We start from the raw sequence: 554325 nt of genomic DNA, 5'->3' as shown, positions 1-554325 counted from the left end.
AGCCAGTAGTCGTGGTCCATATTGGTACCAACGACATAGGTAAAAAAAGGGATGAGGTCCTGCAAGGTGAATTTAAGGAGTTAGGAGATAAATTAAAAAGCAGGACTTCAAAGGTAGTGATCTCAGGGTTACTACCGGTGCCACGTGCTAGTGAGTATAGGAACAGGAGAATAGACAGGATGAATGCGTGGCTGCAGGGATGGTGTAGGAGGGAGGGATTTAGATTCCTGGGGCATTGGGACCGGTTCTGGGGAAGGTGGGACCTGTACAAGCGTGACGGGTTACACCCGAGCAGGACCGGGACAAATGTCCTCGCGGGGGTGTTTGCTAGTGCTGTTGGGGAAGGTTTAAACTAGAGTGGCAGGGGGATGGGAACCTGAGCGGGGAGTCAGAAGGGAATAAAGTTGAGAGCAGCAAGAGAGGGGAAGACCCAGGGGAAATCTACAATACAAATAGTACAAACAGTTGTTCAAGAACAAGTGAAAGGGAAAAGCGTAGAGCAGCGGAAAGAAAGTGTACTTTAGGCACGAGAGATAAAATAAAAACTAGAAGGTGCAAGGCGATTAACTCAGCATCAAATCTGTGGCAGGGGGTTGGGAACCTGAGCAGGGAGACAGAGGAAAGCGTGTCAGGAAGGGACAGAAGGTATGGAGAAAAAGGTAAAGTGTTAAAAAAGGAAAAAGCAGGAACTAAGTGTCACTAAACATATTTGAAAGTTCTTTATCTGAATACACGTAGCATTCGTAACAAAATGGACGAGTTAACGGCACAAATAACGACGTATGCGTATGATCTTGCGGCCATTACAGAAACATGGCTGCAGGGTGACAACGACTGGGAATTAAATATGCCAGGGTATTTAACAATCAGGAAGGACAGGCAGGAAGGAAGGGGAGGTGGGGTGGCTATGTTAATAAGGGAAGGAATCACTGTAATACAGAGAAAAGATATTGGGACAAAGGATCAGGATAATGAAACAGTTTGGGTAGAGATAAGGAATAATAAGGGGCAAAAAACACTCGTGGGCATAGTATATAGGCCTCCTAATAGTTGCAACTCTGCTGGAAGAAGTATTAATCAGGAAATAGTCGGGGCATGTAATAAGGGAACAGCTATAATTATGGGGGATTTTAACTATCATATTAACTGGACAAATCAAATTGGGCAGGGCAGCCTTGAGGAAGAGTTTATTGAGTGTATTAGGGATGGATTTCTTGAGCAGTATGTAACTGATCCTACAAGGGGGCAAGCAACCTTGGACCTGGTCCTGTGTAATGAGCCAGGATTAATTAATAATGTCCTAGTTAAGGATCCCCTTGGAATGAGTGACCATAACATGGTTACATTCCATATCCAATTAGAGGGTGAGAAGGTTGGTTCTCAAACAAGCGTACTGAGCTTGAATAAAGGAGACTATGATGGTATGAGAGCGGAATTGATTAAAGTGGACTGGGAAAATAGTTTAAAGGGTAAGACAGTGGTGTTCATTCAAGGAGTTATTCTACAACTTTCAAAAAATATATATTCCACTGAGGAAAAAAGGGTGTAAAAGAAATGACAGCCATCCGTGGCTAAGTAAAGAAATTAAGGATAGTATCCGACTAAAAACAAGGACATATAAGGTAGCCAAATTTAGTGGGAGGATAGAAGATTGGGAAGTCTTCAAAAGACAGCAAAAAGTAACGAAAGGATTGATTAAGAAAGGGAAGATAGATTATGAAAATAAATTAGCAAAATATATAAAAACAGATAGCAAGAGTTTCTACAGTTATATAAAAAGGAAAAGGGTGGCTCAGGCAAACGTAGGTCCCTTAGAGGATGAGACCGGGAAATTAATGGTGGGAAACATGGAGATGGCAAAAATGCTGAACAAATATTTTGTTTCAGTCTTTACGGTAGAGGACCATAAAGACGGGGAGGCACCTGATTGGGGAGTAGGTTCAGGGGAGTATTTCTACTTATCGACAGTAACTGAAGTAAAAGGAAAGGGAAGGTCTGCTGGTCTTATCGGAAGTAGCGTTTATTTTTTAGTGAATCAAGGTCCCTAGTGTAGTTAACATTCTCTAAATTGAGAACAATTTAAAGGAGTAAACTCCTTAAAGGGAGTGGTAAGTAGTTTTTCTTTCCTTTTTTTTCTCTTGACATTGCAGTTGTTGTTAAGCTAACTTAAGGGTTAAGTCATGGCAGGAGATCCCAGAGCCGTGTCATGTTCCTCTTGTGAGATGTGGGAATTCAGGGCTCCTTCCTGTATCCCTGATTCCTTCACCTGCGGGAAGTGTGTCCAGCTGCAGCTATTGTTTGACCGCTTGACGGCTCTGGAGCTGCGGATGGACTCACTTTGGAGCATCCGCGATGCTGAGAAAGTCGTGGATAGCACGTTCAGTGAGTTGGTCACACCGCAGATAAAAATTACTGAGGGAGATAGTGAATGGGTGACCAACAGACAGAGGAAGAGTAGGAAGGCAGTGCAGGGGTCCCCTGCGGTCATCTCCCTCCAAAACAGGTATACCGTTTTGGATACTGTTGGGGGAGATGGCTCACCAGGGGAAGGTGGCAGTGGCCAGGTTCATGGCACCGTGGCTGGCTCTGCTGCACAGGAGGGCAGGAAAAAGAGTGGCAGAGCTATAGTGATAGGGGACTCGATTGTAAGGGGAATAGACAGGCGTTTCTGCGGACGCAACCGAGACTCCAGGATGGTATGTTGCCTCCCTGGTGCAAGGGTCAAGGATGTCTCGGAGCGGCTGCAGGACATTCTGGAGGGGGAGGGTGAACAGCCAGTTGTCGTGGTGCATATAGGCACCAACGATATAGGTAAAAAACAGGATGAGGTCCTACAAGCTGAATTTAGGGAGTTAGGAGTTAAACTAAAGAGTAGGACCTCAAAGGTAGTAATCTCAGGATTGCTACCAGTGCCACGGGCAAGTCAGAGTAGGAATGACAGGATAGCTAAGATGAATACGTGGCTTGAGAGATGGTGCAAGAGGGAGGGATTCAAATTCCTGGGCCATTGGAACCGGTTCTGGGGGAGGTGGGACCAGTACAAATTGGACGGTCTGCATCTGGGCAGGACTGGAACCAATGTCCTAGGGGGAGTGTTTGCCAGTGCTGTTGGGGAGGGTTTAAACTAATGTGGCAGGGGGATGGGAACCGATGCAGGAAGTCAGTGGGAAATAAAATGGTGACAGAAACAAAAGGCAGTAAGGGAGAGTGTACAGAACATGACCGGACAGATGGTCTGAGAAAGCAGGGCAAAAACCAAGGGAAGTCTAGATTAAACTGCATTTATTTCAATGCAAGAAGTCTGATGGGCAAGGCAGATGAACTCAGGGCATGGATGGGTACATGGGACTGGGATGTTATAGCTATTACTGAAACATGGATAAGGGAGGGGCAGGACTGGCAGCTCAATGTTCCAGGGTACAGATGCTATAGGAAAGATAGAGCAGGAGGTAAGAGAGGAGGGGGAGTTGCGTTCTTGATTAGGGAGAACATCACGGCAGTAGTGAGAGGGGATATATCCGAGGGTTCGCCCACTGAGTCTATATGGGTAGAACTGAAAAATAAGAAGGGAGAGATCACTTTGATAGGATTGTACTACAGACCCCCAAATAGTCAACGGGAAATTGAGGAGCAAATATGTAAGGAGATTACAGACAGCTGCAAGAAAAATAGGGTGGTAATAGTAGGGGACTTTAACTTTCCCAACATTGACTGGGACAGCCATAGCATTAGGGGCTTGGATGGGGAGAAATTTGTTGAGTGTATTCAGGAGGAATTTCTCATTCAGTATGTGGATGGCCCGACTCGAGCGGGGGCAAAACTTGACCTCCTCTTGGGAAATAAGGAAGGGCAGGTGACAGAAGTGTTGGTGAGGGATCACTTTGGGACAAGTGATCATAATTCCATTAGTTTTAAGATAGCTATGGAGAAGGATAGGTCTGGCCCAAAAGTTAAAATTCTAAATTGAGGAAAGGCCAATTTTGATGGTATTAGACAGGAACTTTCAGAAGTTGATTGGGAGAGTCTGTTGGCAGGCAAAGGGACGTCTGGTAAGTGCGAGGCTTTCAAAAGTGTGTTAACCAGGGTTCAGGGTAAGCACATTCCTTATAAAGTGAAGGGCAAGGCTGGTAGAAGTAGGGAACCTTGGATGACTCGGGAGATTGAGGCATTAGTCAAAAAGAAGAAGGAGGCATATGACATGCATAGACAGCTGGGATCAAGTGGATCCCTTGAAGAGTATAGAGATTGCCGGAATAGAGTTAAGAGAGAAATCAGGAGGGCAAAAAGGGGATATGAGATTGCTTTGGCAGATCAGGCAAAGGTGAATCCAAAGAGCTTCTACAAATACATAAAGGGCAAAAGGGTAACTAGGGAGAGAGTAGGGCCTCTTAAGGATCAACAAGGTCATCTATGTGCGGAAACACAAGAAATGGGTGAGATCCTGAATGAATATTTCACATCGGTATTTACGGTTGAGAAAGGCATGGATGTTAGGGAACTTGGGGAAATAAATAGTGATGTCTTGAGGAGTGTACATATTACAGAGAGGGAGGTGCTGGAAGTCTTAACGCGCATCAAGGTAGATAAATCTCCGGGACCTGATTAAATGTATCCCAGGACGTTATGGGAGGTTAGGGAGGAAATTGCGGGTCCCCTAGCAGAGATATTTGAATCATCCACCGCTACAGGTGAGGTGCCTGAAGATTGGAGGGTAGCAAATGTTGTGCCTTTGTTTAAGAAGGGCGGCAGGGAAAAGCCTGGGAACTACAGACCAGTGAGCCTGACATCTGTAGTGGGTAAGTTGTTAGAGGGTATTCTGAGGGACAGGATCGACAGGCATTTGGAGAGGCAGGGACTAATTAGGAACAGTCAGCATGGTTTTGTGAGAGGAAAATCATGTCTCACGAATTTGATTGAGTTTTTTGAAGGGGTAACCAAGAAGATAGATGAGGGCTGTGCAGTAGACGTGGTCTACATGGACTTCAGCAAAGCATTTGACAAGGTACCGCATGGTAGGTTGTTACATAAGGTTAAATCTCATGGGATCCAAGGTGAGGTAGCCAATTGGATACAAAATTGGCTTGACGACAGAAGACAGAGGGTGGTTGTAGAGGGTTGTTTTTCAAACTGGATGCCTGTGTCCAGCGGTGTGCCTCAGGGATCGGTGCTGGGTTCGCTGTTATTTGTTATTTATATTAATGATTTGGATGAGAATTTAGGAGGCATGGTTAGTAAGTTTGCAGATGACACCAAGATTGGTGGCATTGTGGACAGTGAAGAAGGTTATCTGGGATTGCAACGGGATCTTGATCAATTGGGCCAGTGGGCCGATGAATGGCAGATGGAGTTTAATTTAGATAAATGTGAGGTGATGCATTTTGGTAGATCGAATCGGGCCAGGACCTACTCCGTTAATGGTAGGGCGTTGGGGAGAGTTATAGAACAAAGAGATCTAGGAGTACAGATTCATAGCTCCTTGAAAGTGGAGTCAGAGGTGGATAGGGTGGTGAAGAAGGCATTCGGCATGCTTGGTTTCATTGGTCAGAACATTGAATGCAGGAGTTGGGATGTCTTGTTGAAGTTGTACAGGGCATTGGTGAGGCCACACTTGGAGTACTGTGTACAGTTCTGGTCACCCTATTATAGAAAGGATATTATTAAACTAGAAAGAGTGCAGAAAAGATTTACTAGGATGCTACCGGGACTTGATGGTTTGACTTACAGGGAGAGGTTAGACAGACTGGGACTTTTTTCCCTGGAGAGTAGGAGGTTAAGGGGTGATCTTATAGAAGTCTATAAAATAATGAGGGGCATAGATAAGGTCGATAGTCAAAATCTTTTCCCAAAGGTAGGGGAGTCTATAACGAGGGGGCATAGATTTAAGGTGAGAGGGGAGAGAAACAAAAGGGTCCAGAGGGGCAATTTTTTCACTCAAAGGGTGGTGAGTGTCTGGAACGAGCTGCCAGAGGCAGTAGTAGAGGCGGGTACAATTTTGTCTTTTAAAAAGCATTTGGACAGTTACATGGGTAAGATGGGTATAGAGGGATATGGGCCAAGTGCAGGCAATTGGGACTAGCTTAGTGGTATAAACTGGGCGACATGGACATGTTGGGCCGAAGGGCCTGTTTCCATGTTGTAACTTCTATGATTCTATGATTCTAGGACACTAAGAATATCCCAACAGTGGACAAATGGGCGGGGCTCTAGGGGGGAGGAGCTAAATACGATTAAAATCACTAAGGAATTGGTACTCAGTAAATTAATGGGACTCAAGGCGGATAAATCCCCTGGACCTGATGGCTTACATCCCAGGGTTTTGAGGGAAGTGGCAGTAGGGATTGTGGATGCTTTGGTAATAATTTTCCAAAATTCTCTCGACTCGGCAAAGGTCCCGGCAGATTGGAAAACTGCTAATGTAACACCCTTATTTAAAAAGGGTAGTAGGCAGAAGGCTGGAAATTATAGACCAGTTAGCCTAACATCTGTGGTGGGTAAAATTTTGGAGTCTATTATTAAGGAGACAGTAGCGGAACATTTGGATAAACATAATTTAATCGGACAAAGTCAGCATGGCTTTACGAAGGGGAAGTCATGTCTGACAAATTTGCTTGAGTTCTTTGAGGATATAACGTACAGGGTGGATAAAGGGGAACCAGTGGATGTAGTGTATTTAGACTTCCAGAAGGCATTCGACAAGGTGCCACATAAAAGATTATTGCTCAAGATAAAGAATCACTGGATTGGGGGTAATATTCTGGCATGGGTGGAGGATTGGTTATCTAACAGGAAGCAGAGAGTTGGGATAAATGGTACATTCTCGGACTGGCAACCAGTAGCCAGTGGTGTTCCGCAGGGGTCGGTGCTGGGTCCCCAACTCTTTACAATCTATATTAACGATTTGGAGGAGGGGACCGAGTGTAACATATCAAAGTTTGCAGATGATACAAAGATGGGAGGGAAAGTAGAGAGTGAGGAGGACATAAAAAACCTACAAGGGGATATAGACAGGCTGGGTGAGTGGGCGGAGATTTGGCAGATGCAATACAATGTTGGAAAATGTGAGGTTATGCACTTTGGCAGGAAAAATCGGAGAGCAAGTTATTGTCTCAATGGCGAGAAACTGGAAAGTACTGCAGTACAAAGGGATCTGGGGGTCCTAGTGCAAGAAAATCAAAAGGTTAGTATGCAGGTGCAGCAGGTGATCAAGAAGGCCAACGGAATGTTGGCTTTTATTGCTAGGGGGATAGAATATAAAAACAGGGAGGTATTGCTGCAGTTATATAAGGTATTGGTGAGACCGCACCTGGAATACTGCATACAGTTTTGGTGTCCATACTTAAGAAAAGACATACTTGCTCTCGAGGCAGTACAAAGAAGGTTCACTCGGTTAATCCCGGGGATGAGGGTGCGGACATATGAGGAGAGGTTGAGTAGATTGGGATTCTACTCATTGGAGTTCAGAAGAATGAGAGGCGATCTTATTGAAACATATAAGATTGTGAAGGGGCTTGATCGGGTGGATGCGGTAAGGATGTTCCCAAGGATGGGTGAAACTAGAACTAGGGGGCATAATCTTAGAATAAGGGGCTGCTCTTTCAAAACTGAGATGAGGAGAAACTTCTTCACTCAGAGGGTGGTAGGTCTGTGGAATTTGCTGCCCCAGGAAGCTGTGGAAGCTACATCATTAAATAAATTTAAAACAGAAATAGACAGTTTCCTAGAAGTAAAGGGAATTAGGGGTTACGGGGAGCGGGCAGGAAATTGGACATGATTTTAGATTTGAGGTTAGGAGCAGATCAGCCATGATCTTATTGAATGGCGGAGCAGGCTCAAGGGGCCGATTGGCCTACTCCTGCTCCTATTTCTTATGTTCTTATGATTACCGTTGTGACAAAATCCACTTTCTCATTTGCCTACAAAAACAACATTCCAAAAAATAATTCGCTGTGTGAAGCACTTCGAAATTGTCTAATGATGTGATAATACGCCATAGAAATGTAAGTAGTTTTGTTTTCTTTTTTTCTTCCGCTGTGCTATTCCATGTATATACAATGAATTCTCATAGTTATAGAAGCACAGAGAGAAAGAGGCAAGGCTACCTTAATGTATCCTGCAAAGACTTACCTCAGTATTGACTGACACTGATCCAGCTTGTCAGAGTGAATGTAATATTAGCGAGAGTACATTATGGGGATATTGCTTGTGTCATTGTGGAGGCCTGTTACGCACCTGGTATTGGGTGGTCCTCATTTGTGGAAGACCCAACATCTGACCAATGACAGAGACCAACATTGCAATATTCCTATGGTGCACTCTAGATACCCACTGGCCATTCTTTCTTTCCTCTGCATGTGACAAGCTAGACCTGACTTGGGAGTGCTTGATGCTAACACAACATGACTGCAGATAACCAGACACCCATTTTTTTTTGCACAAGGGGGATGGATAAATCAGAGGACCAGTCATGCAGAGCTGCTCCCACATAACACCGAGCAGTGGAGACCTGGGACGATGTGTGGAGGGAAACCTAGAAAGACACTGTCTTCATTTTTTTTTAAAGTGTTTTTCATAAGAGAAACAAAGGGCATTTTCATCACAATAAAATCACGTTAGTAACTTGAAGATGAGTTTCAACACCACTTAACCCCATGTCTCAAATAAAGAAAATAGATTTGCTCAATAATTTTACATGAAAATACCTTTTTAAAATAGGAAAAAGGCAAGAAAATTTTGTTTTTTTTAAAAAAGTATTTGTAATTATCAGTTGGGGGGCTATTAATTAATAAGACTATTTTTAATATTATCAGACAGAAGAAACAAAACAATATAAAACCAGAAAAAAAGCAAAACAGTTACATTAAATCCATAATTGTGATTCCAGTTGCTGAGACACAAAGATCATTTGTACCAAAGTGATAAATGGAGTTCTGTTATCTCTTGAGTTTGCAGCTTCCATTAGATTTGATGGCAGGGAGATTGACTGAAGGGTCCTGATGACTTAGTGTTGCTTCAAAGCACTGATGATGACTGTGGCAGAGTAGATGAGCTTTATCAGTATCAGCTCCCAGGGAACAAGCGATTGCTGCTTGATTTGTTCCTGAATTTGTATATGTAATACTTGGAGTACACACACTATGCCTGCGTGCGATTCACTGCCTTTTGGAGTGGGCAGAGTGTGATGGGCAGCTCGTGGTCTCGTACTTAAAACTGTGCTAAGTGAATCAATGTCAGTCCTGTGGCACGGTATCTCATTCAAATCACACGAGTACGAGTTTCTGCTCATAAGAGACACTGCTTTGCTTATAGTAATTGCTTTTTTGCTGTAAAAGTGTTGAGAATCTGGATTCACCTTTTCCACACTGTTTACTATCTAAAGTACCTCAGATCACCTCTCAGTTGCCACCTTACAAAGCTGAAAAATTCAGAGTTTCTCCTGTCTTTCCTAATAACTCAGCCCTCTGACCTAAGGATCAGTCTAGTGGCTATTGCACTGCTGCGATTTCCCCACACTGTGCTGTCGGGAAGGTGTTGTGTATTTCCCCAATTTTGAGGGAGAGACAACAGGGCATTGTTAAACATCTTGGAGTGGCCTGCATAACTACTGGTTCACCAAGGGATTGATACAGGAACCTAATGAGGACTGAAAACATTGAAGAAATGAGGGTGTCTTTTTTTTAAAAAAATCCCGCATTTGGACAGTAATTCTGGATGGAACACAAGTCTTTGGTGAGTTCTTGTTTATTCAATAGTAAAATGGTTAAATTGCAGATCCTACTATTTGCGTTGTAATCATATGCCTGTCCTGTTTATTATTTAGCTTGTGTATTTTGTAGGAGGGATGACACATTCCCTATTATTTTGCTGAAGAAAATAAATGTAATGACTCATCCTATTTGCACAATATGCTGTGACAGTGCATTAAAATTTCATTGCAAATGCCATTTTGACTGAATGGAATTATATCAGCAGCTGTTGCAGATGAATTTGATACCGAAAGACCTGGTGGCAGTTACAGGGTGTACAGAATCAATTTGCTTTAATATTGCATACTTTCAAATCCCAAGACCCCCCCTCCCAATTTGAAATACATTTGATATTAAAAACCAGAGTGCAATTTAAAATTAGGAACTTTCTAACATTGCATTCTAACTTATTTTTTGCATTGAGACAAAAAGGGATTACTAAAAGAAATATAAAAAAGGGCAGCCTAAGCAGAAGAAAATCTGTTTAAAAAGAGAGCACCTCAGTGAATCCAGTGACAAAAAGAACCGTTGTTAGAATTAAATTAAAAGGGGACACCTGTGGAAAAAGTAAGACTAAAAAGGGGGAAATGGGAGACATTGAACAAAAAAAGAGAAAGAACAAGAGAAGTATAACTAAGATGGAGGCCATGAGGTGTGTTTGCTGTGGGGTGTTCACAAGGAGGCTAGATACAATAGACAGGTGAAGAGATGCAAAATCTGTGTGTTTATCGGTAAGATCAGTGATATGGCCGGGTTAGCATTTGACCCCAAGAGCAAAACCTTCAGGGATTGGAGCTGGAGAGCAGGACAGTCGGGAACAGCGTTGTTGTGATATGGTGACCAGTGCTGAGGGAAGTCAAGTAAATGGGGATACCAGAAGATTAATAGAAGAAGCAAGAAAGGCAGGAAACTCTGAAGCTACCTGAGAGATTATTTGAGTGAGCATATTCCAGACACTGCAACATTGCAAGACAGAATAAAAGCTCCCTGAAGATAAGATAGTTAGAAAATGGAGAGAATAACCTGGACAAAGGCATAGTTTGCAGTACAGAGAAATTGTAGCTGTAGGTGATACTTTGCTGAGAAAAGTGGCTAATTGTGTATGCTGCAAGGGCAATCCTGAGCTGTGAGGAGTCAGTGGCGAGTGTAAGAGGCCAGAAGACTGGAGTTTAACCTCAGTGGGAGTGCATGGGACATAATGGGAATCAGGGGGAAAGCTCTCCAGTGGCTGGAGTCATACCTAGCACAAAGGAAGATGGTAGTGGTTGTTGGAGGCCAATCATCTCAGCCCCAGGACATTGCTGCAGGAGTTCCTCAGGGCAGTGTCATAGGCCCAACCATCTTCAGCTGCTTCATCAATGACCTTCCCTCCATCATAAGGTCAAAAATGGGGATGTTTGCTGACGATTGCACAGTGTTCAGTTCAATTCGCAACCCCTCGTATAATGAAGCAGTCCATGCCCGCATGCAGCAAGACCTGGACAACATCCAGGCTTGGGCTGATAAGTGGCAAGTAACATTCGTGCCAGGCAATGACCATCTCCAACAAGAGAGAGTCTAACCACCTCCTCTTGACATTCAACGGCATTACCGTCACTGAATCCCCCACCATCAACATCCTGGGGGTTATCATTGACCAGAAACTTAACTGGACCAGCCACATAAATACTGTGGCTACAAGAGCAGGTCAGAGGCTGGGTATTCTGCGGCGAGTGACTCACCTCCTGACTCCCCAAAGCCTTTCCACCATCTAAAAGGCACAAGTCAGGAGTGTGATGGAATACTCTCCACTTGCCTGGATGAGTGCAGCTCCAACAACATTTAAGAAGCTCGACACCATCCAGACAAAGCAGCCCACTTGATTGGTACCCCATCCACCACCCTAAACATTCACTCCCTTCACCGGCGCACTGTGGCTGCAGTGTGTACCATCCACAGGATGCACTGCAGCATCTCGCCAAGGCTTCTTCAACAGCACCTCCCAAACCCACGACCTCTACCACCTAGAAGGACAAAGGCAGTAGGCACATGGGAACAACACCACCTGCACGTTCCCCTCCAAGTCACACACCATCCCGACTTGGAAATATATCGCCGTTCCTTCATCGTCGCTGGATCAAAATCCTGGAACTCCCTACCTAACAGCACTGTGGGAGAACCTTCACCACATGAACTGCAGCGGTTCAAGAAGGCAGCTCACCACCACCTTCTCGAGGGCAATTAGGGATGGGCAATAAATGCTGGCCTTGCCAGCCACGCCCACATCCCATGAACGAATAAAAAAAAAATGTATTGACATTTTCATTTCTAAAATTTAGTGTTTTGAATTTAAATTTCATTTTAGCCATTCAATACTAGGAGTGTTATTAAAGGTGTGCATTTGCTGCCTTAATTGTGAGCTGATTTGGGGTGGTAATAAGTAATTGGGTGCAAAAGAGTTGTGATTTGATGTTCTGTATTGGCAGTTTTTTTTCTTATGGTAGTTGGTCTATTGTATAAATTGAGACAGTATAAATTTGTGCTGAGCAACAACAACTGAATCTCAAGCTGTGAGAGGCCTGTTGAGTTTGGAGTTTAGCCTCAGTTGGAGATCAGCTTTCAGGTGCAGTTGGACAAGATTTTTTTCCCCCAAAAGTGAATACTTGTGTCTGGTGAGTGAGAGGTGTTTGAGTTTTGTGAAAGCTTGGTGCTAGTGGGAGTTCAGGCTAACACTAACATTTTTAAGGCACAAGGGATGGCAGTACAGAAGACACTGGTGATATGTGTGGACTCTGATATGTGGGCCATCTGGATTCTCGAGAGTATCCAGAAGCAGCGCATCTGAACTGTGTCGAAAAATTGAGTCTCTGGAACAGAGGAACTCTGTTCTTGGGTATTGACCACACTCTGCAGCATCAGAGGTTTCCAGATCGTACTCTCCATAATGTTCTCACCAGAGAGGCAGTGCTAGGCAGTTCAGGATACAGGAATAATGTAGAAATAGAGAAGCATGTGACCCACCATTGGGACGGCAGAAAGAGACAGGACTCACAGGTGCAGGGAACCCCTTAGTTACTGGAACTGTTCTGTAGATACCGAGTGTTGGACAAATATGAAGTGGACAATGACAGCAACTCAGAGAAGGGTGGTCCTGAGCAACACTGCAGCATCATGGGGAATGGGACTAGCCAAGAGGGTGAGAGGCAGGTAGACTACAAGAATAGGAGTGATAGTTATATACTAGATTGAAAAACAAGACCTCAAGGTTGATAATTCCTGGATTGCTTCCTGTGGTACGCAATAGACAAATTAAGGAGAGGAAGATTAGGATGGTTAATGTGTGGCTGCAAAGCTGGTGTAGGAGTAAAGCGGTCACATTATTGGGGCATTGAAGTGATTTCTGGAACAAGAGAAGGATATACCAAAGGGACAGCCTACAACTGAACCAAAATGGCACCATGGTAAATGGAGCAGTGGGGGAGAATTTAAATGAATATGGTAGGACTGGTGGAATGTCTATGTTTGAGGGATTAATAATGCTATTGGGATAGAAGCAGAAGGCTTAGCTGAAATAAATAATAAAAATAGTGAGGAGAAAGGGAAAGAAACAGGCTATGAGATAATGAGAAATAAAAACATTGTTGTAGAAGGGCAAAGGACTCACAAAATTAAATGAAAGCCAGGAAAGGGAATAAAGATCAATGGGCCAAAAAGTTGGAGTCAGGATTGAGCGGTATGTCTGTGAATGCACAAATCAGTCAAAACAAAATTGGAGAATTTGAAATATGAATAATTATGGAGGGATATGATTTAGTAACCTTAATGGAGACATGGCTTAAGTTTGGACAGGATTGAATACTTAATATTCCTAATTGTAACATTTGCAGGGGAGATTGGTGGGGGGGGCGGTGGGGGGCAGTGTTAGTGAAGGATTCTGAAACAGCACTAGAATGCAAGGATGTCCTTGGGGGTTACATTAAGACAGAATCTATAGGGATAGAGTTAAGAAATAGAAAGGGAATTAGTACAATTCTTGGTGTGCGTTACAAGTCACCAAACTGTTTTGATGAGAAGCAGGTGGAGATCTGCAGACAGTTCAGAGTATGTACTTAATGGAAAGATTTTGAAGGGTGTGGATGAGCAGAAAGACCCGGGAGTTCAAATACCATAATTCCCTGAAAGTGTAAGTTCCAGTAGAAGAAGCCACAAAAATGTCAATAGAATTTTAGGTTTTATAAATAGGGGCATAGAGTACAAGAGTAAAGAAATAATGATGAATTTACGCAGAAGATTAATTAAGTCATAATTAGAGTACTGTGTGAAGTTTTTGTTGTTCCATTATAGAAAGGACATTAAAACCATAAGAGAGTATTCAGTGTAGATTCACTAGTGTAGATTTGTCAGGCCCTTAAGCCTCTGCTCATAATAGTGAGATATGAGATATTGGGTCTCTTTCCACTAGAGCAGAGAAGGCTGGGATGTGATTTAATAGACGCTTTTAAAATTCTGAGAGGTTTTGATACAGTGAATACATAAAGACCACTTCCTTTTTTGGAAGTCAGTGACAAGGAGTCATCAATTTAAAATTATTAGTAAGAGAATGAAGATAGATGTTAAATTAAATTTCTTTATGCAGAGTGTTGTTGGGAGCATGGAATGCTTTGCCACAGAGTGTAGTTGAGGCAGAAACCATTGCATCTTTTAAGACAGAATTGGCTAAATATTTGAAGCAGAGAAAGAGACAAGGCTACGTGGAAAGAGCAGGGCAATGGAGCTAGCTTTGGATTGCTCCAACAAATTGCTGGCATGGATACAATGGGCTGAATGGCCTCTGCTGTAATCCTCCATGGTTCTAATTCCTACAGGAATGGTGAGCTGCCTACCTGGAGCTGGAGAAGTGCATATGGAGGAGAGGTTAGAGCAGATTCTGAAGGGGGCAGGAAGTGACACGGGTGGTTGTCCACGTAAGGGTGAATGACATAGAGAGATCTAATATGGGGCCTTATAAACCACATGTACGAGGATTGATTGAAAATTCAAAACTAGGGAATGCAAAGTAATGTTTTTTTGGTCTTGGGGAAAGGAAGGGAATTCACCAAGAATATTGAGAATGTAAATGAGTGGATGGCAGCATGGTGTGAGAATGACAATTATCCCTTCGTAAATAACTGGGAACAATTTCAGGAAAAAACAAGATTGGTACAGGAGAGATGGGTTGCACCTAAACAAACTAGGAAAAAGGAGGCTTGTGGAGAACATTGAGGCAGCAATAAAAAAACATTTAAATCAGATAGATGGGGGTGCAGGGAAGAAACAATCCCATATGAGACAGATCGTAAGGTAGCAGGTAGTCAACTGGTTGGTTATGGACTCATACCTAGAGAGATACACATGAACTGGAGGCCAGAAATAGGCAGACACTACTGGACACGAGAGAAGGTAAATCTGTAATAAGATGTATACATGTGAATGTTAGACAAATTAGAAACAAGATACTAGAGTTGGAGGCTGTTGTGGCAGTTGGGAACTATGATGTAATGGGAATATCGGAAACATGGCTCCATCCAGAGGGTGGAAATTAATACAATATTCAGGGGTATAGAGTGTTCCAAAAAGACGAGTAAGACTGTTATGCACAGTGTGAGGTTGCTCCAAATGGGAATATTGTTAGGAGCTCCGCCCAGAGGAGAATGGTGTACAGTGAATCAGCTCAGGAGGGACTCTTGATAAAATTAGATTCTTTTGATTACCAGACAGATCCATGGATCAGGGAAAACACCAGTTTTATAAAACCACGTCCTGCTGAAGACTAACGTTTTTAACCTTATCAGAACCTACAGTTGAGGAAGTTCACTCCACTGAATTATCACATAATCCTGTTATAATCCATATAAGTACCATAATTCAGATCTAAGTGTTTAATGGAGGTTTTAATGACCTGTGAACCTGGAGATGTAATGTGCACTTCATTATAACCTGTAATCACAGCTGTGTCAGCTGTGGCTCAATGGAAGCAGCCTCGCCTCTTGAGTCAGAAGGTCGTAGCTTCAAGTCCTACTCCAGAGCCTTGAACACAAAATCTAGGCTGACACTCCAGTGCTGTATCAAGGGAGTGCTGAGCTGTCGGAGGTGCTGTCTTTCGGATGAGACCTTAAACCGAGGCCCCGTCTGCCCCCTCAGGTGGGTTATTTTGAAGAAGAGCTGGGGAGTTCTCCCTTGTGTCCTGGCCAATATTTATCCCTCAACCAACATCACTAAAACAGATTATTTGGTGATTATCACATTGTTATTTGTGGGACTTGCTGTGCACAAATTGGCTGCCACGTTTCCTACATTACAACAGTGACTACATTTCAAAAATACATCATTGGCTGTAAAGCGCTTTGTGATGTCCTGAGGTCGTGAAAGGCGCTATAGAAATGCAAGTCTTTCTTTAATATAGCATCTTTTGAAACAGTATTTAGATTTTTATAGTTGATGATGACTGTTGACCCCAGGGATGCCAGCTCTGATTGGATGTATTCCTGGAGGTTTCATCACATGACTTCCCATCTCTAACGCCCCACCCAGTCAAATAGACTTTTTTTCCCCCACCTCCAATGTCTTTGAAAGTAACAAACGAAAGTGTTCAAAACAAAAATGAAGAAAACACACCATTTTTTTTAATGCCTCTGTGTTCACATCAGTGCCCAGGAGATTAATCTTTAATTCTTGGAGACTCCAAGACAATCCTGGATGGTTGCCAACCCTAGTTGGCCCATCATGCCTGTACCAGTACTAGCTCCACTCTAATCTGATTTCTCAGCTCTTTCCCTGAACACTTTAATACTTTATTTAATTTTCTCTTAAATGTTGTGGTAATCATAACTTCAATAGCCACTTGTGGTAATGCATTTCATATTCTAATAACCCTTTGCTTGAAAAAAAATCTTCTAACTTCCCCTTTTATGCTTCTACTGCTAATCCTAAATTTACATATCCCTTAATGGTTTACTGACCAGTGGAAATAATTTTGTGCTATTAACCCTTGCAAAATTTTGAACACTTCTATAGATCCCCTCTCTCTTAACTACTCTGCTCTAATGAATACTATCGATACCAAATTTTTCACATCTCTCATTATAACTTTTATCATCTCATCCCTGGAATCATCTTAGTGAATCTATATTGCATCTTTTCCTTGGCTGCAATATCTTTTTTATCGTAGGATGCCAAAATCTTGCACACTACAATAACTTAACCACAGTTTTATAGGAAGAAATAGGGGACACAAAATTGGTCACTTCAGAACACCTTTGTACAAATAATTCAATCTAGCCAACGTTACCACTTTATCTGAGTGAGAATCTGGGGGAGGAGGCTACAAATTTAAATCCAAAGCTATAGTCTGGCTCTGGGAGCAGGGACTAGTGTGTAAATTTACTGTGTGCTGTTTGCATTGACCGGTGGAGCGGGACATAAGTGTACCTATGCCCAAAGCCCTAGACCTCGTTTCAAATTGGGGGAACGGGGCCATCTACGTTGTCGGGCGGGCTGCCAGACCGAAAGCCACACTGTAAGGGTGCATCCAAGGCTCTCTTAGTGGCTGAAGATTAAAATGATTAAAGCAGGGATGTTTGCATACAACAGGCAAACTGATGGGCTGTCATCCTAAAGTACGACTGGCTGGCCAGATCCATAAATCTCATCATTTCATAGCCTTGCTCTTTAAGAAATGAGGTCATGACAAAAACCTGGCAATCCTGAATGAAAAAAAAATGAATTTAAGTGGCCAGGCTTCGCCATTGATTCTCCGAATCAAAGATTTTCTAACCCAGCTAGTAACACACAATCCTTTGGGATGTCAATTGCAGATAAAGAGAAAAATTAAATGTGCAGGACTTTTGAAAGAAATTGTTAGTATTTGTTTTTAATTTTCTTTGAAGTTGTGAGTTTGCTCTGACTGTGCTTATCAGAGCTTGCTGACATTCACGGGGTGTATACCAGAGAGCGTGAGGCTGATATTCCAATCAGCTAGGCTCTGCCAGCAAAAGACCGGTGGAGCGGGACATAAGTGCACCCATGCCCAAAGCCCTAGACCTCATTTCATATTGGGGGACCGGGCCGCCTACGTTGTCGGGCAGGCTGCCAGACTGAAAGCCACACTGCCAGGGTGCACCCAAGGCTCTCTTAGTGGCCAAAGATTAAAATGTTTAAAGCAGGGATGTCTCGTAGGTGGGTGGATCTCCAGTGCCCCATGCTTCTGAGTTACTGAACTCAGCCATTTTACTGTGGGAAAGTATTGCTGATAATGGGGACCTTCCACGTGGGATGCAATGATTGTAGAAAGTTGTTCCCGTGTCACTGCTATGCCAGGTTGAGGCTCTGGAACAGGTTCACTCGGTTGCATATGGTGTGTAGCCTGGGGAGACCAATGGAACTGGGAAGGGAAAAAAGGATTTTTTTAACCTCACAAACAAAACACGGAGACAAAAACATGCTGTATGATAACTGACATGGGGCAATTTTTCCAGGTCCAGTATTTTCAGTTTCTGGAATGTTCTGCCACACGCGCTCTGTTGTTTTTTGTGTTTTGATACATGCTTTGTGCCAATTAATTGTTTAAATTGATTGTATAGTGTGAAATTTCAAAATATTTTAAAGTTCAATCATTATGTAATGTGATCATAATTGGCAGATTTCAGAAATATCTAAAATGTATGTTATTGTGGTCATAGTGAAGGACGAAGAAACAGCTGTGTGATTCAGCAGATCCTTATTTAGCTATAAAATTCCAGGATATTTAGGAACTAATATCATTGTGACATAGTGTGAGAATTACATCCTATTTGAAAATGTGACGGAATAGCACATGTTTCGTTTCTTTATTAAACCTTTAAGTTTTACATTAGATGTTCTGCTTTAGTTCAGCCTTATCAACCACTCCCATTAGGGGACCTTGTATTCCATATGAATCAGAGTAGGTCTTCACTCACTCAATACTTAGGTAAACAACAGAGACACATGGGTCAAACAAACCCTTGTCACTGAACTCCAATTGGTGCGCAGAAATGTGAATCATCTCATCTTTGGTAGGCAGATTGAATTTATAATCTATTAGACCCAGGCTCAGGTTATAAACCAACTATGTTATTTGATATTGAACAGGTAAATGAACAGTATTTTGTATATGTTGCAGTAATTAAACATTTCACCATTCTCCTCGATGTATCAAAAACAACAAAGGGGCTTCTTCTGAGTCATATCTCATCATAAATTGATCCAGAATGACAATCACCGAGAATATTTGGAATTGAATGAGATGGCTTGTTTCATTGATCTGAGGCAAGTACTTTGAATTACCTGTGATGGCCAGCAACTAACATATTGTCCAGCCAGATAACCAAAGACACCATTCAAGAGAGCAACACCAATGAGTCGGCATTCAATCAACATTAGCATATTAAACTCATATTTTGTTGGACAGAAACCAAAGCAGGTTAATTGCATACATTACAACAGTGACTACACTTCAAAAGGTACTTCAAATCAAAAGCAAAACACTGTGGATGCTGGAAATCTGAAATAAAAACAGAAAATGCTGGAGAAGCTCAGCATGTCAGGCGGCATCTGTGGAGAATGAAACCTGTTCTGATGAAAGGTCTTTGACCTGAAACGTTAACTGTTTCTTTCTCCACAGATGCTGCCTGACTTGCTGAGCTTCTCCAGCATTTTCTGTTTTTATTTCAAAAAGTGCCTCATTGGCTGTAAAGCGCTTTGGGACGTCTTGAGGTCATGAAAGCTGCTATTTAAATGCAAGTTCTTCCTTTTTAAACCAGTCAGAGCAGGATGTTTATTCCTGCATCTTGCAGAAATAGGCAACTGGAGCCAATATTAACCCTCTGTGTATTGCAGCCAGCAATACAGAATCGAAAATGATAATCTAACTCAGACAAAAAATACTTAATAATTGTCACCCCCTCCCCCCTCAAAAGGTGGAAAATCCCCTGCCTGCCATGAATAGAGAGAAAGAGAAGCAGATGGAGGTAGAGACTGAAAAATAGAGAAAGGAATTACTGTGTTCCTCAGTGCTGGAAAATCTCATAAATTGGCTGCATGTAACATCCCATTAACATTGAGCATCTGTAAGACAGCCTGTGTGGTCCCACTGAGTGTGAGATTTTAAAACTGTGACATTACAGGATGTATGAAACAGAACAGTCAGGATAGAGGCGTATCCTGTGCGAATAGGGTTACCCTTGGTTACTGAAAATTTCTAAAATGTAAACCAGTCGTCAAAAGCTTAGTTTTGATTTTTGAAATAGAAATCTGTCAATCCCCCTCCCCTACCCCATTTACTTCTCTGTGTGTTATGCTTTGGGGGGGCATTCGTTATTAGGATTTTTTAATTCATGATCATCAGCAGCAAAGAACTATCAGAACTCGAGTCTGATCCATCAGGCATCTTAGTTCTGTCCCTGTCTGCTTTTAGACTTGACAAAGTGTGGAGACCTTACATGGGAGGTAACAAACCCTCAGCAAGCTGCCAATTTTTTATTTTAATTGCAGAAGTGGCATTTGTGGCTTCATCAGGTACGTCAGTCTCAGTGAAGTGGAACTACTGCATCTCTTTATTAATCAGACAAATATCTGAAGAATTTCCTTCACTCAATCTTCTTGATGTGCTTTACTCTTGTACAGAGGAGAAAACCGAGAAGCAATTATAATTGCAAAAGAAATCTTAATTTACAGGAAAAATCTTAATCATGATCGAGGAGCTGAGGAAGGAATGTGTATGGCAAGCTGAAAAGCTTTACCCGAGCAGATTCATCATTACTCATGAAATAAAACTCTGCTACAGAAGAGATAAGATGATTAGGGATCTTTAATCTGCAGTAGGATGTTTGTGAAAATGTTATTGAAAACATCATAAATCCACAGTTACTCAATTGATTCAGAAGATTCATTTGAGGAGAACCTCAAGGTCATGTCTGGTGCACTTATTCTGCACAGAATCACTTCCATCCCAAGTGATCCTTTTTGTTTTGACTCCCAGTGAGGTTTACAGATTGAGGCAATTCCAGAGCACCAGAGCTAACACCCAAACTGCAGATGAGCTGTGTTCGGAAATAGTGATTGGGACTTTGCTCTGCCCATTTGTAGTAGGTGGTGAGTGGCCTAACCAGCAGTCCTTAAAGGGATCGCTGGAGGCTGCTCACAAAACAGCCCAGAATGTGTTAAAATGTTTTTGGTGGGGCCACAAAAAAGCTCCAGGCTGCTGTCAGCCCATCCAAGGCTGCCCCCGGGATCGCCTCCACCCCAGGCTCCGACTTTTTGTTGGCTCGGCCTGTAGGCCCTCTCCCAACTGGCGAGCTGCAGAGAGGCACCCAACTAGTGCCTGCAGATTGTCAGCGGCATGTAAATGAGGCTCAGGCCTCAAAATGGCGAGAGCAGTGGGCTGCATGTGTGCTCTGCCTGCCGCCCGCCCACTCTCTGTCTGCTCCCTGCCCGCTGTCTGCCTGCCGCCCAGCCGCTCCCTGCAGTGAAAAGAGACCGGAATCCCAAATTCAGGCATGGAAGTGCAAAATATTAAAGGGCATTGACCTGGAAGAGTGATTGAGATTTTATTAGTTGTCTGTACTTTTTTTTAAAAAAAAGATACTGCAAAAATATATAGCTGAATGAAAACCATTTCAGTTAGCTTGCACCGTGGCAAATATAGCATGAAATTCTCCAAAGCTCAGTATGGCTGTTGCAGGAACAGAATTGCCAGACAGGTTCTGACAGTTGCCCTTTGAGTCTCGAGCTGTTTGATGGTAATACAGTGAGACTTGCCTTTAAATGGTGAGTCAGTCACACTCCATATTGTTGAGGCGTCATGGCTTTGAATAATTTAGTGTTAAAGTCGTTGACTTTATAAATCTGTCGTCTGTAGATTCTGAGAGGTGTGGTGTTGTCGTGGTAACACATCTTGCAAGATACGTTACCATGTTTAGAAACTGAGGAAGGTGCACTGATGCTATTTGGTAATGCACTAATGTGACTGATCACACCTGTGATCGCATATTATGTCTTTTTTCGGACAGCAGGTGCTGGTAATGGTTCTGCTGTTGCCATTTACAGCTCCTCTAGACCCATCTTTTGTTTCTTTACTTGTCCCATTACCACCCTCCTTGCCTTGCACCATCATCCCTTTTGTCATTTAATCACTCCTGCCCTCCACCCTATCACAGACCTTCCCTTTTGTTCTTTCCTTCACCCCCCAACCCCCCTTAAATACTGTTAAATCTTTAACTTCTTCCAGTTCTGATTGACCTGAAACGTTAACTCTGTTTCTTTCTGCACAGATGCTGCCTGACTTGCTGTGTATTTCCAGCATTTTCTGTTTTTATTTCAGATTTCCAGCATCCGCAATATTTTGCTTTTGATTCACACGCTTATTAATTTGATTTTAAAAAAATATGAAACTAATTTAAATGAGTTAGTGTGACTGCTACAATGAAAGCTTATCCCAGCTTGCAAAGTGAGGCATAAAAGTGAGCTTTCAGAGCAGCTGTCTCAGAAAACCAAGTGTGGGTAGTGTGAATTTGCGACAGTAGAAAATACATATAGGTAGTGTGACTTAGTGACAGTAAGAGCTACAAATGTGAATAGTACAAATTGGTGATAGTGGCAGTTGTGACTGTGGATCGCACAAATTGGTGACGTTGGAAGGTGTGAATCTCTCCAGTCTAGCTTCCGCCTTTCTCACAATACTGAAGCTGCCTTAGCCAACGTCATAAGTGACATTCTCTGTGACTGTAACCATAGTGCGTTATCTCTCTTTCTGCAATGCTCAATACGACTGACAAAACCATCCACCTCGAATGCCTCTCCTCCATCATGCAACTCCGTGTTTGCTTGATTCCATTCCTACCTATTTAATCGCTTACAGAGCATCTCCAGCAATGGCTTTTCTTCTATCTCCTGCACTGTCATCTCTGAAGCCCCTAGGGGATCTATCCTTGGTCCCCTTCTCTTCCTTATCTACATGCTGCCCCTTAGCAACATAATCCACAGGCATGGGGTCAGCATTCACATGTACACCAATGACGCTCTCCTCTACCTCTCTCAAACTCTCGACTGCCTCCATATTGTCAGTCTGCTTGTCTGACATCAAGTCTTGGATGAGTCGCAACCTCCACCAGCTCAATATCAGGAAGACCAAAGCCACAATCTCTGCTTCCTGCCACCAACTCCATCGCCCTCCTTGACCACTCTCTTCAAGCTGAACCAGACCATTCGCAATGATCACAACCTGTTTGACTCTCAACTGAGCTGTAAACCCCGTATCCTATCCACACCAAGACCCTTTGCTAAGACCTGTGCAACATCGTCCACCTCTGCCCATACCTAAGCCCCTTTGTCACTGAACCTTTATACATGCCTTTTTCACCTTCACACTTGACTACCTCAACACTTTTCTTGCTGGCCTCCCATCTTCTACCCTCCATAAACTCTAACATGTCCAAAACTCTGCCACCCATATCCTAACCTGCATAAAGTCTTGATTGTCCATTATTCCCATCCTTTCCCAAACTTATTAAATTTAAAATCCTTGTCCTTGTTTGTAAATACCTCCAACCCTCCATCCTCTTCTGAATGCTCCTTCTATGTATTGCCCCCTCCCTTTGTTCACAATTGGTGCAGGGCCTTTAGCCACCTCTCTCCTACCCTCAAACTCTCTCCCTAAACCTCTCTGCCTCTTCACCTTTAAAATCCTCCACAAAATCCATCTCTTCAATCAAACTTTTGGTCACCCCTTCTAATCTTCCTCCTTACTCATTGTCCATTTTCCCTATCTATTCGTAAAGCATCTTGAGACGTTCTTTACATTAAAGGCACTATATAGTTGCATGTTGTTGTTGAATGTGGCTAGCCTTGCATATGCTCAGGATGCCCCAAAGCATTTCACAACCAATAAATTACTGTTGATGTGCAGTCACTGTTATGTAAGCAAACACTGCAGCTTGCACACAAAAATGTCTCTCAAACAGTAATGAGATGAGTGACAAGTTAACCTGTTTTAGTGACAATGGCCAGGACAGCAGGAGAACTGCCCTGCTCTTCTTCAAATAGTGCCTTAGAATCCTTTACGTACACCTCTGCAGGCAGATGGTCCTTGGCTTAGCGTCTCATCCAAAATGCAGCATTCCCTCAATTCTGCACTGAAGTGACGGCCTAGATTATGTGCTCAAATCTGTAGTGGGATTTGAACCCTCAGCCAACTGACCCACGAAGGTAGGAATGTGCATAGTATGAAATCATGGCAGTAATAGTTATGAATAGTGGGTAATATTAGTTAGTGACAGCAGAAGGAATGAAAGTGTTTAGTATTCTTTGGTGAGAATAAAAATATGAACATGGGGAATATGAATTGATGATAGTAAAGGAAGAATTTGCATTTGCATAATGTCTTCTTGCATCCGAAAGTGCTTCAGATACAATGAATTGTTTTGAAATGCAGTCGATGTTGTTGGGTAGAAGGAATGAATGGAGCTTACAGGATCAATGACAGTAGAACGATACGAATATGGGATGATACAAATTGACCATCGGAGAAGTTGGAACAACAAAACATTCTAATGCATCAAATGCGACTCTATTACGTAACGCAGATGTGGGATATTTTTGTTTAAATGGTCACAAAAGGACTGAAACCAACATTTTTGAAGAGTTAGGCAAAACGCAGCTTGTCAGTACTGTGTGGCAGGTTGTACTCTCCAAGTAGAAGAATGGTGTGTGGCAAACCATGGGGGTGGGAGCTGGTGAATGAATCACCGGGGCAAAAGAGGAGGGCAGGGGAAATTCAAATAGAAGAAGTCAGAAATAATTAAATAAGATTCTGTGTCCTTTTTTTAAAAAAAGACTATCATTGAAGTAACAAATGATAGTAAATCTGACTATGTCCCAAAGGGCATGAGCCCAGCTGCAGGTGCCAGGTTACATTACCCACACAGTAAGGGAAAAGATGATCTTTTCATGTTTTGCTTTCTGTAGTTAAATGATTGCTAGAGAGATCCAAGTAAATGGCCCTGGTTGTCTTTGTGAACAATACATGTTTGTCTAGTACAGCTAATATGGCTACAGGGAGGGAAGCATAATTTAATTCTGTACATGTCGCAATTGGCCAGAAGACTAAAAGGGAGGGGAAGAAATGAAGTCACTCTGCAGGCTCCCAGGTTGCACTGGGGCTTGGGGGGGGGGGGGTGGGTGGTTGTGGGTGGAGAGAAATAGCAGTGTGTTAGAAGCTCGTAGAAAGAGGTGCACAGGAGGAGGGTCCCAGCACACAGTCCTTCTCATTTCGTAGACCGGCACAGGGACACTACTGTAGTGCAAAGGAGGTGAGGTACGAAGCCAATGTAGAGAAATATGAGACAGCCTTTCAGCATTGCAGATCATGAGCCGGGAGTTGCTTTTATTTTTAAAAGACTGTGCAAGCCTGCTGCTGTATATCAAACCAGTTTATTTGCCTTGGGAAATTTTTTAATCTTACTGTATATATTCTTAAGAGTTTATATGAAGCATGATGTGTCCTATAATCTAATGTATTGCACTGTACAGTATACAGTGTTTTCACTGAGATTGTTTGATTTTTAATGGGTGTCCTGGTTGCTTTGTATTTTATTTGCTTGTATGTGTGTGTGAGAGAATGGAGGTAAACTGGGTGAAGGAGATTAACACTGCTTGTTATTGGAGGTGCAGGGATGTGTTAGGAAGCTGTACAATTTCTGATCTGAAATGACTTGGGGGAGAGGGAGGATGGAAAGCAGCTATGACTGTTTTACTGGCTGTGGGTTCCACAAGCCTGCTTACTGCTGTTGAATATTTAATGTCACAGCCAGGACTCCGAGGAGAGAGCGTGTGTGATCTGCTTCTGTGTGTGTTGGGGGTGTGTGTGGATGAGGGGGGTGGGAGTTGTAGGGTTTGTCCCTCATGGTCATTTACAAAGAGTGTAATCTATACGAGACTGAACACAGTAGCTCGATGGGGATTAATGAGTTGCGGCAACATTGCTCTGCAGACAGCACCTTCAGGAAATTGCGAATGACACGTGGATCGAGGAGAGCATCGTTCCTTAATGGGATGTGCTACGCCACCCTCCCCCACTTCTAAAATATTTATTTTGAAGAATACTCCTTTATTTTTCAAAGTGAACTATTTTTATGGGGATTCCACAACAAAGCAAAGCCCAAAGATTTGAAGGAATTCCCTTTTGTTTCCTGTTTAGATACTGTCTTTGTTCGGCTAATAGTACTTGTCTTACCTCATGTATTCCAACCTGCTACAATTCTTCAAGTTGATGAAGAGTGTGTTTGTTACTTCTGTGGGATGAGGTCAGAGGGATGCTGGGCATGCTGCACCATCTCATCCAACTTCAGCAATTGCTCTGATGTGGCTACGCACCGTCCACTGTGGTACTGAGTCATGTGGACCAGAAGGTCTGCTGAGTTAGCGGATCTCAGTCAGGGCATTAGCTGATGTGCTGTGATTGGCCGCGCCATTGTAGGCCAAGGGGAGAAGGAATCAGCTCGGATTCCTACTCCTGATTGCTGTCCAGCGATCCCTGCTGGAAACTGCGGGTGTATTTGAATGTCGGGTCGGGTAGGATTGGGCTCGGCTGTGATTCGGCTCCATTGCTGAAACAGCTGCAGTAGTCACTGTTTGTTTGTGTTCCCACGTGAGGAATGGCCACTTGGGCGAGATGCAAGAAGGCTGCCACCACCCCCAGTGGAAATCAGCACCTTCCACAGCAGTTGGGAGATTAGTACCACTTAAAACTTCAATGGATATCAAGTTCTAACCTAGGCAAAGTTTTTTTTAAATTAAACTTTTTATATTGACTTAATGTCGCAAGTCCCATGCAGAGACGGCACAAAAAAAATCTAGCTTCCAATTGACTCTATTTTTAGTAAGGGTACATACACTCCATTTTTACTTGGCATATATTTTCTCTAACCTCATTGGAGTCTTCCTTGGCCATGCACTAACTGCACTGAGAGGGCTGGCAGGCAACCTGTTTCCATGACCCTGGAAATGGTCTCCTTGGGCTGGCCACAAGGAGGACATGAGAAAGACTTGGTAATAGCTCATGCTTTAAATTTCCCACCTTCTCTTGGGGGAAGTGCCTGGACATGGCATCCATTTAGCATGTTCCATTGAGATGGACTTCTCAATGCAGTGATAGACTGTGGGTATGAATCCAAGTCTGAACACATGACACAGCTTATTGGAGGACCAGGAACCCAGCTGAACCCAGTTTAATGAAACAGTACATATCTTGTACTGCATGCGTATTTCAACGTTGCCTCCTGTTCATATAGGGGGTAATTTTCAGTGTATGCACTGGCGGTATGGAACTACTCCCACGATTTTCTGATTTGTGATGTCAGCAGGCAAGGTTCCTGACTGCCAAGAAATACTTGGAAAATGTAGCCTGTATACTACATTGTGTGGAAGGGAAACAATTCATTCCCATCTGGGAGCCATCCCTATATGGCTGTAAACTGTAAGTCATGGTCATCACAGTGAAAGAGCTGATGTCTTACAGCAAAACAGCTGTTGAGGGGGAAATTAGGCACAAACTTTTTTGGCCTTGGTGCTGTAAAGGCAAATAGACTGGTAATTGTGTCCCCAGTACATCTCACCATTCTTCTAGTATGGTTCATTTTTTAAAAAGTAAACATCCCCAGCAGGAATACGGTGTCAATATCAATTTACTAGGGGGAGGGGCAGTGGATGAGGTGCGGGGAGGTGTTCTCACTATCAGCTGCACCCCCTACCATTAAAAGAGTCCAAGGTTTTAACTGGGCAGAGTTTACATACCATGGAGAAGCTGGATCAGATATGGGCAAACGCAAAGGATGATTTTCCCTCCTGTATAAAATCAGTGACTCACACACATTGTTCCCGGGCAGCACAAGCCGCAGAAAATCGTCGAGTTGCGCAGAAAATATTTTTCAACCTCTTTTCAGTTGTGCAGAGGACCAAACGAGAGCACATTCACCATCCGTATAATATCGGGATGATTGCTGATATTCCTTTCTTGTGCAGTATTGGACATTTTCTCCCTATTTGTGTGCTGTCTTGGTTTCCATGGGGTTATGTGCTCTACCCAGCTCTCTACCAATGCTACGATATATGGCCAGTTACTTTCAAGTGAGGCTATGCCTGGCCCTCGTTGCAACCTTTCCTCTGGATAGTGCAGCAGAGGGTGATTGTGTGCAATTCTAGGATTGATCTGAAGGCTGTGCTGAATTAGCTAATCTCAGTTGGAGCATCAGTAGGGGCATTTTACAATTCGCCTCAACAGTCCAGAGCTAGGAAGAGGGGAGAAAAATCAGTCTGTGGTCCCGCTATTGGCCACCATCCAGTGACCCACGATGGCAACTGCACTTATGTGGGCCTCAGGTGAGGACAGGGTCAGGCTTCTTTCCTCCCTCCATAGTCAAAGTGTCTGCCAACACTCACTACCTAGGCCTGTAGAACAGTGCCCCAACATAAATCACTGCCTTAAGGAGGGGGGGTGGGAAATATACTTGTAACACCAGATGTTGGCTTTGGAACATCTTCAGTCCCTTGTTAGTTTTATTTGAGTGGTGGTGTGTCTTGCAAGACAGGTCACCATAAAAACATTGCCCTTTTAAAAAAAAATTCAAAGCAAGTGAGCAGTGTGTTGGTGGAAATGAGCCCAGTCAGAGCTTTCTGAACTGATATTCCCTGTGTGCTTTGAGGTTGCAGTATCTTCCTGGGCGGATTTGATGGGCGAGCATGTCATTAGTGCTATTAATTCAGATGAAAGATTACACATAGTTCTTCTACTGTCTACATCAGTCTTGCTCCATTGAACCTGTTAAAGAATTCCAAGGCTTCACACTGCTGCTGAGGTTAGAGGGGAGTCCCAGCCATCTACCGTCATTTTGAACAGAGAGCTTTTTGCTCAGAAGGTTTACATTTGCCTGAGCTGGAGTTGTTAAATGAGGCGGTGAAACTCTGGGGAGAAGAGTGATGCTTCAGTGTATGTGTACTGTGGAGCTTTTTCCCTTACGGGACAAATGTAATAATGATTCATGGCTATATTTTTCTTTAATCAAAAAACATAAGGAATGCCTGTTTTTAATCAAAATATACGTATATGCCAACTATCAATGTTTGAAGCTGACAGTCAGTGTTTTGAGAGCTTGGTCAGTGCAATCAGGCCCCCATCTTCTCCTAGTCCTGATCCTCTCAAGCCTGGTGGCTTATGCACCAGACAGGCTCCTGCCTCCACTCAGCACTAATGGCCAGGATGACTGACTCTGTATACTATAGGTGGGAACTCACAAAAGGATACCTGCTGATCGTTTATAGAGATAACACTCCCAGCCATTAGTGCTGGGTGGGGAGAGAGGAAGTGGGGGCCTGACTGGTGCCTCTGTCACTGGACTTGGGTGGGATGCGCAGGATGGGAGGGAATAGATAGCAAAGGGAAAGAGGCCAGAATGAATGGCAAAGGGACGGGAGGGGCAGATTTGATGGACAGGATGAGGAGGGACAGGATGGATGGCAGCAAGTCTGAAGGGGAAGAACCAATGACAGGGAGGGGAAATCTATTAGTTTGAAGTATAAAAATGTTTAATGTAAACTTGAATGCATCATTTTTAATGTGAAAACTTGAAAGTTTTACAGAGGGTCATGCCCTAAGATCCCCTAGAAATGCACCATCAATTTTGTACCTTCTTTAACATTTGGATATGTCCCTTCAGTGTTTCATGTATTTGTGCTTCTTTTGCTCTGATACAAGTGAAGGAAAGTTGTATACATCTTACTACTTAAGTTATTAAGTGTAACTACTTGTTTTCACATGTGAGGGCTGTTCTCCAGTTGTCAGCTTTTTGGGGGCTATGTCTGCTTTTTTAAATGTAAAGAATCTTACAACACCAGGTTATAGTCCAACAATTTTATTTGAAATAAAAAAAATTTCAAATAAAATTGTTGGACTATAACCTGGTGTTGTAAGATTCTTTACATTTGTCAACCCCAGTCCATCACCGGCATCTCCACATCATGCTTTTTTAAAGGTGTTGGTCAGCTCTTGCTAGTTTTCTAGGTTGGCATGTATGAATTTCTGATCCAATGGTACTATTTGAAAAAAAGCAGAGGAGTTCTTCGCCCATATTTATCCCTCAACCAATACCAATAAAAAAAACAGATTATGTACTCATTTATCTCAATGTGACACCTTGCTGTGCACAAATTGGCTGCTGCATTTCCCAACATTACAACAGTGACCACAATTCAAAAGTATTTAATTTGGTTGTGAAGCACTTTAGGATGTGCTGAAGTCATGAAAGGTACTTTATAAATGCAAGTGCTTTCTTCTTTTTTTTAAGACTTGGACCCATTTTACTGGTACACTGATATCAGCTAGTCTGAGACCAGATAACAGTATCAGAGAAAGGAGCCCAAATGACAAAGGGAGAGGACAAAGTGAGCTGACTTTTGCAGGAAAATAAATAATGGAAAAACAGCAAATACTGTAAATCTGAAACAAAAGTAGAAAATACAGGAAATATGGAGCATGTCAGTCAGCATCTGTAAAGAGAAAAGCCATTTGTCATAACTTGTCTTTTCTCTTTACAGATGCTGACTGACCTGTGTAGTTCCAGCACTTTTTGTTTTTATCTTGATCACAGGTCCTGGAGGGGGGTGAAAAAAATGTCATTATTCACATGTAAAAATAAAACATGCATTTGCAATTTGTTTTATGAAATGCATTTAAAATTCACTTTGATATTTTTTCCAAAATGTATTAAAAAAAGCAACATCTGTGGAAATGGTTGCTGCAAAACTCTTAACCACAAAGAATCGTCATACAGTGAACTATTACCCAAAATGTAGTAAGGAATTAACATTTATCATTGTTTCAATGTGGTTCAGTCCTCCTTAAAGAGGAGTGGGTATGAAATATGCTGCTCTTTGTTTGATACCCTGCTGTGCACTGTAACAGAACAGATTAAGACAGTTTGAAGCACTGCAAGTTTGACCTTTCCACTGATTACAGCACAGCAGATGAACAAGCAACAAACAGATGGCAGTTGGATAGAGTGCAAACCTACACCCTGAACAGCTGGAAGCATCTGCTTGTCTGACTTGTATCTTTCATTTGAAATATTTCGAAAAAAAAATTCAAGTTTACGTTGGCTGAAATAATAATATAGATTTTTATATTGGAACGAGAAAGCTTGTTTCATTTTAAGAATGAATTGTGTTTGACATCAACCCAGATTAATGGGATGAAATACTTTGCAGTCAGTTTGAAGTTATCAATAATTGTCTATTGAGCTGAATCAATAAGTTATTTGACTATATGTCAAAATAAATTATTCCAACCTTGCATAGATCATGTTAGGAACATTCTGTGCCGTTTTACCTTCAAAATAACTGATATGTTGGAGAGGGTTCAGAGAAGAGTTACAAGCATGGTCCAGGGCTTGGGGCTCTAATTTTTGAGGAGAAACTCAGAGCTGCACTTGTTTTCATTTGAGCAAATAAGATTGAGAGGAGACTAGCAGAGTTGTCAACACTTGGAATTTTCTTAAAGATATAATGATTTTACACTATTGTGTTAATACACACAATTCACAGGGATAGAAGGGAGAGTTGGAAGAGTCATTTCTCTCTTCCTTAATTGCACACATTAGGCGGGAATTTCCTGATAACTTGCACCATAACAATAGCATGTCTACCTTGTAAGGCTGTTTACCAGTGCAAAAGTCCAAGGAAATTACAGCGTAAGTGAGTTATGCCAGTTTTCACGCTACACCGTAACTTCCTCGGACTTTTGTGCCGCTCCACTGAAACCTTGCAAAACTCGTTATCGTAGCTCTGCCCCATTCAGAACAGCTATGACCGTGAATTTCCTGGATTTACACTAGTTATATCGCCGCTTCCAATGATGCTGAGAAATCGTAGTGCAGGTGGGCCCTTGGTTACCTGGTAACAATAGAATCCATGACTCTCAAATGATTCTCAGCCTGGGAGGACCATTGAAGCTTTGCAGCTTCATCTCTGCAGTTTGAATTGATTTCTCTTTTTTTTTTGGGTCTCTATTTCTGAGATCTTGCTGTCCAGAGTCATGCGAGGAATTGTGTGTAAGCAGACTGCGCTTCACCAGAAAAGCTTTGGTCACCTCTGTGAAATGTTTCAGGAAGTCCTGTAGCTTAGATCAACTTCCCTCAAGGTCTTATCAGTAGAAATGAAGGTGATCACGACCCTCAATTTCTATGGCTCCGGTTCCTTCCAGTCATCCACTGGAGCTTTCTGCAACATCAACTAGGTAGCTGTGAGGGCCGGCATTCAACAGGTGGCAGATGCCCTCTTCCGCAGGGCATCAGACCGTCCGATGTGGCATATCCCCTACAGATTAAAGAGACACGGCCATCAACTTTCACAACCTTGCTGGTTTCCCCAGGGTGCAGGCGGCTATCGATGGGATCCACCCAGCTCTGAAAGCTCCACATTAATCAACAGGAAGGGTTTGACTCGCTAAATGTGCAAATTGTTTGCAATGCTCAACAAAAGATCCTGCATGTGAACTCTGAGCTTCGGGGAAGCTGGCACCCTTTTCCTTTGCCATTCTGCAAACCATGACTTATTCAGGGGGGAGGGACAAGGCTGGGACCCTAAAGCCATGGCTGATGACTCCCCTCCATGTCACCCAAAATGCAGCACAGGAAAGCAACCACCGCGCACATGCGGTGACCCGGCAGGTGGTGGAGAGGACCATAAGGGTGCTGAACCTTCGCTTCAGCGTCTGCACAGGTTGTGGGGGTGGGGCGGGGCATGCATGGGGGTTTCCAGTCCGTACCAGTGAGGACGGCAAAACTGCTGTGCACTGCACAATGTCGCCCTGCAGGAAAGGCTCAGCCTGGACTTGGCAGATGAGGAGCCCGTGGCACCTGACGATCTCAACCTGCATGTCCCCGACCCAGAGGTGGTGGTCCCTCGGAGAAATCGATGCTCACAGCTACGAAGACAGTCAGAGAGCATCTGGTGGCACAGTTGTTCAGCCAATGATCGCTCCCCACCCTCGTAATCCCGCTTTCCCCCCCGCCCCCAAGTCAAGTCAGCCAAATGGAATGGCGTGAGAAAGTCTCAACCATACTGTGGTGACTGTTCCTTGTCGGGCTGCGAACTTGAGGAATAACAGACAAGATAATGTCAGTAAAAGATTGCAATTAATCTTTCATTCAACAAACATCAATGAAACTTTTACTCAACAAAGAGCATCAGTGAAACTTAATCCAACAAACAACAAAAAAAAACTTTCATTCGACAAGCAGCAACATAACACTAACAGGCTTCAGTTACCAGCAGTACACAACTGAACTCTAAAATGGAAGACACAGATGGCGAGGTCTGCACTCCTCTACATGAAGCAGCGTTGCTGGGCAGCAAAGTAACAGCTGAACTGTCAAAGTTCAGACACTCAGTGCAGCATTTTAACATTGTCAATGGAGCATTACTTCCATGTGAACTGTAATGAGGATATGGCCATGGACTAAAAGGCCAGCATCTGTGACCCAGTGTGGGGATAGTTCAATATCAAACTGTAAAAAGTATTGCACCTTTAGAAAACTTTTCCTGTAAACATTCTTTAAATATGTATTTGTTCCATATTAATGCATTTTTTTCGAACAAACGTGTCTGCATGAGTGCTTTTAAATAGGCTAGCAATAGTTAACGTGCAGAAGGAACCCCTGGTGAGGAGAAGGAGGAAGTGGACTAGGGTTGCCAACTGTGATTGGACATAATCCTGGTGGTTTCATCATATCACCTCCTGCCTCCAACCACTCCAACCAGTGAAACGGCCTTTTCCCCAGCTTCAATATTTTTATAACTAATAAACAAAGCGTTCAAAGGAAATGAAAAAAAATACCGATTTTTTTTTAATGCTGCTATGATTTGTCTCGTGTTGTTCACAGCAGGGTCCCGGAGATCAATCTTTAATTCCTGGAGACTCCAGCACAATCCTGGAGGGTTGCCAAACCTAAGATGGACTCAGCAAATAGGCCCCTTCTCCTCACTTCCCCCTGGGGGTGCTCTGCCTCTTCAATCTCCTCCTCCTCTTCCTTGTCCTCTTCTCCGTCGCATCCACATCATCCTCTTCCTTTTGCTCCGCAGACCACTATGGACCTGTAGCATGGAAAGCATGAGGTTACAATGGCCCGGCTCACCCCTCCTCAGATGCAGCCTTGCCGCCAGGGATAGATATCAGGGGCTTTTTAACCCGCCTTGCAGTATGCTGATGCTGCTGACTTTGGCGCGTGCCACAGGCGAGGCACCATGACTGCTCGGTTGATGGAGGGCCCTCCTCCTGCACAGTAAGTGTTTTGGGGAAGGGGGTCCCCCCAGCTGGTCACCTTATGCTCGTACGTGTTATGCGAAAATTTGCCTTGAAGAGAAAAAAGAGTATCGGTGAGGTGCACAGAACACTGACTTGGCGCACAAGAGGTGCAAGTGTCAGGGCTTCTAGTTTGCTTGGGGCTTCTGCTACCTGGTTGCTACTTTCTGAGGAAACGTTGCAGACATAGAAATGTGTGCATTATCCAGGTTTTCCCCTTGTAGCCTACTACTGCCCGATTGACTTTATAGTGATCAACTTTTAAAAGCCTGTCTCCCTGAGCAACAGAGACTGAAAACGTTTGTCAACACATTTGCTGCCAGGTGTCTTCCTGAATAAACAGACACATCTGGCTTTTATAGTCTATGACCTACTGAAAGCAGCTGCCCATCCCCAATTTCAAATTTGAAACTTCAAACTTCAGTAAGAGGCTGCAATAAAAGGCTAACCCCTATCCGGCAGCTGCTGTTGAGAGACCATGTCAACATTGCGTATGTCTTTTTAAAAAGCATGAAACCAAACATGCTGGAAACATTCAGCAAATCAGGCAGCAAGTGCAAAGAAAGGAGAACCTGCAGCATTGCTTTCTTTTTTTGTCTTTTTAAGTTCTTCTAAAGAGCATGCGGAGTTTGTTACCTTGTCTGCCCTGGTCAGGTTGTTGAATTTTTTGCAGCACTGATCACCAGTCCGAAATGGGGAAGGGGTTGAGGTCACCGGTGTGGCACTCGGGGCCTCTGCCACCTCCTTCCATGCATTTAGACTAATTTTTTGGAGAACCTTGCCTTTGGGCGTCCCTAGTAGCCACGCACAAATGTATTTGATTTCATCGAGGAGTGTCCACAGGTCCGTGTCCACGAAGTTTGTGGCCCTTTTCTTCACATCCTCTTGTGACATATCTGTGAAAATGGGGATGTTCATACACTGGAAATGACTTTTTAAAGTGATCTAAAGCAATTTTGAACAATAATAGAAATGCTGAGACACTGGCAACAACTGTTTTAAGTAATTTAAAGTGATTTCAGTCAAAACAGATTGTAGACTGGTAAGCATGCTGACACTTAGCTATCACTCCCGAGCCTCATTCTGAGGAAGACATTTGTTCTGAGTTTTTATAGTCCTTCACCTAAGGTTCCCGGGGCCTGCCATTAGCTGCGCCACTTCTGAGGTCCCTGATACGCCTCTATCGATATGAATTGTACTTGCATATTGTGTCATTAAAGATCAGAGGAGCCCTGATGGGAGCAAGCTTACCGAACCTGAAAAGTCACCATTCACTGCTCCTGTTATTAATCTCAGTTTACCTATTGTTAAACCTATTTAAAGTCAAGGAAATCTCCAAATCATTTGGACTTGTAGATTGTTATGAGTGTAGTGGTTTTCATTGTGATTCTCATGTTGGCTTCACCGATCTTTCTGTGTATTCCTGGGAGAGTGCTTTGGTTTGTTTTTTTTAAATCACTTTATTTTTGACGTGGTTGCTGAATTTCTTAATTTTTTTTAAGCTGTTAACCAGGCTTATTCTTGGAGGTGGTTCTTGTCAGCTTGAATTTCTGAGGGGGTGGGGGGGGGGTGGCAAAAGTGATGGGTATTGTACTTTCATATTGTTAATTGAACACTAGAGGATGCCCTGTTTGGAGAATGCGCACTAGCAATTACGCTCCAGGGTCCCCTCTTAGACTGAATGTTATATCCAGAGATAATTTCCACCCTTCCAGTAACACTCTGTAGAATATTGGCGTTTCATGTTTATTTTCCAGGTAAAGAAAGTTTGGAAAATGCAAAAGGACAGAATTAGTTGACAACAGGTTCTTTCTAGAATACTCTACACTGGTGGTGGTGTCTTTTTCTTGTACTTGTTCGGAAATGGCAGAATATACAGCAGCGTTCAGGACTGTGTGTAACTGTGGCCACAACGTGTACCATTTTGGGAAAGTGATGGCTGGTCCTGCAGAAAAGCAAAGCACAAATTAATCCCATCAGGCTCTCAATGTAATGGCAGCACGTGGGAGTGTGGTTATGATGCAGCCCGGTGGAACTGAGCTCCTGTATTATTTTAGGATGAGTCATTCTTTTCTTGATCTCACTGAAATGATAAACAAGTCGTCAGGGGAAAGTTTGGATTTGAGACTGTTATCTCCAGCGAGTGAGCACCTGGCATGCAGCCAGCATATTTAGAATCAATCCCGGCGGCTGGTATCCAACTCACTTATTAGAGTTGGGCAAATCCCAAGGCTTCTTGCTGTCCAATTCATCTATTTGTGGCTGGCTGATTCTTGATGCTGCCAGCTCACCCACTCAGCCTGTCCACTCCAGGTCGGAGTAGTAACAAGTGGCCTGCAATGAAGAAATGGAGTGGGGTGAAGAGTAACAAAGGTATTTTCTTAGGGACAAAACATTTTGCTCACGTGGGCTAGTGGCCCTCTTGGGCAGGCATCAGTGAAAAAAGTGAACAGGTTTCTTTTTCTGCCTCTTTCTATCTGTTAGACTTGAGCAACCTTTCTGTTTACTACACTGGTAATACTGTGACTGAATTAGGTTAGTTTGCTGTAATCTTGCACAATCCTTAAGTCTTTATATAAAGAATGAATTAAAAAGCTGGCTGAAAATATCCAGAAAACGTATTTGAGGAGTAATAATATTTGTGCTGTCAATCCTATTACAGATAGATAAAAGCAATAGAAAAACCAAAAGGACAATATCCATTGGTTGAATGTAGCACGGGAATTCGATAGGATCTGCTTCCCTCCTCCCTCTGAGGGAGATGAGGTTTTTTGGGTTGGATGGTGTTGCTGGAGGCATTAAAAATACCTATTTAAGAAGTTTTCTTGTGTCCAAAGTTGTTGTCAACTGTACTTTTTCTATTTGCTCTCATGGATCACAGAATGAATGCAAACAGCATTAATTTCAAAGCTCCATAGTTCATATTTTTCAAATAGAAAAGCACAGGCTTATTAGTAGATTAAAAAATGCAATTCAAAATGGGAGAAAAGCATTTTTATTACGAAGCAGCCTTCATATATCATTAGTAAAGCACTGCTTAATTAGTTCTGGAAAAATCCATGTGCTGTGCATGCCCATGAAAATGTTATGATAATGCAGATATTGGTAGTAAGCTTGGCCACTTAGGTGGGATGGTCAATATGAAGAGGGAATGATCTGGGAAGAGCTCAGTTTCTATTCGTTATGGTGACATTGAGTGTAAGTGATGTGTTGCTACTTATTCTGCAACAGCATTGGAAAGTTGTGCTGCTAACTTCCCAACATCAGTAATTTTCCTTTTAAATACTCACATGAAAGGCCTGAAACAATTTTGAAACTTTTTTTGAAGCATTATTGTATTTATTTTTTAACCAGTTCTGGGTTAATCTCCTTAACACCAGCAGAACAGAGTTGAGCTGAGGCTCTACTGGCTGGTGCTGCTCACGACAGAGTCTGTGTTCCTATAAAGACTCTGTCAGTGTTGACTGTCATGCTTTTTCTTAGCCCATCTTCAGCTTATCATTTGGCACCAGTGTAATTCCTACTGATGCTAAGTGATGCAAGGCTAAGTTAAGAATTTGGTAATGGTTAATACAAATCTTGGCACCATTGGGGAACTCCACTCAGAAGGGATCAATCACTGCTGCTGTGGAAAAATGTGCTGCTGACTGGTATCAAGAGCATCCTGACATTTTGAGGGTTTCATACTTGGGACTCCTGGGTGCAATGCTTTGAGACTCCAACAGACCCTGAATGGCACATAAGCCTCACTCTATGGAGTTCAATTCTGTTTTGAGAGATTTTCAGATTCTGGTCCAGTATCAGTATGTCTCTATTGAGTCAACACCACAGCAGTCTAATACATATGTTTAAAAACAGAGTTTAAAAGGCGCCGCCTATTTAAGGATCATTAGATACTTCATTAGGCTGGAACCTGGCATAGCTGAGACCTGGCCTAATTTCTGGCCCTTCCAGCAGATTTCCATCAAAGTTATGGCAAGGATACATCGGAAGGGTCGCAGATTTTCAGGGCCAATGTGTTTGGAAACTTTAAAATCTTTTTACTTTGTCACCAACCTACTCAATAACAAGAAGAGCTTTAGACTTTTCTGTTGATACAAGAATTTTTTCTTCAGACAGAGAAATCCTGATCTGGAGCGGACTATTGTCCTCCTCAAACACATTCACTTCCTTCTCTTCCTTTGAGACCTTCCTTAAAGTCCACCTCTTTCACCAAGATTTTGGTCATTCCTCCTAATGTTTCAATTTAGCTTTTTAGCTCTGTGAAGTGATGGGATTTTTTTTTAACATGAAAAGTACTATATAAATGCAAGTTGTTGTGTGTGGAACTGGAATAAAATAAAATTTGTTTTACAAGATCATTGTCTCTGCTTTTATTAATCAGTTGTTTTCAGTAGCACATTTCCTAACTGGGGGGCCACATATATCTCAGCTGGAACTAACCCAATGAATGAACTCCATGACTCACTCCAGCTGTTTCGTGCATATGAAATTACACAATATATTTAAAGACTAGGACAAGTAACAACTGCAGGAACTGTAAATATTGTAGATCTTACAAATTATACTGTAGTGTGGTGTGTATTAAAGAGTGTTATGATTTGAATACTCTATTACTAATGAGGCTAAAAGGATTGTGGATTATATTCCCTTGGTGGTGTATGACAGTGCATCAATGGATTTATTACAATAACACTAAATAGCTAAATTTAGACATCAATACTTGATTCACTCCTTCAGTTCTCAGTTTTTAACCATGCCGTCAAAGCTGCATGATGAGTCAATTTAGGAATAAATTATCCAGTGACTTATGGAGTTAAAGTTGGAAATGTGATTTCAGAATATAGGGTTGCTAGGAAACAGTCTATTCACCTCGCTGTTGAATAAATAATAACATTTTCCTAAGGCCCACGATGAAGGATGGTTCTGTGTTGAAATGTTTTGGTCAACAATGTATAAATATTGTGTCACACAAGATACGTTTAGTACAGCAGTGATAAAAATGATGCCTTCATTTGATGGATTGAATGTACAAAGGCCATATTTGGATTTGCAAATATCATTTCATCTGTGGCAATGGAGAAGACACTTAAACCCCTTCATTTCACCCGATGAAGGAACATTAGAGTTTTTAAAGTGAGTATCGTTTGGTTTGTTAAAATGCCCTGTCATTGCAGTCCTCTCATGCTGTACCAATAGGTACTGTTCCCTTTGATTTTGTGATGAATTCTCCTCAAGGCATAAAGCACTCCTCACTTGTCCTTTTTGATGTGTTGGGACAAAATGTTGGTGCAATGAGGTAAATAACTATTGTTCAAATGTTGTAACAGCAACCAAGTATGTGATTATAAATGCAAAGAGAAGGGTTGGAGGTATTTTTTTCTTCCTCCTTTTACCATCAATTTTCTCTCTCCCTCCTCTGCTGAAAGTGTCATTTGTTGCAGACCTACGGTTTCACAGGTGCTGGGTCCTTTCTGGTACCTTGTTAACGTAGCCATTCTATATATGTAAGCCTATACAGTGACTGTTGACTGGCTGTGACGCACCCTGCAATTGAAAAGCCTGTCTTGATTCCTCACCCAAAATCCGCATCTGCACAGCAGGGGTCATTGAGCAGCAATCAGAAGTGGAAACCTGGCCCTTTCCTTATAAGAAGTAAAGTTTCTTATGTTAGATGATTCACTCCAGTCTGCATGTGCTGGCACCTGTGTTGTGTGGCCTTTTCCTGCAAGCAGATAGAAAAGGGACATATGGGGGAAAGAGGAATCTGAGAGAAGATGTATGCCATCCAAATACCCAGGCAAATAGCTATCTTGTGTGAGTCTGTGAACATACAGTATGCAGGTACCTTGCATTGGCAGTGTGCTTGATGTTTATTACGACATTTTACCTTGTGGCCCATTACATGTGTTGCCATGACAACAAGTCATAGTGCCCCGCTAAAACATAGACATGCCCGTATATTTGAAAAGTACATGGACAGTTCCCAGAGTGCTGTGTATTTTCCCTCTGTGGTACTGCCCAAAACTTAAACTGAACAGCTGTTAAGATACCTGCAAGCCCATATTATAGAATTAAGTTAAATGTGAGCAGCACTTATCTTGCAACTTTCCTGAGACCAAGAAATTTCTTCTCCATTTGTTCTCGGGCACAGTGCACAGGTGAAACAGCATCCATTCTTTCAGCCACCTACACCCAGGCTGCTCTGGAACTGCTCTTCACTGGAGGGTGGCCCTCAGCTCCACAAAGTAACACCCTTCTCTGGAGGACCTCTTCCAACAGCACCCCCAAAGTTGTTTCATTAAATCCTCTGCCTTGTGCACTTCCTGCAGCTAATTATTCCCCTCTTCAGGAGCAGGACGGCTCAAAGGTGACAAAGAATCATAGAAAGGTTGCAGCATGGAAGGAGGCCATTCGGCCCATCGAGTCCGTGCAAGAGCAATCCAGCTAGTGCCACTCCCCTGCCCCATCCCCGTAGCCCTGCAAATTTTTTTCTTTCAAGTACTTATCCAGTTCCCTTTTGAAAGCCATGATTGAATCTGCCTCCACCACCCCCTCGGTCAGTGCATTCCAGATCCTAACCACTCGCTGTGTAAAAAAGTTTTTCCTCATGTCACCTTTGGTTCTTTTGTCAATCACCTTAAATCCATGTCCTCTGGTTCTTGACCCTACCGCCAATGGGAACAGTTTCTCTCTATCTACTCTGCCTAGACCCTTCATGATTTTGAATACCTCTATCAAATCTCTTCGCAACCATCTCTGTTCCAAGGAGAACAACCCCAGCTTCTCCAGTCTATCCATGTAACTAAAATCCCTCATCCCTGGAATCATTCCAGTAAATCTCTTCAGCACTCTCTCTAAGGCCTTCACACCTTTCCTAAAGTGTGGTGCCCAGAACTGGACACGATATTCCAACCAGTGTTTTATAAAGGTTCATCATGACTTCCATACTTTTGTACTCTATGCCTCTATTTATAAAGCCCAGGACCCCGTATGCTTTTTTAACCGCTTTCTTAACCTGCCCTGCCACCTTCAACGATTTGTGCACATATACCTCCAGATCTCTCTGTTCCTGTACCCCTTTTAGAGTTGTGCCCTCTCGTTTATATTGCCTCTCCTTGTTCTTCCTACCGAAATGCATCACTTCTCATTTTTCTGCGTTAAATTTCAAAAGCCACGTGTCCGCCCATGCCACCAGCCTGTCTATATCCTCTTGAGCCCTTTAAAAGCTGCTGCCACCAAATAACCCATCCCAAAACTCCAGGATTCTCTGAGCACCTCAAATGCTATGTACCACGATTGCTCTAATTAAATGCAAATAGGCTGGCCTTGTATTGTAGCACAGGGTCATCTCCCTGGACTACAGGTGTATGCAGACTCTGAAAAGCAGCAGTCCAAGTGTCACTCTGGTGTATTGTTGGCCCCATAGTATGTGACTAATTTTCAGAGCTCTTTGCTGAGTCATCAAGATTGCCAAATGAAAGCAATTTTTTTTTCTGTTGTGTTTGCTTGTTCAAATTGTTGTGTTCATTGAAATATTCTTTATAGAAATCAAATAGTTGCAAATAATTACAATTTTGTCCATTTAAAATATGTTCATTTATACTGTGCAGGCTACTAGCATTATCAGGTAACCTGGTTTGAAGGAATTATTTCATCTGACATTATAAGAAAGCTGAATCAAGATAAATAAAAATTATTGAGCCTTAATGCATAAGCAATTGTATCATTTCAGGTATGTATGTTAATTCAGCTGTCTCATTGATTACTGAAATCAACTAATGCAACACAGACTTGGGATTAAACATGGGATCTTCCTGGTCTGTACAATTCAGCCACTCCCTGCCCTAACCAGCTGGGCTATTGGGAGGGTCACCTCAGGTGGATATTCTATTCAATTCCCTTTGGTATTCCCATTTAATTCCCTATTAATGGCTGAGGATATGATTGGTGACTTCACAAACTTATGTTAATGATTTTCTGGTAGCAGGTGGTTCAAATCCAGCCAGGCGGAGGGATCAAGATTTCTTGGCACTGACAGGAGAAGAAACTATGCTCCCTGATGACTGCAAAGCTCTCAATGTGACAAATTGGATTTTGCCTGCGTTGGATAGTTTTAACTCATTGTAGACCTGTACTGTTAGGATCAGCATGTAAGAGGTTGAATCCATGTCCCAAAGGTTTCTCGGAGAGGACGTGCTAGCAGCTGAACTCTATACGTGACCACTTATGTGAGATACTGTAGCTGCGAACAATAGGAAGACTCCAGCAGTGAATTAGATGCAATGGGCACATTAGATTGTCTTTGTCTCCATTTCTCTCTCCCTGTGCGTCTCTCTCCATCTCTGTGTGTCTGTCTCGCCCTCTCCCTCTCCCCGTCGCTGTCTCGCCCTCTCCCTCTCCCCGTCGCTGTCTCGCCCTCTCCCTCTCCCCGTCGCGTTCTCGCCCTCTCCCTCTCCCCGTCGCGTTCTCGCCCTCTCCCTCTCCCCGTCGCGTTCTCGCCCTCTCCCTCTCCCCGTCGCGTTCTCGCCCTCTCCCTCTCCCCGTCGCGTTCTCGCCCTCTCCCTCTCCCCGTCGCGTCCTCGCCCTCTCCCTCTCCCCGTCGCTTTCTCTCGCCCTCTCCCTCTCCCCGTCGCGTTCTCGCCCTCGCCCTCTCCCTCTCCCCGTCGCGTTCTCGCCCTCGCCCTCTCCCTCTCCCCGTCGCGTTCTCGCCCTCTCCCTCTCCCCGTCGCGTTCTCGCCCTCTCCCTCTCCCCGTCGCGTTCTCGCCCTCTCCCTCTCCCCGTCGCGTTCTCGCCCTCTCCCTCTCCCCGTCGCGTTCTCGCCCTCTCCCTCTCCCCGTCGCGTTCTCGCCCTCTCCCTCTCCCCGTCGCGTTCTCGCCCTCTCCCTCTCCCCGTCGCGTTCTCGCCCTCTCCCTCTCCCCGTCGCGTTCTCGCCCTCTCCCTCTGTCTGTGGGATTTTTTTATATCCACCTGAACAGGCAGACGTTTTAATTTGTCATCTGAAAGACAGTATCTCCGACAGTACTACACTCCTTCCGTACAGCACTGAAATGTCAGCTTAGATAATGTGATCAAGTCCCTGAAATGGGGCTTGAACCCATGGCCTTCTGACTTCTTGGCAAGAATGCTACCACTTTGCCAACCTTTGGAGTTGAGGTGGCACCCCTGGCAATTGAAATTTGGAACAAGGCCGACCCTCTGTGGCAGACTCAGTAAACTAATAATTAAACCAGGCAGTACTAAGTTAGGAAGCACAGTAAGTTGTGTAGTTGGGAGAAGTTTTGGGCACTGTATCTCAGTATCTCACTGTATTGGCTTTGGAGGGGTTACAGCACAGATTCACCAGAGTGATACCAGGGCTTAAAGGGTTAAATTATGAGGAAAGGTTGCTTAAACTTGGCTTGTATTCCCTTGAGTTTGGAAGGTTGATGGGTGATCTAATCAAGGTGTTTGAAATGATAAAGGGATTCAATAGGGTAAATACAGAGAAACTATTTCTTCTGGTTGGGGGAATTTAAATCGAAGGGGCATAATCTTAACATTAGAGCTAGGCCATTTAGCATGAAATTAGGAAGTACCTTTTCACACAAAGGGTAGTGAAAATCTGGAGCTCGCTTCCCCTAAAGCCTGTGGATGCTGAGTCAATTGAAATTTTCAAGAATGAGATCAATAGATTTTTGTTGGGTGAGGATATCAAGGGATATTGAGCAAAGACTGGTAAATGCAGTTGAGGTACTGATCAGCCATAATCTAATTGAATGGTGGAACAGGCTTGAGGGGCTGAATGGCCTACTTCTGTCCCTATGTTCTAAGGCACTGTTGATGTTAGCAAGCCATGATGGCTGATCTAATGGAATCTGGAAGGGTACACCTGTCACTGGGATTCTTCCTATTTGGTTTTATATAACCCTTTAGGCTAGTATCCTAACTGGTAGGGTGACCTAGATGGATAATCAGAAGGAAGCTTACTAGTGCTGTGCTGGTAGGTATTGTGACTTCAGCTTATTAAACTGCAGCTGTACCCATGTGCTCTCTTTGCGTCCCTAATGTTTGGTTCTTGACAATTTGTGCCTAATTTCACTGGACATGGGTGATTGTTGGGTAAGTGGATGTGTCTCCATGGGGAGAGTGCATTTTCCATATCAGGCAAACAAAAGTGGATTTCTCAGTAGCTTGATTTGGAGATTCTTAAGTTTAGTGAAGGTTTCAACAGGCGTCACGTACCTAGTTTATCGGAAAAAAAATGTCTTGGCTAGAGTCAATATCCTCCACAAGATATTAGAGTGCCAGTCAGCAAGTCTGTAACAAAAGGTTAAAAGCAATTAATCTAATGTTGGAGACTTAGATAAGAGCTCTACTATATGACTTTATGGCTGCCCTTATAAAGTAATGCATTTAAAGGAGGTGGGGATTGCCAGTATTGATTGACATTTAATTAAACTAATGGTTGTTTCTTTCTTAATTAAACCGAAAATCATATAACTTCAAATATTTACTCTGTCAGTCTCCCTGCCTCACAAGTACAGTACATCTCTTAATTCAAAGTAACAATTCAAATTTAGCACTAAATTCCGACTTTTCAATGTTACTTACATTGCTTAATTCAAATTGCGAGATAATTGCAACATTTTATCGCATAAAATGAGTTTGAATTATCAAAAGTAGACTACATTATTTAAGTCACTATTAAAACATTTCAGATGCTTTTCAATATTTTGGTGAGTGTTTTTCTGCACTATTTAACCATGGAATTTTACAGCACAGAAAGAGGCCATTCAGCCCATTGTGTTTCTGTCAACTTTGTTAGAGCAAACCAAAACTAATCTCACAGCTCTGCTCTCTTCCTGCTACCCTCTATCTTCCTCTGCCTCAATTTATCCAATTTTCTTTCAAAGGATGCACTGGTCTCTGCCTCAACCATTACCTGTGGCAAAACATTCCATGCTTCGAAAACCCTCTGCAAAAATAAATTTCTCCTAACTTCTCACTCTTTTAGTGACAATTTTAACTTGATAGCCTTTCATGCCTCTTCACTGCTTTGCAATGGAGTATCCTTTGAAAACAAAGAGTAGCAAATGATTTATATATTCTGACAATGAATATAATTTTTATGCCAGTGCAAGAATTCATATTTAGCTGGGGATGATTTCTTCAACCGATGGCTTCCCAGCATGAAATGGCACTCGCAAGACGTACATCTTGGGATATCACTGGTAGGCAGCCTATGAGTTTCAGTCCATTCATTTAATAGAAGGCAAATCATAACTGCAGCCTACAACTTCCTGCGATCCATTCCCCATGAGTGCCACTTCTTGTTGGTGCAAAATGGATAATGTACAGTGAGGTCTGGGTTTTTCTAAGAACATAAGAAATAGGAGCAGGAGTAGGCCATACGGCCCGTCCACCATTCAATAAGATTATGACTGATCTTCTACCTCAACTCCACTTTCCCATCCTATTCCCATATCTCTTGATCCCCTTAGTGTGCAAAAATCTATTGATCTCAGTCTTGAATATACTCAACGACTGAGCATCCACAGCCCTCTGGGGTACAGAATTCCAAAGATTCATAACTCTCTGAGTGAAGAAATTTTTCCTCATCTCAGTCCTAAATGGTCAACCTCTTATCTTGAGACCAAGCCCCCTGGTTCTAGACACTCCCAGCCAGGGGAAACAACCTCTCAGCATCTACCCTGTCAAGCCCTCTAAGATTTTTATACGTTTCAACGAGATCACCTCTCATTCTTCTAAACTCCAGAGAATATAGGCCCATTCAATCTCTCCTCGCAGGACAACCCTTTCATCCCGGGAATCAATCTAGTGAACCTTTGTTGCACCCCCTCTAAGGCAAGTATAATCTTCCTTCGGTAAGGAGACCAAAATTGTGCACAGTACTCCAGATGTGGTCTGACCAGAGCCCTATATAATTGCAGCAAGACCTCCTTACTCTTATACTCCAACCCCCTTGCAATAAAGGCTAACATGCCATTTGCCTTACTAATTTCTGTGATTCGTGTGCAAAGACACCCAAATCCCTCTGAATATCAACATTTCTTAGACTTTCATCTTTTAAAAAAAATATTCTGCTTTTCTATTCTTCCTACCAAAGTGGATAATTTTACATTTCCCCACATTATACTCCACCTTCTCGCCCACTCACTTAACCTGTCTATATCCCTTTGCAGACTCTTTGTGTCCTCCTCACAGATTACATTCCCACCTAGCTTTGTATTGTCAGCAAACTTGGATACATTACACTCGGTCCCCTCATCTAAGTCATTGATATATATTGTTAACAGCTGAGGCTCAAGTGCTGATCCTTGCAGCACCCCACTAGTTACAACCTGCCAACCTGAAAATTACCCGTTTATTCCTACTATCTGTTTTTTATCCACTAACCAATCCTCAATCCATGCTAATATATTATCCCCAATCCCATGATCCCTAATCTTGTGTAACAACCTCTTTGGGACACAATTGTAAACAATTTTACAACACCAAGTTATAACAACACGATTTTATTTTTAATCTATAGTCCAACGATTTTATTTTTAATCCCACAAAGCTTGTGGGATTAAAAATAAAATCGTTGGACTATAACTTGGTGTTGTAAAATTGTTTACAATTGTTAACCCCAGTCCATCACCGGCATCTCCACATCTTTGGGACACCTTATCGAATGCCTTTTGAAAGTCCAAATATACTACATCCTCTTATTTTCCCTTATTTACCCTTCAAGTTACACCCTCAAAAAACTCTAATAGATTTGTCAAACACGATTTTGTTTTATTCGTTCATGGGATGTGGGCGTCGCTGGCGAGGCCAGCATTTATTGCCCATCCCTAATTGCCCTTGAGAAGGTGGTGGTGACCCTTTCATAAAACCGTGTTGACTCTGTTTAATCATATTATGCTTTTCTCTGTGCCCAGTTACTACGACCCTAATAATAGATTCTAGCATTTTCCCTACTACTGATGTCGGGCTAATAGTATACTGACCTATAGTTCCCTGTTTTCTCTCTTCCTCCTGTCTTGAATAGCAGGGTTACATTTGCTACCTTCCAATCCTTTTGAGTTTTGGACTGAAATTCAGTCAGTACTGATCTGATGGAAAATCTCCTTTTCTCTCTATTCCCTTCCCTCTTTCTCTCTCTCCCATTTCCTCGCCCTCTTCCTCTGCCCCGCTTCTGGATAACTCACTAATAATTCTGTCTGCTGCCCTTTGGATTGCCACTGTAAAACCTCCCTGCTGCGTTCTTCCTGATGCTTGTCACTTCAATTATAAAACTTTGCGTTCAGCAGTTGGGTTACAGCTCCCACTGTGACCGGTATAAACTATGGATGGGGACAATGCAGCACTTGTAAATCCCGTTAATGGCAGCGCAATTTTGAAAATGTTATTAGCAATTAGCTGGAGAGTTTTAGACTGAGCGGTAGCTCATTATTTGTGTCGCTGTCAAACAGATGGACAGGAAAGCAACCTTCTATTAACAGAGACACAAATCTTTGCTTTCTTTCCTTGCTGTTTAATTGCTGTTCATTTCACAGCCCCTGGAAGACCTGCCATCATTCACACTGATAGGCTATATTATCAAACTGTGCGGTATACAGCGGGTTATTTGGGGAACGCAGTGAAGAATGGGTGAACTGTGAAGTACAAACACTCCCAAACTCCTAATACATCATTACAGTGAATATTAGTGTGCTCTGCAGCACAGGCTCACGTCTGAAAAACTTGGCAATTAAAGCTCCTGAAAACAAATTCATGAGTCTCTTAGGAAAATAGGATTTTTTCCTCCCTTGTAATTCACCCACACAAGACTTTTTATGAAAGATTTATACTTTATTTGCCTAGTGGATGTCAGTCCAAACTACACCTTTACATAATTTGTCACGGCGGCTGAATTAATTACAGTCCTTTTTTGTATTTGGTTTCTCTCTTCCCTATTGTTTGAAGGCTCGTCCAATTTGGTGTCATCTGCACACTTACATAGCTTTGTTTCTGTCCCTGGCTCCACATCATTAACATACACTGTAAACAGCAAAAGCCTCCAGCACTGATCCCTGTGGCATCCTACGAGTGGGGCCTTGCCATGTCGGCACAGCTCTTCTTTGTCTGGTTTAGCCCATTTTAAATCCATCTCAGACGCTTGCCTCTGATTCCTATCCTGTGGACGAATTATTTGCGGTACGGTATCAAAAAGCCTTGCTGAAATCTGATTATATCACATTCACAGGATTCCCATTTCAATGCAGCCCATTAATTCCTCAAAGAATGCCAGTAAATTTGTTAGGAAAGATCTTCCTTCTATAAATCCATGCTAACTCCCCCTAACCATACCATGCCTATCTAGGTGTTTCAGGATGCCTTCTCATTCTTTATCAACACAGATGTTAGGCCCACCGGCCTTTAGCTTCCTGGTTCATCACTATGCCCCTTTTTAGAAAAGGACTTGCCTGGTTGTTACTGAGAAGATTTTATAATTCTTACAGAATAGATGTAGTTGGGCAGTATCATATTACTTATTTTAGAAAGATTTATTGAGTTGATCTCAATTTTGAAAAATTGTCCAAATCTATCTATACCTGGCTGCAGTGTTTTTTCACCACTTGCCCTCTGATGGAGAATTAATTATTCAGCTATCACTGCCTACCAAGAAAGCAATGTCATGTCTGATAACCTCAACTAGCTCACTGATAAAGACTAAAAACACTATGGCTCCAAGCAGTTCTTCTGAGAGACTCCACATTGGTTTTGCATAAGGACAAACAACCATCACACATTGCATTTAGAGGAAGTCATTTTTCTAGTTCAACAACTCATGAGATATTTCAGAAGAAATCAATTTTCGATGAAGCTGGGATAATTTCTATTTAAGCTCAAGACGTATAGGGATCATTTTTGAACTTTCTGCTTCTGTTGGGGAGCCTCACCCACTGGGAGGGCATATCAGAAATTAAAGGTGTGCACTGCACATAATTTTCCAACTATTTATATAAATGGTTAAAAATTCTTGAGCACTTGGATGAATTTCCAATATAGAATCATGGAATGATACAGCACAGAAGTAAGCCATTTGGCCCATTGAGCCTGTGCCGGCTCTTTGAAAGAGCTAGCCAATTAGTCCCTCTCCCCTGCTCTTTCCCCATAGCCCTGTAAATTTTTCCACTTCAAGTATTTATCCTTTTGAAAGTTATTATTGAATCTGCTTCCACCACCCTTTCAAGCAGTGCATTCCAGATAATAACAGCTCACTATACTCACGGGCTAGTGAGTATAGAAATAGGAGGATAGAACAGATGAATGCGTGGCTAAAGAGTTGGTGCAGGAGGGAGGGTTTCAGTTTCCTGGATCACTGGGCCTGCTTCTGGGGAAGGTGGGACTTGTACAAGTCGGACGGGTTGCATCTGAACCAGAGCGGGACAAATATCCTTGCGGGGAGGTTTGCTAGCACTGTTGGGGGGGGTTTAAACTAACTTGGCAGGGGGATGGGATACAGAGTGGAGCTACAATAGGGGGTGATGTGCAGCCAAATATAGAGAAAAAAACAAGTCAGCTTGGAAGACAGGGCAAATATGTGAGGGCAAGGCTGGATGGCATCTATTTTAATGCAAGGAGTCTTGCGAATAAGGTGGATGAACTGAAGGTGTTGATAAACACATGGGAGTATGATATTGTTGCTGTCACAGAGACATGGTTGAGGGAGGGGCAAGACTGGCAGCTCAATATTCCGGGGTACAGAATCTTCAGGCGAGACAGAGGGGGAGGTATAAGAGGAGGGGGGGTCACAATATTAATTAAAGAATCAATTACTGCCATAAGGAACGATGATATATTAGCAGGTTCCTCTAATGAGGCCATATGGGTGGAGCTTAAAAACAAAAAGGGGGCAAGCACTTTGATGGGAGTGTACTATAGGCCCCCAAACAGTCAGGGGGAGATCGAGGAACAGATATGTAGGCAAATCTCAGAAAATTGTGCAAATAATAGGGTAATAATAGTGGGGGATTTCAACTTCCCCAATATTAACTGGGATACTCAGAGTGTAAAAGGCTTAGAGGGTACAAAATTCTTAACGTGCATCCAGGAGAGCTTTTTGAGCCAGCATGTAGAAAGTCCTACAAGAGAGGGGGCGGTACTGGACCTAATTCTAGGGAATGTGGCCGGCCAAGTGGAAGAAGTGCTAGTAGGTGAGCACTTTGGTGACAGTGACCATAATTTGGTGAGATTTAAGGTGGTCATGGAAAAGGACAGGGAGGGGCCGGAAATAAAGGTTCTAAATTGGGGGAAGGCCGATTTTAATAGGATAAGGCAGGATCTGGCCAAAATGGACTGGGATCAGCTGCTTGTAGGAAAATCCGCATCGGAGCAATGGGAGTCTTTCAGAAGGGAGATTGAGACCATACAATGGCAACATGTTCCCGTAAAGGTCAAGGGTGGTTCCAAGAACTCCAGGGAACCTTGGATGTCAGGGGATATACGAGAATGGATTAGGAAAAAAAGGAGGGCTTTTGGCAGATACAAAAGGCTAAAGACGGAGGAAGCCCTAGAGGAGTACAAAAAGTGCAGGGGGATACTTAAAAAAGAAATTAGGAGATCAAGGAGGGGCCATGAAATAACACTGGCGAGCAAAATAAAGGAAAATCCTAAGATGTTTTATAAGTATATTAAGGGTAAGAGGATGACTAGGGAAAAAATAGGGCCCATTAGGGACAAAAATGGCAATCTGTGTGTGGAGCCGGCAGATGTAGGAGGGGTTCTAAATGAATTTTTTGCATCTGTTTTCACTATGGAGAAGGACGATGTAGACATAGAAATACGGCAGGGGGACTGTGATATACTCGAACATATTAACATCGAGCGGGAGGAGGTATTGGCGGTTTTAGCAGGCCTAAAAATGGATAAATCCCCAGGCCCGGACGAAATGTATCCCAGGCTACTGTGTGAGGCAAAGGAGGAGATTGTGGGGGCTCTGACACATATATTCAGAACCTCTCTGGCCACAGGGGATGTGCCAGAGGACTGGAGAACCGCTAATGTAATACCATTATTCAAGAAGGGGAGTAGGGAAAAACCGGGGAACTACAGGCCAGTGAGCCTAACATCAGTGGTAGGAAAATTATTGGAAAAAATTCTGAAGGACAAAATTAGTCTCCACTTGGAGAAGCAAGGATTAATCAGGGATAGTCAACACGGCTTTGTCAAGGGAAGATCATGTCTGACTAATTTGATTGAATTTTTTGAGGGGGTGACTAGGCGTGTGGATGAGGGTAACGCAGTGGATGTGGTATACATGGATTTCAGTAAGGCCTTCGATAAAGTCCCGCACAGGAGACTGGTCAAGAAGGTACGAGCCCATGGAATCCAGGGTGCCTTGGCACTTTGGATACAAAACTGGCTTAGTGGCAGAAGGCAGAGGGTGATGGTCGAAGGTTGTTTTTGTGACTGGAAGCCTGTGGCCAGTGGGGTACCACAGGGATCGGTGCTGGGTCCCTTGCTGTTTGTGGTCTACATTAACGACTTGGATATGAATGTAAAAGGTATGATCAGTAAGTTCGCTGATGATACAAAAATTGGTAGGGTGGTAAATAGCGAGGAGGATAGCCTCAGTCTGCAGGACGATATAGATGGGTTGGTCAGATGGGCGGAACAGTGGCAAATGGAATTTAACCCGGAAAAGTGCGAGGTGATGCACTTTGGAGGGATTAACAAGGCAAGGGAATACACAATGAATGGGAGGACCCTAGGCAAGACAGAGGGTCAGAGGGATCTTGGTGTGCAAGTTCACAGATCCCTGAAGGCGGCGGAACAGGTAGATAAGGTGGTAAAGAAGGCATATGGGATACTTGCCTTTATTAGCCGAGGCATAGAATATAAGAGCAAGGATGTTACGATGGAGCTGTATAAAACACTGGTTAGGCCACAGCTGGAGTACTGTGTGCAGTTCTGGTCGCCACACTACAGGAAGGATGTGATCGCTTTGGAGAGGGTGCAGAGGAGATTCACCAGGATGTTACCAGGGCTGGAGCGCTTCAGCTATGAAGAGAGACTGGGAAGATTGGGTTTGTTTTCCTTGGAGCAGAGGAGGCTGAGGGGGGACATGATTGAGGTGTACAAAATTATGAGGGGCACAGATAGGATGGATACTAAGGAGCTTTTTCCCTTCGTTGAGGGTACTATAACAAGGGGACATAGATTCAAGGTAAAAGGCGGGAGGTTTAGAGGGGATTTGAGAAAGAACTTTTTCACCCAGAGGGTGGTTGGAGTCTGGAACTCACTGCCTGAAAGGGTTGTGGAGGCAGGAACCCTCACAACATTCAAGAAGCATTTGGATGAGCACTTGAAATGCCATAGCATACAAGGCTATGGACCAAATGCTGGAATATGGGATTAGAGTAGACAGGGCTTGATGGCCGGCGCGGACACGATGGGCCGAAGGGCCTCTATCCGTGCTGTATAACTCTATGACTCTATGACTCTATGACTACGTAAAAAAATTTTTCCTCATGTCGCCTCTGGTTCTTTTGCCAATTACCTTAAATCTGTGGCCTTTGGTTACCGACCCTACCACTGGAAAGTTTCTCCTTATTTACTCTGACAAAACAGTTCATGATTTTGATCATCTCTATTAAATCTTCCCTTAACCTTCTCTGCTCTAAGGAGAACAACCCCAGTTTCTCTAGTCTCTCCACATAACTGAAGTCTTTCATCCCTAATACCATTATAGTAAATCTCCTCTGCACCCTCTCCAGGGCTTTGACATCTTTCCTAAAGTGTGGTGCCCAGATTTGACCACAGTATTCCAGCTGGGGCCTAACTTGTGTTTTATAAAGGTTTAGCATAACTTCCTTGCTTTTGTACTCTATGCCTTTATTTATAAAGCCAAGGATCTCGTATACCTTTTTTAACAGCCTTCTCAACTTATCCTGCCACATTCAAAGACTTATGTACGTACATCCCTATTCTCCCTGTTCCTGCACCCCCTTTAAAATTGTACCATTTAGTTTATATTGCCTCTCCTCATTCTTCCTACAAAATGAATCACATTACCCTTCTCTGCGTTAAATTTCATCTGCCATGTGTCTGTCCATTTCACCAATCTGTCTATGTCCTCCTGAAGTCTGTTACTGTCCTCCTCACTGTGTACTACATTTCTGAGTTTTGTGTCATCTACAAACTTTGAAATTATGCCCTGTTTATGCAAGTCCAGGTCATTAATATATATCAAAAAGAGCAGTGGTCCCAACACTGACTCCTGGGGGAAACCACTGCACACTTCTCTCTGTCTGAAAAACAACTGTTCACCGCTCTCTGCTTTCTGTCCCTTAGCCAATTTCGTATCCATGCACCACTGCCCTTTTAATCCCATGGGCTTCAATTTTGCTAACACGTCTATTATGTGGTACTTTATCAAATGCCTTTTGAAAGTCCATATACACATCAACCCTACTACCCTCTTCAACCCACTCCGTTACTTCATCGAAGAACTCAATCAAGTTAATCAAACATGATTTGCCATTAAGAAATCTGTGCTGCCTTTCATTTATGAACCCATATTTTTCCAAGTGCCAATTAATCTTGTGCCGGATCAACATCTCTAAAAGGTTCCCCACCACCAACGTTAGGCTGATTGGCCTGTAGTTGCTGGGTTTATCCTTCTCTCCTTTTTTGAACAAGGGTGTAACATTTTCAATCCTTCAGTCCTCTGGCACCATCCCTATATCTAAGGAGGATTGGAAGATTGTGGCCAGAGCCTCCACAATTTCCACCCTTACTTCCCTCAGCAACCTAGGATGCATCCCATCTGGACCGGGTGACTTTTCTACTTTGAGTACTGCCAATCTTTTAAGTACCTCCTTTATCTGATTTTATCCTATCCAATTTCTCTATAACGCTCACTTTACTGTGACATTGACAGCATCTTCTTCTCCAGTGAAGATAGATGCAAAGTACTCATTTAGTACCTCAGCCATGCCTTCTGCCTCCACAAGACAATCTCCTTTTTGGTCCCTAATCTGCGCCATCCTTCCTTTGACTACCCTGTTACCATTTATATGTTTATAAAAGACTTTTGGGTTCCATTTTATGTTACCCGCTAATCTATTCTCGTACACACTCTTTGCCACTCTGATTTCCTTTTTCAGTTCTCTCCTGTACTTTCTGTATTCTAGTTGGTTCTCTACTGAACTATGAACCTGACATTTATCCTAAGCCTCCTTTTTCTATTTAATTTTAATCTCTATATCTTTAGTCATCCTGAGAGCTCTAGCTTTGGATGCCCTTCCTTTCCCCCTCATGGGAATGTGCCTAGTCTGTACCCGAACTGTCTCCTCTTTGAAAGCCTCCCATTGCTCATTTACTGTTTTACCTGCCGGTCTTTGATTCCAATCCACCCAGGCCAGATTCATTTTCAACCCACTGAAATTAGCCCACCTCCAATTGGGTATTTTCACATTTGATTTTTCCTTGTCCTTTTCCATGACTACTCTAAACCTAATGATATTGTGATTCCCAAATGCACCCCCACTGACACTTGCTCCACTTCATTCTCCAGAGCTAGATCCAGCACTGCTTTCTTCCTCGTTGGGCTGGAAACATGTTGATCACGGAAGTTCTCTTGTACACATTTCAGGAATTCCTCCCCATCTTTGCCATGTACACTGTTATTTTCCCAGTCTATACTAGGATAATTGAAGTCCCCCATTATCATTACTCTATAAAATTCTTACATCTTTCTACAATTTGCCTTCAAATTTGCTCCTCTATCTCCTTCCCACTATTTGGTGGTGTATAGTATACACCCAGTAACGTAAGAGCTCCTCTATTGTTCCTTAATTCTAATCAAATAGATTCTGTCAAGTATATCATCCCTTTCTAGTGCTGTAACAGTATCTTTGATCAATTCTGCCAAACCCATCCTTTTTTTCCTTCCCTACCTTTCCCGAATACATTGTGGCCAGGAATATTAGGTGCCGATTCCTCCCCTTGTTTGAGCCAGGTCTCTGTTATTGCCACTATATCATAATCCCATGTGGCTACTAGTGCCTGCAACTCACCAACTTTATTTACCACGCTCCGTGCATTTATGCACATGCACTCCAAACCCATCTTGGTCTGCCTCGCATTTCCCTCCTGCCTGATCTCCTATTTCTGAAGTACTCTTTATTCTAATGCTATTTGTCTCTCCTAGTCCTTTGTGCACCATGTATCTCCTCTCTAATGCTTTGTCCTGGTGCCCTTCTCCCAGCCAAATTAGTTTAAACATTCCCCCACAGCACTAGTTAACCTCCCTGCAAGGACATTGGTCCCAGCCCTGTTGAGGTGCAACCCGTCCATCTTGTACAGGGCCCACCTGCCCCACAACTGGTCCCATTGCCCAGGAATCTAAAGCCCTCCCTCCTGCACCATTTCTCCAGCCATACATTAACCTGTCTTATCTTACTGCTCCTATACTCACTAGCGCGTGGCACTGGGATTACTACTTTTGAGGTCCTGCTCTTTAACTTCATCCCTAGCTCCTGAAACTCTGCCAGTTGGACCTCAACCCTTTTTCCACCTATGTTGTTGGTTCCAACATGAACCACGACTTCTGGCTGTTTCCCTTCCCCCGCCCCCATAAAATGTTCTGCACCTGTTCAGTGATGTCCTTTCCCCTGGTACCAGGGAGGCAATACACCATGTGAGACTTAAGTCGATGGTTGCAGAAATGCCTGTCTATCCTCTGACTATTGAATCCCCCACAACCACCGCATTTCTACACTTTGCTGTGCCCCCTTGTGCAATCATTTGCCCCATGGTTCCGTGGATGTGCTCTAGACTGCACTCCCCCAAGGTTTCGTCAATCTCGCAGGTGTTCAGCATTGAAAACTGGTTTGAGAGTACCACACTCCTGGAGGATTCCTGAAGTGGCTGTCTCTCCTTACCATGTCAGATGGCCACTCACTTGCTATCCTCCTGAACTCTCTCTAGTTGCGGGGTGATCACCTCCTGGAATGTGCGCTCCAGGAGTTCCCACATGGCACAGGAATTGCAGGCAACATATGTGCCTCTGGTGGGCCAGAATCCCCAGTGTGAAGTTGAAAAATTACCCCTACTGACCAAAATTAGTGCTGGGCATTGAGAAAATAGCTCCTCTTTGGAAAAGAAATTGAACCAATTATTTTTTTATGTATCCCCACTGCTTTGAGAAAACAAATCACAGCTTCAGTGATATCACTACATGCTGCTGCATCTTAATCCATGTTCAGCCTGCTCCCATTTTATTCTTATTTCATGACCCTTTCTAAGGTATCGTTAATTATTTATGCCTATTTCTGTTGATGCCCGTGCTCCAAAACTGAAAATATATTAGAGAGCTATTGAATTTGAAATAAATTGATTCAGTTAGCTCCATTTGTTGGATAAATATGGTCCTTTTCTTCTCCTTTCCCCCAACCCGACTTGATCCTCACTTGCGGAATAAACTGGGTATGTTTTATATCCTCTGTATGTTCTTTTCATGCAGGTGATGTGGGTAGAATTGTATTGAAATACATTCTAAAACAACATCTAATTTTAATGGAGTTGCTAGAAGCATGTTGGATCTTTTAAAATTCTCTACTGGGCCTCGTGAGATACTTCTTTCCAGCTGTATCTCAGTCTGGTGAAGAGAGGTATCCCTCGGTTGTGTTGCTTTGTATTGTGGACTTGTAGCTATAAACAACAGGATTTGAAACTGTCCAAATTCAATCCCATTTTAAGTGGTATACTTCGATAAAGTCCCGCACAGGAGACTGGTCAAGAAGGTACGAGCCCATGGAATCCAGGGTGCCTTGGCACTTTGGATACAAAACTGGCTTAGTGGTAGAAGGCAGAGGGTGATGGTCGAAGGTTGTTTTTGTGACTGGAAGCCTGTGGCCAGTGGGGTACCACAGGGATCGGTGCTGGGTCCCTTGCTGTTTGTGGTCTACATTAACGACTTGGATATGAATGTAAAAGGTATGATCAGTAAGTTCGCTGATGATACAAAAATTGGTAGGATGGTAAATAGCGTGGAGGATAGCCTCAGTCTGCAGGACGATATAGATGGGATGGTCAGATGGGCGGAACAGTGGCAAATGGAATTTAACCCGGAAAAGTGCGAGGTGATGCACTTTGGAGGGACTAACAAGGCAAGGGAATACACAATGAATGGGAGGACCCTAGGCAAGACAGAGGGTCAGAGGGATCTTGGTGTGCAAGTTCACAGATCCCTGAAGGCGGCGGAACAGGTAGATAAGGTGGTAAAGAAGGCATATGGGATACTTGCCTTTATTAGCCGAGGCATAGAATATAAGAGCAAGGATGTTACGATGGAGCTGTATAAAACACTGGTTAGGCCACAGCTGGAGTACTGTGTGCAGTTCTGGTCGCCACACTACAGGAAGGATGTGATCGCTTTGGAGAGGGTGCAGAGGAGATTCACCAGGATGTTACCAGGGCTGGAGCGCTTCAGCTATGAAGAGAGACTGGGAAGATTGGGTTTGTTTTCCTTGGAGCAGAGGAGGCTGAGGGGGGACATGATTGAGGTGTACAAAATTATGAGGGGCACAGATAGGATGGATACTAAGGAGCTTTTTCCCTTCGTTGAGGGTTCTATAACAAGGGGGCATAGATTCAAGGTAAAAGGCGGGAGGTTTAGAGGGGATTTGAGAAAGAACTTTTTCACCCAGAGGGTGGTTGGAGTCTGGAACTCACTGCCTGAAAGGGTTGTGGAGGCAGGAACCCTCACAACATTCAAGAAGCATTTGGATGAGCACTTGAAATGCCATAGCATACAAGGCTACGGACCAAATGCTGGAATATGGGATTAGATTAGAGAGGGCTTGATGGCCGGCGCGGACACGATGGGCCGAAGGGCCTCTATCCGTGCTGTATAACTCTATGACTCTATGACTAAGTGTAACCCTTCTAGTCAACAGACAAAGGAGATTTTAATCTCATCCAAATGCAGGCCCTAGAGGTGAAAGTGCAGTCTTCTAGCCCACCAGTTCTCTTCATTTGGTGGCATAATGATTGTGCAGTGACATCAACCAATTCAACTGAAAAATAAAACTAATCCCATGAAGTAACTTTTGGAGTTCTTCATTTTTATGTGTGTTTCTTCTACTATATACTATAGCAGAAGGGAAGGAGGAGAGAGAGTGGTTGCTCATTTCTCTCTGTGGATGGCAGCAGCATATAAACATTTCAGAAGTTGCCGCACAGCCTGGTTTACACATTCAAGGGGTGATGCTGACATTACTGTGGCTATTCTACTGTTGCCTATCGTACTAATGGTGGTTGTCAAATTCTTTTGCACATGTCTTTAATTTTTAATTCAAATTATGAATGCATGTACGGAAATAAGCATTGGATTGATTTGGAGATGTGATGTGATAGTAAGAAATCAGGAAAAACAGGGCAGCCACTACAGATCAGTGATGTTGTTAGAAGGTTCAGACGCTTAAGATAAAGTGTCGTGCATGTGTGGTGTTTCACTGTGGTGTAGTGAATATGTGGAAAATTAGTTAATTATGTGTTGATTAATTCCTTTAGAAATTGAGCTGAATAAATATGTTGAGGATTTGGATTGAAGGTTACTGAGGTAGCTATAGGCTTTATTATTATTCTTTTGCTTCTGAGACCATGCAAACATCATTTGTGAAAAGCAATTGGTCAGGATTGAAAAATGGAGGTATAAGCGGAGATATTGTGAAGTTTTGCTTTCTTTGGGGAGTATCCAAGTGTCAACTGTGGCTCAGTAACAGTAGTTATACTGTTGGACAGTTGGCCCCTTAACAGTAGTTATGCTATTGGACAGTGTCAATAATAAAGAAATCAGAGGAGCTTGTAACAAAGGTAATGCAATAATTGTGGGGGACTTTAAGCTTCATATAGACTGGGCAAATCAAATTGGCAAAAGTAGTTTGGAGGACGAGTTCATGGAATGCATTCGATACAGTTTCCTAGAACATTATATTATGGAACCAACCAGGGAACAGGCTATTTTAGATCTTGTCATGTGTAATGAGACAGGGTTAATTAGTAATCTCATATTAAGGCATCCTCTGGGAACAGTGATCATAATATGATAGAATTTCACTTTGAATTTAAGAGTGATGTACTAGAAGTGTGCATTGTCTCAGAAGTGTGAGGTGAATCATAGCTGAGTGTATGCAAAACTTGATTTTTTTTGTTTGTTTTTAAAAAGAAAAAATAAAGCATTTTCTTTTTCAAAAAAAAGTCTGAAACTAGAGTCTTAAACTTAAACAAAGCCAATTACATAGGTATGAGGAGCGAGTTGGCTAAGGTTGATTGGTAAATTTACATTAAAAGGTATGACAGTACATAAGCAATGGCGAACATTTAAAGAAACATTTCATAATTCTCAACGAATATACATACCATTGAAGAATAAAAACTCCACGGGAAAAGTGATCTATCCGTGGCTAACTAAAGAAGTTAAGCACAGCATTGAATTAAAAGAAGAGGCTTATAATGTTGCCATGAAGAGTAGTAAGCCTGAGGATTGGAAGAGTTTCAGAAACCTGCAAAAGATGACGAAAAATTTGTTTAAGAGGGAGAAAATAGGATATGAGAGTAAACTAGCAAGAAATATAAAAACAGATTGTAAGAGCTTCTACAAGTATGTGAAAAGGAAGAGAGTAGCGAAAGTAAACGTAGGTCCTTAGAGGCTGAGACAGGAGAAATTATAATGGGGAATAAGGAAATGGCAGTGACATTAAACAAATATTTTGTATCTTTCTTCACAGGAGAGGACACAAAAAACGTACCAGAAATAATGGGGAACCAAGGAAGAGTAAGGAACTTAAAGTAATTACGTTACTATTAATATTAGTAAAGAAAAAGTACTGGAGAAATTAATGGGACTAAAAGCCGACAAATCCTCTGGACCTGATGGCCCACATCCTAGGGTTCTAAAAGACGTGGCTGCAGAAATAGTGGATGCATTGGTTGTGATCTTTCTATGTTCCCTAGATTTTAGAACCAGTGGATTGGAAGGTAGCAAATGTAACACCACTATTCAAGAAAGGAGATAGAGAGAAAAAAGGGAACTGTAGGCCAGTTAGCCTGACATCAATAGTCGGGAAAATGCTGGAATCCATTATTAAGGACGTGGTAACAGGGTACTTAGAAAATCATAATATGATTAGGTAGAGTCAACATGATTTTATGAAAGGGAAATAGTGTTTGGCAAATCCACTGGAATTTTTTGAGGACATAACTAGCAGAGTAGATAAAGGGGGACCAGTGGATGTAGTATATTTGGATTTTCAAAAGGCATTCGATAAGGTGCCACACAAAAGGTTGTTACACAAGATAAGAGCTCATGGAGTTGGGGGTAATATATTAGCATGGATAGAGGATTGGATAACGAACAGAAAACAGAGAGTGGGAATAAACAGGACATTTTCAGGTTGGCAGGCTGTAACTAGTGGGGTGCCGCAAGGATCAGTGCTTGGCCCTCAGCTATATGCAATCAATATTAATGACTTAGATAAAGGGACTGAGTGTAATGTACCAAGTTTGCTGACGATACAAAGCTAGGTGGGAAAGTAAGCTGTGAGGAGGACACAAAGAGTCTGCAAAGGGATATAGATAGGTTAAATGAGTGGGCAAGAAGGTGGCAGATGTTGTATAATGTGGGGAAATGTGAGATTATTCACTTTGGTAGGAAGAATAGAAAAACTGAATATTTTTGAGAAGGTGAGAGATTAAGAAATGTTGGTGTTCAGAGGGATTTGGGTGTCCTTGTATACAAAACACAAAAAGTTAACATGCAGGTACAGCAAGCAATTAGTAAGGCAAATGGCATGTTGGCCTTTATTGCAAAGGGGTTGGAGTACAAAAGTAAGGAAGTCTTACTACAATTGTACAGAGCTTTAGTGAGACCTCACCTGGAGTACTGTGTACAGTTTTGGTCTCCTTACCTAAGGAAGTATATACTTGCCTTAGAGGCCGTATAATGGAGGTTCGCTAGATTGATTCCTGGAATGAGAGGGTTGTCCTATGAGGGGAGATTGAGTAGAATGGGCCTATATTCTCTGGAGTTTAGAAGAACAAAAGATGATCTCATTGAAACAGATAAGATTCTGAGAGGGCTTGACAGGGTTGATGCTGAGCGGTTGTTTCCCCTGGCTGGAGAGTCTAGAACTAGGGGGCATTGTCTCAGGATAAGGGGTCGGCCATTTAGGACTGAGATTAGGAGGAGTTTCTTCACTCAGAGGGTCATGAATATTTGGAATTCTCTACCCCAGAGGGCAGTAGTGTTCATTCATTGAGTATATTCAAGGCTGAGATCGATAGATTTTTGGACTCTAAGGGAATCAAGGGATATGGGGGAAAGTGGAGTTGAGGTCGAAATTCAGCCATGATCTGATTGAATAGCGGAGCAGGCTCGAGGGGCCGTATGGCCTACTCCTGCTCCTATTTCTTATGTTCTTATGTTCTTATGTAAAATGGCACTACTTTGAAGATGAGCAGGGAATTCTCCCCGGTGTCCTAGCCAACATTTATCCCTCAACCAACACCACTAAAACAGATAATCTGGCCGTTATCACGTTGCTATTTGTGGGAGCTTGCTGCGCAAGTATTGGCTGCTGCGTTTCCTACATTACAGTAGTGACTACACTTCAAAAAAAGCTGCAAAGCGCTTTGGGTTGTCCTGAGGGTGAGAAAGGCGCGATATAAATGCAATTATAAACAGAAAATGCTGGAGAAGCTCAGCAATCATGCAGCACCTGTGGAGAAAGAAACAGAATTAACGTTTCAGGTCGAAGACCTTTTGTCTTAAAAGTTAACTCTGTTTCTTTCTCCACAGATTCTGCCTGACTTGCTGAGCTTCTCCAGCATTTTCTGTTTTTATTTCAGATTTCTAGCTTCCGCAGTATTTTGCTTTTGATATAAATGTAATTTTTTTTTTAGTATTTATGTAAGACTTTTTCTTGGGATATTAAATGGTTTGTTATTTGTTCTCAGGATGTGGCCAACGCTGACAGGGTCTTATTTATGGCCCATCTCTAGTTGCTCTGGTGGTGAGCTTTCTCCTTGAACCGCTGTAATCCTTGTGGTGATGTTTCCAGGATTCCAGGTTATTGACCCAGTGACGATGAAGGAATGGCAGTACATGTCCAAGTCAGGATGGTGTGTGTCTTGGAAGGGAATTTAGAGGTGACGGTGTTCCAATGACATTGCTGCTCTTGTACATCTTGATGTGGAGATGCCGGTGATGGACTGGGGTTGACAATTGTAAACAATTTTACAACACCAAGTTATAGTCCAGCAATTTTATTTTAAATTCACAAGCTTTCGGAGGCTACCTCCTTCCTCAGGTGAACGATGTCCACATCGTTCACCTGAGGAAGGAGGTAGCCTCCGAAAGCTTGTGAATTTAAAATAAAATTGCTGGACTATAACTTGGTGTTGTAAAATTGTTTACACTTGTACATCTTGATAGTAGACGTCACAGGGGAGGGAGGTTCTTTCATAGAAACATAGAATATAGGAGCAAAAGTAGGCTATTCGGCCCTTTGGGCCTTCTCCGCCTTTCAAAATGATCATGGCTGATCGTCTAACTCAGTACCCTGTTCCCGCTTTTTCCCCATATCCCTTGATCCCTTCAGCATTAAGAAATATATCTATCTCCCTCTTGAATACATCTAATGACTTGGCCTCCACAGCCTTCTGTGGTGCAGAATTCCACAGGTTCACCACCCTCTGAATGAAGAAATTTCTCCTCATCTCAGTTCTAAATGGCATACCCCGTATCCTGAGACTGTGACCCCTGGTTCTGGACTCCCCAGCCATCGGGAACATCCTCCCTGCATCTAGACTGTCTAGTCCTGTTAGAATTTTATATGTTTCGATGAGATCACCTCTCATTCTTCTAAACTCAAGTGAATATAGGCCTAGTTGACCCAATCTCTCCTCAAACGTCAGTCTTGCCATCCCAGGAATCAGTCTGGTAAACCTTCGTTGCACTCCCTCCATGGCAAGGACATCCTTCCTCAGATAAGGAGAACAAAACTGCACACAATACTCCAGATGTGGTCTCACCAAGGCCCTGTATAACTGCAGTAAGACATCCCTGCTCCTGTACTCAAATCCTCTTGCAATGAAGGCCAACATACCATTTGCCTTCCTAACTGCTTGCTGCACCTGAATGCTCGCTTTCAGCGACTGGTGTACAAGGACACCCAGGCCTCGTTGCACCTCCCCTTTTCCCAATCTATCACCATTTAGGTAATAATCTGCCTTTCTGTTTTTACAACCAAAGTGGATAACCTCACATTTATCCACGTTATACTGCATATTCGAAGTAATATTTATTGCTTAATTCAAATAATTGGAAAGTTCACATGTTTTAGTGCAGAAAATAAAGTTGAATCATCAGGAGTAGCCCATATTGTACTGGCTGGGCCAGAAGGACAAGAGCCAGAAATGTCATAGGAACACCATCACTTATGCATATATATGTATATTGCAGCAACCATGGTGAGAGCTGGGGAGCAGCGAATGAGTCATCAGGCAGTGACTCATACCTTCCGTTTCCCCTCCCCCCCGGCTGCAGTGCTGAAGATCTGTGCTCCAGAACAAGCCGAGCCCTTCCTAAGCAAGGCAACATTCGACCGAGTGTGGCGCCAAGGATCCCTAGTAAAACTGAAGTCAGTGGGGATCAGGGGAAAACTCTCCAGTGGCTGGACTCATTCCTGGCACAAGGGAAGATGGCTGTTGTTGTTTGAGGCCAATCATTCCTCAGGGCAGCTTTCTAGACCCAACTATCTTAGCTGCTTCATCAATAACTTTCCCTCCATCATAAGGTCAGAAGTGGGGTTGTTTGCTAATGATTGGATAGTGTTCAGCTCCATTTGTAATTCCTCAGATAATGAAGTAGTCAATGCCCACAAACAGCAAGATCTGGACAACATCCAGGCTTGGGCTGATAAGTGGCAAGTAACATTCACGCCACACAAGTGCCAAGCAATGACCATCTCCAACAAGATACAGACTCACCACCTCCCTTTGACATTCAGTGGTATTACCATCACTGAGTCCCCCACCATCAACATCATGGGGATCACATAGACCAGAAACTCAACTGGAGCAGCCACATAAATGCCGTGACTACTACAACAGGTTGGAAACTGGGTATTCTACAGCAAGTGGCTCATCTCCTGACTCCCCAAAGACTGTCTACCACCTACAAGGCACAAGTCAGGAGTGTGATGGAATACTTTTCACTTGCCTGGGGGTGTGTAGCTCCAACACTCAAGAAACTTGACACTAACTAGGACAGAGCAGTCCACTTCATCAGCACCCCATCCACTGGCTGAAACATCCATTCCCTCCATCATTGGCGTACCATGCTGCAGTGTGTACTATCTACAGGATACACTGCAGCAATGCGCCAAGACTTCCCAAACCCGCAACCTCCGCCAACTAGAAGGCTAAAGGCAGCAGGTGGATGAGAACACCATCACCTCAAAGTTCCCCTCCAAGTCTCACACCACCCTGACTTGGACATATATCGGCCGTTCCTTGATCGTCGCTGAGTCAAAATCCAGGAACCTAACAGCATTGAAGGAGTACCTTCACCACACGAACTGCAACAATTCAAGTAGAAGGCCTACCATCACCTTTTCAGGGTAATAAATGCCGGCCTTTCCAGTGATGCCCACGTACTGAAAATGAAGTTTAAAAATGTCAGTTTATGCTAGGGCGGTAAGTGGAAATGCTACCTCATTGAGTCTCTGGAACACTTTGTCATTTCAGTCCATTCTACCCCAATAACTATCAATCCCATTACCAACTAGTTATTTGGGAATGCCGAGAATGTACTAACTAATATTTTTTTGGTGAGAGAAAAAGATAAGCAAAAAAAAACCCGCTGCTGTTTAAGGTGGGGACATACTGGGAAAATTACCATTTTAATTTTTGTTTAATTCTTTTACAAGCTGGGTTTTGGCTTTTTATGCAAATAATTCTATGACAGAAATTAAACAAAATGTTAACAAATCTGCTCAAAAGCAGAGGCAACTCAGCAGACATTTGAAGTGCAGTGGGGAATACATTTTTCTTTTCGTCCCTTGATCTAGAAGTCTGTAAACTTGAGCCTCCCTAAACAGGTGGAATTAAATTACTGTCAACCATTTAACGACTCTGTCATGAAAAAGTATCTCATTAATCTTAAAGTAATGTACATCTGCTGTCACATTAATTAAAGCCTTTGCAACCTGTTATAATTTGAAATTCCTGTTGGTTAGTGTAGCATTGTTGTAATGGAGGGAAAGTAGCTGCTGTTGAACAGTAGCCAAGAGAAGTATAATTAATAGTAAACACTCAAAATTGGGACTAGCTGGTAACTCAAATTCTCAGAAGTAATAATTTAATTGGAGCTGATTTTTTTGTGTTTATAAAGCTGGGGGACAGCATTGCTGGGAATGGTAATTAGTCCTTTTGTGTCAGCATCAGAACTCCCAGGTCAGATGCAGCATTGGTTAGATACTGTAAAATTCACTCTACACTGTCCCATCAAGCATTCCCCAATCTGGTAACGTACAGGTCAGATGCAGGGTTACGCTCCTCCTACCTTTGCCCAACAATGTGCTTTAATCTCGGGCACAGAAGAGCACCTCTTATTCCACCAGTTTCTCATTTCCTGCAGCAACCTTCACTGTGGTTCTTCGGAGTGGAAAAAAACACACTGGGGATATGGTTGAGACTCCCCCAGAGTCACTTTCATACGGGAACTTTTACATCTTACAGAGACAAGGCTTTTATACCATCAGTCTGGAATTGATTTAACTCTAAATCCTAGAGATACAATGAGAGTGTGCGAGCCCATTGTATCATGCACATGGTTTATGCAGAGATTAAGAAAGATTATGTCTATGGTGGGCAATCTAATATTTTGTCCATCTGTACATGTCTACCACTATCTTTTCAAACGGCAAGCCAACCAAAACCTAAAGAATCTGAATTGGGCCAAGTCTGGTTATTTCCAGTTTAACCTGAAATTGCCAAATTCAAAACCACTCTTTGGAATAAGAATTTGATTATTTGCACAAACCTGATGTTTCCATTATCCCCTAGTGAGCCATGTAATCTAGGTGGGAGACAAAATCTGGCCCACTTACTAACTGACAGGTCAACATATTGCATCTTTCTAATTTTATATGGGGATGCAAAAATACTTGGGTCAACTGTTCCTCGGATAATTATTGGCACACTGTTCAGGTTAAAGGAACCATACCATATTTTTTTTCTAATTAACAAAATAATTACTTGCTGCCATTCTATATGAAGGATATCTTCTTCATTTCACTCTGAGAAGATGCCTCTTCCTGCTGGACTGCACAATTCCTGTTTTCAAGGGGAGAACATAGTGAATTAATTAAACATGAATTGTCTAAGCAAATGAATCAACACATTAATGGCTTAAAATGGATTTCTTTTTCTTTTTCAATCTTTTCAACCAAAATGCATTAAAACTCAAAAGGTTGGTTTCTGGAAACTTGGTGGGCTGAGATGGAGTTTCAAGGTGTTCAGCAGGTTGCAAAGGACCTTAGTGTAGTTGGTCTTTATAGCCACAATTTCTCTTCAGTCATAGAGTAGATAATTGACTGAGATTCAACTATATCACTACATGCAGCATGAGGCTTGCTGCTTCCTGCTGACTTTATGAGAATGAACATAACACAGAAAGCAGTTCCAGGGTCTCAGTGTGACTGGGAAGGCAGCAGATTGAGTTGTCATGAAATGGTTGTGCATGCTTGTGGTCACTATTTTTCAGATCCCCTGATAGTTCAAAAACTTATCCAGTGAGTAGCTCATTCATGCAGACCAGATAGGGTCCCAGGTTCAATCCTCGGTCTATACCAAGTTAGCTGATTTTAGCCTCAGCAACTCTGGACCAGGGAAAGAAAATTGGCCAATCTTCTTGCATCTGGTTGTTATCTAGTAACCCTGCTGGAAGTGCATATTGGTGAGGAAAGGTTTGGACTTGGTGATGGCAACCTCTGTGATCAAAGAGCCTGTGGACACGTAGGACTGTATTTTAATTTTTTTTAAAAATCTGTTTTCAGGGAGTGTAAAGGTAGCCTGGCAATCTGATGAAACTCCGCCCCTAAAATTGGCCGCCAAGATTTCCCTCCCATGACCATTGTGACCCTGATCCATCTGCTGGAAGCGTGCCCTGTCCCATTTAATGGAAGCGGGGTGGGGGGTGGGGGGTGGCGGCCAAGTGCCCCCGAGATTTCCCTGTGTTTCCTCCCACTTAGCGCCCTTGTGCCACTGCACTGAAAGATGGCGGTGCTGAACCTGTATGGTGCCCCACAGGCAAGAAGAGATCGGGAAGGTGAAAGGTCACGCAAGAATGTGATTCTGCAACACTGTCTTGGCTGGGAGTCACTTCCAATACTTTGAAGCTGCAGTTTCTGAGCACTTAAAAGTACTTTGTGAAACTGGTTGTGAATTTAAAGGGAGCTCTGCATAGTGAAATAATGCAATTCCCTCTGGGAATTCCATTGATCCTGTGTTTTGAGGAGGAGGAAGTACGGAAGCTAAGAGAGTCCACCCAGGTGACATCTGACCCATAGGTATCAATGTCACAGGGTCTACAGACTACGGAAAACCCATCTGCCTTTTTCCTATTTGCAGTGTCTGAGAAGATTGGGTTTTCCCTCTGACCCTGTGACAGAGATATGGGTGTGTGGCATTTTTCAATTATCTAGAAAAGCTAACAAATTGCTTATTGTTTAATCTTTGGGGAAAACAACTTCCATTTGGCATATTAGCCACCTTTCGGCCTGGCACCTTTTTAAAAAACTTGTGAGAATACATTTTGCTTAAAAACATTAAAATAACTTTTATTTTGAACTCCTTTCTGTTGAAAAATAATCAAAGTCCTGAAAAATGAAAGTAATACTAATCCTGGACCAGTGTCCTTAACATAAAACTTATGCGTCATGTTTTGTCTAAGCACTAGAGTCTTTAGATATTTGTCTTCATCTCATTGAATCCAGAACTGAAGAACTGGCAGCACGCTGCCCAAGATATACCTTCTGTTCCCACTGGAGCTCAAAACTGGGATTTATGAAGTCAAATGGTGATTGTCACAGTTGAGAAAAAACTCATCAAATTAAAGTGACTTGTCTCCAGAACTCCACCTAGGCGTGTTACTGAGGCATTTACCCTCAATTCATTTTTCTTAGAACAAAGCAACCATTGTATTAAGTGGTTCCTACTTGTTGGTAATCAAAAAAGTATTTGCATAGGAATAATGGCTTTGAAGTGACCTTTTGCATACTGGACAGTAATGTGTATCCACTCTCGTGTGTGGAAACAAATTGACAGAAACAGGGACAAACATTTAAAAGATTGTCTCCCAGTAAGTAGAAACCAAATTTAAAGTGACCAGCATATCTCATTAATAATAAAAAAATATAGCATTTCTTTTGATTTGCATTGTGATGGAACACCTATTCATCACATTCACCATCTTGTTTACATTACAATGCTGTTTCCAAACTCAGGACTACTTGTGGATGGAACAATGTAATATGAATGAGTTATCAGCTGCTCTTGTATCTGCTAAAATGAAGGTACCTTTACACTGTAGGAGTACAAACATAGGACCATGGAAGTTTACACACAGAAGGAGGCCATATGTCCCATCATGTCTGTATCAGCTCTTTCCTAGACCAATCCAAAGCTAATCCCATTACCCCAAACTCTCCCCTTAGTCCCGTATCTTCCTTGGCTTTAATTATTTATCCAATTATCCCTTAAAAAATACAATGGTCTCTGCCTCATCCACTGCCTGAGGGAAAGCAGTTTGCAAATAGATTAGAATATCCAAAAATGGATATCCTCCCAGGCCCATCCCCCTTAACTATGTTGGGGGTTACTCAGAAACCAGAACAAAGCAGTGGTATAAACAAAGGATAGCACCTATGGTGAGGCCACTGGTGTTGCAAATTTGCTATGTTTATGCAGTTTCTGCATGTGCCATTGTTCAAAAGCACCATCTCTCTCCAGGCTGCAACAACCAAAAAATGTAAAGGTCGCTCTCTGCTAATTGGTTTCCAGATGCTGCATTCTGCTGTGCAAAATGTCATCTTAAAGGCGTTATTCCGATGCTAATATTTTTTGATTGACAAATGACATCCTACGTGACTGTGACCGTGGTAAACTATCCCTCCTCATCCTTCTCGACCTGTCTGCAGCCTTTGACACGGTTGACCACACCATCCTCCTCAACGCCTCTCCTCCTTCGTCCAGCTGGGTCGTTCCATTCTTATGTATCCAATCATAGCCAGAGAATCACCTGCAATGGCTTCTCTTCCCGCTCCAGCACCATTACTTCTGGAGCTCCCCCAGGATCTATCCTTGGCCCCCTCCTATTTCTCATCTACATACTGCCCCTCAGCGGCATCATCCAAAAAAACGACGTCCGCTTCCACATGTACACGGATGACATCTCTGGCTCTTTTGCCGATCATCTTAAATCTGTGCCCTCTGGTTAGTGACCCTTCTGCCACTGGAAACAGTTTTTCCCTATTTTCTCTGTCAAAACCATTCACCTCTGTTAAATCTCCCCTTAACCTTCTCTGTTCTAAGGAGAACAACCCCAGCTTCTCCAGTCTCTCCACATAACTGAAGTCCCTCATCCCTGGCACCATTCTAGGAAATCTCTTCTGCACCCTCTCTAAGGCCTAAAGTGTGGTGCCCAGAATTGAACACAATACTCTAGCTGAGGCCTAACTAGTGTTTTATAAAGGTTTGGCATAACTTCCTTGCTTTTGTACTCTGTACCTCTATTAATAAAGCCCAGGATCCTATATGCTTTTTTAACAGCCTTATCAACTTGCCCTGCCACCTTCAAAGATTTGTGTATGTGCACCCCCAGGTCTCTCTGTTCCTGCACTCCTTTAAAATTGTACCATTTAGTTTATATTACCTCTCCTCATTCTTCCTACCAAAATGCACCACTTCACACTTCTCTGCGTTAAATTTCATCTGCCATGTGTTTGACAATGCTCCTGTGAAGCGCCTTGGGACGTTTTACGACGTTAAAGGATCTATATAAGTGCAAGTTGTTGTTGTTTGCAAAGTAAGTGGGAACCGCTTAACACACTGCTTACTTTGTCCTAGGAAAAATTAATTGAGGCTGCGGTTACACATGCTAGGATTTGGGTGGAATTCCAGTTCTCCCCAGAATGTAAGAACAACAAAAAGGGTAATATAAAAGTGCCTTTAATTTGGGATGTGTGATTTCTCTCCATGACCTGTCTCTGGCTCTGTTGTAATCTTTGTAGCTTATTTCCACTCCATCTACTGTAAAAGTAGAATCAAAATGTGTGAAGAGTTTAGCACCAGACTCAGTAACACTAAAGGTGCTCTTAATTAAGTTGTCTTGATTTTTGATAATGGATTTGGACAAAAGAAGTTGACAATCAATTAATGGCACTGGCTGGTGGTGTTTAATGAATTGCTTGGGGTTTTTCATTCGTTACAAATTTAATTGACTATAAATTTCATTAACCATATAATCATTCAACCATTTAATTGGGAATGGAGTTATTGCATTTTCAGCAGTTACAGTAAAAACAGACTAAAGAAAGAAAGGACTTTCATTTATATAGCACCTTTCACGTCCTCAAGACCTCTCAAAGCACTTCCCGGGCATTGGGTTACTTTTGAAGTCCAGTCGCAGTTGTTATGTAGGCAAATGTGGCAGCCAATTTGCGTACAGCAAGGTCCCACAAATAGCAATGAGATGAATGATTAACCGGTTTTGGTGGTGTTGGGATCTTTTACGACAGAGCCTTGATTTAACGTCTCATACAAAAGGCAGCACCTCCAAAAGTGCAACATTTCATCCATTAAGCACCGAAGTATCAGAGCTATATTTATGTGCTAAAGAAGGGTTTGAAACATAGAAACATAAAAACATAGAAAATAGGAGTAGGAATAGGCCATTCAGCCCTTCGAGCCTGCTCCGCCATTCAATATGATCATGGCTGATCCTCTACCTCGATACCATATTCCCGCTCTCTCCTCAGACCCCTTGATGCCTTTTGTGTCTAGAAATCTATCTAGCTCCTTCTTAAATATATTCAGTGACTTGGCCTCCACAGCCTTCAGTGGTAGAGAATTCCACAAGTTCACCACCCTCTGAGTGAAGAAATTTCTCCTCATCTCAGTCCTAAATGTCCTACCCCATATCCTGAAACTGTGACCCCTCATTCTGGACCCCCAAGCCAGGGGAAACATCCTCCCTGCATCCAGTCTGTCTAGCCTTGTCTGAATTTTATATGTTTCAATGAGATCGCCTCTCATTCTTCTAAACTCAAGTGAATCCAGGCCGAGTCGACCCAATCTCTCCTCATACAGTCCTGCCATCCCAGGAATCAGTCTGGTGAACCTTCGCTGCACTCCCTCTATGACAAGAATATCCTTTCTTAGGAAAGGAGACCAAAACTGCACACAATACTCCAGGTGTGGTCTCACCAAGGCCCTGTATAACTGCGGTAAGACATCCTTACTCCTGTACACAAATCCTCTTGCAATGAAGGCCAACATACCATTTGCCTTCCTAACTGCTTGCTGCATCTGCATGTTTGCTTTCAGTGTCTGGTGTACAAGGACACCCAGGTCCCTTTGTACATCAACATTTCCCAATCTATCACCATTTAAATAATACTTTGCCTTTCTGTTTTTCCTTCCGAAGTGGATAACTTCACATTTATCCACATCTGCCATGTATTTGCCCACTCACTCAACTTGTCTAAATCGCCTTGAAGCCTCTTTGCATCCTCCTCACAACTCACGATCCCACCTAGTTTTGTGACGTCAGCAACTTGGAAATATTACATTTGGTTCCCTCATCCAAATTTGAACCCACAACCTTCCGACTCAGTGGCAAGACTGCTAGTACTGAGTTAAGCTGGTAGTCCAGGCTACACTAGATTGCTCATCTCCCATCTTTTTTACTGCCACATAGAAAGTTACGCTGGGTTGGGAATTGGAAGTGGACGAGAAATTGAAAATACACACACAACTTAATTTCACCACTTTGCTTAATAGGCAGGAATCCTTGGGCACCAGCTGCCCATAATTTGGGATCAGTTGGCATTCTGAGTTAACTCAAATGTCAGAGGAATTCCTCGGCTGCACCAGTGTGGCATTTCCATTTCCCACAACACCCATTCTGTGGACTGATCCAACTTAATTAATTGTGTTTCAGTCTGGGTTAGATTTAAATAGCACTTTCCCCTGTCCCCAGGTGAAGTGTTTTTTATAGGTGTTGGAAGAGCATTTCTCCTTTAATTTGTGCTTTTGTAAAAATCTTAATTTGATATTAACGTGGTAAAGGTGCATGTTCAGGGCATGACAAAATGTGAAGAAGAATATAGAACACTGCAGAAGGACATAGAAAGGTTGGTGGAGTGGGAAGATAGATGCTAGATGCAGTTCAATGCAGCTGAATGTGGAGCAGTACGTTTTGGGGGAAGAGCAAAAGGAAATATACCCTAAATATTAAGACTCTTCACAGAGTCCAAGAACAGAGAGATCAAAGGGTTCAGATGCATATATCTTTAATGGTGGGAGTGCAGTAGGAAAAGCCATAAAAAGACAAAAGGAATCCTGGGTTTTACATTTAAGGGCATTGAATATAAAAGCAAAAAAGTGTTGAATTTGTACAAGAAATTGGTTAGGTCACAGTTGTAGTATTGCATACAGTTCTGGACATTATAGGAAGAATATTAGGGAGGAATTATGATTAAAATAGATAGCTCCAGTTGAAGAGGTAGCACCATCACATGCTCGATGGGATGAATAGCCTCCTTCTCTGCTGTAATTTATATGCTTCTGTGATCATCTTCATAAACTGTTTACTTTTTCGTCGATGGATTCCACAGAACCTAAATTCCTAACATATTCTACTTGAAGCAGTTTTAAACAGATCAAAAAACAGATTCCAGTGAAGGAAGTTGTGTTAAAAATGATGCATGCTTTGACTTCCTCGGCAAACAAAAAAGGATCAATAAACACATTTTTCATAATGAAAGTGATTCAATAATGTCAGTGACTTGATAGAGGTGTTCAAAATCATGAATGGTTTTGATAGAGTAAATAAAGAAAAACTGTTTCCAGTGGCAGAAGGGTCGGTAACCAGAGGACACAGATTTAAGGTGATCAGCAAAAGAGCCAGAGGCGACATGAGGAAACATTTTTTTTACGCAGCGAGTTGTAATGATCTGGAATGCACTGCCTGAAAGGGTGGTGGAAGCAGATACAATAGCAACTTTCAAAAGGGAATTGGATAAATACTTGAAGGGAAAAAATTTACCGGGCTATGGGGAAAGGGCAGGTGAATGGGACTAATTGGATAGCTCTTTCAAAGAACCAGCGCAGACATGATGGACTGAATGGACTCCTCCTATGCTGTACCTACTATGATACTATGACACCATTTTAGTTAATATAATGGGATGAATTAAGAATTCGGATTAGATTTTGCTCTTTGTTGCATTCGGGAAGCCCTCAGTTCCCAGTGCAGCTACACCCCTGTTTCTGCCCGACAGATCCCAGTGCAAGGCCCAGCCAGAAAGCAAGCCTGCACTGGGAGTGTGCTTGAGCCATGGAAATGGCCACGCCAAGAAAGTAAGCGGATTGATCCCTGCACAGGCGAAGCCACACCTCCTTCTAAGAATCTATGGGCCTTCTGGTGCACTCCTGCTGTAGGTTGGCTGGCAGTGCCCTTAGGGTTCACAAAGTAGGCGGGAATCCGGATATGACTGTTCCTAACATGATTCCCCTGTGTCAGAGGAGATATGACCAGGGGCAGGGATCTTCAAAGTTAGAAGCTTCCTCGGACCCTGTCTGTAGATCCACTGGCAGGCTGGGAAAGAGATGTACTAGCCTACTGTCTGGTTGAAGTGGGACCCACATGGAGGTCTATGCTCACATCCTGGCCTGAACTCCTGAAGGCAGATAAGCCACAGTGAGTAAACTGGTCCCCTTTCATAAGAGGGCAAATAGGGCTTGATGGAGCTGCGTAGTGGAGCTGCCAAAGCCGACTGAAGAGGCTGGTCTCCGTTGTTTCTCCCACCAACCACATTCCCCTCCCCATCCCCAGCTCAAGCGGGTGATGCAAGATGCACTCGTAGTGGCACGGGCTCCCACCAGGAAAAGTAAAAGAGGGAACCTCCCCCTTTAAGCAGTGAGTGCCCTGGACTCGTATTGTTCACATTGTGTTGGTGCAGTAAGAATAAACAGCAGAAAGTTAGTCCTCCACTGAATGTTTACTTTTTAAAATTAATTTTTCTTTTTCTTCCATATTTACACCGTATACCCCTTAGCTTCCCTGGACATGTGGACTTGCAGAGGAAGCTTGTTCCAGACCTCCACCACTGGGGCCACAGAGAGGGAGACAGGCCCTTCATTTTTTCTTCCCTAACCTCTACATCCTCATGATGGGCTAGTTGATGTCAATAATTCACCGTGTTGGGTGTCCCAGTTGTGCACCCTGTGTAATTATGGCACTGATAATCTTTACAGTAATTGTTAAATCTGGCAAGATTCCAATTTGGATGCTTTTCCCCTTGATATCTAGTTGGAAAGTCAATGGATCCAGAGCTGGAGCCAACATTACTTAATAACATTTTGGGTTGTGAGTTGGTGCTGAGTGTAAGTAAATCCTGTCTCGCTGATTGTTGTGAAATGTCTTGTTCTCCACAGGAAAGATACAGCTGCCTGAACGTCCAGGTGTGTCACAGAGAAGATCACAACCCTACAACTGATCATTCATCTTCAGGTCTCTACAACCGCCTGCTTGCTACGGCTTCTCTGTGTCAAACTTACCACAAAGAAACCAAGAATAGTCATCAAGATACTTTGGAGTCTGAAAGCGGCCAGCCTTCCATCGTTGCCTGGTTGCACACTTGAACTCTAACCCAACTCTTTCAGAACACTCTTACATTTTTTTAGGAACATGAATTACTTGCGGAGGCGCCTCTCAGACAGCAGTTTTGTGGCGAATTTACCAAATGGTTATATGATGGATCTGCAGCGTCCGGACAGTTCGACCAGCTCACCGGTGTCCCCAGCCACCGAGCGCCGCCAGCCGCCGGCTCCCTCCACGGGCTCCACCATCCTCAGCTCCATCTCCAACGCCGTCAAGCAAACAACTGCAGCGGCTGCAGGATTAGTGGAGCAAACGGGGAGCACGCCCGCCGCTGGACCCATCGTCCCCATCATAAGGAAACCGAAGATTCTCTTGGTGATCGACGACCCGCACACTGACTGGTAGGTGTTTGTTGGCCAGTTTGGTTGTTGGGTAACGGTTGGTCCAGCAAGGTTGGCTGGAAGGGAGTTACTGAGGGTGTTGGGTTAGAACCAAAAGGTTTGGTTTACTTCTTTTTTTTGATATCCTGAATTTTAGGATTTGGTTTTGTGGTGGGGGCAAGGGTTGAAATTGGATCAGAAAGCTGCATTATCATAGAAATTGGCCATGCGGTGATGCCGGTATTTATGCTCCACATGAGCCTCCTCCCACTCTATTTACTTGCAGGGCCGAGCAATCGATGTGCTGCCTCTTCACTTTTGTTTTGCGCATTTTCCATATTTTGCTTTATTGGGCTGTTGGATCTCGCCAGAATTTGATTTACGTCCAGTTCTGTAATTTGTCACATACCCCAAAACCTGCCCACTATTAGTGCAGAGACGTTTACCTTTGATCATCTGAGCCATCTGCCTTCGTGCCATTCCTGCCAGCCTTTTGGTCAATGGGGCCTCAATGAACTCTACTCATCCTAAGCCTCTAGTATAACCATTTAGCAGAACGTGGTCCTCTGTAATTGTTAAAAAAAAATAAGTTGCCACTATGTCGATTTTGAAGGATGTCAAATTATCTTGTTACTGTGTGTAAAATAGCTATATTTACAAAAAGCAAAACACTGCAGATGCCGGGAATTTGAAAACAAAAACAGAAAAACCTGGAAACACTCAGCAGCTCAGGCAACATCTAGGAAGAGAACAGACAGTTTAACACAGATCTTTTATCAAAACTGGAATTACCAATGAACAGCATTTATAAAGGAACAGAACAAAGGGAAGGGCAAAACACACAGACCCACACAAAAAGAAATAGAAAGGCTTTTAAAGCACTTAAATGGAAAACAGGAGATGGTTAAATGGCAGAAGTGATATTAACATGAACCAATAGGAGGCATAAGGAGAGAAATCAAAGAAATAAAGACATGTACAAGACACAGAGAAAGTGTGAATAGCTGAAAGAGGTGGGGGAATGAGACAGGTAGCGAGACAACATGAAAAACTGGACAAGTGGAGCAGGCTCTAGTGGCTCAAGAGCCTGGTAGAAAATGAATCAGATCAACACCAAGGGTGCAGACTACCTCATCAGCATGATATTCTGATGAAGGATCCTCACCCCAAACACCAACTCATATTGCATCACTACTGTACCATACCCCTTATATTTCAGGGGTGTGGTACAGTAGTGGTTCTGTTACTGGACTAGTAATCCAGAGGCCTGGACTAATTATCTAGAGAACATGAGTGAAAAATTTACTATGGCTGTTTGAGAATTTGGATTAAGTTGAAAAAAAATTAATTCTGCAACTAAATAGCTAATATCAGTAAAAGTGACCATGAAGCTGTCGGATTGTTGTAAAAACCCAACTGGTTCATTAATTTCCTTTTGAGAAGGAAACCTGCCGTGCTTACCTGGTTTGGCCTTTAGCGGGGAAGTGGGACTAGCTGGATTGCTCTTGCATAAAGCTGGCACGGACTCAATGGGCCAAATGGCCTCCTTCCTTGCTGTAAACTTTCTATGGTTCTATATATTACTCCAGTTCCACACCAATATGGTTAACTCTTAAACTGCCCTCTGAAGCGGCCAGCAAGCCACTCAGTTTTATCAAAATGCTACAAAGACCTTCACCACACAATTTATGATTCTTTATCATCACGCTGCAGCTCCCAGCATACAGATTTCCACAGAACCAAGTGCTGACATAAGATATTAGAACAATTTTAAAGATGAAAGTCCACCACCATCTTCTCAGGACAACTAGGGATGGGTAATAAATGTCAGCCTTGCCAGTGATGCTGACATCCTGAGAATTAATTTTAAAAAGCTTGATTTAGAGCGCAACATAAATAAAGAAATACCCATGTGTACCAGTGAGCTCTTTCTAAAGCAGCCCAAAATCAACTGAATTTCTTTTCTGTGATAATTACATGTTATAATGAATTGGATTGTCAAAGTTTAGCCAAATTTTCTGGATACTAATAATCTGTGTGCATTTTCAGTGTGTGTGTGTGTGTAAGGATCTGTGCTATTTTGGAACCATTGGTTGAATATAATGTAACAGTGATTTGTTGCAAACATAATTGCCGTTGAAACAGGGAGTTTTTACACAGAGCTCCTCTGGGCTCTCCCTGGAGACCCTCCTATTCATACACTGGAAGTTGTAGTGTGAATTATCAATTCATGTTTCTTTATTATCTCACTACAGTTCCCAGCATACAGATTTCCACAGAACTGAAAGCTGACATAAGATATTAAAACAATTTTTCTTGTTTATTGTCATAAATGTACACTATACTACACTCTTGGCTATTGTGTGCCACTAAAAAGTGGATACCAAGAATTTTGGAACTATATGAGCTTCCACTAACCCAATTAAAGTTTGAAACAAAATGACCAGGTTCAATCCTGATAGCCAAACGGAACAAACCTATTGTGTGTCACATCTGTTAATCCAGAGGAAGCTTGCTGCTTTGTTCGTGACCCTATCTTGTCTAGTTTTTACAGTATTCCTGAATAATGACTTGTACTCTGTCGACATTCTGATATAGGCCATAAGAAATACTATCCTTTTTAGTTTATTATTTTTTTGTATGTACAAATATTAACTGTTATGAACAGTATTTTAAAACATTAAATCTCAAACTATATAGAATCGCACATGAACAGCAAACAAACTGCACAATATTTCAGACAGACACACAACTATCATCTATGTAGAACCTTTAAGATAATGAAACATCCTCATGCCCTTCATAAGGGGCACTGACCACTAAGCAGCAGTTGGGAGAACAATTACAGATGACTGAAAGTGAAGTTGACAAGGATAGATGTGGATTTAGTGTAAGATAAAATGCAGCCAAAAATGGGATGAGTTGGAATTTGTGTAGGGGGCAGCTCAGGAAGTTAGCGGACCATCAAGTTGGCAAATGTCCGAATGAGGATTTCAGAGGCACTGGGGTGCGTAGGGATGGAGGTAATCGATATTATAGATGGTTTGTGTATGTGATTAGAGAATATCAATCATAGATTGCTTCCATGCTGCTAGCGAGCTATCTACACATGCTACCACTTTCTAGTGGTCTCGCACACAGGACCTCTCGTGTAACAGCTTCAAGTTCCGGTGCCAAACCCTCCCTGCCACCAGGCTCACAATGAAGAACTCACGAAAGGCTGCGGAGCGGTCAACACTGGCTAATTGGCATGGGCGGCGCAAGTAGGGTTCCAAAATTTGGGCCATGTCTAAAACCGGACAAGGGGTGAGATGGATTTACAAAATATCTTAAAACACAAATAAAGGACCGGTTTAAACAAATTTAGAAAAACAGAATTAATTTCAAACTGTATTTCTTAATATAGATGTGATGTAAAAAAAAGAGACTTACATTTATATAGCACCTTTCACATCCTCAGGAAATCCCAAAGCAATTTACAGCCAATGAAGTACTTTTGAAGTGTAGTCACTGTTGTAATGTAGGCAGCCAATTTGTACACAGCAAGGTCCCACAAATAGCAATGAGATAATGACCAGATAATCTGTTTTTTAGCACTGTTGATTGAGGGATAAATATTGGCCAGGACACCGCGGAGAACTCCCTTGCTCTTCTTCGATAGTGTCATGGGTTCTTTTATATCCACATGAGAAGGCAAACGGGGACTCGGTTTAACGTCTCATCTGAAAGATGGCACCTCCGATAGTGCAGCACCCACTTGGCACTGCACCGGAGTGTCAGCCTAGATTTTGTGCTCATGTCTCTGGAGCGGGACTATGAACCCACAACCTTTTGACTCAGAGGTGAGAGTGCTGCCACTGAGCCACAGCTGACACTTACAAATAGACTACAAAAAACACATGCATAACACTGGGCTGCACTACTCTTATTTTCTGTTTAAACCACTTGATAAAACTAGGAATCTTCAAAAGGTATTTGTTTTGTTTGAACATGCTTCATTTGAAATTAATTCAGTCGACATGACACCTTTATATTTCAATAACAGTGCAAATATCAACATGTACAAAATTAAATCAAAGCAGATCAGAGATAAAACTGGACAAATAATTATTTTTTTGTTAAATATACTGCTATAAAATCTAGTACATAAATTTAGGAAAGTGACTTGGACCGATGCAACTTCTAAATTTTCCAAAGGAACAAGCCTAAAAATGTGGGTTCGCCTTATAAATCTTGACTTTGTAATAGATAAGATGGTAACAAAAAAAAACGTGTACATAACAGTGTTCAGTTCACTTTAACTATTCTTGTATTTTTTTTCTAAATATACTGTTAATCATGAGCAAGGACACTCAATTGGAAGAGCTTCTACAAGTATGTAAAAAGGAAGAAAGTAGCAAAAGTAAACATTGGTCCCCTAGAGGCTGAGACAGGAGAAGTTAAAATGGGGAATCAGAAAATGGCAGATGCATTAAACAAATATTTTGTATCTATCATCACAGAAGAAGACACAAAAAGCATACCAGAAATAGTGCGGAACCAAGGGGCTAATGAGAGTGAGGAACTTAAAGTAATTATTATCAGTAGAGAAAAAGTACTTGAGAAACTAATGGGACTAAAAGCTGATGAATCCCCTAGACCTGATGGCTTCAGAGATAGTGGATGCATTGGTTATGATCTTCTAAAATTCCCTAGATTCTAGAACGGTCCCAGCGGATTGGAAGGTAGCAAATGTAACTCCGCTATTCAAGAAAGGAGGGAAGAGAGAAAACGGGGAACTACAGGCCAGTTAGCCTGGTATCAGTCATCGGGAAAACCTATTACAGTCTTTTGAGGCTGTAACTAGCAGGGTAAATAATGGGAAACCAATGGATGTCATATATTTGGATTTTCAAAAGGCATTCGATAACATAAAAGGTTGTTACACAAGATAAAGGCTCATGGGTTTGGGGGTATCATATTATCATGGATAGAGGATTGGTTAACGGACAGAAAACAGAGAGTAGGAATAAACGGGTCATTTTCAGGTTGGCAGGCTGTAACTAGTGGGGTGCCACAAGAATCGGTGCTTGGGCCTCAGCTATTTACAATTCTTATTAATGACTTAGATGGAGGGACTGAGTGTAATGTATCCAAGTTTGCTGATGATACAAAGCTAGGTGGAAAAGTAAGCTATGAGGAGGACACAAAGAGTCTGCAAAGGGATATAGACAGGTTAAGTGAGTCGGCAAGAAGGTGGCAGATAGAGTATAATGTGGGGAAATGTGAGGTTATTCACTTTGGTAGGAAGAATAGAAAAACAGAATATTTTTTAAATGGTGAGAAACTATTAAATAATGGTGTTCAGAGAGATTTGGGTGTCCTCATACAAGAAACACAAAAAGTTAGCATGCAGGTGCAGCAAGCAATTAGGAAAGCAAATGGAATGTTGGCCTTTATTGCAAGGGGGTTGGAGTACAAGAGTAAGGAAGTCTTACTACAATTGTACAGGGCTTTGGTGAGACCTTACCCTGTGTACAGTTTTGGTCTCCTTATCTAAGGAAGGATATACTTGCCTTAGAGGCGGTGCAGCGAAGGTTCACTAGATTAATTCCTGGGATGAGAGGGTTGTCCTATGAGGCAAGGTTGAGTAGAATGGGCCTATACTCTCTGGAGTTTAGAAGAATGAGAGGTGATCTAATTGAAACATAAAAGATTCTGAGGGGGCTTGACAGGGTAGAGGCTCAGAGGTTGTTTCCCCTAGCTGGAGAGTCTAGAACTAGAGGGCATAGTCACAGGATAAGGGGCTGGCCATTTAAGACTGAGATGAGGAGGAATTTCTTCTCTCAGAGTGTTGTGAATCTTTGGAATTCTCTACCCCAGAGGGCTGTGGATGCTGAGTTGTTGAATATATTCAAGGTTGAGAGACAGATTTCCAGACTCTAGGGGAATCAAGGGATATAGGGATCGGGCGGGAAAGTGGAGTTGAGGTCGAAGGTCAGCCACGATCAGATTGAATGGCAGAGAAGGATCGAGGGTCTGTATGGCCCACTCCTGCTCCTATTATTATGTTCTTAACTACAGGGGACCAAACATTTATATGGTAAATGCAATTTGCAAACTGAGGGCAAACATCATGTGATCATATGTCACGTGACCAAAGCTCCAGGAATACATCCAACCAGAGTTAGTAACCCTATTTCCAGTGTGTGTAAATGTGGTGTCTGCAAAACTGCCTACACTAGGTTACTAACTAGCTTTAGAACAGTTGTCTCACTCAGGATTATGAAGGTTTTTTAAAAAAGTGAAATCCTTGATGGGCAGATATGGCAACCTCCAAATATTCACCTAGGAGGAAGGGTTTCTATGTGACCCAGGGAGTACATTGTTCTTGACTGTTGTCTGACTGTTATATGGTGTTTGTGGTTTGTTGGAGGCTGTGTGACGTTGCGCAGTGTATCGGGTGTGCAATAAACTGACACAGGAGTCCCAAGTACAATCTTCATCCTGGTGCCACTCAATAGTTGTGAGCCAGTGGATGATGAGTCAAATGAGTCAGACACAATCATAGAATCACAGAATGGTTACAGCACAGAAGGAGGCTATTCAGCCCATCGAGTCCGTGCTGGCTCTTTGCAAGAGCAATCCAGCTAGTCCCACTCCCCCGCCCTATCCCCGTAGCCCTGCAAATTTTTTCCCATCAAGTACTTATCCAGTTCCCTTTTGAAGGCCATGATTGAATCTGTCTTCACCACCCCCTCAGGCAGTGCATTCCAGATCCTAACCACTCGCTGTGTAAAAGAGGTTTTTCCTCATGTCACCTTTGGTTCTTTTGCCAATCACCTTAAATCAATGTCCTCTGGTTCTTGACCCTTCCGCCAATGGGAAGAGTTTCTCTCTATCTACTCTGTCTAGACCCTTCATGATTTTGAATACCTCCATCAAATTTCCTCTCAACCTTCTCTGCTCTAAGGAGTTTTACAACACCAAGTTATAGTCCAGCAATTTTATTTTAAATTCACAAGCTTTCGGAGACTTCCTCCTTCCTCAGGTAAACATTTACCTGAGGAAGGAGGAAGTCTCCGAAAGCTTGTGAATTTAAAATAAAATTGCTGGACTATAACTTGGTGTTGTAAAATTGTTTACAATTGCTCTAAGGAGAACAACCCTAGCTTCACGTAACTGAAGTTCCTCATTCCAGGAATCATTCTAGTAAATCTCTTCTGCACCCTCTCTAAGGCCTTCACGTCAAGAGGCAGTTTACATGCCTGTTCCTCAGTGGTGGCATCGGTTCACTCTGTGAGGCTTGTAAGCGCAGTTCAACTGAATGAATGATCATAAGTAAGCACAAGAAGGCATCCATGTGGAGAGGGGTTGCGAGAAAGTTGCAAATGATGGAAGGAGACCGTGCCCTGTGTGATAGCATAACATGCAGAACCCCATAGAATCTTAGCAACAGTGTGCATGTTCCGACTGTTAGGTACAGTGACAAGTATTTACATTTAAAACATTGAGCTAGCATGGTGTTGGTCCAGACTCATGTATCAAAGAGCTCTGCTGTAGAGCACAGGAATGGTACATTTTTAGGCTAGCACTTCCATTGGGTTCACCACACATGGAGTGTGCTTGTGGGTCAGCACTAAGTGTTGTATTGAAATATTATTAGAGCAGTTGAAGATCTTTAATTTGATGGCTGAAATTCAGAACAAAATAACCAGTCCCATTTATATTAATAAATGCAAATTCTACCAAACACAGTTTTGGTAAGAGCACCTAATCCAGGGGAGCCTGCCTCTTGTCATTGAAGCATGTTCACATTGCTCATCCTGTGATATACTGTAGAGCGTATTAACAGAGGCATTTATAGATGGTCACCACTGGAATTCTGTCAGATCCCTGAGGTGCTTTAGCATCAGATTTAACTGGAAAGAATTATGTACTGTGGGAATCATCATCCTCCTCCTCCTCCTCCTCCTCCTCGTACATCCTTAATGTAGTAAATCGTCTCAAGGCATTGCACAGGAATGATTTGCAAACAAAATTTGACACCGAGCCACATAAGGAGACAGGTTGGTCAAAGAGGTAAGTTTTAAGGAGCATCTTAAAGGAGGACAGGTTTAGGGGGGGAATTCCAGAGCTTAGGGCCTAGTCAGCTGAAGGCACGGACGGCCTCCAATGGTGGAGCGATTAAAATCGAGGATGTGCAAGAGGCAAGAATTGGAGGAGGTTACAGAGATAGGGAGAGGCGAGGCCAGCCAGGAGAGCATTGGAATAGTCAAGTCTAGTAGTAACAAAGGCATGGATGAGGGTTTCAGCAGCAGATGAGCTGAGGCAGGGGCAGAGATGGGCAATGTTACGGAGGTGGAAGTAGGCGGTCTTGGCGATGTAGCAGATATGTGGTTGGAAGTTCATCTCAGGGTCAAATAGGACGCCAAGATTGCGAACAGTCTGGTTCAGCCTCAGACATTGGCCAGGGAGAGGGATGAATTCGGTTGCTGGGGAATGGAGTTTGTGGCGGGGACCGAAGACAATGGGGTCGATTTTAGGATGGCCGAGCGGGTGCGTTGGTGGCGGGGGGGGCTCGTAAAATCGGGGAATCCCGGAGCGGGTCTGGAGCCCGGCTCCAACCCGCCCACTTCCGGGTTCCCCAGTGATGCATTCAGGTGCGCGCACAGCTCCCGCATGCGGGACTCCTACCGGCAATTAAAGCCAGCGGGATGACAATTTAAATACTTCCTTACCTAGTTGAGGTCCTTGACAGACCTCATTGACAGGAGATTTTGGCAGGGGTGGAATTTTCAAGTATTCTCAACGCGTTTCCCGTGCTGTGGGAAACACTCCCTGTTTAAGCAGACGTGTTTCAGCCAGCAGCCAGTGGGAGATGCAAAGGTTTATTTGACAGGTGGGGGGAAAACTTCATTTATTGCAGCAGGGAACTCTGTCACTTCAGACAAAGTTTTGCAGACAAAACTTTGTCTTTACACTCAAAATCCTTAATTTATACCCTAAACTCTGCTGTGCAAACACACTTACCTACTTTGCGCACCCCCTCAAACTCATACCGTCAGGATGGGGGGGCGCCATAGCTGCATTCATCACTTCATCCGAGGACGAGCAATATCACCAGCCTCGCCAAGCACGCCGTCCACCTCCGCCACGTGGAGCTCCACAACACAGTGATGCGCCACAGGCACCTGCACAAGAGCACGGAGGGCAACAACAGAGAGAGCGGCGTCGCAGGAGGCACTACCCTCGCCACAGGGTCTACAGACCGAGGCTCGGCTTCTTGGACCTCTCTGAGGAGCAGTGCATATGGAAGCTCAGAGTCAGTCGCCAGGTAGTCAGGACATCTGCAGCCTCCTTAATGATGATCTGCTCCCCGCTGACCCGAGCAGCATTTCCTTACCTGTCGCTGTCAAAGTCACCACTGTCCTCAACTTCTTTGCCTCCGGATCATTCCAGGGTGCCACCAGGGACATCGCCGGGGTCTCAGTCGTCTGCACACAAGTACATAAGGCAGGTCACCGATGGCTTGTTTTGCAGGGCCTTGCATTATATCAACTTCCCCATAGATGACCTCAGCCAGACGGAGAGGGCAGTGGGATTCCACGCCGTGGCTGGCTTCCCACGGGAGCAGGGTGTAATCGATTGCACCTGTATAGCAATACGAGCACCTCCACACGAGCCAGGACTGTTCATCAACAGGAAGGGCTATCACTCCATCAACGCTCAGCTCATCTGTGACCACCGCAAGAGATTTTGTCACGTGTGTGCCAGATACCCTGGCAGCTGCCATGATTCCTTCATCCTCCGGGAGTCCAATGTCCCGCCCCTCTTCCACGCACCCAACACCCACAAGGGCTGGCTCCTCGGGACAAGGGATATCCCCTGCACACGTGGCTTATGACACCTCTGAGGAACCCCACCACCGAGCAACAGCGTTGATATAACGACAGCCACATCGCTACCAGGTCTACAATTGAGCATGCTATAGGGCTGTTCAAGATGTGCTTCAGGTGCTTTGATCGTTCTGGGGGAGCGCTTCAATACACACCAGACAGAGTGGGACGCATTATAGTCGTGTGTTGTGCCCTACACATCATGGCACAACAGAGAGGGGTGCCGCTGGAGGAGGCCCCATCCACATCTGCCACCCATATTGAGGAGGAGGAGGAGCAACCCATGGGCAGAACAGCAGCTCACCTGGCTGCTCGTGAGGCCAGGGAGTCACTGATATGTGAACGGTTCTCCTAACATCAGACAGTGTGAAGAGTCCAGTCCTCACCACCTGGACAGAGCAGTGGCCACACCAGCCCCCTCCCCCGCCCCCTGCACAAAACAGTCGTGAAACTACACCTACACCCACTATAGACTGACCCAATGGGTGGCATCAAGTGTGGGTGTTCATGGTGAACCTCATGAATGGGAGTTATTGCACAAGCCAGTCAAGAATGGGCAAGACGTGGCAGTAGTGATGATAATAATAAGAATTATTGTGAATGGAAAACAAAACAAGTATAAATAAAAAACATGACAAAGTGTCAAACACCTTTGTGCATCCCCTTTGTGCTTACGCTTCCTACTACTCATACGTGATGCATCCCCTGTGGCTGCAGCAGAAGTAGTGGCAGGTTGGGTGAGGGTGACCGTGAAAGAGATGCATCAGAGGATGAGTATGAGACAGAGCCATGAGACTGTATGAGGATTGGGTTGGGTTGAGTGGTAGTGGTGGGATGAGTACTAGGGAGGTGAGGAAGTGCAGGTAAGTTGAGGATGAGGTTTGAGTGGGTGTGCCAAGTGATATGATAGGGTAGTGTTGTCAGTGCAGAAGGAGTTGTGAGGTGGGGGCGGTGATGTGGAAGACGGAGTGTAGGAGAATGAGTAAGTGTACTCACTTTGGCTGACCTAGTTAGGTCATTGAAGTGCTTCCTGCACTGGATCCAGGTGCAGGATGTGTTGCTGGTGCTGCTGATCTCCTCTGCCACCTCGAGCCAGGCCTTCTTGGTGGCAGAGGTAGGCCACTTCATCCCGTTTGCCGGGTAGAAGATCTCCCTCCTCCTCCTCACCCCATCCAGTAAGACCTGGAGTGAGGCATCATTAAATCTGGGAGCAGCCTTTCCCTTGGGCTGCTCCATGCTGTAATTTTGGCTGTTTGCTGCAGGAGCAGCATTGGAGGGCTGCCCCTTTAAATAGGGCTCCTCCAGGTGACAGCCTATGATGCGGGTGCGCAGTCTACCCACTGCACAGGTTTCCAATGGGAAGCCAAGGTAAGTGGATTCAATTTACTCGCGATCGCGTGGGGAACCCACCGATTTTACTGGACGGGTATGACAAATCAAAGGCCGTGGAGGCTCGAGGGAGGTGGTGGTGAATCCTGACTAAATCTGTACGTTGCTGATTTAACAAGGAGGTAATGATCAAAAAAAATGTTAGCAACCAATGTAATTGTGCATTAGAAATATATGCTCCCAGAAGTATCAATTTTGGCTTAGTGGTAACTCTCTTGCCTTTAAGTCAGAAGTCATAGGTTCAAGCCCCACTCCAGAGACTTGAGTACATAATCTAGTCTGATACCAGTGCAGTACTGAGGTATTCTTTCAGATGAGACATTAAATCAAGTCTGCCCTCTCAGGTGGATGTAAAAAGATCCCAAGGCATTATTTGAAAGAACAGCAAGGGAGTACTCCTGATGTCCGGGCCAACGTTTATCTGTCAACCAACATCTTTAAAATAGATTATCTAGTCATTGATCTCATTGCTCTTTGTGGACCTTGCTCTGTAAATTGGCTGCCACATTTGCCTACGATACAACAGTGACTATATATTGATGATATATTGGCTTTGGAGAGAGTGCAGCGTAGATTTACTAGAATGATACCTGGACTCCAAGGGGTGATTTTAAACCCCAAGAACGGATGGGTTGGGGGCAGGTGGGAGTTGAAATTGGTTGTTTTTTGGTTGCGACCGCCACCCGGCTTTATTTCCGGGTTTAATGTTGGCGCGTAAAGGTACGGGCTTCTCATTGCAAATGCGAAGTCCGAAAATTTTGCGGATGCGACCCAAAAAAAAACTATTTTCAACTCCCACCCGCTCCCAACCCGCCCGTTCTTGGGGTTTAAAACCCCCCCCCCAAGTGTTAAATTACGAGGAGAGATGACACAAACTAGGGTTGTATTCCCAGGAATTTAGAAGATTAAGGGGTGATTTGATCGAAGTTTTCAAGATATTGAGGGGAACTGATAGGGTAGATGGAGAGAAACTACTTCCGCTGGTCGGGGAGACTAGAACTAGGGGACATGGCCTAAAAATTGGAGACAGGACTTTCAGGAGTGAAGTTAGGAAACACTTCTACACGCAAAGGGTGGTAGAAGTTTGGAACAATCTTCCGCAAACGGCAGTTGATGCTAGCTCAATTGTTAATTTTAAATCTGAGATTGATAGATTTTTGTTAACCAAAGGTATTAATGGATCTGGGGCTAAGGTGGGTTTATGGAGTTAGGTCATAGATCAGCCATTATCTCATTGAATGGCTGAACAGGCTCGAGAGGCTAAATAGCCTTCTCCTGTTCTTATGTTCCTATGACTACACTTCAAAAGTCCTTAATTGGCTGTGAAGTACTTGGGACGTACTGGGGTCGTGAATGGTGCTATATAATTACAATTTTTTTCTTTCTTTCAAAGTTAGGAGTATGGGCAATTGTTAGCAACTAATTCAGTTAACTTCAAATCAAATATTAACCCATTAGCACAGTTTCCTCATGCACCAGCACTTACATGCAAAGCAAATATATATTTATTCTCTAGTAATATCTGCTGTTATTGCAGAAAGAATGTTTTAAAAAAAATTAAATTCATGTTTTTAACAAAGCCAGTATATTGGTAGGGGGGAAATCAGATAAGAACCTGATAGATACCAAAGGCTAAGAATTAGATGCCCTATTTAAAATAGGTTAAAAAAAACTAAGCATTCTTTTTAAAATGTTGAAACTTCTTTTCTCCTGTAAAAGAAGTTTTAACATGCATAAAAATAGATTGAAGATAAAGATCAGGGTTATAGAAGGCCAGAGTGGGGAGTAACTGAGTACCTCTTCTTAACAAAATTCCACTTTATTCATTGCTCTACAGGTACAGAAGTTGAATCCTAACAAAAAAAAATCCGCAGCTGGAACAAAATGCCAGAAGGTGGCATTGGTGTTCACGGGTTTGATATGGGTGCTTTCAGTCTGGTTCACAGCACTGCCACAGTTTATATCTCTGGACCGTCTTGTAATTCTATTGCTTGTACCTGAGCCACATAACAAGCTGCTGGAACAATGGGACAATATGATACCAGTTTTTTAAGGAGCAATATTTCCATGGTGAATGGAGGATGACACAATTACGTGTTAGTTGCCATTGCGTTATGGTCTCTAAACCTAGCCTCTGCTGTAGTGTCTACTATCGCCATTGGCCAATGTGGTGGCATGGGGTATTACAGGAAATAAACCTGCCTGAAAACTCCCTGGTTGATGGTTCTGTCCCTTTTTAAATATAGAAACCCATACAGGGCTGGCAAGCTGCTTAAAGCTACAGGAAAAATTCTCATACAGTTAAGAAATCTCACTCAGACGATTGTAGTTCATGTATTTGAACTTAATAAAACAGTCTGTGAACCAGACTGAAAGCATCCATCGCAAACCAGTGAAGAACAACGCCACCTTCTGGCATTTTGTTTTAGCTATGGATTTTTTTTTGTTAGGATTCAACAGTAATGAGTCACGTTCATCAGGAACTGAAACAAAGTTAGGGAAGAATCCATATGTGGAGCAAAGTAGCTCTTTAAGGAATCCATTTCTTATTGGACATGTTTTATGCAGCAGCCTGTACTTGCATTTCAGAAAATACTCGCTGGAGTGTCTATGTTCTAAGTGCTGTTTTAAAGCATGGATATATAAAAAGAGTAATTGTAAACAATTTTACAACACCAAGTTATAGTCCAACAATTTTTATTTGAAATCTACAAGCTTTCAGAGGCTTCCTCCTTCCTCAGGTAAATGTCAAGAGCTCCTTGAAGCCTACGCATTTATACATATTGAACAATACATGGTGTTTACAGACTGCCCATTGCCAAGGCAATCACCGTGTTCAGACAGAGAGGTGTCACCTACAGAACCCCCGAATACACATTCAACAAAAAAACAAACAGGAAAAAAAACAGAGAGAGGCAGAAACATCTGGAAGGCAGAGAAAGCCAGCAAATGACCCATTATATTAAAAACAGATAGCTTTTGTTCGCTGGTGGGGTAACGTGTAGCGTGACATGAACCCAAGATCCCGGTTGAGGCCGTCCTCATGGGTGCGGAACTTGGCTATCAATTTCTGCTCGACGATTTTGCGTTGTCGTGTGTCTCGAAGGCCGCCTTGGAGAACGCTTACCTGAAGATCGGTGGCTGAATGTCCCTGACTGCTGAAGTGTTCCCCGACTGGGAGGGAACCCTCCTGTCTGGCGATTGTTGCGCGGTGTCCGTTCATCCGTTGTCGCAGTGTCTGCATGGTCTCGCCAATGTACCATGCTCCGGGGCATCCTTTCCTGCAACGTATGAGGTAGACAACGTTGGCCGAGTCACAGGAGTATGAACCATGCACCTGGTGGGTGGTGTCCTCTCGTGTGATGGTGGTATCTGTGTCGATGATCTGGCATGTCCAGAGTCAAACTGGACTCCTCCGGAGGGTCGCTGCCCTCAGCTTGACATGTATGCCCAAGCTGTCAGGAAATGCGTCAATGCCAGATTCATCAGGCGCACTCAGAAGGCAGTCCAGAATGTCACCCGAGCACAACGCAATGCCATCAACGCTCTCAAGACCAACTGCAACATCGTCATCAAACCAGCAGACAAAGGAGGAGCCATCGTCATACAGAACAGAACGGACTATTGCAAAGAAGCATACCGACAACTGGACAACCAGGAACACTACAGACGGTTACCCGCAGATCCGACCAAAGAACACACCCACCAGCTCAACAAACTGATCAAGACCTTCGATCCAGACCTTCAAAGCATCCTACGCACTCTCATCCCACGTACTCCCCGCGTGGGAGACTTCTACTGCCTCCCAAAGATACACAAAGCCAACACACCCGGACGTCCTATCGTATCAGGCAACGGAACCCTGTGTGAGAACCTCTCTGGATACATCGAGGGCATCCTGAAACCCATCGTACAGGGAACCCCCAGCTTCTGTCGCGACACTACAGACTTCCTACAAAAACTCAGTACCCATGGACCAGTTGAACCAGGAACACTTCTCACCACGATGGACGTCTCGGTACTCTACACCAGTATCCCCCACGATGACGGCATCGCTGCGACAGCATCAATACTCAATACCAACAACAGCCAATCTCCAGACGCCATCCTACAACTCATCCGCTTCATCCTGGATCACAATGTCTTCACCTTCGACAACCAGTTCTTTACCCAAACACACGGAACAGCCATGGGGACCAAATTTGCACCCCAATACGCCAACATTTTCATGCACAAGTTCGAGCAGGACTTCTTCACTGCACAGGACCTCCAACCAACGCTATACACCAGATACATCGACGACATTTTCTTTCTATGGATCCACGGCGAAGAATCACTAAAGAGACTACACGATAACATCAACAAGTTCCATCCCACCATCAAGCTCACCATGGACTACTCCTCAGAATCAGTTTCTTTCTTGGACACACGAAGCTCCATCAAAGACGGGCACCTCAGCACCTCACTCTACCGCAAGCCCACGGACAATCTCACGATGCTCCACTTTTCCAGCTTCCACCCTAACCACGTCAAAGAGGCCATCCCCTATGGACAGGCCCTGCGAATACACAGGGTCTGCTCAGACGAGGAGGAACGGGATGGACACCTACAGACTCTGAAAGACGCCCTGGTAAGAACGGGATATGACGCTCGACTCATCAATCGACAGTTCCGACGGGCCACAGCGAAAAATCGCATAGACCTCCTCAGAAGACTAACACGGGACGCAACCAACAGAGTACCCTTCGTCGTCAAGTACTTCCCCGGAGCGGAGAAACTACGCCATGTTCTCCGCAGCCTTCAACATGTCATCAATGACGACGAACACCTTGCTATGGCCTTCCCCACACCTCCACTACTCGCCTTTAAACAGCCACCCAACCTCAAACAGACTATCGTTCGCAGCAAATTACCCAGCTTTCAGGAGAACAGCGTCCACGACACCACACAACCCTGCCACGGTACCTGCTGCAAGACATGCCAGATCATCGACACAGATACCACCATCACACGAGAGGACACCACCCACCAGGTGCATGGTTCATACTCCTGTGACTCGGCCAACGTTGTCTACCTCATACGCTGCAGAAAAGGATGCCCCGGAGCATGGTACATTGGCGAGACCATGCAGACACTGCGACAACGGATGAACGGACACCGCGCAACAATCGCCAGACAGGAGGGTTCCCTCCCAGTCGGGGAACACTTCAGCAGTCAGGGACATTCAGCCACCGATCTTCGGGTAAGCGTTCTCCAAGGCGGCCTTCGAGACACACGACAACGCAAAATCGTCGAGCAGAAATTGATAGCCAAGTTCCGCACCCATGAGGACGGCCTCAACCGGGATCTTGGGTTCATGTCACGCTACACGTTACCCCACCAGCGAACAAAAGCTATCTGTTTTTAATATAATGGGTCATTTGCTGGCTTTCTCTGCCTTCCGGATGTTTCTGCCTCTCTCTGTTTTTTTTCCTGTTTGTTTTTTTGTTGAATGTGTATTCGGGGGTTCTGTAGGTGACACCTCTCTGTCTGAACACGGTGATTGCCTTGGCAACGGGCAGTTGTAGGGGCAGTCTGTAAACACCATGTATTGTTCAATATGTATAAATGCGTAGGCTTCAAGGAGCTCTTGACATTTACCTGAGGAAGGAGGAAGCCTCCAAAAGCTTGTAGATTTCAAATAAAAATTGTTGGACTATAACTTGGTGTTGTAAAATTGTTTACAATTGTCAACCCCAGTCCATCACCGGCATCTCCACATCATAAAAAGAGTAGATCTAGTAGAACTTTCCTACTGTCTGACTAATGCCAGGATAAGCATTTTAGGAACTAAGAATATCCCAACACTGGACAAACAGGGGGCTCTGGGGGGGGAGGTGCTAAATACGATTAAAATCACTCAAGAGATGGTACTCAGTAAAATAATGGGACTCAAGGCGGATAAATCCCCTGGACCTGATGGCTTCCATCCTAGGGTCTTGAGGGAAGTGGCAGTAGGGATTGTGGATGCTTTGGTGATAGTTTTCCAAAATTCCCTGGACTCAGGAGAGGTCCCGGCAGATTGGAAAACTGCTAATGTAACACCGTTATTTAAAAAGGGTAGTAGGCAGAAGGCTGGAAATTATAGGCCAGTTAGCTTAACATCTGTGGTGGGTAAAATTTTGGAGTCTATTATTAAGGAGACAGTAACGGAACATTTAGATAACCATAATTTAATAGGACAAAGTCAGCATGGCTTTATGAAGGGGAAGTCATGTCTGACAAATTTGCTTGAGTTCTTCGAGGATATAACGTATAGGGTGGATAAAGGGGAACCAGTGGACGTAGTGTATTTAGACTTCCAGAAGGCATTCGACAAGGTGCCACATAAAAGATTATTACTTAAGATAAAAAATCACGGGATTGGGGGTAATATTCTGGCATGGGTGGAGGATTGGTTATCGAACAGGAAGCAGAGAGTTGGGATAAATGGTTCATTTTCGGACTGGCAACCAGTAACCAGTGGTGTTCCACAGGGGTCGGTGCTGGGTCCCCAACTCTTTACAATCTATATTAACGATTTGGAGGAGGGGACCGAGTGCAACATATCAAAATTTGCAGATGATACAAAGATGGGAGGGAAAGTAGAGAGTGAGGAGGACATAAAAAACCTGCAAGGGGATATAGACAGGCTGGGTGAGTGGGCGGAGATTTGGCAGATGCAATATAATATTGGAAAATGTGAGGTTATGCACTTTGGCAGGAAAAATCAGAGAGCAAGTTATTTTCTTAATGGCGAGAGACTGGAAAGTACTGCAGTACAAAGGGATCTGGGGGTCCTAGTGCAAGAAAATCAAAAAGTTGGTATGCAGGTGCAGCAGGTGATCAAGAAAGCCAACGGAATGTTGGCTTTTATTGCTAGGGGGATAGAATATAAAAACAAGGAGGTATTGCTGCAGTTATATAAGGTATTGGTGAGACCGCACCTGGAATACTGCATACAGTTTTGGTCTCCATACTTAAGAAAAGACATACTTGCTCTCGAGGCAGTACAAAGAAGGTTCACTCGGTTAATCCCGGGGATGAGGGGGCGGACATATGAGGAGAGGTTGAGTAGATTGGGACTCTACTCATTGGAGTTCAGAAGAATGAGAGGCGATCTTATTGAAACATATAAGATTGTGAAGGGGCTTGATCGGGTGGATGCGGTAAGGATGTTCCCAAGGATGGGTGAAACTAGAACTAGGGGGCATAATCTTAGAATAAGGGGCTGCTCTTTCAAAACTGAGATGAGGAGAAACTTCTTCACTCAGAGGGTGGTGGGTCTGTGGAATTTGCTGCCCCAGGAAGCTGTGGAAGCTACATCATTAGATAAATTTAAAACAGAAATAGACAGTTTCCTAGAAGTAAAGGGAATTAGGGGTTATGGGGAGCGGGCAGGAAATTGGACATGAAGCTGAGTTCGGATCGGTCAATGCCCTGTGGGTGGCGGAGAGGGCCCAGGGGCTATGTGGCCGGGTCCTTGTGTTCTTTAGATTTGTGGTTGGGATCAGATCAGCCATGATCTTATTGAATGGCGGAGCAGGCTCGAGGGGCCGATTGGCCTACTCCTGCTCCAATTTCTTATGTTCTTATGTTCTTATGTTCATAACAGGAATAGGCCATTCAGCCCCTTGAGCCTGCAATTCAATTAGATCATGGCTGATCTGTACCACAACTTCATTTACCCTCCTTTGCTCCATATCCCTTGATACTATAACCTAACAAAAATCTATTGACCTCAGTCTTGAAAATTCAACTGACCTAACATCCACAGCCTTTTGGGGGAGAGAATTCCAGATTTCTACTACCCCTTGTGTGAAAAAGTGCTTCCTGATTTTACTCCTAAATGGTCTTGCTCTAATTTTAAGATCATGCCCCTTGTTCTGGATTCCCTCACCAGAGGAAATAATTGCTCTCTATCTACCCTGTCGAATCCCTTTATCATGTTGAGTACCTATTCCTCGCACCGATGGCCTCCATTAAAGGTCAATTGGTGGACCCAATCTTGCTCTAATGATAACTAAAAGATCTAATTTCATTCATCTTGGTTTTGAGTAAATTTGGACCAAAGATTAACTGCTTGTAAAAATGGCAGATTTATTGTACTGAACCTGGAACATGCTCACCAACCCTACTTTTAATTATTCATCAAATAATCAAGTCAGGAAATTGAGGGTTTTTGTAAAACTTTTATTGTTCAATGGATTTCAAAGGCTGACTTTCACATTTTGCTTATTTGAAGGATGAAGTCTAATGGTTCCTTTCTTGCCATTTCCAGTTGAAAGTGAGTTGGGTGTATATGTGTTGGTCAGCATTTTATAAAGGTGGTGAAAGAGTCACAGTTGCAATAACCTCATGCCAGCATGACACAGTCCAATGTGGAGAGTACTGGTGTACCTCTACTAATCATGCAAGTTCATTATCCATACTTTGCTCTGCCTACACCGTGATCCCACACAAGGTTGAGATGTACGGCATTCTGTTTCACAACATCTAGTAAACTTAATGTAAAATCACCTTGCTGATGTTCACACTCTAATATATTCAAACAACACCAGGTTATAGTCCAACAGTTTTATTTGAAAATCACAAGCTTTCGGAGGCTTTCTCCTACGTCAGGTGAGTGTCACCTGACGAAGGAGAAAGCCTCTGAAAGCTTGTGATTTTCAAATAAAACTGTTGGACTATAACCTGGTGTTGTAAGATTCCTTACATTTGTCCACCCCAGTCCATCACCGGCATCTCCACATCATAATATATTCAAACACAATTAAAAGGAGGTGGGGGGAGATTGATCATTTTTTGTTTATATAGTCCCCAGAACGCTAATACAATCCCTCTTGTGTTGGAACATAGGAACAGGAGTAGGCCATTTAGCCCCTCAGGCCTGTTTCACCATTCAATGATCTGTGACCTAACTCCATATCCCTTAATACCTTTGGTTAACAAAAATATATCAATTTCAGATTTAAAATTAACAATTGAGCTAGCATCAACTGCCATTTGCGGAAGGGAGTTCCAAATTTCTACCACCCTTTGCATGTAGAAGTCACTCCTGAAAGTCCTGGCTCTAATTTTTAGGCTATGTCCCTTAGTCCTGGACTCCCCAACCAGCAGAAATAGTTTCTCTCTATCTACCCTATCAGTTCCCCTTAATATCTTGAAAACTTCAATCAAATCACCCTTTAATCTTTTAAATTCCATGGAATACAATCCGAATTTGTGAAATCTCTCCTTGTAATTTAACCCATGGAGTTCAGGTATCATTCTAGTAAATCTACGTTGCACTCCCTCCAAGACCAATATATCTTTCCTAAGGTGCGGTGCCCAGAACTGAACACAGGCGTGGTCTAACCAGGGTTTTGTATAGCTGTAGCATAACTTCCACCCCCTTGTACTCTAGTCCTCTAGATATAAAGGCCAGCATTCCATTAGCCTTTTTGATTATTTTCTGTACCTGTCCATGACACTTCAATGATCTATGTAGATGGACCCCTAAGTCTCTTTGGACCTCCACTTTTTTGCGCTTTTCTCCATTTAGAAAGTACTCTGATCCAAAGTGGATGACCTCTCACTTGCCTACATTGAAATCCATTTGCCACAGTTTTGCCCATTCACTTAATCTATTAATATTTCTCTGTAATTTTATGCTTCCAACTACACTGCTTACAATGCTGCCTGTCTTTGTGTCATCGACAAACTTGGATAAGTGGCTCTCGATCCCATCATTTAACTCGTTAATAAATACAGTGAATAGTTGAGGCCCCAACACAGATCATTGTGGGACACTAATACAACAACAACAACTTGCATTTAATTAGAGCCTTTAACAGAGTAAAACATCCCAAGGCGCTTCACAGGAGAGATTTTAAAACAAATGTTGATACCGAGCCACATAAGGAGCTATTAGGACAGGTGACCAAAAGCTTGGTCAAAGAGGTATGTTTTAAGGAGCGTCTTAAAGGAGAGAGAGGTAGAGAGGCAGAGAGGTTTAGGGAGGGAATTCCAGAGCTTGGGGCCTAGGTAGCTGAAGGCACGGCTGCCAATGGTAGAGCGATTAGAATTGAGGATGTGCAAGAGGCAAGAATTGGAGGAGTGTAGAGATCTCGGAGGGTTGTAGGGCTGAAGGAGGTTACAGAGATAGGGAGGGGCAAGGTCATGGAGGGATTTGAAAACAAGGATGAGAATTTGAAAAGCGAGCCGTTCCTGGACCGTGAGCCAATGTAGGTCAGCGAGCACAGGGTTGATGGGTGAACGGCACTTGGTGCGGGTTAGAATATGGGCAGCAGAGTTTTGGATGAGCTCAAGTTTACGGAGGGTGGAAGATCGGAGGCCGGCCAGGAGAGCATTGGAATAGTCAAGTCTAGAGGTAACAACGGTAACAGGAAACTAGTCACATCCTGCCAATTTGAGTACCTGCCCATTATCCCTACTCTCTGTCTCCTGCCGCTCAGCCAAATAAACAGGTCAATAATTTGCCCTCGATTCCATGAGCTTCAACCTTAGCTAACAGTGTTTTATGAGCGACTTCATCATGCCTTCTGGAAGTCCACATAAACAACATCCATTGATGTTCCCCTTTCCATTACTTTAGTCACCTCTTCAAAAAAATTCAATCAGGTTCGTCAGGCATGACCTATCCTTTACAAATCCATGCTAGCTCTCTCTGATCAACTGAAAACTTTCTAGGTGTTCAGTTACTCGATCCTTAATTATAGACTCTAGTAATTTCTCGACAACAGATGTTAGGCTAACTGGTCTATAATTCCTTGGTTTCTCTCACTCGTCTTTCTTAAATAGTGGAGTGACATGTGCAATTTTCCAATCTAAAGGAACAGTTCCTGAATCGAGAGAACTTTGGAAGATTATAGTCAGGGCTTCTGCAATGTTCTCACCTACTTCCTTTAAACCGTAGGATGGAAACCATGGTCCTGGGGATTTGTCATTCTTTAGTGCCATTATTTTCTTCATTACTGTGGATTTGCTTACGTTAATTATGGTGAGTCCCCGTCCCAGATTCAAAATTAGTTTCCTTGGGGCGTCCGGCGTGCTATCCCCTTCATGTACGGTAAATATTGATGCAAAGTAATTATTTAACATGTCCGCCATTTCCTTATTTTCATTTATAATACCATCAGTTTTTAAGGGGCCCACATTGCTCTTGACCACCCTCTTTTTCCTAATATAATTGTAAACATTTTTTGTGTTGATTTTGATATCCCTTGCAAGTTTCTTTTCATACTCCCTTTTTCGTAGCTCTTACTATCTGTTTTGTCATCCTTTGCTGTTCTTTGTATCTCTCGCAGTTGCCAGGATCGGTGCTATTTTTTGCATTTTTGTATGCTTTTTCTTTTAGTTTTATGTTGTCCCTTACCTCTTTTGTCATCTATGGCTTTTTTTTGGCAAGTGGAGCTCTTGCCCCTTAAGGATATAAACTAGTTCTGTATCACGTTAAATTCCTTTTTGAACACTTCCCACTGATCTTCTGTCATTTTACCCATTAACAGATTTGCCCAGTTTACTGTGGACAGTCTCTGTCTCATCCTGTTGAAGTCGGCCTTACCTACATTTAGAATCTTAGTAGCTGATAGGGATTTCTCCCTTTCAAACACAACATTGGACTCGATCATATTTTGATTGCTATTAGAAAAATGTTCACGCACCGTTAGGCTGTTAACTAAACCTGGCTCATTACTCATTATTAAATCTAATATGGCATGCCCTTTTATTGGTTCTAGGACATTTTGTTGCAGAAATCTGTCATGAACACACTCAAGAAATTCGCTACCTTTCTGACATGAGCTCGTCTGCTTATCCCAATCAATATGAAAGTTAAAATCCCCCATTAAAACCACTCTGCCTTTGCTACATGCTTGTCTAATCTCTGCATTTATACATTCTGCCACTTCACAGCTGCTACCAGGGGACCAATACACAACTCTCACTACAGACTTAAATCCTTTTCTATTTCTTAATTCTACCCATAAAGTCTCTACTGCCCACTCTCCTCTCATTATATCCTCTCTTATCATTGAAGTAATTTCATCCTTAATCACTAAGGCTACTCCTCCCCCTCTATCAGTTTCCCTTTCCTTCCTATAGACCTTAGAACCTGGTATATTCAGTTCCCAGTCCTAACCATCCTGCAACCATGTCGTACCCTTTAAGCTGAATTTATGCCTGCAATTCATTCAACTTGTTCCTTATACTCCATGCGTTTGTATAAGGAACGCTTATTTGGGCCATACACCCTAACCTGTCCTTCTGCTGTAATGTTGTTTTTCTCACTCATTTCTTATTTCTCTCTCTCAATTTAATTACTTTATATCCTTTAGTTTTCCCTTTACCTGTAGTGCCTAAAGCATAATTTCTGACTATCACTCTACTCTCGTCCTTTTCATTTATTTTAGAAATATTATTTATGCTACCTTTTCCACCTGAGCCCTTGCCCCCCATTTATTAGTTTAAAGTCCTTGTGACTGCCCTATTTAGTCCCTGCCTGCCTCAGATCAGCCTTCATATATTGACTTAATCACTATTAAATTCATTCATCATCATGGATGTGTAAGCAGAATGCAGCAGTGCAACCCTGCAATTCACTTTTGCTGGCACTGTGCGACAGGAAACATTGCTTCCTACCACACCTTGGTTCCTAAAAACACGAATAGAAGCGTCATTTATCAGCCAGCATTCTCTCTACTGGACAACATGGGCAGGCTGCAGAGATGCCATCTTGCCTAGAATGTACTGTGTGAAGGAAATGCTACTCTGCTACACTGGAGTTGAAGAAGCAAAAGGATATGTCCAGATCATATGGCTTTGGCTGCATGATACAGGATGACCAAACTATTGAAGAGGCAATTTTCTTTTAATTCAGAGTGGCTATCGGATGTCTTATGGGTAAAGGCACTGTCTGATCTGTTACTTAGTGAGCTGCGCAGCTGAGAATTGATTTTCTTTGTGTGTTCATGTAGTACTTTGTTTATGCCAACAGATGGCCTTGGTACACTGTATAAATCAATTTCTGATCGTTGAATGCAAATGTTTCTCAGGAACGTGTGAGCACATATCACTGTTGTCCCCTTCATAGGGAGTGCAATGCCACCTTGTTTCATCCTATCCATTTCTTTGAGCTAAGGATTCAATCCTGTTGTACAAATGTTTTCCCCAGACCATTAATCGTATTGATTACAGACCCCTATCCAGAACGACCAGCCACCCAACACTGCATGGGGGAAAAATGCATATTGTGGAGCTAGAGTGGTATGGGTCGGACAGCCCGCCTCACCAGACTGGGATAGATCCCCTCCTCACCAGCATGGCAGGGAAATAACTGGAAACTAAAATATCAACTCTAGTTCATCTGCAGAGAGGGAAGGCACCTGCTTACTGGGCATGAAGTCAAGATAGAAAGAAAGAAAGATTTGCATTTATAAAGCGCCTTTCGTGACCTCAGGAAGTCTCAAAATAGTTCACAGCCGATGAAGTACTTTTGAAGAGTACTCACTGTTGTGATGTAGGAATGTAGCAGCAAATTTGCGCACAGCAAGTTCCCACAAACAGCAATGAAATAAATGATCAGATAATCTGTTTTTGATGGTGTTGGTTGAGGGATAAATGTTGGCCAGGATACAGGAGAGAACCCCAGTGCTCTCCTTCGAAATTGCCATGAGATCTTTTACCTCATCCGAAAGACAGCACCTCTGACAGTGCAGCACTCCCTCATATTGCACTGGACTATTAGTTTGGATTGTGTGCTCAAGTCTCTGGATCAGTAGTGCAGAAAGGCATGTCACCCTCTATCTGTACATTTATTTTCTGAAGTTGGTAATTCAATTTGAACCTCAAATTTTCAAAAGGAACTGCGAACTGTCAAATTCAATTGGCATTGGAGCATGAATTGGTTACAACTCAGTTGGGACAAGCCAAGGGGATTCTCATGCAGGCTAGAGGGTTGAGGGTTGCTCAGGGCAAGTGGGACAGGATAGACAAAGCTTAGGTGTGGTGGGACAGATCATGGAAAGGTTGGGCAGGTCAGGGCATATAAAGCTGAGGTCGGATGGGACAGGGCAGAAAAAGCTCCAGCAATATTTAGCAGTCACGGGTGATATTTAGGAGAGGGCAGATAATGGTTGTATTAGGCAGGGAGAGCTCAGGTATGCTTAGCAATCATTGCTTTAAATTTCTTATTTGAAATATATTTCACTCCTTCTTAGGGAACTTAGTTTTATTGTAATGTAGATTTTGGGAAAAAAAAGCAAATGATTTGAAAAACAATAGGAAGAAATTAAAGCTGGATTTTGCAGTTCAGATTTGGAGGTCCAGGTGGACGTATATTCATGTATAAAATCTCCTTAATTGTCCAAAACATTCCTGATTGAATAAGTCATTTGCTGGCAATAGCTGTGTAAGAACCTGCTTTGTGTTGCAGTCCAGTAATCAGCAATAGTGAAACACAACATCCACAGCAATTAAGGGGTATTCTGTTGAGTGAGTGTCGCATTGATCATTAACGTGATGAATAGAAGGGAGATTGAGTAACACAGTGGGTTCGACACTGACCTTTCATCTCTGGAATCTTGGTCAAAATCCAGCCTGGCTGATTGGATGGATGAAAGTTTTCTCTGTCTTGAGCAAACTCAAGCTAGTTCCTGGTAGGTTGGGACTCACGGTACAATATTAAAAGAAAGACGTGCATTTAAATAGTGTGTCATGTGCCTCAGAAATATCTCAAAGGACTTTCTGTACAATGAATTGCTTTGAAATGTAGCCACTGTTATGTAGGTAAAATGTGACAGACATTTTCTGCATAGAAAAATCCCACAAGCAGCAATGAGATGAGTTAATCTCTTTGACATTATAATTGAGGGAGAAATGTGGGCCAGAGCACAGGGAGAACTTCAGTCCTAGGGTCTTTATTTCCACTAATGGACCGCATTTTAATGTCTTATCCAAAGGATGGCACCTATTGACAATGTAGCTGTTCCTCAGTGCTGCACTGAATTATCAGCCCAGACTATAGGCTCTCATTTCTTGGTACAAATTGGCAGTAAATATCATTCTGGTGCAGGGGGTGGCCTCTTCTGAGGCAGGGACATTGTTAGGTAGAGTGGAGAGGGTTTTATTGTGTATGCAGCCCGGTATTTACCTGGGAGCGCTTGATGCTGACACTGAGAAAAAGTATTATAAAGTGTTTCATTCTCTATCATGACATCCTGAACTTGATTAGCATAAATATTAATCGAAAATGAAAAAAACCCCGAAAGATTGGCATATTTAAAATGTCAACCCCCAGCTCAGCAGCACGGTGACTTCAACTCTGTGTAGTCACCATTTTACGCATCTATTCTGGTAGCATTGCAGAAATCATTGAGCATCAGTCACAGAGAGGCCTTGTGCATGCTTACAATTCTAAGTATCTCTCTTTGTTGTTGTTACTGCCATTGTGGTAAACAAGCTCAGAATGCACATGTCCAGAATTCCAATTTGTTCCCTTCATTCTTGGCACATTTGCCTCTGTTGCTGGTGAAGCCCTGTAAAGAATCTTAATCCGAGCGCAGCCCGAACATGTGAATGCAGGAGCTGACAGCCAGGCTTCTGTCTAAGGGCACTCGACCGTAGCGGCTGGGCTGCTGCTGCTTTTAGAGGAATGTAAACACTTCCCAATGCATGGGGAACTGAATCACCTCAGTTAATGCTGCCAACTGGCCTCATCACAGAACCCCCACACTGATCACAGAATAAGAATCAGACAGGACAACCCAGGAGGCCAACATTTAGTCACAGGCTGAGGAGAAACTGGTCATTGTACATAAAATAATTGTGTGTATATATATATATATATATAAAATTGATCCCCAGGAATGCGTTACAGGCTGCAATCTAATCAAGGTGTTTCAGATGGTTTATATCTATACTATAATAAGTATTAACATTTCTTCGTAGGCTACACAATACATTGAAAACATTTCCTAAGGAAATTACAATGTTAAAAAGTCCACACTTACCTGTTACATTGCCCGAGGATTCCAGTAGATGGTGCTCTAATAGGGGTTCTAATGTTAATTTTAAAACTTAACCTGTCACTGCACCCTGTAACACCACCACATGATGCTGCATTATTATTTCTCGATAGATCACTCAAAAGGTGTTTTGAGACAAAAAAAGATCATTTGAAATTTTTTCTCAGTAAGCTAAATTTCTAATGTCCATAAATATGATTTTAAACAAAACTAAAAATTCAAAAATGTACATATTTCACAATAACATGATTATCCATTGAATTGTCTTTTATGTCTTTTAATTAGTTTTTTAAAAAGTTTTTGCTTGGGGGCTTCAGCTTCTCCTAAAAGCCTGCACATAGGTATATTGATATTTTTGCCAAGAGCTGTGACCCTGTTAACAGAATTCAGATTGTGCTGTCTAAGCATGTGCAGTGTCGACCTTATATTTTCCCAGGATGTAGCAGTACCATTTAGCCAGCTGAACTGTTGAAATATTTTTCTTTAGCTTCTAGCAATTTGTGATCAGTTGCTTTACAAAATTATTTGAAGAAATGCTAGATGACAAATTTCAAAAGCATTACTTAGGTGATCTTTGTTTTTCAAAGTTATTTGAAGAAAAGCTAGAGGGAAAATTTCAAAGCTTCGCATTGTGTTTTTTAAAACAGGTTGTGTGTGAGAGAGTGAGAAAAAAATGACAGTACTGATTACATACCTGTTGTAGTTTTTGTTTTTTGTTCTATAAATTTCAGAAAGCATATTAAGATGAGAGACAGAATGTCTTTTCTCATCCTAATTTGAGTTCATTTTTTAAAAAGTTGAATTTTCAAGCAGACAAAAAGCTTTTAATTATCCTCCTGCGTTTTGTTGATGGTTACAAAATGTAAACATTCTGGGGATAATTTTAACCTTCACCAGCTGGGTGGTAATCAATGGGATGAAAATCGGACAGGGTCTACAATGGGCAGACGATCCACTCTGCCAGATTAGCACCCAGGTGGTGAAGGTGAAAATTACCCCCTCTGTCTTGCAGGTATCAGTATTTAGAGAGAGACACGGAGGGAAGCAATTGGACAGTGTTTTTCATCATCTGTTTTTGAATTCCTTTTAAAACACAAGAAATTGAATTCTGAAAGCAAACAAAACCTCTTTGAGGAAAACTGATAGGAGGGGAGGAGGGAAATAGGCTGAGAGTGAAGGACCCTTAAGGGAGCGAGTGGGAGTGAGGGAAATAGTGAATTCAGACTTAAGGGTGACAGCAGAGCAAGAGATACAGGGGTTAAGTGGGTAGTTCAAAGAGGCAGAGGTAGAGATAGCAATAGGAGAGTGGGTAGAGTACTTAATAAAATAGAGTCCTGTGGGGTTAGCAGGCAGATTGGATTGGATATGGAATTGGTTGCATTCTCGTAGATAGAAGGGTGTTATTAATGACAGTGGTTCTATGTGGGGACTGGAGTCCCACAGGGATTGGTGTTAGGACTGTTGCTCTTCACCATCTTTAATGATCTGGATTAAGATATCGGGGGAACTGTCTAAATGTTAGTGGATGATACAAAAATTTGTGTGGGTGTTAGGACCTTTATATGAGAAAAACGGATTACAAGCAGATCTAGATGCAATGAGGGAATGGTTCCGCATCTGGAGCATGCTATTTCATATAGATAAATATAGTATTATGCAAATGGATAGGGCTAATGCTAAACATATGTACACCATGCAGAGTTGCGAGCTCAAGGCTGTTGAGCGGGGGCAACACCCTAGGTGTTATAGTACATGAATCTCTGAATGTTCACGACCAATGCCGTGAGGCTACTGAGGCAAATAGTGTGTTAGGATGTATTGCCAGGACAATTAAATACGAAACAAAAAATACCATGCTGTCCTTGTATAAGACTTTAGTTAGACCCCATCTACAATACTGTGTCCAGCTTTGGTCCACACACATGGTGGGTGGTAATGAGCTCCTGGAAAAGGTTCAAAGGAGTGCCATTGGGGTCATAGTGTGCATAAGTTGCACCATAACTATATGGGACAGACTTGATGGACCAGCTATCGATTTTTGTCTGATTACACTCCTCTGAAGCATCTTCGGACATTTTCCTACGTTAAAGGGTGCTATATAAATGCAAGTTGTTGTTGTTGATGGACCAGCTGGTGTTTTCTTGTACTTTGTTTTCATATGGGACTGAAGGGTGTTAGGAAGGAGGTGAGGAGGTAGGGAACGTGTTGGGAATGAGGGGGTGGGGGAGGAAGCACAAATGATGGGGCAGGGGTAGGAAGGGGAGCTTTTAAGGGCTGAAGATCACATTTTCCCCACATCTCTCAATGTAAAATTTAGCCTACAGTTGTCAGCAGCTCCTTTCTGCACCGTGTCACACCACACCATTCACCACCTCTCAATGGAAAGGAAAGAAGAGAAAAACAGAAAGCAGCAAAAAGAAGAGTTCAAGAGACAAAAGCAGGAGACGAAAATTGAAACAAAAGCAGAAGAGGAGAGACAGAGAAAAACAGTAGCACAAAGTCAGCAGGAACAGTTAAGTCCAACTAATCATGTGTAATTGTAAACAATTTTACAACACCAAGTTATAGTCCAGCAATTTTATTTTAAATTCACAAGCTTTCGGAGGCTTCCTCCTTCCTCAGGTAAATGTTCAGGAGCTCCTCGAAGCCTACGCATTTATACATATAGAACAATACATGGTGTTTACAGAATGCCCCTGCAACTGCCCGTTGCCAAGGCAATCACCGTGTTCAGACAGAGAGGTGTCACCTGCAGAACCCCCGAATACACATTCAACAAAAAAACAAACAGGAAAAAAAACAGAGAGAGGCAGAAACATCCGGAAGGCAGAGAAAGCCAGCAAATGACCCATTATATTAAAAACAGATAACATTTGTTCGCTGGTGGGGTAACGTGTAGCGTGACATGAACCCAAGATCCCGGTTGAGACCGTCCTCATGGGTGCGGAACTTGGCTATCAATTTCTGCTCGACGATTTTGCGTTGTCGTGTGTCTCGAAGGCCGCCTTGGAGTACGCTTACCCGAAGGTCGGTGGATGAATGTCCATGACTGCTGAAGTGTTCCCCGACTGGGAGGGAACCCTCTTGTTTGGCGATTGTTGCGCGGTGTCCGTTCATCCGTTGTCGCAGCGTCTGCATGGTCTCGCCAATGTACCATGCTCTGGGGCATCCTTCCCTGCAACGTATGAGGTAGACAACGTTGGCCGAGTCACAGGAGTATGAACCATGCACCTGGTGGGTGGTGTCCTCTCGTGTGATGGTGGTATCTGTGTCGATGATCTGGCATGTCTTGCAGAGGTTACCGTGGCAGGGTTGTGTGGTGTCGTGGACGCTGTTCTCTTGAAAGCTAGGTAATTTGCTGCGAACGATGGTCTGTTTGAGGTTGGGTGGCTGTTTAAAGGCGAGTAGTGGAGGTGTGGGGATGGCCATAGCGAGGTGTTTGTCCTCATTGATGACATGTTGAAGGCTGCGGAGAACATGGCGTAGTTTCTCCGCTCCGGGGAAGTACTGGACGACAAAGGGTACTCTGTTGATTGCGTCCCGTGTTAGTCTCCTGAGGAGGTCTATGCGATTTTTTGCTGTGGCCCGTCGGAACTGTCGATCGATGAGTCGAGCGTCATATCCCGTTCTTACTAGGGCGTCTTTCAGCGTCTGTAGGTGTCCATCGCGTTCCTCCTTGTCTGAGCAGACCCTGTGTATTCGCAGGGCCTGTCCATAGGGGATGGCCTCTTTGACGTGGTTAGGGTGGAAGCTGGAAAAGTGGAGCATCGTGAGGTTGTCCGTGGGCTTGCGGTAGAGTGAGGTGCTGAGGTGCCCGTCTTTGATGGAGATTCGTGTGTCCAAGAAAGAAACTGATTCTGAGGAGTAGTCCATGGTGAGCTTGATGGTGGGATGGAACTTGTTGATGTTATCGTGTAGTCTCTTTAGTGATTCCTTGCCGTGGGTCCATAGAAAGAAAATGTCGTCGATGTATCTGGTGTATAGTGTTGGTTGGAGGTCTTGTGCAGTGAAGAAGTCCTGCTCGAACTTGTGCATGAAAATGTTGGCGTATTGGGGTGCGAATTTGGTCCCCATGGCTGTTCCGTGTGTTTGGGTAAAGAACTGGTTATCGAAGGTGAAGACATTGTGATCCAGGATGAAGCGGATGAGTTGTAGGATGGCTTCCGGAGATTGGCTGTTGTTGGTGTTGAGTATTGATGCTGTCGCAGCGATGCCGTCATCGTGGGGGATACTGGTGTATAGTGCCGAGACGTCCATCGTGGTGAGAAGTGTTCCTGGTTCAACTGGTCCGTGGGTACTGAGTTTTTGTAGGAAGTCTGTAGTGTCGCGACAGAAGCTGGGGGTTCCCTGTACGATGGGTTTCAGGATGCCCTCGATGTATCCAGAGAGGTTCTCACACAGGGTTCCGTTGCCTGATACGATGGGACGTCCGGGTGTGTTGGCTTTGTGTATCTTTGGGAGGCAGTAGAAGTCTCCCACGCGGGGAGTACGTGGGATGAGAGTGCGTAGGATGCTTTGAAGGTCTGGATCGAAGGTCTTGATCAGTTTGTTGAGCTGGTGGGTGTGTTCTTTGGTCGGATCTGCGGGTAACCGTCTGTAGTGTTCCTGGTTGTCCAGTTGTCGGTATGCTTCTTTGCAATAGTCCGTTCTGTTCTGTATGACGATGGCTCCTCCTTTGTCCGCTGGTTTGATGACGATGTTGCGGTTGGTCTTGAGAGCGTTGATGGCGTTGCGTTGTGTTCGGGTGACATTCTGGACTGTCTTCTGAGTGCGGCTGATGAATCTGGCTTTGACGCATTTCCTGACAGCTTGAGCATACATGTCCAGCTGAGGGCAGCGACCCTCCGGAGGAGTCCAGTTTGACTCTTTCCTCTTCGGTTGCTGTACCGCGGATCCCTCTGTCTGCTGTTCCGGATCGTCGATTGTCTCATTGGGTTCGCTGCTGAAATCTTGGGGTTTGTGGTAGAATTCCCGGAGCCTCATTCTCCTGATGAATTCCTCTGTGTCCGCTGCGAGACTAGTGGGGTCCATTTTGGTAGTGGGGCAGAAATTGAGCCCTCGGCTGAGAACTTCGATTTCGTCTGGTTGAAGGGTGTGGTCGGATAAATTGACAATAGACTTCCCTGTGGTTGCAACCGTGGTACCAGGGGAAGCTTGGTCGTTGCTGGTGGTGATGCCGAGTTTCTCAAGCTTCCTGCTCTTGGTTTTCATGTAGGCAGCGTAGTTCCGTTGCCTCGTCTGTTTGGCGGTATAACGTAGCTGGTCTGCTGTGTCCTGAGTACAGGTTGAGAGTATGGACTCTATCTTGGTTTCGAGGTTGTGGCGTCTGCTGTAGAGTTGGTGTATGAGATGGTTGCGGAGTGTGCGAGAGGTATGGCGGCAGAATCATGTGTAAAACCACAGGAGGTCAACTAGTATACAATAATAATGGATCCCTGGGAGGTGAGTTACAGGCTGGAATCTAATTGAGGAGTTAGATTGTTCTTATATAGAATTTGAATGGATGTCAGAGAGTGAATTACAGGCCATAATGTAATCGCAGCTTCGGATGGCTTGCTCATAGAAAATAATCAATGTCTACCAGGAGTATGCTACAAGCTGGAATCTAATTGAGAAGTTCAGATCTTTTATATAAAGAAGTAGCAGATTTCCAGTGACAGTGCTTATAGTAAGTTAGATGATATTCTGTTTTATAATCATGGGAGCACAATACCAGGTAACACACAATGTATTATCGTGTTGAGGTTGGTGGGGGGGGTCGTGTTTAATCTGCCCTCAGCCATTAATGAGAGTCTAATTATTAAGTAACAGAGGCTCAGGCTATTTGGAGTTTAACTGTCGCTTGATTAGGGAACTTTGCAGATTGGAATACGCTTGTTAGTTTCAGGGTGGAGAACAATAGCAGTATATTAAGATTCTTTTGCATCTGTAGCAAAGTGTGAGATCTGAATGTGATGTCTGCACTCAATAGACATACCATTGATTTTTTTAATGACCGAATAAGTCAATTTCCGTTTTTATTACTGGGACTTTTACCAGTGTTTTGGGGATGAAATTCTGTGACTGTCCGTTATTCTGTATAAGCTGTAAATAAATGTCCTTGATTTGTATATTCCTTTATCTATGTATTTAATTTTTATTTCTTACTCTTAAAAACCCAGATACACGTAGTATGCAAGATGTGCCAAGTTGGAGGTCGGTACCTGGTGTTTAGCAACATGGAGAGGAGAACATGTAATTTGGCAGAACTGGGGGGTGGGGGGGGGGCGGTGAAATGTGGAGTTTGGTTCATAGAAATTCTGAGGATGAGTGGACAAGTAACCCCCTCGAGCCTGTTCCGCCATTCAATCAGATCATGGCTGATTTGTGCCTTGATTCCATTTACCCACCTTTGTTTCATATCCCTTGAAACCCTTACCTGACAACAATTTATGGATATCAGTCTTGAAAATTTCAATTGACCCAGCACCCACAGTCTTTTGGGGGAAGGGTGTTCCAGATTTCCCTACCCTTTGTATGAAAAAGTGCTTCCTGATTTCACCCCTAAATGGCTTAGCCAATCTAATTTTGAGATTGTGTCCCCTTGTTCTAGATTCCCCCACCAGCATTCCCTGATCTCTGTATTTATACCACCCCCCCCACTACATCACCACTATCAGGAGGTCTGTAGACAATTCCCGCTAGGGTCTTGCATCCTTTACTGCTGCTTAGTTCTACCCATAGTGTTTTCACTGCCTGAATGCCCTTACTGAAATCCTTTCTTTGTACTGCTGTAACTATGTCTTTTATCAAAATTGCTACTCCTCCTCCTTTCCCAATCTCCCTGTGCTTTCTAAATATCCTATAGCCTGAAATATTTATCTCCCAATCATGTAGCAGTTTTCTGTAATGGGTACTACATCATACCCTTTAAGCTGAATTTGTGCTTCTAACTCATTTGTTTTATTCTTTATGCTACATACATCGGAAGTTCCCTGAAATGTGCCTGCATTGGGGAAGAGGAAAGGCATGGGTCTGACAGAATTGGGGACAGCTCAAAACTGGCAGCACACCTTTATAATTGATTTTTGATTGATTCCATAGAAAATGCTGTTTTCTTTGGATAAATACATATCACATCCAAGTAAATAGGTATACTTCTGCTTCTCTGAAAAGTGAGAAGAGGTGGAGGGATGAAGAAGGGGAGGGTAAGAAGAGAAGGGAGCGGACAGGGAATGGTCGGAGAAACGGGGACGGGAAGGAGAAGGTGCATGTCAAGGCGAAAGGTAGGGAGATGAGGAAGGGAAAGGGATGGAGCAGAAAAAAGACAAGGGGAGATGGATAAGAGATGGGAAGAGTGATGTGGGGAAGGGAGGGGAAGATTGGGATGGAGAGGAGTAAAGTAAAAAATAGAGAAGGGGAGGGAGTATAAAATGCCAGGCCACCCACCACCCAACTGAAAGAAAAGAAAAGGGGCAAACCAGAAAAGAACAGAAAGGGAGCTAGAAACAGTAACACAAGGATAACAGAAACAAGGAAGAGAGTCACTGTATCCTCCGAGTCGATGTGTACAACACCACGGGAAGTTCAGGTACACTACATCATAAAGTTTTCTGTGTATGTTTATGTACAAGTATACCTGGATTGAGTTACAGGCAGGAAACTAATCATGGGCTTCAGAAGGTTTATATATAGTATCATGGATACCTGGTAGTTTCCGCCCCTGCCTCAGCCCATCTGCTGCTGAAACTCTCATCCATGCTTTTGGACTCAACTATTCGAATGCTCTCCTGGCTGGCCTCCCATCTTCCGCCCTCCATAAACTTGAGCTCATCCAAAACTTTGCAATCTGTATCCTAACTTACACCAAGTCCTGTTCACCCATCACCTCTGTCCTCGCTGACCTACATTGGTTGCCGGACCACCAAATTCTTATTCTTGTGTTCAAATCCCTTCATGGCTTCGCTCCTCCCTACCTCTGCAACCTCCTTCAGCCCTACAACCCTCCAAGAACTGTGTTCCTTCAATTTTGTGATCCTCCACTTCCTTCAACCCATCATTGGAGGCCGTGCCTTCAGCCGTCTAGGCCCCAAGCTCTGGAATTCCTTCCCTAAACCTCTGCCTCTCCATCTTTCCTCCTTTAAGATGCTCCTTAAAACTTACCTCTTTGACCAAGCTTTTAGTCACCTTTTCTAATATCTCCTTCTCTGGAAAAGGCCCAGAGAAGTGCCAGTTGGGTCATGGTGTGCATAAGTTGCACCATAAAAATATGGGACAGGCTTGAAGGACCAGCTACCAATTTTTGTCATGTTACGCTCCTGTGAAGCACCTTGGGATGTTTTACTACCCTAAAGGCGCTCAATAAATACAAGTTATTGTTGAATTACAGAGTGGATTTTCTACTTCTGGACGTATAAAGATGGACTTTGGGACAGGGTCATAATGAAAGTTATGGCTGGAAGCTCTGCACGACGGCACCGTGGAATTTGTAGGCCAGCATTTTTCTGAAGGGAACATGTAGCTGAAGTAAAGATAGTTACAGTCTGCAAGAGGTTTGATGCGAGTTGCCACATGTCAGATAATGATCTTTGTGCGTGACTTTCTTTTCATTTTCCTTTTCAGGTCCAAGTACTTCCGTGGCAAGAAGGTCCTGGAAGAATACGAGATCCGTTTGGAGCAGGTCTGTGCGCTGAATAATTATCTATCTATGTAATTAAAAGTTTTGCATTTAGCCCACACCTCAAAAGTGTCCGTAGTGCAAAAAAATGTAATTGGCTGGTTCACCGAAGTATCCCATTTACTAAATGCTAAGGAATGAAAAACCATAACCGTTCACTAAACAACCAAGAAAAGTCTACCAATCAACAACCAGAACAAAATGAACCGATCAAATTGTTTAAATAATTTTGTTGCGGTATTTTGTTATCAAGTATTATCTTGGTTGGGCACAAACCTCACTATGTACAGGTAAGAATAATGAGATATAAACAATATAACAATAGAACTAAAATGACCCATACACTTACACAAGGACTATTATTAATTTATTTCCAATGCCTCGTTCCCTCTCAGGAGTTTGGCACTTAAGTTGACATTGTTCTAGAACCTGGCTTGCTTCCTTTTTTTCTTTCTTTTTGTTGTGCCTCCAAGCATGCACCAGGTCTTTGCCTCTTTGCATCTTTGGGACCCTTGAGCATGTGCTGAATTAGTGCTCTTCAAAGCCAGCGTGCGAGTGCATGACTCAGGCTATGCATTTTCACTCCAACCCCTGTCCCATCAGTGGCCCTGAGCTCTCCATAGACCTACACTCTGCTGCTCAATCCTGGGCCAGGAAAAAGTTCCGACAGGTTTTAGGTTGATATAATTTTTGGTCATATTTTTAAGTCTCTTTTATAAAAAGGTCAGATCTAAGATTTTACCTAATATTGTTAATAGAGGTTACCTCTGCAGCTGGCTCATTTTTTCAAATCTAATCAAGTGTTTCATAATTTACCCACTTTTTTTCTATCTCTGTGTTCACAATAATAATTAGTAGCAATAATAGCTGATTTTAAGAATGGGATGTGCGGAGGGAGGGACGTTAAAATAGAGGCAGCATCCTCCCCTCCAGGTTAGCGCCACCCTTACTCCCGCTGCTAGTTTAACTGGCGTGTTTCTGGCTGCGAGGGCCTCATGATTATTCAAAACCTAAGAAGTAATTAGGACTGCAATGCAATTATATTGTGCAGTTGCGAGATCCATGACCAGTGCCGGACTGATCAGAGAAAGCTGGCACCAGGCAGGAGTAGTCCCAGGAGTGGGCTGAGAAAGTAAGATTTTAAAATTTTTTACAGTTCCCTTGGCCAGAAGGAGCAGGAGTGCTCCTGTGGGCCCCACAAGGAAGCTGTAGGCCTCCACTGCCCAGGACTCTCCCACCTGACCATGATCGACTCCGAGCCCCCCACCGCGGTCAACGCACGTATCCGACCGCGGGTCCTCGGCTGCGGCCTCCTGCCGCCCAAAATCACGCGCCTACCCGTCGGCCATGTACTGATTCCTACCGTGATCGGGGTGACACTCACCTGGGAGACGGAAAAGAGGCCGGGGAGTTAAAATGGCCAGGGGTCATTCCCCATACTGAGTTTGTGCCGACAGGCCAGTGCGGACGAATTTCTAGGCCTAGGTGTCCAAGCATTTTGTCTTTTGGGCTGTTTAGTTATGTGCCATGGTGCCTAGAGAGCCACATTTGTGGGATCTTGCTGTGCAGAAATTGGCTACCGCTTTTCCTACATTACAACAGTGACTATACTTCAAAAGTACCTCATTAGCTGTAAGACGCTTTGGAACATCCTGAGGTCGTGAAATGCACTATATAAATGCAAGTCTTTCTTTTTTCTTTCACATTTGGTCCCAAAAATCTGCAGTCCATGTAGTGCACTTCTACCTACAAGATTTCCTCCACCACAGCACACATGAGTTAGCGATCATAAGTACGAAGTTCTGGTTTTTTTAAATTGGAGAAAGCATCAAATAATTAAAGGAGAGGTGTATTCATCTGAAGCTCAAATGCAGTAAAGGGTGATGGCGATACTCGTACTGATGTCTCTCAGCCTGGCTTTGTTTCCAGGCGTTGTGCTTCAAACCTGCTGGTCAGAGGCTGCCTAGGGTGAGACATTTTGTGTGGAATTCATTGTTTAGTGATATGATGATCTGCTTCGTGATGAATAATGGCTGCTGCCAGAGGGCTCTATCCCTAATTCTATTGCTGAAGATGAGATTCTGTATAATATGTCTGCTCCTGGGATGGCTCTGGCCAGCAGTTTACAAGCATTAAAGGAAGGCTGTGAGACTGCAGTAGATGAGCTTTTGTGCTCATCAAGGTGAAAGCTTCTCTATCATCCCTGTCCTCAGTAATTTCCACTGGCTCACCACCACCACCACCACCACCCCCCACGCCCCCCCACCTCCCCCGCTTTCCCAACGCATTGAGTTTAAAATCCTTGTCCTTATTCACAAATTCCTGCCTAGCCTCACCTCTCCCTGCCTCTGTAACCTCCTCCAGGTCTACATGTCAGCACCTACACTCCACTCTTCCAACTCTGGTCTCCTTTGCATCCACTCTTCTACTCCACCTGCAGTGACAGAGCTTTCAACTATCTTGGTTCACACTGTAAAACATTCTCTTTAAACCTCTCTGCCTTGTTACCTCTCACCGCCTTCAAAACTCTCAGCAAAACTTACCTTTCTGACCATACCTTTGGTTAGCTACTCTAATTTTTCTATTACTGCTTAGTGTTTATTTTGACCTCTGTGAAGCCATTTGGAAAGTTTTGTTACATTTAAAGGCAGTATTGGGCGGAAAAGGGGTGCAACTGGGTGGTGAAGTGTACCACCATCTCACTACTGTGACCTTCTGCTGAGACAGCCACCGGCCACTTCTTTCACACCCACCACTTGCAAATGCTGACTGGGGTGGGGCCATCTCCATTCAGTCCACCCTTGTTCTCCCCTGGGATTGCCAGCTCCATCCTAAATCTCAGAGATAGAGTCATTTGCGTGATTGGCCTGGTGATTCGCACCTGCAAGGGCACATCGGAGGTGACCGTGCCGAGCTACTGGTGGAATATCACAGTGGTATCATGCCGCTCCGACAGCAGATAAAAGGTCTTGAAGAAATATATTCTCTGCAGTTTTTCTGTTTGCAATGAAGAAAGCAAGCCTCTTCAGGATCTCTTCTAGAATTGATTCTCTATCCCTAGTAACGGTTTGAGGCCGTTTCGAAGACCTCAGCTGGCGTAAGTTATGCTGAGATCTACAGAGGGTGTAAAGAGTGGAATTCCCAAAGTGGTCCCAGAGCTCCCCTTGACACATCCCCTCGATGTGACGGGGAATGGGTGGGTTGAAGATCTTTTCTTGCCCCCGCCCGCCCAGAAAATGGCTTGATGGAAAACACAGGACGGAGTCCTAGCAGAACTGGGTTCCACCCCATTTTTCAGTGCCTGTTCTGGAGATCTGTTGGGATATTTGTCCCATTTGGAATTCTGAACAGAACATATAAATGTTATAGTTATCCAGCATTTCCTGCTCAGTGGACCTACTGTCTATATGCTACCACAGGCAGTAGCATATATTCAAGTCAATCATCTTTAAATATTTTCATGAAGTTCCTTCTCTTGACTCAGTTAAATTGGGATAACTGGATGTACTAAATGGGTCATGGCACAAAGCTCTGTAGCGTGGCTATTTTTATCTGTGGTTAATGGAATCCTGATCCAGGCAGAGTATTTCTTGACAAAGCATGTGCTGTCTTTTTCTCTCAGGTCTCAGCTGTGCATGTATCTTGTCGGAAACAAATTCTTATTTATTAACAAATCTTTAACAAACCCCAATTTCTTTGTTTCTTAGTTCATCTTGTCACAGTATATCTTTTTGTTGTTTGCCTCAAAATGTTTCAGTGTATCAAGAGCCATTAGACAGAACAGACCCCCATTTCATCAGGTGTGGGTGGATTTGAACCCGGGCTTCAGAAGTGAAATGAAAATGTGATCACCTACTGCATTCCCAATACCTTCCAAGCATAAGTTGACGTTCAGTGGTATGTTGTCTTTAGATAATGTACTATTAATGGAAATAGGCAGTTATTTTAAGTTTAGGCCTTTGTAGTCCTAGCTGGCTGATCCACATGGTCATAGTCCTGACATGACTAGCTTCCAGTGACTGAACTGGAATCCAATGCTTTTATAAGAAGTGTATTTAAGAGATTCAGTAAGTTTGTAGGCTCAGATTATAACTGGAGGCACCAGGTTCTGTTGATTTACATTCAATGAATTATACCTCAGTGACTGAACTATTTAAATGTTTGATTCAAACAGTAGGTGTATCATTTTAACTGGATTGTTATCCCATTCAGTTACAGTAAGTGAAATGGGACAGTGCAATTTTCACTGTACCAAAATTCATTGAAGATGTCTGTTGACTAGTCTGTCCTGCCCTTCTGTCCAGTTGGCAAATAGAAATGTACATGTTCTAGTTCAGTTGTTGTAGATTTGTGTGATTTGTTAGATTGTTGAATCAATGTGTCGAAGGGTAACCTAGTGGTACAGCCCAGTGGTGTACTAGTGCATTACACCACAGAGTATTAGCATATGGATTTACACCTATTGGTTTCCCCACTTAGTGAGTTCTCGATTTCACCCAATCTGTCTCTAGAGGCACTGATTGGAAGTGAGGAACCTTAACAGAGGAAACAAGGGGAAAAATCCTTATCCTTCTAGTTGAGAGACTGGGTCCTGATCTCTGATCCATCAACATTTTGTCTGTCAGCTTACCGGACCCATGGTTTAAACGTAAGCAGGACTTATCTGGCTGAGTATGGGTCTTTTATGGTGAGGTGGGGGGAAATGAGGATCCTGTCCACATCAAAATATATAAATTAAAATCTATTCACTTACAAGTAATGTAACAGTTTGTGAATTAAATATTAACCATGGAAAAGGCAATTATTAATGACAGAATAAAGTTTTTGTAAAAGATTGAAGTTTGGTCAAGAGATGATCGTAAATAGGTTAAGGGCACCCTTATAGAAATGATAGACACTAATGAGAGTTTTTTGCAACTATGACTGTTTGCCTCAATTCCAAGAGGTTCTTTCTTTTGCCATTTTAAGTGGCTCCCCCAAGCTCAGCTGGCATTGTTTCCAGAAAATCACGTGATATTTTGTTCTTTTCTGAGTGTCATTTGATTAAATAGGTCTGGTGCCTTGGAGGTTCTCTCGTGCTATGAGCCATTTTCTCAAAATGCTTTTCATGGGTTTGGACTGTACTGTTCCTGTGTGTTTTTGTTTCTAGGGGCCACTTTTGATCTTGTAGTTCAACCATAGAGCAGAAGTGGTTGGGAAGGAGGGAGACAGAAGCAAGTGGTCCTCTTGCACTGCTGTGTGCTTCCATAAAAACAATCAGAAGGCAGGCTTCCATCCAGACAGCTGGAGGGACATGCAAAGCCTCCAGCCTTCAATCCTTTGGTGTTTGGAGACTGTTGGTAACTAAAGAACTGTTTATATAATTCTATAAAAATACAAACAGAAAAGCCAGAGTGTCTTGATTATTTTTTCCTTGGCTGGAATACAATATGGCTTGTTGTGAGCAGTGTGAAATTGAAGTTGCTCTGTCTTGGATCAACTGCATTGAGGCGAGGAGCAATACATTAAGGTCTCGGTTCAAAACTGTTCACACTACTTTCATCCAGAAAACACATCAGCACTTGATGTCCTTTTCCCCAATCTCTTTGCTTGCTGGAATACAAAAGCTAAGATTTTATTACAAAGACAATGAAGTGAGGGACTAGACTGTGCACTGTGTTAGGTCTCTATCCATTCACACTTTATGTGGAGATGCCGGTGATGGACTGGGGTTAACAAATGTAAGGAACCTTACAACACCAGGTTATAGTCCAACTGTTTTATTTGAAAATCACAAGCTTTCGGAGGCTTTCTCCTTCGTCAGGTGAGCAAGTGTGGGATTCCGTGGAAGATTACCGCATTTATAGTCAGAGAACAATACCTGGTGATTACAGATAATCTTTCCAACTGCCCGTTGTCAAGGCAATCAAAGTGTTCAGACAGAGTGATGTTACCTACAGGACCACCGAATACACAAACGGCCAGAACAAAAAAGACAGACAGAGAGAGAGAGAGAAACATCCGAAAGGAAGAGAAAGACAGAGAATGACCCGTTGTGTTAAAAACAGATAACTTTTTTTTCGCTGGTGGGATTACGTGTAGCGTGACATGAACCCAAGATCCCGGTTGAGGCCGTCCTCATGGGTGCGGAACTTGGCTATCAATTTCTGTTCGACGATTTTGCGTTGTCGTGTGTCTCGAAGGCCGCCTTGGAGAACGCTTACCCGAAGGTCGGTGGCTGAATGTCCTTGACTGCTGAACTGTTCCCCGACTGGGAGGGAACCCTCCTGTCTGGCGATTGTTGCGCGGTGTCCGTTCATCCGTTGTCACAGTGTCTGCATGGTCTCGCCAATGTACCATGCTCCGGGGCATCCTTTCCTGCAATGTATGAGGTAGAAAACGTTGTCTACCTCATACATTGCAGGAAAGGATGCCCCGGAGCATGGTACATTGGCAAGACCATGCAGACACTGCGACAACGGATGAACGGACACCGCGCAACAATCGCCAGACAGGAGGGTTCCCTCCCAGTCGGGGAACAGTTCAGCAGTCAAGGACGTTCAGCCACCGATCTTCGGGTAAGCATACTCCAAGGCGGCCTTCGAGACACACGACAACGCAAAATCATCGAACAGAAATTGATAGCCAAGTTCCGCACCCATGAGGACGGCCTCAACCGGGATCTTGGGTTCATGTCACGCTACACGTAACCCCACCAGCGAAAAAAAAGTTATCTGTTTTTAACACAACGGGTCATTCTCTGTCTTTCTCTTCCTTTCGGATGTTTCTCTCTCTCTCTCTGTCTGTCTTTTTTGTTCTGGCCGTTTGTGTATTCGGTGGTCCTGTAGGTAACATCACTCTGTCTGAACACTTTGATTGCCTTGACAACGGGCAGTTGGAAAGATTATCTGTAATCACCAGGTATTGTTCTCTGACTATAAATGTGGTAATCTTCCACGGAATCCCACACTTGCTCACCTGACGAAGGAGAAAGCCTCCGAAAGCTTGTGATTTTCAAATAAAACAGTTGGACTATAACCTGGTGTTGTAAGATTCCTTACATTCACACTTTAGACCTAGGTTTACTTCCAAAACAGACTGATGGGATGAATCTCTCTACTCTCTGCAAGTTGTTAGGGTTCTAGGTGAGGTGAGCTTGGGGTAGTCTTGACCCAGTTCCATCTAGGCATGAGTCTGCAGCATAAATTGTCAGCCTTGTTTAGAGAAGCCACGGGCACGTCTTTTGTGGGCAGTGGAAAATTTGCAGTGAATTAAGGGGATGCTCTTCTGAGCTTCAGGTTACGGCACATTTTAGAATGTGGTAATAGAATCTTTGTTCTGCACCTAATCTGTACCATACCAGGATCTTGGAATTTCTGATCGTGACACAGTGCAAAAAGTGGGAATATGTCCCATTAGCAATATTCCAACCTTTTATCTTGAAAGCATGAGGTTCATGTGCATCATCAGGGTAATCTACTATAATGAGATTTCATTGAACCTAACCATTACCAGATGAGAGCCTTTTTCCATTTGCCCATTCTTTCATTTTCTTAACTTTATTTTTAATTTGCTCTCTTTCGCTCCTTCCTTTCTCCTGCTCCATCATTTGCATCCACAAAACTCAATCTGCAAACTCTCTTAATTAACAAATAGAAGAATGTTAAATAAATAGACTTCGATGACACGGTCTGTCATGACTCCTGCCTCCAGCAAAACAATCTTGTTGTAATTGAAAAGCCCACGCACCACCCTCAGTCCACTGCATGGTCTGGTCCTCATAGTATCCCAGTGTATTGCACACTTATATCCATCTATTAATTGTACAACACGCTTCCAGCCACTTCTATTGTGTTTAGGCATGCTGGAGCTGCAAGAGATCAGTGTCTCAGTCAGAAACAGTATTTTAGCAACTAAGTTGGAAACTGCTTTCCTTTCAGAAGGAATTATAATTCCGACTGATTACTAGGTACTCTGAGGAAGGGGAAGGATAATTTTAATAAATAGTGAGGAGTGAAAATATAAATAAAATAATGTGATTATTTTACAGTGAGCCAGATCTCTGCACAAATCCAGTCAGCTCTGAACAGACCCAAAACCGTGGCATCTTGCAATTACAGTGAGCAGACTGCCCTTTGAGAGCTAGATTCAATGCCTTCAAGCCAGTTTCCTCCAGCTGCCTGCAGTTGCCACTGCTCATCACATCCATTTCTCCTCAGGACAGAACAGAACTGTAATTTGGGTTTAGAGGGTAGAGCTGCAGCTTCTTAGAGAGGAGACCACAGCAATAGTCTCTAACAGCGGATATCTTGGCACCGACACCAATCGTCAACAAAAAATTAGAAAGAATGCTTTTAGCTTCTCTGATGGCTAAATGCTTCAGGCATTGCCTTGCTGCAGTTCGAAGATCCCCAGGCTCAATCCTACACTGGTGCAACTCAGCTGATCTGAAATGGAGCATTACAGCTAGTGTCAATATCGCAGGACAAGGAAACAGGGGACAAAACAACCCAAATGTTCTTGCTCCTGGCTGTTAACCAGAGACCCTGCTGAAAATTTAGATGATGATTAAGAACAGATCAGGCTCAGTTGCTGAAACAGCCTGCTCACAGTCACTGTCTAGTCTCACAGATGAAGAATGGCTGCATCAGTGAGAGTGGCCAGTACTGCAAAACCATACCCAGAGAGAGTCAGCTCCTTCAGCGGGGAGCAGAGAAAAAAAATGGCCGGGGGGGTGGGTGTGGTGGTGGGGGGTGGAGAGAGACATGCAATTTCCTTGAGTAGATAATGCACAACCTAATGTGGCACTGAACCATACCGGCCCAGAAGGTCCCAGAGCCTTGAACAAGTGAGAGGAATAATCAGCTAGGGTTCCTACTCCCAACACTGGCCCTGGAAAGTAGTTGCATATGAGCATTGAGTAAAGACAGAGTCAGACTTGGCTGTGATATATTCTATGGTGAATAGCCCACAGACTGCTCATTGTCTAGGATTCACATGAGGCATGGCTACTTGGGTGAGGTGCCAAAATAGTTGCCGGTGGACATTAAACCAAATCCCAGCGGAAAAAGAACTGGAGGAGGTAGAGGGGGAAAATGGCTTTGCCCCTTCTGACATGCTTCACCTGTGTTATTCCACACAAAACAAAAGTACCCATGTTACACTAGAATGAGTATCTTCACATTGTTATGAAACTACAGTGAAATGTAGGAACAGATAGGTTGTTAATCCTCAAATGGAGTTATTACATTTTTGAACTATTTACATGCGTACAAAGCTGATACTGGGGATGTGGGAATTACTTCAGGATGTATGTGTGTCTGTGAGTGTTGGGCCTGTTCCTTGCCCATTAAATAAATAGAATGGACGGAACCTTCAATTAAGTGAAATTGAAGACGTCAAATTGGTAATGTAGGACATCTGGCCCTCTTAATGAATCCTGGTGGGGCCCACACCCTGTCTGATCTCGCTAAATAAAAGGCCAGACATTCAGTCTATTAGCAGTCTTAATCAGGAGGGTTTCCGGAATCTAACCCTTTTGCGTGACATGTTACCGTCCTGTAGCAACACACAGTGGAAAGGAGGTTGAGGCTAATTATGCTAAAGAATTCAGACAACCAACCCAGGCATCATTTTGGCAAATCATACTGTGGCTCTTACTGTGTGCTGGGTTAGTTTACAACCTTTCAATTATTTCTAATGTCAGATGTTTTTATGTGGTAATATGATGCTGGTTAAAAACATCTGTTTAAAGTAACTAATTAAATGTCTCCATTAAAACCTCCCATTTTATCTGACCAAGTTCGCAGTGACATTCTGATGTTAGCTAACACCAAGCTCAGAGTTCCCATTCGCTGTGCCATGGCATGTTAAGATGGCAGTTCACCGGCATGGTTAGCACTGCAGTGAATTCTGGACCATAGACATGATGTCCTGGGCAGAAGAGCCAAGCCCAGACTAGACAATACCTCATGAGTTTGAATGGGTGTGGAAGGAACATAGCAACAGGTGTAGGCCATTCAGCCCTTCGAGCCTGTACCTCCATTCAATTAGATCATAACTCCATCTACCCGCCTTGGTTCCATGACCCTTAATACCCTTGGAATAAGAGGGGAAGGAATGCCCACGGCTTTCTAAGGCTTTTCATACACAACCTGCCAGCAGCCAGTTACACAGAGACAGTAGTTGGGTCTGGGAGTAAATAACTCGAGGATATTTTTCAGAGTTCACTGGACTCAGGCCAAATCCTAGAGGATTGGAAAATAGCGAATGTGACTTCCACCTTCAAAAAAAAGTTGCGGGTAGCGGGTGAACTATCCAATTATAGACCTGTATGCCTTGCTTACACTGTTGGGAAAGTGTTTGAAAGTATTATGAGGGATAACATAAGGGAGCCCTTGAAAGCCATGCATTAATCCAAGACAGTCAACATGGTTTTAGAAATGGACGGCCATGCTTCATTAATTTATTGGATTTCTTTGAGGAGATGGACAGACCTAGTAGATAGGGGAGAGACAGTGGATGTTATCTACCAGGATTTCAGGAAGGCATTTGACACTGTCCTACATAATAAGCCGCTACATAAGGTCCAAGCCCATGGGATAGGTGGGAATGTAATAAAATGGATTGGCAAATGGTTGGTTGGTAGACAACAACAAGTGGTAGTCCAGGGGCAGGTATCTGGTTGGCAACCAGTTACCACTGGAGTTTAACAAGATTCATTGTTGTGGCTGCACATGTTTATAATTTTTATCCATGATTTAGAAGAAGCATTTGTCTCCAAAATGCCCATATTTGCAGACAATACCAAATTGGGTGTAGTGGCAAATACGCACAAATTCAAAGAGATCCTGACATGCTCGATCAGTGGGCAGAGAAATGGCAGATATAATTTAATACAGGGAAATGTAACGTTGAGATTTAGCAGATGGAAGATTGATGTGGATTATGTGCTAAATGGGAATGTATTCGAGGTATCGAAGCAGGAAAGAGATTTTGTGGTTTTAGTGGAGAGATCACTAAAACCATCAGCACAATGTTACCCGGCTGCTAAAAATAGCAAACAATCTTGTGATGCATAGCAAGGTGTATGACATATAAATCCAGAGAGGTCATTTTAAAACTGTATTTGGCCTGGGTGAGACCATAGCTGGAGTACTGCATGCAGTTTTGGTGTCCCTATTTCAAGAAGAGTTTTCAGTTATTGGAGGGGGTACAGGGAAAGGCTACGTGGTTGATCCCAAAATTTAAGGGAACGACATGAGGAAAGATTGACTACCCTGTGTTTTTTCTCTCTTGAAAAGAGCAGACTGAGAAGGGATGTGTTAGAAATGTTTAAAATTATGAAAGTTTTGAACAAATTGGATCCAAGTAAGCTTTTTTTCCATGTACAGAATTTATGTGCAAATGGTCATATTTACAAATTAAGGACAGCAAAAGAAAATGGGAAATGCAGAAAGAGCGTTTTTTTACCAAAAGGATGGTAATTATGTGTAACCGAATACCGGCATGGGTGGTGGAACAGAACTCTTAATGGGTTTTAAGACAGGTTGTAGCCAACAAATGGGATTCAGGGTTATTAAAAATGCACCAAGGGAATACTGCGGATAGGTGGGCTGGATGGGCTGATGGTCTTCTCTCACCTGAAATTATTAGTATGTTACTATGTTGCTTACCTCTCCACTTTGCTGGCATGGCGTGTGGTGTTGGTAAAACAATAAATATGTGAAAGAAAAATTAAATTCTGATCTCAGGAAAGTTCTCAAACAGTTAAAGTAAGCACAAGTCACTCTAGTAACAATGAGGTTGCAAATTTAGTCACTCCCTATCCCTCCTGATCTCAGTCAAAGCTGATGTCATTTCTCCTGACATCTTTGGTGACAGCTGCCCTTACTGCAGTTTTTAATCCTACTGGGATGTCAGTAATATGGCTGAAATGGGAACCGGACTCAGTCCAGAAAGTGCTAGAAGGTGAATGTGTTAATGATTCAGCCAGAGAGTTCCTTATTGTAGACTGATGTAAGAATGTAATAGAAACAGATCAAAACTATCCAATGGATGCATTGAGCTTGGAATTTGTTCATGAGTAATTACAACGTTTGTCAGAAAAAGGAGTCACAACATAAACTTGTACGATCCTCATTAAGTGTAAGCTTATCTTCATGGATTTCTGAGGGCAATTTACTGGAACAATTGGGGTTAAATAATCATCTGACTCCAGCCCTCAGAAAACACAGAACTTGTTTAACTGTGAATTAAGTTAGGTACATTACCTAGAGTGAGTTGATACTTAGGTAAAATTAGATAGACTAGGTTAGATAGTATAAATGGTACAAGAAGAGTAGGTCAGCTGAGTTAGATATCCTGAGAAAGTATCTGTGGAGGACTCTGGTATTTAACAGCGCAACTGACTGTTCTGGTGATGGAGGATTAGGTATTTGAGGGCAGGACAGACTGGGTGTTGATGATGGAAGAAATAGCATTTGTTTGGCTTGCACTATAAATGGTTTTACTGATGTGTACATTTGCCACACTTTGGAGTACATTACCTGTATGTGGAGTTTCTTTTCATTCTTTATTCCATCTTCCACTCCTATTTATCTTGACTGAATTTGAATCGCAAATCTCAATTTAATTGCTACGGATTGCAGAAAAGGAAGGAAAAATTCATAGGGAGCTCATTCCCACAGCACAATCTCAGCCTCCCATTAACTGATTAAAAGCATAGTGAGTATCAATTACAACCCACAGATTAGATGGATGCAGCATCACACTGTGGCCATTGGACAACTACCATCTTCCACACTAGATCACCATGGAAGCACCACTACCACCAGATCAAGCTTCCCTGCTTCATGCATGTATGGAGGGTAAACGCTGACATGGACTAGTTGGGCTGAATGGCCTGTTTCCGTGTTGTTACTTCCATGTATTTCTAAAACTCTGCCACTAGGTGCACTGAGTATTGTAGGAAACCAGATTGGCCATTCTGTGACCAGTACTTAGCATTATTCAGACACAATCATTTAATGAACCTCACTCGCATTGGCCAGGGAGGATAAAGACAATAAGTGCCACATATCTGATTCTTTTTTAATTTTCGCCCTACCACTTGATATAGTGGTAGTGATACATTTTGGTAGGGAGAAAGAGGAAAGGCAATATAAACTAAATGGTACAATTTTAAAGGGAGTGCAGAAACAGAGAGACCTGGAAGTGTATGCGCACAAATCTTTGAAGGTGGCAGGACAAGATGAGAAGCCTGTTAAGAAAGCGTATGGAATCCTGGGCTTTATTAATTGATGTGGAGATGCCGGTGATGGACTGGGGTTGACAATTGTAAACAATTTTACTTGGTGTTGTAAAATTATTTATTAATTGAAGCATAGAGTACAAAAGCAAAGAAGTTATGCTAAACCTTTATAAAACACTGGTTAGGCCTCAGCTGGAGTATTATGTTAAATTCTGGGCACCACACTTTAGGAAGGATGTCAAGGCCTTAGAGAGGGTGTCGAGAGATTCACTAGAATGGTACCAGATTTACTAGAATGGTACCAGGGATGAGGTACTTCAGTTATGTGGAGAGATTGGAGAAGCTGGGGTTGTTCTCCTTAGAACAGAGAAGGTTAAGGGGAGATTTGATTGAGGTGTTCAAAATCATGAACGGTTTTGACAGAGTAAATAAGGAGAAATTGTTTCCTGTGGCAGAAGGGTTGGTAAGCAGAGGTCACAGACTGAAGGTGATCAGCGGCAAAAGAGCCAGAGGCATGAGGAAACATTTTTTTACACAGTGAGTTGTGATGACCTGGAATGCACTGCCTGAAAGGGTGATGGAAGCAGATTCATTAGTAACTTTCAAAAGGGAATTAGATAAATATTTGAAGGGAAAAAATTTGCAGAGGTATGGGGAAAGGGCAGGGGAATGGAACTGATTGGACAGCTCTTTCAAAGAGCCAGCACAGGCATGATGGGCCGAATGGCCTCCTCCTGTGCTGTGTCATACTATGATACATATCCATGTGTCCTGTTGGAAGGCAGCCAAAAGGGATTCAGACGCCTCCACGGCTCCATCACCTGCTGAGATCAGATCAAGGGGGTCTGTTTCTTTGGTGGACAGTGTGGAATCAGCTTCTCCAGAAGTAGGCTGTGCCAAGCAGGGAGTAAACAGATGGCAATTATCACACATTTGGTTGGCAGGTATGTGACATGCTCTCTGCCAGGACTTGACACTGTGACTAATGAAAGTGTAAGAAGACAGCCCAATTACCCTTGCACTGAAAGAATCATTATACAAGAGAGATAGACCAATATGTGGAAAGTTTCTATCTAGTTTTTATCCATTTGTAGTGTAAGCCAAACAAATGGCAGCACATCCACCATCAACACCTGACCTGCTCTCATATACCACATCCTCCATCACCAGGACAGTTTGTCGTGCTGTTAAGTACCAGCTACTCTGCCACGGAAGGCATTCAGTGAATAATTGATGGATGCAAGTGTGTGACGTACTGGAATAGCATGTGGGCTAGACCATGTACTGCACTGTGAATAGAGCATGGACTTAATTCAATTGTTTTTCAGGAGGCAGGAGTTATGGCAGATCATATCATTTAAGCCTATAACTGAAGTTATAGTGTGTTTTAACCCAAACTTATAACTAGTTTTATCTCACTTTATGTGAAGGGGAATAGCAAAAACTGAACGTATTATAGGGGAATCACAATCTCTGTGTATATTTCAAAGAATAATAGACACTGTACATATTACAGGGGAACGGCTGAACCTGTGTACATTAGAGAGGAATAGTGAATCCCATATATGTTACGGGCAAATGTTAGACACATTTATATTGTGAGGAAGTGACACAGCAAGGACTCACCAGGATTTATAATAAATGAAAGGGAACCTACAGCAGTTTGTAGTGTCATCTGTGCACCAGAGATCATGTTACATCTGGTTTATTGAGATTATTATATTACTCTTTTCACCTCCCTGTTTCTAGGCTTCTAGTGATGTGCACTGTAACCATTTGCAGTCCAGAGTCAACTTAAATGTGAGAATAAACATGTTTTTACTGTGTCCAATTGGGAGAGAATGGTGAGGGGTCTCCACCTTGGGGAAAAATGAAGAAACAAAGTGAAACAGGAAACCTTGCAACCTGCTGCTGGTTTTTAGCAGTTGTGAAACGCTTCATGTCGAATTCCAGCTGGTTTCCACTCTGACACGTATCATGCTGTACATTCAGATTGGAATTTGATGCTGCCTGGCATACTGAGTACCTGTGGGGAAAGGTCTTGTATAAATTCTGGGGAGGTGACCAGTTCAGAGTCATGCGAGTCAATCGAGTTCAATCTATTTTCTATCCTCTGGATGGTAAAGCCAACTCATAAAAGATTCCAACAATGTGAAAAATCAAAAATAGGGGATGATTATCACCAACCTGCTCATGATTTGTAGGAACCTTCATGTGAGCATTAAGCGGCCTGTGAACAGTCCTATATACTCGTTTACTGCCTGTTGCTAATGAGGTATTAAAGTCATCACACCTCTTTTTTTTTCCCTCTTAATGTTCATGCTTTCCTTGTCCCCACATGTGCACGCAGCTTATAATATCAGCCTGGTGGATTGGTCCAAGGCCTGCCATTGATGCTCTTCAATTGGTCGTGAAGATGCAGGAGAGTGATCCCTGGTATCTTGCCTTCTGTTCCTTTTTCTTTCACCTCATTGGCTCCTCTGGTGGCAGTATTGAGGTCAAAAGCTCATACCCTGAAGGCAGTTGCTATCACAAACCTCAGTCCCACCACCTCTTGGCTTAGCAATTTGCTACTGACGTGGAATCCTGAATTTATTTTTAAAAAAAGAATGACCATGTTTCTTCAAGCACAAGATGGGCTGAATGCAATGCGGTTGAACAGAACCTAATCAACCATCCTAACATTGTCCAGCTCATTTGTCCCCAGTCAAGGTGTTACAGTTTACTTATTTAACAATTAATCTTTTGCTTTCATGCTGTGGGATTTGCAGCTACCTATATTAGCTCTGTGGGTATAGTATAAAAGGGTACACTAAAACTCATCGCTATTTCCTACAATTATTAACACAGGCAGAGTTCTCAGAATTGAATCTGGCCGCCTACGTGAATGGGGGATGTATGATCGACATGCAGCTGATCCGGAATGGAACTAAGGTGGTCAGGTAGGGCAATGCAAACTCATTTCTTAGAGGCTTGTTTTGGAGGGGATTCCTACAAAAGAGCTGTGCATGTTAAACAACACCCTAACTGACAACCAGCTAACTGTACCCCAGTAGGAAAGGGAGAAGATCCTAAAAAAAGGTTCCGAATGTCTTTTATGAGTTTAAAAAAAAAATTGACTGCATGATGCAGGTTATTATTAAATACTATGGAATGCCTTCTTGCATTTTAAAGGATTAGATGGATTTCTGTGCATTGTCTTGAGTGCTGTGCCCCGATTGGTAAGATCTGGGCATGAGAGGCCAAAATAACGGAATTAATAAAATGATTTAATAAAATAATAGATCATCCATGCTCTAATTGATTGGTGAACAGGCTCGAGCGGCTGAATGGCCTACTTCTGTTCCTATGTTCCTAAATATGATCGCACAACAATTTCAAAAGATAATTTTTTTTACTGTCATTCTTTCTGGTAAACAACCAATTGCCAAGCTTGGCTCACTCCAAACAATTCCTTATTACAGTGAATCAATGCAAGCAGTAATGACTGTATTGGCTAACCTTCCAATGCAGCGGGACCACCTGGAAACTATCAAGGGGCACTATTGTCAAACGTGTGAAGTTTTGACCTGAATTGTGCTGAGACACAGCACTCACTTGTAATGTCGTAAAGATGATAATGATACAGTCTTGCCCTTGTCCATCACATGACAAAAACAATTGCCAAACATGTTTTCTCAAGGTGGTGGTCCTTCAAGACCAAGAGCCAGCTTCCTGGTGTAAAAGAACAATGTGGTTTTAAAAAGAAACCCATTCATCTAAAAGCCCAGAGATGATCTGCTGATTCATTCAGTGTGTTAGACACATTCTATTCCGTGTTTTGTCACAGACTCGGCTGGGTGATTTTGACAAGGTAGGGAACAAGATCATGTGTGAGAGCTTCAAACACATGGCTGTGAACAAAAATGAAATATCTTTTGGTGGTTTGAAACAGAAGCATCACTTTTATGTCCATCCCTGTATGCATGCTTCACCCCATGCAATACCAGCTTAAGACTTGTTCAACAGTCGCCGTCCATCAATCACTCTGCTGCCTCCCTTTGAAACTTCCTCTCTCAACCCCACTGCTTTTCCGTCTCTCACTGCTTTAAAAAGCCTCTTAAGTAGCCTTCTCCTTGACTATGTTTTTACCCACATCTTTCTTTCTCTCTCATCCTCCTGCCCGGTGTCAACTCTGTTTTTTTCCATGACTCTCTAAAGTGCCTGAAATGTCTCTTTGTAACTGAGAAGCTCTATAGAATTGAGATGTTGTGTCATATATTTGTCATTCTTAAGACAACGATACAAATCCATGAAACAAAAAATGCAATGAAAGAAAAAAAAACACCAGAAAAGTCTGGACAAGTGCCATTGAACTGAAAACAAATATAGAAACATATATCAGCACATGGATTTGGAGCAACATCATGAGCTGGACAGATGTTGACCCACATTCACGTGGATATAAAGGTTAAATAGAGTACAAAGGTTGGATTTTTTTTTGATTGCTTCCAGCATAACACAAGATTAGAACAAATGCAATGCTATTATGGTGGTGTGGGGAAGGGCTCCGTGCTGTTACAGTGCACTGAGGAAGGGCTCTGTACAGTGAGCTACAGAACACTGGGGAAGGGCTCTGTACAGTGAGCTACAGAACACTGGGGAAGGGCTCTGCACAGTGAGTTACAATGCACTGGGGAATGGCTCTGCAGTGAGTTATAAAATACTGGGGAAGGACTCTGTGATGTGAGCTTATAATGCACTGGGGAAGGGAACTGTGCTGTTAGTTACTATGCACTGGGGCAGGGCTTTGTGCAGTGAGTTACAGTGCCCTGGGGAATGAATCAGTGATATGAGTTATAGTGCACTGGGGAAGGGTTCTTTGCAGTGAGTTCCAGTGCACTGCGGAAGAGCTCTGCAATGAGTTATAGTGCACTGGGGAATGAATCAGTGATATGAGTTATAGTGCACTGGGGAAGGGTTCTTTGCAGTGAGTTCCAGTGCACTGGGGAAGAGCTCTGCAATGAGTTATAGTGCACTGGGGAAGCGCTTGGTACTGTGAGTGATAGAACATGGGGAAGGGCTCTATGCTGTGACTGTGCACTGGAGATGGGTTCTGTGCTGTGAGTTACAGAGCATTGAGGATGGGCTCCCTGCAGTAAGTTACAGTCCATTGGGGATGGGCTCTGTGCAATAAGTTATGGTGCACTAGGGATGGGCTCTGTGCAATAAGTTATGGTGCACTAGGGATGGGCTCTGTGCAATAAGTTATGGTGCACTAGGGATGGGCTCTGTGCATTGAGTTACAGTGCACTAGGGATGGGCTCTGTGCTGTTACAGTGCACTGGGGGAGGGCTATGTGCTATAACTTACAGTGCACTGGAGATTGGCTCTGTGCTGTGAGTTACCGAGCGCTGGGGGAGGGCTCTGTGCAGTGAGATACAGTGCACCAGGGAAGGGCTCTGTGCAGTGAGTTACAGTGCACTGGGGAAGGGCTCTGTTCAGTGAGTTACAGTCCACTGGGGAAGGGCTCTGTGCAGTGAGTCATATTGCACTGGGGTAGGGCTCTGTGCTCTTACAGTGCAGTGGGAAAAGGCTCTATGCAGTGAGTTACAGTGCACTGGGGAAGAACTCTATGCTGTGAGTTACAGAGCACTGAGGAAGGGCTCTGTGGAGTGAGTAACAGTGCACTGGGGGAAGGCTTTTGCAGTGAGTTGCAGTGCACCGGGGACGGCATCTGTGCCGAACACTGGGAAAGGGCTCTGTGCAGTGAGTAATAGTGCACTGGAGAAGTTCCCTGAGCTGTTACAGTTCACTGGGGAAGGGCTCTGCTGTGATTTACTGTGCACTGTGGAAGGGCTCATGCAATGAGTTACAGTGCAGTGTGGAAGGGCTCTGTGCAGTGAGTTACAGAACACTAGAGAAGGGCTCTGTGCAGTGAGTTATAATGTACTGGGGATGGGCTCTGTGCAGTGAGTCACAGTGCACTGAGTAAGGGCTCTATGCTGTGAGTTACAGTGCACTGGAAAAGGGCTCTTTACTGCAAGTTATATTGTACTGGGAAAGGGCTCTGTGCTGTGAATTACAGTGCATTGGGGAATATCTCTGTGCTGTGAATTACAGTGCATTGGGGAATATCTCTGTGCTGTGAATTACAGTGCATTGGGGAATATCTCTGTGCTGTGAATTACAGTGCATTGGGGAAGGGCTCTTTGCTGTTGGTTACAGTGCACTGTGGATGGACTCTATGCAATGAGTTACAGTACACTGGGGAAGAGCCCTGTGCTCTGAGCTGTTACAGTGCACTGGGGAAGGGCACCGTGCAGTGAGTTACAGATCATTGGGGAAGGGCTTGGTGCAGTGAGGTACAGTGTACTGGGGAAGGGCTCTGTGCTGTTTCAGTGCACTTGGGAATAGCTCTTTGCTGTTACAATGCACTGAGTAAGGGCTCTATGCTGTGAGTTACAGTGGCCTGGGAAAGGGCTCTGTACTTTTAGTTACAGTGCGCTGGGAAAGAGCTCTGTACTTTTAATTACAGTGCGCTGTGGAAGGGCTCTGTGCCGTGAATTACAGAATACTGGGGAAGGGCTCTGTGCAGTGAGTTATAGTGCACTGGGGAAGTGCTCTGAGCTGTTACAGAACACTGGGTTAGGGCTCTGTGCAGTGAATCACAGAGTGCACTGGGGAAGGGCTCTGTGCAATGAGTTACAGAACGCTGGGGAAGGGCTCTGTGCAATGAGTTACAGAACGCTGGGGAAGGGCTCTGTGTAGTGAGTTACAGCGCACTGGGGAAGGGCCCTGTGTTGTGAGTTACATTGCACTGGGGAAGGGCCCTGTGTTGTGAGTTATAGTGCACCAGGGAAGGGCTCTGTATAGTGAGTTACATTGCACTGGGGAAGGGCTCTGTGCAGTGAGTTACAGAACGCTGGGGAAGGGCTCTGTGCAATGAGTTACAGAACGCTGGGGAAGGGCTCTGTGTAGTGAGTTACAGCGCACTGGGGAAGGGCCCTGTGTTGTGAGTTACATTGCACTGGGGAAGGGCCCTGTGTTGTGAGTTATAGTGCACCAGGGAAGGGCTCTGTATAGTGAGTTACATTGCACTGGGGAAGGGCTCTGTGCAGTGAATTACAAAACTCTGAGGAAGGGCTCTTTGCTGTTGGTTACAGCGCACTGTGGATGGGCTCTGTGCAATGAGTTACAGTGCACTGGTGAAGGGCTATGTGCTGTGTGTTACAGTGCACTGGGAAAGTGCTCTGAGCTGTTACAGTGCTCCGGGGAAGGGCTCTGAGCTGTTACAGTGCTCCGGGGAAGGGCTCTGAGCTGTTACAGTGCTCCGGGGAAGGGCTCTGTGCAGTAAGTTACAGTGCGTTGTAACCTCTCGATCTCCCTGCTTACCATATTTCCTCTCTTGCCCTCCTCTTTTCTAGTTTCTCCCCGTTCTCCTTTTCTCATCTCCCTCAGTCTTCCATGCCCTCTTCACTTTCAGTCTCATATTCTCTTCCCCCTCAGTCTCTAGTTCCCTATCGTCTCCCGTTAGTCTCTCATTCCTTCTCTCGCATGGTGGTTGTTATTTTCCCTTAAACTCTTGGCTTCTCCACTTGAAATAACAGCATCTGGTTTCTTTTCTGCTGCAGAGTCTGACAGAGCGTTTCGTCGGTGCCAATGCTGCTCACTGCTTGCTTCTGTGGCTGGCTTGATTAAAAACCAAGTGTGCACTCTGTGCACTGCTTCCTGATAGGGTGGTGCATTCAGAGTAAAGTGAGTTAGTTGGTACTGTGATTAATTCAAAATATAACTTAATGTTGTCAGAATGAAAAGAAAGTTGCCTGTTTTATTGTGGTTCGTCTTTCTCAGTGGGATTGAATGTATGTGTTCGCGCAACTCTCACAATGCTGATTGTCCACCCCTGATTTATACTTCCGTGGAATTTAATGGTCACGCGCAGCTCAGCTCATTTTAACAATGTCACATGAAGGCTACCAATTTGCTTCAAACAGTGGCCGCTATATGACAGCCATTTAGTTTTAAGGTCATCCCAGAGCATGTAAAGATAATCTGGGAGGCTCCATGGGGGTAATTTCAAGAACAGGTGGGTTGGGGCCGGGTGGGCAGTAAAAAGCATTGATTTTTGGAGTTTGACTGCATTCCGGCTCCAACGCGCCCACTTCCGGATTTAACCCGGGTGTGTAAGGATGCGCGCGCATCAGAAACCCAGAAGTCCCGTCCCCACTTAAAGCCGACGGGCTGCTACTTGAAGGAGCAATGAACCTCACTGCGATAGTTCAGGCACTTGATATTTTGTGTATTAGAAATGCCAAACAAATTTAACCTCACCTGTTTGGGTTTCCCATTGGTTCTGATTCATGTTAGGTGAAAGCAGAGGGGAAGGGCCGGATCCATGAGGTGAGTGCGTTTATTGCACTGCTTGTGGGCCCGAAGGAGCAGGAATGCTTCATCCAGGCCCAACTAGCTCACCTGGCGTGATCTGACCCCCACAATCGGGGACACCCCCCCCTCCCCCGCCCTGTGCTGGACCCCCCTCCCCAATGCTGGACCTCCCCTCCCGATCTTCTCCAAGGCCCACTCCCCACCTCCCCCCACCACTCCGATTTCTTCCACGGGCCACGATCGATCTCTCCCTCCCTCCCTTCCTCCTCCCCAATTCGCAACTCCTTTAATTTCCGACATGCAGCCAGCCTGTCAATCTGGCTGCCTGGTGCACGGGAAACCTGGAAGCACAAATACTTACCTTCCAATGAGTTGCGATCGCAGATTGCGATGCATTCATTTGGCTTCCGGGTTCTCACGCGAATATCTACGGACGCGCTGGGTTCCCGGCGCCGAGCTATAATCATGCTCAATGTAACGGCAGGATCGCAGAAGTCATAGAAAAATGTGTCAGTTTCATTACCATCATTGCAATTCTCCAAGCAATTACATGGCAGAAAGATTAAAAGCAGTTGTAGAGTCACTGCATTGCATCAGTAACTACACTTCAAAGGTGCTTCGTTGCCTGTAAAGCACTTTGGGACGTCCTGAGGTCATGAACGGTGCTATACGAATGCAAATTTTTTCTTTTGACTGTACACTCCAGTAACAGATAAAGATGATCAGATCTGGGAACTGATCTAGGCTAATAAAATTGTTGGCACATGGATAGAAGGAATTGCATTTTAAAACATTTTTGATGTAAGCCATAAATCATGAAAATTAGAAAATGGTGTTTTTTAATGGGGAACCGGAATTATAATTCTATTCTCCTTACGTTTTTCTTGCTCCTGAAGAACACAAAGTTATAATAGGATAACCCATATGAGGAAATGAATGATTTCCAGTATAGGCAAATGTGTTGAAAACTTGATGGCTACCTGCATCCCATGCTGTGTTATACCTCCCCACAATAACTTGTACTTATATAATGCCTTTAATTTAGTAAATGTCCTAATCAGCTTCACAGAGCAGAGAATGGACACTGAGCAGCAGTAAGGAGATGATTCAGTGGAGGTGACCAAGGCGTGATTGAAGAGGTAGGGTTTGAGGGGTTTTCTGAAGGTGATGAGTGAGCTAACAAGGTGCAGAGAGTATTCCATATTGTAGAGCCAAGATGGCAGAGCAAGTGGAGGATGCAAAGGAGGCCAGAGGTTGGAAAAGCATTAATGTATAGGATGAAGTCACATGAAGACAGGAGGGCAGTTTGGGGTGGTACATGGAACATGTAGCTGGGTGGCATGACTTTAGTGAGGGGGAATGAATCGCCTTCAGTAATCCTGATTTCAGTTGATCCCAGGATGTTGAGACTCTTCCAGGATGAGGTTCTGGAAGGGAAGAATTTTATTTTCAAGAGAACAGACATTTTTAAGGCAATTCAGAGTGGATGGGTAAAGAAACAAAGAATTTTCATTGTTATAGTGCCTTTCACATCCTCAGAACGTTTGGCGAGAGTGGAGGAGTGGAGGGTAGGACAGGTGGGAGGTTTACGCCTGGTATAGGGGTGACTGAGGCAATGTAATTTTGTGTTTTAGTAGAACCAACAATGGGTAGTGCAGTTAGTGTGATGAAGAATAACTTGGATGGGGAAGAAGGAAGCTGTGGTGCCTTGGATGGGGCAAGAAGGGAAGAAAAAAGTGGCAGGGTAGAATCAGTAAGCAGTTGATGCAAAATGTGCATGCAAGCGAACACAGAGAAGTAGTCATGGTCTACACTTACAAAATGTGGAATGATCTTTTCATAGCTTTGAGTCTGTGATGTAACCTGGCCCTTTCAGCATGAGTCCAGACAGAGCCTGGCTGTCTGCCTAGTTGGAGTTCAAGATCTTGCAGGTTGCTCAGCAGAGATTGGGCCTGACTCACATGCTCATTGATGGAGTCTGAGTCTGGCTGACAGAATAGTAGTTGGAGTCTGGCCAGGCCCTGGCTGATGGTTTGGTTCTGGGCTCTGGCCAGCTGACTGATATTTGAGGCCCAAGCATTTATTGGCAGGTGGTTGGAATCTAGGGCCTGGTTGGCTTTTGGGGTCTAGCCCCCAGCTGGATGGCACTTGGGATCTGGGACTTGGTTCGTAGGCTGGTAGTTGTGGTCTGGGGCCTATCTGCTGGTCAGAGTCTGGACCCTGGCTGGTGGTAGTGGTTGTCTGATCCCTGGCTGGCATTTTGTGGTTGTAGTTAGCCTCCCGCCTGTGCCACTAGTTGGGGTCCATACTCTGGCTGGCAGTTAGCGTTTGAAGGCTGGCAGTCGGAGTACAAGGCCTGGCTGTTGGATAATCAAGGCTGGTCAGCGAGCAAGGTTACCCAGTTGTCTTCACCTTCAAGCGTGCCTGTTCCTTGCAGATTTTGCTGATATTCCAGCTCCTTTAGGCATTGTAACATCTTGTTCTTAATTACAGTTCTCACATTGCTGAGTGTGGGAGAGGGAATAGGCTGCATGAGAAGGGACTGGCAAACGACAGCAGGTGGCTGACACTAGGACTCAAGTTCTATGTATATCAGAATTGCTGAAGGACCATGGTAGAAAATGAACACACTTGATATCCTGTGGTTGAAGTTGTGAAATTTTCATTAGCAACACAATCTGCTGTTGAACAAAATGCTCTGATACTTCCCAGAATTGAGAATGATTATGGCCAGTCATTCAATAGCAATGGATTTAAACATTCTGCTTGTTACCTTGGTTTCATTTATAATAAAATCATAATATATTGGTCTACAGGTAATGCTGAAGAGAAACCTTTTAAGGAAACTTCAGTAAAATCAGCTTTGGCTTAGTAGAAGCACTCTTGCCTCTGAGTCAGAAGTGATAGGTTCAAGCCCCACTCCAGAGGTTTGAGCACACAATTTAGGCTGTTGCTTCAGTACATTACTGAGGGAGTGCTGCTTTGTCAGAGGTGCCATCTTTCAGATGAGTCGTTAAAACAGGGCGAGTCTGGCCTCTCAGATGGATGTAAAAGATCCCATGGTACTATTTGAAGAAGATCAGGAGAGTTCTCTTAGTGTCCTGGTCAATATTTATCCCTCAACCAATATCACTAAAACAGATCACCTGATCATCTTATTTGTGGGACTTCATTTTTAAAACGAACTTCATTGGCTGTATAGCACATTAGGACGTTCTGAGGCCATGAAAGGTGCTATATAAATGCAAGTTCATTAATTTGTCCATTGTGGAGTGTTACCAGGTGGAGGCCAAGCACTTCCCAAAGAAAGAGAGAGAAACCAGTTAGCGAGTCCCTGCTAACCACAAGCAATTCATGTTCATCCTGTCAGTCAGGGCATCCTAGAAAAGAAGCAATAAAGGATAAGGTTTTAAAAAGGACTTAGTTTATATTTTAGATGGAAATGTGATAATGGCTCTAAGAGCACAGTTACTTTCTTACTGAATTGGTTGTGATGCTGCATTCTGCAAGGCCACGGTGGGAGTTGATCTGCACATGGATGCCTGGGAGGCAGCACTTTGGTGGGTGAAAGACTGCGTAAAGCCAGGGTTACTCACAGCACAGGATGTGCAATGAAAAGATTGTGAACTTGGGCTTGGATCTGACTACGGGAATTGCTCGAGGATTGGGTAATTGCCTTTGGAAAAGTACAGCCTGCATTATTTTAAGCTGGAGCCAATCCAAGAAAAGCAAACCATTTAAAGGTTACAAACAAGCTCTTGTTATGAAAAAGATCATACTGGGTCTCGAGAGTTTTTTTTTAAGACGAGTACAATAAATTGGGGATTTGGGGACGGGATAATTTTAAAGCTGTTCATAATATGAAATATTCTTAAATTTTGTGTTGTATTTTCGCCCTTGTTCCATTTTTCTCGTTGCTCTGCACTATATACTGGCTGAGGAGGGTAAGCAAGCAACCTGCTCCTAGGCCTCTGTTAATGCTGTTCGGTTGACCAGCCATGAGCAGGATGTCTGAGAACTTTGAATCTCTTTCCCATTTTTCCTTCTCTTTCTCCTTCCTTTTGGGAAAATGCCTGGTCTCCGCTCAGTGTTATAATGTGTGCTGGCAGGATCTCCCACTGTGTGGGATGGTGGTTTGAGACCTGCGCCATCTCATCTGTGAGATATCTTTTTTTTTTAACTATTTGACTACGTATGTTGGAGTGCTGGGTCTTTCACCCTGGGATCTGGGTTTAAATCCAGCCCAGACTAAAGAGGTGAAAGTCTCCTCAATGTGCCGGCTGAATTCTATCTAAATCGAGTTTATGGAATCTCAGGCCTGGACCCTGTGAGAAATATTTAAATTATGGGGCTATTGATCAATTGATATTGATGAATAGTGTGAGAAAACACTTGGACCATCTTAACAGAAGCACTGAGCTAGCAGTATAACAAAGTCGAAAACCATTTGTTTTCACTGGCCTTGTGACTGATGATGTTGGGTCAAGGATTTAAAACTCTACGGGGGTGACTAACCGTGGGGGTTCTTCTGCACGCCCACCGCAACTTCAGCAGAAGAGCTGTGGAAACCTCGGAAAAAAGCATAAATGTCGTTTATCCAGGGTTTCTGCTGCACTTCTGCCGAAATGCATCCCTTTTATTATGAGCAACAATCTGCACCTTACCAATGGTCTGACACATGAAAGTACATGGTAAAGAGTTTATAGAAATAATGTTAACTTGTTATAATTTTGAGAAAAGTCTGAGCAACTTAATTATACCTTTTAAAATATTTCTGAAAATGAATTTCTTTTTTTATGTTTGGTCAAATTGCCTGAAGTGATGTTTAATTGTAACACTTTCAGATCTTTAATTTTAAACATTACCAATGGTAAATTTTTTAAAAATTATTTGTTCATGGGATGTGGGCATCGCTGGCAAGGCCAGCATTTATTGCCTATCCCTAATTGCCCTTGAGAAGGTGGTGGTGAGCCGCCTTCTTGAACCGCTGCAGTCCGTGTGGTGAAGGTACTCCCACAGTGCTGTTAGGAAGGGAGTTCCAGGATTTTGACCCAGCAACGATGAAGGAACGGCGATATATTTCCAAGTAGGGATGGTGTGTGACTTGGAGGGGAACGTGTAGGTCGTATTGTTCCCATGTGCCTGCTGCTCTTGTCCTTCTAGGTGATAGAGGTCGTGGGTTTGGGAGGTGCTGTTGAAGAAGCCTTGGCGAGTTGCTGCAGTGCATCCTGTGGATGGTACACACTGCAGCCATTGTGCGCCTGTGGTGAAGGGAGTGAATGTTTAGGGTGGTGGATGGGGCGCCAATCAAGCGGGCTGCTTTGTCCTGGATGGTGTTGAGCTTCTTGAGTGTTGTTGGAGCTGCACTCATTCAGGCAAGTGGAGAGTATTCCATCACACTTCTGACTTGTGCCTTGTAGATGGTGGAAAGGCTTTGGGGAGTCAGGAGGTGAGTCACTCACCACAGAATACCCAGCCTCTGACCTGCTCTTGTAGCCAGAGTATTTATGTGGCTGGTCCAGTTAAGTTTCTGGTCAGTGATGACCCCCAGGATGTTGATGGTGGGGGATTCGGCGATAGTAATGCCGTTGAATGTCAAGGGGAGGTGGTTAGACTCTCTCTTGTTGGAGATAGTCATTGCCTGGCACTTGTCTGGCGCAAATGTTACTTGTCACTTATGAGCCCAAGCCTGGATGTTGTCCAGGTCTTGCTGCATGCGGGCACGGACTGCTTCATTATTTGAGGGTTTGCGAATGGAACTGAACACTGTGCAATCATCTGCGAACATCCACATTTCTGACCTTGTGATGGAGGGAAGGTCATTGATGACGCAGCTGAAGATGGTTGGGCCTAGGACACTGCTCTGAGGAACTCCTGCAGCAATGTCCTGGGGCTGAGATAATTGGCCTCCAACAACCACTACCATCTTCCTTTGTGCTAGGTATGACTCCAGCCACTGGAGAGTTTTCCCCCTGATTCCCATTGACTTCAATTTTACTAGGGCTCCTTGGTGCCACACTCGGTCAAATGCTGCCTTGATGTCAAGGGCAGTCACTCTCACCTCACCTCTGGAATTCAGCTCTTTTGTCCATGTTTGGACCAAGGCTGTAATGAGGTCTGGAGCCGAGTAGTCCTGGCGGAACCCAAACTGAGCATCGGTGAGCAGGTTATTGGTGAGTAAGTGTCGCTTGATAGCTCTGTCGACGACACCTTCCATCACTTTGCTGATGATTGAGAGTAGACTGATGGGGCGGGAATTGGCTGGATTGGATTTGTCATGCTTTTTGTGGACAGGACATACCCGGGGCAATTTTCCACATTGTCGGGTAGATGTCAGTGTTGTAGCTGTACTGGAACAGCTTGGCTAGAGATGCAGCTAGTTCTGGAGCACAAGTCTTCAGCACTACAGCCGGGATGTTGTCAGGGCCCATAGCCTTTGCTGTATCCAGTGCACTCAGCCGTTTCTTGATATCACGTGGAGTGAATTGAATTGGCTGAAGACTGGCTTCTGTGATGGTGGGGATATCGGGAGGAGGTCGAGATGGATCATCCACTCGGCACTTCTGGCTGAAGATGGTTTAAATATTTAAAGAAGGAGGTTTAGAAATAGGATAGAAAGGTTAAGTAGCTGTTGCTGGAAAAGGAGGTTTGGAGCCTACAGAGTACATTATAATTCAGCAAAATTCCTAGTGATGCAGTAGGGGGTGTTTTAAACCTGCATGTCAGAAGACCATCTCATACTGATTCTGACTCCATTTCTCATTTCAGCAATTCTTGTGGCTCCTCTGAGTAAGAGTGCAAATTTGTGCCAATTATAGGCACTTTGGTTTTCCAAACTGATATCCAAATGGCATTGGGTTGAAATTCCCCCAAAATACTTTCACTTTGAACCCTTACAGCTGGCAAAGAGAGGAGACTTTGTCTATCAATCAATGCCGGCTTTTCAGTCAGGGACGAAAAGGCAATTTGCTAACTGTGCCACCCAGGTGCCAAATACTTAACTAATTCTGAGGAGCAATATACCTGGTGTCTACTGAAACATTACAGATTGAGATCTGTGTGTGGTACAGAGATCTGGCAGGTTCTTTTTCTAATAATAATTTGTGTGTGCAGACTGGTTTTATAGTTCAGAGGTAAAAATGTAACTGTCAGTTTAAGCACTAATCTACATGGTGTAATATTGAGTGTCATAGTAATGTGTATATATTAAAGTCCATTAACTAAATCCACACTCCTAAATATTTACCACACCATTTAAAATTGTACTGTGGTAATTGTGGCTTTGCTTTCTTGATGAAATGTGGATAAAGTTGTACTAAGATGGCATATAGTTGGAACATTAGCGCAGGTTTGCCCTGACGCCTTGTGCCATGGCTGCAGGTTGCCCATCTGATCTCTCCGCTGGGGAGGAGAGGCTCCTACAGCAGACGGATGCTGTGCAATAAACTAAAGATGGGAGAGGAACCACACCCTGAGGTAAGATTGGAATGAAGTGGAGTTTCGTCTGAGCAAAACCTGGCCACAGTAGCGTGGACTTTAAAAACATCTTCATATCAGCACATCTGCTTTCAATAAGAATGAAAAAAAAACTTGGCAAAGCTTGGACTGGTTTTCTTTTGTGGAATGTTTAACAGTTTAATCATATAATTAATCAGGGCTGGTTCTTTTGCAGTCTTTATTGCAAAGTTCTTTTTATAATTTCCCCCTGTTGACCAGAATGTTGCAGAGATATTATTAACTATTAAAGACTAATATGATTTGATATCCAGATGGTTTTAGTTAGTGATAAAAAGGGAAATTGTTAGCCCTGTAAATACACAGCAGGTCAATCAGCATCTGAAAGAGACAATGCAGGTTTATGTTTCAGGAGTTGCTTTAGTTGGAGGAAAGACCCTTTATTGGACCAAACTAAAGAAGGGAAGAAAAAACAGTAAATAGAAGAGGACTCTGGACTCAACATAGATTCCAACAACTTCAGATCATAACCACTGCTCCCATTTTTTTGGACAGCAGGAGCTGGTAATGGTTCTGATGTTGCCATTTACAGCTCCTCTAGACCCATCTTTTGTTTCTTTACTTATCCCACTACCACCTTCCTTGCCTTTGCATCATTATCCCTTTTGTCATTTAATCAATCCTGCCCTCCACTCTATTGGAGACCTTCCCTTTTGTTTTTTCCTCCCCTTCCCTCCCTCTCCCCATTTCCCTGGGTCCGTACTGGCTTAAAATTTGTTTAATCTTCAACTTCTTCCAGTTCTGACGAAAGGTCATCGGCCTGAAGCTTTAACTCTTGTTTCTTTCTCCACAGAAGCTGCCTGACTTGCTGAGTATTTCCAGCATTTTCTGATTTTATTTGAGATTTCCAGTATCCGCAGTATTTTGCTTTTGAGTAGATAGAAGAGTACAGGTATGCTAACTGGAGTCTGAAAATGGATTGTTGTGGAAAATTCTCTGCTGTCTGCAAGAAATTGTGGAAAGGAGTATATTTTGGACACTAGAGTGGTTTATGAAAGTAATATCCTAGTTATGCATGGAAAAGCCACTGAAACTCAAAATAAATGATCTTTCCATCTGTCAAGCATAGCACTCATTCTAAATATAACAAACAAGATCTTCTGTCCTCCCTTTGCCAATTTTTGGCATCATTTGGGTGTAGTTGGGAAAAAGCTTTAAGACGTGTTCTGCTGCCTCTCCAACCATTTTTACATAGCATTAATTTTTCACTGGGTGCGGGGCAGGAAACTCCTGCTCGCTTGCTGGCATCAATATTTAAATTAATGCACAATGACGTAGTTGTATCATGTGTCACGTTTTTCATTATTACGCATTAACTTACACCTGTTGTATGGGACACATATATTAAACAGGCATTCACTGTTGCCATGACACAGGTCAATGCAGAAATAATTTCTAATAGGCATGGTGTATTGATTTAGAAAGTGCTGGAATATCTTTGCAGAGGAACCATTTAACTTGTTGATCTTTTTAATTTTACTGGCCAGCATTCATCCCTGAAGCAACACCACCAAAAGCAGAGTAACTGGTCATTCATCTCATTGTTGTTTGTGGAACCTTCCTTGTGTAAATTATCTGCCATGTTTGCTACAAGATAACTGCTTGTACTTCAAAAAATTAATTCATTAGTGTTGAAGTGCTTTGGGATGTCCTGAGGATGTGAAAAGTGCTATATAAATGCAAAGCTTTCTTTTTTATTGAAGGTTTACCTTGTGCTCTGCCTTTGCCTGTCTTGTAAATCTTGGGAACTTTGCCCATGGCAGTCGTGGTATGATGACATTCCCATTAGGAATTTTCATGTACTTGATAGTCATTGAGGATGGCAAGGAGAAGCAACAGAAGGATAAAAGTCAAGTAAGTTTCCACAGAAGGCATCTTCTAACCACCTGGCAGTACCCCACCACCAGAAGATTTAGAACCTGATGATCATGCATACACCTAATGCTGTAGCAGTAGGTTAAGAGGCTAGTTCCCCAAGGAAGCCATCCAGGACTGCCACATGTTGTAAATTAACCTGTGCACCCTATCCAGCACACCCACTGCACTGCGAGTAGCTGTCAAACTGACCGACACACACTATTCTTTGGTTTCAGGTTTATACAGGGGATCTATTCAACATATCTCAGTCAGCTGTGCACAGATGTATCAGGGAGGTGTCTGATGTTTTGCTCAGTCAAGCAAGACATTTCGTAAACTTTCCAATTAGTCAACAAGAAAGAAAGAATTTGCATTTATATAGCAACTTTCATGACCAAAGGGCGTCTCAAAGTGCTTCATAGCCAACAAGTATTTGAAGTGTAGTCACTGTTGTAATGTAGGGAAACGCAGCATAAATTTGCAAACAGCAATGCATAAACCCATAAATAGCAATGAGATTAATGACCAGATAATCTGTTTTAGTGATGTTGGTTGAGGGATAAATATTGACCAGGATACCAGGAGAGCTCCCCTGCACTTCTTAGAATAATGCCATGCGATCTTTTACATCCACCTGGGAGGGCAGAAGGGGCCTTAATTTAACATTTTATTTGAAAGATGGCACCTACAACAATGCAGTGCTCCCTCAGTGCTACACTGAAGTGTCAGCCTAGACTACGTGCTCAAGTATTTTGGAGTGGAGCTTGAACCCATGACCTTCTGACAGAGATGCGAGAGTGCTCCCACCGAGCCAAGGCTGATACCAAAGCTCCAAATGTGAGGCCATCACATTCTTTAGATTGGCAGACTCCCCAGAGTTTAAGGGGCCATTCATGGTACCCATTTTGCTATCCATGCCACATTGGTTGATACTGTGTAATACATCAATAGAAAGGGTTCCGCTCCCTAAATGTGCAACCAGTGTATGACCGTAGAATCATGCATGTTAATGCACATTTGGTTAGAAACTGCCAAGACTCCTCTTCTGCCGGTTGTTGGGGAGGTATGCTTGGTCTGTCCAGGTGTGCCTCCACTGACTATGCTGGGTCCCATTAAGGGCCTGGGTTGCAGTAGTTCCTGAATTAGGAAGTCCCTGCCCCAGCCCTATTCTCCCCTTATGGCAATGGCCACGTTTGGGGTGGGCAGAGATTCTGACACCAAAGACCATCCCAGAAAGTTTACCCCCAAGGTGTGGAGCTGGCATCTCCAGGTCCCAGCCTAGTTTCCAGCTGTTCCAGCAGACTGCTGCAGGTGTGCCACTTTCTGCATATTTTCAAGTCCCTGATGTGTAGTACCTGACTTAAATGTACTAGAATTGGGAAAGTGTTGCATTTCCTGGAACCTTCATTTTAAAAAATTATCTTTTCATCAAAAAGAAAGGCATCCTTGGTGGCACACAGAATACGGCAGTTCACTATGCAGGGGTGTTGTTGGTTACAGTTATTGGGAGGGGAGAATTGCAAGCACATTTCAAACTTGAACAGAGGGGTGTGTGTGGTAGCACTTTCCTGCATTGGCACAGAAACCATTTGCGTTTGCCAAGAAGGCCTTCATTTTCTTTCCAATCTCATACCCAGTTCAAGGCTCCCTCTGTAACTACTCCCAACACAAACAATGGTGTCGCTGTTCATCTCCCGGCCTGCTGCCTTTCCAAATATTTTGTAACTTTTTTCAACACTGAGCTGTGCTTTTCAAAACAACAAAAAAAATACAGCTTAAATGAAAGGGAGCTTTTCCTTCCCATGGATGTCCTGTACAGATGCTTCCCACTCATACTAGGGACTTGCTGTAAGTATTTTGCAGAGTATAGAATAGGAGTGTAGCAACAGTGTCTAAATTATAGACCCTAAAGCAGACTGCACTTGACAGTTAGGGCGTAACTCTTAATTCTGTTCCTCTGAGAGAGGTGGGAACGTTTGACTAACTGAGCTCTTTTCCAGAGGGGTGGGGGAGGACCTGTTGACCTGTTATTTGGTTACTTCCCAAGGAGGAATGATTGTGTGTGTACCCGTTTGTGTGTACACATATGAAAAGTAAGCACACTGTATTCAGTGGGTGTGTCTCCTGAAGACTCTCATTGAGATTGCTGGGTAAGCACTGTACAGTGTCCACTTCTAAACACAGCAAACGGGACATCAAACAAGCCCTTCTATCAGAAATTAAGTCCACAAATCTGTTCTAACCCTTGCTATGAGGCTGCCTGATCCTGCAGGGGTACGTTAGATCCAAGTATTGAAGCAGATTAACTTAAATGTTTCAATCCATGTATACAGGGCGTTTGTCCTGTTTTTGCTTCAATTCTTTGGCAGGGGAGGGAGTTATTTGCTCAACTTGCCCTCCTGTTACCTTGTTCTTATTTTCTGTTTCTGCTGTTAATGGGGTAAAAATTGGTCTTGGCCCATTGGGCCTCAGGCCTCAGTTTAATAATTACAGAGAGCACCATGGCAGCAATTTGGGCCATCTGCCTTGCTGGTAAGTCTTGGGCGGGTTGGGGGGGAGGAAGTCAGGAGGGTGCCTAGTGTGGGCCAGCAGTGGCTTGCAGTACTGCTGTGGAGCCAGAAGGAGCACTCTTGCTGCTCACAGGTCCACATGAAGGTAAGTAGGGAGGTTCCAAAGGAGATGAGGGCCTGATTTTGAATTTGGTGCATTTTGGAATAATGAGGAGCCAATAGACAGGTGTGATAAGGGAGCTAGACTTAGTGCTGCATACAATGTACGTGGAAGAGTTTTGGGGGAGTTAAAGTTTATGAATAGTAGATCTTGGGAGGCTGGCAAGGAAAACGTTGGAGTAATCAAGCCTAGAGGCGATGCAGGCATGGGTAGGGATTTCACCGGCAGTGGGAGGGAAGTAAGGGTGGAGGCAGGTGATGTTGTGGAGGTGGAAATAGGCAGTGTTTGTGGTGGCTAGCATGCAATGTTTAAAGGTCAGCTCAGGGTCAAATAAGGACACAGTGACTATGCACCACCTGGTTCAGCCTGAGTGAGCAGCCAGGGAAGAGGATAGAATTGGGGGCTAGGGTCCAGAGTTTTTGGATAGTTGCTGAACAGGATAGCTTCGGCCTTGCTGATGTTAAGTTGAAGAAAGTTCTTGCTCATTTTGGCTTGATATCAGAAAGCACAGTGGTGGTTGAGGAGCCGAGGGTGGTGGCAAAGAGATGGAGATGGGGTCATCAGCATATACATGAGAGTTGGCCCCAGAATGATCAGCATTCAGAATGTGATTTAAGGCAGGTACAACTTCCTGTTCTGCAAATACTGTAAATCAGCCAGGACTGGCTGCAAGCTCAGCCAACTGCCTATCTGAAAACTGCCCTTCTGCCCTCTTACTACCAACAGCTTGAACACCACACACATCTTTTTCTGAATAGCTTTTGCAAAAATATATATTTTATATAAATCTGAAAGGAAGAATGTAATCAGAGCTCAAGGGGCCACAGATTATTTCTTATGTCCTGAGAGTCCTCAAATTAAGTTAAATTGAAGTGAACTTTTAAAAAAATTATTCGTTCATGGGATGTGGGTGTCGCTGGCGAGGCCAGCATTTATTGCCCATCCCTAATTGCCCTTGAGAAGGTGGTGGTGAGCCGCTTTCTTGAACCGCTGCAGTCCGTGTGGTGAAGGTTCTCCCACAGTGCTGTTAGGAAGGGAGTTCCAGGATTTTGACCCAGCAACGATGAAGGAACGGCGATATATTTCCAAGTAGGGATGGTGTGTGACTTGGAGGGGAACGTGCAGGTGGTGTTGTTCCCATGTGCCTGCTGCCCTTGTCCTTCTAGGTGGTAGAGGTCGCGGGTTTGGGAGTTGCTGTTGAAGAAGCCTTGGCGAGTTGCTGCAGTGCATCCTGTGGATGGTACACATTGCAGCCACAGTGCGCCGGTGGTGAAGGGAGTGAATGTTTAGGGTGGTGGATGGGGTGCCAATCAAGCGGGCTGCTTTGTCCTGGATGGTGTTGAGCTTCTTGAGTGTTGTTGGAGCTGCACTCATTCAGGCAAGTGGAGAGTATTCCATCACACTCCTGACTTGTAGTACTGATACAGAAATACCATTGCAATGTTTAAATTAATCTTTAGATTAAAAGACCATTCAGAAATGGGACTGCCTGAGATGAGGGAGATTGCTTGTATGCAGAAGTGGCAGATCCGGAGTGGCCTGCACTCCTAAGTTTATTTGAATCCTGACTCAGTCCACGTCAATGCAAAATAGTCAGAGGTGGCAGAGGACCGAAGTTCAATTGATATTAGAGCCACGCTGCTTAATGCAGGCCATGATAACAGGAAATGACCAGGGAGTCGGAAGCTGCTTTTATATTGGTTTAGTTGGGTGTTTGTGCCATCAGCCTGAGAGTGGGACTCGCACAGCTGGCGGCAACCCTAGAGTAATATTGCTGGATATGTTAAGGCCGGTACCAAAAAAAAACTATTTTTTCTTGGTCTTCCTGCTGACTTGTCTCAGCAAATGTGGCACATTTACTTTAAGTTTGTCGCTAGCTGTGCAAGAAGTACATGGCAGGAGCCAGTGGCATTAAAGCAGATCAGATGGAAAGAAATACTTTGTCTGCAATGAGAGAGGTTTGCTATTCCTGATCAGCAAGCAAGCTGGATACCATGAATGTTTGCGTTGGTTTGTATAGATAGTGATGATGGCTCAGTCACAACCCTCAAAGGCAAAACTTGACAGAAACGATTTATTTTTAAGCTTTGCGTGGTTCAGATGTCAATCTATGTACCCATTTTCTCTTCCTGTCTCAGAATTAGCCTTGATCGCAGACCTGGGGCTGAGGTGGCTCCATACCAGTTTAGAGTCTGGGAGTTTGCATTGATTACAAAACAGATGTCAGAATCCACTGGATTTTTGTATGAATCCCTTGTCCTCTGCTTTTATAGCAAATGAAGTTAGCATTGATTTACGAACAGTTTCAAGGATTTAATACACAATGTTATCAGTCACATTTTGTCTTTGTTATATTGTTTGCTCAGCACTCCTGTTAGGAGAACCTCATTGTTGTATCACACAATGTACCAATATCATTTGAAGGAATGTAGCCCTGTAATTAACCCAATAATGTGAGGCTGCCCAACTCATTGTTCCAAGGATCCTTGCAAATATGAGATAGAGGAAACCTTCATCAATATACAATGGGCTGGATTTGAAACTATACTCCACAAGTGAAATGATAATCTGCTAAGTGACCACACCACCCAGCCTCTTTGAACTAAGTTTCCAGCAAGTCATGGAAGTTACAGCACAGCAGGAGACCAATTGGCTCATTTCCTCTGTGCTGGTGATAGACTCTTCAGCTGGAACTATCAACTTCAATCCCATTTCCCAGCCCTTTCCCCATATCCTTTTAGGTTCTTTTCAATTTCTTATCTAATTCACTTTTAAATGATACAGCCTCTGCCTCAATAGTCACTCACGATAAAGAATTCCATGTTCGAGTCACCCTCTGTATGAAAAAAAGTTCTTTTAACTCCCTTTCATTCTTCTAGTGATAATCCTGTTCATGCCCAGCCCCATTTACCAATTTGCCAACCAGTGGCAACAACCTTTCACTATTTGTTCTCTCATAACCCATCAGAATTTTGAATCTGTTAGAACCTCTGTAACATTCTCCATTCTAACGAAAATCTCCAATTTTCCAAGCCTTTCTTCATAAATATAACTTTTAATTCCCAGTATCATTGTAGTGAATCTTTAATGTAACCTTTCCAGGGGTCTAATGTCCTTCCTGGAGAATCTCTTTTAAGTGTTTATATAAAATAGATTTCTGTGCAGAACAAAGTTAGGAACCACAACCTGATGTGGCTTTCTGGAAAATCAGATACTGCAAGATGCCTTACAGTATTAGGACTCTTGCTCCCTTGAAGGCTTAATGAATAAATGTCGCTCATGGTGTGGTACTGAGCCACACATCGAGGAGAAACCCTAGATTCCATCCCTGATCTGTGCTGAGTTAGCTGATTTCAGCAGGGGCAGAGTTGGGGTGTTACAATTAACCTCGAGGTCTCTGGAGTAGGGAGGGGGAAAATCAGGTAGGGCTGCCTCTCCTGATCATTAGCCAGTGACGCCCCCTGCTGGAAATTGTATGCAAATCGGTGAGAAGATGGGGTCGTGCTGCCAGCACCAATGGAACTGTATCCCTGCATGAATTTTGGTTTCAGGAGAAGTGACAAAAAAAATTTGTTGGGTGGGGATTGGTAGTAAGGAGGGAGAACAATGTGACTCTTGCGAGGGTGTGCAGGTGGACCTTGTTTCACTTAGCCGGAATGTAAAGACTAAGCATTCCCCATACTAGAGGATGGGTACATGTAAATCTCTGCATTCAGCACCAGTGAGCTTTGCTGTCAAACACAGATCCTCTTGATACAAGGCTCCCAGAGAACAATGAATGTGTTGTTGTTATACAGTCACCGTGTTACTCAGATGTCTCCCAGATTAAGGCATCCTTCCTTTGAGAGCATATTTTCTGAATTGTATTGACTTCAGCATGTGTCTACTTGACCTTGTTCATGTTTGATAATATTCCTCACTACCCTGATGGCAAAACAGACAAAACAACTCACGAAAAAACTAGCACTGTGCAAAATCCACAAGTCAGTTTTTAGAAAAATAACAATTCATACAGTTCAGCTCCATGCTTGATATGCTCTCTCTGTATTCTCAGACTAACAACATAGATTGCACAACTGAGTTTGAATCAAACAAAAGATCCACATTTCAAATGACACGCTCTAGAGAAAAGAAACAGTGAGGTGATGCAGCTGACTGTGCTACAGGAAGGTTAAAGCCTTTCTGGGCCTTCTCAATCTACACACTATTATTGCCAGACTGACGGCACACTCCATCTCATTGATTCAGAATACACTGCATTTATTCTATCTCTGTCTCACTCCCTCTTCGACTCTCTCAATGTCACTCTTATTCTGACTCTTTTATCTCTTTTTTTCTGTATGTTTACCTCAGGTTATTCTGCAAAATAAGAAAAATGTAACAGATGTACAAGAGTGTTTTACATACAGGATAATAGAAAGCTAGTAGTCTTGCATGGATTATAGCAGAGAGCCATCAGTGTCGTAAATGAAGACTCCTATGATGGGAGCATGTTACACAGGAGGTTTGGGAAGAGTAAAGCTAGAATTGAGGTCATCCTTCAATTCAGTGTACCTGTGACTTTATCCCAAGTCTTTGCACACTGATAAAGCTCATTCCCTCCACAGACACTGTGCAATTTACTTGACCATGGACTCTACCCAAACCATTTAATCTTAGTTTGCTTTGAATTGGTTGGGGATTATTGCGGTTGGCTTACACAGAGTGACTGTTGATTGGGCACTATACTTCAACAGAATTAGCTGGGGTTTGGGGTACTGTGCATGGTTGGGAATTAGGACATTGTGTTTGTACAGAGATGGATGTTGATTGTGGTAGTGTGTTTGTACATAGATGGATGTTGATTGTACAAGCACACTATCACAATCAACATCCATCTCTGTACAGGCACACTACCACAATCAACATCCATCTCTGTACAAACACACTATCACAATCAACATCCATCTCTGTACAGGCACACTACCACAATCAACATCCATCTCTGTACAGGCACACTACCACAATCAACATCCATCTCTGTACAAACACACTACCACAATCAACATCCATCTCTGTACAAACACACTATCACAATCAACATCCATCTCTGTACAGGCACACTACCACAATCAACATCCATCTCTGTACAGGCACACTACCACAATCAACATCCATCTCTGTACAAACACACTATCACAATCAACATCCATCTCTGTACAGGCACACTACCACAATCAACATCCATCTCTGTACAGGCACACTACCACAATCAACATCCATCTCTGTACAAACACACTATCACAATCAACATCCATCTCTGTACAGGCACACTACCACAATCAACATCCATCTCTGTACAGGCACACTACCACAATCAACATCCATCTCTGTACAAACACACTATCACAATCAACATCCATCTCTGTACAAACACACTACCCAAATCAACATCCATCTCTGTACAAACACACTATCACAATCAACATCCATCTCTGTACAAACATACTATCACAATCAACATCCATCTCTGTACAGGCACACTATCACAATCAACATCCATCTCTGTACAGGCACACTACCACAATCAACATCCATCTCTGTACAAACACACTACCACAATCAACATCCATCTCTGTACAGGCACACTACCCAAATCAACATCCATCTCTGTACAAACACACTATCACAATCAACATCCATCTCTGTACAAACACACTATCACAATCAACATCCATCTCTGTACAAACACACTATCACAATCAACATCCATCTCTGTACAGGCACACTACCACAATCAACATCCATCTCTGTACAAACACACTATCACAATCAACATCCATCTCTGTACAGGCACACTATCACAATCAACATCCATCTCTGTACAGGCACACTACCACAATCAACATCCATCTCTGTACAAACACACTACCACAATCAACATCCATCTCTGTACAGGCACACTACCACAATCAACATCCATCTCTGTACAAACACACTATCACAATCAACATCCATCTCTGTACAAACACACTATCACAATCAACATCCATCTCTGTACAAACACACTATCACAATCAACATCCATCTCTGTACAGGCACACTACCACAATCAACATCCATCTCTGTACAGGCACACTACCACAATCAACATCCATCTCTGTACAAACACACTATCACAATCAACATCCATCTCTGTACAAACACACTATCACAATCAACATCCATCTCTGTACAGGCACACTACCACAATCAACATCCATCTCTGTACAGGCACACTACCACAATCAACATCCATCTCTGTACAAACACACTACCACAATCAACATCCATCTCTGTACAAACACACTACCACAATCAACATCCATCTCTGTACAGGCACACTACCACAATCAACATCCATCTCTGTACAGGCACACTACCACAATCAACATCCATCTCTGTACAGGCACACTACCACAATCAACATCCATCTCTGTACAGGCACACTATCACAATCAACATCCATCTCTGTACAAACACACTACCACAATCAACATCCATCTCTGTACAAACACACTACCACAATCAACATCCATCTCTGTACAAACACACTACCACAATCAACATCCATCTCTGTACAGGCACACTACCACAATCAACATCCATCTCTGTACAGGCACACTACCACAATCAACATCCATCTCTGTACAAACACACTACCACAATCAACATCCATCTCTGTACAAACACACTATCACAATCAACATCCATCTCTGTACAAGCACACTATCACAATCAACATCCATCTCTGTACAAACACACTATCACAATCAACATCCATCTCTGTACAGGCACACTACCACAATCAACATCCATCTCTGTACAAACACACTATCACAATCAACATCCATCTCTGTGCAGGCACACTACCACAATCAACATCCATCTCTGTACAAGCACACTATCACAATCAACATCCATCTCTGTACAGGCACACTATCACAATCAACATCCATCTCTGTACAAACACACTATCACAGATTTTCAGGGGATTGGGCAGTTTGTTTGAACGGATTTGGCTGGGGAATGGGGGCAGTGTGTTTGCAGTGTGCTCTTCCCTCCCCCTTTATTACTGCAGTCTCTGTGTTAACGTGGGGATGGATGTTATTCGATCAGCAGGCCTGGCACCCGCTCCGTTCACCATAAACAAATTTTACAGAGGGGCCCCTCAAATGATATTAGGCCCCTAATTAACATATGCTAGACCCTAATGCCTGTTTTAGGAAGCTACCCAGGATGCCAAAAAAATGGGCCCGATCAATTTAGCAGTAGCCTGGATGCACACATAGTTCATGTAGTCGAGCTGTGTAATTGTCCGTTTTTCAGAGATTCATGTCAGGTGTAGTTAATAGTTAGGGACCCTGTTCAGATAAGTCTGTGGCTTTGAAATGTCTTATTCTGACAGCTCTGGAACGGCCACTGATTTCCAGCACTTGCTACTCCAGCTCGAAGAGGCTCTTCTTATGTTGGCTGGTTGGCTGGTCCTCCTCCCCCGGTGTTGTGCTCTGTCTTGTCCTGCGGAGAGAGAGGGCGAGTGTTAGTGAGTGTCTCGTACAATGGAGTGCAGATGTGTGGGGCTTCTGCTTGTTGTGAAAATGCTGAGAGGGAGAAGAAGCAAATGGAATCCGAATAACGAGGTATTAAATGGGAAGCAGGTGTGTGGAGTGTGAAGACTTCTATTTACCCTTGAGGGACCTTTTAGCTAAACAAACTTGTGAAGTAGCAAATTAGCAACAATAAATGCTTAAAAATGCCTGGCACAGGCTCAATGGGCTGAATGGCTTCCTTCTGTGCTGTAACAATTCTATGATTCTATGTTAAAAGGAAACATAGTTAAAACAAATACTTAAAAGAAAAGAATTGATTTATTGACATGACAGTGAAATGGTTTAAGTACCTGTTTTTGAACAAGTCCCAATCAGCAAACACATTAGTACATTAGTAATCAGTGCATGCATTTAAAGTCAAGCACGCTGTTGCCAGGCCACCAGCACCATTATTTTTCAATCTACATTGCAGTGGCATGAAAACTGGTATAAATGCAGAAAAATCGCTATCACCCTTGATTTTAATGGAGGCAGAGCTATGATAATTACCTTCAGCAAGGGTAATGTTGGAGTGGTGCAAAAGCTGCAGGAAAGTATAGAGTGGCATAATTAATGGTATATCACTTCCTCCATAATGCCCTCTTTCTTTAGCACTGCTCAAGGGTCCCTACACCGTAGATGTACCAATACGATGGCGCAATTCCCCTGGAAAATCTGAACCATGGTAATGGAAGCTGCTCCAAAATGTAAATGGTTTCTGCTTTATTAATTTTAATTGTTGTAGTGTGTAGATTAGAGAAATAACAGAGGGTGGCTGTATAAACGGTATTACGGATGATTCAATTGAAGAGTTGGTGGGCATCATTTTCATGAAGAGCTCGGCAAACCTTCCTGTTCTGGTAAATGGTGACAAAACTTTGGAATTGAAACTGTGTCAAAATCATCAAATGGCAAAAATTCCATCGTGGCATTTGTGTGCAGTGTAATTGCTACAAAATATGATGTGTGGCAGCTGTTCGTCCTCCACAGCACCAAGGTCTGTGCTCCTGAAGTGTTGCAATTATTCAGTAAATAGAATCTGTGGGCAGGGGTGGAGACGAGCTGAGAGCTAAAACTAAGCAAAGTAACATAGGTCCTGATTTTGCTCTGCTGGGCACCATGGCAGTGCTCAGTTCCCTTTGCCTGATATCACACACATCTTGTACTTTCAGGGAGAGGAAGCCCTTCCTGTTGAGGAAGGTGGGAAGGTTTTCTGTAGGATCTTGCAAAGCAACACGGGCGCCATTATTGGATTGTGCACCATAGTAAAGCCAGTAACGCCATGAAACTGGATAGCCCTATCTCGCTGCTGCCTTGCTGCGATCCCAAAGGTGATGAATTGTCCAGCTTTCCAATAAAGTGTGCTATTCTCCAGAGAAATGCACCCCTGTACTGCGCCCTGTCTGATACTGCAGAGATTCCCCATGGCTGCCAGAGGTGATTCTGTGTCATAAAAACTGAGATGTGGAGATGCCGGTGATGGACTGGGGTGGACAAATGTAAGGAGTCGCACAACACCAGCTGTTGGACTATAACCTGGTGTTGTGCGACTCCTTACATAAAAACTGAGTGCAGTGATCGGTCATAGCCACTGAGAGACCAGTGCCGGCAGATGATCTTGGCTTCAGGTCCTCATGTAGTAGGTGGCAGAACTCCCTTATCCCTCTTTTATGAAGCGCACTCTTATTCAGATCTCCTCACTAAAGAACTTAACTTTATATAGCGCCATTCACGACCACAGGACGCCCCAACACGCTTTACAGTCAATGAAGTACATTTTGAAGTGTAGTCTTTGTTATAATGTAGGGAAACACCATTTGCTCTCAGGAAGTCCCAAAAACAGCAAAGAGATAATGACTAGAAAATCTGATTTAGTGATTGAGGCCAGTACATCGGGAGAACTCCCCTGCTCTTCTTCAAATATGATGTGGAGATGCCGGTGATGGACTGGGGTTGACAATTGTAAACAATTTTACAACACCAAGTTATAGTCGAACAAATTTATTTTAAATTTCACAAGCTTTCGGAGGCTTCCTCCTTCCACAGGTGAATGGTGTGGGAAAAAAAATGATTTTGCTCTGCTGGGCACCATGGCAGTGCTTCAAATAGTGCCATGGGACCTTTTACATCCACATGAGAGGTCAGACGGGACCTTGGTTTAACGTCTCACCTGAAAAATGACACCTCCGACAGTATATATTTTTCCTCAACATTCTCTCAGCATATATTTTTAAGCCTGGAATTTTCGATTAGGATTATTTTAACACCAGTGGTAATCGGCCACTGCAAGCATTAAATAACGGCAATTGGAAAATCTAGATTCTAATACTTTTGAGATGTGATTGGTAGCTTTAATTTTGGTTCCAGCTAGCTTGATTTTCCCAGGTTGCAGAAAATACACATTACTTCTGGAATGCAAAAGGGATTATTCATATGCAAATACATTTTGATTTCAAAGCAGGTGGAAACTATTTGCCACAGACGGCTGGTTTTGTCCTGAAATCTATCAAATTAAAGTGCTTGGTAATTTATTCAAACTTGTGGTTGTGTCACACCTGAAAGAAGCACAGGAAACCTTGTGTTAGGTTGATAAAGTTGTTTTGCTATATTCCATGCTTTAACTTCAGAGGGGACCAGAGATATACCCCGAACCAGCAAACATTCCCAGTGTTTTAAAACCCGTGGGTGTTTGACAACTGTGAGATATCCATTTGATTTCCTTTATTTTTGGATGAACTTCAAATGGGGTGGAAAGTACGGGGCTAATTTTCCTGGTCTCTCTTTGTCCAGGTGTTAGGGAGGAGGAGAGCAGCTGAAATTCACTCTGTCTGTCCTGGCCTCACAGCCCCAAATTTGGTGGGCTGGATCGTGAGCCAGTACAGGCCCATGCGCTGGCAGGGCCTTGTGCTAGGAAACTGGGGCAGCAACGGATGTGCTGAGAGGCCTGCAGCTGAGGAACCAGTCATCATCTTCAGAGCCTCTGGCTGGTGTTGGAGAACAACATCCAGAAGCCCTCCAGGCCTGAACCAACAATTAGGAGGCTGCAAGAGAAAGAGAGCACTTCCGTTTATGGCCTCCCTTGCCTTGCTGCCTGGGTCCCCAGTGCTAGGCCCACCACAAACCTCTACAGGTGCCCCTGCACTCTTTGGCTGCAGGAAGAGGAAAGTGAGGGTTTGAGAGCTCTCTCTTCCATTTTGTTTTAAAATCGCAAGCTTTCGGAGATTATCTCCTTCGTCAGGTGAGTGAGTGAATGAGAGGTTCTCAAATCGCATTGGACTATAACCTGGTGTTGTAAAATTCCTTACATTTGTCCACCCCAGTCCATCACCGGCATCTCCACATCATTCCATTTTGTTTCTACAGGTTTCTGCAGGCCCAGGTCCACCCCTATGGGAAGCCCTGGAAATCCTGTAGCAGAATCAGAGTATCTGGAAAATAAACATTCCTTGGGTGCTATTGACAGGAAAAATTGGCCACTATATCTCTTGGTCCAGTCTATCAGTTCTTCTCAGGCATTAAGAAAGGGACTAAATACTCTGTGAGTCTGATTCACCCCATATCTAAGTTATGTTACGGACACTGATCCAGGTTTAGTATTCCTGAAAGACTTAGTGAAGAGTCCTGTCATTTGTTATTGTGGTATTGAGATGGTGTAAGCAAAGTTCTGTAAACCACTGTAACCTGCTTCTGCTTATCTGTCCCTTTCAAGAAACTTGTTCCTTAGTTTATATCCCAAAGCATGGGCTGGTAGAGTATTTCTTCTACCACTTTCTGAAGCCTAACAGATCACAAGGCTGTCCAAGTTACAATACAAGGATTTCTGTTGAACCACTGGGTAATGCTGCAATACCAGACATGTACATGTTAAGTCATGGTCTGGCTTATAGAGAGTGAGGGTTGCTTATGGAGTGGTCTTCAACACTGAGCATGAGAGAAGCTTCTGGAGTAATATTCAAAGACATAATGCTGAATTTAAAAACAAGAAAGAACATACAACAACTTGCATTTATAAATAGCACCTTCAACATAGGAAAAAGTCCCATGGTGCTTCACAGAAACATAAATTGACCCTGAGCCAAAGAGGGTGACATTATGAGGGGTGACTAAAACTTTGGTTTTAAGGAGGGTCTTCATAGTATCATAGTGGGTACAATGCAGGAGGTGGCCATTCAGCCCACCGTGCCTGTGCCGGCCCTTTGAAAGAGCTATCCAATTAGCCCCATTCCCCAGCTCTTTCTCCATAGTCCTGTAATTTTTTTCCTTTCAAGTATTTATCTAATTCCCTTTTGAAAGTTACTATTGATTCTGCTTCCACCACCCTTTCAGGCAGTGCATTCCAGATCATTACAGTTCGCTGCATAAAAAAATGTATCCTCAGGTCGCCTCCGGCTCTTTTGCCAATCATCTTAAATCTGTGTCCTCTGGTTACCGACCCTTCCGCCACTGGAAACAGTTTCTCCTTATTTACTCTATCAAAACCGTTCAAGATCTTGAACACCTCTGTCAAATCTCCCCTTAACCTTCTCTGTTCTAAGGAGAACAACCCCAGCTTCTCCAATCTCTCCATATAACTGAAGTCCCTCATCCCTGGTATGATTCTAGTAAATCTCTTCTGAACCCTCACTAAGGCCTTAACATCCTTCCTAAAGTGTGGTGCTCAAAACTGAACACTATACTCTAGTTGAGCCCTAACCAGTGTTTTATAAAGGCTTAGCATAACTTCCTTGCTTTTGCACTCTATGCCTCTATTTATAAAGGCCAAGATTCCATATGCTTTTTTAACAACCTTCTTAACTTGCCCTGCCACCTTCAAAGATTTTTGTATGTGCACCCCCAGGTCTCTCTGTTTCTGCACCCCCTTTAAAATTATACCATTTAGTTTATATTGCCTCTCCTCATTCTTCCTACCAAAATGCATTGCTTCACACTTCTCTGCATTAAATTTCATCTGCCATGTGTCTGCCCATTTCACTAGTCTGTCTGTGTCCCCCTGAAGTGTGTTACTATCCTCCACATTGTTCACGACATTTCCGAGTTTCGTGTCATCTGCAAACTTTGAAATTATACCCTCTCCAGCCAAGTCCAGGCCATTAATATATATCAAAAAGAGCAGTGGTCCTAATACTGACCCCTGGGGAACACTACTGTATACTTCCCTCCAGTCTGAAAAACAACCGTTCACCACAATTCTCTGCTTTCTGCCCCCTAGCCAATTTTATATCTACCTTGCCAATGACCCTTTAATCCCATGTGCTTTAATTTTGCTAACAAGACTATTATATGATACTTTATCAAATGCCTTTTGAAAGTCCATATACACAACATCAACCGCACTACCCTTATCAAACCTCTCCGTTACTTCATCAAAGAACACAATCAAGTTAGTCAAACACAATTTTCCTTTAACAAATCCGTGCTGACTTTCATTTATTAGCCCATACTTCTCCAAGTGCCAATTAATTTTGTCCTGTATTATTGTCTCTAAAAGTTTCCCACCACTGACTGGGCTGTAATTGCAGAGTTTATCCCTCTCCCCTTTTTTGAACAGGGGTGTAACATTTGCAATCCTCCAGTCCTCCGGCACCATCCCCATATCTAATGAGGATTGGAAGATTGTGGCCAGAGCCTCTGCAATTTCCACCCTTACTTCCCTCAGTAACCTAGGATGCATCCCATCTGGACCAGGTGACTTTTCTACTTTGAGTACTGCTAATCTTTTAAGTACCTCCTCTTTATCTATTTTTATCCTATCCAATGTCGCTACTACCTCCTCCTTTACTGCTACATTGGCAGCATCCTCTTCTCTAGTGAAGACGGATGCGAAGTATTCATTTAGTACCTCTGCCATGCCCTCTGCCTCCACAATAAGATCTCCTTTTTTGTCCCTAATCGGTCCTACCCTTCCTTCGACTACCCTTTAATAAAAGACTTTTGGGTTCCCTTTTATGTTAGATGTTAATCTATTCTCATACTCTCTCTTTGCCCCTCTTATTCCCTTTTTGAGATCTCCTCTGTACTTTCTGTATTCAGCCTGATTTTCTACCGTATTATGAACCCTACATTCGACATAAGCCTCCTTTTTCTGCTTCGTTTTACTCTGTATATCTTTAGTCATTCAAAGAGCTTTAGCTTTGGATGCCCTTCCTTCCCCCCTCGTGGGAATGTGTCTACTCTGTACCTGAACCAACTCCCCCTTGAAGGCCTCTCATTGTTTTGCCTACCAATTTTTGATTCCAATCCACCTGGGGAAGATCCCTTTTTAACTCACTGAAATTTGCCCTCCCCCAGTTAAGCATTTTCACATTTGATTGTTCCTTGACCTTTTCCATAACTATTCTAAACCTAATGATATTATGATCACTGTTCCCCAAATGCTCCACCAATGAAACACACTCCACCTGCCCCACTTCATTCCCCAGAACTAGATCCAGCACTGTTACCTGCTTCGTTGGGCTGGAAACACACTGTTCCAGAAAGGTCTCTTGAACACATTTCAGGAATTCCTCTCCCTCTTTCCCCTTTATACTGTTACTATTCCAGTCTATATTGGGATAATTGAAGTCCCCCATTAACACTACTCTATAGATCTTGTATCCTTCATGTAATTTGCCTGCAAATTTGCTCCACTATCCCCTTCCCACTATTTGGTCGCCTATAGTATACACCCAGTAGCGTAACAGCTCCTCTGCTAATCCTTAATTCTAACCAAATAGATTCTGTCTTAGAATCATAGAGAATGATAGAAAGGTTACAGCACGGAAGGAGGCCATTTGGCCCATCGGGTCTGTGCTGGCTCAATGCAAGAGCAATTCAGCAGGTCCGACTCCCCCGCCCTATCACTGTAGCCCTGCATATTTTTTCCTTTCGAGTACTTATCCAGTTCCCTTTTGAAGGCCATGATTGAATCTGCTTCCACCACCCCCTCAGTGCATTCCCGATCCTAACCACTTGCTGTGTAAAAAAATGTTTTTCCTCATGTCACCTTTGGTTCTTTTGCCAATCACCTTAAATCTATGTCCTCTGGTTCTTAACCCTTCCACCAATGGGAAGAGTTTCTCTCTATCTACTCTGTCTAGACCCTTTATGATATTGAATACCTCTAGAAAATCTCCTTGCAACCGTCTCTGTTCCAAGGAGAACAACCCCAGCTTCTCCAGTCTACCCACGTAACTAAAGTCCCTCATCTCTGGAATCATTCTAGTAAATCTCTTCTGCAACCTCTCTAAGGCCTTCACATCTTTCCTAAGTGGGTGCCCAGAACTGGTCATAATACTCCAGTTGTGGCCGAACCAGTGTTTTTATAAAGGTTCATCATGACTTCCTTGCTTTTGTACTCTATGCCTCTATTTATAAAGCCCAGGATCCCGTCTGCTTTTTTAATCGCTTTCTCAACCTGCCCTGCCACCTTCAACAATTTGTGCACATATACCCCCAGATCTCTCTGTTGCTGCACCCCTTTTAGAATTGTGCCCTTTAGGTTATATTGCCTCTCCTCATTCTTCCTACAGAAATGTATCATCTCGCATTTTTCTGCGCTAAATTTCATCTGCCACGTGTCCGCCCATGCCACCAGCCTGTCTCTATCCTCTTGAAGTCTATCACTATCCTCCTCACTGTTTACTACACTTCCAAGTTTTGTGTCATCCGCAAATTTGGAAATTGTGCCCTGTACTCCCAAGTCCAAGTCATTAATATGTCTCAAGAAAAGTAGTGGTCCCAGCACCGACCCCTGGGGAACACCACTGTACACCTCCCTCCAGTCCGATAAACAACCATTCACCACTACTCTCTGCTTCCTGTTACTTCGCCAATTCTGTATCCATGCTGCCACTGCCCCTTTTATTCCATGGACTTCAATCTTGATGACAAGCCTATTATGCGGCACTTTATCAACCGCCTTTTCAAAGTCCACATACACCACATCAACTGCATTGCCCTCTGTTACCTCATCAAAAAACTCTATCAAGTTAGTTAAATATGATTTGCCTTTAACTAATCTGTGCTGGCTTTCCCTAATCAATCCACACTTGTCCAAGTGACTGCTAATTCTGTCCTGGATTATCATTTCTAAAAGTTTCCCCACCATCAAGGTTAAACTGACTGGCCTATAGTTGATGGGTTTATCCTTACACCCTTTTTTGAACAAGGGTGTAACATTTGCGGTTCTCCAATCCTCTGGCACCACCCCCATATCAAAGGATGTTTGGAAGGTTATGGCCAGTGGGTCCGCAATTTCCACCCTTACTTCCCTCAACAATCTAGGATGCATCCCATTCGGATCGGGTGACTTATCTACTTTTAGTTCAGCTAGCTTTTCTGGTACCTCCTTTTTTATCAATTTTTAGCCCATCCAGTATCTCAACTACATCTTCCTTTACTGAGACTCTGGCAGCATCTTCTTCCTTGGTAAAGACAGATGCAAAGTACTCATTTAGTACCTCGGCCATGCCCTCTGCCTCCATGAGTAACTCTCCTTTTTGGTCCCTAATCGGCCCCACCTTCCTCTTAATACCCGTTTACTGTTTACATGCATATAGAAGACTTTTGGATTCCCTTTTATGTTGGTCGCCAGTCTATTCTCAGACTCTCTCTTTGCCCCTCTTATTTCCTTTTTCACTTCCCCTCTGAACTTTCTATATTCAGCCTGGATCTCACTTGTGTTATCAACCTGACATCTGTCATACGCCCCTTTATTCTGCTTCATCTTATTCTCTATCTCTTTTGGCATCCAAAGAGCTCTGGCTTTAGTTGCCTTAATCTTTCTCTCTTGTGGGAATGTACCTAGACTGTACCCGAACCATTTCCTCCTTAAAGGCCATCCACTGTTCGATTACAGTTTTGCCTGCCAATCTTTGAATCCAATTTACCCAGGCCAGATCAGTTCTCATCCCACTGAAATTGGCCCTCCTCCAATTGAGTATTTTTACTTTAAAGTGGTCCATGTCCTTTTCCATAGCTATTCTAAACCTTATAATACTATGATCACTGTTCCCTAAATGTTCCCCCACTGACACTTGCTCCACTTGGTCTGCCGCATTCCCCAGAACCAAATCCAGCAATGCCTTCTTCCTCGTTGGGCTGGAAACATACTGGTCAAGAAAGTTCTCCTGAACACATTCCAAAAATTCCTCCCCTCTTTTGCCCCTCATATTATTACTATCCCAGTCTATATTAGGATAGTTGAAGTCCCCCATTATCACAACTCTATAGCTTTTGCACCTCGCTGTAATTTCCCTGCAAATTTGCTCCTCTACATCCTTCCCACTAGTTGGTGGCCTATAGAATACTCCCAGTAGTGTAATGGCACCTCTTTTATTTCTTAACTCTAACCAAATAGATTCTGACCTTGACCCCTCCAGGACATCCTCTCTCTCCAGCACTGCAATATTCTCCTTAATCAATACTGCTACCCCCCTCCTTTCTTTCCTTCTCTATCTTTCCTGAACAACTTGTATCTAGGAATATTTAGCACCCAATCCTACCCTTTTTTGAGCAGATCTCCATTATCGCCACATCATATTCCCATGTGGCTATTTGCGCCTGCAGCTCACCAACCTTGTTTACCACGCTTTGTGTGTTTACACGCATGCACTGTAAACCAATCTTAGGCTTTCTTGTACTCTCGCTTAGTCTGATCACACCTAATACTGTACTATTTCTTGCTGTAGTGCTATCTTTCTCTCCCAATCCTTTGTGCACCTTGTTTCTCCTTTCCAATGCTACATCTTGGTGCCCATCCCCCTGCCAAATCAGTTTAACCCCCCCCCGCCAGCCCCTGCAGCATTAGCGAACCTCCCCGTGAGGACATTGATCCCAGCTATGTCGAGGTGCAACCCGTCTGGCCTGTGCAGGTCCCACCTCCCCCAGAACTGGTCCTAATGCTCCAGGAACCTAAAGCCCTCCCTCCTGCACCATCTCTCCAGCCACGCATTCATCTGCTCTATCCTTCTATTTCTATACTTGCACCGGGAGTAATCCGGAGATTACTACCTTTGAGGTCCTGCTTGTTAATCTCTTTCCTAACTCCTTAAAATCTGCCTTCAGGACCTCATCCCTCTTTCTACCTATGTCGTTGGTATCGATATGGACCATATAAGATCTTTGACCCTTCAACTACATCATCCCTTTGCAGTGCTATAATAGTTTCTTTGATCAATCTAAAAGGAGGAGAGAGAAGGGGGTGGAGAGGTTTAGGGAGGGAATTCCAGAGTTTCATACCCTGACGGCTGAATGTATGACTGCAAATGGTGGGGTGAAGGGAGTGGGGGATGCGTAAGAGGTCAGATTTGGAGGAACGCAGAGTTCTCAGATGGTTTTAGGGCTGGAGGAGGATATAGAGATCGGAAGGGGCGAAGCTATAAAAGCATTTGAACACAAGGATGACAATTTTAAATTGGAGGCGTTGGGGGACTGGGAGCCAGTATAGGTCAGCGAGCACAGGGGTGATGGATGACTGGGACTTGGTGCAAGTTAGGATATGGGCAGCAGAATTTTGGATGAGCTGAAGTTTATGAGGGTGGAAAATGGCAGGAGAGCATTGGAATAGTCAAGCCTGGAGGTGACAAAGGCATGGATGAGGGTTTCAGTACCAGCTGGGCACTGGTCTTGAGATGGGGGAGAGACGGTGATGTTTCAGAAGTGGAAGTAAGCGGTTTTTGTGATGGAGAGGATATGTGGTCAGAAGCTCACCTCAGGGTCAAAAAGGTGCTGAGTTTGCGAGCAGTTGACTTCAACATGAGGCAGTGGTCGGGGAGGGGGATGGAATTGTAGCAGTGGGTGTAGACTTTGCGGCAGGAACCGAAGACAAGGAAATTGCGGCTCATCCAGGACTGGATGTTGGACAAGCAGGCTAACAACACAAAGGCAATGGAGGGGTTGAGAGAGATGGTGGAGAGGTAGAGCTGGGTGTCTTCAGCAAATAAGTGGAATCTGACGATATCTCTTTGGATGATGTTGCTGTGGGGCAAGGGAGAGGAAGGGGCCAAGGATAGATCCTTGAGGGACTCCAGAGATAATGGTGCGGGGGTAAGAAGAGAAGCCATTGCTGGAGATGCACTGGCTACGATTGGATGGGTAAGAGTGGAATCAAGGGAGGGCAGTCCCACTCAGCTGAACAATGGAGGAGAGATGTTGGAGGATGATGGTGTGTCAAAAGCTGCAGAGTCGTCAAGAAGTGACGAGGTGGGATAGTCCTCGGACACCGGGTGACAGTCATAAAGGATGTTAATTATGACTGTGGTAGGGGCAGAGACCTGATTAGAGAGATTCAAACATGGAATTGTGGGAAAGATGGGCATGGATTTGTGAGGCGACAACACATTCAAGGACTTTGGAGATAAAAGGGAGGTTAGAAATGGGATGATAGTTTGCAAGGACAGAGGGATCACGGGTGGGTTTTGAGGAGAGGAGTGACGATGGCAGATTTGAGGGAGAGTGAACCGTTTACTATATTAGCTAGCATGGGGGTCAGGAAGGGAAGTTAGATGATTAGCAGTTTAGTGGGAATAGGGTCAAGAAAGCAGGAGGTGGGTCTCATTTACAAGATGAACTCAGAGGGAATGAGGGGAGATAGCTAGAATCGTAGAAATAATGGTTCTGAAAGTCATGGAGTCCCAGCCCACCACTAGAACCACGATGGGGCTGGACTTCCAGCTGTCAGTCTGGCTTCTGGTTGACCCTATCCCAAAACCCAGGGATGGGGCCATTTACATAAATGGGGCCCACATCATTCATAGCACTCCCTCGCCATCTACCACACGGGGAGGTCAGGAGTCTTGCCACTGCATTGGTGGGAGGGCTGGTTGTTTTGGCCGAAGAGTTAATTTAAAAAAAAATGCTGGCAGTTTCAGTGGAGCTGTTTTCCTAACAGCAATCGATTGCGCTGTGATTGGCTGCCGTTAGGAAACCAGCATTAGGCCCCCAACTCCATCTTCTCGCAGGTGTACTTTAAGTTGGATGCAGTAAAGGCAAAACTGCTGTGATATCTGGTGGGGGACATCATCCCACTGGTCCTGCCTCTTTCGCTGATGTGAGGATGGAAGGAGGTGGGGGGCATACAGGAGACCTTACAGAACTGAGTTCTGTTCCAAATTATGTGCCCCATCTGACTTATTTCCTGGTTCCACCCTCCCAAGCCCAGGAATTTTGTGTACAATATTGTTATTTGAAAGAGAGGATTTCACTGTTGTGTGGTTCCACTCCAGTGATATTGTAAATGGAGCGTATTGTTCTTAGCCCACTGTGTCTCTTCATGACTTCACTGGAGTGGAATGACATGATGTTGTACCAAAGTCTATACAAAATATCACTGCCTAGACCGCCTGTAACCACAGCTCTGGTAACATTTATAATTTTTAAAGGGAGTTCCCAGTGCAGCCAGCCCCCAAGCAAGATTCTTGTGGTAGGACTGAAGAACTCATTTCCGATTCCACTTCAATGCTGCCTTGAGCCTCTCACTTGGATGCTTCACTGGGAAACACTTTGAGTCATAGAAACATAGATAATTACGGCACAGCTGGAGGCCATTCGGCCCATTGTGTCTGTGCCAGCCAGAAAAGAGCTATCATGCTTAATTTCACTTTCCAGCACTTCCTCCGTAGCCTTGTAGGCCTCACACCGAAGTTACCTTTTTGGTCTCTAGTAGGCCCTACTCTTTCCTTAGTTATCCTTTTGCTCTTTATGTATTTATAAAAATCTTGGGTTTTCCTTGATTTTATTTGCTAATATTTTTTCATGCTCTCTCTTTGCTTTCCTAATTTCCTTTTTAGTTTCATCCCTGCACTTTCTATACTCCTCTAGGTATTCTGCAGTATTGAGCGTTCGGTATCTGACACAAGCTTCCTTTTTTTGCCTTATCCTACCCTGTGTGCTCATTGACATGCAGGGGGCTCTAGATTTGGCAGTCCCCGCCCTTTTTCTTTGTGGGAACATATTTGCTCTGAAACCTCACTACCTCCCCCTTGAATACCTCCCACTGCTCTGACACTGCTTTACTTTCAAGTAGCTGTTTCCAGTCCACTTTTGCTAAATCACTTCTCAGCTTAGTAAAATTTGCCTTTCCCCAGTTGAGAACTTTTACTCCTGTTCTATCTTTGTCCTTTTCCATAATAATGCTAAATCTAACTGAATTATGATCATTAGCACCAAAATGGTCTCCCACTGATACTCCTTCCACCTGCCCAGCTTCATTTCCTAAAAGCTAAATCCTGAGCTGCCCCTTCTCTCGTTGGGCTTGCTAAAAATGTACTGGCTAAAAAAAATTCTCCTGAGTGCATTTTAAGAATTTCGCACTTAGTTTTGCATTTAAGACTGAGTGCTGATAGCATTGTAACCAGCAATTCTAAAGCATGAAACAGTAACAATGAAAGCCCAGAGTATTAGAAACATACTATGGAATATTCAGCAAAATACAGGAACAGGAGAAGACCATTCAGCTGATCGAGCCTGCTTTGCTGTTTTTGTTAGACATGGCAGCTGTATCTTTTTAATTGCAATTGGCTGCCTTTTCTCCATTTCCTTTTAATACCCTTACTTCAGAGGAATGCCCTTACTTGCCAAATAACTGTGTGACTTTTAAACACTTCAATTAATTCTACATCTGTGGCCTTGGATATGCCCCCTTCCATTCCCAAATCCAAGCCATGTCACTCCAGCACCAATCCCTGAGAGACAACAATTGTCACTGCTTGTCACTCCAAAAATGTCCCTTTACTACCAAATCTCTGCCTCCTCCCTCCCAACCTGTTTCTTATTCATGCCACGAGAATGTCTCCAATTCCATGTGCTTCAATTTTAACTAGCAATCATCTTGGGCAGAACCTTAGCAAAAAACGCTCGCTCTTTAATCCTTTATAGTATATAACGATCAATGATCAGGAGGAAGTTGATGACTATAATCCAGTTTTGTGATTAGTATAACCTGATTTTGTGCTTGTGGTTTATGACATTGCCTGACCCCTAATATTGTTGCCCTCCTGTCAGTCCCCTCAGTTATCTGCTCCCCTAAAGCTTTTGGGGAGACATGACTTCTTTCTGCAAAACATTCTGAGCATTATTCTGTCACAATTGTGTAACTTTCTTCCTGTCAAAAACAAAAATTGTGTTTTATTTCTGAGACAAACTTTTATTTGTGAATTTCATTGATCAAAGCTTCTTTCTGATCTTGTTGCAGGTCATTCAAACCAGACTTTGTTGTCATTCGCCAGCATGTGTATAACATGGCCCAAGGCGAGGACTACCGTAACCTCATCATCGGCTTGCAGTATGGCAGAGTGCCTACACTCAATTCTCTCCATTCTGTCTACAGCTTCTGCAACAAGCCCTGGATGGTGAGTTTGGCCGCTTATCTCTGGTGTGTGGACACTGCAGTGGTTTGTGTACCTATACTGGGGACCATTTAACGGCAGCATTCTTGAACACTTTTTGGTATGTCCACTCCAGTGACTCTGGACTGCGGGCTCATCCTCCACAAGTTAGTTAAAACTTTGGCCCTGATTTTAATTCCTGGAGGGTTTTGGGATCGGGTGGTTAGCGGGGTGAGTTCGAAACTCACCCGCTGCCCCAGAAAACAGGCGCAGGGTATTTTAACTTCTGAGCCTTATTAGAATTTCACGAGTGGGTTTCCCAGCCCGTTCACTGACAGACTGGGAGAACACGCCCACTTTGTACCTCTGAAAGCGAGGTTGCATTGCCTTTTGCCTGATTTTGCTACAGGAAGGAAAAGCTTTAGGATGAGTCGCAGACAGGTCCTCGGGTTCTCTAAAGCCTCCCTGGAGGTCCTGCTGGAAGAGGTCAAGGCAAGGAGGAAAGTCATCTTTTCAGTCAGTGGGAGGAGGATCCCACAACACCAAGTGCACCAGGCACGCAGAGAGATTGCTGAGATAGACAGCTCCAGGAGCATCACCCCCAGGACCTGGATGTGGTGCAGGAAGCAATTCAATGACCTCTCGAGTAGCAAAGGTGAGTGCAGCTCTTCTTTTCTCCATCTCTGTCAACAACACATTGCGACGGTCCTTTTCCCCCATCCCCAGCACTATCAACAATTCCCTCCCTTCCATCACACCCTTCACCACCCAGCACAAGGGCACACCATATCACTTCTCATTCTCATTACAAACACACACTCATTTGTTCCTTGCTCCATTCACAGCAGCCACTGACACCATTCTCCTCTCACCTGCTAGCCTTTGCACAATCAGCAACCTCTCTCATGACTCCGACTCCCCATGGGACATGATTTTAGCTCGGAGCCGGGAACCCAGCACGTCTGTAGGTATTCGGTGGGGAACCCGGAAGCCAAATGAATGCATCAACTCAATTGAAGGTAAGTATTTGTGCTTCCGGGTTTCCCACGCACCAGACAGCCAGATTGACAGGCTGGCTGCTTGTCGGGAGGGAAAGAAGCTGTGAATCGGAGAGAGAGAGGGGAGGGGAGGGAGGGAGGGGAGGGAGGGAGGGGAGGGAGGGAGGGAGATCGGGAGGGAGATCGCGGCATGTGGAAGAAATTGAAGGTGGGGGGACATGGACGACATCGGGTGGGCCTTGGAGAAGACTGCGGGGGGGATGTCCAGCGTCGGGTGGGTGGGGGTGGGTGGTGGGGATTGGCCAATCGTGGGGGTCCGATCACACCAGGTGAGCTTGTTGGGCCTGGATGAAACTCTCCTGCCCCTCCTGGCCCACAAGCAGTGCAATAAAGGCACTCATCACGCTGGCTTTCTCCTGATGTGAATCAGAAGTGACGGGAAACCTGAACAGGTAAGGTAAAATTTGTTTGACATTTCTAATACACAAAAAATTAAGTGCCTTTACTATCTCAATGAGGTACATTGCCCCTTTAAGTGGCTGCCCGCCGGCTTTAAGTGGGGACGGGACTTCTGAGTTTCTGTTGCGCACGTGCGCGCCTGGGTTAAACCTGGGCACGTTGGAGCCGGGATGCGGTCCCACTCCAAAAAGAAACCATTTTTACAGCCCACCTGCCCCCAACCCACTTGTTCTTGTGACTAAAATTACCCCCCTTCTTTCCATTCACCTCCCCATTCTGATTCCATTGTCTTCATCACTCTCTCAGCATTTGTACAATAAGCAGAAGCCTCACATATCTGCACTCCGTTGTTCGAGACACTCACTAGCACTCACCCTCTCTCTCTCTGCAGGACAAGACAGAGCACAACACCAGGGAATAGAGTAAGACCAGTGGGAGGACCAGCCAACATAATGAACCTCTCTGAGCCGGAGCAGCAAGTGCTGGAAATCAGTGGCCCCTCCAGAGCTGTCAGAATAGGACATTTTGAGGCTGGGGTTTTTGTGAACAGGGTCTCTGAATATTACTTGCACCCCTTCATGAACCTTTGAAAAATGCACAATTACGCAGCTTAACTACTACTATACTGCATTATGATCCCTGTCATGTGCTAATGTCCCGCCTCTCAGTGCCATCCTAACTCTTGTCCCTTTTCTCTAACCTCTCGGTCGCTTTCAGCAGCCACAGCCCTCAGTAGAACAGTAGAAGACACCTCAGAGGAGGAGAATCCTTCTGAGGAGGCACCGCCATGCGCTCCATCACTCCTAAGCACCAGCACAGATATTGGCACCGTGGCTGGTTAGAGTGTGATTTAGAGGGGTCTACATGTGGTGATGCACCCAGCACTGGTGAGCAATAACAGGGATAGCACGGGAGTCAGCTCACCTGAGTGCAGTCTATTATGCCCTGGACATGAGGGAAGGCGGCCACTGCTGAAAATCCCAGCGCGCTCTCATTCTGGCTGTTGGCCTCCATCGCGAAGGTATTGGTTTGCTCTGGCATGAAGGCATTGGTGACTGGCTTGATTCACCATTGCAGACTAGGAGATGTATGTGTGTCGCTGGCGGGACTTTGGATGCACCCGGTTAAAATCAAGGTTCAAATGACATCATCTGACCCTTATTTGAATTTATTCATGAGGCCCGCCTCTTTCTGGTGAGTGCATTTGGGACCTCAGTTAGCTTTAGAGTAAAAATAGTGGTCGACGAGTATCCGGTGGGAATGGTAAGTCAATTTTCCCAATTTTATCCGCTCACCCACCCTGTTCCTGTCGGGCGGGTTGGGTTAAATTCAGCATCTTTGAAATAGTTGCATCGCACAGATTCACTCTCTCATTCATTAATGTTAGAAAGATGTTTTTTTGTATGTTTGCCAGACAGTAGCATATTTTTTCCTTTTACCTAGTGTGTAATGTACATGTACAGGAGCTGATACCTGTTAATTGTATCCATGTGATTTATATCAATTAGTGTTAATTGTATTCAGGTGGTGCGTATCAATTGGGGACTCTCTTGTATCCATTTATAAGAGAACTTATCTCGGGTGTGCGGGGTGTTGATCTCTGTGAGTAAAGCCTTGGGAGAACTGAAGACCAGGCTGTAGTATTCTGTCCTGCATCACCTGGCTATCCAATTTATAACAATACTGACATGCAAGATCTAGAGCACTAGATGGGAGTGAATTGATTCTTTTTTACTTTTTGTTTATAATGCCCATTCTCATTCACAAGAACAGCTGCTGAACAACTGGTAATAGATTTCTGAGGCAGTAAAAAGCTTGCCACAATCCCACAGCCTGACTCACTTGGACCACAGCCGATTCCCCCTTCTTGTCCTAGGTTCAGCTGTCAATATTCTTATTGAGACAATAATGTTTTGGAATGCTACTGAATCTTTTCATTGCCAATAGTAGTCCCGTTATTAAAAAATAGCATTGAATCTTGAAAGCACAATACTGACGCCCAGTTACATCAAACAAATTGTGTTTGTTATGTTAAGGGTATTTTTAAGTCTCTGGCTTGTCTCTTATTGATAATCCAGAATTTGGACAGAGCCAGAAAGATGGGTTGAACTGGGATTGTCTTGTCCTAATTTTGTTTTTTGGAAGTTTGTTCACCTTTAGCAACTTGTAGTTATTAACAGTAACTAGCAGATTTCCCCAGCATTGCTCACGGTGAGCTTGTGCTGTTGCAAAGGAAGGAGTGTTGAGATGGGGCAGGGATTCACATCTCCAGTGAAAGCATTTAGAAAGAAGTTTGTCGGAGATCTTCCTAGAGACTGATCATAATTGTTGTTCTGAATGTCCACTTTAGTGTGAAGTAAGGCAGTTGAGTGTTTCATTTCAAGCCCCATCTCACCAAGTGTTTGCTTGGTCTGCACTTCCAAAAGATTAAATGTATACATGTGTGAAAGATGCATTTATCCAGTTCAGGTCACAGGAGGGTACTACTGTATCTACCTGAACAATAGTGTAATCCAGGGGTACTATTGTACACCCCTGGATTACACTATTGTTCAAGTAGATACAGGGCAGTGTGAGTCAACATCTATAAACGTAAGACATTCAGACAACTTATGGGAACGACTGATGCCTCTGAATCGGAGAAGGTATCTATGGCAGACCTGAATCTGTAAACAAACCTTATTTCCAGTCATATGTTTCTGAACTAGTGAGGATTTTCAAGTGTTTTGAATGATTTGATCTGCTGCAGTTCACTTCTATTGCTCGCTGTTGATTTGTTCTTTTGATAGATACTTAGAAGTTCCTAATTGGTAGTTTCTGTTGTTGCTTAACCCCTAATGGTTGGCATATTGTCAAACTCTTGAGTTATGATTTGTTGCTGTTTTATGAATATGAAATTTGAGTCAATCAAGTGAAAGTATGACACAAAAGAAAATTGCACAAAAAAGTCATGACTCCTGAAGTGTGATGGACAAACTGTTTTTATACTTATAATAATTAAGTATATGTGGCATTGATCATGGAAAGACGGAAGAAAAGGGGGGGAAAGAAGTGTAAGTATGGGTGGGTTGGTAAAGGAAGGATTTGAGGTTTTGGTGAGGAAGGAAAGAATTTAAGGTGGGGAGACTATCTTGAGAACATAGATTATTTTTTAAATCAGTGGATCTGTCATGTTCTGAAGGGCAATTAGGGATGGGCAATAAATGCTGGCCTCGCCAACGGCGCCCACATCCCAGGAACGAATAAAAAAAATGTTGTTGTTTAAAGTAAGTTGGAGCATCTCACTAGTCTCTCTTCATTTGATGCTTCTCTTTTTTTCTCTTCTGGTTCTTTCTGTGTCTTTCTATTCTTTTCTGTTTCCTGCTGTGTCCTCTTTTGTTTCTCTTTGCCTGATTTTCTGGTTCTTTCTCGCTCATGTTCCTCTTTCTATCTCTTGTTCTTTTACCTCCCCTATCTCTTCTTCTTTGGTTGCTAAGAGATGTAGATGGGAGGCAAGGGCAGTGATCAGGGGAGAGATACCTGGCCTGGGCTGTTGGGGGTAGGGGTATGTGCGGGCACAGGCTGGCTTTCGGGTGATGCATGGTATGCCACGGTACACCAACACAAAGGGGTCGGTGCATCAGCTGTTCACGTAGCTTCATACTTTCATCACCTTCCCTACTCCTTCCCCAATGCCTTTCCCACCCTCTCATCTCCTGTATCCTCTTCTGCTCCTCACTCACCTGTTGTCTTCCACCCTCTCCTCATCACCCTCACCCCTATCCACACCCCTCCCCATTTCTCCTGTTCCTCCCCTCCCTCATTCCATCACCTTGCCTACCCTTTCCCCTTCACATCTGCCTCTCACAGCCTGTATCCTCCCTTCCCCCTCACCCCTTCTCCCCAATCCCTCTGTCAGCCCATTCAGCTCTCATTCCTCTCCCCACACTCCCTTTCCTTTTCCCCTCCCACCTACCAGGCTGCCTTTAAAGCCAGTTTCCAAGCACCAAGTTGCGAAGCCAACAATTTTGTTTCTTTTTAAAGCTCTTGTTGTGCTGCAAATAGCCTAGCACAATAAGCACTTAAAAAGAATCAAATTAGTGATGGGAAAAGTGGCAAAGATAGATGGGGATGGGAACAGGATCAAGGGAGGGCGGGGTGGTGGGGGCCGGGGTTGGTGGTAAAGTATCACCAACACAAAAAATGGGCAGGCTGTCAGTCTCAAGAGCTGAATATGATACTGGAACATGGGGGACAGAATGGACAAGGATGGGGGCGGCATAAACAAATTTAAAATAAAGTTATCTGGCAGCAGCAAATAAATGTTAAACCAGTGTAAATTTAATGTTAGCTGCAGGGAACACTGTGGTCTGGGGAAGACTATTATTCCATCAATCTGGGCTGCATTCAGATTTGAGTCCCAGAGGTGAAAAATTGGTATGCTAACCCTCGCACCATCCAATCCCCTGCAACTCAACCTGGAGGATCACCCCACCCAAGGATGGAAGTCCTTGAATAGATTAGAGGGGAGACATACACCACAAGAGCCAGCCTAGCTATTAATGCTAAATCCAGCTTTTGCTCTGAAGTTGTAAAGATTTTAAAATGTTGAATAAAATAATTAAAAATTGAAGCTCAGAGAGTGTTCTCAGCTGGATTAGAAATGCAATTTACTCCAGGGGTAAGCAAAGTTTAAAATCTTGGAGAAAATTAAAGTTAGGCTTAGCCCAAAACTGCAGTAATTTACACATTTTTATGCCTTGTTCTTTATTGAACATTACTGAATTGTTTACAGTTTAAATTACAGAGGTACAATGACATTGTGGTAAGGTGGCACAGTGACGTCAGCGTAGTGTAGCTTATTAGATGAGATGTATGAGGCAATACTTCACTTGCCAACAGAACCAAGGTCTGGCTGCTTTGCCTATAATAGATTATCTGGTCATTTATCTCATTGCTGTTTGTGGGACCTTGCTGTGTAAATTAGCTGCTGCTTGAACCTACATTACAACAGTGGCTATACTTCAAAAATACTTCATTGGCTGTGAAAGGTTTTGGGACCCCCCCCTGAGGTTGTGCAAGGCGATATATAAATCCAAGTTCTTTCTTTCCATTAAAATGTTGAGCGAAGTGCCTGTGATGGCCTAAATGTGGTTCACCAGGGCATTTAACTACTAGCAACCAGTGCCTATATGCAAACCTCTTAATGACATTTACGCAAGGGGAACAAATGGATAAAGGGGATGATGTCTTCTCTGTGCCCATTAAGAAGCATGTAGTGATGAAATTTAATTGCCCACAGATCCCTATAATATCTTCAAAGTCAATAGTGGACCAGTTCTGCATGAGTAGCTTCCAGGATCTTGAGAACATGCCCTTTGTAATTGCCTTTCAGTGAGTGTAATTAGGAATGCCTGGGGGGATGTAATCTTAACCGTAATTTAAAGAAAACAATTTTTGTTCTATTTTGTAGATTGCTGCTGGGTGACTTTAACCCTCTGATCCCTAAAGCTTTTCTGGGAAGTACAGTTTAAATCCCAACTAGATGTATCCAATTTGAAAAGAAAATGTTTATCCTTGCCTCAGGAGCTGCAGAAATTATAAGTGCTATTCTGTGATCCCACTGCCGGACTCCAATGTTAGATTTCCTGTCAGACGCCTCGTGTTGCACGTACCTAGTTTCCTCCAACTTATGACCTTCCCTTTTTAAATAGGGAACATCTGGCACTCCCTGATTTCAGTGTGCCACTGGGGCAAAGGGTGATGTTGAGCTAGGCCTGGTACATCCCCAACAGCAATTGTGAGCTGACTCATACCTGTGTTGTTCCTCTGTATCTATTAGTGAGATGGTTACAGAGAGTGACTTTGGACAAAATGGACAGGGCAAGAGGGAGATTAAAAGCAAATTAAGAGAGTTACTAACCAATTGGGGAAAAACTCAAAAGAATAATTTGCACCTTTCCATTGTCCTTTGGTTCAAACTCAGAACCAGGCACTTTTTTGCACAATGATCTTGTAAATACTGGTATGGAGGGACGAAGATAAGCTTTTAATGATGTTCATGGTTAAAATGATTAATGAAAACTGACAGTATTAAAATAAGCCCCAGGGATTAATTCCCCAGTTATACACTCCAGTCATTAATCTGATGTTACTGTTCTGCAGTACGACCTCTTAGCCAGTGGTCAACTTCTCTATAGGTTCTCAAACCATATGACAGTCATTTTGGCTCAGTTGGTAGCAGTCTACCCTCTGAGTCAGAAGGTTGCGGCTTCAAGACTCGCTCCAGGACTTGAGCACCTAATCTAGGCTGACACTTCAGTGCAGTATTTAGGAGAGCTGCATTGTCAGGGGTGCCATTTTTCGGATGAGACATTAAAATGAGACACTGTCTGCCTGTTCAAGTGGACGTGAAAGATGCTATGGCACTATTTGAAGAGAAGTAGGGATTCTTCCTAATGTATTGGTCAACATTCCTCCCTCCACTAATATAAAGACAGATTCACTGACTGTTCGTTCATTTTATTTGCTGTTTGTGAGATCTTGTGGTGTACAAGTTGGCTGCTGATTATGCCTACATAACGACTGTGAGTTTACTACAAAAGTAACTCATTGTATGGAAGCAATTTTGGAAGACCTGAAGGTGTGCTGAAACGTTATATAAATGCATGTTTTTTTTAATAAGGAAACAAACATTAGTCACTAATGAGGGCTGAAGCACTTCATCTATGTGGAGAGTCAAGAGAAGCTGGGATTGCTCTCCTTAGAACAGAGAAGGTTAAGAAGTGATTTAATAGAGATGTTCAAAATTATGAGGGGCTTTGATAGAGTAAATAAGGAGAAACTGTTTCCACTGGTGGGTAGGTCAATAACCAGAGGACACAGATTTTAGATAATTGGCAAAAGAACCAGAGGGGAGATGAGGAGACTGTTTTTTACACAGCGAGTTGTTATGATCTGGAATGCACTGCCTGAAAGGGTGATGAAAGCAGATTCAATATACACTTTTCAAGTATACACTTGAAAAGGAAAAAATGTAGTGTTATGGGGAAAGAGCGGGGGAGTGGGTCGAATTGGATAGCACAGGTACCTTCTCGAGGGCAATTAGGGATGGGCAATAAATGCCGGCCTTGCCAGCGACGCCCACATCCCGTGAACGAATAAATAATGGGCCGAATGGCCTCCTTCTGTGCTATAAGATACTGTGATTTTATCCTGGCGAATAGTTTGCTACCATGTGTTGCTGTATGACTTGTGTGTCAGCTCTTGTATAAGTACAGTACACACCAGGTAAAGCATGATTCACTCCAGTTTGACACTTCCATTTCCCACACCATCCATTGTTGTAGTTTCTTTGAGTTGAACTACCCAATTTGGAGAATTATTGATAGTTTTTTGCTGCACGGAGTCATGGGAACTGGGTTGAGATGATACAGATTCATTCCACATGGGGCTTTTACAGCCAACAGATGGAGTAGACTATCATCCCATCAGTCTGGGCTGAATTCAAATTGAAGTCCCAGAGATGAAAGCGACAGTATATGGGAGCTACTTTTAATAAAAGGATATTGGTTTTCTGACATCATAAATATTGTAAATCAGGCCCTTAACTTCTCTGCTGGCAGCAGAGGCACCTCTTATGTTATGACTGCAATGAAGCCACTTCAAAGTAACTGCTGTGTGTCCAAAGCTTTTAGCAAGAGCGCTGCTGAAAGAGGATCTGTCACCAAGTGAGCCAGCTGCTTAATCCTGCTCATTTCAAAACTGGAATGTTGAAGAAGTTAATAACAAACTGAAGCGTTTCATTTCTTTTTCAGTTACTATTTTCTTTTCAATTTAGAACTCTGGTGTGGTGACCAGGTCTTGCATCTAAGGGCCTTCTATTGATGGCATGTGTACCAGTTACTTAATTAGTGTCTGTGTGTGCCTATGTTTCTGTGTGTTTCTGCATCCTTGCCTATGTGTGTATGGTTGTCTGAAGAGCTGTCAACTATGGGCAAGAACCGGGTGTTAGGTTTTCAGATGTGAGCCAGCCACATTCCCAAGATGTCGCCTTGTGTCACAAATGCAAATGTGGTTAAAAGTGACAAGCTGCATCTGTCACGTGGGTCACCTCTGCGCGTTAATCTGAGTTTGATGCCCTACTGCTGCTGACAAGCCTGCTGCGAGTCACTGATTACCTTTAGTTATAGTTAGAGTGTCTCCTGGTAACTAGAGGAAGAAGTGGTCACTTGCCAGAATTCTCCTGAAAATGCTGTTTTCACTGTAGGAAGGATAAGCACTGGTTGTGGTATAAAAGCAGCTAGTAGAAACCCCAGCATTAAAATTAATGGTCAGAAAATTACGGGCTGATGATGCCGAATTTACCAGCTTGCGCCCCTAATGTGTGCCAGGAACGCTGAAGTGGAAAATGCCGGCTACTCTGTTTAATGGGTGTTATCACGAAACAATGAAAGGAGAGGAGGCAGATTTATTTTTAATTTTTGTCCTGGAGCACACTGATATCCAATTATTTATAGAAATTCTTTATTAAGATTAGAGACTCATTTGTTTCCCACTGTGGGGCCCCACTGGAGACAAGCCAATCTTTCAGCATACACCAGTCTCTAATGTATTTTCTGTTTAAACATTCTTAAATAAATTAAATGTCATGTATGGGCAGAAGGCAAAGGAGATGCAGAACAAACATTGAGGGGAAAAGTAACTCGAGGTGTTAAAGGTTCCTGTAACTTTAGTGCTCAGTGTTGTGAAGGTTAGAGGAATGATAACATTAGAATTTGGTGCTATTGGTGTTATAGGATAAGGAAATTCTAGGGGCTGGTGCTGTGAATATCAAAGGAGACGGTAACTTTAGGACTCAGTGTTCTGAATGTCAAAGGAACCAGTAACTCTAGCGAGTTTTGCTGAATTTTGAAGCAGACGATCGAATAGCTTTTCCGCTGGCCTTTGCCTGATTTTGTGACACGAATTGAGTGGGTGGCAGTAGGACATGGTTCAGAGATTGGTTATGCCGGATCTCCACCAAAGTTATTTCCAACAGCCGGCAGAAGCACCTGCCTCAAAATCATTAAATATTCACTTGGGAGCAGGGCCATCCTGCGTGTCATTTCCCAGTGTTCTGGTGTGCAGGCGCATATGTAAATTACGCCCTTGTGAAATGGGCGTCCATAGTTGCTAGTCAGCGGTAAGTACAGAGAAGGCCGTGGAAAGGGCACCAAAAAATTAAGGTAAATGCATTTCAGCCATTTCTTAACCACTTCTTTTTGTATGTTTTTTTTCTGGTGGTAAGCATTATTCAGGTTTTCATAGATTTATTATTGTAAGGAAGTTGTTGTGTATGCAAGGTTCCGAAGTTGCTTTCATCAGGTGGCACGAATCATGTGCTGAAGCAAAGTATGTTCACCTCTGTCTGCAGACGTGCAGGTAATGGTGGGTGGGCACAGAACACCTTTTGTGTAGACTAACCTGTCTGACATCCCTTCACTGGTCTTCCTTCTCCTCAAACCACCTAAGATAGGGGCTTCCTCATAGGAAACTACACTGGTTTTAGTAATGGTGCTGGGGCAAAAAATAAATAATTTAGATTCTCTTAAGCCTCTTTACCAATTGTTGTAAATAATTTATTTTTTGCCCCTGCACCATTACCTAAACCAGTGTGGTTTCCAATGGGGAAACTCCTATCTTAGGTGGTTTGAGGAGAAGGAAGACCAGTGAAGGGATGTCAGACAGGTCAGTCTACACAAAAGGTGCTCTGTGCCCACCCACCATTACCTGTATGTCTGCAGACAGAGGTGAACATACTTTGCTTCAGCACATGATTCGTGCCACCTGATGAAAGCAACTTCGGAACCTTGCATACACAACAACTTCCTTACAATAATAAATTTATGAAAACCTGAATAATGGTTACCAGCATGCTTTCCCTTGATGCCAGTGTGTGAAAAATGTGCTTGTAATTCTAGTTCTTGTGCTTCTCCTACATGCTACCTCAGTGCCATTTAGCCCATAATGGGAGTGATGGCAACAATCAGTTGGATTCCATGTGAGGCATTTGGTGAATTGAATGCATGAAAGGCTGTAAGTGAAGGAACATTTGCAGGTAAAGGCTAGGGGCGCAAGGGACACTATACTGCCTCTTGGATATTGATGGTAAGCAAGTCAAGCACTTTAACAGCATGTGAAGGGAGGTCATTGTAAGTAGCAGCCATGTTTAGTCTGTGCATTCTTGGAAGGTGTGGCCAGTTCCTGACCTTGTAAGGTCATGAAGCATCTTTCAGTATTGTATTGCCATGAGGCTGTGAATATTGTATTAGTGCTGACTGCCCTAACTATGCATTGCCCCCAAAATACTTCTCTTGGGGCCCTGCGCTGCTCTATGTGAAAAAGAGCCTCCCTCCTCTGGTTTACTTCCTCCAGTAGCCCTTCTAGAGCTGGGGCTCTCTGCTCTCCTGCACACCACGCTGAGCAAGGGGGGGTTAAAATCGAGGCCCAGGAGTCAGTAATGTTAAAGTAGTCAGCAGCACTTCAGTGCTGAATACTTACACCTACCTTTGTCTTGTCACTTTCCCCATACCTCACAAAGTATCTGTATCAGTATTCCTCTATATAGGATCATTGGACACTGTGACAAGTTCTGACTGCTGCAGATTGTTAATCTGTGCCATCATGACTTGCGCTGTCAATTTTTTACCATTTTTAATTGGTAGTGGCGCTGTGTTAATTATCAATAATGCCACTGTCTCTATAAACTCAGTGAGGTTTCAGAGGCTGCAGCTTGTTTTCTGAATTAACACTGGCCCACCTGTTCAAAAAGTATGAGATTTTTTTTATCTGCTTGGACTCCTTGTGCCTTGCATCAGTGAAAGGACAGGCAACAGACCTATTCTCAGGACTCTTGCCAATGAATGCATCCCGTCCCAGCAAAGAGGTATGTGAGAGCAAACAAGAGGCAGAGATCTCTTCCTCCTTGGCCTGCACCTGGCACCTCTCCATCAATGGCAAGGCTGAATTCTGTCATCATTTGTTGCTGCATGTTGGTGCCCCAACACGTCACACTACTGTGCCAGCATTTAAAATAAATTAGATTGACAAACTGTGTGAAACTCTTGTTAAAAAGGCAGAGTCTGTTTCTGGATGTGGAACAACCACAGTGAAGAGTTGATGGGAGATGAGACTGAATTTGTTTACAGCTGTTTTTCCCTTACAGTTTTCCCAGCTGATAAAGATCTCCCAGTCCCTGAGTCCAGAGAAGTTCCCACTGATCGACCAGACATTCTTCCCCAACCACAGAGAGATGGTGAGTATCACCCAAGCTTACTTTCCGGACTTTTAAACTGCTGCAGTGGTCCTACTATGTTTGTGCGTCATAGCTGATGGAGAGAAAGAATGGGGGAGCCATCTCTAATTTTCCTTCAGAATGTTCTGAATAGAGGGTAATTTTCTATGATGCTGCTCTCAAACCCATGTGCTTTCAGTTTAGTTTAAATCTAGAATTTGCTTGGTCGTTTCAAATCATACCCAAGGTCTTGTTTTGTTTACTTCAGTATTCAATTATATTTAAAAGACAAATAAAATTTCACTTCTCTTTTGGCAAGACCTGGTTGCTATCTTGGGGAGTTTACAGATGGGTTCAAGTCCACTCTGAAAAAGTTTTTGTTCCTATTTTATTGGCTGCCAGTAGAGTTTACACAGCAGCAGGTGTGATGCAAGCTGCAGTGCCAATGTTTGTGTCCAAATTTTTGTCGAATTGTGTGAGAATTTTTAAATATACTTTTGGAGATGTAACCCAGGAACCCCACCATCATGGAACTGAAAACGAGCTTTGTGTCGGACAGGCATTTGTCCATGAATACAAAGGCTCTTTAAAAGTTTGCTTTCTCAAAGATGCTGAGGATGAAATGGCATTATTGAAGTCATCAAAAATTCAAAAGTAAGGTGGAGATCATTGGAATAAACTAAATGATGGGGCTGAGTGCATTGCAATTCTTTCCCCAATTTTTTCTTTTCTCCTCCATGCATTGAATCACACAGTTCCACAACTATTGTCAGATCCACAGGGGCCATCACAGTCTGACTCTTTCCTGGCCCCATGCACTTTTTAGTAAGGTTCACTGAGAAGAGATCAGAAGCTGATTATTCCATTCCCTAATCCGAGTGTTGAGACCAATTGTACCACCTCAACTGCTGCCCTTTCTGAGATCAGGTAACTCACACAGAACAGGGATTGGACCTGTAACTTTCTTGGTCTATATTATTGAGCTCCCCACAATTGAGGAATATATTTGCCATTGAAGGTGGCACGTCACATTCCATCTATCAGAAGGCAGTTTTTTTTTATTCGTTCGTTGGATGTGGGTGTCACTGGCAAGGCCAGTATTTATTGCCCATCCCTAATTGCCCTTGAGAAGGTGGTGGTGAACCACCTGCTTGAACCACTGCAGTCTGTATGGTGAAGGTTCTCCTCTGGTTCAGCTCTGTGCATGGGCTGAACCCATGCCATTTACTAGTCCAGGCAATAATTTGATTCATGTAGAAACAAGTCCTTTCGTAAACCCATTGCAAAGCAGGGGTTACAGGATTGGGTAGTGGAATGCACCTTCCTATGCCCTTTACTGATAGGGAGGTATCCACAGAGGAAGTCAGAGCTCATTCTACTCATGCTGGCTGTATAATGTCTACATAATGTCTACATATGCTGTTGCCATTTCATAAGCCAGGTAGTAGAGGGTTTCCTTAAACACTCTCCGAAAGAAAGTGACCTGGCGTAACTTCCATGCTTTTAGTAAACATTCTTGCCTTGGTCTGACAGCTCATACATACATCAGTACTGAAGAGCTTCAAGCTGGGCCCGAACTTAGTTATTCAGGAACCTCATTCCTGGTTTCTGCACGACTTTGGTCCAATCCAGTTTTTTTCTGTGCAGGTTGAATGAATGAGGAAGAATATTAGGTTAGCTACTACAGGTATAGTGCTCCCAGCTCTCACTCCTATTCTTTCCCTGAGCTGGTACTGTTTTAGTCTGTTTGGTTTTGGTGTAGGTGTGTGTTACATTGCTCATGCTGTTACTCCATTACTCTACTGCCTCCCCAGTCAGAGAACTAAAAGTGCAGTTCAGAATAATGCCTTCTAAACCAGTGTTGGGTGTGGTGAGGGTGGTAATTTTTACATGGAATGACAGCAATTCCAATTTGTATGTGAAGGCTGAATTTTTTCCAAACAAGGAGTAAACTAATAGTATACACAATAACTTTCAGCTGCCAGTGATTTTGTCATAATCAATATTGGGGGGAGAGATGAGGGATGAGGCGGTATGGCCGATATGTATCGGAAACCCGCGCCAATCCCTCACATTGGGTTGGCCTCCTTCCCTCCCCAACAACAGTCACTGCAGTCAAGACTGATCATTTTATGGAGGGAATACTGTTATTTTCACACTTTTCCAGATGAATTCACATCATGGTCTTTGGCCAATTTCACCCGGTGACCTGCTCGCAGGATTCCACTGTCCGCCCCATCCCCACCTCCCAACACCACATCCGCAACTGAAGTTGGCCCCTTTTGGGGAGAGGAGGGAAAATGCAATGCAATTATCCAGTTTTAATTTTGGATCCTTTTTAACGGTTAATACACAGAATGAAAAATTGTCAACAGAGGGGGAGAAAGAAAGAGACGGAGACCGAGTTACTGTGATAGAAATAAAAGTACTTTTACTGCTTAGAGTAGAGGACACTGTAAAAGTGACATATGAAAAGTTAATTTCTGAAAAGACAATTTACATTCATGGAATATAAAATTCATAAATAATGCAGAGGAATCTGCAAACAGTGCTGTAAGTTTAGCGACAAGTACATTCCTTCAAGAAAGCTTTATTTCACCTTATCCTTTTTTCACTCTTCCTAAATCCCTACTCTGCTTCTCCCACCCAACCCACGACCGTATCAGACAGATAGACACACACATGCACACAAACAAACACAAAATCACACAAACATGCACACACAAAGACAAACACACATACACACAACCCTCTCCTGGTCTCTGTGCTTACTATAGGTAGACACATTGCAAGCATATTTACATAAACCACCAAACAAGCAAACTATAAGAAAAAAAACTGATTTTACAAAGATAAATCAAGATGAAATAACTTTTTTTAAAAAGAGCTTTTAATTCTTTTATTTCCCACCAATATTCTGTCTGTCACTTATCCAGCTTTGAAGAGCCCATAATCCAGGCACGACACAGAATACTTTTCAAGCAATAATGTATGCTATCCATAAGGATGAAATGCCCACTCATACAGAATTATACTGAGTAAAATATAGCTTATGTTACTAGTTGATAAGATTTTTTAGAAATTATATAGATAGGTGTTTTGTTCTTGCAAAAATGTTTGTGATTTTTTTTCCAGAGCATCTATTTATCAGTGTTGTCACCACATCTGTGTGGAAATATGGGGAGCAATTTGGAATTTTATAGTCTCTGATAAAGTGGGGAGGTCTGCAAAGCTAGACGAGAGTTATTTTGATTGTGTGACACAAAACAGGAATTTTACATCCTAGTTAGCTCACATCAGATGGTGCTGTTCTGCTTTGTAAATGGCGGTGTGAATAGTTCATTACAAACGTTCTGCAGATGTGTGAATGATGCTCCCTATTGTCTCAGGCACAGCACATTCTTAGTGAGCATTGGTGCTCTGTAATCATGTAATAGCTCCAGTAAGGTAATAGCTCCAGTAAGTTTAAAAGGTGCTATTTTATACATTAAAACTCTCATAGCCTTTTTTTTAAAGTTATGCCTCTGGGAAGTGGCTTGGGACATTTTTCTACATTAAAGGCATTACATAAATGCAAGTTGTTGTTGTTGGAAGCAGACATTTTGTGTAGAATCGCCCTTGCCTTCCATTTGGGTGTTTACTACAACCTTCTACATGATGGCCCTGGGAAGCAGTGGTAAGTGCAGTGGAGAGCTGGGAAATCCTTTGGGATCCCAGGCTCCACTCCCCTGCTGCCATTTACATTCAGCAGGTGAGGAAAGAGTGGGCAGCCGTGATCCCGGTGATGGAGGTTGGGGAGTCCCAGGTTGGGCGGAGAAGCAATGTGGGCTTATTACATTCTCCACCACAATCCCACCCAATATCGAATGGGATCATGGAGGAGAATTCCCCCCATTAAGTCACATTCTATTCTTATTACATGGGATTCTGAGATCTTTACCAGCGTTTTGGGCATCACATTCTGCAATTACATCTGTTTTTCATGAAAACTGAGAACTGGTGGTTTTTATTATATGGCAGTTCAGCTTTTACCTCCCTTTAAAAAGGTGCTTTCCTCTATGTGAGCACAGCTAAAGGAGGGTCTCCTGCAAAAGACTGCATGCCATAGTGAAAACAAGCCAATAGCAACGTTCATGTCCCCTTACCCCAATGTCAGTGCAGAACCATGAAAATGTGGGTCTGGGATTCTGTTGTGAGGATAAAGGAGTGAGTTTCAGCTACGTAAATGCAGCAAGCCAGTCCCATGCGGTTGCTCTCTGTGGGGCTCCGTGATGTTGAGACTGGCTCTCCACTCCAAATATAAAAGCAGGGGAGCAGCACACTTATGCAAATTTTCCAAAACTGGAATCAGTTTCAGCATGAAGATAAGTGTCTTTAAGACACCCTCTTCCAACAGACAGGGTTAAGTTGCACAGAACTGCAGAATAACTTGTTATGTATTTTTTAAATGCATTCTGATGCCAAATAAGTAATATCTATTACAACAGACATATGAATGTAAGGAAATTGAACGTCTTTTCTTTTCCAATATTAATAAAAATGATCCAAAATATCTTTGTCTGAAACCTTTTGGGGTAAGGCACGCATCAATGTGCCACATTTATAAAGGGCAGTAGCAGTTACATATGGCACGAGACACTGCAATATTAAAATATATATAAAGCTCAGTATTATTACTGCAAGGAGCCAGTCTGAAGCAATATTGATTGGCATGGAGTCAAATGGCCCAAGCACTGGGCAATTTAAGAATAATTCTGAGAAAACAAGAAAATGGCCTAGAAGTCGGTGTTTGATGTGCTAACGCTGGGAGCAGACAGGCACTAAATCATGGCTGTGTCACACAAGTGGCTGCCCTTACTGGCCAGCATTTCTACAGAGGACTGTCCCTTTCAAGGGTCTGTGGCATTGATCCTGGTTTTGTCTGGGGGCGCTGCTCCTCTGTACCAACTGCAGTAACCTTCCTTCTGCCGGATGCAGACATAGTGCTTAGCTTGGTGCCCCATGTATCCCTGGTCAGACAACATATCGGTCCACAGGCACTCATTCTTTGCTGTCACAAAACATGGCAGGTAATAACAGGGCTTAATCTGTAGAGATAGGAATGAGAGATGGAGAAATGTTAAATACATTTTACTTGGGGAGAACACATTGCCTACAGGACCCTTTATTTAAAAAGCTTAAACTTAACATTCATGTGTGAAATAGTTCAGATCAGTCGGAAGCATTAGTTAGCCTAATAGTATGTGGACACTGGATTAGCGTCAGAAAAGATATAGTCAGTAACACAGGGTACTGCCTGGTGATTATATCTCAATATCTTTACTGATCTTAAACCAGCTCCCTTGTGTTCAGTAATTCCTCCCAACCATTGACCTATATGAGTGACCGTATCTCTACTGTTACTCCATTTTTTTGTACTATTGGTAGAGGTATAGTTATGAACACACAGTACTGGATGGGAGTAGTTAAAGAGCCCAAAGTGTGAGTACTGTGTTCATGAGGATGTGTATACCTTGCAATTGCAGCCGAACTGGTAGCGGTGATTAAGACCTTTGCGTTGTGACAGGGTCAGTCTCTCCCATGGCACAATGAAGTTACACACTCCTGTGTAGACCTTCCCATCATAAACTCTACCTGCACACAGACAAAAAAAAGTGTCATTCCCCAGCATTTGCTCCTCGTATACAGCACTGCTTTTTCATGTTACACTTATCAAAGTGAATACAGTAGAATATACATTACCTCTGCAAATGGTGGATGTATGCCTAAGCCTGTAACTGGCTAGGGGTGGGTGGGAGGAGGTGGAGATAGTTTGAAACATAAAAGCCAATATTATACTTTTTGGTTGCTATGCCAATGTAGATGTGGGAGGGTGGCATTTCCGCCTGTTTGACATGCACTGCTGATCCCGTGGAATATCCCAGGGTCAAACTAATTGAGATTTTTGCCAGTTTCCTCCTGCACTGGAGAGCCATCATGGGAGAGGGGTGGTTTCCCAGCTGTTGCAGGACTCGGCGACTGCAGTAACGTATAATGGAAGTGACTAACTTCCGCAACATCCTGTGTGAAGTGCCAGTACATGACGGCAAATTGATCACCTCGAAATCAACTGCGCTCTCTGGGGTGGGCCGTTTCATTTTCAAAAGGCCTCTGCCAGTCCTGGCAATGCTAAGTGTTTGTTGTATACAGCAGTTCTTGAATCCAACACTGCCGTGACAATAATGACGGAAAATGTGATACATGACACCAGAAGATCGTTACAGAAGGACAAGTGTACAGAGAGCTGGCAGGATAGATCCACACCCAATTTTCTGCCCTCACCTGCCAGTGCAACTCGAGAGGCAAATCTCATTAGAACAAAACAGAAAGAAGAAAGCCATTGAGACCAACAAATCCTGCCCTTATTGATCATTTACTCTCACCTACTGCCCTTCTCACCTTACCCCTTAATCCCTTCCCTCCTCAGAAACACATTTAATTGTCTTGAGAACGCATTTATACTGTCTGCTTTCTCTGCTAATCTTGTAAACTTTAATTCAGTGGTATTCTTTGGTAACTTGTTCATAGCTGTATTAGCTTTTGAATCTTACTCAATTCTCTAATGTTTAACTTGTATTGCATGATATTTGAACCCTGTAGTAAATAATTTATCTGGATAAACTTTGTTAATTCCCTTCATAAACTTGTAAACTTTAATTAAGTCACCTCAAAGTCTCTTTTCCAAAGAGCAAGGCTAACTTCCACAACCTTTTCTCATAACTTAAATTCCTAACACTTGGAATCATCTTTATTGATCACCTCTATTTTTCCAAGGGCAAAGGATGTGGCAGAGTCACACTCCTCACCCCGAATGCTGTTCGTAGAATCATACAGCACAGAAGGAGGCCATTTGGCCCATCATGCCTGTGCCGGCTCTTTGGAAGAGCTATCCAATTAGTCCCACTCCTCTGCTCTTGGGCCAGTTGACAGTGAGATCCAATGACTTGTTGTGGGATTTCAGTGGTCTTGCAGCTTTGGTTATTCCAGGTGGACTGTCTTCTGTTATGTCACAGGACACAGGTTGGACGCCAGGTTCATGATGGTCTGATCATGACCCTGCTGGTTGCGAGTCTTTTTGATGGGTTGAAGTCATACATCCCATTTATTTGTATATTCTGTCTTATGCCATCTTTGAAACCTGAAAATGATCTTGCACTAGTCTGAGCATTATGCAATGCATTAAAGGTACGAGTGTTTTGAGACATACGTTCAATGGATAGCGGCATTCTAAATAGATATTAAAAGGCTGGAAAGTGACCAAAATGGACAGTCAACATAATAGCAATGAAGTTTGGTGTAGTAGAGCTCATCATTGTTGTACTCAGTAAATATATATTTATAAAGCTTGAATACAATATTAGGCTCCTGAAAAGCAAACTGAACTCTAACTGGACTCCTAGATTCCCCAGTAAAGGAACTCTCGGATAGTTACCACCCCACCTTTGCTTTCTCATACAAGCAGCTGCATCCTCAGATACACTTGTCTCACAGATGATTATTAATCCTAAAACTACATCTTTCTAATTTATGAGAGGATCTATTTCAAGCATTGCTCTGGAAATCAAAATATGCTCTTTGCTGCACAGTTACTGTGAGAATTTTGCCAAACATGGCCACTCACCTGTGATCAGGTACTGGAATTTGTTCACCTCCAGACGGACACCACACAGACTCTCAGCAGCTTCCGTGTAGATATACTGAACCTGTTGCATTTTGTTGAAGCCACGATACATCTACAGAAGAGAGCAGAGTGAAATCATTGTAAACAGCAATAGACAGTCCACCTACCTTCACGGAAAGTACACAGCTATAGCATGGTGCATCAGAACATTAACACACATGGGGAGGCAGGGCTTGGGTTTGTATCAATGATTACACCCACACAGTGAGTTACCAGTCTCAGCGAGGACATCAAACAGAGGCCAAAAACCTACCCACAGAGAAGGAGGGAGAAGTTAGTTTGGTGGCTGATTTGCTGTACGGAGAGTTATAGAGGTAACACTAGCAAAAGCCTGGAAATAGGTCATTCCTTGCCTGGGGATTCATTTACTGTACAGAATTCTACAATTTAAGAAAGCAGCTGGAAGCCGAGTGATGGGATGGCACTATGCCTGGAGTGGGAGACCACAGGTTCAAGTCTACTTCTGCGCCGTGAGTTCCCATATTGGTAGTGGTGGGAGAATGGTTGGTTCAACAAAGTCATGGTATTTTCCAATGTGCAGTGGCACTTCTGTGGCCAATTAAAGGATGCTAATGAGCCACCTTTCTACATTTATGGCTATAATATGACATATTGGAACTTTATTACCCATTTATCTTAATAAATGGGTGGGCTAGAATCCAGGAAGCTAAAATTATTTTGTACTTTGCTTTTAATTCACAAGGTTATGAGTTCAAATCTCAGAGCTGCCAGTGAGTTGAACTTAATAACTAAAGACCATAAGAACATAAGGAATAGAAGCAGGAGTAGGCCATACAGCCTCTCGAGCCTGCTCCGGCATTCAATAAGATCATGGCTAATCTTCTGTCTCAACTCCACTTTCCCACCCCATCCCCAGGCCCTGTTACTACATCCTTAATAATAGATTCTAGCATTTTCCCTACTACTGATGTCAGGCTAACTGACCTGTAGTTCCCTCTTTTCTCTCTCCCTCCTTTCTTGAATAGCAGGGTTACATTTGCTACCTTCCAATCCATGGGGACCATTCTAGAATCCAGGGAATTCTGGAAGATCAAAACCAATGCATCCACTATCTCTGTAGCCACCTCTTTTAAAACCCTAGAATGTAGGCCATCAGGTCCAGGGGATTTGTCAGCTTTTAGTCCCATTAATTTCTCCAGTACTTTTTCTTTACTAATTTTAATTACTTTAAGCTCCTCACAGTCATTAGACCCTTGGTTCCCCACTATTTTTAGTATGTTTTTTGTGTCTTCTACCATCTCAAATAGTTAAAGAAAAATAAATTATATTGAAATTAAGAGTTCCATTTATTTAAAAGGGTTATATTAAAACTTTGTATGGAGGGAAAGAATAAGCCTGGAGGGCACACAACTACAACAAGAAGCTGTTTGTTCCCAACAGCTCTTTAATATCTTCATTGCCTTGGCAATAAGCCATTTTATCAAGGTTGTAAAATGAAGAAATGCTCATTATTATGGCGAGATCTGTTGCTAAAAATGTGCTACTTTATTTAAAACTTGCTACTTTATTTAAACTTTATTGAAAAGAAACAAAAAAATCATATCCATGCCTCTGATTTGTGATATGGCAGGTATCGCAAACATAGTGAGCTGCCAGCACAGGCATCCTTTAAACATGGTTGTTAAGAGCAGTTTGTTGGAGCAACTAAGTCTGGGTCAAACATACCAATACCTTAGTGCTGCTTTTTAAAATGCGTCTTGTTTCAATGTTAAAAGGCCATGGCTTCAGAGCCTGATGTTATTAAATCCTATGAGATTACCTGCTCAGAAATGGTGTCAGGTTCTGTCAGACAAATTGCCAACCTTTTGGGACTTTTACTTTTTCAAGTTCAACCCTTTAAGTCAAGTGTAATTTTTTTTACTTGAAGTTTTTTCAAAATCTTTTTTGTATGAGGGAATAATCCCTGGAGCAATTTCATTCCCATCCTTGAGCACAAGGTAAAGTTGAGTGCACACCTGTCCATAGAAAATGTTATCGACAGATGGGAGGGGAGCAGGATAGACCATCCATTTATTCTTACCACAATGCTGTTGTCAGTCTGTCTGTCCCCATGTGTATCTCCCATCTGTCAAGGGATGGGATCTTACAAACAGATGCTCTTGATCTACTTCTAAAGGTCTATCTGTCACCTCCTGTACTGTACAGAACACACTGGGTAAAAGGGAACAATTCATTGCCATTTGGTATTCTGCAGCTGGTGCAGTATAAGCTTTTATACAGGTACAGTATATACCAAGTACAAATTCACTCCCATCTGGTACTGTACAGTTCATGCTTCTTAGTGTCCATCTTATTTAGATTCTGCTTCTACCTGACAATGTGGAAGATTGCCCATGTATGTCCTATCCACAAAAAACAGGATAAACCTAACCTGGCCAATTATGGCCCTATCAGCCTCCTCCCGATCATCAGTAAAGTGATGGAAGGAGTCATTAATAGTGCCATCAAGTGACACCAACGCACCAATAACCTGCCATGTGGCATTCAGTTTGGATTTAACCAGAACCACTTGGCTCCGGACCAGGTCACAGCATTAATCCAGACGTGGACTCGAGCTGAATGCCAGATCCTAATATCTTAAATAGCCACAAAGAAATTCACTTGAGCATTAGGAGAGGGACAGAATGACACGAAGGTATCAATCTGTGATGCCATAGGGTGCAAAGACTCTGCTTCATGCCTATGGCTCCAATCAGGGTACGTTCCCAAATTTGGCTTCAGCATTACTTGATGCAGAGAATAGAAGTAGGCACAGGGAGGGAAAGAAAGTCAAGGCTCCCTAGCTCAGCTCCTGGAGGTTGCTCATAGAGTGGCATTGGCTGTGCCACTGGACCAGTCAACTATTGTTGGAAAGCTTTTTGTTTCTCTTGATAAGCATGATGCAGCCTTGTAGATTGTGAACAGTACATGGTTGTTTTAGTTTGCTTCCCTCTCCGTAGCAACAGCTTCTCATTTCTACCCACCCTCCCCCTCCCCGCTATCAATCTAAGCTCATGGTTATTCAGTTAGACTGTGGCACAGATCATTAATGCATTGCACGCTCTGCCATATAAGATGCAGGCTATCTTCTTCTGTATAATTCCCCACATGTTCAGTGTGTAACATTAGCTGAGGCCAGCTGACTATCAGCAAGGTTTTCCCTCACAATGGAAGGAGGGGAAATATTAGATGATGAACTGACTTTTGTTACTATGAAGGGGACAATGGAACCAACATTGCCACCCTTTCAAAAAACCATTTAAAAGAAAAATAATCCTGCTCTCTTAAAGGTGACTAGTATTTGTGGTGGGAACGGTACATTTTCTAGTCTTTACACCGTTCGACGTCAAGCACTCTCAGGTCAGGTATAGTACAAATTAAATGCAGAGTGGAGCTACCTCTACTTTGCCCCAGTGCAGGTAGTATCTCCAAGTGTGACATTTCTATTTTCCATACCAGCTATCTTTGCGATCTGTTCGAGTGAGATGGCCAATTAGTGCTGGATTTTAGATGGTCTTGTGCTGTGGATTTTCACCCTTTAAGAACTAGATTAAGACTGCCCAGACTTGGGTCTCTTCCAACCAACAGAAAGAGGAAACCTTTATCCCATCATTCTAAGCCAGATTCAAATTCAGTTCCCAGAGGTGAAGAGCGTTGTATCACTGAGTCGCTACACTCAGATTCTTTACGATATTTAAACAGACTAGGCCTGGTCTAACTTACCTTCAGCTGTTTGATGGTGTAGCGCATTGTGCCGAAAGGTCCATCCTTCAGCAGCTTCTTCCCAACCACTTTTGCCCTGATAACTGGAAGATAAAGAATGATGACATGATCATTCAGTTTTAAAGCACAAGTTTAGCAATTAACAGAAATGTTAAGTATGTCTGCCTGCTTTAGACTGCTTACGAGTGGGAAACATATATACAAGGTATCTTCAAGGATTTTCATTAAAACTGCAGTCAGAGCTCTCTGATGGTTCAATTGATAAGTTCACTGTCCAGTGTGGAACTAATTGGGAAGATCCCAAGTTTGATCCTTATTTTATGCTGAGTTGGTTGATCTCAGCCAGGGTGGTAATATGGGCAGTACAATAGGACACAACACCCATGGTCTGAAGCAAGAAAATCAAATAGGGTTTCCACTGCTGATCACTTTTTGGTATGTGGACATTGGGTGAGGACAGGACCAGGGTCAGTTGTGTTGCCCCCAAAGGTCGAATAGAGTGCAAACATTGATTGTAGGCTCACACATGAAGCATGGCCACTTGGTTGAGGTACTGCAGGATGGCTGGCACCTGTGGAAATAAACCCCAGCAAAAGTTAATACCTTCAGGAGAGAGGGAGAGAAAATTGGGAGAGGGAACTCCCTGAAATGACGACATAATAAATTTCACATCTTCCTCTGTGAACTGCCTCACTCATTGAGAAAAGGAGGCACACTGACTGCTGCTGTAAGCACAAACGCTGACTAAAAGCAGAATTGTCTCTTTTTAAAAGAGTAAAAGGTAAACTATATCAACAGTTACTAATGTGAGGGAGTGAAGGATGACTGAAGGCCTCTCCAAAACTGCCCTTTACTGACAGGGCATTTGCAAAGTCTCTCTCTATTGCCAGGCAGGCATCTATAAAGCTCCTTCTTGATGTCAGGAGGGCATCTGTAAAGTGAGGACACACATTCTCCCCCAGAAAAGCTCTCACTGTGCCCATGTTGCACTTGTAGTTTGAATCAATTTAATAAATTTGTTTATTTCCTTCCCTTGGGCTATTTAATTTATCCTCCATGGGTTATTCTTCCCTGCCCTGCTTCCCCATAATTTTATGTCCTGGAAGCTTAAGACTCCTCAAACCAAGTAAATGTGCAGTGAGGATATAAGTGTCAGTACCAGCCCAGTCTAACAGCAGTTTTGTTTGTGCCTGTGCTGGCCTGCTTTCGGCTGTAAGTATTGTTTCAAGGGGAGAGTGTGACTCCCACTGGAGCTTCCCAGTGTTTAGTCTACAGTCCTCTGCCCCACCCCCAAACACAAGTAGACTTTTGTTCCATGCCAGCCAACCAGCAATCAAGCATAATGGCAGCGTGACGGAGCTAGGGGCAGCGTACCAGATGGGGTAAGAATGTGGAAAAAAAACCCAGCAGCAATTCACATTGTTTCTCATCTTGCTTTAGGGATTTGGCTTAGCTTTTAAGTGCAATTTCGGGTCAAGCTAATTTTTTTTGAAAAAGAACTATAAAAGGTGACTAGAGAGAACAAGGTCTGATGGTGCAGCAGATCTGACAAGGTCACTACGTGGAGATGGTCAGTACTGAAACCTGCTCTAGCAAGGGCTGTTCACCAGTAGTGCTCTGGTGCCTAACATTGCATATGTATGGCCATTTATATTGTGCTCCACTGTCGAAAGCAGTGCTGTAACGTAAATGAGACAGCACTGCTGTTTCCCAAGGAGCAGAGACCTACCTCAAGAAAGGGTTCCCCCTGCTCCTCAAATGCTTTTTTACTTCCAGCAGCAAATATAAATTATTCTGATTTCAGGGGGACTGAGCATGCAGATTATCTCTGGTTTGTATGGACCTTCCCCAAACATCACCCAGAAATTAATGTCACACATACATGAGACTGACCATTCAAATGCGATTCCTATTGCTGCTGGTGCTGTGGAATATACCCATAATGTAAATAGAGCAAATTTCACACCACTGGAAGCCTCAGAGAATTACAAAATCGTTTCTGCTTGAGAACAGGATGTTTGTCAAAGTCCAACAAGAGACAGTCAGCTTTCCGTTGGTCTCCACGTGTCAAACAAGGAACATGCGTTTGTTTGTCATCTGGCATCAGTTGAGAGACAAGACATAGGGGGAGCGATTTTTAACTGCCGGGTTCCCGTTTCTCATCTGAAAAATGGGCGGCCAGCAATTGAAGATTGGGGATGCCTCTCAGCCACCCCATTGATACCCAATGCCTGCTAATGGAATTTTACAATGGTTCTGTAAATGGGTGAGCAGCTCGCCTGCCCGAAACAGGTGGGAGGCTGCTTAAATATGCGAATCAAGGCACTAATAGGGGTTGTAAAGCCCCTAGAGGGTCCGCTTAAATAAAATGGCCTTGGAAACTTTTAATTTTTTTTTATGGTCAGCTCAAGAGGAGTAGGAACGGTCCTCCTGGGCCCCCAAAAAACTCCAGCTTGCTGCTGGTCCTTTCAGAGTTCCACCCCCAGGCCTAACTTGCCAGCCAGCTCAGCTTGGGAACCGGCCCATTTCCTTGGGGCCTACAGCTCGCCAGCAGCATGTTAATGAGGCATGGGCCTGAAAATAGCTCAGGCCTCCCACTGGTAGCAACAGACGGGTGGCATTGCCACTCCGCTGACTTTGCACTTGTTTCGGGCAGTAGTCAAAGATCGCCCCTGTGAGGATATTGATTTTCTTTGTAACTTTGTTACTAAGTGTCATGTCCTCAATGCTGGGACAGTTACCCAGATTGTTCTAATGTCTGATCGTCAGGGATGTATGCGCCAGCCTTGTGTCTCATCTGAGTTGATTCCAACAGAATCAAGATAGTTTAAAACTTAAAAGTTCGTTTTGCAAGATATTTCCTGGACTTCCTGGGTCGATGCAAAACCATAGGCCAACTCTAACAAATCACAGAAAATAGCCTGTGATGATGCAGAATGAAGCCAGGACATCTCCATGAAGAATGTCCGTTATAACTTTGGACCAAGCTGTCTTCTCCCCCCCTCTCAGATTGCTCTTTTCCGCCACGATGCCATCTTCCCTCCTGAGCCACCCTTCTCAATCAGGTTACTTATACTAATTTATTTATGTAACTGTGGTATGTGAATGAAACATTTAATTATTTACTTCAGCAGGTAAGGAAAGCTTTATTTATTCATATGTTTATTTTTTCCAGTCAAAAAACACTTGGTTCATTGTCTCGGAGCACATTTTCCTCAAACTTGTTTCCAAGCGTTTTCATCAGAAATGTGCTCCCCATCCAGTACCCCACTCCCTTGCAATAGTGTACCCCCAGTTCCCTGAGAGGAATGCCATGGAAGAACTGCTAGTAAATATAAAAGACAAATGCCCTTGTAATTTGTACAAAATGGAGAATAGTGTACGGCTGCTACAGAACACTAGTGGTTGAAGAAGCAAGCTGGGAACAAAAGTGCCTCTTTTGGTACAGAGTGCAGTGTGAAATTTGCATTATTAGTTCTTTTGAGAGACTGAAACTGAGCCTAACACACCCCATCTAAATTCAATCCTTTCAAAGGCTAATAAGCTTCATAACCTCATTCTGGTGAGTGGTGTTGAACAAACTTTCAGAAGTGCTTTGAGGCCTATTTACATCCTCTTCACTAATAAGCAAGGTTCCCTGTGGTTCAGCTAGTTACCAGGACACAGTGCTATTAGCTCCCTACTGGAAGCATGTCTGCTATTTACCCGATCAGTAATTTGCCTTTATTGGCACTCTCTGTGTGCTTGTGTGCTTGTACTCTCTCTCTCTCTCTCTCGCTTACTCTCTCTGAACGGCTATATATGGTAAGGGTGTATGAGCACACTGCCCTTTGCTAAAGCTGCATTTTAAGTAATTTGGCCCAATTCCATTAGCTGGTGCCTGGGTCTGGATAAACAGTGAATTTAGAACTTTTACAGCAATAAACAGTTTCACTATGTCTATCACTTGATCTTATTTCCATTCCCAGAGCAGCATGGGAGAGGATTTCTATGCTTGCAGTCAAAGTCCTGCAGTTTTGATGGCGAAGCATTAAATCAAATTAGCAGCAGGTAACTGGTAGGTGCTTCTGAGAGCAGCTGAGCTCCATATATCAATCTAATTACCTACCTCGAGCCACATTTTTTTTTAAAACTATGAATTAGTGCAAATTGCAAACACATGCAGATTGATGCAAAGAAAGAATGAAAGCACTATAGAAGATTTTGAGCAATGAAAACTGTGTCAGAAGCTCCTGTGGGTGAAGTTTACATGGACAGGAATTTCAATTATAAGAAACATATTAATGGCCAATTTGCATGGCCCTTGAGCCCAGGGGACCAAATATTCCCCAGGTGCAAAGGTCAGGAAAAAGGGGCTCTGCCCCTTTAACGCTGCCCCAGGATTTCCAAGGTTTTCCTGGGAGGGGTTGTGCAGAGCCTCACCTGCATCTGCACCCAAAGTAGGTGCAAGCTAGATGGAGCCATAAGGTGGAAGGGGACATTCTGGCCTCCTGCCTCATTTTGCAGGTGACACCACTTTGCTAGTTATCCCAGTGCAGAGGCATCCAGAAAAAGTGGTGCTTTGGCCTGCTGCTGAACTGAAGGGTCCATGGGGTTCCGAGGGATTAGGCTGAAGAATTTTGGTTAAGCAACTTTGAGATTTAGGCCCCTCCCAGAAGTTTGGACTTAAATTATTGACAGCAGAGAGACAACTGTAGGCCTGAGGTTGTTCCTGATTTTCTAGGCCCTATTGCTGGTGTTTGGCACTGCTAGGAGCTACCAATGGGCCCTTTAAATAGCATAGGACAAGAAACCCAGGTGATTCTTGGGGCTGGACAGCAGCAGTGCACTTCTGGTGTGCTGTACGGGTTTAGCACCCAACTGGGGATGGGGGTAAGGAAAATGCTTTGTTCTTTAAAAGTATATTTGTATCTTGAAGTGGCACTGACAGCCCTTTGTTTCAGTAGGCAAAGTTTTCCTCATTATATAAACACATGATTTAATTTGAATTGAAAAATATAGCTGTTGTGGGAAATGGTACTTGTTATGACTGTTGTATTCACGATCCCACTGCCAGATGACTATGAGCTCTCTTTAAGAACTGTTGCCTTGGAGGGAATAGCTAGCTTTCTTGCCATGGAGTTACTAGATAGATTTAGATGAAGAAAGCCTTTCAGCCCATTTGATCTCATCCTTTCAAGATACCAATCCTACCTTTTAACATTACAGCATTTAGCTGTTGCTTAAATAAGTCCAGTGTCCTGTCCTCCATCACGCTTTGTACAAGTGTCAGTGTAATGTGGTGTCAGTGTGAAGCATTTACTCCACGTTAAATTACTTTGATGTAGTCCACATTGGAAACAAGTAAGGAAGCCCAGGTCCCGAGTCCTCTGACAAGGGACAACACTTTTGGTTGGTCCATTTATGCATGAGAATTTAAGAGGCCTACTTGTGACAGGCCACTTCATGGACAGCCTTAAGTTCATATGCAACTAACAGTGGCAGAAAGTAAAGTCCAGTTGTTTACTTCTAAAAGTCCTTTGTCCCAACATCCAACCAATCTGGTTGATACTGACAGCATGGAGTTGAGAAGGCAGCATGGTGAAGCGTCCATTAAATATTTAATAAAATGATTCTATGTTACTGCATTGTAATTAATGGAACCCTTATTGTACATATTAAAAATGACAAAGTGCTCTGTAGGGCATTGAATCCTGACTTTTATGTCAGGGATGCTGCTTTACAATTAACCTCCAAACGCGCACACACATATTACTGCTTGTTCCCTCCAGCGTTTTAGATTATAACTAATCACTGAGTCATAGCATTTTACAGGCGGCCCTCTGAAAGAGCGAGCTATTTCTCTGCCCTTTCCCATACCCTTTTATATTTTTCTTTTTCAAAAATATGCTCACTTCCCTTTTAAAAGCTATTATGGATTCTGCTTCCTCTGTTTCTGGTAGAGAATCCCATGTCCCAATAATCCTCTGAATCAAAAAAAATTTGAACTTCTCCCTACACTCTTGGAGATGATCTTAAATTTATGCCCTCTTGTTACCCACCCATTCACCAACAGAAATAGTGGGGGCGAAATTAGTCTTCGGCGATAGTGCAAAACTGGCAATAGTGAATCGGCAGCCCCTTTTACATCCCCCCTGACTTTCATATCCAATGCCTGTGTCTTCCTGAAGTAGCGTACAATCTTCTTCCTAATTAACCACCTGCCTATTTTGGTGTCATCTGCAAATTTAGATATTGTGCCCCTACATCCAAATCCAGATTGTGTATATTTATTGAAAAGAGCAATGGCTCTACCATTCAGCACTGGGGGACACCACAATTTACATCCCTTCAATCTGAAAAACATCCATCAATCACTACTCTCTGGTTTTACTCCTTAAACCAACATCCTATTCACGCTGCCATGCTCTTTTAATACCATCATTTTAATTGGCACTTTATCACCTTTTGAAACACTATGCCCCAGAAAATAAATGGACTCAGTCTGGCAGCTTTGTCCTTCAGACTTTGACCAGTTCAATCACCTGTAGTACTACCAAGCCACTCTCAGCGGTGGATATTGAAGTACCCCACATGGAGTACATTCTGTGCCCTTGCTTCCTACATTGTTTCCTCCAAGTGATGCTCAACATGGAGAAGTACTGATTTGCCAGCTATGGGGGAAGGGGGTGGGCAAGGGAGGTGTGGTAGATAGTTAGCAGCAGGAGGTTTGTTTGGCCTGGAGCCATGAGACGTCATGGAGTCTGGAGTCAATGTTGAGAACTTTAAGGGCCAAGCCCACTCAACTGTGCCCCCACTACTGGTAGGTCTGTCCTGCAGGTGGAACAGGATATGCAGAGGGATGGTGATGGAAAATCTCGGATTTGACTGGTAGATATGACTCCGTGCGTAAAGCGATTGATGTTGCTTGACTAGTTTATGGGAAGCTCTCTCAACTTAAACACCAGATGTTAGTGAGGAGGAATTTGCAGAGCTGACTGGGCTGAGATTGCTTGAGTTTTGTCCTGATCCGTGCCTGGGCCATTGCCAATAGGTCCGTCAGATATTTCTCTTATAAACAATCGCTATAGAACACAACCGTAACGGAGTCGTCAGTTCTGAGGGCATTAAGAGTCATTACTGTGGTACTGGCCAGGTAGGGGTGACAGGCTCCCTTCCTTGATGGACATTAGTGAACCAGTTTGTGTGATATTTCCATGGTCCCAGCAGCTCAGGATACTGCACAACATTTGATTATTTTTATCTCTTATTCTTATAACCTTCAATCCCATGCTGAAATAGATGTGTTGCTGTACATGATATAACGTGTTGGACTAAGTGCTAGCCCTTCAGATCTGTACTGTACATGACAGGGTGACAGCTGCCTCCCTTAATACAGTCTCCGATTAATGCTTTGATCTGCTTTTAGAACTGGAAATGATTAAAAAGTCATCACTGCCACCTTTGGGAGTTTGGGACAGGCCCAGCTCCTGGAATAGCCGCATCATAAAACTCCTCTGTGGTTCCGAAGCAGGGTCAAGTTCTTTTCCTCTCTAATTTTCTCCGTTCTCCTATCCTGAAGATGTTGATTCCTTGCTGGGGTACTGTTCCACAGCTGCTAGTCACACTCCCAACACCTCATCCAAAGGACCATCATTCATGCATAATCCTTGACAGCAAGTGTTGGCAGGCTAAGCAACTGTGGAGGACATCACAGCTGGGCCTAATCCTGTTCTCACCCAACAGTAACACAAAAATATTTCCAGCAGGGATGGCTCAATAGCAATCAAACGTGGGAAGCCTGGATGATTTTCTCCCCACTGCTTGCGGTCAGTTGTAGCACCTGTATTATCCACCCTGACTGACACCAGGGGCTCAATTTTAAAATCAAATTTTGGGGGCAGGGGGTCTGCGAAAATCCCAAGCAGGTTCGGAAGCCGGCTCCAACCTGCCGACTTCCAGAGTTGCCACAGACGCACCTGTGTGCGTGCGCACTTCATGATTGCGGAAGTCCCGCTGGCTTTGATAGTTAAAGAACCAAATGTACCTCATTGAGGTACTTAAGGTACTTTATTTCTGACGTAGTAGATAGTTAAAACGATTTTAAACTTACCTGGGCAGCTTTCCCACAGCTTCTGGATCAGGCAAAATTGAACGAAATAAATTAAATAAAAAACCATTGCACGAAGTTAAAACACAAAATAAACCTACTTTTCCACCCTGCTCCAATGTCTGATGCCTCCCTCTCTGATCTCCCCCTCTTCCCCCCCACCCCAACGATGTCCCTCTGTGACCTCCCCCTCGTCCACCCCTTGCTCTCCCCCTCTTCCCCCGATCTTCGACTCTTCCCCCCCCCGATCTTCGACTCTTCCCCCTGCCCTGATCTTCCACTTTTCCCCCCGCCCCGATCTTCCACTCTTCCCCCCCGCCCCGATCTTCCACTCTTCCCCCCCCCACCCCGATCTTCCACTCTTCCCCCCCGCCCCGATCTTCCACTCTTCCCCCCCCGCCCCGATCTTCCACTCTTCCCCCCCGCCCCGATCTTCCACTCTTCCCCCCCGCCCCGATCTTCCACTCTTCCCCCCCCCCCCGCCCCGATCTTCCACTTTTCCCCCCCCCCCCGATCTTCCACTCTTCCCCCCCCCCGCCCCGATCTTCCACTCTTCCCCCCCGCCCCGATCTTCCACTCTTCCCCCCCCGCCCCGATCTTCCACTCTTCCCCCCCCCGCCCCGATCTTCCACTCTTCTCCCCCCCGCCCCGATCTTCCACTCTTCCCCCCCCCGCCCCGATCTTCCACTCTTCCCCCCCCCGCCCCGATCTTCCACTCTTCCCCCCCCGCCCCGATCTTCCACTCTTCCCCCCCCCCGCCCCGATCTTCCACTCTTCCCCCCCCGCCCCGATCTTCCACTCTTCCCCCCCGCCCCGATCTTCCACTCTTCCCCCCCCCCGCCCCGATCTTCCACTCTTCCCCCCCGCCCCGATCTTCCACTCTTCCCCCCCGCCCCGAACTTCCACTCTTCCCCCCCCCCCGCCCCGATCTTCCACTCTTCCCCCCCGCCCCGATCTTCCACTCTTCCCCCCCGCCCCGATCTTCCACTCTTCCCCCCCCGCCCCGATCTTCCACTCTTCCCCCCCCCCGCCCCGATCTTCCACTCTTCCCCCCCCGCCCCGATCTTCCACTCTTCCCCCCCCGCCCCGATCTTCCACTCTTCCCCCCCCGCCCCGATCTTCCACTCTTCCCCCCCCGCCCCGATCTTCCACTCTTCCCCCCCCGCCCCGATCTTCCACTCTTCCCCCCCCGATCTTCCACTCTTCCCCCCCCGCCCCGATCTTCCACTCTTCCCCCCCCCCGCCCCGATCTTCCACTCTTCCCCCCCGCCCCGATCTTCCACTCTTCCCCCCCGCCCCGAACTTCCACTCTTCCCCCCCCCGCCCCGATCTTCCACTCTTCCCCCCCGCCCCGATCTTCCACTCTTCCCCCCCCCCCGCCCCGATCTTCCACTCTTCCCCCCCGCCCCGATCTTCCACTCTTCCCCCCCGCCCCGATCTTCCACTCTTCCCCCCCGCCCCGATCTTCCACTCTTCCCCCCCGCCCCGATCTTCCACTCTTCCCCCCCGCCCCGATCTTCCACTCTTCCCCCCCCGCCCCGATCTTCCACTCTTCCCCCCCCCCGCCCCGATCTTCCACTCTTCCCCCCCCGCCCCGATCTTCCACTCTTCCCCCCCCGCCCCGATCTTCCACTCTTCCCCCCCCGCCCCGATCTTCCACTCTTCCCCCCCCGCCCCGATCTTCCACTCTTCCCCCCCCGCCCCGATCTTCCACTCTTCCCCCCCCGATCTTCCACTCTTCCCCCCCCGCCCCGATCTTCCACTCTTCCCCCCCCCCGCCCCGATCTTCCACTCTTCCCCCCCCCGCCCCGATCTTCCACTCTTCCCCCCCCCCGCCCCGATCTTCCACTCTTCCCCCCCGCCCCGATCTTCCACTCTTCCCCCCCCCCCGCCCCGATCTTCCACTCTTCCCCCCCCCCCGCCCCGATCTTCCACTCTTCCCCCCCGCCCCGATCTTCAGCACACTCCACTCTCTGTTCCAGTGCTGGATGACGTCTCGCTCTGTCTTTCTCTCCTCCTCCACCCCCCCACCCCCAGCATTGCAGCTCCTGTTAGCAGCCAGCCTGTCAATTACATCGCGATTGCGTCGGAAAAGATACTTTTTTTGTTAAATTCGGCTTTGTCACTCACACCTTCACCCCCCTGCTGCCAACTCCCCACCATTTCAAAATTGAGCCCCAGTTCTCGGCAGAGACCGAGGATCAAACCTATGTCCTTCCTGGACTGTATGGTTGTGAGGTGACTTTAGCTCTGACCCATCTTAATCATGCAGGGTCAGTTTTTAAACAAAATTTTCACGTTGGCATGACAAACAGCATGTGTGTGTCAGTCCATTGCGTATATACAAGTGCAACTGAAGAGCATTCCCAAGAATCTTTCCCCAACAACGAGGACCCTATAAAGAGGACAAGGCTCTATGCTGCCTCCTTCTTAAGCACATTTATTAAATAATACATGCCTCTTCTCTGCCTCCCCCCATGTTCACTATGTTCAAGAATAAAATAAAAACAGTGGAGTATTCAGCTTTGGAAGATGCTGGAAAATAATGGCCCTGAAAATCTGCAGTGTCAACAGTGATGCTGGGATCACGCTTACCATGGAACTCTACTGCTGACCCCACCCAAGTTTGCGGGTTCAGGGGAGGGGCCTCTAGGAATGCGGTTTCGGTGTTGTGGGTGCACCTGCTGCGCCCACCCCGAATGAAGGCTCAAGAAACATGGGGTGGAAGTTGGCTCCTCCACCATGGATTGTGGCTCTAGAACCCACCCCCAACCCCCCAAACACCTCACTTCTTCCGGGGTTCAGCCTTTGACCCCAAACTGGAACTGGGGCCCACTTTCCGTCCTTCAGGAGGCTCCTTTGCTTCATCTCACTTAGCACTGACCTCCAGATTTACTCCAGGTCCCTTTAAAGCCAATGAAGTGGGAACTCCCAGCATGTGGAGTCCCCGCCCTCGGCCTATCCCCTTCAACAGTGGGATTGTTTGTGACGGGCACAGGCTTCATCCCCAAACAAGACCATTGGAAATACCAGTGTAAGGCCTGGAGCTGGCATTTCTGGGTCCCACCAAAGTTTGTGCAGATTCCTACTGGAATTGTGGTGGAAGTCTGCTGGAATGGCTGAGTAATATGTTTTTAAAAAATATATATATATATATAAATGTGGATGTTGCTTTCCTGAACAAGTTTTGAGCTGCTCCAGGTTAGGGTCCTGTAAGGCCTTTTACAGTGCAGTCTTGTCCATTATAGCAATTCACAGGACGCGTGACCAAAACTGTGTGCGATATGATACAATCATGATGTGGTGACGATGCAACCCCGATTGGATCTTGCCTTCAGATGTCTGTTTTTAGCTTTGCATACAAGTTTCATAGAGTTGAGCAACGGCAGAAAAAATTGCAGCAAATCTTGTTGGCCACAAACATGGGGGACTTCGGAGATTGAGGACCTTAGCCTACCAAATGAGAGTTCCTTTGAAAATAAGTGCTAGGACAGGAAAAAGCTCTCTATTCATTCAACAGTTTGCACTGATACTTAATGCCGAAGGTGTTGATGTAGATTTTGGCATTTGGGCAGCTGACCAGCGGAACAAGAATATTGGCCAGCTGGGACACCGACGGCATCTGCAGATAGGTTCTGGGAGGGAGGACCGGGGGGTGAGGGGGCGAAGATGCAAGGACGTGGGGGGCCAAGCTCAGGCCAGGATAGGCCTGCAGTATTTTTGTGGGACCCGGAGGAACATTCCTGATCCTCCAGTCCCCACAAAAATAACATGAAACATACCTTTCCAGGGCCTCTTCGGCCTGGCCGCCACATGATACTGGTGGGAGAGTGCACGGCGCACACTCTGCACAGTTCAGTCCAAGAATGGCAATTGGGATCCTATGTAGGTCATAGCACTCCGATTAGCATTGCAAACGGGCCGATCACCTGTCTCAGAGGGCCGCTCCAGCCACCCAGCGGTGAGGCCAGGGGAACATTGCCGTGGTCACAGTGATGGGTACTGCTCCTTTTCCACCGGGCAGGAGGCCTAAAAATTCACCCGGTAATTTCTAACCGACAGAAAGTGATTTTTTTTTTAGGCAAATCTTCAGACTCACCAGCTGCTGCCACAGAGAGGCTGAGATCATAACAGACTGCCTTTTATTCTGTGCCTTACCACAGCACTGTGATGGAGATTAGGAACTGCGGGGTTGGGGTGTGGGGTTGGTGGAACTGAACCTGTGTGTTGATGCTGCAACAACCTGTGCCACTCAACCCAGATATCCTTTAAATGGTAGATTGGGCCGATTATCATTCCACATGATCGAAAAATAAGCACTATTTAAACAGCTGCTGTATCTGACAGAAAAGCTGAATAAATAGTGGTGTTCCTGCCAGCATTTGGGACACACAGCCCTGCCCTCATATGTTGCAGTTGCCCTGGTGTGATAGGTATTTGACTTACTCATCTCACACCATGACTCTGCAGGAGTCAACATTGAGGTGTGCACTAACACAGATCACTTAAGCTGCTGCAGCAGAAGTAAAACGGGTCACTTTTTTTTTTAAACTGATATGGGCTGTAGCTATTTGGCACTACCCTCACCACCTGCCTGGCTGGATTTCAAAACACATAGTTACAGTGATCTCATCTGCATGAGGGATAGAGAGATTAGTGTGGCATTTCCTGCTTAGGGGCATACTTCACATTTAGTGCCCAGGCGTTCCATGGTTCATTTAGGCTAGACAAATAAACAAGCCATAATGGGCTATGTGCCAGAATGCAAATGTGTTCGTTCCAGTCAGTCACCTGAACAACCTGGAGCTTTAGGAGATTCTGTTCAATCTGTAAAAGCAATTTGATCTTACTTCAGTCAAGAGTCACCCTGTAGAAGGGAAAATGTAAATTAAAAAGAAACCAGTGGAGAATGTGTCCATGATCACGCTGCCCACCCTCTTTTCCATTTATTAGATGGAGCTCAGGGTGTTAGGCCTGGCTTCCTGATTTTGCCCTGTCCGCCACTGCAACCCTGCCCCAACTTTCCAATACAAGTGACCGAGGGTTGACATACACGAGTACATCAGAGTGATAGGGCGCTGGTTCTTAGCCACGATTCCCTACGTGACAATTTAATGTAGCAGTGCAGCCAGGGAATGGTGAGGCACTTTCCTATTGGAAAGTGGAGGGAGGAGAAAACTGAATTTCGCTCATTCCTTCTTGGTTAAGAGGGCAGAATTGATGAGAAGGCGGTGGCTGAAGGTGGATTTTAACTCACCCTGCCCGGCAAGAGTGGGGGGGGGCCCTTTAAAATGGAGCGTTCAGCCTTACCAGCCTACTGAAATCCCACTAGCCACCTCTTTAACTGCTCACTGCAGACGGGAGCCTCGTGAATTTATGCAAATCAGTCTTGGTTAGACCACATCTGGAATATTGTGTACAGTTCTGGGCACTGTTCCTATGTCCCATTATGTCAGTGGATTTTAACTCGGGCCTGAGAGGGGAAGTTGCTGTGGCTTTCCCACCAGGTGAAGGCAAGTCAGAAGCTGTCGGGAGGACGTAGAGACCCTCCAAAGTGGAAATCTTTCCTTTGTGGGGCCAGGAAGATCAGGAATGCACCTCTGGGTCTCACAAAAAAAGCCACGGCCTCCCTTGCCCTGGACTCCCCTCCCCTCCACCCTCCTGCAAGACCCTCCTGAAACCCCCTCCGCGCGACTTGAAGACGAGCCTTCCTTTGGCTTCTGGCCGGTCGGACTTACACTTCCGCCTGACGGTCAGGTGCCGCTTTCCACCTGTTTCAGGCGAGCAGCTAACTGGCGACATGCAGTTGAGTCCCGGTTGTTAAAATACCCCGGGCCTGCAAGTATATTTTGCACTCACCCTGTGCCCTGCCTGCCCGAGACTTGCTGGGAGTTAAAATCCACCCCTTGGTACCTGCACTCTCTCAGACGTTGAATCAAATGGGGGACAGTTAATAATCTACATCTCAGTTTGTTGAAAGGAATGTGCTTGGTATGGTTGGGTCCTGCTGGAAGACAGTTTGGGTCAGTTGCACATTAAAATCCAGGGAAACGTGTAGTCTCCAGAGATAGGGACACTCAGCAGAACATGTCAAATTCTGTACGATTATGCTCCTGTGAAGTACCTTGGGACGTTTTACTGTATTCAAGATACTTTATAAATGAAAGTTGCTGTTGTCCTGCACCCAGGATTGGTTTAGTTGGGGGTGATTTGCTGTGCCATAATTCTGTCACTGCAGATGGTTATTTTTGGTGACAGTGGTCAGGCGTTTTTTGGAATGAGTGGTATCTCTATCCTCTGAGCTCTTGAGGCCGAGTCGCATACTGCTGCACAGTCTCATGAAGAAACCCTGAAAAACGTACACGATTTACACACTCTAATTCAGGGGGTAACTTTAACTCCCAAGAACGGGTAGGTTGGAGTCAGGTGGGAGTTAAAAAAATAATTGTTTTTTGGGTCGCGACCGCAACCCGGCTCCACTTCCAGGTTTAACGTGGGCTCATAAAAGTACAGGCTCCCCCCCTGGGAATGCAAAGCCAGAAAATTTTGTGGCCGCGACCCAAAAAACAACTATTTTTAACTTCCCACCTCCCCCCTCCCCATCCGTTCTTGGGGGTTAACATGTCAAGGGAAAAACAGAAATGTCAAATGATAACATCCTCTTGTGTAAATATTTATCGTGTATTTAATTCAGAGTACATGGGGTTTTGTAGATTTCTGTCAATTCAATTCACAATATTTTATCAGGAATTGCAGCACCAGGGTGAGGGATAATTCCATTTAAGGACTGCAGGAGTGCTGGATCGGTAGTTATATTTCATCATGATGCACTGAATCTGTAGAGTGCCAGACCAAATCAGCTAGGTGCTCTCCCCCCGCGCCCCCTTGCCATAGTATTGAAACACTGTTTCGTGACTGAGAAAGGGCAAGTCACCAGTCACACCAATCCCATTTTGTGACCAGTGGTTGCGAGGTGCACAGTTGAGGCTCAATTCAGCCGGTGAGAGATCTGCACGTGTTCTCAGTGTGGCTCTTCCTCCTGTGCTGTGATTTTTCTTCTCATCCGCCAGCCCCATTTCTCCTGCCACTTCTATAGCAAAAGTTACTGTACATAGTAAATGGGGGCCAGGACTAGTTACTGAGCAAAGCAGGCCAGGAGAGGGGGTAGTTACTGAAAGGAATAGGTGGGGAATGGGAGAGCTACTGACCAGAATTGGTGGAGCCCCCCCCGATGGGACATGTTGGCAAAAAATCATGCAGCAGAAAATATCATTCTTAATAACATTATCCGGACTTCAAAAAAGCCTTAGCACACTGAGTTATTTCTTTGTAGGAAACAATTCTGCAAAGTAGGAAAAAATAACTAGTTGCATAGTCTTGAGCAGTAAAAGCTCAGAATATTGCCATCATCTGCGCGGTGAATGCCAGAAAGCTAGAGTGTGCAGGTCAGGGCGGGGAACAGAGCACATCAGTTTAAGCACAGAAACCCAGCTGCACTGAGCACTGAAACCCAGCTTCACTGAAGCCTACCTTCACTGAAGCCTACCTTCACTGAAGCCTACCTTCACCGAAGCCTGACTGCAATCAGCAAATATTGCAGTTTTGGGATTCAGCCGGTAGGAGCTGATCGTGAGCTACAGAAACTCACTAGCAGCTTCTGTCAGACTAAATAGAGTCCTGCAGCAGTGCCATCCTCACCAAAGCTGCACATTCTCTCTCAGGCTGTGAACATTTGCTTGTGTTCACAAAATGGATACAAATGAGGGAGGCCATTTGGCCCATCTTAGCTCAGAATAAAAAAAAACTTACATTCCCTCAGCTAACTATCTTGAATGAGTCAAAAGTATTCACTACCACTACAGTACCTAATGGGTCCTCATTAACCTTTGTGCTGTTAAAAAGTTGTCCTCAACAACATTTTTCTTGAAAACAAAAAAAATCTGCAGGCACAGGCTCCTTATCCTAACAGCAATATCGGTAATCCAATTTTTTGTGAGACCGGGTGATGGACACTGGTCTTCGGAATCCAAATTAAAATAGCAGAAGTATAAGAGCAGATTTAGTGTTTCGCAGTTCCGGTCTGCCCTTCAATTCCTGTCTCTTGTGAAGTGGCTCGGATTTTGATTTTCTTTGATCCCTGCTTACTTTTTGTTTGATCCCAGTCTTTTCTTTCATTATTCAGTCCCTCTTCATTCCAGTACTTGATCTGTCTCAGGTTATCTCTGGAGATCTGGTTACCTGAGTCATAGACCAGGAGAGATGGCCTTTCAGAACCACTAAGTGTACTGCTATAGAGCACACGGTGAAGAACTGATGACAGCTTTTTGCCATCTCTGCCCCCTCTCTTCCACTCATACTGTATACCCCAACCTTCAAACAAAAGGTACTATTTTAAATAAATTATATGGATCACTTTAAGTCAATGGGAGCTCCTTTTCCTCTGGCACTGGGGAAGTGGAGGGATTTAATAGTGGAAGGTTGCTGGCAAACTACTTTAATTACCTTTTATAGGGGCATTGTCAACATCACTATTTGGACAGCAAGTCACAAACTCTAATGCAAACAATACAACTTGCTTGGCAGTTTTTGACCTTAAAAAAATTCTGGGTTAGACATTGGTCACCAAGCTTAATGTATACTTTGTTGTTACTGTAACTATTCACTCCCTGATCCCCACACCTCCTGGATTTGCTCTCCAGTGCAGAGAAATGGCCAGTGAAATTATACTTTTACAGCAAATAAAATCAAAATGTTTTGAAATTGGTGATCAGTCTATGCTACTGTAGGAACTCCTTGTCTTTGTGTAGAAGCTCTGTCTAGTCATAAAACAGTTAAAGCAGACTATTAACTGGTTTGCCAAACCTTGTCCTGCCTTTATATAGGATGTGGAGATGCCGGTGATGGACTGGGGTTGACAATTGTAAACAATTTTACAACACCAAGTTATAGTCCAGCAATTTTATTTTAAATTCACAAGCTTTCGGAGGCTTCCTCCTTCGTCAGGTGAACGATGTGAAATCGTTCACATCGTTCACCTGACGAAGGAGGAAGCCTCCGAAAGCTTGTGAATTTAAAATAAAATTGCTGGACTATAACTTGGTGTTGTAAAATTGTTTACAATTGCCTTTATATAGGAGTACAAGATGCATACTCCAGCCTCCCAACCACCAAAAACAGCAATCCAGCTCAAACTGGTTTTTATAAACCCATCCAACCCTCATCCCTCCTTCCCACCCTCCCCAGGGTTTCATTGGGGCTGTGAGGTTGGTGGGAGCTTAGGAGTGTAAACTACTCTTCTTTTGACATAGGTCATTCAGAATTTTCTTGGTTTCGTGGGTGGGGGGGGTGGACTCCAATATGGACAATGTCCCCCTCCCCACTTCAATCACAGCTGGGGGGGGGGGGGAAGTCTGTGTGAGAGATCCTTTCACACTTTTTCTATCTACAATTGCCCCATAATCTATTTTTAAACAGCTTTAGCTTCTCTCAACTATTTTTTTCTTATTTGTTCATGAGCTTGTGCCACAAAAGGTTTTAGATTTAAGCAAAGTGTTGTGTGTTGGAGGGGTGGGGGAGGTTGATAATTGGTTTAACAAACATCAGCTTTGAAAACTCTGGCTCTATTAACCCTTTTGGCAACATAAGCTTACATTCTACTTTGAACATACTGCCCCTTAGATACCTGGATTTGTGTTTGAGGTCTTGCCCTGCCTGCTCCCTCTGAGCAAAGGCTGTACAAAGGGTAGCAAGAGATGAAAATATCCAATAAACATGTAAATGTTCTTTGCTGCTCTGCAGTACCAATGTCTCTGGAACCAACTGAATTAAAAATCTAAATGGAGGAGCAGCTTGTTGGAGCACCAACACATGACATGGAGGATAATAGGACCTGGGTCTCAGTTGCTCAGCAGAGAACAGGTGCTTCCCAGTGACGGGAGGAGAACTACAATGGTTAGAGCGTCTTCAGGTGTGCTCATCCATGAGAATACTACTTCACCTCTGCCATTGACAGGCGAGTATCACATCTTTGCCATTGATGAGAGGAGTACCATGCCTCTGTTATGGATAAGAAGAGTATATCTAAAAAGGTGCCTAGCAGCCACCTCAATGCAGTGTTGGCACTGATCTATTACACAAGGTGGGTTGGAGATAATGAGGGGGAGAAAATCGCAAAAACAAAAGATGTATCTGCAAAACATTACCCAAATATTTAAAAAGGAATTCTTCCTGTTTTGAGAAGGAGGGAGCTAAGAAGAATTGTTGTCATTCATCACAATGACTTCAGCATCAATGCACAAAACAGTGGGTGGTGATGCTCTTTTGCTGGAAAGCCCTCAACAGCAGAGACATGTTACTCTTCTTGTCAACTGCAGAGGCGCTAATTCCTCTCATCAACAGCAGACATATGAGCCCTGATTTTAACTTGGCGCACGTTCGGGGCAAGTGGGATGAGAGATGCGGGGTGGGGGGTGGGAAGGAGGGTAACCCCTCAGACACCTTGTGATGAGGCCGAGGCCATTTTAACTTCTGGGCTTCATTTACATTTCTCTGCACTGTCGCCCGCCTGCGGGAATGACATAAGAGCCGGAGGGCGGGAGCAGGAGATTGCAGGAAGCCGACAGCGCCTGGAACCCAAGGGAACAATCCCTGGTAAGGGAAGTGAGAAGTGGGGGTGTCTGGGGTGACTGCAGTTGGAGAAAGGGGAAGAGAAAGCCCGGTGGACAGGCGACCCAATGTTTCCTTGTTGGGCAACTCCTGCTCCTCCTGGGCCACAAATGACATTACGAAAATGTAAAAACGATCAGCTTCATGCAGGCCTCCTGATCCCAGGAGTTAAAATTGCATCATGGTGCCAATGACGTCATCGGGCCGTGATGTTCTCATTTTAATTAGGCCTCCACTCCTTTGTGACTGGCAGCCTTCTCACGCCTGATTTCAGGTAAGTTAAGATGGTGGGGGACAGGGGCGTGACATGAATCCACCCTTCTGTCGTAACTCCCTGCCTGCATGGTTTCTGCCGGGCGTTGGGGGTTAAAATACCTCCTGTGGTATTTCCTCATCACTTGCAGGTGTAGTAGTCCCACCATTTATGCCACTCTAATATAAATGACCTGACCTCTGGGGGGGTAATTTTTACCCTCAAGAATGGGTGGGTTGGGGGCAGGTGGGCTGTAAAAATAGTTTATTTTTGGAGTGGGACCACATCCCGGCTCCAGCCCACTTCTGGGTTTAACCCAGGTCTGTTAAGATGCGTGCGTGCAGAAGAAACCCAGAAGTCCCATCCCCACCTAAAGCCAGCGGTCGGATATTTAAAGGGCAACATACTTCATTGCGATGGTTGAAGGACTCAATTTTTTGTGTATTACAAATGTCAAACAAATTTTACCTTACCTATTAAGGTTTCCCATCGCTTCTGATTCACGTTAGGTGAAAGCAGGCGAGAAGGGCCAGACCCATGAGGTGAGTGCCTTTGTTGCACTGCTTGTAGGCCAGGAGGAGCAGAAGTGTTTCAGCCAGGCCCAACAAGCTCACCTGGCACGACAGGACCCCCCTGCGATCGGCTAACCCTCCCCCACCTCCGATGGTGGACTCCCCCCTCCTGGTCTTCTCCAAGGCCTACCCGATGTCGTTCACATCCCCCCCCCCACCACTCCGATTTCTTCCACGGCCCATGATCTCTCCCTCCCTTCCTCCCCCCTCTCCGATTCACGGTTCCTTTCCCTCCTAACAGGTAGCCAGTCTGTCAATCTGGCTGCCTGGTGCATGGGAAACCCGGAAGCACAAATACTTACCTTCAATTGAGTTGCGATTGCAGATTGCGACGCACTCACTTAACTTCCCTGTTCCCCACGCGAATATCTACGCATGCGCTGGGTTCCCAACTCAGAGCTAAAATCATGCCCCTGGAGACTCAACAGCCTTGGAGATGCACATTTTCATGGGTCTCATGAGCTGCTGTTGACAACAATAACAACTCGTATTTATATAACGCCTTTAACATAGAAAAACATCTCAAAGCACTTCACAGAAAGGTTTAGCCTGCATTTTTATTGAATGCATTCTCAGGCTGTGGGCCTCACTGGCAAGGTTGGCCTTTATTGCCCATCTCTATTTGCCCCGAGAAGGTGGTAGTGGGCCGCCCTGTTGAATCACTGCAGTCCGTGTGGTGAAGGCGCTCCCACAATACTGTTAGATAGGGATTTCCAGGATTTTGACCCATGTGACGATACATGCCCAAGTCAGGATGGTGTGTGGAGAATTTGGAGTTGATGGACCTGCACCTGCTGCCCTTGTCCTACTAGGTGATGGAGGACCCAGGTTTGGGAGGTGCTGTTGAAGATTCTTGGTGGGTTGCTGCAGTGCATCCTGTAGACAGGACGCACTGCAGCCCAGGAATGCCGGTGATGGAGGGGGTGGATGCTGAAACTAAAAGTGTGGAGGCAGGTTGTGGTTTTGAGCAGCAGCAGGAGAGCCTGTTAATGGGGAGAGCCTGGTGCACAGAGGTACATGTTTCTATTTGAGCATCAGTTCCCTAGAACCATCAGAGAGTGTGTTTAATGGTTCCATCTTCTGAACAGAAAGAGCCCTAAGGCTCCTTTGAATTGGGGTCTTTCACATTCCTGAATCAGTGATGGGAATAACATTCCTGCACTGTGTCCCATGTACAGCGGTGCATATTCATTTACCTCAGTGACAAGGGTCCTGAAATTTAACAGCCCATTTTAAAATAAATCTGATAATTTGCAGCAGGACCCTACATTAGAACATTAATACATGGAGTCACAGGGTGATGGGGCACAGGCTTAATTTCCTCTCCCTTCAAGTTCCCAATATCAGATTTTGCTGTTGACGTGGAAAGGATATTTGCATGGAGGTCAGTTGCCTCCCCACAGTTGGAAAGGGAGATGGAGAGAGACAAAAAAAAATCAGCGATAAAAGTCCCCAGACCGCTCTAGAGAACAGGATTAGTGGAAGCTTGGGAGCAGCTCACACGAGCTTATCAGTTGTCTGGTAAGTGGAAACCAGGAGTACTAGGAAGAAAATATTACGATTCAATACTTTGAACGTTTGATTTTTCTGATCACTGGACTAGGAAGAAGAACTTGAATTTATATAGTGCTTTTTTTATGTCCTCAGAACTAATGACTTACTTTCAAATTGCAGTCACTGTTGCTTTGTAGGCTAATGTGGCAGCCAATTTGCAAATAGCAAGATCCCAGAAACAGCAAAGGAGATGATCAATCAGTGAATATTGTTTTTAGGGGTGTTCAAGGAAGGAATGTTAGTCAGATACTGAGAGAACTCGCCACTGTTCTTCAAATAGGGCCAAGGATCTTTTACATCTGCCTGAACCACCGGAACAGGCAGATTAACTAATTACCTTCCTGCATCTCTAACAACAAAGAGGAGATTTAAGCATCAGTAATCTTAATTTTCCTCTACCATATCCTGTTGGAATCACTTTTGTGTCTTGGAAGGTAAATAGCTCTTAACCCTGTGGCTGATACTGCTGGACTTCAGAGCATGAACTGTTTGCCGTTTACTGAGTTTCAGTAACTCATCCCATCGCCTCCCTCCTTTTAGACGGTCAGTTGACATTTACCAATTCCAGTTTGGATCCCCTCTTTATTGATTAAAATCTCTGTGCTTTTCCTGTTCTGTTTCATACCCAAGTCAAAAGTGCACGGTGGGTGTGATACAGCAGGGTTGCAAAGCATGGAAATGAAAGGTTTCTGAAAAGCAGCATTTTTTGTTTTTTTAAAAAACTGGCTTCAGTACGTAGCAGAGGGCTGCATTTAACTCTTCAATTCTTACTGAATCAGATTTGCTTTCTTCCTAAAGCTTTTAGTTCTGTCCAGAACATGAATGAGGTGCGCAATCACACTGTCAACACGAGGCAATTGAGCCAATTAGAGAAATCGTTTGTATCTTGAGCGTGATTGTTCCAGAACAGACTTCTGCAGACTTCAAATGTGCAAGTGAGGAAGTTCTTTAACCCTGAAATGGTGTCAAAGAGAAACTTTACCTGTTGGACACAGAGGCTGGCAGGATGGCTGCTTTCGGGTTAAAGATATAGTAAATGTTTAAGAAGATAGTAACCTCTATCACACAGCTGTAAATGTGCTGAGGTTTTAAATAAAACTGATAAAGCTCGAGTGTTGCGTACTAAGATAACACAAGAAAGATCTCGCAATGCACCATCAGGCAAGGAACAGAAAAGTTGATCTTTTGACTTTAAGTCTAACATTAGCCCATTCAGAGTACAGTATATTTTACTAAGGTTCACACAGAGCGATCAGGGATTAAAATGGTTAACATATTTTACGAAGGACTTACAATTTATCTAAGGAAACTATAGGATCATGGCTGGTTATAGAATGGGAAACAACAAGAAAGGTAAAATATAATACTGAAAAAGAAAAGTAGTGAAAGACACAAGTTAAGTTGACCTGGACTACAGAGAAAGTTGCCGTGGGATGCTGGTGATACTCTGAGCTTTCATTTGAGGTGATGATTAAAAAAATATTCTCGTTGAGAATATATTTTCCTAAAAGCACACACAATGCAACCACCCTCCACCCCCCACTGCCCGGCCAACCCTAAATAAAAAGAGGTGCTCCTTACCTATGTCAGAGCTGCAGAAAGCATCCTGGGGATGGTTTGGCATGCAAGTGCACGCCTCCGTTAGCTCGGTGAGTTGCATGCCGCTCAAAGCCAGCAGCAGGCTCAAAGCTGCTGTGATAGAAATCGCCATTCTCTCTGAAAGGCTCTTTTTTTGGAGAATGAGATGCTTTGATAAATCGAGAGTTTCAGGAACCAAACAAAAATAATGGAAAAAATCTATACTATTTCGTTCTAATATTCCTGGGAATGTTCTAGGTGATGACAGTTCTTTCTACCCCTCTCTCTCTCTCTCTCTCTCCTGCTGAATGAGAGAATATAACTACCCACCATGTATTAGACAAGTGACATAATAGTTCTGCCCACCCCCTTGATGCAGCAGCCAATTAGCAAGTAGCAGATGGCTGTGATGTCATAAGAGGAGTGAGTGGCAGGAGTGGGAATACGGGCTGTAGAAGGACATGTTAATGATATTGGGATAAACAGCTGCCTTGTTAGCAACAGTGCAAAATAATTACTCAGTAATATCAAAAGGGAAAGACCTGTCGAAAGCCAGCAGATTAGGTCGTGTCTGTGAAGTATTTAAATTATAACGAGAAAGAGGGGAATGTGTTAAATATTAAACTAAATTGTTAATAAGTTAAACACAAATAGCCTGATATTAAGAGCAGACCTGACATTGTTCTTCCTTCCAGCCTCCTGCTTTTTTATTTCAATGGATTGCAATAACCCCGAGGAATCTGGCACATCATTGTGTACACATGACAAAGGTGAAGAGAGTGACAGGGTGGGAAAGAGAGGCGGGGGAGCATTCCATTCCTCTTTAACTGCGTGTCATCCCGCAAGTTAACAATGATGCAAAGGAATGAGATTAAATATTTGCGAACTGAGGAGTGGGTGGTGATTAGTCCCTGGAGAAACATCTGTTGTACAGAGAGCAGAGTGTTAGCTGGAAGGTTCTTTTTTAGTCTGTTTTGAAAGTTTGGTGGGGGTGGGAAGTAAAGTGTTTCCTGAAAAAAGAGAGGTGTGTACAAGTTTCTTGAGGTTAAAGAATTAGACAGTCTGTTCCCTCTGGTGTGTCATTGTCCACAATGTCTGTGTGCATCATCCATCTGCGGTGCGACTAAATTTCTTCAGTCTAATTCTTTCCAGAGTTGGTTGCATTATAGTGTGCCCACACACCCTGTCTTTGCCAGTTTTTTGCTTTTGGCAAGGAACTACAGAAAAGCTAACTGTGCCATCACACAAATCCTGGTTGCCGATGTGAGGGAACGTTACTTACAGTGAGAAGAATATCAGACACTTTACAGTAAATAGAATTTACTAGTAAGTTGACTATAGTGTTGCCCACAGACAGTTCATAAATATGTTTTTTCAAACATGTAAGCATTTATAATGGAGCTATTATTTTTATATAATAATTTTATTTTATATTATTTACTAGTTGATTGGCCATGGTGTTGCACATGGAGAGTCAAGGCCAAGTGTGATCAGGTGAAGTGGGATTAAAGGTTGGGAAGTAATTCAACCAGGGCACTCAGATGTAATTCAGTCCCCATTTTGTGGTCATACATTCTGTGCTTATTTTTATAGTTCCAATATAAATGCTTATGTTGGCAATTATAATGGAAATGCCACGGCCAACTTGTCATGCTGTAATTACATCCTTCTGCCAGGGGTGGCATTGCAGTACCTCTACTGGGGAAGGGCATTATTGCAGTATAACAAGTTTACAAAGGCAAGTTTCCATTATAAATGTGCACATGGGAATTTATAATGAAAAAAAGTTGACAAGAAGTGTGCACAAATAAAAGATCGCTATTACTAAGAGATCTCATATGGCATTGGTCAAGGTGAGTTTGAGGATTTGCTGTTTTATTATAGGGGTGATTAAGCTATTGGGATAACATCAGGCCCATTGATTTATACCGGCTGAATAAATCAAATTCCATTTTTTAAAATTCTGGGAATTTTATTAACTTTCCCTTTGGGGATTGAATTTCACAACTCTGTCCATTCTGCAAAAACAGTAAATGAGTAGTCGTTATTTTATTTATATATTGTTTTACCTGTGGATTTAACTTTTATCTCCCACCTTTTTTAAAGTTGAGAAAATACAATAAAATGGTATGCAACATTGACCAATTGGATATTTAGCAGTGCTGGGGAAGGGAAATGGAGTTCAGTTGCACTTTGGGCCAGTCTGTGCTTTAGTAGCAATGGGTGATCATTCTGAGCTTTGCTGGAATTGGGGAATGGTCTCGAGGTTTGGCATAACTAGGAGGTGTGTCCCGGAGCTTGCAAAAACTGCAGTGGGCCTATGGAGTTTGCAGCATGGGAGAGTCCTTTATTCTGACATTATTGTGGAGGGGGGACTTGAGATTTGGCAGAACCGGGATTGAATGTGAACTTGTGGATTCCTGGTGTTTTACAACATCAACCTGCATTTATATAGCATCTTTAATGTAGAAAATGTCCTAAGGCGCTTCACTGATGTAATCTGACGATAGTCGACACTGAGCCTAGAAAAGAGATATTTAGGAGGGGTGACTAACAGCTTGGTCAAAGGGGTTGGTTTTAAGGAGGGTCTTAAAGGGGGAGATGGAGACGATTAGGGAGGGAATTCCAGAGCTTATGGTGTTGACAATTAAAGGCTTGCCCACCAATGGTCTCGGCGAAGGGTACGGGTTGCACAAGCGGCCAGATTTGAAGGAACAGAGAATTCTGGGGTGTTGTAGGGCTGGAGAAGGTTACAGAAATTAGGAGGGGCAAGGCCATGAAGAGATTTGAACACAAATTTGAGGCATTGGATGACCAGAAGCCAACATAGGTCAGCAAGCACAGGAGTGGAATAGGACTTGGTGCTGGATAGGATACAGGCAGCAAAATTTAGGATGAGTTGAAGTTAATGGAGGGTGGAGGATGGGAGGGTGGCCAGGAGAGCATTGGAATAGTAAAGTCTGGAGGTGACAACGGCATGGGTGAGGTTTTAGCTGCACATTGGCTAAGGCGGGGGTGGAAATGCGTGATATTATGAAGGTGGAAGTAGGCGGTCTTTGTGATGGAGTCAAATAAGATACTTAAGGTTGGGAGAAGTCTGATTCAACTTGAGATCATGGTTGGGGAGGGAGATAGAATCGATGGTGGGAGTTTGTGGTGGGGGCCAGAGATGATGGTTTTATTCTTTCCAGTTGCTTAACTAGAGAAAACTGCAGCTCATCCAGGACTAGACGTTGGACAAGTAGTCTGGCAACACAGAGACAGAGGAGGGTTCGAGAGGTGGTGGAAAGGTAGAGCTTGGGTGTCTTCAGCGTACATATGGAAACCAACCCAGGTCTTTGGATAATGCCGCCAAGGGGTAGCTTGTAGATGAGGAAGAGGAGGGCGCCAAGGCTAGATCCTTGGGGGACTCGATGCGGCAGTAGGAAGAGAACCCATTGCTGAAAATGCTCTGACTATGATTGGTTTGGTTCGAGTGGAACCAAGCGAGGGCACTCCCACTAAGCTCGGCAACGGAGGAAAGGCATTAGAGGAGGCTGGTGTGGTCGATTGCAGGAAGGTCAAGAAGGACGAGAAGGGATGGTGCACTATGGTCACAGTCACAAAAAATGTCATTTGAGATTTTAATTAGATTCATGCATGAAGTTGCGGGAAAGATGGGCAGAGATTTGGGAGGTGAGACCATGTTCAAGTGGAGAGGAAAGCGAGGTTGGAGATGGTGCGTTAGTTTGCAAGGACAGCGGAGTCAAGGTTGGGTTTTTTGCAAAGAGAGGTGATAATGATAGACTGTGGATCTGGGAGATACAAAACTGAGGTGCTACAGCATCACCAGTGATGGGAGGGTGTAATTACAGAGTTACAAATTTACATAGGCAGTTTCCATTATAAATATCAACATAGGAATTTATAATGTAAAAGTTGACAGGAAATGAATGTAAATGTAAGGTTTCTAATATATTACTAATTGAGCTCCCATGGTAAATTGGAGATTATGGTAGCTCTCTTACCTGTCCTTAATGTCTTCCCATTGCTGTTTCTCTCTGTCTGCCACCTTCTACTTTTTTTCTATTCTCTTCTGCTTCTCTCTCCTGAAATCTTTTTGCTTTTTATTGTGCCTTCTGCTCCTTTCTCTTTTTCTTCTTTCCTTTTGGGTGGGTGATGGTAGGTGGCATGGCAGGGAAAGGAGGTACCAATGGCTGTAGGTTGCATTTGGGGTGGGGATTTCCGAGACAATATGGCCTCAATTCTTCCCTTCCCATCTCCTTCCACGGTCACTCATACTTCCTCTTACCCCTTCACCTCACCACTACTTCTTTCCCTTCCTATTACCCACTCAATCCCATCACTACCTCTACTTCTTCCCCTTTGGACTATGCATTCAAGCTTTATATTCTCCTCTCCCCTTGTTCTGCTGTCAGTCACCTCAGCTTTAACCTTTCATCCACTTGCTCTAATTTTCAGAGGCCTTCTGAATTACCTGATCTCAGCTGGGGCAGCAATAATGGGCCCCCGCTGACTGCAGCAGCCCTGGGCTATGTGGGGAAGGAGAAGAACATCAGCCAAGATTCCTGTTCTACTGACCTGTACTGGAAAGTTTGTCTGTGTGGGTATCGTGTGAAGACAAAATTAGGTTACGATAACCCCTACCGCTCCCCTTCCTCCCCCATGTTTGAATGCTATACCAATATTCTCTGTGTGGGCTTACACATGAAGAATCATCTCTTAGGCAGAGTACCAAAGGAGACTGGTGCCAATGAAACCATGGGGGTAATTTTAACCCCTCCCCCACCCCCCAGGACGGGCCGGGGAGTGGGGGGTTAAAATCCAAAAATGGTAAAGGCACTTCTGGTTTTGACGGAGGCGGGTTAAGGGGAGGGCGACTAACCTGCTCTCGGGAGACAGGTCCCTAATTTAAGTATTTTATTGACGCTGCATAGCTCAAATTTTAGCTCTGTTTCAGATTTAACGCTGGCCAGCTGAGTTACCCAGTTACCCAGGGAGACGAGAACGCCGGATCCAGCAGGTAAGTGCTTTCCCAGCATTGCTTGTGGGCCAAGAGGAGCAGGAATGCTTCACCCCGGCCCACCAAGCAAACCTGTTAACCTCCCCGCGATCGGCCCCCCTCTCCGTGTTCAATCAGACCCCCACCCCACCTCTCCGGTCCCCGACCAATCTCTCAGAACCCCCCTGCGATCTCTCTGACCCCCAACCTACCTCTCTATCCTCCAACCAACCTCTCCACGCACCCCCCCCCCCAACAATGTCCCACCCACCCCGATGTCTCCCTCGACCGATCTCTCCGAGCCCCCACCGGCGATCTCTCCAACCCCCGACCTATCTCTGACTTCCAACCGATCTCTCTAGGACCCTCCCCCATGTCCCCCCCAATCGATCTCCCTGGGCCCTTCCCCCCCCCCCGACCAATCTCTCCGGGCCCCCACTCCCCCTCAATGCCCCCCTCGGACGATCTGACCAGGCCCCACCCCCACTCTTGATCCCCACCCCCGACCGATCTCCCTGGGCCCCCCCTCGATGTCGCCCCCCGACCGATCTCTCTGGCACCCCCCCCCCCCACATCGGTCCCCTCTACTAATTTCTCTGGGCCCACTCCTCGATGTCTCTCCCGACCAATCTCTCTGGCCCCCCCACCCCATCTCGATGTCCCTCCTAACTGGTCTCTCCGAGCCCACCCCTCGATGGCTGCCCCCCACCGATCCACTATCTCTCCCTCCATCCCTCCTTTGCGCTTCCAGGCCTTCCCACCCAACAGCCAGCCAGCCTCTCAATCTGGCTTGCTGTGGCCGGGAAACAGAGTCCAAAAATTTAAATCAGGTCCTGCAGTTAAATTCGGCAGGACCTCTGGGAAACCTGTATTTCCAGGTTTCCCGGCCGCTACACCTCCCTCCCACACCCTCCCCGCAAATATCAGGGCCCATATCTCCACATGGTGCAGCACCTTCAGGAGAGGAGGGAAGAACAATTAGGGCAAAAGAACCAGAAGTACAGAGGGGAGCAATAGGCTCCATCCCAAATTGGGAGGTTTACATTTTTTACCCACATGGGGTGAGATAACAGCTGCCTCACTTAAACCTAACACACAGAACTGGTTTATCCAGGCTAGGAATATCCAGGCTTCAATCTCCATTCTGTGCTGAATTAACTAATCTCAGCTGGTGTGCAGGTACATGTGTGTGGACATTGGATGAGGATAGGATCAGACTCACCTGTGATGGTCCTTGTATTCTAATATTCTGCCAACATTCACTGTCAAATCTCACAGGAATAATGGTCACCCATTGAGGTATGGCAGGTGATCAATGCCTGTGGAATCTGTTCCTTAGCAAGGAGTTAACACCTTCAGAAGAAAAAGGAAGCAACTTGGGCAGTGGAAAAATTCCTCACAATCCCTCTTCTGCATTGTACTGTTGATATTCTACCAGTGAGATAAGATTCACTGCTGATGTTATATTTTGTGAAATGTAGACAACAACAAAAATTGGGGGGTCTACAGAGGGAGTAGCTTGTCTTGGGACAAGCTACTCCCTCTGTAGACCCCCCAATTTTTAACATTCATTTTGTCTTTTAAACAAAACACTAAGGTCTTTCTTTCTATGAGCGTAGCTAACCAATTCCAGAGTTAACGGAAGGAGCAAATCACCAGACTACCCTCTCATGTACCTCTCCTAGTGACCAGTTAAATATTAAACACATCATTCGGAGAACTATCACCCAGGACGATAAAAGGTACTCACAACTCCAATATTGTGGTTTGATTGGCTGATATTTGCCACATGCCTCAATGGAATGAACATGATTTGGCATTTGGGTCCGTTATTTGTATGTCCCAATGTACAGCTTCAGATTAATAACATGCGTGTTGTTTTAATCATGTGTTGTCCCTCAGTTAGAAAGTTCCAAGACATATCATTCATGAAAAAGATACAATTGAGGCTTTAAATAGTTTGATTTATTTTTTCTAGACGAAATCAAACACATCATCCCCCCCCCCCCAGCTTGCCCTTAATGATTTCACAGCTCCTTGTTCTAAGTGATTAAAAATATCAAAAAGTTCCTATCTCTTTGTAAAAATCAGAGCCTTTCGGTCTCTTGTTGAGATTCCGCAGTGTGTATAAGATGTGTCTGTTTCCATAGTTACTGGTTAAGAATCCGGCCTCTTTAGTTACAATGTAGATTAGGTATCAGACGAAAGGGTTGGAGAATAGTGTATGTGTGTGGTGTGGGGGAGGGAGGCGGAGAGTGAGAGCTGTGTGTTAAGTGAAATTCTTTTGGCACTGGCTTTAGAGAAAACTCACTTGTGTGTGCATGTTAATGATATTACTCAACTTGCTTTTCTTTCATGAAGGGAGAGAAGCCAAGACCCCTAATTAACGGGGCACATATACTCGGCCAAATTCTATTTGCAAGAGGCCGAGCGTGCAGCATTAATTTGTAAGAACTAATTACTGTAGCCTGACTCAGCATAAAGGGGTCTGAACTCTCTTTTCTGGTATGAATATTTCTAATCATTAGTGGAGGAGGACAGAGTGGAGTAGCAAATAATAATTCAAATAATCAAAAAAAATGTTGTTTAATTGTATGAGATCTCGCTGCTGACTCCCCATGCTATGCACCAATTCCCCTGGAGAGCTGCCAGGTGACTCACTTTCAAATCTCCATCAATGAAGCTCTGATGTGTTCGAGCAACTTGAGGAAGAGTCCTCCAAACATTATTTAGAGGGGCACCTGGTTCCACTTGTCACTTGCTGACAGCAGCATTCAGAGATTGAAGTAGTTTGCCAACCATCCATGGTACCATGCGTTCATGTCCCTGCATTCTAGCCTTGAGTAGATTTCTTAAAGCTTTCTGAAGATCAGATTCCCAGAAGCAGGCAGCATAGCACTTTGTGCTGACAGTGCAGTAGTACTGTTGGGGTTCATGCCTGCAATTCCTTGCACATCTGTGCTGTCGAGGGTGAAGAAGAAAGAAGGAACTTGCATTTATATAGCGCCTATGATCTCAGAACATCCCAAAGCACATTTAGTGATTTCTGTACTTGAACCCCCAAATCCTTCTGCTCCTTTACAGTTCCTAGCTTCTCACCATTTAGAAAATACTCTGATCTAATGGATTGTCCTGTATTAAAGTCTTGTGACAGAAAGGCCCAACTAACAGGGGAACCCTCTGGCCCTTCTTCTCATGTGACCAGGTTACAAGAAGAGAATTTCCCTTGCATTCCCTGTCATGATCCAAAATGCAGCTCAGCACTATTAACAGAAGATACAAACTCCAGCTGGAGCATTTGGTGAGAAAAGAAAAGGAGCCACACGGTCAAACAGGCAGAAGGTATGAACTGAAGAGCAAAAGCACACACTGTCGGGGCTTAGTCACCCCACCCAGATACATCCACTCACTGTCGTCAGTGCTCACGGTTTGAACAGATGTTTTTAAAACTTTACTAAAACAGAAATAAAACCAAAAATAAAACAAATCAGAATTCTTTACCTTTTCCTCTTTAGGGCAGCTGCCTACACAAGGATGAAATCCTGTAGGGGCCCTGTTAGAGTGAGAGGCTCAGAATCATTGCTGAACACTGCCTGTAAATGGCTGTTGTGCTCACACGCTGATCAGTGCAATTTGTTGGGCAGGATTCCAGCATCTTTCACATACTCAGCAGCACTTTTATATCAGACAGCTCCATTTTAGGAAGAAAAAGGAAACAGGTTGGTGATCCCGCAGAGAAAAAACAAGGGAAGCATTTATTTTCCCTGTGGAACCTTGCGATTTGGCTCATCCCATTTGTGACCGACATTATTTCACTAAACAAGCCAGTTCACAGTGGTGTTTCACTGCCAAGAGAGTCGTGCAGGGAAAAATAATGCAATAGCTTAACCTGGTAACAATTATACAAAAAGCAGCTCGTTGCCAGTCAGGGTTTAATTAATCCAACACATGGTTGTAAAGTATGAAGCCCAGCTCTGAAAACTGCCTTGTTTGCTGGCCAGTGAGCAAAGTATTTAGAAAATGGCAAGTCTATCCATGTAAAAAGGTTAGAATCAGAAATTATTCATTATCAAAAATACCTTTTCTATTTCAGTAGAGGCAACCTAAAATAAAATCTGAAAAAACGTTTGGCAAACTTTTGGTTGGGCAGAGAGAATATGGGTTGAATTTTCCTCCCATTATCCCACCCGAAGCCAGGCAAGATAGCGGCAGAAATGGGGCATTAAAACCTAGTGTCACCTTCTTGCCCTAGCTTCAATTTTACATTCCCCACCCCTCCAGGACTGCTGCTGGCTGCCCCTTCCCACATGAGGCATGTAAATGCAGGGTTAGGTGGACAGGGTTGCAGCGGTAATGCCTCTAAAGCACAGCGGTGGAGTGAGAGGGCCTCCACTCCCTTCAATTTGGCCTCCACTCATTTACCTGTGTAGGTCTCGGCCTCTGTCGAGGCCTGCAAGGCTGTAGCCCTTGCTGTCTTTGGGAGTTTCTGCTCGTTTAAGGTCTCTTGCTGCCTCTAGCGTCAGTCACTGCAGAGGCATTCCCCCTGCAGCACCACTGGTGGCACTAACGGCTCCCTCTTGGCAGCAGGAATCCTTCTAGGAGGCAGCCATGCATGGGTAATAAAGCATGACTCGGGAAAATGGGTCGGGCTTGCAGCGTATTGGAGGCCAGGTGGAAGCCTTGTCCCATAGGAGCAAGTTCGCTGCAAGGAAAATCCAACCCCATGTGTCATTTTTGGCATGAAAACATCACGTGCAAGTGAGACAACGCTGCGTTTTGATGAGGTAAAGGAACAGGAAGGCTATAAAGTTCAATAAACCTCTCACTTCTCTCCATAGCTCTTCATCCTTTCTCTTTTGAGAAACTCATCTAATTGTTTCTTGAACCCACTTATACAGCCTGCTACAGTGCCCTTCCCTACAACTCTGTTAACCTTTGAGTTAAAATCTTCCAACTGAGTGCTAGTGTGAACTGAGATGGGGCAGGAAATTTGCTGGTATGGATTGGAGAGAGGGAGAAGAGGAGAATTCAAACATGAATTTTATTTGCTTTGCCTTCTATCTGAGACAATTTGTTGCACTTTAGCAATGCCCCAGTTGGGACCAGATGACTCAGTATGCACCAGGGGCCTCCCTAATCTGTTAATCCAGCACCCACTGTTAATGACTGTGTAAACATTTATAATGGGAAACCCCTATTTAAACATGTCAACATTTATGATAAGAAAACCCTATTTAAACAAGTCAACATTTTATAATACGAAGACCTCGTGTAAACATTTTACTATCACTGTTTGCTAATGAGCTGACTACATCACTTAAAATACTTCTTGGAAAAAAATGACAACCTGTTTTTATCAGTAATTGTAATTTATAATGCCCAAAAGATGGCTTTAAACAAAATAGAGGCCCAGAAATTTCTTGGACTTTCTCCAGAGACTTACTATAACTCTGGCAGGAGTCCAGAGGAACCCAACTGAAAACAGCAGGGACCCTGTTGCATTGGGTAACACCGTTTCTGAGATTTTCTGGGCAGCATTGTGAGGGGTACAACCTCCACCTGCCCCTTACAAGGCAAATGAGACAGAGAGCGTCCCCTCGGGCAGGGAGTCCCTACATCAGGAGCTCCCTCTTCCTTGGCTCAGGCATGACCCAGCTTTGGACCAGAGGCTGACACGCCAAGTGAGATCAGACAGTAAAAATGGAGGCCACGGGAATCCTACATGCGGTCTGAGGGGGGCCTATGGAGCCCTTTCCCCCAAACATGGCCAGGAACTGGATTTTGCAACTGCATGGGACAGGCAGGATGCTCCTGTAATACCACATGCAGACACGGCCCCATGATAATTGGGTGCCCTCCTGAAAATGTGGGCATGATCCTTATGTAATTGCCGATGTGGGGGCTTCAGATTCTTGGGACCACATTTTTAAAAAACATACATATTTAATAATATCATGATTAAATATTCCCATTGAATTGTCTTTTAATACCTTCATTTACTTAAAGGCCTCAGCCTCTCTCAAAAACAACAAGTGCAGATCCACATCTGTCAATGAAAGCGGTAGTAGGAGTGACCATTGGACAGAATTTGTGAAGACAAAGTCTTGCCTTCACAATGTGGACATCCTCCATTGTGTAATGCGGCACTATTGCTGTACCATGTGGGACAGACTAAGGACAAACCTGGCTGCCCAAAACTGAGAGACAATAAGGCACTTTGGGCCATCTGCAGCAGAAGAATTGTATAACACTACAATCTGCAATCTTGTGGCCTGGCACATCCATCGCCATCAAAACTGGGAGACCAATCCTGGTTCAATGGGTAGTATAAAAGGGCATGCCAGGAGCAGCACCAGGCATACTTTAGAATTCGGCATCAACTTAGTGCAGCTTCAACACAGCACTATCTGCAAGCTAAACACCGTATGCAGCAGGTTATAGACATAGCTAAATGGTTCCACTACCAAAGGAACAGAGCAAAGCTCAGTTGCCCTATCACATCTAGTTGAGAATGGTGGTGAACAACCAGGCAACTAAGGGAGGAGGAGGCCCCATGAACATCCCCATCCTCAACCATGGTGGAAGCCAGCATGTGAATGCAAGATACAAGGCAAAAGTGTTTGCAAGTGTCTTCAACCAAAAGTGCCAAGTAGAGATGATCCTGCTTGGCCTCCTCCTGAGCTATCCACAATCTTGGATCCCATGTCCAGCCAGTTTGGTTCACTCCACGTGTTGTTAAAAATTGGCTAAGTGCACTGGACACAGTGAAGGTCTGACAACATACCAACTGTAGTGCTGAAGATCTGTGCACTAGAACTAGCTGACCCCCTTGCCAAGCTGTTCCAGTACAGCTATGGCACCAGCATCTACCTGACAATATGGAAAATTGCCCAGGTATGTCCTATCCCCAAAAAGTATGATAGATCTAAGTCAGTGAATTGTTGTCCTGTAAACTGGCATGGGTTGTTTCATTATCTGTGGAATTGTAAATGGATCATCAGTAAGCAGCACCAAACTCCTCCCAATCATCAGTAAAGTAATGGAAGGAGTCACCAGTAATACTGTCAAGCTACACCTACTCACCAATAACCTGCTCACCGATGTTTAGTTCGGGTTCCACCAGAACCACTCCAAACCTCACCACAGCCTTCAGCCAGGCATGGGCACAAGAACTAGAGCAGACTTTAAAATAGCTACTCCTGAAATTAAGGCAGAATTTGTCCAAATACAGCACCAAGGAGCCTTTGAAAACTTGAGGTCAGCTGTTGGTTGGAGGCTAATCATCCCATCCTCAGGACATCAATGCAGGAGTTCCTCAAGGCAGCATTCTTGGCCCAACCATCTTTGACTGCTTCATCAATGACTTTAACTCCATCATAAGGTCAGGAATGGTGCTGCTCACTGATGATCCATTTAGAATTCCACAGATAATGAAACAACCCATGCCAGTCTACAGCAGGAATTGGACAACACCCAGGCTTGGGTTGACAAGTGGCAGGTCACATTCATGACACATAAGTGTCAGGCAATGACTATTAAGAAAAGGTCCAACCCCTTCCCTCTGCACTTCAATGTCACCACCATCGCCAAGTCTCCCACCATCAGAATATTGGGGGTAACCAATGGACCAACCACATCGACACCATTGTTACAAGAGCAGGGCAGTGGCTGGGTATTCTGTGACGAGTGGCTCACCTCCTGACCCCCTAAAAGTCTTGCCACCATCCAAAAGGTTTGTCAGGAGTATGATGGTGTACATACCACTCACCTGGATGAGTGTAGCTGCAACACCACGTAAGAAGTTTGACAACATCTAGGACAAAGCAGTTTGCTTGATTGACCCACCTGGCACTTAACTCAACATCAAGGCAGCATTTGACCGAGTGTGGCACCAAGGAGCCCTAGTAAAATTGAAGTCCATGGGAATCAGGGGGAAAACTCTCCAGTGGCTGGAGTCATACCTAGCACAAAGGAAGATCGTAGTGGTTGTTGGAGGCCAATCATCTCAGCCCCAGGGCATTGCTGCAGGAGTTCCTCAGGGCAGTGTCCTAGGCCCAACCATCTTCAGCTGCTTCATCAATGACCTTCCCTCCATCATAAGGTCAGAAATGGGGATGTTCGCTGATGACTGCACAGTGTTCAGTTCCATTCGCAACCCCTCATATAATGAAGCAGTCCGAGCCCGCATGCAGCAAGACCTGGACAACATCCAGGCTTGGGCTGATAAGTGGCAAGTAACATTCGCGCCAGATAAGTGCCAGCCAATGACCATCTCCAACAAGAGAGAGTCTAACCACCTCCCCTTGACATTCAATGGCATTACCATCGCCGAATCCCCCACCATCAACATCCTGGGGGTCACCATTGACCAGAAACTTAACTGGACCAGCCATATAAATACTGTGGCTACGAGAGCAGGTCAGAGGCTGGGTATTCTGCGGCGAGTTTCTCACCTCCTGACTCCCCAAAGCCTTTCCACCATCTACAAGGCACAAGTCTGGAGTGTGATGGAATACTCTCCACTTGCCTGGATGAGTGCAGCTCCAACAACACTCAAGAAGCTCGACACCATCCAAGATAAAGCAGCCCGCTTGATTGGCACCCCATCTACCACCCTAAACATTCACTCCCTTCACCACCGGCGCACTGTGGCTGCAGTGTGCACCATCCACAGGATGCACTGCAGCAACTCGCCAAGGCTTCTTCGACAGCACCTCCCAAACCCACGACCTCTACCACCTAGAAGGACAAGAGCAGCAGGCACGTGGGAACAACACCACCTGCACGTTCCCCTCCAAGTCACACACCATCCCGACTTGGAAATATATCGCCGTTCCTTCATTGTCGCTGGGTCAAAATCCTGGAACTCCCTTCCTAACAGCACTGTGGGAGAACCGTCACCACACGGACTGCAGCGGTTCAAGAAGGCGGCTCACCACCACCTTCTCAAGGGCAATTAGGGATGGGCAATAAATGCTGGCCTCGCCAGCGACGCCCACATCCCGTGAACGAATAAAAAAAAAAATCTATCCCCTCCATCATCGGGGCACTGTGTCTGCAATATGTACTATCTACAGGCTGCACTGCTGCAACTCACCAGGGTTACTTCAATAGCTCCTCCCTCCCCTTTGACCTGTACCACAGAGAAGAATGAGCAGCAATGTTGTGGGATCACCATCACCTCCAAGTTTAAATCCAAGTCACATACAATCCTGATTTGGACATATATCACCATTCCTTCATTGTTGCTTGGTCAGTGTCCTGGAATTCCCAACCTAATACCATCATGGGAGCACCATCACAACAAGGAATACACGGGTTCAAGAAAAATGGCCATCACCACCTTCACAGGGAAATTAGGAATGGGCAATAAATGCTGCCCTGCCAATTTCGCCCACCTCTTGAGAACAAGCTTTAAAAATCCCATCACTCCATGCTGCGTATTGCAGCATTCCTGAGTGACCCTTGACTAAGACGTTCATTGGAATTGTGACCCTTGACGAAAACTTAGTAACACTCATTCAAATTTATCCCAGCCTGTAGTAATATGGAGCATCAAGTGGAAAGGACAGTCTGGTGGACAAGCCCCTGCTGTGCAGTATTGTACAGTGTCTAGTGGGGCAGAGCAGAGCCCTTATCTGACACCACTGGCAGGAGGTGTGATGAGCTATTTGCTCTTGGTTCATTTGTAACCCAGAAGTCACGTTCAGTGGTTTATTTGAACTTTTGACTCAGGAGCAGCTGGATCTAGGCAAATAATCCAATTACTGACATCAGCAAGCATGTATCCAATGTGCCCCAGGAGTTTGAGAATGACATCTTTCCATCATCACCCTAGGGTTATTTTTTGTGACAAGCTATTTCCCTTAGTAACTTCATTATTCTGAAAGGGGAACTAAAACAGGCAGGACTGCTGTACACCTGCATAGCAGGTGCAGACTGGAGGACAGTTGAGAGATGTAAAAGAACCCAGGGTCAGGGGAAGCTGACTGTACCGCACAGTGGGACAGGCGTTGTCACCTCCAAATGACCATCTCATCCACAAACAGAATTCCAATGGACCAAGCCCCTTCCCTTTCATTCATCCTTTATAGAAACATAGAAAATAGGAGCAAGAGTAGGCCATTCGGCCCTTCAGGCCTGCTCCGCCATTCAAAATGATCATGGCTGATCGTCTAACTCAGTACCCTGTTCCCGCTTTTTCCCCATATCCCTTGATCCCTTTAGCATTAAGAAATATATCTATCTCCTTCTTGAATACATCTAATGACTTGGCGTCCACTGCCTTCTGTGGTAGAGAATTCCACGGTTCACCACCCTCTGAGTGAAGAAATTTCTCCTCATCTCGGTTCTAAATGGCATACCCCGTATCCTGAGACTGTGACCCCTGGTTCTGGACTCCCCAGTCATCGGGAACATCCTCCCTGCATCTAGTCTGTCCAGTCCTGTTAGAATTTTATATGTTTCGATGAGATAAGAAGGACGTAAATAGCAGAGGATGGTTTCAATCCATCGATCTCTGGGTTATGGGCCCAGCACACTTCTGCTGCGCCACTCTGCTACATAATTTATGCTGGTTGTTCTTCATGTATGAATTGTGGCAAGCTGTTCAACTATGGGGAGCATATTAACCAAGCCTGATTCTGTCCACATTCAATGCCCACGCGCACACACGTCAAACACGATAGCTAGCAGAAACAAGCACATAATTAATAACCGTACTTCCATGGTATATCAATAGTAACTATACTCCCATGATCAGGGTAGATCTAAGTGGAGGAAAATGTGATATTAAACAATAGACACATATTAGGTAGAGCTGAAGATTAAGATGGTAAAATATTGCCCTTATTTAAAATACAGTATACACCGTGGGGTGTACTTAGTGAATAAATTGAGGAATGTTGCACGTAAAACTCAAGAAGAAAAGAGCTGCATGGTTTCCTTTCTTAGAGTAACCTCTACATTGTGCTTTTGAAGGCAAATGTATAACTGGGCTAGTAAATCCTCCTTGCTAATTTTCCTTTGTGTGTGTATGTGTAGGGAGGTTAGCTCGTCTCTCCATTCATATTTGTTCTGTGACTTCCTTCTCTAATTTTTCCTCTGTATCTGATTTTTTGCAACATGTTCCAGTTTTTCTCTACCTCATTAATTAGCTCCTCATCTATATGAAAGGGTTATTTTAATCTTTGTTCTTTTCCGGGCTCTCCTGATGACTGAGTTAGTAAATGCACTGCCTGATGTAGTACTGAGGGTTACAGATCAGAAAGGTCCCAGGTACAATCCCTGATGTGTGTTGAGTCTTCTGATCTCAACTGGGGTGGCATTTGGACACAACAATAAGCCTCGGCATCTTTGGACTAGATAGGGAACAAAACCAGTCAGAATTCCTTTTACTGAACACTAACTAGAGACCCCCTGCTGTAAAGGGCAGATGTGTGGGTGCCAGATGAGGACAGGATTAGAATTTTCTGTGATGTCATTTCCTCCTCCCTCATAGTTGAATAGCCTCACTTTCCACTCACACATCAAGAATAGCCACTTGGGGGGAAATACCAGAGGGTTGCTGGCTCCTGTGGCCCAGCATGTCAGGGGAGAAAATTGATGGAGATAGTTCAAAGTATACATTTTTTTCAGATGAATTACATCTGGGCAAGTTTAAAAATAAAGTTACACCCACCAGTCAGTGAGTAAGTTAGGAAAGCAGTTCTACTATTTGAAGGGGTGGGAACGGCTGAGTATGGGCAGGTGCTTGTGAGAATTACAAGGTGGAAAGAAACAAAACTTATTTATAAAAAACATAGTTGTGAGTTCAGCTTATTTCTTGTAACTGCCTATTTCAGTATTGGTGCCAAGGCCAGCACGTAATGTTAAGATGTGAAATCAAGTTCAGCCTTTCCAGCGCAATGACTGTTACTGCAGGATGGTTCCCTGTATCCTTTCAGTGATCATTCCCCTTGGAAAACATCATCATAAAGGAGAGAAACAGCTATTTATAGACTGTTTCCTTCAGAATTCAGTTGTATTGTGCAGGAGGGAGTGGGATATAGAATCAAAACCAGCAATAGTGCCTCAGAGCAACAGCAGGATGGTTTTTTCTTCCCTCCTCTCCTGAGAGCACAGGATCATGCTGGGTTATGGTTCCACATAAGCCCGTGCCTTGTCAAGTATCCTTTCTCCAAATGTCTGCCAGAATAGTGAGCAGGATATTCGACTGTTGAGAACTTCCCAGTTGTACCTGATCTTGTCCTCACCCGACGTCCATACACTAGCACTTTCCAGAAAGGTGTCATTGGATAAAACTCAGGAGGGGGAAGCCTAATGGTGATTTCCTCACCCTAACCCAGGAGCGCTGAGACCAAGGGGGTGATTTTAAACCCCAAGAATGGGTGGGTGGGAGTTGAAAATAGTTGTTTTTTTGGGTCGTAAACCGCAAAAATTTTCGGACTTGGCTTTCCCAGTGGGAAGCCTGTACTTTTACACGCCGACGTTGAACCCGGAAATAAAGCCGGGTTGCGGTTGCAAGCCAAAAAAAAACTATTTTCAACTCCCAGCTGCCCCCAACCCACCCGTTCTTGGGGTTTAAAATCACCCCCCAATTGTTGGGCTCCTGCCACCACTCCACCGTGATTAGCTGAATCAGTACAAACCAGAGATCAGGCTAGGGCCGTCCTGATTGTACGGGTTTGTACCACACTGCAATGTACTTTTAACCACCGAGCCATCAAGTGTGCTTGAGGAGAATTTTCTTCAGTGTTTTCCCCTTTAAAATCAAGTCAGCCAGGCCAATCTAGCACTCTTCTCCATGGACAGATGAAGACCAGCCCAAGATTGTGAACAGGCCAGAGACTATGCTTGCAGCATGATAGATTTAATGAGAAATTCCCAATTTTTATGATAGCATCAATACACAGACAGCCATTCTTCAATGATAAATCCTAACAATTTGAGTTTAATAGTTTGTTGATAACTAAATGAATAAATCAGCCTTTGCCAGCACAGGAGAAAATGCAGGGAATATATTGTAAGATGCATTCCCACTCCAACATCTTCATCCATTTATCAGAAACAGTTTGGTAGTAACAGGGACAATGTTGCAAAATGCTCACTGCCTAAATAAGATGTTAAGTCACAGATAGACATGGATTAAGAAGGCCCATCATACTTCATCCATCTAAGAAAACCTACCATCCCCTATCACAGAGTCCAGTTGTCTTTTAAATGACTTCAGTGATTTTGCCTCAGAAATCCATTCCAAATGTTGCTCACTCTTAGGGGTAATTTTAACTTTGGACGACGGTGAAAAATGGGAGATATCAAATCAGTCACCTATTATACACCCCACCCGATTTTCCGTTCCATTGCACTCATTGGAAAGGCAAATCGGGCGTGATGTATAATGGGTGACTGATTTGATATCTTCCATTTTACACCGTCGTCCCCAAGTTAAAATTACTCTATGGTGTGAAGAAATTCCTGAAATCAGTCCTAATTTTGCTTTTCACCAATTTGAACCTGCGTTTCCTTGCTATACTGCCACATTTAACTGGAAATGTTCTGGATTTGCCTTTCCTATAGAGTTTATTATCTTATATACCTCTGTACATGGGAGGATTTACCATATACAAGGGGGAAAAGTGGGACAGCTAAAGGGAAAAACAGGAATTGGAAAGTGTTGCAATCTTATCATATGGTGGCCATGTGGGCTTTGAGGCGGTTGCATTGAAACTGGGGGATGGGCAAAAACAAACACAAGTCTCATTCTGAAACTTCAAGTTTCAGTCTTTATACAATGTGCTGCTGTCTGGGCCGGGTTTCTAAGAGATGTCTATGTACGTAGACATTATTGGTTTGATAGGTTCCTAAACAAGCTGCTTATTCAACTGTTCCCACACTCACAGGGAGTACACTGGAGTTTGCCAGCAGTAGTTTGGCAGTACAGGAAGCTGCTTTTGAGAATACATCTGATTAAGCACAGTTCGTACACAAGCAGGGCTACATTTAAAGTAGGTTGGAGAGTCTCCTCTCTGATAATGAGTTACAAAAATGATTAGTTTTTTAAAAAAATTCAGATATTCTGTGTTTTTCTGTAGTGCTTTATGTTTAAATTTTAAAGAAAATAAGGATAATTCTATTATCTCCCCATTCCTTCAGTCTCCTGAGGCCACACACTGACTGCAGTTAGGTGATTGAGCAGGCAACCTCCTACCAGTCCTTTACCCATGCCACTCTGTACCAACTACCCAGAGGTGCATGAGGGCTGCTCAACAATCACACTTCCTCAGAGTTTCCCCTTCTACTACTCCTGTATGGAAGAGATGTCCAGACTCCCTGCGGCCCCTGGCAATCCGTCCCTCAAAGTCCAGCCACCTCAGTCCTATTTGTGCTTATATTTCTTATTTGATAGTTTGTCCCATTTGAATTTTGTGGGCCTGGAGGTCATGCAGAGCAGTCTCAAGTTCAGTCTATGAACTCAGTGCCTTTGGGTTAGGAGGAGGGGTAAATCAGCCAAGATTTCTGCTCAAGATTGTTATCCAGTCTTTCAGTTGGAAGTGCGTGTGTAATTAAGGCAAGGACAGCATTGCGTTTGACTGTGATGCCATTTATATTTAAATAGTCTGCCATAGCTCATTGGCAAGTTGATGAAGACTGTCAACTTGGGCGAAGCACTAAAGGGCTGCTGTTGCCTGTGCAACTATACCCCAGGGTGAACAATCCTCTTAAGGAGCAGGGAGGAGATCCGTTAGACCTTCATATGAATGAATATTAAAGAACACAGGCTTGCCTTTAGACACCTCCCTCTTTTATCAAATAATTAACTATGTTTTTGTGAATTTTATGTTTATTAAGTTGAGGGATTTCAGTGCTAAGAACAGACACTTTCCATTTCAGGCACCCAGCATCCGCTTTAAATACTTTCAGGCCAGGTGGAATGTGTGTTAGTGTAAAATTCCTTCTACTCTGCCCCACGTTATCTTAGCATCAGCTTCAGAACAGCACCATCTATTGTGCCAGGATGAATCTTTTTTCCACTTGTGGCTCTTCTGAGCAAGATTGTCAACTTAGTGCCAAACACATTCCATGTAGGAAAAAGGATTAACTTTCAACATTTTATTTCAGTGTCTAATTTTATGGATTTGTATTTATGGCTGATTCCATCCAGACATACTGGTTGAGAGGCTTTTCCAAGCTCAACAGTGTGACAAAGCTGAGTTAACAGACACATTTTAAACTGTCATAGTGGCTGAATCGTACTGAGTGTCTGAGGTTAGTTCTAGTCCCTCATGTTGTTGGACTCAGTTTCTCCCTGATGGTATCTATAGTTCTCACTCTCTCAAAAATGCCCAGGAGATGGAGAAAGAGGATGTTATTGATAATCCAAAGTCTTTGTAATTTATTAATCTTTTAAAGAGAGTTGCAATGGCTGGACTCTCTCTTTCAAAAGTTGCGGTTTTGATGTTCAATTTAGTTTAGGTCCCCCACATCCCTGTATCCTTTCCTCGTTTCACCCAATTCAAAACAGCTCATTCCTTCTTTGCAGAAAAAATTTGTGCCAATCAATTTGAAAGGAAAAATCACACACGAGTTTGGGCTAATGGAACACCTCAGCACACACGCACAGTTGAGCTGTTGAAAATGCCCTCAACAATTTTGAAGTCCAACAGTCTTAGGAATGTGTAGGCTCCATGCTTGTTTTTAATTAAGATGTGCGTGTGTGTGGGGGTGGGGTGGGGGGAGGCTGTGAAATCAAAGTCACCAGCACTCAAAAACTAAATATCAACGTAACCTCCACTGTGATGCTCAGCTTTAGAACACTAATAATCATAGCTGTGGAAAGTGGATGAGTGTGGATTCAGGTCCTGTTCCGCTTGGCTCCCGATCTGAGTCATGCTAAAAGAAGTTGCAGCATCTCTTTGCGGGGAGGGAAAAAGTCAAAGGGAAGAGTCACACTTGGGTGGACCCTAGCGTCTCCTCTCAGCAATGGAAATGTCTCGATCAGATGGGCTGCAGATGAGGCATTACTTCAGAGAATAAAAGTCCGAATGCTTTGTGATTTTGTATAAACAGCCCTGATGTTGAGAATCCCTCCCCCTCCTTCCCTGATACATTGCTGCACAAGCCAAGGCTACGCATAAGCCAGGAAAGAAAAAAGCTGAAGGTTATGAATCCTCAGACTTTTGCTTTTGGGGAACTGGGTGCTTCAGTGGGTTAGTCATTGACTTTTAACTCCGTGGCCTGATGGGATGAAAGTGTCTGGTGGTTCTAAGGGTCTTAAATGAAATGTGGTAAGGCAACCTCAACCCTATTTATGGTCGGTTATAGCCCACAGCAGAAAACTATCCAATTTTGCATTACCTAACACTAAATTTTCAATCTCAGCAAACAGCCCACAACAATAACTGATAAGGGAATTTGAAAAAGACAAAGAAAAAGGAGGTGCCATTCTGAAGTTATGGTTAAAGCACATGGGGGAAACGTAATGAGAACTTTACTGTGTTACTGGTCGTGCTGTTTTAAATCCCTACTTCCTCATGAGGAAGTACTTGGGCATTACTTTCCCTGCTTGACACAACCAAGATCGAGAGCTTCTCATGTGGGCCATCGCTGAAATTGTCCCATAGCCCAACTCAAATTTATCTGATGTTAGCGAACAATTATTACAAACAGAAATTACTACAATATTTCCATGAGCTACTGCATCCTGGGGAAGAACACAGTGCTTTGTTTATGAGTGAGTCTAAAGGCCCTTGGTGCAAGGAATGTTGAGTACAGTGAATGATGCACAGACTCCGATGTGAGAATAAACCGACACTCTTCCCTGAACATGCCTGCAATATTGACTCGGGTGAAACTGAAAAAAAAGCAGATCTGATTTTTCATAAACACTTGTTAGAATTGGGGAATTTGGAAACTGAAGAAAATAAGTTTGCAAATCTGTGCATCTCTCTGCTGGGTCATTTAGCAATTCAATGTGAAGACATTCACAGGGACTAGATGTCAAAAATGTTCAGTCTTTGCTCGGTGAAGTTTGGAAGAGGATAATATTTAGCTACTTCTGTAATATACAAGGCCTGTGATTTTACCAGGAAATTCATTAGGGATAAACGGGAAAGGGCTATACCCATTGGAATTCTACCCAGCCAGGGGTGAATGATCACAGGTTAGGTTGGGTGGAATTCTGTGCTTGGATTAGGTGCAAGTATATCCTGTGTCCATAGTACATACATGTCTCCTGCAGTGGATAAATTCCCTCTATCTCCTTCTTTGGCTTGGTGTCAATTATTGTCTGGGACATTTTCCTATGTTAAAGGTGCTATATAAATGCAAGTTGTAGTTGTTGAAACAAGGAATCTGCATCATGGCGGGTGGATGTTTGGGGAGGGTACAGACAGAAAAAGACTGAATAATTGGGGCCTTTCCTACATGATATCATATTACCTGGGATTTCCTTTCTGCAGTCTTCATACCAATGTGCTGTCCTTTAACCTTGAATAAATATAGCAAGTATATAAGCGGCCCCACTGCAGCTGAATAAATCTCTATGGAGAGTGTCAGCAGCTCTATGGAAAGCACCAATGGAGTCCTGTTAGGGTTCGACAAGTACTGACCTCTGGACTACATTACACAATGTAAGTTCTGTCTCAAGAGAAGTAATGCCATAGTAAGAATGGATTTTTACTTTGTATCTAACTGTGTTGTACATGACTTGGGAGTGATGCTGACACTGCTTGCCCAAAATGGAAAGTACTAACATCCCTCACTTTGATGAGCACAAAATTCACAATTTAAAAAAAAAAATCAAACTGCCTTATTAAAACAGCCTGAGAGCACACATTTATGCAGAGTGCTCCTTGATGTGATACATTGAAATGTTCAAAAGCGTGTGAGCAGCACTTCCCCATTGGTAGAATCTCTGCAGGGCTTACCCGATCTCCGCTGTAGCTTTAGCAGAAGATCAGCAGAAACCCCGGAGAAGCTGATTACGAAAGTCAAAGGAAGTAAATACAACTTTTCTAGAAACATCACTGTAGGTCGTTTTCCTCCTTGTAATGTCTGTGTGCCCACTGTCTGTCTCCACCATATTTATTGTTCCACTGACTGACCAACTGACGTCATCACCTGTATATGTCCTTCATCACCTCAGTCCTTTGTCTAAATACAACCACCCTGGGGTTTTTGTCGATTTTCCATTGAAATTATGACGGGAGGTCAGGAGAACCCCGGGAAAATTACTGGCAGCAACATGTAAAGAAGGGATGACCGAGAGAGACTAGTATGAGCGTCCTATATAATGATTAAGAGTTATTGGGGAATTCAGCATCACTAAATGAGCTTAATCACTCTAAGAGCAATAGGGTGGTTGTATTTAGACAAAAGGCTGAAGTGATGAAGGACATATACAGGTGATGATGTCAGTTGGTCAGTCAGTGGAACAATAAATATGCTGGAGACAGACAGTGGGCACACAGACATTACAAGGAGGAAAACAATCTACATGGATGTTTCTAGAAAAGAATGTATTTACTTCCTTTGACTTTCGTTATCTGATGGCTCTACATAAAAAGCTGTTTTCTTAGGATTCAGTAAGCATAGTGTCCTGATGCAACTTACAGTAAAGATCAAAGAGGCACAGCATGCAACATCTGTTCCCTCTCTCCCATGGATGCCCCTCTTGTTTAATTTACACTGTCTGTTTATGCAGCAGGACAAGGAGGTGGGCTGTGTCTGCTGCATCCACACAACTTGGGGTCTCAGTGATTCATCCACACAATTTAGAGCCTCAGTGATTCAGACAGGCATCACAAGCTGTTAGCCAAAGCAACCCCCAGATTGTAATTAGCTGCGTCACTGAGAACAGCAAACCAGCAATGAAGAGGAAGGGCCTTGTCAATCGTTCACTTGTTAACATTCCTTTCAGTATTAAGTAATATTCTGTGTGGTGATAGAGGATACAGCAAAAATGTCTTGTCTTCTTAGCCATTAAAAGTAAAGTAAAATGTAAGTGGATCAGAACTTTTATTCACCTGTGTGTCTCATTTTAACTCTGATGTGGAGATGCCGGTGATGGACTGGGGTTGACAATTGTAAACAATTTTACAACACCAAGTTATAGTCCAACAATTTTATTTTAAAATCCACAAGCTTTCGGAGGCTTCCTCCTTCCTCAGGTGAACGTGGAGTTTCACCTCCACATTCACCTGAGGAAGGAGGAAGCCTCCGAAAGCTTGTGGATTTTAAAATAAAATTGTTGGACTATAACTTGGTGTTGTAAAATTGTTTACAATCATTTTAACTCGAATGAGGACTGGAGACTCATAATTCGTGCAGGTCCTGTTCATTGTGATATACTGTCATTCTGAATCATTAAGATGTTTCAATCCATTTAACCCCATGTGAACGTGTTCATTGCACATTAACTGGGTAAAAGTGCATTTAAATACCAGATTCCCCTCCCTGCCCCAGTGAGAGTGAATGACACGGTCTTTTCCTTGAATTAAATAAAAGAATTGTAAACAATTTTACAACACCAAGTTATAGTCCAGCAATTTTATTTTAAATTCACAAGCTTTCGGAGGCTTCCTCCTTCCTCAGGTAAATGTTCAGGAGCTCCTCGAAGCCTACGCATTTATACATATAGAACAATACATGGTGTTTACAGAATGCCCCTGCAACTGCCCGTTGCCAAGGCAATCACCGTGTTCAGACAGAGAGGTGTCACCTGCAGAACCCCCGAATACACATTCAACAAAAAAAAATCATATCATAAATAAAAGAATAATGTGCGACCACTGCTGGGAGATTCCATTAGGTGACAGCATTGTCCTATTTTTGTTACTTGTTCTTGAGATGTGGGCAATGCTGACATGGTTTCATTTATTGCTTGTCTCTAGTTGCCCTGAATAGGTAGTGGTGGGTCTTCTCCTCGAACTACTGCTGTCCTTGCACTGAAAGTGCTCCCACAATGGAGTTAGATAGAGAATTCCAGGATTTGAACTAAATGACTATAAAGGAACAGCAATATGTGTCCAAATCAGGATGGTGTTTGACCTGGAGGGAAACTTGGAGGTGATGGTGCTCCCACGGTCTTGCTGCTTTTGCCTTTCTCGATGGTCAAGGCCATTGGCTGGGAACCGTCCTGCAGAAAGTTGGTCAGCAACTTTTAGGGAAAGATTTCCTCTGTGCGTCATGTGACAATATCGTAAACCTCTTTTAAAATGCATTTAGAATTTAATTACACATGGCTTGCAGTGGAAATTTCTCCCTTAATGTTTTAAATTCTGATATATTAATGATCCTATGTGTGTGCATTACTCTTACCCACTGTGATGGGGTTTCAGATCTATTGTGCAGTCTCTGCTCTTCTGAACAGCGATGTACTCTGCCTTCTGAGGAGAATTGGCTGGGAATGTTCCAGAGTAGGTGGAATAAAATGAGAAAATCTTTCACATTGACTTGAATTTATACTCCCATGCTTGAGAATGTCACGAGGAGTTTCGGAATGCACCAGCAGTGGTCTGGTGCCTTTAACAGAGGATTTGGCAGGGAAAGAAGGGGTTATTTTTGTACATACGAATCACTGCGTTTTCACTTAGGTCAAACAGTAGCCAGCACCATGAAAATAATGGAAGATTTATAATAAATGGGATGTTATTGGAAGGGAATGCCAAGTTAACAAAGAGCATATTGTAAGGTCCAGAAAACATTTGTAAACATTGCATCCCATGAAATCACTGACCATCCTAAGGGGACAGCACTACATTCTGTCACACGGAATCACTGTCCATACTGAGGGGGCAGCACTACATTCTGTCACACGGAATCACTGTCCATACTGAGGGGGCAGCACTACATTCTGTCCCATGGGATCACTGACCATACTGAGGGGACAGCACTACATTCTGTCACACGGAATCACTGACCATACCGAGGGGGCAGCACTACATTCTGTCACACGGAATCACTGACCATACCGAGGGGGCAGCACTACATTCTGTCACACGGAATCACTGACCATACCGAGGGGGCAGCACTACATTCTGTCCCATGGACTCACTGACCATACCGAGGGGGCAGCACTACATTCTGTCCCATGGACTCACTGACCATACCGAGGGGGCAGCACTACATTCTGTCACACGGAATCACTGACCATACTGAGGGGGCAGCACTACATTCTGTCACACGGAATCACTGACCATACCGAGGGGGCAGCACTACATTCTGTCCCATGGACTCACTGACCATACTGAGGGGGCAGCACTACATTCTGTCACACGGAATCACTGACCATACCGAGGGGGCAGCACTACATTCTGTCACACGGAATCACTGACCATACTGAGGGGACAGCACTACATTCTGTCACACGGAATCACTGACCATCCTGAGGGGACAGCACTGTATTCCGTCCCATAGAATCATTGTCCATCCTGAGGAAGCACTACATTCTGTCCCAAGGAACCATTGACCATCCTGAGGGGACAGCACTACATCCTGTCCCATAAGATCACTGACCATCCTGAGGGGACAGCACTGTATTCCGTCCCATGGAATCACTGACCATCCTGAGGGGACAGCACTACATCCTGTCCCATAAGATCACTGACCATCCTGAGGGGACAGCACTGTATTCTGTCCCATGGAATCACTGACCATCCTGAGGGGATAGCACTATGTTCCATCCCATGGAATCACTCAATGTCCTTAGGGGACAGCACTATGCTTCATCCTATGTAGATTAAAAAAGTTCACTATGATGTGTAACATAATTATACCAGTAGTCTGCTCTGTAGTTCCATTCAATGCAGTTTTTGCCAGTGGTATATTAACCTCATATACTGGCATATACCCCTAGAGGATCTTTTGATGGCCCTATACACATCTGACTTTTTCTCTGTGTAGCTGTGATAATAGGCAGAACACGCAATAGACACTTCACTGAAACATCTGATTCATACAGGTTATCAACAACAGACATAACCTTGATCAGTAAAGACTATTAAAAGAATATTTTTAAGAATATCGAACATGAAGCGAGGCAGAGTCCAATATGTTTATCCAAAGAATGGGCCAATATCAAATCAGGTTCAACTTAAGTCAACATAAGAACTTGGTGACACATTGAACTGTCCTCTTAATGAAGAGTTACCAAACTCAATGGTATCATTTTGTGGAGGTGCTGAGAATAGATGGAGCACTTTGCCAGAAGGGAGAGAAAGAAACAATGGGTCATGAATTCAACCATTCTACAAAAAAAATGTTTAAGCAGCAAGAGCTGATGGACAAGAGTTTCATACTAACTGGGGGAGTTACTGAGTCTGACAGTATGAAGCAGCTAAATATCAGTAGAGACATAAAGTAACACAGAGTCCGTAGCACAAAGGAGCTGGGTTAACACCAGTACAATATGGTTAGTAATGTAGGGTGCTGGCTGGGAGGGAACTGAACTGAAGGTCTTCAACTTGGTGCTTCAACCATCCTGCTGTTTTAACAGTGCCTTAATTCAGCTCCCGTGTATGGTTGGGTTCAGTAAATGCTTCAAATCAGGTCCCCCAGTAAGGTTATTTGAACTCTTTATTATTGAAAGAAAACTCACAAACTAACAGAAAACATTGGTACAAAAGTAACCTGAAACACTGGTTATAATGTCAGAATTCTTGCTCCAACTAATAGTAATTCTAATACGCACATTCAGGACATGAACCCTGACTGCACACCACAGCTGGGAAACAGGCCTGAAGGGTAGAGTGAACCTAATAATAAGCACAGAAATTTACTCATTCTGCTTTCAGTGAACCAAAGAGAGCAAGAAGAGGCACAGGCTGCCATGCCTGGCAGAGACAGCTGGCATCACAGCTGATGGCAAATTGTCTGATAGTTTTGATTCTTGCTACACTCAGAGTTATAATGCTCCAGGTTGAACTAATCCAGTCCAAATCAGCCTTTTTCCCTTATCCTCCTTAAGAATCTTGTAGAAGGTAGCTTAATACAGTGTGCTGTGCTATTGCAGGTAATTTAGTGCACAACTTGTTCCATTTGTACACACCATGGTGTTGTGCCACAGATTGGTAGCACGCAAATTCTCACCCATGATTTTCGACTAGGGCTGGAAGAATTGCCCTGATCGCAATGTGTGGTGACATTGAAATGCTTTCAAAAGGAACGTGGTCATGGCTTTACTAGATGCAGCAACTAGTGTAATCCCCCCTGTCCACTTCCCGTAACCGCCATGTTGTGCTGTCTAGAGGAAAGCATCCCCAGGAGGTAAGGAAGTTAACCACTTGTATCCAATTTCAGGAATAGTAATTGGATTGTCAAGAGGAAACTCTAACAAGGTATCATACAGACCCAACTTAAAAATGGGGTGAAATTGTGCTGTGCACTATTAGCGTATACATTTAATTCATATGAAATTGTCCACTGCTTTAACAAAGTTGATAAAGAGCCATTAGTAAAGGCCACCTTTATTAACCGGAGATGATCTACTGCACATCCGACTTATAAGAAATGGAAGAGGAGGGTAAACAGGGTAAAAAAAAATGGAAAATAAAAGGAATGTCTGAATGTTGTATGTATAATAATTGGGAGAGTTGAACAAGACAGGAGGTCCTAAGTAATTTGCCTTTCTTTGTGTTTCAGCTCACAATTCCCAAATTCCCCGTGGTTGTAAAGATGGGACATGCTCACGCAGGCATGGGTAAGGTAAGCAGTATCAAAAGCAAGAGAGGCCAGGGATGCTGATGAGCAGAATCTCTGTGAAGTGAATAGAAATTTGAGCTCAACTGTCGGCTCAGTAGGAAATATTTTCATTTATAATTTAATTAGGAGAACTGGATGGGCAATCTGGCATGCAATCCTCCCCACCCAGCTTTCCTATCAGTGCTCACCCAGGTGATACTTTACATCAAGGTTAATCAGGCTAAATTTTATCCCAGTAAGTTTATCTTGTATCTAATTCGGCTGTTTAGACAGGAAGGTCCCAGGCTTGATCCCCAATCTGTGTTGAGTCATACATGCCAACCTAGAAAACTAACTGACCAACAGCTTCAAAAAAGCTGAAAATTCAAAAACAATGTTAAGTATAAGCCTATAACAAGTGAAAAGAAGCAATTTCACAAAGTGCAGTGGGTCACAAACTTGTTGAAACTTAAGCTGTAGATAGGCCAAACCTTTCTTCACTTGTACAGGAGGGGAAAAAAACATTAGTAAACGAAAGCCTGAAGGAACATACAAGTGCCAAAGCCAAAAGATTTATATTCTAGGGGGATCTGGAGGTGTGCCCTCCTCCACCCCAGAAAACTATGATTTTTCTATACTTTATTTTGTGCCTTTTCCAACATTTTGGAGTCTACAATAACAACCACAACTTGCATTTATATCAAGACTGTCAAACAATTTAAAAAGTTAATTGTGATTAATCTCTCAATTAAAAATTTAAATCTCGATTAATCGCATATTTAATTGATACAATTACTGCAACCATCTCATTCAAGTTTGTTTAATGCTGATGCTATTATTATTACATGGAATTATATAGAAAATTGAACTGTTTATTGTGAAGAGAACATCAAAAACCTTTGAGCCATCATATCCGAAAGTGCAAATTAAAAAGGAAAATTAGTAGGCTTTACATAGCCACCAGAAACAAAAAATGCAGCACAGCCTATGAGTCTAAAAAGAACTTTAGTTCTATTTCTTGCTGCCATTTAGCCAGTTGCTTAGAAAGACAAGTTTGTTTACTTTTTCGGGAGATAATGCTGCTCACTTCTTATTTACAACCAGACCCGAAAGTGAGAAAAAGTCATTCCCATGGCACCGTTGTTGTCGGCGTTGCTAAGTATTGACGTGCCAGCTTTGCTAAACGTTTATGGGCATCAGCACACTTTGACCAAAATTCCAGAGAACAATTTTCCATGCTGATAACTGGTTCTGCTTTACAACGATCCAAATGGTGTCGGTTGTTCCTACGTATTCGTCCTCTGAATCAGATACCACAAAGAGGAGGTTCATTTTCTTTTTTGGTGGTTCAGCTTCAATAGTTAGCGCACCAGGCTGCTGGTCTTGTGACATGTGTGACATCAGTACGGTAAGAATTAACTTCCACACCTTGCCCCCCTCAGATTTTGGAAGGCACTTGGGATCCTTAAACCTTAGGTCCAACACTGTTGCTATCTTTAGCCATGTGAGATTGCTGCTTTGTTTGCTTTTATTTAAGATTGGAGTGAAAGGGTTCTTACACTGAACAACATATGCTGGGTCATCATCTCATCAGCCATAACACGAAATAAATGGCACAACATGGGTAAAACTACAGGGCAGGAAACATACATCTCTTCCCCCAAGGAAGAGCTCGAACACATACCTGCAGCGTTCTAGTAGGGTTTCCAAACTTTGGAGTTTGTCAAATTCAGCAGGAAGATGGGGGCCGAACCAAGAGGATCAAATATAGGCTAAATGAGCAATTCCTGAAATGGGTGAATAGGACAATTAAAGGGTGAACTTTGGGACCGGTATGTGGATATGGAATAACACCTTAAAAGAGATAATGAACATGCAAAAATATTTCAGAGATAAGAATAATTGAAGAAGACAAGCACCACAATAAAACATTCATCCAGAATTAGAACAACAAAGGAATAGTTAGTCAGGGAGTTACAACAGTAAAAGATAAAAATGGAGATGAAGTTGAGGAAGAAGAGATAGTCAAAATAGAAAATGAGTGTTTTCTAATAGTAAAGATGATAACTCAAATATGTTGCACAATTATTATAATACTTCAAATATTATAAATTCAGTATACAAAGGTATTGAACAAATTAAAGGTACTGAAGATAAATAAATCCCCTGAACTTGAAGGGATTTATCTAGGAGTGTTGAGAGAGACTAGGGAAAGGCTGGCTATCATCAACAGACAGTCATTGGGTAAGGTACAGAATTGTAAGTAGGCATATCTAAATCTATATGTAAGGAAAACAAATCCGATCCAGGCTACCATAGGCCTGTTAACCTAACTGCCATAGCGGACAAAGTAATGTAAATCATGTTAAGTAGGTTGGTGTAGGACTTGAATAGGAATGATAACAATATAAATAGAATCAACATGGCTTTAGATAGGGAACATCATGCATGATAAACCATCTGACTTCGTTGAGGATGTTACTGACGAAATTGACAGTGGAATATTGTATAATGTAATTTATTTTGACTTTCAAAAGGCTTTTGACAAGATTCCATGAAAAAGAATTAAATGAATCGAGAGATCGGAGTAGAGTATGGGAATGGATAGAAGGTTAGTTAATGGATAGGAAATTAAATGTGCTAGTGGAAATGTCTTGTCAGACTGAGAGGGGTGTTGAGTGGACACCAAGGGGCAACAATTGACCTATGTTGTTTCTTGTCTACATAAATGATCTGGATTCTGAAACCAACTGCAAGGTTGTCAGATTTGCAGATGACATTAAGATAGTTGTGGAGAAAGAAAACAAGATGCAGGTAGGGATTTGTGGAGGGGATTGGATCATTTACATCAGATGGAATTTAATACTAATAAATGCAAAATGTTGCACGTTAGATAAAATAATGTGTAACGTAAGTATAACATGAATGGAATAGAATCATTAGAAAGTAACTCAGAAAGGGACTTGGGAGTAATAGTGGGCTTGTGTCCAGCAACATTTAGACAATGTGGTGAGACAATTAAAAAACATTAAAAAATCCTGGGATATATATAACCAGACAAGCCAAATACATGTCTATTGAGGTTATGCTGAAACTACAACATAAAATAAATGTGGAATAGGTGTCAGAATTTCTTCACACACATGGTGAAAATTGTCTCCCAGGCAGGGCATCAAAGCACAGTGGATAGGCTGGGAAAGCTTGAGTACTAGAGGGATGAGCTTTGCTGGGTTAAATGGCCTTTTTTTATCCTTACCTTTTTTTATGTTCTCATGACCATATTGCCGATTGGCTATTTCCTGAACAGGTATAGGTAACACTGGCATTGGAACATGGATTCCCAGGATCTTTCCCAGGAACTTCAGTATGGAAACTAATATGTAGAGCCATGACTAGTGTGGGGTGAATTGTGGGGTGCAGGCTCTTGGGTGAGTTTTATGCAGATCTGTGGAGCACTTAAGAACCTCCAAACAAATGAGGGAACGCATGGACCCACATTGCACCCAGAAACAATTATATGGAGTTAGACATGCAAATTAGGCTTCTAATGATGTTGTTAGGATCCCAACTGCAATTTAAAGGGACACATACATCAGATCGCCAGTATGCACTAAGTATAAAAATCACTCATCTATTTATTGAAGTGACAACTGGCTGTTTAAAACAAGGAATGTTACAAATTCCACATATCCTCAAATCTGGTGTAACAGTTGCACCCCTTTGTTGAGAGGGCATGATCTGTTTAAAAGTGCATATTATACACCTGATATTAAGCTAAACAGTTATGAATTTTCGAAGCAGCTGGCAGGAACTTTGATGGACTGCCCTAGCAGGTGTTCCTGTACACTCTGTGAATCTGAGTAAAATCTATTGTAAATGACAGCTGAGAGAGTCCATAAATTATTGCCCACTCAGGTAGTGCAAGGATCCCTGTAATTGGATGAATTGAATTTGTCAGAGTATCGGAGGAGTTTCACATCTTGCTTTTCCTCAGTCATTCATTTATGAAATGAAAATAATAAAACTGTGATAGAATATTCAACAAAATCAACACACTGCTGACTGAACCGTAAATACAGTGAAAGATACATTATTCCCTGTAGCTCATTCCTCAGCTTATATTACTCTCTCTCCCCTTACTGGAAAAAGTTTAATGAGTTGACGAGGGCCAGCAAGGTAACACATCGGCTACTCTCCCTTTCCTTCCTTGACCACCATGGGCACTGACACACTATTCAGTCTCTATACCTCATAGCTGTACAAGTCACCCTTCACACTGCACTATGATTAAGGTTTCATTAACTCTCGAGCTGACAATATATGTATTGCCATCTCTACTAACGGGAATTACTTGCATGCAGAACCTTGAAAGCACTTCTTCCACTTTATTACATCAACTATGCAGTGTCACCTAGGAGACATTCCTGAAATATTAGCCTTCACCTAAATCACTCAATTTTGTCAAAGGCAAAACCTGTGCATAATGCCCATAAAAGGCAGGGGACCACAAGGGGCATTCCACAAATTAGAGAACTGACACTAAGAGGAACAGGCCGTAGAGCTGATGGGAATGCACTCTTATCTAGCCGTAGGAGATGGCAAGACCTGTAGGACAGTGCAGGCACCAGGTTAGTGGGTGCACACCTAGATAGTTGCCATGGTATCCATGTGAACTAACTTATAACTGGAAGCTGTCACACACTTTTCTGTATTAATCCCAAGAGAGTTATGCTCACCCATTTTTAGATTATGGCCCCCTTCCCAGTAGATCCATCACAGCAACAGAAGGGCAGAGGATGTTGAAGAGGAGGAAGATGATGAGGAGCAGGAGAGCAGAAATTTATTCCTCGTCAACTATGATAATGATATCCATGAGGATGATAATGAGGAGGAGCAAGATGCTGAGGAAAAGCCAACACAGGAGCCCCTAGATCTTGCCCCATGTTCCTTTGTCCCAAACCCTGCTTTCTCACTTTCACGCACCAGTTCAGATACTATCATCTGGAGGAAATAGTGTAAGTGAGGATGTGGCACTGGGTGATTTCACAGAGCTCAATGGAACCAGAGGAGTGGGGAATGGATGCACATATATTGGTAATGTTTTTGTGGACAACAGCTTTTCAGATGCTTTGTATGGCTTAATAACATCAGCTCCTAACTCTTTTTCTTCTTTCCCTTTCTCCTGCTGGCCTGGATTTGCCTCTTACAGGTAAAAGTTGAAAATCATTACGACTTCCAGGATATAGCCAGTGTCGTGGCCCTTGCAAAAACTTATGCAACCACAGAGCCTTACATTGACTCCAAGTATGACATCAGAATTCAGAAGATCGGGAACAATTATAAGGCCTACATGTAAGGGTCTGCCATTGTATCTTTTGTAAAGATCATTCAAAATGGTGAACCTCACAATGGTATTGGTGTTTCAATGTGCTGAAATGTAAGGTGGATAATGCATTATTACTTTCACCATTCTCTATACTTTAAGTTCCTGATGTTAATTGTGTGATGAGAATGTGCCAGGTTGAGGCCTGGGGCTCCCTACAGGCAGGGGAAAAAAGCCAGTTGACAGAATTGTAAGTCACCTTTCCTACTGAGCCTGGGCTCAGGTCACCTTTGTGCTCATGAGGTATTGTTGGGCAGGTTTTCTTTTGCTATCCGTCCTACTACACCTGTTGTAAATCAGAGATGATCAATTTGATTTGTTACACAGACAGTCCTCTCATTCATGGATTCAGCCCAACTTCACACAATCTTCTGAAGAAAGGTTCTGTACAGTTCCAAGAGATGCAGCATTGTCTAAACCTCTTTTCAGATATTTTATCTTGTTTAAAAGGTTAACCTTTACCAGCTGTAAGTAGCAAAAAGGAATTTATTTCTGAGTTTCCTCCTTTCCTATTGGGAAGTTCCTGACCTCCATGTAGCAGGTACCCAGCCAGTAACAAAGAAGAGATTAAGAACTTGCCAGATGGAAATCTGGGTCCTTGTGACACCCAGAGAAAAAAGTGAAAGAGGAATGAAAGAAATGTGTTTAGCAAATATCTGAACCATCAGGGCTAACATTCCTCTTTTCTATAAGGATCTAAGCCTTCAGCAAGATGTGCTCATCTCTATATATGTCCAAAAGCATCTCCAATGCAAGTCATTCCAGGTATCTGATTGGTCAGCACAGCAATAATTGTTCAAAAATTGTTGTTTTCCTAAGTTCCCAAAATGTCACAGGATCATGGAATCTTTTGGAAACAAAGCTGTTTGTATCGGGCAAATCTTTCCACACCTGAGGTTGGTTTAACACCAGCTTTAGGTGGTTTGAATGACAGTGTGCACCTGACTGGTTGCTGAGTACCATTCACTGCTTGTATCATTAAAAGGAACATTTACCTGAGGAAGGAGGAAGCCTCCGAAAGCTTGTGAATTTAAAATAAAATTGCTGGACTATAACTTGGTGTTGTAAAATTGTTTACAATTGTCAACCCCAGTCCATCACCGGCATCTCCACATCATGTGTATCATTAAAGGTTAAGATGCAGAAACACCTGCCAGGAAGTCAAATATCAATGCATTCTGCAGGTTTCTATCTGGAGTCATCAGCTGGAATTTAAAATAAAAACAAAACTGTCAGATTAATCATCCACACAACAGACAACCTGCTCCACACTTTAATATTTAGTTTCACTGAGTGAGCACTCGATGGTAGGAAGAAAACACTTGACTTTCACATCATGGTGAGTTTCCAGTTTCAAATTTACCATTGGAGGACAGGCATTGGGATAAGCGGATGAGTCATTTTGGGCCATGCTGGTGAAACTCCTAGGGCTCGATTTTCCCAGGAAATTGCGGGTGCGTTGGAGGCGGCGGGGGGGGCTCCGGAAATTGGGGAAATCCCATTCGGGTTCACAGCCCAGCTGTAACCCGCCGACTTCCGAGTTCCCCACCGTTGCACCTCATTGAGGTACTTAAGGCACTTTACTTGTGACATATTAGGTAGTTAGAACAATTTTTAACTTATCTGGGCAGCTTATCCCACAGTTTCTGATCAGGCAAAAAGAAACAAAATAAATTAAATAAAAAACCATAGCATGAAATTAAAACACAAAATCAACCTACCTTTCCACCCTGCTCCAACATCCAATGACTCCTTCTCCGATCTCCCCTTCTTCAACCCCCCGATCTCCCCTTCTTCACCCCTCCCGATGTCCTCCCAATCTCCCCTTCTTCGCCCCCCCGATGTCCTCCCGATCCCCATGATCTTCCCCTCTCCCCCCCCGATCTTCCACCCCGCCCCCCCCACCGATCTCCCGACATCTCTCTCTCTTTCTCTCCCCCCACTCGCGTTGCAGGTCCTGTCAATCAGGCTGGTTGCCGGGCGCGACACCCGGAGAGGCCATTGATCACCATCAATTACGATGCGATCGCGTCGGAAACGGTAAGTTTTGTTTATTCAGGTTTGCCACGCACATCTTCACCCCCCCCCCCCCCCCCCGCTGCCAACCCACCGCCATTTCAAAATTGAGCCCCTAGTGACTGGCTCAAGAGCAGCATAATAGGCAGACAGGCAGACAACTGCTCACACACTAGACTGAAAGAAAAACGACAACTAGAAAAGATACTTTTCAAGAAAGAAAAAGTGGGGAGGTATCTCTGCTTTAACCAAATTTTTTGTAGCTATTTTACTTCTGGTCCTGGAAGATGGCGTTGTAAAAGGATGCTCAGTATTATCCTGTTAGTAACATTGTACACTTCTGTCTTTCAGGAGGACTTCAATTTCAGGAAACTGGAAAGCAAACACTGGCTCTGCCATGCTGGAACAAGTGGCCATGACGGAACGGTGAGCATTTAGACCACAGAAACTCTATAGTGGAGGATTCAGCAGTATACAAGATGTTAAAGAAGAATTAAACCTGTGAGAGAAAATTTAAGCAGTGCTTTCTCCATCCTTAATTCTTTATTTAACGTAGCCTCCCTGGGTTAACTGATATCTTCAGTGAATTCTAGGTAATAAAGCTCCTTGTGAATTGTTATTTCTTTTGAAAGTGGGCCTCCCTTTGTGATTTTTGTCAATAATGTTTGAGCTATATTATAAGCATTCTTATAATAGTGCAGTGGGGTTATCTGGTTCTATCCTTCCTACTTCCCTGCAAATCTTCACTATCAAACAGCACTTTCATGGGCCTACTGGAAACTGTACAAACTAATCACAATCAAAAGAAGAATTGTTCACAAGCCAAAAATCCATAATGTAAATAGAGCAAGCTGCATTAGAGGGAATCAACATGGATTTGTAAAGGGTAGGTCATGTCTAACGAATTTAATTGAATTTTTTGAGGAAGTAACTAAAGTAGTAGTCAGGGGAATGTTTATGGATGTAGTTTGTATGGACTTCCTGAAGGCATTCGATAACGTTCCACATAAGCGACTGTAAGCTAAAATTAAAGCTCATGGAATTGAAGGCAAATTATTGATCTGGTTAGGAGATTGGTTAGGTGGTAGGAGAGAGAAGAGGTAATAAGTATTTACTCAGATTAGAAGGAAGTGACTAGTGGTGTCCCGCAAGGGTCTGTTCTGGGGCTTCAACTATTCACAATATTTGTTAATGACTTAGATAACACAATAGAGAGCCACATATCCAAGTTTGCCGATGACACAAAGATTGGTGGCATAGTAAGTAATGTAAATGGGAGCAAATTACAAAGAGGAATTGGTAGATTAAGTATTGGTCAAAACTGTGGAAGTCCAAAGAGATTTAGGGGTCCATGTACACAGATCATTAAAACGTAGTAGTCAGGTACAAAAAATAATCAAAAAGGCTAACGGAATGTTTGCCTTTATAACTAGAGAGCTAGAATATAAAGGGGAGGAAGTTTTGCTACAGCTATACAAAGCCCTGGTTAGACCTCATCTGGCATACTGTACAGTTTTGGGCACCGGACCTTAGAAAGGATACATTGGCCTTGGAAAGAGTGCAGCGCTGATTCACCAATATATTACCGGGGCTCCAAGGGTTAGATTATGAAAAGAGAGTACATAAACTAGGCTTGTATTCCCTGGAATATAGAAGGTTAAGAGTTGATTTGATCGAGGTTTTTAGGATTTTGAAAGGAATTGATAGGATAGACAGAGAAAAACTTTTTCCGGGAGTCTAGGACAAGGGGATATATCTTTAAAATCAGAGCCAGGCCATTCAGGAGACAAGTTAGGAAACACTTCTTCATGCAAAGGGTGGTGGAAGTGTGGAACTCCCTCCCAGAAAAAGCAGTAGATGCTAGCTCAATTAATAACTCTAAATCTGAGATCAGTGGATATGGAACCAAGGTGGATGGATGGAGTTAGGGAACAGATTAGCCATGATCTCATTGAATGGCAGAACAGGCTCGAGGGGCTGAATGGCCCACTCCTGCTCCTATGTTCCTATGCAGGGGGGGAAAGACAACTGGAAAAGTACATTGCTTTCATTCAGAAAAGGAGGGAGAATTTGTCTCTTAACCAAATTTTTTTTTGTTTACCTGCTAATATCCAATAGTATTATCTTTATATTGGAATCTTCTATCCTGGCATTCTTCAAACCTCTTTAAAAAGCTTTAAATCCACCACTTGCAATGGGACCATCGCCCTTGGCAACAGTTTATTTGATTATAAACACCATTGTGTGAGTCACAGGTACCACCCCTAACTCCCAGAGCTGAGCTCGCCCTCCTGGTCCCACTGAAGGGTCAGTACGAGAACACTGCATCATAGCTTTATTCGGCTCTGAATAGGATTAGTTTTGTAGTGGAAGTAATACCTCTTGACAGATTATTTCTGTATGGCATTAGTGTGGTAGCACAGCCTAGTGCCTAGAAACAGCCTCTTTGAGGTAGAAATTATGTCAGAAGACACTGACATCTTCGATTGTGCCAGAGCAGTCTGTTGAACCAACCCAGCATCTGGTGCTGCCTTGCTGACCCATGGCAAGATACTAAAACATCTTGAGGCTAAGCCATATTCCTGTGGGAGTGTGAGAATAGACAGACATGTTTTGTGGAAATTACAGAGTGACATTGTGACATTCTGCCTCAGTGAGCTCATGTCTAGAGACTGCCGCCCACAGTTCATCATCCCCATTTATGATGTGACAGCAGGGAGATGCTACAAAAAATGCCTGCTCCCGAGCTGTCAGTTTCAAGAAAAAGCATAAAACGTTGGAACAAAGAACAACAGAGACACGCCAGAAAGTGTGCAGCCAATGTCCTAGATGTGGGATCATATGGAAATTGAGATGAATAGTTTCCTTTAATGAATTACAGTGCTGAGGTGTTGCAGCCCGCTGGGAGAATGCATGATGCAGTATGGGGCACAAACTCTAGGGTCTCACTGTAGCTGACATTTCAATGGAAACTCTCTTGCAGCTATCGAACGTGGGTGGACGCCTGCTCTGAAATGTTTGGTGGCCTGGACATCTGCGCAGTGAAAGCTGTACACGGGAAAGACGGGAAGGATTATATCATCGAGGTTAGTTGGACGGCCCACATCCCAGTTTGTGGTGCATTTCTACACTGTGAATGTTGACTTTAGTATCAAATCTTTTTCATCTTGTGTGGGCCCATCTTCTGGCTGGAGATTAACTGTTTCACAAATGATTAAAACGAAGGATTGTTTTCAGGAATTAGTGGTTTACAGGAAAGGAACTGCCAATTTGAGGTTGGCTGCATATTTTCATGGGTACAATGGGTAAGTTACAATGGGTGCAACACAAGTGGCTTATTTCACACAAACCACTGGGTGAGATATGTAATTTACTAGGAACATAGGAACAGGAGTAGGCCATTTAGTCCCTCGAGCCTGTTCCGCCATTCAATTAGATCATGGCTGCTCTGTGACCTAACTCCATATCACTTACTACCTTTGGTCAACAAAAATCTATCAATCTCAGATTTAAAATTAACAATTGATCTAGCATCAACTGCCGTTTGCGGAAGAGAGTTCCAAACTTCTACCACCCTTCGTGTGTAGAAGTGTTTCCTAACTTTACTCCTGAAAGTCCTGGCTCTAACTTTTAGGCTATGTCCCCTAGTCCTAGACTCCCCAACCAGTGGAAATAGTTTCTCTCTATCTACCCTATCAGTTCCCCTTAATATCTTGAAAACTTTGATCAAATCACCCCTTAATCTTCTAAATTCCAAGGAATACAACCCTAATTTGTGTAATCTCTCCTCGTAATTTAACCCTAAGAGTACAACAGTCCATTACCATTTTAAAGCCATTTCAAATTTAGTTTAATTGTGGTTTTACTATTCTGGCTGTAGAGGGTCACATATTTTCCATTTAATTGCGTGTATTTTAGGGGCTGATTTTAACTTGGTCCACCCGGTGGTAACGGCCCTAAAATCAGGGTGCTGCAATTACTACCCTGTTCCTGTCCCGGTCCTACCCACCGTCATTTTGTCCTGACCCTTCACAAGGGTGACTAAAGCGCCTGAAGCTGGCAGAGGCCTCATTACAGCATACAAATTGAGGTCCTATGATTTTGAGGTTCAAATGGATGGAGCATGCACCATACGTGCTCCGCCTATTTGTATGTGGCGATGAGCAGTCAAACCAGCAGTCCTTAAAGAGGCGGCTGGAGTCCACGCACAAAACGACACAGGAAACATCATCATTTTTTTGGTGGGGCCAGGAGAAGCACAAAAAAAATCTGGGCCACTGCCAGTCATCTAAGGCCTCATTGGTGTGGGAGTCAGTTGATTACCCGCCCTCCCAAAACCGTCGAGCTGTAGTCCTAGGGCACCCGACTGAGTACCTTGCAACTACCAGGTCAAGACGAGCACTACCTCTTGTTGTTTCCTTGCCACATTGGGCTATAAAACTGTTGTGCATTACATTTACCAACTCATGATTATAAAGCAATTGAGTTTTCCCAGTTTATGTTTGGTTGATTGAAATCTCCCATTAAAACAACTTTCCTGTTCTCACATACCCTTCCTATCTCTTCATAGAGCAAATTATCTGCCTTATGCCAAGCTGAGGGTCTGTAAACGTACCTTTAGTGTTAGTTTGGAATTTCTTTCATATTAGAGATGTCAGCAACAACAACTTGCATTTATATAGCACCTTTAACATAGTAAAATGTCCCAAGATGCTTCACAGGAGCATTATCAAACAAAATTTGACACCGAGCCACATAAGGAGATATTAGGACAGGTGACCAAAAGCTGGTCAAAGAGGTAGGTTTTAAGGAGCGTCTTAAAGGAGGAGAGAGAGGCGGAGAGGCTTAGGGAGGAAATTCCAGAGCTTAGGACCTAGGCAGCTGAAGGCATAGCCACCAATGGTGGAGCGATTAAAATCAGGGACGCGCAAGAGGTCAGACTAGGAGGACAGCAGAGAGAAAGAGCAGGGGAGTGGGATTAATTGGATAGCTTTTTCAAGGGGCCGGCACAGGCACAATGGGCTGAATGGCCTCTTTCTGTGTTGTAACATACTATGATACTATGATCTTGGAGGGTTGCAGGGATGGAAGAGGTTACAGAGATAGGGAGGGGCGAGGCCATGGAGGGATTTGAAAACAAGGATGAGAATTTTTAAATCGAGGCGTTACCAATGTAGGTCAGCGAGCACAGGGGTGAGGGGTGAATGGGACTTGGTGCGAGTTAGGATACAGGCAGCAGAGTTTTGGATGAGCTCAAATTTATGGAGGGTGGAAGATGGGAGGCTGGCCAGGAGAGCCCAGAGTAATTCATACTATAGCTTTTCCCCTTCTACAGAACCAACTTTGTTTATGTCCCATGTGTCCCTGCATATAAGGTACACCACCTCCTTTTTTTTGTCCACACATCTTTGTCTTTTCTAAACTTTATATCCTTGAATGTTTCCATCCTCACTATTATAGCCATGTTTCTGATATTCCCACTACATCGTAGTTCCCTATTGCCACAACACCCTCCATTGCTGGCAGCTTATTCCTAATGCTTGTAGCTTTCATGTATATACATTTTATTATACAGCTACCACCTTTCAAGTCCATGTGGATGTCAAATGAGGACGGAATTGGTTCTGGCTATGATGTCCTCCACCATCAAGCTTCTTGCCAGATTAAATCAACATCTTCATGATAGGATGAGAAAAAGGAAAAAAAATCCTGCACTGAGTTTGTGGACAATAAATCTCAGTGATGGCGATGTACAGTAAAGGTCCTACAGGAGACAGTAGTGCTTGTCTGCCATCTCGTGGCCGGATTAGCAAACATACACGAACAAAAGTGAAAAACTCAAATGATGCACCACCTGCTCATACAACTCAGAATCTTTTTTTTATTCGTTCATGGGATGTGGGCGTCGCTGGCGAGGCCGGCATTTATTGCCCATCCCTAATTGCCCTTGAGAAGGTGGTGGTGAGCCGCCTTCTTGAACTGCTGCAGTCCATGTGGTGAAGGTTCTCCCACAGTGCTGTTAGGAAGGGAGTTCCAGGATTTTGACCCAGCGATGATGAAGGAACGGCGATATATTTCCAAGTCAGGATGGTGTGTGACTTGGAGGGGAACATGCAGGTGGTGTTGTTCCCATGTGCCTGCTGCCCTTGTCCTTCTAGGTGGTAGAGGTCGTGAGTTTGGGAGGTGCTGTCGAAGAAGCCTTGGCGAGTTGCTGCAGTGCATCCTGTGGATGGTACACACTGCAGCCACAGTGTGCCGATGGTGAAGGGAGTGAATGTTTAGGGTGGTGGATGGAGTGCCAATCAAGCGGGCTGCTTTGTCCTGGATGGTGTCAAGCTTCTTGAGTGTTGTTGGAGCTGCACTCATCCAGGCAAGTGGAGAGTATTCCATCACACTCCTGACTTGTGCCTTGTAGATGGTGGAAAGGCTTTGGGGAGTCAGGAGGTGAGTCACTCGCCGCAGAATACCCAGCCTCTGACCTGCTCTCGTAGCCACAGTATTTATGTGGCTGGTCCAGTTAAGTTTCTGGTCAATGGTGACCCACAGGATGTTGATGGTGGGGGATTCGATGATGTTAATGCTGTTGAATGTCAAGGGGAGGCGGTTGGACTCTCTCTTGTTGGTGATGGTTATTGTCTGGCACGAATATTTCTTGCCACTTATGAGCCCAAGCCTGGATGTTGTCCAGGTCTTGTTGCATGCGGCACGGACTGCTTCATTATCTGAGGGGTTGCAAATGGAACTGAACACTGTGCAATCATCAGCGAACATCCCCATTTCTGACCTTATGATGGAGGGAAGGTCATTGATGAAGCAGCTGAAGATGGTTGGGCCTAGGACACTGCCCTGAGGAACTCCTGCAGCAATGCCCTGGGGCTGAGATGATTGGCCTCCAACAACCATTACGATCTTCCTTTGTGCTAGGTATGACTCCAGCCACTGGAGAGTTTTCCCCCTGATTCCCATTGACTTCAATTTTACTAGGGCTCCTTGGTGCCACACTCAGTCAAATGCTGCCTTGATGTCAAGGGCAGTCACTCTCACCTCACATCTGGAATTCAGCTCTTTTGTCCATGTTTGGATCAAGGCTCTAATGAGGTTTGGAGCCGAGTAGTCCTGGCGGAACCCAAACTGAGCATCGGTGAGCAGGTTATTGGTGAGTAAGTGCCGCTTGATAGCACTGTCGACGACACCTTCCATCACTTTGCTGATGATTGAGAGTAGACTGATGGGGCGGTAATTGGCCGGATTGGATTTGTCCTGCTTTTTGTGGACAGGACATACCTGGGCAATTTTCCACATTGTCGGGTAGATGCCAGTGTTGTAGCTGTACTGGAACAGCTTGGCTAGAGGCGCAGCTAGTTGTGGAGCACGAATCTGCAGCACTACAGCCAGGATGCTGTTGGGGCCCATAGTCTTTGCTGTATCCAGTGCACTCAGCCATTTGTTGATATCACATGGAGTGAATCGAATTGGCTGAAGATTGGCTTCTGTGATGGTGGGGATATCGGGAGGAGGCCGAGATGGATCATCCACTCGGCACTTCTGGCTGAAGATGGTTGCAAACGCTTCAGCCTTGTCTTTTGCACTCACGTGCTGGACTCCTCCATCATTGAGGATGGGGATGTTTACAGAGCCTCCTCCTCCCGTTGGTTGTTTAATTGTCCACCACCATTCACGACTGGATGTGGCAGGACTGCAGAGCTTTGATCTGATCCGTTGGTTGTGGAATCGCTTAGCTCTGTCTATATCATGCTGCTTCCGCTTCACAGTGTTTTGAATATTATGTGACAGTAGAGTACAGCTGGAGACAACCGTAACAGGAACAGATGTTTCCCAGAATTGACTCCAGTGGTTGTTGGGAGCACAGAAAGAGCAGAAGAGATTATAGTGAAGGACCAATGTCATGTCAGATTTCCCACTGTATATTTTGCAACAGCCTGGTTCAGCAAATGCTAGGTGACTGTTTTTGAACTTCAGTGTATAAGAAGCAGCAGAAACAACAACAAACAACAATTTGCATTTATATAGTGCCTTTAATGTAGTAAAGCGTCCCAAGAGCGTTATCAAACAAAATTTGACACTGAGTCAGATAAGGAGATATTAGGACAGGCTTAGTGAAAGAGGTAGATTTTAAGGAACATCTTAAAGGAGGAGAGGTAGAGAGGTTTAGGAAGGGAATTCCAGAGCTTAGGGCCTAGGCAGTTGAAGACATGGCCATCAATGCTGGAGCAATTAAAATCGGAGATACGCAAAAGGCCAGAATTGGAGGAATGCAGAGATCTCAGAGGGTTGTAGGGCTGGAAGAGGTCATGTTGATAGGGAGGGGCGAGGCCATGAAGGGATTTGAAAACAAGGATGAGAATTTTTAAATCGAGGCATTGCCAGAGTGAGAGCCAATGTAAGTCAGCAAGCACAGGGGTGATGGGTGAAAGGGACTTGGTGAGAGTTAGGATATGGGCAACTGAGTTTTGGATAAGCTCAAGTATGTGGAGGATGGAAGATGGGAGACCAGCCAGGAGAGCATTGGAATAGTCAAGTCTAGAGATAACAAAGGCATGGATGAAGGTTTCAGCAACAAATGAGCTGAGGCAGGTGTGGAGACGAGTGATGTTATGCTAGCTCAATTGCTAAATTTAAATCTGAGATAGATAGCTTTTTGGCAACCAAAGGTATTAATGGATATGGGCCATATGGTGTTAGATCACAGATCAGCCATGATCTTATCAAATGGCGGAGCAGGCTCGAGGGGTTGAATGGCCTACTCCTGTTCCTATATTCCTATGTACGGAGGTGGAAGTAGGCGGACTTGGTGATGGAACAGATGTGTGTTTGGAAGCTCATCTCAGGGTCAAAGAGGACGCCAAGGTTGCGGACGGTCTGGTTCAGCTTCAGACAGTGGCCAGGGAGAGGGATGGAGTCGCTTGCTAGGGAACAGAGTTTGTGGCCCAGACCGAAGACAATGGCTTTGGGTCTCCCCAATACCTTGGAGGAAATTTCTGCTCAACCAGTACTGGACGTCGGACAAGCAGTATGACAAATCAGAGACAGTGGAGGGGTCGAGGGAGGTGGTGGTGAGGTAGAGGTGGGTGTCGTCAGCATACATGTGGAACCAGACATTGTGCTTTTGGATGATGTCATCGAGGGGCAACATGTAGATGAAAAATAGGTGGTGGCCAAGAATAGATCCTTAGGAGACTCCAGAGGTAACGGTGCAGGAGCTGGAAGAGAAGCCATTGCAGGTGATTCTCCGGCTACGACTGGATGAATAAGAATAGAACCAGGGGAGGGCAGGCCCACTGTTGTGTATTTCATTTTGCACTTAAAGAATTGTGAGTCCGAATACACAAGTTGATGGTTTTGCCCTTATTCGCTTCCATGTAGAGAGCATTGGTTACATGGATAGAGTATCATCAAAGACGTAAGCACATGTTTCCATCAGATGCCACCTCAAAACAGTGAGGAATGGCTCCTAGTTATAATACTGCTGAACAAAAGCTGGCCAGCTTTTTTATACATTACTACAGGCTTGCAGTTACATTGCTACCATTGGTTCTTTTGAAATCACATACATCGTTAAACACTTAAGCTAATCATAGGAACTGGCCAGACAGACCACCATTTAGTGCAAAATAGCTAAGCATTGCCCTCCCCCAAGACAAAGGAGAATCTTGGATTCAATGGAAGCTGCTAACTGGTCAGTAAACCCAAGTACTTGTGAACAGGATTCCCATTAAAAGCACTTAATCTTTAATCACTGCGCCCATTTCATGTTAATAGAAAAAGATCTCGCCACACAATAGAGAATAATTGGGTTCCAGCCTGGCCTCCTTTGGAGAAGGGTGGAGTCTAGACTTACTGGCTGCATGTATAGAGAAAACCACCCATGAATAGTACCAACTTTTAGAATGGGTATTTTAGAAGGGAACCAGAAAAAAGCAAACACTACCCAAGTTACTTCCTTGTCTTTTCTTAATACTTACCTAATTCTTTACAATTGTAAACAATTTTACAACACCAAGTTATAGTCCAGCAATTTTATTTTAAATTCACAAGCTTTCGGAGGCTTCCCCCTTCGTCAGGTGAACGATGTGAAATGAAATCCTCGAGTTCACATCGTTCACCTGACGAAGGGGGAAGCCTCCGAAAGCTTGTGAATTTAAAATAAAATTGCTGGACTATAACTTGGTGTTGTAAAATTGTTTACAATTGTCAACCCCAGTCCATCACCGGCATCTCCACATAATTCTTTACACTTCATTGTTTCCAACACCCTGGATGACAGAGGTGTTGGAGGACGATGGTGTGGTCAACCGTGTAATAACACTGTCTAGAAACAAATGTGTGATGTGAAGGTTTGGCACTGTTGTTCTATGCAACCATTTGGTTTGACTTCTTGAGCTCTTGGCATAAAAATGGAGGTCTGATGTTAAGCATTAGCAACTGTTGTGGTGTTGCTGCAGTTATATGTCTGGGCAGCACTCCATCCAGTGTTCTTACAATGCAAATTGCAGGAAACATGGTTCATTTGGATGCCATATGGATAGGCGGAAAGAGGCAAGGATGTAATGGATGTCCTTGAGTTGCTTTCCACCTCCACCCACCCAGATCCACTGAAAAATCGGCATTGGGAGGTGGAAAGTCTAGCCAATAATCTTGTAGAGGATAAACAAGTCAAAACTGTCTGATGTTGGAACACAGAGAATGCCAGCCTTATCAAATGCATTTGGCTGCTTAACTCAGGGCTGAGTCCAGAAGCAACAAGAATATTAACTTGCAGAGCGTAAGGAGCAAAGTTGTGTTTTTTTGTGGATTCCTATCTTCTGCTAAGGTTTCCCAGCCATTTGTTTGCCCCAGCATAAATCAGATGGGATTACTATTCCCAGATCTTAATGTTCGTTGTAATTGAAGGTAGTTTGTAGTCCTTATAGAGTATAGGTGGACAACCATGCAGTCAGTCTATCTAAATAGTTATTGACTAGTTATTGTGAGCACAGAATATAACACATCACTTGTCTATTCAGCGTGCAATTCAATGTATCTATTTGCAGTGATCCCATTGCTGATGACCTTTTAAATGGAGAGTTAACCACAAATGAGAGCAGGGTTGTACTTCTGTTGTCTCAATATGCAGCTGAAGTGTGGCCCTTTGCTTAGCCACAGTTGCTTACACACACGCTAGTAAATGAGCAAGCTGGAAGCAGTGTTGCCGCTATTGAATGTTGTTGCTATTGTCATAATTGCAAAAACAAATTGCATTTATAGAGCACCATTAACATAGTAAATATCCCAGGGCACTTCAAACAAAGTACAAACCTACAGCCCATTAAATTGCACAGAAAATGAGCCATGTGCAATGAAGGAACCACTGCTGGTTTATCTTGAGATCATTCACGATAAGATGAGCTTCACAGACATTATAATGTTTTTCAATGGAATAGCAGAGCATCACAATGCAAATGATGGAACTGAGGGAGAATAGAAGACATACAGCCATTCAGCTCCTCAACAATCCCTTCCCTGTGCAGGCTCCTGTCCCCCTGCAATGAAGAACGATGGTTCCAGAGAACAAATAGTGGCATCTTCCAAACTTCAGCTAAATATCTCGTACTGCATAGAAACTAAGACAGATGGAGTGAGACAAGGAGAGAGTGAATTAGAGAAAGGCAAGGGGCGAAAAAGAGTACGAGAGCAAAAGAGAGAGGGACAAAGAGAATGTACCCATTTTCAGCAGTTTGGTTTTTATTGACGTGCAGTGTCATGACAGATAAGAAGTTCCCATAATCCAATTATGTAATTTCATTCGAAATGCTGTGTGAGTTGAAGTCATGTAATTGCTTTTCTCTTCAGCTTAATCGTCTTGTAAAGAATTGCATAACATGAGAAACTGTTCATCAGACCAAATACACACCACAGATGGCACTTTGAGCAGATTTGTTATCTTTAATCTAAAATAAATATTTCCCTCAATCAATTTCCACTAACATACTTTAAGAAACATTTTGAGTAACATTAGCGACCCATCAAACACAGTGCACAATATTATTCAGCATCTTTGGTATGTCCAGGAGGATCTTCAGAGGTGATTTGTGGCACCAAATGAACTTTTCCTATTAAATTACTGCCTTATAACTCCCTCTCTTGGGCCCCGATATTAGAGTGGAGGTGGGATAGCAGCGGGGCGGGGGGGGGGGGGGTGAATGGGCACGTGGGTAACCCGCCCAATAAAAAATGTCCGCTCCCCACGCGATCGCGATTCAATTTGTGCCACTTTTAACATGGCTTCCGGGTTTGCCGTCCAAAAGCTGCGCAGCGGGCGGACGGTGTATCCGCAGCACAGGCTGTCAGCTGGAGGAGCTCTATTTAAAGGGGCAGTCCTCCAATGGCTTTTCCTGGAGTAAACACCCACACACCACAATACAGCAGCACAGGGGCAAGGCTGCTCCAAGATTCAATGATGCCTCACTCCAGAAGCTACTGGATGGGATGAGGAGGAGTAGGGATCTGTTTTACCCGGCGGACGGGAGGAAGTGGCCTGCCTCTGCCACCAAGAAGGCCTGGCTTGAGGTGGCAGAGGAGGTCACCAGCAGCAGCAACACCTCCTGCACCTGGGTCCAGTGCAGGGAGCGCTTCAATGACCTAACTAGGTCAGCCAAAGTGAGTACACTTATTGATTCTCCTGCATTCCATCTTCCACATCACCGCCACCCCCCCAACCCATTCTGCACTGTCAAGACTACTCTATCACATCACTGCTCACACCCACTTAAGGCTCACCCTCAACTTACCTGCACTTACTCAGCACCTCCTCACCTCCCCATTAATCATCCCACCACTACCACTCACCCCAATCCTCATCCAATATCATGGCTCTGTCTCATACTCACCCTCTAATGCATCTCTTTCACGGTCAGCCTCACCCAAACCAACGCATTCATCGGTTGGCCACGTCACCATCACTCACTCACACGTCTGTTCTTTCTCCCCTTCTAGGAGAAGAGAGCGCAAAATGCACAGGAGAGGGCGAGAACCGGAGGGGGGCTGCAACAAATCATCGTCCTCACAGACACGGAGCAGGAGGCGCTGGAACTCAGCCGCACCCTCAAGAGCCTGTTCGTCGGGGACGGTGAGACTGGCACCCCACAAACGTCTGGTGACACAACTTTAACATTCAGCACACACAGCATGAATTGATGTTAACATGCCTTGCCATCTTCAGCATCTCAGTATGCTCATCGCAACATGACACATCTGTGATGATGCTTAATTTGCCTTCTGATCTTTTACAGGGCCTTCAGCGACCGGTGTGACGGCGGAGGGCGATTCCTCAGAGGACCTGCCGGCCTCTGAGGGTGCACTGTCACATCTTAGCGAGCCAATCACCAGCGCAGATACTCACACCTTGGTGGGTCCTAGTCCACAGTTAGTTGTGTTGGCACCTGGTGAGTTACCACACACAAGTGAGCACGAGCAGACACTGGTGGCAAGGGCAGCGGTGGAGAGTCCGTGTCGGTGGGCGCACTCCTCTCCAGGCTCTGCTCAGCTGGATGCGGAACCCTGGGGGCCATCCTTTAAAAGGAGAATGATCGAGGGACAGCAGCGCATTTGCGAGGTACTGGAACAGGTGCCACGTGCACTCTCCACAATAGCGCAGAGGATGGAGGAGTCCAACTCCTGCATGAGTGGAATGGTGGCACAGGGACTGTGAGGGAATCTCTGAGATAGTGTCACAGGGACGTGAGCAACTCTCTGAGATACTGTCACAGGTAAGTGCAGGAATGTCTGCGATGGAGAGAAGGCTAGCCTCCATTGAGCTTCAAGCATGGTTCACAAATGAGTCCATTCAGGCCCTGACAACGGCCGTTCGGACTCAGGCTGAACAACATCCTGCTGCCTTAAACAAGCAGACAGACACACTAGCACTAGCCTTACAAGGCGTCACACATGTCCTCCAATCTGTTGTCCAGCAGAGTGGTAGGAGTGACGTGGCCCTGGCCAAGGGGAGGGATGATGGCAAAAAGGGACATGGAAGTTGCTCCCTTCTCAACCAGTACCTACAATGCTGCCTCCTCTCCAGGTGACTGAGTCTGCCCCTGCACAGGTGGAGGTGGAGCTGTCTTTGGAGGGGCCGTCACAGGCTCCAGAACCCAGAGGGCGTAGGCCCAAAGTATCTAAGCAGTCAAGGCATGAACAAGAGCAAACAGCCACTACATTTGCTGCAGCCACAGAGGATGCACCACGTAGAAGTAGTCATAAGAGAAAGGCGAAGGTTTTGTGAGCACAAAGGGTATGCACAAGGGTGTTTGACAGAACTGTCATGTTTTTCAGTTATATTTAGTTTTTGTTAAACTCACATTAAATTTTATGATTGTCACCACTGCTGCCACGTCTTGCCCATTCTTGACTGGCTTTTGTGATAAGGCCCTTTCATGAGGTTCACCATGAACAGCAACACTTGATGCCACTCATTGGATCACTCTACAGTGGGTCTATGTGTAGTTGCAGGACTTCCTCATTCGGGAGGCGCGCGCGCACCCAGACGCATCAGTGGGGAACCCGGAAGTCTGCGGGTTGGAGCTGGGTTCCAAACCCGAGCAGGATTTCCCCAATTTTCGGAGCCGCCCTGCCCCCAATGCACCCGCAATTTCCCAGCAAAATTGAGCCCCTGGTATCTATCTCCTGTTCCACTGGAAGATTAGCATATGGTGTGGTGTCAACAAAAGGCAGAGAAAGCATTCATTTACTCTTGGATCTGTTTTCACTGTGTGGGACTTATTCAGAAATCATTCCCAGAAACAACATGCATGAAATCATTCCCAGAAAGCCAATGGTTCTACCTCACTACAAGGTGTAGCTATGTTATACAGTGCTTCTATTTTACAGATGTGCCAGAACTTATAACATTGGTGGCTTAGGACTCCATTAGTAACAGAGAGCTCTTTAAAAGAACCTTTTTATAAATCACTGTAACATTTTGTGTTGTGCCACATTTTGCTATGATATCCTCTCCAATACACAAATCATGAAAGCTTACTAGATGGGAGCAGGAAGTTACAAAGAGACATAAACAGATTAATTGAGTGGACAAAACTGTGGCAGATGGAGTTCAATGTGAGGAAGTGTGAGGTCATCCATTTTGGATCCAAGAATGACAAATCAGAATATTTTCCAAATGGCAAGAGACTCGGAATTGCGGAGGAGCACAGGGATTTGGGTGTCCATGTACACAAATCACTAAAAACTAGTGCACAGGTATAAAAAGTAAACAAAAAGACTAATGGAATGTTGGTCTTTATCTCAAGGGGGCTGGAATGCAAAAGGGAATAAGTTATGTTGCAGTTGTACAGAACCTTGGTCAGACCCCATCTGGAGAACTGTGTTCAGTTTTGGGCCCCACACTTTGGGAAGGATATATTGGGCTTTGAGGAGGTACGGAGCAGATTCACCAGAATAATACCAGGGCTTAAAGGGTTAAATTATGAAGACAGGTTGCATAAACCTGACTTGTATTCCTTTGAGTTTAAAAGATTGAGAGGTGATCTAATTGTTTAGAACGATAAAGGGGTTTGATAGGGTAGATACAGAGAAACTATTCCCCCTGGTGGGGGATTCTGGAACAAAGGAGGCACAATCTTAAAATTAGAGCTAGGCCATTTAGCAGTGAAATCAGGAGGCACTGCTAAATCTGGAACTCTCTCCCCTGTGATTGAGATTAAAAGATTTTTATTCGGTAAGGGATCAAGGGATACAGAGCTAAGGCAGGCAGATGGAGTTGAGGGATGATTGGATCATAGAAACGTAGAAAATAGGAGCAAGAGTAGGCCATTCAGCCCTTTGGGCCTGCTCCGCCATTCAAAATGATCATGGCTGATCGTCTAACTCAGTACCCTGTTCCCGCTTTTTCCCCATATCCCTTGATCCCTTTGGCATTAAGATCGAATGGCTGAACAGGCTCAAGGGGATGAATGGTCTACTCCTGTCCCTATGTTAAATGTTATGTGTCCCCTTCCCCCTTGACTGCACAGCATATGCAGCAGTAACACAATACGTGACAGAATAGTAAATGTGGATTCTTGCTCACAATCTCATGTACTGAGTTCCCAATTTTAGCCATTCCTGTTGTGAGGAGGTAAAATTCTGAGCCCTACATTTGGTCCTCAATGACTACAGAGGGTGGGCAGATATGAAAGATGTTGGTCATTTACTGAAGTCCACAAATTTAAAATTGTATTAAAAATATATTGGATATAGGATGGGATTTAAACTTTCATAGTTTTGGTTAAGCTTCCTGGTGCTGTAAGGAATGTGGATATTGTGCTGACTATTCTCTCTACCCCACCCCTTCCCTTCCCTTTTTTTTTTGCAGGTAATGGACAGTGCTATGCCATTAATTGGAGAATACATTGAAGAGGACAGGCAGCTAATAGCAGACATGGTCATAGGGAAAATGAACCAGCTTCTATCGGAGAACCCTGCAGCATCCCAGCAAAGAGGAGCCGGAATGATACTGAGCCAGGTTAGCAGTGAAACCAACATGGAGGTTTTCTTCCTCTGCTTTATTTCTCCCTTCTTCTTCTTAAGTTGTTGATTCTTTGCTGGGGTATGGTTCCACAGAAGACTCTGGGTGCCCTCTCATCCCTTGCCCAAGTGTTTATCCTTCATGTGTTAGCCTAGTCAACAAGTGTTGGCAATAAATTTGACTGTGAGTAGCAGCTCATCCAACATCCACATGCATACATTCCAACAAGAGTCACTGGAAAGCGATCAGAAGCACAAGTCCCAGCACATTTCTCACTTCCCTAATGCAAAGGTGTTGAGGCTAATTGTAATGGGGTCAGCTTCAACATGCATGCTGATGATACACAGCTCTACCTCCCCACCATCCCTCTGAACCCCTCCACTGTTTCTGTGTTGTCAGGCTGCTTATCCAAGATCCAGTCTTAGATGAGCTGTAAATTCCTCCAGCTAAACATTGTGAAGACTGTAGCCACTATCTTTGGCCCCCACCACAAATGCCGTGCCCTCGCCAGTGTCTCACACTGAAACAGATTGTTCATAACCTTGGCACTCTGTTCAGCCCTGAACTGAGTTTCCAATTCCACATCCCCTCATTACCTATTTCCACCTCTTTAACACTACCTGCTTTCACCCCTACCTCAAGCTCATTTGCTGCTGAAACCCTCATTCATGCCTTTGTCACCTCCAGACTTAATTACTCCAATGCTGTCCTGGCCAGCCTCCCATCTTCACCCTCCATAAATTTTCATTCATTCAAAACTCTGCTGTTTGTATCCTATCCTGCATTAAATCCCTCTCACCTATCACATTGGCTCCTGGTTGCTTCAAAGCCTCAAGTTTAAAATTGTTACCGTTATGATCAAATCCCTCCCTCGCATCGCCATCCTGTGTCCCTGTAACTTCCTCCAGCTCTAAACCCTACCCAAGCTCTGCATCCATTTTTCTTACACCTCTGTAAAGTGCCTTTGTTTTTCTATGTTAAAAGCACTATATGAATGCAAGATGTTGTACCTTGCTGACCACAAATGAACAAACATTCCCTCCACCTCTCAGCCAAATGCCAAATCAAAACTTTGAGACCAGAAGGTTCTGCCCAATAAAATTGTAAATTTATGTTTTAAAAAATGTATATTTTATTACAATTCAGTGGTTCGCTGAGGAGGAAGAAATTAGACCAGCTTTTTTTCCTCAACCCAATATTTTCCTAAGTCCCTTGTGACTTTGCAAATTTAATTTTCCAGAACAGACCGGTGGTGGTATCTGTCTCACAGTTCACAGAACTGTTACTGAAAATCATTTTCCCTGCCTGATCATGCCCTCATTGTATTTACAAAGTGCATTATGGGGATCATTTCCCACTTCCATAGTCAAACAATCATCTCTCTCATGGTACATTTGGTGTTCATTGAACTGACCAGGAGTCTTTTGTCTCTAGTGAGTGCTGAACTGGTGATAAAGAATTGCCCAGCTACTGCAGTGTCCTTATTTTCACCATAATCTCTTTCATCCTCAACAGGTCCAGCCTCAGTCAACAAAAACACAGATGCACCCTCAACCAGGAGCCACTGCCCAGTGGGGGCAACCAGCCCAATCTCGTCCACCACCTCAAGGTGTGTATACTTTATGCAAGTACATAGGGGATTGGACCAGACTGTCAATAGGCAATTCAGTATTTCCTCTACATAGAGCTATGAAACAAATGCCTTTAATATATATTAAACAGCTGAAACCAGGGAAGAGTGATGGGTCACTTCAGCCATTTCAGTTCAAATGAAACTGCCCTCAACCCTGACAAAATAATCACCACTGTCAATTGGACAGTCAATAAACAATGGCTACCTCTCCTCCATTCGTGGTGTGGGTTTTAAAGTGAACATCTCATGCTGTTCTCGAAATGAATGGAGGCTATCGTGGTTAACAGGTCTGAGATGAATCAGTTGAGCCTCGTTGTATCAGTTGTGACAGTTCATAAACCCGCCTAATCTGGTTTTAATACTAGTCTTTAATGTGTGGCTTTTAGAAAAAAATCTGTGTTAATTCACTTTGTTTTAAAACACAACATTTATTGTCACTCAATCCAAAATCCTTTCCATAAAAAAATGCGACGGGGAAGTTGCAGTGGTGGGAGAAAATTAGACTAATTAATCCCAGTGGCACAACAGACAACATTGTTCCCTTTGATCCTTTGATGCTGTAAATTTGAAGGTTCTGCTGGAGGAGGTGCAACAAAGGAGGTGGGGGCAGTATTTAGAAGTGAGGGCCACCCTCCAGTAAAAGCACATATGTCCGTTACATGAAGTGATGTCACCCAAGACACTTGTAACTGGCTGCAAATAAGAAAGAAGTTTGCAGGTAAATGTGCTGCTCACTTCTGCACACATTTTTTTGTGGGCCCATCAATGATAGCACAATCCTAAATTGGGAACTAGGGAGGTACCATTTCAAATGCTGACCACAATCATTCCCTTTCGCACAGTCTTTCATTGTACCTAAGCTGCATGGCACACTTTTCTTCAAAGTGAAGATGGCAGCTGAGGAGCAGCAAATAGATGCTGATGTGTCCAGGCCAAGGGATTAGGGAGTTTGTTAATGGAGTCGGTCATCATGGATGCAAAGATAGCCCTGTTCTCCTAAGAGCCATCCACCTTGTGTTTCATCTCTGTCAAATAATGTGAGGACTGTGAACTGCTACACGATGAAAGCATTATGGTTGCTTCCTGGATAATGGCCACTGACGTGCAGAATGATGTTTCTGTGGTCAGCTACCACCTGGACAATAACTCCATATGAACCTTTTCTGTTTAGGAAGAGCTCTGATGCCCATATAGGAACCATGTACAGTGCTTTGAACTTGAGAGAACCCTGTCACTCAGTGAAAGCAGATGCTTCCTCTTCACAAGAAAAGCTAGGGGGTGCATGGAATCGAACGACATGCAGCCTTTCAAAAGCCAAGTCTGGCAGGGTTTACCCCATTTTTGCAGGGTATCTGTGGCTCTTCCACTAAAGTTACAGCAGACATTCAGGAGAACCCCCCCCCATCCCATGTAAAGTTTAGTGACAACCGTTTTTAGTAGAAGTTAAATATTAAATGAGGCTTGTAGCACAACCCTATTATTTTCCCCCAGATTGCTTGTCAGAAAATCAGCTTATCAGTGGTTTTGAAAGATCTAGTGACATAAAAGCTGTGGTAACTTACACAACTATAAAGGAGATCAGCCCTGTGATCGAAGCTGTCTGCAGGTCAGCCTGCAGCAGATGGCGTAACTCAATGTTACTCCAGTATGTTGTTCTGTGCCTCCCAGCTGGCCTGCCTGGCCTGGGATTGTCTATGGCACAAGGAGAAAATAATTTTCATTAAAATAATATTCTCATCCATTTTTTGCTAAAAAAATGCTAGAGAAACACGTGGCTCATAACGTGTTAGGTAAATAAATTGGTCCGTGTCTCGAACAATGAAAAAAAGGCTCAGGGGTTTTGTGACCAGTTCAAGTCATCTGATTGATTTTTTTTTATTAGCCACCTTGCACATTAGGCCTATGGTACATAGACTAAAGCTGCCGTGAATTCTGCTTATGCAGAAATCATGCATATTGTTCCTTGCCTGGCGTAATGTCACAGCATATTCCTGCCCTAACTCTGGGAAAGTCTGGTCCTGAGCTTGGGTTGCCTGGCCTTGTTGTTGATTATTTCTGTTATGATAACCACTGCCCGACGAAATGCTGTTTTTTTTTTGCCTTTGAAAAGTCTTTAACTAAAATGTTTCAAATACTTGAGGATGAATCATTCCAGGCCACAGAAAGCTGGGAGATCACTTAGGAGGAAATACTGTAAAAGGGGTAAGAGAAAAAAGAAATCAGACTTCAGCAAATTTGCACTCTTTTTCTTAAATGCAGGAAGCCCGCGACAACCCCAAAGCCCTCAGATTCAGCGTACCAACACAGTGCCTCAGCAAAGGCCGTCTCCACAGGGTCAGCAGCCCCAGAGTCCTCAGTCAAGCCCAAACCAGCAAGAGAAATCTCCAGGTTCAGGTTCTCCAAAACAGATCAAATCTGCAGGTGCCTCTCCTAACCAGTCGTCCAAGCCTGGAGCTTTCTCTGCACAGCAGTCTAGGCTCCCGGCTCAGGGCCAGGCCCTTTCTCAACCAGGATCTGGGGTGGCAACACTACAGCAACAGAGCACAGCACCACAGCCACTGCTCAAGTAAGTAGTCTAAAGAGACAATTTTAAAATATTTAAATGTTATCTTTTTGAACAGGATATTTTTTCCTCTTTTGTGGTCCTGCCCCTCAATCATCTCTCCCCACATTCTTTTCCCAGCCAAGATGACAGCTAAAGGACTTCCTTACAGGTTTCTGTCAATGCAGCCGTCTAAAAGACAACTGTGAATTATACAAGAACAGCTCAGGGTCGCCTATCCTAGGTTCTTCTCCTTACATCTATATACAGTGATCTCCTGTTAATAACACTGAGATGAGGGAGCTGAACCTGTGAGGGGTCAGGTACTAACTCATGTCCTAGTTCTCTGAGGCATGCCACATTGGTACATCATTACACTATGGCACCCAACTGCTAAAAGCAATCGTTCCTAACAGCACCAAAGGTATATCAAGCTAAGGCAACATGAGACACCAGACTATGAACCTTCCAAAATAGGCTCACTTGGCACAATAATGGCACCCAGTGCCTTGTGAATATCTTTTATTGTCAGAACTATCACAGATTTGCCAGTCAAATCTGACATTAATACAGGGATTTACAGATATGAGAAGCTAAAAGTTCAAGAATTCACAGGCAGAGCATTAGAGATCCAATACATTACACCAGAGAGTTTTAACCACCCTTCTGTGTGCTGATTTTTTTCCTTCTAGAATTGATGCTAGAAATATTTCATGTTCACAATAGATTCTTTTTCCCTACAGTTTTGACCACCATACAGACTGGCATCATAGTTGGTAACAGCTAGCAGCAGTGAGCTTAAAGGACACTGGACCCATTCTATTGTGAACATTGTGTAGGATGAGGGAAAAAGTAAATCCTCTCTATCCACCACCAAGTGAATTAATTCAATCAGCTAATTAGTGAAATTTTAGCTGCAGAAAAAACATTCTAGAAATTATAACAGTACAATATGGGCAGTCTGTACCTCACTCGAAATTAACGGGTGGAAAATCTTGTACGGCCCATTAATCTCCCCGTCTGAATTCCTGATAAACGCTCTCAGTGCACAGAGCTCTGCAGCAGGAGTGTGACTTTGTAATATATATTCTTAAATTCTTCATGTCTCACAGTTGGGCCACAAAGATGACTGCTGTGGGTAATGAAAATATCACACTGGCACAGTAGGTGTGTAATTCTGAGATTGGGGTAAATTGTTGGATCAGCGTAGAGGAAATTTTACATCTAATTGTGCTAAACCTGATCTGGAAGTGCTGGATGGTAACATGTTGAGTGGCTGAAATGGGAAAGTGTTCCACTTCCCAGTACTAATCCCCCCCCACCTTGATAAGCACAAATCATTTTTTAGCAAATAGTTAAAATTTATGGAAACATTGGGGACTATTTATAATGTTTAGACATGGGGGCTGTTTTATTCAGTACGTGGGGCAATAAATATTGTATTTAGATAATCTGAGTGCATGGCTGGTATTGTAGCTAATAGAACCCCTTCCCCATTTAATTTCTCTTTCAGCAAATCACAGTCCTTGACAAACAGCTTCAGTGTCACGGAGCCCCCTCAGCGTACCGGCGCCAATGAAGATGAAGCAAAAGCAGAGACCATTCGGAACCTAAGGAAGTCCTTTGCCAGCCTCTTTTCTGATTAACTCTTTACAGTATTTTCATTTCTGAGTGAACAAAGTAGATAAATAAAACTGTGGAAATCTAGGCACCTGCCAAATTGTTTTCAAAGGTTGATGGGAATGAGAGATGGAAATATCTGGAGTTTGGGATGCAAACACCCTTACATGAATCAATGGGCGTTTCATTTCAATTTGTGGATAACAAGCTGTAAAATGAGGTATTGTTTTCCAACTAGGCCGAAAGGCAAAAGAAAAATCCTGCTATGTCAGGTGTGTGCAGATGTAAGTGTGTGTGATGTGAATAACTGTGCACTTTATCTCTCAAAGCAGTTTGTTGAGTGTTGTATGGAATGCTGTTATCAATCAGAGAATCACCATTTATTTGGATTATAAAACACTGTGTATACAACAGGGTCTGAACACTAATCCCTGATGACAGAACCAATACATCCATCTATCCATTTAGGTCCACACCGTGTTCTCATACATTTCAGCGACACTCAATATAAAATCCCATCCAGAAAGTTTTTCATTCCACTCCTCATTCAGTTACAATTTGAATCCCAGATGTTTTATTTTTCTTGATACTTTTGCTCAGAGTACAATAGACAGAAATAAGGGAAAAGCAACTTCTATGGGTCAGTACAATTATAGACAAGCACGTACTCCAGTGTCCTTCCTTAATAATTAAGCACCAGGGAAAGGTTTCACCAGCCTCGTCTGTACATATGGAGATGATTATCAACCAGGGCAGAAACTCCCTCACCTCCTCCCCTCCTCTTAGTGACAGACTCACCAGGTCAGTGGTAGGATTCTTTCCTGACTGACATCATCGAACATGTCAACTCCATACAGCCTGCCCGAGATGAAGGATTGCAGGGTTCTCCAGAGAAGGAGTGTACATGATTAGTAATTACCCGTAGAGTTCCATTTCCTATTTAACTGCAGCTAGATGCTATTCTCAAATCATCTCATCCACTCACACCAGTCTGAATTAAATGCAGCAATTGCTGACACAAGCAGTACTACAGCATGAGCTTATATAGCTTTCAGATGTTCTTATTGTGACTATGTCTAAGATCAACAAGAATCTGAGTTTGCATACTTCACTCAGGCAAACTTTGAAGCCACTTGTTACGATTCATGCTCAGTGCAAATGTCAGCTTCCAGCAGGATGATACGAGGGGTGGGGAACTATAGCTATGAGGTGAGATGAGATACTGAGACTATTTCCACTGGAACACAATGGGCTAAGAGAAGATTTAATAGAGGTTTTTAAGATTATGAAGGGTTTTAATCGGGATCATCAACTTAAAATTGTCACTACAAAAGCGAGGAGAGAGGATGGGAGTAATTTCTTTATGCAAAGAATTGTTAGAGCATGGAATGCTGTACCACAGGGAGTAGTTGAAGCAGAGACCATTGAATCTTTCAAAGGAAAATTGGATAAATATTTGGAACAGAGGATGATACAGGCTGAGAAGAAACCAGGGCATTGGGATTGTTTTGGATTGCTCCAAAATGTCAGTGAAGACACAATGGACCAATTGGCCTCCTTTTGTGCTGTAGACTCCTTTGGTTCATGCAAGTACATACTTTCTTTGAACTGTAAGCTTACTTTATGCAAAAAAAAATCTATGATAGTGGGTTCAGGCAAGAAATGAACTGTTTCACCATTTAGATACCCACTGAAAATAACATGGGATACGTGATAACATTCCTACGGGGCTAATTTTAAACATTTGGTGACGGTGTAAAACGGGCGATATTGGATCAGTTACCCATTATACACCCCGCCCCATTTTCTTTTCCATTGACTACCCCTAACTCTAACTCTTCAATGGAAAGGAATATCCGACAGGGTTTATAATATCCTGATCTTTGTGGCTGATGAAAAATACGACATTGATAGGCAATTAACTCAGGCTAACTATCACCAAGCTTGTGTTTATCAATAAGATTATATAGAAGCAAAAAAAGTTACATTATAGTACTTAACTTTACTCCATCTGTGTAATAATAAAAGTTCCTAAGTCCTAGCAGTTCTCTCCTGTAACCTGGACCATGCACCTTTGATGACAAGTTTTACATGAAACTGAATCCACATGGAGTGCCTTACTAGGTGATCAATATTAATTATTGTCTTGTGAAACAATGGGCATAAACAGGGTGAGCTATCCTTTTTGAAATGTGTCTCCATACTAGACAGCATTGTATATTCTCCAATTTTCACCATACAAAGAAACAATGACAGTCTGGGAAATATCTTTTGCTGTCACAAGAGGCCATTTTAAAGTTGATGCAATACAAATTCCTAAAAAAAGAGATTCTTATGATCTGAAACTAGATTGATCCTCATATCCTTCACATTCCTTACTGGTTATTAGACACTGTTACAAAGATAGAAATGCGACAGGCAGCTCAGTAACAAGCATCTGCAGACAACTCAATGGCCCAACTACTCTCTGGACCTGACCAACATTTAACAGATGACGACTTGACAATTTCCTGCTCTTTTTTTTTAAACCCCACTCTATCTGCTCTTGTCAAAGTCCCATTCAGTGTGTTTTTCTTATATCCATATTCTCTGGCTGATTGAGACCACCATCCAGCTCCATCACTTTTCTGCTTCCCACACAGCAGCTCCAATCTTGTAGGAAGTAGAGTGAAAACAAAATTGTTGAGGAAGAGGCAAAAAGGAAGCAAAAAAGAGAAAAGTGCAAAAAGTAAAAACAAGACGGACAAAGTGAGGAGAGAGAAAAAATTAGAAATGAGAGCCAAAAGTGATAGAATGAAACAAGTGGAGGAGAGAGAGAGAGAGAGAGAGAAACATCTTTTTGTAGACTTACCACTACCAGTATCTTTAGTTGGAGGGATGTAAGAGGCTGAGAGTTTTTTGATGGGGCCCAGACCAAAAAGATTGAGAAGCAGTGAATCAGATAATTTCTTGTTAACACTCACAATTGTACTCAATGGGGCACCTCAGAGCTTGTTGTTGGGACCCTTACTGTTTCTAATTGCCATAAATGACCTGGATTCAGAAACTCAATGTGAAGTGGTCAAATATGCAGATCATACCAAACCTCGAAGGGGAGTGGAATCGGAAGAGGAAATTGAGTTGGAAAAGATATGTAAGTGGGCAAAATAATGGTAGATAAAATTTAGTGCAAAGAAGTTTAAAGTGCTACACATAGGAAGGAAGAAATAGATGACATGCGCACTCCACGAACTGCTGAAAGAGCTAAAGATGAAGCTGAGAGATCTGGCGTCTTAATAGAATCGACACTAAACATGTTCAACCAATACAGAGCAGAACTCAACAAAGCCAATAGGATGTAGAACTACACAGCCAAAACAGTAGAATACAAGTCAGCGGAGGTGACGATCAAACATTATAATCCTCTGATCAGAATGCATTTTAATAGTACATCTAGTTCTGGTTGCCAAGAAACAAGAGAGATATTCAAGTACTGGAGACGGTGCAAAGAGCCATGAGGCTGATCCTAATGTCAGGGGTCTGAGTTACAAGGAAAGACTGGAGAAACTTGGGCTTTTCAGACTAGAAAGGAGGCACTTGAGAGGTGATCTTATAGAAGTTAATAAGATAGTTAAAGATAGTCAACCCAGAATATTACTCTAAATTAAACTATAGGAGTAGAACTAGGGAACACAGGTTCAAACTAGTAAAAGGCAATTTTAGGACCAATATCAGGAATTTCTTCTTCACACAATGGGTGATCAACATCTGGAATAAATCTCCAAATATAATGGAGACAAAAGTCCTGGTCATTTACGAAACAATTGGATGATACAATGGGGGATGTTAGGATTTATCAGGATGAATAAATTAAGGTGGCTGAATGGCTGCCTTCATCTTTAATTATTTGGTGGCAATTGGCTTGAATGAGCCCCGAGTAAAGACATGTGGATGAGGCACACATGTAGGTGGCTTCCAAAGTCCTTATAATTATTATTCTGCAGTGATCCTAGGAAGCAACATTTCTACAGACCCTCATGGTTACAAACACAATGATGGGCAGATAAACAAGGGACAGTGTAGTAATGAGTATGGCAGGTCTCATTGAGCAAGAAAAATTAACAGATGACCTATTACTTGAACATGACTAGAAAATGGATTTTAAAAAGTCCCAAACCAATAAATGTAAAATACTAAATCTTTAACCTCAACCATCAGAAAAATGATTTGCAGTAAATTAAGATTTCTCATTGTGCTTTCCTAATAATGAGACAGATTGTACCGAGATAATTATTTCTTGTCACTTGTGAGTTTGTTCTCTCCATTTCTTAATATATTTACATTGAACTGTTGAAAAATTGCAAATTACAGCATAAATGTAACCAAAATAATGGGAACACATGGATCGACGCAGACATAAAATATCGGCCTTGTTTAATGCATAATCCAAGCAACCAGGAGGGTGTTGTGCAACGAGTTCAAATAAATGGGATTCTCTTACTACTTGTCATTTCTAATTGTAGCATGCCTAACAAGATCCAATAACAATGTCTGGCTGCCAGAGGATCATCTGAAGTGTTTATTTTCTGTTATTTTGCAAATGTACATCATCAATAGGATATCTCTCCCCCAAAATATGACTATAGAAAACTTTGTCGATTTTTTAAGTGAGCCAAAATTGCATGGTTGTCTGACAGTCAAAGTGCAGCTTCTTGTTTTTTCAATGCACTGGTTATTTCAAAATATTTTTCCACCACTCCTCTCCTGAAGCCACGTTTATCAGGCTCCAGTACCTCAAAGTAACTGGTCTTTTATTGTGTGTGAGCCTAGGCAGTGAGTGTTTGCGGGCTATTCAATCATGAGGCATGCCAAGAATTGGACTCAACTGTTTTGCAGCTTCTCCCCAACCCCACCCAACACCCAATGGTCAAATAAATAGAATACCTTGCTTGTCCTCACCGGGTTCACAGATGGAGAAAGGATAGCACTCTTGGAACTACACAAGCTCAGGAGAGGAAGGAAATTGAAACAGCCCCTTCTGTACCAGATAATTCTCATTTTTTAAATAATTGTATCTTGATTTTTTTCTGTGTTTTTTTTCTCTTTTTCACTTTTGGATTTACCTATTTCTTGCATCATCAGTGCCTCCCATCCCCTGCCCCAGAAATGGTGGGCGGACAACCTGCTCCCGAGTGCTTCCTGCAGAGATTTGGCTGAGATCAGAAACTGAAGCCCTGATTTTAACCCTGCCTGGCTGATGGTAACAGGGTGGTTAAAATAGTGATAGAGTACTTACCGCTGCATTCCCAACCCGCCCGCTGCCATTTTAACTTTTTGGAGTTGGCCAAGGCATCCACCAGAAGCAGGCAGGGGGCCACATGATTATATTAAAATTGAGGTCCTATAACGTAATTAGGACCCTGACGACAATTTTTACTAAAAATGGTGGCAGTCCTGCCCAGTGCCTCAGGAGTTAAAATTTGGACTTCAGTGTGCATCAGCGCACTGCACCAGTGTGCAAGTTGTTGAAATGTATTGTCTTTCACTTACCCTCCATTAACCCATTGTGGATGGTATTGAAATGAAGATTCTAATTTACATTTTTAACGTGTTATATTCCTGTCAAATTTCTACAAATTATTTAGTGATGAAGCTGTAATTTAATCTTGTGATGAGGAAGAACATTGTACTTTGCCTATGTGTTGTTGTAATGTGTTGAATTAAGTCTGATATTGGTTTCTTTTAGAAATAAAGTTAATCTTTTGTGCTCTGTACAGTTGTTTTCTTAACTGTCAGTTTTCTCCCTCCTCTCCAGACATCGGTGAGTGATCCTTGACTGCAGTTCTATGGGGCCAGTAGCTATGTGCATGCTGCCGAAGTAGTTACTCTTTGTGTGCGCTTGGATAGTGAATGTAAGCAGGGCATCAATCATAGAGGGTATCACAACCAAACCTGTTGCTGTCTTCATCCAACACCTATCCCTGCACACCTTTCTGTAGTATTCACTGGATAGCAACCAGAAGAGGAAATCCTGGGAGCTCCCTGGTCTGTATGGCTTAGAAATCTCAAATTGTTCTTACTTTTTAAATTAGTATAATACAAAAATGTTTGTAGTTTATGCAATCAAATCATACTATCCCTTCACACAGTTAGATTCTACTAACAACTGTGCCACCATTGAGGGGTGACAAGAGCAGGCCCAGACATCTAGCAGAGAGAAATATCAGTTATTCCTCCCCCAGGTTCTCTCATGTACCTCCAATAGATCAGCACTGACAGAGGTCTGCAAGGTACAAGGCAACTTGTCCTCTTGCTGGGATAAGTGCATGATGTGGGGAAATATAAAGAGGGAGCAGGTAAATTAATATTAAAAAAACACACACTGCAAAAGACTCTAGGGTGGCAAAACAGCTACTTACTTTAAGGCACAGCTAGTTTTGATTGAGTGAGCAGTGCTTGATTGGGAACTCTTATGCTAAACCAAGAATGAACTAGTTCTCTAAGGGCCCTTTTCATCAGGTTGAGGGATACCTGTAACAGGAAAGTACTTTTAGGTTCAGGCAGGAAAGCATCAGCTCAATAATGGCTTTTCTTAGACTCAGGCACTGCAAAACAGCTACTTGCTTAGGGTCATGTATAAATCTAATTTCTATCAAATGACATCGATATTACAGAGACTGCGACCTATAGCTATGCCAAGAGGACACCAGCTCCCTTTTGGCCTTTTCTAAAAGGTTTGAGGGCAGCAAAAGAACTACTTACTTTGAATCGAAGATGGCTTAGACTGAACTACTGTTGTCTGACTGGGAATTGCCATATGATCTTTCCTAGACACAACAAAATCAGCAAACTGGCCATTTGCTTTGAGTCAAGAGGCAGTTCAGAAATTATGATGCCAATTATGTTGAGAAGCATATAAAAAAGGTTCAAGGCCCATAGTGCATTATGCAACCAAGATGGAAAAGAGTGGGAGTAAATCATTAAATAGTAATTAGGTGACACCAAGTTTAAGTTTCTAAATGCTGCAGATTGTAGCAGGTAGGGAAGACTTCCATGCTTCCGTATGTATGAGGTCCTGGGAAAGAAAGGAAACAATGCCATCAATCTTGATTGAGTGAGAATGCAAGGAGGAAGAAGAGAGGAAAGTACAGGAGGAATAACCATAGCATTATTAGAATAAAAACAAGAAAGCACACAACCGAGAGGGGTTAGAGGTCAGATGTGAGGGAGGACCGCCCATTAGATACAAGTTTAATCTCATAATATCCAGCAGAAGACAAGAGGTGTTAGAAGAGCTTCCCCAAATATGGAAGCAAACTTCAAATCTTTCTTGGATGTGGGTTTTATATAAAGAATTAAAAAGTTGTTGAGGGATACCAGTGCATGATATGTAATGAGAAACCAAGCTTTTTGGAGGCAGTTTTAGCAATGGAACAAATTTGGGAGTTCAGTTGAGATCAAAGAAGATAGTGAGGCTAAGAATGAATGAAGGAGGAATAATGGTGGACTCTTTAAAGGCAAGAGGCTGTAGCTGCTTGTTGGACTTGCGAGAGACATAAAGAAGCTGTGGGCTGGACACCACCTATTCATAGTCAATGGGTGGAAAATCTAACTGTGCCTTTGAAGAAGTGAAAGCAGCAAGATTTTCATTTCTCCATGAAAACGAATAAGGGATCAAGTTGTAGCAATTTGGCACTGTAAGAAGAATGAAGGTCATTTTCACTGAAGTTATATAATCTGAAGGAAGCTGATGAATGTAGAATGAAACCGAAAGAGTTGATAGGGTTAGGTAATGAGTGCCGAAAAGAGAGAGGGTGGAAGGGAAGAGAACAGAGCCCTAGGGGATTCCTGAGCTAATGAAAAAGTGTCACAGGATAAGCCATGAACTACAGCACAGATTAGAGTGATGTGAGACGAAATTTGATAGCCAAGAAAATAGCTACAGTGGAAGGCCAAATAATGATAACTTGTTTAGAAGTGCATGTTGTCAGACCTCATCAAAGACTTTGGACATTTTCAAGGGGATTACAAATGTATCAGCAACATTCAAGAGCAAGGTCCGTAACACTGCGAAGAAAAACACCAGTGGGAACATTCGTGCCAAAAAAAGTATACAGGTGATCATAGATGAAGCCAGAACTATAAAAGTAATGGATAATTTTACAGTTAAAAACAGTTTCCATGGCTTTTGAAAGTACAAATTTATTAACTAGGGAGCTAACAGCTTCCTGATCATCTTTAAGAAAAAGACGTGCATTTATATAGCCTTTCAGGACCTCAGCCATCCCAAAGTCAATTAAGTACTTTTGAAGTGTAGTTACTATTGTGATGCAGGGAGATTTACGCACAGCAAGGTTTCACAAACGGCAGTGAGATAATGACCAGATAATCTGTTTTTCAGTAATGTTGGTTGAGGGATAAACATTGGCCAGGACACTTTCCCAGAATGCTCAGGGACAGGAAAAGAGTGACTAGTTTTGAGTCAAGGGTGTTTGTGACTGAAAGACCAAAGCTTTTTTCTATATTAAACCAGGAAGCAGCTAGCTTTCTGAAGATGCTTAATTTTCTTCTTTAAAAAAAAAATTCTCTCTCTGATGAGGCTCTATTTCTATATTGAGCCAGTAAGATGCCTGCTCAACAGTGGCTTTTCTTAGAAGGCTCAAGAGCAGCAAAACAACAGTGTGCTTGAAGTCGGGGAGAGCTTTTGCTGACAGCTGCCTCTTTATTAAGCCAGGAAGCTGCCAGTTCAATTATTGTCTTTTCAAATCGGCTCAGAGACAACACAAAAACCATTTGTTGGATCAGGATGAGGCTCAGCTTTGTGGAGAGTACAGTTATATTGCCCAGTTGCATTTCTGTTGGGTTGCAGATTTCATGCTTGTATGCTCACTGCATATACAGAGTGCAAGTTAGAGTTCTCCTATATCTATGATGTATATTTTCTACCAGCTAAAAAGAGCTAATGAGACAGTATGGCAGTACTGATACCAGTTCCTCAAGATACCATTCTTCCATGCACTGTTTGCTGGCTATGATATACTGGCTGCACAAACACACAGGGCAACCCAGCTTCCTTTACTGCCAGCAGGACTGCTGCATAAAGAAAAACCAGTAAGAAATCAACCCACCTTATGGTAACCAGTGCTTGAAAACTGGTTGAACTGTGATTGCAAGAACTTCTGGGATAAGATTCTTCTGAACAGACCACCCTGATCATGGAAAAATTAGTCTGCAGGGCACATGACCAATGATACATTCTGACATCTAAATTAAACTCAAGTTACGCATATACAGTATAATGAACATTCACCATGTCATTTTTCAGTAATTGGCTCGTTTCCCAACTCAGTAAACTTCCAGGGATTATTTCAGAATAGGATATAGTCATGCACTAAATAGGGACGTATTGTTGTGCCTAACTCGTGTTTTGTCCACGGGGTGTCAAACTTCTGAGTCTGTCCATACATAAATTTCTGTCTCACATTTTCACTTTATTGGCTCAATTTTCATATTCATAAATCAGCAACAAATCACAATTGACTAAGTTGGAAAGGTACCAACTGGAAGCAGCCAAAGTAGGTATTAAACTTCCAATCAAAAAACTAAAGACTATGTAAACAACCAATCCAGAATGTGCAGTCAGCAAAAGCTATCAATTAAAAATGTGCACCAATGAAATGACAAATTATTTTTTGAAAATCTTGTTTAGGTGGGTCTTTGTTTCTCCACTGATTTGAGGGCTTACAACTGAAAATAGGAAATTAAAAAAATTAAACTTACCTATACAAAAGAATTTTCTGTCTTTAAAACATTCCAACAATGTTTTCCATCTGAAGCCTGAGTCTCAAGTCTATGGGGTTCCCAGAGCCATCAATCGGAGTTGAAAGGACTCAACTAGGCAGCAGCCTACAGGTTCCAACAACATGCACTTGTGCTTACAATTCCCAGAATTATTATTTCTTTTTGATCGACAACAAAAATGCCCATTCCCAGAGCATGCCAGGACGTAACTGTTTGTAACCAATGTGCAAATAGAACATTCTTGGAGACAAACTTCTGCAGGGAAACAGTTTTTAGAAGTGCAAATAAATTTTTTAAAAAAAATATAAAACTCAATTATTTCTGAGATAAATTTGAAACAAAAAAATCTTTGTATATTATATATTAGCTGATCTCTTCTAATTATATTCAGCAAGTACAAGCTGGCAGGAGGGTTAAAAACTCACTGTAGGGCTATATATTTTATAATTTTTAATGCTTACACCAGCTGGATTTCTTTTACTTATGTCGATTATCTCAGAACTCAGTCAGCAATGATTCATATAAATAGTTCCATGTTCTGGAAGGATTTATTCAAGTTTGGAGGGAGATTTTGAATAAAAGTTCTGAATTTAAACTGATATATTTAACAGAACCTTTTGGTGACATTGTTGCAGAGATATTTAGTGAAGAAGGGAAGATGCAAGTTAGTTTAATCTTTCCTTAACTTTTTTAAAATTTGTGACCTTTGCTATAAAAACATATACCCTAAACAGTAAAAATAAAGAGCTGGTACCCCATATTACACTGTGATTTATTTGCATTTATGATACGCAGAGAAAACAAGTTTGTTTATTTATCTATCTATCTACCTACCTGCAGTGGGTAAAGAAGATACTATTCATTCACAAAATACTGTGAAGATCTCTTACAAATTTCATTTCTCAATCCAGACTGTTCTGCACTTCCTAGTATTGAGTTAGCATGGCATTGATAGATCTCTGGGGTAGCTAGCTGGCCACCCTCTGAGCTGGAGAGTCTGAACTAAATGAGGAACGTTCAAGAAAAATGACTAATCAAGCGGTTTAACCCTTTCACTTTAATACGCAAGTATTGTCTCTCTAATTACACTGATACTGTTGAGAGCTGAAAGAATACTTACTGCTTCAACAGAAAACACATTTGGAAGTGTTTGTACCTATCAATATGTTCCATTTCAAATATATATTACTTTATCTTTCCTGAAGGTCATACCCTTAAAATCTGCTCCACTATTTTGTTTCTTTTCAAGTGGTTTCAAGAGTATACAGGTTAATATCTGAAGAATAAAGGGCTTAAATAATTTCAAAAACTTCTGAAAAGAAATCGGTCATTTGATAGTGCAGATGGAATACCATCATTTCATATAGAAATGATACCTGGTTTAGTGCTCTGCCTATACTCAGTTAATGTTCAGGTAGTATCTGACCACAGAAATATCATTCTACAATGTCAGTGGCCATTTTCCAGGAAGCAGCTACGATGTCTTTATTGTGCAGCGTTCTATCTGAAGGAGAGGAAACATCGGGTTGCTGGCTTGTAAGAGAAAAGGGCTAACCTCTGCATCTATGGCTGCTGATCCGCTGAGAAACCTCCCAACAGCAGAACAGCACATCGACCTGAACACATCAACATCAGCATAATAAAGTCTTCAAGACACTATAGGTCATGGGCAGGAACAGCTTGACAGCTACTCCATAGGGACACTCAACATTTCTTGAAGGTACCATAACATATTCTCTCTCTTTGCTTGGGTCTCCCAAAATGATGCATCTGCCACCACGCCTGGGTAGTAACTGGGCCATCTCACAAGCATACATCATGTACTCCTGAGCATGCAGGCACCAGCTCTGCAGTCACAGCCAGAAAGCTCAATGTTCTTTAAAGTTTTCGGCCAGCCTAGTAACCTCAGCTAGATTGAGGCGCTGTTTAAAATCTACATTTAGAAAAGAAACAAGTCGTGTCTTATCATTTTATGTTTATGTATTAAGGTAGAAAAATATATTTAACTTTGTTAAATTGTTTACTGTTCATTCATCTATCTTACGTAAATAAAATGTGTTGGTTCAAAATCTTGACTTCTCAGACTATTAAAGTGTGCTTATCCATTCCACCTTGTGGAGAGAGCTGAATCATGTGGCAACATTTGATATATTTCAGTAGTTGGTGTAGAGTAACGGTTTTCTGTTGTGATCCTTAGGTCTTGCTATTGTTTACTTTGACATCGGATAGAAAAAGGCGCACTCCAGATCATAGTAGAGATGATGTTTGCTTATGGGAGGGGCGGGTGACACAGAACCAGAGAAAATATCTAGCATAAAAACCCAAAAATGCAACTGGCTAGTTCTTCTCCACCTCCAACCTATTGCTTGATTGGCAGTTTAACATGGAGTGTAAATTTATGCCTCATTGTTGACACAAATATAGATTTTGAAACTCAGTATTTGAAAGGTTAAGAATTAGCTCCTGTTAAAAAGGCACCAGCTATCTTTTGATGTAGAACTAAATTTTTTTTAAAAATCTTCACTAATATTTTAAAAAATTAAAGCCGATTACATTTTTCTTTTTTATAAAAAAAAGTACAACTTTCTGTCCCCTCTGGTAGAATTAGCAGGTAACTAGGAGGGTCAATGAGGGTAACGCGTTTGATGTAGTGTACATGGATTTTAGCAAGGCTTTTCACAAGGTCCCACATGGCAGACTGGTCAAAAAAGTAAAAGCCCATGGGATCCAAGGAAAAGTGGCTAGTTGGATTCAAAATTGGCTCAGTGGCAGGAAGCAAAGGGTAATGGTCGATGGGTGTTTCTGCAACTGGAAGGCGGTTTCCAGTGGGGTCCTGAAAGGCTCAGTGCTAGGTCCCTTGCTTTTTGTGGTATATATTAATGATTTGGATTTGAATGTGGGGGGCTTGATCAAGAAGTTTGCAGATGATACAAAAATTTGCCATGTGGTTGATAGTGAGAAGGAAAGCTGTAGACTGCAGGAAAATATCAATGGACTGGTCAGGTGGGCAGAAAAGTGGCAAATGGAATTCAATCCAGAGAAGTGAGAGGTAATGCATTTGGGGAGGGCAGACAAGGCAAGGGAGTACACAATAAATGGGAGGATACTGAGAGGTGTAGAGGTACAAAGGGACCTTGGAGTGCATGTCCACAGATCCCTGAAGGTAGCAGGACAGGTAGATAAGGTGGTTAAAAAGGCATACGGGATACTTTCCTTTATTAGCCGAAGCACAGAATAGAAGAGCAGGGAGGTTATGCTGGAACTGTATAAAACATTGGTTAGGCCACAGCTTGAGTGCCACGTATAGTTCTGGTCACATTACAGGAAAGATGTGATTGCACTAGAGAGGGTACAGAGGAGATTTATGAAGATGTTGCCAGGGCTGGAGAATTTTAGCTATGAGAATAGATTGGATAGGCTGGGGTTGTTTTCTTTGGAACAAAGGAGGCTGAAGGGAGAATTAATTGAGGTGTATAAAATTATGACAGGACTAGATAGAGTGGATAGGAAGGACCTATTTCTCTTAGCAGAGGGGTCACTGACCAGGGGGCATAGATTTAAAGTAATTGGTAGAAGGATTAGAGGGGAGTTGAGGAGAATTCTTTTCACCCAGAGGGTGGTGGGGGTCTGGAACTCACTGCCTGAAAAGGGTGGTAGAGGCAGAAACCCTCAACTCATTTAAAAAGTACTTGGATGAGCACTTCATGTGTCGTAACCCTCAGGGCTATGGACCAAATGCTGGATAGCGGGATTAAGCTGGATAGCTCTTTTTCAGCTGGCATATACGATGGGCTGAATGACCTCCTTTATGCTGTAACTTTCTATGATACTGCTTAATATTCAAAGTTGCAAAGCATTAAAGTGTCAACCTATTGCAGAAAACCATATAGATAACATTAATTGCTGAAGACTAAATTTCCATTGAAAATGGTCTTCAATGTGTCATGGGGATAGGTTTTAGAAAGATAGTGACTAAGTCAACATTTATACTTCAGAGGTATGTAACTACAGAGGGATTTTATTTTCCTTTCAAAAGTAGTAACATGTGCTGAGGTACTGCCCCCGGGAGTCAGCAACCCTCTGTACCTTAATCAAGTGGCTGCTCACTTGAGTCTGGGCAGTGAGGGTCAGAAAACTTATTCACCGTGGGGTGGGGCATCACATTGAGCCCAATCACCCTCATCTGGCATCCAAATATAGCCATTCAATGACCCCTGCTGGGGGTCATTAGTACAAGTACAGGAACCTTGGCTGATTTCCTTCTCCCCCACGCTAATCAGTAATACTGAGGCCAATTGCGCTCAACTTTGCTGAAATCGCCTAATTTAACCCAAATTAGGGATTGAACACAAGACTTTGCTCGTCAGTATGGTTCCATACTATTCAGGCGCTAAGACAACAGGAGCTGGCTGCAAATGATAATTAACTTTGATGTTCTTTTGTTTAAAAGTTTATGCAAACTGGATGGCACAGTGGGTCACTATACTTTCACCTCTGGGATCTGGCTTCAAATTCAAGCCAGACTGATGACTCGAAAGCCTGTGCTCCCTCACCGAACAATTTAGTTTCAAGTGGGCATGAATCCAAAGCACAAAACCACCTGTAACCACAACTAATTAGTAATCTCACTCAGAGCCCACAGGATAGTTGGAGATTGGAACTGATGCCGTAAATCACACTCTTGAGGCTCTGCATCTAACTTGTGTTATACCTAATCTGGCAGCATTTGATGCCAACACTGGAGGGTTAATTTTCCAACACTGCAGGGTTAATTTTCCAACACTGCACTTCAGGTAAGCCTCACCCGCTGAGTGTGTATATTCCAGCCTGTGCGCCGCACAATTTTCTATTACAATTCAGGTATGCACCCATTGGGTGAGGATCTCTACCGGGAATGCAAAGATGGAAAATTACCTGTCTTTGACATGCATATCAATGCAGCTTTAGAATATCAGCGACATGCTTCAGACAGCTGATTTTATAACTGTTAGGTAACAAAAACACTGCACCAGCCTGTTAATTCCTGATATTTAAGTGAATAAAAAACTACTACAATTTGCATAGACTAGGCTTGTATTCCCACGAGTACAGAAGATTAAGGGGGTGATCTAATTAAGACGTTTAAGATAATTAAAGGATTTGATAGTTTCTCTCTATCTACCCTATTTCCTCTGGTGGGAGTCCAGATCAAGGGAGCATAATCTTAAAATTAGAGCTAGGCCATTCAGGGGTGATGTCAGAAAGCACTTCTTCACAAAAAGGGTAGTGGAAATCTGGAACACTCTCCCCAAAAAAGCCGTAGAGGCTAGGTCAATTGAAAGTTTCAAAACGGAGATTGATAGATTTTTGTTAGGCAAAGGTATTAAGGGATATGGAACCAAGGTGGATAGATGGAGTTAAGATACAAATCAGCCATGTTCTAACTGAATGGTGGAACAGGCTCAAGGAGCTGAATGGCCTACTCCTGTTCCTATGTTCCTTCCTAATTTAATTAGCACATAGGTGATACAAGCATGTCTGCTTTACTCTGGCTAGGTTGTGTGTGCAACGTGCTGTGCCAGAGTGGCAAGATGTAGGTTCATGCTCATGATTCCCCAAAAGGTCCTGATCTTAATCAGTTAGAGGAAGGCAGCGAAAGGAATTAACCCCATTACACCTGCCAGCTCAAGAGTAACACCGGGACAGGTTGAACACAAGTTGCCTGACTTTCAATTTGAAAAGGGGGGAGGAAAGAAGGAATTTTATTATATAAAAAAATACATTCCACTTACTTCACAGATCGACAGCACAAGAATCCAAATAAATGACAGCAGGTCCAACCTCAAACAAACCATATCCATTTCAGTTTCGCGGATGACTTTGCAAGCTCCTTCTCAGAATTATTAATTATGATTGTTGTGCCAATGTGGAGTTTAATAAAAAAGTTTTCATAAACTATTCCAGCTTTCCAAAAGAATAATCATACTAAAGTCATCTGAACCAATTTATTTCTGTGCAATTTACAGTAAATGTTATAAATGCATTTTACTTTAGCAAGCTGCTTTTCCCTTGCATGTAGCAGTCATAATTTGGTAATATATCTAGAAGCAAAATACACGTAATATTGAAAATCTTTTACTATGCAGAGTACTAATTCTTCAGTAGTTGCTATCTTTGAATCACATCCTCCAACTTAACCCATTTTATACAAATCTACATTACAATCTGTTCAGTCAAATAAAGTATTTAAATTTTCCACGAAAAGTATTCCAGACAAAAATGTGAACATGTTCAGAAAAATTGCTGCAATATTCTAAAGCCCACTTTTGTCTACTCCCCCTTCCCATGAAACAAAACATACAAATATTCCACGATCTTAGGCCAATTGTGCATTTAGGTCCCTTTCTTTCCACATTTCCTGTAGTCCTTGTTTCACCTGTCAGGCTTGAATTGGCAAATGAAATTATAACTTGTGTATGTTCAGTTGCAAGTTTTTCAGATTTAAAAAAAAGATTGACAAAGACTAGAGATGCAGAAACTAACCATCCTTTAAGAACTAAATCTAAGAAAAGTCCAAAAGCTTCCACGAAGGGTTCTTAAATGATACCACGCCTAATGTTTGCTGATCTGCCTCCAGTAGACCTCCCAGGAAATCTGTTGGTGTGAAATCCAGGCACTGCAGATGACTGACCTGGCATGGAATCAGTTGGGTCAAACTGTGGCCTGAACGGAGGCAATGTCCCTGGCATCGGTCCTGATCCAGGTAAAAAGCGATTAATAGGATCTCCTCTGTAAGGCAGCTGAGGATGCTCATCATATTCTCCTCCAATAATCCCAGGTGGATAAAACTGGCGAGGTTCAAATGGGAAGGGATTGAAGGGGCTGGGCTGACCTGGAAATAAGGGCAAAGCGGGTGGCAAATACAAAGGAATTCTTTGCAGTGTTTTTCTCCTCAATGCGTGCTTTTCCTTGTAGAGCTTTAAAAACAATGGTTATGCTGAAGTTAGAACATCTGTACAAATGTAAGGACCCATTTAAAATTTTCTAATTTTCCACATTTAACTATCTTAGTTTCCACCCTAGTGCTTTTGCCACGTGACTGCCTCAGTTGAGAAAGCAGGGCAGGCTTTCTCCTCCCAAGATAGGCAATGTATGAAGCTGGTGTGGGGTAACTTGCTGTGACAGTCCCTCTCTCTTTAACGCAATGGGAAAAACAGTACCACAATTAGGCAAGTCTTCCCAACAAGACGACTGCAATTAGGAACTTACTGGCACTAATTAGTGCCTACTGCTCGATGGAACAATGCAGGAGTGCCATTATCATTTCCTCCATCAAGACTTTTCCTTAAAATTTGAATTCAATGGTACTTTTGAGAGAATCTTCAAGACTACCCTCTGCATAGTCATCTTAACAGCACCATATTCTTCTAACCTTGGCAAATGACAATAACCTCCCTGCCTCAATTTTCTCTCCTTTTGGTGATGCCTCGTGCTGGGGTGTAGTTCAACAGGCACCAGTATCCCTTGAGCACCTTGCCTAACTGGCCACTGTTAATGTGGGAGTCTGAACAGCACTGTTAGGCTATTCAGCTGGGGGTAGTGGACAGTGCACATGTGATACAGAGATCAACCCAATTTTCTCATCACCTAAACAAATATGCCTAATGAGAAATTGAGCTGATTTTTTTTCTCCCCCAGCCCAGGGAAGTTGAAGCCAATTATGAAAACAAAATAAAAACACTAAAAAAGGCATTACATTCATGCGAACATCTGAATCCAACTCACTCAGTCAGTCAACCTTGGGCTAATGTGGAGACTTTAAAATATTACCTCTATAATTTCACAAAATTTAATTCTTTAAAAGCTCTACTTACTTTCTTCCAGTCTTGGCTGCTGGTTCGTTGATCTGTTTCAAAGGTAGAAAGGTAGATAATCCTTAACTTAATTTGCAAGTGAAGCAAGAGGCAAGTGACAATACATCACTCCAAAAGTTTGCTACTTTAAAGCTTGACTAAACGCTTTACTCAACTGGAAAGAAGGCTGATTGAGTAGGTGGCTGCTGGCACTTAAAAAAAAAATAATGAGACTTATAGGGCCCGATATTAGGAGGGAGGCAGGTTGGCAGCAGGGGGTTGAGTGGGCGCGTGGGTAACGCGCCCAGTGAATTCGGGGTGCTCTGCACGCAATCGCAGCCTGATTGAAGGCACTTACCTTGGCTTCCGGGTTTCACGCTGGAAAGCTGCGCAGTGCATCATAGGCTGTCAGCTGGAGGAGCCCTATTTAAAGGGGCAGTCCTCCACTGACTGATGCTGCAGAAAATAGGCAAAATTACAGGATGGAGCAGCCCAGGGGAAAGGCTGCTCCCAGGTTTAATGATGCCTCACTCCAGGTTTTACCAGATGGGGTGAGGAGGAGGGGGAGGACAGAGATCTTCTCCCCGGCGGACGGGAGGAAGTGGCCTGCCTCTGCCACCACGGAGGCCTGGCTCGAGGTGGCAGAGGAGGTCACCAGCACCACCAACATATCGCGCACCTGCATATAGTGCAGGAGGCGCTTCAATGACCTAAGTAGGTCAGCCGAAGTGAGTACACTTACTCATTCCCCTACACTCCGTCTGCCACATCACCGCCCCCACCGCACATCTCTTCTGCACTGCCAACACTACTCTATCACATCACTCCTCACACCCACTCAAACCTCATCCTCAGCTTACCTGCACTTACTCACCTCGCCAGTACTCATCCCACCACTACCACTCAACCCAATCCTCATACAATCTCATGGCTCTATCTCATACTCACCCTCTGATGCATCTCTTTCACGGTCAGCCTCACCCAACTTGCCACTACCTGTGCTACAGCCACAGGGCATGCATCACATATGTGTAGTAGGAAGCGTAAGGCAAACGTGTCGTGAGCATGAAGGGGATGTACAAAGGTGTTTGAGGGTTTGTCATGGTTTTTACTTGTGAGTTGATCAGAAATCAAATATATTACATATTATATTGTCACCACTACTGCCAGGACTTTGCAAATCTTGTCTGGTTTGTGCAATAATGCCCTTTCCTGAGGATCACTATGAAGACCCACAACTGATGCCATCCATTGTGTCACTGCAGAGTGGGTGTAGGTGTAGGTGTATTTGCAGGGCTCTTTTGTGCAGACGACAGAGACGTCGGCGATGTCCCCGGTGGCACCCTGGAAGGATGTGGAGAAGTTGTTGAGGGCAGTGGTGACTTTGACAGCAACAGTAAGAAGATGGTGCTCAGGCCAGCTCGGCATGAAGGAGGCTGCAGATGTCCACGACGATGTCGAGTGACTCTGAGCCTCTGTATGCAATGCTTCTCAGAGAGGTCCAGGAAGCTGAGCCTCGGTCTGTAGACCCTGTGGTGAGGGTAGTGCCTTCTACGAGGCATCTCTCTCTGCGGTTGCCCTCCCTCCTGCTGTGCAGGTGGATGTGTCACTGCATTGTGTTGTGGAGCTCCACTTGTCAGAGGTGGACAGCGTGGCCGGCGAGGCTGGTGATGTTGTTTGTCCTCCAAGGAGGTCACGACTGCAGCTATGGTGGCCCCCATCCGGAAGATGTATGTTTGAGGGGGTCCACAAGGTAGGTAAATGAGTCTGCACATGGGGTTGAGGTTGCAAGTTGGTGAATTTTGTCAGGAGGAGGGTGGTGGAGGCCAAATTTTGTCCAAAGTGACAGAGTGGCCTCCTGCAGTGAGTGAGGGTCTCTCCCCCGCACCTGTCAAATTCACCTTTGTAGCTGCCACAGGCTGCAACACGTCTGTTTCAACTGGGAGTGTTTCCCCCAGTACAGGAAACTTTCTCAGTTGAGTTGAAAATCCCACCCCTCCTAAAATATCATGTCAATCAGGTCTGCAAACGACCTGAAGTACCTACTTAATTAGTTTAAGTGGCTGCGCGCGCATGTAAGCGCGTCACTGGGGAACCCGGAAGTGGGCGGGTTGGAGCCGGGCTCTGGACCCGCCCTGGGAATCCCCGATTTTCGGAGCCCCCCCCCGCCACGAACTCGCCAGCTCGGAGGTCTGAAAATCGAGCCCATAATATGCACCCAGACTAATAGAAAATAATTGAATCTCATTTGTTATGAAATAAACAGCAGTTTCCTCTTTCTGGACAATATTCTGTGATTGTTGAACATTTAATCACTGGACTCTGATCACAATAGAATACATTGGAGGGTTGGTATTGGAGCAAATGTTGTATCCAGTCATTTAATATGACTGGAGCTATTGTGCTTCAGCATCACGTAACATTCCTAAATGCTTGTATGAGCTATCAGGGCCGTTAGCTGCAAGAATGTTAGCTCACCTCTGAAATCCCTCAGGTACAGAAATCTCCAAAGTAATTGGTCATTGGTAGCTGTATGAAGGTCCCGGCATACCGATGAGAGAGATAAAATAGAGATTACATCCAGGAGTCGGAAAATTCGCAATTTGAGTTCCAGAGGGAGAACCACAAGACCAAACACATCGGGGAGGTTCAAAGCTGGAAGAGGTTAATACGTATCATTTAAAAAAGTTATTTCTTTTGCATGGTGAAGAAAACTTCATTTCTTCCTTTTGATAAAAATTCAACCTTTGATTTCTGATTTCAAACTAAAATTTAAAAATGCAACAACTTGCACCAATATAGCACCTTTAATGTAAAGCAAAGAAAAGAATGTTTAAAGTATAAAATATTAAAGAAACAGGAAAGGCAGTAGATAAACCTTACTACATAAAATCAAAAATATTTCTGTATACTTCTATCAGATTTAATCCCAACCTTTTGTTTCCATAGACATTACTGCCATGGAACATTTGAAACAATCCCGTAGTCTGTGTCTCTTCACTGGTTAAGAAGCAATGGAGAATCTCGACAGAGCAGGTCAGAGTAAAGAAAGTATGTGCTATATGTTTCCTTCAACACAGGGCATCATCCAACATGATTTGGTCTAACAGGAAGCATCAGATTGCAAAGCCAGCCAAATGCCATTGAAATTAACATTCATTCAGTAACTAATTTTCAGAAAATTATTTCTCAGGAAGCTGCAAAATATTTCAGCTTTCTAAAAGCAGTGTGGGACTGGAGAAGGTTCTAAATGGGAAACATTACTATTTGAGGGGAAAGTATTGCTTCCAATGTAAATTAGTATCCCTGTCCCTACCCATCCTTTTCCTCCTCATCCCAGGAGATATATTGGGAGGCAGGAAAGAGGCTAAGGCTCTTACCTTGTCTGGCACTGGCAAGCAGAGGATACACAAGTTGATCTTTGAACATGCAGGACAATTTTTGTAGATCTTTATACACATTTGCAGCATTCTCATCTTGCAAAAACAAAAAATTATTGGAAACATTACAATTGAGAATGGTTGAAATGGCAGTGCTTAAATTGTTAAGTCTCTCAAAGGTTAGACCAGAAATTACATTTTTTTACGATATCGTTGCTTGTGAGATACTGTATGGTTAAGCAACGTAAAACTCAACCTTGAGTCAGGTCTAAGTATTCGGCGTTCCCACTTCAAATTTGTGAAACTACTCTGCCATCCATATGGTCAAGCAGTTTCCTGAACAGGAGAAAAACTTGGCTGCTATCAACCCAACTTACTCTCACTCTCCAAGAGGTTTTTAAGATGTACTTACATTTGTTAACACTTCTTACTCATACAAAAATCATTTTAAAAAAGTTCACATGTATTTAAGAAAACATTTTCCCATACTAAAGAGAATTTAATATGGGGAAGGAAAAGCATGATCACAGGAAATTACAGTCAACACATTGAAAGGGAGGTAGGATGCAAATGGGGCCTTTTATTTTAAAAATCATAAAACCTGTTGAGCTCTAGTGAAGGGTTCCATCTGAAACATTAATCTATCTTTCTCTTTCAGATACTAATTGTGGATTTCCAATCATCTTTGTTTTTTATTTCAGATTTTATAATAGAGTTAACTATGTCTGATTTACTCCACTTTACTCAAATAATTGAAGCTGATACTTTGAGGAAGTAATGCACTATGTACTGCAGAACCATAGTTATACCCCCACAACACAGAACTAAGGATCAGAACATCACAAACGTAAATACATGGAGAAGACTATGGATGCTAATAACACACCAGCCGAAAGAAGTATTACAAAAGTAGAGGCTAGTCAAGGTCCCTCTGACAGACAGCTGCAATGGAGCTCCATAGTCCTATGAAAAGATACTCGTGATCTATTCTGACTGGTCTCAGTCCATTTTACTGAATCAGATAATCTGACTACTTACCAATGAAATACTCAAATCAGTAAAAGGATATGTAAAAGACTAGTGGGAGAACCTTCACCACACGGACTGCAGCGGTTCAAGAAGGCGGCTCACCACCACCTTCTCAAGGGCAATTAGGGATGGCCAATAAATGCTGGCCTCGCCAGTGACGCCCACATCCCATGAACGAATAAAAAAAAAGTTGGTACAGTGGGTTAGTCCCTTTCATCTCTGAGGCCTGGGTTGAGTCATGTTACTGGGAATTGCCAAATTCAAGATGGAGTACAAATCCAGTGTACAAAACTCTCTGTAATTCAGTAGAACTCATGTGCTAAACCAGAACTGAGAGTTCTTAATGCTGCCACTGGGTACCACGGTGGCAAATTATGATCCACTATTCAGCACTGACACACCTCTTGTGGATGTTCATTTAAAAAGGCAGACTGTAAAATCATCACCTCAGCAAAAATAAGCACAATTTATTCTAGTAATATGGGAAATAATCACAGGAATTAATATATGTAAATAAGGATATGTACATTCAGAATCCTAGTTTTAAATTCCACCACAGAAATTACAAACAGAACTTACCCAGTCTATTTAAATAAACATAGGATACAGGAGACAACTGCACTCTCTTTACACTTTTGACACTCTCGTTGATCTTCAGTGTGGCTGTTAGGAAGAGGGAAAACATTCAATGCAATCAGTATACGTTAATGTATTCACACCAAACTGAATTATGTTCCAGAGTTCTTGCACTATTCCAACTATGAATGAGAAACCCTGCATAAGGAGCTTAGAGGCAGCATGTTTGAATATTAATACTACGTCATTGAGTGGTGGGATGCAAGTCCACTTTCTTTCTCCCCACCCCGCAAAAACTGGTGAGTGATCTCACTTTCCATAATTCCTGTATTCTCTGCTTGATATAAAATGTCACAGTACCCTCCCACTCCGAATTCTATTGTATTGGGCGGGGGGGCAGGGAAAGAGAAAAGAGAGCGGCTTTTCCAGCTTCCTCAGTATCTGAGACTGGTCTCACTCTGGGGACTAGGCCTTTTCTGAACACAAAGTATTCTGCATACCAGCATATATTCCACAACTCTTGTATTGTAAGAGCAGAATAGGACAAGTTGTTGAAATGCTTCATAGCAAGCAGATAAAGCAGGAGAACAAAAGGGAGGCTAATTTGCAATTAAGGAGAATCAGACATTCTTTGCACCAGAGGCTTGATTGCCAAAATTAGAAACTCAGGGATCTAAAACCAGTAGTACCACTAAACAAGTATTTGTGTCTATCCCAGTCTAAAGGTCATGCAAGATAAAACAATACATGACATCTGGCAAATGAGCAACATATACTCTTTCCAAAGAGCTGACTTGCATTACCATTGACTACAACCAGATTTCCCATTGGGACGCAGGTGAGTGCAGCAGACCCATCTTCACACAGTGGGTGATTGTACTGCAGTCTGTAGACACCTCCGTTCTTCCATTTCTCAGGCATATTGGCAACCTTCAGTCCGGTACCCTAGGAAATACAAAGTTTTTTTTTGCAAGTTATTTTTGTCCCCTTCTCGGAGTTTCCAGCAAAACTTCCAGCTAAGAAAATCGGCAGATGACATGACAGGATTCAACCAGTATAGGTGGGAGGTGTACAAGAGTAACCTGGATAACTTTTTAAGGGAAGAACTTAGCCTCTGCATGTCAACTTTCATATTATGCTTGAGGCTGGGGTCTTGCCATGTGTAGAACAGCAGATGCACTACATATTACAATTCCACGATACAGCCAGCAGCGTTACACAGTACTACTAAACAGCCCATCTGAAGTGGTAGCTTAAAAATCTTGTATGTTGGTCATAGGGGAAGTTACCCTCCACTCAAATGCCCCCATCAACTTTGAACCAGCCAACACTTTGAGGATGGAAATGAGGTGGGAACTAACCATCGAGTCTACTATATACCCTTGTGGAATAGTGATTATGTTCACTTAATACATATAAGGTCCCTATAATAACCAGAGACCAACAATTTCCATCCACGATCAAATGGAAGTGGGTGAAAATATGTGTGTCAGATTGGTAGAACTGAGTGAGAAGCTTGTGGACTTGAGCTCAAATCTACTGACCATCCAGTGCAGTAGAGTGGGCATTGTTGGAGTTGTTGTCCTTTGAATAAGACACTAGAGTGTGGCCCCATTTGCTGCTCCCAGTGGTTCAGACAGATGTTAAACATCCCATGACACTATTTGAAGTGGAGCAGGGAGTTATCTCAGTGTCTTGGCCACCATTCTTCCCTCGACTAATATCACCAAAAAAAGCTAACTGGACATTCATCTCTCTGTTCTTCGTGGGATATTGTTAGTACAAAAAGGTTGCAGTGTTTTGTGAACAGTTACTGCACTTCTCAGGTAAGTCATTCTTTAAAGTAAAGACAATTTGACATGAAAAGGTAAAGAACAAACAAACTTGCATTCATATAGCACCTTCCATATCCGCAAGACATCCTAAAGCACTTTCCAGCCAATGAAGTGCTTTTGAAGTGTGGTCACTTGTTTTGTACATAAATGTGGCAGCCAATTTGCACATAGCAAGATCCCACAAACAGTAATTAAATATATGACCAATTGACCTGTTTTTGGAGATCTTGATTGAGGGATAAATGTTGGCTAGGACACTGGGAGAATCCTCTTACTCTTCTTTGAATTGTGCTTTGGGATCTTTTACAAAAAGGTACTACATAAATGTAACTTATATAATTGTTTAAAATGAAGGGAAATGGAAGAACAATGTTCAATATCTTGTGGACTGAATAAATTGCTAGAAAACAGTACAAGTACAGGTAATCTCTGTCCACTCAAATGCAGGGATTCTATTTTAAAATAGAGAAAACAAAAAGAGAGAGAGAGACAGAGAGGGAGAGAGAGAGAGATAGAAAAAGGTGCAAATTAAAACAGCAAGATTTTCAGAATTGTGTGGGAGATGGACATGGGGGTTAATCATGATTCTGTCGATTGGAAAGCAATTTAATTCTAATTGGTCAGCTACTCCAAAAGTTTGGATACCAATGCTGTAAGTTGTGATTCTGAACTGTACATAACCAGATCACACATTGAATTTCACGTCAGTCTCAGATTGTTTACCTGTGGAATGTATCCTGCCTCCAACATGAGGAGGTGAAGCACTACAATCAGAGCATCCTTTGGGTTTGTGCACTCAGCAAAGTGATACAGCGTTTCTAACGAATGAGGCACCTTCCCATCAACTGCTTCACTGCACAGCATTGGTTCATCTGGATATTTTGCTGTGGTTTCTTCAAATGCCACAACCACCTCGTCAGACAATGAACTCTGGAGGTTTGCTTCGGGCTGCTGATATGCAAGAGAGTCAATCTCATGACTGGACTCAAATCTATTCCCACCATTCACAAGATCCTGATTCTGAGCAGTATTGGAACATGACGGCTGCTCCTTAAAATTCAAGTCTGACACCGAGCCAGAGGCCGAGGCAGCAAAGGAATCTGGCAGTATTAAGCAGATCAAATCCCCAGAGACTATTCCTATGGACTTCATGGTTTGCTGGTCATCTGTCAGAACATCTTTCCCATTTAAAGTGATGCTGAACTGGGTATCAGAACTGTAAAGTAAAAGCAGAGTACAGTTTCAAAATTTAAAATCAGAGAGCAGTAAAATTCTAACTTTGCTTCATAAATGATATATACAGAATTACACTAATTTTTTTAATTAAAGAACGTATATTCCCCACCAAAAAAAAAGCTAATACTACAGAACTTGGCACAGTACATGATACATCCACAGATCCCATGTCACGATCAGAATAGTCACATCATGCCATCTCTACTGTACTCAACTCAATTGTATGAAAACTTAAAAGTTATTTAAGATACAGAATACATAACATAGAAAGAATTAGCCTTGGGCAGGAAGTTAAAAGATGTTAGTAAATTTCTGTTTAGTTACCATTTGTAAACTGTCCAAGTTTAAGTTATTAGAAATGATGGACTGTTGCTAGTAATTGAGTGACAACCATCTATTATTCTGCTAATATTCCATTAATGACACGAAAAACACGATGCACAAGAGACATCTAAAAGAAACTGAAGTAATAATCTCACTTTTTCTTTCCTCTTTCAATTTTCTCCCACCTCATCTGACTGTAACAGCAGACTTCTCTTACATCACCTACATCAGCCTGGACAATGATATTCAATCATGTGCACAGTCACAGATTGTTTGATTACAATGAGTTACATTACATTGAGTCTACAGCACAGAAACAGGCCATTCAGCCCAACTGGTCTATGCCGGCGTTTATGCTCCACACAAACCTCCTCCCTCCCTAATTCATCTACCCCCATCAATGTACCCTTCTTTTCCTTTCTCTTTCATGTGTTTACCTAGCTTCTCCTCAAATGCATCAATGCTATTTGCCTCCACTACTACTTGTGGTAGCGCATTCCACATTCTTACCACTCTTTGGGTAAAGAAGTTTCTTCTGAATTCCTTACTGGATTTATTAATGACTATCTTATATTGATAACCTCTAGTTTTGAACTACAAGTGGAAACATTTTCTTTATGTCTACCCTATCAAACCCTTTCATTATCTTAAAGATCTCTATCAAGTCACCCCTCAGCCTTCTCTTTTCTAGAGAAAAGAGCTCCAGCCTGTTTAGTCTTTCCTGATAAGTATATCCTCTCAGTTCTGGTATCATCCTAGTAAATCTTTTTTGCACCTTCTCCAATGCCTCTATATCCTTTTCATAATATGGAGATCAGAATTGTGCACAGTACTCCAAGTGTGGTCTAACCAAGGTTCTCTACAAGTTTAGCGTAACTTCTCTGCTTTTCAATTCTATCCCTCTAGAAAAGAACACCGGTGCTTGGTTTGCCTTTTTTATGGCCTTATTAATTTGTGTCACTTATTTTAGTGATTTGTGTATCTGTACACAGAGATCCCTTTGTTCCTCTATCTCATTTAGACTCTTATTATCCAAGCAATATGTGGCCTCCTTATTCTTCCTACCAAAATGCAAAACCTCACACTTATCTATATTGAAATTCATTTGCCAATTACACGCCCATTCTGCAAGTTTATTAATGTCTTCTTGCCTTTTAACGTGTTCTTCCTTCGTATTAACTACTTCCCCCAATTTTGGGTCACCTGCAAATTTTGAAATTGTACTTCTGATTCCAGAGTCCAAATCGTTGATGTAAATTGTGAACAACAGCGGCCGAACAGCACAGATACTTGCGGAGCACCACTTCCCACCTTTTGCCAGTCTGAATAGCTACCTTTAACCCCTACACTCTGTTTGGATAGCAAGCTGGCTACAATTCTACTACCTGTCTCCTGACTCCACATACTCTGACTTTAGTCATGAGTCTACAATATGGTACCTTATCGAAGGCCTTTTGAAAATCCAAATATATCACACCTACTGCATTACCCTTGTCTACCCTTTCTGTTACTTCTTCAAAGAATTCAATAAGATTGGTCAAGCATGACTTTCCCTTCTGAAACCTATGCTGACTATTATATTTTTGTTTTTTTTTTAGATGTTTTTCTATTATATCTTTGAGTAAAGATTCCATTATCTTTCCTACCACCGATCTTAAGCTAACTGGTCTATACTTCCCTGGACTTGTTCTATCTCCCTTTTTAAATATAGGAATAATATTAGCTGTCCACCAGTCCTCTAGCACTATTCCCTTTTCTAATGAATTTTTATATATATGTAATAATGCCTCTGCTAGCTCCTCCCTAACTTCTTTTAATATGCATCGATGCAATCCATCCAGTCCAGGGGTTTTATCCTCTCTAAGTTTGATTAGTTTAATCAATTATCTCCCCCCTATCTTAAAGTGTCTTTATACCTTTTTTGATGATCTCTTCTAATGTCATGCCCACCTTGTTAGTCTCCCTGGTAAATACTGAGGCAAAGTAACTATTCAATATTTCTGCCATTTTGCTGTCATTACCTGTGACTTTATCTTGTGCATCCCTTAATGGCCCCATCCTGATTTGTTTTTTGTGTGTCTGTAAAATACTGTACTTTTTCTTTTTATCCCCCTTTTAATTTCATAGCTCTTCTTTGCTTTCCTAATTGTTTTTTTGATATCCTTCAAACCTCTTCGTTATCCCTTTTGTCATCCTTTCCTTTATTGCCTATGTACTTAGAGTATGCCCTTTTTTAAAGTTTCAATTTTACCCTTATCTCTTTATTCATCCATGGTGAATGTCATTACTGGCTAATTTGTTCTTGTTTTTTTTTAAAAGAGGTATATATTTCTCATGAACTCTACTGATCACCATTTTAAATATTTTGCACTGTTGTTCTATCCCTTTGTCTGTCAATTTTTTTTTCCCAGTTTACCTTCCCTAGTTCCATACTCATCCTCTCAAAATTAGCTTTTTTCCAACCCATTACTTTGTTCTTTGTCTTACTTATGTCTTTCTCAATCGTTATTTTAAACCTTGTGTTATGATCGCTATTGCCGAGAGGTCCCCCTATGCTTACTTCTCTTATCTGCTCCAGTTCGTTTTCCATTACTAGATCCAGCAGTGATTCCTCTCTTGTTGGGCTTCTCACATAATGGGTAAGAAAGAAGTTATACACACACTGTAAAAACTCCATTCCCCTTTCCTTACCTCCTCTTGCCAGTTTATTTGGGAGTAGTTGAAATCCCCCATGATTATTATTCGATGTTTTTAAACTCATTTCATAGATTTGCCTATATATTTCTTCCTCCACTTCCCATCCACTATCAGGTGGTCTATAGAATATGCCTATTAATGTGATCGATCCCTTCTTATCCTGTGTCTCAATCCATATGGATTCTGTTTCTATCTTAATATTACTTATGTCCCTTTTTTCTAATGCCTATGTTATCTCTAATTAGTACAGCTACTACACTCCCCTTCTTCCTTCCCAATCCTTTCTAGATAGGTTATATCCTGCAGTATTTAACTGCCAGTCGTGTTCTTTATGTAACCATGTTTCAGTTATCCCTACTACATCTGGCTCGTTGCTACGAATTATTGCCTCCAGTTCCTGTTTTGTTTTGGATTCTGCACAGACCAAGAACCTTCCTGGTCTTTGTAGTGCAGTACCTTGCCTCATTAAACATTTACACACAGACACTGGGAGCCACATGACATGATTTTTCAGGAGACCACTGTGACTACAAATTTAACAAATACAGAATCTTAAATAAGCATTTGGCTATCTTTTTCAGCGCTGAAATATTACTACTTTTTCTGATTTTTCTCTATCACAAACACTGAAATAGACGCTTACAAGCAATGTTCAGCTAACCCATCACATTTCATCAAACACAACTTCTAAATAAAAAGAGAAAATGCTGGAAACAGGTGTACAGCCTTCATCAGAACTAGGAAAAATTAAAGATGAACTGGATTTAAAAAGGAAAATGGCCTGTAAAGTGTTTAAAAGGAAAAAGGATTTTCACTATCCCCTCTGGCCACCCTCTCTAACACCAAAAGATCTGTTCTCAGTAAGCACTTCAGCTTCATTCTCCTATGCCCCCAACTCAACAAATTCTGAAATTGGCACAATGTTGAGCTCCTCGTCCGCCACCTTCACCTCTGTACTTGCGTTTTTAGCCAGGTAGCTTTCCACCCCACCCTCCACCCCTTCTGTCTTCAGCTTTCCCAATCCACCTAGATCCCTCCCTGTGGCGACCTACCCTCCAGATCTTCTCATTGAGATATTGGTTGCATCAGCTTCTCCACTCCCCTCACTCACACTAATCTAGCTCCTTCTGGACGTGCAACATTCCGTTCTCTCATATCTAATACCAGCATCACACATGCTAACAAAGAGAGCACTGTTGTTGTATGGCAGAAGGACCTATACTTTGTTGAGGCTGAATGGCAACTCTGACAACTCCCATCTTCCCCTTGACCATGACACCATTACTGAACACCAAGCTATCATTTTCCAGGCCATTACTGACCTCATATCCTCTGGAGATCTTTCCCTCATTGCCTCCAATCTCAGCTCCTCAATCCTGCACAGCCCACTTCCAGCTCCTCCCAAGATTCATAAACAGGAATGACCCGATAGATCGATCATTTCAGCCCATTCCTATCCCGCCAAACTAACTTCCTCTTATCTTGACTATTCCTTCCTTCCTTCACACCCATCCAGTCCCTAACCACCCACATCTGTGTTCTTCTACTCTGCCACTTTAACAAATTATGTTTTTTTGGCCCCAGCCATCTCTTTTTCACTATGAACATACAGGCCCTCTACACCTCTATTTTTTATGAATTCACACCATGCTCACTCACTGCAAGGCTTTGAAACCACAACTGAGAATGATCCAACATTAAGAGATAAACAGAATTAGTGAGGTGGCAGCTTCTGTGATACATTCTGTCAATAATATAGCTTGCAATCTTGACACCCATCAGTGGGAGCATATTGAAGACTTGGGAAAAATTGGACAAGGTAGTAACAGAGAACAGAAATTTGGCACAGCATAATACATAACTGAATACCCCTGCATTAGCAACAGTCTAAACTTTCCCTCAGGCTTTCTGTGCACATATACAATTTCCAATAAAAATGACCAGGTATATATTTATGATTTGCACTACACCAAAATCAAACCCAGGTGTTCAAGAACAGTGCATAACACTACTGTATCTGTACTACAGGAATTCTATTATTGGGCTCAAACCATAATTTGACAGCATTGATGTGTGACGTTCCATTCTAGTTAACTTATTATAATGCTATTCTTGAACCCAGCGTACAGCATGAAAGTCATGTGACGGGTCAAAAAGTGTCTCAATGTTATAAAATTATTAAGAATGTCGATAATTGCTATTTGATCATCGAAAAGCTTTTTAGTCGGTAATATAGCCCATTTGGCAACATGAAAATAAAGACACTTCTCATTTCAAACCATATTAGCAGCACAGACACTCAAAATAGTTAACCATGGAAGCAATGGCTTGACTTTGCTTCACTTACTTGTATCCTAAGGATGGCAGAAAAGAGTTGGTAATCTTACTGCGCAGGTCAGCGAGGGTAGGCTCATTCTCCTCTAACTCCACCCAGCCTCTCTGTCTTTGAACTCGCACACGCAGTTTCATTGCAGCTGATTTAACATGAAGTTGTCAACTGCTGTTGGTATTTCTGCAGGTGCAAGAGGAGCTAAAGAGAGAGGACGAAAAAGACTAAAATTACAATATTATCCTAAAGAAAAAGACTTAACTGAAGTATAAGTTAATAAACACTGTGACATGGACATTGAAACACCTTGCCTAAGAATTGGGACACACAAGTTCACTCACTCAATTCCCACAGTGAATTCCCTCATTTTTTTATTTTTATTCGTTCACGGGATGTGGGCGTCGCTGGCAAGGCCGGCATTTATTGCCCATCCCTAATTGCCCTCGAGAAAGTGGTGGTGAGCCGCCTTCTTGAACCGCTGCAGTCCGTGTGGTGACGGTTCTCCCACAGTGCTGTTAGGAAGGGAGTTCCAGGATTTTGACCCAGCGACAATGAAGGAACGGCGATATATTTCCAAGTCGGGATGGTGTGTGACTTGGAGGGGAACGTGCAGGTGGTGTTGTTCCCATGCGCCTGCTGTTCTTGTCCTTCTAGGTGGTAGAGGTCGCGGGTTTGGGAGGTGCTGTCGAAGAAGCCTTGGCGAGTTGCTGCAGTGCATCCTGTGGATGGTGCACAGTGCAGCCACAGTGCGCCGGTGGTGAAGGGAGTGAATATTTAGGGTGGTGGATGGGGTGCCAATCAAGCGGGCTGCTTTGTCCTGGATGGTGTCGAGCTTCTTGAGTGTTGTTGGAGCTGCACTCATCCAGGCAAGTGGAGAGTATTCCATCACACTCCTGACTTGTGCCTTGTAGATGGTGGAAAGGCTTTGGGGAGTCAGGAGGTGAGTCACTCGCCGCAGAATACCCAGCCTCTGACCTGCTCTCTTAGCCACAGTATTTATATGGCTGGTCCAGTTAAGTTTCTGGTCAATGGTGACCCCCAGGATGTTGATGGTGGGGGATTCGGCGATGGTAATGCCGTTGAATGTCAAGGGGAGGTGGTTAGACTCTCTCTTGTTGGAGATGGTCATTGCCTGGCACTTATCTGGCGCGAATGTTACTTGCCACTTATGAGCCCAAGCCTGGATGCCAGGTCTTGCTGCATGCAGGCTCGGACTGCTTCATTATCTGAGGGGTTGCGAATGGAACTGAACACTGTGCAGTCATCAGCGAACATCCCCATTTCTGACCTTATGATGGAGGGAAGGTCATTGATGAAGCAGCTGAAGATGGTTGGGCCTAGGACATTGCCCTGAGGAACTCCTGCAGCAATGCCCTGGGGCTGAGATGATTGGCCTCCAACAACCACTACGATCTTCCTTTGTGCTAGGTATGACTCCAGCCACTGGAGAGTTTTCCCCCTGATTCCCATTGACTTCAATTTTACTAGGGCTCCTTGGTGCCACACTCGGTCAAATGCTGCCTTGATGTCAAGGGCAGTCACTCTCACCTCACATCTGGAATTCAGCTCTTTTGTCCATGTTTGGATCAAGGCTCTAATGAGGTTTGGAGCCGAGTAGTCCTGGCGGAACCCAAACTGAGCATCGGTGAGCAGGTTATTGGTGAGTAAGTGCCGCTTGATAGCACTGTCGACAACACCTTCCATCACTTTGCTGATGATTGAGAGTAGACTGATGGGGCGGTAATTGGCCGGATTGGATTTGTCCTGCTTTTTGTGGACAGGACATACCTGGGCAATTTTCCACATTGTCGGGTAGATGCCAGTGTTGTAGCTGTACTGGAACAGCTTGGCTAGAGGCGCAGCTAGTTCTGGAGCACAAGTCTTCAGCGCTACAGCTGGGATGTTGTCGGGGCCCATAGCCTTTGCTGTATCCATTGTGGAAAGGTAAGACCAGAAAACTCCCAGAGTGAATAAGAATGGAGAAAGAAAAACAGAAATGGCCACCTCTTTCTCAGTTACAAAGAAGAATAGGCAGTCAAATAAGCACAGTTTCCTTTCCCTTCTTGACAAAAAAAAAGGAATTTTAAAAATGGAGGCAGAAAATATCTTTTTAATGACAAAAAAAGTTTGAAGAAAAAAAAGATACTTTCTCCTTTTCTGTATTCATGGCCATCTTGTATAACAGAGGCTGATCAGCTCCAAGGTTTCCAATGCCTCTCTGACTGGTGCAAGAGTTACCCAAGAATGACCACTCCTTCACCTATGAAGAAATTTACGACACAATACAGCACAATTGAGATCAGGAAGTCAGCAGGTTGAGGATGCTGCAGGCAAAAACTCATACCACCATTCTGTGGCACAGAGCATTGATGCTGCAACATGCCACCAGGGAAAATATAACTCGTAAAATCATAGATTCATTAGGAGTTGAATCACTGAAAAGTGTGAACAATTGCCACCCTGAGCATCCAGTGACGTTATACAGAAAAATGGTATTCTGCAATAATTTGGAAGAATATCAGGGTGTCTGAAGTAGAAGACCTATATTTCTATTGTGACATCCTAAAGATGTCCTAATTCTCTTCTGAAGTGAAGTTACACAGCAAGGTCCCACAAACAGCAATGAGATAAATAACCAGTTAATCTGTTTTGGTGGTGGTGTTTGAGGTATAAATGTTGCCAAGACATCAGGAGAAAGCCCTGCTCTTCTTTGAATAGTGCCTTGGGTTCTTCTATATCCATCTGAGCGGATACTTAGTTTAACATTGCATCTAAAAGACAGCACTTGACAGGATAGCACTCTCAATATTGTAATGAAGTATAAAGACTAGATTATATGCTTAGGTTGGTAGAGGCTTGAAACTACAATTAAAAGGAAACATAAAAAGAGCTGCTCCACCATATTGAATCAGGAGATGAATTTGTTAGTGACATACAAGGGGGAAAGTTTATTTATTTATATATCTACTTTATCAATGAAGGGAGAAAAAAAAGAGAATAATAGTAGAGACAGAGAATGACAATTTTTTAAAGTTATTTTATTTATTATGAAGGGGAGGAGAAAGAGACAGAAGAGGTAGATATGGCATAGTCGAAGAAATGCAAAGTACACTGGGAGCTGGAAATAGCATTTAACTAGGATTCTGCCTGAAACAAAACTGAGTTACTCAGATGCGACCCATGCACTACTTGTATCAGAATGATCTGACACTCTGCTCCAAAGTTTTCACAGCCCTACGTGGTTTGCTTTATTTAATAGAACACTGATTTACAGCAACGCCTACATTCACCAGCCATAAATGAATATTGCACTACTGAAATACAATCACACTTGTTGACATTATCGCACATATGCTTTGGGGGTGGGGGGGAAAGGAGGGTGGGAGATGTCACACTGAATCCATATACAGGTACCTTGAGCAAACAACCTGGATTTGTCTCAAACTCCCATTGGAAAACATTTTGAGATTTCACATGGTATGATGTGCATTGGCTAAGGCATTCATATCAATTAAAAATAGGTGGTTTTCTTTGCGTGTACAAAACATAGCTGTGGTTTATCACATATGCATGGGAAGCTGCATTTTCATATTTTAATGATTCTTGAAAAACTTGGGATTTATATTGGACCTCTGAGAACAGGGTAAAAATCTAGGGAGGGGGCTAGCAGAAAGAGAAAAATAGAGCGACTGAACGTCCGGTTAAAATTAGGGAACAAAAACGGTCAACACAGTTGAGAAGAAAAAGCTGTTGCTCAGCAATTCATAAAAATTCATTCTAAGCACCTTCTCTGCATGAATGAATGGACAAACAACAGAAAAGTATACTAGGACTTTATAACTGATTTTCTTATTTCAACTGAAAAATGGAAAAGTAACAATGAAAACATATTAAAAGCCCAATAATTTGCAAACACTTTCTTCTCATCTATAAAAGTCAACTATTAATGTAAATTTAATTTCCTCCCATACTGCTTATTTGCAAAATCCACATATAACTTTATATTTCAGTTTTTCTTTGGTACTTTCTACTATTGTAGATCTGTAAATTTTGAATCTTTTCATGAAGAAACAAAAACATAAAAGAAATAGAAAAAAGTAGTGTGCAATTACAAGTGGCACAAATCAGCCATCAGCATTTTCTCCAGAACTCTATCTTTGTATGCTTCAGGGCCCATGCTTATTCAATAACTGTCCTGAAGTTAGGTCAGGTTGACAATGTGCCTTCAGCATCAGCAGAACCAGGCAGTATGCAGAGATTGGTGGTCAACGTGGCTTCTTAGAGAGCTGCAATTCCAGAAATCTAATAACGAAAAGGCAACATGAGGTTGGCATTCTCATGTAGCCAGTAAATTTGCCAGAGTTTTCACTCTTCAGAAATTGTAAAAATATGGAAACACTCACTAGTATCTTCAATAGTCACCATTCAAGTTGTTGCTGCAAAAGGAGCTGAATATTCACAATATTTAAAGAGTTAGTCACATAAAGAAAATTCAGGGTTTGTGTTTTGAGCAATAACAGCCTCCCATTTGTCACCCAAGGTGTTCCAGGAATCTCAACTATTCTGTGGTCTTCTTCAAGCAGAAGATCAATGATTATTTGGATTTAAAAACTATTTTCCTGACTGTTCTTGTGAATCAGCTCAGCAAAAACTTTTGATTGTCAGGAGGGGAAACACTAGGAAAATTCCTTTGCGTTTACAATCACTTCTGAGGTTATTGGAGATCATGGGGAAAACCCTCCAATAGCTGGAATCATATTTGATACAAAGGAAGATGGTCACGGTTGTTGAAGGCCAATTAATACACCAAGACATCATTGCAGGTGCTTCTCAGAGCTAGGTCCTCAGCCCAAACATCTTCATCTGCTTCAATAACATTAACTCCTTCATAAAGGTCAGAAATTGAGCCGTTTACCAAGGATTCTATAATGTTCAGATCAATTCACAATTCCCCATATAATGAAGCAGTCCAAGCCACCTAAAACCAGGACAAACACCCAGGCTTGAGCTGGCAAATGACAGGCATTGGCCATCTCCTACAAAGTGCAACATTTAACGAACGAATGCATGAATTGCAACAATTATACATTCCTTTCTGGCGCAAAAACACAAAAGGAAAAGCAGCCCAACCATAGCTAACAAAAGAAATTAAGGATAGTATTAGATCCAAAGAGGAGTCATATAAAGTTGCCAGAAAAAGTAGCAAGCATGTGGATTAAGAGCAGTTTAGAATTCAGCAAAAAAGGACCAAGAGATTGACTAAGTGGAGAAAAATAGCGTATGAGAGTAAACTTGCAAGGAACATAAAAGTGGACCGTAAAAGTTCTACAAGTATGTAAAAAGAAAAAGATTAGCGAAGATAAATGTAGGTCCCATACAATCAGAAAAGGGAAAATTTATAATGGGGAACAAGGAAATGGCAGAGCAATTAAACAAATACTTTGGTTCTGTCTTCACAGAAAAGGACACAAATAACTTCCCAGAAATGCTAGGGAACCAAGGGACTAGTGAGAAGGAGGAATTAAAAGAAATCAGTATTAGTAACAATAGTGCTGGAGAAATTAATGGGACTGAAAGCCGATAAATCTCCAGGGCCTGATAATCTGCATCCCAGAGTACTAAAAGAGGTAGCCATGGAAATAGTGGATGCATTAGTTGTCATCTTCCAAAATTCTATAGATTATGGAACAGTTCCTGCAGATTGGAGTGTGGCAAATATAACCCCACTATTTAAAAAAGGAGGGAGAGAGAAAACAGGGAACTACAGACCAGTTAGCCTAACATCAGTAGTAGGGAAAATGCTAGAGTCTATTATAAAGGATGTGATAACAGGACACTTGGAAAATATCAATGGGATTAGACAAAAAGTCAACATGGATTTATGAAAGAGAAATCATGTTTGACAAGCCTACTGGAGTTTTTTAAGGATGTAACTGGTAGAATAGATAAGGGAGAATCAGTGGATGTGGTTTATTTGGATTTTCAGAAGGCCTTTGATAAAGTCCCACATAAGAGGTTAGTGTGCAAAATTAAAGCACATGGGATTGGGGGTAATATACTGGCATGGATTGAAAACTGGTTAACAGACAGGAAACAGAGTAGGAACAAATGGGTCTTTTTTGGGGTGGCAGGCGGTGACTAGTGGGGTACCGCAAGGATCAGTACTTGGGCCCCAGCTATTCTCAATATATATCAATGATTTTGATGAGGGGGCCAAATGTAATATTTCCAAGTTTGCTGACGACACAAAACTAGGTGGGATCGTGAGTTGTGAGGAGGATGCAAAGAGGCTTCAAGGCGATTTAGACAAGTTGAGTGAGTGGGCAAATACATTGCAGATGCAGTATAATCATAGAATCATAGAAGTTTACAACATGGAAACAGGCCCTTTGGCCCAACATGTCCATGTCGCCCAGTTTATACCACTAAGCTAGTCCCAATTGCCTGCACTTGGCCCATATCCCTCTATACCCATCTTACCCATGTAACTGTCCAAATGCTTTTTAAAAGACAAAATTGTACCTGCCTCTACTACTGCCTCTGGCAGCTCGTTCCAGACACTCACCACCCTTTGAGTGAAAAAATTGCCCCTCTGGACCCTTTTGTATCTCTCCCCTCTCACCTTAAATCTATGTCCCCTCGTTATAGACTCCCCTACCTTTGGGAAAAGATTTTGACTATCTACCTTATCTATGCCCCTCATTATTTGTGGATAAATGTGAAGTTATCCACTTCGGAAGGAAAAACAGAAAGGCAGAGTGTTATTTAAATGGTGATAGATTGGGAAATGCTGATGTACAAAGGGATCTGGGTGACCTTTACACCAGTCACTGAAAGTAAACATGCAGGTGCAGCAAGCAGTTAGGAAGGCAAATGGTATGTTGACCTTCATTGCATGAGGATTTGAGTACAGGAGCAACAATGTCTTACTGCAGTTATACAGGGCCTTGGTGAGACCACACCTGGAGCATTATGTGCAGTTTTGGTCTCCTTACCCAAGAAAGGATATACTTGCCATAGAGGGAGTGCAACGAAGGTTCACCAGACTGATTCCTAGGATGGCAGGACTGTCGTATGAGGAGAGATTGGGTCGATTCGGCCTGTATTCACTCGAGTTTAGAAGAATGAGAGGAGATCTCATTGAAAAATATAAAATTCTGACAGGCCTAGACAGACTGGACGCAGGGAGGGTGTTTCCCCTGCCTGGGGGGTCCAGAACGAGGAATCACAGTCTCAGGATACGGGGTAGGACATTTAGGACGGAGATGGGGAGAAATTTCTTCACTCAGAGGGTGGTGAACCTGTGGAATTCTCTACCACAGAAGGCTGTGGAGGCCAAGTCACTGAATATATCTGAGGAGCTAGATAGATTTCTAGACACAAAAGACATCAAGGGGTATGGGGAGAGAGCAGGAATATGGTATTGAGATGCAGGATCAGCCATGATCATATTGAAAGGCGGAGCAGGCTCGAAGAGCCGAATGGCCTACTCCTGCTCCTATTTTCTATGTTTCCCCGACCTTCATCGGCATCATTAGTGCCATGTCCCCCAACATCCTTGGGGGTCACCAGAGACTTAACTGAACCAACCATATCAAGAGAAGGGCAGTGGCTGGATACACTGCAATGAGTGGTTCACTATCTTACTCCTCAAGTCCTCTTCATCATCCATAAGGTTCAAATTAGCAGTGTGATGGAATGCTGACCAGGGTGGTGGCAACTGCAACAACACTCAAGAAACTTGACAGAGCAGTTTGCTTGCCACTAAACTCAATATCCCCTTCTCCACTATTAGCACACTGGGGCAGCAACACATATTGTCAGCTGGACACTGCAACAACTCACCAAGCTTACTTCAATACCCTCCCAGCCCTATGATCTCTACCACCAAGAAACATAAGAAACAGGAGCAAGAGGAGGCCATACGGCCCCTCAAGCCTGCTCCACCATTTAATAAGATCATGGCTGATCTTCGACCTCAACTCCACTTTCCCGCCCTATCCCCATTTCCCTTGATTCCCCTAGAGTCCAAAAATCTATCTATCTCAGCCTTGAATATACTCAATGACTCAGCATCCATAGCCCTCTGGGGTAGAGAATTCCAAATATTCACAACCGAGTGAAGAAATTCTTCCTCATCTCAGTCTTAAATGGCCGACCCCTTATACTGAGACCATGCCCCCTAGTTCTAGACTCTCCAGCCAGGGAAAACAATCTCTCAGCATCTACCCTGTCAAGCCCCCTCAGAATCTTGTATGTTTCAATGAGATCACCTCCCATTCTTCTGAACTCCAGAAAGTATAGGCCCATTCTACTCAATGTCGCCTCATAGGACAACACTCTCATCCCAGGAATCAATCTAGTGAACCTTCATTGCACTGCCTCTAAGGCAAGTATATCTTTCCTTAGATAAGGAGACCAAAGCTGTACACGGTACACCAGGTGAGGTTTCACCAAAGCCCTGTACAATTGTAGTAAGACTTCCTTACTCTTGTACTCCAACCCCCTTGCAATAAAGGCCAACATGCTATTTGTCTTCCTACTTGCTTGCTGCACCTGCATGCTAACTTTGTGTTTCTTGTACGAGGACACCCAAATCTCTCTGAACACCAACATTTAATAGTCTGTGTTTCTATTCTTCCTACCAAAGTTAATAACTTCACATTTCCCCACATTACACTCCTTGTGCCACCTTCTTACCCACTCACCTAACTTGTCTATATCCCTTTGCAGACTCTGTGTCCTCCTCACAGCTTACTTTCCCACTTAGTTTTGTATTGTCATCAAACTTGGATACTTTACACTCGGTCCCTCCATCTAAGTCATTAATAATATATTGTAAATAGCTGAGGCCCAAGCACTGATTCTTGCAGCACTCCACTGGTTACAGACTGCCAACCTGAAAATGACCCATTTATCCCTACTTTCTATTTTCTGTCAGTTATCCAATCCTCTATCCATGCTATTACACCCAACCCTATCTTGCGTAACAACCTTTTATGTGGCATCTTATTGAATGCCTTTTGAAAATCCAAATATACTACATCCACTGGTTCCACTTTATCTATCCTATTAGTCACATCCCAAAAAACTCCAATAAATTTGTCAAACACAATTTCTTTTTCATAAAATCATGTTGACTCTGCCTAATCGTATTAAGATTTTCTAAGTGCCCTGTTACCAATTCCTTAATAATAGATTTCAGCATTTTCCCGACAACTGATGTCAGGCTAACTGGCCTGTAGTTTCCCGTTTTCTCTCTTCCTCCTTTCTTGAATAGCAGGGTTACATTTGCTACCTTCCAATCTGCTGGGATGGTTCTAGAATCTAGGGAATTTTGGAAGATCATAACCAATGCATCCACTATCTCTCCAGCCACCTCTTTTAGAACCCTAGGATGTAGGCCATGAAGTCCAGGGGATTTATTGACTTTTAGTCCCATTAATTTCTCCAGTACTTTTTCTCTACTGATATTAATTACTTTAAGTTCCTCACTCTCATTAGTCCCTTGGCTCCCCGCTATTTCTGGTATGCTTTTTGTGTCTTCTACTGTGAAGACAGGTACAAAATATTTGTTTAACATCTCTTTCCTTATTCCCCATTATAATTTCTCCTGTCTCCGCCTCTAAGGGACCAACGTTTACTTTTGCTACCCTTTTTTACATACTTGTAGAAGCTCTTACAATCCATTTTTTTATATTTCTTCCACTTTTACTTTCATATTCTATTTTCTTCCTTTTAATCAATTTTTTGGTCATCCTTTGCTGGTTTCCAAAACTCTCCTAATCCTCAGGCTTACTATTCTTCTTTGCAAGATCTTTAGAACATCGCCAAATTCCCCTCCAAGAAATACACCATCCTGACTCGGAGATAGATCACCGTTCTTTCATCAAAATCCTAGAATTCCCTACTTTTGGTTAGTTGGTCTTCAACTTAGCATACTCCTTATTGGCAAAGTGTTCTCTGCTCTGCAGACAACTTGGTGGAAAAAAAATTTGCAGGCAAGTCCTTCATCCCATCCCCTTCAAATCTCTTTTTAAAAAGAAATAACATACATTGTTCTTTATAATAATGTACTATGGCAGTTTTCTGCTTTCTTCCCAGCAACCTCTGGGACTTGCACCGGTACTGTACTCCGACAATGACACGAATCGGATTGCAGGGCAGACAAAGAAATTCGTATTTCTTCGGAAAAAGTCAGAAATGCAGATAAAATAAATATGAAAAACGGGTTTTAAAAGAGAATAATGAAATATTGAAGCAACGTTGAAAAATTAGGTGAACATGCCCTGAGGAAAAAAATATTTTTGCCAAGGTGACATGGTCAATAGCCAAAAACTGTAGATGTAGGAAACACATACATGACATTTGCACACCAGAAGGACAAGAGGGCCGCCGACAACCACCTCACTTACTGGAAACCTTAACGGTTTCACTTTCAGTTCTGAAGTTAAATATATAAACACACTGCGCGCTCCTCCCTCCTCCACACACAACCTCTCCGCATTCATCCATTTCACAAGTTACAATTCCCGGAGTCACTGCAGATACTCAGCGCGTTTCCACAGGCTGGCAGCACTGACCGTGAGGGCGGGGGAAGATAGGTACGCTGCATTAAAAGGCTTTAATAACCCGGGTAGATGGTCGAATTATTTTAGGATGAGGCCGTTCGATGCCTGTATTCCTCCTCCTGGGCCTAACCTCACCAACTCCCTATCCGCCCAAACTCCCAGTACTTACAGCTCTCAGGAAGCGCCCCGTCTCGCCCCACTCAGGCTTGGTCTTGCCCCCTTTTCCTCCCCTGCTGGGGTTAACCTGACACGAGCTGCCCGCGGTCACTATGGTGATTATTACTCCTCGTTATTAGTCTCGCTACTGCTGTCCCCGCAAACTGACAGCACCTAAGCCCCGCCCCCCGAGGGTGGAAATGGACTGCGCCTGCGCTAGCCAACCCTGTACGCGTGCTGTCCGCGCGCACTCGGAGAGCCATCAATGTGATGATTTGATGCTTTAGGGAGGTGTGTTAGTACAATATGGATCTCTTAAGCTTTCTCGTACACTCAGATTTTTCAAATGTATCACTCATTATTTGGGCCAACAGTCCCTTATTCCTGGTTGAAAATGTAATCTATTTTGATTAATGTCACTTTTAAAAAAAAACTCTATTTCTCATGTTTCCTAGCACTTATTTTTGCTGGGTATGCCATTTAAACAATTATGCCAATGCTGCCAGCTCCTTCTAATCAGCTTTATTGAAATTTTCAGTATGCAGAACCCTTGCAAATCTTGACCCCTTCCTGTCCTAACTTCAGCAAACTTAAACAATCCTGTAACTATTATTATATAACTGAAATAACAAGCTATTAAGCCAATACACACAGAAAAATACACAAACCTAATAGCAGATTAACAGAAATCTGATGACCTCATAGATCCCTGTGTCTGCCCAGACTTACAGGATCTAAAAAGACTAGAAACAAAAATAAAAATGAAGAATAGGGTATATGTGGCCTGTGGTATGATAAACATAACCATATACAAATATGAGAAAATAGGAAGTTAAGAGAGGGATAAGGAATGCAAGGATGGAGTATGGGGACAGATTCTCAAAAAATATTTAAAAACAAAGTAAGGTATTCTACAAATATAATCATAAATGAATCTATTTATTACATAGGAAAGTTAATTATATGAAAATAGCTCCAAAATTGTCAGACCACATGTAAAACATTCCTGGGCATTAATTAATGCTAAACAGATGTCAAATTATATTAGTTTAAAAAAATCATTCAAAATATACCATTTACACTCAAAATTGGAAATGGAACAAATAAAAGAGTATCATTAAATGTGAAATGGGACCCCTGAGAGGAGAGGATAAACAGAAGTTGGTGGGAATATTTAGCAAGTGCTTCACATTAGTGTTTACAAAAGAGAAGCATATTAAGGAGGATGTAAATCCTGAATTGATTAAAAGCAAGATGACTGATTATAACAAATAAAAGGAAAGTATGAGAGAAGTTAGCCCAGTTAGTTAAGTTATAGGAGGACAAACTCCTGGCATCTGGCAGGATACATCCAACGATCCTGAGGGAATTGGGGGAAGAAATAGTGAAAGCCCTAGAAATTGTACTTCAGGGTTCTATTGAGACTGTTCTAATGCTGGTGGGCTGGAGAGTGATCAATGTAATACCCATGTACAAAAAGGGAGACAGAGCTTACCTATGTAATAACAGGCAAGTTATATTAACATCTGTGGTAAGGAAATTTTGGAATACTTAATTAAACATGAAATTACGAAATATCTAGATGAGGAGAAATGGTGTCTGGTGTGAGGAAATGCAAATTTGAAAAAAGATGGAAAAATTGTTTTTTTTTGTTATAACCATGCAGCCTACAGGTCAATATGATACAGCTGTTTAAAATAATGAAAGGGTAAGTCAGGGTAGATAGAATCTGACTGTTTCCAGTAGTTGAGGGGTCTAGAACGAAGGGCTATAGATACAAGATTAAATGTAAGAGATTTAGAACAGAGGGCAAGAGAAACTTCTTTACACAGAGAGTTGTGAGGCTGTGGAATTTACTTCCAGGGTCAGTGGTTGAGGCAGAAACTATGTCAACATTTAAGATTAGTTTGGATAGATGGATGAAGGAAAAGGGAATAAAGGGATAAAGGAACAGGGTGGATAGATGTGATTTGGACCATTTGCTCGTGTGGAGGGTAAACACTGGCATGGACTGGTTGGGCCAAATGGCCTGTAAATCTTATGTGTTGTAACTTCTTTATAAATATTTAGAAGCAGCCAACACAGTTTTCAGAAAGGAAGATCATGTTTGACAAATCTGCCAAACTTCTTTGAGGAGGTGATGGATATGGTGGATGGGGGAAATGCGGTGGATATGGTGTACAACGAATTTCAGAAAGCCTTTGACAATGTACCACACAGGAGAATATTGGAGAAGATTAAGAGGTATGGAATTAGGGGAAGCATAGCAAATTGGATTAGAAACTGGTTAGAATGGAGGGAACAGAGTGTACGAATTAAGGGCAGTTTCTCAGAGTGGTTGGAATTGGATAGCAGTGTCCTGCAGGGTTCTGTTCTGGGAATGCTTCTGTTCAATGATTTGGATATAGAGCCAAATGGAGTGGGGTAGAAATTTGCAGCCAATACTAAAATAGGAGGCATGATAAATAATTCTGAGGACCAAAGAAAGCTGCAAGGGGATTTGATATGGTTTGATAAATCAGATCAGCCATGATCTCATTAAATGGTGGAGCAGGCTTGAGGGGCCGAATGGCCTACTTCTGCTCCTATCTCTTATGGTCTTATGATAACATAGTGAAATGGGCAAAAAATGACAGATGTCAGTAAGTGTGAGGAGGTACATTTTGGTAAAACTAGTGAATGGTTGGAGGTTGGGAGATGTGGAAGAGCAGAGGGATTTGGGGATTCAGGTTTCCAAGATATTAAAAATGGCACCTCAAATGAATAAAGACATAAAAAGCTAATGGGATACTGGCTTTACTGATAAGAGGTATAAAATATAAAAGTCAAGATATAATGATGGGTCTATGTAAAACTGTATGAAGACCACAATTGGAGTACTGTGTTCCGTTTTGGACTCCACACTATAGGAAGGCTGCCGAGGCAATAGAATGGGTGCGCAGATTCATTAAGGTGCTGCCTGGTATGAGGAAATACAAATATGAAGAAAGTCTTGAAAAATTGGGGTTGTATAATTCAAACAGAGGAAATTATGGGGTGGTGGAGGTTGTAATTGCACAGTGTTTCCCAACTTCTCAACCTGCACTAGAACAAAAATCTTATGCTGTAAGCAGTTCAACTTCCCAAATGGCTGTAAGTTTTGTCAAACAATTATGTAAAAATAGGGACTGAATATTTGACTTTAAAATTGGGACTGAAACATTATGATTTAATTTAATAAGTTTCCTTTGTCTGTTTTTGTACGATTTGAGTTTAATTAATTGTGCCCCTTAAAGAAAATTGGGACTGAATTATCACTGTGAAGGGTACAGAGGGTGCAAAATTCTTAACTTGCATTCAGGAGAACTTTTTAGCCAGTACGTAGCAAGCCCAACAAGAGAGGGAACAGTTCTAGATTTAGTTTTAGGAAATGAGGCTGGGCAGTTGGAAGGAGTATTAGTGGGAGAGTATTTTGGTGGTAATGATCATAATTCAGTTAGTTTTAGCATTGTTATGGAAAGGACAAAGATAGAACAGGAGTTAAAGTTCTCAATTGGGGAAAGGCCAATTTTATTAAGCTAAGAAGTGATTTGGCAAAGGTGGACTGGAAACAGCTACTTGAAGGTAAATCAGTATCAGAACAGTGGGAAGCATTCAAGGGGAAGATTCAAGGGGTGCAGAGTAAACATGTTCCCACAAAGAAAAAGGTTGGAGCTGCCAAATCTAGAGCCCCCAGGATGTCAAGGAGCATACAGGGTAAGACAAGGCAGAAAAGGAAAGCTTATGTCAGATACCGAGAACTCAATACTACAGAAAGCCTAGAGGAGTATAAAAAGTGCAGGGGTGAAATTAAAAAGGAAATTAGGAAAGCAAAGAGAGAGCATGAAAAAATATTGGCAAGTAAAATCAAGGAAAACCCAAAGATGTTTTATAAATACATTAAGAGCAAGAGGGTAACTAAGGAAAGAATTGAGCCTATTAGAGACCGAAAAGGTAACCTATGTGTGGAGGCGGAAGATGTTGGTATGGCTCTTAATGAATACTTTGTGTCTGTCTTCACAAAAGAGAGGGACGATGCAGACATTGTAGTTAGGGAGGAGGAGTTTGAAATATTGGATGGGATAAACTTAGTGAGAGAAGAAGTATTAAGCGGATTAGCATCTTTGAAAGTAGATAATTCACCAGGGCTGGATGAAATGTATCCCAGGATGTTAAAAGAAGCAAGGGAAGAAATAGCAGAGGCTCTGACCATCATTTTCCAATCTTCACTGGATACAGGCGTGGTGCCGGAGGATTGGAGGACAGCTAATGATGTACCATTATTTAAAAAGGGAGCGAGAGATAGACCGAGTAATTACTGGCAAGTCAGTCTAATCTCGGTGGTGGGCAAATTATTGGAATCAATTCTGAGGGACAGTATAAACCGTCACTTAGAAGGCACGGAGTAATCAAGGAAGTCAGGATGGATTTGTTAAGGGAAGGTCGTGTCTCACTAACTTGATTGAATTTTTTGAGGGGGTAACAAAGAGGGTCGATGAGGGTAGTGCATTTGATGTAGGCTACATGGATTTTAGCAAGGCTTTTGACAAGGTCGCACATGGCAGACTGGTCAAAAAAGTACAAGCCCATTGGATCCAAGGGAGAGTGACAAGTTGACTCCAAAATTGGCTCAGTGGCAGGATGCAAAGGGTAATGGTTGATGGGTGTTTTTGTGACTGGAAGGCTGTTTCCAGTGGGGTTCCGCAGGGCTCAGTACTAGGTCCCTTGCTTTTTGTGATTATATTAATGATTTAGACTTAAATGTAGGAGGCATGATTAAGAAGTTTACAGACGATACAAAAATTGGGTGTGTGGTTGAGAGTTAGGAGGAAAGCTGTAAACGGCAGGAAGATATCAATGGACTGGTGGGGTGGGCGGAGAAGTGGCAAATGGAATTCAATCTGGAGAAGTGTGAAGTAATGCATTTGGGGCGGGCAAACAAGGCAAGGGAGTACACAATAAATGGGAGGATACTGAAAGGTGTAGAGGAAGTGAGGGACCTTGGAGTGCATGTCCACAGATCCCTGAAGGTAGCAGGACAGGTAGATAAGGTGGTTAAGAAGGGATATGGAATATTTTCCTTTATTAGCCGAGGCATAGAATATATGAGCAGGGAGGTTATGCTGGAACTGTATAAAACACTGGTTAGGCCACAGCTTGAGTACTGTGTTCAGTTCTGGTCACCACATTACAGGAAAGATGTGATTGCACTAGAGAGGGTACAGAGGAGATTTACGAGGATGTTGCCAGGACTGGAGAATTTTAGCTATGAGGAAAGATTGGATAGGCTGGGGTTGTTCTCTTTGGAACAGAGGAGGCTGAGGGATGATTTAATTGAGGTGTACAAAATTATGAGTGGCCTAGATAGAGTGGATAGGAAGGACCTATTTCTCTTAGTAAAGAGGTCAATAACCAGAAGGCATAGATTTAAAGTGATTGGTAGAAGGATTAGAGGGGAGCTGAGGAAAAATCTTTTCTCCCAGAAAGTGGTTGGGGTCTGGAACTCACTGCCTGAAAGGGTGGTCGATGCAGAAACCCTCAACTCATTTAAGAAGTACTTGGACGTGCACCTAAAGTGCTTTGGCCTACAAGGCTATGGACCAAGTGCTGGAAAGTGGGATTAGGCAGGCTCCTTTTCGGCTGGTGCGGACACGATGGGCCAAATGGCCTCCTTCTGTGCTGTAAATTTTCTATGATTCTATGACTCTGCCGCCATGGTTCAATTATCTGCCATCCTTTGAGCCCATTCCTTGAAGACTATATCTGGTTTGATCTTCACTCCCCGTGTGAAACACCATAGGAGATTGATTAGTACAAAACAAGGTTTGCCCATAACTTTTTTTTTGAAGGAAATCCATTTTCCCGCCATACCTGACTTATTTTGATACCTATTTTAAGCATCTTGCTTAAATGGGTTTATATATATATATGCGGTAAATTTCAAGGAATCCCACACTCACCTGACGAAGGAGAAAGCCTCCGAAAGCTGGTGATTTTCAAATAAAACTGTTGGACTATAATCTGGTGTAAGATTCCTTACATAGGTTTATTTGAAATCAGTCTTTGTCTTTTTGGTCAGAAATGTTACTCCGAAGAGTTTGTAATTTTTGCAGCTTTACATGGCCTTTGTTTAAAACCGGGTCGCTTTAAATCGGACCGATCTGCTCTGCTCCTGATTAAATGTTTTGAATAAAGGGAAAAAAAGGAACGCGTTATTGGGTCGCCGCCTATTTTGAGCCAGAGCGGAAGCGGTAGCTTGAAGCAGCGGCGTGCGCAGTCCGAGCCGGTGGACAGTTGGTGTTGGAGTCGAGTGTGCAGCTTCAGTCATGAGTCGCAGCTACAATGATGAGCTCGCTTACCTGGACAAAATCAACAAGAACTGCTGGAGGATCAGGAAAGGCTTCGTGCCCAACATGCAGGTAAATCGCGCGGCCTAACAGACAGCCCCGGCGCGGCGGCTCTGCCCATCCCCCCCCCCCCCCCCTCGCTCCTTCACTACCGGCCGGCTGGGCCTCCACTAGCAGTGATTTCCGTTGCTGAGGTGGTAACTCGGGCTGCACTTCTTTTGAGTACTTCAGTGGACGGAGTGTGTGGAGGGAGGCAAACTGATGATAAAGGTCCGAGGAAGCTCCCCTAATGCCTCTTTTAGATTAAATACAACCCCCGGCGCGGCACTGACGCAGTTACCATCCCCTGGTCTCTCCTGAATTTGCGGTCCAGAGCATTTGACCTCAGCGCCCCTGGACCAGGGAGGAGAGGTTGATCCATCCAGATTTTTCTCCTGATTGCTAACCAGCCACTACTGCTGGAAGGTGAATACTTAGATTGGACTTAACTTCGTGAGCTGGTCGTGTGTGTGTGTGTGTGTGAAAATCTGAAATGAGAGTTTGAACGAGATCTGTTGAATGAATGAAGAGTGATACTTACGCAATTTTCTGTGGTAAATCCTTTGCAACAACTGCTCTTCTCACTGCAATGGGCTCCCACACACAATGCTTTTAGTACAGATTTCTTCCATCAAACAGCTGGTTACAAGAAAAAGCTTATGATAGGTGACCTCTCCCTTTCTGTCACAACCTTTCTTCCCTCTGTTATTGACATCACGTTGGATGCTAATGCTCTGAGCTTTCCCTATTTTGCAATCTTCACTTTTCAAATATTCTAAACCTGGCATCACCTAATCACCACTACTAGCTGATTTACCTCATCTTTCATTCTTTTCAACCTTGGTAGTGATACATATTGTGGGCCCTTGATTCTTTTTACCCCTCTGTGTGTGTGTGTGTGTGTGTATGTATGTATGTGGTGTTTTCCTTTTTCTGTGGAGCAGTGATTTTTTTTAAGTATAAGCTTTTGGTCTTGCAGCCTTCTGCTTTAAGCAAGGCTTGAAATGAAAATTATAGAACTGCTAGGTCTAGTAGCAGACAGAGATAATTGGTCCACAGTGTAAAAAGTGCAAAATATTTTGCTGTTGCAACAGAAACTAACCATGTTAGAGCCAGAGCTCCCTGGATGATTTTTTTTTTGTTCATGGGATGTGGGTGTTGCTGGCAGGGCTGGCATTTATTGCCCATCCCTAATTGCCCTTGAGAAGATGGTGGTGAGCTGCCTTCTTGAACCACTGCAGTCTGTGTGGTGAAGGTTCTCCCACAGTGCTGAAATGATGAGAGATAGAGAGTAAGATGAAGCAGAAAAAGGGGATGTATGACAAATGTCAGGTTGATAATATAAGTAAGAACCAGACTGAATATAGAAAGTTCAGAGGGGAAGTGCAAAAGGAAATAAGAGGGGCAGGGAGAGAGTATGAGAATAGACTGGTAACTAACATAAGAGGGAATCCAAAAGCTTTCTATAGGCATAAAAATAGTAAATGGGTAGTAAGAGGAGGGGTGGGGCTGATTAGGGACCAAAAAGGAGACCTACTCATGGAGGCAGAGGGCATAGCTGAGGCACCAACAGAGTACTTTGCATCTGTCTTTACCAAGGAAGATGATGCTGCCAGAGTCTCAGTAAAGAAAGATATAGTTGAGATACTGGATGGGTTAAAAATTGATAGAGGAAGTACTAGAAAGGCTGGCTGTACTTAAAGTAGAAAAGTCACCAGGTCCAGATGGGATGCATTCTAGGTTACTGAGGGAACTAAGAGTGAAAATTGTGGAGGTACAGGCCATAATGTTCCAATCATCCTTAGAGATGGGGGTGGTGCCAGAGGACTGGATAATTGCAAATGTTACACCCTTGTTCAAAAAAGAGTGCAAGGATAAACCCTGCTACTACAGGCCAGTCAGTTTAACCTCGGTGGTGGAGTTGCTTTTAGAAATGGTTGTCCGGGACAAAATTAGTCACTTGGACAAGTATCGATTAATTAAGGAAAGCCAGCATGGATTTGTTAAAGCCAAATCGTGTTTGACTAACCTGATTGAGTTTTTTTTGATGAGGTAACTGAGGGTTGATGTGTATCTGGACTTTCAAAGGTGTTTGATAAAGGGCCACAATAGGCTTGTCAGCAAAATTGAAGCCCATTGAATAAAAAGGGCAGTGACAGTATGGATACGAAATTGGCTAAGTGACAGGAAACAGTAGTGGTGAACAGTTGTTTTTCGGACTGGAGGAAGGTTTACGGAGGTGTTCCCCAGGGATTGGTACTAGGACCGCTGCTTTTCTTGATTAATAACTTGGACTTGGGTCTACAGGGCACAATTTCCAAATTTGCAGATGACACAAAACTTGGAAGTGTAGTGAATAGTGAGGAGGGTAGTGATAGACTTCAAGAGGACATGCTGGTGAAATGGGTGAACACGTGGCAGATGAAATTTAATGCAGAGAAGTGTGAAGTGATACATTTTGGTAGGAAGAGGTGAGGAGAGGCAATATAAGCTAAAGGGTACAAACCTAAAGAAGGTGCAGGAACAGAGAGACCTGGGGGTATATGTGCACAGGTTGTTGAAGGTGGCAGGGCAGGCTGAGAAAGCAGTTTAAAAAAGCATGCAGAATCCTGGGCTTTATGAATAGAGGCATAAGGGTACAAAAGCAAGGAAGTTATGTTGAACCTTAATAAAATACTTGTTCGACCACAACTGGAGTATTGTCTAATTCTGTGCACTGCTCTTTAGGAAGGATGTGAAGGCCTTAGAGAGGGTGCAGAAAAGATTTACTAGAATGGGTTCAAGGGATGAGGGACTTCAGTTATGTGGATAGACTGGAGAACCAGGGGTGGTTCTCCTTAGAGCAGAGAAGGTTGAGAGGAGATTTGATAGGTGTTCAAAATCATGAGGAATCTAAACACAGTAGATAGAGAGAAACTGTTCCCATTGGCGGAAGGGTCAAGAACCAGAGGACACAGATTTAAGGTGATTGGCAAAAGAACCAAAGGCGACATGAGGACAAACATTTTACGCAGCGAGTGGTTATGATCTGGAATGCACTGCCTGAAAGGGTGGCGGCAGATTCAGTTGTGGCTTTCAAAGGGGAATTGGATAAGTACTTGAAGGAAAAAATTTGCAGGGTTATGGGGGAGTGGGACTAGCTGGATTGCTCTTGCAGAGAGCCAGCATGGGCTTGACAGGCTGAATGGCCTTCTGTGTTGTAACCATTCTAGGAATCCAATATTTGATGCACATGCATATTGGAGAGTTTGCTTTAAAAAACACTGTACAAGTTTCCTTTGTATACAGCAAAATGCACCAAGCATGCTTGGCTATTAAAATGCATGCACTTGTTGGTCTATCACACGAGTCCCCCTCAAAGTTGTCTGTTGCAAGATGTAGTGGACTACTATAATTTTTGACTCTTGGTATTGTCAATTTGTTCCAACCCATGAACATGAGAAATAGGAGCAGACCATACAGCCCCTTGTGCCTGTTCCACCATTCAGTAAGATCATGGCTGATCTACCTCAACTACACTTGCCTGCCCTATCCCCATATCTCCTGATGCTCTTAGTGTCCATAAATCTGTTGATCTCAATCTTGAATGTACTTAACAACTGCACATCCACAACCCTCTGGGGTAGAGAATTCCAAAGAGTCACAACCCACTGAGTGAAGAAATTCCTCTTCATCTCTGTCTTAAATGGCTGACCCCTTATCCTGAGACTATGCCCCCTAGTTCTAGACACTCCAGCCAGGGGGAACATCCCCTCAGTATCATATGTTTCAATGAGATTCTGGTCTCTGAAAGCTTTGATTTTGGCTGGGAGGTGAAGGGAATGTTTGTTCATTTGTGGTCAGCAAGTTACAACATCATCTACTCAATGACTGAGCATCCACACGCCTGTGAAGTAGAGAATTCCAAAGATTCACAACCCTCCTGAGTGAAGAAATTTTTCCTCGTTTTGGTCCTAAATGGCCGACCGCTTATCTTGAGACTATGACCCCTAGTTCTAGACTCTCCAGCCAGGTGGAACAGCCTGTCAGCATCTACCCTGTCAAGCCCTTTAAGAATTTTATACATTTCAATGAGATCACCTCTCATTCTTCTAAACTCCAGAGAATATAGGCCCATTCTACTCAGTTGCTCCTCATAAGACAATTTACTCATCCTGGGAATCAATCTAGTGAACCTTTGTTGCACCCCCTCTAAGGCAAGTGGATCCTTCCTTGGGTAAGGAGACCAAAACTGTACACAGTACACCAGGTGTCTTACCAGTGCCCTATATAATTGCAACAAGACTTCCTTACTCTTATACTCCAACCCCCTTGCAATAAAGGCTAACATACCATTTGCCTTCCTAATTGCTTGCTGTACCTGCATGTTAACTTTCTGTGATTTGTGTACAGTCCCTCTGAATTCCAACATTTCCTAGTCCCTCACCTTTTAAAAAAAAATTCTGCTCTTCTATTCTTCCTACCAAAGTGGATAATTTCACCTTTTCTGCACATGTTACTCCATCTGCCACCTTCTTGCCCACTCACTTAACCTGTCTATATCCCTTTGCAGCCTCTGTGTCGTCCTCATAGCTTACTTTCCCATCTAGCTTTGCATCATCAGCAAACTTGAATACATTACAGTCCCCTCATCTAAGTCATTGATATATATTGTAAACAGCTGAAGCCCAAGCACTGATCCTTGTGGCACCCCACTAGTTACAACCTGCCAATCCGAAAATGACCCGTTTGTTCCCTCTGTTTTCTGCTGTTAACCAATCCTCAATCCATGCTAATATATTACCCCAATCCCATGAGCCCTAATCTTGTGTAACAATCTCTTGTGTAGCACCTTATCAAATGCCTTTTGAAAATCCAAATATACTACATCCACTGGTTCCCTCTTATCTAAGCTGCTAGTTACACCCTCAGAAAAAAACAAATAGATTTATCAAACACTATTTCCCTTTCATAAAACCATGTTGACTCTGCCTAATCATATGATTTTCTAAGTGGCCTGTTACTATGTCCTTAATAGTAGATTCTAGCATTTCCCCGACCACTGATGTCAGGCTAACTGGCCTATAGTTCCCTGTTTTCTCTCTCCCTCCTTTCTTGAATAGCGGGGTTTCATTTGTTACCTTCCAATCCATGGGGACCATTCTGGAATCTAGGGAATTTAGAAGATCAAAACCAATGCATCCACATCCTCTTTTAAAACTCGAGGATGTAGGCCATCAGGTCCAGGGCACTTGATGGCTTTTAGCCCCATTAATTTCTCCAGAATGTTTTCTTTGCTCATTTTAATTACTTTAAGTTCCTTGACAAAGAAACAACTTGAAAATTAATTTTGCATTCACATCTTCAGGATGTCCCAAAGTGCTTCAATTTGTCTGTTTTGTAGGGACACATGGCAGCGAATATATACACACATTCCCATAAACAACAAATTAGATAAATGACCAGTTAATTTGTTTAATGGTATTGGGTTGAAGAATGTATGTTTGCCAGGACATCAGGAGAACTCTGCACTCTTCTTTAAATAAAGCCATGGGATCTTATTCCTCCACCTGAAAAGATAGATGGAGCTTTGGTTTAATGTCTCATTTTAATGACTCTACTTCCAAAAATGCAGCACTCTCTCTTTACTGCACTGAGGCGCCAGGCAAAATTATATGCTCAATTTCTGTTCTGCAGCTGGAACCCACAACCTCTTGACTCCAAGGCCAGTGTGCTAGAAATGAGCTAAATTGGCACTCACTTTAGCTGAGAAATAGCTTGTTATCATTCATTTGAGGTAGTTTGGTCCCTGATACAAGATTAACCAGCTATAATTAGTGAACTGGATGCAAGGAGGAATCCCAGCCTGAATGTTACAGGTTTGACCTTGGTAGGAATTCCCACCTCACTGCTGTAATTAGTGAGATTATATCACAGCTTACTGCAGATAAAAGTTAGACAAAAGTTGACTACTGTAGTAATATGTTGGATCTAATTTCTTAAAGACTGAACTAATATTCCTGTATTCTAGGTGGAAGGGGTGTTTTATGTCAATGATACCCTGGAGAAATTGATGTTCGAGGAGTTGCGAAATTCATGCCGTGGGGGAGGTAAGAACAAATTGCAAGATGTTTGTGATAAAGGAGTATAGGAGCCTGATTTTAAGTGTGCACATGTGATAAAAGCACTAGCTGCATGCAGAATCTCAAAATAGCATTTGTGTTTATGGTATGATCAGATGTTGTAATTTGGTCTTGGGAATCAAATCTGCACGGAAAGGAGGAAACGTGCTGTCTCGTTTATGTAGCCGTGCAGATCAACGGTGGCTTTTTAAGTCCATACACATTAAGATTTTTGGACAGTGGTGAGACAAAACTGGCAGAAGGAGTGGGATGTAGCAACAGAGTGAAAGGAATGCCAGTCAGAACATGAAGTGCCGTTCCTGAGATTTGATTTTCCCCCCCCCCCCCCCCCCCAATCCAAGATGGGCCTGGTTTAATGTAATTCTGTATCTAAATTGTAGACACACCTTGTGTTTTCCTCTAATGTACAGACTATGCCAACCACAGTGGAGCTGCATTTAACAAAGCAAATGGAATATTAAACAACATAGCCAAAAAGTAGAGTGCAAGTCAGGGAGTTTTGCTCAAACTGTATAGCGCTGTGGTCAGACCATACCTTGAATTCTGATCAAGACATAAGGGTGACATTTAGCCCCTGGAGGCAGTTGAGATGAAAGTCACAAAGCTGATCCTTACCATCAGGAGACTGAATTATGAGGAAAATGGAGAAAATGTGCTTTTTTTTTGCCTTGAAAGGAGGTGACTGAAAGGTGACCTTATAGAGGATATAGTAAACAGTATAAAAAAGGTAGGTATAGAAAATTACTTCAAGCTAAACAGAGAGTAGGAGAAAGGGATACAGGTTCAAACCTGTAAGAGTAAATTTAGGACTGGTGTCAGGAAATTCTTATTTACACAAAGACTGATCAACATGTGGAATGGGAATGTGGAGGTGACAACCCTGAAATCATTTAAGAAATAATAAATGTCATGGGGATTTTTAGGGTTTTACTGGAAGTGAATTCACTCATCTTTACCTTGTGATGTTGTGGTTAAATATTACATCAAGATATATTCAAAAACAATCTCTAGTATCTTGATCTTTTCTGCCTCCCCCTGCTGCTGCCAAAAAAAAGCCCTAACCATATCAGAATCAGAGACCTAGAACCTTCATCCATGGGTAATAGAGATTTTGATCGCTTATCATATTACATTAAATTGGCCAGTGCTGAAATTGGATTGGTTAAGTTCGATTATCATAGAATAGTTACAGCACAGGAGGAGGCCACTTGGCTCATTGTGCCTGTGCCAGCTCTTTGAAAGAGCTATCCAATTAGTCCCATTCCCCCTGCTCTTACCCCCATAGCCCTGTAAATTTTTTCCCTTCCAAGTATTTACCCAGTTCCCCTTTGAAAGTTACTGTTGTATCTGTTTCTACCACCCTTTTAGGCAGGCATTCCAGGTCATTACAACTCGCTGCATTTTTAAAAAAAAGTTTCCTCATGTCGCCTCTAGCTCTTTTGTCGACCATCTTTGTTAGTATCTTTATTTCCCCTCTCTCTAGGTCTCCTGATGATGCACATTTCTGCAGTTGAGGAGCAGGGCCGGCAGATTTGATCCATTTACTAGAAAGTTCAGGGTGTGTCTACTTTTCTCGCCATGCGGAAGTACTTGGCCTTCATTTCCTGGCAGCTCATGATAGCTTGGCTGCGATTGAGGTCTTGTGGGGAAAATTGAGAGTTTGAACCTGTTCCTGTGTCTCACTGTTCCACAGGGCATCACATTGCATCACCTGAACCACTGTTGTCTTTTACCTTCCCTGTTCTTTACTGTTATAATGGAGCTAAAGATGTGCAAAGGGCCTGAAAGGGTAACTGTGAAAAACCTGATCATAGGTTAAGGATGCCACAAGTTAACTATAATTTAAAAGAATAGCTAATAAACCCTTGATGGTTAACTTGTGGAACAGACAGTCACTTATAGTGAATACTCACTCAAGTTGTTGAAATGTTCAAGAAAGAAATGGACAGCAGGGGATAGGAGGACAGATATGAACGTACAAAAACAGACAGGAAAAGACCAGCTGGTCCATTGGGCCTGCCCCATCCAATATCAAGCCCTCTTCCTCCATTTGCAGCTATGCAATCTCGAAGAGACCAAAAAAAAAGGAAAAAACCTTCCACCAACTTAGAGGGCAAAAAAACTGTGGTCTTTGACCCCTAAAGGCAATCAAGCAAGGTCCAGGAGATTGCGGTGACTGATGCCACTACCTCGTCAATGCATCTATCTTCTATAACTGGAGATGTCTTCCACTCGCAGGAATGTGCTCACCACCTTCTTGAATGCTTGCAACAATCCGAACTCACAGCATATGCTCGCAACCAACTTGTTCTGGAGGTCGTCGACTTTCTGTGAAAAGAACTTCAAAACTTTCTGCTTCTGTAGCTAAACTGATGCCCCCTTGTTCTCTGGCTTATCTCAGTTGAGTAACCTATCCACCTGGACAAAATCTATTCTCTTCATAGTTTTAATGACCACAGTTATATCCCCTCGCAGTTTATGTATTTCCAAAGCAAAGTCCCAACCCTAAGCTTTTCCTGATGAGTAAGGGCCCTTAAAGTGGATGTTAAGCGAGTGGTCCTCCTCTGGACTTTTGCAAGGCCTCAATATTCTCCATTGAGTGAGGTGACCAAAGCAGTGCACAGCATTCCAGATGTAGGCGAGAAGCTAGGAAATGTGGATGAGCAGAGATTTAGCGGGGGTTCCAAGTACAGAAATCACTAAAAGCTAGTGGACAGGTACAAAAAATAATCAAAGACTAATGGAATGTTGGCCTTTATCTCAAGAGGGCTGGAAGTTATGGTTCAGGAGTACAGAGCCCAGAACAACTGGGCATAACCTTAAAATTAGAGCTAGGTCGCTCAAGGGTGATGTCAGAAAGCATTTCTTCACACACAGGGTAGTCTGGAATCCTCTTCCCCAAAAAGCTGTTGAGGCTAAGTCAATTGAAAATTTCAAAACTGAGATTGATAGATACTTGTTAGGCAAGGTTATTAAGGGATATGGAACCAAGGTGGGTAGATGGAATTAAGATACAGATCAGCCACGATCTAACTGAATGGCAGAACAGGCTTGAGGGGCTGAATGGCCTACTCCTGTACCTACGTAGCCAGGCCAGGGTCTTGTATAAGGTAAAGGATGATATTTTTAGTCTTGCACTTAATGACCCAGCTGTGCATCCTAAACTAGATTCACTTTCGTAACAGCCTTGCAACACTGGTCGTGGACCATCAACGACTCGTCAATGATAACCTCCGCCCCCCCCCCCCCCCACCCCCACATCCTTTTCCCGCTCAGCTGCCTCAAATGTGCAATTCTGAATGATGTGAACATGCTTGGAATTGCCCTACCAAATGCATCTTGCTGCATTTATATTAAAAGACATCTAGATACTGGCATCCCGTCATATCCAGATTTGCCTGCATGATTTCTTGCACATAGCTTGGTATCATCAGCCCATTTGCGGATGATTCCCCTGAGGTAGAAGGGAAATTAAATGGTTCAATCCTGAACCAAAATGTTGACAATTTGTATGGCTGCATACCCTTTTGTGTTCTTGTTACCTTTTGTGACAGCAATTGCAAATTCGGTACGGTTTGAGTACGCTCAGAAAGGATTGGTCTAGTGTCTGTGTGTGTATTGATGGACTATCCCTGTGCATGTGGGTATATGCTTCTTTTCTCAGTCACTCAGATCTCATCTTGCTGCTTGCAACTATAGGAAAGCCAAAAAGTTTAATCCTTGTCTCGTTCTAGGTGTGGGTGGCTTCCTGCCAGCCATGAAGCAGATCGGAAATGTGGCAGCATTGCCTGGGATTATTCATGTGAGTTAGTGATCACTAAACTAAGATTTGCTGCTCTGTGGAACTTGCTTTATAAAAATGATCTGAATGTAGTATTCCATAGGAAAATGAAATCTGACAGCATTGTTGTTTATTGCATATGATAATAGTCTGAAGTATCTTCCAGAAGTACAGGTAACATTGTAAAGAGATCAAAGCTCAAGTAATATAACAACGTCCCCTGAACCCAAGTATGACTAGCTTTAAATACTGGTGTTTATAAAACATACATGTGGGTTTGTGGGCTGTTTTATTCTGTTCTCCAGTTGCTGTTGTAGCAGCAGGCACTGGATGCTGTGAATTACACAACACGGTAGAGGGAAATGGCACCACTCGTTATACGTTTATAATGGCAGAATTAAAGGGGAGTTAATATCTAGAGTCGATGTTTGACATTGCTGTGCTGTAGGGTGGTTCAACTAATGGTGCTTGTGGAATAGACCATTATTTGCCAGCGTGGCACTGAGCGAGAGTTTTGTGCTCAAGAAAGCAATCATTTTTGAACACCTTACAGATGGTTTGGGGTGATAATTGTGATTCCTGGGAGGAGGTCATTTGATAGCCCCTGGGCATCAAAACATGAAATGTAGCTGTAAATAAAATAAAATGTTTGTCATGATGGTAACGCTGGAAGAGAAAGCAAAGATTAAAATGAATAACAAGACCGTTCAAAGCTTCCTTTTGATATTGCTGGTTGCAAACTGGTAATATGAATGGTGCTGATCTAACACTTTTTGAAGCACTGTGGCTTCCTGACACGTGACCCGTGTTACACTGAAGTTGTCTCCTGGCCCAAAACTTGACCCTATTAGCTATGTGCAACTATAGAATATCTGTATAAAGAATTAAGCATTAAGGTGAGCTCACTTGTTGAAACTTAAAATAAACTCTTCAAGATGAAATGTATGTTGTATGCAGATAGAGCACCCTTTAAAGTTAACGTTACATGTAAAATATTGCAGGTAGTGAGTTCTTAACCTCAATGGTTAAAGCTTTTAAAGACTCTAGCAGATTGTTTTTTGTGCATATGTGCTGGTGTGAATGTATCAGACTTCATTTCTGGTTATTATTTTATTAAGTCTCTTCTTTTTAAAGAGATCCATTGGACTTCCTGATATCCACTCAGGTTACGGGTTTGCAATTGGGAACATGGCTGCCTTTGATGTGAGTGATCCCCAGGCTGTCGTATCTCCAGGTAAAAAAATGTATTTTTTCGCTAGCTAGATTGGGCTGGTGCAGACATTTGGTTGTGGAGCACTTGATCAGTTGAATATCTGGAGCTTTCTTTCAGTGATCTAAACATTATTCTGTTACATTAGAATAGAAAAGCACAAATATAATCATCCTAATGTTATCTTAAAACTGTTATTTCTTTTCAAGCATGGTGCAATTGCGGCAGTGCCAGAGCATTAGACTCTACGTGAGGATGGGGATATCCAAATGCAGCTCAAGAGCTTCTTTGATTAGGCCCACAAAGCTCCTGTCGCTTGCATGTGCAAAACTAACTTCAGCAGCTTTGGACTCTAGCTCTTCAAAGTTCCCAGGACAGGGAGAGTGCTCCCTGATTGAATTTTGACCAGTCAGGCAGTTGGCTTTGCCAGCCCTCTAAACCCAGGAACTTTATGGAGATGAAGCTTCTGCGGTGCTGGGCTTTGGTGAAGGGAAGGAAAGGATGATGGGGCTTAGCAAGTTTTGTGTATGGAGGAGTCTTGCTATTTATGGATTGGATGGGAGGGGGGTGTTTTTTGTGCATAGGGGTCTCACCTTTTATTTATGGGGGCTCCTATTACTGGTGATATGCAGCACACTTACTGTTTTTGACGTGTGTATTCGGCTACCAGCTGCAAACATTTGGACATTCCTGCATTAGGAAATGTAAGCTTGAATTCCAGTTTCTATTGATGTTCATATTCTGTCACATCCATGTTGGTACAGGGGCATCTTCCTGCATTTCTGAAGGCCTCCAGGTGGGTTGAGCGATGCCTGAATTTGGGGTGGGGGTGGAATAAGAAAAGAAAACTTAAGAGTGATACTTATGAAAGTTTATTTTTCTTTTGCAGGTGGTGTGGGTTTTGATATCAACTGCGGAGTGCGTTTGCTGCGCACCAACCTTGATGAAGGGGATGTGCAGCCAGTGAAGGAACAGCTGGCCCAGGCTATGTTTGATCATATTCCTGTAGGGGTTGGATCCAAAGGAGTCATCCCTATGGGTGCCAAGTAAGAATGCTGCATAAAGACTTGGAGAGTAATAAAACAATTATATTTTTGGCAGGAGAATGAGAGAATTATCTTAATAGGTTTTGTTGCAAATTGGATGCTTTGGCATTGATGCCCATGTAAATGGGATCATTGAATGCAATTTTTTTGCCTCGTGCTAGTGAGTATGGGAATAGTAGGGTAAGACTGGTTAATGCGCGGCTGAAGAAATGGTACAGGAGGGAGGGCTTCAGATTCCTGGATCATTGGGATCGGTTCTGGGGCAGGAGGGATCTGTTCAAGATGGATGGGTTGCACCTCAACAGAGCTGAGAGCCAATGTCCTCATAGAGAGGTTAATGTGTTTTGGTGGGGGGTGGGGGGTGGGGGGGGGGGGGGGGGGAGTTTAAACTAATTTTGGCAGTGGGATGAGAATCAGGATGAAACATTAGAGGAGATACAAGCTGTACAGAGGACTAGGAGAGACAAATAGCACTAGAGTAAAGAATAGTTCAGAAATAGGACCGATTAGGTGGGGACAAATACGAGGCAGTCTAAGATGAGTTTGGAATGCATGTGCATAAATGCACGTAGTGTGGTAAATAACGTTGGTGAGTTGCAGATACAAGTAGCCGCATTGGACTATAATATAATGGCAATAACAGAGATCTGGCTTAAAGAAGGGGAAGATTGGATATTTAATATTCCTGGCCATAGGGAAAGATAAGGAAGGAAAGTAAGGTGGGGGGTGGGTGGCAGTATTGATCAAGTGAAACTATAATAGCACTGGAAATGGATGATGGTAGTTGAGGGGTTAAAGAATCTATTTGGTTGGAATTAAGGAACAATAGAGGAGCTATTACTCTTCTGGGTGTATGCTATAGGCCACCAAATAGTGGGAAGGAGATAATAGAGCAAATTACAGAAAGATGCAAGAACTATAGAGTAGTGATAATGGGAGACTTCAATTATCCCAATATAGACTGGGATAACAGTGTAAAGGGCAATGAGGGGGAGGAATTTGTGAAATGTGTACACGAGAGCTTTCTTGATTGATATGTTTCCAGCCCAACGAGGAAGGAAGCAATGCTGGATCTAGCTGTGGGGAATTAAGTGGGGCAAGTGGAACATGTTTCAGTGAAGGAACATTTGGGAAACAGTGATCACAATATCATTAGATTTAGAATAGCTGTGAAAAAGGACCACGAAAAATCAAATGTGAAAATAGAGTAGACACCTTCTCAAGGGGGAAAAGGAAGGGCATCTAAAGCTAGAGCTCTGTGGATGACTAAAGATAGAGATTAGAATGAAAAAGAAAGGAGGCTTATGACAAATTTACAGTTCATATTATAGTAGTGAATCAAGCTGAATACAGGAAGTACAGAGAAGATCTAAAGGAAATAAAAGGGGCAAAGAGAGTATGAGGCTAGATTCGCAGCTAAAAGGGAACCCAAAAGTCATTTATAAACATATAAATAGTAAAACGGTAATCAAAGGAAGGGTGGGGCCGAATAGGATCAAAAAAGATGATCTTGTGAGGGCATGACTGAGGCATTAAATGAGTTCTTTGCATCGGTCTTTGAGAGAAGAGGATGCTGCCATTGTAGCAGTAAAGGAGGAGGTAGTAGTGATATTGGATAGGATAAAAATAGATAGAGGAGGTACTTAAAAGATTGGCAATGCTCAAAGTAGAAAAGTCACCTGGTCCAGATGGGATGCATCCTTGGTTACTGAGGGAAATAAGGGTGGAAATTGTGGAGGCTCTGGCCACAATCTTCCAATCCTCCTTAGATATGAGGGCGGTGCCAGAGGACGAGGATTGCAAATGTTACATGCCTGTTCAAAAAAAGGAGAGGGATAAACCTGGCAATTACACGCCAGTCAGCCTAACATCGGTGGTGGGGGAAACTTTGAGGTAATGACCAGGGACAAAATTAATTGGCACTTGGAAAAGTATGGGCTAATAAATGAAAGTCATCAGGGATTTGTTATGGAAAAATTGTTTGACTAATTTGATTAAGTTCTTTGAAGTAACGGAGAGGGTTGGTGAGGGTAGTGCGGTTGATGTGTATATGGACTTTCAAAAGGCATTTGATAAAGTACCACATAATAGACTTGTTAGCAAAATTAAAGCCCCTGGGATTATGGGGACAGTAGCAGCGTGGATACAAAATTGGCTAAGGGACAGAAAGCAGAGAGTAGTGGTGAATGGTTGGTTGTTTTTCAGACTGGAGGGAAGAATACAGTGGTGTTCCCAAGAGGTCAGTATTAGGACCATTGTGCTTTTTGATCTATATTAATGACCTACTTAGGTATTGAAGGTATAATTTCAAAGTTTGCAGATGACACAAAACTCGGAAATGTAGTGAACGATGTGGAGGATAATAACAGACTATACAGACTGGTGAAATGTGCAAATACATAGCAGATGAAATTTAACAGAGAAGTGAGAAGCGATACATTTTGTTAGGAAGAATGAGCAGAGGCAATATAAACTAATTGGTACAATTTTATAGGGGGTGCTGCGACTGAGAGTGCACATACACAAATCTTTGAAGGTGGCAGGACATGTTGAGAAGGCTGTTTAAAAAGATTGAGATCCTGAGCTTTATTAATAGAGGCATGGAGTGCAAAAGCAAGGAATTTATAAAATACTGATTAGGCCTCAGCTAGAATGTTGTATTGACGTCTGGGCACCACACTTTAGGAAGGATGTCAAGGCTTTAGAGAAGGTGCAAAAGAGATTTACTAGAATAGTACCTGGGATGAGGGGCTTCAGATATGTGGAGAGATTGGAGAAGCTGGGGTTGTTCTTAGAGCAGGGAAGGATAAGAGGAGATTTGATAGAGGTGCTCAAAATCATGAAGCGATTTGATAGAGTAAATAAGAGAAACTGTTTCCAGTGGCAGAAGGATCAGTAACCAGAGGACACAGATTTAAGGTGATCAGCAAAAGAGCCAGAGGTGACATGAGGAAACATTTTTTATGCAGCGAGTTGCAATGATCTGGAATGCACTGCCTGAAAGGGTGGTGGAAGCAGATTCAAAAGTATCTTTCAAAGGGGAATTGGATAAATGCTTGAAGTAGCTTTTAAAGCTGTTTAATACAGAATCTTGGAGCACCTTTTGATGATCACCTCTAACGTGAGGTAAGGGTGCTGCAAGTCTGACTTTTCTCTTCCCCCTACTCTGCTAAGATCCTGGTATCAGCCACTTTCACAGAGAAATAGGGAGGAATTAATGGGAGGGTCACACCTGATCGCTTTCAGCCACCGCTATGTTGCCAACCAAAGAGTAGTATTGGTAGTAAAAATAGAAAATGCTGGAAATACTCAGTAAGTTAGGCAGCATCTGTGGAGAAAGAACCAGAGTTAACGTTTCAGATCGATGACCTTTTGTCAGAACTGAGGTTAAAGGTTTAACAGTTTTTAAGCAAGTATAGAGCTAGACAGAGCGGGGGGGCGGGGGTGGTGCGTGGAGGAAGGAATGAAAGGGAAGGTCTGTGGCGGTTAGGAGTAAATAAATGACATAATGGATGATGATGCAATGCAAGAGGGGTGGTAATGGGATAAGTAAAGAAACAAAAGATGGGTCTAGAGGAGCTGTAAATGGCAAAAGCAGAACCATTTTTGAGGGTGTAACTAGATAAGGGAGAACCAGTGGATGTAGTATATTTGGATTTTCAAAAGGCATTTGATTAGGTGCCATGCAAGAGGCTGTTACACAAGATTAGGGTTCATGGGATTGGGGGTAATATATTAGTATAGATTGAAGATTGGCTAACGGACAGAAAACAGTAGGAATAAAGAGGTCTTTTTCGGGTTGGTGGGGTGCTGCAAGGATCAGTGCGTGGGCCTCAGCTGTTTACAATATATATCAATGACTTGGGGATGAGGAGACAGTGTAATGTATCCAAGTTTGCTGACGCTACAAAGCGAGGTGGGAAAGTAAGTTGCGAGGAGGATGTAAAGAGGCTGCAAAGGGATATAGGCAGATTAAGTGAATGGGAGAGATGGTGGTAGATGGAGTATAATGTGGGGAAATGTGAAATTATCCACTTTTGGTTGGAAGAATAGAAAAGTAGAATATTTTTTAAAAGGTAAGAGACTAAGAAATGTTGGTATTCAGAGGGATTTAGGTGTCCTTGTACACGAATCACAAAGTTAACATGCAGGTACAGCAAGCAATTAGGAAGGCAAATGGTATGTTAGCCTTTATTGCAAGGGGGTTGGAGTATAAGAGTAAGCAGGTCTTGCTGCAATTATATAGGGCTCTGGTGAGACCACACCTGGAGTACTGTGTCCCGTTTTGGTCGTCTTACCTAAGGAAGGATATACTGGTTTTAGAGGGGGTGCAATGGAGGTTCACTTGATGGATTCCTGGGATGAGAGGGTTGCCCTACGAGGAGATTGAGTAGAATGGGCCTATATTCTGAAGTTTAGAAGAATGAGAGGCGATCTCATTGAAACATATAAAACTCTTGGAGGGCTTGACAGGGTAGATGCTGAAAGGCTGTTTCCCCTGGCTGGAGAGTCGAGAACTAGAGGTCATTGACTTAAGATAAGAGGTTGGCCATTTAGGACCGAGATGAGGAAAGATATCTTCACTGAGGGTTATGAATCTTTGAAATTCTCTACACCACAGAGCTGTGGATGCTCAGTCGTCTAGTATATTCACGAATGAGATCGATAGATTTTTGGACGCTAATAGAATCAAGGGATATGGGGATAGGGCAGGAAAGTGGAGTTGAGGTAGAAGATCAGTTAGTCGGATCTTATTGAACGGCAGAGCAGGCTCGAGGGACTGTATGGCCTACTCCTGCTCCTGTTTATGTTCTTATTACCAGCACCTGCTGTCTGAAAAATGGGAGCAGTGGTTATGATCTGAAGTTATTGAAATTAGTGTTGAGTCCGGAAGGTTGTAAAGTGCCTAATCAAAAGATATGGAGCTGCTCCTTGAGCTTCTGTTGGGAATCATTGGAACAGTGTAGGATGCCAAGGACAAAGTGGTCTGAGTCAGAGTGGGAAGGATAATTAAAATGGCAAGCGACCAGCAGGTCAGGGTCACACTTGCAGACTGAACAGAGGTGTTCAGCAAAGCGATCTGTGTTTGGTCTCCAGTGTAGAGGAGACCGCGTCATGAGCAGCGAATACAGTATGCGGAGTTGAAAGAAGTACAAGTAAATCGCTGTTTCACCTGGAAGGAGTGTTTGGGGTCCTGGACGGTGGGAAAGGAGGAGGTGGAAGGGCAGTTGTTGCATCTCTGCGCTTGCAGGGGAAGGTGCTGTGGGAAGGGGAGCGGGAGTTGGGGGTGATAGTGGACCAGGGTGTCGTAGAGGGAATGGTCCCTTTGGAATGCTGAAAGGGGAAGGGAAGTTGTGTTTGGTGGAGTCTGATCTGTTGAATGTGGATGCTGGTGGGGTGGAAGGTGAGGACTGGGTGAGGGCAGAAATGCGGGAAATGGGATGGACACGGTCGCGGGCCCTGTCAACTACATTGGAGGGGAATCCTCGGTTGAGGAAAAAGGAAGACATACTGGAAGCACTGTGTGGAATGTGGCATCGTCAGAACAGGTGCAACAGAGGCTGGGAAACTGGGAGAAGGGAATAGAGTCCTCATTGAAAGTGGGGTGGGAGGAAGTGTATTCAAGATAGCTGTGGGAGTCGGTGGGCTTATAGTAAATATTGATTGACAACCTATCCCCAGAAATGGAGATGGAGAAGTCGAGGAAGGGAAGAGTCGGAGGTGGACCGTGTGAAGGCGCGAGAAGGGTGGAAATTGGAAGCAAAGTTGATGAAATTTTCTAGCTTGGGGCGAGAGCAGGAAACAGCATCGATACATTCATCAATGTAGTGGAAAAAGAGGTGAGGGAGGGTACCCGAGTAGGACTGAAACAAAGAATGATCCACGTATCCCACAAAAAGGCAGGCATAGCTAGGACCCATATGGGTTCCCATAGCGACACCTTTTTATTTGGAGGAAGTGAGCGGAGTCAAAGGAGAAGTTGTTCAGGCAGAGGAGGGTGGTGGTGGATGGGATTGGTTGGGCCTCCGTTCAAGGAAGAAGCAGAGTCCTCGGTTCAGGATACTCATTCCTGGTTACAGCAACTGCATGGCCATTGGAAAGAAAATGTGTGTGTATAAACAATTGAGCTTCAAGCTGGGTTCCATCACTCTAGCATTATGTTGCAGTAGTAATGGGTTCAGCTGTTGATAGTTGGATGGAATATAGTGTTGTACTGCATAAGCAGGATGAAGTTAGAATCATAGAAGGTTACAGCACGGAAGGAGGCCATTCGGCTCATCGAGTCCGTGCATGCTCTATGCGTGAGCAGTCCAGCTAGTCCCACTGCTCTGTCCTATCCCCGTAGCCCTGCACATTTTTTCATTTCAAGTACTTACCCAGTTCCCTTTTGAAGGCCATAATTGAATCTGCCTCCACCACTCCCTCGGGCAGTGCATTCCAGATCCTAACCAATTGCTGTGTAAAACAAAGTTTTTCCTCGTTGGTTCTTTTGCCAATCACCTTAAATCTATGCCCTCTTGTTCTTGACCCTTCTGCCAATGGGAACAGTTTCTCTGTATCTACTCTGTCTAGATGTGGAGATGCTGGTGATGGACTGGGGTTGACAAATGTAAGGAATCTTACAACACCAGGTTATAGTCCAACAGTTGGACTATAACCTGATGTTGTAAGATTCCTTACTCTGTCTAGACCCCTCATGATTTTGAATACCTCTATCAAATCTCCTCTCAACTTTCTCTTCCAAGGAGAACAATCCCAGCTTCTCCAGTCTACCCACGTAATTTAAGTCCTTCATCCCTGGAATCATTCTAGTAAATCTACTCTAAGGCCTTCACATCCTTCCTGAAGTGCAGTGCCCAGAACTGGACATAATACTCCAGTTGTCGCTGAACCATTTTATTATAAAGGTTCATCATGACTTCCTTGCTTTTGTACACTCTGCCTCTATTTATAAAGCTCAGGACCCCATATGCTTTTATAACCGCTTTCTCAACTTGCCCTGCCACCTTCAACGATTTATGCATATATATACCTCCAGATCCCTGTTTCTCCACCCCTTTTAGAATTGTGCCCTCTAGTTTATATTGCCTCCTCATTTCTCCTACCGAAATGCATCACCTCGCATTTTTCTGTGTAAAACTGCATCTGCCACATGTCCACCCATGCCACCAGCCTGTGTATATCCTCTTGAAGTCTGTCACTATCCTCACTGTTCACTACCCTTCCAAGTTTTGTCATCTGCAAATTTTGAAATTGTGCCCTGTACTCCCAAGTCCAAGTCATTAATATATAATACAAGAAAAGCAATGGTCCCAGAGCTGACCCCTGGAGAACACCACTACACACCTCCCTCCAGTCTGAAAAACAACCGTTCGCCACTACTCTGTTTCCTGTCATTTAGCCAATTCTGTATCCATGTTGCTATGGGCTGCAACCTTAATAACAAGCCTACCATGCAGCACTTTATCGAGCGTTTTTTGAAAATCCATATGCACCACATCAACTGCATTGCCCTCATCAACCCTCTGTTACCTCATCAAAAAACTCTATCAGGTTAGTTAAACACTATTTGCCTTTAACAAATCCGTGCTGGCTTTCCCTAATCAATCCACACTCGTCCAAGCGACTGTTAATTCTGTCCCGGATTATTGTTTCTAAAAGTTTTCCCACCGAGGTTAAGCTGACTGGCCTATAGTTGCTGGGTTTATTTTTACACCCTTTTTTGAACAAGGGTGTAACATTTGCTATTCTCCAGTCCTCTGGTACCACCCCCATATCTAAGGATGTCTGGAAGATTATGGCCAGTACCTCTGCAATTTCCCCCCTTACTTCCTTCAGCACCCTAGGTTGCATCCCATCTGGACCAGATGATTTATCTATTTTAAGTACAGCTAGCCTTTCTAGTACCTCTTCTTTCTCAATTTTTAGCCCATCTAGTATCTTAACTATATCTTCCTTTACCGAGACTCTGGCAGCATCATCTTCCTCGGTGAAGACCGATGCAAAGTACTCATTTAGTACCTCAGCCATGCCTACTGCCTCCATAAGCAGATCTCCTTTATTGTCCCTAATCGGCCCCACTCTTCCTCTTACTACTCGTTTACTGTTAACATGTCTGTAGAAGACTTTTGGATTCCCTTTTATGTTGGTTGCTAGTCTAATCTCGTACTCTCTCTTTGCCCCTCATTTCCTTTTTCACTTCCCCTCTGAACTTTCTATATTCTGCCTGGTTCTCACTTGTGTAATCAACCTGACACCTGTCATATGCTGCTTTTTGCTGCTTCATCTTATTCTCTAACTCGCTTGTCATCCAAGAAGCTCTGGCTTTAGTTGCCCTACCTTTCTCCCTCGTTGGAATGTACCTTGTCTGTACCCAAATCATCTCCTCCTTCAAGGCTGCCCACTGTTCAATTATAGTTTTGCCTGCCAATCTATGATTCCAATTTACCCTGGCCAGACCTGTTCGCATCCCACTGAAATTGGCCCTCCTCCAATTGAGTGTTTTTACTTTAGAGTGGTCTGTGTCCTTTTCCATAGCTATTCGAAACCTTATGATACTATGATCACTGCTCCCTGAATGCTCCCCCACTGGCACTGGCTGCACTTGGCCCGTTTCATTCTCTAGAACCAAGTCCAGCAATGTGTCTTTCCTTGTTGGGCCAGAAACATACTGGTTGAAAAAGTTATCCTGAACACATTTCAAACATTCCTCCCCTTCTTTTCCCCTTATTGTTATCTCAGTCTATATTAGGATAGTTGAAATCCCCTGTTATCACTACTCTATGGCTTTTGCACCTCTGTAATTTCCCTGCAAACTTGCTCCTCTATATCCCTCCCAATAGTTGGTGGCCTACAGAATACACCCAGTAGTGTAATGGCACCTCTATTGTTCCTTAACTCTAACCAAATAGATTCTGTCCTTGACCCCTCCAAGACATCCTCTCTCCAACACTTCAATATTCTCCATAATCAGTACTGCCCCCCCCCCCCCATATCTTTCCTTCCCTATCTTTCCTGAACACCTTGTATCCAGGAATATTTAGTACCAATCCTACCCTTTTTTGAGCCAGGTCTCCATTATCACCATGATATCATATTCCAGGGTAGTGTCTGAGGCCCAACCATCTTCAGCTGCTTCATCAATGACGTTCCCGCCATCATAAGGTCAGAAATAGTGCAGTTCGCTGATGATTGCAGAGTGTTCAGTTCCATTCGCAACCCCTCAAATAATGAAGCAGTCCGAGCCCGCATGCAGCAAGACCTGGACAACATCCAGGCTTGGGCTCATAAGTGGCAAGTAACATTCGCGCCAGGCAATGACCATCTCCAACAAGAGAGTCTAACCACCTCCCCTTGACATTCAACGGCATTACCATCACCAAATTCCCCACCATCAACATCCTGGGGGTCACCATTGACCAGAAACTTAACTGGACCAGCCATATAAATACTGTGGCTACGAGAGCAGGTCAGGCTGGGTATTCTGCAGCGAGTGACTCACCTCCTGACTCCCCAAAGCCTTTCCACCATCTACAAGGCACAAGTCAGGAGTGTGATGGAATACTCTCCACTTGTCTGGATGAGTGCAGCTCCAACAACACTCAAGAAGCTTGACACCATCCAGGACGAAGCAGCCCACTTGATTGGCACCCCATCCACCACCCTAAACATTCACTCCCTTCACCACTGGCGCACCATGGCTGCAGCGTGTACCATCCACAGGATGCACTGCAGCAACTCGCCAAGGCTTCTTCGACAGCACCTCCCAAACTCAAACTCTACCACCTAGAAGGACAAGGGCAGCAGGCACATGGGAACACCACCACCTGCACGTCCCCCTCCAAGTCACACACCATCCCGACTTGGAAATATATCGCCGTTCCTTCATCGTCGCTGGGTCAAAATCCTAGAACTCCCTTCCTAACAGCACTGTGGGAGAACCTTCACCACACGAACTGCAGTGGTTCAAGAAGGCGGCTCACCACTACCTTCTCAAGGGCATTCTCCGGGAATTCTACCACAAACCCCAAGATTTCAGCAGCGAACCCAATGAGACAATCGACGATCCGGAACAGCAGACAGAGGGATCCGCGGTACAGCAACCGAAGAGGAAAGAGTCAAACTGGACTCCTCCGGAGGGTCGCTGCCCTCAGCTGGACATGTATGCTCAAGCTGTCAGCAAATGCGTCAATGCCAGATTCATCAGCCGCACTCAGAAGACAGTCCAGAATGTCACCCGAGCACAACGCAACGCCATCAACGCTCTCAAGACCAACCGCAACATCGTCATCAAACCAGCGGACAAAGGAGGAGCCATAGTCATACAGAACAGAACAGACTATTGCAAAGAAGCATACCGACAACTGGACAACCAGGAACACTACAGACGGTTACCCGCAGATCCGACCAAAGAACACACCCACCAGCTCAACAAACTGATCAAGACCTTCGATCCAGACCTTCAAAGCATCCTACGCATTCTCATCCCACGTAATCCCCGCGTGGGAGACTTCTACTGCCTCCCAAAGATACACAAAGCCAACACACCCGGACGTCCCATCGTATCAGGCAACGGAACCCTGTGTGAGAACCTCTCTGGATACATCGAGGGCATCCTGAAACCCATCGTACAGGGAACCCCCAGCTTCTGTCGTGACACTACAGACTTCCTACAAAAACTCAGTACCCACGGACCAGTTGAACCAGGAACACTTCTCACCACGATGGACGTCTCGGCACTATACACCAGTATCCCCCACGATGACGGCATCGCTGCGACAGCATCAATACTCAACACCAACAACAGCCAATCTCCGGAAGCCATCCTACAACTCATCCGCTTCATCCTGGATCACAATGTCTTCACCTTCGATAACCAGTTCTTTACCCAAACACACGGAACAGCCATGGGGACCAAATTCGCACCCCAATACGCCAACATTTTCATGCACAAGTTCGAGCAGGACTTCTTCACTGCACAAGACCTCCAACCAACACTATACACCAGATACATCGACATTTTCTTTCTATGGACCCACGGCAAGGAATCACTAAAGAGACTACACGATAACATCAACAAGTTCCATCCCACCATCAAGCTCACCATGGACTACTCCTCAGAATCAGTTTCTTTCTTGGACACACGAATCTCCATCAAAGACGGGCACCTCAGCACCTCACTCTACCGCAAGCCCACGGACAACCTCACGATGCTCCACTTTTCCAGCTTCCACCCTAACCACGTCAAAGAGGCCATCCCCTATGGACAGGCCCTGCGAATACACAGGGTCTGCTCAGACGAGGAGGAACGCGATGGACACCTACAGACGCTGAAAGACGCCCTAGTAAGAACGGGATATGACGCTCGACTCATCGATCGACAGTTCCGACGGGCCACAGCAAAAAATCGCATAGACCTCCTCAGGAGACTAACACGGGACGCAACCAACAGAGTACCCTTTGTCGTCCAGTACTTCCCCGGAGCGGAGAAACTACGCCATGTTCTCCGCAGCCTTCAACATGTCATCAATGAGGACAAACACCTTGCTATGGCCATCCCCACACCTCCACTACTCGCCTTTAAACAGCCACCCAACCTCAAACAGACCATCGTTCGCAGCAAACTACCTAGCTTTCAAGAGAACAGCGTCCACGACGCCACACAACCCTGCCACGGTAACCTCTGCAAGACATGCCAGATCATCGACACAGATACCACCATCACACGAGATGACACCACCCACCAGGTGCATGGTTCATACTCCTGTGACTCGGCCAACGTTGTCTACCTCATACGTTGCAGGAAAGGATGCCCCAGAGCATGGTACATTGGCGACCATGCAGACGCTGCGACAACGGATGAACGGACACCGCGCAACAATCGCCAAACAGGAGGGTTCCCTCCCAGTCGGGGAACACTTCAGCAGTCATGGACATTCATCCACCGACCTTCGGGTAAGCGTACTCCAAGGCGGCCTTCGAGACACACGACAACGCAAAATCGTCGAGCAGAAATTGATAGCCAAGTTCCGCACCCATGAGGACGGCCTCAACCGGGATCTTGGGTTCATGTCACGCTACACGTTACCCCACCAGCGAACAAATGTTATCTGTTTTTAATATAATGGGTCATTTGCTGGCTCTCTCTGCCTTCCGGATGTTTCTGCCTCTCTCTGTTTTTTTTTCTCTTTTTTTTCCCTGTTTGTTTTTTTGTTGAATGTGTATTCGGGGGTTCTGCAGGTAACACCTCTCTGTCTGAACACGGTGATTGCCTTGGCAACGGGCAGTTGCAGGGGCAGTCTGTAAACACCATGTATTGTTCAATATGTATAAATGCGTAGGCTTCAAGGAGCTCTTGAAACATTTGCCTGAGGAAGAAGAAAATCTCCGAAAGCTTGTGAATTTAAAATAAAATTGCTGGACTATAACTTGGTGTTGTAAAATTGTTTACAATTCTCAAGGGCAATTAGGGATGGGCAATAAATGCTGGCCTTGCCAGCGACTCCCACATCCTATGAACACATTTTTTGTTAAATGTGGCTATTTGTGCCTGCAGCTCACCAACCTTGTACTCTCTTGGTCTGACCCCATCTAATACCGTACTATTTTTTTACACTAGGGCTAGCCTTCTCTCCCCTTTCCAATGCTACATCCTGGTGTCCATCCCCCTGCCAAATTAATTTTAAACCCCCCCACAGTACTAGCGAACCTCCCCGTGAGGACATTGGTTCTAGCTCTGCTGAGGTGCAATCTGTCCGGCCTGTACAGGTCCTACCTCCCCAGAACTAGTCCTGATGCCCCAGGAATCTGAAGCCCTCCCCACTGCACCATCTCTCCAGTCACTCATTCATCAGCTCTATCCTCCTATTTCTATACTCGCTAGTGCGTGGCACTGGGAGTAATCCGGAGATCACTACCTTTTGAGGACCTGCTTGTTAATCTCTTTCCTAACTCCTTAAACTCTGCCTGCAGGACCTCATCCCTTTTCCTACCGATGTCGTTGGTACCAATATGGACCACGACCTCTGGCTTTTCACCCTCCCCCTCCAGAATGTTCTGCAGCCACTCAGTGATATCCTTGAGCCTGGCACCAGAGAGGCAACATACCATCTTAGAATCAGGTCTGCGGCCGCAGAAACGCCTGTCTGCTCCCTTAACTATGGAATTTCCTATCACTATTGCTCTCGTGACCTTTCTCACCTCCCCCTGTACAGCTGAGCCACCCAAGGTGCTATGGTCTTGGCTCTGGCTGCACTCTGCAGAGGAACCCTCTCCCTCACTGGTTAGAGAGTGAGATGCCCTCACGGGACTCCTGCACTACCTGCCTAGTCCTCCTTGTCTGTCTGGCGGTCACCCAGTCCCTCTCTGCCTGCACTCTCTCAAGCTGGGAAGCGTCCTGGAGTTGCCACATGGCACAGGATGTGCGTTCCATGGGTATGAGCTGCCCTGCCTTTGCCTCAATTTATTAGATTAACAAAAATAAACTTTAAAAAAGACACACTCACCAGAAAAAGAAAACCTCACCAGCTAGCAACCAATCAGCTCCTTCCCTTGTGCTGATGTCACTCTTGATTTTCTTACCTTGTTCCTTGAAACCCTGAACTCTTGCGATGCTCTGCCCCTGACTTCAAACAGGTCCGCTCCTTAGCTCAGGCGCTCCGATTGAGACCTACTCCTCGGGCTTCGCTCTTTATTTAGTTCTGAGCTTAATGGCTATTGTAGCCTCTGTTTGTAATAGACCTGGTTACCTGTTGGTCCCTCTAATCCTTTCAATATAACTGCTACTGAAGGACAGCTTTGAATTAAATATTTTGTTAATATCGTTGGGGGTACTACTGCGATAGTAAAAAGTGTTATTTGTAATTGACCTTTGCTATGCTTGTACCAATCCTCCAAATGATTTAGGACTGTAGAATGTTAATCGTTCTTTAGTTGACCCTTGTGCTACCTTGCTGATTGTTGACATTTACTTAGAGACTTAGAAGAGGCTTTGGAGATGGGAGTGGATTGGTCGCTGCGGGAAGGCTACGCCTGGGCTGAGGATAAGGAGCACTGTGAAGAATATGGCAGAATGCTGCAAGCTGATCCTTCCAAGGTCTCTTCAAAGGCCAAAAAGAGAGGATTGCCTCAGGTGATTTTTTTTTGTATACCTTTTTCTCTTTTTTTTGTACCATGAATCTTCCCTGACTGAAATTGGCCATGAGACCTGATATGTGACTGCTGCCCAAAAGCAGACTGTGGTAACTGGTACATCACCACAATGTCAGTGTTAGCAAAGATTAACTTGCTGTGAGGAGGAGAATCACAGGCATCAACTCTACTCTGTGCAACCTTTTTATTGAATGGGTATTATTGTTGTTTGTGGATCTTATAGCAAACCCTGTTGTGATCTCTCATTACTTTGTGTAGATAATGATCCAGGAAAGTTGGGCATCTCAAGTTTCCTACAATTATTGTAATAGGAACAATGACTTGCAAACTTATTTCTTGTTTTGCTTTTTTGATGTGTGGTGGGTGTAATTCTCAGTTTTTAAAAGTTAACTTTGGAAATGACTTTTAAAAAGTTGCACATTGTGTTTAAAAAGCAAATGCTTAGCAAGTGTTTGGAACTGAATTAATACCAACAGATGCATTCTAATCTGTATGCATTTTTTAGCTGGGGACTTTGGGTGCTGGAAACCACTATGCTGAGATTCAGGTGGTAGATGAAATCTACAATGAGTATGCAGCACGTAAAATGGGCATCGATCACAAGGGCCAGGTGTGTGTCATGATCCACAGTGGGAGTAGAGGTTTTGGACACCAGGTTGCAACAGGTGAGACGTTTTCCCTTTTCTACTTAGACTAGACTAAGTGTGATATAGCACATCTTTTGTGTTGAGTACAAAGCCTCATTCCTCATGCAGCAGTATTTCAATCTGTGTGATGGTATATTGTGGTATTTGTGTCCGAATATCTCAATTGTTTTTTATCGCTGCACTTCCCACTTTGCAGATTTTGAAAGTGCCAAACACCATTATGCAGTGATTGTCATCTTTATCTTCCCATGTGGCTCTTATACAACAAGATTTTGACTAACACTTAAGGAATACTCTAGGATAAGGCACAACAATGGCTTTATCCTAGAGTGTTCTTAATTCTAAATACATTTTACTCTTAAAAATTGATCTAAGTTATTTTTACCTGGTGATGGTTAGTTGTTTTTATGAGTGATCATTTCTGTGCTATTGCTAAGGCAATGAGGCATGGAATAGGCAGGAAAAAACAAATCTTGAAGTTTCAGCACTTAAACTTGCCTTCTCACAGCGCACACTGCTGATTATTAGTGACATAGTATGTCTCAGCTGTTGAGATAGCATAGCATTAAGTGGCTTTTACAGCCATTTTAATGGAATTAAAAGTGCAAAATATCAATGCAATGAGGACTCCACAATATAGGAATTATTTCTCTTCTATCCCATCATGAGAAGAGTAGTAACTGCCCTTTTTGTACTGCAGATATGTTTGCATCCAAGAGGTGCAAATCATTTTTATAAATATGACCAATTCTTGCATGTTTTAAGATATCTCCATGTCCCCTTGGTTGGATGTAACAAATCTAGCTTTTACTTTAATGCAATGGCTTAGAATACATTAATTATATTTCTTGCTAGCTGAGGCAGAGCATTGCTTTGTTTTCCAGATGCCCTAGTGGCTATGGAGAAAGCCATGAAGAGGGATAATATTATTGTCAATGACAGGCAGCTGGCGTGTGCCAGGATCAATTCCCAAGAAGGTCAGGACTATCTCAAAGGCATGGCAGCAGCTGGAAACTATGCCTGGGTGAATCGCTCCTCTATGACCTTCCTGACGCGACAGGTAGGGATTGTGTTGAACTGTTCGATTCAGTAAATGAATCGAACGTTGTGTTACTAACTGCCTCTCAATTTGATTAGTCTCCAAGATGCCAGTTTATTTGTGCTTTGCTGTAATACGTACCTTAAACAGTTTTAAAAAGAAATACACTACTAGAGACACTGTAATGGGTTAGTGTGCCAACACACATCTTAGATTAGTAGGGACAGGGAGCATCCCATCCAGGCCATAATGGGGGAGGTGCAGAATGGAGACAACGTGCCCTATCTCTGGATCTTGCAAACAGCTGCAGATTACATAATTTCCTGTCTACCTGAATTTATACCTCCTGCACAAGTAGGATTTATTGTTGGGTTCATCTATTCAAAGGGAAAGCTAACCCATTTAGAATGGAAAATTAGGAAATTGTCTTTTTAAAAAGTTAGAATGTAATTGCAATTCTCTAGTGTGCCAAACTGGGAGATGATCTTATGAAAAGGTGAATTTTGAACAAATAGCTGGCATTGTACTGAAGTTTTGTTTTCTATGTTCTTTCCTATTTCTCATATCTTGCTCAAATATTTCTCTCCCATTTGTTTCTTTCACCTATCGATCTCTCTCCTGCTTCTCACGTGTGTTCTCTCATGCTGTCTGTTCCTCCCCTATGCTGTGCATTCTTTCACTTCTCATGGTCTGTTTGTTTCCCATGTACTCACGCTCTCTATTCCCATGCACTCTCCCATATCTGACGTGCTTTTTTTTCTCACCCATATGTCATGCTGTTCCATTTATTTTTTGTTCTTCCTTATCTCATTCTGCTCTGTTCCCCTATGTGTCTTTTTTTTTCCCAAATCATTTTCTCGCCATCTTTCTCTCAACTTTGTGTTGCTTTCTTGCTCTTGGTTATTTTTTTCTCTATCTCTTGTGCATTTGTTCCCTTTCTTTCTCTCCTCCCTCCCTCCCTCCCTCCCTTCTATTTTAGGCATTTGCCAAAGTCTTCAACACTACACCAGATGATCTGGATATGCATGTGATTTATGACGTGTCTCACAACATAGCCAAAATGGAGGAGCATGTGGTGGATGGGAAACAGAAGACATTGCTGCTCCATAGAAAGGGTTCTACCAGGGCCTTCCCGCCACACCACCCTCTCATACCAGTCGATTATCAGGTATGGCAACTACTGAGATGGAACATCTCTGAAATTTTGTAGTTACCTGGAAAGCTTTGCTGGCCTGTAGAAACTTGCATGGTGTCTAAGGGATTGTTGAGACTCAACTTGGATGCATGCCATGGAAAGTACTATTTAGCATCTAAATTGAATAGTTTAGCAATATTAATAAAAGCTGGAGCAGTTTTGATGTCACTATAAAAGTAGTACATTTTAGTAAATATTAAATCCTACCATATATGCAAGGTGTGTAAAATGAGAATTGAAACAAAATTGCTGCATCAGCTAAAACTCCACTTTGACTCATGAAATTTGAACATAGGAGTCTGAATTGAATCTTCACATTAGGATCTTGGAATCCCATTCACTTCTCAAGCTGCCCAAATGGAGAAGCTGACTTTCAGCACAATTAATCCTTGGATCATTTGGTTGAAGTCCACCTGTACATATTTTTTGGGCTTGGTATGCTCTGGAAACTTGGTAGGAAGTTGAACTTTCATTTTAGAAGTGTCATTCAATTTGAAACTTCTGTTTAAAATGGTTCTGTGCTATATTACAAGTTTGTGTTCCTTTTTGGAATATAGGAGGTCTAAAATTCTGCTGATGCAGATTTTCTACTTTTTTGGAGATTAAAATTATAAATTTTTCATATGCACACTGAACAGATATATAAATAGGTATTCTGATCTACACTGCTCTCTTCACTCGTTGGCCTGAGTACTGGCTAATGCAGAAAAGTTAGAATGTCTTACTTCATAAAACTGAAATTCTTAAACTTGTGTACAGATCATTCAATATAAACCCATTAAATATATTCCTTTAAACACCAATGCAAGACTAGCCAGGAAATGGACAGCTGTTCCAGTGGAGCCATGAATTTATTGTACAGACAACGTTTATTATATATAATTTACCACTCCTGTCATGCAAACTATATTTATACTGATAATTAAACTTATTGCAAAGTGACTGTATACATTGCAACATTTTATCTATATCTATAGATCTACTGAAGCTCATCAAGTTTGGTAATGGTGTAGGAAACAGCAAAGTGGCATTGAAAACTGGCAAGGACTATTAAGTAGTTGGGGTTAGAAATTCTGATGCTATTGAAGTAATATAACAATATAAACAACTTAAGGAATAAATTAACTCCCACTTACAATGAGATTTAAACATGTTTTATTCCCTGCTTTTGGTTTTTATCACTTTTTATAGATATTTTCCTAATTTGGCTTTCACCCCCAACTTTATAAAGCAGGTCTGTTCATTTGATTTATCTGCATATATTGCTATAGGAAAAGCAAAGGTCTGTATTGAGGCTTATGAAGGAAGGGCAAAATGGGAGGCTAGTTAGTGCTGGCAGCAGAGTGTTGGACTATGTAGGAGATGGTGGCCAAAAGCTAATGAATCTTAATGGACATATTGCGAAGCATATTCTTAGTAAGGCCCAATTGGAAGAATGTACCTATGACCAATCGGAACTCGGATTTAGTGGCCATATGATTCCCATGTGCCAAAATGGCACTGAACAGATGATGGACTCAATTTTTAAAAAAAATTTGGATTACCATTCAGCTGGTATGCTGAAGAATTTTCATGCCAGTAGAACTGACTCGTTGCATGTGTTCTCCTGTTGATTGTCTTTTTTAATACCTTTAGTTGACTGGACAGCCTGTTTTGATTGGTGGAACAATGGGAACCTGTAGCTATGTCCTTACTGGCACAGAGCAGGGTATGACAGAAACGTTTGGAACCACCTGCCATGGAGCGGTAAGGAATTATGAAGTAGAGCATGTAATTGGAAGTGTTAAATTTCCAAGGATTCCCCTTCCTAGAATTACATGCATCCGTGTAGACCTTCACAGTCCAATAAATGTCCGACCTTGTTTGTCTTCTGATTCTAAGTTAGGTTGATAGACTTGCCTTAATATTTGACAGGCATAGTCTCTTGCATAAATTATTCTGTACAGCCTCAACTATCCAGGCTGTCATGATCCACATTCTTGGTAATTCACAAGAATCTTTTGTGGATAGTGGGAGACCAGTGTGTATAAGGGCTATAAGCAATTTTCTTTTGTTCTCCTCCTGTCTTAACTGTTCTCCTGGTGGTAAGATTAGCTAATACTGGAACAATTAATCTATTGATTTTTCACTGGCTCAAAACTTCCCCCTACATGCCTACTCTGAACCTCAACAACTGTCTTAAAAGTAACCTACCATGCTGCCCAGCTATGAAGATGAGCACTAAAAGCAGCATGTGCTTACCTCTAGTTATCCTGTCAGTGGTCTCTATATTGCTGATCTGAATGGAGCTGCAGACTTGGAAATCAGTTGATCTTGCCTATTTAAATGGATTTATTGAATATAACACGAGCAAATAACATTTCACCTTCCTATTCTAATGTGTTGGACAACCTATGCATTAGAATTTGCCTGCCATTCCTAAGCATTCAAAGGATTGGACAAATCCAGTGCATAATATATAAATCTCTGTTACAGTAGTCAACTGGTCTTGTAGTAGCAAATTATTATTTATAGTACTGCCTTTTTACATGGATATAAAAATGGGACATGGAAAAGAGCCCTGTTTAACTCTGTTGGCTTAATGGTATTAGAACAGTCACTTGCAACCTTTTAGCATGATTAGACTTGGCCTATGTAAAGTAAGGAGTTGGAATATAATTTTAGAACTTTCTTTCCAGGGCCGAGCTTTGTCACGTGCAAAATCTCGACGTAACCTTAATTTCCAGGATGTGTTGGACAAACTAGCAGATATGGGCATTGCCATTCGTGTTGCTTCACCCAAACTAGTTATGGAAGAAGTAAGAGCTGCACTTTATTTTTGACTTTGTTTTGGGTTTCTACTGAAGTTGATTAAATGTGGGAGTAGGTTCTGTTCTTTATCTTTTCCTATGCATGTTAGGTGACATTGACCAGAACAATGTAGCGATCTTGTGTATATTTGAATTAGATTTCTGAAATATAGAGAATCCTGACGAGGTAGATATTTACAATTTGTAGTCAGCTCAAACTTGATTTGTAAATGTGACCAACAAATCCCAGTCCACACTAGAAATGACCACTTTTACATTGACACAGTAGAAAAATATTTTTCTTCTTAATTACTATGGTTAAAAGGGTGTTCATAGCCTTCCAGTACCTCCCCGATATGCCCATTATTTGTGTTTGAGCCTATACAGTTAGTATTTGCAGGCTATTTGAAGGGGATGTATCACAACCAAGCACAATCGAGTCCTCATCCCACATCCACACGTGCATTTCCAGTAAGGCATTGCTGATTATCAACCACGAGCCAATTTTCCTCTCCCTGATCCCAGGTGCTAAGGTCAATTGTAGCTTTCCTACTACCACATCAGCTGAGATCAGTTAACTCACTACAGGTGTGAAGAACTGTATATTTTTCCTCCTCTGATACTATATGCATCTTTTCAAGTCAAGGTATCTATTAGAGACCAGCTCAAGGGCTCTGCCAATGCTGCTATACTTGAGAACACTGGGGTGACTGGCTCCTTCTTTCTGGGCAAGTGCCTGCTTCCAGGTATCTTCTGACAGTAATTGGGAACTCACCGTGGTTGCAATTCTGCACTCTATTACTTTGATACAATGTGTTAGAGCTTTAATGCACTGTGTGTTTCTTAGAAGTCACCCATTATAGAAAACAATTTGTAAATAATAATCACCCTATTAATGATTGAGTTGAATGTGCCTGGAAAGACTACACCATCAGCCCCCTCTCTTTCTATAGGCCTAAACTAAAGGTGGCTATTGTTGACTGATAGCTGTTTAATGGGTTAAGATAAATGTTACTTAGAAATTATATAATTTTTTAGAGCATGAAATGAATACCCTTTTGGCAATTAAACAATGTTCTGTGGGTCTGTTTGTTTTGTTTCTTGGAATTGAGAGAGCATACACCTGTTCACAACTGAATCTGTTATTGTCATGAGATCTTCCGAAAGAACTAGGACCCAGGTTCAGGCTCCTATTCAAGTTGTATTACAAAAAGTGATACTAATGTGAAACTTGTAGTCAATTGTTAAAGAGTACCTTTTTCTTCTTCTAGGCTCCTGAATCCTACAAGAATGTAACCGATGTTGTGAATACTTGTCATGATGCAGGGATCAGCAAAAAAGCTATTAAGCTGCGACCTATTGCAGTTATAAAGGGCTGATGGAGGCTCCTTGATCCTCGTGGGCTAAATTAGGAAAAATCCTTTGGACTGACTGACTACCTTCTATTAAAATTCATGTAGCTTTTTAGTGAAAAATCCTGATTTTTTTTTTCAGGCTTACTCTGCCACACAGCAAGTACTGAATTAAGTTTTGTTTCACTATCACCTCAACAAACCTGAAATTCAATCAGGGATTACTAATTATTTGTTTATTCCAATGAGTTGTAGCACTTGTTCAGCTCTCCCTACAGCTAAATTAGCTGATTGTTTGTTTTATGTTTTTATTTTGATAAATCGGGAATTGTGACTTTAAAAAAAAATCACAATGGAATAGATGGATGTACAATAAAATGGTGGAGTCAAATCTTGTGCATTTTTTTTGTAAACTTAAGGCAGATCATCACTAAAGGAGGGAAGAACAATCTCTTAACTTCAATGAGAAACTTACCAAAAATTATACATTTTTGAGGTGCCATTGTAATCGCAAACACACCATTACTATATACAACACATGCATTTGTGATGCATTGCAAATTGGTAAAGGAAAAGAATCTTGTTTCTTAAATCCAGGACATAAGTAAGACAAAGACCAAAGTAATAAATTGGGAGAAAAGCTGATTTTAAGGGATGAGAATGGGACGAGGGAAAATAAACTGGAAAAATAGAACAGTGGGAAACATTTAAAACGGTGATTAATAAAGTCCAGAAGAAGCAAGAACAAACTAGCCAGTAATAACACACTATGGACGAATACAGAAATAAGGTAAAATTCAAACTCCAAGAAAAGCATACACTAAGTACATAGACAACAAAGGTGAGGATGACAAAAGGGAATATGAAAAGGTTTGGAAAAAAGTTTAAAAAAAAAACAACTAGGAAGGCAAAGAGAAATTATCAAGGAATATAAAAAGAAATAGTATTCTACAGACACATAAAATACAAAAGAAAAATCAGGATAGGACTAGGTCCACGAAGGGATACACATGATAAACTCACAGGTAATGACAGTGAAATGGTAGAAATATTAAATAATTACTTTGCCTTAGTATTTACTAGGGAGACTAACAAGGTGGGCATGACAGAAGAAAAGATTTAAAAAAATATAAAGACATTTAAGATAGAACAGGGGGAGATAATAAACTAATCCAATTTAGAGAGGATAAAACCCCTAGATTGTATCTGTGCATATTAAAACAAGTTAGGGAAGACATAGCAGAGGCACTATTATATATAAAAATTCATTAGAAAATAGAATAGTGCCAGCGAACTGGCGGACAGATAATGTTATTCCTATATAAAAGGAGGTGGAACAAGTCCAGGGAACTATACATCAATTAGCTTAATGGTGGTAGGGAAGATAATGGAATCGTTACTCAGTGATATAATCGAAAAGCATCTAGAAACCGAAAATATAATAGTCAGCATAGATTTCAAGAGGGCAGGTCATGCTTGACGTATTGAATTCTTTGAAGAAGTAACAAAGGGTAGATCAGGGTAATACAGTAGATGTAATATATTTGGATTTTCAAAAGGCTTTTGATAAGGTACCGCATAGTAGATGTATGACTAAGGTCAGAGTATATGGAGTTAGGGGACAAGTAGCCGAATGGATAGCAAGCTGTCTACAAAACAGTAAGATAAAAGGTAGTTACTCAGACTGGCAAAAGGTGGGAAGTAATGTTCCACAAGGATTGGTGCTGGGATCACTGTGTTTCACCATTTACATAAATGATTTGGACTCTGGAATCGGAAGTACAATTTCAAAATTTGCAGACGATGTCAAATTGGGGGGCATAGTTAATACTGAGGAGGACTGTGACAAAATACAGGAAGACAGTAATCTTGCAGAATGGGTGTGTAATTGGCAAATGAATTTCAATGTAGATAAGTGTAAGGTGGTACATTTTGGTAGGAAGAATAAGGAGGCCATACACTCATTGGAAAATAAGAGTTTACATGGGGTACAGGAGCTGAGGGATCTGGGGGTACAGATACATAAATCACTAAAAGTAGTGATGCAGGTTTATAAGGCCATTTTTTAAAAAAATCAAAGCATTGGGGTTCATTTCTAGAGGGATAGAATTGAAAAGCAGAAGTTATTTTAAACCTGTATAGAACCTTTGGTTAGACCACACTTGGGAGTACTGTGAACAGTTCTGGTCTCCATATAAAAAGGATATAGAGGCACTGAAGGTGCAAAAAGATTTACTTGGATAATACCAGAACTGAGGGGTTCTACTGATCAGGAAAGATGATTGAACAGGTTGGCACTCTAATCTAGAAAAGAGAAAACTGAGGGGTAAACTGATGGTCTTTAAGATTATGAAAGGGTTTGATAGGGTAGACATAGAGATGTTTCCATTTGCAGGGGAGACTACAACTAGGGGCCATAAATATAATATAGTCACTTATAAACCAAATAGGGAATTCAGGAGAAACTTCCTTACCCAGAGTGTGGTTAGAATGTGGAACTTGCTACAAGCAAATGGAAACATTTCTATGTCTACCCTATCAAACCCTTTCATAATCTTAAAGACCATCAGTTTACCCCTCAGTTTTCTCTTTTCTAGATTAGAGTGCCAACCTGTTCAATCTTTCCTGATCAGTATAACCTCTCAATTCTGGTATCATCCAAGTAAATCTTTTTTGCACCTTCTTCAGTGCCTCTGTATCCTTTTTATATGGAGACCAGAACTGTTCACAGTACTCCTAAGTGTGGTCTAACCAAGGTTCTATACAAGTTTAAAATAACTTCTGCTTTTCAATTCTATCCCTCTAGATAGGTGACTATCACAGATGCATTTAAGGGGAAGCTAGATAGACACATGAGGGAGAAAGGAATAGAAGGATATGTTGATAGGGTTAGATGAAGTAGGGAGGGAGGAGGCTTGTGTGGAGTATAAACACTGGCATAGACCTGTTGGGCTGAATGGCCTGTTTTTGTGTTGTACAATGTAATCCTTTGAAACATACAGCACTCTGTCTCATCTGGGGTGGCAGTGGATGTGCTAGAATTGGCCTAAGCACCCTGCTTCAGGAAGGGATAAATCAGCCTGAGTTCCTACACCTGATCCCTTTCCGGTGACCCATGTTAGAAAATACACACATGGATTTTGGATGAGAACAAGAGCAGACTAATTTTTGATATCCTTAATCTCCCTTCCCCAACCACCCCAATGCTTGACTAGCCTTTAATATGTGGCCTTTGGAACTTTATACAAACATACAAAACTGACAGACAAGAAAAGACCAACTGATCTGTTGAGCTCGTCCCATACAATCATGTTACAAAGAACAACCATAACCCCCCAATACTCCTCACTGACTAGCAACCATGCAATCTACTGGGAGTTGGGGAGGGGGAACTCTAGACCAATTCTGGGGGGAAAAGAATTCTGAAGGCAATCAAAAAAAAGTCCATGAGGCACATCACCCAACCTCCCACTTTTATACATGATATCAGCCTTAGCCAGGAAGTTGTCCAGCTCCATTTTGAACACATGGTGAATCTGCAATCACTGCGCAAGCTGGCAACTTATTCCATAGGTCGATGACCCTCTGAAAATAAAAAACTCCTAACAGTTAAACTAGTTCTATGCTTACGTAAGTATGTATGTCCCCTCATTCTAACTAAACTATCTAATAAAATAATCTAATCATATGGACACAGTTAGTCCCTTCATTATTTTAAATACCTCAATCAAATCTCTCTGAAGTCTACACTTTTCTAGAGTAGTAAAGACCCAGCTCTCACTCTATCACGATAACTATGTGCTTTTAAACTGGATCAACTACTGGCCCTTTGAACCTTTTCCAGGGCCTGCATATCACCCTCCATATGCGGGGACCAAAACTGGACATAATATTGTAAATGAGACCTAATCAAGGTCTTCTACAAGGACACTACAGTGCTTTTTATATTGGATCTTCCTCGCGATACACCCTAATACTCTACTTTCTTTTGCTTTGCCTTGTGGCACTGGTTGTCAATCTTTAGAGACTTGTGGGCTATAATGCCTAGGTCCCTTTCCCTCTCAACAAGTTTCAGTTTGGAGCCCTGCATGGTATATACACATTGGGCATTAGCCCTAACAAGTACATGACACTTCAAGTAGATAAATGTAGTGCTATTGCCAGACGTGGGCCCATTCTCCATCGTATCTAGATCAGATTGTAATCTTATTTTCTCATCCATGGGGGGTAATTTTAACTTTTGGTGATAGTGTAAAATGGACAATAACAAGTTAGCTGCCCATTTGGAATGATAGATAACGGACGGCTGATCCTATATCGTCCATTTTGCACTATTGCCAAAAGTTAAAATCACCCCCAAGGTTGTAACACTAGCACAAATCTTTGTGTCATCTGCAAAAGTACGGCCTGTTACCCCAACACCTTCATCCAGATCATTAATAGATAGTGAAGAGCAATAGTCAATGGTATACTCTTATGTGCCCACTGAAGACAAAAAGGTTTGGGCACTCCTGCACTACTTAATCAAGCAATCTTAATTTTGTTCTTGGGCTGGGGAAAAGTCCATCTCAGAATTGTGTATTGCTGTTTATCCCTTCCTCATTTCCTTGCAGTGTTATGGGTGTGGTTTAACCTTTTTTGCTTTATTAATTGGGGGTGGGGGAGGAGGGTTAGAGTAAAAATCCTCCCAGTTAAGAGTAAGCATTGTAAACACAGGTGTGAAAAATTAGATGCACCAAGTCAGACCAACAGATGTGTTTCATCAGGTAACTTTTTCACTGGAAACCCCCAGTTACTGAATCAGTACATATTGCAGAAAGAAGAGATCGCATCATTACTGAAAAATTCCAATGCTTCTGTTGGCAGGAGTTCTCTTAAACCCCTCAGAATTTTACACAGAATCTGCAGGAGCATATTTTTTCAATGTGTCTATTAGCATAGTTGTGTATGTACACTACATGTTTCTATTAGAGTTGAGGTCCTACAATCTACTCCAAAGCCTAGAAGTGAAATGTAAAAGCATACATAAAACTGGTGAGAGAATAATTCCCATAAAATTTGACGGCACATCTCCCTTCTTCTCCACCCCTTTAACTCTGTGGCAAAGAGAATATTTTGTATTTATTTACTTATTGGAAAAAATTACCTTGTGACATGGGTTGGTAGATTGGTTGGAAGGTAGGTGGAGACAGAGTAGGGATAAAGGGAATGTACTCTGATTGGCATGATGTAACCAGTGGATCAGTATTGGGGCCTCAGCTTTTCACCATCTATATGACTTGGACGAAGGAATAATGTTTTATATCCAAGTTTTCGGATTACATCGTTAGGAGGCACAGTAAGTTGTGTAAATGAGAGCAGGAATTAGCAACGGGACAGACATTGTGAGAGGGCAAAACTGGCAATGGATGGAATTCAATGTGACAAAGTGATGCTTCAGTTGCACAGTGCTTTTGTCAGACCCCATCTGGCATACCAGGGCATAAAGGGTTAAATTATGAGTCCTATCTGCATTAACTTGGCTTGTATTCCCTTGAGTTTAGAAAGTTGAGAGCTAATCTAATTGAGAGGTTTGAAATTATAAAGGGATTCGATAGGGTAGATACAGAGAAACTATTTCCTCTGGTGGGAGAATCCAAAACAAGGGGGTATAATCTTAAAATTAGAGCTAGGCCATTTAGGAATGAAATCAGGAAGCACTTTTTCACACAGGGTAGTGGAAATCTGGAATTCTCTTCCCAAAAGGCTGCAGATGCAGGGATGCTATGTCCATAGTGAGAAGACAATAAAGGGCCACTAAAGGACACTGTAGGGCAAATTCAAACTGATTCTCAAGTTACGGCAGAGTTGCTAAATGACTATTTTGCACCAATCTATACTCCTGTAGACAATGCTTATGTTCCAGATGAAGGGTGCTTAGTATTGAATATGATGTGGAGATGCCGGTGATGGACTGGGGTGTACAAATGTAAGGAATCTTACAACACCAGGTTATAGTCCAACAGTTTTATTTGAAAATCACAAGCTTTCGGAGGCTTTCTCCTTCGTCAGGTGAGTGTCGGATTCCTTGAAAATTACCGCATATATAGTCACAGAACAATGCCTGGTGATTACATTTAATCTTTCCAACTGCATCGATCATCGACACAGATACCACCATCACACGAGAGGACACCACCCACCAGGTACATGGTTCATACTCCTGTGACTCGGTCAACATTGTCTACCTCATACGTTGCAGGAAAGGATGCCCCCAGAGCATGGTACATTGGTGAGAACATGCAGACACTGCGACAACGGATGAACGGACACCGCGCAACAATCACCAGACAGGAGGGTTCCCTCCCAGTCGGGGAACACTTCAGCAGTCAAGGACATTCAGCTACCGATCTTCGGGTAAGCGTTCTCCAAGGCGGCCTTCGAGACACAAGACAACGCAAAATTGTCGAGCAGAAATTGATAGCCAAGTTCCGCACCCATGAGGACGGCCTCAACCGGGATCTTGGGTTCATGTCGCGCTACACGTAACCCCACCAGCGAAAAAAAAGTTATCTGTTTTTAATACAACTGGTCATTCTCTCTCTTTCTCTTCCTTTCGGATGTTTCTCTCTCTCTCTCTCCCTCCCTCCCTGTCTTTGGTTCTGGACGTTTGTATATTCAGTAGTCTGGTATCTAATGTTTTTCTGTCTGAACACTATTCAATTCCTTTGATTGCCTTGATAACGGGCAGTTGGAAAGATTAAATGTAATCACCAGGCATTGTTCTGTGACTATATATGCGGTAATTTTCAAGGAATCCGACACTCACCTGACGAAGGAGAAAGCCTCCGAAAGCTTGTGATTTTCAAATAAAACTGTTGGACTATAACCTGGTGTTGTAAGATTCCTTACATTTGTACACCCCAGTCCATCACCGGCATCTCCACATCATGGCTACTATCGACACCACAAACTGCCGGCTCACAGTGGAGAGGATCTCCAAGAAGATTGCCGATATCGACACAGACATCAAGTTTTTACAGAGCTGCAAGAAAGCAGACAAGATCCCGAAAGGATTACAGATCACGAACCCACTCAAGTCGACATACAACTCAGATTACGCTGAGAGACTCTGCCATCGTACCTCTCGCACACTCCGCAACCATCTCGTACACCAACTCTACAGCAGACGCCGCAACCTCGAAACCAAGATAGAGTCCATACTCTCAACCTGTACTCAGGACACAGCAGACCAGCTACGAGACACCGCCAAACAGACGAGGCAACGGAACTACGCTGTCTACATGAAAGCCAAGAGCAGGAAGCTTGAGAAACTCGGCATCACCATCAGCATCAACCAAGCCTCCCCCGGTACCACGGTTGCAACCACAGGGAAGTCTATCGTCAATTTGTCCGATCACACCCTTCAACCAGACGAAATCGAAGTTCTCAGCTGAGGGCTCAATTTCTGCCCCACCACCAGAATGGACCCCATCGGTCTCGCGGCGGACACAGAGGAATTCATCAGGAGAATGAGGCTCTGGGAATTCTTCCACAAATCCCAAGATTTCAGCAGCGAACCCAATGAGACAATCAACGATCCAGAACAGCAGAGGGATCTGCGGTACAGCAACCGAAGAAGAGTCAAACTGGACTCCTCCGGAGGGTCGCTGCCCTAAACTTGACATGTATGCTCAAGCTGTCAGGAGATGCGTCAATGCCAGATTCATCAGTCGCACTCACAAGACAGTCCAGAATGTCACCCGAGCACAACGCAACGCCATCGACGCTCTCAAGACCAACCGCAACATCGTCATCAAACCAGCGGACAAAGGAGGAGCCATCGTCATACAGAACAGAATGGACTATTGCAAAGAAGCATACCGACAACTGGACAACCAGGAACACTACAGACGGTTACCCGCAGATCCGACCAAAGAACACACCCGCCAGCTCAACAAACTGATCAAGACCTTCGATCCAGACCTTCAAAGCATCCTACGCGCTCTCATCCCGCGTGGGAGACTTCGACTGCCTCCCAAAGATACACAAAGCCAACACACCTGGACGTCCTATCGTATCAGGCAACGGAACCCCGTGTGAGAACCTCTCTGGATACGTCGAGGGCATCCTGAAACCCATCGTACAGGGAACCCCCAGCTTCTGTCGCGACACTACAGACTTCCTACAAAAACTCAGCACCCACGGACCAGTTGAACCAGGAACACTTCTCACCACAATGGACGTCTCGGCACTCTACACCAGTATCCCCCACGATGACGGCATCGCTGCAACAGCCTCAGTACTCAACACCAACAGCAGCCAATCTCCAGACGCCATCCTACAACTCATCCGCTTCATCCTGGATCATAATGTCTTCACCTTCGACAACCAGTTCTTTACCCAAACACACGGAACAGCCATGGGGACCAAATTTGCACCCCAATACGCCAACATTTTCATGCACAAGTTCGAGCAGGACTTCTTCACTGCACAGGACCTCCAACCAACGCTATACACCACATACATCGACGACATTTTCTTCCTATGGACCCACGGCGAAGAATCACTGAAGAGACTACACAATAACATCAACAAGTTCCATCCCACCATCAAACTCACCATGGACTACTCCTCAGAATCGGTTTCTTTCTTGGACACACGAATCTCCATCAAAGACGGGCACCTCAGCACCTCACTCTACCGCAAGCCCACGGACAACCTCACGCTGTTCCACTTTTCCAGCTTCCACCCTAACCACGTCAAAGAGGCCATCCCCTATGGACAGGCCCTGCGAACACACAGGATCTGCTCAGACGAGGAGGAACGCGATGGACACCTACAGACGCTGAAAGGCGCCCTCGTAAGAACGGGATATGGCGCTCGACTCGTCGATCGACAGTTACGACGGGCCACAGCGAAAAATCGCATAGACCTCCTCAGAAGACAAACATGGGACGCAACCAACAGAGTACCCTTCGTCGTCCAGTACTTCCCTGGAGCGGAGAAACTACACCATGTTCTCCGCAGCCTTCAACATGTCATCGATGACGACGAACACCTCGCTAAGGCAATCCCCAGGCCTCCACTACTCGCCTTCAAACAGCCACCCAACCTCAAACAGACCATCGTTCGCAGAAAATTACCCAGGTTTCAGGAGAACAGCGTCCACGACACCACACAACCTTGCAACGGCAAGGTCATCGACACAGATACCACCATCACACGAGAGGACACCACCCACCAGGTACATGGTTCATACTCCTGTGACTCGGCCAACGTTGTTTACCTCATACGTTGCAGGAAAGGATGCCCCGGAACATGGTACGTTGGCGAGAACATGCAGACACTGCGACAACGGATGAACGGACACCGCACAACAATCGCCAGACAGGAGGGTTCCCTCCAAGTTGGGGAACACTTCAGCAGTCAAGGACATTCAGCCACCGATCTTCGGGTAAGCGTTCTCCAAGGCGGCCTTCGAGACACAAGACAACGCAAAATTGTCGAGCAGAAATTGATAGCCAAGTTCCGCACCCATGAGGACGGCCTCAACCGGGATCTTGTAACCCCACCAGCGAAAAAAAAGTTATCTGTTTTTAATACAACTGGTCATTCTCTCTCTTTCTCTTCCTTTCGGATGTTTCTCTCTCTCTCTCCCTCCCTGTCTTTGGTTCTGGCCGTTTGTATATTCAGTAGTCTGGTATCTAATGTTTTTCTTTGATTGCCTTGATAACGGGCAGTTGGAAAGATTAAATGTAATCACCAGGCATTGTTCTATGACTATACATGTGGTAATTTTCAAGGAATCCGACACTCACCTGACGAAGGAGAAAGCCTCTGAAAGCTTGTGATTTTCAAATAAAACTGTTGGACTATAACCTGGTGTTGTAAGATTCCTTAGTATTGAATAGCATTATTAATATTAAAATAGATAGTAATGTCATCTAGGATAAGTTAGGAAAGCTCAAGATTGATGGGGCTCCAAGTCCAGATAATATCCATCCAAGGATGATTAAAGAGATGGACTGGTGCTCTGTGAGCCCCTTGCCAGTATCTTTAATAGTTCAATAGAGTCAGAGATAATTCCCTTAGACTGGAAGCTAGCTCATGTAGTTCCTATTTTCAAAAAAGGGGACAAATCAGAGCCAGGGAACTACAGGCCTATCAGCCTGACATCAATTATTGGGAAGATGCTAGAAGGAATCGTGAGAGATGCCCTTTATAATTACACAAACCGGTTTCCAAAAAAATAGGTTGTGCCTAACAAATTTGATAAGAGTTTTTTTGAGGACATCGCTAGGGTAGTGGTGGAGGGTAATCCAGTAGACATTGTTTACCTGCAATTTTAGAAAGCTTTTGATAAGGTAACTCACACTAGGTTACTTCACAAGATAGAATCTTGTATCAGTAGAATTTTGAAATGCTGGATTAGGAAATGGCTCCAAGCCCGCAGCCAAAAAATTGTAGTTAACGGATGTGGTTCAGCTTCGAGACATGTTACCAGTGATGTCCCCCAGGGATCGGTCCTGGGCCTGCTACTCTTCAGTCTTTTTTAATGGCCTGGACAGTGGTGTTGGGAGTATGGTAAGTGGTGTTTAATTTAAATAAATATAGTATTCTGTATTGGCCCTACCAACATGCATAATACACATATCATTTCAATACTGTAAGAGGTTGAGCGACAAAAAGATCTTAGTGTTATTTTGCACAGATCTCTCAAGGTTCATGACCAATGAGAGAAACTATAGCTAAAGCTAACAAGGTATTGGGCTGTATTAATAGAACGATTCAGATAAATCAAAGCAGACCATTTTGACACTTTACAGGTGCTGGTCAGGCCGCATCTAGAGTACTGTGCCCAGTTTTGGTCCCCCCACGTGGTGGGTGATATAGCGGCTTTGGAAAAGGTCCACAGGAGAGCTACAAGAATGATTCCTAGCTTAAAGAACCTCAGCTACTCAGATAGGCTTAAAGACCTTGATCAATTTACTTTAGAGAAGTGTAGACTTGGAGATGATCTAATAGAGGTCTATAAAATAATTAAAGGGCTGGATAGTGTCTCTATTGATAGATTATTCCAATTTAACAGTTTGGAGAGGACCAGGGAACACGAGTTTAAACTATGGAAGAGTAGGAATAGACTGGAAGTTAGGCGGTTCTTCTTTTCCTAGAGTAATGAGCCTCTGGAATAGTGGGTGTTTAATCTCTGCCTTCAGGAGGGAGCTGGACCAGTTCCTGACTGGGGCAGAGATTGCATCAAATAGAAGGTAAGTGTCTTTATAGATAACACTTGGTCCATGTGATCTCCTGGAATGGTTTTGATTGCCTGAGAGGGTCAGAGAGGAACCTTAGATTATTTTTTCCCCTTATTGGCCCTGGGTTTTTCTGTTTCTTGCCTCTCCCAGGATTACATGCGAGGTCAGGGGAGGGAAGAAGTGTTTATCCATGGTGGACCAGCTGGTCTTTTCCTGCCATCAATTTCATACATTCGTTCATATATAATTGAACTTTTTCAAGATTGAAATCAAGAGTTTTGTTCAGTAAGGGCATCATGAGATATGGATCAATGGGGTAAATAGAGTTGAGGTACAGATCAGCCACAATCTGAATGAATGGCAGAACAGGCGCAAGGTGCTGAATGGCCTAATTCCTGTGACCAGTCTCACCTTTGAGGGCAGATCCATGTACTTGGTCACCTTAAGAGTGGTGGAAGCCTGAGGGAAGGCTCCTTGCCCACATTCTAAACCAAGAAATGCTAAGTGAAACCAGTGGGGAGGGAAGATAGGCAAAGCTACCTGTGCAGGTCTGATTTCAACAGTTCCAACCTAAGGAGAAAAGCCACAGCTTACACCACCATGCATGAAACATGGTAGGACAAACCAGGAATAATTATGTTTTGGCAATTTAGTAGGACTAGTGTCTGAATTATGGTGTCATTTTAACATGGCAATAGGGGTAAAGTAACAGCTTTATTTCATATTCCCTCTGGGAATGTGAACTGTCAGGGTTGGAGGACTCTATGGAGCTGAATAATGCTTCCCCTTGCTGCTATGCTCCATAACTGTCCAAAACTTTGAGATGCAAATGAACAATAATTTATAATGTATCCCATAATCAAATCTGTTCGTGTCCCCCCTCTATTACGAATTACTACGGAGGTCAAAAAAAATTGTTATTTATTTTTATATTTAGATTTACATTTCTACATGGTTTATGGCAAGATATTAACTGATCTCCATGGTCACTTATTGTGATCATCTTCCTCTGTTTAAAGTGGTAAAGTACAACAGATCTTACAAATGGTGCAATGAAGGGGATTGCAATGTAGACTGGGTAAATGTATGAAGTGACCCCATGGCCTTTCTCAATGGTTTATCTGGCTCTGGCAGATATAGTGGCAGCTGTGATAATGCTGTAAGGACTGCATTTCTGCACTTGAAACATGGCAGAAATGTGATCACTATGTGCTTAAGGAAAGCAAAAGCTTAAAAGATAATTTAGAATTGCAGAGCATCTTTTAATAAAGGTAGGCTGTTTACATCCCAATTTGATGAGCTTGGTAAGAAACTGCCATTAATGCATCTAAAAGCATCATCACACCTTTCTTCTTCAGAGCTGTCTCCCCCCAAAAAATCCAACACTTAAAGGCATTTTGCTTTTGGATTGTTGTAAGTTATTGAATAATTTCAAAGAAATTGCTGCAGTAGGACTTTCATGATGGAAAATGGCACAAGACTGGAGACAAATTGCAGTCATTCTGCAAAATAGGTAATAATCAATCTGTTTACAGGAATGTTTGAATGAAAGCAGAGTAGTAATGCAGGAAACGATTTGCTCATTGTAAACACTCTGCCAACTTAGAGCAAACAAACTTTCACTGTACCTAGAGATTGAATTTGAAAATATCCTGTTTATACAAAAATATATATGCAACACTTAAGCAAAACGACACGCTGCCCACACAAAAATGCAAATTTGATTATTGTTCCACATGGATTATGTATCTTTCATGCTATTTTACAATCCATTTGGATAGTAAATTGGATTTCCCCCAACATGCTCCTCATTCCAATTCAACTGGTGACTAATGCAACTGGGGCACTCTTCATAAATGTCACACCCTCTGTTTTGAAACCTGTACAAGCATGCAGTTGTGTAGAAATCAAACTATTTCCAGACAACACATTGGTAGCAGCCATTTATATTTCAAATTTTACATCATCTATTCAATAAGCAGATTAAACTTTACTGGGTCTGCCATAATGATGCAAAAGCTCTCCAAACAATGCTAAGCTTGGGTTACTGTGAATTTATATTTAAATTATACACTGTCACCATTTTGCTAAACTCCAATCCTTGTTGAATTCTGGGTTAAGTATATTCAACAGCCTTTTGAGCAATGCAGCATACTGCAACACCAGAGTAGTGGAACATACTTGTTTCTTTCCTCAAATGTTGCTATCGGTAGGAAATTAGGGCCATTGTCACCTGCTTTCTGACAACTGGTAAAGTAGCATTGGTGGAGGCCTGGAAATAAGTTAGCCATCCAGCAAGAGGCATATGGCTATACAAGACCTGTATGAAGGAGGGAGTGAGTTAATTTCACATCCTTTTAAACTGTGAGGTTAATGCTTTCTGCAACAATGTTTGTTTTGAAACCTAAAAACTAGATTATAAAAAGATTAAATATACTAGAGCAAATTCTGCTTTAGACAATAGCCAGTTTCATTGTTTTTATTATTGGGTGTAGTTTGGATTTCCCTTCTGCCCACAGCACACAGATACTCTAGCCTAATAGACATCATTGTTAGTGTTGCAGGTGGGGCCATTTAAGGAATTATATGAAATAATGTTATGATGGACATTCTGCTGCTTAATTGTTATCGTCTTTGGCTAGCTGTGTATTTATTCATGTAGCCAGCTGAGGTGCCAGGAAGGTGAATAGCCCTGTGATTATGTCCACGTGGACTGGACCGTTCTATTTCCAACTCATACACGATTGGGTATAAAAAGGCAGTAACACACAAGCAAATTTTTCCCCACCCTTTTTGTTTAGAGAGTTCTAAGCATGAGTTGGTATTGATGTACAGACTTAACACAACTGAATGAAAAGTTCAAGGTTTCACAGGAACCAGAGGCTTAATACAGACATTTTTGCCAAATCAGACAGCAAATCTCATGCGTCCCAGTCTTCCTCATCTTCAGCGGTTTGCTGCTGTGGAGGTGGGAGGGGTGGAATGGCATCGGACATTCGAGCAAAAGCGCCACCTGGTACAGGAACATCGCTAGCAGCTCCTCCACCACTGCCACCCTCACCTTGTTGAGGACCTTTACCTGAAATACCTATAAATCAGACATACAAGCTTTAATCATTAATTATACTGAATGATAGCATATATTGGTATGATACCTGCTATTATATATTTTGAGGGAAGTAGTTCAAGCTACAGAACGCTTTTCTGTACAAAGGGTCAGCATTGAGTACTCCTGTCAGTGAGATGAAATGCAGAATAAAGTTTACGCTTCTGTTGGCTGTAAAGAACCTACATGGAATGAGTTTGGGGTAATTCTCAAACCAGTTCAGGTTGCTTCAGTTTGAAGCATAAATCTGCCCACAGGTTGGTACTAAAAGTTGTTGGTCACAGGGATGACTGTCACACTAGTGTAGTCAGGGCCAAGGCACATCATTAGGGCAACGCAGAGGAAGCTTTACTCTGCATTAAAATCAATAATATACCCAAAGTGTAGAAAGTATAAAGTAACATCAGTGAGTAAGGCTGTAATTTATTCAGTCTTTTAGATAATGTCACTCATGATTTGACATCAACTGACCCTACAATCACTGTTAATTCGTAAAGCTATGTCAGCACTGGGTATTGTACCTTTCCTCCTCATCGCAAGCTTGTTGAAGAGATCAGACATCAGGTTCCCGCCTCCTTCCCTTGTTCCACCTAGAACACACAACACAGGTCAAGGTCAGTAAGACCTCTCCTTCCTCCCCTGCCCACACTCATAGTTCCAATAGTGTAGTGCACCAAGAAAAAGAGCACATTATACAGGTTTCTAATCTAAATTTCCATACACACCCCCATTAACAAACTATCAGGACAAGAGAGGACAAAAAGCACATCATGTGGAACAATTCTACTATTCAGATTCCCAACGAACGAAGCATGGATTGGAGCTGCTTTTGCAACCATCTGCATCTGTGGTACAAAATGCTCCACACATGTGCAGCTGGCAAGATATTTTACTTTCACTTGTATGAAATATTTCCCAAATTGACAACATGAGTTGGATTTGAGGAGAATTGGGAGGGGGTGGGGGGGTTCTGGGTGGCCTGCTGCCTCTCTCATAAGATAACTATTTAACTAAAGATTACACAAAAGGATTCCTTTGTAATCCAGCATCTAGAAAAAAAAATTGTGAAAATGTCACCACTCAGCACCTTCAAAACTTATAAAATCCCATATAACGTAAAAATGTTTTATATTCCTTCTGAAACATCACATCTAGTTCGGGTCAATTATCTGAAACAAAAAAATGGAGTTTATTGGAAAAATACCTTGTTCCTGTTCTTTCTGCTTCTTCTTTTCCATCTTAATAGCCTTTGCACTGCGCAGTTTGGCTTTCCCGATTCCTCCGGCCTGCCGGATAGATTCCAGCAGATTGGCTCTTCCATTTGAGGGTTTCACGACCTCCTGAGGTGCTCCCTGAACAATGCCAACTTCTGAAGGACAATGAGAGAAAGTAGAAGTTAATAAAAAAGCTTTTCAAAATTAGGGGCCCAATTGATTTGAGAGAGAAATTATACGGGGGCAAACTGAACTTTGATGGGGGCACAAAAAAAGACTTCAATGGAAAGGAAAATCGTGTGATGTAATAGACGGCTGATCTGCTACCATCCATTTTGTGCCCCCATCAAAGTTCAATTTTACCTCCTAGGTCTTTCGGGCATCGCAAAGCACCTTACGTTCAATTAATGACTTTTTGAAGTAATTTATGTGGGTAAACATGACAGCCATTTTCACACAGCATGATGCCACTAACTGGTCATTCATCTCATTTGCTGTTCATCTGTTTTTGGTGGTGTTAGGTGAGGCAAGAATGTTGGCCAGAATGTTAAGAATAGCATCATGGGGTTTTTAACATCCACCTAAACAGGGCCTTGTTTTAATGTCTCAACAGAAATACCACACCTAATAATGCAGTAATCCCTCAGTACCACATTGATGTATCAACCAGATTACCACAGGGATCAGTGCTTGGGCCCCAGCTATTCACAATATATATCAATGATTTGGATGAGGGAAACTGAATGTAACATTTCCAAGTTTGCAGACGACACAAAGCTGGAGTGGAATGTGAGCTGTGAGAAGGATGCAAAGAGGCTCCAATGTGATTTAGACAAGTTGGGTGAGTGGGCAAGAACATGGCAGATGCAGTAGAACGTGGATAAATGTGATTGTAAAAACAGAAAGACAGATTATCTGAATGGTGATAGATTGGGAAAAGGGAAGGTGCAACGAGACCTGGGTGTCCTTGTACACCAGTCGCTGAAAGTGAGCATTCAGGTGCAGCAAGCAGCTAGGAAGGTGATTGGTATGTTGGCATTCATTGCAAGAGGATTTGAGTACAGGAACAGGGATGTCTTACTGCAGTTGTACAGGGCCTAGGTGAGACCACATGTGGAGTATTGTGTGCAGTTTAGGTCTCCTTATCTGAGGAGGGATGTCCTTGCCATGGAGGGAGTGCAACGAAGGTTTACCAGACTGATTCCTGGGATGGCAGGACTGACATATGAGGAGAGATTGGGTCGACTAGGCCTATATTCACTTGAGTTTAGAAGAATGAGAGGTGATCTCATCGAAACATATAAAATTCTAACAGGACTAGACAGACTAGATGCAGGGAGGATGTTCCCGATGGCTGGGGAGTCCATAACCAGGGGTCACAGTCTCAGGGTACGGGGCATGCCATTTAGAATAGAGATGAGGAGAAATTTCTTCACTCAGCGGGTGGAATTCTCTACCACAGAAGGCAGTGGAGGCCAAGTCATTAAATATATTCAAGGAGGAGATAGATATACTTCTTAATGCTAAAGGGATCAAGGGATATGGGGAAAAAGCGGGAACAGGGTACTGAGTTAGACGATCAGCCATGACCATTTTGAATGGCGGAGCAGGCCCGAAGGGCCGAATGGCCTACTCTTGCTCCTATTTTCTATGATTCTATGATTATGTGCTCAGGTCCTGGAGGAGTGGGGGGGGGGGGCGGGGGGGTTGAATCCACAACCTTCTGACTTAGAGGTGGGACTGCTACCACTCTTATAATCAAGGAGATGATGTGCGCAGGGAGGAAGATTTGAGGAACCACATAAAGGCAAAAAGGACAGTCTCACAGTTAAGGGCTAGGTGTAAGCATCATGCAATAATTCCTATGGGGCACAATATGTAGTAAATAAATTAATTGAAGGAATACTGCAGGACGTCGTACAATCTCATCCCCAAAAATATGGATTCAAGTTCCCTTCATCGTTTTTTTCCATTCTTAGGATATGGACGTTACTGGTAAGACAGGCATTCATCGCCCACCCCTAGTTGCCCTGGAGAAGGTGATCATGGGCCTTCTCATTGAACCGCTGCAGGCCGTGGGGTGAAGGTTCTCCCACAGTGCTGTCAGGTTGGGAGTTCCAGGATTTTGAGCCAGCGACGATGAAGATACGGCGATACACAATTGGTGGATAATACACGTGCTGTAGTTTGAACCATACAGATAAGGAAGATCCCCAAATCTGATCCCCAGTCTGATTTGAGCAAGGGCAGCAATAGGGACATTACATCTGGCCTCAGCAATGCTGGATTGGGGAGGAGAATAACTTAAAAAAAAAAGACAGCTGGAGTTCACTGACTCCTATCCAGAGACGTCTGTTTAAAAAGTTCATTTGTGGAGATGATTAGGCAAAGTTGTGACGCTACTGATGTTGAATAGCCTGCTGATGCTCATTTTAACTTCCCTTTCAAATTGCTAATTCTTTTGCTAATACCAAGCCTACATTGGAAACAATTGAGGGCAGTCATAATCACGTCAGCCATCTCTTGGATCAGTGGGCTTTTTTTTATTTTCAAAAAAGCAAGTACTTTAGGGCAAAACTGTTTCAGGAATCCTGGTACCCATTTAAGTTCATGAGATTGAAGATATTTAAAAATCACAGAAGCACAGAACGTAACTGGAGTTGCGCAAAATCGTTCGGCCACAAACCCCTTTGTATTTGGTGCAGTGAACGTCCTACCCAGCAAAGACCTGCAGTCCCACCACATTCCTGCTGATGGCAGTGCTGATCTATAAGAACTCACTACTGTTGGTGGCAGCACCACCAGCAGAAAGTTAATGGGGATGAACATCCATTCATTCCTTCGCATCCCTAATCCCGGTGGCACAGGAGAGAACAACGAATCGCGTTTTTAATGTAACTGCCCTGCATCAATTGAAATGTAATTTAGACCGGATTGAGAAGAGACACATTTACAAACAGACCTGATGGTTGACTGCTGCCAACATTAATTTCCAGAGGTGACTGAACTGGAAGTGGAGGTGGAGGAGGTGGTGGTGGTGGCGGAGGAGGAGGAGCAGTCACTGGCATCAGCTGTTCAGGAGGAGGGGGTCCTACAGGTGGCAGTGGGAGAGTAGTATATTGTTGATCTGAAATGCAGAACATAAAAATTATACTTTAGAGTAACAACCCAGAGGCCACTCCACAATCGCTATGTGAAATGAAGAAGGTTAGATTGAGCTCAGATTATTATTTTACAAATATATAATTCCTGCATTTTCCTAGAAATTGAAGATCATTGCCCTAATGAGGAAGATGAGTTATGATCTCAAGCTATTTCCTAATGTTTGGTAACAATTGGTTTGCAATTAAAATTGGCCAGGGCTAAGCAAAATGGATGCCCGGACAATGGACAAAAATATCACACGCAACAATACTGCACACTTTCTCTGTTCCTCGCCTTCCCTCCCCAACCAAATCATATGCTTTATAGTGGTTGTATCTCTTACAGATTTTAAAGCAGTACTTCCCATAGATACTGAATACTGTATATAGTGACTTAATTTTGAGATAAATTTTGAATGCATTTCATCTTATTGGAGTGCAGCTCTAATGTGCCTTCTGGTTACCAGCCAAGAGAGAGATTGGCAGTGGGCAAAGAACAGTCTTCTGCCTCACCCTCTTGACCGAAGGAGGTGTGGAACACACAAGGGAAAGGGTGCGGGGCAGGGGGGGGGGGGGGGGGGGAAGACTGATGAGTCCCCATGCATCTTTTTAATAGAAATAAATAGAGAGGTTTAATCACCCTGGTGTACTTGTCATGCATCTCCCAGGAGGTTGTTAAAATGTCACAAGAGGCTCAAAAAGATAAAAACAACCATCATCACCAAGTGCATGTGTTCAGCTGTTTCCAGTGGGTGAATACAATATGCCATCAGTTCTACAAACCACACACCAGTAAATGCAGACCATCTTGCAGTACCTGGCCCATTTGTGTAAACTGGTTCTGTATTGAAACTAGGCAGTTCAGGCATATTGCTTCCTGGCACGGAGGGTGCAATGCCTGGACCCAGATCAGCACTGTACATGAGGTCATCTGCGATGCCAGGCAGATCTGGCAGGTAGGATGGGACATCAATCTCTGGGACCTGTCCCAGGTCTGGCACGTAGAAATAATTCTCAGTTGTCTGAAATAACAAAAGAATGCAATGTTCAGAAGCCCACATAAAACAGCTCAAAAAACACTTTGTAGCAATATTGAGAAGTCGTTATTGGAAGAATGTTGTACATGTTCAGTTTCAGCCAGCTTGGAGCTAGTGTGTGAACAACATGCACCACCTGGCTCCCAGTAAGTTTTATATCAGATCACATTTATAAATCAGAAAGACATTTTGGGGCAGGACATTACTGCACCAATTGCATTTCCCTTCAGACTTCCTGAATCCCATGTTGGGCTCATGAAATTCGAGAGGGGAGCCTAACTGGCTTAGCTCGAGTTCCAAAATTTAGTGTTCAGAGTTTTTCCATTAACACCAAATGACTGTGGTCCCTCTTGAACATGGTTAAACATTTATCTACATTACAAGTTCAAGAAATCTTGTAGTCAGACTGTCAATGCCAAGCTGACAGAGCTCAGGCAAAAGTTTCAGTGCAAAGCTAAGAAACTGGATGTACTGATAATGCAAACAGACTTGCAGCAATGAACGTCTACTAGTGAAAATTTAATTATGGGAAGAACTCACAATTAAATAACTTTGTTACTAACGATTTCCTATCACACAGACTATGCAGAAATTAACCAGGTTACTCTCATTCCCTTTTGTTCAGTGATTGAAGCACTGTGTAGTTTTCATTAACTATTGATTAATAAGCATGAGGAAATCTCCCCTTCTCCCCATGCCCAATGGGGCAGTCTGCAGAGGAGGACTGGTGACAGGTAAATGCACAACAACCTTTTATCTGTGCATAATACAAAGCTGTGCCCAGCACACTGCCAAATTGGCATTTTGCACATCCAGCATTTAAAAAAAAATGAAAACATAGAGCACAGTATTATCGTGGCAGAGTGGATGGGACATGGGACACGCTCCCGCTCCCCCTCCCCCAGTGATGCGGTCCTCCAGAATTACCCGTCTTTCAAGCTGCTCTCTTTTGGTGATAGAGAGTGGAGCATCAAATGGTTTCTCCTCTTTCTCAGTCTCCAGCGCAGTGTGAGTTTTTGTCACAGCTCCGGCTAATGGGTCCAATAGAACGTACTTCTTGTAGCTGCAGGGAGAAAGAGCAGAACACTATCAAACGTCTGCTTCAATATCTTAGGCCTCCATTCTAGAGAGCAAGAGCAGAACGGAATATTTATAAACCAAGCTACATGTCTAAGATACATTACTTCCTTCTGGCTATTCTTGATATACTATAAAAATAATTTTTGCAATTCCCAAACATATACTTTAGCCATTAACTGTAAAAGTTTAACATATATTGGAACCAGTCCAGCATTTCCATTTCTGGGGCATCTCAGTGAAACATACAAACTAGTAACAGTTAGTGCAGAATCTTAAGGGTAATTTATGATCAATGAAAAGTGTATCCAGAACACCCACTTTGTTTGAGACTTTGAATCGAGAGGTTGAAATAAGCTCTAAATAATTTGTATCATCGCCAGGAAGTGCAGCAACACTTCTCATAGGATTACTTTTGCTGCTGTGAGCTGAACCATGTGACCAGCCTTTATACTATAACATTTTCATTCTCTTCCAGGTTTTTTGTTTAAGATGGGACAGAAATTCAAGTTGGAAAACACAGAGCTCCCTTGTGTGAACTTAAAACAGCTTAAAATGCTTTGAAGACATTTTAACTCAGGAAGAAGGATCTCCTAAAACCTTAAAATTTAGATAATTTATCATTTTAATAGCTTTAAAACAGTTTCATCATTTTACCTAAAAAAAACCTGAACTCAGAAGTTCACACATGGAGACACAGCCGCCCAACTGCCTTTACACTGACCAAAATTAGAGTACAACTATTTTTTTCCTTCATGATGCTGTGCATCAATATAAAGTAGGTTTGAGTTTCTTTTTCGATTAAATTTACTTAGGATCATAGAATGATACAGCACAGGTGGTCGTCATTTGGCCCATCGCGCCTGTGCCGGCTCCTTGTAGGAGTTATCCAATTAGTCCCATTTCCCTGCCCTTTCCCCATAGGTCTGCAAATTTGTTTAAAATGACCTGCCCATTTTGATCCAGGCATGATTAAAAAAAGAGCTGGCCAGAACAAACAACACATCAATGATTACACATTTATGTAATGGTTCTATTTGTTTAAATGTGATTATCACAATGTGAGATTCATTATTTATAATTCATACACAGAACCTGCAATATACACCAGAAATAGATTTTTTTTTGTGTGAATAAGCTGCAGGTTGCTGTTCTGCAAAAGTGACGTCAATATTTAATCCTCTCCTGTGAATGTCATCTTGCGTTAATGACATGAACACAGACCACACTGACAGTTGGTATGTGCGTGTACAACTGCCAAAGTACAACTCACATACAGAATACATATACCAATAAAAACAAAACTATTCTCTTTCTCTTAACAGGGTTAATGACACTTACGGGTTCTCAGTGGTGTTGAAAAGTAGCAGAGAACTGATGGAGCTGATATTTCGAGGAAGGCTTCCCAACCCTTCTTCTGTCTCATTCTCCTCCCGTGACTTAGTGTTCAAACACACAGGATAATGCTTTGCCTTCTCCTGAAGGAAAAGAAGAAAAATATTTCAATTAGTTCAGTCTGCAAGTCTCTGCCTGCACTAGAAAATTGAACGTTTGCACTGGAAACATTTCTAATTCTAACTAGATTGGCTTCTAGATGTTTACTGTACTAGAGTAAAAAGACTGATTCCGAATGTCAGAGGATGAATCACATAAGAAACTTGCCCACCCTTCATGGTGAGTCCTGGCAGTGAATTTCAGCTGACTGCCTGTGGGGGGGCAATCACAGCACAGTCCATGTTCTATGCACTTGACATTCATCTCACATGTTCTTTCAACCTGGAGGAGATCCACTGGACAGTGATCAGGAGCAGGAATTTCAGCTGATTTATCATCTCCCTTGCTCAGACATAGCAAGGCCTCACTGCCACCTCTGCTGAGATTAGACATAGGTTGGAAATAATAGGTCAGTAGTGATCGTATTGAATCAACTATCTTAATATACTACTGGAGTTGGTCATTGATGCAGAGACCATATCTAACTTATTTTTGATTGTTGACAAGTGGATGAAGGAAAAGGGGATAAAGGGATGTGGGAAATGGGAATATGGGAACAGGTGGGCAGATGGGATTAGGACTATTGCTTGTGTAGAGGAAAAACGCCTCCACGGACTGGTTGGGCTGAGCAACCTGTTCCTGTGTTCTAATTCTAAGTATGCATTTACTGTATTTCCAAATATAAAAACCCTGCAAGAACAGAAAGGGGTGGAATGTGTTCATGTTGTTCATACTTTACCTTTTTACACCACAGATGGCACAATGTGTGAATCACCTGTTGTCTTTTTCTGTTCAAAAACAGAGTGTAAAACACTAATTTTTCCAGAACAAGATTGCATTTGAGATATAAAGTAGAAGCAAGACATACAGGTTGCATATTACTGCTATACTTGGTAAGGAAAGGGGATAGACAATCCAGTGTAAAGACTACTTTGGAGGGCTCTAAAGACAAAATCTAGGAGCTGGAAGGATTGAAGAATGTATTATGCACTGTTCTATTAGTTTTCTGGTCTGATTCACTTTGCATTGTAAATAAATAATCCACTGCCTAAATAGATTAATATTTGACGTGTATTAACCAGAAAGGCATTGCACAATATTTTGAGGTAAAGTGACATGATTGTTTTAGTTCATTCACATCAATTTTTAATATGCGAAATGCTTCAACCCCATTTGCACAGTTTTTAATATTTATACAGCTTGTATAAAGGGTCATCAGGATGACATAAAGAAAACTGTAAACAACAGACAAGCAGAGAACTGGAGGAGTAAACTGGTTGCTTATATGTTTTTTAATTAAAATGAATTAAACTCCACATAATTCACAAGGAAGACGCTGTGGCCAATAGTTCCTAATGACCCAGGGCTCAACTGCACAAATCATTCATGTAATGACCAGTATGGGGTAACTACAGGTTAGTGATTTGACAAGGATAGGATGGACAAAGTACTTTGAGAAAGTGCTTTCAGTATAAAAAACCCTCCCCTTTTAAAATTTAAAAAACTGTAATCATGTAAACACCTCCTTTCTTGTAGAAACTGGCGCTGCTTTGATAATTACATTTTCACTCCTGTTGTTCCACTGACTAACTCCAAGATATGTGAGCTGGGTAAAATGTGCACCCAGGAGCAAGAGATTGCACAAAATTAATTAACAAAACAGAACATGATTTTGCAGCCAGCTTTATACTGAAAGTACTCCTGGTTGAAAGAGAAGACACAAGTACATGGAAGGATCCCAAAATGGATAAATGACTAATTCTGATGAGGAAGAGGACCCATAATTGCTCTATACCTGCACTGCCTTTTCATCCAGTGGCTTCAGCTTGCTGTGAATCTTGTAACGTGGACGCTTCTGCAAAGCAGGGTCATCTACCCCAGTGAAAATGGAAACGTAATCCTGAAGCCTGTCAGGTGCAGGGTACTTTGCACTGGAAAAGACCTGCACAGGACACGACAGAACAAAAGGCACATGAAACATATAATTAAGCTGGTATTAGCAAAGCGACAGCACACAGCCTCATCTCCATATAGCCCAACGTGACATTGCTCCCCACTACCCCACTTTGAGGAAACGCGCTGTATATGAACACTGCCTCATCAAAACTGTGATCTGGAACTAGATGCATGAAGAATCGTAAAATTTAAACCACACCCTACCACTTCATGGTTTAGTATACTGAAGGTTGAATTGAGTATTCACTTCTAACCATCGTTTACTGTACAGTGCTACCATTTTGCAATCCCAATATTTATTCCACTGTATAAAAATTGTAGTGTGACAGAGAAAGATATATTACACACAAAAAACTCATGTACACATGCATACTGTTCATTTTCAATAGATTTGATGTTCTTATATTTCTGTAATATTTGAAGGGAGCACTATCCAAACTTCATTATGATATGAAATGGACAAAAGCAAATGACACCCCACCCCCCGCTCCCCCCACCATTCTGTGGTACACCATCTGAGAATGTTGCAGTGCAGGATTTCATTGTGACTTCTCTATTCAATATGCCAGATGTTGTGTGACAGCTAGCAGTCATTTCAGATTCAAACACCGTTTATAATGGCACCTCAGTAAGTAACAAAGGAAGTCAAACTAGACAACTGACTAGAATTATGATTAATTGGAGAGCTATTTAGACTAAATTTGTATTGTTACTGGCTCTGCAAACTATAAAGGAATTTTACTATATGATGGGTTAAATAGTTTCCTGACTAGAAGTACAGATAATGCTTCAGAGGAAACTAGTTGTAGTGGAGTCTAAGTACAGTGCTGTTATTTAGCATTTTACATTGAAAAAGTCAGATCATCTAACTTCAAATCATGCAACAAAGAGGGTCAGCGACGCACTGAAGGAATACTCAAAGTCAATGGCCTTATCCTTGAGAATTCAGCCAATTAGCAGCAGCTCAGACTGCTCACATGCACCTTCTCGTAGCTAGTTATAGAGTACCATTGGCTGACTCGCTGGGTGCAGGTCTTCTTGAACTAGGACATTGGCTGCAGAGAAAGGAGAAATAAATCACCAGTACGGTGCAGTGCAGACCAGTTCATAGATCTCAGATGGAATGCTACAATTTGCTTCAGTATCCCTGGGATTAAGAAAGGGGCCGGGGTGGGGGGGGGGGGGGGGGGGGGGGGGGGAGTGCGGATGAAGGCACGATTCCTGTTTCAGATCTCTATCCAGGGATCCCTGCTCCAAACGTATATACGCATATCAAGTAGACAGGATTAGGCTGGGGTGTAGCGCATCCCCTTGTCAAATTGCCAGCTCACACATTAAGGATGCCCACTTGAATGAGATACCAGTGGGACTGTACCTCAGAAAAAGTCTGTGCCTTCAAAAGAGGGGTGATAAGGGAAGGAAACTGGGAGAGAGAAAAAGTTGACACTCAGTTTTGGAGCATCAGATTTTCCCCCACACATGTATGGGCCTACATAGCATGGTCATATCTTACAGCATAACCTCAATGTTTTGTTGCAGTTTATTGCATTGTTTAGAAGTTTGGACATTTACTGTATCTGAAAGCACTTCTGTTATACATACTGACAAATCAGAAATATCGTTCTGGTTCTAAAGTGGCCAGATAAACAGGGCTACTACCTCAATAACAAACCTGCCCCCTTTTTCTGAATTCACAAATCCCTATTTCCATGCAGAAACAGTCCAGAATCACTCTCACCCAGAAAACCCTGGAAAATTAGCCCTTACTTTAGTGGCTTTCTTGCTGCCTTTGATTTTCTTAATCTTAGCTTGTGCCAAGTTGATCCGGTCACTGATGCACTGCAAGCGAGTTTGGTTGCTCTCCACGTTTTGGGAAACCCTGTAACAAGACATCCTGCTGTTAACATTTGTTCTAAATGGTGATTCGCCATTATGAAAATATATTTTCCACTGCTCAGTTAAGGGGAGGATATCAAACTAGATTCAAAATTGGTTAGAAGGGAAAAACAGAGAACAAGAGTTAAGAACAGTTTCAGAGTGGTTGGAAATGGATAGCAGTGTCCCACAGGGTTCAGTTCACAGGCCACTTCTGTTCACTGTGTATATCAATGATTTGGATATAGGCCTAGAGGGAGTGGTGTCAGAATTTGCAGATGGTACCAAAATGGGCAGTAAAGTTGATTCTTTAGAAGTCCAAAGGTAGCTGTGAAGGGATATTGATAAGATGAGAGAATGGCCTAAAAAAATACAATGTCAGTATGTGTGAGCTGATGCATTTTGGTAAAAAAATAACAATTATACTCTGAAAGTAGGCTTGGTGCAGTGGTAGAGCAGAGGATCTTGGGGGTACAGGTTCACAGAACATTAAAAGGCAGCACCACGGGTTGATAAGGCTGTTAAAAAAAGCTAATGGAATTCTAGGTTTTATCTCGAGGTAAAGAATATAAAAGCCAAGAGGTAATGGATAAGCCCATACAAAATCTTAAGACTTCAATTAGAGGACCGTGTGCAGTATTGGGCTCCACACTATAGGAAAGGCATTGAGATTTTAGAGAGGGTACAACACAGATTTACGGGGATTCTGCCTGGTATGAGGAAATACAAATAAAACAGACTTGAAAAACTGGGTCTTTTTTGATAAAGCAATGCAGATTATGGGGCTATTTGATAAAAGTGTTTAAAATTATGAATGCATGGGATAGGGTAAATAGAAACAGACTGTTTGAAGTAGTTGAGGTATCTATGGCCCCTCATTTTAGAACCAAGAATAAATAAGAAATTTAGAACAGACAGCAAGTGAAATGATGGGGGATGAAGGAAAAAAGGTTGAAGGAATATGGGAACAGGATGGATAAAAGTGATTGGAACTATTAGCTTGAGTGGAGCATAAATGGTGACATGGTCTGGTTGGGCCGAGTGGCCTGTTTCTGTGTTGTAAATTCTATGTATCATATAAAAACAGATAGCACAGTTCTCCCTTCCCCTGCAATTACTTGATTCTGCCGCTCAACATCTCCGCTCAGAAGATCAGGAATTCATTGTGTGAAATAAAATCAAGGAGAGTCAGATACAAAACCATCTGACTGTGCATCAAGATTATCTATCTAACTTATAAAAAACAAAATCAGCTGTGTACAGTACATTAATCACTTTCCTCATTAGACACCCAATCATCTAGCACACACAAAATAAGCCAAAAACATACTAAAGACAAAAATAAATACAGTAGTTATACACGAATCAGCAGAATACAGAAACTTAATTGTAGGCAAGATAATTGAACAAAGTGTCTTGTGATGAGAATTGGACCCTTCAACTGCAGAATTAGTTCTAAGCCAAGATAATGCAAGCGCCATAATCTTCACCAGTAAGCAAGATTGCGACATGAAGAACATTGAAGGCAGGGCTTTAAATATTTAAGAGCGTTCTTAAATGCTATTAGTGATAACAATGCATTATGGCAATTTTTACTGCAATCTTCAATTTATCAGTGTTGTGAGAAAGCCATACCTTCAGACAGCTTAAGTGCATCTACTTTGAGATCATGCTCCAAAGTATTTACATTTTCTGTGTCAAATCTCCCAAGTCCTAAAAATTATAATATGGAGGGGGTTGGAATTCAAAATAAAGGCTATCCATCTTGTGCTCATGCTCACTAGGAACTGAATTAAGACATAGAACCCTTGTAGTCAGAGTAAACAGACTCTCATCTGATAAAAGGTCATCAACCTGAAACGTTAATTCTGTTTCTCATTCCACAAATGCTGCCTGACCTGCTGAGTGTTTCCAGCATTTTCTGTTCTTATTTCAGATTTCCAGCACCCACAGTATTTTGCTTTTGTTTCATCTGATCATTCTGGGTGGATTCCAACCCAGGACCCAGAAGTAAAAGGCCAGTATCTAACCCACTACCCCATACCAAACATTTCAGTTTACTCTTTTAGACAAAAAAATAGTCAAGAGTTCTGTAACGGGAGACCAGGCTTCACCATACTCCTTTCTATACTAATGATGGTTTTTGCTAGCACTTCCATGGTACTTCTATGCTCTTTAATGGGCCAAGTGAATTCCACACATACAGAACTTTAAGACATTACATAACTGCTGTGATGTAAGCACAGCATTAGAAGACCACAAACAGAAGTTACACTGGGGTGCATTACATAAAGGATAACAGCTTATAAAGGGACCCATAATAGAGGTCTCATTCTGAGCAACTTTTCTCCCTGTTTGGCTACATTTTATATGGATGGAATCCACCAGTAAGTACAGAGTCAATTGGGATGACATGTTCAGTTGTATTTTAATACACAATACAAAGGAGCTATATCTTTGGTGGCCTACTCCGGTACAGCAATAGAAATAATTTGAACACCAATAGCCATCTGACATTTTCCAATGGTTTTGGTAGAATTTAGTGCAAAAGCTTTTCAAACCCCTCTGTATAATAATTGGGAACAAGCAGAAAGAGGAAGGTCCCACATTCCATACCAAACTGCAATCTTCTCAGCATCACAGAATGACAGTATCAATGAAGCCTAAGTAATGTACAGTTAATGCAAAATAAAAATAAAATATCAACCTCAAGTTTAGCAAGAGACAGTCGCTCCAAGCAGAACAAAGTCATTTCATATGGTTAGTTTGAATTAAGTCTTAGATTGTCAACTGGTTAAGAAAATTGACTGCACTCCTGAACTGCCCAATTTCACAAAGTTTCCAGCTCAGGCACCACATTGTTGAAACAAACACAATTCAGTAACAGAATTACTCTAGTGACAGGAAAAGCTGTTTCTGTACTATTAACCTGAAAGAACACCCTTAAAATACAATTTTAATTTAAAAGTTGAAATACTTCCAATTCTGCCCTCCTAGTTGTCCCTATTTTCCCACCCCATCCTCTTTCAAAAACTTTAGATATGTATAATTAAAGTTAAACTTTTTCTCCTTCCCTCCTAAAATTAGGTTAATAACCTGTTTTTTCATACCAAAGCCTGAGCACACCAGGACAAATAAACTCAACACACATGTAGAAAGGGTTAAGGCTACACTGGGGGAAAGACAACATGGGACATGTTACACAGAGGGGAGAAAGGTGATATTATTGATGTGCCGTGTCCAAGCAATACTTCTCTGGAGAGTTATACCCAGGAACTTCTGCTCTTTGCTGGTCTTGATTAGTTTTGACACCAACTCAGTTCCCACATCCAGTTCTTGTGCTTGTTTCCTTTGAGTAGCACATTCATTGTGACTTTCTAGTGCTCAGCAGAATTTGCCACTGGCATGTCTATTTCTCCAAATCATCCAGGAATGCTGATTATAGCAAATATCCTTCACTTTCTATAGTAGTACACACAATCTAGTCACAAGCCAATCAGAAATCAGGGTTGGAGGATTGGGTGATCAAATCTACACAATGTGACTGGGTAACAGTCCTGATGAGGGTATATTAAGCAGATGCAGGCATGAAAAGCCACATGAACCAATTCACGTGACAATGGGGCAACAGTCAACATCGGTTATGTCAGCACCCAGCAGATGGAAATAGCCACTGGTCAGATGATCCAGTCATTTTATTGGAAGTGGTTTGAAATGATGAATTGAACAAAGTAGGACTGAATTTCTACAATACTAAGCTGCAAATCCAAAATAAAAAACAGTAAATAAAAAATTGATGATCTTTTGTATCATCTAACAGTTTTCTATGAAGCAATTTGTAGGTCCTCCATTTGCTGATTGTAGCATTAGTTGTTTTTCTTTTTTTTTCAACCTTTCTAATATTCTCTTTTTTTGTTTTCAGTTCCAAAGAAGGGTTACACACATTTTTTTTCCTCTTTACAGATGCTGACTGACCGGCTGAGCATTTCCAATATTTTTTGTTTTTATTTCTACTTTTACAGTATTTGCATTGGAAAGCAGAAATAGAGACTTGGTCACAAAAGCTCGCGTCCTTTTCAATGTGAGCTTTCATTGAATTTCAAAACATGTTTTGAAAGCAGTCACAAAAACTATGATTCAACTAGGCCATTTGCAATTTAATATTCACAATTACAAAAGTGATTAATTTGTCAATTCTCCTACCTACCCATTACCTACAGTAAATTGGGTCGCTAGTTCTTTTGGGGGAGAGGGAGAAAGAGACAAGTTAATTTATGTGCCAATTAGTAACTTTTTGTGATTAAAAACTGCAAGAAACTGTTAAAATATAGCAATTCTACAAAGATGTGGTAAACACCTGTTACCAGCCTTCCCCAACCACAGAAATTCCCAGCTGCTCCAAATCACAACCTGCAGACTCTAAAGACAGAGCAATACCATCACAATGCTTTAAGAAAGTGATTAGACTTAAAATTCTTCAGGTTTCTCTCCCCCAACCCTATGCTTGTTTAAATCTTATTGCACCTTTTTTTTTGTTCACATTTACAAAAGGGAATAAATGTCTTAATGTCTACACATGCACATTTCCAGCAAAGGGGGGGGGGGGGGCAGGGGTCATCTGATAGCCATTAGTGGCAGGAATCGTGGCTGAGTGGTCTCTGCTCCAGGGACAACTAGACCAATTGTAAACAGCCTTGTTACCCTCTTACATGAGTTCAGGTACCTCAGCTCAGCAATAAAGCCTAAAGATTTCCAGGGATGTATGTCTCACTTCCACATTGGGCTGTCCTTTTTTTGACTAAAACATTGGCATTTACTCTACTCAAATCTTGGGACTTCAGCAGGGGCCATCCTCATAGCTTGATGATAAAATTAGTCCCTTTGGACTCATTGTATGTCTTAAATGCAAATAATATGGCTGTCCTAAAACTAGTTAAAAAGGTAGAGAGTAGCTGAATCTGATACCAGGAAGGCCTCAGGTTTGATCCTCAGTTGTGCTAAGTTGGTTGATCTCAGTCAGTGTGGGAGTAAGGACACAACAATGGTGTTAGAGAGGGGATAAGAAGTTAGTATAAGACTAGATATGTTATGACACCCCATGCAGTCAATTAGTTCACTGACACACTCCAGGCACACACATGGCCAATAGGATGAGGTGCCAGAGAGCAATCTATGCCAACAGAAATTTATCCCAGCAAGAATTCAACACTGTCAGATGAGGAGAGTAAAATGGAAAAAAGAACATCCTTGGTGGCAAGGGCGCTCGCCACATTGATGCTAAATAATACTGCAGATGGAATGGCGCAACACAGACTTGCACCGTGATCACCTGTGTAACAAGTTTTCAATCTCAGCTGTGTTATCAGGAGTAGGAGTGACAACCAGAAACTAGATACTTCCCCACAGCAATGGAAACAACCATCTTTGCCTGCTGTTGTGCACCTGATTGTATCCAATGGCATCAGCACCAAGGCCTAGGACTAAGTAGCCTGCCTACCCTCCAAGCTACAGAACAGGTACCGAGTCTTCACTTGCTACATTTGAAATTGGAAACATGCTACACACTACACGGAGGGTAATTTTGAGTATCCCAACTCTGTGACGTATATAGAATTTTAATGCTTTTTTTTGGGTGAGGATGGTCAGTACTTTAAAAAAAACACCCAATATCACCAAGCCATTGAATGGATCAGATTCAGATTAAAGTTCCCTTTATCTTAACCCAGCAACAAGTCTTAACCCCATTCTCAGAAGCACATTCTTTTCTGCACCAATTTCCATTTCTTACATCAAGCATCTTTTTGACCACCCCAAGCAAGATTACCAGTTAAGTCCACATTTCTGCACGCAATGATGCCCACTAGGAATATAGCTGAGACAAGTCAACCCAATATCATTTAACTAGTAGATTAACAAGATTTATGCCCCATCATTCTTGCTAGATATGAACTCAAATCTCACAATGAGAAAATATGTTAACCCACTGCTCCACCCTTCTCATCAGATCCCTTGTCACTATTCACAATTTTCCAGAGTTCTGCTGCACCTAATCCACACACATGAAAATATATTCTTCTTAACCCCAAAAGTGTCCTGTAAATATTACATATACATAAACATCTTATGTACTTAGCAGCATATCAACTGGCTAGCTCCACTATCCTTCTGCCTGCCATTTCCCACTGATTCCCGTCATCTCCTTACTTCCTCCAGCTTTGGTCGATACTCAACAGCTTCCTTGATTCTCCTTATGATGTCATCAACACTAAATCACTCAAGAGCTCCCAACCCTACTGTCTCCTGAGTGCAGTTTTTACCTCTAGTCCCTCAAACCCAAAGGAAGCTGACTTAAATGCAAATGGCACATAACTCCTTTTCTCAATAATCAACCATTTTCTCTGACTGCTTTCATTGCTTCCTCCATTTTCAACTCCAATAATGAGTACGAGAAACTTGTGTCACAAAAGATCAAAACTACCTGCCTCCTCCTCCTCCTCCGCCGCCTCCCCCACAATCATATTTCAGGATTTTTGGCCCGTTCAGGGGTTTGAAGACAGTTACTCTTAAATGTTGGGTTTTTAAAAGCAAAAAGCCTATTCATAAAAGTTTTTTAAAAAGCACAAATGCTAAACAAGAAGCAATTCTTTAGCCTGTCTCAGTAATCGATAAAAATCTCACACCCAATGTGCTGGGAACTCTCTGGTCCTGGGCACTTGGCAGAGGTTATCTGGCAGGCCTTCCCTTCTGGCTGTGAATGCAGAGATAAAAATAGAGACACAGGCAGTCAGGTCCAATAAAGGCTGCAAATTCTGTCAAGTTTTAAATAGAAAAGCTGCAAGGGTCAGTAGGAGAATGCAGGAGGGTAGTTAGGAGTTGTTTTATTTAAGTCAATTAGGACCACCTGCTGACGTGGATCTGATCATAACTATCGCTCTGTATGTTCACTTGCTGTGAAATAAAATGAAAATTTGTGGCTGGCCACATTTTACCAGGTGTTGCTCAGTCCACCGTCAGAAAGATTGGAGAAGCTCTTGTGAAAGACATGAATATCTAGTTCAGATCACCAAGGGGGATATCATTGTTGTACCTGAGTTACACTGTCGTCCAAGTAGATATTGCGCAGTGTTAGCATACTCTGGCACTTAAAGGGCATGGAAACCATCCCCTTACCTATCCACAGCTCTCACTGAGACCCTCACCTGTGCTTTCATTACCTCCAAATTTAATTTCAACATCCTTCTGCTGGCCTTCTGAACTCCATCCTTCATAACCTACAACTCGATCAAACTCTGCCGCCCACTCGCCTTCCTTGCAGACCTCAATTGGCTTCTTGTTCCCCAACACAACCAATTCAATATCTTCATTCTCATGACTAAATCTCTCCATGGCCTTACCCCTCCCTACCTCAGCAACCTAGACAAACAGGAATGTAGAGGATTGGCCAAGATCATTGCAATTCATCTGGGCAGTCTCAGTATCTATGAGATATATCCCAACAATATCCATTACAACCCTCTATCAATTTTTTCTCCAGCTACTTATTCATGGAATCATAGAAATTTACAACACAGAAGGAGGCCATTCAGCCCATTGTGTCCGTGCCGGCTGAAGAGCTATCCAGCCTAATCCCACTTTCCAGCTCTTGATCCATAGCCTTGTAGGTTACGGCATTTCAAGTGCCTATCCAAGTACTTTTTAAATGCAACGAGGGTTTCTGCCTCTACCACCCTTTCAGGCAGTGAGTTCCAGACCCCCACCACCCTCTGGGTGAAAAAATTTCTCTTCAACTCCCCTCTAATCCTTCTACCAATTACTTTAAATCTATGCCCCCTGTTTATTGACCTCTCTGCTAAGGGAAATAAATCCTTCCTATCCACTCTACCTAAGCCCCTCAATTAAATCTCCCCCCAGCCTCCTCTGTTCCAAAGAGAACAACCCTAGCCTATCCAATCTTTCCTCATAGCTAAAATTCTCCAACCCTGGCAACATCCTCATAAATCTCCTCTGTACTCTCTCTAGTGCAATTACATCTTTCCTGTAATGTGGTGACCAGATCAGTACGAAGTACTCTAGCTGTGGCCCAACTAGTGTTTTATACATTTCTAGCATAAGCTCCCTGCTCTTATATTCTATGCCTCGGCTAATAAAGTATCCCGTATGCCTTCTTAACCACCTTATCTACCGGTCCTGCTACCTTCAGGGATCTGTGGACATGCACTCCACGAACCCTCTGTTCCTCTACACTTCTCAGTATCCTCCCATTTATTGTGCAATCCCTTCCTTGTTTGCCCTCCCCAAATGCATTACCTCACACTTCTCCGGATTGAATTCCATTTGCCACTTTTCTGCCCATCTGACCAGTCCATTGATATCTTCCTGCAGTCTACAGCTTTCTTCCTCACTATCAACCACATGGCCAACTTTTGTATCATCTGCAAACTTCTTAATCATGCTCCCTACAGTTAAGTCTAAATCATTGATATATACCACAAAAAGCAAGGGACCTAGTACTGAGCCCTGCTGAACCCCACTGGAAACAGCCTTTCAGTCACAAAAGACACCCATCGACCATTACCCTTTGCTTCCTGCCACTGAGCCAATTCTGGATCCAACTTGCCACTTTCCCTTGGATCTCATGGACTTTTACTTTTTTGACCAGTCTGCCACGTGTGACCTTGTCAAAAGCCTTGCTAAAATCCATGTAGACTACATCAAACGCATTACCCTCATCGACCCTCCTTGTTACCTCCTCAAAATAATTCAATCAAGTTAGTCAGACACGACCTTCCCTTAACAAATCCATGCTGACTGTCCTTGATTAATCAGTGCCTTTTTAAATGACGGTTTATACTGTGCCTCAGAATTGTTTCCAATAATTTGCCCACCACCGAGGTTAGGTTGACTGGCTTGTAATTACTTGGTCTATCCCTTTTTAAATAACGGTACAACATTAGCAGTCCTCCGGTCCTCTTCTCTTATTTCCTGATATATCCAGGCTCCACTGCTTTCCTTTGCAGTCCATTATGCACATTAGGCACCCACTGCATAGTTAAATCTTAACTGGCTTTTCACCTTCCGTCTTCTACTTTAATGTCCATACTCTTCAGTCCTCTGGCTGGCTTTCTGAGCATCACACCCTCCCTTTACTCTGCATCAGTGACAGAGCATTCAGCCATCTCAGCCCTACTCTCTGGAGCTCCCTCCCTACTTGTTACTTCTTCTATGGTCTTTAAAAGCCTCCTCAAACCCAGCTTTTTTGGTCACTTCCTCTTTTACTGTTCGGTATTCATTTCTCTTCTATGACATACCTCAAAACATTTTATTGCATGAAAGGCACTATATAAGTGCAAGTTGTTATTAAAGGTGAACACAGTATTAATCTATCTCTTCCAGTTCAGAGTACTTTCTATACTCCTTAAGAAATTAGATAAAAGTCTACACAAACCAGCAAAAAAGAAATAAAAAGTCAGTAGAATTCTTGACTCAGAGGCAGTTTATTCACTTGTTCTCGCAAGTGACACAAACACATTATCGAGCAACTCAAGGCGCAAAAAACACAGAACTAAATCTGTGGAGTAATCCCCCTGCTCAGTAACACACAAGGCCTAATGTTTACATGAGTCTCTCACTATCCACTTCCTTTACGGTCCATACCTAGTGAAGACGTCATTGGAGATTTTCTGGAGATACTGAAGGGCATCACTGATCTGGTGAATAGCTTCTTCACGCCGCAAGTCTGGCTGGATGATTGGAACAGTGTACACCTGTCCTTCAGTGAAGTACTTCGGCATCATTTTAGTTCAACGTTGGAAAACTAGAAACAAGAAAAAAGGCAAAGGCAAAAGAAGTAAAGGTTGGTTAATTAAGTTTACTTTTCTCAGAAATAAACTGCAGTTTTCTGCTATAACACTGTAATCGTTAATGCTCGTGTCAACATTACATTTCAAGTGCTCAGAGTTCCTGAATGGATGCTGATTTGCAATTTTAAAAGGTCATCTGGACTTCTCAGTTAGGCTACAGCCTGTAATTCACATGATACATATCATCTTAATCCTTCAATTAGATTCCACATAGCCACTGTTTTCAAACAGAACACGTTTAACTCTATCACACTGATTAACATGACAAGCTACTCTGTTTTGATCACCGCTTACTGGTCACCCTTATAGGCTAACGTGAAATGCTTACACGGTAACTCATTTGGAGAACACAGGCATTAGATCTGATGGTCAAAAAGAAACATGTTTAAATGCCCATTAACACTCAGGTTTACTGATATCTGCCCACACGTGGGTACGGTTGAGTGTTGGTATGGTCAATTAGCATGTACTAGTGTGCCCACATACCCCAGGAGCGGTGCAGTCAGAGCTCTGCCCCCAGTATTGTGAAACAAACTGTTGCATCTTCCGAGTCAGGCGCCTTCTTGTTGGGCATGCGTACTTCGTTCCCCATGCTCTGCGCTTGTGCAAAGACACACAGAGAGCCTGCCGGCACCTGTAGTTTTCTGGCGGACTATCCCGAGCCCTGCGACTAATTTGCCTTGCGTACTTCGCGGCATCCCCTGCTTCTGACTCTGGTACCACCGCCATCTTGTTTCCCCAATCCCCAACCTCACAACCCTCATTAATCAACTGCTATTTCCAGCTCTGCCCACCACAATCTTACCTCAGGAAATGAATCCGCGCCTGCGCAGCGCCTTCAATTCCTGCGCATGCGTATATCTTAAGCGTCAGCCCACTTTGCGAAAGCCCCGCCCACCCCAATAAGCCCCGCCCCTGGACTGCTCTTCACCGACTGTTCGTGTTGCCCAGTTCTGGAGGAGCTCAGATATCAGCATTGACTTGTCTGCTCTGTCCACAGATGCTGATCGACTTGGTGCGTTTTCAGCATTTTGTGTTTTTGTTACCTATTATCATTGCGTTTACCAGTAGGCAGACAGCATACCCCCCCTCCCCAAGAAAACAACTGAGAAACCTAAGTGAAGGGCCAAGATGAATAGTGCAGAACAAAGGAACAGGAGTAGGCCATTCAGCCCCTTGAGCCTGTACTGCCATTCAATTAGAACCATGGCTGATCTGCATCTTAACTCCATCTACCCGCCTTGGTTCCATATCCCTGAATACCCTTACCTAACAAATATCTAGCAATCCCAGTTTTGAAATTTTCAATTGAACTAGCCTCAACAGCTTTTTTGGAGAGGGAGTTCCAGGTTTCCACTACCCTTTGTGTGAAGAAGTGCTTCCTGACATCACCCCTGAATGGCCTACTTCTAATTTTAAGGTTATGCCCCTTTGTTCTGGACTCCCCCACCAGAGGAAACAGTTTTTCTCCATCCACTCTATCAAATGCTTTAATCATCTTAAATACCTCAATTTGATTACCCCTTTATCTTCTATATGAAGCTAGTTTATAAAACCTGTCCTCATAATTTAGCCCTTTTAGCCCCGGTATCATTCTGGTTAATCTGCACTGTGTTATAAACCGGATAGCCAGGTTGTGAAGGATAGAATACTAGAACCTAGTCTTCAGTTACTTCCGAGCCTTTATTCACAGAGCACCACATTACATCCACGCCACACCCTAGATCAGCTCTCTTATAAATGGACACAAGAGCGTTCCCAATTGATATGCACCACTTGAATACAATTAACACTAATTGATATAAATCACATGGATACAATTAACACGCTGCACCCCCTCGAAGGCCAAAATATCCTTTCTGAGATGTGGTGCCCAGAACTGAATGCAGTACCCTAAATAGGGTCTAACCAAAGCTTTATATAACTAACATAACTTCCATCCCTTTGTATTCCAGCCCCCTTGAGATAAAGACCAAATTCCATTAGCCTTTTTAATTATATTTTGTTCAAGTCCACGAGCTTTTCATGATTTCTGCACTTAGACCCCTAAATCTCTGCTCTGCTACAGTTCCTAGCTTCTCATCATTTAGAAAATACTCTGATCTATCTTTCTTAGGTCCAAAGTGGATGATCTAATACTTCCCCATATTAAACTTGATCTGCCACAGTTTTGCCCACTCACTTAATCTATCAATGCCACTTTGCAACTTTCTGCTCTCATCAACACTAGTTAATGTGCCCTTAACTTAACGTCATCTGCAAACTTGGATCTATGGCTCTCTATTCCTTCATCTGTCATTTCCTTGATCTGTCATTACCAGGAGGATTACCTCATGAAGAGGAAAGGGGAAACTGAAGAGAAATAATGTTTGAAAAAATATATAACCACATATAATGTTACCAGAACATGTTGAGTGAATTCAGATTCAGATTTCTGAATTGATTTTGTACATTTGAACATTTCAATCCAGTTTAATTTTACACTATTTGGGCATGGGATGAGGACATGATGGTGTGGTGCACACATTAATGCTCCTCCTGGCCCCACAAAAATCATTTAAAAACTTACCTGTGAAATTTTAGGAGCAGCCTCCAGTGGCCCCTTTACGGACCACAGGTTAGGCCATTCAATGTCAAGTACCAATGGGCAGAGTGTGCACGGTGCAAAATCCATCCACTGGTACTTAAAAATTGCATCATAGAATCATAGAATCATAGAAGTTACAACATGGAAACAGGCCCTTTGGCCCAACATGTCCATGTCGCCCAGTTTATACCACTAAGCTAGTCCCAATTTCATGCACTTGGCCCATATCCCTCTATACCCATCTTACCCATTTAACTGTCCAAATACTTTTTAAAAGACAAAATTGTACCCGCCTCTACTACTGCCTCTGGCAGCTCGTTCCAGACACTCACCACCCTTTGAGTGAAAAAATTGCCCCTCTGGACCCTTTTGTATCTCTCCCCTCTCACCTTAAATCTATGCCCCCTCGTTATAGACTCCCCTACCTTTGGGAAAAGATTTTGACTATCGACCTTATCTATGCCCCTCATTATTTTATAGACTTCTATAAGATCACCCCTTAACCTCCTACTCTCCAGGGAAAAATCAGGGTCCTATTGACAATTAACAGGGGCTAATAAGGCCTGTTTCCAGTGGGCACCCAGGCCATCCATTTCAATGCTCCTACCAAAATGGCGATGGCTGGAGCAGCAGTGGGTATAGGGCAATAAGAGTTGTACCTTGATTTTCATCATGCTACTGCCCCTTTCCCGCCCAGCGGTTAAGACAAAAGTTGACCCCACTATCTTGATGTGTAGAATGACTTTTGGTTTCAGCACAAGATGACTGCTGGTGCTCAGTAACTATAACCCATTATAAGTCAGCACTTTGAGGAAAGAAGGGAAAAATGCAATGAGTATTATTTCATGTGAAATGATGTATATAATAGATATTGGGTAAAGTGATGGTTCTTAATAACGGCACTGTGGTGTTTAATGAAATGCAGGAAGTATACAGCAATGACTTACAGCCCGACTGATTTCAAGCAAACAAAAGCCCCAGCATGGAAAATATTCAAAAGTTGCTTATACAGTGCTGTTACTCTTAATAAATTAGCCTGTATAAAATGACTGATGGCATATTTAAGTACAGAGGCAGTGGGTTGGAAAATTCAAAGCCTCTAGAGTTCCACATTTTGTCCCTTCCTGAGGAACAATGTTGTTTCTCTCAGTAAAAGGAATAAAAAGATTTAATATTCAGGAAAAGAAAGGAAAGGTAGCGATGGCAACCCAATGCAGTCAAAACGTAAATTAATACCTGCATTTTTTGATAGGTTCCAACTAACAGGAAGAAAAATATGGAAAAGGATGACACTGACATTCATCTTTGGCATCACCAGTTCGGCAGTGCCTTGAAAATATTTACACAAGGTGCTGGCCGGGCACTATTATGGGGCTCATGAAAATAGTGAAACCTAGTCATGAAAATAATGAAACCTAGTCAGATCAAAGAAAGTGCACAGGTAAGTGCAGTGATGTTTTGATATCCCTAAAACACAGGGGTGCCACTGAGGCATGCTTGCTACACCAACTTACCCACTCAAAATTGGTCATTCATCACAATGCCAACATTACAGATCGCATATGCTCTGATTCCCAAACTGTGCAGAATCAATAGTTGATCTTGTATCTAGCTGTAATACAAGGGAAATCCACATTTTCACCCAGCTTGTTGGCGTTAGCTTTGGCTTAGTGGTAACTCGCTCACTTCTGAGTCACAGGTTGCAGGTTTAAGTCCCACTCCCGAGATTTCAGCATGTAATTTAGGCTGACAGTTCAGTGCAGTACTAAGGAATTGCTGCATTGTTAGAAGTGCTGTCTTTCAGATGAGACTTTAAACTAAGGCCTTGACTGCCTGTTAGAGAAGATCCCATGGTACTTCTAGAAGAAGAGCAGGGAATTCTCCTGGTGTCCTGTCCCTCAACCAATATCACAAAACAGATTAGCTGGTCATTTATCTCGCTGCTGTTTGTGGGACCTTGCTGTGTGCAAGTCGGCTGCCACATTTCTGTACATTACAACAGTGAACACTTCAAAACTTCAAAACATATCAACACTTCAAAAGTACATAATTGGCGGTAAAGTGCTCTGGAACATCCTAAGCATGTGAAAGATGCATGTTCTTTCTTTCAGAGTGCAGAAAAAGCTCTAAAACATACACAAATAACTAATAGAGGGGATGAATGTGTTTTTTTGAGGTCATCACATCCATGAGTGAAGGTGTCACTACCTGAAGATGAACATAGGATCACTGACCCAAACCAAACTAAGCTAGCAATACTGCATTGTGCTCATTTGTGACTTAGCCACCACCATCATCAAATTATACTCAGAGTGACCTGAATGGGGGATAGAGAAGCTAACCTCACTGCATCATTACCTACCAAAAAAAAAACATGCTGCTGGACTGTGTGTGATTAAAATGAGACCATAGGCCAAAAACAAGAATAGTTTTCGAGTGCAAGATGACAAACTTTGTCTCTTTCTTAAAGCTTTTTAAGTTGTATTTGAATTGATGCTGTGGAAAACTGGCTTGGGAAAATGTATGGCGAAGGAGAAAGAGAGGTCAGAGATATCCTGGGATATATTTCAGTCATTACACCCCTGGTCCTCTGGAAATCTGCTCTAAAAGCCACTTGGACTTTTCAAACAACTCCTAATAACTCTTCAATGTGCATCAGGTGCTCCCTTTCATCAAAATTACTTTACTTTCTATTCAGTATTAGTCTCTTCCCCTTTTGAAGTACTCTGAAATGTTCTTTTATATAAGGGAATGCTATAGATACATGCAAATTGTAATTGGGCCATTCTCACACCTCCTACTTACTAATTAAAGAGTAGAATTTAGAGCGTGCTAGTGGCTCACTGTGTAAATGCACTGCTTGCTGAGCCATATATCACAGTCTGTGCTAAGTTTGCTGCTGTCAGGTCAATTAAAGAGATCCAATTAAATGGATAATATCGCATTGTATGGTTTTGTGGTAGGATCAATAACAGTGCTTTTTTTTAATCATCCTTGACCACCACCAAAACCAGTAACCGGCCACTAAAAGTACCATGTGAGTCCTCTGATGACTTAATTACTGGGTATGATTTCACAGGTACCAATTGGTCACGTGGCCATTCTTCACGTGTATCCTAGACAGTCAGTGGAGGTGGTATGATAGCTAAGCTTTATCCTGTCCTCACCCAATGACCACAAATATGTACTTTCTAGTAGCAGTGATCAGGAAAGGAGCCTCCCTGCTAATTTCCCCTAGGCCTTGTGAGCTCAGGGGTATTGAGACCAATTGAAACACTCCACCACCCCCCAGCTAAAATTAGCTAATTCAGCGTATGAGTCAATACTGCATAGGGTGGTGCAGTTGCTCACTGAGTCAACTGGGGAGACAGGAATTCTCCTTTATTCGAAAACAAAGACCTCAAATAAGTTTTTCATGTGTTTATACAAACTCGAGTTGAGAAATTCTTTGTGGTTTCCTTTTATTCTAGAATGCACAGCAGAGATTGAGAATTCACTTAATTGGGGGGGGGGAAAGAGAATTTAGGAATAGCCTCCCTACTGCTCATGCATACTGTTACATTCCAAACAAAAACATTTCAGTTTCTCTGAAATGTTACTCTGTGGGTATGTAACATAAGATGATATAAGGTATGAAGGTGATCCAGGCATTATTGTTTACTATCTGGGGGCCAACTTTCTTCCCAGACTGTGTTCTTTCACCGTGAAACATTGCCCGTATTTTCTGTACCCCCTCAGTTGCCACTGCCAAGGATGTGCCATACATCCTTGAACACACTCTCCACTGCTCTGACACTAGATTATTCTTAGTTCCCTGCTCTGGCATAGGCTGGCATTCTTTCTGCCACCACTCTCCTGTCCTCTGGAATTGTCTTTTGAGTTCTCTCTGCTGAACCACCTCTTACTCTTTTCAAACGCTTCCTTAAAACTTTTCCCTACTTATACTTTCAAACTATTCCTCCATTTTCTCTCTTGTTTGGTATCCATCCTTTTCTTCCTTTCACCTTGTAAGGAACGCCAATGCTTTTCTCCATGTGAGAAGTGGTACAGAAATGTAAGTTATTGTTGTCGGGTAGAACTTTTTCACCCAAAGGATAAGATAGAAACAGAGAAAAATTTACGGCACAGAAGGAGGCCATTCGGCCCATCGTGTCTGTGCCGGTCGAGAAAGATCTACCCAGCCTAATCCCACTTTCCAGCACTTGGTCCGTAGCCCTGTAGGTTACGGCACTTCAAGTGCAAATCCAAGTACTTTTTAAATGTGATGAGGATTTCTGCCTCTACCACCCTTTCAGGCAGTGAGTTCCAGACCCCCACCACCCTCTGGATGAAAAATATTTTCCTCAGCTCCCCTCTAATCCTTCTACTAATTACTTTAAATTTATGCCCCCTGGTTATTGACCTCTCTGCTAAGGGAAATAGGTCCTTCCTATCCACTCTATCCAGGCCCCTCATAATTTTATACACCTCAATTAAAGCACCCCTCAGCCTCCTCTGTTCCAAAGAAAACAACCCTAGCCTATCCAATCTTTCCTCATAGCTAAAATTCTCCAACCCTGGCAACATCCTCATAAATCTCCTCCGTACCCTCTCTAGTGCAATCACATCTTTCCTGTAATGTGGCGACCAGAACTGTATGCAATACTCAAGCTGTGGCCTAACTAGTGTTTTATACAGTTCTAGCACAACCTCCCTGCTCTTATATTCCATGCCTCGGCTAATAAAGAAAAGTATCCTGTATGCCTTCTTAACCACCTTGTCTACCTGTCCTGCTACCTTCAGAGATCTGTGGACATAAGAACATAAGAACATAAGAAATAGGAGCAGGAGTAGGCCAATCGGCCGTTCGAGCCTGCTCCATGATCAATAAGATCATGGCTGATCTGGTCCTAACCTCAAATCTAAAATCATGTCCAATTTCCTGCCCGCTCCCCGTAACCCCTAATTCCCTTTACTTCTAGGAAACTGTCTATTTCTGTTTTAAATTTATTTAATGATGTAGCTAATGATGGACATTCCCTCTGTTCCTCTACACCTCTCAGTGTCCTCCCATTTATTGTGTATTCCCTTGCCTTGTTTGACCTTCCCAAATGCATTACCTCACACTTCTCCAGATTGACTTCCATTTGCCACTTTTCTGCCCATCTGACCAGTCCATTGATATCTTCCTGCAGTCTACAGCTTTCTTCCTCACTATCAACCACACGGCCAACTTTTGTATCATCTGCAAACTTCTTAATCATGCCCCCTACATTTAAGTCTAAATCATTAATATATACCACAAAAAGCAAGGGACCTAGTACTGAGCCCTGCTGAACCCCACTGGAAACAGCCTTCCAGTCACAAAAGATACCCGTCGGCCATTACCCCTTGCTTCCTGCCCCTGAGCAAATTCTGGATCCAACTTGCCACTTTCCCTTGGATCCCATGGGCTTTTACTTTTTTGACCAGTCTGCCACGTGGGACCTTGTCAAAAGCCTTGCTAAAATCCATGCAGACTACATCAAACGCACTACCCTCATCAACCCTCCTTGTTACCTCCTCAAAAAATTCAATCAAGTTAGTCACAGACACGACCTTCCCTTAACAAATCCATGCTGACTGTCTTTGATTAATCAGTGCCTTTTTAAATGACAGTTTATACTGTCCCTCAGAATTGATTCCAATAATTTGCCCACCACCGAGGTTAGACTGACTGGCCTGTAATTACTAGGTCCATCCTTTTCTCCCTTTTTAAACAACTGTACAACGTTAGCATTCCTGCAATCCTCTGGCACCACGCCTGTAGCCAGGGAGGTGAGAGTGACTGCCCTTGACATCAAGGCAGCATTTGACCGAGTGTGGCACCAAGGAGCCCTAGTAAAATTGAAGTCAATGGGAATCAGGGGGAAAACTCTCCAGTGGCTGGAGTCATACCGAGCACAAAGGAAGATGGTAGTGGTTGTTGGAGGCCAAGCATCTCAGCCCCAGGGCATTGCTGCAGGAGTTCCTCAGGGCAGTGTCCTCGGCCCAACCATCTTCAGCTGCTTCATCAATGACCTTCCCTCCATCATAAGGTCAGAAATGGGGATGTTCGCTGATGACTGCACAGTGTTCAGTTCCATTCGCAACCCCTCAGATAATGAAGCAGTCCGAGCCCGCATGCAGCAAGACCTGGACAACATCCAGGCTTGGGCTGATAAGTGGCAAGTAACATTCGCGCCAGATAAGTGCCAGGCAATGACCATCTCCAACAAGAGAGAGTCTAACCACCTCCCCTTGACATTCAACGGCATTACCATCACCGAATCCCCCACCATCAACATCCTGGGGGTCACCATTGACCAGAAACTTAACTGGACCAGCCATATAAATACTGTGGCTACGAGAGCAGGTCAGAGGCTGGGTATTCTGCGGCGAGTGACTCACCTCCTGACTCCCCAAAGCCTTTCCACCATCTACAAGGCACAAGTCAGGAGTGTGATGGAATACTCTCCACTTGCCTGGATGAGTGCAGCTCCAACAACACTCAAGAAGCTCGACACCATCCAAGATAAAGCAGCCCGCTTGATTGGCACCCCATCCACCACCCTAAACATTCACTCCCTTCACCACCGGCGCACTGTGGCTGCAGTGTGCACCATCCACAGGATGCACTGCAGCAACTCGCCAAGGCTTCTTCGACAGCACCTCCCAAACCCGCGACCTCTACCACCTAGAAGGACAAGGGCAGCAGGCACATGGGAACAACACCACCTGCACGTTCCCCTCCAAGTCACACACCATCCCGACTTGGAAATATATTGCCGTTCCTTCATTGTCGCTGGGTCAAAATCCTGGAACTCCCTTCCTAACAGCACTGTGGGAGAACCGTCACCACACGGACTGCAGCGGTTCAAGAAGGCGGCTCACCACCACCTTCTCAAGGGCAATTATGGATGGGCAATAAATGCCGGCCTTGCCAGCGACGCCCACATCCCGTGAACGAATAAAAAAAAAAAATGATGGTCAGAGCCTATGCTATTACCTCCCTTGCTTCTTTTAACAGTCTGGAATACATTTCATCCGGGCTTAGTGATTTATCTACTTTCAAAGATGCTAAACCCTTAATACATCCTCTCTCACTATGCTTATCCCATCCAATATTTCACACTCCTCCTCCTTAACTACAATCTCTGCATTGTCCCCCTCCTTTGTGAAGACAGACGCAAAGTATTCATTAAGAACCATACCCACATCTTCCGTCTCCACACACACCTTTTTGGTCTCTAATAGGCCCTACTCTTTCCTTAGTTATCCTCTTGCTCTTTATGTATTTATAAAACACTTTTGGGTTTTCCTTAATTTTACTTGCCAGTAGTTTTTCATGCTCTCTCTTTGCTTTCCTAATTTCCTTTTTAATTTCACTCCTGCACTTTCTATATTCCTCTAGGCTTTCTGCAATATTGAGCTCTTGGTGTCTGACATAAACTTCCCCTTTTTGCCTTATCTTACCCTGTATGCTCCTTGTCATCCAGGGGGTTCTAGATTTGGCAGTCCCATCCTTTTTCTTTGTGGGAACATATTTACTCTGAACCCCTTGAATCTCCCCCTTGAATGCCTCCCACTGCTCTGACACTGATTTACCTTCAAGTAGCTGTTTCCAGTCCACTATTGCTAAATCACTTCTCAGCTTAGTAAAATTGGCCTTTCCCCAACTTAGAACTTTTACTCCTGTTCTATCTTTGTCCTTTTCCATAACTATGCTAAATCTAACTGAATTATGATTACTACCACCAAAATACTCTCCCACTGATATTCTCCCACTGATACTCCTGCCACCTGCGCAGCTTCATTCCCTAAAATTAATTCCAGAACTGCCCCCCCTCTTGTTGGGCTTGCTACGTACTGGCTAAGAAAACGTTCTCCTGAATGCAATTTAAGAATTCTGCACCCTCTATACTTTTACACTGATTGTATCCCAGTTAATAATAGGGTAGTTGAAATGCCCTATTGTAATAGGGTAATATAATTGTAGAAAATTAACAGGTAAAGCCATTAAAACAGACAATATGAATGGTTTCAAGATGAATTTCTGGGGACACTGATATGGTAAGATGGTGGGTAGGAGGGATTGAGAGCAATCAAAAAGGGATTGGTCCTAGTTGCCTTTTTCTGGCTGTGCAGAGGTCCCGGAGGAAAAATTCGATAAGGGTCCGTTTTGGGCGGTGGTAGTGTGATGCGCTACCACCCCGCGCCCGACGGAACTTCCGCAGGCAAGTCGCAAATTTGGACCCAAGGGAGCACTTACCTGCAATCAGCGTTCCTTTCCAGGCCTTGCACGTGGAATCAATGCAATTTGCACTTTCTTCCAACAGAGGGAGCTCAATCTCTTAAAGGGAGGATGTTTCTTAGAAATCTCTTAAAGGTAGCTGGTACCTGTTATTTGCTGAAAATAACAGTCTACTGTCTGCATGGAGTCTGAACAGAGACCAGACATCACACACGTAAAACACAGATGCAGATCCCATCCCTATGTTTACACACTGATGAGTAATGTTAAAACATTGAATAAAGGTTGCGCACTACTAAATCCCACGTCCTCCAATCTGCACACCAGACCTCACCAATCTGCCGATCTGAGTTGGTGCCAGGCCTGCGAGAGTTCATGCACCAAGGTTCTCTGCTGATGCACTCGAGACCTTGGGTGCAAGAGGAGGACAGAAGGAGAGACATCCTATATCTGCAGTGGGGGCAAGATGTTCTCCAGACATATACTCAAAAGACAGTGACAGGCAGCGGGCGACAAAGTCAATGCCAGGCGCACAGCATCATGAACATGGATGCAGTGCAGGAAGAAGTTCAATGCTTTGACATGAGTGGTCAAGGTGAGTGAGGTCAACTGGCAAGTGGCATCTCCTACCAACTGCACCACGCACCAATAAACTCTTTCCATCAGTACTCAACTCTTCCAATCAGATGCTTCCTTTCACCCTTACACATTACCACTGTTTCAAGCCACCCACCCACAACTCAGAGGCCACACACTGCCAGCTATTCAACCATGACAGGCACATTACCGAGGCTCACATCCCACTTTCTTGCAGGAGAAGGTGCCGCATATCAAGAGGCAACAAGTGGCCATGGCATTTAGCCCATCGAGCCTGTTCCACCATTCAATTAGATCATGGTTGACCTGTGACCTAACTCCATATACTTGTCTTAGCCCAGTATCCCTTAATACCCTTGGTTGACAGAAATCTATCAATCTCAGACATTGACTAGTGAGCTAGCATCAACTGCTGTCTGCAGAAGAGCGTTCCAAATATCTCCCACCCTTTGCGTGCAGAATCATTTCCTAACTTCACTCTTGCGCGTCCTGGCTCTAAATGTTAGGCTATGTCCCCGCGTCCTAGTATTGAAGGCTAGGAGACCTCCAAAAACAGTTACAAATGTCTCGGCAGCCAGAGGCAATAATCCAGCCACTAACCTGTAAATCCTGCATGGTCCCTTTAAATAGCACCAGTGGGGTGTCCTCCAGGCACTCTAAGACACGTTCAGATGATCAGGTTTAAGACTCTGCGTTGAATTAAGCGTTAAGTCCCAAAATGGTGTCTATCACTTTAAATCAGCATTGCACACTGATTGAAGCCACTTTCTCCCTACTTTACATGATTCCAATATTTGTTATCTGCGCCTGCGCAAACTCCTATACCAAGATGGCATCTGGCGCACATCATGCAGGAAATGTGCGTGCGCATCCAAAACGCCATCTTGGATGTCGGAGAGGCCGTGTAGCGCCGAAACAACGGGCGCTACACGGCCCAATTTAGCGCCCCCTCATGTTTTATGTTAACTCTGTTTGACGCAGGAGTTGTAAATAAATTTGAGCCCTATTGTCAATAGTCAGCTAACAGAACTCTGATGCTGAGCAAACACACTTTTAGACACACTTGAGAAAGGAAGAAGGAAACAAAGGGGTGGGTGATCACAGTGATTTTTGCAAAATATAACATTTAAACCATGGTTATTAAAGCATTATAACCTGCTTTGTTTATTTATTCTAAGGACTGCATATTAGCAATAGTCAATGAAAGTCTCAAACATAGTTTTGCTCAGATAAATGTGATGAAACTCTCCAAAGTACAGATGCATCCAAAGAATGTATAATGAAACTATACGTAATGACGTGACTAACATAACCAAACATTGAAAATATATGTAAACCGATACAAGTTTATACACAACAAACTTATACCAAGAGGCCACAAGAATATTGGGCACACGTTCTTACAGCTTGTGACATCACATATTGCATTCCTTAAATGTTGCTTCATTAAAAGACCAAGAGTTTTTTTTAATTCACAAAATAAATCTTCTTAGGCTCATTAAACTCAGAAAGTAAATGTCTGCTGTTTTTTTCTAAAACCAAAGAAAACACATAATAAGAAGCATTTTTTGTCACTGCAAATATCCACTGTGGCTGCTGACTGGCTATTCAGTCACTGCACTGCTTTATTGATCTAATTTGTTTCTACAGAACTTTGTCAGTCACATATTTCAGTCCCATGTATCTCTTCAGGAAACTCAGGATCATTCCTATTTAACTGCACAAACTGTTCTTTCTCTTCCTGTATTAGTACACTACATTATCTAATGATCTGACCCTTCAGACTTGTCAGCAACTCTCCCCATTATTCTGCCCCCTTGGCTGACCACAGTAAACTTTATATAATCCATCATTTGTACATAGATCAGTTTTACACAGTTAAATCAGGAAGCCCTTACTGTTTTATATATGGCTAACTGGAGGATCGTGTGCAGATTAATTGAATCAGCAAGCGGAACAGAGATCAGAGTAATGATTGTATGGTTTGCCAGCAACCGCAGTAGACTTATATGGGGAATGATTGAAGGCTAATAGAATTGAAAGCAATAATTAACTGGAAGTCTTTTTGCAACAGAAGACAAGTAACCAGTTTTAACTAGAGCGGTTAATATTTGCCTTAGTTGCAGTATATCCATGTTACACAATTCATTATGGTACAGTTCAGTCTTTAAGGTTGCATAATAGACCTTAAAGGTACCATGGACCCAAATATCCGAGAGCCTTTGATCCTGGCAGAAGAAAAAGAATCTGCCCATCAGGAACCTCTTCTGTTGACCTTGACGGAGCATGCTGGGTCAGGAAGAAGCTCCCTATTTTGAATAACCTTGGCTTGTTCTCCTGACCACTATAGCAGGGGGACACATAATGCAGTGCTGGGCAGCCACACCATATCCCAAAGCCAAAAGGCCAAAATTCCCAAGGGACTATTGGCTCTGTTTTCTCAGGCTGGAACGCTGCTATGCCTCCTTTCACTGGCCGGCTGGTAGATACCAGGCTGGGGACAAGAAAACTCGCCACCTAGACTTTCTCCGCCAACCACATCCTCTCCGATGAACCATGTTTGGGATGGCACAGGTTCTGCCCCAAGCAGTCACTAAAGGCACTTAGCAACAGATGCCAGGCACCTGGCATGTCTGAATCCCAACATAATTCACGAGCCTACCAGTGCACTTGCCCAACTTATGGCAGGAGTATGCCAGAAGGTGCAAATATTTTGAGGCCCAAATATTGTTGCAGCTCTCTCACTAAAATAGATGGACACTAGTGTAGTACTGAGGGAGTGCTGCCTTGTTGGAGGTACCATCTTTTGGATGAGACATTAATCTGTGATATATGCCTGTTCAGGTGGTTGTAAAAGATTCCATGAGACTGTTCAAAGAAGAGCAAGGAGTTCTCCTGATGTCCTGACCAATATTCACCTCTTGACCAATACCCCCAAATGAAATTATTGAGTTATTTATCAAATTTGCTGATTGTGGGACTTTGCTTTGTGAAAATTGGCTGGCATGTTTGCCTACATAACAACAATCGCTTCAAAAGTAATTTATTGGCTGTGAAACGTTTTGGGTCATCGTGAGGACGTGAAAGGCACTAGACAAATTCAAGGTCTTTCTCCTTTCTCAACACATCTTGATAATAATATGCTTTGTTACAGTCCCCTCACTAACAGAGAAACCTTATAACACATTATATCTGCAACACATAGTTGCAGCTCCCTTGCTAACTGAGAAACTGCTTGATACACCTAACATGTATCACATGTCATTGCAGCTCTCTTATTAACATACTATCAAAGAAATAAATCCGGCTAAGTACTCCCAACATAGATCTGTAGATGACAGGACAGTGTTCCATACGAGAAAAAGAGATTCCAGCTCAGAAAGAGGAAGCTGAAATATTTGTGGCAAAGAGATCAGTCAAGGTCTCTAAACAGGTTATGAAGTTTCACCGGATTGAATTTGTATGTATCAAAACTACTCCACATGCATATCTGCTCATTTCTCTCATATTTTCATTTTTAATTTTTTTTCTTCTCATTTGAGTCTCCATTCCTTGGCTGAGATGATGGGCTGTGACCTGCTCCTCGGCCTCTTGCTGCTATGAACCAGGTGAGCGTGAATGGTGCTGGAGGATGACTTGCCCTTCCATTTTCTCTTTCTGTTTGTAAACATTTGCCCCACTCTAGGTCTCCCTTCACCCCACTTCTCAATGGCATAACCCAGTATGAGGATCTGACCAGGAATGGGAATTGTGGGTGTAACCCATATGGTAACCATGGGGTAGCACATTGCAATACTGCCATGTCTGATAATTGTAAGGAATCTTACAACACCAGGTTATAGTCCAACAAATTTATTTTAAAATCACAAGCTTTCGGAGATTATCCCCTTCGTCAGTGAATGAGTGAAAAGGTTCTCAAATCGCATATCTTATACTAGGCTGGGACAGCATCACACCAATCAAAAGGTGTCGTTGTTGTTCAAACAGGCCAGTCACGGAGAACAGCACGTCCCAGTACACTGGATATACATTGTGTCAGTACACTGGATATACATTGTGTCAAACCCAAATGGGTTTCTTTCTGTCTGTCTGTGTAATTGACTATAACCTGGTGTTGTAAGATTCCTTACATTTGTCCACCCCAGTCCATCACCGGCATCTCCACATCATGTCTGATAATGTTTAATATGTTTTTGCATGAAATGTTTTATTTAGTTGAGTTGTTAGTGTACTCAATCGTATGATTAAAAGGAAAGGATCAACAAGACCTAGCACCAGATGGGATGTGAGCTGTTAGTTGGGGGGAGGGGATTATGGAACTACGACTCAATGTAAAATGAAAGGAAGTGAGAGAAACAAAAAAAAACTGAGAGTCTGGGATCAGCTGTTTGTTTCTACTTCAGGGATAATTGTGGTTCAGCTCACACCTTAGCCTTGCAAATTAAACTTTGCAGCATTTTATTATAAAACATCAACTCAACTCAGGGTGGCCCAGAAGCTTGGCTGATGTTGGCTTATTACTTTCCATTTTACCTTCAATAATTTGCTTGGTTTAAATGTGCAGAAAGGATTTGTGCATATATGTATTTGTCAGTGACCCTGTTTATTTTTTAAATTGGTTTGTTTTAATTGGTTGAATTTTGTTCTGTCACTTGGTGGTCTCATTGTTAGGAATATGTACACAACTTATCTTTTTGAATGTATTTTCTCTTCTCTCCTGAAAATGGACAGCTGCCCTCTGCTGCCTCATTCAAGTGGCCAATCTTCAATGAGATTTGGCAGACTATTCAATGATTTCACAATCAAGAACAATCCTAACATACACACCTTCCAGCAGGGGTCATGGGATAGGAACAGGAATGGGAAATCTGGCTGATTATTTTTTCCCCCTACCTAGATTAGGGACACTGAAAACATCTGTAGTGCTTCTACTGCTGCCCAAGACGAAATCAGCAAACTCAAAGCTAGGGGCTTCCACAGTTTGTGTGGCTCATTATCACACTTCTCAGTACATTTACTAGGAAAGCCATTGTAAGAATGTAAGAACATAAGAAATAGGAGCGGGAGTAGGCCATATGGCCCCTCGAGCCTGCTCCACCATTCAAAAGATCATGGCTGATCTTTTACCTCAACTCCACTTTCCCGCTCTATCCCTATATCCCTTGATTCCCCTAGAGTCCAAAAATCTATCTATCACATCCTTGAATATATTCAATGACTGAGCATCCACAGCCCTCTGGGATAAAGAATTCCAAAGATTCACAACCCTCTGAGTGAAGAAATTCCTCCTCAACTCTTTCCTAAATGGCCGAACCCTTATCCTGAGACTATGCCCCCTAGTTCTAGACTCTCCAGCCAGGGGAAACAGCCTCTTAGCATTTACCCTGTCAAGCCCTCTCAGAATCTTACATGTTTCATTGAGGTCACCTCTCATTCTTCTAAACTCCAGAGAGTGTAGGCCCATTCTACTCAATCTCTCCTCAAAGGACAACCCTCTCATTCCAGGAATCAATCTAGTGAGCCTTTGTTGCACTGCCTCCAAGGCAAGTATATCCTTCCTTAGGTAGGGAGACCAAAACTATACACAGTACTCCAGGTGTGGTCTCACTAAAGCCCTGTACAATTGCAGTAAGACTGCCTTACTCTTGTACTTCAACCCCCTTGCAATAAGGGCCAACATACCATTTGCCTTCCTCATTGCTTGCTGTACCTGCATGTTAACTTTCTGTGTTTAGTGTACATGGACACCCAAATCCCTCTGAACACCAACATTTAAGTGGGAAAGTAAGCTGTGAGGAGGCTGCAAAGGGATATAGACAGGTAAAATGAGTGGGCAAGAAAGTGACAGATGGAATATAATGTGGGGAAATATGAAATTATCCCTGGCTGGAGAGTCTAGAACTAGAGTTCATAGTCTCAAGATAAAGGGTCGGTCATTTAGGACTGAGATGTGGAAAAATTTCTTCACTCAAAGGGTTGTGAATCTTTGGAATTCTCTACCCTAGAGGGCTGTGGAAGCTCAGTTGTTGAATATATTCAAGACTGAGATTGATAGATTTTTGGACTCTAGGGGAATCAAGGGATATGGGGATACGGCGGGAAAGTGGAGTTGAAGTAGAATATCAGCTATGATCTTACTGAAGTTGGAGCAGGCTCGAGGGCCTACATGGCCTGCTCCTGCTCCTATTTCTTATGTTCTTATATTCTAATTTAATAGTTTCTCACCATTTAAAAAATATTCTTCTTACCAAAGTGAATAACCTCACATTTCCCCACATTGTACTCCATCTGCCACCTTCTTGTTCTCTCACCTAACCTGTCTATATCCCTGTGCAGAGTCTTTGTGACCTCCTGACAGCTTACTTTCCCACCTAGCTTTGTATCATCAGCAAACTTGGATACTTTACACCCGATCCCTTCATCTAAGTCATTAATATAGATTGTAAATAGCTGAAGCCCAAGCCTTGTGGCACCCTACCCTGCCAACCTGAAAATGGCCCGTTTATTCTTACTGTATTCTGTCTGTTAACCGATCCTCTATCCATGCTAATATATTACCCCCAAACCCTTGAGCACTTATCTTGTGTAATAACCTTTTGTGTGGCACTTTATCAAATGTTTTTTGAAAATCCAAATATGCTACATCCACTAATTCCTCTTTATCTAGCCTGATGGTTACATCCTCAAAAAACTCTAATAGATTTGTCAAACACGATTTCCCTTTCATAAAACCATGTTAACTCTGCCTAATTGTATTATGATTTTCTTAGTGCCTCGTTACCACGTCCTTAATAATAGATTTCAGCATTTTCCCGACTACTGATGTCAATCTAACTGGCCTGTAGTTCCCTGTTTTTTCTCTTCCTCCTTTCTTGAATAGCGGGGTTACATTTGCTACCTTCCAATCCACTGGGACCATTCTAGAATCTAGGGAATTTTGGAAGATCACAACCAAAGCATCCACTATCTCTGCAGCCATCTCTTTCAGAACCCTAGGATCTAGGCCATCACGTCCAGTGGATTTATCAGCTTTAATTTCTCCAGTACTTTTTCTTTACTAATATTAATTACTTTAAGTTCCTTACTCTCATTGGACCCTTGGTTCCCCACTATTGCTTGTATGTTTTTTGTGTCTTCTACTGTGAAGATAGAAACAAAATATTTGTTTAATGTCTCTGCCATTTCCTTATTCCCCATTATAATTTCTCCTGTCTCAGCCTCTGAGGGACCCATTTACTTTTGCTACTCTCTTCCTTTTTACATACTTGTAGAAGCTCTTACAATCTGTTTTTATATTTCTTGCTGGTTTACTCTCATATTCAATTTTCTGCCTCTTTATCAATTTTTTGGCCATCCTTTGCTGGTTTCTAAAACTTTCCCAATCCTCAGGCTTACTACGCTTCTTGGCAACATTATAAGCCTCTTCTTTTAATCTAATACTATCTTTAACTTCTTTAGTTAGCCACAGATAGATCACTTTTCCCGTGGAGTTTTTATTCCTCAATGGAATGTATATTTGTTGAGAATAATGAAATATTTCTTTAAATGTTCACCATTGCTTATCTACTGTCATATCTTTTAATTTAATTTCCCAATCAACCTTAGCCAACTCGCCCCTCATACCTATGTAATTGGCTTTGTTTAAGTTTAAGACTCTAGTTTCAGACTTAAGTACATCAATCTCAAACTCAATGTGAAATTCTATCATGTTATGATCACTCTGCCCCAGAGATTACTTTGAGATTACTAGTAGTCTCATTACACAAGACAAGATCTAAAATAGCCTGTTCCCTGGTTGGTTCCACGACGTATTGTTCTAGGAAACTGTGTTGAATGCATTCCATGAACTCATCCTCCAAACTACTTTTGCCAATTTGATTTGCCCAGTCCATATGAAGATTAAAGTCTCCCGCGATTATTGCATTACCTTTGTTACAAGCTCCTCTTATTTCTTGATTAATACTCTGTCCAACAGTATAACTACTGTTAGGGGGCCTTTAAACTACTCCCACCAGTGTTTTCTGCCCCTTGTTATTTCTTATCTCCACCCATACTGATTCCACTTCCTGATCATTCGAGCTAAGATCCTTTCTCACTACTGTCTTTATGTCATCCTTTATTATCAGGACTACAACCCTGCCTTTCTATTTTGCCTGTCTTTTCGAAACGTCAAGTACCCTGGAATATTTAGTTCCCAACCTTGGTCACCTTGCAACCACGTCTCAGTAACGACTACTAGATCAAACCCATTAGGGAAACTTACTCTATTCTTTTAAAGTTCAAATATTTGTATGGTACAATAGTGCACAGGATTGTACTAAAAGGAGAGAGGCAGAACTCCAGGACATGGCAGTGATACTGCGCAGGTTTCTGACATTGGCCATGCTCTCAATAGGAGTGGGCGGCGCTTCTCACGGGCAAGATGGGAAACTGGAATATGAATCAACCTGAGTCAGTTTTCACACCCTTATTATTGGCTCACTCAGGATGGGCACTGATATTTGTCTGATACCAAGGATGCAGTGTGGAGAACTGAAGGAGAGAGAGCAAATTACAAGTACAAGAAATAACATCAAAATATTCAGTGGGAAACATGTCCTGAGGCCTTTTCTTCACCTAATTTCCTCCACCTAACATGGAATGACACAGAAAGCAAATGTGTAATGATAGCAGTTGTGTGTAAGGGATGCCCAGTTATTTTTCTATTTTTGGAAATGCATTTGTTTTTTTTCCTTCCAAGTGCTGAGGTTGGACACTTGCACCCAGATCTCTTTCAGTGCTACTTTGTGGTTGATCACTCAGAGGTGAATGAAGGTCTCCCAGAATGATTGGTTGTCCACTTTTTCTTCACATGGTGTAAGAAAGTACCTCAGGTGCCTCCCATGGCAGCAACAATCTTGTCACTCCACGGCACTGCTCTGAGTGGATCAACATTTTAATAAAAATTTCAGCTGATTTGAGTATACAAGGCCTAGAAAAGGAGAACATGACTTGTTAAGTGATTCTTTCTGACACAACTTCTCAAACTGACAGATATCTTGTCAGTTCAAAAGTCGGTCCTAGTGGCTGATAGAAATTAACTATCTCTTTAAGTTCTGCTTGAGAATAGTACTGTTTCTTGACAAGGCTCACAAGACTGTCACCTGACTCTGGGAGTAAAAGGACTTCCTGCACAAGTTTCCAATTTTGCATACTTACTAGACTTGCTGGAGACGCACAACCAGCCCCCAGGAATGCATCAAGTTGACAGCAGCCAATGACAACATTGTCGGAACATAGTGAACTGGCAGGCAGGCACTGCACTCTCATGACCCAAATGCAATACTTTAGTGGGAACAAGAGTTGAGGCAGAACTTACGTTCTTCAGCTCACAGAGCTGTAGTAATCTCCCAGTACCAACTTTTTCCACTAAACCAGCAAAATTATTTAATTGTTCAGTGACCATGCAGCACCTGACTGTGACCCAAACCCTAGTCTTAGCCTTGACTCTTACTCAAACCCATATCCCAGCTTTAATCATGGACCTACTCATAACCCTGACCCAAACCCTAGCCTGAGCTAGCCCTAAACCTAACTCTGATTTTATTGCTGTCCCTTGCCCTAAACCTCCACCTTGGCTGCCCTTAAGAGGATCATCAGTATTGCATTTGGGTGTTTTAGTTCCAGATATGATCTTTAATTTGCAGCTGAGATAGCAAACAAAAAACAGCTCCAAGCAAAAGGCACAGGGACTATTGTTGTATTTTATGCAGAATAACCACATAACTTGAACACTGGAGGCTAGCTGTAAGAGGCTTTTAAAGCACCAAATTACTTTCTACGTTTGATCTGCGTGCATCTTATTTTTAGTTCTCTCGCTTTCTTTCAATGACAGTTTGGATTACAATTCGTGAGTCTGTTTCACTGCCTTCCACGTGAAATGAATATCTAATTTCTTTACGGTCTCTTTGCATAGCCCTGGGTTATATATTTAGACAGAGCTAAATAATGCAATTACGGCAGTCAGAAAGTGTGGAAGGGGAATTCTTTCCGTCACTGCTGTATCATATTGATGATCACTGCTCACAGTTTTATCATAGTACAAAAGACAGAGAGAAATGCTGTCAGCCAAAAGCTGTCATGATCCATGTAGATCCTTTATCTGGATCAGCCCTTTCTTTTTTATTAACATAAGGAATGAAAGACCGGACTTTCTCTCACTCTCTCACATGCTTCTTTATTTGGCTGACTCCCTCATTCTCTCCTTCTGTCTCACCATCCCCCACTATCTCTCTGTCAGTCTTTCCTTCTGTCTGACTGTCTTCAATCCTCTCTGTCTCTTCCTCTTTCTGCTTCTCGTTGGCTCTCCTTCTCTATCTACATGTCTTTCTTTTCATCTGTATCTCCTCTGTTTTCCATCCTTCTCCCTTTCTCTTTATGTCCCCGTCTGTCTCCATCTCTGTCTGCTTACCGTAACACTCTTTCCCTTCCTATCTCTCCCTTCCCCTCTGGCCACCAGTCTGCTTCCTTTCCTGCCTGTCGCTTTAACTCTCTTTCTGTCTCCCCTTGCCTTCTTTGTCTTTGCCCTGTTTTTGCGTATATGCTTCTTCTTCCATCCCACTACCTTGTTTCTCAAACTCTACATCAATGAATTTACCCATTGAGAGGAGGCTAACGATTTCTCCCAGGGTTGGCAGTGGGGAGGGAAAAAAGAGTGCAATTACTTTGCAAGAACCACTTTCATGCAGCTCATAATGATTGGTTCAGGCAATGGTGGAGGCTTAGGAGCAGGCCACAACTGCCCAGCCCTGCTCAGCAGTGAATGGTATGAACTCATGAAGATGAGGGAAATCAGAAAGGAATAGAAGGATTGCATACTGTCAAAAAAGGATTAAAGCTCTCAGAGTCCATTTCAAACAAAGCAACTTATTTGAATTTGTATTTTTTTCTGCTCATCAAGATGTCCTTGTCAAACATTTCCAGATAGATCAGGTACAGCATGGTCTATGGAGTCTTAGCTCATATCATTAGAACTTAAGCAGTTTTAGGAATGAGAAAATGCAATTAGCTCTAATAAGCCTATCCCTTTTTGAGAGGTTTTAATCCACCTACTCAACATATTCATCAATTCCTTCTCACTCCAGAAACACACCAGGGCCATTTTAATGTGGAGTGGGATCGGTGTATTGGGGGGGCCGAGGTGAGCATTGGAACTAGAAGAGGAAATCAGCGAGGCCCGGCCAATTTTAACAGCCAAGTCTCTTAATATAATTGCTCGGAGTGGCGAAGTAACAGTTACCGCCACTCCATAGTTTTAAATTAACGAACTTTCTTACTTCGGGCACTTCCTCTAAAAGGAAGCGAAGAAGAGCCCAGCGTTAGTTCAAGTGAAGCTAGGACCCATGGGAGAAGTGAGAGGATCACACTCTTTCTTCGAGCAATCAGATTGCAGCATTTGTGATAAGATGCGAACCTGTTTCTGCAAGCTGGAACATAAAATTCAGGAAGTGAAAGGTACAACATTAAAATCATTTGTAAAAACAGTTATAGATAGTGAAAAAATGAGAGGGTAAGAAATAATCAAATTAAATAAAAGCGACAGAAGGCAAAAGTAAAGACTTTTTTTTAATGACCAAAAACTATTAAAATAAGGAGTAATGAGACACCACATTTTTAAAAGTTAATTTTTAATTGTTTGGCAGTCATTAAGACTATTAAAACTTAGTTTAGACCTGGTATTTTTCAATGTACCTGTTTTGTGGTGATATCACTTACTTTCCAGCTGGGCAGATGAGCAAGTTGGCGCTTTTTCAATGATTTCACCGATGCAGCCAGCGATATACCTTTAATTTGAAGCCGGTGAACCAGTAGGAACAAGATTCAGGATTCCATGTTTCACTGCGCATGTGGGAACGCCGGAACTTGCTCCTCGATTTTGCTACTAACAACGCTGAGCACTGTTGAGCTCACCATTCTTTTCCAAGCAATTTCTGCCCCAAAGTGTCGGCCCCTAGCTTTAGCGCGCTAATTTCTGGCGACATTCACGTGTTAGCATATTTAAAGGGTGAATTTACCTCTTAAAGGGAGGTTAGATTGACTGAATTTCATTATTCTTTCCATCTCCAATTCTTCTTGTGCTGTACAGTGAACATGGCTGGAAGGGGAGGAAGTGTTGCCGCCAGTTTTAATGCCTCCCTGGAGGTGTCACTGGCAGCAGTCAGAGAGAGGGGGGAAGTGCTTTTCCCACAAAGTAGGAAGAACATAAGAACATAAGAACATAAGAAATTGGAGCAGGAGTAGGCCAATCGGCCCCTCGAGCCTGCTCCGCCATTCAATAAGATCATGGCTGATCTGATCCCAACCACAAATCTAAAGAACACAAGAAGTCGGAGCAGGACCCGGCCACATAGCCCCTGGGCCCTCTCCGCCACCCACAGGGCATTGACCGATCCGAACTCAGCTTCATGTCCAATTTCCTGCCCGCTCCCCATAACCCCTAATTCCCTTTACTTCTAGGAAACTGTCTATTTCTGTTTTAAATTTATCTAATGATGTAGCTTCCACAGCTTCCTGGGGCAGCAAATTCCACAGACCTACCACCCTCTGAGTGAAGAAGTTTCTCCTCATCTCAGTTTTGAAAGAGCAGCCCCTTATTCTAAGATTATGCCCCCTAGTTCTAGTTTCACCCATCTTTGGGAACATCCTTACTGCATCCACCCGATCAAGCCCCTTCATAATCTTATATGTTTCAATAAGATCGCCTCTCATTCTTCTGAACTCCAATGAGTAGAGTCCCAATCTACTCAACCTCTCCTCATATGTCCGCCCCCTCATCCCCGGGATTAACCGAGTGAACCTTCTTTGTACTGCCTCGAGAGCAAGTATGTCTTTTCTTAAGTATGGAGACCAAAACTGTATGCAGTATTCCAGGTGCGGTCTCACCAATACCTTATATAACTGCAGCAATACCTCCTTGTTTTTATATTCTATCCCCCTAGCAATAAAAGCCAACATTCCGTTGGCTTTCTTGATCACCTGCTGCACCTGCATACCAACTTTTTGATTTTCTTGCACTAGGACCCCCAGATCCCTTTGTACTGCAGTACTTTCCAGTCTCTCGCCATTAAGAAAATAACTTGCTCTCTGATTTTTCCTGCCAAAGTGCATAACCTCACATTTTCCAATATTATATTGCATCTGCCAAATCTCCGCCCACTCACCCAGCCTGTCTATATCCCCTTGCAGGTTTTTTATGTCCTCCTCACTCTCTACTTTCCCTCCCATCTTTGTATCATCTGCAAATTTTGATATGTTGCACTCGGTCCCCTCCTCCAAATCGTTAATATAGATTGTAAAGAGTTGGGGACCCAGCACCGACCCCTGTGGAACACCACTGGTTACTGGTTGCCAGTCCGAAAATGAACCATTTATCCCAACTCTCTGCTTCCTGTTTGATAACCAATCCTCCACCCATGCCAGAATATTACCCCCAATCCCATGATTTTTTATCTTAAGTAATAATCTTTTATGTGGCACCTTGTCGAATGCCTTCTGGAAGTCTAAATACACTACGTCCACTGGTTCCCCTTTATCCACCCTATACGTTATATCCTCGAAGAACTCAAGCAAATTTGTCAGACATGACTTCCCCTTCATAAAGCCATGCTGACTTTGTCCTATTAAATTATGCTTATCTAAATGTTCCGTTACTGTCTCCTTAATAATAGACTCCAAAATTTTACCCACCACAGATGTTAAGCTAACTGGCCTATAATTTCCAGCCTTCTGCCTACTACCCTTTTTAAATAACGGTGTTACATTAGCAGTTTTCCAATCTGCCGGGACCTCTCCTGAGTCCAGGGAATTTTGGAAAACTATCACCAAAGCATCCACAATCCCTACTGCCACTTCCCTCAAGACCCTAGGATGGAAGCCATCAGGTCCAGGGGATTTATCCGCCTTGAGTCCCATTATTTTACTGAGTACCATCTCTTGAGTGATTTTAATCGTATTTAGCTCCTCCCCCCCGAGAGTCCCCTGTTTGTCCAGTGTTGGGATATTCTTAGTGTCCTCTACTGTAAAGACTGAAACAAAATATTTGTTCAGCATTTTTGCCATCTCCATGTTTCCCACCATTAACATCCTCTCAAAAAAAGCATGGTTAGAAGTGGCAGAGGAAGCCAGTTGCAGGAATTTCACCCAAAGGACCTGGATCCAATGCAGGAATAGATTCAATGACCTCATTAGATCAGCAAAGGTGAGTACATCTCCTCCTTTCCCCATCTTTTGCATTGCAACTGGTCACAATCACAGTGCCTCCCCTCCATCCTTCAGTATTCAGAGCAATTGCCACCCCTGCATCATATCGCTGACCACCAATCACAAAGGCACACTATACCACCTCTCATGTTCAGTCCTAACATGCACTCACTTCTTGCTTGCAGCATTCACTGCTTCCACTCACGGCATGCTCTTCACATCTGCCCTCAATTGCTGAAACTGCACCTCCTCACACAATAGTTCTTCCTCAATTCACACTCAAGCCACTCAAGGTATCCCCATTCCCTGAGCATATTGCTTCTTTTCCCTCTCAGCTTATGCATTGCATTCAGAAGCTCCACACATGTGCACTTGCCTTCTCAGCAGCCACTCATAACTCTCTCCTTAACCTCCTGCAAGAGAAAACAGTGCATAACATAAGGGAGTGAGATAAGACTGGCAGAGGAAGAGCCAGCTCAAGCAGAAGGTGATGGAAATAAGTGGGACGTCCAGACCAAGCAGCATTGGAGATGGAGAGTCTGGGGTCTTGTTAGAGCATGGTTACTGCACTTCACTTGTTCTCCTTCCTGAACCACAAGCAATTACAGCTTAACCAGCTTGCAAACCTCAACCACTATTTGTCAAACCTTTCATGTGAAAATGTACAGGTTCTCATTGCCATAAGTCTTGTCCGTTTCCTCTGTCCTCGAAGTCTTTCTTAGCAGCAACAACCTCCTGAAGAAGTTTCTGAAGAGGACACCTTGGAGGAAGACATCCCTCCTGAGTAAGCTCTGTCATGCGCTGCATCCCTCCCAAGCACCAGTGTAGAGATTCCCATGCTGGGTGGGATAGATGGTGAGTTAAAGGGTCTGCACCTGGTGAAACACAGAGCACAAGTGAGCAGAATCAGGTACTGGAGGCAGAGATAGCCCAGAAAATGACTTACCGAAGGATGATGCCCCCTTCTAGCTCTGCTGAATGGGACAAAGGTGTAAACCTCCAGGGTCTGGCCATAAAAAGAAAAATGCTTGAGACGCACCAGGAATTATATGATGTATTAAAGACATTGAGTGCCATGTCTGAAAGTATGGATAAGTTTGGTCACGTAGCATTTCCATTCTACATTCTACCTTGGAGCTTGTAGCCACCTCCAGGGATACAGCATCCGGGCCCTCTCATCAGGAGTCTGTTTTACCAGCCTTGGCAGCTTTGATGGAAGCCGACGGCTGCTATCCAGACTCTGGGCTCTGACATCTGCTCCACCTTGGGCAAACTGGTGGACCACATGGACAGGGGCTTTCAAAGTGTCACTCATCTCCTGCAGTCTGCTTTCCCTTAGAGCAGTGGGAGTGATATGCTGCAGCCCCATGGGAGAGATAGCACATCTGTTACCTCACCAGCCCTTCAACCAATACCCACCACGGTGCCTGAAAGCTGGCTGGGCCAGACAGCCCCAGCAGCCACCGAGAAGCTCCAGTCTGCAGCCATGCCCTCACGGGCTCAAGCTTCCAGAGGTCACCAGTCACAAGCATCTTAAAATGACCCAAGTCATCCACAGCAGTCTACCACCAGCTCTGCTGAAGGCATTGGGGGAGCATCTCATAGCAGAATGAGTAAACCTTCTGTTAAAAAAGGCGCTATGAATTGACAGTTAGGTGGTTCATGATTTGATGCAAATGACTGTGTCTGTGTGCTCATTAAAACCTTCCTCACTTTTAGCACTTTGGGCTGCAGAGTGTTTGTAGAGCAACTTGTGAGTCTTTGTCAGAAAATCACTGAAATCAGAAAAGTTGGCAGAATGTATTCAATGTTATACAATGCAAGACTTAGGGAGTGGTGACTGAGGTCACCAAGATTGTGACTGCAAAGGGGATTGGTTTCAGTTTTCATGCGAGGAGACTGAACTGTTCACCTGAGCTGTTTACCTGAACTGTTGAGCAATTATTTTATCCCTTGAATCTCTAGCCGGAAGGCATTGTGGTGGCCCTCCTTCTTCTGCTTCTCTCTCACCTTCACCCTCCTGTTCCTCATCAGATGAAGCGTCTTCCTGCCCATCTGCCTTCTCCACCTGCAATCCTCTCTGGATTGCGATATTGTGCAGGATGCAGCAGGCCATTATTATGCGGGAGACTCTCTCCAGAGCATACTGTAGTAGGAATTATAATAGAAAGTGCAATATAAAACCGGACCTGTCCTTTTAAGATGCAAAATGAAGAGGTGCAAAGATGCAAAGTATGGCTCGTGCAATATAACTGCTCCCATGTATGAAACATCGAATAAGAAAATAAATAATTGCTATTCATAAGAGGTTTTGCATGTCTTTGTTTTAAATCGTCCTTTTTTGTCGGCATGTGCTTGAAGATTATCCCGGTCGCAGTGCCTTTAACAGGCAGCCTGTCCCTTTAACCAGCGTGGCTGTGCGTCAGTTTCCAGCTGGTCCAGGAGCAGGAACAGCCTGAGCACTGAGCAGCATCATCCCATCTCCTGCATCTCCTTCCAACCGCAGCATCGCTTCCTCCCTGGCCATGGAGAGCCTGATGGAGAACCCGATGAGGGCAGTACTCTATCTAAAAGAGTTGACCACCATCGTCCAGAATCAGCAGACCCTCATCCAGACTCAGAGGCACAGGATCCACGAGCTGGAGGTAAAAGTGGAGGAGCTCCTGGAGGAGAACCAGAGCCTGAAAGATCAGCCGGCGAGCGGCGGCCACCACCGCCACCACCACCATCAGCATCATCATCAGCAGCAAGAGCAGGAGCAGGAACAGCAGCGAGATCTCCAGCATCATCACCAGGATCCGCAGCACAAACACCCCGCCATCAACACCAGGGCAGCGGTCCCCTGCAACCCAGAGTAAGTCCAGAGAGCCCGTTCCTTCTGAACTTTATCCGTTTCTATTGATATAAACAAACGCATCAAGGACTAGTTGAGAAGGTACAACTCAGATTGTGCTTTAACACGACCTCAATAAGCTCCCTTTGGAATTTATCTCTGTAAAATAATTATTTTTCGTTTGTAATTTCCAGTGGTTAATTTTAAAGAAACGTATCAACGCCGTGTAATTAAAAGTGCACCAATGACTGGCCACATATAATTATCAGAATGGATTGTTCGGCTATAAATACGGGAAGTTCACATTTTCGCGCTGGAGTTTTTAATCTTGTCCATTTCTATGCTTTAAAATAAAAGTGGGAAAGCTTAGCTGAATGTTATATTACATTTACTGACACTGAAATGCTTCTCTCAACCACATAAAACGCCAATTTCAGATCTATGTAGTGAGGCTAATCGTCCAATAAGCATAAGCACTGATGCATTGATTTTTATTTACCTGTATTTCCTACTTTTTTGTTGAAAGGGTTGGGTGAAAGGAAAGAGAGCTATGATTGAAGTTAACTTTAAAAAAATACATAGTTAAACTGATGCAGAAGGAAGTGGGAACAATGATAAGAAAGAATCAGTTCTTATTAGGAGTATGACCGACAAATCTAATGAAAAGTGACTCCTATTTTGCTCAAATGGAAGGATGAGTTAAAAAGAATTTCAGAAACTTTAAAATCGTGTGTACCTGTTCCAGACTGCAACTCAGTGCTGAAGACAGGCATTACCAATAGGTATTTAAAGGTTAAGAAAATCAGTTCTCATTCATACTCATACCTATTAATGTGCTTAAGGTGTTGATTATTATTTGATAAACTCGCAATGATTGTTATAATCATTAATCCCTTGGTTTGAATGCCTTCATGCACCAATGACATGGCATGTGCTGGCTGCTGGCATCTACCATGACAAAGTTTTATCACATATATTAAAAATATGGATGCCACCCTTCTTCCTCCCCCAATGTGCTTCACAGTATATTTTGTACGAGTATTCAGCTATAATCTCATACTGGGGTTATGAAGGTTATGACGTAATGTGAACCCTTTGATGATGTGACTGCGATGTGTATGTTTCAACCACTCCCAATCATCAATTATATATTTATATAAATATGTACATGCACAAAATGCATTTGCTTATTTAGTTTGTCTCACATGTGCTGTGTCAATCAAATGAAAAGTTTGGTTGGAGTAATGTAATTCCTCTCATCATGGGAAAAAAAGAGGAATTACATTTATGGGAACCAAACCGTCTCTGCTTTGCTCCATCCCTCTGTCTTTCTGTAAGTCTCTATATTTTTCTCTGTGCTATTTTTTTCTTTGTCTATCTTAGTCTCTGTGCCTCACGCTGTCCATTTCTCTGTGTGCCAATGTGTGCTTATCTGCTTCTTTCTGTTTGTCTCTACCACTGTCTATCTGTCAATATGAGTGTGTCTTTATTTTTTTCTGTCTGTCTCTACCATGGTGTCTATGTCTGTCTCTTTGTGCCTCCATCCTTTCTTTGCCCTTCTGTCCACCTCTATCTCTTTGCTTGGCGTGGCTCTCTTTCTATCCGATTGTGTCTCTCTGCGTGTCTGTGCATGTGTCTGTCTCTTTCTATCTCTGTTTTTTCTGTTCATCTGTTTAAAGACTTTGTGAAAGAAAAGATCAACTTTGCTGGAGGCTACTTCACTGGAATGCCCTCTCACGACATTAGTATTGTTTCTGCACTGCATCTGAAATTGTGACAAGATCATCGTGAGTTTGCAGGTTCTATGAATTGAGATGTGTCCCATGCTCCTTCTTTGTCCTTGTGCTGTGAAAAAGTTGATGTCAATAAGTGCAAATTAATATTGCAGATTTATTGATCAGTGTGACTAATGGAAGCATAATACAAGGAAATTTAGTGAGATGTCACCTTATTTATTCTGCTCTACCCTGTACTCTGTTCCTGAAGAGAAGGGTTAAGTTGGGGCAAATATATTAAATAGAGTTTACTGGCAAAAAAAATTGAATGATGGCAAAGTTTTTTTCAATAATAATATTCATACATACAAGACAATGACTCTGCCTGCAGATTACTATCAAAAATAGCCATAATGTTTTCCATCACAGACTACCATATCAGAGGATGTGGGGAATGCAGGGGACATCACACAATACTTGCCACACTGTCACAGTATCTGGCTTGGACACTCCTGGTTGTTAGGCAATGGTCAATTACAAGTAATTCAGTCAAGGGCTTTATGTGATTGCAGAAACTGAGTGAACTACAAGTTCATATTTGCTATTTAAATATTTATTACTGTTTTCTTGCATTTGTTCATTATTGTTGATCTGCATAATGGGGACTAGTGGCCATCATACAATTTAAATGAAAGCAAAATACTGCCAAATCTGAAATAAAAACAGAAACTGCTGGAAACACTTATCGGGTCAGACAGCATCTGTGGAGAGAGAAACAGAGTTAACGTTTCAGGTCGATGACCTTTCATCAGAACTGGAAGATGTTAGAGATGAACAGCTTTTAAGCAGTACATAGCCAAGGGAAAAGTTGGGGGCTGGGGGTGGGTGGAGGAAAGAACCAAGGGGAAGGTCTGTGATAGGGTGGAGGGCAGGAGTTATTAAATGACAAAAGGGACGATGGCGCAAGGCAAAAGGGGATGGTAATTTAAATTATTTGTTATAGCGGAGCTGGAGATGTACCAGATTTATGAGAGAATTCAGTGTCTATTAGACACAGATGTCTGTCGGGTATGATGCTGATTCTAAATTCCATTGCCTAACAACCAGGAGTGTCCAAGCCAGATACTGTGACAGCGTGGCAAGTATTGTGTGATGTCCCTTGCATTCCCCACATCCTCTGATATGGTAGTCTGTGATGGAAAACATTATGGCTATTTTTGATAGTAATCTGCAGGCAGAGTCATTGTCTTGTATGTATGAATATTATTATTGAAAAAAACTTTGCCATCATTCAATTTTTTTTGTCTCTGGCAAAAAGGGACCAATTATGTAAAGTGCAGTATTATCATTCTCCCCAACCCTGCCACAGCTTACTTATCCTGTTTAAGTCATTCTCAGTATATACCCTGTTTTGCTGCATATGGTGCGTGATATGATTCTTGCATGGGAGTAACTGCTTTATTTTAAATGATTGTGATTGAATGTTGACTCTATTGAATGAGGTTTGCTCAGCTGTAAATTAACGGAATACTCATACTGCATGACCTATCTGTTTTATTTTGGAGTGTAGTAATCCTGCTGTGTGTTGCTGGCATGTCTAATCTTGTGGAGGATAGAATACGCATAGCAATAGTTGCTGGCAACAAATACAGTTAATGCTGTGTAAAAGGGAAATGCTGGCACTGTATGGCTCATGCGTCCATCAATGTTGGCTCCTATGCATATACAGTATATTTCAGGTAAAAGGGAATGATTTCTTCCCATCTGATACTGTACAGTTCAAAAGTGCCTCAGTGTCAGTTCCTGTAAGTGTACAATACACGCTGTATAAAAGCTGATAAGATATCTCACTGGTTAAGTTGCACCTTGCACTGTTTTATTAACATTCATTTAGAAGTCACAGACAATATATAGAATTTTGAATGACTTATCCAACCCGATTAGCAGAGATTACTTAGTTATATAACATGCTTACAGTGACATAAAAGTCTTTGTTCCTGACATTTTGTAGCTGAATGTATGTCTGTTAAGATGCTGTTTGAGGAACAATTGGTCTGTTCTTAACATGCAGGATTGTACCTATGAGTCAGTGCTGTAGAAGACTGACTGAGTACAATAACTGGGTGATACTGTGGATTAGCACCGATCACCTCTGGAATCTGGGTTTGAATCCAACTCAGACCGATGAGATCAAAATCTTTTTCTTTGCTTGTTGGAAGGATCCAATTTAAATAGGTTTGGGTGTTTTAAAGTGGTTTCTAATGAACTCAAGTATTGAACCTGTGTTGTATCTGAGCTGGGAGTGTTTGACGCTGATTCTAAGTACAACGTGGAATAATTGTTCCATTTCTAATATTGACTTTGCTCATCTTGATAAACACATTTTCCTCCAAAGAGAGTGGCTAAGTAAAATGATGCATTAGCAGCATTATCTCACAAGTTAACAGACTGTGTGTGTGTGTAGGGAGGAGGTACAAAATAGCTGGTGAACTACTGCCTCATCACCAACCAAATAGTATAACATTGGTAATTGACACTGGTAGTAACAATCTAATGTCTCCCAGTACATCACATTCCAGCATAAAATCCAGCCAGAATAGCCATTGAGAATTTATCTGCTTTCAGATCTGGCCACTGATGAGAACCATTTAATTCAGCAATTGATGTCAAGACATCCAGATGTGACTGTAGTCTGAGTCTGACAATCAACCTAATATTTCAGCATATCATAGTGAACTAAACATCTTTCTAGAATTATTATGGCTGTGTTTTTCAGCAGGGGTAGGGGAGCAAAACATTTAAGTTCTTCAGAGGTTCTAATCTTTTAGGTTGGTGGGGGGGGTGGGTGTGGGGTGGGGAGTGCAGAGGGAGGAGAGTGACGGTCTGTATCCTTCTCAGGTCTTCTGCTTTTCACAGGAAAGACTTACTGAGGCATTAACCCATTTAAAATAAACAGGTTTTCCCACCTGTGTTAAAATAGCAGAGAACAAAATGTCACATGAAAAGATTAAACATTCGTCAGCTAATATCACGAACTGTAATTTCTAATCTTCTATTCTTCACAACTACTGTGACTGTTATGGGGGGTGGGGGTGGGGTGGGAGTTGACAGAACATTCTATATCCTTCACATGCGCTACAGAAAGGCCTCCATTAGAAGCAATCACAGCTGAAAGGGATGACAGGCTTATTTTCCAAAGATTGCAGAGGCTTCAAGTTGTCAGAGTTAACCTGAAGGTTAAAAACATTCAGTGTGTGAATTAGTAAGACAATCAGTTCCAGCCCTGCGTGGGAAGAGCACGTCATCATTGATAACTCTTTTTAAAAACTACTGTTACGAAGAATCGTGATTAGCTTTAACAGTCTTTCATTTTTATCTGTTTCTGTTTATCTTCATGAATATTTTTGTTTAAACAGTGCCACATCAAGGGGGTTGCTTAGGAGAGTTACTCAGACCAAGGATGTGAAGGTGCTAAATTTTTTCCCTAATGCTCTCCCATCTTTTCAAGAAAGGAAAGGCACAATCTGGCTAAGGCTTATGGGTGCCGGATGCTCTCTGATATTTTGCCCAAGCAGCCATTCTTCATGAGGCAGCATAGATCCTGAGTGCATATGAGTTATTTGACCATGAAGGGCATCATGATGATGCCTGGTCCTGTCATCACCCAATGTCCACACATAGGCATTTTATTCCATTGGATAGCAGTCAGCAGAGAGAACACTGTCTAATTTAGATTTTGATCTTTCCCACGTCCCTTGTCCAGAGACACTGAGGCTAATTGTGGTTCCCCGAATGTCTCAGCTGACTCAACATGGACTGGGAAACATCATCACACATCAAGGACGTAGCAGTTGCTGTCAGCAATCATCAGCTAAAACAAGAGTCAAAGACAAAAGTAAAATCACACACACAAAACTGTAGGGTGGATGGCTGGCAACTCTCAATGAGTTACAGGCTGGAATAGAATCGGGGGATTAGGTGGATTATATATAAAATAATGGATACACAAAAGTGAGCTGCAGTCTCGAATCTAATTGAGAGTTTGGATAAATTATATATAGTATAATGGATCCCAGGTGTGAACAATAGGTTAGAATCTAATGAAAGCTTTAGATGAATTATATATAGAATAATAATCGATGCCAAGAAGTATATTATTATAATTATTATTTAAATTTTTAAAAATACGGCTTTTCAAACAGAAATGTTGGTTAGCTCTATCCCAGAGTGTGGTTTGTTCAAATTCAAAGATAAGTTTTCCACCCCAAAATATTGTATATTGTTAATTCAAGCTGTATTAAGATGCAGGGATGTGTGAAAATGATGCAGAGGCATTATCTTGATTAATGGGAATTACAAAATAAATAAATCTTGACTCAGATACATTCTGAGTTCGGTTTGTGGTTGGATTGCCTTGTGTGTATTTTAGTCACATGGCTGACTCCCAACTCCATTAACAATCATTGGCACCGTGAAGGTGCTAGGTGCCCATTGGCTCAATAGGTGGTGCCTCTTCCTCTGACCAATCTCTATCAGCATGGCATGGGGAAAGTAAGGGCACTGTTGTACTGTTGAATCACCCTCTAGTGGAGTTATCTTATAAAACACCCCCCGGAAATGAGATACATATGACGCAGATGCTGCATTTGTGACATGAGTGATGTTTGTCACAACATGAATTACATTGTTGTGATCATGTTTTGATAAATACAGTTGGAAAGCTGTGCTAATAACTTTTCAACAATCCTTTAACCATGACAGTATACATGCTTTGAAAAATGGTTCTAGGTTTTTTCTCTCTCCAATTTCCTTCCCTCATCTCCTAATGACCTTGACTGTCTCACTGAGGTTTGGTTCCACAGGTGGCAGTTTCTCTCCAATACCTTGCTCAAGTGGCCATTATTCATGTGTGTGTATTGACAGTGAATGTCAGCTCACTATCCAAATGTAGAGGACAACTAATCCTCATCCTGTCCTCAACCAGTGTCAGCACGTGCACACTTACAATAGGGGTCTCTGTTAGGTTTCAGGAGCAGGAATCTTGGCCAATTTTCCCTTCACTAATCCAGGGATACTGAAACCTATTGTAGTACCCCTTTTGCTGCCTTAGCTGAAATCATCTAAATCAGTACAGTCCAGGGATTGAACCTGAATGTTTCCAGATTTATACAGAATCCTTAGTGTAAAACACAGACCGATGAACAAGGTCATGTTCGATACTCACAATTTGGCCATCCAGACCTTGTTTCCACCTTTCAAGACATCTTTGCAAGATGACACAGATCTTATAATTGCTGCCACACTGAGCTATTTCCTGCTTGTTTACTGCATTTTCTGGCAACTTGCTCAGTACTTGCAGTCGTTTGATTTTTGTTTTGACAGATGCAGTGGGCGGAATGCTAAGAGACATGTGATGCAGATGTGATGAGGCGATACTAGAGATGCCGTTTAATTATGTCGTATTGCACTTCACAATCGAACATTACAAGGCTTGAGCCGTATGAGGCTTACAAATGGCACTGTTAGGTGGTTATACAGAAATTAACCCCCTGAAAGCTGAGATTATTGCTAATTTAAACATAGAAACTCAGTGGGAATTTGCATACCGAGCATTTTCTGAAGGAGTGAAAATAAATCTCTAAAGAAGGAACGCTTCCTTATAAGTGAGACTCTCTAAACCAGTTAAATATAGAGCTTGTTTGTCTTTATGTACTCAGAGCACATCATGCAGAAGTGGAGAGTAGATTGTGAATTCCATATGCATTGTGCAGATACGCACCAGTCACATGACTGTTATACCTATCTGAGATGCCAATTCAATAAACAAAGCTTCTCCACCACCACATATAGTTTGACCTGCTATCATTTATTAATTCACCTTCTGTTATAAGTATTCAACTTATCCGCTTTACAGTGTACTTGCACAGGAACTTTTGATGAAAGTATATGGGTGCATATATAGAAGCTGAATGATGCTGAAATGTCCATGCTTTCCTGATGCCTCAGGATATTTATCCAGTGAGTAGCTGAGCCATACAGACCAGGACGATCCCAGGTCTGCACGGTTATATGATCTTAGAAGGGACATTGAAGTTAGCCTAAGCATCCTTGAGTTAAGAAGCAGAAAATTAACTATCACCTATTTCATGAAGTGATAGGTCTTGGTAATCACACCCACAATTCATCACACAGTGAGCTCCTGATCTCAGCCATTTCAGGAGGAGATGGAGTCACCCATTGGATGATAGATGTTTCTTCATGGGGAAAGGGAGGGTAAAATATCAGCAGAAGATTCTACTCAAACTGCTCTTGTCACGTTATCATCATCTCAACCAGCCTGGGAATATGTTGCCTCTCCCTCAAGATGCTTAAATTGCTTATGCACATTTCTAGTTTTAATATTTTTTCTAATGTAATTTTTCCTGTGGGAATATCACAGTCTTAAAGTTGCAAGTATCTCAGATTTCTTTGTCTCCAAAACTGAGGCTAGTCACTCAGCTATCTCAGACTCTTCCAACACCTTTGTCTTCCCCATCACACCCAGCTAATTTTCCATCCCAGTTCCAACCTCACAACACACTAGCTTTACCTCTTCTTAGATCACACCAGATGCTTCTTTTCCATAATACCTACCTCCTACTTCCGTAACCTCCCTCCGTACTCAGCTCCTGACTACTGCACTACCCTTCCTTGGCCCAATGCTTGAGAAAATCATCAACTGCAGCCACTCTCTAAGTATAATTTCCTCCTCTCGACTTTCAAAACTGCTGTAATCACTTAGCTCCTTAAAATGCCTTCCCTCAATCCCTCTGTTCTTTCCAACTAACACCCCACCTCTAACCTCTCTCATTCCTCTCTAAAGTTATGGACTGTATCATTGACACCCAACCCCATGCCCACCTCTCTCACCACTCCATGTTTGAATTATTTCAATCTTGTTTCCATCCCATCGATTTCACTGACGCTGCCTGGTCAAAGTCACCAAAGGTATTCAGCATGACCGTAACCATGGTGTGTAATTGCTCCTCGATCTCTCTGCAGCCTTTGACATGTTCGAATACACCATCTTCCTGCACTGCCTGTCCTCTATGATCTACCTCTGTGGCACTGCCCTCTCATGATTTCAATCATATCTGTCTCAATGAAGCCTGCATATCTCCTGCAATGATTTCTCTTCCTCTACCCATATGGTCACCTCTAGTGTCTCACAGATTTGATCCTTGACTTCTATTCCTCATCTATATTTGACCCTCGGTAACATTATTTATAAGCAAAGTTCAGCTTTCATATATATGTTGATGGTACCTAGCTTTAACTCTCTTTTACCACCCTAGATTCTGCAACTGTTGTGATGCTGTCAGACTGCCTGTCAAATCAAGTTATGGATAAGTCAGGAATTCTTGCAGTTCAGTGTTGGCAAGATGGAAGCCAAACTGTTCAGCCCCAATCAAAAACTTCATGCCCTAGCTCTTAATCCCATCCCCTTTCCTGGATATCTGTTCAAGATCAACCTGTTGGTATACAAACTCTTCATCCCAAGCTGACCTTCAAAACCCACATCCAGTCAATCACCAAGACAGCCTATTTCTACCTCTGAAAGGTTATCCATCTCCACCCCTACCTCATCTCTCGTGCTGCTGAAACCCTCATCACATCTTTGCCTCTTCTAGATTTTACCTTTCCAACGCTTTCTCCTGAATCCCCAAGTTCCACCTTACATAAACTCCAACTTATACAAATCCCTGCTCACATATATCCAATCCCACACAAAATCCCACTCACCTATCACCCGCATCCTTACTGACCTCCATTGGTTCCCCTTCCTTTAAAATCCTTGTTCTTGACTTCAAATCCTTCCTTGGCCTTGCCCCTTCCTACCATTGCATTTTCCTTCAGCCCACATTCTCTGCCTTCTGACTCTGGTCTACTGCATGTTCCTCCCTCCCTCTGCTTTACCATCAGTGTCAGAGCCTCCCCAAACCCTCCCTCTTATCCAAGTTGAACCATCAAATATAAGGCAACTTGGGATGTTTTGATATAATAAAGGTACTATACAGATGCAAGTTGCTATGTAGTTGTTAAAGTTATATGGGTCCCACTTGACAGGTTTTGCCTCGATATCCTCTTTTTACCCAGTCTCTGCAATGAGCACAGTTAAATAATACATTAATGATAGTTTAGCACTCCATCTGAAGTTCTTTAACAACATCGCCTATATTAACCTCAGAAGAGAATCTCATGCTTGCAAGTGAGACATTCTGGATTCACAGTTACGAAGTCAGTTTGCCTTACAGCCTCATTGAAAGAGATTAAGTAATTCACGCTGAAATTTGTGTACTTTAGTGCTCTGGGCTTATGTCTATTTGGAATTAGTTTGACTGTCCAAACACATTTCACTTAGAACTGTTAGAGAGAGGAAACTTGTATCCCATCTTTCTGGGCTGGAGTTAAGAGGATGTTGTTTCACACCCGTTGCTTCACCCAGTCTAGTTCTCATGTTCTCTCATGTTCATTAAAGCAGTCTTAGACAATCACCATCTATTTGAATTTATTTTTATTCATTCTCCAAGCTGCTGAAATGGGGATAGGGTTAGGATTGCCACCTTCTTCCAAGTCCAACGCCAAACAAGGGCAGTAGATTATGGCTTGAGGTCTGGGTGGTGAAATTGGTCTTTGGTGGTAGCGCAAAATGGGCAATAACAAATCGGCAGCCCGCTTTACACCCCGCCTGATTTTCGTTTCCATTGAAGTCGAGGTTGCTGATTCATTTTGCTCTACTGCTAAAGACTAATTTCACCCCCCTGATGTTTTCTTTGCTGCTGATGAAAATTTATGAAAACCGTACTAATTAATCCCTCTATCATAAAATGCATAATTAAATGGAACAAAAAGAGCTTCTATTAAAAAATAACATGGACTTTTGGAGTTCACGTTATTTTTTGGAAATTTCTGGACCACGCATTCAAAAAGTGGACTGCGTAGCCCAAAACTGGATAAGCGACAACTATGCTGGAGGTAGTGAGATAGTGAAATCCCGTTATAAAGAACTCTGTTGTAATGAGACCCCTATTGTAATCCAAAGTTTCATGCAGCATTGTAATGCTGATACTATGGTACAGCACACTGTCCTTCAAAGAAACGGGTTCAAATCCAGCCACAACTGAGGAGATTGCAGTATTATTAAAGTAATTTGGGGCAATTTCAATCCAATTTGTAACAAAATTATCTACAATTCAGTATTAGCACAGTTTGGAGCCGGCGATGTAGCATACTGTGCAAAATACAGTTTTCTAAGTGTGTTGGATAAATAAAAAAACTAGCACATGGAGCACAACAGGTAACTACTGTATTTCAAATTCAAAAGCACTTGCCCACAGATTCCTGTTTCCATTTAATGACAAACATGACCTAAGGAAGAATAATGAATAGGATGACCTGAAAAAAAATCAGCTGTAGAATCAGCTGGGCTGGAGGGCTGTCACACAGGAGAAGCCATGTTAATTTACCATGATTCACCCAGTCATTCTGCAATTGTAATCTCAGAGTCTCCAATTCCAAAGTAAATACACCTCTCTACACCTCAGTGCAGACAGCTGTCCTATAACTGATGTAGATGAGGATCTCCTGTAACTACAGTAATTAAGTAATAACTGTCTACAATGAAGTGTGTAATATACACATTAGAAATATTACAATTGCAGGATTATTGGATGAATCATAGTGGAAATGGAGTGGCGGTAATTTTCAACTTCGCTGCCTGGATGGTAATCTGACGGAGCAGATCGCCTGGCTGTTGTAGAACCCGCTTAATTTCATCCCATTGATTTCAGGCTTGTTCTATAAAGGACAGGCTCTGTCAGATTACTTGCCAGGTGGCTAAATTGAAAATTACCCTCAATGTATCCCATTGCACTCGTTGCATTGGTGGTCCTAGCTAACCAATTGAACACAAAAATTATCTGACCCCAACCTAATGGGACAGTAGTCCCAGAGAAAGCGGACACATGTTTCCATGAGTTTTAAGCAGATTTTACAAAGCTTTCCAGAGGAGGTGGTTAAAAGCAATTCTCACCCACTGTGATCTCAGCGGGTTATTAATAGAAAATAACACAGAGTGGGAGAGTACAAGATTTTACCACAATCTTCTCAACACAATAAGTTCTTGAAGGGTAAAGCTCTCTCTGCTTTGCTGCATACTCAGTCTTCAGGTATAGTCCATGTTAAGACTTTTTAATATACTGTAATTCCCAGGTCTGGAAAGCATAAAGGCTAGATAGAGTGAAACTCTCTTTTAAATTGTCCCATCACATATATGGAGATAGCAAGAGTTTGATACAGAGTAAAGGTCCCTCTATATTCTCCATTAGCATTCCTTGATCAGGTGCAGCATGTACTAGATACAGAATAATGCTATCTACTCTGAGCTCTTGATGGAATGTAGTGAGTATCTAAATTGCATCATTGCAATGGGTTGGAGTACAAGAGTAAGGAAGTCTTGCTGCAATTGTACAGGGCTTTGGTGAGACTACACCCGGAGTACTGTGTGCAGTTTTGGTATCCAAGGAAGGATATGGTTGCCTTAGAGGCAGTCCTGTGAAGGTTCACCAGATTGATTCCTGGGATGAGAGGGTTATCCTATGAGGAAAGATTGAGTAGGATAGGCCTATACTCTCTGGAGTTTAGAAGAATGAGAAGTGATCCCATTGAAACATGTAAGATTCTAAGAGGGCTTGATAGGGAGATGCTGAGAGGCTGTTTCCCCTGGCTGGAGAGTCTAGAACGAGGGGACAGAGTCTCAGGACAAGGAATCAGACATTTAGGACTGAGATGAGGAGGAATTTCTTCACTCAGAGGGTTGTGAATCTTTGGAATTCTCTACTCCAGAGGGCTGTGGATGCTCAGTCGTTGAGTATATTCAAGGCTGAGATCGATAGATTTTTGGACTTTAAGGGAATCAAGGGATATGGGGATAGGGCGGGAAAATGGAGTTGAGATCAAAGATCAGCCATGATCTTATTGAATGGCGGAGCAGGCTTGAGGGGCCGTGTGGCCAATTCCTGCTCCTATTTCTTATGTTCTTATCATAATCCTAAATTAACATAAAGGCGATGTGCCTGAAGTTGATTTGTACTCCTGTTTTTTTCCCTCTTTACATTTTCCAAACGTTGAATGCTGATGACAGGAGGTTGCCTGCATTGAAATCACTTGGGTTGTGTTTACACCACAAAGATGATTCTGTGATCCCGGTCTCCCAGTAGGAGCCACCGTTGCAGAGAGTACGAATCGGAGAATCAAAGCGACAGTCTTGTTGCTCTATCTCTAACCCAAGCTCCTTTGAGTGTGACTTTCCTGTTTTAGCATCACTGTGGAGCATTTTCTGTTTCACAGCACCACTAAAGTTGCAGTATAAAACTGGATTCAGGGCCTGGTAGATCCACTACAGTGCCTGTCAGAAGTCCTAAGGGCAAGAATGGTCATAGATGTTCAAACTTCTTTTTCCATGGACAAACACATGGGAGACAATTCATTTTGCTGCATTATAGGATATTGCATTATATTTCCATGAAGAGTAATATACTTCAGGTCTCAGTATACCTGATTATTTGATGTGCTGATTGCAATCTGCTTTGACTGATTACATTAATTACCATCCTTCTATGTGCCTTGATAATTCTCATCTTAGATTGTATAGCTAATTGCATTAGAATAAATGTTTTTTGATGTTATTTTTTGTACTTAATATGAGGTATGTCATTACTGCCTAATGAAACACTTTGCAACCGTTTGCGTCTTAGTTTTCCAGTAGCAGCAACAAACTATAGATGCAAATAGAAGCACCTTCCACATTAATCAACGTCTCTCAGGACCGGCATTGCACGAATTAGACACAGGGGGAAGTTTTCTGCCCCAACAATGCCCCCATGCCTTCACTTCATCCTCAACCGGATAAGAGCATCTGTCACTGTGCCAGTGTGCCATTTTGTTTAAGATGACCAATTTATACCGTTTGATAAATAAAACAAAGTATGAAAATTTGGGAATAAACCCCCCATATAGTGGCACAACTGGGAACAAAATTGGAAACCTCATTTGGTGAAGGCACAAAGAAATCGTTCACTTCATAGGAACATAGGAACATAGGAACAGGAGTAGGCCATTCAGCCCCTCGTGCCTGCTCCGCCATTTGATAAGATCATGGCTGATCTGTGATCTAACTCCATATACCTGCCGTTGGCCCATATCCCTTAATACCTTTGGTTGCCAAAAAGCTATCTATCTCAGATTTAAATTTAGCAATTGAATAAGTATCAATTGCCGTTTGCGGAAGAGAGTTCCAAACTTCTACCGCCCTTTGTGTGTAGAAATGTTTTCTAATCTCACTCCTGAAAGGTCTGGCTCTAATTTTTATACTGTGCCCCCTACTCCTAGAATCCCCAACCAGCAGAAAGTTTCTCTCTATCCACCCTATCTGTTCCCCTTAATACCTTATAAACTTCGATCAGATCACCCCATAACCTTCGAAACTCTAGAGCATACAACCCCAATTTGTGTAATCTCGCCTCGTAACTTAACCCTTGCAGTCCGGGTATCATTCTAGTAAACCTACACTGCACTCCCTCCAAGGCCAATATGTCCTTCCAAAGGTGCGGTGCCCAGAACTGCTCACAGTACTCCAGGTGCGGTCTAACCAGGGTTTTGTATAGCTGCAGCATAACTTCTGCCCCTTGTACTCTAGTCCTCTAGATATAAAGGCCAACATTCCATTAGCCTTCTTGATTATTTTCTGCACCTGTTCATGACACTTCAATTATCTATGTACCTGTACCCCTAGGTCCCTTTGGACATCCACTATTTTTAACTTTTTATCATTTAGAAAGTACCCTGTTCTATCCATTTTTGTTCCAAAGTGGATAACCTCACATTTGTCTACATTGAATTCCATTTGCCACAGTTTTGCCCATTCACCTAATCTATCAATATCCCTTTGTAATTTTATGTTTTCATCTACACTGCTTACAATGCCACCAATCTTTGTGTCATCGGCAAACTTAGATATGAGACTTTCTATGCCTTCATCTAAGTCATTAATAAATATTATGAATAATTGAGGCCCCAAGACAGATCCCTGCAGGACTCCACGTGTCACATCCTGCCAATGTGAGTACCTACCCATTATCCCTACTCTCTGTCGCCTTTCGCTCAGCCAACTTCCTAACCAAGTCCGTACTTTTCCCTCGATTCCATGGGCTTCTTTCTTAGCTAACAATCTCTTATGTGGGACCTTATCAAATGCCTTCTGGAAGTCCATATAAATAACATCCGTTGACATTCCCCTGTCCACTACTTTAGTCACCTCTTCAAAAAATTCAATCAGGTTTGTCAGGCACGACCTACCTTTCACAAATCCATGCTGGCTCTCTCTGATTAACTGAAAATTCTCATGGTGTTCAGTCACCCTATCCTTAATTATGGACTCCAGCATTTTCCCCACAACAGATGTTAGGCTAACTGGTCGATATTCCCTTATTTCCCTCTCTCTCCTTTCTTAAAAAGCGGCGTGACATGTGCAATTTTCCAATCCAGAGAGACAGTTCCTGAATCTAGAGAACTTTGAAAGATTATAGTTAGGGCATCTGCAATGTGCTCACCTACTTCCTTTAAAACCCTGGGATGGAAACCATCTGGTCCTGGGGATTTGTCACTCTTTAGTGCTATTATTTTCTTCGTTACTGTTGCTTTACTTATGTTAATTTTATCGAGTCCCTATCCCTGATTCAATATTAGTTTTCTTGGGATTTCCGGCATGCTATCCTCTTTTTCTACTGTAAATACTGATGCAAAGTAATTGTTCAACATGTCTGCCATTTCCCCATTGTCAATGACAATATCCCCACTTTCAGTTTTTAAGGGGCCAACACTGCACCTGACTACCCTCTTTTTCCTAATGTAACTATAAAAGTTCTTCGTATTGGTTTTGATATCCCTTGCAAGTTTCTTTTCATACTCTCTTTTTGTAGCTCTTACTATCTGTTTTGTGACCCTTTGTTGATCTTTGTATCTTTCCCATTCGCCAGGATCTGTGCCATTTTTTGCCTTTTTGTATGCCCTTTCCTTATGCCTTATACTGTCCCTTACCTCTTTAGTTGTCCATGGCTGTTTTTTTTGGCAAGTAGAGTTCTTGCCCCTCAGGGGTATAAACCGATTCTGTATCACATTAAATGTTTCTTTAGCATTTCCCACTGATCATCAGTCGTTTTACCCATTAACAGATTTGCCCAGTTTACTGTGGACAGTCTCTGTCTCATCCCATTGAAGTTGGCCTTACCCAAGTCTGGAATCTTAGCAGCTGATTCACTTTTTTCCCTTTCAAACCCTACATTGAACTCGATCATGTTATGATCGCTATTGGATCGATGTTCGCGTACAGTTAAGCCGTTAACTAAATCTGGTTCATTACTCATTACTAAATCTAGTATGGCTTGCCCCCTTGTTGCCTCTAGGACATACTGCTGTAGAAAACTATCCCAGACACACTCAAGAAATTCACTACCTTTCTGACAGTTGCTAGTCTGCTTTTCCCAATCTATGTGAAGGTTAAAGTCTCCCATTAAGACCACTATGCCTTTGTTACACGCTTGTCTAATCTCTGCATTTATACAATCTAGCACTTCAGAGCTGCTGCCAGGGGTCCTATACACAACTCCCACTATAGTCTTAGATCCTTTCCTATCTCTCAATTCAACCCATAAGGTCTCTGTTGGCTGCTTACCTCTCGTTATATCCTCCTTTATCATTGAAGTGATTTCATCTCTAATCATTAAGGCTACTCCTCCTCCTCTTCCATTTTCCCTATCTCTCTTGTAGACCTTATAACCTGGTATATTTAGTTCCCAATCCTGACCATCCTGCAGACATGTCTCAGTAATAGCTATCATGTCATACCCTCCAATTTGAATTTGAACCTGTAGTTCATTTAATTTATTCCTTATACTTCGTGCATTTGTATATAGAACTCTTAGTTGGGCCACACACCCTATCAGCTTTGATACTCGGTTAATCGCTTTACGCCTTCTAGTTTTCACTTTATCTGTAGTGTCTAAAGTACACTTTCTGCTGCTCTACGCTTTTCCCTTTCACTTGTTCTTGAACAACTGTTTGTACTATTTGTATTGTAAATTTCCCCTGGTCTTCCCCTCTCTTGCTGCTCTCAACATTACTCCCTTCTGACTCCCTGCTCAGGTTCCATCCCCCTGCCACTCTAGTTTAAACCTTCCCCAACAGCACTAGCAAACACCCCCGCGAGGACATTGGTCCCGGTCCTGCTCGGGTGTGACCCATCCTGCTTGTACAGGTCCCACCTTCCCCAGAACCGGAGCCAATGTCTCAGGAATCTAAATCCCTCCCTCCTACACCATCCCTGCAGCCACGCATTTATCCGGTCTATTCTCCTGTTCCTATACTCACTAGCACGTGGCACTGGTAGTAATCCTGAGATCACTGCCTTTGAAGTCCTGCTTTTTAATTTATCTCCTAACTCCTTAAATTCACCTTGCAGGACCTCATCCCTTTTTTTACCTATGTCGTTGGTACCGATATGGACCACGACTACTGGCTGTTCACCCTCCCCCTCCAGAATGTCCTGCAGCCGCTCAGTGACATCCTTGATCCTAGCACCAGGGAGGCAACTTATCATCCTGGAGTCACGTTTGCGGCCGTAGAAACGCCTATCTGTTCCCCTTACAATTGAATCCCCTATCACTATAGCCCTGCCACTCTTCTTCCTCCCCTCTTGTGCAGCAGAGCCACCCATGGTGCCACGAACTTGGCTCTTGCTGCTTTCCCCTGATAAGCCATCTCCCCCAACAGTATCCAAAGCGATATATCTGTTTGAGAGGAAGATGGCCCCAGGGGACTCCTGCTCTACCTGCCTAGTCCTTTTACTCTGCCTGGCGGACACCCATTTCCTTTCTGCCTACGTAATCTTTACCTGCGGTGTGACCACATCACTGAACGTGCTATCCATGATAGTCTCAGCATCACGGATGCTCCACAGTGAATCCACCCACAGTTCCAGCTCCGAAATGTAGTTAGCCAGTAGCTGCAGCTGGACGCACTTCCTGCATACATGGTCGCCAGGGACACTGGTAGCGTCCATGACTTCCCACATAGTGCAGGATGAGCATATCGTGGGTGCGAGCTCTGCTGCCATGACTTGCCTTAGAGTTACACTGCGTTCACCTCTCAGACTCTCCTCCCGCTCTCGGTCTCTCCTTTTGTACTATGCTCACCTCTCGGACTCTCCTGCCTCACCTGTGACGTCGCACAGTAGTTTTCTCGTGTTGCAGGTCTGCTGCTGCTTTTATTCCCCACTCTCAGTCTTCTGCTGCTCAGGTCCGCTGCCGCTCTGCGGAAAAAGTTAGGAAAAGCAAGGCAAAGCAGCACCTCCTTCCCCCACTTCACCGAACTCCCACACTCACCAAACTCTCAGCTGTTTCACTTTGTGCCCGCCGCACTTCAGTGCAGTTGGGGTGCTCTTTGGAGGTTACAAGTTATTATTACAGAGGAGTAAGTAGAACATTGACATCCCTCACCTGACAAGCACAAAAAAAAAATCATCCAAAAGTATGTTCCTTCTTGGGGTGGAAATCAGGCATTTTGCAAGCCGAGTGGCTAATAATTAGGGTGAGTTTTAGCAACAGATGAGCAGAGGCAGGTGATGTTACGGAGGATGAAGCCGGTGGTCTTTGTGATGCCTCTAGAAATCACACCAAATCCCTGTTACATCTTGCAGGAAGCAGGTTTATGCGCTGCACTGAGCTGCATGTGGGCCTCACAATGCCATTTTGCAATCATGCTGACTGGCGAGAGAGAATTTTCTGACTTGTTTCTGACATTGCAATAAATTAGGCCACACCACCATGTGGGTGGTGCAAGTAGCTGCTCTGACATCCTGCCAGTTCATGGGGTGAGCACCTAAGTAACAGCACTACTAGCATGAGGGGCCATTCCTGATCTGTAAACAGGCCCATCCCCGATACTTGGTACAGGGTCATGGCTGGGACAGAACGATGGGTAGCAGATTCACCCTGTAGCACTGTCAGTGGTGTTATGGCACTGGCGGAGTTTCTGTGCTGAGGTCTTTACTGAATTTTCATTTTTGAGAGTGCAGATCGTTTTAAGCAGCAAGTGCTGCAGTATCATAGAAATTGCCTTTTTGCATTTCCAATTTTAAGGTGAAACAACCTGAAGCATACGCACAGCACTTTGGAGCTTTGTTATTGTGTGTAAAGGTTGGAATTTACAGTTCCCCACATGGTGCACTCCCAGTTCAGCCATGTTGTTGTGTGAATATAATCAGCAGAGGTCAGGTGCTTTCACCACAGGCAGAGGGAATATCAGAAATGATGGAGTTTTATTTTTGCATTAAAATCGGGCACTTATAATGTGCAGGTGATCCGCTCTGCTAGGTTACCCACCCAGTGGTGAAGTTGAAAATGACCCCCAATGAGGGAAGAAATAGTTAACTTTAAAGGTTTGAATTAAGTCGCAAATGTATTTTACAAGATGTCTGTACTATTTGGCCTAGATTTTCCGCATTTGTGGATTCAGGGTGCATCTCTGGCGTGATGGGAATTGTGTCTGTCATGAAGATGCCTTTGATGCCAGCTGATCCTCTGGCCTTTAAATGATTAATATATTGTAGGTGAGCTCTATGTCCTAGTCCATGCCTATCTTCTGATATTACGCTATGTGAGATGCACGTTAGCACCACCAGTTCCCGAAGCATGGGTCCCACATAACTGGTAAGGTAAACCCTTGTACTGCGAATTAGCAGTCCTAATATAGGCTGTGCATTGTACAAAAGGACCTTTGCTTAGCTTATTCTTGATATCTTGCCAAATTACCATGTAACATGGTAAAGTGCCTGTGGTGCTTTTTTTCATTCTTCGGATGTGGGCGTCGCTGGCAAGGCTGGCACTTATTACCCATCCCTAGTTGCCCTGAGAAGGTGGCCTTCTTGAACAGTTTGTAGTGGCTTGCCAGAAGTCAAGAGTAAATCAGTAATTAAGAGTTATCCTCTCCTAATCCACTGATGTGGGACAGACCGGGTAATGACATCAGGGGCTCAACTTTAGGGGGAAATTGGGGGTGGGAGGCTCTGAAAATTGCGGAGGTCCTGTTCGGGTTTGGAAGCCGGCTCCAACTCGCCGACTTCCGAGTTTCCCAAGGCCGCACCTATGTGCGCGCGGACGACCCGAAACTGGAAGTCCCGCTGACAATTAAAGCCAGTGGGATGACAGTTAAAGCGCCAAATGTACCTCATTGAGGTACTTAAGGCACTTTACTTGTGACAGATTAAGTGATTATAATGATTTTTAACTTACCTGGGCGGCTTGCCCACTGCTTCTGATTCATGCCTAGTGAAACCAGGCATGAAGGGCCGGATCAGAGAAAAAGAAACTAAATAAATTAAAGAAAAAACCAAACAAGGTCGTTAAAACACAAAATCAATCTACCTTTGCAGCCTGCTCCGATGTCTGAAGTCTCCCTCTCCGATGTCCCTCTCTTCACCCCCACCCCCCTGCAATGTCCTGGGCAGCTGTCAATCAGGCTGGCTGCCGGGCACAAAATCCGGCGAGGACGTTAATCATCAGCAATCACCATGCGATTGCGTTGGAAACGGTAAGTTTTGTTTATGCAGGTTTGCCATGCGCACCTTCACCACCCCCCGCTGCCAACCTGCCACCATTGCAAAATCAACCCCCAGGTTTCCTTCCCTAAAAGGCATTAGTGAACCAGTTGGGTTTTTACAACAATGTGACAACTTTATGGTTACTTTTACTGATAACAGCTTTTTATTTTCAGAATAAATTTTTTCCAACTTATCCAAATTCTCAAACTACCATGGTGGGATTTGAACTCATGTCCTCCTGGATTATTAGTCTAGTAACATAACCACTACACTATCGTACCCCTAGATGGAGTATTATATAAGAAAAGTTAATTACCTGCTAAATAACATCCTTGTTTTTGTTAGCTTTCTACAACTGTGTCCTGTAGTCCATTGTGACCCAAAAAAAAGCTATGTTGAACATAAAAGCTAAATGTGATGGAAATATTCCAGAGTCTTGATGGTGTTAATTGATTAGAAATGAAAGTGAGCTGATTTGCAATCATGAAAGTACTACTGACATAGTGGTTTAACGTAATAATGGATCACTATCAGGTGGGATTTAATCTTCAACTGAATGTCATTTTACAGAACTACTCAACCAAAATTGTTTCCACCAAGGAATGTAATCCTCTGCATTGGGAAGAAGCTGTCTTATGATTTAACAATGAATGGGAAGAAATGGGTGAAAAGGGGAATTGCCTCTGTGGAGATCAAGTAGTGTAGTAGCTGATTGTAGATGAGATAGAGAGTTCTAATTTCAATTTGGATTTAAACTATTGCATCCACTGACACACAAATGAGAAACCCGATGCACTAATTGCATCAGCTTGCTAGGTATGATATGCATGGAGATGAGGATGTGGAACATGCACAGAATGGGGAATGTGGTGCCATGAAAGTACAGTCCAGCAGTAGGTGTGAGCCTTCTGTTCAGGGCTCGTGATTGGGTTTATATTGTGTGTCAAAATTAAATACTGCTCCAAAATCTACCTTCCAGCATTAATTGTTTTCTTGTCATTTCATCTACAGTTAAAACAAATTCACAATGTGTTGAGGGTTTCACCTAATAAGAATGCTCGTTAATCACTGTGGAGAGATCTTAGCAGTCTTCTACTTCTTTTGGATAAAATACACAGGGAACTATAGATGTCAGTATATAGGGCTGTTTAATTAAGAAATGTTATAAATATAAGCATTTTTACTTGAGATTTAGCAACAAATGAGGTTCTTTTATTGTTAACGGTTGTCACACGCTGGGAAAGTAAAATAAATGTAGAATCCCACAGAACTCCTATCTTTCTTGGTAATCTCATCAAGCAGTGCATTGCCATGGCCTAATGGCAAAAGGCTGATGACAATTTCTTTAGAGTCATCAATGGATGCTCTCTGTAGGTGGAAAACATTGCTTTGAAACTTGTTTTTACTGAAACAGTAGGTTGCTCACCTTTTTAAAAGTAGGCATCATTCTTCAAATGAAAGTTGAACTCTACATATTATGGGAAGGTGGGCAACTGAGAAAATCAGAAGTTTGTGCCAGTCTCTTTCAGTTTTTCCATCCTGGGACCTCTAGATTTTCCATCTCTATGCAAATAGGATTGTTGCCTGTTCAGTCATTTCAATCAGAAGAAGCAGTTGAGCCCCAAGTCTTCTGAAAGGGGGTTCTACAATCTTTTGTTTAAAGAATTGTCAAATCATACATCTTCTAATATGAATAAAAACAATTAAGGATGATTTTGCTGGGTTTCATCTTTTTAAAATTTATTCTCGGGATGTAGGCAAGATGGGATGCTGGCAAGTCCCCTATTTATTGCTCATCCCTAGTTTGCTAGGCCACTTCACAGGGCAGTTAAGAGTCAACCACATTGGAGTGGGATTGGAATCACACGTAGGCCAGACTGAGTAAAGACAACAGGTTTCCTTCCCTAAAGGACATTAGGGAACCAGTTGGGTTTTTACAACAATCCTATAGCTTCATGGTTACTTTTTTTTACTGATAACAGCTTTTTATCTCCAACTTTCTTTTTAATTGGATTCAAATTCTCAAACTGCCATGGTGGGATTTGAACTCATGGGTTTCCCGGACATCCTTACGATTTTGACGTAACGACATCTTTTATTTTTTTTTGTCGGTTTGCCGTTGGACTGGCCGGCCTGATTGGCAGGCTGGTCTCAGTCGGACAGGAGAGCAGCCAGGGAGAGGATATGTTCAAGTAAGTCTTCAGGTAAGTCTTTGATTGTATGGATGGGGGGGGGTACGGGGAACATGGGTGGGCATGGGAGCATTGATGGGCATTGGTGGGCATGACAGCACCGGTGGGCAAGGGGGCACCGGTGGGCATGGGGGTCACGGGTTGGGGGGGAAGTCAGTCATGGGAGGAGGGATTGCGGGTCAGTCACGGGGGGGGGGGGGTGTCAAGATCGGGGGTCATCACGGGGATCCGTGATCATTGGGGGGGTCGGAGATTGGGGGGTCCGCGCTCATTGTGGGGGGTTGGAGATCGGGGGGGGGGGGGTGTCCGCGATCGTTGTGGGGGGGGCCGCGATCGTTGGGGGGTTGTTGCTGGTAGGTTTGTTGGGCTTGGGGGAAGCACTCCTGCTCCTCTGGGCCCACAAGCCGTGCCAGAAAGGCACTTACCTGCAGTTTCGGGCCTTCTCGCCTCCTCTCACGTGGCATGAAGGAGAAGGCCTGGGAATCCCGGCCCCCAGGGGTTGAAAGTGCCAAATCTGCAAAAATGGAGGCCCGCAGCCTCCTTGAAAGGTTTTAGAGACCAACCCGCCTCCTGGGAGTGGGTTGATCGCCCGCCCCTCGTCTCGCCCCGGTGAAAACCGGAAATGGATGGGTTGGGGGCAGGTCTGAAACGGTTGCGATTTTGCATGCCCCCCCGTCCTCAAACCACTCGTTTTTCAATGTTGAAATTGTGCCCATGTTCTCTGGATTATTAGTCAAGCATCTGAATGATTAGTCCAGTAACATAACCACTACATTAAATATAGGCATTTTGCATAGGAAAAATTGGTGCTAATCCTTTGTCCCTATTTGGCACCTAAAAAGCACTGCACATGAATTTCCTTTTCAGGTGGTTGCACCCGACTGGGTCTGAAGAGAGCGCACCAATGATAACTACCTCAAAATGAGAGTCAGAAATCTGTGCATTCAGATTTCCTGTTCCAGCATTGGGTGCAGATCAGAGGCAAACTGCTGTCAAAAAAAATCTGGTACTATAGCATTTAAGTGCTATCTGTCGTAAAGGCCAGGCTGGTATTGTCAAAAAAAATCTTTGTTTTTGGTCTTTTGAATAAAAAATGGGTTTTCAGCTTCAGAAATGGTTGAAGAATGATGTAACTTTTCCTCACTCACTGATAGATGCCATGTTTGGAACAGTGGTTTCCCCTTTTTGTGTGATGGCTTACTTGGAGGCAGAAAAAGAGCAATAACTAGATGCTGCCTCAACAGTTGATGAAGATATTTGCCTGGCCCTCTCTAGAGCCACGATAAAATGCTTCACTCGCAAAGGGCAGGAATATTGCCTCCACTTTTCCATATGTGGTTGACTTTTAATGTCCCTCAGGGCGAGTAGGAATGGGTAGTAAGTGCTGCCTTACCAGCATTACTTACATCCTAAGAACAAATCAAAAAAATCTCTATCCCACAATCAATACAAAGGATAATCTTCCTGCTCAGACCTTCAGTCTTCTCCTATTCCCAAAGTGCTCACACCCACAATTGCTTTCCCTGTTCATGTACAGCAAAAAGGCACAAATAGAACAGTGATCAAGTTTCCAGAGTGATTTAATAATAAATGGTGGGTTAGTACCTCTTTGTTATCGTGGTGCTTACCTCTTACCTTTTTCCGTTGTGGAGTTATGGGTGTACATCTACCTACCTATCCTAGTTCTCCTTCTAAGTGAGCTCCCACTGACAGGAGATTAGGAGAGAGAATTAAGCTGTTTTTCTGTAACATAGTTCTGGGAATGAGTTGGCCCTCTATTTCTTTGTGCACGGATCCTGGATGGCGATGTGATAGTGCAGTGCAAGACCCAGATGACAGCTGTTTAAGCTGTCATCACAGCTTCTCTGTTTGCGGGGCTGTGCTGCAGATGATGCTGGAATCTTTCTAAGGATGTCTGCAAGTTCTGTACACTGATCCTTAGCACCCCACTAAGGTGACTGCGTGACTCCTCCGTACTAGTCACCATTTGTTAGAAGTTTCTGAGTGGCTCCACCAATGACTCCAACAACCTGTTGTGTTCAGAACATATTCTTTTCTTAAAAGCTGGGCCATGGTAATCTGGAACACAGCCTTCAACAGCTGGGAAGGGAGGTGACCATACTCTCTGGTGAGGGGCTCCATATTCCTCTTCCTCCGCCTGCTCCTACTCCTACTCCTGTCCACCCATGCTCAGTGACTCACCAATTGTGCTGCCCTTCTGGTGTCTATATAATCCTTCTAGGATGGATATCATGAGCTTATGAGTGGAGAGGGTAAGCTCATTGACAGGGTGTTAGTGTGCTACTGCTGGGAAGTGAGATTGAAGAAGCCCATATCAGAAAGGTCTGGTAAGAGGAAAAAGTATTTCCTTTGGATGAGGAGGCATTGTAGTCTAGCATTGGGAATGCTTGTGTTGTGAGAATTAGCAGTGCTAAAAGAATATTTCGAGGAGTGAAGACGGGAAACTTTCAAGGCATGTGAAAAAGATAAGAAATTGTGAGGTACAGAATATATTGAGGAGCACACAAGAATCACCTACTCCTTAATGAGAACCATTGCCATCCAATGCCCAATCTTATCCTTTCTGACGAGTGAATAACTTCCTGGCACTGCGACCATGTGATTGCAGTGTAGCCAGCAGTTCCTCTGCTATCTGCTGCCACGCTTTGCGTCCAGCTGTTTGTGGGACTATTTTGCCTAATGAAATTGCCTTCTGCCTCTCCACAGCCTGAAGCAGCACTTCTGTGCTTTCCTTGTCAAACTGTGAAGCCCGTTGCCCTCCTCCTCTTGTTGCTGCCATCCTCTCCTGTCAGAGGAGCAGAAAGCCATTATCAAGAGTTGGAATTTTAAAACCAGCAAAGAACGCTTACATACCAGGGCAGATGTGTCAAAGACACATTTAAAGCATTTTTAACAAAACTATCTGACATGCTTAAAGCTATCTGGAGTAGCCAAAACACTCACTTACCTTCATACAGGAACCTCAGGGCCAGTGAACAATGATTCTGCATCAGTTCTTCCAACTTGGCTTCCCAAAGCTCCATGAACCTTTAAGATGTCAGGAGCCTTTAAGGCCCAAAATGCACCCAAGCGTCCTTTCACCTCTGTGTTCTCCATCACTTATGTGCCTCCAAATCTGTTGAAGTCCGACCTGTTTAATAGAATGAGGGCCATCTGCCATGGGTGCAGCGATTTCTGGTGCCCTTGCATACACTGCTCTACTGAGTTCAGATATCTCCTAACGTTTTGAGATTAATATTTTATCGGAAATTACTATAATTTTAACAGCTCTTTAGGAGCCTTGAAAACCTATGGTAAAATTTTTTAAAGAATGACAGTTTTGCTCATTGAGATGAAAGGTGTCAGCATTTACAATGAGTCTTGAAATTTACTGTACCAGCTGGCTGTGGTGCAAGTATCTAGGGGGTGAAATTGGTCAACACCAGTCGTGCAAAATGGGCTGGTAGCGAATCAGCACCCCATTTTACACAACACCAGATTTTATTTTCCATTGAAGTCACTTAGTTTAACATTTCATCTGAAAGATGATCATGCAGATGACTTTACATGCATATGTAAAGAAGGATCCCGCTGGCTATGGGCAGGTGTCCTTGCAGTGCAAGGGCATAGGGAAGGCTGGAACCAAGTTAGGGCAACAAAGCAGTTTAAGATAGAGCAAGTTAAGGAAGAAGTTCCTATAGTGAATTGTGCTTTTGTAAATAAATACTGGTAATCTGGTGTTTGTTGTCTGTACTTCAAACCTAGGTTTTTGAGGGCAGCCAACACAAATCCACCAGAAATTGACAAACTGTCCCTTCCTTACAGTGCACAAGTGTAGTGAGCCAGAAGTTTCCATCTGTGGTGTATCTTCCACAACCATGTACCCATGTTTCTTCATTTAATGTCCCGTACAGAGACCAGTTAATGCCAACAGTTGACATGACCCAGCAGGGGATGTCTAGGTAGCACAGCAGAGGAAGGTCATATGGTTGCTGCATGGAAAATGAAATCAGAAAATTGCTTTTGCAGAAAATGGAACATCTTGATGTCCAGGATACATTTTTTTGCTGCAGACTCAAGTTATACACTTTGAGTCTTTCAATCAATTTACATCTTTCAATATTTATCTCCTGCTGTGTCTTGGACACTCAATCACATTGGATTGCTCGTTATTCATTGTAAGTGATGCTACATAGAATTCAAAAGGTCAGACTCAATATAAGCAACTACTTTTTTTTACATATTTTAGGTGACATAACAACAAGGGGCAGAAGGAGACAACTTTAAGGAAGACACGATGTCACTGGGCCATTGACAGGCAAACCAAACCGTTCCATTTCTCTAACACATGCCATCAAAGCACTGGCTCAGCAAATGATACATTTTGCATTTGTACTTCTGCACACAAGATATAGAGTTCCAGGTGATGATACACCTGGGAGAAGTGGTTCCACAGCCAGAAGTGGTGTAGAATTCTGTGCTGACTTTTTGGATTGCTAAAGAACTTTTGCAACCCTGGCCTAAAAATGGAGCTCTGGCTTAAATTCAAGCAACTCATGTGTCGGTGGTCCAGGCAACACTAACAGCCCTGCCCATCTCTTCATTGTTGTAGAATGTGGACTCTGGCATGGATTAGGCTAATCTTATCCAGTCTGCTGAACTTAATCACTTTGGACAGTACTGAATCCCGGAGCAAGGAATGTATTTTCTCGATCAAACGAGACTAAAATATTCCATTACTGAATGAATATTTGCTTTGTATCACAATAAAGTTGTTCATGATAACAAATAAGTCAGAGTTTTCATAGGCTCAGCTTTTTTAGTCATCTATAGCTTTTGGATGCTCGAGTACAGAACAGATAGAACTATCCACCCAGGGATCTGAATATTTGAAATGAAGAGAGTTCAGTTCCTGATAGGTAGAAGTAAAAGTAGAATTAGAAGGCTTGGGCTTTCTACTGACCCCCGTTTCTCAGGTCATTGTTTCCACATTCAAGTTATACAATTTTATTTTACCTGTTCAGAATTTATTTTCTTTTCCCCTCACCCATCAAATCATCTACACATTCCTTCCAGGAAGGCATTAACGGGACTGGACAAAGTCAGCATGGGTTTATGAAAGGGAAATCATACTTAACAAATCTACTGGAGTTTTTTGAGGATGAAACTGCTCCCAGGCCTCTGCCAGTGCTGTCCTTGAACTAGTTTTTAGGAGATATGCAAGAATGATCTCTGCAGTGACTTGCAGTGTGATTATCCTTCTCTTCTTGGAGGATGTCTTCAATTTAGGGAAGAGCGACCATAACATGATAGAATTCCTCATTAAGATGGAGAGTGAAGTAGTTGAATCCGAAACTAGGGTCCTGAATCTAAATAAAGGAAATTACGAAAGTATGAGGTGCGAGTTGGCTATGATAGATTGGGGAACTTTACTAAAAGGGATGACGGTGGATAGGCAATGGCTAATATTCAAAGAACGTGTGCAGGAATTACAACAATTATTCATTCCTGTCTGGCGCAAAAATAAAACAGGAAAGGTGGCTCAACCGTGGCTCACAAAAGAAATTAGGGATAGTATTCGATCCAAAGAGGAGACATATAAAATTGCCAGAAAAAGCGGCAAGCCTGAGGATTGGGAGCAGTTTAGAATTCAGCAAAGGAGGACAAAGAGATTGATTAAGAGGGGAAAAATAGAGTATGAGAGTAAACTAGCAGGGAACATAAAAACTGACTATAAAAGCTTCTATAAATATGTCAAGAGAAAAAGATTAGCGAAGACAAATGTAGGTCCCTGACAGTCAGAAATGGGGGAAATTATAATGGGGAACAAGGAAATGGCAGAACAATTAAACACGTACTTTGGTTCTGTCTTCACAAAGGAGGACACAAATAACCTCCCAGAAATGTTAGGGAACCAAGGGTCTAGTGTGAGGGAGGAACTGAAGGAAACCAGTATTAGTAAAAAAAATAGTGCTAGGGAAATTAATGGGGCTAAAGACTGACAAATCCCCAGGGCCTGATAATCTACATCCCAGACTAAAAGAAGTGGCCCTGGAAATAGTGGATGCATTGATAGTCATCTTCCAAAATTCTATAGACTCTGGAACAGTTCCTACAGATTGGAGGGTGGAAAATGTAACCCCACTATTTAAAAAAGGAGGGAGAGAAAAAGCAGGGAATTACAGACCAGTTAGCCTAACATTTTAGTGGGGAAAATGCTAGAGTCTATTATAAAAGATGTGATAACAGAACACTTGGAAGGCATTAACGGGACTGGACAAAGTCAGCATGGGTTTATGAAAGGGAAATCATACTTAACAAATCTACTGGAGTTTTTTGAGGATGTAACTAGTAAAATAGATAGGGGAGAACCAGTGGATGTGGTGTATTTGGATTTTCAGAAGGCTGAAAATCCAAATACACAAGAGGTTAGTGTGCAAAATTAAAGCACATGGGATTGGGGGGAATATACTGGCATGGATTGAGAATTGGTTGACAGATAGGAAACAGAGAGTAGGAATAAACGGATCTTTTTCCAGGTGGCAGGCAGTGACTAGTGGGGTACCGCAGGGATCAGTGCTTGGGTCCCAGCTATTCACAATATGTATCAATGATTTGGATGAGGGAACTAAATGTAACATTTCCAAGTTTGCAGATGACACAAAGCTGGGGTGGAATATGAGATATGAGGAGGATGCAAAGAGGCTCCAATGTGATTTAGACAAGTTGGGTGAGTGGGCAAGAACATAGCAGATGCAGTATATTGTGGATGAATGTAAGTTATCCACTTTGATTGTAAAAACAGAAAGGCAGATTATTATCTGAATGGTGATAGATTGGGAAAAGGGGAGGTGCAACGAGACCAGGGGGTCCTTGTACACCAGTCTCTGAAAGCGAGCATTCAGGTGCAGCAAGCAGTTAGGAAGGCGAATGGTATGTTGGCCTTCATTGCAAGAGGATTTGAGTACAGGAGCAGGGATGTCTTACTGCAATTGTATGGGGACTTGGTGAGACCACATGTGGAGTATTGTGTGCAGTTTTGTTCTCCTTATCTGAGGCAGGATATCCTTGCCATGGAGGGAGTGCAACGAAGGTTTACCAGACTGATTCCTGGGATGGCAGGACTGATGTATGAGGAGAGATTGGGTCGACTAGGCCTATATTCACTTGAGTTTAGAAGAATGAGAGGTGATCTCATCAAAACATATAAAATTCTAACAGGACTAGACAGACTAGATGCAGGGAGGATGTTCACGATGGCTGGGGAGTCCAGAACCAGGGGTCACAGTCTCAGGTAATGGGGTATGCCATTTAGAACCAAGATGAGGAGAAATTTCTTCACTCAGAGAGTGGTGAACCTGTGGAATTCTCTACCACAGAAGGCAGTGGAGGCCAAGTCATTAAATATATTCAAGAAGGAGTTAGATATATTTCTTAATGCTAAAGGGATCAAGGGATATGGGGAAAAAGCGGGAACAGGGTACTGAGTTAGACGATCAGCCATGATCATTTTGAATGGCGGAGCAGGCCCGAAGGGCCGAATGGCTTACTCATGTTCCTATTTTCTATGTTACTGTGTTAGAATAAATACAAACTATTGTGAGAAATTTGCAGAGAATAATCGATATCCAGGAGAGGTAGCTAATCAAGGGCCTGTGATGGTGTATATATATATATCTATGTGTAGAATAACAGATATGGGAATGATTACAAGGCTGGGATCTAATTGAAGAATATTTAGATGATAGCAACAATCTTTTAATCACCATTTGATATTTTTCATAAGGTATGAAGTTCATAGGGCCAGTTTTATTCCATTTTGTCCCCTCTTTGTCGTATGTTAACATAAACATTGACTGTGAGTGTGTTCCAAATTGTTCGTGGCTGACACAGCTTCTGTGAAGTATTAAGAAGAGTGACACAATCACTAGAGTTGATTACCAGGAAGTAACCATTTCACTGTATACTGTAAAGCCCTCTAATTTAATGCTGGCTGCAGGCAGCTAATTTAGATGTGGGTTTATACTTCCTGCAGTATAAGCATGAGCCTTGAACATTCAAATGTATTGTCTAGACATCTTTGTTTCAACTCTTTCACTTCTCTCCCCTGCATTACTTCATGGCTGCTTAACTGGAAAACCCAGCTGTTTTTCAATTAGTTAGCTTCATCTTACAGCCAATGGTGGTTCTTCTAACCTGTTGCTATGTAACCTGATCAAAGATCTAACAAAACTCCCAATCAATGATTGCAGCTGACCTCAAAGAATAAAACAAAAATCAAACTAGTGTTATGCTGTTAACCTGTCATTCTCCAAGTCAAAGACAAACTTTTAATATTTTTCTCTACTGAGACAGTGTGAGTAAATCAGGTATAATATTGTATCTACCAAGGCTAAGTGATTGGAGAGAGCTCCTGTTTATTCTAATGGGCACTGGAACAGCTGTAATATTGCTCTCTGAGTACATAGGCCAGGCTTGGAGTGAATATAATGAGGGAATTGGGTGTGGATGGAGAGTTGAGGATGGAAGGATGCGATTGAAGTCCACCTCCAGTTTATACTGGTGTGTGTCTGACTTGGTACCAGCATAAAACCTTTGCCTGAGAATCATTGAGCTTATTTTGTTCTGTGCCTATTCGCAATTGTGCTCCAAACTCTAATTTCTTTGAATTCCTGGCCCTGTTGCAGCAACTAATCTGGTGTAAACTGAGGAAAATTAGATAGTTGGGGGAAAAAAAATCTTCCACCTCCTCTCCTCTGCTCTGCTTTGCCCGTGTGCGGCCAAAATTTGTGTGGCACTTCAGCACCCAACGCAAGCCTCCTTCAGAACATAATTGAAACTCAAGTCAGGTGGGTCATCAAGGAACATAGGAACAGGAGTAGGCCATTTAGCCCCTTGAGTCTGTTCCACTATTCAATGAGATCATGGCTGATCTGTGACCTAATTCCTTAGCCCCCTATCCCTTAATATCTTTGGTTGACAAAAATCTATCAATCTCACATTTAAATTTAACATTTGAGCTAGCATCAACTGCTGTTTGCAGAAGAGAGTTCCAAATTTATACTACCCTTTGTGTGTAGAAGTGTTTCCTAACTTCACTCCTGCAAGTCTTGGCTCTAGCTTTTAGGCTATGTCCCCTAGTCCTAGACTCCCCAACCAGCAGAAATAATTTCTTTCTATCTACCCTATCAGTTCCCCTTAATGTCTTGAAAACTTCAATCAAATCACCCCTTAATCTTCTAAATTCCAGGGAATACAACCCTAGTTGGGGAATCTCTCCTCATAATTTAATCCTTGGAGTCCTGGTATCATTCTAGTGAATTTATGCTGCCAAGGCCAATATGTCCTTCCTAAGGTGCGGTGTCCAGAACTGAACGCAGTACTCCAGGTGTGGTCTAACCAGGGCTTTGTATAGCTGTAGCATAACTTCTACTCCCTTGCATTCTAGTCCTCTAGATATAAAGACCAACATTCCATTAATCTTTTTGATTATGTTCTGTACCTGTCCATGACATGGACTCCTAAGTCTCTTTGAACCTCCACTGTCTCGAGCTTTTCACCATTTAGAAAGTATTCTGATCTATCCTTTTTAGATCCAAAGTGGATGACCTCACAGTTGCCTACATTAAAATCCATTTGCCACAGTTTTGCCCATTCACTTAATCTATTAATATCTCTGTAATTTTATGCTTCCCTCTACACTGTTTACAATGCTGCCTATCTTTGTGTCATCGGCAAACTTGGATACGTGGCTCTCTATCCCATCATCTAAGTCATTAATAAATACAGTGAATAGTTGAGGCCCCAACACAGATCCCTGTGGGACACCACTAGTCACATCCTGCCAATTTGAGTACCTTCTCATTATCCATGCTCTCTGTCCCCTGCCGCTCAGCCAATTTCCTATCCAGGTCAATAAGTTGCCCTCAATTGCATGAACTTCAACTTTAGCTAACAGTCTCTTATGAGGGACTTTATCGAATGCCTTCTGGAAGTCCATATAAACAACATCCATAGACAGTCTCCTGTCCACTACTTTAGTCACCTCTTCAAAAACTTCAATCAGGTTTGTCAGGCATGACCTACCCTTTACAAATCCATGCCGGCTCGCTCTGATCAACTGAAAATTTTCAAGGTGCTCAGTCACGCTATCCTTAATTATAGATTCTAGTAATTTCCCGACAACAGACATTAGGCTAACTGGCCTATAATTCCCTGGTTTCCTTCTCTCACCTTTCTTAAATAGTGGAGTGACACGTGCAATTTTCCAATCTAAAGGAAGGGTTCCTGAATCGAGAGAACTTTGGAAGATTATAGTTAGGGTATTTGCAATGGTCTCACCTACTTCCTTTAAAATCCTGGGATGGAAACCATCTGGTCCTGGGGATTTGTCACTCTTTAGTGCCATTGTTTTCTTCATTACTGTTAGTTTGCTTATGTTAATTATGGCCCTGATTCAAAATTAGTTTCCATGGGGGAACCAGCATTCTATCCCCTTCCTCTACTGTAAATACTGACACAAAGTAATTATTTAACATGTCCGCCATTTCCTTATTTTCATTTACAATATCACCATTATCAGCTTTTACGGGGCCCACATTGCTCCTGACCACCCTCTTTTTCCTACAATAATTGTAATCATTTTTGTGTTGATTTTGATATCCCTTGCAAGCTTCTTTTGATACTCCCTTTTTGTAGCTCTTACTATCTGTTTTGTCACCCTTTTCAGTTCTTTGATCTCTCCCAGTCACCAGGATCTGTTACTTTTTGCATTTTGTATGCTTTTTCTTTCAGTTTTATGTTGTCCCTTACCTCTTTTGTCATCCATGGCTGTTTTTTTGGCAAGTGGAGCTCTTGCCCCTTGGGGTATAAACTGGTTCTGTATCACGTTAAATTTTTTTTGAACACCTCCCACTGATCTTCTGTCATTTTACCCATTAATAGATTTACCCAGTTTATGTGCAAATTTAGAATTTACTAAATTTAGAAGCTGATACGGATTTCTCCCTTTCAAACACAATGTTGAACTCGATCATATTTTGATCGCTATTAGACAAATGTTCACGCACCGTTAGGCTGTTAACTAAATCTGGCTCATTACTCATTATTAAATCTAATATGGCCTGCCCTCTTGTTGGTTCTAAGACATATTGTTGCAGAAATCTGTCCTGAACACACTCGGGAAATTTGCTATCTTTATTTTGCTTATTCCAATCAGTATGAAAGTTAAAAGGGACATGGTCAAGGATATGGTCATGGACATGGTGCTCCATGTTGACTAAACAGAAGGCTGCATACTGATGCAACTCATTACCAATTGTATATGATGCTGAAATAGATGAAGTTTAAGCCAGTAATCTGGAAACTACAGTGGGAAAGCTCATGAACATTCCCTGGCAAACAATATGTTGCTCGTGTAACAGAGTGTTTGGAAAAGGCTGCTTCCTGAATATTGCTGGAAAGACCTGCCCAAAAAACCCTTTTAATAGCACACATACTAAATGGGGACAGGCTTTCATTGTAAATAGGAGGAGGAAATAGCTTGCACAATTCATTGTAATCTCAAGATCTAATCAAATGAGGTCCCTCTAGCACTAGTTTTTATCTGGTTCAGTCAAATGCTGGACTCCTGTCAATTATTAGTTTTGTTCTAAAACTGAGTAGTGAATGTGTGTTATCAGTTCCCCCTCTTCGTTGACTCTTGGATCAAACTCGCCCTGCTGGCTGTTGAGTTGAACACTGCTGCTCTACTTCCTCCTGAATCAAACTTGCTTCTACAGACTTCTGAATTGGACTTCTCCACTGGATGAGGATTTTCTTCCCCCATTGCCTTCTCCCTCAAAACTAGACTCTTGAACCACTCGACAGGTTACTTCCTCTTATTAAGTTCCCACTCCAAAGGGGCAAATTTCCAAGAAAGTGACACTTGGCCTGTTCCCCCCACGTGTTGGGTATGGCCTCTTATGAGCAGCTCCCCATACCTGCTGTCTTCTGATGGGTGCAGCTGCTGTTGGTTGTTCCTCTTCCTCCAACTGTTCCTCCATCCAAATGAAATGGGCAATAATCAAACCCATTATAACCAGATGAAGCTTACTGAGGGTGATAAGGCAGAAAAAGTGAGAAAGAAGCAGTCTGGAAGCTGGAAACTCTCCTGGGAATCCAAATAGCAGAACAATCCTTTCCCTTTAAATACTGCTTTAGTGGGTCTGAGACAACAATCTCACCAAGTTTTACTGTCAAGTTGGGCACTGGATTTTTGATTAAAATGAGGTTGGGGTCCCAATTGCATCATAGGACCCCAATTTAAATATTTTCATGAGTCCAGTGCCTGCCTATGGTGGGTGCCTCTACCTCCTCCAAAAATGGCGGCGGGCAAGAGAGCTGGGAACACACCAGTAAGTACATGACCGCTATTTTCATCACCCATCTGCCCATTCCCTTTGGCGGGATTGTACCCGAACATTCCTCTAACCAATAGTGTTAGAGCCAGAGAATGGTTCAGCAGTTAACATCCATTTTAAGCATAATATGACAGAAAGCAATACATCAAAGTTCCTTATCCTGCAAACGTGAACAATGATTGTAACAGGCACTCTGTTAACACAATAATATTCCTTAAAGGAAAATTCAGCTCAGGTCCTGATTCATGCCCCACCAAACTAATGGAAAATCTCCTGGTTTATAAGAACAATTATAGGTAGGTCGCTGTCTTACAGACATGATTCTCAGCTAGCACTGGGTCAGATCCATTACAGATTAGAGGATGTGCGAATATGAGACATCTGACCCGTCCACACAGTGCATTCAGCTTGCTCCATCATATAGGTCCTTCTGGATCTTCAGACCACTTTCTTCTCTCTCCTGCTTTAACAGACAGAATGGGGTAAATTTTAACCCCCAAGAAAGGTGGATGGGCATCCCGGCTCCAACGCGCCGACTTCTGGGTTTGACCCAGACGCAATTGCATTTCTGAAACTTGGAAGTCCTGCTGGCACTTAAAGCCGGCGAGATGATATTTAAAGGACCAATTGAGGTATTTAAAGTCCTTAAAGCTGTAAATTGTTTGTGTATTGACCTAGATAAGCCTTTTTAACTGCTTATGAAAGTGTCTCCTGTAGCCTCTGGAACACGCCATGGAAACGGAGGCGAGTTGCAGCCGACCCTCAGTTGGACCTTTAAACCAGTGATTGACACGTGAAGAAAAGGTGAGTTTTTGCAGCAGTGCACTCAGTTCTCTCAGACAAACCTTTGGCTGGGAGTTCTTTTTATTTAGACTGATAATTCTTGTGTTCACACGCATTTATCTATATTTTGGACCCCCTCAAACTGACAACATCAGGATGGTAGCGGGGTGGGGGGTGGGGAGGCTGCAATGGGTTTATTCTACAGTACATCTGAGGAGGAGGCACAGCACCATCTGTGGCAGGCATGGCGTACAGTTCTGGGAGTTACAGGTCCACAAGACAGAGGTGCTGCACAAGAACCTGCAAAAGAGCAGGGAGGGGGCCGACGTCGCAGAAAGCACTACCCACCTGAGAGGGTGTACAGACAGAGGCTGAGCTTTCTAGACCTCTCTGAGGAGCAGTACCTATGCAGACTCTGACTGAGTCGCCAGGTGGTCACAGACATCTGCACGCTTCTTCATGCAGAGCTGCTCCCGGCTGGGCCTGGTGGCCAAGCATTGCCCGTCGCAGTTAAATCACAACTGCCCTCAATTTCTTTGCCTCTGGATCCTTCCAGAGCGCCACCGGTGACATCACCAGAATCTCTCAGTCGTCTGCACATAAGTGTATACGACAGGGGATGGATGGCTTATTTGCCAGGGCATCCAACTATGTCAACTTCCCCTGCGATGACATCAGCCAGTCTGAGAGGGCAGTGGGTTTCCACTCTCTGGCTGGCTTCCCACTGGTGCAGGGTGCAATTGATTGCACATACGTAGCAATCCGAGGACCTCCACATGAGCCAGGACTGTTCATCAACAGAAAAGGATATCACTTGATCAATGCTTAGCTGGTTTGCGACCACTGGAAGAGGTTTCTGCAGGTGTGTGCCAGATTCCCTGGCAGCTGCCATGATTCGTTCATTTTACATGAGTCCAACATCCCGGCCTTCTTCCAAGCACAAGACTGACTCAAGGGCTGGCTGCTTGGAGACAAGGGATATTCCCTGCAGACGTGGCTCATGACACCTCTGAGAAATCCCACCAAAGAGGCACAGCAGCAGTACAATGGCAGTTACATCACCACCAGGTCTGTCATTGAACAAGCCCTTGGAATGTTCAAGATGAGCTTCAGGTGCCTGGATTGATCTGGGGGATCCCTTCAGTACTCACCGGCGAGGGTGTGCAGAATAATAGTTGTGTGTTGCGTCCTGCACAACATCACTCAACAGAGAGGGTTACAGATGGAGGAGCTCTCATGCGCTCATGAAGCATTCGCATCTGCCGGCAACATTGAAGAAGACGAGGAGGAGCAGGATGATAAGCAACCCATCTGCAGAGCAGCAGCATACATGGCTGTTCATGATGCCAGGGATTCACTCATATCTGATAGATTCTCATGAGGAGATCTACAAAGTGAAGACAGTGAAGTACTCAGACCACCTGGAATGACCACCACCACCAGCGTTGTAAACGCGGCCAATGAATGGCGTGAAGTCTTGTGGTTCATGATGCGGCATATGCAAGGGTGCTTTCACAAAAGGGACTCTAGAATGGACAAGACATGGTAGTGGTGGTGACAATTATAACATTTAATGCGAATGTAACAACAAACAAATAGAAAGTAAAAACGTGATATTTAGTCAGACACCCTTGTGCATACCATTGGTGATTACAAAACCTTTGCCTTCCTCTTCCTACTGCATCCCCTGTGGTTTCAGTAGAGGTAGTGGCAGGTTGCTCAGGTCCCTGCCCTGACCGCTGAGATGCTCTCAGCCTAACCCCTCTAGGTTTTGGAGCCCATGAGGGCCCCGCCAAAGACAGCTCCATCTGCACCTGTGCAGGGGCAAACTCGGTCATCGGGAGAGGAGGCAGCATTGCAAGCACTGGTTGAGGGAGGGGACAATGGGTGAGAAATGGGAGTCCCCTCATGCATGTCCCCTTTCACCATCATCCCTCTCCAGAGCTACGGCCACACCACTCCTACCACTCTGCTGGACAACACCTTGGAGGACATCTCTGCCACACTCTAAGGCCACTGTTAAAGTACCTGTCTGCTTGTTACCCATGCTGGATTTTATTTATTAACCCATATTTTTCCAGCTAGGCATTGGAGCGTTCGACTGAACTCCAAGGCCGCCTCCTCCGCCTCTGTTAGGGCCACTATTCATGGTGGCCCCCCCGCCAGGCCGCATCCTCTCCCTTGCATTTTGTGCTCTCTTCTCCTACAAGGAGAGAAAGATCAGAAGCGTGAGTGAGTGAGGGTGACGGGGTCACTAGATGGATGCATTGCTCTAGGTGAGGCTGCCAATGAAAGAGATGCATCAGAGAGTGAGTATCAGATAGATTCATGATATTGCATCAGGATTGGGGTGAGTGGGATTGGTGGGTTCACAAATGGGAAGGCAAGTTGATACTGAGCGTCAAGTGGGTGTGAGGAGTGATGTAATGGAGTAGGCTTGACAGGACAGAGTGAGAAGGGGTAATGTACACCACAGGATGTAGGTGAATCAGTAACTGTACTCACTTTTCCTGGCCTGGTTAGGTCATTGAAGTGTTTCCTGCATTGCACCCATGTCCTTATGATGGTGGTCCTGCTGGTCACCTCCTGTGCCACCTCGAGCCAGGCCTTCTTGGTGGCAGAGGCAGGGCATTTTCTCCTGTCAGCTGGGTACAATGTATCCCTCCTGCTCCTCACTCCGGCTCGTAGCAACTCCGGCAAAGAGTCACTGAACTGGATGCTGGCCTCGTCCTTTGTTGCTCCATTTGGTTCAATTCCTCCTTTTTCCCTCAAAATCCATGGTTGCAATGGTCCTTTAAATATTCCAGCTCCCAGCACGTCATTCGGGTGCGCAATGTGCCTGCTGAGCAGCTTGGAGACGCAAAACCCAGAAATCACATTAAGAGCCTTCAGTTGAGTCGTGATCGCTCAAGAAAATGCACAAAAAAATTTCCGGGTTTCCCACAAGTGCATTGACCTCCACGCTGAGTTCCTGCCGATATGTTAAAATTGACCGCAATGTATCCCTCTACTCCCTCCTTAATCAATAATCTCTCCATTTATTTTCAACTGAGTCAACATTCACTGTGCTTTTCAATAGACAAAGATTCTTAAAGATAGAGCAAGGTACATGCTTAGATACGGAGACTCATCAAGATAGCCAGATTGAGATAGAAGAACTTTGGATAGATAAGTAAACAATTACACAGCAAGATGCAGTCAATCCTTACAATAATATTCTCTGGCATAACAATAGTTAGTTTGAATTTTGACTCTTCCTTTGATCATCTGATTCCACAATGCAGAGACAGTCACCTAGTGAGACAAAGAGAGAGAGCAATAGGAAAGACAAGACAGAAGACTAGAAAGGCAGAAAGAGACACAGGGAGAAGACAGAATGAGTGAGCGATGACAGGAGAGACACAGAGGTCATAGAATCGCAGAACCATAGAATGATATAGCACAGAAGGAGGCTATTTGGCCCATCGTGCCTGTGCAAGCTATTTGAAAGAGCTATTCAATTAGTCCCACTCCCCTGCTCTTTCCCCATAGCCCTGCACATGTTTCCCTCCAAGTATTTATCCAATTCCCTTTTGAAAGTTACGATTGAATCTGCTTCCACCACCCTTTCAGGCAGTGCATTCCAGATCATAACAACTTTTGCCAGTTACCTTAAGTGTATGTTCTTTGGTTACCGTCCCTTCTGCCACTGGAAACATTTTCTCATTATTTGCTCTATCAAAACTCTTCATGATTTTGAACACCTCTATCAAATCTCCCCTTAACCTTCTCTGCTCTAAGAAGAACAATTTCAGTTTCGCTAGTCTCTTCACATAACTGAAGTCTTTCACCCCTGGTATCAATCTAGTAAGCCTCCTCTGCACCCTCTCTAAGGGCTTCAATTTTGCTAACAAGTCTATTATGTGGTACTTTATCTAATGGCTTTTGGAAGTCCAAATACACAACATCAATCGCACTACCCTCATCAAAGAACTCAATCAAGTTAATCAAACAAGATTTGCCTTTAACAAATCCATGCTAGCTTTCATTTATTAACCCTTATTTTTCCAAGCGCCAATTAATTTTGTCCTGCATTATTGTCTCTAAATGTTTCCCCACCACCGATGTTAGGCTGACTGATCTGTAGTTGCCAAGTTTATCCCTCTCCCCTTTTTTGAACAGGGGTGTATCATTTGCAATCTTCCAGTCCTGTGACACTAATCCCATATCTAAGAATGATTGGAAGATTTTGGCCAGAGCCTCCACAATTTCCACCCTTACTTCCCTCGGCAACCTAGGATACATCCCATCCGGACCGGGTGACTTTTTTTACTTTGAGCGCTGCCAACCTTTTAAGTACCTCCTCTTTATCTATTTTTATCTTATCTAATTTCTCTACAAACTCCTCCTTTACAGTAACATTGGCAGCATTCTCTTCTCTAGTGAAGACAGATGCAAATTACACATTTAGTACCTCAGCCATGCCCTCTGCTTCCAAAAGAAGATCTCCTTTTTGGTCCCTAATTGGCTGCACCCTTCCTTTGTCTACCCTTTTACTATTTATATGTTTATAAATGACTTTTGGGTTCCCTTTTATGTTACCCGCCAATCGAGACTCATACACTCTCTTTGCCCCACTTATTTCCTTTTTCAGTTCTCACCTGTACTTTTGTATTCTACTGAATTATGAATCTGACATTTACCATAAGCCTCTTTTCTGTTTCATTTTAATCCTATAACTTTCGTTATCTAGGGAGCTCTAGCTTTGAATGCCCTTCCTTTCCCCCTTGTGGGAATGTGTCTAGTCTCGTCCTGAACTATCTCTTCCTGTTGCTCATTTACTGTTTTACCTGCCAATCTTTGATTCCAATCCACCTAGGCCAGATTCCTTTTCAACTCACTGAAATTAAGCCTCCTCTAGTTGAATACTTTCATATTTGATTTTTCCTGGTCCTTTTTCATTACTGATCTAAACCTAATGATATTGTGATCACTGATTCCCAAATGTTCCTCCACTGAAACATGCTCCACTTGCCCCACTTCATTCCCCAGTGCTAGATCCAGCATTGCTTCCTTCCTCGTTGGGCTGGAAACATACTGAAAAGAAAGTTCTCTTGAACAAATTTCAGGAGTTCCTCCCCATCTTTGCCCATTACACTGTTATTTTCCCAGTCTATACTAGGATAATTGAAGTCCCCCATTATCACTACTCTAAAGTTTTTGCATCTTTATGCAATTTGTCTGCAAATTTGCTCCTCTATCTCCTTCCCACTATTTGTTGGCCTGTAGTATACACCCAACAGCGAATTAGCTCCTCTATTGTTCCTTAATTCTAACCAAATAGATTGTGTCTTTGAACCCTCAACTACATCCTTGGAGCAGAGGAGGCTGAGGGGGGACATGATTGAGGTGTACAAAATTATGAGGGGCACAGATAGGATGGATACTAAGGAGCTTTTTCCCTTCGTTGAGGGTTCTATAACAAGGGGACATAGATTCAAGGTAAAAGGCGGGAGGTTTAGAGGGGATTTGAGAAAGAACTTTTTCACCCAGAGGGTGGTTGGAGTCTGGAACTCACTGCCTGAAAGGGTTGTGGAGGCAGGAACCCTCACAACATTCAAGAAGCATTTGGATGAGCACTTGAAATGCCATAGCATACAAGGCTACGGACCAAATGCTGGAATATGGGATTAGAGTAGACAGGGCTGATGGCCGGCGCGGACACGATGGGCCGAAGGGCCTCTATCCGTGCTGTATGACTCTATGACTCTATGACTCTACATCATCCCTTTCTAGTGTTGTAACAGTATCTTTGATCAATACTGCCACCCCCCTCCTTTTTTCCTTCCCTACCTTTCCTGAATACATTGTAGCCAGGAATAATAAGTGCCCATTCCTCCCCTTATTTGTGCCAAGTCTCTGTTATTGCCACTATATCATAATCCCATGTGGCTACTTGTGCCTGCAGCTGACCAACCTTATTTATCACGCTCTGTGCATTTACGCACATGTACTCCAAACCCATCTTAGTCTGCCTTGCATTTCCCCCATGTCTGACCCCTCCTATTTTTGAACTACTCTTTATTCTAATTCTGTTTGTCTCTCCTAGCCCCCTGTGCATCTTGTATCTCCTCTCTTATGCTTTATCCTGGTGCCCCTCCCCCTGCCAAATTAGTTTAAACCCTCCCCCACAGGACTAGTTAATCTCCCTGTGAGGACATTGGTCCAAGCCCTGTTGAGGTGCAACCCATCCATCTTGTGCAGGGCCCTCCTGCCCCACAACTGGTCCCAATGCTCCAGGAATCTGAAGCCCTCCCTCCTGCACCATTTCTCCAGCCACGCATTAACCTGTCTTATTTTACTGCTCCTATACTCAATAGCACGTGACTTTGGGAGTAATCCAGAGATTACTACCTTTGAGGTCCTGCTCTTTAACTTCCTCCCTAGCTCCTGAAACTCTGTCTGTAGGACCTCAACCCTTTTCCCACCTATGTCATTGATTCCAACGTGAACCACGACTTCTGGCTGTTCCAATTTCCCCTGCAAAACGTTCTGCACCCGTTCAGTGATGTCCTTTACCCTGGTACCAAGGAGGCAACACACCATGCGAGACTCAAGTCAACGGTTGCAGAAATGCTTGTCTATCCCCTAAATATCAAATCCCCTATGACCACTGCATTTCTATGCTTCGTTGTGCCATCCTGTGCAGTCATTTGCCCTACAGTGCCATGGATGTGCTCTAGACTGCACTCGCCCGAGGTGTCGCCACCCTCACTGGTATTCAGTACTGAAAACCAGTTTGACAGTGCCAAACTCCCAGAGGATTCCTGCACTGCCTGTCTCTTCCTACCCTGCTAGATGGCCACCCACTTACTATCCTCCTGAACTCTCCGTAGCCGCGGGGTGACCACCTCCTGGAATGTACGATCCAGGAAATTCTCAGCCTCTCATATGCTCTGCAGTGACTCCAGAAACCCTGATCTTGAGTTCGAGCAGCTGGAGGCACTTCCTGCTCACATGGTTATGCAGGACACATGAAGCGTCCTGTAGTTCCCACATGGCACAGGAATTGCAGGCAACAACTTCTCAGCTGTTCCATCATTATACTTAAAAGTTGGTGAGAGAAATGGAAAAAGTGAAGGGTAGATAGAGGGAAATAGAGACAGACAAGTGGACGGAGACAGAAAACTACCACAGAATACAAAAAATGAGTCACTTCCCTTTCTCCGATGATTCCCCAGGGAGTAATTACCCAATTTTAGGGAACACAGACTGCTGGCATCGACCCTGTTAGCTACCACTGTCCAAGCCTGCTTCATAGTGGCCCTGGTGATGTTCCTGCAGCTGCTGGGGAGCAGTATCTCCTTCCTTGACCTGACTTCCTCCACTAGGACCTCAAGGGATGCATCAGAAAACCAAATTGTTTTTTTTTATTCGCTCATGGGATGTGGGCATCGCTGGCGAGGCCAGCATTTATTGCCCATCCCTAATTGCCCTTGAGAAGATGGTGGTGAGCCGCCTTCTTGAACCGCTGCAGTCCGTGTGGTGAAGGTTCTCCCACAGTGCTGTTAGAAAGGGAATTCCAGGATTTTGACCCAGTGATGATGAAGGAACGGCGATATATTTCCAAGTCGGGATGGTGTGTGACTTGGAGGGGGAACGTGCAGGTAGTGTCATTCCCTTGTGCCTGCTGCTCTTGTCCTTCTAGGTGGTAGAGGTCATGGGTTTGGGAGGTGCTGTCGAAGAAGCCTTGGTGAGTTGCTGCAGTGCATCCTGTGGATGGTACACACTGCAGCCACAGTGTGCCGGTGGTGAAGGGAGTGAATGTTTAGGGTGGTAGATGGGGCACCAATCAAGCGGGCTGCTTTGTCCTGGATGGTGTTGAGCTTCTTGAGTGTTGTTGGAGCTGCACTCATCCAGGCAAATGGAGAATATTCCATCACACTCCTGACTTATGCCTTGTAGATGGTGGAAAGGCTTTGGGAAGTCAGGAGGTGAGTAACTCACCACAGAATACCCAGCCTCTGACCTGCTCTTGTAGCCACAGTATTTATATGGCTGGTCCAGTTAAGTTTCTGGTCAATGGTGACTCCCAGGATGTTGATGGCGGGGGATTCGGTGATGGTAATGCCGTTGAATGTCATGGGGAGGTGGTTAGACTCTCCCTTGTTGGAGATGGTCATTGCCTGGCACTTGTCTGGTGCGAATGTTACTTGCTGCATGCGGGCTCGGACTGCTTCATTATTTGAGGGGTTGCGAATGGAACTGAACACTGTGCAATCATCAGCGAACATCCCCATTTCTGACCTTATGATGGAGGGAAGGTCTTGATGAAGCAGCTGAAGATGGTTGGGCCTAGGACACTGCCCTGAGGAACTCCTGCAGCAATGCCCTAGGGCTGAGATGATTGGCCTCCAACAACCACTACCATCTTCCTTTGTGCTAGGTATGACTCCAGCCACTGGAGAGTTTTCCCCCTGATTCCCATTGACTTCAATTTTACTAGGGCTCCTTGGTGCCACACTCGGTCAAATGCTGCCTTGAGGTCAAGGGCAGTCACTCTCACCTCACCTCTGGAATTCAGCTCTTTTGTCCATGTTTGGACCAAGGCTGTAATGAGGTCTGGAGCTGAGTGGTCCTGGCGGAACCCAAACTGAGCATGGGTGAGCAGGTTATTGGTGAGTAAGTGCCGCTTGATAGCACTGTCGACGACACCTTCTATTACTTTGCTGATGATTGAGAGTAGATTGATGGGGCGGTAATTGGTTGGATTGGATTTGTCATGCTTTTGTGGACAGGACACACCTGGGCAATTTTCCACATTGTCGGGTAGATGCCAGTGTTGTACCTTATTTGGTGCTACAAAATACTTTGAAGCATTCTTGCAGCAAAAATGAAGGCGTGGAATGCAACCTCATTTTAAAAGGTGCATCCCTGCTTTAAATAGGCCTTGGGAGGCGCGTTGCAAATTGTGCGTATCATGTGGGCGGGCTGCCCGATTCCCGATGCCATGGGGAGTACAGCCTGTCAGTCAAATGGAAATGAGACCCAGGAATTAAAATTGCCCAGGCATCATGTCGACAACATCATGGGGGAATCCTGCTCACACCTCCCCCTGCCTGCTCAATTCGCGCACCGAGTTAAAATCGGGGCTTTACCATTGGTAGGGCTAATCATTTAGTTTCCGTCTTCAACAAAATCTGAAAGTTTACGTAACACATAGCACTCATTGACTATATAATCAATTTCAATTAGTACGGAGATTTCACACATAAAACAATACATCTTCCCATCTTTAACCCGGACTAATTACCACCAGCATCGCAGACGTGCTCCACATAAAATTTCAACCATTGTGATGTGGGGGTAGACTTGGCATTGGTATACTGCTAAATTGCAGGGTTGGAATGTAAGCCTTTACACCCACTGGGGGCTAAATTGGATAACCCCGAAAACGGGCATGGGGATCGCAGTATGTGATTAACCCCCGACCATTCATAGCGCTGCAGGCAGCACATTAAATTTGTGCTGCCGGTTGTTTTAAATGATAGCTGAGCGCAGCCAGTGCTACCTGCACTGTTGATTGGCTGCACGCATCAGCAGGGGGCTCGATATCGCGAGTGGCTTGCACTTCTTAAAGGCAGCCTGCACCTCTTAAAGGGGAGGTGCACTGTGGCTGCAAGAAGTGATTGGGATCTTCGTGAAGAATGACTGAGCCTGGGAGGGAGTGTGTACCAAGGTTTCCTGATAATGCACTGGAAGCCTTGAAGCAAGAGGTGGAGAGAGGGAAGGACATCCTGCATGCGCAGGGTGGCAGGAGGTCCTCCAGAGGTATGCTGAAGAGGCAGTGGGAGGAAGTAACGACGGAGGTCAATGCCAGGAACATAGCTCCAAGAACATTGATGCAGTACATGAAGAAGTTCAATGATTTAACACGAGTTGTCAGGTGAGTGAATTCAATCTTCAAATGGCATATCCCAGCAACTGCACCACCTCCTCATCCACTGCTCAATTCACTACACCCCTCCATCACCAACCTACCAACAATCTCTATCAATCGGTACTCAACCCTTCAATTCATATGGTTTACCTCACCCTCTCACACTTAGCACTTTTGCAAGCCTCACACTCACATACTTTGGCAACTATTCAACCATGACAACCACATCACCCAAACATCTTGCAGGACACTTATTGACACACTTCCCTCTTTCTTGCAGGAGAAGGTGGTGCATAACAGGAGGCAGTAATGGACAATTGGAGGAGGACAAGCGCGCCTACATGTTTTCACTCCCATGAAGGAGACAGTGCTGGCCATCATGGGAAGGGGCATCACTGAGACCATGGCTACTGGCGGCGCTGGAGGGATTGATGATGAGGGTTTCTGCAACCTAATTCTTCTTCTTGCTTCCCATTCTCCCTCATCCCACAATCTTTTCTGACTCACGTGCTGCAGATGGTGTAAGCACGCACTTCTTACTTTCTCCTCTTCCCTTACCGCAACTCAACCATATCCCTTTGACATTTCAGATACCCAAGAACTGGAACCTGTCAAGTCAGAGGAGGCAAAGGAAGAAGACAGTGATGATGAAGAGACACCATCACTCAATCTTACACTCGCAGCCACCAGCTCAGAGACTGACACTGCATGTACTTTAGAGGCTAGGATAGAGGAGGGATATGCGCAGGAGCTAGGGCGGGGGAAAGGATACCGGAGGTGCCAGCTCACCGGAGGGTGAGGTTACTTACTAGTTCTGCTGTAGATGATTCAGATGAGGACTTCATTGGGCCAGGCTACAGAAGAAGGCTGATGAGCATACCAAATGCTTGGTGCACTGGAAAGCCTGCCAGAAAGCCTGCACACAATGTCAAGGAGCATGGAGGAGTTCAGCTCCAACTTGGCACAGGGTTTTGCGCAGAGCTTGGAGCCCATCCTTTCCAACATGGAACGGGTGGTCACCTCCATCAGCACACCTGTGGAATCCACCATGATAACCGATGTAACAGCTTCCATTGCAGCACAAACAGCTTCCATCAAGGGTCTGACTGCTGCCTTGGAAGCTCAGACTGCTGCCATCATGGATCTGTTGAAAGGGGCTTCCAGGTCGTCACAGCAGTCCAGCAAGCTGTTCTCCAACAGATCACCAGGATTGCTGAGGCGCCGTCCCGGGAGAGTGAAAGTGGCGCATGGAAGACGAACCTGCTGTTCTCTCTCAGGATGACAGCATTCCTGCTCCCATCCCTGCCACTCCACCAGTACCCCTTGCTGTTGACTGTCAGCCAGCCTGGCCAGACTGCTGCAGCCTAGGCTGAGATGGTGCAGTCTGAAGCCGAGCCCTCCTGGCCCAGAGCTGCTCGAGGTCATCCTCCAAGGCCATCTGAACTCTCCTCCATTGAATATCAGCAGCCTTCCACCTCCCATGCTCTAGCCACTAGGGAAGCACCTCTTAGGAGCACCAGGAAAGGTAAAGGCACACAAACCACAGGCACTAAGGGAATGCATAAGGTTGAATGGTCTCATTCTGTGTGCATTATTTCATGAGTTAATTTATAAATGTGGATTTGAATTTGCATTTGGTAGTGGTTTTTATTTCTGTGATGAGCTGAGGGGGGAACCAATGAGTAATCATAAAGAGGACGATTTGATGGTCAGGGAGGTGTCGTTGAAGTTATTGATATCACTTATTAATAATCTGATCCTCCTCCTCCTCCACTTCCTCCTTTAATTCTTCCTCCTCTGGCTCATGCTCCTCAGGTTCTTGCTGGATAGGCGGTGTCAAGAGCTGTTTCCTCATGATGGCCAGGTTGTGCAGCATGCTGCATACAACCACAAATCTCAATACCTGCTCAGCTGAGTACTGCAGGGCTTCTCCAGAGCGGTCCAGGCAGCGGTAGCGATGCTTGAGGATGCTTATGGTGTGCTCTATGATGATTCATGTGGCAACATGGCTCTCATTGTACACCTGCTGTGCACGTGTGCGTGGATTCCTGACGGGAGCCACGAGCCATTTCATGAGGGGATAACCCTTGTCGCCCAGTAGCCAGCCTTTGACTCACCGTGCCTGTTCAAATACAGGTGGAACAGAGGACTGCCACAGAACGAATGAATCATGACTGCTGACAGGATAACGGGCATTCACCTGCATGATGTGCCGCCTGTGGTCGCACACCAGCTGCACAATGAGGGATTGGAATCCCTTTCTGAGTATGGCCGAGTTCAGATGAGGAGCATGCAAGGCAATGTGCGTGCAGTCAGTGGCACCCTGCACCATGGGGAAGCCTATAATCCGAGCAAAACCTCATGCTTGCTCCTCCTGCTTGTCTCTGGCAAGAGGGATTAAGATGAATGTGTTTCTCATTGTATAGAGATCCTCAGTGACCTCCCTTATACAGCGGTGCACTTCAAACTGTGAGATGTTCCTTATATCTCCAGCAGTAGCCTGAAAGGAACCAGAGGCATAAAAATTAAGAGCCACGGTCACCTTGACAGCCACAGGCAATGCTGTCCTTGCCCTGCTTTGAGGCTGCAGTTGTGGCTGCAGCAGTTGACAAATCTCCATCATGACTTCTTCTGTGCACTGGTCGTCGCTGACGTTGAAGTAAGAGAATTGCTCCCTGAAGACCCTCCACGAATGTGGCCTCCTGTTGAGTGTCCTGCTCCTCCTCCTGCTCCTCCTCCCTCTTCTAGCAGCTTGTCCTGCTCTGCGTGGCCTCCCTTCATTCTCCCAGTCATGTTCAATTCCCAGAGGAAGCCCTACCAGGCCACCCATGTCTGAAAGCAACTTTTTTGAGCACAATATTTTAAATGCCGCTAAAAGTACTGCAAGACCAGCCAGATCATTCACTTAATTAGCCAAGTATAGGAAACCTCCAAAAGCGTGTACAATTGCACCAGCAGCCAAAATAAATAATCCAGCAACTAACCTGTAAGTACATCGTGATCCCTTTAAATAGCGCCGGTGTTGGCTCCTTCACGCCATTTAACGTCGTATTCAGCTGTGCGAGTTTAAGACAGGGCGTTGGCTGGAGTTCCAAAATAGCAGCGGTGCCTTTAAATCAGCGTTGCACACTGTTTCATATCATAATCTCCCTACTCTGCATGTTGCTGGCGGTCGTTAGAAACCCCTTTACCAAGATGGCGTCCTGTGTGCTTCCCGTCAGAAGTGTGCATGCGCACCTCGGACCAGATTTTTGAGGATTAGTTGTCCACGTGGCACCTAAAAAAAAATTGAGCACTACACGGCCCAATTTTACCCCCACTACCTCCTCATCTACTTTGAGCTCCTGACATGCCTTCAAGAGAAACTGCAAACCAAAAAACTCGTACCACCCTGCAGGGAAGAAGGAAGCAGTAAAAACTATTAGTCAGATGCAGGCAGCTCACTTGAAACCATCAGGGGAGCGGTTAGACTGTCTCATTGTCAGAGAGATGGCAGCTGCTTGAATAGGGTATGATACCCAGGGTGAGAGAAGGACTAAAAGAGTAGAATATCACTGAAACATGGAGCAATTTTATGCCAGTCTGAGGATTTACCAGGGGAAAACCTTGGTACGTGACACCCCTGATATTGTAAGTAAATTATAAATCGTCAGAAGAGACTATCATCAACTGAAGAGAGATGACTGGAGTGTACAGTCTCAGCTAACGAGTTCAGCTCTGTTTCTATGGCAACCATGTCCTGAGAGTTAAGTGCTGCACATTGCTTGTAATCTCTAGTTCCTTTGAGACTATTTGTGAAAAAAAAATTCAAATGACACACAAAAGCACTTACGATATGGAGAATATTTCTTTCAATTCCATCCTGTGCACAAAATATTCTTGGCTAATACAACACAGTTCCAGAGGGAGGGAGGAAGTTCTCAGGAAGCACTCCAGCAATGAACGAAGCACCTTACTCCTCATTTGCTATTTTGCAATTAATTGGTCAACTAGTAGGGGACTAGGGTTGCAGTGGGTTTCACACTGCCTTTTAACCTGTGAAATCTGAGATTGAATCCAGCCCAGACTGATGGGATGAATGTCCCCTCTCTTTGACAACTGTATGGGTTCTACGTTACATGGATTTGGGGCAGTCTCAATCCAACTCCTTAGGGGTATGATTCCACATCCCAGAAAGCTCATAATTCAACACCATTTGTTTTGGCAGTCTCAATCCAATTCTGTTGAAAATGGATTTTAGCCGTTTACACTTTTACTCTGGGGGTTCCACCAAACTCCCGTTGAAGAACCTCTGTGAAATTCCAGGCAGCGCTGCCTATTGCTCTTTCCCAATACGGAAGGTGCTTTGAGCAGAATCGCTTTTGCACATGGACCAGACATCTAACGGGCCTGGTGTTTCTGCTGAGGTTCTCTGGTGAGAGATCAGTGGAATAATGGCGTAAATGGCTAAAGCAGCCATTTCTCCTGGGGTTCCACTGATCTGCCAAAGTTATGGTAGGAGATTGGAGAACCCTATGGAAATTCAGGGCCATAGTGTTTAATTTGGCTGCATATGGTGACACCTTTATTCCCGGCCAGAATGGAGATGATTGGGTAATTCCCCCATCAATCACGCCTGGACACCGCACTGCTGTAAGTGACTGGGAATGATTTTACGCACATAATTTGTATGTAACTATCCTCCACTCGCTGCATTTTGCTGGAGTAATCATCTTGCTTTTATTGGGAGATGTTGCTGCAGTTTCGGTCATGTGTTGTGTTTGCTGTAGTTTGCAGTGACTCTTTTAAAATAGACTCTGTAGATTGTTTGCAGTAGTGTGATGTTTAAACAGACTCTGTTTGCTGAGTAAATGGACTTTGTTTGTTATGAAATAGACTGTTTGCTGTGAGTCTTGCCGTAAGTCCTGCCCCGCCTCCAACTCATTGGCTGACACAGTGTTGTCAATAGACGCTCTGGTTTAATTTGCTGATTTGATCTTCATGGTTAAACACAGATGAGCATTTCAAAGGAGCACTTTTACTTGCATAGAGCATCCCTGTGTGTGTTTGCCCCAGGACAGAGAGCTGATTAAGCACTGGGCGCAGCTCTTTCTACAGACCTTTGCCCTCGTCCAGCATTAAACACACTGGGATGTTCATTATGAAAACAAATTATTGGATATAGTTAAGTTCTGATTTTCATTTTGCACTATGGCATTTTCCCCCATTCTAGGAGTGTTAGGATTTATGTACATTAATCAAGTTCTCATGGTCTGCCAGATTACTCCCTTTATAATCATTTACTGACATAGTTTAATAATTCTTAATGCTACTGCATTATTTTGGTTATTTTTATTTTTTCCACATGAAGTGTACTTACTTCAGCTACCTTCACTGGTTGAGAGGGCAGGCTGTTAATTTACTCCCAAGTCTCAGTCACCCTGTTATCAACTATCGCTGACTCCCTACTCCCTTTTCCCTGAGATAATGTACTTGGCCTCTACTCTTCACAGACCTGAAGCTGCATCTTGCCGTTCTGTAGAATATTTTGTTGGAGTCCTATGTGACTTCTTCAGGATCACAGACATGAGGATGCTGGAAATAAATGAGTCATTTTAGTGGGAAACTGCCGCAGAAGATCTTCATAGGGCTGCTGGGAGGTTATGAGAAATGATAGTTCATTTGTTTTTATTAATGACAGGGCATAGCTTAATAGATCATGGTATGTTACTGCTCATGGCAATGACAGGCCATGGCTTAATAGATCATGGTATGTTACTGCTCATGGCATACAAGTGGACATGGTACATCATATAGTATTATGGTGAGGGGATGTTACAGTGAAGATGTATTTACAGTTTCTATTAGTGAGGGAGCTGCAGACACTGATGCTGAGACACAAGCCACACTGTACTAGACATAAGGGAGTTATCCACTTTTTATTTGGTGTGTATTCTACAGACAATACAATACATGACCATTGTATGCTGTATTATTTAGGAGTTCACTACACTGATCTGGTTTCAGACAAATACTGATAATATAAACCACAGAGAGAAAATGACAAAAACACAGACAAATGCAAACACACAACCACTTGTGGATCACATGCTTGCACCCACTAAATACAAATTCACACCATGCATACAGAAGAGGTGTCAAATTTGGAGGTTTTAAAATTCAGACACTGAGAAAAATGTTTGAACATAATGTCAGTTTGTAGAGCCCCAGGATTTCCACAGGCAAAACCTGGTGAGAGTAGAGGTCACAGTCAGCTAATGGCAATAGCAAGAAAGGACATAAGAAAGAGATAGCAATTGAATCCATATCATAGAATCATAGAATGCTACAGCATAGAAGGAGTCCATTCGGCCCATCGTGCCTGTGACGGCTCTTTGAAAGAGCTATCTAATTAGTCCCACTCCCCTGCTCTTTTCCCATAGTAATGTAATGTTTTTCCCTTCAAGTATTTATCCAATTCCCTTTTGAAAGTTACTATTGAATCAGCTTCCACTGCCCTTTCAGGCAGTGCATTCCAAATCATTACAACTCGCTGAGTTTAAAAAAAAATGTCCTCATAAATATTTTACTGTAACTCTAAAGGCTGCGATGCTACTGGTAAGTCAGAAGACCGGGAGTGTAACATCATACATGGAATGCAACAGTGTACATTGGGGGGAGAATTTCTGTAGGGATTCTCCTGATTTATTGCCATAACTTTGGTGGAACCCCCGAAGAATCAGCATAAACAACTAAAAAAGGTCATTAATGCTGTTTCTCTAGGGTTTCGCAGATCTTCCGCCAAAGTTATGGCAGAAGATTGGGAGAACACCACGGAAATTCTCCCCCAATGTCAGAGCTACATAATTACAGGAAATGATTTACATGTTGGGGTGGAAATAATTTTAACCTAAAGATAAGAAAAAGAAGGAATGAAAGCAAATGTCATTGTACTAAAAGAAATAAAAATAAAGCAGGATTAATGAAAAATAAGAGCATATTAAATTGACTATATAGCAATGTACAAAACACAGCAACAAAATGGGGAATTGGAGGCAGTAATTAGAAGAGAGGAAATAACTGTAATAGGGATAATGGAAACATAGCTGCAGACAGGATAGGATTGGCAGTTAAATATTGCAGGCTATAATGTATGTGGAAAAGATAGGGAAGGAAGGGTGGTGGGTTAGATGTATTAACCAGAAGTGGCTTAATGGCAATAACGAGAAAGGATATAAGAAAAAGATAGCAATTGAATCCATATCATAGTATCATAGAATGATACAGCACAGAAGAAGGCCATTCGGCCCATCGTGCCTGTGACGGCTCTTTGAAAGAGCTATCCAATTAGTCCCACTCCCCTACTCTTTCCCCATAGCAATGTAATGTTTTTCCCTTCAAGTATTCTTCCAATTCCCTTTTGAAAGTTACTATTGAATCAGCTTCCAACACCTTTTCAGGCAGTGCATTCCAGATCGTTAAACTCGCTGAGTAAAAAAAAAATGTCCTCATGTTGCCTCTGGTTCTTTTGCCAATTACCTTAATTCTGTGTCCTCTGGTTACTGACCCTTCTGCTACTGGAAACAGTTTCTCTTTATTTACTCTATCAAAACTCTTTCATGATTATGAACACCTCTATCAAATTTTCTCTTCACCTTCTCTGCTCTAAGGAGAACAACCCCAGCTTCTGCAGTCTCTCCACATAACTGAAATCCCTCATCCCTGATAACATTCTAGTAAATCTCTTCTGCACCCTCTCTAAGGCCTTGACATCCTTCCTAAAGCATGGTGCTTAGAATTGAACACAATACTCCAGCTGAGGCCTAACCAGCATTATATAAAGATTTAGCACAACTTCCTTGCTTTTGTTCTCTATTAATAAAGCCAAGGATCCCATATGCTTTTTTAACAGCCTTCTCAACTTGTCCTGCCACCTCCAAAGATTTGTGTACATACACACCCAGGTATCTCTGTTCCTGCACCCCCTTTAAAATTGTACCATTTAATTTATATTGCCTTTCCTCATTCTTCCTACCAAAATGTATCACTTCAAACTTCTCTGCATTAAATTTCATCTGCCTGGTGTCTGCCCACTTCATCAGTCTGTCTATGTCCTCCTGAAGTCTGTTACTATCCTCATTGTTTACTACGTTTCCAAATTTCGTGTCACCTGCAAATTTGAAATTGTGCCTGTATACCCAGGTCCAGGTCCTTTTTAATATTTATCAAAAAGAGTAGTGGTCCTAATACTCACCCCTGGGGAACACCACTGTATACATCCCTCCAGCCTGAAAAACAACAGTTCACCACTACTCTCTGCTTTCTGTCCCTTAGCCAATTTTGTATCCACGCTGCCACTGTCCCTTTAATCATTTAATTTTGCTTACACTTCAGTTATGTGGTACTTTATCGAACGCCTTTTGTAAGTCCATATACACAACATCAATTGCACTACCCTCATCAACATAAAATGGAACCCAAATGTCCATGGAAGTATACAGTGGTGTTCCCCAGGAGTCAGTATTAGGACCATTGGTCTTTTTGATACATATTAACGACCTGGACTTGGGTATACAGGGAATAATTTCAAATTTGCAGATGACACAAAACTCGGGAATGTAGTAAACAATATGAAGGATAGCAATAGCCTTCAGGAGGACATAGACAGACTGGTGAAAAGGGCAGACACACGGCTGATGAAATTTCATGCAGAGAAGTATGAAGTGATATATTTTGTTAGGAAGAATGAGGAAAGGCAATATAAACTAAATGGTGCAATTTTAAAGGGGGTATAAGAACAGAGAGATGTGGGGGTGTCTGTGCATAAATCTTTGAAGGTGGCAGAACAAGTTGAGAAGGCTGTTAAAAAAGCATATGGGATCCTGGGCTTTATTAATAGAGGCATAGAGTACAAAAGCAAGGAAGTTATGTTGAACCTTTATAAAACACTGGTTAGGCCTCAGCTGGATTGTGTTCAATTCTGGTCACCACACTTTAGGAAGGTTGTCAAGGCCTTAGAGAGGGTGCAGAAGAGATTTACTAGAATGGTACCAGGGATGAGGGACTTCAGTTATGTGGAGAGACTGTAGAAGCTAGGGTTGTTCTCCTTAGAGCAGGGAAGGTTAAGATGAGATTTAATAGAGGTGTTCAAGATCATGAACGGTTTTGATAGAGTAAATAAGGAGAAACTGTTTCCAGTGGCAGAAGACACAGATTTAAAGTGATTGGCAAAAGAACGAGAGGCGACATGAGGAAACATTTTTTATGCAGCGATTGTAATGATTGGAATGCACTGCCTGAAAGGGTGGTGGAAGCAGATTCAATAGTAACTTTCAAAAGGGAATTAGATAAATACTTGAAGGGAAAACATTTACAGGGCTACGGGGAAAGAGCAGGGGAATGGGACTAATTAGATAGCTCTTTCGAAGAGTCAGCACAGGCATGATGGGCTGAATGGCCTCCTCCAATGCTGTACCTATTATAATGTGGAGATGCCGGTGATGGACTGGGGTTGACAATTGTAAACAATTTTACAACACCAAGTTATAGTCCAGCAATTTTATTTTAAATTCACAAGCTTTCGGAGGCTACCTCCTTCCTCAGGTGAACGATGTGGAAATGAAATCCTCGAAATGAAGTCGCATTTATAATTCACAGAACAATGCTTGGTGATAACAGACAGTTTTTTCAACTGCCTGTTGCCAAGGCAATCAGTGTGCAGACAGACAGGTGTTACCTGCCAGGTCTCAGAATATACAAATCACCAAAAAAAACAACAAACAAAAAAAAAACAGAGATAGAGAGGTAGAAACATAGAAAAGACAGCAACTGACCCGTTATATTAAAAACAGATAACATTTGTTCGCTGGTGGGGTAACGTGTAGCGTGACATGAACCCAAGATCCCGGTTGAGGCCGTCCTCATGGGTGCGGAACTTGGCTATCAATTTCTGCTCGACGATTTTGCGTTGTCGTGTGTCTCGAAGGCCGCCTTGGAGTACGCTTACCCGAAGGTCGGTGGCTGAATGTCCTTGACTGCTGAAGTGTTCCCCGACTGGGAGGGAACCCTCCTGTTTGGCGATTGTTGCGCGGTGTCCGTTCATCCGTTGTCGCAGTGTCTGCATGGTCTCGCCAATGTACCATGCTCTGGGGCATCCTTTCCTGCAACGTATGAGGTAGACAACGTTGGCCGAGTCACAGGAGTATGAACCATGCACCTGGTGGGTGGTGTCCTCTCGTGTGATGGTGGTATCTGTGTCGATGATCTGGCATGTCTTGCAGAGGTTACCGCGGCAGGGTTGTGTGGTGTCGTGGACGCTGTTCTCTTGAAAGCTAGGTAATTTGCTGCGAACGATGGTCTGTTTGAGGTTGGGTGGCTGTTTAAAGGCGAGTAGTGGAGGTGTGGGGATGGCCATAGCGAGGTGTTCGTCGTCATTGATGACATGTTGAAGGCTGCGGAGAACATGGCGTAGTTTCTCCGCTCCGGGGAAGTACTGGACGACAAAGGGTACTCTGTTGGTTGCGTCCCGTGTTAGTCTCCTGAGGAGGTCTATGCGATTTTTTGCTGTGGCCCGTCGGAACTGTCGATCGATGAGTCGAGCGTCATATCCCGTTCTTACTAGGGCGTCTTTCAGCGTCTGTAGGTGTCCATCGCGTTCCTCCTCGTCTGAGCAGACCCTGTGTATTCGCAGGGCCTGTCCATACCTATTATAATACAATGAATATTGTCTCTAAAAGTTTCTCCACCACTGGTGTTAGGCTGACTGGGCAGTAATTGTTGGGTTTATCCTTTTCCCTTTTCTTGAACAGAGGTGTAACATTTACAGTCCTCCTCTGGCACCACCCCCATATCTGTTTTTATCCTATCCAATATCGCACCTACCTCCTCCTTTACTGCTACATTGGCAGCATCCTTGTCTCTAGTGAAGACAGATGCAAAGTACTAGTACTTCAGCCATGCCCTCTGCCTCCACAAGATGATCTCCTTTTTGATTCTTTTGGCCCCACCCTTCCTTTGACTATCCTTTTACTATTTCTATGTTTATAAAAGACTTTTGGGTTCCATTTTATGTTAACTGCTAATCTATTCTCATACTCTCTCTTTGCTCCTCTTATTCCCTTTTTTAGATCTCCTCTCTACATTCTGTATTCAGCTTGGTTCTCTACTGTATTATGAACCTTACATTTGTCATAAGCCTTCTTTTTCTGTTTCATTTTAATATCTATGTCTTTAGTCATCCAGGGAGCTCTAGCTTTAGACGCTCTACCTTTCCCCCTCGTGGGAATGTGTACCCGAACTATCTCTTTGACGGCCTCCCATTATTCAATTACTGTTTTGCCCACCAGTTTTTGATTCCAATGCACCTGGGCCAGATAACTTTTTAACTCACTGAATTTAGCCCTCCTCCAGTTTTTTTTATGCCTGATTGTTTCTTGTCCTTTTCCATAACTATTCTAAACCTGATGATATTATGATCACTGTTCCCCAAAAGCTCTCCCCTTGAGATAAAGGATAGGAAGGGATCGGTCACACTGTTAACTACAGTCTACGAATAGTGGAAAGGATTGGAGGAAATAAATGTAGGCAAATATATAAAATGAGGAAAAAGCACAGAATCATAATCGTCGGAAATTTCAACTACCCCCAAATAAACTGGCAGGGAGAGCGAATGAAAGAGGAGAAGGGGATGGAGTTTTTACAGTGTGTATCAGACTCCTTTCTAACCCAATATACAAAAAGCTAAACAAGGGAGGAAGCCTTGCTAGATCTAGTAATGGGAAATGACCCGGAGCAGATAGGAGACCTAAATGTGGGGGAACAGCTAGGGAGTAGAGATCATAGTATAATAAAAGTTTAAGGTAATGATTGAGAGAGAAATAAAGACCAAAGTAATAGATTGGAACAAAGCCTGGGATTTGGGAACGAGGATGGAGCTAAGGAAGGTAAACTAGTGAAAAATATTGACGAACAAAGAGGTAGAACAACAGTGGGTAATATTTAAAGGAAAGATGAATAGAGTTGAGGGGAAATATATTTCATTTAAAAAATAAGAAGAAACTGCACAAGAATGAGACCCTGTGGATAAATAAAGTGATGAGGATAAAATTGAATCTAAAGAAAAAGGCGTATGACTCATGATAAAGGTCAAAGCGTGTGGAGTCAGAGGCCAGGTAGCAGAATAAATTGAAAGATGGCTACAAAACAGAAAACATAGCGTAGGAGTTAACGATAGTTTCGCAGACTGGCAGAAACTAGGAAATGGTGTCCCGCAGGGATTACACACTGCCCAATATTACTTTCCATTAAGTGGCCAATCAGTCTTCCACTGGGCGGATTAGATTAACTTTACACCACTGGTCTCCATACTACAAAAAGGATATTGAAGCACTGGAGAAAGTGCAGAAAAGATTTACAAGGATGCTACCAGAATTGAGAGGATGCATCTATCAGGAAAGATTGAGCAAGTTGGGGCTCTTTTCTCTGGAAAAGAGAAGACTTAGAAGAGACCTGATGGAGGTCTTTAAATCATTAAGTGGTTTGATAGGGTGGACATGGAGAAACTGTTTCCACTCGTGGGTGAGTCCAGAAGTGAACATAAATATAAGATAGCCACTGATGGATCAAATGAAGAATTTAGGTAGAATTTCTTTACACAGAGAATGTTGAGAGTATGAAACCTGCTGCCATATGGAGTGGCTGAAGCAGATAGCAATTACACATTTAACAGGTGGCTTGATGCATAAATGAGGGAGAAGGGAATAGAGGGATATGGGGGCAGGGTGGGAAGAGGCAATTAGAGTGAAAAGAGGTTTGTGTGGAGTATACACACCAGCATAGACCCGTTGGGCTGAATGGGCTGTTTCTGTGGTGTAGATCTATGTCGTTCTGTGTTCTGTCATAATGTGCATTTTACAGGTGGTCATGAGTAATGGGGGGAGGTGCTTGTATGTGTGCAGTAGGTTGGCAACTTAATGCCATGAAAGAGTGGAATGTGATGATGTGCCCACAAATGGGGTCCATGTGAGTTGCTGGGCTTTGCTGAGCACTTAATTGGTTAAAACACTTCCTGACTGAGGGAGATGAATAATCAGCAAGTGGATCAGTTGGTAGGGAATGTCCCAGCCGCCTGGGTGAAAAGTGGTAAAAATTTAGAAGGTGAGCACCTGCAAACTCCATTGTGGCAACTGTACGTGGCACGGAACAGGAGGGCAATCGGTTAATTTGTGCTGGGCAATCTAAATTCAGCCTGTGAAATTGATTTCACTTGTGAATAGGAAAATAGGACTGTGATGTCCTAATACCACTGCTGGAGGAGTAAACTTTATTCAGATGCTGAAATCTGGTTGATGCAGAAATTCAATCTATCTCAAAGAGCAGTGCAAATTTGCTCAGATGTTTGCTCTTTAATCTACCAGCTTTCATATTATTATACTGTAATGTCCAGTATCTATGGCACTTTTGCACAAGCTAGTTCACTAGTACAACATTTACCAATTTGGCTAAAAAATATGAAAAGCTGTATTTGTGTATAAGTTGCACCCTTATAGTCAGCTGACATAAAACTAAGTATGTGACTTATATACAAGACTTAATTACTACTTAAGCTGTAAAGGTGAACCACATCCCCAGTTTGGATTTCAGCCAGCAGAGAAAATTATTTTAAGACTCCAGACCATCTATGATGTACTTTGACTTAGGGAGATCCTACCCCTGCTGGGACTCTACTGCCTCACTATAGGGATCAAAGAAAAGAAAAGACTTGCATTTATATAGCTACTTTCTCAACCTCAGGATGTTCCAAAATGCTTTACAATCCAATGAAGTACTTTTTGAAGTATAGTCACTGTTGTAATGTAGGAAACGCAGCAGCCAATTTGCACACAGCAAGGTCCCACAAACAGCAATGTGATAATGATCAAATAATCTGTTTTTTGATGACGTTGGTTGAGGGATAAATAGTGGCCAGGAGATCTTCTCTGCTCTTCTTCGAAATAGTGCCATGGGATCTTTTACATCCACCTAGAGGGCAGATGGGGCCTTAGTTTAATATCTTATCTGAAAGACAGCACCTCTGACAGTGCAGTACTCCTTCCATGGAGTGGGACTTGCTCCCACAACCTTCTGACTCAGAAGTGAGAGAGCTACCCACTGAGCCACAGCTGACACCATTTGATCGCTATAGTGGGGCAGTACAACACAGGAAACCCTGACCCTGCTGGGACTCTACTGCCTCATTATAGTGATCAAAGGAAATTCTGACCCTGCTGGGACTCTACTACCTCATTATAGTGATCAAAGGAAATTCTGACCCTGCTGGGACTCTACAACCTCATTATAGTGATCAAAGGAAATCCTGACCCTGCTGGGACTCTACAACCTCATTATATTGATCAAAGCAAATTCTGACCCTGCTGGGTCTCAACTGCCTCATTATATTGATCAAAGGAAACCCTGACCCTGCTGGGACTCAACTACTTCAGTAAAGTGATCAAAGATCCTGACCCTATCAGAGCTTTACTCCCTCACTATTGTGACCTGATGCAACTGCATTCCTTGCCTCCTCCCCCCCCTCCCCCGCACAACATAGAATCATAGAATGGCTACAGCACAGAAGGAGGCCATTCAGCCCATCGAGCCTGTGCTGGCTCTTTGTAAGAGCAATCCAGTTAGTCCCATTCCCCCGTTGGTGAATGTTCCATGGCATCTCAATCAGCCGATTCAGCCAAACTGTTCCAGTACAGTTACAACACTGGCATCTACCCGACAATGTGGAAAATTGCCCAGGTATGTCCTGTCCACAAAAAGCAGGACAAATCCAATCCGGCCAATTACTGCCCCATCAGTCTACTCTCAATCATCAGCAAAATGATGGAAGGTGTCGTTGACAGTGCTATCAAGCGGCACTTACTCACCAATAACCTGCTCACCGATGCTCAGTTTGGTTCCGCCAGGACCACTTGGCTCCAGACCTCAATGCAGCTTTGGTCCAAACATGGACAAAAGAGCTGAATTCCAGAGGTGAGGTGAGAGTAACTGCCCTTGACATCAAGGCAACATTTGACCGAGTGTGGCACCAAGGAGCCCTAGTAAAATTGAAGTCAATGGGAATCAGGGGGAAAACTCTCCAGTGGCTGGACTCATACCTAGCACAAAAGAAGATGGTAGTGGTTGTTGGAGGCCAATCTTCTCAGCCCCAGGACATTGCTGTAGGAGTTCCTCAGGGCAGTGTCCTAGGCCCAACCATCTTCAGCTGCTTCATCAAGACCTTCCCTCCATCATAAGGTCAGAAATGGGAATGTTCGCTGATGATTGCACAGTGTTCAGTTCCATTCGCAACCCCTCAGATAATGAAGCAGTGCGTGCCTGCATGCAGCAAGACCTGGACAACATCCAGTCTTGGACTCATAAGTGGCAAGTTACATTCGTGCCAGAGAAGTGCCAGGCAATGACCATCTCCAACAAGAGAGAGTCTAACCACTTCCCCTTGACATTCAACAGCATTACCATCGCCGAATCCCCCACCATCAACATCCTGAGGGTCACCATTGACCAGAAACTTAACTGGACCAGCCATATAAATACTGTGGCTACAAGAGAAGGTCAGAGGCTGGGTATTCTGCGGCAAGTGACTCACCTCCTGACTCCCCAAAGCCTTTCCACCATCTACAAGGCACAAGTTAGGAGTGTGATGGAATACTCTCCACTTGCCTGGATGAGTGCAGCTCCAACAACACTCAAGAAGTTCGACACCATCCAGGACAAAGCCGCCTGCTTGATTGGCACCCCATCCACCACCCTAGACATTCACTCCCTTCACCATTGGCACACTGTGGCTGCAGTGTGTACCATCCACAGGATGCACTGCAGCAACTTGCCAAGGCTTCTTCGACAGCACCTCCCAAACCCGCGACCTCTATCACCTAGAAGGACAAGGGCAGCAGGAACATGGGAAAAACACCACCTGCACATTCCCCTCCAAGTCACACACCATCCCGACTTGGAAATATATTGCCGTTCCTTCATCGTTGCTGGGTCAAAATCCTGGAACTCCCTTCCTAACAGCACTGTGGGAAAACCTTCACCAAACGGACTGCAGCGGTTCTGAAGCCGGCTCACCACCACCTTCTCAAGGGCAATTAGGGATGGGCAATAATTGCTGGCCTCATCAGTGATGCCCACATCCCATGAACGAATGAAAAAAACCACATTTCCTGAGTTCATCAGGATGTTGGGATGATGGTCAACCAACCCAGCAATCTATTTTTAAAAATCGCACTGCGGCAAAGATAGACAGCTGAGTCCCAGCTCCCAGAGCAACCATTCGTTCTGATTCAGAACATATATAGAGGGAATACTCCTCAGGTTGCATGAAGCCTTGAAAACTCAACATTATACTTAAAGGGTTTGAGCGATATGGAGAAAAGAAACTTCTTCCTTCTTCCTTATCTGGACTAGATTCGACTGCAGGTCCCAGATTTGAAAGATTAAAATTCTAACAATTATTGAAGGTAGACAGAGTTGCTAAAAATGAGGAAGGGGAAGAGATGAATTTGGCCATGAAAATTCTTACTTATGGTGGAATTTGAGTCTGACCTACAGTATTTCTGAAAGTAGCAATACTTTTGTGAAGCAGTGATGATTCTTTTAATATGTTTCTGGAATTTGGACTGTATTCATCAGTGAGGATTTGGAGAATGACGACAAAAACTGTGTTAATATCAGAATTGAAAGTTCAATATTGTGAAAAATTATATTGAAGGAAACCCTGTACACACCTTATACAATTAACCGCTGAATTACTAACAATGAAGTATTCAGCAGGTTTGGATAATCAAAAGTGAATTTTTCAGGATGTTAGAGAACCAAGCTAGTCAAGGAAACTTGGGGGTTAATTTTAACCCCAAAGAACGGGTGGGTTGGGGGCGGGTGGGAGGTTAAAATAACAGCTTTTGAAAGCGTGACTGCAACCCGGTTCCAATGCACCCACTTCCAAGTTTAACCCAGGCACTTTTGGATGCACGCGTGCATCCGAAACCCAGTAGTCTCATCTCCACTTAATTGTTAAAGGGGCAATTTACCTCATTGAAATATTTCAGGTACTTAATTTTTTGTTGATTTTAAGTCTGAAACTAATTTAACCTCACCTGCATGGGTTTCCCATGGCTTCCAAATCTTGTCAGGTGAAAGGAGGCGAGAAGGGCCAGGTCCGTACGGTGAGTGCCTTTATTGCACTGCTTGTGGGCCAGGAGGAGCAGGAATGCTTCATCCAGGTCCAACAGCTAACCTGGCATGATCGGACCCCCGCGATCGGCCGACCCACCCCCCGATGGTAGACCGCCCCCCCCGATGATAGACCCCCCCTCCCCATGGTAGACCCACGATAGCAGACCCCCACTGAAGGTAGACCCCCCTGATGGTAGACCCCCCGATGGTAGACCTCCCCCGATGGTAGACCCCCCCGATGGTAGACCCCCCCGACCTACCTCCGACTCCTCCAGACCTCCGATTTTCTGCTGACCTCCGATCTCCTCCATGGTACAGAAGATGAATCTGATGTTTAATGTTCTGATACTTACAGCTGACGTGTCTACAAGTTCACATGTGCTTCTTGATGATTTTTCACATTCATGACCCAGTTTCAGCTTTGCTGTGACAACACCGATCTTCCTAATCAAAGCTTTTTTACAAACTGCAAAGCTGGGCTTAAAAGTAGTTTTCAGCCAAAGTATACCCTTTGGTGGCTTCTAGGATTGCATTCCAAGTTGTCACTTTAAGCAACTCTTTAAAATAATTCCTGGGTCAGATTTTTCTGTTGGGTTCTAAACACATTCGTAAGTCGCCATACGTAGCCTGAGGCTCCTGAAGTTAAGTTCTGAAAACCGTGCCACAGAATCCTCTCTTCCCCCTGCTGCCCCCTCCTCCAATTTCCTCCACGTCCCACGATCTCACCCTTCCGTCCTCCCTCGTCTCTGATCTCCAGCCTTCCTGCCCTACAGTCTGTCAGTCAGGCTGGCTGCCGGGCGTGAAAGCCGGAAGTAAAATTTATCGCCTTCATTTTGCCAACTCTACATCTGGGATTTGAGTCCGATTACCTCCCCCCACCATCCGCTCTCTTCCCGACTCCATGTAAAAATAATGTTCCTGAAGTTTAGAATTATGGTTTGGTCCACAAGAAATTTACTGAAGCCATAACCAAATACTTAAGTAGTTAATAATGATGGTTATTGCCTGGGTTATGAATGCAATCAAGCCAAAAACAGCAGCTGACTTTGTCATCTGAAAGACATAAGGAGGCTCTTACACTGGAAATGCTCATTCGGACATCAGCATCTTTGATTAAGCTCCATCTAGATAACACTGATGATCCTACAATTCTGATAAGGTTATTATTTTCTATTTGCTTGACCAAAATAAATGTTTATAAAGAAAATAGGCTTGAAACCAGCAATCCCGCTCCGCTGTTTTAACAATGGTGGAGCAGGACTTCTGTTGTGCTGGTGACCTTATTGTCTGACGCAGTCAGATTTCCTGGCATCAGACAATTAGCATAATGTTGGTGGGTGTCCATATGAGTATTAGTGCAGCGGGGGCACCTGCTAGATGGGGTGGAATGGAAATATTTGGCACAGCTTGGGGGCAGATATCAGTCAATAATAAAAATCAACCCCTGAAGCAGTTCCATGAGCTCCACTTCTGCCATTTTGAGCCATTATATGCCTTCTTCTTGCAGGTTATAACACATCGAGGGCATTGGAGGTGGGACGAGCAGGGGGTGGCGACATCATCTCACAAGTCCCATCTCCATTTCTGACATCAGGCTGCAAGGGGGCGGATGCAAGAACCACGTACACCCTCCCCTAGGAAATGCCAGCACATTGTCGGACAGGGTGGAGACCTGGCATAATCAGGTCCCACCCCAATTTCTGCCCCCGCTAGTCTCTGCCAGCCCCACATGCACCCCAAATCTGCTGAAAACTTTGCAGATTTAAGTGGCTGATGTTTCTTGTTTTACCTTTCTGGTACTTTAAGTAGCTGAGGAGAAGTGTTGGACTGCTGGAAATAGAGGCATAGAGTACAAAAGCAAGGAAGTCATGATGAATCTTCATAAAACACTGGTTCAACCATAACTGGAGTATTATGTCCAGTTCTGTACACTGCACTTTAGGAAGGATGTGAAGGCCTTGGAGAGGGTGCAGAGGAGATTTACTAGGATAATTCCAGGGATGAGGGACTTAAATTACGTGGATAGACTGGAGAAGCTGGGATTGTTCTCCTTGGAACAGAGACGGTTGAGAGGAGATTTGATAGGGGTGTTCAAAATCATGAAGGGTCTAGACAGAGTGGATAGAGAGAAACTGTTCCCATTGGCGGAAGGGTCAAGAACCAGAGGATGTAGATTTAAGGTGATTGGCAAAAAAACCAAAGGTGATATGAGGAAAACGTTTTTATACAGCGAGTGGTTAGGATCTGGAACGCACCGTTCGAGGGAATGGTGGAGGCAGATTCAATCATGGCCTTCTAAAGGGAACTGGATAAGTACTTGAAACTAAAAAATGTGCAGGGCTACAGGGATAGGGCGGGGGAGTGGGATTAGCTGGATTGCTAATGTATAGAGCCGGCGAAGACCCGATCGGCCGAATGGCCTCCTTCCGCGTTGTAACCGTCTTTGATTCTATGATTCCATGACTTTGTTTGAAACAAACTTTATTTACAAAACCTGCCATCTTACTCTCTGCTCCCCAGTTTCCACAGTGACTAGTGCTCTATGTATGTTATACACATGGATAATTTTTCAGCCTATGTTTCGGTTGGCTCTGTACTCAGAGTCAATATCTAAGCTAACTGCTAGCCTCTCTATATTTCTTAGAGTGAATTTTCATGCTCATCTAAGGAAGGGATGCCATTACTGAGAGTGGAATGTTTTTGTTCTTTGCACCAGTCGGTGCATCAAGCATTCCCAGGCCAGGTAATTCAAGATTTTTTTGTAAGCCCAATAAGTGCTTCAAATTGCTGCCTCTGTGGGGCGTCACAGTCCTCTGAGATGGTGCACTCCAATTAGTAATTTGGCATAGTTTGGAATAAAAAGCCAAAAATTGCTCTAATTATCAGGAAGCAAAATTTTAAACTGACTGCATCATCTAAAAATAGCAGGGATAAGTTTAACTGCTTGTGACATTTGAGTCAAGAACTTTTCAGCAATCGCATCATATCTTATCCGTAGTAAAGGGAAAGCCAGGTTTTTACTAATCATATCAGTATGCTCAGTTTCCAAAATTCATGTAGTTTCCATTACAGATAGAGAGATCTCAGTAGAGAGATTCAGAAATGCACCTTACCACAACAGATCTACATGGTCAGTGTTTTTCATTGACTGGCATGCAATGACAGCTAGGGAGCTCAGGCCGAGTGAAGCGACCAATTGGAGCCCGGGGCCTCACTGGATAGCAGAAACTGAGAATCCCACCAAACTTATAAGAACATAAGAAATAGGAGCAGGAGTAGGCCAATCGGCCCTTCGAGCCTGCTCCGTCATTTAATAAGATCATGGCTGATCTGATCCTAACCTCAAATCTAAATTCATGTCCAATTTCCTGCCCGCTCCCCGTAACCCCTAATTCCCTTTACTAGTCCCACTAGACCCATCTTGAATGCTTCAAATAGTAAAATTGCTTTGGGGAACTAGTTGTATGGAAAAGTTGATGCAAGATGGCAGCTGCACTGGGACATCTCTGCCTGGTGCTGCACACTGCCGATTTGCAATCAGCATCACTCTAAGCATTTAAGATGGGTCTAATGGGACTAATGTATTTCTCTGTGCTTCCAGGCCTGGACTCCATTGTTTTCATGTCATAAGTTTGGTGGGATTCTCAGTTTCTGCTATCCAGTGAGGCCCTGGGCTCCAATTGGTTGCTTCTCTAGGCCTGAGCTCCCTAGCTCTCATTACATGCCAGTCAATGAAGAACACTGACCATGTAGATCTGTTATGGTAAGGTGCATTTCTGAATCTCTCTACTGAGATCTCTCTATCTGTAATGGAAACCATCTGAATGTGGAGCTCATTTTCTAGAAGGCGAACCGGATCCTTGATGGCCTCAAATCTGCCACTGCCTGAGTTCAAGGCTGTGCAAGGAGATTGAGGTGATCCTACTAGAGGTTATGATCCTGCCATTAAGGAGTAGCAATCTCACCTGCAGGAAAGTAATAAAGGTTTTGTAAAATTTTGCTGTGAGCTGAATAAGTAAAGCTATCGCTTTGCATTTAAATGCAAATGGATGCACTTGAGCTACAGAGTTATGGTAGAAACTGTGAGGCTTTCTGCCAGAGTGACACAAGTGCAGGGCACAAAATCATGATTTTCTTTCAACTTTCAACTCTAAAGCACCAAACAAAACCTTGACATACTGCGTCATTCCCATTTCTATCTACCCTGCATCCCAGATGTACTGCTATCCTGCTGTCTTCCCAAGCCCTTGTCTGTCCTGGGACAGGCCTATAATTTCCCTTTGCTGTAATGTAAGTATCCTCCTCCACACACAATGTAGCATATGGCACTGACTCTGTCCAAGCACCTGAACTGCTCATCAGATAATGAAGCAGTCCGTGCCCGCATGCAGCAAGACCTGGACAACATCCAGGCTTGGGCTGATAACTGGCAAGTAACATTTGTGCCAGACAAGTGCCAGGCAATGACCATCTCCAGCAAGAGAAAGTCTAACCACCTCCCCTTGACATTCAACAGCATTACCATTGCCAAATCCCCCACCATCACCATCCTGGGGGTCACTATTGACCAGAAACTTAACTGGACCAGCCATATAAATACTGTGGCTACAAAAGCAGGTCAGAGGCTGGGTATTCTGCGGCGAGTGACTCACCTCCTGACTCCCCAAAGCCTTTCCACCATCTACAAGGCACAAGTCAGGAGTGTGATGGAATACTCTCCACTTGCCTGGATGAGTGCAGCTCCAACAACACTCAAGAAGCTCAACACCATCCAGGCCGCCCGCTTGATTGGCACCCCATCCACCACCCTAAACATTCACTGCCTTCACCACCAGCGCACTGTGGCTGCAATGTGTACCATCCACAGGATGCACTGCAGCAACTCGCCAAGGCTTCTTCGACAGCACCTCCCAAACCCACGACCTCTATCACCTAGAAGGACAAGGGCAGCAGGCACATGGGAACAACACCACCTGCGCGTTCCCCTCCAAGTCACACACCATCCCGACTTGGAAATATATTGCCGTTCCTTCATCGTCGCTGGGTCAAAATCCTGGAACTCCCTACCTAACAACACTGTGGCAGAACCTTCACCACACGGATTGCAGCGGTTCAAGAAGGCGGCTCACCACTACCTTCTCAAGGGCAATTAGGGATGGGCAATAAATGCTGGCCTCGCCAGTGACGCCCACATCCCATGAACGAATAAAAAAAATTTTGCTTACCCGAGCCGCTATTCTCCCTGTAATTTCTACAACCTTCTCCCCACACCCTTCTACACCCCATATTCCTCCAATCCCCCCATGTGAGTCTTCTTATACTCCATCTAACAACTTCCCACCCTGTATCCCCCCTCCCCACCCTGCTCCCAGTGAATCTCTAGCATTCATGATAATTTTTGAAAATTTGCAAAAGCTGATGAACTGCTTGAAAAAAGCTGACACTGCCCCCAAAGAGCTAACACCTCAAAAACAACTGATAAGTCAAATACAGCTCCAAATACATGCCAATGGCTAGGGCCACTGTTTTATGGTGACTGAATAAGTTTTTATTACATAGGATTCCACATTTTTTTCCAGTGAGTTTTAGTGAGTTCAGTTGCAATTCAGTCCAATTTTCTGTGAAAATTGAAACCTGAAAGCCTTGCCTGTGACATGTGAAGCATGTAATTACACCAAGAGTGCAGTGGGATATGGGGTTGTCATAACCTGTGCTGCAGGTATGCCCAATAGGTCTGATTTTGCAGCTTAGGCTTTTCTGTCTAGTTGTTGGTGCAAAGCTAGCCAATAGGGCAGTGAACTGATGCTCCTAGTCTTGCAGGTTCAGCCTATTTGAATAATTATTCATAGCTGCTTGATCAGCTTTGGCCTTGTACAGGATGAATTGCCAGTAAGAAAATAAATAAATCCCTTTACAGAGGAAGTTGGAGAGGATTGCATGGGATCTCCAGTTAAGGGAGATCTGGATGTATACGTCTGGTGGTTAGGCACTGCAGTTTCTGACAGCATAGGGCAGGCATGTGCCCAAGATCCACCCACAGTGGCACGGGTACATTCTGGTCCCTTACAGAGGAGATGCTCTCCTACTGACTCAGCAAACTTCAGCAGGGTCAGTGCTGGAGGGCACTGGCAGGCATAATCTCAGCATAACTGCTGATCTTACACATTTTTGGGGTTAGAATGTCTGCTTAAAAAGTAAAAGAAGTCATAACCAAGAGGAAAGCTCACTTTGCACAGCATGGTACTCATATATGGTTATATGATGTGGAGATGCCGGTGATGGACTGGGGTGGACAAATGTAAGGAATCTTACAACACCAGGTTATAGTCCAACAAATTTATTTTAAAATCACAAGCTTTCGGAGATTATCTCCTTCGTCAGATGAATGAATGAAAAGGTTCTCAAATCGCATATCTTATACTATGTTGGGACAGCATCACACCAATCAAAAGGTGTCGTTGTTATTCAAACAGGCCAGTCACGGAGAACAGCACGTCCCAGTACACTAGATATACATTGTGTCTATTACACAGGCAGGCAGAAAGAAACTCAAAATGGCAGAGAGAGAGAGAGAGAGAGAATTAAAAAAAATATATAAATTTTTTCCCCCTTTTTGCTGGTGGGGTTACGTGTAGCGTGACATGAACCCAAGATCCCGGTTGAGGCCGTCCTCATGGGTGCGGAACTTGGCTATCAATTTCTGCTCGACGATTTTGCGTTGTCGTGTGTCTCGAAGGCCGCCTTGGAGAACGCTTACCCGAAGATCGGTGGCTGAATGTCCTTGACTGCTAAAGTGTTCCCCGACTGGGAGGGAACCCTCCTGTTTGGCGATTGTTGCGCGGTGTCCGTTCATCCGTTGTCGCAGCGTCTGCATGGTCTCGCCAATGTACCATGCTCCGGGGCATCCTTTCCTGCAACGTATGAGGTAAACAACGTTGGCCGAGTCACAGGAGTATGAACCATGTACCTGGTGGGTGGTGTCCTCTCATGGGATGGTGGTATCCGTGTCGATGATCTGGCATGTCTTGCAGAGGTTGCCGTGGCAGGGTTGTGTGGTGTTGTGGACGCTGTTCTCCTGAAAGCTGGGTAACTTGCTGCGAACGATGGTCTGTTTGAGGTTGGGTGGCTGTTTAAAGGCGAGCAGTGGAGGCATGGGGATGGCCTTAGCGAGGTGTTCGTCGTCATCGATGACATGTTGAAGGCTGCGGAGAACATGGTGTAGTTTCTCCGCTCCAGGGAAGTACTGGACGACGAAGGGTACTCTGTTGGTTGCGTCCCGTGTTTGTCTTCTGAGGAGGTCTATGCGATTCTTCGCTGTGGCCCGTCGGAACTGTCGATCGACAAGTCGAGCGTCATATCCCGTTCTTACGAGGGCGTCTTTCAGCGTCTGTAGGTGTCCATCGCGTTCCTCCTCGTCTGAGCAGAAACTGGAAACACCTGGGGGAAAACAGAACCATCATCCCTTATTGATACACTTAGTTTCTCCAGTATAGTTTACATGCTCAGTCTTTGCAGTATTTCTCCCTCTGAAGGTTTGAAGTACTTGCATGCCACCAGGTGCCATTTCATCACATGAACCATGGTCTTTTTGATAGCAAATGCTGATGCTTTGCATGTGTGAGGTCTACAGGACAGCAAGAAGAATTATTTTTCATTTTCTCTCCTGCCGTTGGGTGCCAACCACAAGCCAGTACATGACTAATATTATCATGCAAGTTACACAAGCTCTGCTCGTGCTCAGAAGCGAATTGCGGGGAATCCTGAAGTGAACTCAGTAGAGGGCAAGAGGCAGTTTAGGAATCGCTAATTTTTATCAACACATGCTGACCCCATCATAGTAAACACTGACTTTCATTGTGAAACGCTGACGGTTTACATATATGGCAGTCCACAGCAGACAGTGCATTTACCGATTGAAATCCCAGTATATTTTAATAGATTCTTACACTGCTATTCACTGATGTTGATTAAACCACCTAACTACAAAAAGAAAATCACTGTATTTAGATCAGAAGGTTAAGAATAATTACCATTCAGAATAAAGCCACCAATTTTGGATATATTATTTAACAAACACTTACTTTTGTAGTAACTTTAGAGTGCAACCTAATTTGATATGGCCATATATAGAGCTAGAAGTCATCGGGGTAATTTTGACTTTAGGTGATAGTGTAAAATGGATGATATTTAATTAGCCACCCATTATACATCCTGCCCGATTTTCTGTTCCATTGGAATTAATGGAAACCAAAATCAGGAGGGATGTCTAATGGGCGGCCAACTCATATTGGCCAGTTTACACTACCGCCCCAAGTTAAAATGACCCCCGTGTGTTTAGAAACTCAGAAATGGAGTGTTACCCGAATGGTGGCAAGAGGATTTAACAGCTCAAACAGTGTAGTTTCAAATGCAGAAAAGTGTATACCAGGAATTTTTAGCTGTGATATATGTATGTAATTTTTTTTAAGTCATCGATGGAGTTAAAAGCAATAAAACCCAATCTTCATGGTCAAGAAATATTTGTAAACTGTTCATGCTTTTAGTTTGTGGATAATGACATTACCTACCCTCCCACTCATCCATCACTGAGTGTTGGCGCTGCTTTTAAGTACCCCCAAGGCGCAGTTTAAATGTAATTTTATTCCTTGGTAGTAAAGGTTCGCTAATGGTGGTATCTGTCACCAGCAAATGTACACCACTAGCAAAATGTTACTTGAAGGAACCTTTTACAATCTGAATGATGCTTGAGCTATCTACATCCTGTATAATTTCTCTTTCCTCTATTATCTCTTTATGTTCTGAATTATAGACTTGTTTCTATGTTATTCTGTATCTAACAATCCCACTTGACTTGCCTTCTAATTTTTCTTCCCTCCACATGCGAAAGTGATTGGCCTCTATTCCATGATCGGACCTAAAGCTACAACAGGGATTGGGACCCTCTTTGTGGGGCATTATGACCATAAATTTGTGTTCTACTATTCTGTGCCTTGAATGTTTTAAATCTGACTAATAGCATGGTGCTCCTACAGGTTAATGTTCCAGGGTATCCCACAATTCCCTACGAACCAAACAACTGATCTAAGCCATGCGATCGGGGGATGTGCTGAATGGAGATGGAAGATTTCCATAAAGAGAAGGAAGAAAAGCGGAAAGGCAGGTTATCCCTGGGTGATCTCACACACCAATATTGATAGTTTTGGTTTTGAAGGTGTGGTTGAATAACAATAATGTCCGAAAGTGGGGAATGGATGGTAGCTTGGTTGATTGAAGGAACTGAGCTGTAGTTCTGTGGTGTTTTCTGCAACCCTATCTTCAATTCCTGTTATGGTACATGTGTTCCTATATTATCAATCAAATGAATTGTATATCACTGAAATATATATATTGTTAGGAAGCAGAATGTAGTTGTAAAGGGAGCTCGACTACAATGGGAAGAGGTATTGAGTGGGGTTCCCCAGGGTCCATGTTGGGACCCCTCCTGATTATGATGTACGTAAGTTACCTGGAATCACAGCCTTAACGTAAGGTAGTTACGTTCACAGATGACTCCAAGCTAGGGGGTACTGTCAACTCAAAGCAAGCAGCCATGATACTCCAAAGAGAGCTCAACACCTGAGCCGATCATTTGCAAATAAAATGAAATAAGAAGAAGCACAAGGTACTGTATATTGGAGGCATATGTACTCCATAGGTGGAATAAAACTTGCCAAGGAAAGTTGAGAGAGACCTTGGGATGTTAGATGATTCATTGCTCACTACGTCTAAATAATGTGAGACAGCAATAAACAAAGTAAATAGGATGCTGGTTATTATTGCTAAACCAATTGATTTCAAATACCCAGATGTCATGCTGAAGTGGCCTGGGAGCACATGGAGAACATAGGAATGTACCGAACCAGAAAAAAAACATTTTGGTCCATTCGGCCAGCTGCAGAGTTCAAAGACTGAATTTATCTATATCCTTGAATTGATTATCTCTCCAAGTATCGTACTACCTCCCTTTTAATATTACTGATGTTATCAGCCTTGATCTGTCCATTCACCTTCCTGCTTTTCAGCGTCCTCCCATGACACTTTGTTGTCATTGTCAAGGCTACAGTAAACAGTTTCTCAGGTTTCATCTTGTCAATACCCTTAAGGAATGTGACTATCTCGATAAGATCCCCTTTGTCTTCTCCAGTGTAAACAAACTCAGCTTCTGTACTCTCTCCTTGTAGCTCAAGTGACTGATACCAAGTATCAGGTGGATAAGCTTTGCTGCATCTTTTCCAGTGCCATGATGTCCTTTCTGTGTTATGGTGACCACAACTGTACACAGTACTCCAGATGGTATTGAACCAATGCCCTGCATAGACTCAGTAACACATCCTGTGATGTTTTATTCCACACCTATATAACTCAAGATCCTATTTGACTTATTTACCGCTGCTGTACATTATGTACATGATTTCAACAACCTATCCTCCAATACCCCCAAATCCTTTTTCTATGCTGTATTCTGCAGACTAACACTATTTAATTTACATTACTTTGCGCTTGTCAACAATGAGTTTCATTTGCCATTTCTCAGATCAATTTTCCAATCTATCTAAATCCCTCTGCAGCTGATCAGCCTACTTGTCCCCCTCACATTAGTGCCCTTGGCAAATTTTTGGCAGTTTTGCCTCTATCTCCATTTCTAAGTCACTGATAGATAATGTGAAAAGTAAAGGTCCCAGCACTGATCTTGCCCCCTCCCCCCACTCTGACACAGCTCTATGCATAACCACCCTCTGACCATTTATGCCAGTGTTGTGCCCCTCAGCTGGAACCCACCGATGTCATTCAAGCTGATCCCACCATACTTTTTGAGGGCAGATCATTTGCATGTCTTTTGGTGGTTCAGTCGCACAAATCCTGTGTAACACGGGAACATTGCACTTGGGAAACTTGGAAATTAGCCGTGCATCCCTTTAAGAAAACAAGACTAGCTGAAGTTTGCAGCAGTAGCATCAGGGAAGTGGTAAACTGCTGGCCAGACTGAGATAACTGTCAGGTAAATGTGATAGAGGGCTCATCTGTGATCTTGTGCTATTGTTAAAGCATGTCTTCAAGTGGAGGGCCAGGCAGAGGCTCCCAAAGAAGCCAGCAGGATGGTGCAGAGAGGCATAGAAGAAAGTTAATTATTTAAGGGGGGACAAGTCAGAACCAGGGAACTACAGACCTATTAGTTTGACTTCAGTTACAGGTAAGAAGCTCGAAGGGAGCATAGGGATGCTCAATATGATCATCTAGACAGTAATGGAGTCTTAATTCAAGGTCGCTGAATCCAAATTATCCTATAATTATCAAAAAATTCAAATTGAAATTGTGCAAAGATTGTCTCCTATGCTGTTTATTAAAATTACTTAATTCCATTTTTTTCAAGCAAAAATGACTTTAAATTAACAGAAGTTGACTATATGATACTTCTCGTTAATTTCCGGTAGATTAAAATCCCCCACGACAATTGTATTCCTGCTCAAACATATCTGCCTAGTCTGTTTGCATAATTCAACATCTGTAGCCTCATTCTGACTCAATGATGTGTTATAGATGTTAACAACTAGCTTCTTCCCCTTGGTATCCCTTGCCTCAATCCATAATGCCTCTACCTTTTCCATACTGAATACAGGTTTAATTATTTCTCTTACCTTCATATCTTCTTTCACATAAAAAGCAACACCCCCTCCTGGCTTATTCTTTCTATCCTTATGCATCAATCCATATGCTATGAGATGTACTTCACTCTGCAGCCTTATTAGGCCATGATTCTATAATATCTAGAATATCATAATCCTTGTCACAAGCATAGAGCTCCAGATTACCTAGTTTATTCTTCACACTGCTTGCATTTGTATACATTACTTTAAGACACTTACCACCACTCCCTGATGCAGTCCTCCTTTGCTTTCCTTCTCCTCCATCCTTAGTCTACTCTAAATGAGTCTGATCCCCTGGTGGAGAAGGAAGAGCTACGAGGGATGACTTGATAATCTTTGGCTTTGAAAAATGATGTGTTAGAGAGCATCTTATAGAGGCACATAAGATACTTAATCGAATAACGAAGTAAACCCAGCACAATATTTTCAGATATCCAAGACAGCAGGACAGGACTGCACAAGTTCATGCTTTGAAAAGCAAATTTGAAACAGAGGTAAAGAACTATTTCTTTTCACGGCAAGTGGAGGAATGCATGCTTAATTAAACCTTGCTGCTAATTTCTCAAACTCGGTCAACCTGTAGTGGGGAGATGCCTAAAAAGTGGTCAGGATCCTCCAACAGGGGGGCAGGGAGTGGGGGGATCAGAGTGTGATCTGATCTGTGCTTCCTAATATCCACTTTAAGACAGCATTGGCCTGGAGCAGATTGCTACTTCACCCTTCCTTCCCCCTCAAATATAGGTAGTTTGGAGAATTGGGGAGGGACAATAGAGAAATTTAATATGCTCATAAAAGATTTTGAAAAACTGTTAGAAAAGCTGGGTATTTGTTACACGTGGAAGCCACATGGACCCACCAACAAATGAAGGCACTTTATTGCTTGTAAAGGTGGTATACCAGCCCATATGGTACAACATGGTGTTAAAATTCCTGTCTCTGGAACTGAATCATGATTTTCTGTAAATTTCTTGAATGGTGATTTTAATATTTCTTCTGTGACCCAAAACATTGTTTCCCTAGCAGTAGCTCATTTTCAACGTGCTGTGGTTCTCTGCTTAACTGACAAATTACATTATAAAATTGAAGGAACACAGAGTTAAATGATAGATTAACTGGCGTATTACTATGTGCTGTTGACAGAGTTCCACATCCTCATCCCAGTTTGTTGCTGAGCTCTTGTTCTATACAAGATTGTTTCCACTAGTGCTGTCACAGCAAGCCAAGCCATTAAAGTGTGTGTTTAGTCCCTGATTCATCAGCTAGAGCCCACTCAAACCACTTCCTAATAAACTGTGTCTTCAGCATTCTGCATTCATAATGTGCTGTCTTCCTGCTGAGCATGCCTCAGTTCCAAGTATCAACTTACTCATGTCAGTAGTCCATTGGGTGTTTGATCACTAACAGGATCAGCAGATGCAGCCATAGATAAGATTATAATGGTATTAAAATTGTTAATCGTTTATGGTCCTCCCACGGCAAATTTCATGTAATATATTAAGGTTAATGGATGGGAGTGCTTTACATAGAAGCAGAGGTTATGTAAAAGAGGATAGCCAATGCTCAGGAATGTGCTACATGGAGGATAACAAATAGTGAGGAGTCTGTAAGAACAGGATACACCTGGAGACAACTTTGATAAGTAGAGTTGTAACACTTGTGTTCATAGCAAATTAATGGTTTTCATAAGTGGACTAATTCTCATGAACTGAAACCTACTCCCTTATTATTTGCCATGATTGGGATAGCACGTCCAGGTTTAACAATTACCCCCAATTGCAATACTAACCACTGGAGATTATGTGGGGTGCCCGCCAGGTTCTCTTGAAAGTGGAGTTGAGGTAAAAATCAGATCAGCCATGATCTCTTGAATGGCAGAGCAGGTTTGAGGGGCTGAATGGCCCACTCCTGCACCTATCTCTTATGGTCTTATGGTCTTGACTAGTTCTTATTTTTCAGACCTTCTGAATAATGCCTGCGGCTTTGCAGCTCTCTGTAAGAATTTATGTTCCATTTTAATATCAAAGGTCTAATTTATTTAACTTTAATTTGTTTTTAGTGCACAACATAATATGGTAATATATTTCGCACAACTCCATGTTTGAATCCGTCCAATCAGGTTTCTGTTCCTGCCATAGTACTGAAACGGCCCTTATCAAAGTCACAAATGACATCCTATATGATTGTGACTGTGGTAAACTATACCTCCTCATCCTTCTTAACCTGTCTGCAGCCTTTGACAAGGTTGACCACACCATCCTCCTCTAATGCCTTTCCTCCGTCGTCCAGCTAGGTGGGACTGTCCTCGCCTGGTTCCATTCTTACCTATCCAGTCATAGCCAGAGAATCACCTGCAATGGCTTCTCTTCCTGCTCCCGCACTGTTATCTCTGGAATCCGCCAAGGATCTATCTTTGGCTCCCTCCTATTTGTCATCTATATACTGCCGCTCGGCGACATCGCCCGAAAACACATCAGGTTCTACATGTAGGCTGACGATACCCAGCTCTACCTCACCACCGCCTCTCTCAACCCCTCTAATGACTCTGATTTGTCACACTGCTTCTCTGATATCCAGTACTGGATGAGCAGATATTTCCTCCAACTAAATATTGGGAAGACCAAAGCCGTTGTCATCGGTCCTCACCACAAATACCGTTCCCTAGCCACTGACTTTATCTCGCTTCCTGGCCACTGTCTGAGGCTGAACCAGACCATTCGGAACCTTGGCATCATATTTGACCGTGAGATGAGCTTCCAACCACATATCCGCTCCAACACCAAGACCGCCTACTTCCAACTCCGTAATATCGCCCGTCTCCGCCCCTGCCTCAGCTCATCTGCTGCTGAAACCCTCATCCATACCTTTGTTACATGACTATTGAAATGCTCTCCTGGCCGACCCCCCATCTTACATCCTCCATAAACTTGAGCTCATCCAAAACTCTGCTGCTCGTATCCTAACTCGCACCAAGTCCCATTCACCCATCACTCTTGTGCTCGCTGACCTAAATTGGCTCCCGGTCCGTCAACACCTTGATTTTAAAATTCTCATCCTTGTTTTCAAATCCATCGTGGCCTCACCCCTCCCTATCTCTATGACCTTCTCCAGCCCTACAACCCTTTGAGATCTCATTGCTCTTCCAATGCTGGCCTCTTGCACATCCCCGATTTGAATCACTCCATCATTGGTGGTCATGCCTTCAGCTGCCTAGGCCCTAAGCTCTGGAATTCCCTGCCTAAACCTTTTCATCCCCCGACCTCTCTCTCCTGTTTTAAGGCGCTCCTTAAAACCTACCTCTGTGACCAAGCTGTCCTAATATTTTATGTGGCTCGGTGTCAAATTTTGTTTGATAATGCTTCTGTGAAGTGCCTTGGGACGTTTTACTCTGTTAAAGGCATTATATAAATATAATTTTTTGTTGTTGTTGTTGTTGTTGTAGAAACTTATCCACAGCGGTTATTGATTTTGCTAGGAGTCCAAAGCATCCCATGGAGTCAAGCAGAGGAAGCCAGATCCTTGAATTTTTTTTCACTGGTGCAGTAAATGATTACAGTATGTAATATGCAGAAAAACATCAGTCCTCTCTGTCAGAGTGAACCTGTGAGTATCTATTAGCTGGTGGCTTGAAGCCAGTGGTAACAGAATGGGTTTCACAGTGAAGGAGGAAAGCATCATGCTTACGTCTGTAACTCTTTATGAAGTCTTGTTTGACAAAGGGAAAAAATATTCAGCCATCATTGTACTTCTTTTCCTTCAGTTTTCTCCCCACCTGTCTTGAAAGCTCGAACCCGTGCTCTATGGGTGCCCACGACCCTCCGGTACCTTGCCACATGGCCATTCTTCATCTGTGACCCAAGATATTGTCAGCTATCTTGATCACGGGGGGCAACAGAATTGTGCCCTCACACAACCCACTTGTAGGGGTCACCAGATAACAATGTGAAATGGGAAACTTGACTGATTTTTAAAAAATAAAATAGCCATGCCCCAGCCTGGGGCGCCCCCACCAGCCCTAGTTGAGATCAGTGAACATGAACCTTCCTGGTCTGTATTACTCATTGTCCAACCAGTCCAGGGTCTCCCTCTCATATTGAATGTTATATCCAGAGGGAGTGTTCCAGAGAGTCTGGAATAAAAGTAGTCAATACATTACCACACCAACTTGAGTGTTTATCGGACATAACGATTTGTCTCATTACTGTTTGTGGGATCTTGCTGTGTGCAAATTCGCTGCTACTTTTGCCTACAAAACAACAGTGACTAGACTTCAAAAGTAATTTGTTATCTGTAATTCATTTTGGGACATCCTGAGGATGTAAGAGGTGCTCTATCGATGCAAGTTCTTTCTTTGTGTTTGTATCTACAACTGTGGATGAGTTAAAGGGAGCAGCACTGGTGTTAACTAAGTCCGGGGCTTGGTGTGAAGGGATGCTGGAGACACTGTCGTCTATTAGGGGTTGCTGCCTGAGAGTTTCCTAGTTGCTGGCCTTCTGCGGAGAGTACACTCAATGGAGTGGGTGTGGCATGCTCAGACTCAGCATTTGGAAGGACTGTTTGTGATTGCTTCAAGGTGAACTAACCAATCCCTGACAATAAAATTCCCTCTTCCTCCCAGAACAGGGCTCTAGCTGAATGAGATGAATATTTTGAATGAGAAGTGCTCATTTCTGAGGAATATATAAAAATAATAGTAAGATAGACAGTGTTGCTGGCTCTCTGATGTAATGTGCATGTGTGTGGGCTTGAGACTAGGGCAGCTTCAGTTATGAAGCCTCATGTGATGAAATAGTCTACAAACACTCACTGCCTGGGTTCACATTTAAAGAATGGCCACTTGGGTGGAATACCAGAGAGCTTCCAGCATCTGAGGAGTTATCCCCCAACACGATTAGGTGGCCTAGAATTTCCATTGGGGTTCTCCTGATCTCCCACCATAACTTTGGCAGAAATCCTAGAGAAATGGTGTAAATGGCCATTTATGCTGTCTCCCTGGGGTATATGCCAATCTTTTGCTGATGTTGCAAGAGAACCCCTGCAGGAATTCTACCCATGTGCCCTTAGGGCCAAGAAAAGGGGAGGAAATTGGAAAAGGAAAGATACCACCACAATACTCGTATCAGATTTATACTGCAAATGTTAGAGTACTATATACACAATAAATTCTTAAATATGATAGTATTGTATGCATAATGCATTCATAAAGTAAATAATAGCACTATATACATAACAGATTCATAAAGTAAATAATAGCACTATATACATAACGGATTCATAGAGGAAATATCACCACTATATAAACAAATTCATAAAGGTAATATTACTGTATGATTCATAAAGGAAATATTACAGCTGTATATACATAACAAATTCATAAAGGAAATATTACAGTAAGATTGATAAAGGAAATATCACAGCACTATATACATAACAGATTCATAAAGGATGTATTTACAGTATGATTTATAAAGAAAATATCACAGCACTATATCCATAACAGATTCATAAATGCCACCTTTTTTTCCTGAATGGAAATAAATCCATTTCGTGAATGTGTTCTGCATAAATGATGCATAGTTCTTGCTTAAATAAGTGGTTTCAGATTCTTCAGCCAGGCAACTGTTCCTATTGCCATTTGCTCTGATAGCTCCGGTCGATGTGCAAAAGCATATCTGAAATTCACTCGTGATGGATTTCTCATTGCAGAGTGCTCACTATACTGATGCAGGGAATAGATGATTGTTCTGAATGCTGCTCCCATTTTGAATTTTTGTGTTGAGCCATCTCATCTGGCAGTGAATTTCCAGTGACTTTCCAATCATTCTACTGTACATTTACTCCGATAAAGCAAGTCTTGTCCATTTGTCATGGATCCTTCAACTGATGTGCAGTTGTTCTTAAATGTGGCTCAAAATACCCCAAACCTCTCTGATTATTTTTAAAATTTGCACATTACATGCTGTTTTTCTGTTTTGATATGCAGTTTTGTGTTTTGTAACTTTGTAATTTAATTTTACCCACTAATATAAAAAAATCAAGGGCAATTTGCTTTACAAAATAATTATATAGAAACTTATTTTTGTAAATAAAAATTCATTTTACAAATTTGGCAGCTATGATTTTAACTCTGATTCCAATGCCCAGATATTTTCAGTTAGAATTCCAATTTAAAAAAAAAACAAAAAAAATGTTAATATACATAATGGACAACTAGTTGAATCAGGATTTTCTTCATCTCAGCTGATGCATTGCCCTAAACATTATGGAGGAGTGATCTCCCTGCATTTCCGATAGTCATCTATTGCTTCTTTGTTAAATGCTTTAAAACTTTATTTGGACATTGCCTGGGAGCAGATTCTTTTATGGGGATCACTTTAAATGGTGGTTGCTGCCTTATTGGCAAAATCTCTGAGACTGCAACAATTTACTTTTACTATCTCACAAACTGCAGTGACTTTTCCAATACAGAGTATGGTGGAAAATGTTTACAATAAGAAGCAAGACAGTTGATATAAACATCCATTTTGTTTCTTTTTATTGTGTAAGTTTTTAGAAGATCATGCGATAATTACAGCTGAAGAAAGCTATTTGGCCCATCTTAATTCATCCATCCAAAGAGATCCTAACGTCCCCCATTGTAACATCCAATTGTTTCTTAAATGATTCTGGAGTTTTTGCCCCCCACCACTCTATTTGGAAGTTTATTGCACATGTTGATCATCCTTTTTGTGAAGAAGAATTTATTGCTCAGTCCTAAAATAACCTTTTATTAATTTGAACCTGTGTCCCCTAGTTCTGCTCCTGCAGTTTAATTTAAAGTAATATTCTGGGTTAACTTTTTCTATACCCGTAATATCTTGTATACCTTTGTAAGATCACCTCTCACATGACTTCTTTCTAGGCTGAAAAGACCAAGTTTCTCCAGTCTTTCCTTATAACTCAGACCCCTGACACAAGGATCAGTGTAGTGGCTCTTTACATTATCTCCACTGCTTGAATGTCTCCCTTGTTTCTTGGCAAGCAGAACTGGATGCAATATTCAAGGTGAGATCTGCCCAAATGATTATAAAGTTTCATCATTACTTCCTCTGTTAGGTTGACTGAAATCTTCGATTAAAATAGCTTTCTTGTTCGCACATAGCCTACATATCTCTTCATGGAGCAATTCGTCCTCCTTCTTATGTTGATCCGGTGGTCTGTAGCATACCCCTAGTATCAGTTTGGATTCGAGATGCCTAAATAACGTAGTTTATTTTGTAGTTTTCTATTTCTCACAGGATCAACTTCTCTGGATCGACTTCTTATTCTTCCACGGTGTCAGTCTTTGCTCAGTGATAGCACACTCGTCTCTGAGTCAGAATGTTGTGGGTTCAAACTCCAATCCAGAGAGTTGAGTATATAATCCAGACTGACACTCCGTACTAAGGGAGTGCTGCACTGTCAGAGGTGCCATCTTTTGGATAAGCTGTTAAACCGAGGTCCCATCTGCCCTCTCAGGTGGACGTAAAAGATCCTATGGCACTATTCAAAGAAGATCAGGGGAATTCTCCCAGTGATCAGCATTTATCCCTCAACTGACACCACTAAAACAGATTATCTGGTCATTTATTTCATTGCTGTTTGTGGTACCTTGCTGTGTGCAAAATTGGCTGCTTTGTTTCCCTATATTATAACAGTGACTACACTCAAAAAGTACTTAATCGGCTGTAAAGTGCTTTGGGAATCCTGAGGTTGTGAAAGGTGCTATATGAATCCAAATACTTTCTTTACCTCCCAAGTGTCCCTGACATATAGGGCTACACTACCTCCTTTCCCATCCACCCTGTCTTTTCTAAACACTCTAAACCTCTGAGATGTTAAATTTAGTTCCATCCTCTGGAATTAGCCACGTTTCTGATATTCCCACTACATCGTAGTTCCCAACTGTCACCGCAGCCTCCAGTTCTTATATTTTGGGGGTAACTTTAACCCCAAATAACAGGTTTCCACATCGTTCACCTGAGGAAGGAGGTAGCCTCCGAAAGCTTGTGAATTTAAAATAAAATTGCTGGACTATAACTTGGTGTTGTAAAATTGTTTACAATTGTCAACCCCAGTCCATCACCGGCATCTCCACATCCCAAATAACAGGTGGGTTAGGAGCGGGTGGGAGGTAAAAATTACAGTTTTTTGAAGTGGGACTGCAACACGGCTCCAACGTGCCCTCTTCCGGGTTTAACCCAGGCATTTGGATGTGCGCACGCATCGGAAAGCCAGAAGCCCGGTCCCCACTTAATGACGGCGGGTGGTTTGTTAAAAGGGCAATGTGCCTCATTGTGATAACTGAGGCTCTTAATTTTTTGTGTATTATGAAGGTGACACGAATTTAACCTCACCAGCATGGGTCTCCCATCGCTTTTGATTCAGGTCAGGTGAAAGCAAGTGAGAAGGGCCGGATCCATGAGGTGAGTGCCTTTATTGCACTGCCTGTGGGCCACGAGGAGTAGGAGTGCTTCATTGAGGCCCAACAAGCTCACCTAGCACGATTGGACCCCCGCGATCATCCAACTTCCCTCCCCGCAATGGTAAAACCCCCACCCCTCACCATCGACTCTTCACCCGACCTCCAATCTCTTCTCCCGAACTGCGACCTCTTCACCTGACCTCCGATCTCTTCACCCGACCTCCGATCTCTTCTCCCAGACTGCAACCTCTTCACCTGACCTCCAATCTCTTCTCCCAAACTGCGACCTTTTCATCTGACCTCCAATCTCTTCTCCCGAACTGCGACCTCTTCACCTGACCTCCGATCTCTTCACCCGACCTCCGATTTCTTCTCCCAGACTGCAACCTCTTCACCTGACCTCCGATCTCTTCACCCGACCTCCGATCTCTTCTCCCAGACTGCAACCTCTTCACCTGACCTCCAATCTCTTCTCCCAAACTGCGACCTTTTCATCTGACCTCCAATCTCTTCTCCCGAACTGCGACCTCTTCACCTGACCTCCGATCTCTTCACCCGACCTCCGATTTCTTCTCCCAGACTGCAACCTCTTCACCTGACCTCCGATCTCTTCTCCCAAACTGCGACTTCTTCACCTGACTTCCAATCTCTTCTCCTGATCTACGACATCTTCACCTGACCTCCGATCTTTTCTCCCAAACTGCGACTTCTTCACCTGACTTCCGATCTCTTCTCCTGATCTACGACCTCTTCACCTGATCTCCAACCTCTTCTCCCTAACTGCAATCTCTTCACCTGATATCTGATCTCTTCTCCCGATCTCTGACCTCCGACTCTTCTCCAGAAGATTTGACAACAGGTTTGACTGAGCGGATTTGTTTTGATTATGGGATGGAACTATTATATAGGAAGGTTGAGGGAGGAGTTGTGTCATTTGATATCGGCTCTGAAGAAAGTATCTTCATCAGCTGTCAAGACGGCTTATAGTTGTTGCTCTTCATTTGCCTTCGATCTCCTCCCGGCATCAGGCCCCCGATGTCCACCTCCGGCATCAGACCACCCCGCCCCACCACGTCCTCCACGGCCCACAATCCCTCCCTGCATCTTCTCCTATCCCCAGCCTTCCCGCCTGACAGCCAGCCTGCCTGTCAATCTGGCTGGCTGCCGCTTGTGAAATCCGGAAGCGAAGATAATGGCCTGCAATCGAGTTATGATCGCTGATTTAAATGCATACACTTGACTTCCAGGTTCCCCATCTGCAAATCCACGCAGCTGCTAAGTTCCCGGCTCCAAGTTAAAATCCAGGCCCTTATTTCTAATGCTTCCAGTGTTCATATTTTTGTAAGTTATTTTTTTTTTCTAGTCTCTTGGTGTCACACAGCATCTGAGAACACGAAGGCAGGCGGTGTTAAAATTGGATAGCCATGTGATGAAGAATACTAGAGCTTAGTCTTTAGTTGCTTCTAAGCCTTTATTTACAGAGATTGCCCTTACCCATACACCACTCCCTAGCTAAACTCTCCTATAAAAAGGATACAAGAGAGTCCCCAATTAATATGCTCCACCTGAATACAATTAACACTAATTGATATAAATCATACAATTAACAGGCGGGAAAGTAGATATTGATATTCACTGGCAGGGTAATCTGGCGAATCATCTGCCTGTGATAGAACCTGCCAGATTTTCATTCCATTGAAATCAGTGGAATGAAAGTCAGGCGGGTTTAATAATGCGCAGGCAGACCACTCCGCCAGATTAATATCCACAAAGACTATCATCTACCCTAGATAACCTACTTTCAGACCTCTTTCAGTAATGCAGCTGCTAGGAGGTAGGTAAGAGCCATATAGGGACATATCTTTCCACAGACAGATCTAGGCACAACTCTAAAAGGTACAGGAACAGAGAGATCTGGGGGTGTTGTGCTGGCCTGTCCAATGACAGACAGGGGGAATTTGCAGACTAGTAAACTCTAAGATCAACAGGACAATTTAGAAACAGGGCACAAGCTCTCAGGCTGGAATTGAGTTTCAGAAGAGTCCATTTTCTAAGGTTGGTAGAAGGAAATGGAACGTGGGAAATGAAATTTAACGCAGAAAAATGAGGAGAGGCAATACAAACTAAAGGGCACAATTCTAAAAGGGGTACAGGAACAGAGAGATCTGGGGATATATGTGCACAAATCGTTGAAGGTGGCAGGGCAGGTTGAGAAAGTGGTTAAAAAAGCATATGGGAACCTGGGCTTTATAAATAGAGGCATAGAGTACGAAAGTATGGAAGCCATGATGAACCTTTATAAAACACTGGTTTGGCCACAACTGGAGTATTGTGTCCAGTTCTGGGCACTGCACTTCAGGAAAGATGTGAAGGCCTTAGAGAGGGTGCAGAAGAGATTTACTGGAATGATTCCAGGGATGACGGACTTTAGTTACTTGGATAGACTGGAGAAACTGGGGTTGTTCCCCTTGGAACAGAGACAGTTGCGAGGAGATTTGATAGAGGTGTTCAAAATCATGAAGGGTCTAGACAGAGTAGATAGAGAGAAACTGTTTCCATTGGCGGAACCAGAGGACATAGATTTAAGGTGATTGGCAAAAGAACCAAAGGTGACATGAGGAAATACTTTTTTACACTGCGAGTGGTTAGGATCTGGAATGCACTGCCCGAGGGGGTGGTGGAGGCAGATTCAATCATGGCCTTCAAAAGGGAACTGGATGAGTACTTGAACGGAAAAAATTTGCAGGGCTACGGGGAAAGGGCGGGGGAGTGGGACTAGCTGGATTGCTCTTGCATAGAGCCGGCCCGGACTTGATGGGCCGAATGATCTCCTTCCATGCTATAACCTTTCTATGATTGTATGATTCTAATTTTACTGCTGAGGCGGGGATGCACCTGACCTCTGCTCAGCTTCTCTCTGCAGAATGGAAGCTCAACAAGCCACATCCCAGCACGCTGTGGCGCAGCATGTCGATGTTCTCCATCACATAAATCTCTCCTCGAAAACATGTTTTCTGTTTTTGAGTAAATGCTTTGCTTATCGAGAACAGTTGGAGCAGTTTGCAAAAGAATGATCTAGTTTAAAACTGTGAAGTATGTACCTAAAGATGACAGGTCCACAAAAATCTGATGTTCTTTTTAATAATATTTAAGCGGCAATGTCTTTTAAGTGGATAACCCTGCAGCACAAGTGGGCACAATATATATTTAAACATTAGAAGAGTAGCCCAACTCTCACCTTTGCCAATGATGATTGTTAATTTAACACTCAAATGCTTTATTTAATGGCTTTTTAATCGACAGCCATTTGCTTCAAGCCTTGTTTGATTGCGAGCTATATAAACTGGTCTGTCGCTGTGATTGTAAAAACAGGATTTATTTTCAACAAACACATTTTTGTATTTTAAATGTCCTTGGTGTGGAGTCCCAGTCTCATATATTTGATAGGTGCAACAATACAATACAAATGCAAAACTCAAAGGTACAAAGATTTAGGAAAACAATGGAACAGGCCACACTGACATTTTTCTCTCAAGACGCCAGACCTAATTGATTCTTTGTTTTAGCCTGTACTGTATTTTTACACATTACAATTTTTTTCTTTTCAATTTTTTGGTGACTGTTTGTGCTGATCAAGCTGCAGATTGGAATTTTTAATTTTTAGCCCCAAATACTCCTAGGTCAAGTAAAGCACAGGCTAGATACAAAGTAAAGCTCCCGCTACTCTGTCCTAACAATATGCCTCAACTCCAACTCCAAATCTTTAAATTTGGTATGTGCGGTGTGCGTTTCATGGAGAACTTCAATGTCAACCATGGCTATAGAGAAACAAATTATAAATACCTACAATTCCTGTTACGCTTGCAGGTGGCACTGTAATAGGTAGTTTTAAAGTTAAAAGTGTCACGGCTGCTCGTCACAGGATCACTCAAGCCTGCTGTCACGCAATAGCTGCTATTTTATAATGAAAGTAGTTTTCATCTAGTGGTGTCCCACAGGAATCTGTGTTGGGGCCTCAACTATTCACTGTATTTATTAACAACTTGGATGACGGGATAGAGAGCAACATATCCAAGTTTGCTGATGACACAAAGATAGGCAGCATTGTAAACAGTGTAGATGGAAGCATAAAATTACAGAGAGATAGTAATAGATTAAGTGAATGGGCAAAACTGTGGCAAATGGATTTCAATGTATGCGAGTGTGAGGTCATGCACTTTGGACCTAAAAAGGATAGATCAGAGTACTTTCTAAATGGTGAAAAGCTTGAAACAGTGGAGGTTCAAATCTTTTCCCAAAGGTAGGGGAGTCTATAACAAGGGGGCATAGATTTAAGGTGAGAGGGGAGAGATACAAAAGGGTCCAGAGGGGCAATTTTTTCACTCAAAGGGTGGTGAGTGTCTGGAACGAGCTGCCAGAGGCAGTAGTAGAGGCGGGTACAATTTTGTCTTTTAAAAAGCATTTGGACAGTTACATGGGTAAGATGGGTATAGAGGGATATGGGCCAAGTGCAGGCAATTGGGACTAGTTTAGTGGTATAAACTGGGCGACATGGACATGTTGGGCCGAAGGGCCTGTTTTCATGTTGTAAACTTCTATGATTCTATACTTAGGGGTCCATGTACATAGATCATTAAAATGTTATGAACAGGTACAGAAAATAATCAAAAAGGCTGATGGAATGCTGGCCTTTATATCTAGAGGACTAGAATACAAGGGGGGTAGAAGATATGCGACGGCTATACAAAGCCCTGGTTAGACCACACCTGGAGTACTGTGAGCAGTTCTGGGCACCGGACCTTAGGAAGAATATATTGGCCTTGGAGGGAGTGCAATGTAGATTTACTGGAATGATACCTGGACTCCAAGGGTTAAGTTACAAGTAGAGATTACACAAACTAGGGTTGTATTCCTTGGAATTTAAAAGATTAAGGGGTAATTTGATTAAAGTTTTCAAGATATTAAGAGGAACTAATAGAATAGATAGAGAGAAACTATTTCTGCTGGTTGGGGAGTTTAGGACTAGGGGACATAGCTTTAAAATTAGAGCCAGGACTTGCAGGAGTGAAGTTAGGAAACTTTTCTACATGCAAAGGGTGGCAGAAGTTTGGAACTCTCTTCCACAAATGGCAGTTAATGCTAGCTCAATTGTTAATTTTAAATCTGAGATTGATAGATTTTTGTTAACCAAAGGTATTAAGGGATATGGGGCTAAGGCGGGAATATGGAGTTAGGTCACAGATCAGTCATGATCTCATTGCATGGTCGAACAGGCTCGAGGGGCTAAATGGCCTACTCATGTTCCTATCTGAAAATGTTTGATTTGCCATTTTTTCTCAGTAACTGAAATTTCTACTGTCCAACATATGGATTTAAACAATAAAAAAAACACATTTCACAATAATATGGTTACATTTATTCTTGAATTTCCTTTGTGCCTGAAAAGCCTACATTAAATTTTTACTCAAAGGCATCGGCCTCTCTGAAAAGCTTGGGCGTGGACTGGATACTTTTGCCTAGAGTTGTAATGTTATGAGCTGAATATTTATTGTGCAGTCTGAGTGTATGCAGTATACCTAATTTCCTAAGCTGATCACTACCATTCAGCAGAATGTTTTTCTTAAGCTTCTAGCAGTCCCACCTCAGTTGTTTTTCAAAATTATTTGAAGACAAGCTAGAGGATAAATTTCAAAAGTTTTATTCAGATAAAAGTTATATTGAGTTTATTTTTAAACATGATGTGGAGATGCCGGTGATGGACTGGGGTTGACAAATGTAAACAATTTTACAACACCAAGTTATAGTCCAGCAATTTTATTTTAAATTCACAAGCTTTCGGAGGCTTCCTCCTTCCTCAGGTGAACGAAATGATTTCATTTCGTTCACCTGAGGAAGGAGGAAGCCTCCGAAAGCTTGTGAATTTAAAATAAAATTGCTGGACTATAACTTGGTGTTGTAAAATTGTTTACAATTATTTTTAAACAGGCTGTGGAAATGTGTCTGCGTGTGCCAGAGAGTGAAGAAATGACAGTGCACTAATTAAACACCTGGTGTAGCTTTCATTTTATGTTCTATAAACTTCAGTCAGTGTATTAAGCTGAGGGGAAAATGGCTGAGGTGAGTGGGAGGGAGCAAGACAGAAAAAGTAAGGGTATCTTTCTTCATTTCAAAAAAATAACCAGTTGAATTTTGAAGCCAACTAATTAGCTCACCTTTCATTAATTTATTAATTATCTCACCTGTTTGTTTGTTGTCAACAGACAGACGTAGAATATGTTTTTCATTCTAACTTAATTTATTTCCTAAAAAAAATTAGTTGAATTTCAAAAGGAAAGAAAGCATCTTTGAGGGAAACAGATAGGAAGAGAGGGTTAGGAGCAGTGGGAGGATGGAAACAGGCTGAGGGTAAGGGAGCCTATCTGGCTTCTCGCTAACTGCTGGAATTCTCTCCCTCTCTCTCCTCCTTTAAGACGCTCCTTAAAACCTATCTCTTTGACCAAGCTTTTGGTCACCTGTCCTAATATCTCCTTATGAGTAGCTCGGTGTCAAATTTTGTTTGATAACGCTCCTGTGAAGCGCCTTGGGATGTTTTACTACGGTAAAGGCGCTTTCTAAGTGCAGATTGTTGTTGTTGCTCTTGGATCAAGGGATAGTGAATGGACAGTTGAAACGAGTGGCAGTGGAGTGAGTGGGAGGGGAGGATACAAGTGTTGAGCAGGAAGTTTGAAGGGAAAGACATAGGGGTACTGAGGAGTTGGTAGGAAGGGGATAGAGGTAATGGGAAGGTTAAGGCATAGGAGACATGATGGAAGTAAGGGGTGGGGTGAAGCATTAGTTATTGGAGGTAGGGTTGGGAATTGAGCCACTGAGGGCCGCACTTTCCCTGTAAACCCCACCACAAATGCAGCCTGTGGTCATTGACAGCTCCTTTTCCCGCCACATCACAGAAGGAGAAGTAGGAGAGCAGACAGAGAAATAAAAAGAGTTAGAGAGAAAGAGGTGACCAAGATGTGATAGAAGCAGAAAAGGAGAGAAAGCAACACAAAGACAGTAGGTGTCACTAATTCATTTAGCAAATGTATTATTCACATTCCCAAAACAGGTAAAGACATCTAGTGATAGGTAATAATTATTATAACTTTCTTTTCAACTTGAACTCCTTGAATATTATGGAAAGATTTCTGTAGTTTGCTATTTATGGCAAAATTGTAAACACATTTATAAAGTAATTTGTTCTTAATTTTGAGGATTATTTTTACCTGCCTATGGATAGTCAGAATATTAAATAAAACTGAAGGAAAAGAGGGAGTGTGGGTATTCCTTTAATAAGTTGTACTTACTTTAAACTACATCATTACAGTGTGCATGAAACAGATCAGGCAGGAGATATCCAGCCTCAAGGGGATGTAACAGTTTTCATGTATGAAGTCCATTACAGACATTGGACTTGTGTGTTGATGAGGTTCATCAGGCTCAATCAGGTGGAAAGAAAAGAAAGAACTTGTCTTTATAGTGTCATTCATGTTCTCAGGACATCCCAAAGTGTTTCACAGCCAAGTAAGTACTTTTGAAATGCAGTTACTGTTGCCACCTGGGGAATTTGCACACAGCAAGGTCCCACAAACAGCAAAAGAACTAATGGCCAATTAATCTGTCCTAATGATGCTGATTGAGGGACAAGTGTTGGCCAGGACACTGGGAGAACTTCCCTGCTTGTTTTTAAATATTGCTATGTGATCTTTTACACTTAGCAGAACAGGCATATGGGGCCTCAGTTTAACACCTCATCTGAAAGTCAGTACCTCCAACTCCCTCAGTACTGCACTGAAATGTCAGCCTAGTTTATTTGCTCAAATCTCTGGAGTGGAGCTTCAATCCATGACCTTCTGACTCAGGTGAGTGCTACCACTGAACCAAGCTGGCATATTTAGTAAAATTTAACTGAATGTTTCTATTTTTTGTTAGTACATTTCACTCTTGTGGGTATAATGGGAAAATAGATTTTTTTTTCTAGTCTACGGAGACCAACAAATACATTTTCAGAGATGATTCAGTCCGAGGGTCTTTTGGGGACAGTGCATTAGCTAACACATAAACACAACTGCAGTAGACCACTTCTTGGCAAGAGGCTCAGAAATAGCAGTAACTACCAGGAAAATCAGCAGTAATATCACAACCAAGAGTAGTAATGGGATTTGGATTTGTACCTGCTATTACGCACAGAGAGCATTTGGGAGAGGTAGTATGAAGAGACAGAGGAAAAAATATCAGAGGGCGAGCCAGTACAAGCTGTTCTGCTGCATTGCCTGGTAATTGATTAAACAGTGAGATTGGTAAAAGCCCTCCGTGCAGGTTGTCAGTCTGCGCCCCTTGCTGGAGAAAAGCAGAGAAGGACCTTGAGAGGGGATAAGCAAATAATTAGTCATGCACATAGCCTATCACATCACTGCAGCTCCCTTCACTAATCCTCGTAACTGTTCAGTTATTTATCATATGGCACAATCCCAACCTTTCTCTGTGCCCTCTTACTGTTTAATTAGAATATCACAACACTGCACCTCTTCTATTAGTGGAGCACATGCCTGAGCAGACTGGTAAAGATTTAGAAATATTCTGCTGCAAATGTCAATCACATATACATATCCAGATTATTCTGCCCTGCTCCTGCATGCAAGTCCCTTCCTCCTCCCCATAGTTATTTTCTGCAGTTGTGTCACCCTTGCTGTCCAAATAAAATCTGAGAAGCAAACGGGGACTTGCCCCATTCATTTAACAATTATCTTAGGTGCCACCAGAGAAAGTGGCATCATAGAGTTGGTACTAATATATAAGGGGTGTGTCACCCAAATTCAATCCTAACCTGCCAGAAAACTAGTGCTAGCTTTGTAGAATGAGTGCACATATCATTTTTTCATATGGTACTGAGATTTTGGAAATGGTGCAGAGAAGGGCTGGGAGATTAATTCCCAGATGAGAGCATCTTAGTTACCAAGATAGGCTCAGAGAGCTGGGTCTCTACACTTTATAAAAGCATAGATTTAGGGAAGATTTGATGAAGGTTTTTAAGATGATGAAGGGATTAGATTGTGTTTTTGTAGGCAAATTGTTTCAACTAAATAGGTTAGGGAGGACCAGGAGTCACAATCTCAGGTTATGCAAAGGCAGAACTAGGTTAAATGTCAGTAGGTGGTTCTTTTTCCAGAGAATAGTGGACCTGTGGAACAGGCTGCTGGCGCGTGTAGTGAATGCTGATTTGCTGAACAACTTCAAGCGAGAGCTGGCCCTGTTTCTGGGCAGGGTGGAGATCACCACTTACAACAGAGAGATACCGTATAACATTAATCAGGGTCAGAATGGTTTCCTTGACTAATTTTGATCGCCTAAGGGGGTCGGAGAGAAATTTTCCAGATTTGTTTCCCCAATTGGCCTGGGTTTTAATTTTTTTTGCCTCTCCCTGGAGGTTACTTGACTTCCGGATGGGGTGGGGAGTGTATGTATTGTGATACACAAAGCATCACAATTATATGGGACAGGCTGGATGGACCAGTAGGTCTTTTACATTCCGTCATTTTACGCATGTTTATCCAACCTCTCAGGTACATAAATTTGCTTACCATTTTTAACCCCCGCTATTATCATAGAATGGTTACAGCACAGAAGGAGGCCATTCAGTCCATCGAGTCCATGCCGGCTGTCTGCAAGAGCAATTCAGCTAGTCCCACTCCCCTGCCCTTTCCCTGTAACCCGGCAAATTTTCTACTTTCAAATACTTATCCAATTTTGAAAGCCATGATTGAATCTGCCTCTACCATTCCCTCAGGCAGTGAACTCCAGATCATAACCATTCACTGTGTAAAAAAAGTTTTTCCTCATGTCGCCTTTGATTCTTTTGCCAAACACCTTAAATCTATGTCCTCTGGTTCTTGACCCTTCCGCCAATGGGAACATAGAGTTTCTCTCTATCTACTCTGTCTAGACCCTTCATGATTTTGAATACATCTATCAAATCTCCTCTTAATCTTCTCTGCCCTAAGGAGAACAACCCCAGCTTCTCCAGTCTATTCAAGTAATTGGAGTCTTTAATCCCTGGAACCATTCTAGTAAATTTCTTTTGCGCCCTCTCTTAGGCCTTCACATCCTTCCTAAAGTGCAGTGCTCAGAATTGGACACAATACTCCAGTTGTGGCCGAACCAGTGTTTTATAAAGGTTCATCATAACCACCTTGCTTTTGTACTCTGTGCCTCTATTTATAAAGCCCAGGATCCTGTATGCCTTTTTAACTGCTTTCTCAACCTGCCCTGCTACCTTCAACGATTTGTGCATCTATATTCACAGATCTCTGTTCCTGCACCCCTTTTAGAATTGTACCCTTTAGTTTATGTTGCCACTCCTCGTTCTTCCTACCAAAATGTATTACTTCGCACTTCTCCGTGGTAAATTTCATCTGCCCATTCCACCAGCCTGCCTATGTCCTCTTGAAGTCTATCACTATCCTCCTCACTGTTCACTACACTTCCAAGTTTTGTGTCATCTGCAAATTTTGCAATTGTGCCCTGTACACCCAAGTCCAAGTCATTAATATATGTTAATGTTCACTTTTGCAGTCTTCCTTTATCCTGTGATTGTCCATGAGTTAATGTTGGTCTTTGGGCCCCCACTTCTTTTCTCCTTCAGCTAGTCATGTGATCCAGTGAGAAGCTTTTTGATGGACTATGGAACTATTCTAGAGGAGGAAACATATATCATGAGATGTGAAAAATAGAATCTTTGAAGCTAGTCTCCAGTCAATGCTTCTGTATGAAAAAAGTATAGAAGCAGAATTTGGATACTTTTAGAATGCACTGTGGCAGGAGGAAGTTGGATACAGCTGGGAGGATAGAGTGACCATTTTTGAAGTAATGAGAAGTGACCTTTGTGCGGGAGCACAGCATGTTATGGCAAGAAGATTTTGATGGCCAAGGCTTGTGTGCCACATGCTTGAAGATCTGAACTCTCAGAAAGTGGTGGAATGAGTTCCACTTTGGAAAGGATTTCACAGAAAGCCAAAACTGAGATAATAGTACTGTGTACAAGAAAACCTGAATGGAAGAATGACAAACATGTAGATAGGTGCCAGAGTTGATAGAAGGAGAGTATGGGTGAAGTCTAATCTTATCTTGTCTCTGACTATGGTTGACAAATGACTGACTGACTGATACCCTGTGTTGAGTACAGTCCAGGTCTTTAGAGATTTTGTCATTTGCAAGGTATCCCTCTACCCCTGGATTGTCGTGTAAATTATAAAACACATTGTTGGCCTAGAAATTGGATTGTGCTCAAATCGGGGAGTGATCCTGGGGGCGGGGAGTGGGGGGAGAGGCAATCGGGATGGGGCGAACAGTGGCTGCCATCGGCCTGTGATTTTAATGTGGAGCCTCAGATGTGAGAGCTGTGTTTACGTGTTGGATGAACTCAGGCTTAAATGTTAAGAGATATTGTGGGAAAAGAAGCCTTTTGCAAGAAACAGGAAACCAAACTTTGTGGAGGCAGCTTTTGCAATGCAGGAGATATGGAGCTTTATTTGAGATTAGATAAATAAAGATGCCAAGAATGTTAATAGATGAAAAAGTACCAAAGCTGAAGCTATCACAGGTAAGAGAAGATATTTACTGTTTGGACTTGAGAGAGATGTCTTTGAAGAATTGAAAGAAGCAAAATGTTGATTGCCCCATTGAAGGGCATGGAGGAGATCAAGATATAGTGAAGCAGGAATTGCAGTGTAGAGGAATGAAGGCTGTACACTTTGGTGGCATGCAATCGAAAGAGGATAATAGCATTAGAGCAAAATCATTAATTTATGCAAATCTGAATCCTGGTTAGACCACATCTGGAATATTGTGTATAGTTCTGGGCACCACACCTTAGAAAGGATATATTGGCCTTGTAAAGAGTGCAGTGCAGACTCACCAGAATGTTACCAGGCTCCAAGGGTTAAATTTTGAGGAGAGATTACATAAACTGGCCTAGTACTCCCTGGAATATAGAAGGTTAAGGTGTGATTTGATTGAGGTTTTTAGGATTTTGAAAGGAATTGATAGGGTAGATAGTGAGAAACTTTTTCCACTGGTGGGGGAGTCTAGGACAAGGGGACATAATCTTAAAATCAGAGCCAGGCCATTCAGGAGAGAAGTTAGGAAACACTTCTTCACACAAAGGGTGGTAGAAATGTGGAACTGTCTCCCACAAAAAGCATTAGATGCTAGCTCAATTAATAATTTCAAATCTGAAACCGATAGATTTTAGCTAGTCAAGGGTATTAAGGGATATGGAGCCAAGGTGGGTAAATGGAGTTAGGATACAGATCAGCCATGATCTCATTGAATGGTAGAACAGGCTCAAGGGGCTGAATGGCTTACTCCTGTTCCTGTGTTTCTATATGTTAATTCAACTCTCACACTGTCAGGCCCAATAATTCTCCAGGTTAATGACTGTACCTCTGCTGATGTTGGTTTAGCTCCTTCACAGCTAGGCTCAGTGACTCCTCCACGCCAGTTTTCCTTGATGCCTCAGGACTCACAGTTTAAGCAAAAATACACATACATTTTTGAACAATCAAGTGAAACCTGAAAAAACACATTAAGGTTTTTGAGAATTCTTCGTAGCTGTTTGATTTTTTTTTAAAGGATGGTACGATTCCTCTTTAAAAAAGAGGATCCAATGGTGATTATTCCTCTTTTAAACAGGCTTTGGTGGTGAGACTTCCTTTTTACACTTTTTGTTGTTGGTGTTCAAATTGATCTGCTGAACGAATGGTTAAATTGGCTGTGATCCACATATTTGCAAATTGACTATTTTTAACTGCAATTTATAAACATCCTGCTTCAAATTTAACATTTCTTTGTGAAGTTGTTATGTGTTTATCAGCAATGGACTCTTTCTGAAAGAAGCTTATATTAAGTATGCATTTCACATGATAGGTTGAAGAGGAGGTAATTGATCTGTAGCTTAGTCACAGGCTCCCCAATTGATTGCACTGGATGGAAGACATAGTGAAGCAGCTGCCATATAAACAGGTTGCTGGGTAACAGCATTGGCACACTGTTACATGCAGGGAATTTCAGAAACACCTTGAAGTGTTCACTGATGACCAGTGATGCTTACTGTTACTTCAATATAAAAAGCCCTCCCATGGTCCAGTGGAACATAGGAACATAGGAACAGGAGTAGGCCATTCAGCCCCTTGAGCCCACTCCGCCATTTGATAAGATCACGGCTGATCTGTGATCTAACTCCATTTACCTGCCTTTGGCCCATATCCCTTAATACCTTTGGTTGCCAAAAAGCTATCTATCTCAGATTTAAATTTAGCAATTGAGCGAGCATCAATTGCTGTTTGCGGAAGAGAGTTCCAAACTTCTACCACCCTTTGTGTGTAGAAGTGTTTTCTAATCTCACTCCTGAAAGGTCTGGCTCTAATTTTTAGACTGTGCTCCCTACTCCTAGAATCCCCAACCAGTGGAAATAGTTTCTATCTATCCACCCTATCCGCTCCCCTTAATATTTTATAAACTTCGATCAGATCATTCCTAAACCTTCTAAACTCTAGAGAATACAACCCCAATTTGTGTAATCTCTCCTCGTAACTTAACCCTTGAAGTCTGGGTATCAATACTAGTAAACCTATGCTGCACTCCCTCCAAGGCCAACTGTGTACAGTTCTGGTCACCCTATTATAGAAAGGATATTATTAAACTAGAAAGAGTGCAGAAAAGATTTACTAGGATGCTACCGGGACTTGATGGTTTGACTTATAGGGAGAGGTTAGATAGACTGGGACTTTTTTCCCTGGAGAGTAGGAGGTTAAGGGGTGATCTTATAGAGGTCTATAAAATAATGAGGGGCATAGATAAGGTAGATAGTCAAAATCTTTTCCCAAAGGTAGGGGAGTCTATAATGAGGGGACATAGATTTAAGGTGAGAGGGGAGAGATACAAAAGGGTCCAAAGGGGCAATTTTTTCACTCAAAGGGTGGTGAGTGTCTGGAACGAGCTGCCAGAGGCAGTAGTAGAGGCGGGTACAATTTTGTCTTTTAAAAAGCATTTGGACAATTACATGGGTAAGATGGGTATAGAGGGATATGGGCCAAGTGCAGGCAATTGGGACGAGCTTAGTGGTATAAACTGGGCGACATGGACATGTTGGGCCGAAGGGCCTGTTTCCATGTTGTAAACTTCTATGATTCCTTGTCTTTGCACAGGTGCCCAGAACTGCTCACAGTACTCCAGGTGCGGTCTAACCAGGGTTTTGTATAGCTGCAGCATAACATCTGCTCCCTTGTACTCCAGTCCTCTAGATATAAAGGCCAGCATTTCATTAACCTTATTGATTATTTTCTGCACCTGTTCATGATACTTCAATGATCTATGTACCTGAACCCCTAAGTCCCTTTGGACATCCACTGTTTTTAACTTTTTACCATTTAGAAAGTACCCTGTTCTATCCTTTTTTGGTCCAAATTGGATGACCTCACATTTGTCTACATTGAATTCCATTTGCCACAGTTTTGCCCATTCACCTAATCTATCAATATCCCTTTGTAATTTTGTTTTCATCTACACTGCTTACAATGCCACCAATCTTTGTGTCATCGGTAAACTTAGATATGAGACTTTCGATACCTTCATCTAAGTCGTTAATAAATATTATGAATAATTGAGGCCACAAGACAGATCCCTGCGGGACTCCACTAGTCACATCCTGCCAATGTGAGTACCTACCCATTATTCCTACTCTCTGTTGCCTTTCGCTCAGCCAACTTCCTAACCAAGTCCGTACTTTTCCCTCGATTCCATGGGCTTCTGTCTTAGCTAACGGTCTCTTATGTGGGTCTTTATCAAATGCCTTCTGGAAATCCATATAAATAACATCCATTGACATTCCCCTGTCCACTACTTTAGTCTCCTCTTCAAAAAATTCAATCTGGTTTGTCAGGCACGACCTACCTTTCACAAATCCATGCTGGCTCTCTCTGATTAACTGAAAATTTTCGAGGTGTTCAGTCACCCTATCCTTAATTATAGACTCCAGCATTTTCCCCACAACTGATGTTAGGCTAACTGGTCTATAATTCCTTGGTTTCCCTCTCCTTTCTTAAAAAGCGGAGTGACATGTGAAATTTTCCAATCTAGAGAGACGGTTGCTGAATCTAGAGAACTTTGAAAGATTATAATTGGGGCATCTGCAATGTGCTCACCTACTTCCTTTAAAACCCTGGGATGTAAACCATCTGGTCCTGGGGATTTGTCACTCTTTAGCGCTATTATTTTCTTCATTACTGTTGCTTTACTTATGTTAATTTTATCGAGTCCCTGTCCCCGATTCAATATTAGTTTTCTTGGGATTTCCGGCATGCTATCCTCTTTTTCTACTGTAAATACTAACGCAAAGTAATTATTCAACATGTCCACCATTTCCCCATTGTCAGTGACAATATCCCCACTTTCAGTTTTTAAGGGGCCAACACTGCTCCTGACTACCCTCTTTTTCCTAATATAACTATAAAAGTTCTTCGTATTGGTTTTGATATCCCTTGCAAGTTTCTTTTCATACTCTCTTTTTGTAGCTCTTACTATCTGTTTTGTGACCCTTTGTTGATCTTTGTATCTTTCCCATTCGCTGTAACAGACACATACCTTGGGAAGCAGGCAGCTCCCGCCTATATTTCACTGCCGAGTTTCCAGACCCTTGGGAAAACTCGGCAGCAGCAGTTAATTTCAAATCAGGCTCCCATTTGCACTGTAGTTAGGAGCCCAATTTAAATATGTTAATTAGTGTCCTGCCTCTTCGTGTGAGACACTCGGACACCCCGATATCCGCCGCTGTTAAAATGGCGGTGGGCACGTGTGCAGCAGTTTGGGGTCATGTTGCGGCATTTCACTTTTTAACCCCTCCCGACCCTCTCCAGCCCGTCGGGAGTTAATATCGAAGCCCAATCGATTTGACAGGCTGGTGGTTGTGGTCTGATGAGGATTTTAATTGATGTGCTTATGGAGCTGTGAGATGAAAGCGAACTCAGTCCGAGTAGGAAGCTTGTATTGACTCAGCATTGGGTTCAAAAAGCAATATTGAAAATCAGATTGTAAACACAGAGGATGTGATTGAACGGTGGCAATGGACGTGTGCAGTGCGTCATTAAACTGTTCTTAAGGACAGGCAGCAATTAAGGATGGCAGCTCGATTGGAGGCAATGACCTGTGGCTTTGTCCATCAGTCAGGTTGGTGATCCTCAGTTACAGATTACTACATTTCTGCTTGTCCATCACCACATAGCTATTTTAGGGAAGCTAGAAATTCAAACCAAGATACAGGAGGGCCTAAAGTTCCATTTTTATAAAAGCAGTTAATTTAGAAAATCTAGACACAAGATTCAGTCTTTATTTCTAGTTTCTCCAGAAATACTCCTAGTCTGCCATTTGTTTGCCCTCCTAAATCCTATTTCTCCTTGTGAAAATATTTATCTTTGTAATGGTGCTAATTTACAGCTAGGTGTTTGCTCTTGCTTTGGCTTCTTATCATTTTGGGAAGTGTTACATATTAACCAAGAAAACTAGCAAAAGCTGACACAGGCCGAAAAATTGACAACTGAGGAAAGGCCCTGAGTATAAGCCAATGACATGTGAAAACAAGGAGTCACACAGGCTTTTTAATTGAAGCAGTGGGTCAATTTTGAATCTGGAGCGACTGCCGGCGGTGCGTGCCGCTCGCTCACGCTCGAAGCGAAGAAGCGGCAATGGTCTTGGGCCGCAGTTTCTTTAACATTGGGGTGGCGAGCTGCGGGGTGCCTGATGGACATCCCACTGCAGCTCACCGGATTGAGGCCTACCAATATCGGGTTGACCCAGCCGGCAGAAAGGTAAGTATGGGGCCGGGGGGGGTCTCAGACCGGCTGCGGCCCAGATTATTTTGGCAGGTGTGCTCCTCTGGGCCCCACAAAAATATCAAACCTACCTTTGCTGGGTCTCTTCTCCTCTAGCACCTGTGGAATGACCAGAGCGTGCGTCTGACCATTCCCTACCTAAAATTGCACGGGGGTGGGGGGAGGGGGGTGTGTGGGTGGGGGGAGGGGGTACTAGAATGCCGATTTTTGCATATTGAAATGGGCCTACTGCCTGAAACAGGCGGGTGCTTTGAGTGCCTGGCGACAGCCCGTTTCAAAATGGCGCTGGACACATTTTGAAGTTTAGGGGGCAGTAAGGCTACCAACCCCATTGTGAGGCCATTACTGCCACTTTAACACCAGGTGATGCAAGTTAAATTTGACCCTAGTATGTGAAGACCAACATTCCTTCACTTATATGGGAGGAAACATAAGGAAATGAAAGTCTGAGGAGAAAAATCCAAATGTTGAAGGTACAAGACTAGTGGCAAATCTCTAAGGTGGTCCAGTGTATGATCCCCAGGAAAAAAATGAATTTTACATCAAAATTTTAAGCACTTTAACCTTCACAATTGATAGATTTTTAATCTAAGGAAAGGAAAAAAACAAAGCGAATTATTTTTATTTTCAACACACCGAACAGATCATTCCTTCCCCATAAGTTACCCCATACCTGAGATCACAGAAACACTCTACCTCATCCAGCTCCACCACTTTCGCAGAGACACTCTCTACCCCTCCAACTCTCCCAGTTCAAATTGGCAGTCTTCTCTCTCTCTCTCTCCCTCCCTCCCTGTATCTGTAGAGAGAGAAACAGAGTTAATGTTACAGGTCGATGACCTTTCATCAGAACTCTCTGAATGTGATCGATCTGAAATGTTAAACTTTGATTCTCTCTCCACAGATGCTGCCTGACCTGCTGAGTATTTTCCATCATTTGCTGTTTTTATTGCAGATTTCCAGCATTCGCAGTATTTTGCTTTTGTCCTAATATCTACTTATTTGGTTTGATGTTCATTTATTCCTTACACCTCTGGAAACACTTTAGGATATTTTTCTTCGTTCAAAGCATTATATAAATGCAAGTTGTTGTTATTGACGACAAGACACAGAGTGGGCCGTCCAAATGCTGAGTGTCAGAATGAAATGATGATTGATGTGTATATTTTCTTTGCTGTATTTTCCACCCTTACAGATTCTGAATCCCTGAAGCCATACTGTTTGTATTGAAGTGATTTAGTAGCAAATTGAGAACAAAACTTAAAATTAAAAGAGAAAATAAGAAAAAGAAAAGGAGGATTTGGTCCTAAAATAGGTGGGAGTTCATAGCCTGCTGTAAGGAGATGTTCCAGCCAGCAGCATAACCTGATTAATGACTCCGCACAGGAGCTGACTGAATAGGTCATGAGTGACAGTCAGGAGCTAGTTAAGATTCTCTCTTGGCTGGTGATATTTATCAGTCATATGATTGATCATGACGTTTTATTTTCAACAATTTGTGCCTGTTTTTTGTCTGGTCCAAGCCGGCCTGTTGAAGTTGGTTTGTGACTGTAGCACCATATCTATAAGCAGAAAATTGTTAAGCATTTTCTCCCCCTTTTATTTGGTCCAATCTGTGCTATTTACCATACAGAGGACATGCAAGTAGATAACCTACTCCAAAGTCCCGTGTGGTGCAGAGCTTCACCGCTGTAGGTAGAGCTGGAAAATCTTATGCGCAATTTATGGTTCGCCCGATTATTGTCATGGCCAATCTGGGTGCCTGTGGTATTAGTAGAAGAAGTTAATCCACCAAGCAAACCTGACAATGTAACACACAGGTACCTTTTTTTAAGTGGGTATTTTATAACTTGAGTCCCCATTGTGCTCTCTTTTCATTTCCAGAGTATAGTACGTGCCTTGTTGTGGCCTCAGTGCTTTGAATTATACAATTATACACTAGAGGTTTGTTAAAAAGTGGCAGACTTACTGGTGGAGTGGTTTGAAACTTTCTCTATTCCACTTAAACAATGTGCCTTAACACTGACCTGGGAAAGAGCACCTTCTAGTGCATCAATATGACATTCCCATTTCTCCCATCAGCAAACCTTATGGCTTCTCTGAGAGAAACAGACAAATTAGGGGCTACACCAACTAAAAGCTGATTCCGACTGCCCAAACTTACTTCACCTAGAACAGAGGTTAGACTTTCACCCCATAAGATTTGAATCAGGCGAAACCTAATGCATCATCTAGTCCCTCAGATTGTATTTCTTTAACTATCAAACAGCAATGATTTGTAAACTCTTACTGTCCTATAAATGCACCTCAGCAACCTACTTGTCTTTATTTTCTTCTAATAATACACCAGGAATGAGATTAATTTCTATTTTTTTCATTTTCTTCTACAGAAATGAGAATGTTTTACATCAGTTCTGTTGCCCAGCAGCTGATGCTGATCAGAAGCTCCCCTCTAGTAATCATTCTTCCAGGTACGTGTAGAGATTTTATATTTGCCGATATGTGTATGGCTGCCAGGAGATAAAGTAAAAGAAGAAGGAGAAGCAGGTGATGTGACTTGTCATTCACTGTGGAGTATCTTGCTGCACTTAGTCATTAATAAATCAATCTATGTTCTCGGCTGCTACCCTGAGTGGTATTCAGGCAGGATCATGTCAGGCTGGTTCTGAAAACTCAACTCAAAATATCGTCACATGTTACTGTAACAGTAGTCTCGTGCTACGACTGGTCGCAATGCTGGGGCAGTGTATGGTGATGATGTCACTGACCCTGCCTCAGCTCCGGTAAGAGCTGTTAATGTCATGACAACACACTGTTAGTTTTAGAATTAAATGGATGTATCTGTCACTTTAACAGCAGGTAATGCGAGGTACCATTTTGGAATCAGGACTCTTGAGCATTGTATCCTCCACCTTATACAGCACTGCAGTCAACATTAATTGTCTACTAATGGCTCAGCTGGTTAAATGGGTGTGTAATTGATCTATACAGACCAGGAAGGTCCCAGGTCTGAGCCCTGGTCTGTGCTGAATTACTGAGCTCAGTTGGCATGTGCCCCTCGGTTATAGAGAGGAAAATCAGACAAAATTCCTGATTCCTACCCAATGATTCCTGGTGCAAGTGTGTACATTGGATATTGTGTGAGTACAGGACTGGACTAGCTGTGATGCTCACCATAATCAAATAGCAAGCTAACATTGTGCCTAGGCTCACACATAAAGAATGGCCATTTATGGAAGGTACTGGAGAAAGCCCAGCACTCTTTGAACCCAACAAGAAGTCAATGGCTTCAGAAAAGGAGGAAGGGAAGTGAGAAAATTGGCAGAAAGAGGTTTTTTTATTAAAAGGCTTGTAGAATTGTTTACAAAATGGATCCTGTTGCTTGAAATTGGTAAGTACAAAGATTCCAGTGACTCCTTCAGATAAAAGGGCTTTAGTTAAGTTGCATTTATTACTTGGAGTTTGTTTTAATAAGGAATAGAACTCTGTTACATGTCAAAGTGAATGGGATGACTAAAGGTTCAATTTTCCAAGGCTTTGCCCACAGGATGGAGTCCAGCTTTGGGCAGGCTCACATCAGAAAAATGGCCGCTCAACTTCCCACAACCAACCTCCAGGGCACCTCATTTTCCGACAAGTGATTTGGGGACAAAAAAATTAGGCAATGCTACCAGCAAGTGTGGGTCTCATTTCAATATTAAAATGATGTTTGGAAAGGTCCCATGTGGAATGTTCTGACTTCAGGGGAGGCCCCGCCCACAGAGTACACTTCACCTTTCTATAAACTGAGCACGTGGAAATTTTGGGCCTTGTTTTTTTATGTATTTATATGCTCCATGCATTCCCTGGTTTTGCTGGATAATCTTTTAATTAGAACCAACCTTCTTTGGTGCAGCTCCTACAGCAGAATCTCCAAGCCTTCAGCAGCAAAAGTAAAGTTGTTGCCCAAATGTCCTCAATGTAGAACTGTGAACATTTAGACAACTTTTCTGCCACCACCACAACTTCCACTTAAATGTCCTTTCAAGAGGCACGGCTTTGCCTGATTTACTGCTCCTCAGCCAAATCTGCTACCGACCAAGATCTTTGAACGAGCTTTTTATGTGCTGGTAGCCTATTGAAATTATGGGGAGGGATTCCTGTTGGGAAATTTGGTGCAGCCAGCTTTCTGAGTTGCTGGTGTAGGTAAGCCTGCATCATAGGTTAGCTCACCCCGTTTTCTTCCGCCAGACTTGGAAAATTAGGGATAAAATGTCCAGAGGATTTTCAAACCTTCTGTTCTCATTTTTTTATGGTATATGATATTTTGTGAAGATTTGAGAATGAAGGAATCAAGAAATGAAAGATTAAAAGACTTATGATGTGGTGATATGCAGTGTTAGAGCCCTGTTACGCTACTCCATGGAGTTACTGAAAATCAGCCATGATTCTCCTCTTTTTGAGTTCTCACTCTGAGTTGTGGCAGTGTGAGAGGGTGCTAAGTAAAGCCAAAGAGCTGTCCTGTGCATCTCTAGTGACTGGTTTTAAGGTGATGTGGAGATGCCGGTGATGGACTGGGGTTGACAATTGTAAACAATTTTACAACACCAAGTTATAGTCCAACAATTTTATTTGAAATTCACAAGCTTTTGGAGGCTTCCTCCTTCCTCATTCACCTGAGGAAGGAGGAAGCCTCCGAAAGCTTGTGAATTTCAAATAAAATTGTTGGACTATAACTTGGTGTTGTAAAATTGTTCACAATGGTTTTAAGGTGGCATTGGTGAAGGGCCAGGAGCAGGTCATTCACTGTGCTCTCAGTGGGAAAGATCTGTGTATGAAGAGGGAAAAAACAAAAACTCCAGAATGAAAAGCCTCGGGACTGAGATTAAACAATAAAAGGAATTGTACAATAATTATACAATTAATCTAACAACACAATATTATTCACATCGGGCTCAATTTTCACAGCCCCCGCCGGGCAGAAATGGGCAGTGCCGCTCTGATAATCACAGGGCTGAACTTAACACCCCATTCCTGCTCCTCATCCAACTGTTGCCATTTATTTTGGGGCCTTCACAAGGGCGGCCTAGTCGCCCACCTGTTTCAGGCAGGAGCCTACTTGTAATATGTAAATCAGAATCCCGAATCGTACATCGGACCCCAACACAATCTTGAAGTGATCATGGGTGGAGCATGCGCTTGCCATCCTCCGCCCATTGGTACAAACCCGCAATCTTTAAAGGGACAGCTGCAGGCCGCTGATAAAAATAGGAAAGGTTTGTTTTTATAAAGATTTTTATGGGGCCAGAAGGAGTTTGAATTTTCCCCACCCGTTGCTGGCCTCTGTGCCCCCCTCCCGCAATTGCCTTCCTCCATTTTAACTCATTACCTCTGGCTCGGCTCAGCGTAGGAGCCACTGGATTTCCTGTCCCTCCCTGGGTGACGAGCTGCCTGTGAGTGCTGGTTCAGTGCTCGCAGCCCCCCGTATATATTGAAATGAGAACCAACCATTAAAACTGTGACGCCTCTCGGCGAGGACATTGGACAGGTGGCTAGATTGCACATCCCGCTGTTTGCCCGCTGTCCGCCCAAAGTTAAAATTAGTCTCATACTATATCTCTGTAAGGTTCTATCATTTTTATTTTAAATGCCTGACAATCCAGCCTAATCCATTCTAACTTTCCCACTCCCACTCCCAGGCTTAAGCAGTCCTACACAAATGTTTTCCGTCTTGAAGCGACCAGCATAATCAAAATCTCAGCCAAGCCAGAGTAGGAGTTCGGGCACAAAGTGCCTGCATTTATTGCATGGTGATTTTATAGTAAAGTGATTCATTATAGTGGAGTTAAGCCCCTTTGTTGCTTCTGCAATTAATGTCAATGCCTTTTTTCTGTCTGGGAGATTCTAAGGGAGAATAAAACTGCCTCATCACTGCACAACCAAGCAATCAACTGCCAGCTAAGCAAAGGCAATATTAAATGGCCCCTGAAGGAACCTCTTTCATCTCTCCAACTCTTGACCATCTGTAACTGGGGGACGAGTCAGTTGAAGCTGAGGATAGCAGGGCAATCCTCTGACTGAGCCGCTTACTAAACAGGAGGATGGATCAGCAGGAGAAAAAGAGAAATGGTAGTAACACACGGCAGTAATTTTCACAGTGTATGTCCAGCCACCTCTAGCTTTTTAATGCACTAATGTGTAATGTATTGTTCAGTCCACATTATATTCGCAGGTATAATGCATTGATCAGTCTCTACAGCTTCTATTTTTTATACACTGATCGGTTCCAACATGCCAGATGTCAGTGTTTCAATTCAGGTTAGCCTGTTAGCATTTCACAAGAAAAATCAGCTTTTTCTCCGGGATTGGAGGTTGTCAGCACCAACAATCAGATCAACTGAAGGGCAGGATGGAGCATTCAAAGCCAACTAGATTGGATGTAGGGTGGGACTGAAGAGATCAGATTGGGTAGAGGGCGGGATGTGAGTCTTTCAGGCTAATTAATCATCTGTTGCTTTTTTCCACAAGTTTCAATTAGAAAAGTTTTAAGATGCACAGACGTTTTCTCCATGTCAGTTACAGATGTGTTTAATTAGTGTTCGTCCCCCTCCACACCCAAAAATAAGTTATATATAACAAATAAATTCCAGCTTTTAAAACCGTTTCATTTTCCTCAAAGGACCATTCTGGTGATATCCAGCTATTTTCTTATGTGAAATGTTATTTTTTTCAAGACTAGTTGCAGCTGTATTTTGGATATAAGGATATTGTAGGAACGACAGTGGAAGTACAACCCGAAGAACGGCTTCAAGAGCCATTGATATCGGTGGGATTCCAGTTAGTTTTCAGGCTTGCTTGGATCCCCTTCCTGTGGATAGAAGCAACAAATTGTGCTGTAGTACACTGAGGGTATGTGAATCAAACTGATACCCTCATAGGACCCAGCTTCAAGATGAGTTGATGGTTTTTTAAGAAAGGAGAGAGAGGAAAACCAGGGAATTATAGACCAGTTAGCCTAACATCTGTTGTGGGGAAAATGCTGGAGTCTATAATTAAGGATAGGGTGACTGAACACCTCGAGAATTTTCAGTTAATCAGAGAGAGCCAGCATGGATTTGTGAAAGGTAGGTCATGCCTGACAAACCTGATTGAATTTTTTGAGTAAAGTAGTGGACAGGGGAATGTCAATGGATGTTATTTATAAGGACTTTCAGAAGGCATTTGATAAGGTCCCACATAAGAGACTGTTAGCTAAGATGGAAGCCCATGGAATCGAGGGAAAAGTATGGACTTGGTTAGGAAGTTGGCTGAGCGAAAGGCGACAGAGAGTAGGGATAATGGGTAGGTACTCACATTGGCAGGATGTGACACGTGGAGTCCCACAGGGATCTGTCTTGGGGCCTCAATTATTCACAATATTTATTAATGACTTAGATGAAGGCATAGAAAGTCTCATATCTAAGTTTGCCGATGACACAAAGATTGGTGGCATTGTAAGCAGTGTAGATGAAAACAAAAATTACAAAGCGATATTGATAGATTAGATGAATGGGCAAAACTGTGGCAAATGGAATTCAATGAAGACAAATGTGAGGTCATCCCCTTTGGATCAAAAAAGGATAGAACAGGGTACTTTCTAAATGGTAAAAAGTTAAAAACAGTGGATGTCCACAGGGACTTTGGGGTTCAGGTACATAGGTCATTGAAGTATCGTGAACAGGTGCAGAAAATAATCAATAAGGCTATTGGAATGCTGGCCTTTATATCTAGAGGACTAGAGTAGAAGGGGGCAGAAGTTATGCTGCAGCTACACAAAACCCTGGTTAGACTGCACCTGGAGTACTGTGAGCAGTTCTGGGCACCGCACCTTCGGAAGGACATATTGGCCTTGGAGGGAGTGCAGCGTAGGTTTACTAGAATGATACCCGGACTTCAAGGGTTAAGTTACAAGGAGAGATTACACAAATTGGGGTTGTATTCTCTAGAGTTTCGAAGGATAAGGGGTGATCTGATCGAAGTTTATAAAATATTAAGGGGAACAGATAGGGTGGATAGAGAGAAACTATTTCCGCTGGTTGTGGATTCTTGGAGTAGGGGGCACAGTCTAAAAATTAGAGCCAGATCTTTCAGGAGCAAGATTAGAAAACATTTCTACACACAAAGGGTGGTAGAAGTTTGGAACTCTCTTCCGCAAACAGCAATTGATACTAGCTCAATTGCTAAATTTAAATCTGAGATAGATAGCTTTTTGGCAACCAAAGGTATTAAGGGATATGGGCCAAAGGCAGGTATATGGAGTTAGATCACAGATCAGCCATGATCTTATCAAATGGCGGAGCAGGCACGAGGGGCTGAATGGCCTACTCCTGTTCCTATGTTCCTACGTTTCTGCCATTCTTCCCCAAGACCATTGCCGTTCACACCACCTACAGCAGCATTCACACTTTGATGGTTGACGTGTTTGCTGGTGTACCATACGATTGTGCGTAACTCACATTTTTTGCTACATTTTCTAATATCATACTTGGGAACCAATTAGAGTTCACCACTGCAACTCACATTGAAAACAAGCTAAGAAAATGTTTAGATTTTACTGTGGTCACACATGGAATATTGCAATCCTCAACAGGGAGTTTGAGTTCTTGGAAATGCTTCGTTGATTGATTGAGGATGGAAAGTAAACTGATATTCGAATTGAGTTGGGTGAACTGACTGGCAGTCGGCACTGTTGAGTCAGTCCAAAGTCTGTTGCTGCATTTAATGGTGGGCACCTTTAAGTGCAGCTATACAGATCTATATTAATGCATTAATGCTGGCTTAACTAAATTTTAAAATTGCTGAGATGCTTACATTTAGCTTTTCCCTAAAGTTAGGTACAAAATCTTGCCACAAACACACATTAAACCAATTTATTTTCTCCCAAGAATAGGTGAACAGGGATACATCCATATGAAGAGTGGATGTTTGGTAACTATGGTGTTGCACAGTTGCTGGCTTTAAAAATGCATTACAGGATTTAAACATCCTTTACCTACAACAATGATTCATTTATCTCTTAGACATAACTAAACTGAGATCATGACCTTCTGGCTCCTGATGGGGAAGAACTCGGATGCTTCAAAACATCCCGGGGAGGTTTTAAAATGAAAAGTGTAAACTTACTTGCCTGTCTTTGGTCCTTCCCTGGGACCGTGTGGACGCCCCCCACCCCAACCCCGGTCGGTGGTGGTCTGCGGGAAGACTATAGACCAAGTTTCAAAGTGTTGGGCCACCCAATGAGGAAAATGAGGCAGGCAGCCAGGAATGCCCCTCCAGCCTCATTTAAATCCTAACTCGGGGCTTAAAGAGATCTAGGATTGATAGTAGACTCAACACTGACCATGTTCAGTCATTTAAGAGCAGTGATCAACAAAGCAAACAGAATGCTGTGCTGCGCTATCAAATCTCCTTCTGAGGCCATCATCTAAAGCCGTGTAGTGCCGTGGTCAGGCTGCACCTTGAATACTACATTCAGTTCCAGCCACGGAGGCACACAGAAACATTCAAGACCTCGAGGCAGCACAAAGAAGGCTGATCCCTAGTGTCAGAGAATTGGGGCTCAATTTTCAAATGGAGCCTGGAACGGGGTGGGGGGGGGGTTATTTTGAGGTCAGGAAACCCATTAGTATGGGTTTCCCGGACGTCCTGACGAGTTTGATGTAAGGAAGTCTTATTTTTGTCGGATTCCCGTTCGACTGATCGGCTGATTGACAGGCTGGTTTCAGTTTGACGGGAGACCAGCCAGGGAAAGGTCGTCTGCAGTTAAGTCTTTGTTTGCATGGGTGGGGGGGGGGGGGGGGGGGGGTAGAAACGGGGGGCATTGGTGGACAAGGGGCATAGGTGGACATGGGGGTCGCGTGTCATGGGGGATGTGATCGGGGGTCAGTCACGGGGGGCCGGGATGGATGGGATCATCGTGGGGGTCCACGATCATTGAGGGGGAGGGTCGGAGAATTTGGATCGGATGATCGGGGTCGGGGGTCCATGATCGGGGGGGGGGGAGGTGGTGGGTCCAGGATCGGGGGTGGGGGCGAGTCGGTGCAGGTAGGCTTATTGGGCTTGGGGGAAGCACTTTTGCTCCTCCGGGCCCACAAGCTGTGCCTTTCTAGGCACTTACCTGCAGTCTCGGGCCTTCTTGCTTCCTTTCACGAGGCGTAAAACAGAAGGCCCGGGAATCTCGGTCCCCTCGGGTTGAAATGGAGGTGTGAGGCCTTCTTGAAAGTTTTTAAGGCCCTACCCACCTCCTGGGAGCGGGTTGGCCACCCGCCCATTGTCCGCCCCCGTGAAAACCGGAAATGGGCGGGTTGGGGGCGGGTCTGAAATGGTGGCAATTTTCAGTGCCCCCCCCGCCCTCAACCCATCCATTTTTTTCTTTTAAAATTGAGCCTTTGAGGTATGGGAAAAGGTTGGAAAACTTCAGCCTTGAAAGGAGGCAACTGAGAGGTGGTCTTACGGGATGGACTAGAGAAGGTTAATTTTGAGCACTATTTTAAATTAAACCACAACTGCAGGGCAAGAAGACAAAGGTACTAATTGTTAAAGGACAAGTTCAGGACTGATTGTTGGGAAGTAATTCATACAATGATTAATACCTGGAATTCGTAGGGCACTGGAGGCGAAAATCCTGGACTCAAGCAAGAGGAAGTTTGATGCTGTGATGGGGGAATGTAAGATTCTATAGATGAATGAGCTACAGGGGTCAAATGGACCCTGCATCTGTACTTAGCTTTGTAATCTTTGCGATATGGTGATTGATGTCGGGGCATAAATGGCATATTAGCTGGAGTGGCACTCTGGAACGAGAAGCAGCTCAAGATGAAACTGGTAGCAAACCCAATAAAAGATAAGGAAAGATAGGTGAGCGGAAGGTTGGGAGAGGGTTTGATTAGAAACAATAAAAGGACCTGATTCCACAATGCTAAGTGGGTAAATTTATTGATCCTGTATTATTGAGTCACACAGACTTGGAAAATCCCAGGTTCCATCGTTGCACTATCCCGAATGAGCACATTTCCGCTGGGACAGCAGTCGGGGGGGTGGGGGGCTAAAATTGGTCAAGGTGTCCTCAGGCTGGAGAAGGGATAAATCAGCAAGGGTTTTCACTCATGTTCGTTATCCATTGACTCTTGCTGGACCATGTGTGTGTGTGCGTGGGGGGGGGCGGGGTGGTATTGGATGACGATGGGATTGGTTTGCTCTGTCATATTCCTATGATTATATAGCCTGCTGACACTCATTGTCTGGGTGCACATGTAAAGAATGACTGCTTTTTGGGGTACTGCCTTCAGGAAAGGAGGGGAGAAAATTGAGAAAAATATTGAAAAAAAAACTGAGAGTTGCTGAGAAGGAGAAAAAAAGATTATGAATGATTTCCTTGCAATGGGTGAAGCAGTCAAAGAATGATTGACCTTAATATGGGTAGGACTGTGATGATTATAAATCTGTAGGAACTTTCTGTAAAATTATCATAACAATATTTGAAAAATTAAATGAAAATCTTAGAGAATAAGAAATCCCATTACTAATAGCATCTCAAGTAAAACAAATCAGCAAGAATAAAGAGAACTTCATTCAATTCAGCCTTTAAATACTATTGAGATTACAACAGTTGTTAAAACTTCTCTGAAAACTGCAATGACTGCCAGACAGCTCAAAGTCTTTGACCCCTCCTCTCTACTACTCTCTCAGCAGTCCCTGAGATAATTGTACCCTGTTGCTGTGAGTATGAAACATCACATTGTAATTAAAGAGACATCTACTGAGGTACCTCTTGTGGCGTCAGATGGGCATCTTATTACGAGTGTAATTTTGTGTTTGAATACATGGTCATTAGCGATGAAAATATTGTTGGCTTGCACTTGACTGATTTAAATGATGACATACCATTTTTAATACTGCAGGGGTCCTGGGTTCCATCAGACTGTCAAACTATCAAACTGAATGCTGCAATTTGGAAAGTGAAGTGTAATGTGTGGTTTCGTCAAAGGCTGCAAAAACATTCCCAGATCTAAACTGGGATCAATTGGAATCTTTCTTCCATTTTCTCCCATTTCTTCCTGAAGATGGTGACTTATGCTGCAGTTTGGTTCCATGAGCACCAGATCCCTCAGTACATTGCTTAAGTAGCCATTTTTATGTGTGCATGTAGACAGCAAAAGTTGGCAGGCTATAGGATCATGGGAGTCATTACAAACCAGCTTGAACCTGTTCTCATCTGACGTTTTTCAGCCATGATCACTGGATATTGATCAGGAGAGTGAGTCCTGACTGATTTTCTCTTTCATAGCCCAGGGATACTGAGTTAAATTGTAGCATCCCAGCGCTTTCTTGGCTAAGATCAGACAACTGAGCATAGACCAGTGATGCACCTAAGATCACTGGTCTGTTTGGCTTAGCAATATAACTATTACCACTTTGGGAGCTGAAGCAAATGTACCCCCCCAACCCCATTTTTTGGCATAAGTTATGCACCCCTCCCCCACTCCAAGTCCTGGTCATGCCCCTGATGTGCCCCTCTCCCCCAACCAATGTGTTGATGTGTCTGCTTATAGCCACACTAGTTAGGGTCTTGCTGATTTTTTGAGAAAGTTTGACAGAAATCGGCTCATCCAAAATAAAATGGAATTTTGCTTATTCCAGGTAAGTACAACATTAAGCATTTGGATGAAGAAATTATACTAAAAGTAATGTGCCTATACCAGTGAATTAACATTGTGATGGATCCATCCATTACACCACTACCGTAGCTTTTTCTTGAAACCATGGCAACAGGAATGGTTTAATATTTCCGATGATGTGGAGATGCCGGTGATGGACTGGGGTTGACAATTGTAAACAATTTTACAACACCAAATTATAGTCCAACAATTTAATTTGAAATTCACAAGCTTATGGAGGCTTCCTCCTTCCTCAGGTGAATGTTGTGGAAATGAAATCCTCGAATCCTTCGCATTTATAAATCACAGAACAATGCCTGGTGATTACAGATAGTCTTTCCAACTGCCCATTGCCACGGCAATCACAGTGTGCAGACAGAGAGGTGTTACTTAAAAGGCCACCGAATATACAAACCACCAAAAAAAAATCAGAGAGAGAGAGAGGCAGAAACAAACATAGAAAAGACAGCAAATGACTCGTTATATTAAAAACAGATAACATTTGTTTGCTGGTGGGGTTACGTGTAGCGTGACATGAACCCAAGATCCCGGTTGAGGCCGTCCTCATGGGTGCGGAACTTGGCTATCAATTTCTGCTCGACGATTTTGCGTTGTCGTGTGTCTTGAAGGCTGCCTTGGAGTATGCTTACCCGAAGGTCGGTGGCTGAATGTCCTTGACTGCTGAAGTGTTCCCCGACTGGGAGGGGAACCCTCCTGTCTGGCGATTGTTGCACGGTGTCCGTTCATCCGTTGTCGCAGCGTCTGCATGGTCTCACCAATGTACCATGCTCTGGGGCATCTTTTCCTGCAACGTATGAGGTAGACAACGTTGGCCGAGTCACAGGAGTATGAACCATGCACCTGGTGGGTGGTGTCCTCTCGTGTGATGGTGGCATCTGTGTCGATGATCTGGCATGTCTTGCAGAGGTTACCGTGGCAGGGTTGTGTAGTGTCGTGGACGCTGTTCTCCTGAAAGCTGGGTAATTTGCTGCGAACGATGATCTGTTTGAGGTTGGGTGGCTGTTTAAAGGCGAGTAGTGGAGGTGTGGGGATGGCCATAGCGAGGTGTTCGTCATCATTGATGACATGTTGAAGGCTGCGGAGAACATGGCGCAGTTTCTCCGCTCCGGGGAAGTACTGGACGACGAAGGGTACTCTGTTGGTTGCGTCCCGTGTTAGTCTTCTGAGGAGGTCGATGCGATTTTTCGCTGTGGCCCGTCGGAACTGTCGATCGATGAGTCGAGCGACATATCCCGTTCTTACTAGGGCATCTTTCAGCGTCTGTAGGTGTCCATCACGTTCCTCCTCGTCTGAGCAGACCCTGTGTATTCGCAGAGCCTGTCCATAGGGGATGGCCTCTTTGACGTGGTTAGGGTGGAAGCTGGAAAAGTGGAGCATTGTGAGGTTGTCCGTGGGTTTGCGGTAGAGTGAGGTGCTGAGGTGCCCGTCTTTGATGGAGATTCGTGTGTCCAAGAAAGAAACTGATTCTGAGGAGTAGTCCATGGTGAGCTTGATGGTGGGATGGAACTTGTTGATGTTATCGTGTAGTCTCTTCAGTGATTCTTCGCCGTGGGTCCATAGAAAGAAAATGTCGTCGATATATCTGGTGTATAGTGTTGGTTGGAGGTCCTGTGCAGTGAAGAAGTCCTGCTCGAACTTGTGCATGAAAATGTTGGTTATTGGGGTGCGAATTTGGTCCCCATGGCTGTTCCGTGTGTTTGGGTAAAGAACTGGTTATCGAAGGTGAAGACATTGTGATCCAGGATGAAGCGGATGAGTTGTAGGATGGCGTCTGGAGATTGGCTGTTGGTGTTGAGTATTGATGCTGTTGCAGCGATGCCGTCATCGTGGGGGATACTGGTGGAGAGTGCCGAGACGTCTATCGTGGTGAGAAGTGTTCCTGGTTCAACTGGTCCGTGGGTGCTGAGTTTTTGTAGGAAGTCTGTAGTGTCGCGACAGAAGCTGGGGGTTCCCTGTACGATGGGTTTCAGGATGCCTTCGATGTACCCAGAGAGGTTCTCCCACAGGGTTCCGTTGCCTGATACGATAGGACATCCGGGTGTGTTGGCTTTGTGTATCTTTGGGAGGCAGTCGAAGTCTCCCACGCGGGGAGTACGTGGGATGAGAGCGCGTAGGATGCTTTGAAGGTCTGGATCGAAGGTCTTGATCAGTTTGTTGAGCTGGTGGGTGTGTTCTTTGATCGGATCTGCGGTTAACCATCTGTAGTGCTCCTGGTTGTCCAGTTGTCGGTATGCTTCTTTGCAATAGTCCGTTCTGTTATGTATGACGATGGCTCCTCCTTTGTCCATTGGTTTGATGACGATGTTGCGGTTGGTCTTGAGAGCGTTGATGGCATTGCGTTGTGCTCGGGTGACATTCTGGACTGTCTTCTGAGTGCGGCTAATGAATCTGGCATTGACGCATTTCCTGACAGCTTGAGCATACATGTCAAGCTGAGGGCAGCGATCCTACGCGCTCTCATCCCACGTATTCCCCGCGTGGGAGACTTCTACTGCCTCCCAAAGATACACAAAGCCAACACACCCGGACGTCCTATCGTATCAGGCAACGGAACCCTGTGTGAGAACCTCTCTGGATACATAGAGGGCATCATGAAACCCATCGTACAGGGAACCCCCAGCTTCTGTCTCGACACTCCAGACTTCCTACAAAAACTCAGTACCCACGGACCAGTTGAACCAGGAACACTTCTCACCACAATGGACGTCTCGGCACTCTGCACCAGTATCCCCCACGATGATTGCATCGCTGCGACAGCATCAATACTCAACACCAACAACAGCCAATCTCCAGATGCCATCCTACAACTCATCCGCTTCATCCTGGATTACAATGTCTTCACCTTCGATAACCAGTTCTTTACCCAAACACACGGAACAGCCATGGGGACCAAATTTGCACCCAAATACGCCAACATTTTCATGCACAAGTTCGAGCAGGACTTCTTCACTGCACAGGACCTCCAACCAACACTATACACCAGATACATCGACGACATTTTCTTTCTATGGACCCATGGTGAGGAATCACTGAAGAGACTACACGATAACATCAACAAGTTCCATCCCACCATCAAGCTCACCATGGACTACTCCTCAGAATCGGTTTCTTTCTTGGACACACGAATCTCCATCAAAGACAGGCACCTCAGCACCTCACTCTACCGCAAGCCCACGGACAACCTCACAATGCTCCACTTTTCCAGCTTCCACCCTAACCACGTCAAAGAGGCCATCCCCTATGGACAGGCCCTGCGAATACACAGGGTCTGCTCAGACGAGGAGGAACGTGATGGACACCTACAGACGCTGAAAGATGCCCTAGTAAGATCGGGATATGACGCTCGACTCATCGATCGACAGTTCCGACGGGCCACAGCGAAAAATCGCATAGACATCCTCAGAAGACTAACACAGGACGCAACCAACAGAGTACCCTTCGTCGTCCAGTACTTCCCCGGAGCGGAGAAACTGCGCCATGTTCTCCGCAGCCTTCAACATGTCATCAATGATGACGAACACCTCGCTATGGCCATCCCCACACCTCCACTACTCGCCTTCAAACAGCCACCCAACCTCAAACAGACCATCGTTCGCAGCAAATTACCCAGCTTTCAGGAGAACAGCGTCCACGACACCACACAACCCTGCCACGGTAACCTCTGCAAGACATGCCAGATCATCGACACAGATACCACCATCACACGAGAGGACACCACCCACCAGGTGCATGGTTCATACTCCTGTGACTCGGCCAACGTTGTCTACCTCATACGTTGCAGGAAAAGATGCCCCAGAGCATGGTACATTGGCGAGACCATGCAGACGCTGCGACAACGGATGAACGGACACCGTGCAACAATCGCCAGACAGGAGGGTTCCCTCCCAGTCAGGGAACACTTCAGCAGTCAAGGACATTCAGCCACCGACCTTCGGGTAAGCATACTCCAAGGCAGCCTTCGAGACACACGACAACGCAAAATCGTCGAGCAGAAATTGATAGCCAAGTTCCGCACCCATGAGGACGGCCTCAACTGGGATCTTGGGTTCATGTCACGCTGCACGTAACCCCACCAGCAAACAAATGTTATCTGTTTTTAATAGAACGGGTCATTTGCTGTCTTTTCTATGTTTGTTTCTGCCTCTCTTTTTTTTGGTGGTTTGTATATTCGGTGGCCTTTTAGGTAATACCTCTCTGCACACTGTGATTGCCGTGGCAACGGGCAGTTGAAAAGACTATCTGTAATCATCAGGCATTGTTCTGTGATTTATAAATGTGAAGGATTCGAGGATTTCATTTCCACAACATTCACCTGAGGAAGGAAGAAGTCTCCGAAAGCTTGTGAATTTCAAATAAAATTGTTGGACTATAACTTGGTGTTGTAAAATTGTTTACAATTAATATTTCCTAAATCACTTGCTTGTAATAAGTGTGCTTCTTCTTCTTCTTTGTTTAGAACATTATTTATTTACTTTTTAAAGTAACAACCTTATTGCTGATGTCAAGCTCTTTAACCTTTGTGTGTAGGGGTGTATGATGAACCTTCCCCTGCCTTGACAAACCTCTTGCCAGCTCGCCTCCAACTTTACCCTCTCCTACAGACTCTCTTAGATGTGTACCTCTTAATTCCAATGCCTCCTCTTCCTGTGGACTCAAGGCTTTCAGCATGGGCGTCTTCCCCCGGTTATCCTTCTGTGGCACTGATTGTACACCATTATTTCCTTTGATGGGAGAGAAGACAATGTGAGTGTCATGGAGACTTCCCCAGTATGAGGTCATGCATGTCATGATGATCAAAGGTGAAAGTGCCTTGTCCTTTGAAAAGAGGTGTCCTTGAGGACTAGTAGAAGCCCTTGTGGCAGACGTAGGGAGTTGAGAGGATGGTTTTCAGTGAAGAAGGTACTTGAGTGCTGGGAAAAGTTTCTCTTTGTAGCAGTGAGTTTGTACCTGTGTCTCTGCATGTGTGTGTGGCTTTGTATTTGTGTCTGCATGTGGTCAATGTGGTGTGTGAGAGACTGTACTGTTTTGAAATCATTGGTTGATTATGATGTGACAGTGATTTATTGTTAAGTATGTATTCATGGGGCTGTACCTTTGCAGCCAATTTGAAAAAAAGTCAAAACATAATTGCCATTGGAATAGAGAGGTATTACACAGCACTCCACTGGGCTCTCACTGGAGATCCTGCTATTTATACATTGGGATTTGTAGTCTAACTCATCAATTCATGATTCTTCATTATCACACTGCAGCTCCCAGTGTTCAGATTTCTACAGAACCAAGAGTTCTGACATGAAAATTCTGATAAAATATTAAGAAGGTTTTATATCCTTTAGCCTAAATAAACACCCTCTCCATCACAGACACACCAGGGCTGCAGTGTATATTATCTACAGAATGCACTACAGCAACTCACCAAGGCTTCTTTGGCAGCACCCCCCAAACTTGCGACTTCTACTACCTAGAAGGATAAGGACAGCAGGTGTATGGAACACCATCACCTCCAAGTTCCCTTCCAAGTCACACACCATCTTGACTTGGACGTATATTGCCATCCATTCATCATCGCTGGGTTAAAATCCTGGTACTCCCTACCTAACAGCACTGTGGGAGCACCTTCACCACATGGACTGTAGCTGTTCTAGAAGAAGGCCCACCACCTCCTTCTCAAGGGAACCTAGGGATAGGCAATAAATGCCAGCCTTGCCAGCAATGGTCACATCCCAAGAATGAAAAAAAAATGATTCAGAAAAGTTAAAACTAATGGATAAATTCACCAGCCTTGCTCTCCCAGCGAGGAGCTGCTCTGAAAGGGTACATGAGTTGGAGGTAGGACTATAAACACTGTCAGGCTGATTCTTCTACCTGTGCTCCCTTCGAGCATGGTTGTCCACTAGGACTGCAGGGCTGCTGAATTTGCTTTTAAATGTGCACAACATTATATATACAGCCATTGCTGTGTGTCACTGAAAAGTGGCTAATAGGAATTCTGGAACTACATGAGCTTTCACCAATCTGGTGAAAGTTTAAAAAAAAGTGATCATATCCATCCCTGATAGGTTTGTTCCGTTTGGCTGTCGTGTGACGCATCTATTATTCCAGACAAGGCTCGCTGCTGTGCTGGCTTTCCCACATTGCCTAGTTTTTGCAATATTCCTGAATAATGTCTTGTGCAATATAAATGTTCTGACAAAAGCCGTAAGAAATCCCATCCTGTGTAGTTTAGTATATCTCTGACTATGCCATTATTTCCACTCAAAGGACAAATCCTACTACTGCTCCAACATCATCCTAGAATACAAAAATGATCCCAAGCTCTCTTTATCACTGCAAATTACTTCCTCAAACTTCCCCTCTATCTTTATCTGACATTATATGGGTGGAAAATTGTGTCAGAGGGAGAGTTCGAGTGACGGGGGAAATACAAGGTAGATCTGAGTCAAAAGGGCATAGACTTGCACGCCTGTACAAGGGCTGTAGGAAATTGCTAAAATAAGACAAGAGTAAGGTCATGGGGGATTTGTAAAGGAGGCAAAGTATTGTGAAGTCATGTGAAGGGAGATGGGGAGGCTGTGGCGGTTAAAGGGGATCATAGTGAGAGATGAGTGGGACTTAATGGAAGGTAGAATGTGGCCTGTCAAAGATTGAATAAGTTGGAATTTGTATAGGATGAAGCTTGGGAAGTGGTGAGGAGAGCTGGAGCTGTGAACCCTGGTGATAAGGGTTTCAGTGGCACTGCTGTGAGGTAGGGATGAAAGTGGATAATTATTACAGTATGTTACAAAATATTGGTGTAACCTTCTGATGCCTTAGAGGTGGTGCAAACAAGGCTGCCTATTAGGAGTTGGAAATAATATTTATTTTTATAGAATTGGGTTTAAAAATTGATATAAGCCAAAGAACAGCGAAAGGAAGGATGAAGCAGCGGCTGACTGATGACCTGAGTGTTGGAGGAGATGTAGTTCATTAGCTCTTCAGATTTAAGGGCTGATTTTCTAAGTGTGCATTCCAGGTGAATCTCACCCACTGGGAGTACATATCAAGAAATTGAAGGCATGCTTCCTGCAATTTCCCCACCCGTATGGTGTCAGAGTGAAGGTGGAGGTTATAAGAGGAGAGGTCTGAGGAGGTGGTTGGCAGTGGTGAAGAGGAGTTTGGGACCATTTTTGTGTTCTAGGATGACCCTAGAATAGTAGGAGGATTTGTCCATAGAGAGGGAATAGCGGCATTGCTTTTGGTACAGCTGAGATCGACAATAGTGCTCTCCTCTAACTCAGCACAAAGCAAGAATTGAACCCAGAAGCTTCCTGCTCTTTAGCTCATTACCACTCACACACTTAGCCATTCAGGCTACACTTGAAGAGTAAATAGCTTAATTAGGATTGCCAATTTTTGCTGGGCCTAAAGCTATATAGGTGTGGGATGCATTTGGAGCAAGGTGTGGGATTGTGGCTGAATTTTATGTTTCTTTTGCTGATGGTGAAAATAATCCTTAAAGAAAGAAAGAACTCTCATCTTTCAGAACCTCAGGACCTCCCAAAGCACTTTACAGCCGATGAAATACTTTTGAAGTGTAGTCACTGTTGTAACATAAATGCTTTAGAGGTGGTTAGTAATTAATGCCTCTACAATACAAGGGACAGAAGGAGTGGAAGAAAATGGACTCTTTAAAAAAAATTTAATAAAGGATCTTTGTAGTTGGGTTTATATTTTAGAAATTTCAATACAGCCTACTCAAAAATTGGATGTCCACTCCAAACTAGAAGGCAAGCATACTTAAACATAATCTTCAAGCAAAAGTACACGCAATTGAAATTGGTCTCTTCAGGGCATTACCTCCTCACTCTCACTAAGTGACTCAGTATATCTGATGCTGAATTAGTCCACTGTAAAATACATTTGTAAAATAAAAAAACAACAATACAAGCTGATTTAATTGCTAACCTTTGGAAAATATTAATCTCTGTTCTTGAAGTGAGATGGTATGTCTTTTCTAACCTTTTGTGAACAAGTTATTAACAAAATTCTGAGGAATTAGTAAAATGGCTTCAGGCTGTTAATGGGTGAAAGACCACTTTAATTCACTCTAGGGTACTGTAGCTTTTGTCTATTAATATTCAGTATTGTGAGTCCATAGAAAAAAATAATTTTAACAGATGTCATGTGGCAGAACATGTGTCGGCTTCTGCACAAACAAATACAGGGTGAGCAAAGCTAAGCTCCAGCCATCTGATCGTTTGACTCTCATTATTTTGTGCTAATGAAAACTGGATTATACCCTGATTATAGATGTTCAAATTGGGATCTCAGATGGGGTCATGGGGCTCCAAAGGTCATCAAATTTCTGTTCCTCTGGGGTCGGGCATACTACAAGCAGCAATCACAGAGTTATATTCTAATTTTTTCTGTTTTTTTCTCTGTTTGTTGACTGACAAGGTCATGATTTCTGTTGCTTTAATCAATAAAAACTTCCTATAATGACAGCACTGTTTTCCTTTGGGCAGCTATTACCGATCCCGAAGTAGTGCTCCTAGGAGGGGACTTCCACTCGCTGATCACTCTAGCAGGGTCGGCTTATTTAAATCCACCTATCGTTCCTTGAGTCTAACTCCTGTGTGATTCTTATAGCTGTAAGGTTCAGGTCCAGCCTTTAAAAAGCAGGAATAACTTGAAGATTTCAGTAGTAGGCAGGGAGAGCCACAGGTACGTAATTAACCCTATGCAAGAGTGAATTTAATGTCAGTTAGTGGTAGTAAATGGCTCACCTGAGATTTAATGACATGTTTTCCCACATGCGACATGGAGGGAGATGGCAGTTACATTGAGAGTCATGTCTCTTGAGCACAAAATCTAGGCTGACACTTCAGTGCAGTACTGAGGGAGTGCTGCACTGTTGGAGATGTCTTTTAAGATCCCTATAATTCTCTCAACCTTTGGATGAGAAGTTAAACCGAGGCCTCGTCTGTCTTCTCAGGTGGACATAAAAGATCCCACGGCACTATTTTGAAGAAGAGCAGGGGAGTTCTCCGCAGTGTCTTGGCCAATATTTATCCCTCAACCAACATCACTAAAACAGATTATCTGGTCGTTTATCGCATTGCTGTTCGTGGGATCTTGCTGAGCACAATTGGCTGCCTCATTTCCTGCGGTACAACAGTGACTACACTTCAAAAGTACTTCATTGGCTGTAAAGCGCTTTGGGACATCCTGAGGTCGTGAAAGGTGCTATATAAATGCACGTCTTTCTCTCTCTCAACCCCAGAAATGCAGACCAATGCTGCAAAAGATTCAGTGGCCTGGCGAGGGCAGGCAAGGTAACACACGGGCCACACTCCCTATTGTTCCATGGGCACTAACACACATTTCACTCTCTGATATTACTTGCTGGACAAGTCTTCCTTCACAGTGTGCTGTGGTTCAGAGGTTCACTAACTCTTTGACTTGCATTATGCGTTTCCATCTCCCCTTACAATAATTACTTACGTGCACCAGCTTAGAGGCACTGCCTCAACTTTAACGGGGTGCTACCTGCACATGTATAACATCAGCTATTTGATGCCACTTGGGAGACACACTTCATATGTTAACTTTCATCTAATGCACTACATCTTGTTCAGAGGAAACTTGTGCACAATGCCTGTGAAAGGCATGTGACTGGAATGCCCATACCAGATGTCAGATAGCTAAGCCCTATGAGGACCGGGCCATAGAGCTGGTAGGGAGATACTCTGCTGCAGATGGCAAAGTTGTGCAGGGCACAGCAAGCTACCATTATGTGGGATACACACGTGGGAGAATATTGGTGAACCTCTCCTGATCTATCCAGGCAGCAAAAGTACATCTTTAATACCCCTATAATTCTCTCAACAACTTTGTGCCTTGTTCTTGCAACTCACAGAGGGGTTCTTATTCATGGTAGATAGGAGTATGCTTCATCACTCACAATCTTCCTTGAAGAGATCAGAAAAGGCAGAATTCCTGAGGATGTAGATGTCACGACAACTTTCGGCGAATTTGGCATTGACGTAGAGAAGTCTTTGCATTTGGTCACACACAATCTGAATATTCAGTGAGTGGAAGCCTGTTCCATTCATAATGTCCAGGTGGGTTTCGCAGCAGCTTGCCATGCAACTTGCATACCAGGTATTATACCCTGCACTGGCTGCCCCTATTATGCTCCTGCCTTGCTGTCATGCAGAATTGGATTGAAATCCAATTGATGTCAGTTACCCGATTAATGTGTGCCTGGATGGAACCCTGGGTGATGCTACACAGGCTCCGTGTGGCTGATTGAAATGAGCTGGTAGCATGGAAATTGAATCTGGTGGTAACTTTAACTGCCACAAGTACTGGCCGGATAATCTTGGCTGCAGTTCTTCACGTGAAAGCTGGTTCAGCTCTCCTATAGACTCGTTTGTAAAGCACACTCTTGTCATGCTCTCGCTCTCCTCACTGAGATTTTCATAAGATCTGCCTGGTCTGTGAAGTCTTTGGGGGGCAGATAATATCTTGTGGGGAAATGGTCCTCAAATGCTGCCTCACTCTCCTTTCCTCCATCCTGTATTGCTCCTCTTCCTCCTCCATTAAAATAGTAAACAAGGGAATGCCCATTGGGAATCCTATTCTGCTTACTCATAATTTCTTGCTTTGGAGGTGGGGTGGGGGGAGGGTAGAATTTCCCAGTGGTCCCACAAGCCCCTAGGCTATCAGAGATAAAGCAAATGCTATCCAGGTGCACGGCAAAAAAAGAATGCTGCCAAAGCTCTCTTCTAACTCCAGCAATCACTGTTTAAAGCTTCTGCATGCTGCAGGCAACAAAGTAGAAGGATTTCCGCCAATATCAGTTGGAAACAGATGCACTTGATTTATTTTGTGATGTATTCGGAGTTTAAATCACAGGTTTTGGATGCTCCTATGCCATTGCCCATCATTACCATGTAGTGTAATGAGTTCCCAGCAGCATTAGCACGGCCAATAATAGAGGGCCCCAAATCCCATTCGGAAATAGCAACGCAGCCATTATGGGGCAGAAACCCATCATAAAGGGGCCCATTCCAATTTGCAGGTCTTATAAAGAAAAAATACCATTTCAGCGCCAATGATGCACTGGAAATGTTGAGTAAGTTAAGGGCCCTTTGGATGTAATGAGGAATAGGAGCATACCTTTCAGCCCCTCCAACCTCTTCTACCATTCAATTAGATCACGGCTGATCCAATTTAGGACATGTATCCCCTGGTGTTTGTCATTATTTTAGGGGGTTCCTAGGATTGTGTGAGCGTTTAAAGGGGTCTGAAATAATTTTAAAACCTTTACTTTAACATCTTAACTTATCTGTGAAGACCCCCTTCCCCTTTAGGTACTACAATGTCTAATCGGGCAACTGGATTGTTGGTTTTCATTGGTTGATCAACTATTCAAATTTAAACTTTCCAATCAGATATTTTCACACACCTACTGTCAGAGACAATTGCATTCAATCCCAGTGATGCACAACATCCCTTTCTGTCTTTTTTACTCTGCAGGTCTGACTCTCTGGGGACAATTTTAACTGTAATCGTCCAGTGGAAACTTACCTTTCCAAATTTTAACCTGCTCTACTGAATTTGGCAAGGACACTCACCCAAAGTTGGCAGGATTCTTCTTTACATATGCATGTCAGATCCCAAAGAAGTCATCATGATGCGACTGCAATTTTAACTGGTGGCCTGAGCGGAGAAGCTGCTCTAGCTTTCGCTCCTGGTGAAGACAGTGGGATGAAGAGCCAGAAGAGGGCCAAACACATGTTTTTTTTACTTTCCTTGTGAGTCCAGAAGGAGCAGGAGTATTCCTCCAGATCTCACAAGGAAAGCTTAGGCGTCCCCTGCTCCGGACTTCTTCCTCCTCCCTAACGCCCGTTCCCCGTGAGATGGTCTCCGCAGCCAATCCTGTCACCTACCTGATATCAGCGGGTGGACTCCGAGCTGCACAATTCTCCGCCGTGTTCCACCGACTTCCCATTCGGAATGGGTGGGAAGTTAGCTGGCGGGATTTAAACTTAAAATAAGCTGGGTCGCATTCTGCTACTGGAAGGTGGGAAATTAACTCGCCAGCGCGGTTTCCTGCCGGAAATCCACTGACAGTTAAAATCCAGGCCAGATCTGTGTCTGTTTCTTTGGCTCCATCTTTATTTCTGTCCCCCGAGCTCTGTGTCTGCCTCTCTGCAGCTGCCTCTATATATGTGTCTGCATATCTGAATCTATCTCCATCTCTTTCTGTGTCTTTCTTTATCTCAGTATTTATCTCTCTGTTTCTATCTGTGTACAGTTCTGGTCACCCTACTATAGAAAGGATATTATTAAACTAGAAAGAGTGCAGAAAAGATTTACTAGGATGCTACCGGGACTTGATGGTTTGACTTATAGGGAGAGGTTAGACAGACTGGGACTTTTTTCCCTGGAGAGTAGGAGGTTAAGGGGTGATCTTATAGAAGTCTATAAAATAATGAGGGGCATAGATAAGGTAGATAGTCAAAATCTTTTCCCAAAGGTAGGGGAGTCTATAACGAGGGGGCATAGATTTAAGGTGAGAGGGGAGAGATACAAAAGGGTCCAGAGGGGCAATTTTTTCACTCAAAGGGTGGTGAGTGTCTGGAACGAGCTGCCAGAGGCAGTAGTAGAGGCGGGTACAATTTTGTCTTTTAAAAAGCATTTGGGACAGTTACATGGGTAAGATGGCTTTGGGATAGGGGCCAAGTGCAGGCAATTGGGACTAGCTTAGTGGTATAAACTGGGCGACATGGACATGTTGGGCCGAAGGGCCTGTTTCCATGTTGTAAACTTCTATGATTCTATGATTCTATCTCTGATTCTATCTTTGTGCCTATATCTGTCTCTCTAATACCAAACTCAGAAGAGCAGGCACTGAGACATTTCCATTTCCTACACTAGTTGGTGCCAAATTATGCACAGTTTTGTGCTGTGGGCCTACACTCACTAGGTTGAGACTGCTTCAACCTCCTTTCACATATTACCTTTACAGATGGCCGAGAGGGAAGACTTTCATCCCGTCAGTCTGGGCTGGATTCCAACCCAAGTCCCAGAGATTAAAGGACAATATGCTAACCAGCTTTATACTGTATCGTTATGAATCTTTTGAATTTGAGTTTCAATGAACTCTATACAAAATGTGGACATTTCTCTCAGATAACCAATTAATATTCAAATTTCAAAAAGGATGGGATAACTAAGAATAGTCATCATGGATTTGTAAAGGGCAGTTTGTGCTTGACTAATTTAACTGAATTATTGAGGAATCATACAGTGTATAGATAAAAGGAATACTGATAGAATTTTCAAACGTATTTGAAAGGGTGCCACATAAGCTCATTATAAAAATTAAATCATATAGTATCAAAAGATGGCTAGGCAACAGAAAGCAATGAGCAGGAGTAAATAGGTGTTTTTTGGATTGGCAGGCTGTGGGCAGTGTTGTGCCCTATGGGTCTGTGCAAAGACTTCTTTTGTTTTCCATTTATATAAATGATTTGGACATGGGCACAAGAGAAATGCTTGCTGATTATATCAAATAAGGGGGCATAGCAAACTGTGAGGAAGAATGAAGGAGGCCATAGATAGGTTAGTGATGTAGGCAGATAGATGGCAGATAAAGTTCAATGCAGAGACATGTGAAATTATACATTTTGGGACGAAGAAGAGTGAAAGGAAGTATACCCTTAACAGTAAGACTCTTAACAGACTTAACAGTCTCTTTCTCGCTTAACAGAGAAACCTTCAAAGCTGAAAGTGCAGGTAGAAAAGACCATTGAATATAAAAGCAAGGAAGTGATGTTGAATTTGTACAAGATGACATCAGTTAGGACACAGTTAAGTCTAGGCACCCCATTATAGGAATGGTATTAAAGCCATGGAAGGGGTACTGGAACAGAGAAAGTTAATGGAGATCTAGCAAGAGTTTTCAAGATTATGAAAGGTTTGAGAAAGTAAAATGTGAAAGATTGTTTCCATTGATTGGCAAATCAGTAACATGGGTATAAATTTAGGATTATCACCTGAAGAATGAAGGGGGAAGTTAGGAAACTGTTTTCACAAAGAGGGATAATTAAAATATGGAATGCTTTAACACGAGTGTCTATTGAGTCAGAGACTATAATATCATTTAAAGGGGAATTGGATGAGGGTTTGAAAAGGAATATGAAAGGATACAAAGAAAGGGCAGATAGCTCTGGTTAAAGAGATAGCACCAGGACAGGCATGATGGCCCAAATGGTTTCCTTCTGTGCTATAAGTTATATTATTCTATGATTCTATGATTACACCTCATATCGTGGACTGGATAACACAACTTAACACCTGTGGGACAACTGCTTTAAAATCTAGTGATGTAGGGCTAGTGGCAGGGTTTCCACTAGGAGTGTGTCAGGACTGCACTTCCATCTGCCAGTTGGACTCCGTTGTGACTTTGTTCTACTTTCCTGGGTTAACCTTATTTTAATATTTTGGGTTGACTCCCAGTGCTATTTGTGTCCTCTATAGAGAATTTGCCTCTGGGGTGAAGGGAGATCTGGTGCCCCAGCACCATTATAGCTCTAAAATGTCTGAGGCTGGTGGATTGTCAGAGCAATGAGCCCCCAAGGTTTTAGACTCTTCAGGTGAGGCATTGTTGGCTGAAATCTGGCAAAGGAGAACCCAGGGTTTTGGCACTGAAGGAAGGAAGCCTATGAATGGTTGAAGGCTGAAGCGTTTGCAACCATCTTCAGCCAGAAGTGCCGAGTGGTTGATCCATCTCGGCCTCCTCCCGATATCCCCACCATCACAGAAGCCAGTCTTCAGCCAATTCGATTCACTCCATGTGATATCAAGAAACGGCTGAGTGCACTGGATACAGCAAAGGCTATAGTGCAAAAGACTTGTGCTCCAGAACTAGCTGCGCCTCGAGCCAAGCTGTTCCAGTACAGCTACAACACTGGCATCTACCCGACAATGTGGAAAATTGCCCAGGTATGTCCTGTCCACAAAAAGCAGGACAAATCCAATCCGGCCAATTACTGACCCATCAGTCTACTCTCAATCATCAGCAAAGTGATGGAAGGTGTCGTCGACAGTGCTATCAAGCGACACTTACTCACCAATAACCTGCTCACCGATGCTCAGTTTGGGTTCCGCCAGGACCATTCGGCTCCAGACCTCATTACAGCCTTGGTCCAAACATGGACAAAAGAGCTGAATTCCAGAGGTGAGGTGAGAGTGACTGCCCTTGACATCAAGGCAGCATTTGACCGAGTGTGGCACCAAGGAGCCCTAGTAAAATTGAAGTCAATGGGAATCAGGGGGAAAACTCTCCAGTGGCTGGAGTCACATCTAGCAAAAAGGAAAGTGGTAGTGGTTGTTGGAGGCCAATCATCTCAGCCCTAGGACATTGCTGCAGGAGTTCCCCAGGGCAATGTCCTGGGCCCAATCATCTTCAGCTGCTTCATCAATGACCTTCTCTCCATCATAAGGTCAGAAATGGGGATGTTCGCTGATGATTGCACAGTGTTCAGTTCCATTCGCAACCCCTCAGATAATGAAGCAGTCTGTGCCCACATGCAGCAAGACCTGGACAACATCCAGGCTTGGGCTGATAAGTGGCAAGTAACATTCGTGCCAGACAAGTGTCAGGCAATGACCATCTCCAACAAGAGAGAGTCTAACCACCTCCCCATGACATTTAACGGCATTACCATCACCGAATCCCCCACCATCAACATCCTGGGGGTCACCATTGACTAGAAGCTTAACTGGACCAGCCATATTAATACTGTGGCTACAAGAGCAGGTCAGAGGCTGGGTATTCTGCGGTGAGTGACTCATTTCCTGACTCCCCATAGCCTTTCCACCATCTACAAGGCACAAGTCAGGAGTGTGATGGCATACTCTCCACTTGCCTGGATGAGTGCAGCTCCAACATCGCTCAAGAAGCTCAACACCATTCGGGACAAAGCAGCCCGCTTGATTGGCACCCCATCCACCACCCTAAACATTCACTCCATTCACCACCATCCACAGGATGCATTGCAGCAACTCGCCAAGGCTTTTTCGACAGCACCTCCCAAACCCGCGACCTCTACCACCTAGAAGGACAAGAGCAGCAGGCACATGGGAAAAACACCACCTGCCGTTCCCCTCCAAGTCACACACCATCCCGACTTGGAAATATATCGCCGTTCCTTCATGGTCGCTGGGTCAAAATCCTGGAACTCCCTTCCTAACAGCACTGTGTGAGAACGTTCACTACACGGACTGCAGCAGTTCAAGAAGGCGGCTCACCACCACCTTCTCAAAGGCAATTAGAGATGGGCAATAAATGCTGGCCTTGCCAGCGATGCCCACATCCCATGAACGAATTTTTAAAAAAAGGCAAGATCCAGGCCCAGTGGATAGAGGTGGCCTTGACTTTGAGTGCCACCTCTGGAAGCCCCTGAATGGCTACTCAATGTTGGAAGAAGTTCAATGACCTCATAAATAACCAAGAGGGGGCTGTCACAACTTGAACCAATACAATACACGTGTGGTTCATTTTTCCACCCACCTTGCCTTCCTTCTCTTGAACACCATGTACTACTTCCCTTGAGGGACCACAAGACCTTTTGCTACACCCATCTTCTTTCCTACAAGCATCGCTTCACTCACAACCTAACGTACTAAAGCCTAACACGTGCACGATTTAATACAATTTGATGTGCACACTGTACATTTTTGTTTGTTTCTATTACTCTCTGTGAGCACATTTAATCATCTCCCGTGCCCACCACCAAAATTTCTGGCTCTGAGAATTTGGCCCATGGAACAGGGAGATTCTTCAAATTTTCTTCTGATTTCTTCCTTTATCAGTTCTAATTCATTACCAGTACATCTGCACTAGTGACAGTTGTGTTCCTGTTCTTCTTGTTTCATTGCTGGCCTGTAATTGTCTGAATAATGATGCAATTCACCCTGGACATGTTAAGTTGTAATTTCTAATTGTGATGAAAGTGCAGAGCTATTTTTTTTGAAACGGTGTTTTCTGTGCTCCATCTCTCTTGGGTCTCCCTGTCACTGTCTATGAGTTGCATGACCCTTCAAATATGACAACATCCTTGTAAATATTCTCTGCACTTTCTCCAGATCTTCAGTATCCTTTATGTATTATGGAGACCAGAACTGCACACAGTATTCCAAGTGCAGAATAACCAAGTTTCTATATAAATTTAACATTGCCTCTCTGCTTTTTGTATTCAATTCCTCTAGAAAAGAACCCCCAATACTTTGCACTCTTTATGGCCTAATCAACTTGTGTTGCTACTTCTAGCAATTTATGCATTCCCAGTTCTCTTTTACTCTACCCCATTTAGTTTCTTACCTTTTAAGGAATAAGTGGCCTCCTTATTCATCCTACCAAAATGAACAATCTCACACTTCGCTACATTGATTTTCATTTGCCATTTATCCGTCCATCCTGCAAACCTGTTTGTTTTCCTGTATTTTGGTGCAGTCCTCCACATTATTAGCTACACCCCCAATTTCATATTTATCTGTAAATTTTGACACCATACCCCCAATTCTTTGAATCCAAATCATTTATGTATATGGTGAACAACAATGGTCCCAGCACAGATCTCTGCGGGATACCAGTTCCCATTTTCTGCAGCCAGAAAAAGTTCCCTTAACTCCTACCCTCTTTTTTTGTTTTGTAGCCATCTTTCAATCCATTCTGCTACCTAGCCCCTGACTCCACACACCCTGACCTTTGTCATGAGTCTTTGATGTTGCACTTTATCGAAGGCCTTCTGAAAGTCCATGTATACCATATACACTGTATTACTCTTGTCTACTCTAACTATTACTTCTTCAAATAATTAAATAAGGTTGGCTAAACATAACCTTCATTTTAGAAATCCATGATGACTTTTTTATTATATTCTCCATCTCTAGGTGTTTTGTTATCTGATCTTTTAGTAATGATTCTAGTATCTTTCCTACCACTGACATTAAGCTAACTGGTCTCTAGTTCCCTCTATTAGTTCTATCTCCCTTTTTGAAGATAGGAATTACAATTGCTGTTTGTCAGTTCTCTGGCACTATTCCTTTTTTTTATTGAATGTTTGTATACGGATACTGGTGCCTCTACTGTCTCCTCCCTAGTTTCTTTGAGTATCTGTGGGTACAATCCATCTGGTCCCAGGGCTTTCTCCTCAAGTTTGTCTAGTATCTCCTTTCTTTCTATCTATCATTAATGATGTAATATCCCTCTTGACTTCTGCTTTTGTCATTTCCTCCTTGTTGACCTCTACAGTGAAAACTGAAGCAATTATCTATTCAGTATCCCTGCCATTTCTGTATAATCTCCTGTGAATTTAGCATACTCATCCTTTAGAGAGCCTATCCCTGTCTTAATTCTCCTTTTGTTACTTGTGTGCCTATAGGATACTTTACTATTTCTTTTTATATTCTTTGATATTTTAATTTCGTATTTTCTCTTTGCCTTCCTAATTCTCTTTTAACCTCTTTCCTAAGCTCATCATATTCCCTTTTGTAATTCTCTCATTTATTGCTTATGTACTTTGCATATGCTTTTTCTTCAGATTCAATTTTACCCTCACCTCTTTATGTATCCATGGCATCTCAATCTTGGCTAGTTTGTTATTTTTTATTGGAATATATTTCTCCTGAATTCTATTGAGATCTCCTTTAAATATTGCCCATTGTTCTATCTCTTTGTCAGTCAGTGTTTACTTCCCTCAGCTCCATCTTCATTGTTGTTTTTCCAATCTATTACTTTGGTCGTGGTACTGTCTATATATCTCTCAATCATTATTTTAAACCTTATTATATTGTGATCTCCACTCCCCACATGTTCTCCCATGCTTGCTTCTCTTATTTACTCCGGTTTACTTCCCATTACTAGGCTTAGCAGTACTTCCTCTTTTTTTGGGCTTCTTCCATATTGGGTTAGAAAGGAGTCTTGTACACACAGTAAAAACTCCATCCCCTTCTTCCCTTTCATTCCCTCTCCCTACCAGATTATTTGGGCTAGTTGAAATCTCCTGTGATTATGATTCTGTGCTTTTATTACCCATTTCATATATTTGCCTACATATTTCTCCTTCCACTCCTTTCTACTATTTGATGGTCTGTAGTATACCCCTAATTGTGCGACCAATCCCTTCCTATCCTTATGGATTCTGTTTCTATCTGCTTGTTAGTTGTGTCCTTTCTTGCTATTGCCATTATTTCTGATTAATACAGCTACCCCATCAGCCCTCCTTCCTTCCTGATCTTTTCTAAATACATTATAGCCTGCAATATATAACTGCCCTTCCTATCCTGTCTGCAGCCATGTTTCTGTTATTCCAATTACAGCTATTTCCTCGTTTATATTATTGCCTCCAAAATCTCCCATTTTGTTGCTGATGTTCTGTACATTGCTATACAGTCAATTTAATATGCTCTTATTTTTCATTATATCTGCTTCATTTTTACAAGGTATTATACTATTACTTCCTATAAGCTTTTCTGTTCCCTGAATATTTATATTACTTTTTACCTGTGCACGGTTCTGGTCTTCATATTACTAAAAGAATATAGAGGCACTGGAGAAGGTGCAAAAAATATTTACAAAAATGCTACCTGTACCTAGAGCTTATCATTATCAGGAAAGACTGAACAGGTTGGGGCTCTTTTTTTCTCTAGAAAAGAGAAGGCTGAGGGGTGAACTAATAGTGGTCTTTAAAATTATGAAGAGATTCGATACGGTAGACGTAGAGAAGAAAATATCGATCAGGTCATTGTGAAGTCTATAGTGGGAATTTTAACTCCAGGGTGGAAAGCCAGGGAGAGGTGCCAGACCTCTTGCCTGGGAGTTGCTGTGCGAGGCGCGGTAAATTTTAATGGCTGAGCCTCATTAACATTTAGCCGGCGAGCTGCCCACCTGAAACAGGCATAAAGAGGGGGCTGGCTGGCACCCTGCGAATACCGGGCGGCCGGCATACAGATAAGTCACGGTGGGGTGGGGGGGGGGGATTCAGGAGGGTTTCGTAGGTGAGGGGGGGATTTGGGTGGGTTTTGTAAGTGATGGAGGGATGGGGGTTCGGGTGGGTTTCGTAGGTGAGGGTGGGGTGGAAAAGCTCAGGACATCAGAGGACCAAACGTTCTTTGTGGGGCCCAGAGGGGCTTCTCCTGGCCCCAGAAAGATAAGCTTTATACTTGCCTTTTGGGGCCGCCGTTTCTACAGCAAGATTTACTGATTGGAGCCTCCACTGCGGACCCCATTGGGCCGTTCAAATTGCCTTGGGATCCTAAGTGAGTGTTAGGAGCCTGATATTCGTATATTTATGAGTCAGGCAGTTCCCATCGCCGCCAGGCATTAAAACAGCCACAGGGTGATATCTATGCGGCAATAGAATCACACGATTTTATTACCTGTAAATCGGCTAATGGGAGTTCAAATCCCCCTTATATGTTTAAATGGCCATTTACATTGTTTCTCCGGGGTTCCCGCCAATCTCCTTCCAAAGTTACGGTGGGAGATTGGGAGACATCCCCCTCGTGGAAATTACGAGCATAGTATTTTTGTGTACTTTTTGCTTACTCTCATGTGCATTCCAGTTCTCATGATATTGTCATCATTGGATTCTAGATGCTCCCCTATAACCATACCTGGATCATTACTAAAGATTAAGAGGGTTAATTTCCTATCAATCCCTACATCGGTGCAACTTCAGTGAGGCGGGACATCCACCCTTGTCTGCATCCCTGAGCCCTGTGATTTTCCAGGGTGGGTGTTAGGCTGATGTCAGTATTTTCGGCAGGCTCACAATGGGAGAGCTGCCTGTGCTGTGGGAGTCCATAACCAGGGGTCAGTCTCAGGATACGGGGTATGCCATTCAGAACCGAGATGAGGAGAAATTTCTTCTCTCAGAGGTGGTGAACCTGTGGAATTCTCTACCACACAAGGCAGTGGAGGCCAAGTCATTAGATGCATTCAAGAAGGAGATAGATATATTTCTTAATGCTAAAGGGATCAAGGGATATGGGGAAAAAGCAGGAACATGGTACTGAGTTAGACGATCAGCCATGATCATTTTGAATGGCCGATCAAGCCCGAAGGGCCGAATGGCCCACTCTTGCTCCTATTTTCTATGTTTCTATGCTGGATATGCCATTTTCGATCAGGAAGGGACATCGCTGTTTCAGCCCTCAGGGGGAGCCCAGGTTTTATCTTATGATAAATTTTAAAAAGATTGGGGCAGAGAAAACATAATCATTTCCTTTTCAGGACCGCTAGTTAGGCCACTGTAGAACTGCATGCTCTGCCTAATTTTTCACAAATTTTGCAGAAGGGTCATGAAACAGGCACAGGCCCCTTCTTTGCGTATGAATTGATCCAACGCTGCTGTCAGGCATCTACCAGGGATGCTGAATAACAGCTAAGACCAAAATGGTGTCAGCCAGTGCAGATTGGGTGCAGGACCTCACGCCCAAAAATTGGTACATGTTGTGCCTGTTTTATGCCTGAAAAATTGGCAAGACTCATACCAATTTGTACCCCAATATCTCTATTGTTTAATTATATAAACAATAGAGATATTGGGGTACAAATTGGTATGATTTTTTTTGTTTTATAGTCAGGAATATTTTCACTTTAATATTTCTACATTGAAGAAGGCAAGGGCATTAATAGCAATCTGTAAAGCATAATCTAAAAAGTTTGAACAGAAAATAATTTGCATCTTGTACAAGTTAATTAAATGAAAATTCATTCTGATTAGCCTTATTTAAACACCTGTGAGTAATTGATCTTTCAAACAAAGTGAAGGATTACATTCAGACCTGCAGGGAATAAGAATCAAGGTGGGCTATTCAGATATTCAAATGTATTTTATGTAGGCATTTTAATTAGATCATTTACATAATATGTGGGATTAGTTATATTTCTAAACACACTGTCACCTGTATGAGTTAATAAACTGATTCTGCTCTTCGCAGTTTTGCTTATCCTGAGATGTATGCAGTCTATTTGAGATGTATGATGTAGGCAATTATTTGTGCACCTGTTTTTAGTTTTAACCCACTTAGGGTGGATGTCACTAGACCTCAATGTATGCACTGAGAGTATTGGCAATTTCAACATGTCAGGATTTTCCATCTTTGTCTTCCTCTTTGTATGTCTCAAACTTTGTACTGGTTCATTTTTTTTGCAAAATCTTCAATAGTTGTCATCTTCCAAAATTATATGGATTCTGGGATGGTTCCTGCAGATTGAAGAGTAGCAAATGTAACCCCACTATTTTAGAAAGGAGGAAGAGAGAAAACAGGGAACTACAGACCTGTTAGCCTGACATCAGTAGTGGGGAAAATGCTAGAATCTATTATAAAGGATGTGATAACAGGATACTTAGAAAATAATAATAGGATTTGCAGAGTCAACGTGGATTTATGAAAGGGAAATCATGTTTGAAAAACCTATTGGTGTTCTTTGAGGATGTAACTAGTAGAATAGGTAAGTGGGAACAAGTGGATGTGGTGTATATGGATTTTCAGAAGGCTTGCGATAAGGTCCCACACAGGAGGTTGGTGAACAAGGTTAGAGCACGTGGAATTGGGGGTAATATACTGGCATGGATTGAGAAGTGGTTAACAGACAGAAAACAGAGAGTGGGAATAAACGGGTCTTTTTCAGGTTGGCAGACTGTGACTAGTGGGGTACCGCAGGGATCGGTACTTGGGCCCCAGCTATTCACAATCTATATCAATGATTTGGATGAGGGTACCAAATGTAATATTTCCAAGTTTGCTGATGACACAAAACTAGGTGGGAATGTAAGTTGTGAGGAGGATGCAAAGAGGCTTCAAGGGATATAGACAGGCTAAGTGAGTGGGCAAGAACATGGCAGATGGAATATAATGTGGAAAAATGTGAAGTTATCCACTTTGGTAGGAAAAACAGAAATGCAGAGTATTTTTTAAATGGTGAGAGATTGGGAAATGTTAATGTTCAAAGGGACCTGGGTGTCCTTGTACATGAGTCACTGAAAGCTAACATGCAGGTGCAGCAAGCAATTTGGAAGGCAAATGTTGGCCTTTATTACAAGAGGATTTGAGTACAGGAGTAAAGATGTCTTATTGCAATTATATAGGGCCTTGGTGAGACCTCACCTGAAGTATTGTGTACAGTTTTGGTCTCCTTACCTAAGAAAGGATATACTTACCATAGAGGGAGTGCAATGAAGGTTCACCAGACTGATTCCTGGGATGGTGGGATTGTCGTATGAGGAGAGATTGAGTAGACTAGGCCTGTATTCTCTAGGGTGTAGAAGAATGAGAGGTGATCTCTTTGAAGCATACAAAATTCTTACAAGGCTCGACAGGGTAGATGCAGGGAGGATGTTTCCCCTGGCTGGAGAGTCTAGAACCAGGGGTCACAGTCTCAGAATAAGGGGTAGGCCATATAGGACTGAGATGAGGAG

The 554325-nt window shown here is 43.2% G+C and overlaps 5 protein-coding genes across 7 annotated transcripts; 2 read left to right on the top strand and 3 right to left on the bottom strand.

Moving 5' to 3' along the window:
- The first annotated feature begins 75147 nt into the window (after positions 1-75147).
- On the top strand, positions 75148-277919 carry LOC137334736 (synapsin-3-like). The gene is made up of 13 exons (XM_067999649.1): positions 75148-75461; positions 111352-111409; positions 127488-127579; positions 166824-166980; positions 179599-179688; positions 242464-242526; positions 247712-247854; positions 250253-250327; positions 252885-252987; positions 266268-266417; positions 267936-268029; positions 270313-270619; positions 272109-277919. The coding sequence occupies exons 1-13, from the start codon at positions 75148-75150 to the stop codon at positions 272239-272241; spliced, it is 1779 nt and encodes a 592-aa protein (XP_067855750.1). The 3' UTR covers positions 272242-277919.
- LOC137334735 (metalloproteinase inhibitor 3) lies at positions 182073-214147 on the bottom strand. The gene is made up of 5 exons (XM_067999648.1): positions 213825-214147; positions 191111-191193; positions 187328-187439; positions 185180-185301; positions 182073-184754 (listed from the first exon to the last, which is right to left on the bottom strand). The coding sequence occupies exons 1-5, from the start codon at positions 213952-213954 to the stop codon at positions 184557-184559; spliced, it is 645 nt and encodes a 214-aa protein (XP_067855749.1). The 5' UTR covers positions 213955-214147; the 3' UTR covers positions 182073-184556.
- A 10046-nt stretch (positions 277920-287965) lies between the features above and the next one.
- On the bottom strand, positions 287966-314146 carry fbxo7 (F-box protein 7). Its single transcript, XM_067999646.1, has 9 exons — positions 313974-314146; positions 303252-303434; positions 297371-297863; positions 295616-295757; positions 294816-294899; positions 293208-293303; positions 292306-292482; positions 289849-289880; positions 287966-288951 (listed from the first exon to the last, which is right to left on the bottom strand). Exons 2-9 carry the CDS (start codon positions 303371-303373, stop codon positions 288571-288573), a joined length of 1527 nt encoding a protein of 508 aa, XP_067855747.1. The 5' UTR covers positions 303374-303434; positions 313974-314146; the 3' UTR covers positions 287966-288570.
- A 6027-nt stretch (positions 314147-320173) lies between these two features.
- On the top strand, positions 320174-354087 carry rtcb (RNA 2',3'-cyclic phosphate and 5'-OH ligase). The gene is made up of 12 exons (XM_067999647.1): positions 320174-320397; positions 326375-326453; positions 330221-330288; positions 331402-331501; positions 332367-332523; positions 346498-346654; positions 347180-347339; positions 348206-348381; positions 349340-349528; positions 351191-351301; positions 352234-352353; positions 353616-354087. The coding sequence occupies exons 1-12, from the start codon at positions 320305-320307 to the stop codon at positions 353721-353723; spliced, it is 1518 nt and encodes a 505-aa protein (XP_067855748.1). The 5' UTR covers positions 320174-320304; the 3' UTR covers positions 353724-354087.
- A 12087-nt stretch (positions 354088-366174) lies between these two features.
- wash1 (WAS protein family homolog 1) lies at positions 366175-390540 on the bottom strand. 3 transcript variants are annotated; one of them, XM_067999644.1, is made up of 11 exons: positions 390501-390540; positions 389490-389649; positions 379728-379839; positions 377800-377946; positions 375852-375988; positions 374361-374496; positions 373214-373418; positions 372216-372380; positions 369244-369408; positions 368561-368629; positions 366175-368021 (listed from the first exon to the last, which is right to left on the bottom strand). In XM_067999644.1, the coding sequence occupies exons 2-11, from the start codon at positions 389627-389629 to the stop codon at positions 367855-367857; spliced, it is 1443 nt and encodes a 480-aa protein (XP_067855745.1). In that variant the 5' UTR covers positions 389630-389649; positions 390501-390540; the 3' UTR covers positions 366175-367854. The 3 variants fall into 3 exon arrangements, with proteins under 3 accessions (XP_067855745.1, XP_067855744.1, XP_067855746.1); XM_067999643.1 differs by lacking the exon at positions 390501-390540 and adding an exon at positions 390182-390284; XM_067999645.1 differs by lacking the exon at positions 390501-390540 and adding an exon at positions 390024-390159.
- Positions 390541-554325: the final 163785 nt, after the last annotated feature.

Source organism: Heptranchias perlo, chromosome 18 (assembly GCF_035084215.1).
Source record: "Heptranchias perlo isolate sHepPer1 chromosome 18, sHepPer1.hap1, whole genome shotgun sequence".
Taxonomy (NCBI): domain Eukaryota; kingdom Metazoa; phylum Chordata; class Chondrichthyes; order Hexanchiformes; family Hexanchidae; genus Heptranchias; species Heptranchias perlo.
Note: the sequence above shows the minus strand (reverse complement) of the source record. Positions and strands in the feature narration are given on the sequence as shown.

Bases quoted from the DNA above. Each gene is read 5' to 3' on its own strand.
- fbxo7 (XM_067999646.1), bottom strand. From the start codon at position 303,373: ATGAAACTGCGTGTGCGAGTTCAAAGACAGAGAGGCTGGGTGGAGTTA. The intron at 289,881-292,305 runs GTGAGCTAACAT...CCTTTGAAACAG, and splicing joins GTACCTGAGGGATTTCAGAG to ATCAACGAACCAGCAGCCAA. The intron at 288,952-289,848 runs GTAAGTAGAGCT...TTGTTTTTAAAG, and splicing joins GCAGCCAAGACTGGAAGAAA to CTCTACAAGGAAAAGCACGC.
- LOC137334735 (XM_067999648.1), bottom strand. From the start codon at position 213,954: ATGGCGATTTCTATCACAGCAGCTTTGAGCCTGCTGCTGGCTTTGAGC. The intron at 191,194-213,824 runs GTAAGGAGCACC...TTTATCTTCCAG, and splicing joins TTTCTGCAGCTCTGACATAG to TTATCAGGGCAAAAGTGGTT. The intron at 184,755-185,179 runs GTATACACATCC...CTATCTCTACAG, and splicing joins AGTTCGGCTGCAATTGCAAG to ATTAAGCCCTGTTATTACCT.
- rtcb (XM_067999647.1), top strand. From the start codon at position 320,305: ATGAGTCGCAGCTACAATGATGAGCTCGCTTACCTGGACAAAATCAAC. The intron at 346,655-347,179 runs GTGATTTTTTTT...TGCATTTTTTAG, and splicing joins AAAAGAGAGGATTGCCTCAG to CTGGGGACTTTGGGTGCTGG. The intron at 351,302-352,233 runs GTAAGGAATTAT...CTTTCTTTCCAG, and splicing joins GAACCACCTGCCATGGAGCG to GGCCGAGCTTTGTCACGTGC.
- LOC137334736 (XM_067999649.1), top strand. From the start codon at position 75,148: ATGAATTACTTGCGGAGGCGCCTCTCAGACAGCAGTTTTGTGGCGAAT. The intron at 242,527-247,711 runs GTAAGCAGTATC...TGCCTCTTACAG, and splicing joins CTCACGCAGGCATGGGTAAG to GTAAAAGTTGAAAATCATTA. The intron at 252,988-266,267 runs GTTAGTTGGACG...TTTTTTTTGCAG, and splicing joins GGAAGGATTATATCATCGAG to GTAATGGACAGTGCTATGCC.
- wash1 (XM_067999644.1), bottom strand. From the start codon at position 389,629: ATGATGCCGAAGTACTTCACTGAAGGACAGGTGTACACTGTTCCAATC. The intron at 379,840-389,489 runs GTATGGACCGTA...GTCTTGTTACAG, and splicing joins TCCAATGACGTCTTCACTAG to GGTTTCCCAAAACGTGGAGA. The intron at 369,409-372,215 runs GTCTGTTTGTAA...ATTGTCCTTCAG, and splicing joins TGGCAGCAGTCAACCATCAG to AAGTTGGCATTGTTCAGGGA.